Here is a 576,716-nt window from a genome sequence, read left to right as displayed (position 1 = left end):
ATTGTGCTGGGTTTTTTTTTTTTTTTTTTTTTTTGACAGGCGTCAGAAATGGAGCACCAAGCTACCGTTTTGCACAGATGAGAGAACATCATTGATGCACCATGTGTTTCTGAAGGTGTCCATGTTATCAGTCAGAGCATAAAACTGGAAGTCCACTCTGATCCGGGCTGCCAAGAGTCCCTTCAGCATAAACTCAAGGTCCACTGACCCCTGAGCTAAAACACAGTTTTTCCGAGTCTTCCAGATCGCCAACTTGGCGAGTCCACAAAGCAGGTTAATCAACACATGCAACCTCCTGAATTGTGGGCGATATTTTGGACGAAAAATAAGTCCATAGTGAACAACAACCCAAACCCACGAAACCATCTCCCCAACAACCCAAACAGCCCTGATAAGCGGTGACACTGTGCAAAAACATGGTGAACAGTTTCCCTATGTGGACAGAAAGGACAAACCCCATCAACCCCTGGATCCAGGTGCGCCAGATACCCGTTTGTAGCCAGAAGCCCGTGTACAATCCTCCACTGGAGGTCCCCCGTACATTTGTCGACTGGGGGTTTGTACAGGCTTCGCCAGCACCCCACAGGAGACAAGGCGGCACCAAAAAACTCTGACCACTTCGACGCCACCAACCCTGCCAAAGAGCGTAAGCGTGACACATTGACACAGGTAAAATAGAGAGCTGTCTTGCCAATACTCTGACTCTCCCAAAACAGGTGACCTGAAAGACAGGAGAGCCCCCTGCTCCTCCTGCCACGCCCCCACAGCAGGCGAGACAGTCAGAGAGGGGAACACGTACTCACATTCATCATCCCACTGGTCAGACAGAGTACAGTTCTCAGCAAACACTATGTGGGGCCCTGGCAGGGAAGCGCAAACCTCCTCCACCACCCTGAGCAGCATCCTGGAAGACCGAACTCCTGATAACTCCACCAGCCTCCCAACCGACGTGCGCAGTAGATGGCCCAATTTGGTGCACCCCGCCACCCTCAGGCGGGACCGCAGAGTGGCAGACGACAAACCAGGAGAGCAAACAAAGTCATTGAAGAAAAGCCTTTTGAAGAATATATTGAACAAAAGGTCTTTTCTAAAACCTCTGAAACCGGGCCAGATACCAGGAAAAACACCAGTCAAATGCAAAGCATCAACCCCTGCAAGTGTAGAAGCTTCAAAGAAGAGGTATGAAGAAAAAGGAAGAGAGAGGAAGTTTGTGAGGAGCTGGACACAGGATTATCTGTGGCTGGGGCACAAGGACGAGGACAACACAACATACTGCTATGTCTGTCGGGATTTTCCTTCAATTGCGGACCAGTAAGTCATTTTTAAATGTTGAAATAAAATAATTTGATTTGCTTTATAAAATACATACTGTCAAATGATCATGCATTGAACAGTGATGAATTCAGAAAACACACAGGAGAGAAGCAGATGCATATTGACATTTACCAATTATTTAAATTTTTTCCCCAATTATGAACAATCGCAGGAGAGAAACATTATGAGCTATGTAACGGATTAAAAGGCAAGAGGCTGTGCATGTAATATGCAATAAAATGTATTTTTTGGAAATTCAATTTTACCACCCACACAAGAGAGAAGCAATTTATGAAAAAGTGTAATTTCAGTACTTCCACAGTAGCATGCCCCCAGACACCCCTAGGTGACACGCGCCATTGGCATATGTATCACGTGCCTTTGGCACCTGCGGCACTCGCTTGTCCGGCCAACCAGCTTTTCCTATGGACAAGTACACTAAAAAGCTTAATGTCAATGCCTGCAAAGGATTACCTTTGAGATGTTTCCAAATGCTTTCTCCACATCATGAAGGGCACGAGAACAGCTGCAGCTGTAGAAAATTCTTCTGTGATTCCGGGAGCGATTAGAAGTGGTTTCATCAGACAAGTTCCGAGAGCAAATAATCTGCTATGACGTAATTATTTTATGTAACGCAGCATCCAGTGGAACAAAGCGGGTCGCATTGGCATGACAAATTGAGTGACAGTGCGGGGGGTTAAATGTGTGCAAGTGTCGAGTATGTTTGTTAAGATATGGTTGACATTGAGATACAAAGAGACACGCAAATAGTTATTTTAAGAAAAAGGTTGACATTCAAGTGACATATATACAAGTATATACACACACACAGAGATATAGGAAGGAATAAACACTGTTAGTGTTCATGAAGCACAAACATGGATGTGAACACATACGTTATTGATAATGTGAGTCAGTCATTTAGGTTTGTTGTGAAATGTGTGGATTGATTGATAACTATTGTGTTTTCATATATTTTGACTTTTATCAAATACACTGAGAGTTGAACCCGTTCCACTAATGTGAAAGTACCACTACCGGTGCCTTTAGCTTTTTTGGCCATTGGGGAAAAGCAAAAATAATAATGCAACAGCACGATTTCTAAAAGTGTTTTGAATAGTGATGGGTCGATGAGGCTCCATGAAGCGTTTCAACACGTTGCCAAACTGTATTGATACTGTGTCACTGAATACTGACATCTGCTGGACCTTAAAAATCCCTACAGGCACCCGAGTTGACACACTCAACTGACACTGATCTCATGGCCTCATATATACAATAATATAATCTAAGTCATTGTATTTCATTTTGTATCATTTCATATGTTCATTTAAATTTAAAATCTTAAATAATAATAAATAATGTGAACATGTATCAAAACGTGAAACTCTAAGTGAACGTGTTGTAAATGTGTATGCTTGTGGGCTGGGATTTTATTTTTTGTTACAAATTTTTATTCAAAAAAAGAAGTTGTTCCAAAGTCTTGAATTTGAGTCTGATACACTTTTTTGATGCAACTTCTCCAGCTTTAGAAAACACCCGCTCACAGGGCACAGATGAGGCTGAGTGCAGAGAAACTGTAATGACAGCTGGAAGAGGTTTGGATATAGTCTTGTGGTTGTCCCAGGATCTCAGAGGATCCTGGGACCCTCTGCCAGGTACCCCTGCACCTCCTGGATGGCATCAGCTGTGGCACTTTTGGTCTGCCTGCCCCCTTCAATGTCGAGATGTTGCCAAAGGTCACCTAAAAACAACAATGTGGCATTTCAGGACATGATTTCCAAACAACAACAAACAAATAATGCTGAATATGAGGGCTGAAGGACCTGAACCAGTTCCCTGAACCCTTCACTCTCCACAGTGCTGAGGGGCTGGCAGACCTTCAGGATGAAACTCAGCAGAGTCTCATCCAGCTCATCTGCTTCCTGGAAGCTTGATGGTTAAAAATGAGGTACAGAATAAATTAATAGGAATTAATTATCAATAACTTAACTGTGAGTAAGGTGTAGACTGGCTGTATACCTGAGTTCATCCTGGGTGTATCTAGGACTTCATTCTCATGTCTGGTCCTATAATGTCTCAGCATTGAGGAGGTGCTCTTGTTTAAATAGGAAAGTTCGACTGAACAAATGTGACATTTAACCTGCAGAAAATAATATGAATAGTAAATTAAGAATCACTTTGAAATTAATATGAATTCAGATAGATCAAATGGAAACTGAGAGGAGCTGGATGAAACAAGGAAATTAAAACAAATACCTTATTTTCCGATACGACATCAAAATGATCCCACACGGCGGAAACTTTCCTTTTTGTTTGCTGCTGCTCCATGACTTTTGGTGAATTCGATGATACACCGCAAAAGATCTGTTTGGCCACTTTGGCGCGTCAGTGTCAGCTTGAAACAGTTCCTATATCGGTCACGTGACTTTCGCAAAGCGATACGCGCACCGACGCGGGGTTTCACTCTATGAGTTCGACGCATCGTTGTTGCTGGACCCATCACTAGTTTTGAAGCCTCTATCCGGTCAGATTTCTTTTTTGAGTTTAAGTAAAGAGTATGTACGGGGGAATACTGCAATAAGTATGGATTTGTTTTGGTGATCTGCAGACAGTCCGACAGCAGCATTTGTTTTGAAATGTAGCTACATTTTAGGGTGATTCTTTAACTACGGGCACTATTGGCCTTGTAAATGTAATTTCCACCACACCATTTCCTTACAATATAAAGTGCCTTGGGGCAACTGTTTGTTGTGATTTGGCGCTATATACATGTGCTCTGATGTTACTGTTTATCTCCATAGAAACTACCCAAACAATCTTTCATACAAACTTTTTAAAGGGACATTATTGTTGTGGTGGAAATTACGGCAATAGTGTGGGACAACTACATTTCGTTTAAAAAAATCACAACAGTTGTATGACATTGAATACCCCAATTATGTTTTGATTATTTTACTGATATTTTATTCAGAGATATTTTAAAAGTGCCCGTAGTCTAAGAATCACCCTTTAATGGACTTCCTACCAACGCACACGTGTTGGCATGTTGCTAAATCGGTCAGAGTGGTGTCCTGTGTAATGCCCCGTCAGCTGTGCTGACTAAAGCTGACTTTACACATTCGTATACAGTTGTATTTCTGCAATACTTCTTCCATTTGGCAAATCACTCAGCTTTTGTCAAGCTCATCTTTGTCGTTCCCGTTTATGAACCCAAAATGGTGGCAGATAGTAGTTTTAAGCCTTTCAGGCATTTGCCTGCATTACCGTATCAGGTTTGTTGTCTATTCAATATGTGAGAGGGGGTGTGGCTGCAGAGTGCCAGAAGACTTCTGGGCTTAAGACTGAAGATTCAAGAGGCTAAATGAAAGTTTGTGATGAACTTTGCCAATGTTCAGAAGTGTTTCTCTGCTGTAGCTTAGTTACGTAGGTGGCAGAAGAGTAGGACAGAAACGCCACGGAGGGCACCATCTCGGAAGTACTAATGTTACAATGGTAATCGAAATAAAGGTTTCAAAATAAAGGAATTTTAAAAATGAATCCCAAAAATTTCCATAATAAAGGATGCACATCATCGTGCAATGCACAAGCAATATCTGAAAGCTGAGGCTGATCTGACAGTCAGAGAGATATCTAAGCCACACACACACACATACAGACGCATCTTAGTTTTTGCGATAGCTGATACACATAAAATAATACAATAAATTACTAAATTTTGGCATATACACATCAAGTAATACATTCCAAAAAAATGTATGCCTTTATTTCAAGATTGTACTACACATCTAAGAATTTAGTGCTTTACAGGATGTATTGAAATCTATGTAAATACTGAATTAGTTTTTCAAATCTGCCCAGCACACCAAGCAGCTCATATCACATTTCCCTATCCTTGGCCAAGTCCTGTAACTCTTCCCAGGGGATCCTCGGGGATTCCCAAGCCATCTGGGAAATAAAATCCCTCCCATGTGTCCTGGGTCTTCCCCCAGGCCTCCTTCCAGTTGGACCTGCCTGAAAGACCTCCCTGTGGAGACGTGACCAGAGGGCATCTTCACCAGATACGCAAAGCACCTCAACTGGCTCCTTTTGATGTGAAGAAGCACTGGGTTTTCATTTTACAAGCCAAGGGTCAAAATAATATAATACAGCATGGAAACAAAGTCATGACTCACAATGGCATGGTGCAATCTGCAACCTCACCACTACATGACACTAAATCCTACACACTGTAGCTTTAAAATAAAAACAAAATAAAATTGCTTGGTGAATTTAAGTGAATGTGAACCCTGTTTTAAAATGATCTCACACCATACTCAAAAATGAATGCACAGTGATTTTTGTAATGAATGCAATTTGCAAATTGCGAAGTGGGAATTTATGTTTTACTCCCAAATATGACTGCCACTCAAAACGAGGCTGTAAACCTGTTTCAGCTGCCTGGCAATTTAGCAGATTATTTTTTCTTAAATACACTCAACAAAAATATAAACGCAACACTTTTGGTTTTGCTCCCATTTTGTATGAGATGAACTCAAAGATCTAAAACTTTTTCTACATACACAATATCACCATTTCCCTCAAATATTGTTCACAAACCAGTCTAAATCTGTGATAGTGAGCACTTCTCCTTTGCTGAGATAATCCATCCCACCTCACAGGTGTGCCATATCAAGATGCTGATTAGACACCATGATTAGTGCACAGGTGTGTCTTAGACTGCCCACAATAAAAGGCCACTCTGAAAGGTGCAGTTTTATCACACAGCACAATGCCACAGATGTTGCAAGATTTGAGGGAGCGTGCAATTGGCATGCTGACAGCAGGAATGTCAACCAGAGCTGTTGCTCGTGTATTGAATGTTCATGTCTCTACCATAAGCCGTCTCCAAAGGCCGTCTCCAGAGAATTTGGCAGTACATCCAACCAGCCTCACAACCGCAGACCACGTGTAACCACACCAGCCCAGGACCTCCACATCCAGCATGTTCACCTCCAAGATCGTCTGAGACCAGCCACTCGGACAGCTGCTGAAACAATCAGTTTGCATAACCAAGAATTTCTGCACAAACTGTCAGAAACCATCTCAGGGAAGCTCATCTGCATGCTCGTCGTCCTCATCGGGGTCTTGACCTGACTCCAGTTCATCGTCGTAATCGACTTGAGTGGGCAAATGCTCACATTCACTGGCGTTTGGCACGTTGGAGAGGTGTTCTCTTCACGGATGATGCGAAGGAGATGTGTTGCACTGCATGAGGCAAATGGTGGTCACACCAGATACTGACTGGTATCCCCCCCAGTAAAACAAAACTGCACCTTTCAGAGTGGCCTTTTATTGTGGTGTCTAATCAGCATCTTGATATGGCACACCTGTGCACTAATCATGGTGTCTAATCAGCATCTTGATATGGCACACCTGTGAGGTGGGATGGATTATCTCAGCAAAGGAGAAGTGCTCACTATCACAGATTTCGACTGGTTTGTGAACAATATTTGAGGGAAATGGTGATATTGTGTATGTGGAAAAAGTTTTAGATCTTTGAGTTCATCTCATACAAAATGGGAGCAAAACCAAAAGTTTTGCGTTTATATTTTTGTTGAGTATATTTTGGGGTTAGGACTTGAATAGTAGTCTACGTTAGGGTTTAGCAAAATAAATAAAACTTTTGGGAATATGGACAGTACTTCTGCTTCTAGACCAAGGCTTTGCCCATTTCCAGGAGTCCTGCGCAGTGGCACCTTTTCAATACGGTTCTATGTCGGAATAGTTCAAATTTGCAAAATGCGCAGAACAGACATGAATGAACAAAATGGCAGTAAAGCTTATTTAAAAAATATGTATATTTTTATTTGTAATGTGATATTGTGCTGTTTTTTTGTTTTGGTTTTTTTATGTATATTTACTGAAACTCTGACACAAATAATGCTATAAATCAGTTATGTTGGCTGCTTGCCACGGCTGATCCGCGTGTTTAAACATGCTTATTGTTTATGCTGGTGATTAGAATAATAAAATAAATTATTGTTATTGTTGTTTATTTCACTGTATCTGGCCCTTTAAGATTTCATTGGCCGTTTCTTAAATCTCGTTGCTGTGTGCTATGCGGTCATGATCTCGCGATAGCGTCACCTCAGTGGCGGCTGTGTGGCCCCGGTCTCAGTCCGGACGGAGTAGTTTCTGACGTTTGAATGAAAACCTGTGCAAATTACCTCCACTTTGGATCCAGGAAATAATGGCTTCAGCCTTGGAGCAGTTTGTAAACAATGTGCGGCAGCTCTCCGCTCAAGGTAGAGTTGGTGAACTCATTCGAGTGGCAACTAGTAGCTAGCTAGCTAGCATATGCTACAGTGTCTTGCCGATAGCTAAGTAGCCCAACTGGTCACAGGCTTTTTGCTTTATCATGTAAACAGAGCGCTAAAAGGGCTTTCTCCGGCAGTCAGACTCCTGTAAAGTGTCACCACCAGACGCGGTGATACGTGGGCTCACCGCCGACCAGCCTGCATGAAGCACAAACTAAAGCAAAAATGTTAAAAATCCTACTTTGGGGTTTTGATGTAGAAAATAATTTCTGGGCACTGGCTGCCGGTAGTCCCACCTCTGGACGCAAATGATTGGCTGGAGAACTATTTAAACGAATGTGATTGGCTCAAAGTAAACTGTCAATCTTTATTGCTTTGCCTCTGTTGTAAGGCCTTGACAGCACGGTCTATTTTGAAATCTAATGACACACTGCAGTGGCTGTTCACAGGTTTTCTGTTGTTTTGCTTTGCACTTTTGTGAAAAATAACCTTTTGACTGTCGCTGGCAAATGTCACTAGTTGACTGTGCTAATAATTAGCAAAATGCTTTACCTTCTGGAAATAGTGTTTCCCTTCCCTGATTTATATTTGAATAATATGAAGAAAAAGGAAAGGTGTTCAAGCTTATTCGTAAATTAATTAATCTACAGAAACTATATTCACTATTTTGAGTAAATCTTCATGATGTGTTATCAGAATATAGAACTTATTTTCAAGTGCATGAATAATTTTTTCTGTGGTTTACTTTATTTGACAATAAAATACATGTACGTAAAAACAATGCAGTATATAAAGTTCAATCAATCAAAGTTTATTTATATAGCCCTTTCCACAGCCAAGAGGGTGACCAAAGTGCTTCAAAGTCAAATAAAAAAACATAGAGAATAACTTAAGACAATAAAAAAAAATTTAAACTTGACACATCAATAAAAATATGCATCCAGAATATTTGCAGATAAGAACCAAATAAGATGTCAGTATGCTGCTTATTATTAAAATTGCTGATGATAACACAATAAAGCCTGAAATATATTTCCACTCTGGTGCTCATTGAGGGAAGGAAAAAAATGGCAAGCTTTCTCTGGTTCCAGCTTCTAACATACAACAGTTTGCTTATTTTTCTTTGTTTTGCATCACTGTAAATGCAATGCATTTTTTTGGTTTTGATTGCAAATCAGTCAGTTATGAAGCAGTTGCTTTAGTCTGGAAACTACTCCCCCACTACTTTTATGACATTTGACATTAACCGCCATGCCACCTTTGTCTACCACTTTTTATAATCCAATTTCAATTATGATACTTGACACAAAAAGTAAATACTTGAGGTAAATAAATGCCAGAGACTAAAGGAAAAGTCATTTCTTAAAAGTCGAATTGCAGCTGGTGAAGCTTGGAATTCCTTCAGAGTTGTGTCTTTGTAGCTTCTATCACACTTTTGTGCCCAGTCGCTCAATTTGCAAGGGTAGTGTGATCTAAGTAGATGTATAACGTTCCATTTGATGCTCATAATTTCATTTTGGAATAACTGAATTAACTTTAATCTCAGGTTTAGTCAGTAATAGACAGTTCTTGTATCTGTTCCCTGATTCATCTGAAGCTAACTGGTTTAAAAGTAATGATTTGCTTGTTACAGATTTCACTATAACTTACCACTGCTGTTACAGCTGATTATAGTTTGCATTTGTTTTCACTTTCAAAGTAAAATGTGCAGTTTTACTTTTGTATAATGAGCAGATTTTTAATAATTTTGACTTATCACAAAATGATGTAAAAGTATCAGACTAAGCACATGTTAGGGGCTTTGCAAACATAAATTATCAAATGATACACACTTGAGAAACATGCGTTTTTAAGGCCAGTGTAACTCTACTGATGTGGTTCTGAGGTTTGAAGTTGTTAATCATCACATCTGTGCCTTTGTCTCGCTCATGATCCAAAGTGTGTTTACACTTTAATGATGGGTTCATAATGTCACCCAAACACACTAGGGCAGCAGTGCGTCTGACTGAAACTACTGAATGCTAAATGTAAGCTGTTTTCTTTGTGAAGATAATGTTGCGCTTGTCTAATGTCTGATCACCTGTTCCTTTGATAACGGCCTTTTCCAATGTACTCAAGAACATCTGAGAAGATTCATCATTTTGTAATGAACCTATTCTCCTCTTCAGGCCAGATGACTCAACTGTGTGAGTTGATCAACAAGAGTGGGGAGCTGCTGGCCAAAAATCTGTCCCACCTGGACACGGTGCTGGGAGCCTTGGACATCCAAGAGCACTCCTTAGGCGTGCTGGCTGTGCTGTGAGTATCGCACTTCCACACTAAAGAGCCTACACAGAAACTTCCACACTAAACTAAACTGTCCAACAGGGTGATGTCAGTCAGATTGCTGTTGGTGTGCTTCTGTTGATGTGCTGTTTTCTGTTTGGTCCTGGTCCTCACCTCAATCACTGCCTTTGTTGTGTTTTACCCCTTGCTCCTGGGTCTGAGTTAAGGGATCTTGTTCCTGTTGTGTGTCCTGATTTTCATCACACTGTGCTGTGACTACTAAAGGCAAAATGGTTCCATGAACTTTTTTGTCATCTCATTTAGTAGTGGAGAAATGTATTAATTAGACATTACACAAACTAGAGGCCACACTGGATATATCTATAGTTTACTATGCAAGTTGCATGTGGCAGTGGAGATGTCCGTCTGCACGTGAAGAGAAAAAATAAAAAAAATTAGGTAAACCTCTGTTCTTTCCTTTCCACGTTTGATATGAAGTGTGTGTGTATTTCGATTCATGTGTGTGTAACCAGATCCACAAATGTGTTTAAAACAAAAGTGTGTGTGTGTGTATTGGCTGTGTTCCAACATGTGACTTTTGCTACACTCTTGCCGCATTAGAAATGTAAATGTGTGTAAGAACACAGCCACTATACACAGGGCTGCTGCTAAGGTTTTGGAGGCCCTAAGCATAACTGGTCAGGGAGGCCCCCCCCCCCCCCCCCCCACACACACACACACACACACAAAGTTCTACTCAAACCGTTACTATTTATTAAAGCATTTAAGTTTAGCGTTTAAAGCTACATCAAATCAGCAAAGCCAACGCAACCTAGCTTAAGCAGCACCACTGAACATTAAGTAATCAAAACAATTTAAACCTTTAACACGTACTTACCAGCAAGGGATGCACGGACATCATCTTTTTGTTTCTTTTTCCTCCGTTTTTCAGCTCCAGACTCCCGCTGTTGCTTCATTGTTTAATTGTGGCATAGTGGCAACTTGTCGTCTCGTGTCAGAATTGAATGTGGGCTAGCAGTGCTACTTCAGTTAGGTGCAGGGTTGCCAGATTGGGTGTTTTCCCATCCAATTGGTTTGTTTAGGGTAAAAATATGGCACTGGATGAGTTTTTTTGTATAGAATTGCTACACACATTTTAAAAATCAGTTCAAATTACGAAGGATTTAGTGCCTCCATGCATTTATTGGACTGGAAATCGTCACATCTGGCAACCCTGGTTAGGCGACACAGCGAACAGAGAAAGACGCAAACAGGGCTGTACCATTTCAGGGAATCGGGGCGGGGGTGGATGGGGGATTTATATTAGGCAAAAAAAACTGTTAATTTGCCCCAATTAAGTAATGGGTTGGGGCCGACACAATGTTTAAAGACAAAAACGATGGGCCTATTCATAAATAATTCATATTGATTTTGAAATGTAATAATCAGTGTTGCCACAGTTACTTTGATAAAGTAATCCAATTACTGATTACTCCTTGAAAAAGTAACTTAGTTACTTTACTGATTACTCAATTGTAAAAGTAACTAAGTTAGATTACTAGTTACTTTTTTAGTTACTTTCCCCAGCTGCCGACAACAACCCTCTGCCACCTCAACATGACAATGATACCTGTTTTGCCAAAACTCACTTTATAGTCACCCTTTCTTGACTTCAATGAAAATAAATACTTGTTTTATAAAAAGTAAAATAATCTTTCTTGACCTCATATTTAACTGTTGACAGCACTGTAACAGTAAAACTTGCAATTTCTAACCTACATTGTTTATAAATGTAACTATTAAATTCTAAAATTTTTCTAACATTTAAATTCTCTATAAACATTTTACTTGTCAAAATTATTATTATTTTAAGTAGTATTAGTCGTTGTAGTAAAAAAACAGCTTCAAAACTGGACCTTTAATCTAGGGGTGTTGTGGGGGGGCACACCTGCCCCACGCCCCCATTCCATCTAGATTCGCCCCTGCTTTGGCATTTGAGCACAAAGAATGGATAACATTTATTTATGCAGAAAACATGACCAGATTTACAGGTAAGAAAGTTTTATTGTGATTTAGAAGATCTTCACTTAGCCTGGAAAAAGAGTTTGTTGCTCTATAAGAAAGCCCTTCGTGAAGCTAGGACATCTTTCTACTCATCACTAATTGAAGAAAATAAGAACAACCCCAGGTTTCTTTTCAGCACTGTAGCCAGGCTGACAAAGAGTCAGAGCTCTATTGAGCTGAGTATTCCATTAACTTTAACTAGTAATGACTTCATGACTTTCTTTGCTAACAAAATTTTGACTATTAGAGAAAAAATTACTCATAACCATCCCAAAGATGTATCGTTATCTTGGCTGCTTTCAGTGATGCCGGTATTTGGTTAGACTCTTTCTCTCCGATTGTTCTGTCTGAGTTATTTTCATTAGTTACTTCATCCAAACCATCAACATGCTTATTAGACCCCATTCCTGCCAGGCTGCTCAAGGAAGTCCTACCATTATTTAATGCTTCAATCTTAATATGATCAATCTATCTTTGTTAGTTGGTTATGTACCACAGGCCTTTAAGGTGGCAGTAATTAAACCATTACTTAAAAAGCCATCACTTGACCCAGCTATCTTAGCTAATTATAGGCCAATCTCCAACCTTCCTTTTCTCTCAAAGATTCTTGAGAGGGTAGTTGTAAAACAGCTAACTGATCACCTGCAGAGGAATGGTCTATTTGAAGAGTTTCAGTCAGGTTTTAGAATTCATCATAGTACAGAAACAGCATTAGTGAAGGTTACAAATGATCTTCTTATGGCTTCGGACAGTGGGACTTATCTCTGTGCTGTTCTGTTGGACCTCAGTGCTGCTTTTGATACTGTTGACCATAAAATTTTATTACAGAGATTAGAGCATGTCATAGGTATTAAAGGCATTGCGCTGCGGTGGTTTGAATCATATTTGTCTAATAGATTACAGTTTGTTCATGTAAATGGGGAATCTTCTTTCACAGACTAAAGTTAATTATGGAGTTCCACAAGGTTCTGTGCTAGGACCAATTTTATTCACTTTATACATGCTTCCCTTGGGCAGTATTATTAGACGGTATTGCTTAAATTTTCATTGTTACGCAGATGATACCCAGCTTTATCTATCCATGAAGCCAGAGGATACGCACCAATTAGCTAAACTGCAGGATTGTCTTACAGACATAAAGACATGGATGACCTCTAATTTCCTGCTTTTAAACTCAGATAAAACTGAAGTTATTGTACTTGGCCCCACAAATCTTAGAAGCATGGTGTCTAACCAGATCGTTACTCTGGATGGCATTTCCCTGATCTCTAGTAATAAATGTGAGAAATCTTGGAGTTATTTTTGATCAGGATATGTCATTCAAAGCGCATATTAAACAAATATGTAGGACTGCCTTTTTGCATTTACGCAATATCTCTAAAATCAGAAAGGTCTTGTCTCAGAGTGATGCTGAAAAACGAATTCATGCATTTATTTCTCTAGGCTGGACTATTGTAATTCATTATTATCAGGTTGTCCTAAAAGTTCCCTAAAAAGCCTTCAGTTGGTTCAGAATGCTGCAGCTAGAGTACTGACGGGACTAGCAGGAGAGAGCATATCTCACCCGTGTTGGCCTCCCTTCATTGGCTTCCTGTTAATGCTAGAATAGAATTTAAAATTCTTCTTCTTACTTATAAGGTTTTGAATAATCAGGTCCCATCTTATCTTAGGGACCTCGTAGTACCATATTACCCCATTAGAGCGCTTCGCTCTCAGACTGCGGGCTTACTTGTAGTTCCTAGGGTTGTAAGAGTAGAATGGGAGGCAGAGCCTTCAGCTTTCAGGCTCCTCTCCTGTGGAACCAGCTCCCAATTCAGATCAGGGAGACAGATACCCTCTCTACTTTTAAGATTAGGCTTAAAACTTTCCTTTTCGCTAAGGCTTATAGTTAGGGCTGGATCGGGTGACCCTGGACCATCCCTTGGTTATGTTGCTTTAGACGTAGACTGTGTTTCATAATTATTGTATGGCCTTGCCTTGCAATGTGGAGCGCCTTGGGGCAACTGTTTGTTGTGATTTGGCGCTATACAAGAAAAAAGTTGATTGATTGATTGATTTTCACATCATGTGGTCCTCAGAAAGAGAGTTTAGGTGCATTTGAGTGGAAAATAGTGTTAGTTGTTGACGTGTCGTGGAGGATCAGCTGTTTTTAATGAGACGATACGGAGCGGCTCAGCTCAGAATTCTAAATAAAGGAGAAAAATAAAGCATAAAAATGACTTTGTAAAGCTCAGTGAAGGTGTGCTGTTTTGCTTTAAGAGGTGAGGACGAGTCGTAGCTGATGAAAAGCTCACAGCTCGTTTAAAGTGGGCAGTTCAGTCGAACCCCGACCTTCTGCCCACGGACCAAGTTTAATGCTGCTGTTGACCCACAATGCAAAAATAATAGTAACGCACAGTGACTTGGAGAAGTAACTTTAATCTGATTACTCATTTGGAATGATTAACGCGTTAGATTACTCGTTACTCTAATCTAACCACTTTTTTTGTAACACCGGCATCACTGGTAATAATGTAATAATTTCAACACATTTTTCAGTCAATTGGAGGCCCTGCAAACTAGTGCAACATGGTTGGTGCCCCATGCAGGCTGCGTAGTCTGCTTATGCTGAATGGTGGCGCTGACTATACACAGATTTTTATTTATTTAATTTTTTTTACACATTTGTGGATCTGGTTACACACACACAGGTCAAAATACACATTTGCAAATACTTTTGCTGCAGTAATGGCTCCATAGGTGTGGCTGTGCGGCAATGACAAATAGTTTACATCTCGCAGCTCAGGTAGGAGGTCCGAGAAGCAGAATTCTGGTTAGGTACGCAGGGTGGCCATGAGTAGAAATGCATCAAGGTGCAGCAGACCTTTGAAGCAAAATAAACTCAGTCCATGTTCCTATTGTTTAAACATCCAAACATGTCATTTACCAGGAGCCACTTAATGATTGATATAGGCTCTGTACTCTGTACCCAGATCTCCACTATGCTGGTTAAACCTCAAACTTCTACACATGGATGAAATTTGTTTTAAGTATTTTATTAATATTATTGAGGTAAATATACCGTTTCATGAGAAACCACTGAAAATGTAAGTAAGTCTCTTCGGCTGCTCCCTTGTTTGCACTCGGGGTCGCCACAGCAAATCCAAGGTGGATCTGCATGTTGAATTGGCACAGGTTTTTACGCTGGATGCCCTTCCTGACGCAACTCCACATTACATGGAGAAATGTGGCAGGGGTGGGATTTGAACCCGGAACCTTCTGCACTGAAACCAAGCGCATTAACCACTTGGCCACCACCCCCAAACCACTGAAAATGTAAAAGTGTTTATTGATGGCAAAGGCAGGAAAAAAAAATTCCTGGATCCAGTTATAAAATATTCCTTGTCAGCCCATGGTCAAATCCTTGATCCAGTTTCATGGAAGTTCGTGAACAAAACCAATTAACACATGGGAGAAAATATGACGTCATCGTCAGAGGTAATAATCCACCATTCCACAGTTTGTAAAACGTTAAACCTTCTTGTCTGTCTTCATTTTTACAGGGGACTTATTTCATGTAGTACTACAATAAATAAACATGTGACGTAGCTGTAAAAAAAATATTAGGGGTGTGTGTGTGAGAATTCACACTGAAATACCAGCTGTACTTTGGATTGCAGCCATTAGTAAAGGGTAATACGTCTTCATTCTGGTTGTGCTGCCACAAGACCGACAATTAAATCTTCTTTCCACCGTGCAGCCATAACTGCACTGAATTGTTACTCGGTCAGAGCTGGATCCTGATGCTCTAATGGGTGGAAGGTTTTTGGCTGAAGTAAACTTCTGTTATTCCCTAAAGATGTCTGGTATTTGTGGAATAATGGCACACTCTTTTCCATGAGGAAATTAGATTAAGATTAACCGTATCCTATTGTATTTCCTTTCTCAGTCACCATGTCAAACTCTGAAGGTTGTTGTATGTGCACTACTGTCTCCTCTCCCTGGATGTATTTCTAGGTTGATAGATACTTGTTAACCTCTCCTCTCTCTCTTTTCGCAGATTTGTGAAGTTCTCCATGCCAAACATCCCTGACTTTGAGACGCTCTTCTCCCAAGTGCAGCTCTTCATCAGTACCTGTAATGGGGAGCACATTAGATATGCAACAGACACTTGTAAGTTTGTCAAGTTTCACATGTTTCAGGATGAAGCTGTGCAGTATTCTGTCTTCAGCCTGTGCAGGGTTGTCGGGTTTTTTTTTTTAGTGGTAAGAGTGACTTCATCAGCAATGATCAGCTGAACACGGACCAGCTGCTATTTTCTATTGCCTTCTGCAATGAAAGCTGTGATGTTTCATGCTAGTCCGCTGAACTGTGCCACATGTAATCATTATCAATCCCTGTCACGTATAATCATCTTACTTTTTCAAGTTTTAAAATGGTTTTCACTATCAAAATAAAATTGAGTTACATTCATGTCGCTCATATTTTTCATATCCAGTTGAACATAGAAGAAGTATCTTTTAGTTCCTGGTATTAATATGTGACTATTCTTCACATTTGTTTCAATTAGCAAAATTATTAAAACTTTTTTTTTTTTTTATTGAGTTAAATATGTGGCACAAAAGTTTTGAGGAAAAGTTTATCCAAGAGTGTGATGCTCTGACTGTAATAACAGCTATAATGGAGAGTGCCTGACACAGGGTTAGCCAACCAATCACAAAACTAAACTATCAGTCACTGGTATTTTCTTCTCTTTCCCCTGGACAGTTGCTGGTCTCTGCCACCAGTTGACAAACGCCCTCGTAGAACGGAAACAGGTAAGATTGTTGAGCTTTTCTGGTTATTTTAAACAGGCTTCTGTTTCTTGTAATAGTTGGGGGGGAAATGTTGACCTGCAACAAAAATGTAATATTTTTATAATACATAATACATTTGATATTTATTTAAAAATCTTTATCCTGAACCAAGCACATAATGATGTATGTAGTATGTACATTAGACACTGTGATACTGTCGAGTCTTTCAAGGCTAGACTCTAGACCCTCATTTTCATTTCCCCCTGGTAAACCCGGGATGTGGATACATCATCCAGCTCAGTCTGTGCATGCATTTGTCCTCTGTCACACTTTTCTTTCAGAGCAATACCTTATCCAGTTCATTCCAAAATTAATGGGCATATGGGCATTAATGGGATATGATTCCTTCTTTATGTTCTCTAATGTCATATACCAACACAGAGCAGAGTAGCTACCTAAACTCTGTAAGGGAGTTAGAGTATCTTGTCAATAGTTTTACATCCTCATTGAAGACAACTTTGGATGCTGTAGCTCCTCTGAAAAAGAGAGCTTTAAATCAGAAGTGTCTGACTCCGTGGTATAACTCACAAACTCGTAGCTTAAAGCTGATAACCCGTAAGTTGGAGAGGAAATGGCGTCTCACTAATTTAGAAGATCTTCACTTAGCCTGGAAAAAGAGTTTGTTGCTCTATAAGAAAGCCCTTCGTGAAACTAGGACATCTTTCTACTCATCACTAATTGAAGAAAATAAGAACAACCCCAGGTTTCTTTTCAGCACTGTAGGCAGGCTGACAAAGAGTCAGAGCTCTATTGAGCTGAGTATTCCATTAACTTTAACTAGTAATGACTTCATGACTTTCTTTGCTAACAAAATTTTGACTATTAGAGAAAAAATTACTCATAACCATCCCAAAGATGTATCGTTATCTTTGGCTGCTTTCAGTGATGCCGGTATTTGGTTAGACTCTTTCTCTCCGATTGTTCTGTCTGAGTTATTTTCATTAGTTACTTCATCCAAACCATCAACATGCTTATTAGACCCCATTCCTGCCAGGCTGCTCAAGGAAGTCCTACCATTATTTAATGCTTCAATCTTAAATATGATCAATCTATCTTTGTTAGTTGGTTATGTACCACAGGCCTTTAAGGTGGCAGTAATTAAACCATTACTTAAAAAGCCATCACTTGACCCAGCTATCTTAGCTAATTATAGGCCAATCTCCAACCTTCCTTTTCTCTCAAAGATTCTTGAGAGGGTAGTTGTAAAACAGCTAACTGATCACCTGCAGAGGAATGGTCTATTTGAAGAGTTTCAGTCAGGTTTTAGAATTCATCATAGTACAGAAACAGCATTAGTGAAGGTTACAAATGATCTTCTTATGGCTTCGGACAGTGGACTTATCTCTGTGCTTGTTCTGTTGGACCTCAGTGCTGCTTTTGATACTGTTGACCATAAAATTTTATTACAGAGATTAGAGCATGTCATAGGTATTAAAGGCATTGCGCTGCGGTGGTTTGAATCATATTTGTCTAATAGATTACAGTTTGTTCATGTAAATGGGGAATCTTCTTCACAGACTAAAGTTAATTATGGAGTTCCACAAGGTTCTGTGCTAGGACCAATTTTATTCACTTATACATGCTTCCCTTGGGCAGTATTATAGACGGTATTGCTTAAATTTTCATTGTTACGCAGATGATACCCAGCTTTATCTATCCATGAAGCCAGAGGATACGCACCAATTAGCTAAACTGCAGGATTGTCTTACAGACATAAAGACATGGATGACCTCTAATTTCCTGCTTTTAAACTCAGATAAAACTGAAGTTATTGTACTTGGCCCCACAAATCTTAGAAGCATGGTGTCTAACCAGATCGTTACTCTGGATGGCATTTCCCTGATCTCTAGTAATACTGTGAGAAATCTTGGAGTTATTTTTGATCAGGATATGTCATTCAAAGCGCATATTAAACAAATATGTAGGACTGCCTTTTTGCATTTACGCAATATCTCTAAAATCAGAAAGGTCTTGTCTCAGAGTGATGCTGAAAAACGAATTCATGCATTTATTTCCTCTAGGCTGGACTATTGTAATTCATTATTATCAGGTTGTCCTAAAAGTTCCCTAAAAAGCCTTCAGTTGGTTCAGAATGCTGCAGCTAGAGTACTGACGGGGACTAGCAGGAGAGAGCATATCTCACCCGTGTTGGCCTCCCTTCATTGGCTTCCTGTTAATGCTAGAATAGAATTTAAAATTCTTCTTCTTACTTATAAGGTTTTGAATAATCAGGTCCCATCTTATCTTAGGGACCTCGTAGTACCATATTACCCCATTAGAGCGCTTCGCTCTCAGACTGCGGGCTTACTTGTAGTTCCTAGGGTTTGTAAGAGTAGAATGGGAGGCAGAGCCTTCAGCTTTCAGGCTCCTCTCCTGTGGAACCAGCTCCCAATTCAGATCAGGGAGACAGATACCCTCTCTACTTTTAAGATTAGGCTTAAAACTTTCCTTTTCGCTAAGGCTTATAGTTAGGGCTGGATCGGGTGACCCTGGACCATCCCTTGGTTATGTTGCTTTAGACGTAGACTGTGTTTCATAATTATTGTATGGCCTTGCCTTGCAATGTGGAGCGCCTTGGGGCAACTGTTTGTTGTGATTTGGCGCTATACAAGAAAAAAATTGATTGATTGATTGATTGATAATCGTACACTATGTTTCCTCACCCGATGAACCTTTAGACCATCTGTCAGTCAGGATTTTTACAGCAGAGCCACTTCAAACTGTGGATTCTGTACATTATATTATTGTTGAACAATGTTGATCACCTCTGTCTGATTGATTCCAAAATTTAAATGTATAATCATGTACTACACTTTCCGAGCCTATGAATCTTTGGGTCATATGGCATCGTGCTCTGTCTGGGCTTCTGTGTCTTCTTTTCTTCAGCCTTTGTGTGCATTGGTGATGTTATGTTGTCTCATCCAAACTATGGAGGTGAAAACAACTTGCATTTTCCATGTAACTGTTGCCATTTCCCGCTGTGTAATCTATAATGTTAAAATTCCAGTGTACTTTTTACTTGGTCATCATGTGTGGACATTTTTTGGTCCTGGTAGTGTGTACAGGGTTTTGATAATGGTGCTATTATGATGTTGTTTTCACTTTGGCCTTGTGGTTGTTTTCAATTGGAAGTGGTGCATTTGTTTGTCTTTTCTTGTATTTTCCCTTAAAGCCATCACAGCCCTGAAATTAAGAAAGCAGGAGCAGTGTGTTTTCCTTTTCCGTTCATCCAAATATTTTAATGCTTTTTAAAGTTGTCGCTTTCAGTGTGTTTGGATATCTGTGGTACATGAAGTCCCGACCACAAGCGCTCATGTTTTTTGAATTTTTTTTTTTTTTGTTCACAGCCATTGAGGGGTGTCGTCATCCTAAAACAGGCAATAGACAAAATGCAGATGAACACAAACCAACTTACCTCAGTTCATGCAGACCTGTGTCAGGTGAGTCGCTGACCTCGTCAGCATTGTGTTGACATTGCACAAGAATAAAGAGGCGTCATGATTTTAATGACTAAATTCACTTTGTGTGAATTTGTGTTTGTGTTCCTTGTAGAACCTTTTGATTTGGTCCTATTCCCAAAAGCGTTCTGTTTTCAGTGATCGTCAGTGATTAAAACACAAGCTTGGAAACAGTGCTGGCATGTCATTTATGCTTCTTGTCATCTAGAGTTGTGCCTAACTCATCTGTACTTCTTATCTGTGCCCCTGCAGCTGTGCTTGTTAGCAAAATGTTTCAAGCCCGCCCTGCCCTTCTTGGAGTTGGACATGATGGACATCTGTAAGGAGAATGGAGCTTATGACGCAAAGCACTTTTTATGTTACTACTACTATGGTGGCATGATCTACACAGGCCTCAAAAACTTTGAAAGAGCACTGTATTTTTATGAACAGGTATGGTTTGGTTTTTTAATGTCTCTTGTGCTTAGGTGTGCATCAACTTTACCTCAGTCGGTGCTTTTTCTTTACCTTGAATGGTCATGTGTTTTTGCTCTCCTCTTAGGCAATAACCACTCCAGCCATGGCGGTGAGCCATATCATGTTGGAAGCCTATAAGAAATACATCTTGGTGTCACTCATTCTCCACGGAAAAGTACAACAGCTGCCCAAATACACTTCACAAATAGTAGGGAGGTTCATCAAGGTAAGGATACCTAAAGGGTTTTTGTGGTATACCCTGGGCTGCTATGGTTGACATGCAGCTATTTGCGTGCTCTGGTTTTGAGTTGATACAAGTAAAGTTGCTGTTACAGGTATGTGCGACACTGAGCACATTATGGTGAAAAGGTTTTGGAATATTTCAAAAACACTTTGAGAATGGGCTAATGTGGGATTTCTGGTTATCCTTGTTGAAATACAGTCACAGCTCTCCGTGACTGTATTTTATGAAAGCAGTTACCATGTTAACATAGAGACTCATTCTGTGTAGCAAGCCTACTCCAACTTAACATATTAGTTCAGCTTGACTAATCCTGGTAGCTTTTATGTTTAGTCAGCAGTTGATTCTGTCAGAATCCAGTCTGTTGTCACACAGTTGTACCATTGTACAGTACAAGTTGTACAAGTACAGTATGTGTGCTGTGCTTAAGTCATTAGCCTGCATAGAAATACCACAAGTACGTGTCACCATTCAGTGAGATATTGTTTATGTTGTAGAAACAAAATCATCAACATGGTCACAGTGTTAACGTACTAAAAGTATGTTAGTGGGGTAGCACAGAAAAACAGTTCATTTCATGATAAAAGCATGGAAATTGGCACACATATTCTAAATTAACTGTTTATTTTCAGATATGGAGCCATCCTGGAGCTGACCTCTAATGAGCTAACGGGGTCAATAAAGAATTACACAGGAGTCAACATTTAAAAATGCTCCAATCATGTTGAAAATTCTATCACATTATTTGTCTGATCATAACGATTCCAAAAAGGTATAGTTTGGACTATCTATGACTGAATGTACTGGGGTAAAAACTGCAATAATGGTGACAAAAATCATTTTCAGTTTGTACAGTGGTCAAAAGTTAAAGTTGCTCCAATTTTGGTAAAACATGATGCAAATTATTGGTTCAATTAAAAGGATTAATAAATGGAATAGTTTTTATTGTGTTGATTGTTTGGTCTCCAAAGTAAAGGTCAAACAAGGTCGACATCCATTGGATTCTACAGTGGGGAAAATAAGTGTTTGACCCCCTGTCAGTTTTGCAGGTTTTCCCACCGACAAAGAATGTAGAGGTCTGTAATTTTTATCGTAGGTTCACTTCAACTGTGAGAGACAGAATCTAAAAAAAAAATTCCAGTGAATCACATTTTATGATTTTTAAATAATTAATTTGCATTTTATTGCATAAAATAATTATTTGACCCCATAGAAAAACAGAGCTTAACAATTGGTACAGAAACATTTGTCTGCCATTACAGAGGTCAGATGTTTCCTGTAGTTCTTGACCAAGTTTTCACACACTGCAGCAGGGATTTTGGTCCAGTCCTCCATACAGATCTTCTCTAGATCTTTCAGGTTTGGAGTTTCAGCTCCCTCCAAAGATTTTCTATTGAGTTCAGGTCTGGAGACTGGCCAGGCCACTCCAGGACCTTGAAATGCTTCTTACGGAGCCCCTCCTTAGTTGCCCTGGCTGTGTGTTTGGGGTCATTGTCATGCTGGAAGACCCAGCCATGACCCATCTTCAATGCTCTTACTGAGGGAAGGAGGTTGTTTGCCAAAATCTCACAATACATGACCCCATCCATCCTCCCTTCAATACGGTGCAGTCGTCCTGTCCCCTTTGCAGAAGAGCACCCCCAGAGTATGATGTTTCCACCCCCATGCTTCATGGTTGGGATGGTCTTCTTGGAGTTGTTCTCATCCTCTAAACATGGTAAGTGGAGTTGATTCCAAAAAGCTCTATTCTGGTCTCATCTGACCACATGACCTTCTCCCATGCCTCCTCTGGATCATCCAGATGGTCACTGGTGAGCTTCAAATGGGCCTGGACATGTGCTGGCTTGAGCAGGGGGACCTTGCTGCCCTGCAGGATTTTAAACCATGACAGCATTATGTGTTACTAATGTAATCTTTGTGACTGTGGTCCCAGCTCTCTTCAGGTCATTGACCAGGTCCTCCTGTGTAGTTCTGAGCTTTCTCAGAATCATCCTTACCCCACAAAGTGAGATCTTGCATGGAATCCCAGATCGAGGGAGACTGACAGTCATCTTGTGTTTCTTCCACTTTCTAATAAATAATCATAACAGTTGTTGTCTTCTCACCAAGCTGTTTGCCTGTTGTCCTGTAGTCCATCCCAGCCTTGTGCAGGTCTACAGTTTTGTCCCTGGTGTCCTTAGACAGCTCTTTGGTCTTGGCTATGGTGGACAGGTTGGAGTGTGATTGATCGAGTGTGTGAACAGGTGTCTTTTATACAGGTAACAAGTTCAAACAGGTGCAATTAATACAGGTAAAGAGTGCAGAATAAGAGGGCTTCTTAAAGAAAAATTAACAGGTCTGTGAGAGACAGAATTCTTGCTGGTTGGTAGGTGATCAAATACTTATTTTATGCAATAAAATGCTAATTAATTATTTAAAAATCATACAATGTGATTTTGTGGATTTTTTTTTTTTAGATTCTGTCTTTCACAGTTGAAGTGTACCTACAATAAAAATTACAGACCTCTGCATTCTTGTAGGTGGGAAAACCTGCAAAACTGACAGGGGGTCAAATACTTATTTTCCCCACTGTATGACATATGTTACTTAGTAACATGATAACTAAGCATGACAGTTGGTGCAAACTATTTCTTTTCAAAATGCTATTAACATAACCAATAATTTGGATAATTTTTTACCAAAATCGGAGCAACTTTAACTATTCTCTATTATTTATTTAACCCTACTTTGATATATTTATTAGATACAGCTATATTTCTGTATTGATGGAATTTGTTTGGCATTTTCTTCCTTATATTTTGTAAAAATTAGTGAGAAATAAACCTATATATTATATTTCCTTGATTATATGCCTGACCTTGAATTGGGACCTGCCTCATTAATGACCGGGTCAAAACTTTGTCTGAAAAAAATTAACACCTGTCTCAAATAAATGCTAGACATAATGTGCATTAAAAAGACATAATGTGCATTAAAAAGAGTACCTTAAAATCCTAAAGCCTGATTTATGCTTCTACAATTCTGTAACTCTGTGGCCACAGAATGATGTCAATGTGCGTGTGACCTTTTTTAAAGTTCTCCGCCACGTCTTTATGCAATTTACAGCAGGAACAGCAGCTTTTTCTGGATTAATTTATCCCGCAATGAGCTCCACTTCTTTATACAATCATCAATCGCTAAATCAACAGTACGTACAATCTCCTCCATGAATTGTGGGTCATTTGAGCATCTTTTTTTGAGTCTGTGTTGTAAAGTTGGTCATATTTGCGGACTTTTCTGCAAAACGTATTTCATCCATGATCAAAATGTAATCAGCGTGCACACTGCAAAAACCACGGTTTGAGCCCAGGCTTTTAATCAAGGAAATACTGTGTGTGTGTGTGTGTGTGTGGTGTGTGTGTGTGTGTGTGTGTGTGTGTGTGTGTGTGTGTGTGTGTGTGTGTGTGTGTGTGTGTGTGTGTGTGTGTGTGTGTGTGTGTGTGTGTGTGTGTGTGTGTGTGTGTGTGTGTGTGTGTGTGTGTGTGTGTGTGTGTGTGTACGTACATATATATTTGTTGTTGTTTTGCTCTCACTTGATGCCATTGACTCTAAAACACGTCTTTTCTGATAGTAACGCCCCGCGCCAAAGACGCGTCATCGAGCCAGTTTCTTTCTTTTCTTGTGGTATGTTTGTTGTTGACATGGACATAGAACTCAATTTTCTATGGGTCTTGAAAAAACACTCAAATGCTGAAGAAATCCTGGCACTGGGATGTTCTGAACTTTGAAATTGGCTGGCACTCAATGAGTTAATGTTTACGACCTGTTAATCTCACAGTGTGCACAGTAAACATTAAACCCATGTGATTGCTTGATGTTTTGATTCATCAGTAATTATCCTTTTTTCTTTTTTTTTATACATATATGTGGATGCCCATAGCCGCTGAGCAACGCGTACCACGAGTTAGCACAGGTTTACACCACCAACAACCCAGCTGAGCTGCGTAACCTGGTCACCAAACACAGTGAGATGTTTACGCGAGACAACAACACAGGTCTGGTCAAACAGTGTCTCTCGTCGCTCTACAAGAAGAACATCCAGAGGCTAACCAAGGTGGGTGTGGCCACATGCTTGTTGAGTGACCATGTAAAAGTGCCTTTCTGTAACGTCAACCAGGTGTCTCCACAAGCAATTACGGGAGCACCGTTCATTGCACAGTCTCTCCGGCCAAACGTATTTTACAGCTTGTTGCCAATAGATGAGTGCTCTCAGCGAGTGCAACATCTGGATCTTTTGTGTTTGACACAAATTCATGCAGTCACACCCACATTTAATCTGGTCTGTCCAAAATGTAGCCATTTTTTTCTTGACTGATGCTCCACCCTGTTCAGTCCATATGTACCCCAAACTGTTTGTTAATATGAACAGTTATGACCTTTCAAGGTCAGGCAAGGTCAGAGATCACATGACAAATAGAAAAGTATTATATGACTTCATTTTGGTGTTTTAGTCCGGCGGCCAAGGGACAAATTTTAGGGGAATCATGCACTTTTATACAAAAGCGCCAAAACTTTATCAGAGGTACTTTATAGTGTCCTGAAGTATATAAGATCGAGAGACATTGAATCCATAAATGTCTACACTCTAAAAACTTGGGTTTAAGAGAATAACCATTTTCAGCCTTCTACAGCATATAATTCATGATAAACTCTGATCCAAATGTCTTTTTAAGTTCATAATATAAACTTGAAGGTTATGAAAAATGTATTAAGGCTAAGTAGGGATGCTTCGAATGTACTTCAGTGTGCTTACACTCTTAGAAAAAGCATTAATCTAGGGAAAGTGACTAAATATTGTCTAACTCATTGTGAGTATCAATATACCTGTGCAATATAGCTGTTTGCAAGCATAGAGCAAAGGAAAGATGCTACTCATGCACTCTAACATATTTACTCTCTAAAATAACAACAGTGTTTGAACGGAAAGAAATGCTTTTTTTATTAATTACAAGAAATCAGTTTTGTTTTTATGGCCATAACCATTTAGTTTACAATTTAAAACACTCAGTTTACCTTATGCTATATCTTCCATAACACAAAATCATGACTCTATATTTAATTTACTTAAAGTGACTGAAAGCTGTTTACATGCATAGAAAAAGAAAGTATGCAACAAATGCACTTAAACATAGTTTACACTCTTAAAAAATAATGGTAAATTAATGTTACAATTTAAGAACACTGTAGTTCTATAACAGTTACTTCTATAACTAACTGGCACTCTACATAATAACCATATGATTGTATTGTCATATGAATAGCAAAATATACATTGTATTATAACCATGCAAACACCCTTTTAAAAAAGCAGGATACAGGGCTAAAATCTAATGTCTCCCACTTTGACATGACTTAATATAACCTAAAGAGTCCCTGGACAAAGTTTGGTGCTTTTGTAAAAAATTGCACGATTCTATCCCTTAACTGCTGGACTATTTAATAGAATCCACAGCTGGATTTTTAACCAATTCTTTGGAATAGCCATTCTAAACATCTTCTACATCAGCATTGGGCCTAAAATCTGATCTTCATCTGTCAGCTTGATCCCCCCCCCCCCCCCCCCCCACTGATTTTTCTGCAAATCAAATCACTTTGTCCTTTTTTGACCTTGAGTCAGTCCAGCAAGTTTGGTCTAAATCAGATCACAAAAATTAGGGTTATTTTGTTAAGACAGACAGACAAACACACAGGACTGAAAACAACATCCCTACATGTGCCAGGAATGCGAGTGGGTTCATTTAAAAAAAAAAAAAAAAAATTCAGTTTTAATTATACTCTCCAGAAAAGGCCAGAATCCAGAATAGAGCATGTAGCTCAGTAGGAGGAGGAGTTATGGTACCAGTATGTAGACCTGAGTTCAGTTCTTGGTAACGCTGCCTGTTTGTGTCCTTGGACAAAACACTTCATCTGCACTGTCCCAGTCTACCAAGCTGGGAATGTGTCCGGGCCTCGGCTGGGGTAGTAACCTGTGTGAGACTGGAGTCCTGACCAGGCGGAATCACAGATTCTCATCTGCTTCATAGTGGAATCTACAGATAAGCACCAGTGGGCCTCGCAACCTTTACTGGACTTGTGTCTCCAGAAAAAAATGCACATTACACCCTCCCTTCCACAGACTCCCCAAAACCTGAGGGTATTGAGTCCTCTGTGCTGTATTTTGTTTTTGATGATGAATGACTGGTGCTTATGTATCACACACGGTTTAAAAAAAATAAATAAATCTGCACATAAAGAACATGATTTTGCCTTTGATTTGACACTGTAAAGATTTCTTTTTTAATTCTTTGTTTGTGGAAAGAGGCTGGTTTAAATGACAGCTGGTTTCAACTGCCATCAAAGAAAAGGACTCAGACTTGATTCCAGTCAGTTACAGAATCAGAAGATCAGAAGTCTAATCTCTTTAAATTTTCTCTCTGCAGACCTTCCTCACGCTGTCTTTACAAGACATGGCAAGTCGAGTGCAGTTGTCAGGCCCACAGGAAGCAGAGAAATACGTCTTACACATGGTGAGTTGATGTGCACGTGTTTAAAATTAAATTCATTAATAACACTGATCACCACCATTTTTCTTGCATGGAGTTTTTCAGCAGATTTTGGGTCATTTGGGGGCGCTGAATCTAAGTCTGGTATTAGTTTTTGCCAATCACTTCACATTTTTGAGATATGAAAACATATTTCTCGTATCAGGCCTTGAAGCAAAAGCTGCCGTCTCACACACCTCTTCACCATAAACCATATTACAGCTCTTGTTCACATTTCGTGACCCTGGTTTTAAAACTCTGCTTTTGTGCGCGATTAATGGTGTCAAACTCGTGAGTGAAAAAAAAAAATATATATATATATATATATATATATATATATATAATCTCAAAGTAGAGTTAAATAAATAATAGAGATTAGTTAAAGTTGCTCCAATTTTGGTAACCAATAATTTGGATATTTTTTTTATGTTAATAGCATTTTGAAAAGGAATAGTTTGCACCAACTTTCATGCTTAGTTTTCATGTTACGAAGTAACATATGTCATACAGTGGAGAAAATAAGTATTTAACCTCTTGTCAGTTTTGCAGGTTTTCCCACTTACAAAGAATGTAGACGTCTGTAATTTTTATTGTAGGTACACTTCAACTGTGAGAGACAGAATCTAAAAAAATCCAGAAAATCACATTGTATGATTTTTAAATAATTAATTAGCATTTTATTGCATAAAATAAGTATTTGAACACCTACCAACCAGCAAGAATTCTGTCTCTCACAGACCTGTTAATTTTTATTTAAGAAGCCCTCTTATTCTGCACTCTTTACCTGTATTAATTGCGCCTGTTTGAACTTGTTACCTGTATAAAAGACATCTGTTCACACACTCAGTCAATCACACTCCAACCTGTCCACCATAGTCAAGACCAAAGAGCTGTCTAAGGACACCAGGGACAAAACTGTAGACCTGTACAAGGCTGGGATGGACTACAGGACAACAGGCAAGCAGCTTGGTAGAAGACAACAACTGTTATGATTATTTATTAGAAATTGGAAGAAACACAAAATGACTGTCAATCTCTCTCAGTCTCAGATTCCATGCAAGCTCTCACTTTGTGGGGTAAGGATGATTCTGAGAAAGCTCAGAACTACACAGGAGGACCTGGTCAATGACCTGAAGAGAGCTGGGACCACAGTCACAAAGATTACATTATTAACACATGATGCTGTCATGGTTTAAAATCCTGCAGGGCAGCAAGGACCCCCTGCTCAAGCCAACACATGTCCAGGCCTGTTTAAAGTTCACCAGTGACCATCTGGATGATCCAGAGGAGGCATGGAAGAAGGTCATGTGGTCAGATGAGACCACAATAGAGCTTTTTGGTATCAACTCCACTTATGTTTAGAGGATGAGAACAACCCCAAGAAAACCATCCCAACCATGAAGCATGGGGGTGGAAACATCATACTCTGGGGGTGCTCTTCTGCAAAGGGGAACAGGACGACTGCACCATATTGAAGGGAGGATGAATGGGGTCATGTATTGCGAGATTTTGGCAAACAACCTCCTTCCCTCAGTAAGAGCATTGAAGATGGGTCATGGCTGGGTCTTCCAGCATGACAATGACCCCAAACACACAACCAGGGCAACTAAGGAGGGGCTCTGTAAGAAGCATTTCAAGGTCCTGGAGTGGCCTGGCCAGTCTCCAGACCTGAACTCAATAGAAAATCTTTGGAGGGAGCTGAAACTCCAAACCTGAAAGATTTGGAGATCTGTGTGGAGGAGTGGACCAAAATCCCTGCTGCAGTGTGTGAAAACCTGGTGAAAAACTACAGGAAACATTTGACCTCTGTAATGGCAGACAAATGTTTCTGTACCAATTGTTAAGCTCTGTTTTTCTGTAGGTTTTTCTAGGGGGTCAACTTATACAATAAAATGCAAATTAATTATTTAAAAATCATACAGTGTGATTATCTGGATGGATATATATATATATATATATATATATATATATATATATATATATATATATACGAACTCGTATATATAATTTTTCTTTTGTATTCTGTCTCTCACAGTTGAAGTGTACCTACGATAAAAAATACAGACCTCTCCATTCTTTGAAGGTGGGAAAACCTGCAAAACTGACAGGGCGTCACATACTTATTTTCCCCACTGTGTATATGTGTGTGTGTGTATGTGTGTGTGTGTGTGTATATATATATATATATATATATATATATATATATATATATATATATATATATATATATATATATAACTCTGTGCAGCATGTGAAAAACCACAAAACAATGTTCAATGTGCAACTTAAAAAAATACATAAATATATACATATACATTACTTTTTCTCTTTGTAAATTCTGTGGAAATTATTACTTTTGCATTACTCAGAAACAGCTGACCAAACCTTATCCTTATATGCATCACACATTTGAAAGGTTATAAGGTGTGTATGTATGTATGTCTATGTCCCTGCCCCCCCCCACCCCCCCATCAACACATTACACAGATTAGTGGGTGTTTAATTAACCATCATTGAGGCCTACAGAGTGTTTTTTAAAAAATTGTCGATAACAAATGTAATCCTTAGTTTCAGCCCTAATTTATTGATCTTTTGAATAATTTTAGTAGAAATTAGTTTAAAACCAGATTTTCTGTCCAATGTTGACCCATTGCTTCTGCTCAGATTGAAGATGGGGAGATCTACGCGAGCATTAACCAAAAGGACGGTATGGTGTGTTTCCATGACAACCCCGAAAAATACAACAACCCAGCAATGCTTCACAAAATTGACCAAGAGGTGAGGATTCTTACTTCTGGAGACAGAATAACAAAGGGAATAAACACATGTTTCCAATGTCAGTAAAACTCAATTGAAATTGAAAATTGATTAACATTAATTTTCTTTCAGCTCTGATGCATCATGTTGAATGTTTTAGTTATCAATAGTGTCTGAGTGATCTTTCTCTCTCCCTCTCCTCCCTGCAGATGTTGAAATGTATAGAACTAGATGAGAAACTAAAGTCTATGGATCAAGAAATTACAGTTAATCCACAGTTTGTGCAGAAGGTGAGGAAATATTTAATGTCTGCTCTAAAAATGTCAAGATATATCACCATGTTTACAGCTGAAATATGTTTTGACTTTCAACAAAAATGTAATAATTGCAGTACCTGGGTCTGACACTGGGGTCTGCACATGCATCGGGATAACGGTTTCGTAAAACAGTTACTCCAGTTACTGTAACAGAATTGTTGTCACCTGCAGCTACAGAAAGTAGATGATGATGTCATTTTTCTATGGTAATAATACAAGAATTTACTTATATCAACGATACAACAGAGTTTTGACGTTTTTTTGCAGGTAACGTTAAAACAGAAGGCTCTGGCTCTGATGGTTGCTTAAATTTCTCTCTAATATCACACAGATTATTGCTGTTTTCTTGTTTAAAATCACGTGTCTCTGCACTTAAAGCTATATGTCCTTTCACATTTCACTAAACTGACTAAATTTAGTTCCTACTGAAATCAAAGTATTATAATAGTTTATGTTTGTAACTTGTTTCAAAATTACAGTTCATTTTAATGAAGAGAACATATTTATCTAGGGAGAAATCCAAAAGCAATATTTTATTTTCCTTTGAACACTGTCTTCAGGAGGATGGATGTACGCACATGCGTCTTCTCTTTTCAGCTGCTGCCATTAGGGGGCGCTACAGCAGATCAATCATCTGTATCTTCCTCTGTCTCACCAGCCACCTGCATGTCCTCCCTCAGCACATCCATAAACCTCCTCTTTGTCCTCCCTCTTCTCCTGCTGCCTGGTGGCTCCATCCTCAGCATCCTTCTCCCTATATACCCTGGGTCCCTCCTCTGCACATGTCCAAACCATCTCAATCTCTCCTCCCTGACTTTGTCTCCAAACCATCCCACCTGAGCTGTCCCTCTCATACGTTCATTTCTAATCCTGTCCATTCTCATCACTACCAAAGAGAATCACATCTTCAGCTCCGCCTCCTGTATTTTGTTAGTGTGTATGCATGAGGTTTTGAAATGACTTTTGACTTTGTGTGATGCGTGTACACGGGATGTGCACACTAATATCCATAAGATGTGTGTCAGTCACTTCAGAGGTGTTATCTGGTTTCAAAAACAGAATTTTTAGATTTGGAAGTATTTATTTCTCCCTAACTTTTACTAAATATATGAGACACAGATTTATACAGAAACAAACTGTGTCAGAGCGTTTTCTGCCATGTTGGATTATTTTGTGTGAGCGAATAGTGAGTTGATGTCACTGTGCCTCTCTACTCTGATTGGCTGTCACCGTGTGCTCCCCAGCATCCCTCACACAAGTCGGGGGAAGCCCCCACGTGATCTGTGATGTCTCTCTCATTGACTGTACGGGTCTCTGCCATAACTAGTTCAAGGCCGTCTGTTCATTTGAAATTTATACCTTATGGGGAATTTTTTTTTTCTAGACAATGCAAATTTTTATAATATTGTCAACATCTTATTATGAATCTCTTATTTCAAGGATTCAAAGGATTCAAAAGAATTTTATTGTCATATGCACAAAAGAACATGTTCCCTGCACAATGAAATGTGTCTACTGCGTTTAACCCATCCTAATTGCCATTTAGGAGCAGAAGTCGCCATTAGGCGCCCGGGGAAATTTGAAGACTAATAAATAACATTCTGGTGGTGACAAAGAAAATTATTTTTTATGACCTAAATCTTAAAAGCACTCAAAGGTTGTACAGCTTTAAGTTGTCCCTCCTTTTAAAAAAAAGTCTTTAAACATAAAAACAACGTCCAGTGTGTTCTGTGCACTGGGTGTACATTTGAAACCTACAGTGAGGAAAATAAGTATTTGAACACCCTGCAATTTTGCAAATTCTCCCACTTAGAAATCATGGAGGGGTCTGAAATTTTCATCTTAGGTGCATGTCCACTGTGAGAGACATAGTCTAAAAAAAAAAAAAAAATCCGGAAATCACAATGTATGATTTCTTTATTAATTTATTTGTATGTTATTTGAACACCTGTGAAAATCAATGTTAATATTTGGTACAGTAGCCTTTGTTTGCAATTACAGAGTTCAAACGTTTCCTGTAGTTTTTCACCAGGTTTGCACACTGCAGCAGGGATTTTGGTCCACTCCTCCATACAGATCTTCTCTAGATCTTTCAGGTTTGGAGTTTCAGCTCCCTCCAAAGATTTTCTATTGAGTTCAGATCTGGAGACTGGCCAGGCCACTCCAGGACCTTGAAATGCTTCTTACGGAGCCCCTCCTTAGTTGCCCTGGCTGTGTGTTTGGGGTCATTGTCATGCTGAAGACCCAGCCGTGACCCATCTTCAATGCTCTTACTGAGGGAAGGAGGTTGTTTGCCAAAATCTCAATACATGACCCCATCCATCCTCCCTTCAATACTGTGCAGTCGTCCTGTCCCCTTTGCAGAAGAGCACTCCAGAGTATGATGTTTCCACCCCCATACTTCACGGTTGGGATGGTTTTCTTGGGGTTGTTCTCATCCTCTAAACATGGTAAGTGGAGTTGATTCCAAAAAGCTCTATTCTGGTCTCATCTGACCACATGACCTTCTCCCATGCCTCCTCTGGATCATCCAGATGGTCACTGGTGAGCTTCAAATGGGCCTGGACATGTGCTGGCTTGAGCAGGGGACCTTGCTGCCCTGCAGGATTTTAAACCATGACAGCATCATGTGTTACTAATGTAATCTTTGTGACTGTGGTCCCAGCTCTCTTCAGGTCATTGACCAGGTACTCCTGTGTAGTTCTGAGCTTTCTCAGAATCATCCTTACCCCACAAAGTGAGATCTTGCATGGAATCCCAGACCGAGGGAGACTGACAGTCATCTTGTGTTTCTTCCACTTTCTAATAAATAATCATAACAGTTGTTGTCTTCTACCAAGCTGTTTGCCTGTTGTCCTGTAGTCCATCCCAGCCTTCTGCAGGTCTACAGTTTTGTCCCAAGTGTCCTTAGACAGCTCTTTGGTCTTGGCTATGGTGGACAGGTTGGAGTGTGATTGACTGAGTGTGTGAACAGGTGTCTTTTATACAGGTAACAAGTTCAAACATGTGCAATTAATACAGGTAAAGAGTGCAGAATAAGAGGGCTTCTTAAATAAAAATTAACAGGTCTGTGAGAGACAGAATTCTTGTTGGTTGGTAGATGTTCAAATACTTATTTGCAGCAGTAACATACAAATAAATTATAAAAACATACATACATTGTGATTTCCGGAATTTTTTTTAGATTCTGTTCTCACAGTGGACATGCACCTAAGATGAAAATTTCAGACCCCTCCATGATTTCTAAGTGGGAGAACTTGCAAAATTGCAGGGTGTTCAAATACTTAATTTCCTCACTGTAGTTGCAGTGAGCGAGTGCTGCGTTCACACTGAGCCGTGGCAGAATTTTCTGTCACCCTCTCCTTGAAAACACATGTAACATCCGGTTTTCCATGTGCCGTTTTAGTATCAAACATTTTTTTTCCTGTCTTCATTGTGGTTGCAGTTACAGGAATCTTTCTTAACATGTGGCACTTTTTAATTCCAGAGTATGGGATCGCAGGAAGATGATGTTGGTAGCAAAACATCGAGTTATTCCTGAGAGGCCTCGGAAAGGGAGAGAACACTGAAGCCACCCAACATGTTCTTCCCAGGATGAGTTGGAGTTTTTTTTTTTTTTTTTTTTTTTTTTTTTTTTTTTAAGAGGAAAACAAAGATTCTATTGCATAAGGACTTGGGACAAGGAAAATCTAAATGTGTGGAATGATGATAAATTTGGTTCTTCTTTCTTCACAGTGTCTTAAGGATAAGAAAAGATCCTTAGAGAAAGGACAAAAGATTACAATTTTGTCAGTGTTTTATTTATGGATGTTCAGGTTGCAACATCACTGCAACATAAACAGAAACCACAACAATAAAAACTGGATTTCTGTGTTCCAAAAAAATATGATGTGAATAATCTCACAGCTTGTTTTGGTTCTGCTGCATGATGGACACAACTAGAGGGAAACCCACACCAAGCAACATGTCCCTGGATGAGAAGGAAGAAACCTGACATAATCTACATTTGTGAAGACTGAAATGATCTTTTTCCCGTTCACGCCTTCTGGTTAAATTGTAGATAAATCAAATAAAATAATAATAATAATCTGTACACACAGATCTGCCCTTTGACCAAACTTGGCACGTTCACAATTTGGTGCACTTGTTTTTTGGTTTTGTTTTTCCCCTTTTACAGGTCTGATCCACTAGGTGTCGCTAGAGCACTGTACAGAGAACTGTTTAGACAACTTGATTTTACAAGAGTTCACCTCAGCAGAAGAAATGGAACTGTCATTGTCGGGAAGCTTTGCGATTGTGGATCTGTTATAATAAATTGTTTAAGAATATAGCTTTGGATTTTATGCATTTGTAAGAGGTTCCTCAGCCATTCGGTGCTATGTACTGTAAATCTGTTGGATTCTGTTCTAGGCCGTAATGGTACAAGTTTTTGGTATCAAATTGGGGTGGGGTCAGCAGGGATTAGGAATATTTAAAGGAAGAAACTTGGAAATTGCACAACTTTTTTTTTAATCTTTGCTTTTGACTGTAACAGCCTTTATTTCCATTGTGCTAATCAGAAGCTTTCAGGTCTGATTATGCTGATGTTTCCATGGAGACGTACCATAGCTAGCTGAGCTATCGCCCAGTTTACCGTTTTATTTAAAAGTTCTTTGCTTTGCCATTCCTGTTTAAGAACCCAATGTGGAACTGTTTCAGATTCCCCAAAACAACTTCAAACCATGACCAGTAACCGTGATTATGACGTGGTGATAAGGCCCATGTGTTCCTAGCCCGGTAATTGTTAATGCTACAGGTGTGTGGGAATGTAGCTTAATGCACTGAATAGCAACTTGATTTCAATGTTGGTGGAACAATAAACATATTTCTAAACAGCAATTTTTTTGGGTGGGAGTTAAAAAAAAAAAAAGTAACTTAGATTGGACTTTGATTAAATGTTTAGAGAATATCCATGTTACCATTAAATATAGTGGTACTGTTGTCATACATAATTGCACAATGTTCTTAAAATAGAAGAGAAAAAAACCTGACATTATTAATCATGTTGGGATTAAAGTTCTCCATCAAGATGGTGGATTTTCATCAATTGGACTGACAAATGGCAGGGTTCGCACTGACACTAAATCAAGGCTGGATGCAAGCTAAAACATTTACCGCGTCACTGGAACACGTGCGCCACATCCAAAAACCTATTTTTTGATTCCCTCCCCCCCTTTTTTTCTCACTCCTTGCATTGCATCCCTATGTCTGTTCGTCTGTGTCCCATCTGTACTTTGCAGGGGGGCCGTGTGTTTGAGTGACTCACAGCACGGCAAGGAGCAGAGTTTTACAAACATTTTTTTTAAACTTTTCTTTTAAAGTATGTTTAGTGTCCTCGCCGTGGTTAATCTAAGCACACAGCTGCAGACCCATGACGTGCTAACAACAAACACTTACAAAATACACCTAAAATCTTTTCCTGAGGACAACATGATGTAAAATTCACTCATAAAACCTTACCTCTCAATCAGGTCGTGCTTTCCACATACATACACAAATTCTTGATTGTTTCTGCTGAGAGACTGCAAACTAGGGGCCCATCCAGAGAGAAAGCGGGTGTTGCGGGAGGATGTGCCCTACATAACACCCCTTGATGAAAGGTCCACTTTTGAAGACATTTGTCCCACTGTACCTGGCTGTGGACCCGCCCATGTACGAGACTGTTGGTTGGTAAACTAACATTCTAATATTTAAAATGCAAAGTCATGACTAGTATGGCCTTTATTCATTTCTGAGTCAGTAGCTTTACATAAAAGCCAAAGTAAAATAGAATTCTAAAAGCAGAAGATTTAATTGAAGTGTGTTTACGACGTGGATAATCAAGAACATTAATGAAAAAAAAACACTGGCAATATCAATGCATAATGACATCCCTTTTACACTATGTAGAAAGCAGTCTGTTGAAGGTTTAAGTATAAATTGTAATCCTTTATCTATTTTTGTAGTTATATGTTTTATAAGTAAGTTGCCCATAAGGACGAGGGACTCAACTGTAAGTTGATTCTTGGTTGTCACCCTGTATTATTTTCAACAAAAGCCAATCTTCTCAAACTAATAAATAGTTGAGACCTTGCGGCACAGTGTTTGTCGCCATCTAGCAGGCAATGTGAGCATTTCAGGGCTTCTGTATGTCACCTACTTGAAATCCAAAATTCAGCTTAAAAAAAGCATGTGTCAGAAATGCATTTTTTTGGGGGGGGGGCACGCAGAGCTTTGACCTTCCAGTATTAATAAAAATTTTGATTTTGAAAATTTTATGGTTCTTGAGTTTTAGGATGAGGAAGGTTTTGCTTTATGGATGGAGAGAATTTCTCCTGACAAGGACAACTTACAGTTGTGAATAAATGATCTTTATTTCTTACATATTGTAGCTGACTTTTCAGAGCATAATGACACTTATTAAAACTATACGATTTGATACGGGTTCCAAGACATGATTACCACAATACACAATGTATCATTTTGTCCATATTAACACTTCATGCATTTAAAGAATAGAACAGTGGTAACGGTAATGGTGGAACAGTGGATTAGTGGTTAGCACTGATGCCTCACAGCAAGGTTGTGGGATCGCTTTCCACCTTCCTGTGTGGAGTTTGTATGAGGTCTATTAGAAAAGTATCCGACCTTATTTTTTTAAAAAACCATATGAATTTGAATCACGTGTGATTGCGTCACACAAGCTTGAACCCTCGTGTGCATGCGTGAGTTTTTCCACGCCTGTCGGTTGTGTCATTCGCCTGTGAGCAGGCTTTGAGTGAGGAGTGGTCCAGCCCCCTTGGTGGATTTTCATTGTCAGGAAATGGCGGAATGATTTGGGCTTTTTTTCCATCAGAATTTTTTCAGAAACTGTTAGAGACTGGCAGCTGGAAACCATTAGAAAACTTTATCTGGCTTTTGGTGAAAATGTTACGGGCTTGGTAGAGAATAAGGAGTGTTACTGTCGCTTTATGGACGGCCCCCAGCGGCTGTGGGGCGCGCCGCGCTCCGAAGCCGCCATCGACAAGCTGAACGATCATTTCATTTCTAAACGGATGGCTGTCTGGATCCGTGACCATCGTGTGCACTTTCTCTGGTTATCACAAAAGCTGGACATCAGCCATTTTCCGGCAGATTTCACTTTTAACAAGAGATTTTGTCATGGAAAGCCGAGCGGCAGCTTCGCGCGTCACGATGGATTTGCTACTGGAGCGAGAAAAAACCACCTCCATTTTGGTCTCACAGGACAGCTTTGAGATGGCGTTCAGACAGCTGTCGGTGGTTTTTCCATCGAGTGATTATCCGAGAAATTGTGGATGTGCCAGGACATGCCAGAACATGTCCCGTGAGGCTTCATCACGGCGTTCCTGTGCGCCATGCGGCACCTGGGCGACGTGCAAAGCCTCCGCTCCTCGTTCCATGACAAAAACTCCTGTAACAGTGGAATGTGCCGTTCATTTCCAAACTGGATGCTGTGTTTTATCCGGGACGTCGTCTGACTAGCACAGGAATTGTGAAAAGACATGGACATCAGCACTTTTTCGGCACATTGAGACAGACGTGCAAAGGAATTCCGCGCGTCGCGGCGGTGCCGCATGGCGCACAGCAACGCCGTGATGAAGCCTCACGGGACATGTTCTGGCATGTCCAGGCACATCCACAATTTCTCAGATAATCACTCGATGGAAAAACCACCGACAGCTGTCTGAACGCCATCTCAAAGCCGTCCTGTGAGACCAAAATGGAGGTGGTTTTTTCTCGCTCCAGTAGCGAATCCATCGTGACGCGCGAAGCCTCCACTCGGCTTTCCATGACAAAATCTCTTTTTAAAAGTGAAATCTGCCGGAAAATGGTTGATGTCCAGCTCTTGTGATAACCAGAGAAAGTGCACATGATGGTCACGGATCCAGACAGCCATCCGTTTAGAAATGAAATGGTCGTTCAGCCTGTCGATGGCGGCTTCGGAGCGCGGCGCGCCCCACAGCCGCTGGGGGCCGTCCTTAAAGCGACAGTAACACTCTTTATTCTCTACCAAGCCCGTAACATTTTCACCAAAAGCCAGATAAATTTTTCTAATGGTTTCCAGCTGCCAGTCTCTAACAGTTTCTGAAAAAATTCTGATGGAAAAAAAGCCCAAATCATTCCGCCATTTCCTGGCAATGAAAATCCGACGAGGGGGCTGGACCACTCCTCACTCAAAGCCTGCCCACAGGAGAATGACGCAACCGACAGGCGTGGAAAAACTCACGCATGTGCACGAGGGTTCCAGCTTGTCTGACGCAATCACACGTGATTCAAATCCATATGGTTTTTGAAAAAAATAATAAGGTCGGATACTTTTCTAATAGACCTCGTATGTTCTCCTGTGTCAGTGTGTGTTTCCTCCCACAATTAAAAACCTGCTTATTTAGTGTCTGCTCCTTTCTGTGTCTCTGACCAAGACAGCATCTCTACATCTGCAGTGGTCCTCTGGTGCTGGACTCTGGCTGCACACTGCCCCTAGTGGTTGGATTGTGTCTAACTAATTAGGATGGTTTAATGCAGAGGACACATTTCGTTGTATGTACACTGAACAAAAATATAAATCTTGGGTGGGCATGGTTAGCATTTTCGTTAGCGGTTAGCTTGTGCTAGCTTGGCTACACACTTGGTTTTTTTGGTGCACAATTTACAATGGACAAAAATATAAACCCAACACTTTTGTTTTTGCTCGTATTTTTCATGAGCTGAACTCAAAAGATCTAAAAAAAAAATTCTATACACACAAAAGACCTGTTTCTCTCAAATATTTTTCAAAAATGTGCCTCAATCTGTGATAGCACTTTGCTGAGATAATCCATCCCACCTCACAGGTGTGACATATCAAAATCCTGATTACACAGCATGACTACTGCACAGGTGTGCCTTAGGCTGGTCACAATAAAAGGCCACTCTGAAATGTGCAGTTTTATCACACAGATGTCGCAACTTTTGAGGGAGCGTGCAGTTGGCATGCTGACTGCAGGAATGTCCACCAGAGCTGTTGGCCGTGAATTGAATGTTCATTTTTCTATCATAAGGCGTCTCTGAAGGTGTTTCAGAGAATTTGGCAGTACATCCAACTGGCCTCACGACCGCAGACCACGTGTAACCACACCAGCCCAGGACCTCCACATCCAGCATGTTCACCTCCAAGATGGTCTGAGACCAGCCACCTCGACAGCTGCTGCAACAATCGGTTTTCAGAACCACAGAATTTCTGCATAAACTGTCAGAAACCGTCTCAGGGAAGCTCATCTATATGCTCGTTGTCTTCATCGACCTGACTACAGTTCATTGTTGTGACCAACTTGAGTGGGCAAATGCTCCCATTCAATGGCGTCTGGCTGCTGATCAACTTTATGTGAAGATGTGTTGCACTGCATGAGGCAGCTGATGGCCACAGCAGATAATGATGGGTTTTCTGAGCACTGAAGGGATGTGCTGTCCAGCTGTGTGGGATTTTCCAGCACATCTTCAACTTGAGCCTGAGCCAGGTTGTTCATGAGTGGTGAAAATCCTCATGTCTGGTCCCTGTGCCCAAGAAGAAGAACCCCCAACACACTTAATGACTATAGACTTGTAACCCTGACATCACATGTATGACGAGTATAACCCCAATTCCAATGAAGTTGGGATGTTGTGTAAAATGTAAATAAAAACAGAATACAATGATTTTCAAATCCTCTTCAACCTATATTCGATTGAATACACCACAAAGACAAGATATTTAATGTTCAAACTGATAAACTTTATTGTTTTTGTGCAAATATTTGCTCACTGAAAAGATGGGACAGTGGTATGTTTACCACTGTGTTACATCACCTTTCCTTCTGACAACACTCAATAAGTGTTTGGGAACTGAGGACACTAATTGTGAGTGTCATGATTGGGTATAAAAGGAGCATCCCCAAACGTCTCAGCCGTTCACAAACAAAAATGGGGCGAGGATCATCACTTTGTGAACAACTGCATAAAAAAATAGTCCAACAGTTTAAGAACAATGTTTCTCAATGTTCAATTGCAAGGAATTTAGGGATTCCATCATATACAGTCCATAATATAATCAGAAGATTCAGAGAATCTTGAGAACTTTCTACACATAAGCAGCAAAGCAGAAGACCAACAATGAATGCCCGTGACCTTCGATCCCTCAGGCAGCACTGCATTAAATACCGACATCATTGTGTAAAGGATTTTACCGCGTGGGCTCAGGAACACTTCAGAAAACCATTGTCAGTTAACACAGTTCGTCACTACATCTACAAGTGCAAGTTAAAACTCTACCATGCAAAGTGAAAGCCAAACATCAACAACATCCAGAAACGCCGCCGCCTTCTCTGGGCCAGAGCTCATTTGAAATGGACAGACGCAAAGTGGAAAAGTGTGCTGTGGTCTGATGAGTCCACATTCCAAATTGTTTTTGGAAATCATGGACGTTGTGTCCTCTGGACAAAAGAGCAAAAAGACCATCCAGATTGTTACCAGCGCAAAGTTCAAAAGCCAGCATCTGTGATGGTATGGGGGTGTGTTAGTGCCCATGGCATGGGCAACTTACACATCTGTGATGGCACCATCAATGCTGAAAGGTACATCCAGGTTTTGGAGCAACACATGCTGCCGTCCAAGCAACGTCTTTTTTGAGGCACGTCCCTGCTTATTTCAGCAAGACAATGCCAAGCCACATTCTGCACGTGTTCCAACAGCGTGGCTTCGTAGTAAAAGAGTGCGGGTACTAGACTGGCCTGCCTGCAGTCCAGACCTGTCACCCATTGAAAATGTGTGGCACATTATGAAGCACAAAATATGACAACGGAGACCCCGGACTGTTGAACAACTGAAGTTGTACATCAAGCAAGAATGGGAAAGAATTCCACCTACAAAGCTTCAACAATTAGTGTCCTCAGTTCCCAAACGCTTATTGAGTGTTGTTAGAAGGAAAGGTGATGTAACACAGTGGGAAACATACCACTGTACCAGCTTTTTAGAAATGTGTTGCAGGCATCCATTTCAAAATGAGCAAATATTTGCACAAAAACAATAAAGTCTATCAGTTTGAACATTAAATTTTTATTTTTATTTAACCTTTATTTAACCAGGAAAGTCCCGTTAAGATTAAAAACCTCTTTTTCAAGGGAGTCCTGGCCAAGAGGCAGCAGAAGTTACATCGATTACATCAATTTACATAACTGCAAATATAAAAAAATTATAAAAAACATTTACATTATGATGAAGTGGTTTGAAGTGCCCTCAGTTTGGACTTAAAGGCATTCAATGAAATAAATTCTGTTAATTTCCAGTCCTTTTGCAACATGTTCCAAGTAGAAGGAGCAGAATAAACAAACGCCCTTTTTCCATGTTCGATGCGGGCAAATGGGACCGTCAACAAGAAATGATCATTTGAACGCAATGAATAAGATTCAATACTCCTCTGTGTGATTAAATTACAAATGTAGGAGGGTAGCAGTCTGAGCATGGCCTTGTAAATAAAAGTATACCAATGTCCCAGTCTTCTGGTGGACAAAGAAGGCCATCCCACTCGACAGTACAGTTCACAATGATGAGTCAAGGCTCTACAGTTAGTAATGAACCTCAGAGAAACATGATAAACAGAGTCAATCTTATGAAGACATTGAGCTGAAGCGTTCATATACAACAGGTCTCCATAATCTAAAACTGATAAAAATGTTGCAGTAACAAGCCGCTTTTTCACTTCAAAAGAAAAACATAATTTGTATCTAAAGAAAAACCCCTTGACAAGAAAAAATATCTTGTCTTTGTGGTGTATTCAGTTGAATATAGGTTGAAGAGGATTTGCAAATCATTGTATTCTGTTTTTATTTACATGTTCAAGTTCAAGTTCAAGTAGTTTTTATTGTCATTTCAACCATATACACAGTGAAACGAAACAACGTTCCTCCACGACCAAAGGTGCTACAAGAATATTATTATGATTTATCACGATAGACAATAATAAATACAGGTAGGCAGTAACGTGCAGTTGTGACCATTTTTTATAAAGTGAAAAGCACAGCAGCAGTTATTGACCATAAACATTGCACTCTTAAAAGATGAGATTGTGTGTGTGTGTGTGTGTGTGTGTGTGTGTGTGTGTGTGTGTGTGTGTGTGTGTGTGTGTGTGTGTGTGTGTGTGTGTGTGTGTGTGTGTGTGTGTGTGTGTGTGTGTGTGTGTGTGTGTGTGTGTGTTCAGTCCAGTCACTGAAATATGTGTGAATGTTCAGACCAGACTCTGGTTGTTGAGGAGTCTGATTATTTGGGGGAAGAAGCTGTTGCACAGTCTGGACATGAGGGTCCGGATGCTTTGGTACCTTTTTCCAGACGGTAGGAGGGTGAAGAGTGAGTGTGAGGGGTGTGTGTGATCATCCACAATACTGGTTGCTTTGCGGATGCAGCATGTGGTGTAAATGTCTGTGATGGTGGGAAGAGAGACACCGATGATCTTCTCAGCTGTCCTCACTACTCACTGCAGGGACTTGCGATCCGATACAGTGCAGTTCCCAATCCAGGCAGTGATACAGCTGCTCAGGATGCTCTCCATGGTTCCTCTGTACGAGGTCTGTTAGAAAAGTATCCGACATTATTATTTTTTTCAAAAACCATATGGATTTGAATCACGTGTGATTACATCAGACATGCTTGAACCCTTGTGGGCATGCAAAAGTTTTTTCACGCCAGTCGGTTACGTCATTCACCTGTGGGCAGTCTTTGAGTGAGGAGTCGCCCACCCTCTCGTCGATTTTTTCATTGTTTAGGAATGGCTCAGAGACTGTTGCTTTGTTTGATCAAAATTTTTTCAAAGCTGTAAGGCACAACTGAGTGGACACCATTCGATAAATTCAGCTGGTTTTCGGTAAAAATTTTAACGGCTGATGAGAGATTTTGGTCTGGTAGTGTCGCTTTAAGGACGGCCCACGGCCCCTTGACGGCGATCTGCATTTTGAGGCGGCAGCATCTCGCCGTTTCAAGTTGAAAACTTCCACATTTCAGGCTCTGTTGTCCCAGGAAGTCGTCAGAGAACAGAGAACTTTCAGAAGAAGTCGGCATGAGGAGTTTATTCGGACATTCCATTGTTAACTGACATTTTGTAATGAAAGAACGTGCGGGCAGAGTCGCATGTCGGGCCGGACCCGACCGCAGGGGGTCGCGACAGGAAAAACACCTCTGTTGGAAACCTTAACGGGCAAGTTGGAACATGCCCAAGCTGTTAAACAATTTCTCAGATACTCACTTGTTGAAAGCCATCAAAAGCCGCCTGAATTTTACAAATGGTTTTCAACACGGAGGTGTTTTTCCTGTCGCGGCGCACACAGATTCACCGAGTCATCACGGAAACGACTCGGCGAATTTGTGCGCACGTCTTTCATTACAAAATGTCCTTAAACAGTGGAATGTCCGCATAAAGTCCTCATGCTGGCCTCTTCTGAATCTTCTCTGTTCTCTCACGACGTCCTGGGTGAATTAAGCCTTAAATTAGGATGTTTTTAGGTCGAAACAGGCCGACGACGGCGCCTGGAAGCGCTGCACGACGTCCTGCTCTGTGGGAAGTCCTTACAGCGACAGAAACACCCCATAATCTCTCATCAGCCGTTAAACTTTTCACCGAAAACCAGCTTAATTTCTCGAATAGTGTCCACTCGGAACGCGCGCCGTCTCAAGCAGCGTGTGAAACAAAGGAATTCAGCCGAGAGGGCGGGACCACATCTCACTCAAGGCCTGCCCACAGGGAAATGACGTCACCGACGCGTGAAAAAACTCACGCATGCGCACGAGGGTTCAAGCATGATTGGTGTAATCGCACGTCATTCAAATCCATATAGTTAAAAAAAAAATAAAAGTGTCGGTTTCTTATCTAATACACCTTGTAGAATGTGGTGAGGATGGGAGGTGGGAGATGTGCCTTCTTCAGCCTTCGCAGGAAGTAGAGACGCTGCTGGGCTTTCTTGGTTATGGTGCTGGACCAGGTGAGATCCTCTGCCAGGTGAACTCCAAGAAACTTGGTGTTCTTGACGATTTCCACAGCAGAGCCGTCGATGTGCAATGGAGAGTGATCACGCCTTGTCCCTCTGAAGTCAACAACCATCTCTTTGGTCTTGTCTATGTTCAGAGACAGGTTGTTGGTTCTGCACCAGTCCATTATCCGTAGCACTTCCTCTCTGTATGCTGACTTGTCATTCTTGCTGATGAGACCCATCACAGTCGTATCATCTGCAAACTTGATGATGGGGTTCGAGCTGTGCATTGCTGCACAGTTGTGAGTCAGCAAAGTGAACAGCAGTGGACTGAGCACACAGCCCTGGGGGGGCCCCCAGTACTCAGCATGGTGGTGCTAGAGGTGTTATGTCCGATCCGAACTGACTGAGGTCTCCCAGTCGGGAAGTTCAGGATCCAGTTACAGAGGGAAGTGTTCAGGCCCAGTAGGTTCAGCTTCCTGATCAGGTGCTGGGGAAGGATTGTGTTGAATGCTGAACTAAAGTCAATGAACAGCATTCAAACATAAGTGTCTCTGTTGTCCAGATGGGTGAGTGCCAGGTGAGGGGTAGTGGATATGGCATCGTCCGTTGAGCGGTTGGGACAGTACGCAAACTGCAGAGGGTCTAGTGAAGGAGGCAGCAGGGTCTTGATGTGCCTCATGACAAGCCTCTCGAAGCACTTCATGATGATGGATGTGAGTGCGACGGGATGGTAGTCATTGAGGCAGGACACTGAAGACTTCTTTGGCACAGGTATGATGGCGGTTGCCTTGAGACACATTGGGAGGGTGGCACTGCTCAGGGAGATGTTGAAGATGTCAGTGCAGACATCTGTTAGCTGGTCTGCACATTCCCTGAGCACTCTACCAGGAATGCTGTCTGATCCAGCAGCTTTCCGTGGGTCAACTCTGCATAGAGTTTTTCTCACGTCAGCTGCTGTAAGGCACAACACCTGGTCGTCAGGAGGAGGGGTGGTCTTACCGCACAGAGCTAAATTTCTGTCGGCTTGAAACTCGGCTAGTCCGTCTAGCTGAATGGTGGCGTCGGGAACTCTGTCGCTCAGCCATGTCTCTGTGAAGACAAAGACGCAACAGTCTCCAGATTCTCGTCTTGTGGTTCTCTGAAGTCGGATGCAGTCTAGTTTATTCTCCAGGGAGCAGACATTGGAGAGCAGGATGGACGAGAGAGCTGGTCGAGTTGGCTTTGTTGTTAGCCTAGCACGAACTCCAGCCCGCTTGCCACGCTTCCGTAGTCGCGCGCACCGCTTGCGGTGCCCACTCTGTGAGGCCGCGGTCTGGGGGTGTTGGGGGACTGGTTGCCGTAGTAGTCTGAAACCACGCAGCGTCTCTCGCAACTCATGATTTACGGTGTTGCTTGTTTGTTTTCGGTGGTGCAGCAGTGTCTGTCGGTCGTACACATGGACACAGGTGGTTCTTATGTCCATGTACCAAAGAGCTTGAGGAAAAACACACGTAAATAACAAAAAGCACCATTTTTGTATCCGGAGCGGCCACTGCGAGCTACTGCCACGCCGCCATCTTCACTTTAACTTTAGCACATGTTTTCAACAATGTCCCAATTTCATTGGAACTGGGGTTGTAATGAAGTCACTTGAGAGGCTCGTCCTGAGGCACCTCGCCGAATCATCGCTGGACCCCTGCAGTTTGTGTACCAGTGCAACAGGGGAGTGGAGGATGCCATCATCTTCATGCTGCACAGAGTTCACTCTCACCTGGAGGAGGCAGGCAGCACTGTGACAGTCATGTTCTTCAACTTCTCCAGTGTGTTCAACACCATCTGGCCTGACTTACTCAGCGATAAGCTACGTGACATGAAGGTGGAGGCTCCACTGGTGAGCTGGATTACCAACTACCTCACAGGCTGCCCACAGTATGTGAGGCTTTGGGACATTACATCCGACACCATCGGGGGCACCACAGGGGATGGTCCTGTCTCCCTCCCTGCTCACACTCTACACCCGAGACTTCAGGTTTTGGTCACAGTCCTGGTTCCTGCAGACGTTTTTGGACAACTCTGCCATTGTGGGCTGCATTGGCAGCCCACAATGGCAGAGTTGGCTGAGGAGGCTGAGTACATGAATGTGGTGGACAGGTTTGTGGAGTGGTGTGGACTCAACCACCTGCAGCTCAGTGTATCTAAAACGAAGGACCTGGTGGTGGACTGCAGAAGACAGAAGACCTGTCCAAACCCAGTTACCATCAGTGGAACAGAGGTGGACATTGTGGACTAGTAAAAGTACCTGGGTGTCCACATAGACAACAAAGTGGACTGGACTATGAACACAAATGTGTTTAAGAAAGATCAGAACTGTCTGTACTTCCTCAGGAGGCTCAGATCTTTCAATGTCTGTAGAAATATGTTGCAGATGTTTTATCACAGTGATCTCCAACGTCAGCTTCTGCGCTATAATGTGCTGGGGCAGCAGGCTGAAGGCAGCTGACACGAACAGAATCAACAAGATCATCAGGAGAGCTGGATCTGTCCTGGGGGTGGAGCTGGAGTCTGTGTGGGAGGAGTCAGAGACATTTGTTATATTATTGTAAAAAAAGAAAGTGACTGATTTCTATTGAATACTGATGAATTCTGTAATTGTGTTTTTAACTAATCATTGTTTGTTTCTGTACTCTGGCAAAATAATTTCTTCCGGGATAAATAAAATTGATCTTTATCTTTAACACGGATTTACGTAGACAGATTTGTGAACAATATTTGAGAGAACTACTTCTTTTGTATATATAGAAAATGTTTTAGATCTTGGAGTCCAGCTCATGAAACAAAAGTGTTGAGTTTATATTTTTGTTCAGTGTTTGTACAGTGACAAATAAAGGCACGAACTTAACTTCATAAATGTAAATAAATAGGGAAAATTTAGAGTAAATGTGAAAAAAAAAACATTTAATTGGGCTTGAATTGCTTTCTTCTGCGTCCTTGATTGATACAAAGAAGCTGATTTACACTTCAGCCAATGAACGTTTAGTTTGTAGGTGAACACCACCAATCGACGCGCGTTAAACCCTGCCGGAGGCGGGGCTTGGGCGCAAAAATAAAGTAGACGCACGCCAATCAAGTGCGGCTCTGGCTCCTCATTGGTTGGCCGTTTTGAATGAGGTGGGGCCTGACGCCACACTCGCCGTGTAAGCTACTGTTGAGATTCCGATGCTAACCGACTTTAGCCTGCTTGCTAACATGTAAAATGGCAAAATCAGCGCTCCCGCGGATCCGCGGGCTTTAGTAACGTTTCTTCTCCCGCACAGGATTGTTGGAGGGCTCGTGTGGATGTTTTCCGCTGCGTGTGTCCCCGTTACAGCAGCCAGGACATGGCCAGTTAGTTAGCCAGACCCCAGCTAGCCAGTCCGCCCGGAGCAGGCTTCATCACCGGGGACCGTCGGAGCCGGATGCTGTGGCTGCCATGAGTCCCGGAGGCTGCCCGCATGTCAGCGGCTTCAAAGTGGACAACTGGAAGCAGAACCTGAGGGTGATATATCAGTGCTTCGTGTGGAGCGGCTCAGCCGAGACCAGAAAACGGAAGGTAAGAAGTCAGACGCTTCACAGACCACATAAACATCCGAAATGCTGCCGAGAGTCTCCGTCACGGATCCACCCGAAGCCAGCGCAGCCAGCCCGACGTTAGCGGAGTGTCGGCGCTCCGGAGCCGGAGACGGCGAACCGCAGCGTCTCCTGCAGGGTGCAGCCTCCGGACGGACATCAGGTGTCAGGCGTCCACCCCTGTCCCCCTGTCTTCCTGTACCAAGGCCATAATGAGAGGCAGACGCTGCAGCATCCTTATGATCGGGAGTGGGAAAGTGGGGGCGCGGGGTCCGGATGTGTCCTGTGAGGCTGCTGTTTGTATTGAGATGTTCGGTGCTGAAGCTGGTTTCACATGCTGGTTGGACAGACTGGACTGAAGTTGACACATGCTGGAAGCTTTGTGTTACTGAAACACTGGAACAGGTCTGTTCCAGACGCCTGGACCCCCCCCACTGTCCTTGTTCACATGGCCGCTCAAAATCGGACTTTTAGCAATACTTGTCATCACAAGTATCACCTGCAGCTTATACTGCTGATCTACTCAGTATGCAAATCAGAAATCTTCTTCTGAACATTATTGAAATTCTACTGGTGTGCAAGACTTCTTGAAGTGCACAATACTGTGGTCTGGAAGTGGAAGAATCCTTCAAACCAGTAGGAGTATGGAACACTCTCACTCCACCCAGTAGATCTTTGCTTTTAGCCTGATGTAATGATATTGACTTATAAGAGAGTTGTCACTGTACTGATGAGTGCTGAGTGATTTAATATTGGAAGTGTTTGAACATGGTGCATGCTGCTGCATACACACACACACTCACCCTGGAGTGCATTCATGCAGGCCCTCACGATGCAAGTCATAATCCTCATTCAAGTCTCCCTAAGTAACTCTTCTTGACACTGTCATTCCAGTGGTACACAAGGATCCTCTGAAGACGCCTAGTACCATCTACTTGTCACCTTAGGTCACTGGTTAGCATCAGAGTCTCCCAACCATACTGTACAACAGGAAGCACCAGGACCCGAAAGACTTGGACCTACATACGAGTGTATCGGCATCACCAAACACCTCTGTCCAGCACCCTCCTTACTTTAGAAGCTCTTACAAGGATTCTGGCCATCTCAAAGGTGGAGGATCCAGAGACATGAATGTCAACGCAAAGATACGTAAGTGAATGCCTCCACAAGACCGACACATTCACCACATAAAGAAAAATGCCTGGTGTCCCGAGTCCAGGAAGTCAGTGAGAAAACCCAAAAGAAGTCTGGTTTCTGGACTCCATGAGAGGATCTCTGCTGCTGCTTTCCATCATAGGGTTGTGTGCTTCATGAAGAGGTTTGGGGGGAGAACCAGTTGGACCCTCATCTCTGGAAAACACAAAACCACAGGGGAGCACCAAATGTCTTCTTTTTGGAGTGTGGCGACTGGTGCAGTGCTGAGGAGTCATCAAATGCACAGCCAGGTCTGAACCTCGTGTGGGCTGGCATCTGCAGCATCCTTTCCCCCTCTTCCAGTCTTATTACCACACTGTTAACAATAAGATGATCGTAAACACAAGCCAAGTGAAATAAGTAAGAATTTTGTTTAATGGTGCCAAGTAAAGATGCCATGGTGGGACACAGTGATGTGGTCATGGGGCTACAACTCCAGCTTATATTCACACTTGATTTGTGGTTTGGGTTGTAAAAAGGTGCAAAATACATGTTACACTCTTGTTAAACCCAAAGTTAGTGGAGTTACTGTGGTACATTTTAAAAGCAGAAAATAATTAAATTCTGACATTTCAGAAACTGCAGCTGTAAACTGAAACTGTATTTTGTTAAATTTATTTTTTTGTGTGAACAGTTGTAAACAGTTGTTTTCTGGATGTGTGTGGCATTAGCACAAGGTGCTTTCATCTCCAGTGTCTATTTGCCTGCGTGCATCCTGCCCTTGAATGTTCTCTGGGACAGCTTATGTCTTCTGCCTTCATCTGCACGGGATCAGGGGAATCTGTGTATTCCAGGAGGCATGCTGACCGACTGAACAGCATAAATATTTGCAGGATCTTTTTGTGCCACAGTTCCAGATTCTCTGCCCCCTTCATGTCCCAGTGAACAGAAAAGGTTGGCACCATGGTGCACAGTCCCGCGGCTTGCTGCTTTCCTGTGCCACTGCGTTTTATTGATCCTGGTCGCATTTTTCCTTTCAAATGTAAGCACGTCTTGAACAGGACCCATTTATACCAGCCATTTACATTTTGACTACTTTGTGATTTGTTTTCGTTGGTGTTCTCAACAGGTTGCAACAGCAAGATATAACAAGATATTCCAGTTTCCCTTGTGTCAGTCTCTTGTATAGGATGTACAAAGGAGAAAATGACACGTCCCAGTGGGTTCATTAAGAATGACACCCTTTCAGACTAGAATATCTACAGACTGAATCCAGATGACTCGTTCAGTCTTAATACTTTCACCCATCTAATATATGCAGCAGGTTGGTCTTCATATGGTCATCCTTGGTGATGTCCCACAGCAGCCACTACTTGAAGTTCTTTTAATGGAGGAATAATTCATTCTGGTGGACATTTACCATTAAGAGCTCTAGTTTTGATAGACTTTACAATCTGTCCGTCTCTCAGTCCAGAGGAGGTCCAGCCAAGACTTGGGTATATGGGGTCTGCATGGGAAGTATTGAGATCAAGAGCATGCTTATGGTTTGGGAGAACATTATGTGGCCAAAAACTGGTGAATGTCCTCTTTAATGACTGCTCTTGCATGTTTGACAGGTTATTCTGTTGTTCCTATGTCCAGACCAGATGGTCAACCCAACGGGTCTGGGCTGCTCGAGGTCTCTTGCTATCGTCAAAACACCTCGGGGAGTTTTGTTTTTACTTGCCAATGTGCTTGCTCAGGTGGCAGATAAGGTTTAAACCTTACTTGTGTGAAGCATTTTGTGGCAGTTTTTGTTGCAATTTGGTGCTGAATTCAAAGTCAAAATGTCAATAATTCATTATTTCTGAATTTTCATGCATTTGCATCTCATTTATTGCCAATATTGACAACTTTATATTCTGTTTTCACTGTTTCTGTGTATAGTACTCCACTTGGTATTTTAATTACAGAGATGTTATTTAGTTTTTGTGGAAGTGGAGGGCTAAAGGTTAGAAGTGGACCTGTAACCAGAAGATCACAGGTTCAGTCCCATAACCAGACAGTAAAATATGGGTACAGTACTTGTCGCACTCATTACCATTACCAAGGTGGCCTTGAGAAATGCTCCTGTTGCTTGCAGGTTGTAGTTGAGATAAAGGACACTGGAGTGTACTTTGTTTTTTTGTTTTAACAAATTTGTGAGCACATTATTTATTTATTTATTTATTTATAGCCCAGTTGTTACCAAACGTGGAAAAGTGTGTGTGTGTGTGTGTGTGTGTGTGTGTGTGTGTGTGTGTTAGGTGTACTGACCCCAAAAAGCCCATGGATTTGTGATCAAAAGGTCAAGAGCAATGGACTGTGCTTTGTAAAGAAAATTTTGATTGCACTTAGTTCTTTCCTAATTGCCTGATTGTCACCAAACTTAGTATATATGCCAGGCATTGTGACCCCAAGAAGTCTATGGATTTGGTGGTGGTGGGGAGTTCAAAGGTTAAAATCCCTGAACTGTACTTCATGAAAACCTTCTGTAGAAAAGCATCACTTGCCAATGGAAAGCTTATCAGAGTTTTCCAGGGGTGCCGTGGGTTAGAATAGAATACACTATGCGCTTGTTTACATCTTGATGCCGTAGCACCTTTCAGAGGATGGAATCTGGTCTGAAATTTGTCATATTAACAAATACTGTGAAACAAGTCATGATGACAAGATGAAGCCTCCCAGCCAATGGTTTCATCAAAAGCTTCATTACTGGAACCCTCCTTTGATGGGTTTTCAGTAGTTTGATTGCTGCAGTCAGACATGGTTTTACTCCGTTGTTTTTGTTTGTTTTATCTCTTTCAGTTTTCACATTTCCTTTCAGAGTGACTCCCAGTGGGGAATTTTAATTAGTAGAGCACATTTGATGAAGAATTGTAACGACATCATAATTCACCCTTTAAATCAGGATGTCTGTGTCGCCGTCTCACCAGTCGCCTTTTCTGTCCTCTGCTTTCTTTTCCTTCCCGTCTCATTTTGTGTCCTCTTGACTTGGAGGCTTTGGCTTATTTCTTCACACCTCCTCATATTCACGCTGGCTCATCGTCATGTCAGCCTCTCATCTGCATGTTTTTGAACTGTTGCCATCAGCTCTCCATCCAAAGTCACGTTTGTGTTCCTGTTTTTTTTTTTCTAGACTTTTTTTATTTTTCCTGTGACTGTCACTGTTCCCACACCAGCTCAAACATCACAGAGGAATAATCAGATGTTCATCAGAGTCCTTACACATTTACAGTTTCACCACATCCAGTCCTGTCTGACTTTATGTGTAAAATTAGAAATAAAATATCAAACCTTGGCCCAAGAAATGTTGATATTAACACACAATATTTCTAAAAGTCCCTTTGCTACACTGACTGTGCATTAATTCCTGTATGTGTACATCATAACTTGTAGCTGTTACAGCCATTAATATTTGAGATTTTTTTTATTGCTTATTAACAGACAGTTAAAAAAGACAATATAAACTTTCAGACCATGATCATAGTTTTTTTTTTTTTTTTTAACTGGTTTCAAGTAAAATTAGTTTTCTTCTGTGCAGTTGATATGAAACCAGATATCTCAGTCTCTTACTTATCTTTGAGAGTGTGTGAAGCCCCAGCATGTAGTCAGACTAATTCATTCTAGGAGCACTGAATGTGGGAGTAGATTGTTGTATAAATACATATTTTACAGGTAGTAGTCTGAATAAAGGGGAAGATAAAAAATAAAACGTATTCTCAAATTCATGTTTGACGCCAAAACCTAATGGGTCATTCTTATCATGACACTCAACATTTCACAAGCATGAAAAGCTAAAATATTTTGTGTTCTATTACTCGGTCAGAAAAACCAACAAGGAGTAACGGCAGGAATGCCAGTGACTGTCATGATGTCAGAGAAATATGCTTGAAAAAGTTCACGTTGTTCATGAGAGGTCATGGTCAGAAGGACCTCTGATGCATGGGTGGATGGTTCGTGTACGGCCAGCGGGTCTGTTGGTGATTGGGATCTAGTTAGAGCCCGGAGATAATCTGGTGATTACTGTGTTAGCTCCTTTAATATGTTGACATTCCGGCATGATCCTGGATCTCTCAGGTCTTCCCAACAGTTGGTGGATTGGTTGTAGCAGCAGGAGAAGGTTCATTCACTCTAAACATGATTAGGCGATGACCGCCAATGGCATTGTTTGAGGAACACCTTCAGCCACACCGCTAGAAGGATGTGTCTGAGGCATTCAAAACATTTATTGAAAGTACAAAGTCCAGAAGTGTGCAGAGCCATTGCACAATTCTGGAAGTATTATTTAAATTTCGAGAGTTGTTGGGGGTGGCATGGTGGTTTGTGTGTACATTAAATCCTAAACCATTTAAAAAAAAAAAAAAAAACACACACAACCTATTTGTTTGGGAGGTCATTTATACAGCTGACATCACCTTCAGGTCTGACCCATAAGCATGCAGTGCATTTCCAGAAGTAGTGGCCATTGTCAGAAGTACAAAAACTTATGGATTCTGTCCACTTTCCATACTTGCATGTGGACAACCATCTGAGATGATTCCACCTTGTCTAATCAAGTCCTCACTTATGTTCAAAGAACTGAAGATCTAGGATTATTTGGCTGATCCGGGATCTTTTATGCAACAATGTGTTTAAGCCCCAGGATATGTATAATGGTAAAAAACTGATGCATTGATCGTTGGCTGAACATCTGTCAGGATATTTATTTAGCTTTCAATTCAGATTTTTATTTTTGTGACTTATTAATCCCTTCTTTGTTCTTTTCCAGGCCAAGTCATGCATCTGTCACATGTGTGGCGCTCACCTCAACAGACTCCACTCCTGCCTCTACTGCGTCTTCTTCGCCTGCTTTGCCAAAAAACACATCCATGAACACGCCAAGAGCAAAAGACATAACCTGGGTATGATATATACACACACACACACACACACACACACAGGGTTTTGGGCTGAATGTATGGAAATAAAGTGAATCCAAATACCAGTAATTAGCCAGCTTCACTCGAGAAGTAAAACCTGCTTCCTAAACACTCTGCCATCAGTCCCGTGTGCTTAAAGACCATATTATAACAAATAAAGCCCAAAGCTCATGGTTACTAAATGTGCTGACGGTGAATAAATGCCACAGCACTGGTTACTCCTTAGATCTGGCACATTTGTGGTTTCTGTGATGCAGAATAATCAGTTGTGGCAAATGGGGACCGATGATGCAATCTAGTGCAACACATTTATAAAGTAAGTGTTTGCCCTCACTGGGGTTTTCCCTGTTACCTGTGAATTTGACCTCATGTTTCCCATTAGAGAGAACAACATGCGTTGGTGAAGTTGCTAATGAGAGGAACCCACTTGGTATCTTTGCTGGTTGCTTAAAAGCACATTTCCAGGCAGTGATGGTCTGCAAGTGGCAGCTTCTTCCTCCATCGTGGGGCTTGTGTCCGAGTATGAGCGGCTGTGAGTGCTTGATGTTGACAGGGTTTGGGTCTGGATAATTCCACATTTGATCAGAGATGTGGGTGTATGTTGAGCACCAACAACAGTTGGCTCTTTCCTTCTATGCTGGTGGCTCCATCGCGGACACATGGCCTGTAACAATCACAGATAATAGTAAGTCCCTTCGGCTGCTCCCTTGTTTGCACTTGGGGTCGCCACAGCAAATCCAAGGTGGATCTGCATGTTGAATTGGCACAACTTTTACGCCGGATGCCCTTCCTGACGCAGCTCCACATTACATGGAGAAATGTGGCAGGGGTGGGATTTGAACCCGGAACCTTCTGAACTGAAACCAAGCGCATTAACCACTTGGCCACCACAATCACAGATAATAATCCTCAAAAATCACCAAGAGGCTGCACATAAAACTACAAGAGCACACGGAGAGTGCAAACCAAATTCTCGCCAAACCTTAAACACATCAGATGTGTCTCTGACGTGTCAACAGAGCTGATGGCTGCCGTTCTAGTCAATGCTTGCTGGCTCACCAGCAGTGTCGCGGCACATTTCAGAAGTGTATAATCTCTCTGCTTTGCTTCAGTTATACATCAAGTCTATTTTTGACCAATGCTGCGTCTGAATGGCCGATCTGTTCACGCTTCTTCTCCCATGGAGACTTTCAGCTCGGAGGAGAAATGCTCGTGTGTTCTTCTTGCTAACAGGTGGTGGATGTGTAGATATCTATTCAAAATGACTGATGGTGCTGTCGTTCATTCTGGACTGAACTGTCGGCTTTGTTTGCACACTACAGCACAACAAAATAGGAATAAACAAAATTACAATGAACAAACCAGAGAAGCATTTAACTACATAGAGTACTTACCCCTCAGAAGTACAAAAAAATTAAGGCTCAATCTTGAAGTCCACAAAATTGAAATTGAATGAAGTGTAGAGGACTGAACCAAAATAACCATCATGCAGGTCTCCACATTTAAATGACATATAATAAGGATAAATGGATTTTAAAGTTTGGCGAGCTTTGATGCACCAGATAATACAAAAAGCAAGTTTGTTTTGCTCGCTTAATACACTATATACCTGTTTGCTGTCCGGACGTGTCTGGAGCTGTGCAGAGAATAATCTCACCACGGGCATGATGGAGATTAGGAGCAGGTGTGACATACTTTGCATTGAGTTTGTCTGTCATTTCCAAAGCTGCAGTCTGTTGGCCACCAAAGCTATGCGGTCTGTTGTAGGGATGCAGAGAAGTCCACCGAAAGCTGGTCTGAGTTCAGACGAAGTCCTTAAAGGGCTGAGTGCAAGTAGAGACCAAGACTTCAGGATTTTGGAAGCAGTCAAGACAGAGTTGAGCTTAAGACCTCAAAAACAAAGACTGTTTTTAAGACCATGAATTAAATTGAACTTAATATTGCATGGGGAGGTGAAGGTCAAGTGGTTAAAGCGGTGGGCTTATGACCAGAGGATCCTCTGTTCAGATCCGTGTCAGAATAGAAAATCACTCAGAGCCCTTGGTCAAGGTCTTTAATCCCAAAGTTGCTCCTGGTGTGTAGCAAGCACCTTACATAGTGGCACCCTGACATCACTGTGTGTGTAAATGTGAGTCATCACTGTAAAGCACCTTTTACCATAAAAGCGCCACATCAGTGCAGCCCATTTAGCAGTTAAGCCCCTTTTTCTTCTTTTGATGGCTCACATCAAAAGGCTAATTTTTAATTGTGTATTGAGTAGAATTGCTTTTGAGCAGGGGTGGTGCCAAGCAGTTAGTGTGCTTGGTTTCAGTGTGGAAGGTTGCCAGTTTCTACATGTAATGTGGAATTGCGTCAATTAAACATGCACATCCACATCGGATGTGCTGTGGCAACCCCGAGTGAGGACAGCCGGAGCAGCTGAAGTGACTTACAGTTGAGTAGAATTGTTTTCAGTTCAGTGATGAGGTGGTCTCGAGTTGAGACCATTGAGGACTACAGCACTATATTATTTGCGTAACACTTCTTCTTCTTTGTCTTTCGGCTGTTCCCGTTAGGGGTCGCCACAGCAGATCAATCCTTTCCATCTCACCCTGTCCTCTGTATCTTCCTCTGTCACACCAACCACCTGCATGTCCTCTCTCAGCACATCCATGAACCTCCTCTTTGGTCTCCCTCTTCTCCTCCTGCCTGGTGGCTCCATCCTCAGCATCCTTCTCCCTATATACCCTGGGTCCCTCCTCTGCACATGTCCAAACCATCTCAATCTCGCCTCTCTGACTTTGTCTCCAAACCGTCCCACCTGAGCTGTCCCTCTGATATGTTCATTCCTAATCTTGTCCATTCTTGTCACTCCCAAAGAGAATCTCAACATCTTCAGTTCTGCCACCTCCAGCTCTGCCTCCTGTCTTTTTGTTAGTGCCACCGTCTCTAATCCGTCCAACATAGCTGGTCTCACTACTGTCTTGTAAACTTTCTCCTTCACTCTTGCTGATATTCCTCGGTCACAAATCACTCCTGCCACCTTTCTCCACCCACTCCACCCTGCCTGCACTCTCTTCTTCACATCTCTACCACACTCTCCATTACTTTGAACAGTTGACCCCAAATATTTAAACTCATCTACTTTCACCACTTCTACTCCTTGTAACTGCACTATTCCACTGGGCTCCCTCTCATTCACATACATGTGCTCAGTCTTGCTTCTACTGACTTTCATTCCCCTTCTCTCCAAAGCATATCTCCACTTCTCCAGACTAGACTCAACTTGCTCTCTACTCTCACTACAGATCACAATGTCATCTGCAAACATCATAGTCCATGGGGACTCCTGTCTGATCTCATCTGTCAACCTGTCCATCACCACTGCAAACAAGAAAGGACTCTGAGCTGATCCTTGGTGTAATCCCACCTCCACCTTGAATGAGTCTGTCATTCCGACTGCGCATCTCACCACTGTCACACTATTCTTGTACATGTCCTGCACTACCCTAACATACTTCTCTGCCACTCCAGACTTCCTCATACAATACCACAACTCTTCTCTTGGCACCCTATCATAAGCTTTTTCTAAGTCCACAAACACACAATGTAACTCTTTGTCTTTCTCTGTGCTTTTCCAACAGTATTCTCAGAGCAAACATTGCATCTGTAGTGCTCTTTCTCGGCATGAAACCATATTGCTGCTCACAGATCTTCACCTGTTTTCTAAGCCTAGCTTCTACTACTCTTTCCCATAACTTCATACTGTGGCTGATCAGCTTTATGCCTCTGTAGTTACTGCAGCTCTGCACATCACCCTTGTTCTTGAAAATAGGAACCAGCACACTTCGTCTCCACTCCTCAGGCATCCTCTCACTTTCCAAGATTTTATTAAACAATCTGGTTAGAAACTCTACTGCCATCTCTCCTAGACATTTCCATGCCTCCACTGGAATGTCATCTGGACCGACTGCCTTTCCACTCTTCATCCTCTTCATAGCAGCCCTCACTTCTTCCTTGCTAATCTCTTGTACTTCCTGATTTACTCTCACCACATCATCCAGCCTTTTCTCTCGCTCATTTTCTTTATTCATCAACTCTGCAAAATATTCCCTCCACCTTCTCAGCACACACTCCTCACTTGTCAGCACATTACCATGTGCATCTTTTACCACCCTAACCTGCTGCACATCCTTTCCAGCTCTGTCCCTTTGTCTGGCCAATCGGTACAAGTCCTTTTCTCCTTCCTTACTATTCAACTTCTTGTACAGCTCGCAATATGCCTTTTCCTTTTCTTTTTGCCTTACGCCACATCTCCTTGTACTCCTGTCTACTTTCTTCATCTCTCTGACTATACCAAAACTTTTTCACCAACCTCTTTCTCCTTATGCTTTCCTGGACCTCTTCAGTCCACCACCAAGTCTCCTTGTCTTCCTTCCACTGTCCAGATGTCATACCCAGTACTGCCCTAGCTGTCTCCCTCACCACATCTGCAGTACTTTTACAGTTGTCCAAAATTGCTTCCCCTCCAACTGGTGCTTCTCTCACCTGCTCGCTAAATTTCACACAACAGTCTTCCTCCTTCAGCTTCCACCATCTGATCCTTTGTTGAGCTCTCACTCTCTTCTTCTTTACCTCTAAAGTCATCCTACAAACAACCATCCTATGCTGTCTAGTGACACTCTCTCCTGCTACCACCTTACAGTCTGTGATTTCTTTTAGCTTGCATCTCCTATAAAGAATGTAGTCCCCCTGTGTGCACCTTCCTCCACTCTTATATGTCACCTTGTGCTCCTCCCTTTTCTTAAAGTAGGTATTCACCACAGCCATTTCCATCCTTTTTGCAAAATCAACTACCGTCTGTCCTTCCCCATTCCTATCCTTGATACCATATCTACCCATTACTTCCTCAGCACCTCTGTTCCCTTCACCAACATGCCCATTGAAGTCTGTTCCTATCACCACTCTTTCATGCTTGGGCACACTCTCCACCACCTCATCTAACACACTCCAGAAATCTTCTTTCTCCTTCATCTCACAACCAACCTGTGGGGCATATGCACTGATGATATTCATCATCACCCCTTCAATTTCCAACTTCACACTCATCACCCTGTCAGACACTCGCTTAACCTCCAACACACTTTTAACATACTCTTCCTTTAAAATGACATAACACTTGATGTCCAAAATGTGACACTGCCACCGAGTGGACAACAGTTTGTTTTTGTTGTTTTTTTTGCCCCTATAAAAGATCAGCAGCATGAGCATGTGGCACATTTGTTTGCATGTAAACGGTGAGACAAAAAGGAGACTTAATGCTGTGCATTCACGAAGCCTCCAGTCGGACTCAGTCATTTAAAAGATTTAGCACCAGGCAGGGATGTTGTTTCTGAGCAGAAGGCATCATGGGAGTGGCGGTGTTGTTGATTGAACACCGATGAAGACATTTTACACAATCAAAAGCTGCACAAACACTGAATAAAATATGTATTTATAAAACAACAACAAAAAATACCCTGTGACCACAAGTCTATGGATAAACAGCACGTTGGCCATCATTGTCAGCCTGAGTGTTCAGTGGCGCTGTGACTGCAGCGTGCTGTTCTGTTCTGAGGACAACGCTGCAGTGAGGGCACATTAGCTGTGTGTTTTGGTATGTGTGGAGATCTGATGTCGGTGAAGCCTTGTGTTTTTGTGTGTTTTTTTAAGTCAGTGTTATCACTCAGTTCAGGAAGGACCCCCCCGGTGCTACATGTTTGTGTTTCCTGCAGTCAAACTGTGACTTTAATTAGGTTAGCTGCTGAATTAGATGTAAAAACAGAGAGAGAACAGGTTAAAAAAAAAGATGTCAGCAAACTGGTGTGGAGGTAATTAAGAATCTTAACGAGCCCGTTGGAATTAGCCTCCATTAAACATGGCCCCTCCTCCTCCTCTTGCTTCTCCTCCTCCTTTCTTTTCCCCGTTCTGTTTCTTTTATCTCGCTGTTTTCTGAATGTTCTTGGCTGTAATCTGTTTGCAGCCTCGCTCTGCGTTCCTCTCTCTCCTCCCTCATGCGTTTTCTCTTTTTGTCCTCCTCTTGTTCCCATGGTTACCTGATGACCCTTTCGATATTCAGAGTTGTAAAAGGATTTCATCTAATTGCACTTGTAACACGAGCCTCGTCTTTCATGCCCGCTGTCCCTTTTTCTCATCCCTTCTTCTTCTCTCTGTTCAGCGCGGCTCATGACTGTAATTCCCTCAGATTTAAAAGGGCGTAAAGCCTCAAATAAGTGAAGTTTCCTAGATATTAGTCTTTCCTCATCTCCTTAACTTCTGCTATCCTACACCCCCCCCCCCCCCCAAAAAAAAATACTTGCAAAGGATGATGGTGTCAGCCAGGAGATGCTGACACGCAGGTTGTCATGGAAATGGCAAGCAGGTAGTGGGGGGGGGGGGGGGGGGTGGGCAGAGAGAGAGAGAGAGAAAGAGAGAGAGAGGGGACACGGGTTCTATGTGCATGTGATTGAGTCGTCCCTCTTTCCTCATTTTGTGACTTTCTTCTTCTTGTCCCTGGATGGTGTTAACAGATAGTAGATGGTGGGGGCACACAAAGCTGTTACAGGTTCAAACCATTTGATGCAGCACCTCTCTAATAAACACACAATGATTGTGGCTTTATTTGCATATAAAACAAACCGCCTGAAAGTAACACACTTACACCTTGTCTCCCTCTCCAGCTATTGACCTGCTGTATGGAGGAATTTACTGCTTTATGTGCCAAGACTACGTTTATGACAAAGATATGGAACAGATTGCCAAAGAGGAACAACGGAAAGCCTGGAAAATGCAAGGTATGGAACAGCCAACCAGAGTGTGAGGTGGTTACAGGCATCCAACCGCACAGGAGGTCAGGTCTCTGTGTTCCTTCAAATCAGGCATCGGGGAGAAATATTCAACATGGGAGCCGACCAAGAGAGAGCTGGAGCTGCTCCGCTACAACCCCAAGAGGAGGAGAATCACCTCCAACTGTACCATCGGTGAGTTTCTCCGTCATGTCTGCTTTATCCTCTACGAACATGCGACCCTTCCACCGTATTCCAGCCACATTCCCTCCAAGCTAAACAGTTACGACCTGAACTAGGACCTTTTAAAAGGTCACCCAGGGTCAGAGTGCATGTGACCAACAGAAAGGTGATCTCAAACTTCATGTTCATGTTTAACAGTGGGGTTGGGATGACTAATGGAAATCAGGAGCAGTGCTGTATAAAGTACTGGAAAATCACAGTTAAGTAAAAGTACAGATACCCATTAAAAAATGACTTTGGTAGAAGTTCAAGTCACTAATTGAAATGCTACTCAAGTAAAAGTCTTGTATTTTTTGTACTTAAGTATGACAAGTTAAACGAGTAGGCTACTCACTAGGTGTTCACAGGAAACACTTATTTATTTCTGTATGTCTTTATTTATTTTCATTGTTACATGGTTTTATCTTTTCTGTTGTTTTGTTTCATTAGGTTCTTTTTGTCTCTTTCTCTAAAATTGTATTGTAACATTATTAGTCTATTATTATTGTCTATTATGTAGACTATTATTGTTGTTGCTATCATATATGAATAAAAATAAATTAAAAAAATTACAATTTGACTGTTTTACAACAATGAACGCTGAGCCATTAATTATACAGAAAACAAATCAACACAAACGTGCTGATGCGAACAGCTTAATGCTAACTTTAACATTGAAAACGCCATAGACATGCTAACGTGTTAGCATCGGTCCAGTTTTTAAGTTATAAAATACATCTATCAACTGTTTCAGAAGACCATAACAGGTCGCTTTAACATAAAAATATTAAATATTACTCACAGACATATGCTCTTTGGGGTTTTAGCGGGAAAAAATTAGGATAAAGCGAAATAAAATCCACGAATCGTAGATCGAAGTACTGCTTCGACCTGGGAATCACTGCTTCGATTGGTTCAAGGTTCAAAGCAAAGCCGCGCTGCAGAAAAGTTGATTACAGACCTGCTGCAGGTCTGTAATCAATGTAGAGAAATTATCATTTTCCTGACAAACACCCCCCAAGTGCACAACTGCAAAAAAGCCTACTGGATATGTCTCATGACAAATCGGCCTAACTTCATTGCAGTCACTAGTAATCAGTGGTGTCTCTGTGTGACAACACAACTTTTTTCACGCGCACGCGTGTGTGTTGTGTTTTTTTTTTGTTTTTTTTTTGGTAACAAGTAACGGCATAGTGCATAAAAATGTATTGGAGCAGAAGTATGCAATTAAGGTCGGAAATTTAGTGAAGTAAAAGTGAAAGTAAGCTGAATTTATTAAAAAAAAAAAAAAAAAACTCAAGTAAAGTACAAAGTCTCCCAAAACGTACTTACGTACAGTAGTGACGTATTTTTACTTCGTTACTATACAACACTGATCAGGAGTTGACTAGTTGGGAACTACTAGTCAATGAGGGTTACCTGTGGATCCAGTGTGAACTCCATATGTGCACTCCAGGTTTTCACAAATATTACAGATATGACTAATTGCAAAAATAATCAGTGACTTATTATCAAAATAATCGTTTGTGTCAGCCCTAATGTACAGCTTTAAACAAGGTTGCCCTTAAATTTAATTTCCAAATCTTGTGGCGCTGCTTATTTTTGTAAGTTGTGACAAAAATACAGCCTGATTTTGATAAATCAGACTGTATTCAGGCCTGTAAATTCAGGCCTGTAAATCAGGCCTTGATAAATCTCAGAAGACCATCAGCTGCAAAAAAAAAAAAAAAAAAAAAAAAAAAAAGTTGATGCATTTGAAGAATGTTGTTCATATGTGGGACCAAGACTCCAGATTTTAAAAAGCGCGTGTGTGTGTTCTCTCAGGCCTGCGCGGTCTGATCAACCTGGGGAACACGTGCTTCATGAACTGCATTGTGCAGGCGCTGACGCACACGCCGCTGCTGCGTGACTTCTTCCTGTCGGACCGACACAAATGCGAGATGCAGAGCAACTCCTGCCTGGTGTGCGAGATGTCGCAGCTCTTCCAGGAGGTACCTGTCTTGATTTTGACTTTATGTGAAAGAGGACTGAAGAAGAGCGGGTGTGTAACGTTCACGTTTCCCGTGTCCAGTTCTACTCAGGCCATCGGTCGCCCCACGTCCCGTTCCGTCTGCTCCACCTGGTGTGGACTCATGCCCGTCACCTGGCCGGTTACGAGCAGCAGGATGCCCACGAGTTCCTCATCGCAGCGCTGGACGTCCTGCACAGACACTGCAAAGGTGGGTCAAACCCAAATGGTATGAACAGGCTGCATAAGAACCTGGAGTTTATAGGAATAAAGTATCAAAAATGTAATTACCTAAAATCAGGTCAGCCTAAAAAGGAATGAAATGAAGAATTTAAGCATCTTAAACACGGCTGTGAAAACTCCACGGATCCGAGGAATTCTGCAGATTTCATCATAGGGAGGTTAATGTTGTACTCCTTAATTGTGATCGTCACAGAGTTTATAAAATGCCTATTGCAAAGTGTTCTTTTGTTTTTTTTTACCACATTGTGAAAGTTTAATAAGTCCGGACACTATATATAACTATGTATAATGGATACAAATCTGTGTCCTCGGATCCGTGGAGGTTCACGGAGAAAAATGCTTCTCTCAAAGCGTGGCTGTTTTGACAGTTGTCGTAAAGCAGGACTGGTTGGTTGTTATGGCGACACTGTGCCTGCTCCGAGTTAAACGTAGCATGTGGACATCACGTACTTCAAGAGCTATTAAATTTTTAAAAGAAGAACTTTGCAGCATCTCTGTGTCACGGATCAACAGACATGGAGTGAAGATGGTGAGAAACACAGTTTAAAAAGTTTAATCAAATCAATTTTATTTACACTCAACAAAAATATAAACGCAACACTTTTGGTTTTGCTCCCATTTTGTATGAGATGAACTCAAAGATCTAAAGCTTTTTCCACATACACAATATCACCATTTCTCTCAAATACTGTTCACAAACCAGTCTAAATCTGTGATAGTGAGCACTTCTCCTTTGCTGAGATAATCCATCCCACCTCACAGGTGTGCCATATCAAGATGCTGATTAGACACCATGATTAGTGCACAGGTGTGCCTTAGACTGCCCACAATAAAAGGCCACTCTGAAAGGTGCAGTTTTATCACACAGCACAATGCCACAGATGTCGCAAGATTTGAGGGAGCGTGCAATTGGCATGCTGACAGCAGGAATGTCAACCAGAGCTGTTGCTCGTGTATTGAATGTTCATTTCTCTACCATAAGCCGTCTCCAAAGGCGTTTCAGAGAATTTGGCAGTACATCCAACCAGCCTCACAACCGCAGACCACGTGTAAGCACACCAGCCCAGGACCTCCACATCCAGCATGTTCACCTCCAAGATCGTCTGAGACCAGCCACTCGGACAGCTGCTGGAACAATCGGTTTGCATAACCAAAGAATTTCTGCACAAACTGTCAGAAACCGTCTCAGGGAAGCTCATCTGCATGCTCGTACGTCCTCATCGGGGTCTCGACCTGACTCCAGTTCGTCATCGTAACCGACTTGAGTGGGCAAATGCTCACATTTGCTGGCGTTTGGCACGTTGGAGAGGTGTTCTCTTCACGGGTGAATCCCGGTTCACACTGTTCAGGGCAGATGGCAGACAGCGTGTGTGGCATCGTGTGGATGAGCGGTTTTCTGATGTCAATGTTGTGGATCGAGTGGCCCATGGTGGCGGTGGGGTTATGGTATGGGCAGGCGTCTGTTATGGACGAAGAACACAGGTGCATTTTATTGATGGCATTTTGAATGCACAGAGATACCGTGACGAGATCCTGAGGCCCATTGTTGTGCCATACATCCAAGAACATCACCTCATGTTGCAGCAGGATAATGCACGGCCCCATGTTGCAAGGATCTGTACACAATTCTTGGAAGCTGAAAATGTCCCAGTTCTTGCATGGCCGGCATACTCACCGGACATGTCACCCATTGAGCATGTTTGGGATGCTCTGGACCGGCGTATACGACAGCGTGTACCAGTTCCTGCCAATATCCAGCAACTTCGCACAGCCATTGAAGAGGAGTGGACCAACATTCCACAGGCCACAATTGACAACCTGATCAACTCTATGCGAAGGAGATGTGTTGCACTGCATGAGGCAAATGGTGGTCACACCAGAAACTGACTGGTATCCCCCCCAATAAAACAAAACTGCACCTTTCAGAGTGGCCTTTTATTGTGGGCAGTCTAAGGCACACCTGTGCACTAATCATGGTGTCTAATCAGCATCTTGATATGGCACACCTGTGAGGTGGGATGGATTATCTCAGCAAAGGAGAAGTGCTCACTATCACAGATTTAGACTGGTTTGTGAACAATATTTGAGGGAAATGGTGATATTGTGTATGTGGAAAAAGTTTTACATCTTTGAGTTCATCTCATACAAAATGGGAGCAAAACTAAGTGTTGCGTTTATATTTTTGTTGAGTGTATATAGCGCCAAATCACAACAAACAGTTGCCCCAAGGTGCTTTATATTGTAAGGCAAGGCCATACAATAATTACAGAAAAACCCCAACGGTCAAAACGACCCCCTGTGAGCAAGCACTTGGCAACAGTGGGAAGAAAAAACTCCCTTTTAACAGGAAGAAATCTCCAGCAGAACCAGGCTCAGGGAGGGGCAGTCTTCTGCTGGACTGGTTGGGGCTGAGGGAGAGAACCAGGAAAAAGACATGCTGTGGAGGGGAGCAGAGATCAATCACTAATGATTAAATGCAGAGTGGTGCATACAGAGCAAAAAGAGAAAGAAACACTCAGTGCATCATGGGAACCCCCCAGCAGTCTAAGTCTATAGCAGCATAACTAAGGGATGGTTCAGGGTCACCTGATCCAGCCCTAACTATAAGCTTTAGCAAAAAGGAAAGTTTTAAGCCTAATCTTAAAAGTAGAGAGGGTGTCTGTCTCCCTGATCTGAATTGGGAGCTGGTTCCACAGGAGAGGAGCCTGAAAGCTGAAGGCTCTGCCTCCCATTCTACTCTTACAAACCCTAGGAACTACAAGTAAGCCTGCAGTCTGAGAGCGAAGCACTCTATTGGGGTGATAATTGAACTATGAGGTCCCTAAGATAAGATGGGACCTGATTATTCAAAACCTTATAAGTAAGAAGAAGAATATTAAATTCTATTCTAGAATTAACAGGAAGCCAATGAAGAGAGGCCAATATGGGTGAGATATGCTCTCTCCTTCTAGTCCCTGTCAGTACTCTAGCTGCAGCATTTTGAATTAACTGAAGGCTTTTCAGGGAACTTTTAGGACAACCTGATAATAATGAATTACAATAGTCCAGCCTAGAGGAAATAAATGCATGAATTAGTTTTTCAGCATCACTCTGAGACAAGACCTTTCTAATTTTAGAGATACTGTGCAAATAAGGACAAGAATTTCAATTTATTCAAATTTTTCAATTTATTTTCATTTATATAGCGCCAAATCACAACAAAGTTGCCTCAAGGTGCGTCACACAAGTACAATCCGTGGAATTGGTGCTGGTTTGAATTTACAGTTTGTCATCATGAACACGTATACAAGAAATGGTAAAGCTCACTGCATCTTGTGCCCTCAAGAAACATGGTAAGAATTTATTTTTTTGTCTCCGGAAAATAAACATTGTGCTTTTCAGACATGATTATGTGACTTTTTAATTAATGTAGACTTTTTTCATTGGAAAAAAAGACATTGTGGCTTTGAATCATCAGCCATAGACCAGATGAGGCGGATCCTCGCTATATTTTGCAGATGGACAAAAACAGTCCCGGTAACATCCCAAATATGGAGGTCAAAGGACAGTCTCATTAGAGTTTAAATGTAGGAAGTTACGAGACATCCAACTTCTCACTGATACAAGACAGTCCTCCAGAGTTTTTATGGGAATGAGATTTCCTGCAGTTATTGGCATGTACAACTGAGTATCATCAGCATAACAATGAAAGGCAATCCCGAAGCGCAGTATACGCCCAAGGGCTGCTTCAGAAAGGGCGAAAAAATGCTGACGGGTTGAGTCTGGTCTGCTTGAGGTTTCTTCCTTGGAGGGAGTTTTTTCTTACTACTGTTGCCTGTGTTCTTGCTCTGGAGGTTGGTAAGGTTAGACCTTACTTGTGTGAAGCACCTTGAGGCAACTTTGTTGTGATTTGGTGCTGTATAAATGAAAATAAATTGAAAATTTAGCTGTGGTTTTTGAAATGCTGTAACAGTCTTTTCAGTCTTCATGAATTTCATGGTAAATGGACTGCATTTATATCACGCTTTTCCATCTGAATCAGACGCTCGGAGCACTTTACAATTATGCCTCACATTCACCCTGAAGTCAGGGTGCTGCCATACAGGCGCTCACTACACACTGGGAGCAATAGGGGATTAAAGGCCTTGCCCAAGGGCCCTTAGTGATTTTCCAGTCAGGTGGGGATTTGAACCCATGATCTTCTAGACTCAAGCCCAGCACCTTAGCCACTAGACCATCACCTCCCCTGATTATTAAATTTCATGTAGTTTAATTGTTCTGAGTTAATGCATAATTTGGTTTACAATTAAAAGGAAAATCATTCCAGGTCCTACTTCAATGTCATATTCTGTTATTTCAACATGATCATTGACAGTTTAAATGAATGGTTGAATCTATGATCATGTAAATATGCACATCTTTTGAGGGTTTTTTTTCTTCCAGGAGATGCTGAAAATGTATCATTAGATACAAAATTAATTTGGTTTCTGGGGACCCACAGGCCCTAAACCCCAGCTCTTGGGGGGGCTGCACCCCACAGACCCCCTGAAAATTTTCCTCAGATTTCACAGTTTTCATTTCACAGCCGTGCTTAAATCATTCTTGTTTGTCACTGCTGAGTTTAAGTTACCGCTCTTCTCAATCTGTCACAGGAATCCTGTGGAGACGTGATCCTTTGATTTTCAGAAAAGTTAACAGTTAATAGATTTTGGTGGTGATTGGAGCTGCAGACAGAAAAGAATAGTCTTGTCATTGTACTGCAGGGGGGTGTAACATATGCGTCATATTTTACCCCTTTAGCGCCTGCCCTCAAACAAGACTGCAGTACCCAATTAATCGCCTATTTTGACAACCAGTTAATCATTTCGAGTCCATATTCTGTGATATTAGCTTTTAATTATGATTACCAGAACTTCTGGAGTGTAAGTCGGAACCTTTTCTGTATCATCAGATCTTTAATTTGGGGTTTTTGTGAATTGTTGTAATGTTTTTGTTATTGCCATTTATTCTTTTATTGTAGTTCTAAAGACTCAAGATGGACTGCGTTGTCATTTCAATTAAGGACTCTGTTTTTGTTGCTTTCTGTTTGTTCAGTTTGTAAAGAAATTCTTGTAAAATTGAAAACCTTGTAACTGTTAAAGAATGGTGTAAGCAGAGGGTCACCCCTCTGCTTCTGGTCTGCTTGAGGTTTCTTCCTCAGTATCATCAAAGAGTGTTTGTTTTTTTCTTTTTTGTCGTCTGTGTGCTTGCTCAGGGGGCTTGGTGAGGTGGAAGCAGCTTTGTTGTGATTTGGTGCAATATAATAAATAAGATTTTTTGTTATTATCTTAATGTGCATGCATGTGTTTTAGTTTGGACCTCCAGCAGATTAATCAATAATGGAAAATAATGTTTGGATTTTATTTTGCGTGTCTGGAAGAAGCAGTGCTTTGAGCAAGAAGTTCTTTATTTGTTATTTAATTATATATATTTATTTCTAGAGATGCCTTTTTTATTTTTTGGTACTTTGTAGCCTTTGTATGTTTGGATTTTTATTTTTAACATGTGTTTTTTTTAATGACCAAATCTTACATTATTGGTATAATTTATGGTTATGATTTACTGATTAATCAGAGGGTTATTTAACTGATTAGTAAGTAATCAGTAGATTCATTGAAAAATAGTTGTTTGTTCCATTTAATTTTTTTTTTTCTTTTCTTTTCAAAAACTTCATCTATTCCAAAAACAGTGGTTAATTGCAGGTGTCTTGACACTTTGACCTTTGTTCCTTTGTCTTTTGTTTCTCTGTCTGGACGGAGGAACAGGGTTCATATTGTGGTGCCTTAATGCGTCAGCTGGTGTCTGTATGAGTCAGTCCACATCATCTTTCACCAGTTTCACAACCTCATGTTGTTTGAGCTTCTTGACTGTGTGGTGTTTCTCTTTATTTTTTATTATGTACACAGACGACAACGGAAAGAAGGCCAACAACCCGAACCACTGTAACTGCATCATTGACCAATCTTCACAGGAGGCCTGCAGTCTGATGCTCACCTGTCAAGTTTTGTCTGTGAGTGTGTGTGTGTGTTTTGTTTCCTTCTGCAAAGAAAACCAAATGTACCTACTGAGAAAGTAAATTAGACCATCAGCAGCAGTTTGAACAAATGAGGATGAACATCACAAAAATGGTCATTTCTTTAAATATTAATCTTTTTTTTACAATCCCCAATTCGTGTTTTTCTTTAACTTCCTTGACCTGACGTGACCTTTCTTCGTGCATTGTCAACCAGTATTTTCTCTTAATTGTCCATCAGTCACACACTTGAACCCTCATTCACAGCCACACACTGCATGCACTGTGTGAAGCTATAGTGCCACCTTGTGGTAAGATTAAATAATTGCTCTTTTGTGTTTTCAGGTTGGATTTTTGTTGGTTTGTTGAGCAGAATTTAAAATGTTGCTGTAATTGAAGGATCCTGGTCAATTTTTAGTAACTGTGAGTGACTGAACACATTTAGACTGATTTATTTGTTCAGCCAGTTTTCATTACCATCTTTGGTTCAGCAGCTGAACATTCTGCCTTTGTGCAAAACATATCAAATTATTGCCATATTTCTTTCTAGATCAACATGAGGGGAAATATTGGTTGCTGCTGCTCCTCAGGCTTTTGTGGTGTCTGAATCCACTGAGAACTTGGCAACTGAGAAACACCCTCCTCCAGCAGGCTGGTCACAGTGTTCTTGAATAGTGTTTGACAGATGAACTTTGTAGGTTCGAGTCTGGTCACGGGCCAGACGGGTTCATTCAGACTCCGTGTCACTGAGCTGATGACTATCAGAAAAGCTCCTGACACGACTCGGTCCTCGTCTGTGAGATCGAGAGACGCCTGGGATGAGTTGATGTAGTCGGGTCAGCATCTTTAAAAAAAAAAAAAAAGAGGAGGAGGAGGAAATTTAAAAAAAAACAGATTTTTGCAGGTTATTTGCAAAAATGATTTGGGTGTAAAATGATAGCTTCAGTTGTTAACAGGAAGCTGCTTTGTGCAGCAGCAGAATGATCTGGATGACAGCAGACGCTGGCAACATTTAGGAGGTCAAAGGTGAAGTTCTTGAATGTGTCAGACATTTGTCTTTTTACGTGTGCATTTCTCTTGCCTTCTTCCCAGTGGCGTTTCAACAACCATAGACCCGGTTCTGGGACATCAGCCTGACCTGCCGGGCTCGTCCACCCCATTCTGGCCCCTCAGTCCTGGAGGAGACGGATCAGCACTTAACGGCGAGAGCCACACAGTGGCGCCACAACACTCACAGACTGTCTGCGCAGGTAACGAGAGCGGCCCGAGGCGTGTTTTGGTCTCTGGTATCGTTACTGCAGCTTCAACAGAACCTTTCACAGTTCGGCTTCAAACATGTTCCCATTGTGGTTCTGAGGGTTCGACAGGAGGCGTGTTTGTCCCTGAGGGATGGTCTGCTGTTGGAACTCCTCAGACTGTCGTGGACCTGCTGCCACGTCAGGTTGGAAGGAGCAGGTTTGGGTTTGTGATGAAGGTTGTGAGGGCTCATACGGTGGGAGGAGCCTGAGGGCATGATGGTCTCAAACCCCCATCTCTTTCTGCTTCGGATGGTTCATGGTAGAGTTTCAGGATGAAAACCGTCTTCACGGGGCTTTTTAAAAATCACTGTTAGCAGATTTTGCTTTTCATGTGGAAATAACTTAAATGAAAAATAGATCTGCAAACAAATGTTACAGGTCTGAGCAAGTAGCAGGGAAAAAAACAGCACTTTCCTGCCACTTGGTGGTGGTATTACACCACAGCTGCTTGGCCAACCACTAAAACAAAAGAAGAAGAATTCCTGTTTACTGAGAACACAGCATCAATTGAATAGATTTTTCCAGCCTGACGTGTCATTAAAATGATCTGGATTTTAATTGGTTTATTCTTCGACATTAACTTCTGCACAGCAATTCAGCACAGACTGCATCACTGCCATCATGTGGTCAGGACTGGAACAGATTCACCTGACTGGTCGCATGTTTTGCTGTGGCACAGTTCAGTTGATGGGAAAACGTGCATATTGGATGCCTCACTCCCACCAATCTATCTGGAAGTAACAAATCTGTGTGATCTGTGGTGACCATGGAGCCACAACCTGCCACATGTAAATGTTTACTGTTGGAATGTTGAGATCTGACTGTTCTTGCATTCTCAAGGAAGTGATACATATGTGATGTGATGGTGACATTCATCTTCTTCTTTTTTTTTTTTTTTTTTTATTTATTTATTTTTTATCATGCATCCAACATTCAGTGACAGAAAATAATTGGTGAAAAACACCAGAAAGCAAAAGAACAGAAAACCACCCGGACCTGCAGATTGACTCGAGCAGCAGCATCGATAAACATGCACACACCGATCCGCCCTGAATCCAGTCCTCTTGTTTCCAGGTTCACCAGACCAGAGCACCTTGGCAGCAGTGCAAAAATCAAGTGTAGTGGTTGCCATAGTTACCAGGAGTCCACCAAGCAGCTGACCATGAAGAAGCTGCCCATCGTGGCGTGCTTTCACCTCAAAGTACGTGTGTGTGTGTGTGTGTTACTTTGCATGCAGCACTGCAGGAAGTGCAGCGTAAAATAGCAGATGCACTTTAGGGAACGTGGAAATGTCACATGAATGACCTGATGAATTGCGGTTCACTTCAGCCCAGTGACATCACATCAGATAGGTGCAAGGGCGCAATTTAGAACTAGAAAATGGGGGGGGGATAAAGTGTGAGGCCCGCAGGGCCAAAGCGCATAGGCCAGGGGTCTGGGGGCCACTTTAGGCCCCCAGAAGCCAATGGTTTATAGATATGCTCAGATGCATTCTGAGCATCCAGAACAGTAATTTTAATGTTTTGAGAAGACCATAAAGTGGACACCATTTGACTTATACAATTTGAAACTGTGGATATAAGTATTTTATTCTGAGAACAGCCAGCATTGATTTTATTAACATCCTGGTGTAAATAAGGTATCACCACTTGTGTAGAACTCAGAAAGAATGATAGGTTGAGTTTTCATTAAAAAAAACAACTGCAATGTGGTAAAATGTATTCATAAATATGAAACAACAGGCTCTTAATAATTATTAACTATCGCATGCTGTATTATTTTTCTCAAGATTTGTTTTTCCATAAGTTTGAAAAAACAACAGATCATAAGTTTAAGATAAATTACTTGTCATGAATTTAATTTTCTAAGTGGCACTAATGACAACACTCATACTGAACATAATTTCACTTGCATAGACTGATTTTGGAGATCAAACAATAATTGCAGATGGGCTTTTCTGAGGTCCCAGATTGCTTTTCTGATTTCCTTTTCTAACTTTCAGAATTTAGTCAATTAGCATATGGTCCATTGATACTTATGTGTAGACACTTGTCCTAGAGGCAACTATTTTTGGTTTCAAATCTGGGCAAATGCAGTCCCAGAAAATTCTGAATGTGACAAACAAGAAACAGGTGTTTGGAAATAAGTCAGTGCTGCTAAAAATACAAACTTGCAGAAACAAAGATACTATTGTGACATGGTTTGCACATAAGACTGACATAGCATGTTTCAAGTACACACACATATATGTCAGAAGGTGGGGGAGACATACCATATTCTGTCTCCCCTGGTTGAAAAGGTGGGGGGGACATGTCCCCCCTATCCCCCACCAAATTGCGCCCATGGACAGGTGTATTTGACAACCTCCAGCAGGGAGGTAACGTGTGCATCCACGTCTCTATTTATTGCAGGACTGTGAAAACTCCGCAGGTCCGCAAAATTCCCCATATTTCATTATGGAGGGGTTCATGTTTTACTCTATAATCGTGATCGCCACTGAGTTTTTAAAATGTCTATCGCAAAGTGTTCTTTTTTACGACATCGTGCAAGTTTTATAAGACCGCAGCGATCCGTGGAGACTGATCTGTGTGTTACAGATGCAAATCAGTGTCCTCAGTTCCGCGGAGTTTCGAGGAGAAAAAAGTCTGGCTGTTGCAACAGCTGTAGTAAAATGGGACTGGTTGGTTGATGCGGCGACACTTAAGCTAAATGTAGCATGTGGACATCGCAAACCTTTAGAGCTCTAAAGTTTTTAAAAGAAGATTTGTGCAGCACGTCTGTGTCACGGAGCGACATCAGACAGAGAGAAGATGGTGAGAAAGATGGTTTGAAAAGTCTGATAAGGACAAGAATCCCTGGAATCGTCGCTGGCTTCATCAACACAGATGAAAGATAAAAGAAACGGGAAAAGTGACTGTGCCCTCTCAGGAACACGGTAAGAATTTTTCTCTCTGGAAAATAAACATTTTGCTGTTCAAACAGGATTTTAGCCAAGATTATGTGACTTTTTTCATTAATCTAGATTTTCTTTCATTTGAGGAATTTACACAAGAATATGTGGCTTTTTTTACTATAAGGTATATTAATATTTACCCTGATTTTCCAAATATTCTACAATCTTTAGCTGTGGTTTTTGAAATGCTTTAACAGTCTTTTCAGTCTTCATGAATTTCATGTAGTTTAATTGTTCTGAGTTAATGTATAATTTGGTTTACAGTTAAAATAAAAATCATTCCAGGTCCAACTTCCACGTCATATTCTGTTATTTCAAATCATCATTGACAGGTCAAATAAAAGGTGGAATATAGGGTCATTTAAATACGCAATACTTTTTAGACTTTTTGTTCCAGGAGATGTTGAAAATGTATCATTGGATAAAAAATTAATTTGGTTTCTGGGATCCCACGGGGCCTGAGACCCCAGCTCCTGCGGGCCTGTGCCCCCCCAGACCCCCTGCATATTTTCCTCGGACATCAGTTTTCATTTCACAGCCCTGTTATTGGCTCATCAGCAGCATCATTCAAAATATCATAAATGTTTAGAGGGTTTTTAAAATGACAATGAAAGGATTAGTGTGGCTGAGATAAACGACTGGGTGGAGCAGTGACGCCTGACTTGAAGCACCTTCTGAAGGGCTTTTGTGACTCTTGCAGGACTTCAGCTGCTTTGATTTCTGTGTATCTTGAACACGTTTGCTGCCAAACTGAACCTCCACATTAGAAAAGCAGCAAGAGCAAAGCAGAGCTGCTGCACGCCGTCGTGCTGTATCCAGCATGGCGGCGAAATGTGTAAAGCTACAGCTGATGGCATGTGTTCCTGAATGATTTTCACAATAAGTGTTGTTCTTGGTAGAGAGTGAACAGATTGAGTTGGAATGGTGCTTGGGCTGTATTTCTGAAGCACTTTTCAATCTTACAGCATAGATTAAAACCAAAAACTCAATTTAATCCAAATATTTGTGTTCTGTTCTTCAATATATTTCATTCAATATCATGCCAAATCACAGCAAACTGCCTCAGGGGGCTTCACACAAGTAAGGTCTAACCTTACCAACCCCGAGAGCAAACACACAGGGAGACCGTACTAAGGAAAAACTCCCTCTGATAGACCAGACTTGGAGGTGGGGCCCACTGCTTAAGCCATTCTAACAGTTAAAGATTTTTATGAAATTTTAAAAGCTGAAGAAGCAGAAATTGTAACATCTGCTACATCAGCTTCAGGCATGGCAATCTCATGGTCAGTCCAGCATCCCGTTGTCCACAGACGCCACTCCCATGCATTTTCCCCTGCACCTTGGGACAGAGAGAAAAAGAGCCGAATCAGTCAACCAAAAAAAAAAACTACAACCTAAGGTATAATTCATCAGCAGTAAATTGACAGGAAAGCAGAGAAAAGACTAAGGTGATTGCCGACCACTAGCCATAAGCTTCACTAACAGTTCTAGAATTTAGATAAAGTTGAGGCTGAGACCTGTTCCGTTACTAATAAAATTAATTTAAAAGGATAGGAAGCATCGTTTCTGACATTTGAGAGTGGCCTTTTACTGTGGCCAGCCTAAGGCACACCTATGCAATAATCATGCTGTCTAATTAGCATCTTGATATGCCACACCTGTGAGGTGGGATGGATTATCTAGGCAAAGAAGTGATCACTACCACAGATTTAGACAGATTTATGATCAGTATTTGAGAGAATTAGGTCTTTTGTGTATATAGAAAATGTTTTATCTCTTTAAGTTCAGTTCATGAAAAATGGGAGCAAAAACAAACGTGTTGGGTTTATATTTTTGTTCATTGTAAATTGTGCACTAGAAAATCCAAGTGTGTAGCCAAGCTAGCACAAGCTAACCTCTAACGAAAATGCTAAACCACACCCAAGATTCACACAGGAGTCAATAAAGAGCTAAAATTCGCAGTGGTTGCACATAAAAACTAACAGAAGTGTTGACAGGTAACAGGAATAAGAGAAACAATTGCAACCTTGTATTAATTAGAAGAGGGAAGTTCAAGCCAGACACCACGGAAGCAGTCCGTCCGGGAGAAAGTTGCCAGGTGCCAAAGAAACCACCGTGTTTTCTGGAGTAGACGTTGCAGGGTTTTTTACTCCTCTAGGAAGTATTTCAACTTCTACTCTTGTGTGACCTTTATATAATGAAAAATCAGGCATTATTATTAATTATACTATTATTAATAGTTATGACAGTATGTTATATTGGACTTACCAAGGAATCAAAGCACTACACAAAATTAACTCCAATAATGGAAGAATAAAAGAGCCAGTAATATAAAGTACACAATAACGACACATAAAAATCCCAACTAAATTATCATTATAATTATCTATTAATTAATATAATAATAATAATAATAATATAATAATAATTATATTATCTAGGAAAAAAGGTGCAATTTATACTCCAGAAAATATGGTATATCTTGTTGACTTTGACCATAAATTCAGTTGTTTCAGTTTAACTTTTACATATTTGTCCTACTTGAATCTGTGAGACTGTTGATTAAAAAATAAACTTTTTCTAATTTAGTTTAATCAAAACTAACACCCAGCTTTATTTTTTTTCTATTTGTTTATTTATTTTTTGGGGTTCAGAGCAGACAAACAAGAATAATTGTATAAATGTTTGTGCCTGCTATTGTTATCCAGGCTGCTCATGAGTTGTTCTCTAGTTGGCAGGTCTGCACTTGTGGCCAGATTCCATCTGACTGAGTGAATTTACTCTAACTTTTAGAGATGCACTGATAGGGTGCAAATATCAGCATCAGCCCTGATAGTGATGTCTCCCAGATAACATCATGGCTGTTTCAAAATCTTTGTTTGCCCTCAGCGGTTTGAACACTCTGCCAAACTACGGCGGAAGATCACAACCTACGTCTCGTTTCCTCTGGAGCTGGATATGACCCCCTTCATGGCCTCCAGGTGAGCAACCAAACGAACTGCATCACACAGGAAGTTAAAAAAAAAAACAAACAAAAAAAAACTTGCTGCACAAACCGTCACACATACGCTAGAGTCTGCTGCAGAATAATGTTTCAAGTGCAGTAATATTACAATCCAGCTGCATGAACACGTGACGTATTACTCTATGTGCAAAGTGGATATTTCAGATTGGTATCTCGCTGATATTGGCCAAAATTACTGGATCTGACATCAGAACTTTGAAATGTCAGCGTGTTGTGTTTTTGCTAGACAGTTTATTTGAGCAGAGTACATCCAGCAAAATGTTGTTCTGTATAGGAAGATACCAGAGGTGAGATGAAGTCACTTTCAAGTTGTGAATCAGCAAATCTCAACTCATGACCACCAGTGTTTGCAAGCTGACTTGAGACTTGCAGACTGATGACTTGAGAATGATTTTGTCCCACTTCTGGCAGATACTGAAGGTTCCCATATCAGGACAGTATTGAACATGAAAAAGTGTTCTTGTGCCATCCTGACTTACACAAATAAAATTTTAATTGGTTTGTTTGTGTTTATCTAAAACTATTTCCTGAGTGTATTACGAAAATAGTCACATTCAGGCACAGCTTGGTTCCCCAGAATGTCCCTTTTTGAGTTTCTATGTTGGTTTGTTTTGCAGTGTTGGTGATAACTGTGGCTGAGTTTGAATGTTGACGTGGTTGTGTTTCAGTAAAGAGAGCAGGATGAACGGTCAGTACCAACAGACTCTGGACCCCTTCAACAATGACAACAAGTAAGACCAAGAACCTGCTTTCAAAATAGACCTTAAAAATAAATGTATCACTGACGTTTTTGCACAGATACATCCTTCTCTTTCCTTCTCTCTCCCTCTCAGGTATAGTCTGTTTGCAGTGGTGAACCACCAGGGGACGCTAGAGAGCGGCCATTACACCACCTTTATCCGCCAGCACAAAGACCAGTGGTTCAAATGTGATGACGCAATTATCACCAAGGCGAGCATCAAGGACGTCCTCGACAGTGAAGGGTGAGGAGCCTCCGTATACCGCCAAGGCTTTGGCTTCAGCACCATCAAGAAGTTTGGTTTTCATTTAGGGTTTTGAAAAACTAATGAATGGGGTTTAGTATTGATTGTTTTGACCAAAATCAGACACTTTATTTCATCCAAATTGAACCAAAATTTGGTGTAATGAATGAGGGGTTATCTATCCATCCATCCATTTTCATTACCCACTTACTCCAATTAAGGGTCACGGGGGCACAGCCTATCCCATCAGTCACAGGGCGAGAGGCGGGTTCACCCTGGACAGGATGCCATTCTGTCACAGAGGCGCATACAGACAAAAAAAGTCACACCTACAGACAGTTTAAAGTTTCCAGTCCACCTGTGTGTCTTTGGATGTGGGAAGAAGCCAGAGCACACAGAGGGAACCCACACAAACACGGGGAGTACACACAAACTCCACACAGAAAGGTCACAGGTGGGATGATGGAGGGTTAGTTACGGACAAAGTGAATTGATCACCATTGATCATGAAAATAGGTTTGAAGCTGAAGTCAATATTTTGGCCCAGTGCTCTTATTTTGGGAATATTTTGAATATCTCTTTGGAGTAAGTTGTTAAAGATACACCTGTGGTTACTGATAAACTCCGATATGAAGTCAGAGATCATCATTCTGTTGGCCAAATTATGAGTGGGTGCGTGAGTTTGTAGTTCTTTCCTGTGATTGGCTGTTTCAGCTTCAGTGGAGATTTATATCACCGGATGGACGGACTCGCCTTCGAGCTGCTTATGTGCGTAAAAGTGAAAAGTTGGAGCCACAGCAGGCTTTCAGAAGAGAATAGATGTTTGTCACAATAAATTTGATGGGTTTTTTTTTAACCCCTCCTCTTTTAATAGGCTGAAGGAGTTACTCTCTTCAACCTGGCAGGCGGGTGGACAGGTTGGCATCGGACAGCGTCAGCAATTGGCTTGTTGGTGTGATTGCTGTGGAATGGAGGGGCCTCGGGCCCCCAAACATATAGAAAAGGTGTATCAGGTCCAGACCTTGGTCAAGTTTGAAAGTGGATGACTTTGACCTTGAGATCTTGCTCACATGTGGGGTTTCACTGCCGTGGAGGCTGAGCATGTGTTCATTACAGTTTTTAACATTGCGTTCAGTCTGATCCCATGCTGTGTTTGTCTCCACAGGTACCTTTTGTTTTATCACAAACAGTTCCTGGAGTACGAGTAGGTTCCTCGTGTGTGCACGGGATCGGTCACATGACGGAAAGGTAACGGACCGACTGAGAAGCAACGACACAGAAACACAGTCCTACCTGAACTCTGTAAGTGTGAATGCTTGTCGCAACCAAAATGCAACATTGTAATCTTCATCCAGCATTCATTGTGGAAGAAAGAAGCGACCGCTCTGAAGGAATAATGTTCTTGGATCAACTCCCCAAATCACTGGAATTCATGTGAATGAGACGGGGAAAAAAAAAAAAGGCTCTGCTCTGGTTTGACATGAGAGGCGGCGACTCGACTACACATCAGGGTCACGGAGCCTCTTTCCTGCTGTTGTAAAGACGGAAGGTTTTCGTGAACTTTTTTTTGTTTGTTTTTTTCTGGGGGGAGGTTTACTCAAACACAAATGCTGCTCATCGCCAACGACCTCCATCGTGTTCGCACCGCTGCAGAGACGTGGTGAGCAAAGGGCGCATGTATTCGTTTTATGGTACAGATTCCAACTGCCGGGGTTGTGGTCAGAAGCACATTTAAGGGACACACCTCCAAACGACCAAATATTTCAAGGACGGATGTGAATCTTGTTATGTATTTACTGTCACTGACCGCCGGCTGCTGGAGATAAACGGCATTACGGACGCTGTGCGCACAGAATTATTTCCAATCATTGTCGGTAAACTTTCCCAGAAGACTTTGGATGACGTCGTGAAGGGTCATGGGTTTATCTCCTCTGTATTTCTTGCTGCTTCCAGTCATGTGGGGAATTAAATGAAATGGTGAATCTATTTTTCTACATACTGTAATTGGAACATTTGTTTAGTTTTGCATTCTTCCCGCCTCCCCGAAAACTCGCACCTTGATCATTTTTGTTACTTTGTGCTGTCAGATGTTGTTTGTACTCAGAGATGCAGAATTGTCTTTGTTTGTTTTTTTAAACACATGAAAGTGTGTTAAAGGCACTGTTGAAAGAAAATTCATTCATTCATTTCTTGTCCCAGCAGTCATTGGCCAAGGGGCGGCGTTCACCCTGGACAGGACACCAGGTTACTGCAGGGCCACATGTAGGCGGACAGACACACTCGCACCTACGCTCAGTTTAGAGTCACCACTTTTACCGAACCATCATGTCTTTGGAAGTGGGAGGAGCCAGAGCTCCCGATGGGAACCCACGCCAACACGGGGAGAACATGTGAACTACACAGTGAAAGGACCACGTTGCAAGTGAACCCACAACCTTCTTGCTGTGAGGCAGCAGTGCTAACCACTGACCACCCTGTGGAAAGAAAATAATCTGCAATTTTAAGAACAAGTTGTAATATTACGAGGTAAAGTCTAAGGAAAAATGGGCCTGTTTTAGAAGAAATGTGTTGAGGAATCTTTTGAATTGGAGACAGGGATGTAATGTTTCACACTAATCTGGTTTCTTAATCCTGCAAAAAACAAGTAATACTGTATCCTGGAGGTTGTTGCTGCACATGATTTTATTTCATGTATTCATTAATCAGAACACAGTATAAAAAAACCTACAGATTACAATTTATACCAAGAACCCACAAAAGAAACATTTTTAATTTCCCCTCAACTTCTGTGTAAATTTCACACATGAAAACATTGGGAGAGTTGAGAACAGTTTCTCAAATTTAGCCAGTTTGCAATCCTGTGGCGTGGGCCCTATCTTGAGGGTGGACACAGAATAAAGCTGTGGTCACTTTAGCTATGAGTGACTGAAGTAAAATGACTGGCAGTTCATTTTTGATCAGAGCAGGTGTTTTGCAGCAGTAAGAGACAACGGTCACTCTGCTGCTGGCTAGGTGGGTCCAAAATAGACCAGAAGTCTATTTTTATGCAAATACTGAGCAGCGTGATATCAGCTGGTGGTTTGCTCAAACAAAATAATCAAAGATGGGCGGGAAATACTCCAAAACATTTTATGTCTGTATAAATCTAACATGTTTCTCAGTTTCTAAACGTTAGTGAGAAATAAACACTTCTAAATCTAAAAATGCTGTTTTTTTTGTCACCAGATGGCACCTCTGAAGTCTTACAGAAATGTTGGCATGTACGTCCCGGGGACACCCACCAAGTGACAAAGCCGACCTCTTGTCACTGTCATTTGTAGCATAAGTAACGTGAGGCCTGTGGGACACGCCCACTGAAATGGCCTGTGGGACATACCCACTGAGGAGGGCCATGGGACAAACCCACACAGAAAACTGATGGAGCCCTAAATTGTTATAATTCGTCGTTGTACAGCAGAGGGGGTGTGGCCACCATCTGCTGCTTCCTATTTAAGCTGCAGGCACAAAAAACCCTGTAATTTCTGAGACTTGAATTTATTTTTCTCGTTTTTGGCGACAGCTGTTGATGTTTGTGTATATATATATATATATATATATATGACCATAACATCACCCCTTTGAACTCCATTAAAATGTTTGGAGCATTTATGTCGTCGTAGAACATTTTGTCAAAGAAAAATTTGAGTTGTTGAAACGAGTCAAAATTTTGTTTTATTGGACCCAAGAAATGTATCAATTAACAGAACAGATGACAATTTAATTAATTTGCTGAACTCATTCAGGTCTGCTGGGAATTTCAGTTGTCTTTTTTTTCTCTTAATATTACAACTTCAATAAATGTCATTGTTGTACCGGGTTTATTTTCATGGTAATCTTGGCTGTTTTTTTTTTTTGGGTTTTTTTTGTCACCAACAGTTGCCATAATGCTCTCATGCACTCGGTACCTTCTTGTGATGCTGTTTCAGGTAAATGGCAAGAAAAAAAAAAAAGTTTCTGAACTTTGAAGAGGAGCCTTACTGTGGGTGTGTGGGTCAGCGTTAACTGTCAGTCGCATGTCGCTCTAACTCTGTGCATTTTTTACGTGTCAGTGAAGGGAGGCGCGGGCGTTCTTGAATATCTGAGGAGAATAAAAAGTGTTGTGCGTTCCTGTTTGTATGCACGTGTGTTGTGCGCGTGCGTATGTCACGTGTGTTCGTGTACTGAATCAGTACTTGCGTTCAGCATGCCGTCTGAGCTGGATATCGGTATGATTGGGTCCGGTTTTTTTTTCGTTTTTTTTTTTCCTTTCACTCTCTGTCATGTATGTGGATGTGTATACATATATGTACAGTTTGTATGTAAGAGAGAGAAATGGTGAAACCTCTTTTCTAATCTCTATGACTGGATCCGGCTCCAGAGTGGCAGCGGGAAGAAGGCTGCCGCGATCCGGTCGCTCATTCCTCACACACCATGTGTAACTGCTGCAAGAACTGGACACAGTGATTAAAAAAAGATGAAATAAAATCTATATCTGTAAGCAGGTTTGTTCTGTTCGTCTTCACCGGCGCCTTTTGGACGCTGTGTGAATGTCAGTCAGTGTTTGTTGCTGGATTTTAGTGAAACGTTGCACAACATATGAGGATGTGCAAGAAGGAACATTGTTTTGATCATTTATCTATTTTTTTTCACTTTTTTTTTTTTTTTTGGAAGTAAATGCGTAATTTGTCTAAGGTTGACCATTTTGTTAATTCAGATATTTCATTGCAAATAATAATTTTGTGTGTGTGTGTGTTTCAGCGCGTCAGGGCCGAGCACCAGCCCACCCTGTTGTACAAAGAAAGTTGGTTAACACACTGACGGTGTACAAATGGTCCCACACGAGGTCAGTGTGGGACCATTTGTACACCGTCAGTCTGAATTTAACACTGTTGATGTTAATTTAACACTGGTGATTTTTGCAAAGTTTACTATGTAGGGAACTAATAAATCCAGCATGTATTTTGGTCCATGACCATTCAGAGCTTTCTAGCCCAGCAGTAAGATTTTAAAACCTGACCTTTGACTCAGAGGAAGCCGGTGTGACGTGGTCCAGTTTCCTCCCGTTTCTGAGGACTCACATCATAAACAGCCGGACCCCCAACCTTCCCCCTGCCCACGAGCCAGGTTTAATGCTGCGATTGACGGGTCAGGCACTCCCCGATTCACACTGTATAAAAATACAAACAAGCGCACAGTGACTTGGAGAAGTAACTTCAGTCTGATTACTCATTTGGGAATATCAGCATGTTAGATTACTTGTTACTGTTACTTACAACTGTACTGTTCCTTTAAGATTTCAGAAGTCCACAATTGAACTCTTTATTTGACTGCCTGTCACAGGTGAAGAAGTGGCTTAATGGAAACCATCTGCAACTGAACTCTGGAAAAACTGAGACACTTATTGTTGCCCCTGACAGTGCTGTTCCTGTTATTAGGAGCCTCCTTGGTGACTTGGGCTTAACGGCAAAAACAAGCCTTAGAAACCTTGGCATTATTTTCGATGAAGGAATGTCTCTTGCTCAGCACGCAAGCAAGCTTGTGAAGAATTGCTTCTTTCAACTGCGAAATATCGCCAAACTTAAACAATTGGTGTCACAGAAAGAATTAGAGGAAATTATCCATGCCTTTGTCTCCACGTGGTTGGACTATTGCAACAGCCTGTTCACTTGCCTGGGTAAGAAGGAGATAAATCGGTTGCAGTATGTCCAGAACTCTGCTGCGAGGCTTCTGACCCGCACCAACAGGAGAGCCCACATCACGCCTATCTTGGAATCCCTCCACTGTCTCCCTGTTGCCTCCAGAATTAATTTTAAAATCTTGGTTTTGACTTTTAGAGCTCTACATGGTCAGGCTCCTGATTACATTGCTGACTTGATTCAGCCCTACACCTCAGCCCGCAGCCTCAGATCTGTAGGTCAGAACCTGTTGATGGTTCCTCGAACCTCCTTTAAAACTCGAGGAGACCGATCTTTTAAAGCCGTAGCGCCTTGTCTCTGGAACGAACTCCCTCCGTCCCTGCGATCCCTGGACTCTGTTGAGATGTTCAAAAAGCAACTAAAGACTCTACTTTTTAAACAGGCTTTTCATGGCCAATAATCTTTTAGTACTGAGTGTTTTACTGTATATTTTTATTGTTTTACCTTGTAAAGCGCTTTGTGACCCCTGTCTGTGAAAAGCGCTATATAAATAAAGTTTACTTACTTACTGAAGACAGCAGTCAGGTTAGAGTAACATGTTAATAAGTAACAAGTTACCAGCATCCCTGTTAATTCATGGGGTGGGGGGGCAGCAAATCACTGCTACAGTGTCAAAATTTTATATACAAGCACTCATGGTAAAATTATTGTACCTGCATTAAAGGTAAATTTCCATCAGGTGGAGCTATCACTCCATTTCAAGGACCCTGAGTTCAGGCTCCTGTGGGACACAACAATGAACCTGTTGCTTATATTAAATTTTTAAAGGTATAAACCAACTCTGACTCGTACTAGAATTTCATACACACATAAGTGCGCCTCCTAGAGTTTAATGAATTAAAGACCAATCATCTGTATTTTATGTGGTCAAATGCTAGTTTTAATTTGTTTTGCTTTTGCATAGTTTTATAGCATAATTAAATGAAGAGGGTTGATTGCTGAATTTTATTTGAAATGTTTTTTTTTTTTAACATTATAATGTAATATATGAGAGGTTGTTATGATCCTTAATTTTTTTTTTCCCTGTGCCAAAACAGGAAAAATATACTGTAGAAATCACAACACATTTACAATATAAATTTAAACAAAAGAAGAAAAAAAAAAGGCTATGGTATGCACGCCAGCAGTGGAAAACTTGAATTAATCTTGGATTATTTTCTTGTTTAGTTGTTTGATTAATAAAATGTCAGAAAATAATTGAAAGGCCCGGTTACAGGGCATTAGCTGAACGACGGAAAAAAGTCACAAAGCCACAAATCATTGAGAAAAAGTGGACAAATGAGCCAGAACGTCTCCCATCACCGAAAAGCCTGTGAGTGCAGAGCACATACAGTAGTGTTCAGAATAATAGTAGTGCTATGTGACTAAAAAGATTAATCCAGGTTTTGAGTATATTTCTTATTGTTACATGGGAAACAAGGTACCAGTAGATTCAGTAGATTCTCACAAATCCAACAAGACCAAGCATTCATGATATGCACACTCTTAAGGCTATGAAATTGGGCTCTTAGTAAAAAAAAAAAAAGTAGAAAAGGGGTGTTCACATTAATAGTAGTGTGGCATTCAGTCAGTGAGTTTGTCAGTTTTGTGGCACAAACAGGTGTGAATCAGGTGTCCCCTATTTAAGGATGAAGCCAGCACCTGTTGAACATGCTTTTCCTCTTTGAAAGCCTGAGGAAAATGGGACGTTCAAGATATTGTTCAGAAGAACAGCGTAGTTTGATTAAAAAGTTGATTGGAGAGGGGAAAACTTATACGCAGGTGCAAAAAATTATAGGCTGTTCATCTATAATGATCTCCAATGCTTTAAAATGGACAAAAAAAAAAAAAAAAAACACGCATGGAAGAAAACGGAAAACAACCATCAAAATGGATAGAAGAATAACCAGAATGGCAAAGGCTCACCCATTGATCAGCTCCAGGATGATCAAAGACAGTCTGGAGTTACCTGTAAGTGCTGTGACAGTTAGAAGACACCTGTGTGAAGCTAATTTATTTGCAAGAATCTCCCTCAAAGTCCCTCTGTTAAATAAAAGACATGTGCAGAATCGGTTACAATTTGCCAAAGAACACGTCAACTGGCCTAAAGAGAAATGGAGGAATATTTTGTGGACTGATGAGAGTAAAATTGTTCTTTTTGGGTCCAAGGGCCGCAGACAGTTTGTGAGACGACCCCCAAACTCTGAATTCAAGCCACAGTTCACAGTGAAGACAGTGAAGCATGGTGGTGCAAGCATCATGACATGGGCATGTTTCTCCTACTATGGTGTTGGGCCTATATATCACATACCAGGTATCATGGATCAGTTTGGATATGTCAAAATACTTGAAGAGGTCATGCCCTTGAAATGGGTGTTTCAACAAGACAATGACCCCAAGCACACTAGTAAACAAGCAAAATCTTGGTTCCAAACCAGCAAAATTAATGCCTCGCAGATGTGAAGAAATCATGAAAAACTGTGGTAATACAACTAAATATTTCTGTGTAGGCTCTCACTTGTCCAGGTGGTTTCCATAGTAGAGAAGCTTGAATCTTCGACTGGACTGGGTTGCTTGACGCGAGAACGTTTCGCTTCAAATCGCAGAAGCTTCCTCAGCTAAAATTCTTGCTCTGGAAGTCTGACTTCTGTCTGACTCTTGTAGAGAAGAATAAACCAGAAGCCAACAAAAGCTGGAGTTTTAAACCTAACCTAACCTACTGAGAGGCTAACTATTGTGCTGTAGTTAGCACACCTAATGACAGGACAGCTGTCCCTCTAATGATGGGATGGATGCCTTTCTGATGGCTCCCTTGATGACGTGAATGACTCATTACCATGAACGAAAGACTGAAACTCCTTTGACCTGAGTACCCCATTGTAAACAGGGGATAAAGTGTGTCTCAGACCCCCTCCCCGGTTAAGGCTGGGTTTCAAATGTTTCACAAAGAATGCCTCCTGGACACTTCTCTCAAACCATTTCTTCTCTCTGGCTAATATTTTAACTTCCTTGTCCTCAAACGTGTGGTTAGTGTCTTTAAGGTGGAGATGAACCACAGACTGAGGTCCACTGGTGCCCTCTCTGCGGTGCTGGTATAGCCTTTTGTGTAAAGGTTGCTTCGTTTCACCTATGTAGTGTTCGTTACAGTTTTCCTGACATCTGATAGAATACACTACATTGCTCTGTTTGTAACTAGGGATCATGTCCTTAGGGTGAACTAATTTCTAAAGATCTAAGGGAGATCTTGGAGATCTGTCTCAACACCATGTATTTCCTGTTTAGGGGGAATTACTACAGACAGATTCATGGATGTGCGATGGGGTCTCCGGTATCCCCCATTGTGGCCAATCTGTACATGGAGCGAGTGGAGAAGACAGCCTTGAAATCTTTCACGGGCATCTCTCCCAGTCACTGGTTCAGATATGTTGATGACACATGGGTTAAAATCAAGCAACAGGAGGTTGAGGACTTTACAGAACACATCAACTCGGTGGACGCCAATATCAAATTCACACATGAGGATGCCAGAAACAACCATTTAGCCTTCTTGGACTGTGATGTTACGATTGGAGAGAACAGGCAGCTCCAGACAGAGGTTTACAGAAAACCCACTCGCACTGACCAATATCTGCTCTTTGGCTCAAACCACCCCCTTGAACACAAGCTCGGGGTGATCAGGACTCTTCAACACAGAGCCTTACAGGTGCCCACAACTGCAGAGGGAAGGGCTAAAGAACAACATGTCCGGAAAGCCCTCACAGTATGTGGGTACCCACGATGGTCCCTGGACAAAGTGCAGAAGTCCCAGAGAACAAAAAGACCAGATAGACAGGAGACGGAGACAAGAAGAAGAGTGTCTCGCCCTTATTTAGCAGGAGTAGGGGAAAAACTACAGAGGATCTTCAGACAGCACAAAATCCCAGTTTACTTTAAACCAGTTAACACCTTGAGACAGACATTAGTTCACCCTAAGGACATGATCCCTAGTTACAAACAGAGCAATGTAGTGTATTCTATCAGATGTCAGGAAAACTGTAACAGACACTACATAGGTGAGACTAAGCAACCTTTACACAAAAGGCTATACCAGCACTGCAGAGAGGGCGCCAGTGGACCTCAGTCTGCAGTTCATGTCCACCTTAAAGACACTAACCACACGTTTGAGGACAAGGAAGTTAAAATATTAGCCAGAGAGAAGAAATGGTTTGAGAGAGAGGGGTCAAGGAAGCATTCTTTGTGAAACAGTTGAAACCCAGCCTTAATCAGGGAGGGGGTCTGAGACACACTTTATCCCCTGTTTACAATGGGGTACTCAGGTCAAAGCAGTTTCAGTCTTTTGTTCATGGTAATGAGTCATTCACATCAGGAGAGTCATCAAGGGAGCCATCAGAAAGGCATCCATCCCATCATTAGAGGGACAGCTGCCCTGTCATTAGGTGTGCTAACTAGAGCACAATAGTTGCTAATTAGAGCTATTGTTTAGTCACTAGCCTATAGCAGTCTGCCTCTCAGTAGGAGGGGTCTGGTTAGGTTTAAAACTCCAGCTTTTGTTGGCTTCTGGTTTATTCTTTTCTACAAGAGTCAGACAGAAGTCAGACTTCCAGAGCAAGAATTTTACCTGAGAAAGCTTCTGCAATTTGAAGCGAAACGTCTTCGCGTCAAGCAACCCAGTCCAGTCGAAAATTCAAGCTTCTCTACTCTACAACTAAATACTAGTTTAGTGATTCACAGGATTGCTAAAAAAAAGCAGTTTTAACATAATAGTTTTGAGTTTGTAGCGTCAACAGCAGACTACTATTATTGTGAACACCCCCTTTTCTACTTTTTTTTTACTAATAGCCCAATTTCATAGCCTTAAGAGTGTGCATATCATGAATGCTTGGTCTTGTTGGATTTGTGAGAATCTACTGAATCTACTGGTACCTTGTTTCCCATGTAACAATAAGAAATATACTCAAAACCTGGATTCATCTTTTTAGTCACATAGCACTACTATTATTCTGATTGTTGGCTCCTTCCGTCTCGAGAGACGATGGTCTGTGCCCCTAGTTTGGACGACTTCTTTTCCTTCGTTGCCTCTTCTCTTCATTGCAAGTTCTTCTTTGTAGCTCAGCATGTTTTATTCCAGTTAATATGGCATGACGCCAAGTGTCCTGGTTGGGTGCGAGCTGTTCCCAGGTCTCCCAGTCTATCTGAACACTACTGTAAAAGACAAAGTAACAAAAGAAAAACGAAGCGAACGGCGACCTTGACACTTTGCAGCTGCCAGAGTTAGTTGTCTTGACAACAGGTCTGTCTTCACTACAACAACGTGAGCACGCACATGCATGCGTGTGTAAATAGTTAAAGTAGTTGATAAAACGTTCTTGCCACTGTCCTTTCTGTATGAAAACGTTGCTTTTTGTCCCACACATGGACGAGTCACGCTCAGGTAATTGGATCTTCAGTTATTGATCCGTTCAGGTATTGTCAATGTTCATGCAAGACATCAGACTTGGGAGGTTAAACGAGAGTCAAATGGAACGCTGACTGTACGAGAACTACACAAACGATGAGGAACCATCAAGACAGAAAGCAAAACGGAATACGAACAAATTTAGGTTGACGAAGCGCCAGCTACAGAACGAAGCTAGACAGCAGTTAAACGATGTCAACATAAGTCCAGAATTTTGTTTCGTTTAGGCTTCAGTGTCCTTCATTAGTGCCGTGTGACCAGGGCTTAAAATCGGGGGGGGTCCAGTCATTATTTCTCAAAGCCCAGAATCATGTCCTCATTTTGTCCACATCTCAACTCAAATTTTAGAATTTGGGTATTTAATCATTGCAACTTTAGAACAATTTAAGTGTAAATTTCTAAAAGCAGCTTCTTTTTTTTAAGACTTCTGTTGATTCTTTTTTTTTTTCTTTCTGACATTTTAATATTTTCTCAGTTTCACATCCTGAATTTTATGTTTGACAGTTTTGTTTTTCTGAAGGTAAAACCGCTAAATGAGCTCATTGCTGGACGCGTTGGTTTGGGTCCACTTGTGGAGAGACGCGGACATCCTGCTGCACCTCCAGCACAGACATGGACGTGCCCTCCTGAGTCTTGATGGGACTTTGAGATTGGACCTGCGCCCGCTGCAGGACGTCCTCGTTGTAGGAGGAGAAAAGGTCTCTGTGTGGCCAGCTGTGGTTCTGACTTGATCCTTTCAGGTCAGGGAAACAGTGGACGCAGGCGCAGGTCTCAGTGGGATTGGTGTCATCTGGATCCTTGGAAAACACTGTGCACAAACAAAGACACACAGATTACATGTTGGACAACGCTGTGGTTTCACTGACATAGAGTGCTTGCTCACGTTTAGAGTTCCGTCCTGGGAGGTGGTGTTCCTGTCTGGTCTGGACCACTCCCTCTTTGTCTCTGGGTTTGGAGGTTCTGTTTCTTCCACTCTTTAGGACGACCACCAAAGCCAGAACCAAACTGGACAGCAGCAGCACCACGCTGAGGGACAGCAGGAAGTGGAGGGCAACTGTGGAGTCGTCTAAAGGGGTCGGTGCCAAGGTCGTTCTGGAATCTGCGATATGCCTGGAAACTTCAACCAGGAGACGTTGATCAGAGGAACACTGTGGCTCCTGTAGCCTCTAAAATGTCATGAACAGTTTACGATGCTCAGATTGTCCTGTGGTTTAATTAAAATGTTTAATTAAAATGCTTTTGTTGACTAGAAATACTCGTACAGTCACCATCTGGAAGCTCAGTGCTCCCGCTAATGTGGGGCTAATCACACACAAACAGGTTTTTAAAAAATAGATAAAAATTAATAAATTGGCCAAAATTACTGCCAGCAAACAGTCTTAAATTATTTTCAATCAATCAACATTTATTGATGTCGTGCTTGATGGTAAAATCAAAGATCAAGAATTAACAAAAAATAAAAACAGGCATATAATAGAGTTAAAAAGGCACATAAAAACACGTCACAGTGCCACCAGGTGTTAAAAGCCACTTAGAATAAATAAGTCTTAAGGAGGTAACTTTGTTCCACAGTCTAGGTTCAGAGTTTTGTATTTTGAAATCAGAACATCTAAAGTAAAGTCGACCAGATGCCGTAATGTCCGACTGTAAGTGAGGAAAGTTAAAACTTCACACAGGTACGAAGGTGTAAGAACATTAACAGCTTTAAAAACAAACAGTAATATCTTAAAATCAATTCTAAAATCAATCAATCAATTTTTTTTTATATAGCGCCAAATCACAACAAACAGTTGCCCCAAGGCACTTTATATTGTAAGGCAAGGCCATACAATAATTATGTAAAAACCCCAATGGTCAAAACGACCCCCTGTGAGCAAGCACTTGGCTACAGTGGGAAGGAAAAACTCCCTTTTAACAGGAAGAAACCTCCAGCAGAACCAGGCTCAGGGAGGGGCAGTCTTCTGCTGGGACTGGTTGGGGCTGAGGGAGAGAACCAGGAAAAAGACATGCTGTGGAGGGGAGCAGAGATCGATCACTAATGATTAAATGCAGAGTGGTGCATACAGAGCAAAAAGAGAAAGAAACAGTGCATCATGGGAACCCCCCAGCAGTCTACGTCTATAGCAGCATAACTAAGGGATGGTTCAGGGTCACCTGATCCAGCCCTAACTATAAGCTTTAGCAAAAAGGAAAGTTTTAAGCCTAATCTTAAAAGTAGAGAGGGTGTCTGTCTCCCTGATCTGAATTGGGAGCTGGTTCCACAGGAGAGGAGCCTGAAAGCTGAAGGCTCTGCCTCCCATTCTACTCTTACAAACCCTAGGAACTACAAGTAAGCCTGCAGTCTGAGAGCGAAGCGCTCTATTGGGGTGATATGGTACTACGAGGTCCCTAAGATAAGATGGGACCTGATTATTCAAAACCTTATAAGTAAGAAGAAGAATTTTAAATTCTATTCTAGAATTAACAGGAAGCCAATGAAGAGAGGCCAATATGGGTGAGATATGCTCTCTCCTAGTCCCCGTCAGCACTCTAGCTGCAGCATTTTGAATTAACTGAAGGCTTTTTAGGGAACTTTTAGGACAACCTGATAATAATGAATTACAATAGTCCAGCCTAGAGGAAATAAATGCATGAATTAGTTTTTCAGCATCACTCTGAGACAAGACCTTTCTGATTTTAGAGATATTGCGTAAATGCAAAAAAGCAGTCCTACATATTTGTTTAATATGCGCTTTGAATGACATATCCTGATCAAAAATGACTCCAAGATTTCTCACAGTATTACTAGAGGTCAGGGTAATGCCATCCAGAGTAAGGATCTGGTTAGACACCATGTTTCTAAGATTTGTGGGGCCAAGTACAATAACTTCAGTTTTATCTGAGTTTAAAAGCAGGAAATTAGAGGTCATCCACGTCTTTATGTCTGTATGACAATCCTGCAGTTTAGCTAATTGGTGTGTTTCCTCTGGCTTCATGGATAGATAAAGCTGGGTATCATCTGCGTAACAATGAAAATTTAAACAATACCGTCTAATAATACTGCCTAAGGGAAGCATGTATAAAGTGAATAAAATTGGTCCTAGCACAGAACCTTGTGGAACTCCATAATTAACTTTAGTCTGTGAAGAAAATTCCCCATTTACATGAACAAATTGTAATCTATTAGACAAATATGATTCAAACCACAGCAGTGCAGTGCCTTTAATACCTATGGCATGCTCTAATCTCTGTAATAAAATTTTATGGTCAACAGTATCAAAAGCAGCACTGAGGTCTAACAGAACAAGCACAGAGATGAGTCCACTGTCCGAGGCCATAAGATCATTTGTAACCTTCACTAATGCTGTTTCTGTACTATGATGAATTCTAAAACCTGACTGAAACTCTTCAAATAGACCATTCCTCTGCAGATGATCAGTTAGCTGTTTTACAACTACCCTTTCAAGAATTTTTGAGAGAAAAGGAAGGTTGGAGATTGGCCTATAATTAGCTAAGATAGCTGGGTCAAGTGATGGCTTTTTAAGTAATGGTTTAATTACTGCCACCTTAAAAGCCTGTGGTACATAGCCAACTAATAAAGATAGATTGATCATATTTAAGATCGAAGCATTAAATAATGGTAGGGCTTCCTTGAGCAGCCTGGTAGGAATGGGGTCTAATAAACATGTTGATGGTTTGGATGAAGTAACTAATGAAAATAACTCAGACAGAACAATCGGAGAGAAAGAGTCTAACCAAATACCGGCATCACTGAAAGCAGCCAAAGATAACGATACATCTTTGGGATGGTTATGAGTAATTTTTTCTCTAATAGTTAAAATTTTGTTAGCAAAGAAAGTCATGAAGTCATTACTAGTTAAAGTTAATGGAATACTCAGCTCAATAGAGCTCTGACTCTTTGTCAGCCTGCCTACAGTGCTGAAAAGAAACCTGGGGTTGTTCTTATTTTCTTCAATTAGTGATGAGTAGAAAGATGTCCTAGCTTTACGGAGGGCTTTTTTATAGAGCAACAGACTCTTTTTCCAGGCTAAGTGAAGATCTTCTAAATTAGTGAGACGCCATTTCCTCTCCAACTTACGGGTTATCTGCTTTAAGCTACGAGTTTGTAAGTTATACCACGGAGTCAGGCACTTCTGATTTAAAGCTCTCTTTTTCAGAGGAGCTACAGCATCCAAAGTTGTCTTCAATGAGGATGTAAAACTATTGACGAGATACTCTATCTCACTTACAGAGTTTAGGTAGCTACTCTGCACTGTGTTGGTATATGGCATTAGAGAACATAAAGAAGGAATCATATCCTTAAACCTAGTTACAGCGCTTTCTGAAAGACTTCTAGTGTAATGAAACTTATTCCCCACTGCTGGGTAGTCCATCAGAGTAAATGTAAATGTTATTAAGAAATGATCAGACAGAAGGGAGTTTTCAGGGAATACTGTTAAGTCTTCTATTTCCATACCATAAGTCAGAACAAGATCTAAGATATGATTAAAGTGGTGGGTGGACTCATTTACATTTTGAGCAAAGCCAATAGAGTCTAATAATAGATAATAATAATAATAGGCTGTCATTCTCAGCATCTGTGTGGATGTTAAAATCGCCCACTATAATTATCTTATCTGAGCTAAGCACTAAGTCAGACAAAAGGTCTGAAAATTCACAGAGAAACTCACAGTAACGACCAGGTGGACGATAGATAATAACAAATAAAACTGGTTTTTGGGACTTCCAATTTGGATGGACAAGACTAAGAGTCAAGCTTTCAAATGAATTAAAGCTCTGTCTGGGTTTTTTGATTAATTAATAAGCTGGAATGGAAGATTGCTGCTAATCCTCCTCCTCGGCCCGTGCTACGAGCATTCTGACAGTTAGTGTGACTCGGGGGTGTTGACTCATTTAAACTAACATATTCATCCTGCTGTAACCAGGTTTCTGTAAGGCAGAATAAATCAATATGTTGATCAATTATTATATAATTTACCAACAGGGACTTAGAAGAGAGAGACCTAATGTTTAATAGACCACATTTAACTGTTTTAGTCTGTGGTGCAGTTGAAGGTGCTATATTATTTTTTCTTTTTGAATTTTTATGCTTAAATAGATTTTTGCTGGTTATTGGTAGTCTGGGAGCAGGCACCGTCTCTACGGGGATGGGGTAATGAGGGGATGGCAGGGGGGAGAGAAGCTGCAGAGAGGTGTGTAAGACTACAACTCTGCTTCCTGGTCCCAACCCTGGATAGTCACGGTTTGGAGGATTTAAGAAAATTGGCCAGATTTCTAGAAATGAGAGCTGCTCCATCCAAAGTGGGATGGATGCCGTCTCTCCTAACAAGACCAGGTTTTTCCCCAGAAGCTTTGCCAATTATCTATGAAGCCCACCTCATTTTTTGGACACCACTCAGACAGCCAGCAATTCAAGGAGAACATGCGGCTAAACATGTCACTCCCGGTCCGATTGGGGAGGGGCCCAGAGAAAACTACAGAGTCCGACATTGTTTTTGCAAAGTTACACACCGATTCAATGTTAATTTTAGTGACCTCCGATTGGCGTAACCGGGTGTCATTACTGCCGACGTGAATTACAATCTTACCAAATTTACGCTTAGCCTTAGCCAGCAGTTTCAAATTTCCTTCAATGTCGCCTGCTCTGGCCCCCAGAAGACAATTGACTATGGTTGCTGGTGTCGCTAACTTCACATTTCGCAAAACAGAGTCGCCAATAACCAGAGTTTGATCCTCGGCAGGTGTGTCGTCGAGTGGGGAAAAACGGTTAGAAATGTGAACGGGTTGGCGGTGTACACGGGGCTTCTGTTTAGGGCTACGCTTCCTCCTCACAGTCACCCAGTCGGCCTGCTTTCCCGGCTGCTCGGGATCTGCCAGAGGGAAACTAATGGCGGCTAAGCTACCTTGGTCCGCACCGACTACAGGGGCCTGGCTAGGAATAACTAAACATTTCACACCCAGAGCAGAAAAGTGCGGGAGAGACAGGAGAAGCCGCCATTCTAAACCGGCTAAGAGCTAGTAGCTGCGCTAAGCTAGCAGATTCCTAAAAACACACAAAGTGAATAATGTGTAAATAATTTAGAGGTGATTCAGCAGAGAGAGTGCTTAGTTAAGGCATGTGAAGATTACACTGTGAAACAAATTGTTATCTAGATAACTAGATCAATCTAACTGCACAGATTAAACAGCTAACAGATACAGAAAAACACCGCTGTGCTCCGGAACAGGAAGTGATACAATACTGCAGTGAGAGCCAACCACCAGTAGAGGCAAGCAAGAGTCCAATGAACTAGAAGCTAGTGAAGTGAGGAAAGTACAGGAGTAATATGCTCATTTCTGGAAGTGTCCATTAAAAGGAGCAGCAGCATTTTGCACAAGTTGGATCCGTCCATGAGAAGACTGGGTGTGAATTAAACCAGCGTGACGTGTGTTACAGTCATCAAGTCTGGAGCTGATAAAAGCAGAAATAGTCATCTGACGATCACGTCGACTGAGGAAGGACTTTACTTTAGCCAGAAGATGAAAAAAAAAGTTTTTCTGTTGATCGAACCTCAAACAGCTGAAGCTTCAGGTGAAGGATGTTTTGGGAGAGACACTGATTTACATCATGAATACAATTAAACAATGAAGTCAAAGCATCACTCCCTTTGGTCCTCATAGGCAGATAGATTATCAGATCATCTGCATAACAATGAAAGGACAGATTGTGCCCAGCTATAATTGACCCCAATGGAATAATGTGCAAAGAAAATAGAATAGAGCCAAGAATAGAACCCTGTGGCACTCCACAACAAAGAGGAGCAACTGATGAGTGGAGGTCACCAATAACCACTCCTTTCAGCCAAATATGATTTAAACCACTTAAGCACAGTACCATGAATGCCAGTAAGGTGCTCTACCGGAAAACACGTACTGTGTGACCCACAGTGTCAAAGGCTGCTGTGAGGTCCAACAGAACCAGCACAGCAGGATTCAGACCGAGTGATGTCATGATGTACTTTTAAAAGTGCCGACTCGGTGCTGTGTCGTGATCTAAACCCATACTGGAATTTTTCAAAGATGTGATTGTTTTCTAAAAATAACTAGAACTGTAAAAACAACCTTTTTCTAAAACCTTCGAGAGAAATGGCAGATGTGACACGGGTCTAATATTTGACCAAACTGAAAAGTCCAGGTGAGGTTTTTTATGGTGGGGTCAAATCACAGTGCATTTAAAATCAGCTGGAACAGACCCTGAGTTAACAGGAGTTAACAGGAGTTAATAGGAGTCAGGACACCGGACAGGATTAAAAACCTCTTTCAGCACTTTAGCTGGAACAACATCTAAAGGACAAGCTAGTGGGTACGGTGTGTTCTGGACCTCACTGAGGGACGAAAGAGACGGACTCAAAGTGCTCAAGCACAGGAGAATGTGCACGAGAGAGACAGATCAATACCTTTCTGATCAGCTTTCTGTCTGACTTATGAGTCTCTGCCAGTAAAAAAACAACTGAAGAAACGGCTCACAGGTCGTGGTTGTAGCGTCCGTCAAACAGAGGGTCATGGGTTTACAACTGAGTTTATAGTCTGAAATAACACTCTGGGACGAGGACAACTGCTGGACATAATATGAGACAGATAATGAGCTTCAGCCTTCTGATAGACTGTCCTCAGAACACCCAGAGGTGCCTGTAGTTTGTCCTTTTTCCCACCTTCTCCACCTGTCTGCAGCGATGCCTGAGGGCACGGGGTCGAGACATTTAACCAGGGGTCAGATCTTGATTTAGTGGATTTGCAGCCAAAAGGGGGCAGCAGAGTCCAGAATCTCTGAGCATGTGGAGTGGAACGAAGACGGAATGTTTTCTGGGAATAAAGGAGACACCAGCTCATGAGATCAGGATGAGTCAAGGTTCTGGCCGCTGTCCTTTACACCTGAGCCCCTTTGCTTTTGTCTTTTATAACCTGCACTGACACCCTCGAGCTTTTATTTTGAAAGTATTGAATTCAGATAACTTCATTGGGAGCACATTGGAGGTATTTTACTCTATACGAATAACACAAAAGCATCCAGTTGGTTGGTGGACGTGGTGGGCGTCGATGTTTCACCGTGCGTGTGTGTGTGTGTGTGTGCGGTAGCCCCTCACTGTTACAGTGCGGTGAACATTCTGCAGGATGGCGTCCGCAGATGTCGGCACAGCTCACACATTTCTTCAGCAGGCCGTCGTAGTAATGAGCAGACGTGACCTTGCAGCGCGCTAGGCACACTAAGACACACACACACCACACCCACACACACACACACACACACAACCACACACACACACACACACACACACACACACACACACACACACAGGGGGACAGGAAATTGTTCTGTTATTTCAGAATTAAAGGGAGACTTTTCTTTCCATTTTCAGAAATGTTGGCAGGACTTACTCAAGAGCTCATCCACCATCAGTTAAATCAGTAAAAGGACCAGTTTTATCTTAAAGAAGAACAAAGAACCTGTTCAACTCTGACATTTGGATGTGGATTCAGAAATATTTTTGTTTCCTTTTATGTATCGGTCAAAGCTTTATTTGATTATATATATATATATATATATAAAATCAAAGTGTTTTCAGATGATCTCCACAAAACCAGCTGCAAAAAAAATTATTAAGAGACAAAACATAAATTCTGGTGCTGATTTGGATCTGGACTTGGATTCTGGGTTCATCTTAGGTTTTAGGGTTTTGTTTTGTTTTTAATTGTGCAATGAGGCCCAGTTCCAATTCTGTTTATCTCCACAAACCAGGATCCACATGCAGATCTGCACCAGAATGTTCACTTACACAGTAAGATTGGACATTTTAAGAAAATTAAATAAAATCTGAGCAGTTTATTGCAAAATTTTCAACAGATGATAAAATTGGCATAATGACAAACTGACCAACTCAGCCACATGGGGTGTGCAGCCAGTACATTCTGAGTGCCAGTCCCAAGCCCGGATAAATGACAAGGGTTGCGTCAGGAAGGGCATGTGGCGTAAAACAAGCCAACCCAACTATGCAGACCAGAATCGAATTTCCTACCAAATCGGTTGTGGCCCGGTTAACAACGTCCACCACCGGTGCTGTTGCCGAACAGTGCGTGTGGAAATTGGGCTACTGCTGGGTAAAGGTGACGAAGAGGAGGAGAACGTTTCCACCAACAGCGGAGAGAAGAAGAAAACTAGAAGGGGGAAATGAGAGTGGGGACTTTGAATGTTGGTAGTATGACTGGTAAAGGGAGAGAGCTGGCTGATATGATGGAGAGGAGAAAGGTAGACATATTGTGTGTGCAAGAGACCAAGTGGAAGGGAAGCAAGAGCAGCATTGGGGGGTGGGTACAAGTTGTTGTACCATGGTGAGGACAGGAAGAGAAATGGTGTTGGGGTCATTTTAAAGGAAGAGTATGTTAAAAGTGTGTTGGAGGTTAAGCGGTGTCTGACAGGGTGATGAGTGTGAAGTTGGAAATTGAAGGGGTGATGATGAATATCATCAGTGCATATGCCCACAGGTAGGTTGTGAGATGAAGGAGAAAGAAGATTTCTGGAGTGTGTTAGATGAGGTGGTGGAGAGTGAACCCAAGCATGAAAGAGTGGTGATAGGAGCAGACTTCAATTGGGCATGTTGGTGAAGGGACCAGAGGTGATGAGGAAGTAATGGGTAGATACAGTAGTGTTCAGAATAATAGTAGTGCTATGTGACTAAAAAGATTAATCCAGGTTTTGAGTATATTTCTTATTGTTACATGGGAAACAAGGTACCAGTAGATTCAGTAGATTCTCACAAATCCAACAAGACCAAGCATTCATGATATGCACACTCTTAAGGCTATGAAATTGGGCTATTAGTAAAAAAAAAGTAGAAAAGGGGGTGTTCACAATAATAGTGTGGCATTCAGTCAGTGAGTTGTCAGTTTTGTGGAACAAACAGGTGTGAATCAGGTGTCCCTATTTAAGGATGAAGCCAGCACCTGTTGAACATGCTTTTCTCTTTGAAAGCCTGAGGAAAATGGGACGTTCAAGACATTGTTCAGAAGAACAGCATAGTTTGATTAAAAGGTTGATTGCAGAGGGGAAAACTTATACGCAGGTGCAAAAACTTATAGGCTGTTCATCTACAATGATCTCCAATGCTTTAAATGGACAAAAAAACCAGAGACGAAAACGGAAAACAACCATCAAAATGGATAGAAGAATAACCAGAATGGCAAAGGCTCACCCATTGATCAGCTCCAGGATGATCAAAGACAGTCTGGAGTTACCTGTAAGTGCTGTGACAGTTAGAAGAGGCCTGTGTGAAGCTAATTTATTTGCAAGAATCCCCTGCAAAGTCCCTCTGTTAAATAAGACGTGCAGAAGAGGTTACAATTTGCCAAAGAACACATCAACTGGCCTAAAGAGAAATGGAGGAATATTTTGTGGACTGATGAGAGTAAAATTGTTCTTTTTGGGTCCAAGGGCCGCAGACAGTTTGTGAGACGACCCCCAAACTCTGAATTCAAGCCACAGTTCACAGTGAAGACAGTGAAGCATGGTGGTACCACAGGCTTTTAAGGTGGCAGTAATTAAACCATTACTTAAAAAGCCATCACTTGATCCAGCTATCATTAGATGTAAAAACAGAGAGAGAACAGGTTAAAAAAAAAGTGTCAGCAAACTGGTGTGGAGGTAATTAAGAATCTTAACGAGCCCGTTGGAATTAGCCTCCATTAAACATGGCCCCTCCTCCTCCTCTTGCTTCTCCTCCTCCTTTCTTTTCCCGTTCTGTTTCTTTTATCTCGCTGTTTTCTGAATTTTCTGTCTGGCTGTAATCTGTTTGCAGCCTCGCTCTGCGTTCCTCTCTCTCCTCCCATCATGCGTTTTCTCTTTTTGTCCTCCTCTTGTTCCCATGGTTACCTGATGACCCTTTCGATATTCAGAGTTGTAAAAGGATTTCATCTAATTGCACTTGTAACACGAGCCTCGTCTTTCATGCCCGCTGTCCCTTTTCTCATCCCTTCTCTTCTCTCTGTTCAGCGCGGCTCATGACTGTAATTCCCTCAGATTTAAAAGGGCGTAAAGCCTCAAATAATGAAGTTTCCTAGATATTAGTCTTTCCTCATCTCCTTAACTTCTGCTATCCTACACCCCCCCCCCCCCAAAAAAAAATACTTGCAAAGGATGATGGTGTCAGCCAGGAGATGCTGACACGCAGGTTGTCATGGAAATGGCAAGCAGGTAGTGGGGGGGGGCAGAGAGAGAGAGAGAGAAAGAGAGAGAGGGGACACGGGTTCTATGTGCATGTGATTGAGTCGTCCCTCTTTCCTCATTTTGTGACTTTCTTCTTCTTGTCCCTGGATGGTGTTAACAGATAGTAGATGGTGGGGGCACACAAAGCTGTTACAGGTTCAAACCATTTGATGCAGCACCTCTCTAATAAACACACAATGATTGTGGCTTTATTTGCATATAAACAAACCGCCTGAAAGTAACACACTTACACCTTGTCTCCCTCTCCAGCTATTGACCTGCTGTATGGAGGAATTTACTGCTTTATGTGCCAAGACTACGTTTATGACAAAGATATGGAACAGATTGCCAAGAGGAACAACGGAAAGCCTGGAAAATGCAAGGTATGGAACAGCCAACCAGAGTGTGAGGTGGTTACAGGCATCCAACCGCACAGGAGGTCTCTGTGTTCCTTCAAATCAGGCATCGGGGAGAAATATTCAACATGGGAGCCGACCAAGAGAGAGCTGGAGCTGCTCCGCTACAACCCCAAGAGGAGAATCACCTCCAACTGTACCATCGGTGAGTTTCTCCGTCATGTCTGCTTTATCCTCTACGAACATGCGACCCTTCCACCGTATTCCAGCCACATTCCCTCCAAGCTAAACAGTTACGACCTGAACTAGGACCTTTTAAAAGGTCACCCAGGGTCAGAGTGCATGTGACCAACAGAAAGGTGATCTCAAACTTCATGTTCATGTTTAACAGTGGGGTTGGGATGACTAATGGAAATCAGGAGCAGTGCTGTATAAAGTACTGGAAAATCACAGTTAAGTAAAAGTACAGATACCCATTAAAAAATGACTTTGGTAGAAGTTCAAGTCACTAATTGAAATGCTACTCAAGTAAAAGTCTTGTATTTTTTGTACTTAAGTATGACAAGTTAAACGAGTAGGCTACTCACTAGGTGTTCACAGGAAACACTTATTTATTTCTGTATGTCTTTATTTATTTTCATTGTTACATGGTTTTATCTTTTCTGTTTTGTTTCATTAGGTTCTTTTTGTCTCTTTCTCTAAAATTGTATTGTAACATTATTAGTCTATTATTATTGTCTATTATGTAGACTATTATTGTTGTTGCTATCATATATGAATAAAAATAAATTAAAAAAATTACAATTTGACTGTTTTACAACAATGAACGCTGAGCCATTAATTATACAGAAAACAAATCAACACAAACGTGCTGATGCGAACAGCTTAATGCTAACTTTAACATTGAAAACGCCATAGACATGCTAACGTGTTAGCATCGGTCCAGTTTTTAAGTTATAAAATACATCTATCAACTGTTTCAGAAGACCATAACAGGTCGCTTTAACATAAAAATATTAAATATTACTCACAGACATATGCTCTTTGGGGTTTTAGCGGGAAAAAATTAGGATAAAGCGAAATAAAATCCACGAATCGTAGATCGAAGTACTGCTTCGACCTGGGAATCACTGCTTCGATTGGTTCAAGGTTCAAAGCAAAGCCGCGCTGCAGAAAAGTTGATTACAGACCTGCTGCAGGTCTGTAATCAATGTAGAGAAATTATCATTTTCCTGACAAACACCCCCCAAGTGCACAACTGCAAAAAAGCCTACTGGATATGTCTCATGACAAATCGGCCTAACTTCATTGCAGTCACTAGTAATCAGTGGTGTCTCTGTGTGACAACACAACTTTTTTCACGCGCACGCGTGTGTGTTGTGTTTTTTTTTGTTTTTTTTTTGGTAACAAGTAACGGCATAGTGCATAAAAATGTATTGGAGCAGAAGTATGCAATTAAGGTCGGAAATTTAGTGAAGTAAAAGTGAAAGTAAGCTGAATTTATTAAAAAAAAAAAAAAAACTCAAGTAAAGTACAAAGTCTCCCAAAACGTACTTACGTACAGTAGTGACGTATTTTTACTTCGTTACTATACAACACTGATCAGGAGTTGACTAGTTGGGAACTACTAGTCAATGAGGGTTACCTGTGGATCCAGTGTGAACTCCATATGTGCACTCCAGGTTTTCACAAATATTACAGATATGACTAATTGCAAAAATAATCAGTGACTTATTATCAAAATAATCGTTTGTGTCAGCCCTAATGTACAGCTTTAAACAAGGTTGCCCTTAAATTTAATTTCCAAATCTGTGGCGCTGCTTATTTTTGTAAGTTGTGACAAAAATACAGCCTGATTTTGATAAATCAGACTGTATTCAGGCCTGTAAATTCAGGCCTGTAAATCAGGCCTTGATAAATCTCAGAAGACCATCAGCTGCAAAAAAAAAAAAAAAAAAAAAAAAAAAAGTTGATGCATTTGAAGAATGTTGTCATATGTGGGACCAAGACTCCAGATTTTAAAAAGGCGTGTGTGTGTTCTCTCAGGCCTGCGCGGTCTGATCAACCTGGGGAACACGTGCTTCATGAACTGCATTGTGCAGGCGCTGACGCACACGCCGCTGCTGCGTGACTTCTTCCTGTCGGACCGACACAAATGCGAGATGCAGAGCAACTCCTGCCTGGTGTGCGAGATGTCGCAGCTCTTCCAGGAGGTACCTGTCTTGATTTTGACTTTATGTGAAAGAGGACTGAAGAAGAGCGGGTGTGTAACGTTCACGTTTCCCGTGTCCAGTTCTACTCAGGCCATCGGTCGCCCCACGTCCCGTTCCGTCTGCTCCACCTGGTGTGGACTCATGCCCGTCACCTGGCCGGTTACGAGCAGCAGGATGCCCACGAGTTCCTCATCGCAGCGCTGGACGTCCTGCACAGACACTGCAAAGGTGGGTCAAACCCAAATGGTATGAACAGGCTGCATAAGAACCTGGAGTTTATAGGAATAAAGTATCAAAAATGTAATTACCTAAAATCAGGTCAGCCTAAAAAGGAATGAAATGAAGAATTTAAGCATCTTAAACACGGCTGTGAAAACTCCACGGATCCGAGGAATTCTGCAGATTTCATCATAGGGAGGTTAATGTTGTACTCCTTAATTGTGATCGTCACAGAGTTTTAAAATGCCTATTGCAAAGTGTTCTTTTTTTTTTTTTACCACATTGTGAAAGTTTAATAAGTCCGGACACTATATATAACTATGTATAATGGATACAAATCTGTGTCCTCGGATCCGTGGAGGTTCACGGAGAAAAATGCTTCTCTCAAAGCGTGGCTGTTTTGACAGTTGTCGTAAAGCAGGACTGGTTGGTTGTTATGGCGACACTGTGCCTGCTCCGAGTTAAACGTAGCATGTGGACATCACGTACTTCAAGAGCTATTAAATTTTTAAAAGAAGAACTTTGCAGCATCTCTGTGTCACGGATCAACAGACATGGAGTGAAGATGGTGAGAAACACAGTTTAAAAAGTTTAATCAAATCAATTTTATTTACACTCAACAAAAATATAAACGCAACACTTTTGGTTTTGCTCCCATTTTGTATGAGATGAACTCAAAGATCTAAAGCTTTTTCCACATACACAATATCACCATTTCTCTCAAATACTGTTCACAAACCAGTCTAAATCTGTGATAGTGAGCACTTCTCCTTTGCTGAGATAATCCATCCCACCTCACAGGTGTGCCATATCAAGATGCTGATTAGACACCATGATTAGTGCACAGGTGTGCCTTAGACTGCCCACAATAAAAGGCCACTCTGAAAGGTGCAGTTTTATCACACAGCACAATGCCACAGATGTCGCAAGATTTGAGGGAGCGTGCAATTGGCATGCTGACAGCAGGAATGTCAACCAGAGCTGTTGCTCGTGTATTGAATGTTCATTTCTCTACCATAAGCCGTCTCCAAAGGCGTTTCAGAGAATTTGGCAGTACATCCAACCAGCCTCACAACCGCAGACCACGTGTAAGCACCAGCCCAGGACCTCCACATCCAGCATGTTCACCTCCAAGATCGTCTGAGACCAGCCACTCGGACAGCTGCTGGAACAATCGGTTTGCATAACCAAAGAATTTCTGCACAAACTGTCAGAAACCGTCTCAGGGAAGCTCATCTGCATGCTCGACGTCCTCATCGGGGTCTCGACCTGACTCCAGTTCGTCATCGTAACCGACTTGAGTGGGCAAATGCTCACTTTCGCTGGCGTTTGGCACGTTGGAGAGGTGTTCTCTTCACGGGTGAATCCCGGTTCACACTGTTCAGGGCAGATGGCAGACAGCGTGTGTGGCATCGTGTGGATGAGCGGTTTTCTGATGTCAATGTTGTGGATCGAGTGGCCCATGGTGGCGGTGGGGTTATGTATGGTAGGGCAGTCTGTTATGGACGAAGAACACAGGTGCATTTATTGATGGCATTTTGAATGCACAGAGATACCGTGACGAGATCCTGAGGCCCATTGTTGTGCCATACATCCAAGAACATCACCTCATGTTGCAGCAGGATAATGCACGGCCCCATGTTGCAAGGATCTGTACACAATTCTTGGAAGCTGAAAATGTCCCAGTTCTTGCATGGCCGGCATACTCACCGGACATGTCACCCATTGAGCATGTTTGGGATGCTCTGGACCGGCGTATACGACAGCGTGTACCAGTTCCTGCCAATATCCAGCAACTTCGCACAGCCATTGAAGAGGAGTGGACCAACATTCCACAGGCCACAATTGACAACCTGATCAACTCTATGCGAAGGAGATGTGTTGCACTGCATGAGGCAAATGGTGGTCACACCAGAAACTGACTGGTATCCCCCCCAATAAAACAAAACTGCACCTTTCAGAGTGGCCTTTTATTGTGGGCAGTCTAAGGCACACCTGTGCACTAATCATGGTGTCTAATCAGCATCTTGATATGGCACACCTGTGAGGTGGGATGGATTATCTCAGCAAAGGAGAAGTGCTCACTATCACAGATTTAGACTGGTTTGTGAACAATATTTGAGGGAAATGGTGATATTGTGTATGTGGAAAAAGTTTTACATCTTTGAGTTCATCTCATACAAAATGGGAGCAAAACTAAGTGTTGCGTTTATATTTTTGTTGAGTGTATATAGCGCCAAATCACAACAAACAGTTGCCCCAAGGTGCTTTATATTGTAAGGCAAGGCCATACAATAATTACAGAAAAACCCCAACGGTCAAAACGACCCCCTGTGAGCAAGCACTTGGCAACAGTGGGAAGAAAAAACTCCCTTTTAACAGGAAGAAATCTCCAGCAGAACCAGGCTCAGGGAGGGGCAGTCTTCTGCTGGGACTGGTTGGGGCTGAGGGAGAGAACCAGGAAAAAGACATGCTGTGGAGGGGAGCAGAGATCAATCACTAATGATTAAATGCAGAGTGGTGCATACAGAGCAAAAAGAGAAAGAAACACTCAGTGCATCATGGGAACCCCCCAGCAGTCTAAGTCTATAGCAGCATAACTAAGGGATGGTTCAGGGTCACCTGATCCAGCCCTAACTATAAGCTTTAGCAAAAAGGAAAGTTTTAAGCCTAATCTTAAAAGTAGAGAGGGTGTCTGTCTCCCTGATCTGAATTGGGAGCTGGTTCCACAGGAGAGGAGCCTGAAAGCTGAAGGCTCTGCCTCCCATTCTACTCTTACAAACCCTAGGAACTACAAGTAAGCCTGCAGTCTGAGAGCGAAGCACTCTATTGGGGTGATAATTGAACTATGAGGTCCCTAAGATAAGATGGGACCTGATTATTCAAAACCTTATAAGTAAGAAGAATATTAAATTCTATTCTAGAATTACAGGAAGCCAATGAAGAGAGGCCAATATGGGTGAGATATGCTCTCTCCTTCTAGTCCCTGTCAGTACTCTAGCTGCAGCATTTTGAATTAACTGAAGGCTTTTCAGGGAACTTTTAGGACAACCTGATAATAATGAATTACAATAGTCCAGCCTAGAGGAAATAAATGCATGAATTAGTTTTTCAGCATCACTCTGAGACAAGACCTTTCTAATTTAGAGATACTGTGCAAATAAGGACAAGAATTTCAATTTATTCAAATTTTTCAATTTATTTTCATTTATATAGCGCCAAATCACAACAAAGTTGCCTCAAGGTGCGTCACACAAGTACAATCCGTGGAATTGGTGCTGGTTTGAATTTACAGTTTGTCATCATGAACACGTATACAAGAAATGGTAAAAGCTCACTGCATCTTGTGCCCTCAAGAAACATGGTAAGAATTTATTTTTTGTCTCCGGAAAATAAACATTGTGCTTTTCAGACATGATTATGTGACTTTTTAATTAATGTAGACTTTTTTCATTGGAAAAAAAGACATTGTGGCTTTGAATCATCAGCCATAGACCAGATGAGGCGGATCCTCGCTATATTTTGCAGATGGACAAAAACAGTCCCGGTAACATCCCAAATATGGAGGTCAAAGGACAGTCTCATTAGAGTTTAAATGTAGGAAGTTACGAGACATCCAACTTCTCACTGATACAAGACAGTCCTCCAGAGTTTTATGGGAATGAGATTTCCTGCAGTTATTGGCATGTACAACTGAGTATCATCAGCATAACAATGAAAGGCAATCCCGAAGCGCAGTATACGCCCAAGGGCTGCTTCAGAAAGGGCGAAAAAATGCTGACGGGTTGAGTCTGGTCTGCTTGAGGTTTCTTCCTTGGAGGGAGTTTTTTCTTACTACTGTTGCCTGTGTTCTTGCTCTGGAGGTTGGTAAGGTTAGACCTTACTTGTGTGAAGCACCTTGAGGCAACTTTGTTGTGATTTGGTGCTGTATAAATGAAAATAAATTGAAAATTTAGCTGTGGTTTTGAAATGCTGTAACAGTCTTTTCAGTCTTCATGAATTCATGGTAAATGGACTGCATTTATATCACGCTTTTCCATCTGAATCAGACGCTCGGAGCACTTTACAATTATGCCTCACATTCACCCTGAAGTCAGGGTGCTGCCATACAGGCGCTCACTACACACTGGGAGCAATAGGGGATTAAAGGCCTTGCCCAAGGGCCCTTAGTGATTTTCCAGTCAGGTGGGGATTTGAACCCATGATCTTCTAGACTCAAGCCCAGCACCTTAGCCACTAGACCATCACCTCCCCTGATTATTAAATTTCATGTAGTTTAATTGTTCTGAGTTAATGCATAATTTGGTTTACAATTAAAAGGAAAATCATTCCAGGTCCTACTTCAATGTCATATTCTGTTATTTCAACATGATCATTGACAGTTTAAATGAATGGTTGAATCTATGATCATGTAAATATGCACATCTTTTGAGGTTTTTTTTTCTTCCAGGAGATGCTGAAAATGTATCATTAGATACAAAATTAATTTGGTTTCTGGGGACCCACAGGCCCTAAACCCCAGCTCTTGGGGGGGCTGCACCCCACAGACCCCCTGAAAATTTTCCTCAGATTTCACAGTTTTCATTTCACAGCCGTGCTTAAATCATTCTTGTTTGTCACTGCTGAGTTTAAGTTACCGCTCTTCTCAATCTGTCACAGGAAATCCTGTGGAGACGTGATCCTTTGATTTTCAGAAAAGTTAACAGTTAATAGATTTTGGTGGTGATTGGAGCTGCAGACAGAAAAGAATAGTCTTTGTCATTGTACTGCAGGGGGGTGTAACATATGCGTCATATTTTACCCCTTTAGCGCCTGCCCTCAAACAAGACTGCAGTACCCAATTAATCGCCTATTTTGACAACCAGTTAATCATTTCGAGTCCATATTCTGTGATATTAGCTTTTTAATTATGATTACCAGAACTTCTGGAGTGTAAGTCGGACCTTTTTCTGTATCATCAGATCTTTAATTTGGGGTTTTTGTGAATTGTTGTAATGTTTTTGTTATTGCCATTTATTCTTTTATTGTTAGTTCTTAAAGACTCAAGATGGACTGCGTTGTCATTTCAATTAAGGACTCTGTTTTTGTTGCTTTTCTGTTTGTTCAGTTTGTAAAGAAATTCTTGTAAAATTGAAAACCTTGTAACTGTTAAAGAATGGTGTAAGCAGAGGGTCACCCCTCTGCTTCTGGTCTGCTTGAGGTTTCTTCTCAGTCATCAAAGAGTGTTTGTTTTTTTTTTTTTTGTCGTCTGTGTGCTTGCTCAGGGGGCTTGGTGAGGTGGAAGCAGCTTTGTTGTGATTTGGTGCAATATAAATAAATAAGATTTTTTGTTATTATCTTAATGTGCATGCATGTGTTTTAGTTTGGACCTCCAGCAGATTAATCAATAATGGAAAAATTGTTTGGATTTTATTTGCGTGTCTGGAAGAAGCAGTGCTTTGAGCAAGAAGTTCTTTATTTGTTATTTAATATATATTTATTTCTAGAGATGCCTTTTTTATTTTTTGGCACTTTGTAGCCTTTGTATGTTTGGATTTTATTTTTAACATGTGTTTTTTTAATGACCAAATCTTACATTATTGGTATAATTTATGGTTATGATTTACTGATTAATCAGAGGGTTATTTAACTGATTAGTAAGTAATCAGTAGATTCATTGAAAATAGTTGTTTGTTCCATTTAATTTTTTTTTTTTTTCTTTCAAAAACTTCATCTATTCCAAAAACAGTGGTTAATTGCAGGTGTCTTGACACTTTGACCTTTGTTCCTTTGTCTTTTGTTTCTCTGTCTGGACGGAGGAACAGGGTTCATATTGTGGTGCCTTAATGCGTCAGCTGGTGTCTGTATGAGTCAGTCCACATCATCTTTCACCAGTTTCACAACCTCATGTTGTTTGAGCTTCTTGACTGTGTGGTGTTTCTCTTTATTTTTTATTATGTACACAGACGACAACGGAAAGAAGGCCAACAACCCGAACCACTGTAACTGCATCATTGACCAAATCTTCACAGGAGGCCTGCAGTCTGATGTCACCTGTCAAGTTTGTCTGTGAGTGTGTGTGTGTGTTTTGTTTCCTTCTGCAAAGAAAACCAAATGTACCTACTGAGAAAGTAAATTAGACCATCAGCAGCAGTTTGAACAAATGAGGATGAACATCACAAAAATGGTCATTTCTTTAAATATTAATCTTTTTTTTACAATCCCCAATTCGTGTTTTTCTTTAACTTCCTTGACCTGACGTGACCTTTCTTCGTGCATTGTCAACCAGTATTTTCTCTTAATTGTCCATCAGTCACACACTTGAACCCTTTCACAGCCACACACTGCATGCACTGTGTGAAGCTATAGTGCCACCTTGTGGTAAGATTAAATAATTGCTCTTTTGTTTTTCAGGTTGGATTTTTTGGTTTGTTGAGCAGAATTTAAAATGTTGCTGTAATTGAAGGATCCTGGTCAATTTTTAGTAACTGTGAGTGACTGAACACATTTAGACTGATTTATTTGTTCAGCCAGTTTTCATTACCATCTTTGGTTCAGCAGCTGAACATTCTGCCTTTGTGCAAAACATCAAATTATTGCCATATTCTTTCTAGATCAACATGAGGGGAAATATTGGTTGCTGCTGCTCCTCAGGCTTTTGTGGTGTCTGAATCCACTGAGAACTTGGCAACTGAGAAACACCCTCCTCCAGCAGGCTGGTCACAGTGTTCTTGAATAGTGTTTGACAGATGAACTTTGTAGGTTCGAGTCTGGTCACGGGCCAGACGGGTTCATTCAGACTCCGTGTCACTGAGCTGATGACTATCAGAAAAGCTCCTGACACGACTCGGTCCTCGTCTGTGAGATCGAGAGACGCCTGGGATGAGTTGATGTAGTCGGGTCAGCATCTTTAAAAAAAAAAAAAAGAGGAGGAGGAGGAAATTAAAAAAAAAACAGATTTTTGCAGGTTATTTGCAAAAATGATTTGGGTGTAAAATGATAGCTTCAGTTGTTAACAGGAAGCTGCTTTGTGCAGCAGCAGAATGATCTGGATGACAGCAGACGCTGGCAACATTTAGGAGGTCAAAGGGTGAAGTTCTTGAATGTGTCAGACATTTGTCTTTTTACGTGTGCATTTCTCTTGCCTTCTTCCCAGTGGCGTTTCAACAACCATAGACCCGTTCTGGGACATCAGCCTGGACCTGCCGGGCTCGTCCACCCCATTCTGGCCCCTCAGTCCTGGAGGAGACGGATCAGCACTTAACGGCGAGAGCCACAACAGTGGCGCCACAACACTCACAGACTGTCTGCGCAGGTAACGAGAGCGGCCCGAGGCGTGTTTTGGTCTCTGGTATCGTTACTGCAGCTTCAACAGAACCTTTCACAGTTCGGCTTCAAACATGTTCCCATTGTGGTTCTGAGGGTTCGACAGGAGGCGTGTTTGTCCCTGAGGGATGGTCTGCTGTTGGAACTCCTCAGACTGTCGTGGACCTGCTGCCACGTCAGGTTGGAAGGAGCAGGTTTGGGTTTGTGATGAAGGTTGTGAGGGCTCATACGGTGGGAGGAGCCTGAGGGCATGATGGTCTCAAACCCCCATCTCTTTCTGCTTCGGATGGTTCATGGTAGAGTTTCAGGATGAAAACCGTCTTCACGGGGCTTTTTAAAAATCACTGTTAGCAGATTTTGCTTTTCATGTGGAAATAACTTAAATGAAAAATAGATCTGCAAACAAATGTTACAGGTCTGAGCAAGTAGCAGGGAAAAAACAGCACTTTCCTGCCACTTGGTGGTGGTATTACACCACAGCTGCTTGGCCAACCACTAAAACAAAGAAGAAGAATTCCTGTTTACTGAGAACACAGCATCAATTGAATAGATTTTTCCAGCCTGACGTGTCATTAAAATGATCTGGATTTTAATTGGTTTATTCTTCGACATTAACTTCTGCACAGCAATTCAGCACAGACTGCATCACTGCCATCATGTGGTCAGGACTGGAACAGATTCACCTGACTGGTCGCATGTTTTGCTGTGGCACAGTTCAGTTGATGGGAAAACGTGCATATTGGATGCCTCACTCCCACCAATCTATCTGGAAGTAACAAATCTGTGTGATCTGTGGTGACCATGGAGCCACAACCTGCCACATGTAAATGTTTACTGTTGGAATGTTGAGATCTGACTGTTCTTGCATTCTCAAGGAAGTGATACATATGTGATGTGATGGTGACATTCATCTTCTTCTTTTTTTTTTTTTTTTTTTTTTTTTTTTTTCATGCATCCACATTCAGTTACAGAAAATAATTGGTGAAAAACCAGAACGCAAAAGAACAGAAACCACGACCGAACCTGCAGACACACAGATATCGAGCAGCAGCATCGATAAACATGCACACCGATCCGCCCTGAATCCAGTCCTCTTGTTTCCAGGTTCACCAGACCAGAGCACCTTGGCAGCAGTGCAAAAATCAAGTGTAGTGGTTGCCATAGTTACCAGGAGTCCACCAAGCAGCTGACCATGAAGAAGCTGCCCATCGTGGCGTGCTTTCACCTCAAAGTACGTGTGTGTGTGTGTGTTACTTTGCATGCAGCACTGCAGGAAGTGCAGCGTAAAATAGCAGATGCACTTTAGGGAACGTGGAAATGTCACATGAATGACCTGATGAATTGCGGTTCACTTCAGCCCAGTGACATCACATCAGATAGGTGCAAGGGCGCAATTTAGAACTAGAAAATGGGGGGGGGATAAAGTGTGAGGCCCGCAGGGCCAAAGCGCATAGGCCAGGGGTCTGGGGGCCACTTTAGGCCCCCAGAAGCCAATGGTTTATAGATATGCTCAGATGCATTCTGAGCATCCAGAACAGTAATTTTAATGTTTTGAGAAGACCATAAAGTGGACACCATTTGACTTATACAATTTGAAACTGTGGATATAAGTATTTTATTCTGAGAACAGCCAGCATTGATTTTATTAACATCCTGGTGTAAATAAGGTATCACCACTTGTGTAGAACTCAGAAAGAATGATAGGTTGAGTTTTCATTAAAAAAAACAACTGCAATGTGGTAAAATGTATTCATAAATATGAAACAACAGGCTCTTAATAATTATTAACTATCGCATGCTGTATTATTTTTCTCAAGATTTGTTTTTCCATAAGTTTGAAAAAACAACAGATCATAAGTTTAAGATAAATTACTTGTCATGAATTTAATTTTCTAAGTGGCACTAATGACAACACTCATACTGAACATAATTTCACTTGCATAGACTGATTTTGGAGATCAAACAATAATTGCAGATGGGCTTTCTGAGGTCCCAGATTGCTTTTCTGATTTCCTTTTCTAACTTTCAGAATTTAGTCAATTAGCATATGGTCCATTGATACTTATGTGTAGACACTTGTCCCTAGAGGCAACTATTTTTGGTTTCAAATCTGGGCAAATGCAGTCCCAGAAAATTCTGAATGTGACAAACAAGAAACAGGTGTTTGGAAATAAGTCAGTGCTGCTAAAAATACAAACTTGCAGAAACAAAGATACTATTGTGACATGGTTTGCACATAAGACTGACATAGCATGTTTCAAGTACACACACATATATGTCAAGGTGGGGGAGACATACCATATTCTGCTCCCCTGGTTGAAAAGGTGGGGGGGACATGTCCCCCCTATCCCCCACCAAATTGCGCCCATGGACAGGTGTATTTGACAACCTCCAGCAGGGAGGTAACGTGTGCATCCACGTCTCTATTTATTGCAGGACTGTGAAAACTCCGCAGGTCCGCAAAATTCCCCATATTTCATTATGGAGGGGTTCATGTTTTACTCTATAATCGTGATCGCCACTGAGTTTTTAAAATGTCTATCGCAAAGTGTTCTTTTTTACGACATCGTGCAAGTTTTATAAGACCGCAGCGATCCGTGGAGACTGATCTGTGTGTTACAGATGCAAATCAGTGTCCTCAGTTCCGCGGAGTTTCGAGGAGAAAAAAGTCTGGCTGTTGCAACAGCTGTAGTAAAATGGGACTGGTTGGTTGATGCGGCGACACTTAAGCTAAATGTAGCATGTGGACATCGCAAACCTTTAGAGCTCTAAAGTTTTTAAAAGAAGATTTGTGCAGCACGTCTGTGTCACGGAGCGACATCAGACAGAGAGAAGATGGTGAGAAAGATGGTTTGAAAAAGTCTGATAAGGACAAGAATCCCTGGAATCGTCGCTGGCTTCATCAACACAGATGAAAGATAAAAGAAACGGGAAAAGTGAACTGTGCCCTCTCAGGAAACACGGTAAGAATTTTTCTCTCTGGAAAATAAACATTTTGCTGTTCAAACAGGATTTTAGCCAAGATTATGTGACTTTTTTCATTAATCTAGATTTTCTTTCATTTGAGGAATTTACACAAGAATATGTGGCTTTTTTTACTATAAGGTATATTAATATTTTACCCTGATTTTCCAAATATTCTACAATCTTTAGCTGTGGTTTTTGAAATGCTTTAACAGTCTTTTCAGTCTTCATGAATTTCATGTAGTTTAATTGTTCTGAGTTAATGTATAATTTGGTTTACAGTTAAAATAAAAATCATTCCAGGTCCAACTTCCACGTCATATTCTGTTATTTCAAATCATCATTGACAGGTCAAATAAAAGGTGGAATATAGGGTCATTTAAATACGCAATACTTTTTAGACTTTTTGTTCCAGGAGATGTTGAAAATGTATCATTGGATAAAAAATTAATTTGGTTTCTGGGATCCCACGGGGCCTGAGACCCCAGCTCCTGCGGGCCTGTGCCCCCCCCAGACCCCCTGCATATTTTCCTCGGACATCAGTTTTCATTTCACAGCCCTGTTATTGGCTCATCAGCAGCATCATTCAAAATATCATAAATGTTTAGAGGGTTTTTAAAATGACAATGAAAGGATTAGTGTGGCTGAGATAAACGACTGGGTGGAGCAGTGACGCCTGACTTGAAGCACCTTCTGAAGGGCTTTTGTGACTCTTGCAGGACTTCAGCTGCTTTGATTTCTGTGTATCTTGAACACGTTTGCTGCCAAACTGAACCTCCACATTAGAAAAGCAGCAAGAGCAAAGCAGAGCTGCTGCACGCCGTCGTGCTGTATCCAGCATGGCGGCGAAATGTGTAAAGCTACAGCTGATGGCATGTGTTCCTGAATGATTTTCACAATAAGTGTTGTTCTTGGTAGAGAGTGAACAGATTGAGTTGGAATGGTGCTTGGGCTGTATTTCTGAAGCACTTTTCAATCTTACAGCATAGATTAAAACCAAAACTCAATTTAATCCAAATATTTGTGTTCTGTTCTTCAATATATTTCATTCAATATCATGCCAAATCACAGCAAAACTGCCTCAGGGGGCTTCACACAAGTAAGGTCTAACCTTACCAACCCCGAGAGCAAACACACAGGAGACCGTACTAAGGAAAAACTCCCTCTGATAGACCAGACTTGGAGGTGGGGCCCACTGCTTAAGCCATTCTAACAGTTAAAAGATTTTTATGAAATTTTAAAAAGCTGAAGAAGCAGGAAATTGTAACATCTGCTACATCAGCTTCAGGCATGGCATCTCATGGTCAGTCCAGCATCCCGTTGTCCACAGACGCCACTCCCATGCATTTTCCCCTGCACCTTGGGACAGAGAGAAAAAGAGCCGAATCAGTCAACCAAAAAAAAAACTACACCTAAGGTATAATTCATCAGCAGTAAATTGACAGGAAAGCAGAGAAAATACTAAGGTGATTGCCGACCACTAGCCATAAGCTTCACTAACAGTTCTAGAATTTAGATAAAGTTGAGGCTGAGACCTGTTCCGTTACTAATAAAATTAATTTAAAAGGATAGGAAGCATCGTTTCTGACATTTGAGAGTGGCCTTTTACTGTGGCCAGCCTAAGGCACACCTATGCAATAATCATGCTGTCTAATTAGCATCTTGATATGCCACACCTGTGAGGTGGGATGGATTATCTAGGCAAAGAAGTGATCACTACCACAGATTTAGACAGATTTATGATCAGTATTTGAGAGAATTAGGTCTTTTGTGTATATAGAAAATGTTTTATCTCTTTAAGTTCAGTTCATGAAAAATGGGAGCAAAAACAAACGTGTTGGGTTTATATTTTTGTTCATTGTAAATTGTGCACTAGAAAATCCAAGTGTGTAGCCAAGCTAGCACAAGCTAACCTCTAACGAAAATGCTAACCACACCCAAGATTCACACAGGAGTCAAATAAAGAGCTAAAATTCGCAGTGGTTGCACATAAAAACTAACAGAAGTGTTTGACAGGTAACAGGAATAAGAGAAACAATTGCAACCTTGTATTAATTAGAAGAGGGAAGTTCAAGCCAGACACCACGGAAGCAGTCCGTCCGGGAGAAAGTTGCCAGGTGCCAAAGAAACCACCGTGTTTTCTGGAGTAGACGTTGCAGGGTTTTTTACTCCTCTAGGAAGTATTTCAACTTCTACTCTTGTGTGACCTTTATATAATGAAAAATCAGGCATTATTATTAATTATACTATTATTAATAGTTATGACAGTATGTTTATATTGGACTTACCAAGGAATCAAAGCACTACACAAAATTAACTCCAATAATGGAAGAATAAAAGCCAGTAATATAAAGTACACAATAACGACACATAAAAATCCCAAACTAAATTATCATTATAATTATTCTATTAATTAATATATAATAATAATATAATAATAATTATATTATCTAGGAAAAAAGGTGCAATTTATACTCCAGAAAATATGGTATATCTTGTTGACTTTGAACCATAAATTCAGTTGTTTCAGTTTAACTTTTACATATTTGTCCTACTTGAATCTGTGAGACTGTTGATTAAAAAATAAACTTTTTCTAATTTAGTTTAATCAAAACTAACACCCAGCTTTATTTTTTTTTCTATTTGTTTATTTATTTTTTGGGGTTCAGAGCAGACAAAACAAGAATAATTGTATAAATGTTTGTGCCTGCTATTGTTATCCAGGCTGCTCATGAGTTGTTCTCTAGTTGGCAGGTCTGCACTTGTGGCCAGATTCCATCTGACTGAGTGAATTTACTCTAACTTTTAGAGATGCACTGATAGGGTGCAAATATCAGCATCAGCCCTGATAGTGATGTCTCCCAGATAACATCATGGCTGTTTCAAAATCTTTGTTTGCCCTCAGCGGTTTGAACACTCTGCCAAACTACGGCGGAAGATCACAACCTACGTCTCGTTTCCTCTGGAGCTGGATATGACCCCCTTCATGGCCTCCAGGTGAGCAACCAAACGAACTGCATCACACAGGAAGTTAAAAAAAAAACAACAAAAAAAACTTGCTGCACAAACCGTCACACATACGCTAGAGTCTGCTGCAGAATAATGTTTCAAGTGCAGTAATATTACAATCCAGCTGCATGAACACGTGACGTATTACTCTATGTGCAAAGTGGATATTTCAGATTGGTATCTCGCTGATATTGGCCAAAATTACTGGATCTGACATCAGAACTTTGAAATGTCAGCTGTGTGTGTTTTGCTAGACAGTTTATTTGAGCAGAGTACATCCAGCAAAATGTTGTTCTGTATATGAAGATACCAGAGGTGAGATGAAGTCACTTTCAAGTTGTGAATCAGCAAATCTCAACTCATGACCACCAGTTGTTTGCAAGCTGACTTGAGACTTGCAGACTGATGACTTGAGAATGATTTTGTCCCACTTCTGGCAGATACTGAAGGTTCCCATATCAGGACAGTATTGAACATGAAAAAGTGTTCTTGTGCCATCCTGACTTACACAAATAAAATTTTAATTGGTTTGTTTGTGTTTATCTAAAACTATTTCCTGAGTGTATTACGAAAATAGTCACATTCAGGCACAGCTTGGTTCCCCAGAATGTCCCTTTTTGAGTTTCTATGTTGGTTTGTTTTGCAGTGTTGGTGATAACTGTGGCTGAGTTTGAATGTTGACGTGGTTGTGTTTCAGTAAAGAGAGCAGGATGAACGGTCAGTACCAACAGACTCTGGACCCCTTCAACAATGACAACAAGTAAGACCAAGAACCTGCTTTCAAAATAGACCTTAAAAATAAATGTATCACTGACGTTTTTGCACAGATACATCCTTCTCTTTCCTTCTCTCTCCCTCTCAGGTATAGTCTGTTTGCAGTGGTGAACCACCAGGGGACGCTAGAGAGCGGCCATTACACCACCTTTATCCGCCAGCACAAAGACCAGTGGTTCAAATGTGATGACGCAATTATCACCAAGGCGAGCATCAAGGACGTCCTCGACAGTGAAGGGTGAGGAGCCTCCGTATACCGCCAAGGCTTTGGCTTCAGCACCATCAAGAAGTTTGGTTTTCATTTAGGGTTTTGAAAAACTAATGAATGGGGTTTTATTGATTGTTTTGACCAAAATCAGACACTTTATTTCATCCAAATTGAACCAAAATTTGGTGTAATGAATGAGGGGTTATCTATCCATCCATCCATTTTCATTACCCACTTACTCCAATTAAGGGTCACGGGGGCACAGCCTATCCCATCAGTCACAGGGCGAGAGGCGGGTTCACCCTGGACAGGATGCCATTCTGTCACAGAGGCGCATACAGACAAAAAAAGTCACACCTACAGACAGTTTAAAGTTTCCAGTCCACCTGTGTCTTTGGATGTGGGAAGAAGCCAGAGCACACAGAGGGAACCCACACAAACACGGGGAGTACACACAAACTCCACACAGAAAGGTCACAGGTGGGATGATGGAGGGTTAGTTACGGACAAAGTGAATTGATCACCATTGATCATGAAAATAGGTTTGAAGCTGAAGTCAATATTTTGGCCCAGTGCTCTTATTTTGGGAATATTTTGAATATCTCTTTGGAGTAAGTTGTTAAAGATACACCTGTGGTTACTGATAAACTCCGATATGAAGTCAGAGATCATCATTCTGTTGGCCAAATTATGAGTGGGTGCGTGAGTTTGTAGTTCTTTCCTGTGATTGGCTGTTTCAGCTTCAGTGGAGATTTATATCACCGGATGGACGGACTCGCCTTCGAGCTGCTTATGTGCGTAAAAGTGAAAAGTTGGAGCCACAGCAGGCTTTCAGAAGAGAAGATGTTTGTCACAATAAATTTGATGGGTTTTTTTTAACCCCTCCTCTTTTAATAGGCTGAAGGAGTTACTCTCTTCAACCTGGCAGGCGGGTGGACAGGTTGGCATCGGACAGCGTCAGCAATTGGCTTGTTGGTGTGATTGCTGTGGAATGGAGGGGCCTCGGGCCCCCAAACATATAGAAAAGGTGTATCAGGTCCAGACCTTGGTCAAGTTTGAAAGTGGATGACTTTGACCTTGAGATCTTGCTCACATGTGGGGTTTCACTGCCGTGGAGGCTGAGCATGTGTTCATTACAGTTTTTAACATTGCGTTCAGTCTGATCCCATGCTGTGTTTTCTCCACAGGTACCTTTTGTTTTATCACAAACAGTTCCTGGAGTACGAGTAGGTTCCTCGTGTGTGCACGGGATCGGTCACATGACGGAAAGGTAACGGACCGACTGAGAGGCAACGACACAGAAACACAGTCCTACCTGAACTCTGTAAGTGTGAATGCTTGTCGCAACCAAAATGCAACATTGTAATCTTCATCCAGCATTCATTGTGGAAGAAAGAAGCGACCGCTCTGAAGGAATAATGTTCTTGGATCAACTCCCCAAATCACTGGAATTCATGTGAATGAGACGGGGAAAAAAAAAGGCTCTGCTCTGGTTTGACATGAGAGCGGCGACTCGACTACACATCAGGGTCACGGAGCCTCTTTCCTGCTGTTGTAAAGACGGAAGGTTTTCGTGAACTTTTTTTTTTTGTTTTTTTTGGGGGGGGTTTACTCAAACACAAATGCTGCTCATCGCCAACGACCTCCATCGTGTTCGCACCGCTGCAGAGACGTGGTGAGCAAAGGGCGCATGTATTCGTTTTATGGTACAGATTCCAACTGCCGGGGTTGTGGTCAGAAGCACATTTAAGGGACACACCTCCAAACGACCAAATATTTCAAGGACGGATGTGAATCTTGTTATGTATTTACTGTCACTGACCGCCGGCTGCTGGAGATAAACGGCATTACGGACGCTGTGCGCACAGAATTATTTCCAATCATTGTCGGTAAACTTTCCCAGAAGACTTTGGATGACGTCGTGAAGGGTCATGGGTTTATCTCCTCTGTATTTCTTGCTGCTTCCAGTCATGTGGGGAATTAAATGAAATGGTGAATCTATTTTTCTACATACTGTAATTGGAACATTTGTTTAGTTTTGCATTCTTCCCGCCTCCCCGAAAACTCGCACCTTGATCATTTTTGTTACTTTGTGCTGTCAGATGTTGTTTGTACTCAGAGATGCAGAATTGTCTTTGTTTGTTTTTTTAAACACATGAAAGTGTGTTAAAGGCACTGTTGAAAGAAATTCATTCATTCATTTCTTGTCCCAGCAGTCATTGGCCAAGGGGCGGCGTTCACCCTGGACAGGACACCAGGTTACTGCAGGGCCACATGTAGGCGGACAGACACACTCGCACCTACGCTCAGTTTAGAGTCACCACTTTTACCGAACCATCATGTCTTTGGAAGTGGGAGGAGCCAGAGCTCCCGATGGGAACCCACGCCAACACGGGGAGAACATGTGAACTACACAGTGAAAGGACCACGTTGCAAGTGAACCCACAACCTTCTTGCTGTGAGGCAGCAGTGCTAACCACTGACCACCCTGTGGAAAGAAAATAATCTGCAATTTTAAGAACAAGTTGTAATATTACGAGGTAAAGTCTAAGGAAAAATGGGCCTGTTTTAGAAGAAATGTGTTGAGGAATCTTTTGAATTGGAGACAGGGATGTAATGTTTCACACTAATCTGGTTTCTTAATCCTGCAAAAAACAAGTAATACTGTATCCTGGAGGTTGTTGCTGCACATGATTTTATTTCATGTATTCATTAATCAGAACACAGTATAAAAAACCTACAGATTACAATTTATACCAAGAACCCACAAAAGAAACATTTTTAATTTCCCCTCAACTTCTGTGTAAATTTCACACATGAAAACATTGGGAGAGTTGAGAACAGTTTCTCAAATTTAGCCAGTTTGCAATCCTGTGGCGTGGGCCCTATCTTGAGGGTGGACACAGAATAAAGCTGTGGTCACTTTAGCTATGAGTGACTGAAGTAAAATGACTGGCAGTTCATTTTTGATCAGAGCAGGTGTTTTGCAGCAGTAAGAGACAACGGTCACTCTGCTGCTGGCTAGGTGGGTCCAAAATAGACCAGAAGTCTATTTTTATGCAAACTGAGCAGCGTGATATCAGCTGGTGGTTTGCTCAAACAAAATAATCAAAGATGGGCGGGAAATACTCCAAAACATTTTATGTCTGTATAAATCTAACATGTTTCTCAGTTTCTAAACGTTAGTGAGAAATAAACACTTCTAAATCTAAAAATGCTGTTTTTTTTGTCACCAGATGGCACCTCTGAAGTCTTACAGAAATGTTGGCATGTACGTCCCGGGGACACCCACCAAGTGACAAAGCCGACCTCTTGTCACTGTCATTTGTAGCATAAGTAACGTGAGGCCTGTGGGACACGCCCACTGAAATGGCCTGTGGGACATACCCACTGAGGAGGGCCATGGGACAAACCCACACAGAAAACTGATGGAGCCCTAAATTGTTATAATTCGTCGTTGTACAGCAGAGGGGGTGTGGCCACCATCTGCTGCTTCCTATTTAAGCTGCAGGCACAAAAAACCCTGTAATTTCTGAGACTTGAATTTATTTTTCTCGTTTTTGGCGACAGCTGTTGATGTTTGTGTATATATATATATATATATATATATATGACCATAACATCACCCCTTTGAACTCCATTAAAATGTTTGGAGCATTTATGTCGTCGTAGAACATTTTGTCAAAGAAAAATTTGAGTTGTTGAAACGAGTCAAAATTTTGTTTTATTGGACCCAAGAAATGTATCAATTAACAGAACAGATGACAATTTAATTAATTTGCTGAACTCATTCAGGTCTGCTGGGAATTTCAGTTGTCTTTTTTTTCTCTTAATATTACAACTTCAATAAATGTCATTGTTGTACCGGGTTTATTTCATGGTAATCTTGGCTGTTTTTTTTTTTTGGGTTTTTTTTGTCACCAACAGTTGCCATAATGCTCTCATGCACTCGGTACCTTCTTGTGATGCTGTTTCAGGTAAATGGCAAGAAAAAAAAAAGTTTCTGAACTTTGAAGAGGAGCCTTACTGTGGGTGTGTGGGTCAGCGTTAACTGTCAGTCGCATGTCGCTCTAACTCTGTGCATTTTTTACGTGTCAGTGAAGGGAGGCGGGCGTTCTTGAATATCTGAGGAGAATAAAAGTGTTGTGCGTTCCTGTTTGTATGCACGTGTGTTGTGCGCGTGCGTATGTCACGTGTGTTCGTGTACTGAATCAGTACTTGCGTTCAGCATGCCGTCTGAGCTGGATATCGGTATGATTGGGTCCGGTTTTTTTTTTCGTTTTTTTTTTTCCTTTCACTCTCTGTCATGTATGTGGATGTGTATACATATATGTACAGTTTGTATGTAAGAGAGAGAAATGGTGAAACCTCTTTTCTAATCTCTATGACTGGATCCGGCTCCAGAGTGGCAGCGGGAAGAAGGCTGCCGCGATCCGGTCGCTCATTCCTCACACACCATGTGTAACTGCTGCAAGAACTGGACACAGTGATTAAAAAAAGATGAAATAAAATCTATATCTGTAAGCAGGTTTGTTCTGTTCGTCTTCACCGGCGCCTTTTGGACGCTGTGTGAATGTCAGTCAGTGTTTGTTGCTGGATTTTAGTGAAACGTTGCACAACATATGAGGATGTGCAAGAAGGAACATTGTTTTGATCATTTATCTATTTTTTTTCACTTTTTTTTTTTTTTTGGAAGTAAATGCGTAATTTGTCTAAGGTTGACCATTTTGTTAATTCAGATATTTCATTGCAAATAATAATTTTGTGTGTGTGTGTTTCAGCGCGTCAGGGCCGAGCACCAGCCCACCCTGTTGTACAAAGAAAGTTGGTTAACACACTGACGGTGTACAAATGGTCCCACACGAGGTCAGTGTGGGACCATTTGTACACCGTCAGTCTGAATTTAACACTGTTGATGTTAATTTAACACTGGTGATTTTTGCAAAGTTTACTATGTAGGGAACTAATAAATCCAGCATGTATTTTGGTCCATGACCATTCAGAGCTTTCTAGCCCAGCAGTAAGATTTTAAAACCTGACCTTTGACTCAGAGGAAGCCGGTGTGACGTGGTCCAGTTTCCTCCCGTTTCTGAGGACTCACATCATAAACAGCCGGACCCCCAACCTTCCCCCTGCCCACGAGCCAGGTTTAATGCTGCGATTGACGGGTCAGGCACTCCCCGATTCACACTGTATAAAAATACAAACAAGCGCACAGTGACTTGGAGAAGTAACTTCAGTCTGATTACTCATTTGGGAATATCAGCATGTTAGATTACTTGTTACTGTTACTTACAACTGTACTGTTCCTTTAAGATTTCAGAAGTCCACAAATTGAACTCTTTATTTGACTGCCTGTCACAGGTGAAGAAGTGGCTTAATGGAAACCATCTGCAACTGAACTCTGGAAAAACTGAGACACTTATTGTTGCCCCTGACAGTGCTGTTCCTGTTATTAGGAGCCTCCTTGGTGACTTGGGCTTAACGGCAAAAACAAGCCTTAGAAACCTTGGCATTATTTTCGATGAAGGAATGTCTCTTGCTCAGCACGCAAGCAAGCTTGTGAAGAATTGCTTCTTTCAACTGCGAAATATCGCCAAACTTAAACAATTGGTGTCACAGAAAGAATTAGAGGAAATCATCCATGCCTTTGTCTCCACGTGGTTGGACTATTGCAACAGCCTGTTCACTTGCCTGGGTAAGAAGGAGATAAATCGGTTGCAGTATGTCCAGAACTCTGCTGCGAGGCTTCTGACCCGCACCAACAGGAGAGCCCACATCACGCCTATCTTGGAATCCCTCCACTGTCTCCCTGTTGCCTCCAGAATTAATTTTAAAATCTTGGTTTTGACTTTTAGAGCTCTACATGGTCAGGCTCCTGATTACATTGCTGACTTGATTCAGCCCTACACCTCAGCCCGCAGCCTCAGATCTGTAGGTCAGAACCTGTTGATGGTTCCTCGAACCTCCTTTAAAACTCGAGGAGACCGATCTTTTAAAGCCGTAGCGCCTTGTCTCTGGAACGAACTCCCTCCGTCCCTGCGATCCCTGGACTCTGTTGAGATGTTCAAAAAGCAACTAAAGACTCTACCTTTTAAACAGGCTTTTCATGGCCAATAATCTTTTAGTACTGAGTGTTTTACTGTATATTTTTATTGTTTTACCTTGTAAAGCGCTTTGTGACCCCTGTCTGTGAAAAGCGCTATATAAATAAAGTTTACTTACTTACTGAAGACAGCAGTCAGGTTAGAGTAACATGTTAATAAGTAACAAGTTACCAGCATCCCTGTTAATTCATGGGGTGGGGGGGCAGCAAATCACTGCTACAGTGTCAAAATTTTATATACAAGCACTCATGGTAAAATTATTGTACCTGCATTAAAGGTAAATTTCCATCAGGTGGAGCTATCACTCCATTTCAAGGACCCTGAGTTCAGGCTCCTGTGGGACACAACAATGAACCTGTTGCTTATATTAAATTTTTAAAGGTATAAACCAACTCTGACTCGTACTAGAATTTCATACACACATAAGTGCGCCTCCTAGAGTTTAATGAATTAAAGACCAATCATCTGTATTTTATGTGGTCAAATGCTAGTTTTAATTTGTTTTGCTTTTGCATAGTTTTATAGCATAATTAAATGAAGAGGGTTGATTGCTGAATTTTTATTTGAAATGTTTTTTTTTTTTTTTAACATTATAATGTAATATATGAGAGGTTGTTATGATCCTTAATTTTTTTTTTCCCTGTGCCAAAACAGGAAAAATATACTGTAGAAATCACAACACATTTACAATATAAATTTAAACAAAAGAAGAAAAAAAAAGGCTATGGTATGCACGCCAGCAGTGGAAAACTTGAATTAATCTTGGATTATTTTCTTGTTTAGTTGTTTGATTAATAAAATGTCAGAAAATAATTGAAAGGCCCGGTTACAGGGCATTAGCTGAACGACGGAAAAAAGTCACAAAGCCACAAATCATTGAGAAAAAGTGGACAAATGAGCCAGAACGTCTCCCATCACCGAAAAGCCTGTGAGTGCAGAGCACATACAGTAGTGTTCAGAATAATAGTAGTGCTATGTGACTAAAAAGATTAATCCAGGTTTTGAGTATATTTCTTATTGTTACATGGGAAACAAGGTACCAGTAGATTCAGTAGATTCTCACAAATCCAACAAGACCAAGCATTCATGATATGCACACTCTTAAGGCTATGAAATTGGGCTCTTAGTAAAAAAAAAAAAGTAGAAAAGGGGTGTTCACATTAATAGTAGTGTGGCATTCAGTCAGTGAGTTTGTCAGTTTTGTGGCACAAACAGGTGTGAATCAGGTGTCCCCTATTTAAGGATGAAGCCAGCACCTGTTGAACATGCTTTTCTCTTTGAAAGCCTGAGGAAAATGGGACGTTCAAGATATTGTTCAGAAGAACAGCGTAGTTTGATTAAAAAGTTGATTGGAGAGGGGAAAACTTATACGCAGGTGCAAAAAATTATAGGCTGTTCATCTATAATGATCTCCAATGCTTTAAAATGGACAAAAAAAAAAAAAAAACACGCATGGAAGAAAACGGAAAACAACCATCAAAATGGATAGAAGAATAACCAGAATGGCAAAGGCTCACCCATTGATCAGCTCCAGGATGATCAAAGACAGTCTGGAGTTACCTGTAAGTGCTGTGACAGTTAGAAGACACCTGTGTGAAGCTAATTTATTTGCAAGAATCTCCCTCAAAGTCCCTCTGTTAAATAAAAGACATGTGCAGAATCGGTTACAATTTGCCAAAGAACACGTCAACTGGCCTAAAGAGAAATGGAGGAATATTTTGTGGACTGATGAGAGTAAAATTGTTCTTTTTGGGTCCAAGGGCCGCAGACAGTTTGTGAGACGACCCCCAAACTCTGAATTCAAGCCACAGTTCACAGTGAAGACAGTGAAGCATGGTGGTGCAAGCATCATGACATGGGCATGTTTCTCCTACTATGGTGTTGGGCCTATATATCACATACCAGGTATCATGGATCAGTTTGGATATGTCAAAATACTTGAAGAGGTCATGCCCTTGAAATGGGTGTTTCAACAAGACAATGACCCCAAGCACACTAGTAAACAAGCAAAATCTTGGTTCCAAACCAGCAAAATTAATGCCTCGCAGATGTGAAGAAATCATGAAAAACTGTGGTAATACAACTAAATATTCTGTGTAGGCTCTCACTTGTCCAGGTGGTTTCCATAGTAGAGAAGCTTGAATCTTCGACTGGACTGGGTTGCTTGACGCGAGAACGTTTCGCTTCAAATCGCAGAAGCTTCCTCAGCTAAAATTCTTGCTCTGGAAGTCTGACTTCTGTCTGACTCTTGTAGAGAAGAATAAACCAGAAGCCAACAAAAGCTGGAGTTTTAAACCTAACCTAACCTACTGAGAGGCTAACTATTGTGCTGTAGTTAGCACACCTAATGACAGGACAGCTGTCCCTCTAATGATGGGATGGATGCCTTTCTGATGGCTCCCTTGATGACGTGAATGACTCATTACCATGAACGAAAGACTGAAACTCCTTTGACCTGAGTACCCCATTGTAAACAGGGGATAAAGTGTGTCTCAGACCCCCTCCCCGGTTAAGGCTGGGTTTCAAATGTTTCACAAAGAATGCCTCCTGGACACTTCTCTCAAACCATTTCTTCTCTCTGGCTAATATTTTAACTTCCTTGTCCTCAAACGTGTGGTTAGTGTCTTTAAGGTGGAGATGAACCACAGACTGAGGTCCACTGGTGCCCTCTCTGCGGTGCTGGTATAGCCTTTTGTGTAAAGGTTGCTTCGTTTCACCTATGTAGTGTTCGTTACAGTTTTCCTGACATCTGATAGAATACACTACATTGCTCTGTTTGTAACTAGGGATCATGTCCTTAGGGTGAACTAATTTCTAAAGATCTAAGGGAGATCTTGGAGATCTGTCTCAACACCATGTATTTCCTGTTTAGGGGGAATTACTACAGACAGATTCATGGATGTGCGATGGGGTCTCCGGTATCCCCCATTGTGGCCAATCTGTACATGGAGCGAGTGGAGAAGACAGCCTTGAAATCTTTCACGGGCATCTCTCCCAGTCACTGGTTCAGATATGTTGATGACACATGGGTTAAAATCAAGCAACAGGAGGTTGAGGACTTTACAGAACACATCAACTCGGTGGACGCCAATATCAAATTCACACATGAGGATGCCAGAAACAACCATTTAGCCTTCTTGGACTGTGATGTTACGATTGGAGAGAACAGGCAGCTCCAGACAGAGGTTTACAGAAAACCCACTCGCACTGACCAATATCTGCTCTTTGGCTCAAACCACCCCTTGAACACAAGCTCGGGGTGATCAGGACTCTTCAACACAGAGCCTTACAGGTGCCCACAACTGCAGAGGGAAGGGCTAAAGAACAACATGTCCGGAAAGCCCTCACAGTATGTGGGTACCCACGATGGTCCCTGGACAAAGTGCAGAAGTCCCAGAGAACAAAAAGACCAGATAGACAGGAGACGGAGACAAGAAGAAGAGTGTCTCGCCCTTATTTAGCAGGAGTAGGGGAAAAACTACAGAGGATCTTCAGACAGCACAAAATCCCAGTTTACTTTAAACCAGTTAACACCTTGAGACAGACATTAGTTCACCCTAAGGACAGGATCCCTAGTTACAAACAGAGCAATGTAGTGTATTCTATCAGATGTCAGGAAAACTGTAACAGACACTACATAGGTGAGACTAAGCAACCTTTACACAAAAGGCTATACCAGCACTGCAGAGAGGGCGCCAGTGGACCTCAGTCTGCAGTTCATGTCCACCTTAAAGACACTAACCACACGTTTGAGGACAAGGAAGTTAAAATATAGCCAGAGAGAAGAAATGGTTTGAGAGAGAGGGGTCAAGGAAGCATTCTTTGTGAAACAGTTGAAACCCAGCCTTAATCAGGGAGGGGGTCTGAGACACACTTTATCCCCTGTTTACAATGGGGTACTCAGGTCAAAGCAGTTTCAGTCTTTTGTTCATGGTAATGAGTCATTCACATCAGGAGAGTCATCAAGGGAGCCATCAGAAAGGCATCCATCCCATCATTAGAGGACAGCTGCCCTGTCATTAGGTGTGCTAACTAGAGCACAATAGTTGCTAATTAGAGCTATTGTTTAGTCACTAGCCTATAGCAGTCTGCCTCTCAGTAGGAGGGGTCTGGTTAGGTTTAAAACTCCAGCTTTTGTTGGCTTCTGGTTTATTCTTTTCTACAAGAGTCAGACAGAAGTCAGACTTCCAGAGCAAGAATTTTACCTGAGAAAGCTTCTGCAATTTGAAGCGAAACGTCTTCGCGTCAAGCAACCCAGTCCAGTCGAAAATTCAAGCTTCTCTACTCTACAACTAAATACTAGTTTAGTGATTCACAGGATTGCTAAAAAAAAGCAGTTTTAACATAATAGTTTTGAGTTTGTAGCGTCAACAGCAGACTACTATTATTGTGAACACCCCCTTTTCTACTTTTTTTTTACTAATAGCCCAATTTCATAGCCTTAAGAGTGTGCATATCATGAATGCTTGGTCTTGTTGGATTTGTGAGAATCTACTGAATCTACTGGTACCTTGTTTCCCATGTAACAATAAGAAATATACTCAAAACCTGGATTCATCTTTTTAGTCACATAGCACTACTATTATTCTGATTGTTGGCTCCTTCCGTCTCGAGAGACGATGGTCTGTGCCCCTAGTTTGGACGACTTCTTTCCTTCGTTGCCTCTTCTCTTCATTGCAAGTTCTTCTTTGTAGCTCAGCATGTTTTATTCCAGTTAATATGGCATGACGCCAAGTGTCCTGGTTGGGTGCGAGCTGTTCCCAGGTCTCCCAGTCTATCTGAACACTACTGTAAAAGACAAAGTAACAAAAGAAAACGAAGCGAACGGCGACCTTGACACTTTGCAGCTGCCAGAGTTAGTTGTCTTGACAACAGGTCTGTCTTCACTACAACAACGTGAGCACGCACATGCATGCGTGTGTAAATAGTTAAAGTAGTTGATAAAACGTTCTTGCCACTGTCCTTTCTGTATGAAAACGTTGCTTTTTGTCCCACACATGGACGAGTCACGCTCAGGTAATTGGATCTTCAGTTATTGATCCGTTCAGGTATTGTCAATGTTCATGCAAGACATCAGACTTGGGAGGTTAAACGAGAGTCAAATGGAACGCTGACTGTACGAGAACTACACAAACGATGAGGAACCATCAAGACAGAAAGCAAAACGGAATACGAACAAATTTAGGTTGACGAAGCGCCAGCTACAGAAACGAAGCTAGACAGCAGTTAAACGATGTCAACATAAGTCCAGAATTTTGTTTCGTTTAGGCTTCAGTGTCCTTCATTAGTGCCGTGTGACCAGGGCTTAAAATCGGGGGGGGTCCAGTCATTATTTCTCAAAGCCCAGAATCATGTCCTCATTTTGTCCACATCTCAACTCAAATTTTAGAATTTGGGTATTTAATCATTGCAACTTTAGAACAATTTAAGTGTAAATTTCTAAAAGCAGCTTCTTTTTTTTAAGACTTCTGTTGATTCTTTTTTTTTTTCTTTCTGGACATTTTAATATTTTCCTCAGTTTCACATCCTGAATTTTATGTTTGACAGTTTTGTTTTTTCTGAAGGTAAAACCGCTAAATGAGCTCATTGCTGGACGCGTTGGTTTGGGTCCACTTGTGGAGAGACGCGGACATCCTGCTGCACCTCCAGCACAGACATGGACGTGCCCTCCTGAGTCTTGATGGGGACTTTGAGATTGGACCTGCGCCCGCTGCAGGACGTCCTCGTTGTAGGAGGAGAAAAGGTCTCTGTGTGGCCAGCCTGTGGTTCTGACTTGATCCTTTCAGGTCAGGGAAACAGTGGACGCAGGCGCAGGTCCTCAGTGGGATTGGTGTCATCTGGATCCTTGGAAAACACTGTGCACAAACAAAGACACACAGATTACATGTTGGACAACCGCTGTGGTTTCACTGACATAGAGTGCTTGCTCACGTTTAGAGTTCCGTCCTGGGAGGTGGTGTTTCCTGTCTGGTCTGGACCACTCCCTCTTTGTCTCTGGTTTGGAGGTTCTGTTCTTCTTCTTCCACTCTTTAGGACGACCACCAAAGCCAGAACCAAACTGGACAGCAGCAGCACCACGCTGAGGGACAGCAGGAAGTGGAGGGCAACGGTGGAGTCGTCTAAAAGGGGTCGGTGGCCAAGGTCGTTCTGGAATCTGCGATATGCCTGGAAACTTCAACCAGGAGACGTTGATCAGAGGAACACTGTGGCTCCTGTAGCCTCTAAAATGTCATGAACAGTTTACGATGCTCAGATTGTCCTGTGGTTTAATTAAAATGTTTAATTAAAATGCTTTTGTTGACTAGAAATACTCGTACAGTCACATCTGGAAGCTCAGTGCTCCCGCTAATGTGGGGCTATCACACACAAACAGGTTTTTAAAAAATAGATAAAAATTAATAAATTGGCCAAAATTACTGCCAGCAAACAGTCTTAAATTATTTTCAATCAATCAACATTTATTGATGTCGTGCTTGATGGTAAAATCAAAGATCAAGAATTAACAAAAAATAAAAACAGGCATATAATAGAGTTAAAAGGCACATAAAAACACGTCACAGTGCCACCAGGTGTTAAAAGCCACTTAGAATAAATAAGTCTTAAGGAGGTAACTTTGTTCCACAGTCTAGGTTCAGAGTTTTGTATTTTGAAATCAGAACATCTAAAGTAAAGTCGACCAGATGCCGTAATGTCCGACTGTAAGTGAGGAAAGTTTAAAACTTCACACAGGTACGAAGGTGTAAGAACATTAACAGCTTTAAAAACAAACAGTAATATCTTAAAATCAATTCTAAAATCAATCAATCAATTTTTTTTATATAGCGCCAAATCACAACAAACAGTTGCCCCAAGGCACTTATATTGTAAGGCAAGGCCATACAATAATTATGTAAAACCCCAATGGTCAAAACGACCCCCTGTGAGCAAGCACTTGGCTACAGTGGGAAGGAAAAACTCCCTTTTAACAGGAAGAAACCTCCAGCAGAACCAGGCTCAGGGAGGGGCAGTCTTCTGCTGGGACTGGTTGGGGCTGAGGGAGAGAACCAGGAAAAAGACATGCTGTGGAGGGGAGCAGAGATCGATCACTAATGATTAAATGCAGAGTGGTGCATACAGAGCAAAAGAGAAAGAAACAGTGCATCATGGGAACCCCCCAGCAGTCTACGTCTATAGCAGCATAACTAAGGGATGGTTCAGGGTCACCTGATCCAGCCCTAACTATAAGCTTAGCAAAAAGGAAAGTTTTAAAGCCTAATCTTAAAAGTAGAGAGGGTGTCTGTCTCCCTGATCTGAATTGGGAGCTGGTTCCACAGGAGAGGAGCCTGAAAGCTGAAGGCTCTGCCTCCCATTCTACTCTTACAAACCCTAGGAACTACAAGTAAGCCTGCAGTCTGAGAGCGAAGCGCTCTATTGGGGTGATATGGTACTACGAGGTCCCTAAGATAAGATGGGACCTGATTATTCAAAACCTTATAAGTAAGAAGAAGAATTTTAAATTCTATTCTAGAATTAACAGGAAGCCAATGAAGAGAGGCCAATATGGGTGAGATATGCTCTCTCCTCTAGTCCCCGTCAGTACTCTAGCTGCAGCATTTGAATTAACTGAAGGCTTTTTAGGGAACTTTAGGACAACCTGATAATAATGAATTACAATAGTCCAGCCTAGAGGAAATAAATGCATGAATTAGTTTTTCAGCATCACTCTGAGACAAGACCTTTCTGATTTTAGAGATATTGCGTAAATGCAAAAAAGCAGTCCTACATATTTGTTTAATATGCGCTTTGAATGACATATCCTGATCAAAAATGACTCCAAGATTTCTCACAGTATTACTAGAGGTCAGGGAAATGCCATCCAGAGTAAGGATCTGGTTAGACACCATGTTTCTAAGATTTGTGGGGCCAAGTACAATAACTTCAGTTTTATCTGAGTTTAAAAGCAGGAAATTAGAGGTCATCCACTGTCTTTATGTCTGTAAGACAATCCTGCAGTTTAGCTAATTGGTGTGTTTCCTCTGGCTTCATGGATAGATAAAGCTGGGTATCATCTGCGTAACAATGAAAATTTAAGCAATACCGTCTAATAATACTGCCTAAGGGAAGCATGTATAAAGTGAATAAAATTGGTCCTAGCACAGAACCTTGTGGAACTCCATAATTAACTTTAGTCTGTGAAGAAAGATTCCCCATTTACATGAACAAATTGTAATCTATTAGACAAATATGATTCAAACCACAGCAGCGCAGTGCCTTTAATACCTATGGCATGCTCTAATCTCTGTAATAAAATTTTATGGTCAACAGTATCAAAGCAGCACTGAGGTCTAACAGAACAAGCACAGAGATGAGTCCACTGTCCGAGGCCATAAGATCATTTGTAACCTTCACTAATGCTGTTTCTGTACTATGATGAATTCTAAAACCTGACTGAAACTCTTCAAATAGACCATTCCTCTGCAGATGATCAGTTAGCTGTTTTACAACTACCCTTTCAAGAATTTTTGAGAGAAAAGGAAGGTTGGAGATTGGCCTATAATTAGCTAAGATAGCTGGGTCAAGTGATGGCTTTTAAGTAATGGTTTAATTACTGCCACCTTAAAAGCCTGTGGTACATAGCCAACTAATAAAGATAGATTGATCATATTTAAGATCGAAGCATTAAATAATGGTAGGGCTTCCTTGAGCAGCCTGGTAGGAATGGGGTCTAATAAACATGTTGATGGTTTGGATGAAGTAACTAATGAAAATAACTCAGACAGAACAATCGGAGAGAAAGAGTCTAACCAAATACCGGCATCACTGAAAGCAGCCAAAGATAACGATACATCTTTGGGATGGTTATGAGTAATTTTTTCTCTAATAGTTAAAATTTTGTTAGCAAAGAAAGTCATGAAGTCATTACTAGTTAAAGTTAATGGAATACTCAGCTCAATAGAGCTCTGACTCTTTGTCAGCCTGCTACAGTGCTGAAAAGAAACCTGGGGTTGTTCTTATTTTCTTCAATTAGTGATGAGTAGAAAGATGTCCTAGCTTTACGGAGGGCTTTTTTATAGAGCAACAGACTCTTTTTCCAGGCTAAGTGAAGATCTTCTAAATTAGTGAGACGCCATTTCCTCTCCAACTTACGGGTTATCTGCTTTAAGCTACGAGTTTGTAAGTTATACCACGGAGTCAGGCACTTCTGATTTAAAGCTCTCTTTTTCAGAGGAGCTACAGCATCCAAAGTTGTCTTCAATGAGGATGTAAAACTATTGACGAGATACTCTATCTCACTTACAGAGTTTAGGTAGCTACTCTGCACTGTGTTGGTATATGGCATTAGAGAACATAAAGAAGGAATCATATCCTTAAACCTAGTTACAGGCGCTTTCTGAAAGACTTCTAGTGTAATGAAACTTATTCCCCACTGCTGGGTAGTCCATCAGAGTAAATGTAAATGTTATTAAGAAATGATCAGACAGAAGGGAGTTTTCAGGGAATACTGTTAAGGTCTTCTATTTCCATACCATAAGTCAGAACAAGATCTAAGATATGATTAAAGTGGTGGGTGGACTCATTTACATTTTGAGCAAAGCCAATAGAGTCTAATAATAGATAATAATAATAATAGGCTGTCATTCTCAGCATCTGTGTGGATGTTAAAATCGCCCACTATAATTATCTTATCTGAGCTAAGCACTAAGTCAGACAAAAGGTCTGAAAATTCACAGAGAAACTCACAGTAACGACCAGGTGGACGATAGATAATAACAAATAAAACTGGTTTTTGGGACTTCCATTTGGATGGACAAGACTAAGAGTCAAGCTTTCAAATGAATTAAAGCTCTGTCTGGGTTTTTGATTAATTAATAAGCTGGAATGGAAGATTGCTGCTAATCCTCCTCCTCGGCCCGTGCTACGAGCATTCTGACAGTTAGTGTGACTCGGGGGTGTTGACTCATTTAAACTAACATATTCATCCTGCTGTAACCAGGTTTCTGTAAGGCAGAATAAATCAATATGTTGATCAATTATTATATAATTTACCAACAGGGACTTAGAAGAGAGAGACCTAATGTTTAATAGACCACATTTAACTGTTTTAGTCTGTGGTGCAGTTGAAGGTGCTATATTATTTTTTCTTTTTGAATTTTTATGCTTAAATAGATTTTGCTGGTTATTGGTAGTCTGGGAGCAGGCACCGTCTCTACGGGGATGGGGTAATGAGGGGATGGCAGGGGGAGAGAAGCTGCAGAGAGGTGTGTAAGACTACAACTCTGCTTCCTGGTCCCAACCCTGGATAGTCACGGTTTGGAGGATTTAAGAAAATTGGCCAGATTTCTAGAAATGAGAGCTGCTCCATCCAAAGTGGGATGGATGCCGTCTCTCCTAACAAGACCAGGTTTTCCCCAGAAGCTTTGCCAATTATCTATGAAGCCCACCTCATTTTTTGGACACCACTCAGACAGCCAGCAATTCAAGGAGAACATGCGGCTAAACATGTCACTCCCGGTCCGATTGGGGAGGGGCCCAGAGAAAACTACAGAGTCCGACATTGTTTTTGCAAAGTTACACACCGATTCAATGTTAATTTTAGTGACCTCCGATTGGCGTAACCGGGTGTCATTACTGCCGACGTGAATTACAATCTTACCAATTTACGCTTAGCCTTAGCCAGCAGTTTCAAATTTCCTTCAATGTCGCCTGCTCTGGCCCCAGAAGACAATTGACTATGGTTGCTGGTGTCGCTAACTTCACATTTCGCAAAACAGAGTCGCCAATAACCAGAGTTTGATCCTCGGCAGGTGTGTCGTCGAGTGGGGAAAAAACGGTTAGAAATGTGAACGGGTTGGCGGTGTACACGGGGCTTCTGTTTAGGGCTACGCTTCCTCCTCACAGTCACCCAGTCGGCCTGCTTTCCCGGCTGCTCGGGATCTGCCAGAGGGAAACTAATGGCGGCTAAGCTACCTTGGTCCGCACCGACTACAGGGGCCTGGCTAGGAATAACTAAACATTTCACACCCAGAGCAGAAAAGTGCGGGAGAGACAGGAGAAGCCGCCATTCTAAACCGGCTAAGAGCTAGTAGCTGCGCTAAGCTAGCAGATTCCTAAAAACACACAAAGTGAATAATGTGTAAATAATTTAGAGGTGATTCAGCAGAGAGAGTGCTTTAGTTAAGGCATGTGAAGATTACACTGTGAAACAAATTGTTATCTAGATAACTAGATCAATCTAACTGCACAGATTAAACAGCTAACAGATACAGAAAAACACCGCTGTGCTCCGGAACAGGAAGTGATACAATACTGCAGTGAGAGCCAACCACCAGTAGAGGCAAGCAAGAGTCCAATGAACTAGAAGCTAGTGAAGTGAGGAAAGTACAGGAGTAATATGCTCATTTCTGGAAGTGTCCATTAAAAGGAGCAGCAGCATTTTGCACAAGTTGGATCCGTCCATGAGAAGACTGGGTGTGAATTAAACCAGCGTGACGTGTGTTACAGTCATCAAGTCTGGAGCTGATAAAAGCAGAAATAGTCATCTGACGATCACGTCGACTGAGGAAGGACTTTACTTTAGCCAGAAGATGAAAAAAAAAAGTTTTTCTGTTGATCGAACCTCAAACAGCTGAAGCTTCAGGTGAAGGATGTTTTGGGAGAGACACTGATTTACATCATGAATACAATTAAACAATGAAGTCAAAGCATCACTCCCTTTGGTCCTCATAGGCAGATAGATTATCAGATCATCTGCATAACAATGAAAGGACAGATTGTGCCCAGCTATAATTGACCCCAATGGAATAATGTGCAAAGAAAATAGAATAGAGCCAAGAATAGAACCCTGTGGCACTCCACAACAAAGAGGAGCAACTGATGAGTGGAGGTCACCAATAACCACTCCTTTCAGCCAAATATGATTTAAACCACTTAAGCACAGTACCATGAATGCCAGTAAGGTGCTCTAACCGGAAAACACGTACTGTGTGACCCACAGTGTCAAAGGCTGCTGTGAGGTCCAACAGAACCAGCACAGCAGGATTCAGACCGAGTGATGTCATGATGTACTTTTAAAAGTGCCGACTCGGTGCTGTGTCGTGATCTAAACCCATACTGGAATTTTTCAAAGATGTGATTGTTTTCTAAAAATAACTAGAACTGTAAAAAACAACCTTTTTCTAAAACCTTCGAGAGAAATGGCAGATGTGACACGGGTCTAATATTTGACCAAACTGAAAAGTCCAGGTGAGGTTTTTTATGGTGGGGTCAAATCACAGTGCATTTAAAATCAGCTGGAACAGACCCTGAGTTAACAGGAGTTAACAGGAGTTAATAGGAGTCAGGACACCGGACAGGATTAAAAACCTCTTTCAGCACTTTAGCTGGAACAACATCTAAAGGACAAGCTAGTGGGTACGGTGTGTTTCTGGACCTCACTGAGGGACGAAAGAGACGGACTCAAAGTGCTCAAGCACAGGAGAATGTGCACGAGAGAGACAGATCAATACCTTTCTGATCAGCTTTCTGTCTGACTTATGAGTCTCTGCCAGTAAAAAAACAACTGAAGAAACGGCTCACAGGTCGTGGTTGTAGCGTCCGTCAAAACAGAGGGTCATGGGTTTACAACTGAGTTTATAGTCTGAAATAACACTCTGGGACGAGGACAACTGCTGGACATAATATGAGACAGATAATGAGCTTCAGCCTTCTGATAGACTGTCCCTCAGAACACCCAGAGGTGCCTGTAGTTTGTCCTTTTTCCACCTTCTCCACCTGTCTGCAGCGATGCCTGAGGGCACGGGGTCGAGACATTTAACCAGGGGTCAGATCTTGATTTAGTGGATTTGCAGCCAAAAGGGGGCAGCAGAGTCCAGAATCTCTGAGCATGTGGAGTGGAACGAAGACGGAATGTTTTCTGGGAATAAAGGAGACACCAGCTCATGAGATCAGGATGAGTCAAGGTTCTGGCCGCTGTCCTTTACACCTGAGCCCCTTTGCTTTTGTCTTTTATAACCTGCACTGAACACCCTCGAGCTTTTATTTTGAAAGTATTTGAATTCAGATAACTTCATTGGGAGCACATTGGAGGTATTTTACTCTATACGAATAACACAAAAGCATCCAGTTGGTTGGTGACGTGGTGGGCGTCGATGTTTCACCGTGCGTGTGTGTGTGTGTGTGTGCGGTAGCCCCTCACTGTTACAGTGCGGTGAACATTCTGCAGGATGGCGTCCGCAGATGTCGGCACAGCTCACACATTTCTTCAGCAGGCCGTCGTAGTAATGAGCAGACGTGACCTTGCAGCGCGCAGACACTAAGACACACACACACACACACACACACACACACACACACACACACACACACACACACACACACACACACACACACACACACACACACAGGGGGACAGGAAATTGTTCTGTTATTTCAGAATTAAAGGGAGACTTTTCTTTCCATTTTCAGAAATGTTGGCAGGACTTACTCAAGAGCTCATCCACCATCAGTTAAATCAGTAAAAGGACCAGTTTTATCTTAAAGAAGAACAAAGAACCTGTTCAACTCTGACATTTGGATGTGGATTCAGAAATATTTTTGTTTCCTTTTATGTATCGGTCAAAGCTTTATTTGATTATATATATATATATATATATATAAAATCAAAGTGTTTTCAGATGATCTCCACAAAACCAGCTGCAAAAAAAAATTATTAAGAGACAAAACATAAATTCTGGTGCTGATTTGGATCTGGACTTGGATTCTGGGTTCATCTTAGGTTTTAGGGTTTTGTTTTGTTTTTAATTGTGCAATGAGGCCCAGTTCCAATTCTGTTTATCTCCACAAAACCAGGATCCACATGCAGATCTGCACCAGAATGTTCACTTACACAGTAAGATTGGACATTTTAAGAAAATTAAATAAAATCTGAGCAGTTTATTGCAAAATTTTCAACAGATGATAAAAATTGGCATAATGACAAACTGACCAACTCAGCCACATGGGGTGTGCAGCCAGTACATTCTGAGTGCCAGTCCCAAGCCCGGATAAATGACAAGGGTTGCGTCAGGAAGGGCATGTGGCGTAAAACAAGCCAACCCAACTATGCAGACTCAGAATCGAATTTCCATACCAAATCGGTTGTGGCCCGGGTTAACAACGTCCACCACCGGTGCTGTTGCCGAACAGGGTGCGTGTGGAAATTGGGCTACTGCTGGGTAAAGGTGACGAAGAGGAGGAGAACGTTTCCACCAACAGCGGGAGAAGAAGAAAACTAGAAGGGTGGAAATGAGAGTGGGGACTTTGAATGTTGGTAGTATGACTGGTAAAGGGAGAGAGCTGGCTGATATGATGGAGAGGAGAAAGGTAGACATATTGTGTGTGCAAGAGACCAAGTGGAAGGGAAGCAAGAGCAGGAGCATTGGGGGGTGGGTACAAGTTGTTGTACCATGGTGAGGACAGGAAGAGAAATGGTGTTGGGGTCATTTTAAAGGAAGAGTATGGTAAAAGTGTGTTGGAGGTTAAGCGAGTGTCTGACAGGGTGATGAGTGTGAAGTTGGAAATTGAAGGGGTGATGATGAATATCATCAGTGCATATGCCCCACAGGTAGGTTGTGAGATGAAGGAGAAAGAAGATTTCTGGAGTGTGTTAGATGAGGTGGTGGAGAGTGAACCCAAGCATGAAAGAGTGGTGATAGGAGCAGACTTCAATTGGGCATGTTGGTGAAGGGAACAGAGGTGATGAGGAAGTAATGGGTAGATACAGTAGTGTTCAGAATAATAGTAGTGCTATGTGACTAAAAAGATTAATCCAGGTTTTGAGTATATTTCTTATTGTTACATGGGAAACAAGGTACCAGTAGATTCAGTAGATTCTCACAAATCCAACAAGACCAAGCATTCATGATATGCACACTCTTAAGGCTATGAAATTGGGCTATTAGTAAAAAAAAAGTAGAAAAGGGGGTGTTCACAATAATAGTAGTGTGGCATTCAGTCAGTGAGTTTGTCAGTTTTGTGGAACAAACAGGTGTGAATCAGGTGTCCCCTATTTAAGGATGAAGCCAGCACCTGTTGAACATGCTTTTCTCTTTGAAAGCCTGAGGAAAATGGGACGTTCAAGACATTGTTCAGAAGAACAGCATAGTTTGATTAAAAGGTTGATTGCAGAGGGGAAAACTTATACGCAGGTGCAAAAACTTATAGGCTGTTCATCTACAATGATCTCCAATGCTTTAAATGGACAAAAAACCAGAGACGAAAACGGAAAACAACCATCAAAATGGATAGAAGAATAACCAGAATGGCAAAGGCTCACCCATTGATCAGCTCCAGGATGATCAAAGACAGTCTGGAGTTACCTGTAAGTGCTGTGACAGTTAGAAGAGGCCTGTGTGAAGCTAATTTATTTCCAAGAATCCCCCACAAAGTCCCTCTGTTAAATAAGACGTGCAGAAGAGGTTACAATTTGCCAAAGAACACATCAACTGGCCTAAAGAGAAATGGAGGAATATTTTGTGGACTGATGAGAGTAAAATTGTTCTTTTTGGGTCCAAGGGCCGCAGACAGTTTGTGAGACGACCCCCAAACTCTGAATTCAAGCCACAGTTCACAGTGAAGACAGTGAAGCATGGTGGTACCACAGGCTTTTAAGGTGGCAGTAATTAAACCATTACTTAAAAAGCCATCACTTGATCCAGCTATCTTAGCTAATTATAGGCCAATCTCCAACCTTCCTTTTCTCTCAAAAATTCTTGAAAGGGTAGTTGTAAAACAGCTAACTGATCATCTGCAGAGGAATGGTCTATTTGAAGAGTTTCAGTAAGGGTTTAGAATTCATCATAGTGAAGGTTACAAATGATCTTCTTATGGCCTCAGACAGTGGACTCATCTCTGTGCTTGTTCTGTTAGACCTCAGTGCTGCTTTTGATACTGTTGACCATAAAATTTTATTTTATGTTTATCTAATAGATTACAATTTGTTCATGTAAATGGGGAATCTTCTTCACAGACTAAGGTTAATTATGGAGTTCCACAAGGTTCTGTGCTAGGACCAATTTTATTCACTTTATACATGCTTCCCTTAGGCAGTATTATTAGACAGCATTGCTTAAATTTTCATTGTTACGCAGATGATACCCAGCTTTATCTATCCATGAAGCCAGAGGAAACACACCAATTAGCTAAACTGCAGGATTGTCTTACAGACATAAAGACGTGGATGACCTCTAATTTCCTGCTTTTAAACTCAGATAAAACTGAAGTTATTGTACTTGGCCCCACAAATCTTAGAAACATGGTGTCTAACCAGATCCTTACTCTGGATGGCATTACCCTGACCTCTAGTAAAACAGTCTTTTTCAAGACTTTTTTACTTTTTTTTACTTTTTTACCGTGCTCCAACGCCTAAAGAAGACCTCTAACGGTCGAAGCATCGCGACGGAGCTCTTTTATCAGCTAACCTTCATCAGCGTTGGCAAGCTAACTAGCTTGCTAACGCTTTCGTTTTTATTTTTATTTTATTTTTTAGCACTGTTGTCGTGCTGCTCCACAGCCTGCCTAGTGGATTTTTATTTTATTTTAGCACTGTTGTCGTGCGTTACCTGTGCTGCTCCACAGCCTGTCCAGTGGATTTTTATTTTATTTTTTGGCGCTGTTGTCGTGCGTTACCTGTGCTGCTCCACAGCCTGTCCAGTGGATTTTTATTTTATTTTTTACCACTGTTGTCGTGTGTTACCTGTGCTGCTCCACAGCCTGTCCAGTGGATTTTTATTTTATTTTTTACCACTGTTGTCGTGTGTTACCTGTGCTGCTCCACAGCCTGTCCAGTGGATTTTTATTTTATTTTTTGGCGCTGTTGTCGTGTGTTACCTGTGCTGCTCCACAGCCTGTCCAGTGGATTTTTATTTTATTTTTTACCACTGTTGTCGTGTGTTACCTGTGCTGCTCCACAGCCTGTCCAGTGGATTTTTATTTTATTTTTTACCACTGTTGTCGTGTGTTACCTGTGCTGCTCCACAGCCTGTCCAGTGGATTTTTATTTTATTTTTTACCACTGTTGTCGTGTGTTACCTGTGCTGCTCCACAGCCTGTCCAGTGGATTTTTATTTTATTTTTTACCACTGTTGTCGTGTGTTACCTGTGCTGCTCCACAGCCTGTCCAGTGGATTTTTATTTTATTTTTTACCACTGTTGTCGTGTGTTACCTGTGCTGCTCCACAGCCTGTCCAGTGGATTTTTATTTTATTTTTTACCACTGTTGTCGTGTGTTACCTGTGCTGCTCCACAGCCTGTTCAGTGGATTTTTATTTTATTTTTTGGCGCTGTTGTCGTGCGTTACCTGTGCTGCTCCACAGCCTGTTCAGTGGATTTTTTTTTTTTTTTTTTTAGCACTGTTGTCATGTGTTACCTGTGCTGCTCCACAGCCTGTTCAGTGGATTTTTATTTTATTTTTTACCACTGTTGTCGTGTGTTACCTGTGCTGCTCCACAGCCTGTCCAGTGGATTTTTATTTTATTTTTTACCACTGTTGTCGTGTGTTACCTGTGCTGCTCCACAGCCTGTCCAGTGGATTTTTATTTTATTTTTTACCACTGTTGTCGTGTGTTACCTGTGCTGCTCCACAGCCTGTCCAGTGGATTTTATTTTATTTTTTACCACTGTTGTCGTGTGTTACCTGTGCTGCTCCACAGCCTGTTCAGTGGATTTTTATTTTATTTTTTGGCGCTGTTGTCGTGCGTTACCTGTGCTGCTCCACAGCCTGTTCAGTGGATTTTTTTTTTTTTTTTTTTTAGCACTGTTGTCATGTGTTACCTGTGCTGCTCCACAGCCTGTTCAGTGGATTTTTATTTTATTTTTACCACTGTTGTCGTGTGTTACCTGTGCTGCTCCACAGCCTGTCCAGTGGATTTTTATTTTATTTTTTACCACTGTTGTCGTGTGTTACCTGTGCTGCTCCACAGCCTGTCCAGTGGATTTTTATTTTATTTTTACCACTGTTGTCGTGTGTTACCTGTGCTGCTCCACAGCCTGTCCAGTGGATTTTTATTTTATTTTTTACCACTGTTGTCGTGTGTTACCTGTGCTGCTCCACAGCCTGTCCAGTGGATTTTTATTTTATTTTTTACCACTGTTGTCGTGTGTTACCTGTGCTGCTCCACAGCCTGTCCAGTGGATTTTTATTTTATTTTTTACCACTGTTGTCGTGTGTTACCTGTGCTGCTCCACAGCCTGTCCAGTGGATTTTATTTTATTTTTTACCACTGTTGTCGTGTGTTACCTGTGCTGCTCCACAGCCTGTCCAGTGGATTTTTATTTTATTTTTTACCACTGTTGTCGTGTGTTACCTGTGCTGCTCCACAGCCTGTTCAGTGGATTTTTATTTTATTTTTTGGCGCTGTTGTCGTGCGTTACCTGTGCTGCTCCACAGCCTGTTCAGTGGATTTTTTTTTTTTTTTTTTTAGCGCTGTTGTCGTGTGTTACCTGTGCTGCTCCACAGCCTGTTCAGTGGATTTTTATTTTATTTTTTACCACTGTTGTCGTGTGTTACCTGTGCTGCTCCACAGCCTGTCCAGTGGATTTTTATTTTATTATTTTATTTTATTTTTTTATTTTTTTTTTTATTTTTTTTTAGCACTGTTGTCGTGCGTTACCTGTGCTGCTCCACAGCCTGTCCAGTGGATTTTTATTTTATTTTTTACCACTGTTGTCGTGCGTTACCTGTGCTGCTCCACAGCCTGTCCAGTGGATTTTTATTTAGCGCTGTTGTCGTGCGTTACCTGTGCTGCTCCACAGCCTGTCCAGTGGATTTTTATTTTTATTTTATTTTAGTTTTTAGCACTGTTGTTGTGCGTTACCTGTGCTGCTCCACAGCCTGTCCAGTGGATTTTTATTTTGTTTTAGCACTGTTGTTGTGCATTACCTGTGCTGCTCCACAGCCTGTCTAGTGGATTTTTATTTTGTTTTAGCACTGTTGTCGTGCATTACCTGTGCTGCTCCACAGCCTGTCTAGTGGATTTTTATTTTGTTTTAGCACTGTTGTTGTGCATTACCTGTGCTGCTCCACAGCCTGTCCAGTGGATTTTTATTTTGTTTTAGCACTGTTGTTGTGCATTACCTGTGCTGCTCCACAGCCTGTCTAGTGGATTTTTATTTTGTTTTAGCACTGTTGTTGTGCATTACCTGTGCTGCTCCACAGCCTGTCCAGTGGATTTTTATTTTGTTTTAGCACTGTTGTTGTGCATTACCTGTGCTGCTCCACAGCCTGTCTAGTGGATTTTTATTTTGTTTTAGCACTGTTGTTGTGCGTTACCTGTGCTGCTCCACAGCCTGTCTAGTGGATTTCTATTTTGTTTTAGCACTGTTGTCGTGCGTTACCTGTGCTGCTCCACAGCCTGTCCAGTGGATTTTTATTTTTATTTTATTTTATTTTTTAGCACTGTTGTGCGTTACCTGTGCTGCTCCACAGCCTGTCTAGTGGATTTTTATTTTATTTTAGCACTGTTGTCGTGCGTTACCTGTGCTGCTCCACAGCCTGTCTAGTGTCGGATTCCCTGTTTGGGAATCCGCTAGCTTAGCGTAGCTACTAGCTCTTAGCCGTTTTAGCATGGCGGCTTCTCCTGTCTCTCCCGTACTTTTCTGCTCTGGGTGTGAAATGTTTAGTTATTCCTCGGCCTCTTTTAGCAGTAACGATACATGTAATAAGTGCAGCTTATTCGTAGCTTTGGAGGCCAGGCTGGACGAATTGGAGGCTCGGCTCCGCACCATGGAAAATTCTACAGCTAGCCAGGCCCCTGTAGTCGGTGCGGACCAAGGTAGCTTAGCCGCCGTTAGTTCCCCCCTGGCAGACCCCGTGCAGTCGGGAAGGCAGGCTGACTGGGTGACTGTGAGGAGGAAGCGTAGCCCTAAACAGAAGCCCCGTGTACACCGTCAACCCGTTCACATCTCTAACCGTTTTTCCCCACTCGACGATACACTCGCCGAGGATCAAACTCTGGTTATTGGCGACTCTGTTTTGAGAAATGTGAAGTTAGCGACACCAGCAACCATTGTCAATTGTCTTCCGGGGGCCAGAGCAGGCGACATCGAAGGACATTTGAAATTGCTGGCTAAGGCTAAGCGTAAATTTGGTAAGATTGTAATTCACGTCGGCAGTAATGACACTCGGTTACGCCAATCGGAGGTCACTAAAATTAACATTGAATCGGTGTGTAACTTTGCAAAAACAATGTCGGACTCTGTTGTTTTCTCTGGGCCCCTCCCCAATCAGACCGGGAGTGACATGTTTAGCCGCATGTTCTCCTTGAATTGCTGGCTGTCTGAGTGGTGTCCAAAAAATGAGGTGGGCTTCATTGATAATTGGCAAAGCTTCTGGGGAAAACCTGGTCTTGTTAGGAGAGACGGCATCCATCCCACTTTAGAGGGAGCAGCTCTCATTTCTAGAAATCTGGCCAATTTTTTGGGATCCTCCAAACTGTGACTGTCTAGCGTTGGGACCAGGAGGCAGAGCTGTGGTCTTACACACCTCTCTGCAGCTTCTCTCCCCCTGCCATCCCCTCATTACCCCATCCCCGTAGAGACGGTGCCTGCTCCCAGACCACCAATAACCAGCAAAAATCTATTTAAGCATAAAAATTCAAAAAGAAAAAATAATATAGCACCTTCAATTGCACCACAGACTAAAACAGTTAAATGTGGTCTATTAAACATTAGGTCTCTTTCTTCTAAGTCCCTGTTGGTAAATGATATAATAATTGATCAACGTATTGATTTATTCTGCCTAACAGAAACTTGGTTACAGCAGGATGAATATGTTAGTTTAAATGATTCAACACCCCCGAGTCACACTAACTGTCAGAATGCTCGTAGCACGGGCCGGGGCGGAGGATTAGCAGCAATCTTCCATTCCAGCTTATTAATTAATCAAAAACCTAGACAGAGCTTTAATTCATTTGAAAGCTTGTATCTTAGTCTTGTCCATCCAAATTGGAAGTCCCAAAAACCAGTTTTATTTGTTATTATCTATCGTCCACCTGGTCGTTACTGTGAGTTTCTCTGTGAATTTTCAGACCTTTTGTCTGACTTAGTGCTTAGCTCAGATAAGATAATTATAGTGGGCGATTTTAACATCCACACAGATGCTGAGAATGACAGCCTCAACACTTCATTTAATCTATTATTAGACTCTATCGGCTTTGCTCAAAAAGTAAATGAGTCCACCCACCACTTTAATCATATTTTAGATCTTGTTCTGACTTATGGTATGGAAATAGAAGACTTAACAGTATTCCCTGAAAACTCCCTTTTGTCTGATCATTTTTTAATAACATTTACATTTACCCTGATGGACTACCCTGCAGTGGGGAATAAGTTTCATTACACTAGAAGTCTTTCAGAAAGCGCTGTAACTAGGTTTAAGGATATGATTCCTTCTTTATGTTCTCTAATGTCATATACCAACACAGAGCAGAGTAGCTACCTAAACTCTGTAAGGGAGTTAGAGTATCTTGTCAATAGTTTTACATCCTCATTGAAGACAACTTTGGATGCTGTAGCTCCTCTGAAAAAGAGAGCTTTAAATCAGAAGTGTCTGACTCCGTGGTATAACTCACAAACTCGTAGCTTAAAGCAGATAACCCGTAAGTTGGAGAGGAAATGGCGTCTCACTAATTTAGAAGATCTTCACTTAGCCTGGAAAAAGAGTTTGTTGCTCTATAAGAAAGCCCTTCGTGAAGCTAGGACATCTTTCTACTCATCACTAATTGAAGAAAATAAGAACAACCCCAGGTTTCTTTTCAGCACTGTAGCCAGGCTGACAAAGAGTCAGAGCTCTATTGAGCTGAGTATTCCATTAACTTTAACTAGTAATGACTTCATGACTTTCTTTGCTAACAAAATTTTGACTATTAGAGAAAAAAATACTCATAACCATCCCAAAGATGTATCGTTATCTTTGGCTGCTTTCAGTGATGCCGGTATTTGGTTAGACTCTTTCTCTCCGATTGTTCTGTCTGAGTTATTTTCATTAGTTACTTCATCCAAACCATCAACATGCTTATTAGACCCCATTCCTGCCAGGCTGCTCAAGGAAGTCCTACCATTATTTAATGCTTCAATCTTAAATATGATCAATCTATCTTTGTTAGTTGGTTATGTACCACAGGCCTTTAAGGTGGCAGTAATTAAACCATTACTTAAAAAGCCATCACTTGACCCAGCTATCTTAGCTAATTATAGGCCAATCTCCAACCTTCCTTTTCTCTCAAAGATTCTTGAGAGGGTAGTTGTAAAACAGCTAACTGATCACCTGCAGAGGAATGGTCTATTTGAAGAGTTTCAGTCAGGTTTTAGAATTCATCATAGTACAGAAACAGCATTAGTGAAGGTTACAAATGATCTTCTTATGGCTTCGGACAGTGGACTTATCTCTGTGCTTGTTCTGTTGGACCTCAGTGCTGCTTTTGATACTGTTGACCATAAAATTTTATTACAGAGATTAGAGCATGTCATAGGTATTAAAGGCATTGCGCTGCGGTGGTTTGAATCATATTTGTCTAATAGATTACAGTTTGTTCATGTAAATGGGGAATCTTCTTCACAGACTAAAGTTAATTATGGAGTTCCACAAGGTTCTGTGCTAGGACCAATTTTATTCACTTTATACATGCTTCCCTTGGGCAGTATTATTAGACGGTATTGCTTAAATTTTCATTGTTACGCAGATGATACCCAGCTTTATCTATCCATGAAGCCAGAGGATACGCACCAATTAGCTAAACTGCAGGATTGTCTTACAGACATAAAGACATGGATGACCTCTAATTTCCTGCTTTTAAACTCAGATAAAACTGAAGTTATTGTACTTGGCCCCACAAATCTTAGAAGCATGGTGTCTAACCAGATCGTTACTCTGGATGGCATTTCCCTGATCTCTAGTAATACTGTGAGAAATCTTGGAGTTATTTTTGATCAGGATATGTCATTCAAAGCGCATATTAAACAAATATGTAGGACTGCCTTTTTGCATTTACGCAATATCTCTAAAATCAGAAAGGTCTTGTCTCAGAGTGATGCTGAAAAACTAATTCATGCATTTGTTTCCTCTAGGCTGGACTATTGTAATTCATTATTATCAGGTTGTCCTAAAAGTTCCCTAAAAAGCCTTCAGTTGGTTCAGAATGCTGCAGCTAGAGTACTGACGGGGACTAGCAGGAGAGAGCATATCTCACCCGTGTTGGCCTCCCTTCATTGGCTTCCTGTTAATGCTAGAATAGAATTTAAAATTCTTCTTCTTACTTATAAGGTTTTGAATAATCAGGTCCCATCTTATCTTAGGGACCTCATAGTACCATATTACCCCATTAGAGCGCTTCGCTCTCAGACTGCGGGCTTACTTGTAGTTCCTAGGGTTTGTAAGAGTAGAATGGGAGGCAGAGCCTTCAGCTTTCAGGCTCCTCTCCTGTGGAACCAGCTCCCAATTCAGATCAGGGAGACAGATACCCTCTCTACTTTTAAGATTAGGCTTAAAACTTTCCTTTTCGCTAAGGCTTATAGTTAGGGCTGGATCGGGTGACCCTGGACCATCCCTTGGTTATGTTGCTTTAGACGTAGACTGTGTTTCATAATTATTGTATGGCCTTGCCTTGCAATGTGGAGCGCCTTGGGGCAACTGTTTGTTGTGATTTGGCGCTATACAAGAAAAAAGTTGATTGATTGACTGTGAGAAATCTTGGAGTCATTTTTGATCAGGATATGTCATTCAATGTGCATATTAAACAAATATGTAGGACTGCTTTTTTGCATTTACGCAATATCTCTAAAATCAGAAAGGTCTTGTCTCAGAGTGATGCTGAAAAACTAATTCATGCATTTATTTCCTCTAGGCTGGACTATTGTAATTCATTATTATCAGGTTGTCCTAAAAGTTCCCTAAAAAGCCTTCAGTTAATTCAAAATGCTGCAGCTAGAGTACTGACGGGGACTAGAAGGAGAGAGCATATCTCACCCATATTGGCCTCTCTTCATTGGCTTCCTGTTAATTCTAGAATAGAATTTAAAATTCTTCTTCTTACTTATAAGGTTTTGAATAATCAGGTCCCATCTTATCTTAGGGACCTCATAGTACCATATCACCCCAATAGAGCGCTTCGCTCTCAGACTGCAGGCTTACTTGTAGTTCCTAGGGTTTGTAAGAGTAGAATGGGAGGCAGAGCCTTCAGCTTTCAGGCTCCTCTCCTGTGGAACCAGCTCCCAATTCAGATCAGGGAGACAGACACCCTCTCTACTTTTAAGATTAGGCTTAAAACTTTCCTTTTTGCTAAAGCTTATAGTTAGGGCTGGATCAGGTGACCCTGAGCCATCCCTTAGTTATGCTGCTATAGACTTAGACTGCTGGGGGGTTCCCATGATGCACTGAGTGTTTCTTTCTCTTTTTGCTCTGTATGCACCACTCTGCATTTAATCATTAGTGATTGATCTCTGCTCCCCTCCACAGCATGTCTTTTTCCTGGTTCTCTCCCTCAGCCCCAACCAGTCCCAGCAGAAGACTGCCCCTCCCTGAGCCTGGTTCTGCTGGAGGTTTCTTCCTGTTAAAAGGGAGTTTTTCCTTCCCACTGTTGCCAAGTGCTTGCTCACAGGGGGTCGTTTTGACAGTTGGAGTTTTTCTGTAATTGTTGTATGGCTTTACCTTACAATATAAAGTGCCTTGGGGCAACTGTTTGTTGTGATTTGGCGCTATATAAATGAAATTGATTTGATTTGATTTGGTGCAAGCATCATGATATGGGCATGTTTCTCCTACTATGGTGTTGGGCCTATATATCGCATACCAGGTATCATGGATCAGTTTGGATATGTCAAAATACTTGAAGAGGTCATGTTGCCTTATGCTGAAGAGGACATGCCCTTGAAATGGGTGTTTCAACAAGACAATGACCCCAAGCACACTAGTAAATGAGCAAAATCTTGGTTCCAAACCAACAAAATTAATGCCATGCAGATGTGAAGAAATCATGAAAAACTGTGGTTATACAACTAAATACTAGTTTAGTGATTCACAGGATTGATAAAAAAGCAGTTTGACATAATAGTTTTGAGTTTGTAGCGTCAATAGCAGATGCTACTATTATTGTGAACACCCCCTTTTCTACTTTTTTTTTACTAATTGCCCAATTTCATAGCCTTAAGTGTGTGCATATCATGAATGCTTTGTCTTGTTGGATTTGTGAGAATCTACTGAATCTACTGGCACCTTGTTTCCCATGTAACAGTAAAAAATATACTCAAAACCTGGATTAATCTTTTTAGTCACATAGCACTACTATTATTCTGAACACTACTGTATGGTATCAAGGATAGGAATGGGGAAGGACAGATGGTAGTTGATTTTGCAAAAAGGATGGAAATAGCTGTGGTGAATACCTACTTTAAGAAAAGGGACCAGCACAGGGTAACATATAAGAGTGGAGGAAGGTGCACACAAGTGGACTACATTCTTTATAGGAGATGCAAGCTCAAATAAATCAGAGACTGTAAGGTGGTGGCAGGAGAGAGTGTTGTTAGACAGCATAGGATGGTTTGTAGGATGACTTTAGAGGTAAAGAAGAAGAAGAGAGTGAAAGCTCAAGAAAGAATCAGATGGTGGAAGCTAAAGGAGGAAGACTGTTGTGTGAAATTTAGCAAGCAGGTGAGAGAAGCACTGGTTGGAGGGGAAGCAATTTTGGACAACTGGAAAAGTACTGCAGATGTGGTGAGGGAGACAGCTAGGGCAGTACTGGATATGACATCTGGACAGTGGAAGGAAGACAAGGAGACTTGGTGGTGGAATGAAGAAGTCCAGGAAAGCATAAGGAGAAAGAGGTTGGTGAAAAAATTTTGGGATGGTCGGAGAGATGAAGAAAGTAGACAGGAGTACAAGGAGATGCGGCGTAAGGTGAAACGAGACGTGGCAAAAGCGAAGGGAAAAAGCATATTGCGAGCTGTACAAGAAGTTCAATAGTAAGGAAGGAGAAAAGGACTTGTACCGATTGGCCAGACAAAGGGACAAAGCTGGAAAGGATGTGCAGCAGGTTAGAGTGGTAAAAGATGCACATGGTAATGTGCTGACAAGTGAGGAGTGTGTGCTGAGAAAGTGGAGGGAATATTTTGAAGAGCTGATGAATAAAGAAAATGAGCAAGAGAAAAGCTGGATGATGTGGTGAGACTAAATCAGGAAGTACAAGAGATTATTAGTAAGGAAGAAGTGAGGGCTGCTATGAAGAGGATGAAGAGTGGAAAGGCAGTTGGTCCAGATGACATTCCAGTGGAGGCATGGAAATGTCTAGGAGAGACGGCAGTAGAGTTTCTAACCAGATTGTTTAATAAAATCTTGGAAAGTGAGAGGATGCCTGAGGAGTGGAGACGAAGTGTGCTGGTTCCTACTTTCAAGAGCAAGGGTGATGTGCAGAGCTGCAGTAACTACAGAGGCATAAAGTTGATCAGCCACAGTATGAAGTTATGGGAAAGAGTAGTAGAAGCTAGGCTTAGAAAACAGGTGAAGATCTGTGAGCAGCAATATGGTTTCATGCCGAGAAAGAGCACTACAGATGCAATGTTTGCTCTGAGAATACTGTTGGAGAAGTACAGAGAAGGCCAGAAAGAGTTACATTGTGTGTTTGTGGACTTAGAAAAAGCTTATGATAGGGTGCCAAGAGAAGAGCTGTGGTATTGTATGAGGAAGTCTGGAGTGGCAGAGAAGTATGTTAGGGTAGTGCAGGACATGTACAAGAATAGTGTGACAGCGGTGAGATGTGCAGTCGGAATGACAGACTCATTCAAGGTGGAGGTGTGATTACACCAAGGATCAGCTCTGAGTCCTTTCTTGTTTGCAGTGGTGATGGACAGGTTGACAGATGAGATCAGACAGGAGTCCCCATGGAATATGATGTTTGCAGATGACATTGTGATCTGTATTGAGAGTAGAGAGCAAGTTGAGTCTAGTCTGGAGAGGTGGAGATATGCTTTGGAGAGAAGGGGAATGAAAGTCAGTAGAAGCAAGACTGAGTACATGTGTGTGAATGAGAGGGAGCCCAGTGGAATAGTGCAGTTACAAGGAGTAGAAGTGGTGAAAGTAGATGAGTTTAAATATTTGGGGTCAACTGTTCAAAGTAATGGAGAGTGTGGTAGAGAGGTGAAGAAGAGAGTGCAGGCAGGGTGGAGTGGGTGGAGAAAGGTGGCAGGAGTGATTTGTGACCGAAGAATATCAGCAAGAGTGAAGGGGAAAGTTTACAAGACAGTAGGGAGACCAGCTATGTTGTATGGTTTAGAGACGGTGCCACTAACAAAAAGACAGGAGGCAGAGCTGGAGGTGGCAGAGGTGAAGATGTTGAGATTCTCTTTGGGAGTGACAAGAATGGACAAGATTAGGAATGAACATATCAGAGGGACAGCTCAGGTGGGACGGTTTGGAGACAAAGTCAGAGACGCGAGATTGAGATGGTTTGGACATGTGCAGAGGAGGGACCCAGGGTATATAGGGAGAAGGATGCTGAGGATGGAGCCACCAGGCAGGAGGAGAAGAGGGAGGCCAAAGAGGAGGTTCATGGATGTGCTGAGAGAGGACATGCAGGTGGTTGGTGTGACAGAGGAAGATACGAGGTCTATTAGATAATAAACCGACCCTTTTATTTATTTTTTTTAACTATATGGATTTGAATGACGTGCGATTACACCAATCATGCTTGAACCCTTGTTCGCATGCGTGAGTTTTTTCACGCGTGTCGGTGACGTCATTTCCCTGTGGGCAGGCCTTGAGTGAGATGTGGTCCCGCCCTCTCGGCTGAATTCCTTTGTTTCACACGCTGCTCCAGACGGCGCGCGTTGCTTTATCAAAAAATTTTCTGGACCTGTGAGTAATATCCGAGTGGACACTATTCGAGAAATTTAGCTGGTTTTCGGTGAAAAGTTTAACGGCTGATGAGAGATTATGGGGTGTTTCTGTCGGTGTAAGGACTTCCCACGGAGCGGGACGTCGCGCAGCGCTTCCAGGTGCCGTCGTCGGCCTGTTTCGACCTGAAAACATCCTAATTTAAGGCTTAATTCACCCAGGACGTCGTGAGAGAACAGAGAAGATTCAGAAGAGGCCGGCATGAGGAGTTTATGTGGACATTCTACTGTTTAAGGATATTTTGTAATGAAAGACGTGCGCGCAAATTCACTGAGTCGTTTCCGTGACGACTCGGCGAATCTGTGTGCGCCGCGACAGGAAAAACACCTCCGTGTTGAAAACCATTTGTAAAATTCAGGCGGCTTTTAATGGCTTTCAACAAGTGAGTAACTGAGAAATTGTTTAACAGCTTGGGCATGTTCCAACTTGTCCGTTAAGGTTTCCAACGGAGGTGTTTTTCCTGTCGCGATCCCCCGCGGACGGGTCCGGCCCGACATGCGACTCTGCCCGCACGTTCTTTCATTACAAAATGTCTGTTAACAATGGAATGTCCGAATAAACTCCTCATGCCGACTTCTTCTGAAAGTTCTCTGTTCTCTGACGACTTACTGCGTCAACAGAGCCTGAAATGTGGAAGTTTTCAACTTGAAACGGCGAGACGCTGCCGCCTCGAAGCGCAGATTGCCGTCAGGCGCCGTGGGCCGTCCTTAAAGCGACACTACCAGACCAAAATCTCTCATCAGCCGTTAAAATTTTTCCTGAAAACCAGCTGAATTTATCGAATGGTGTCCACTCAGTTGTGCCTTACAGCTTTGAAAGCAGCAGTCTCTGAGCCAATCCTAAACAATGAAAAAAATCGACGAGAGGGTGGACGACTCCTCACTCAAAGACTGCCCACAGGCGAATGACGTAACCGACAGGCGTGAAAAAACTCTTGCATGCCCACGAGGGTTCAAGCATGTCTGATGTAATCACACGTGATTCAAATCCATATGGTTTTTGAAAAAATAATAAGGTCGGATACTTTTCTAATAGACCTTGTACAGAGGACAGGGTGAGATGGAAACGACTGATCTGCTGTGGCGCCCCCTAACGGGAACAGCCGAAAGACAAAGAAGATAATGACAAATTTTATGAGTTCAAAAAATTCTATTAAATTTTGATGTTGGAATCCAGAAAATGCTGGATTTAGTTGAAGCAGATAATTCAATTTTCTCTCAGGTTATTTATGTTATTTAAGAATTTTGAATATCAAGTCCTTTGGGGGTCATTGCTGAATTTTTTAAAATTTATTTATTTTTTAAAGACATTTTGGCTCATTCTGTATGGCCACACTTCAAGTAAAAAGAATGTAAAAAAAAAAAATTAAATATGTGTTAGAAGATGAATTTACAGAAAATAAATCTGACCTCCGGATCAAATCCATCTAAACTCAGAGAAACCACGTAAGTTCCTGAGTTACTTTATATTTGGTAACTGTTTTTTGTTGTGTTAATTAGAAAATGTGCTGCTTGAATTCACATTTTTCTGTGACTTTCTTCCAGATCTTCACATGAATGCAAAAAAGGTTCCGTTGACCTTTGACTTTCTTCATACATGTGAAGAGTTCAGATCCAAAACTCAGAGTCCATCAGTGTGCAAAGTATAAAAAACCAAAAATGTTTTCATTTTATTGATGGAAAAATTTGCATTTTCTATTGTTGACTTTTAAATTCCCAATTTAAGTTGTTTTCCAGACTTTAAAAAACTATGGACTTTGAGGGTTTTGCATCTGAACTCTTCATTTTTCTTTTTGTTCCTTTACTCACCACAGAAGCTGCTGCAGCCGGTGGGCGTGTCCGAGTCCCCACAGCGCTCTCCACAGCTTACACACTGTTGGACCAGAGTGTCCCAGTACTGGCCCAGGGGGCAGCGCCGACCCGGCAGCTTGGTACCGCTCCTCACATATCTGGCCGGGCTCATGTTTGATGTCACACCCGGTTACACTGACGCAGACAGGAAACAGCCACAGCAGGTGAACGAGCCGAACTGCAAGAAGGCAGATCGGTCACCATGGAAGTTCCTGGTAAAGAAAGAAAGAAAAAAAAAAAAACTAGATTCATTGCCTGGTGAAATTCTGACCTTTGGCCACAATAACTTTGACCTTAACCTGAAAGGGCAGTTCAAAAGTCCACCTACATATCTGTGCAAAGGTCCAACCACATCAAGTCGGGTCGGTCTTCATCCACAGACTGTGTTTTGTAGAACTTCAAGAGTCTTTAGTGACTTTGTGTCAAACCAGCATTTTAATTAATTTTATTTATGTCATTTATACAGCGCCAAATCACAGCAAAGTGCTTCACACATTTTTAAACAAATCCTGCAAAAAAAAAAAAAAAAGCCCAAACTCATAATTCAGAGTTTAATGATGAGTGACAGATCATGTCTTTGTTCTGAAACTGGGCCTCATTCGCCTCACTGAGCTGAGACTCGTTGGACTGTGATCCACAACTTTGACTCCTCCCCCCATCCTGCCCCCCCCCCAGAGATTAAACTTGGTTTATTTTGGGCTCGAGTACAGTTGTCAAATTGATCCTGTTTTACTCATCTGTCTTGAAACTAGATGTACAATCATATCAGACTTACTTCTGATAAAAAATATTCACAAATAATGTTTAGAATTAACTAAATAACTGTTTATATTCAACTTGTTGCATGCAGAAATGTGAAAACTCACAGTGGCCTCTCATCAGAGTTAAAATTGAAATGACAAATGCAAAAGCGTGGGGGGGGGGCAACTAGCTGAATATAAACATTTACTTTATTTAGCTGTGTTATTTAGCTGTGATTTTTCTTTTCTTTTTTAAACCGCAGCGCCACTTGCTGAAGGCGTCACGAGGACGACCGATAACACAAGTCCAGAAATCACACAGAGGGTCACTCACCGGATGTGATGAAGCAGCAGCGGGATGATTCTGTGTGTGAAGATGAGTAAGACGGCCTTTTATGTTGGCATGGATGCTAATTTGAGTATGAACTCATTGCCAGGTCTAAGACATCCCCCTTCCCCCCCCCCCAGGGTGAGAAGGCTCGCCCTCCCCCAATACCAGTATAAGCAGAAACTACAAACATATTCAGCCTGTGTGTATTTCTACATGAGGTATGATTTGAGTTTTTGCTGCCTGGGTTAGATGCATAGAAGAGTATCATCTGCATATAGAGAAAGTTGATGGGAAATTCCGTCAGTCTTTTTCAAAAAGGTTTAATTTGCATCCAGAGAAGTTGAAAATAAACCTTTCGACAATGTGACACTTTTTCCACCCCATCGAAGGCTTGTATTGTTTTTGTTGTTTTCATACATGTCAACCCCTTTGAGGGTCCACCTGTATAACCAAGTATATATATATGTTTATTTGAAATGGGACAGTACATATTAATAAACATAGTTACATGTAAATATGCCGGATTGTAGCAACATGCTAATTTCCATCTGTAGTCCCAGTAACATAGAAACAGACTAAGAACACACAACATACCAAAATAAATTAATCATGACAGAAAAACAATGAAAAGAAAATACACATACAAATATTTACAATTCAAAGTAACAATAATTGATAGTTAATAAGCAGCCGACAGGTGGAGGAACCAAAAGAGTTTCCTGATGGATGTTGAGGTGCAAAAGTTCTGTATTAAAGTGACAAGTGCTACGTGCAAAGTGCTTCAGTCCCTGGTTGTAATTACACATTACAGTACTGGGTTGTACTGCACGTTGCCCAATACACTCCTTTGCACATGCACAAGTGTAAATATTGCACAGGGTGTCATACACAAGTTTATTGTGTAAAGACTACTAAACCGTTTAATAAAATAAAGTACACAAGGGCATTGTGTTCATATAACTGAAAAAAAACTAGAGTGGTGCCTCCACAGGTGAATTGTTTTTTAGGCTCCAGATGGTTACATGTCTGATTTGTCAGTAACCAAACTTTCAACTGTCCTTTGAAGGTACTGAATGTGGTGCTCTCCCTGATTGTGACTTGGAGGTTGTTCTAAGCTTGTCCACCTTTAATGGAGAACATGTTCTGACCAAAGGTGGTCCTTCTATTGGGGTCATCTCACAGTCACCACTTGTGTCAGATCTGTGAGTCTTTCTATGTGTATGAACGGCCTGCCATCTTGTCCAGGGAGAGTTATAGACTCCACTTAACATTATGGTATCCAGGGATTGGCACCAGCACCCACAGGCCTCAGGGCCCACATGGGACTAACCTCTTGCTGTAACATAAGTGTCATCCATGAGGAATGCCACAGTAGACACTTTAGAGGTTTTTGAGCTCTAAATTGTCAATTTTTTTTGTTAAAATGACCAAAAAACACAGTACTTTTGTAGAGTTAAAGTGACTCTGCAGAGGACATGTGATCACAATCCAAACAGTGTAAGATCAACTTTCTCATTGTGTTAACACTGTAAGGAATCAAGCTGATGGACTTCAAGAGTTACTTTACACTCTGACAAGAGTTGATTTCACACTGTTTTAACTGCTGTAGTCACTGTAGAGTCAGTTTAACTCTGCAGACTTCACTGAGTGTAAAACATATTTATTCCTCTTCAGCAGCGGATGTGACTTGAAGCCGTTTTCAGGGTGTTTTGATGACAACAACTTGTCTTATACATTTAAAGTCCTACATGTCTTCAGCTGGAACTCAAAGTGGGACAATAAAACTTCAGAGTTTGACTTCAGACTGAAGCGCTGCCGTGCAGCTGGTGGACAGGAAGTGATGTCGTGAAAAGGTGTTAGTTCTGTTTTGTGACATTTGAAAGCAACACGAGCGTGAACTTCTCTCTGAGACCGACAGCTGCTGCTGATCGTGTGGATTTTCCAGCTTCTGACTCGTCTTCAACATGTTCTTTTTTTGGGGGGGGGGTCATTCCATCAGGTCGTTGTGAGAATAAACTGAAGAACTGAGCATGTGAAGAAGTAGAACTTCCACTTTGGTCCACAAACTTACTGTTTTGTTTGATGAGTCACAGTGAAACTTGAAGCTTCTCTCAGCTTTTAGTTTTGAACCAAAGTTTGTTCAGGACACGTCCCGTTCATATTCCAGAGCGGCACGGAGTGTCACAACCAGGAACAGCTGCTCCACCAACTGATCCAGATTTCCTCTCTGAGTTCATCATTATGTCGTCACATCAATATGTTGTTTTAGTTTATGATCCACCTACTTCATGCATTTGGTTCAATACAAATTAATTCCCAGTTTTTGCAGGTGTGAGGTCACCTCAAATTCAAAGGTCATGTAGCCAATAGGAAGGTGATAAATGGCTTCATATGTGACCTTGACTTGTAACCAGTTTTGCTAAAAAATCAAATCACTCTGTCCTTGGCTGACCCTGAATCACTGCTTGATGTTTGGTCCAAACGGCTTCCAAACTCTTTGAGATGCTCACACAGAAGCACGCAGTGAAACGCTCACATGCACCACAGCACATGTGTCTACAAACGATGTGTAGAGAAGAAAACTGGCTTCTCAGAATCCAACCGCTCGTCTGCGCAGTGACACCCAGGTAACCGACCCGTTGGGGTGACGTATGGTGGGGACTTTGTGTGCCATGCAGCCGCTACGGTAGCCATGAAGGATCAGGTGGTGACAGTTTGTGAAGGTGGATGAAGGCTGCTGCAGGTCCTCAGACCCAAAGCGTGTGGGATTTCCAAGCCATCAGACCAGGCTGCAGATCACTTTCCCACATCAGTTTGAGGCTGAGTGTGCCCGATTTTATGGTTAAATTACCTGATTTATTGATGATGGCTAATTTGTGGGTAATTTCACCAGTTATAAGTCAATTATGCCCCCCCCCCCCAAAAAAAAACAAAATAAAGAAACCTCCCTTCAGAAATAACCAGAACAGACAAAACTCAGATGAGTCGTGAAACTGAAAAAAAGCGAAATGCTTCATCAGTTCTGAAAGTCTTGAAGTAAACGTTCTCATTGACCTGATTCAACCTACATGGATACCAAGATGTGGTTGACTGAGAAACCCCACAGACGACTCAGCTCATGTTTTCTGATGTCCGCCAGATGTCTTATATCGCCAACATTTTGTTGTTGTTTTTTGCACCCAGACTTATCGTGACCCAGTGACCTTTTGTTGTATTTCACAACTGATCATCACATCTGCTCAGTTTCTGTGTGTAAAATTTCTCCTGATTGCTGTTACCTCCACTTCCTAACAGAGGAGGGTGGAGTCTATATGATGACACACCGCCCCCCACCTTCTTATTGGATGCTAAGACTGAAAGCAGTTTTTGTCACATTTTCATTGTCATATATTCTTTTGTCCAGTGCCTTCAATGTTGCAAGATCTTTTGGTTTTGTCTCATTCTTTACCATTCTCGCTCTGTGATGTCATATAGACCTGCTGGGAGTAGTTTCTGCAGAATTCAAAATGAGTATTACTCAACTTGAAAGTACATATATGCTTAAATATGAACAAAGCCAGTACTTCTCCGCTATCGTAACTCTGTCACCCAAACATGTTTACAGCTTAATGACCGTCTGCTGGAAAAATTCCAAAATGTCTTGTGCAGCAACTTAAACAATGGGGGGGGGGGGGGGGCTTGTGCAGTTGGGGTTAAGAAGGGGTGATATAGTTCAGATTTGGTCACAGCCAACAAGCTACAGGTTCCAGTCTGAAGGTGTAGAAGAAGTAAGTCCTGTGTACGCTCCCTGCTTATCCAGGACACCAGCTGGTTTGGATGGAACCTTCCCTAGCTGAGGGGAAGTGGAGTCCCAGAACACACATTTACAGCTGGGTGGACTGGGACAGTACAGATGAAGTGTCATGCCCAAGTACACAGAGAAGTAACATGACCAGGAATCAAACTCGGGTCAACAAATTCGGAGCCACATCTCTCAAGGTGAGATACATGCAAGGAGTGAGATCCCCGATGTGATTGACACGATCGTTGCAGACATTCCACCTTGACTAGGGACATGCCCTCATCATCTACTTTCATAGGTTTTATTTAGTTACCCTCAAAATCCTTGTTGCAGGTCAATTTGGTGAAGTGCAGGAGAGTGTGACAACATGTTTAAATGTGTGTGTATCACACGGCCAATGCATGAGACCCAACGGGATGACTTTCAATGCGTGAGAGGTGACAGGTCTGTCGTAGCCCAACTCTTTACACTGGCGTTGGAACACCGTGATTAAGGGGCGGTTACGTCTATGAGGTATATTCAAGTCCAGGTCTTCACAGAGTTTAATGGCTTGATGTTTCTAAAGGAGTCAGCATGTGACACCGTTTGTGGTGGATTCTGTTACATAATTAGCATAATTAGGATTAAGGGGTTAGAAAGGACCTTGTGAAATGTTGGTTTTCAATTCAGTGCTGCTGCACGTCTGCGTTTTCTCCGCTGAGTCTGGGAGGTGGTTCGGTAGCTGTTTGCCTTCACGGTTCAATGTCTAAACAGCGGGAAACATGAAACTGTTTGAGAAACTTTTAAAAGACATTATCTTATTTTATACTGCTGACAAAATGGATCCTCTACGATTTGCCTGTCAGCCCAGTAAAGGGGTGGAGGATGCTAAAATATTTATTATTGACAAAGCTTTAAATCACCTTGAAAATCCTGGAATTTTGCAGGGCTTTTATTTGCAGACTTCTCATCAGCTTTTAATAAAATGCAACCGCATGTTTTAATTGAGAGACTCTCTTCACATTTTAATCTACCTGATCAGCTGCTGGCAATCCTTCTGGACTTCCTCACTAACAGAGTGCAGCGTGTGCGGGTAAATGGGCAGATTTCTGATGCTCTTGTGTCCAATACCGGCTCTCCTCAAGGATGTGTACTATCGTCACTTCTTTTTATTTTGTACACAGACGGGTGTCGGAACCCAAACAGCAACACACACTTTGTCAAATTCTCTGATGACACAGTGTTGCTGTCCCTTCTACGGAGCGATGATCAGGGGCGTGGCTCGGCCTTGTCTTCATTTGTCACATGGTGAGATCAAAACTATCTGGACCTGAACATTGCAAAAACAAAAGAAATCTTTATAGACTTCAGGAAATGTAAGAGTGTTCTTACTCCTAGCATCATTCATGATGAAGATGTCCAGATAGTGGAGCAATATAAATATCTGGGAACCATTTTTGATGCTAAACTGAGATTTGATGACAAAACAGAGGCCATCTGTAAAAAAGCACAGCAGAGGATTTATCTGCTGCGCAAACTTCAATCCTTTGAAGTGAGTGAGAGGATCCTCAGAGTCTGTTACTGTTCCTACATAGAGAGCCTGCTCACCTTCTCCTTTGTCTCTTGGTTTGGTTGTCTGTCTATGAAGGACAAGAACAGCTTGAACAATATAGTGAAAGTCTGTTCAAAAATAATTGGCGTCCAGCAGAGAGACCTGGCATCACTGTGGGAGAGTCGTGTCATGACAAAAGCCCAGCAGATCATTGATTTAGATCAGAGACACATCTTATCATTAGGCTTTACACTCATGCCCTCTGGGTGGCGCTATCAGATGCCCCAGATGAGAACTAATCGCTGTTCAATGTCTTTTATTCCTTCTGCGATTAGACTCCTGAACACTGGCTGAGGATTTTGTCCTTGTTTTTAACCTTGATTCTGTGATTGTTATTTACACACCAATTAGCTAACCTGCAGGATTGTCTTACAGACATAAAGACATGGATGACCTCTAATTTCCTGCTTTTAAACTCAGATAAAACTGAAGTTATTGTACTTGGCCCCACAAATCTTAGAAACATGGTGTCTAACCAGATCCTTACTCTGGATGGCATTACCCTGACCTCTAGTAATACTGTGAGAAATCTTGGAGTCATTTTTGATCAGGATATGTCATTCAAAGCGCATATTAAAACAAATATGTAGGACTGCTTTTTTGCATTTACGCAATATCTCTAAAATCAGAAAGGTCTTGTCTCAGAGTGATGCTGAAAAACTAATTCATGCATTTATTTCCTCTAGGCTGGACTATTGTAATTCATTATTATCAGGTTGTCCTAAAAGTTCCCTGAAAAGCCTTCAGTTAATTCAAATGCTGCAGCTAGAGTACTGACGGGGACTAGAAGGAGAGAGCATATCTCACCCATATTGGCCTCTCTTCATTGGCTTCCTGTTAATTCTAGAATAGAATTTAAAATTCTTCTTCTTACTTATAAGGTTTTGAATAATCAGGTCCCATCTTATCTTAGGGACCTCGTAGTACCATATCACCCCAATAGAGCGCTTCGCTCTCAGACTGCAGGCTTACTTGTAGTTCCTAGGGTTTGTAAGAGTAGAATGGGAGGCAGAGCCTTCAGCTTTCAGGCTCCTCTCCTGTGGAACCAGCTCCCAATTCAGATCAGGGAGACAGATACCCTCTCTACTTTTAAGATTAGGCTTAAAACTTTCCTTTTCGCTAAGGCTTATAGTTAGGGCTGGATCGGGTGACCCTGGACCATCCCTTAGTTATGCTGCTATAGACTTAGACTGCTGGGGGGTTCCCATGATGCACTGAGTGTTTCTTTCTCTTTTTGCTCTGTATGCACCACTCTGCATTTAATCATTAGTGATTGATCTCTGCTCCCCTCCACAGCATGTCTTTTTTCTGGTTCTCTCCCTCAGCCCCAACCAGTCCCAGCAGAAGACTGCCCCTCCCTGAGCCTGGTTCTGCTGGAGGTTTCTTCCTGTTAAAAGGGAGTTTTTCCTTCCCACTGTTGCCAAGTGCTTGCTCATAGGGGGTCGTTTTGACCGTTGGGGTTTTTCCGTAATTATTGTATGGCCTTGCCTTACAATATAAAGCGCCTTGGGGCAACTGTTTGTTGTGATTTGGCACTATATAAATAAAATTGATTGATTGATTGATTGATTGGTTATTTAGCATATACCTATATAAATGTTATGTCTGTGTTTTTATGGTTGGCCAGGGGGTCTGCAATGAATTGCCCTTTAAAGGACTGATAAAGTATTCTGATTCTGATTCTGGGTACTGGCTCCTGCTGATACTCTGAGAGCGAGTACCTCACTTACCTCCCAAGAAGAAAGTTGTCAGTTGAAGGCCAACTGCGCCCCAAGGGCATTCAGTGTAAAGCCTGCGCCAAACCAACATTTGGATCCATAGGAGATTCAGGTTGGTGACCGTGAGCAGCACAGGAGAAGGTAAAATAAATTATTTTAGCAATGAGACAATAATCAGAATGAACACAAACACCATGTGCTCAGTTATTTTGTTGTCGTCCGGCGGCCTTCAGCCATTACAGATGAAACACTTGAAAATTAGTGTGTAACTGTAGTGACGTTAGTTATCGATGTCTTTTCTGTTGGCTTGTGCATCAAACAGTGCAGAAAAGTCAGTCAGCCTTCAGAACCCTACCTGCAGTAGCAGAAGCAGACCAGCAGATGGCAGCAGGACTTCAGAAGAACAAATTTGCCCTTCAGTCCAGATCTGTTTGATACTTACCTGCACAGCTTCTGAATGCTTGCGTCATCTGGCAGGAAGAATCTGTCACTGCTGCTAATCCGTTGCCACATGATGCTGCTGCCAACACGAAGGCGGAGAGAAAAATTAACATTTCAGGCACGTGGTGCGGTGCGATGGAGAAAGATAAATGGTTGGAACGAGATTCAGTTAAAAGGTTTGCAGGGCGACGAAAGGAGCCTAGAGCCAGTGTGTCTGATTAAAGAGTGAAATCCAACAAGCTGCGTGGCACTTTAAAGGCTTTTTGCTAAATGCTATTGTCCAGTCAAAATGTTACCTTTCATATTCGTGTTCTTTGATGTCAAAAACCCAACGACTCCAAGTTTGAAGTGACTGAGCGGAGTCGGCTCGATGCAGAGCAACGAACTGAAGGATCAGTCATGAAGGCAAATAGTTAAATGCTCAAATTATATCTGATTTGTTTCAGGTTTGTTATCTTGTGTAAATGAAACGTTGAGTCAGTGATGTGGACGAGGAAGTGAACCGGATTCTGAGATTTTACACCTCAGTGTCACAGCAAACAACTATTTTCTATGTAAATTTTTCATTATTTAATGACGTCCTATGCAGAGAATGTAGCAACATTCCTTCTGTGCTCAGAGCTTTTCCCCCTGTTTCCACTCTGGTCACACGTCTGCATTTAGTGCATGAGATGCCATGAGTCCCTTGAAACTGTTGCCTCTCACCGCCTTCTTAAAGCAGTACTTTCTACTCACCACCAATCAGAGTAATTGGCCACTTTGTAGCCAGTAGTGCATGCTTGTAGTCTAAAATAGCATTGCGCCGCCCAACGTGGAATACGAGGTCTGTCAATAAAGTATAGGTCCTTTTTATTTTTTTTCAAAAACTATATGGATTTCATTCATATGTTTTTACGTCAGACATGCTTGAACCCTCGTGCGCATGCGTGAGTTTTTCCACGCCTGTCGGTGACGTCATTCGCCTGTGAGCACTCCTTGTGGGAGGAGTCGTCCAGCCCCTCGTCGGAATTCCTTTGTCTGAGAAGTTGCTGAGAGACTGGCGCTTTGTTTGATCAAAATTTTTTCTAAACCTGTGAGACACATCGAAGTGGACACGGTTCGAAAAATTAAGCTGGTTTTCGGTGAAAATTTTAACGGCTGATGAGAGATTTTGAGGTGATACTGTCGCTTTAAGGACTTCCCACCGAGCGAGACGTCGTGCAGCGCTCCCAGGCACCATCGTCAGCCTGTTTCAAGCTGAAAACCTCCACATTTCAGGCTCTATTGATCCAGGACGTTGTGAGAGAACAGAGACGTTTCAGAAGAAGTCGGTTTCAGCATTTTATCCGGATATTCCACTGTTAAAGGAGATTTTTTTAATGAAAGACGTGCGGATGGGTCCGCAGCCGACAAAGGAATTCCGACGAGGGGCTGGACGACTCCTCCCACAAGGAGTGCTCACAGGCGAATGACGTCACCGACAGGCGTGGAAAAACTCACGCATGCGCACGAGGGTTCAAGCATGTCTGACGTAAATACATATGAATGAAATCCATATAGTTTTTGAAAAAATAAAAAGGACCTATACTTTATTGACAGACCTCGTACTTATAGTTTTGAACGATGCCATTTTCGTTCTACACCTTTGGGGCCATGTAAGTAATAATTGAACTAAGGCAGGTTTTTTTTGGGCGGGGGTGGGTGGGGTGGCTTTAATATAGGTGGAGCGATCATGTCGAGTGTAGTTGTGAGCGCTGAGTTTAAACTGTACACAAGACTGTCTAGTGATTGGGCATTTTCCAAACATGAAGCTAAGATACTGGCTCCAAGTTCAATTGTAGTTGAGGATTTGATGCATCACCGCAAAGATAAATAAGGTTCTTGTTCCAGTAAACATGGCAGCAAGGCTGTAAACTCAGTAAGCGAGTGATCAGAGGCCGCTAATGTGTGTCAAATCCTGAATGTGCTGCTGGAATCCTAATACATCCATAATGTCCATAAATGATTTGCAGAGGGGATCAGAAGGCTTATTTATATGAATGTTGAAGTCACCAATAATCAGAATGTTATCTGCGTTAGTTGACAAGATAGAGATGAACTCACCAAATTAATCTAAGAATTCATAGTATGGGCCAGGGAGCCTATATACAGTGACAAAATGGTATGGTTGATTTTTGTTCTTCTGACCTTGGCTATGCATAATGTCCTGGGCAGAGCGGATAGTCAGATGTTCAAATGAATTATATTTTAGACCCCCAACAGCGAGCAAACAACCCATTTTATAAATATTTATAGAGTGATGCCCCCACCTTTCATATCATGAGGGACATAACTAAATATCTATGCCAGTGGGTTGGCTTCATTTAAGGGGAGGACAGCAGTAGGTTTAAGCCAAGTTTCTAAACTTACCAACCAGGGATTGGTAAGGTTAGACCTTACTTGTGTGAAGTGCTTTGTGACAACTTTGTTGTGATTTGGCACTATATAAATGAGAATAAATTGAAAATTGAAAGTTTCACATAACCCAATCATATCTAAGTGGTGTTCCATAATTAGATCGTTTATCAACAGTGATTTTGAGGATGGTGACCTTATGTTAATGAGACCCAAACTAAGGACCTCAGTCAGGTGAGGTGATACTGTCGCTTTAAGGACTTCCCACCAAGCGAGACGTCGTGCAGCGCTCCCAGGCGCCATCGTCAGCCTGTTTCAAGCTGAAAACCTCCACATTTCAGGCTCTATTGATCCAGGACGTCGTGAGAGAACAGAGAAGTTTCAGAAGAAGTCGGTTTCAGCATTTTATCCGGATATTCCATTGTTAAAGGAGATTTTTTTAATGAAAGACGTGCGGAAGGGTCCGCGCATTGGGACACAGCTGGCGCGGTGCGGCGGCACAGGAAAAACACCTCTGTGTTGATAACCATTTGTAAAATCCAGGCGGCTTTTGATGGCTTTCAGTGGAGTGAGTATATGAGAAATTGTTTAACAGCTGGACATGTTCCAACTTGTCCTTAAGGCTTCCAACAGAGGTGTTTTTCCTGTGGCGGAGCGTCGCAGCGGCTGCGAGCCGATGCTGCAATCCGTCCGCACATCTTTCATTAAAAAAAATCTCCTTTAACAGTGGAATATCCAGATAAAATGCTGAAACCGACTTCTTCTGAAACTTCTCTGTTCTCTCACGACGTCCTGGATCAATAGAACCTGAAATGTGGAGGTTTTCAGCTTGAAACAGGCTGACAACGGCGCCTGAGAGCGCTGCGCGACGTCTCGCACAGTGGGAAGTTCTTAAGAGACAGTCTCACCTCAAAATCTCTCATCAGCTGTTAAAATTTTCACAGAAAACCAGCTTAATTTTTCGAACCGTGTCCACTTCGATGTGTCTCACAGGTTTAGAAAAAATTTTGATCAAACAAAGCGCCAGTCTCTCAGCAACTTCTCAGACAAAGGAATTCCGACGAGGGGCTGGACGACTCCTCCCACAAGGAGTGCTCACAGGCGAATGACGTCACCAACAGGCGTGGAAAAACTCACGCATGCGCACGAGGGTTCAAGCATGTCTGACGTAAAAACATATGAATGAAATCCATATAGTTTTTGAAAAAATAAAAAGGACCTATACTTTATTGACAGACCTCGTACTTATAGTTTTGAACGATGCCATTTTCGTTCTACACCTTTGGGGCCATGTAAGTAATAATTGAACTAAGGCAGGTTTTTTTTTGGGCGGGGGTGGGTGGGGTGGCTTTAATATAGGTGGAGCGATCATGTCGAGTGTAGTTGTGAGCGCTGAGTTTAAACTGTACACAAGACTGTCTAGTGATTGGGCATTTTCCAAACATGAAGCTAAGATACTGGCTCCAAGTTCAATTGTAGTTGAGGATTTGATGCATCACCGCAAAGATAAATAAGGTTCTTGTTCCAGTAAACATGGCAGCAAGGCTGTAAACTCAGTAAGCGAGTGATCAGAGGCCGCTAATGTGTGTCAAATCCTGAATGTGTTGCTGGAATCCTAATACATCCATAATGTCCATAAATGATTTGCAGAGGGGATCAGAAGGCTTATTTATATGAATGTTGAAGTCACCAATAATCAGAATGTTATCTGCGCTAGTTGACAAGATAGAGATGAACTCACCAAATTAATCTAAGAATTCATAGTATGGGCCAGGGAGCCTATATACAGTGACAAAATGGTATGGTTGATTTTTGTTCTTCTGACCTTGGCTATGCATAATGTCCTGGGCAGAGCGGATAGTCAGATGTTCAAATGAATTATATTTTAGACCCCCAACAGCGAGTAAACAACCCATTTTATAAATATTTATAGAGTGATGCCCCACCTTTCATATCATGAGGGACATAACTAAATATCTATGCCAGTGGGTTGGCTTCATTTAAGGGGAGGACAGCAGTAGGTTTAAGCCAAGTTTCTAAACTTACCAACCAGGGATTGGTAAGGTTAGACCTTACTTGTGTGAAGTGCCTTGAAACAACTTTGTTGTGATTTAGCACTATATAAATGAGAATAAATTGAAAATTGAAATTTTCACATAACCCAATCATATCTAAGTGGTGTTCCATAATTAGATCGTTTATCAACAGTGATTTTGAGGATGGTGACCTTATGTTAATGAGATCCAACTAAGGACCTCAATCAGGTTGACACTTGCACTGTTGGGATTTGGGGGTGGTTCCAGAGTAGTATATACGAGGTCTGTTAGAAAACTATCTGACCTTTTTATTTTTTGCAAAAACTATATGGATTTGAATCTTGTGTGCTTGCATCAGCCAAGCTTGAACTTTCGTGCATATGCGTGAGTTTTTTCACGCGTGTCAGTTGCGTCATCTGCCTGTGAGCACGCTTTGAGTGAGCAGTGATCCACCCCCCTCGTCGGATTTTCATTGTGAGGAAAATGTCTGAACAATTTGCTGCATCAAATTTTTCCAGAAACTGTGAGAGACAGCCAGGTGGAAACCATTCGGAAGATTCAGACGGCTTTCAGGGACGATTCTATGGGTATCACACAGATTAAGGAGTGTTACAACCAGTTTAAAGACGGCGCACAATGGCGGAGGGCGCGTCGCGCTCCGAGCGGCGATTGACAGGCTGAAACGACCAGATCATTTCCAAAGTGAACACTGTGTTGATCCGGGATGTCGTCTGACTACTACAGAAATGGCAGAAGATGTGGACATAGCACTTTTTCGGCACATTCCACTGTTACAGGAGTTTTTGTCATGGAAAGATGTGCAGAGGAATTTGAGCGTCGGGACGGAGCCGCGGAGAACAAAAAGCAACGCCGTGATGAAGCCTCACAGGACATGTTGTGGCATTTCCAGCTCGTCCACAATTTCTCAGATAGTCACATGACTGAAAAGACACCGAAAGCCGTCTGAATCTTCAGAATGGTGTAAGAGCTGGGCGTGTTACAACATGTCCTGTGAGACCAACACGGAGGTGCTTTTGTCCCGCGCCATTAGCGGCTCTGTGGCGAATTCCTCCCCTCCTCTTTCCATGACAAAAATTCCTGTAACAGTGGAATGTGCCGAAAAAGTGCTATGTCCACATCTTCTGCCATTTCTGTAGTAGTCAGACGACGTCCTGGATCAACACAGCGTTCACTTTGGAAATGATCTGTTGTGTGTTGGGGGGTTTGGCTGGACATTTTGGTGCTGTTTTCTTTTCTTTGCTCTCCAGGTGGTGTGCAAACTGTTTTTTTCTGTGGAGAAGGTGCTGGCGGAAGAGTCCTTCACCCTCATCAGAACTATTGGCTGCACCTGTGGAGGATGTCCACGTGCAGGCCTAACAACTTGCAGCACCTGTGTATGATGCTCACGTGCAGACTTAAAGACTTTCAGCTGAAGCAGATAATGAGATGGCCTTCTGCATTTAAGCCATGAGTGATTTGAGCAGAATTGCCGGGAACTCGACCTTGTGACGTTCGGTTGTGAGACACTGAGGACCGCGCCAGGGTTTGACACATCGTGCCTGTGAAGGAGGACGGGTGGGGGACACATGCTGTCAGCACACATCGGAGGTGATTATCGTCTGAATAATCGTTAATAGTAATTTGGCGTTTTGTTACGCAGTATATTTGAACATTGATGAGAATTGTGCAGTTTGCTTCTCACTGCCGTGGCGTACGGATTGATGATCCTCCACCTGTTGTGAGAAGCTGCTCATTTACATAAAGCTTAAATTCAGACCTGAATGTGTAGCTGATTGTGTGTGCCTCTGAAGGATATTTGTTGTAGCTCTGTTGACTTACCTCACCTTTTCCGTCCTTCACAGAGTCAGTTTGTTGTATCCACCTGGGGGGTGTTCGGCGGTCCAGAAGTGCCGGGCTTTGATCCATTTGGGCGCTGGAGAGCGCGCCATCCTTCACCTTGCCAAGACAGCTGAATATTTATGTTATACACGAATTATTGCACATGAGGGGGAATAAATTTGTTTCTTGGAACCGCTTTCTGGTTATTTAGCGCTGGGCCATTGTCAGATGCTGGTTCGGTTCTCTGACCTGCGTCAGCACATAACATGATCTGGTCATTTCAGCCTGTCAATCGTCGTTTGGAGCGCGGCGCGCCCTCCGCCATTGTGCACTGTCTTTAAACCGGTTGTAACACTCCTTAATCTGTGTGATCCCCATAGAATCATCCCTGAAAGATGTCTGAATTTTCCGAATAGTGTCCACCTGGAGGTCTCTCACAGTTTCTGGAAAAATTTGATGCAGCAAAGCTCCAAATCGTTCAGACATTTTCCTCACAATGAAAATCCGACGAGGGGGGTGGACCACTGCTCACTCAAAGCGTGCTCACAGGCGAATGATGCAACCGACAGGCGTGAAAAAACTTACGCATGCGCACGAAGGTTCAAGCTTGGCTAATGCAAGCGCACATGATTCAAATCCATATAGTTTTAGCAAAAATAAAAAGGTCAGATAGTTTTCTAACAGACCTCGTATAAGATATCTAAAATTTTACATTTAATATGTTCCACACAGGTTGTAGGTAACAGGCACAAAATATTAGATGTTACAGGAACAGCCAATGGGGCATTCTCAATTTTAATGTCGTGCATTGTAGTAATAGGTATTAATTTTGTAAAACATCTCTCTCCATGCTCTTTATGGACATGTCTGCAGAAACAGGCCACATTCTCAACTTGACAAATTTCCCTCCCTGGCACATAAACTGCACCATAGTGGATTTTCTGTGCTAGTTTCGAAGCTAAGCTAATGGATTCCACCACCACGTTAGTCATAAGCCCTACAGGTTCTGCTCCACAGCCTGCTGTAAAGTAATGTTGAGCTCTATCTATGTTCGCAGATAAGATGGTGGCACCTTCCCCGGTAAGGTGAAGGCTGTCTGGCATCAGCAAGGCACAGCGACCTCAAAAAGAAGGCCAGTTGTCAATGAAACTAAAGCCTTGCTCTCTACAAAATTGCACCAGCCACGTATTCAACGACGTCAGCCTGCTAAATGCACTGAAAGGCGGTGCCAAGTGTTTGGCACTGCCTGCTGGACCTCTGGATGAAGTTTCACCTGCACACTTGCACGGGACAGCCTGCCCAAAGGATGCTGACCTACAACATTTAACAATGGTACAAAATTGGGACTTTTTAGAATCAGATGTGTTTTGAGTTTTGTTTTTCATACTGATGACTTTCTTTCTCTGCAGTTTGTTGATGTGATTGCTGTTACCATTAGAATGGTCTAAGCAGTGGGCCACCCCTTCAAGTTTGTCCTGCTTCAGGTTTCTTCCTCAAAAAAAAAAAAAATCCCAGTGGGAGCTTTTCTGGACCACTGTGGCCTGTTTACTCAGGTTGGTTGGTCAGGTTCAACTTTACCTGTGTGAAGCAGTTTGGAGCGACTATGTTGTGATTTAGCACAATATCAATAAATTGAATTGACCTCATACCCTATCTGCAGTTAAAACTGTCTTTAGGATTGATTACCTGTCACTGTAGCAATGAGAGATCAGAACTTGATGGGTCACCTGGGACCAGGATGTCTGACTCTGAAAACAGGTCACACGGTGGCTCAGGGTCAGTCCTGGTCTCCCCACACCTTCGTGTGTTCCAGGTCAACGTGCATTTATCAGTCCTGCAGCAGCGTCGCCAAACTGTTAATTAATGCTTTGGCTGAATAAAGTCGTTATTACAGACATGAAAAGTCAACGATAAGTAATTAATGAAAAGCATGTGCATCTTAAAAAAACACCTCGTCTGTGGGAGGAAAAATGTGACTGTTTTTACACTCTGGGTTATACGTGCTCACCGTTGCTGAATGTCTGCTGTCATCATGGAAATCACACCTTGTAGCATCATCAGATCTAAGATTCCACTGAGAGGACAGATGGCTTTCTGCATTTTCAGATCATTTCAGGAAGATTTGTTTGAAAACATGCTGTTAAATTGTGGAGGTGGTGTGACCTCAGAATGTTTCACTCGGAGTCACGGTGGTCGTAAAGTAGTTCATTTTTAAACCGTTGCAGTATTTTAGCCGTGCTGTGTATTACTTGTGCAAAAGCTACATGTTTCTAGTTGTATTACTGATAAACTAGTGTTAATCCTTGTGGATCAATCCAGTCTAACCAAAATTCCCCAAAATAAAAATATTTAAAATATATATTTTAGTAAATGTATTAAATGAATGAAGGATATAAAATCTCCTATATAGCAACAGCTAACTATTTTAGCTGATTTTGTTGTTGTATTTATGAAGTGAGATGATAGTAAGTCCCTTCGGCTGCTCCCTTGTTTGCACTCGGGGTCGCCACAGCAAATCCAAGGTGGATCTGCATGTTGAATTGGCACAAGTTTTACGCCGGATGCCCTTCCTGACGCAACTCCACATTACATGGAGAAATGTGGCAGGGGTGGGATTTGAACACAGAACCTTCCGAACTGAAACCAAGCGCATTAACCACTTGGCCACCACCCCTGCTAAGTGAGATGATAAATATACTTTTATTATGATCACAGCTAATAAATTTGGCTATAACCTGCTGAAACATTATTCTTAGTGCAGTTATTGGGGAATCAGAATTACCTTTCTTGTGTATCCTCAAAAACATGTCCACCCTCACACATAACGTACCCCCCCAACACACACACACACACACACACACACACACACACACACACACACACACACACACACACACTTCAATAAATATTAAGAACATCAGGAGATTTGGGGGGGGGGGGGGGGCGAGCTCAGAGACCTCTAAATTACACCATCCCAGTTAGACATTTGTCTCATGTTGCACTGTCCCCAACAGACATAACTCATATTGCATTAATCCCACATTGTCTTTGTCCCATGCTGCACATGTCCCTCTAAAACATCAATTGACAATTAAAATACCCAACTTTAATAAAACCCTTAAAGAGCTAAAAACAAATCGATCCAACATTAATAAATATACCTAAGAAGTTAAAATAGTTAAAAACAAATATTGCACATGTCCACATTGTTCTAATTAGAATAATGCAGTTGTTCTGACGTGTCTGTTCAGTTCTGTGATAGCTCGAGGAAACAAGCTTGTGGTGGAACTTTGAAGGTCGGATGGAAGCAAAGAGAAAAGGTGGTGTGGGGGGTGTGTTCCATCCTGCAGAATACTACTTAATACTCAGAAACATGTTCGGAGGTCCTTCTGAATCAGCCTTTGATTGACCCCGAGGGGTCTGACAGAATATTGGTAAAATATCAGTTTGTAAATTACAGTCATAAAATATTCTAACTGAAAAGTGATTCTCAGAGTGTTGTAACCACAAGTGCAAAGTCTAATAAGTACAAAAATAATATATGTGTATTATTTTCATATTTACTCATGTAAATTGTTGTTTTTGGATGCAGTATTTCAGGAGTTAGTTGCCCTGAATTTTTTTCTTCTTCTTCTTTTTCTTTCAGCTCCTCCCATTAGGGGGCACCACAGCAGATCTGCTGTTCCATCTCACCCTGTCCTCTGTAACTTCCTCTGTGTCACCAACCACCTGCATGTCCTCCCTCTTCTCCTCCTTCCTGGTGGCTCCATCCTCAGCATCCTTCTCTCTATATACCCTGGGTCCCTCCTCTGCACATGTCCAAACTATCTCAGTCTCACCTCTCTGACTTTGTACCTGTGATCTGTTCATTCCTAATCCTGTCCATTCTCATCACTCCCTAAGACAGTCACATCATCTTCAGCTCTGCCTCCTGTCTTTTTGTTAGTGCCACCATCTCTAATCCGTCCAACATAGCTGGTCTCACTACTGTTTTGTAAACTTTCTCCTTCACTCTTGCTGATATTCTTCGGTCACAAATCACTCCTGCCACCTTTCTCCACCCACTCCACCCTGCCTGCACTCTCTTCTTCACCTCTCTACCACACTCTCCATTACTTTGAACAGTTGACCCCAAATATTTAAACTCATCTACTTTCACCACTTCTACTCCTTGTAACTGCACTATTCCACTGGGCTCCCTCTCATTCACACACATGTACTCAGTCTTGCTTCTACTGACTTTCATTCCCCTTCTCTTCAAAGCATATCTCCACTTCTCCAGACTAGACTCAACTTGCTCTCTACTCTCACTACAGATCACAATGTCATCTGCAAACATCATAGTCCACGGGGACTCCTGTCTGATCTCATCCATCAACCTGTCCATAACCACTGCAAACAAGAAAGGACTCAGAGCTGATCCTTGGTGTAATCCCACCTCCACCTTGAATGAGTCTGTCTTTCCTACTGTGCATCTCACCGCTGTCACACTGTCCATGTACATGTCCTGCACTACACTCACATACTTCTCGACCACTCCAGACTTCCTCATACAATAACACAACTCTTCTCTTCGCACCCTATCATAAGCTTTTTCTAAATCCACAAATGCAAAATGTCACTGCTTCTGTCCTTCTATATACTTCTCCATCAGTATTCTCAGAGCAAACATTGCATCTGTAGTGCTCTTTCTCAGCATGAAACCATATTGCTGCTCACAGCTCTTCACCTGTTTTCTAAGTATAGCTTCTACTAATCTTTCCCATAACTTCATGCTGTGGCTGATCAACTTTATGCCTCTGTAGTTACTGCAGCTCTGATGTGGACATCTTCGATCCACCACCAAGTCCCCTTGTCTTCCTTCCACTGTCCAGATGTCACACCGAGTTCCTTCCTCGCTGTCTCTGTCACCACATCTGCTGCAAGCAGATTTGATCTGTTTTGGTGAACAAATATCCTTCTCCGCTCGACTACACTGTGAAGCTAAGAGCGGTGATGCAAAATGTAAAACATGCACTATGCACAATTTCTCCAGTCACAGCCACAGAAGCCTATAACTTCTTCTGGTAGTCTTGGTGGCTTTCCTCACTCTTCTCTTTCATGCACAGTCACTCAGTTTTTGAGAACTGTCTAGTCCACACAGATTTACCACAGAGTGCCATACTGTTTGTGTTTCTTTATAACCGATGTAAATAAAGTTTAAGATATATTCAGTGGCAGATTCACCATCAGAGAGTCTCGTCCACAACCACCAAAAAACACTCCAAACTGTCACTGATGTTAAAGGGGGCAACACACGATATGAAGAATGGGGGGATGTAAACTTTGCTCAGGATCATTTGGGTCGTTTTTGTTATTATGATTTAAAGAGAGGAAACACAGTTGTTTGGCAATAAATGGCTTCACCCAACCACTAACCATGAGTGAAACAAAGTTTGTGTTATCATTCATATTCTCTGAAAAATGGCCAATAAATAAATAAATAAATTCTGCCAGGGTATGTAAACTTCGGAGCACAACTGTACTTGTACCTGCTGAGGACCTGAGTGAGGGGAGCACCTTACAGCAGAGATGCTGTTTTGGGCCTTAGAGAATTATGGTATAGATTTATTATTTTAACAGTGCTGACAGGATGAGCCTGAGGGCCAGAAGGGGTATCGACCCAGAAGAGGCATTTTCATTGATTCATCAACAGCTGAGGCTAGACAGAAGATGGAATTGGACATTCTTTTTTGGATACTGAATATTTGTGTCTGTGCACGGTGGTGCACAGTGATTTAATCTCAATCCCCAACACCAAAAGATATTTAACCAACAACACAGTTTGGATTCAATTAACTGGGACAATGTAGGTTTGATAAAACTTTGCCTGGTCTGATGAGCTCTGATTTCTGGTTTAATCAAAATTTCACCTAAATGGTTTGAAAATGGTCCATCTGGTCTTGTATCAGTGATTCAGCCTGCTGGCGGCATATTGGTGTGATAACATGATGCTGTCATGGTGATGTGGAGTTTCTGTGTAGGCTCTCAGTTGTCCAGGTGGTTTCCATAGTAGAGAAGCTTGAATGTTTGACTGGACTGGGTTGCTTGATGCGAGGACGTTTCGCTTCTAATCGCAGAAGCTTCCTCAGCTAAAATTCTTGCTCTGGTGGTCTGACTTCTGTCTTGACTCTTGTAGAGAAGAACAATCAGAAGCCAGCAAAGGTGATGTGAACAGAATCTCAGTGGAGAGTTTCCACGACCTTGTTGAATCTGTGCCCTGAAGAATTCTGGTAAAGGATGGTCAAGGTGAAAATATGTTCTGACAGCCCCCTTGGTTTTCTGTGAGATTATAGAAAAGGTCAAACATTGCAAAAGCTTTGGTGCATTCTGGCCTGTTTCAGTAAATCTATCTGAAATGGGCTGCGTTCACTGACCTTCAAACGCCAACCTCCCAAAAGATGCAACCTGCACCCCCCCCCCCCCCCCCCCCCCCCCCCTTAAATATTTTTATGTTCAACATTTGACTCTGGACTAAAGTGATTTAAATCAATCCATTATTGACACGCTGTTTTGGGCTAATCACCTATAGCATGTAATGGAACAGAATAAGTTAATACTCTCAAAGTAAACCACTTCCATCACTACCGGGTTGGTCTGGTGTCATGGATAGGATCCCTTCAGGTGTTCACACGTGCATGTTCACACTTAGAAAATTGAAATAAATTTTCTCAAACAGCTGATTATACAGTTAGCGTCTTACCTTAGCCTCTTTTGTGTTTCAGCTTTGCTGCTCTGCAGTCATTACCTGAGTCATTACAGGTCTGATGAGCCACTTAGTCCTATTGTAAGAAGATCAAGGCCTTCATCCCGACTTGAAGGTTTTAATGGTTAATCTAGGCTTTGATGTCACATTCAGTTAGGAACCAAAGATTATTGGTAATTGATTTCCAGCATACTGTTACTGTCAGGAAGATGTTAAACCCTAAATCATATAAGCCCCAGGTTGAAGAATGTCATACAGATCCACACAACTACTGACACAAATACAAGATTTTGGCCTTGGGAGCAGAAACTTCTGTATTTTATTGATTAAGACGAGGGTCAGTCTGTTTTTACAATCAGTGATCATCACAAATGTACATCTGTCTCGGAAAATATTTCACATACAGTAGAAGTTGGAGAAATGGTACTGAATAAGCAGTGGTTACCAACTACGACACTCAACAGTACGTACAAAGACCTTTGGTTCTTTAGATTTGGGCAGAAACATTTTACAGTGTTGCTTTACTGTACATTGGTATAATTTACAGTCATTTTCAAGGCACATTGAAAAAAAAAACAACTGCACAGAAACGTTACACTGTTAGACACGCAAAAACACACAATTACGTAATACCCAAATGTTCTTGAAATTGGCTGAATTAGGATGGGAGTTGTGTATAAATCCACATGCTTTGTGTTGTTGGAGACCAAAACCGTGAGCGCTGGTTTTCTTAACAAGCCACAGTTGAAGTAACATGAAAGTCATGCAACTCTTTGTTCTGAGAGTGAATCTCAAAAAAAAAAAACACTGAACCTCGAAAGTACGTTGAAGACATTTTGGTTGTGACGTGAAGCTTCAATGGGGGTACTCGGTGGGGGTGGGGGGTCCTACCTGCCCAATTAGGACTTTGACTCCCCAGAAGAGATAAAACAGTCTGAGGAGGGTTGAAACATTTATATATGATTCTTACCTGTAATTCTAAATACTACAATATAGTTACCATATTTTCCAGAGTATAAGATTCACCTTTTTTTTGGATCATCAGGTCATTAATTTGGGATTTTTCTATATTGCTGTGTTGTCCTCATTATTGGCATTTATTCTTTTAATATTGGAGTTTATTTAGTTTTGTTTCATTCCTGTGAAAGTACAATATAAATAGTTACTATAATTATTGTTATGAAAAATGAACGCATGATTTTTTGGTATAAGTCACAGGGCCTCCTAAATTAGTAAAAAACAAACAAACAAACCAACAACAACAAAAAAAAAGCAACAAAAAATTTGACTTATTCTCCGGAAAATACGGTACCATATTCATGTCTACAAAAATGTTGTCACATGATTTCAGACACCCTTAAAGTGGATCGTACCATTTCTTCATGATGGATGAAGCTCTCATTTGTCTGATTTTCTTGACCATTTTACTGGTTTATTTCATTCTGTGGATATTGCAGTACTTAAATGTAAATACTACCAACCTGTACGTACCACTGAGCTTGTTTAATACATTTCATTTTCTGACTTTCAGACAGTGGTGGGCACAGCTAACCAAAACATTATCTTCGATAACAGATAATCAGCTAACTGAAAAGTTATCTTTTATAAAGCTACACCGATAAACCACCCAAAAATTTATTGGAAGCTACAGCTAACCGATAACTTCCAGTATTGTCTCCAGTACACTTGCAACTACTAACAAGCTGATTTGAGTTTTAACACCACGATCGCTTCTGGTACCATCAAAGGCGACTACAGACCCAAACAATGAGTCAGCACTTCTGTCTTTGAGCATCCTGCCCCCTGCTGGAAGCTCCTGTTTACTGCATAATTTCTAGCAGAGAAGCTCAACTCTCTACTCAATAACAGTGTCACTGTGAGGCGGAGGACTTGGAAAATAAAGCAGTGCTGACTTGTGGTTTTCATTTATAAATAAAATTAATACAGATAGAATAACTCCATTAATGTCAATTCTGTCATTTGTACAAAGTTAAAATATAACATCTTTTAATGTTAAATAATGAACTAATTCTTAAGTTTTGTAACAAACACAGACAGATGCCAAAGGGATTATGGGTAAAATGTGCCTCCGCTAACACTGATTGATTGACTTGTTCATTCTATGTAAAAACCAACACGTTAATGTGAGGTGTGTGTTGGTGTTTACATATAAATGTGCTTTTGTCAAATATGCCATTTTTGAAATTTTTTTATTTGTTAAAAAAAAAAGCCAAGTTGTAATTAGATAACCATCTGATATAACCATTGTCAAAATAAATAGAACACTGCCATCTACTGGTGCCCAGACACTCAGTACTTAGAGCAAATACTGCCATGAACACTACTGGCCAGTAGATGGCAATAGAGGCCGTGAACACTTGCCAAAACAAAAATCCAGATAATCCATGTCTGCTACGTTTAAGATGCGTGGAATTTAATAAACGTAAACTTAATTTCAGACATCTTATACAGTGAATAAAACAAGTATTTGAACACCCTGCAATTTTGCAAGTTCTCCCACTTATAAATCATGGAGGGGTCTGAAATTTTTATCTTAGGTGCATGTCCACTGTGAGAGACATAATCTAAAAAAAATAATCCAGAAATCACAATGTATGTTTTTTTTTAATAATTTGTATGTTACTGCTGCAAATAAGTATTTGATCACCTACCACCCATCAAGAATTCTGGCTCACACAGACCTATTAATTTTTCTTTAAGAAGCCCTCTTATTCTGTACTCTTTACCTGTATTAATTGCATCTGTTTGAACCTGTTTGACCTGCACAAGGCTGGGATGGACTACAGGACAACAGGCAAGCAGCTTGGTAGAAGACAACAACTGTTATGATTATTTATTAGAAAGTTGAAGAAACACTGTTGTGTGTTGGGGGGTTTGGCTGGACATTTTGGTGTTGTTTTCTTTTCTTTGCTGTCCAGGTGGTATGCAAACTGGTTTTTGTCTGTGGAGAAGGTGCTGGCAGAAGAGTCCTTCACCCTCATCAGCATAATTAGCTGCACCTGTGGAGGATGTTTATGTGCAGGCCTACTGACTCGCAGCACCTGTGGATGATGCTCACGTGTAAACTTAAAGAGTTTCAGCTGAAGCAGATAATTAGATGGCGTTCTGCATTTAAGCCATGAGTGATTCGAGCAGAATTGCCGGGAACTCGACCTTGTGATATTCGTTTGTGAGACGCTGAGGACCGCGCCTGGGTTTGACACATCGTGCCTGTGAAGGAGGACGGGTGAGGGACACATGCTGTCAGCACACATCAGAGGTGATGATTGTCTGAATAAGTGTTAACAGTAATTTGGTATTTGTTACGCAGTATATTTGAACATTGATGAGAATTGTGCAGCTCGCTTCTCACTGCCATGGCGTACGGATTGATGATCCTCCACCTGTTGTGAGAAGCTGCTCATTTACATAAAGCTTAAATTCAGACCTGAATGTGTTGCTGATAGTGTGTGCCTTTGAAGGATATTTGTTGTAGCTGTTGACTTACCTCACCTTTTCCATCCTTCACAGAGTCAGTTTGTCGTGTCCACCTGGGGGGTGTTTGGCAGTGAGTCTGGGTCCAGAAGCGTCGGGCTTCGATCCATTTGGGCGCTGGAGAGCGCGCCGTCCTTCACCTTGCCAGACAACCGCATAATTATGTTGTACACAATTATTGCACAGAAGGGAAATAAATTTGTTTTGTTTTTGGAACCGCTTTCTGGTTATTTAGCGCTGGGTTCAGTCAGACGCTGGTCCGCTCCTCAACTCGCGTCTGCATATAACAGTAGTTCCCGGCCATTCCAGAATGGACCCAGCGGCAGAAGCGGTTCCTTTTGCTGAAAAAGTTCAAGAATACTTGGAGAAGATATGGGAGCAATTACGGCCTCTTGCAAATCAAATTAAACAAACAGATGCTCGCATTACGGAGCTTGCAGCGCAAGCCATTCTGCTTCCTGCTGCTCCAGCTGCGGCACTATCAATACCGGTGCAGATAACTCCGTCACCCAAGGGGAGGCAGAGTGCGGCGGATTATTCCGTGGATTACCGAATTTTTTCTGCTCAGTCCGGTTGGGATGCCGCAGCTTTGAGAGGAGTGTTTGTGGATGGTTTGAACGATTCATTAAAAGATGAGCTAGCAGTCCGTGACAAACCAAAAGATTTAGATGAGCTGATATCTTTGGCTATTCGTCTAGATGATCGGATAAAGGAGCGTGGACGCGAGGGAGGGCAGACATCAGAGTGGGTCTTTTCGTCTCGGGGTTTTCCCCGACACAGATCAGGGCTGCCTCTTCTTCGCCCCACTGAGACTCCTCCGACGGGACCTCTGGCTCCTCTTGCGGATGAGCCCATGCAGCTCGGACGAACTGAAGCCGCCATATTGCCCCGGGTCACATAAGCGTCAAGAAGGAGAACAATGACGTATCTCCAGGTGTTCTTAGACAGGCATAATAATGGACAAAAAAAATAAATAAAAAAAAAAAAAATAATAATAATAATAATAATAAAAAGGGGGCAGATCTTTGGTTGTTTAGTTATTTGGGCTGTTTTTGTTTTTATGTAAGGGGTTATAAATTGTTTGGGGATTTAGATGCGGTTCTGGTGGAGTGAACGACTGGCAGTTCGGAGCTCGGCTGGACTCAGGTAATCGTTTGTTTTCATTATTTGGACTTAGGTATTTTCTGTTTGAGGATTGGGTCGTTTTGTTTTGTTGTTTTTTATTTCCCTGCTTCCCTAACCCCAACCTCACTTTGCTCTGAGACCGTTTTGTCTTTTGGGTTGTGGGGTGGTGCAGGTTGGTCACGCTGAGCATTTCTCAGAAGACCTCTGCACCTGGGGGGGGGTTGTCAGGGGCGTTTTTTTGGGTTTGGTTAGGGCCCGGTTCCTCTCCAGCCCCGGTGGGCCTTTGACCGTTCATCATTGGTGTTACCGGGGTGTGGTGCAGCGGGAACATACCTCAGTTGGAGTGGTGGGCCGATCTGTTGCCGTTCGCCATTTCGGTAGTTCCACGCCTCCCAAAAGGCTGGTGGTATGGTCGGGTTGGGGCACCGGACGTCTTTCTGGTTTTCCGCTGCGCTTAGGGGATGGGACTGGGTTAGTTTTTCCTGTTTCCTTCCCCAGCTTGGTAGTTTTGTGCCGTTCGCCAAAATTGAGCTGACGATAGGCTCTGGGAGTGATCTGGGGTCTTTCGGTGTGCTGGGGGGGGTAACAGGGTTTGCCGGTTGTTTTATTTGCCCCCGGGGTGGTTTAATGAAGTCCGCCGGGGGTTGGATTTTGTGTTTTTTTATGTTTCCTTCCAGGTTCCACCTCCAGGGTTGATGGGACGGTCCTCTTGGGGGGGAATTGGCTTGTGGGGACGACTAGCCAAGTGTGGCCGGGTCTGGGGTTCCTGGGTTGTGGGGAGGGTGCCTCCTGGGGTTGATGGTACGGTCCTCTGGGGGGCGCTGTTGCTCCATGAATACCTGGGGACCTCTGTGGGATTCCGGCTTTGGCTGTTACTCCTGGAACTGGCGGTAAAGGTCTTCTGGGGGGTGTTGGGCTCTGCACATCATTCTGGAGGGGTTGTTTGTTATTTTTCTTTGTGAATTTATGTTTGTATTGTGTTGTTGGGGCTGTGTTGGGTTGTTGGATTTGGGTGTTTTTCTTTTCTTCCCGGGGTTGGATGGAACGGTCCCCTGGGGAGGGTTTGGGTGGGTTTTGTGTTTTTTCTTGTATGTTAGGTTGTATATGGGACTTTTTGGGGTTTTTCGTTGATGCCAGCCGGCCTTCCAGCCGCAGTGCCCTGTCCTGCTGTCTGCGGTGGACCTTGGGAGCATTATGCCGCCTGCTTCCTGACGAGGACCCCGGAGGGAGGTGCTGTTCTCGGGCCTGGTCTGTTCAGTCACCGGGAGGCTTCCCGTTGATGGGGGGGTACTGTTGTGTGTTGGGGGGTTTGGCTGGACATTTTGGTGTTGTTTTCTTTTCTTTGCTCTCCAGGTGGTATGCAAACTGGTTTTTTGTCTGTGGAGAAGGTGCTGGCAGAAGAGTCCTTCACCCTCATCAGCATAATTAGCTGCACCTGTGGAGGATGTTTACGTGCAGGCCTACTGACTCGCAGCACCTGTGGATGATGCTCACGTGACTTTCAGCTGAAGCAGATAATGAGATGGCGTTCTGCATTTAAGCCATGAGTGGTTCAAGCAGAATTGCCGGGAACTCGACCTTGTGACATTCGTTTATGAGACGCTGAGGACTGCGCCTGGGTTTGACACATCGTGCCTGTGAACGAGGACGGGTGAGGGACACATGCTGTCAGCACACATCAGAGGTGATGATTGTCTGAATAAGTGTTAACAGTAATTTGGTATTTTGTTACGCAGTATATCTGAACATTGATGAGTATTGTGCAGCTCGCTTCTCCCTGCCGTGGCGTACGGAATGATGATCCTCCACCTGTTGTGAGAAGCTGCTCATTTACATAAAGCTTAAATTCAGACCTGAATGTGTTGCTGATAGTGTGTGCCTTTGAAGGATATTTGTTGTAGCTGTTGACTTACCTCACCTTTTCCATCCTTCACAGAGTCAGTTTGTCATGTCCACCTGGGTGGTGTTCGGCGGTGAGTCTGGGTCCAGAAGTGTGGGGCTTAGATCCATTTGGGCGCTGGAGAGCGCGCCGTCCTTCACCTCGCCAGACAACCGCATATTTATGTTGTACACAATTATTGCACTGAAGGGAAATAAATTTGTTTTGTTTTTGGAACCGCTTTCTGGTTATTTAGCGCTGGGTTCAGTCAGACGCTGGTCCGCTCCTCAACTCGCGTCTGCATATAACAAACACAAGATGACTGTCAGTCTCCCTTGGTCTGGGATTCCATGCAAGATCTCACTTTGTGGGGTACGGATGATTGTGAGAAAGCTCAGAACTACACAGGAGGACCTGGTCAATGACCTGAAGAGAGCTGGGACCACAGTCACAAAGATTACATTAGTAACACATGATGCTGTCATGGTTTAAAATCCTGCAGGGCAGCAAGGTCCCCCTGCTCAAGCCAGCACATGTCCAGGCCCGTTGGACTGTCCTTACCTCAAGTGGAGGAGTTTAACTATCTTGGGGTCTTGTTCACGAGTGAGGGACGGATGGGTTGTGAGATCGATAGACGGATCGGTGCAGCATCTGCAGTGATGCCGTTGCTGTATCGGACCGTCGTGGTGAAGAGAGAGCTGAGTAGGGGGGCAAAGCTCTCGATTTACCGATCGATCTGCGTTCTGATCCTCACCTATGGTCATGAGATTTGGCTCATGACCGAAAGAATGAGATCGCGAGTATAAGCGGCCGAGATGAGTTTCCTCCGCAGGGTGGCTGGGCGCTCCCTTAGAGATAGGGTGAGGAGCTCGGAGTCGAACCGCTGGTCCTCCACATCGAAAGGAGTCAGTTGAGGTGGCTCGGGCATCTTTTCCGGATGCCCCCTGGACGCCTCGCTGGAGAGGTGTTCCGGGCACGTCCCATTGGGAGGAGGCCCCGGGGAAGACCCAGGACACGCTGGAGGGACTACATCTCTCGGCTGGCTTGGGAACACCTTGGGGTTCCCCCGGAGGAGCTGGGGGAGGTGTGTGTGGATCGGGAGGTCTGGGCGGCTTTGCTTGAGCTGCTGTCCCTGCGACCCGACTCCGGATAAAGCAGAAGAAAATGGATGGATGGATGGATGGAATTTATTCCAAGTAGATATAAAGCCATTCAGAATTTATGACTTTTGACCCTCAGTCAGGGTAAAAAGTTCCTCCTCCATCCCTTCCAACCACACTGTTAAAATTTAAATGCCGCCTGTGACCACCATGTACAAATCATATTAAACAACAACTGCAAGTATATATACATAAATATATTTAAACATTTTTATTTCCGTATCTGTATGCATGTGAACGCAACTTAATAAAAACAACTTATGGCGTTGAGTTATAGTCTCAGTATATCAATATTAAATTGCGACATAATGACTTTAAAATAGACATTTGTTTTACATAATTACATTAAGGCTCTTGTACAGTTCATTTTAGTATTTGGAGAATTTGTTTTTGTAGCTGGTGCAGTTGATGGTGAAGCTCTGGCCGCCTTTTTTCCCCTCATTTCACTTCTGTTTAACAGGTGCCTTAACTGGCTCAATCTCTCTCTCCACCCGTAGTAATGGCTGCCGTGCGGCACACCACTAGTCACGTGTCATCCATTCCAGTCTCTGTTTCCATGGCTAAGACAGCTACCATGGCTAATTAGTATGTAGTACTCTTGAAAATTAACTTATGTGTGAACAAATAAGTAATTCTGCAAATGTGTTTCTTTGGTAGTTGGCTCTTACTTGGTTAATAACTTTTACAAGTTAATCTTTACAGTTGTGACATAAGTTAGATGATGTTAGATGATTAGCTCCACAGTGACAACAAAATAGCTGAAGGACATCACAAATTTACGTTTTTCCAAAATGCATGGTTGAAATTCACGTTGGCAGTTGGTGGCGTGATGTCAGGCTGACGTTTAACTCTTAAACGTCAGTCTGACGTTTAACTCCAGGTGAGTTAAACGTCAGCCTGACGTTTAACTCACCTGGAGTTAAACGTCAGGCTGACGTTTAACTCTAGGTGGGTTATGTGAACCATCCAACCAGACGCTGCGTGTGCAAAAACACGGGTTATATCAAAGGTGCACGTTCTAGCCCTTCACAAATTAACATGTTTGGAGAGAAAGTAATGAAGAGCAAGAAGATGTGTTTCCCTGTTTCCCGCCTCACCTGAACGCTGGGCGGTGGCCAAAACCGCGCCAGGTTATTTTTTTTTATTCAAGCTCTGAATGGTAAAAATTCAGCATGAACTTAATAAGTAAAGATTTTACATTAAAGCTGTTTTTTTTCTGCAAGATATTTAACTTCTGAGTCAGATGAAGTGATAAAAAAGAAGCTCACTGACTCAGCGACACTTTTACACGGCTTCTGATGAAAACCGATCAAACACCAGAAAGGAACCAGTCCATAAACCACATTAAATATCTCCAATCTGTGACTGATGATGACGAGAACAGTGCGTTTTCCTCACTGTCAACATACACCAAACACAGAATAAAACAAATCAGTTAATAATGTACACTCACTGGCCACTTTATTAGGTACACCTGTTCAACTGCTTGTTAACACAAATAGCTAATCAGCCAATCACATGGCAGCAACTCGGTGCATTTAGTCATCTCGACGCGGTGAAGATGACTTGCTGAAGTTCAAACTGAGCATCAGAATGGGGAACAAAGATGATTTACGTGACTTTGAATGTGGTGTGGTTGTTGGTCCCAGACGGGCTGGTCTGAGTATTTCACAAACTGCTGATCTACTGGGATTTGCACCAACAACCATCTCTGGGGTTCACAGAGAATGGTCCAAAAAAGAGAAGATAACCAGTGAGCAGCAGTTGTGTGGATGAAAACACCTTGTTGATGTCAGAGGTCAGAGGATGATGGACAGACTGGCTGAATGGGCGATTGTGTGATGTCATCATGTCAATATGAACAAACATCTCTGAGGAACGTTTCCAACAGCTTGTTGAATCTATGACACAAAGAATTAAGGCTGTTCTGAAGACAAAAGAGGGTCCAACTCGGTACTAGCAAGGTGTACCTAATAAAGTGGCCTTGTTAAGTGTTTAAAGACAGACAATCATGAAATTAAGTTTTCCGAACAACACACTTACAACACTGAGCTATGGATTACAGCAATCTGACACGCTGCCTTTGATTGACATTGCCAGGACAGTTCTGGAATTCACCAAATCATTTGCCACATTTGTTGTAAATCAGGTTGAAGAATCAAATTCCTTGATCTTTGTGAAAATGAATTCTTTAAGTTTGGTAGAAATCAGCAAAACCACCTTGCAGGTGTGATCTTAGTCCAAGTGAGGAAGCTGTGACAAATTTGATCTTGTTGGACAATTCCAGAAGCCACTTCCATGTGTACAACGTTAGGTGTTAATCAAGAGCCAAAAAAATGACATTGTGATTGCGACCCCAATGTCCTTGTCCCCGATGAACAACCTTTGGTAAATTTAATGTTGCTTGGGCAGTTCCAGAAGCCATCTACATATATGTGCCCAGTTTGGAGGACATCATAGTGAAAAATACAAATTTGACTTTGACTTGGGGATTCTGGGTTTGACCTTCATCTGCACAAATGATAGTATGATCAAAATTAACAGCTGATTTGTGTTAATTATAGATTGAAAAGGTTTCACAGAATTGTGGGATTTATGTGTAGTGTAGTGCCATTTATGCTAGCACTGTCGCTGACACGGTATTTTACACTATTGACAGCCCACATTTATGGAAACATTAAGTGCATTAGCAGTTATCATTCGCATCAGTGGTCAAACTTATTGTGGCTGATGCTAACCCTGTGAAAGCTAACCGTAACAGTTAGTGGTTAATGCTAACAGTTTGTGGTAACAGCTAACGTGTAACTGCATGCCAATGGGTTATGCCAATAGTTAGCATCTTCTTAAACAAGACCTGTGAGCACTCAAACATGCTACAATAGTGCAACAACAGCTGGTATAAAAACCACTAATTACAATTCTAACATTTAATGAGCTATGTTGTAAGAATGACATAGTTTTTATTCTTTGACAATATTTCATATATAGTTGAACTGGGTGGATGATGAAAATTAGGTGCAGGTGTAGTTGAATTTGACAGTAGTTTGCATGCCATCTGCTGGACATGTTGGTGTATTGCACAGACTAATCATCACGAGCATGATGGAGATTACGAGCAGGTGTGGTTGATGTTCCATGTATCTTGACTTTGTCCGTTATTGCTTTGGTTGCTTGTTGAGTGTGAGGTGGAATCAGACGATGCTCAGTATGATATTTTTGTGATGATAAACACTGGAAATAGTTGAAGGAATGTTAATGAATTGGTGTAAAATGTTTTAAAACTATGAAGCTCAGTGCAGAGAATAAAATGTTTATTTAACTTTACTTTGCTGCTCTATTTGAGTTGGTGTTATCTCTCACACACACACACACACACACACACACACACACACACACACACACACACACACACACACACACACACACACACACACACACACACACACACACACACACGGAGCTGACGTCAGTGTGTGTGACTGTGTGAATTCACTCGCCATTCCTTTGGCCAAAAATGACAAAAACAAAACAAACAAAAAAAAACCCTCAGTTGGCAGTTTTACACCAGAGGAAGAGTGGAAATTACTTTTGCATGAAGCCACATGAATAATTTATGTGTAGAAATGACTTTGTCACATTTGTTTCTTTTTGCTCCACTTTAATCCTGCATGAACAGAAAATCCTGTCATCTTTTCTTCATCTAATGATCATTTGTGTTCGAATTCACGCCAAATTCCAACACGGTTACGTAGCACCGTAGACTTTGTCTCTTTATATGAGCAAGATAGTTTAAAAACACATTATTCAGTTTTAATCAAACTTGGCAGGTACATTTGGCTCAGTGACGGGAAGAAGTGGTTTGATTTTGGTTGGGATCAGCAGTTGAGAATGATTATTCTTGATCATTATTGGTGACCTTGACTGTTTTAAAACCTGGTTGTAACATTTTCTCTGATAATTTCAAAAGAGGGTGTGGCCCGAACAGTTAACATGTTTGCTTGTGTTATTATTTCATCAAAATAAAATATCATTATACAAAAGGTTTTTTTAAATGTTTGATCTTTAATCTCAAAGTTGAATCTAAGAAAAATATTGTGAATTACACTTTATATTCATCGTTTAATTGAATGAGGGGTTAAATGCTTTTAAAATGATTTATTTTATATCCATCATCTGATTATCACTTTTAAAGCCAACAGGCTGCAAAAGTGATCATTTGTTATATTTTGGTGTCATGCACATGCACAGAATTCTAATCCTAAAAATATCTGAGGGATACTTTGATATAAACGGAGCGAGCACAGTAAATCTATTTAATAAATGTCCTGTTCAGCACGTCTTTGTTTTGTTTCCACTGATTTGGGTGAAAATGTGGTTTTGGAGAGAAGTTTCCAAAAGGATTCAAGATTTGATCCTACCTTTAAAAAAAAAATTGAGCATTTTAAAATCAGAATAACTAGGATGAGATTTATCACCTATTAGATTACAAAAAATATCATTTCTACTCGTAGATAAACAACAAACAGCCGCCAGAAAGATTCTTACAACATTAAGACGTCAATCAGACAAAAAGATTTTTAGATCTTTCTCTTCCTCCAAAGCACATCACTCTGCTCTTCTTCTCTCATTCCTATTTAATTCCTATTTTCTGGGGGGGGGGTGTATGATGCCTCGTCCCGCCTCCTGCGAAATTTAAGCAGCCGCTGACTTCATCAAATGTTCCTCAGAGGGCGGCGACCACGTCAAGAAGAAATCTCTCGATAACAAAACAGCAGAATGGAAATGAGTTGTGGACCACGGCAAAGATCTCATGATGTGTTTCACAGAAATCTGAAGCTGTGGTTGCCTTTGAATTGAATCAATGTGGTGAGAACGAGCAGTTGTCTTCATGAGGTGGACAGAAACTCATTTCCGATGCACACGTTGGTTCAGTTTTCCCGTCCTTCCACCTCATGAATAATCCAACAACATGACTGTTTATGTGTTGACGCTGCTTCTCCACGATCAGCCCCGAGGCCTGGAGGTCACGGTGCTTCTGTCCAACAGGTAGCTTTTTTGTTTGGATTTGTCAGGTTGTTGTCCCGCACGCAGCCTTTTTCACTGGAACATTTAGTCAACTTTTTCTCCTCATTCAGAGAAAATATCGTACCTTCTTTGCGCTGTGGAATCTCCATCAGAGGACCGTGGCTCATGTTCTGTCCCCCTCTAACCTCTTCCTTCCATGTGCATTAGTCAGCTTATCCTGGGATTTAATCACACAAAATGCTTCCCCCTGAGGGGACACCAGTCTGTCGCAGGTTACATCTCCAGCCAAGACTGGTGCTCAGTTGCAGCTGGGTGGACCAGGTCACATCGGAGTCAACTGTCAGGCTCCAGAAAAGGCAACAAGGGTTCAGGTTTCTGTCTAACCACCAACTCCAGCAGGTGATTTCACTGATGACCTCGTCCTGTCTGCTGTCGATCGGTGAAATCACCTGCTGGAGTTGGTGGTTAGACAGAAACCTGAACCCTCGTTGCCGTTTCTGGAGTCAGGTTGACCCCAACGGTAACAGTATCAGTGAAGTGTCTTGTCCAAGAACATGGACTGGTAGTGTGACCAGGAATCTAGTCTATGTCTGCACATTGGGAGCTGAGCTCCTCCTTCCCTCTTCTGCCTGTGCTCGAGTGTTAAAGTTCATCCACAGAGGTCCTGATCCCTCAACGTGTATCCTTCCAAACTTGGTCCAACCACCGTGATGTGATGTGTGGAGCCTCGTCCTTCAGCTTGAACACATCATAGGACGTTTGAGCAGCAAATCAATATATTTTCTCAAACAGATTGTTTATCACTTGGACTTTGTACACAAGTCAGTGGGCAGCAGCTGTTGCGTCACTCTCTGCCTGAAAATGTTTCGACACAGGTTAGGAGCAGCCAACGGCACTTCACCACTCTGACCTATCTTCTTCTCCTGCTCATCATCTCAGATGCCAGTCTGCAGCTCGCCGTTGAGCAGGGCCGCTTCGTGCGTCTCCAGGTTGGCGTTGATTGCGTCGTGAACCATCCGGCTCCTGTCCACCCTGCTGTCACTCCGCTCCACCTCGTCCAGACCCGCCACCTTTTTCAGACACAGAACGTTCTGAAAGCTCTTCTTGAAGTTCTCCGACAAAAAGGCGTACAGGATGGGGTTGGCGCAGCTGTTGGCGTAGCCGAGCACTACCACGAGGTCAAAGGTGCTCTTCAGCGCTGATGTGGGTCTAATGGAGCTGGTGACAGAAGTGACGTTGAAAATGTAGAAAGGCAGCCAGCAGAGGACAAAGACCGCCACCACGATGGACACCATCCGCGTCACCTTGCGCTCTGACCGCTTGCGTTTGGTGGAACCCACTCGTACACCAGATGACTTTACCTGCAAAAGGAAGGAACTTTAAATGTCCAAGTAGAAAAGCACAGAAGTCCTGCTTTGAGAGACCTTGATCTGGACCTGGGTTCTATCTCACTGACTGATGAGGGGATCTCACAAATATATTCTTTATTAGCATGGCCACAGCAGATGGTCACTCCACTAAGACTGGTCTGCTTGAGGTTTCGTGCCACAGTTGAAGGCTGTGTGAGGTTCATACACTGCCTGTGTGAAGTGCTTTAAGATGATTTCATTTATTGATTTTATTCCACATGATGAGTTCATTATCACTTTTCCTCACAAGTAAAGTATCTGAACACAAGAGAAGTAAAGAAGCTGAATGTCAAAACCATGGTTGTGTGTGAGCAACTAAAGACTAGTGCTGAGTTAAAAAGAACGATTCACCAATTTTAAACCAGTTCTCATATTAATTCCCACAGATCGATTCACACATCCAAAGATCGATTTTTAAAAATATATATGTACTTATCGCCAGCGTTGGAACAGCATCGCTGAAGAAATGATGTTGCAGTTGGTCTATTACTCTGTTTCTGAGGCTGTGAAAATGATAATTTCTCTAAGATGATTGTGGACCCGCTGGTTCTGATTTAGAAGCAGGTCCACAATTTATTGATCAGCCTCTGTCAAAGACATTTAAAGATGTCAATCATGATGACCGGGACTCTTGTCTGTTGTGGCCAAGAAAAGAGAATCATCTGCCATTTATTTCACACAGTAGTGTTTTTTCTTTCGTTCCTCATAACGTGCCTTTTCTGTGAAACCGCGCACAAAGTTTTCTCTGTTGTGTACTGACTTTTCAGTCAGTCTTTTCCACCAGCACTCACTGTGCGGCTGTGGGAGAAGACTGACTGGAAAGTCTGGCTGTGCGGCCGTGGGAGAAGACTGACTGGAAAGTCTGTCTGTGCGGCCGTGGGAGAAGACTGACTGGAAAGTCTGTCTGTGCGGCCGTGGGAGAAGACTGACTGGAAAGTCTGTCTGTGCGGCCGTGGGAGAAGACTGACTGGAAAGTCTGGCTGTGCGGCCGTGGGAGAAGACTGACTGGAAAGTCTGGCTGTGCGGCCGTGGGAGAAGACTGACTGGAAAGTCTGTCTGTGCGGCCGTGGGAGAAGACTGACTGGAAAGTCTGTCTGTGCGGCCGTGGGAGAAGACTGACTGGAAAGTCTGTCTGTGCGGCCGTGGGAGAAGACTGACTGGAAAGTCTGTCTGTGCGGCCGTGGGAGAAGACTGACTGGAAAGTCTGGCTGTGCGGCCGTGGGAGAAGACTGACTGGAAAGTCTGGCTGTGCGGCCGTGGGAGAAGACTGACTGGAAAGTCTGTCTGTGCGGCCGTGGGAGAAGACTGACTGGAAAGTCTGGCTGTGCGGCCGTGGGAGAAGACTGACTGGAAAGTCTGTCTGTGCGGCCGTGGGAGAAGACTGACTGGAAAGTCTGGCTGTGCGGCCGTGGGAGAAGACTGACTGGAAAGTCTGTCTGTGCGGCCGTGGGAGAAGTTCTCCCGCAGCCGCACAGACAGAAGTGAGTGTAGGGGAGACCGGGACCAGTTGTCCCCAGAAAATGTTTTAATTTAGAACCCTCTGAAACACTATTGTCTGCATTTTGACGGCCAAATTTTGTGAAGTAAAGCTATAGTTTTTTTTTTTTTATTTATTAATCTTTGTTACTGGCTTATTTTAAAGCCCCAAGAAACAAGGCATCAGGCCAAAATATGGAGGGGTGTAGAAATGCACCCGTGTCAGGGCCAGTGTACCAAGTACCCCTGTCGCCCTGTTCTGGCTGCCCTGGATGTGTTCAGTAATTCTACCCTAGAGTACGTTTGTAAAATAAAAATACTAGTCTATCATTGTGGGAGCGGGGTTGGTCCGCACCATCAGTCTTATAGCCATCATTATTAACTAGCAATACTTCATTAATTTGCTGTCAAATGTCAATAGTAGTATTAACATGTTGCATAACTAGACAGTTAGGTAACAGCTCAAAAACTGTTTCAGTAACACTAACCCAAATCAATATCAGATCGAATCAAATTTAATTGAATTGAATCAAAATAATCAATTCTGAATCTTAAGAATCTCAATCAAATTGATTCTTGAAATGTGAATTGATACCCAGCTCTACTAAAGCCCCCTTTACTTTTATCTTGGATGCTATTCAACAAAACATGGTCAAAAAATGACCAAACATGCGAACCAACAGTCCTCACCTTGACTATAATGAGCAGGTAGCACAGACAGATGACTGCCAAAGGCAGACAGAAGCCGACGAAGAAGGTGTAGAATATGAAGGCGGTGGAGAAGGTGTTCTGGGGCTCCGGCCACACAATCCCACACACCGGCACCTTGTTAAGTCCACTGAAGATCATCGTTGGTAAGATGACTAGCAGTGACACAACCCACACGGTCAGGTTAGTTAGCTTGGCTACGCGGGGCTTCCTCCATTTGGTGGACTTAATAGGATGGACCACGGCCAGGTATCGATCAATACTCATCACCATCAGGCAGAAGATACTGGTGAACTGGTTGAGAGAGTCTGGGAGAGGGAGGAAGTGGAGAAAGGAAGACTGTGAGATTCATTGTTCTTTTTTTCCACTTATCCAGGTATGGATCACAGTGCCAACAGACTAAGCAGCTCAACCCACGCTTCCCTATTCTCGGGAGGCCCTCTAACCCCTCCTGGGGAGGCGTTCCCAAGCTGGCTTGGAGATGCAATGCCTCCAGCATGTCCTGGGTCTTTCTGGGAGCTTCCTTCCAGTTGGACTTGCCGAGAAGACCTCGCTAGGGAGACAACCAGGTGCCATAATCGCCTCTGCAGGCTCCTTTTGATACAAAGGAGCAGCGGCTCCTGTCTGATAATCACCGTTAAAGAAGTTTGATGTGTAAAGAAAATGAAATAGACACTATCGACAGGTCACTGTCAAGAGTTTGAATTTAATCAGTTGTCACATTAGAAATGGTCACTGTGGATTAAACTGTCACAGCCCGTGGAAGTGGGAGGGACTGGAAGATTTTTGATTGATTGATTGTCATATAGCTTGTGTGTTACCTTGAAGCGCACAAATATCTAACATCTAACCTGACATCTCCAACGCACAAATATCTAACATCTAACCTGACATCTCCAACGCACAAATATCTAACATCTAACCTGACATCTCCAACGCACAAATATCTAACATCTAACCTGACATCTCCAAGGTTAAATTACTGAGTGCAATCAAACTGGGACATAGGTTAACGTTGGCCAATGAGCATATTCTTTGCTTGCTCACAAATCAAATATAATTTTGGCATGGCAAGTTAGTGTACTAACCAGGAGTGGCTGGTTAACCAGCTCAGTCACTACTAACTTCCTCTCTTGAAAGGAGTCTTACACTATAAGTGACTAAATGATATAAATCTGTTTTTGAAACAGTTTGTACTTTGGTAGAGGGAGTCAGGTCTCTGAGCGAGTGCTGGTGCTGCTCACTGCCACATCCGCCACATTACGGAACCGTCTGGGGTCAGGCAGACAACCCGCCCGACCTCACCTCTGGAAAGTAGCCATGTGTCCACTACAGCCATGTGAAACATGGGCATCCCATTGGCCGCCTTCAACACTGAGGAACCTACCGGACCATGACCAGAGAGGTGCACCACATGTTCAAAACGGAACGGCTGATGTTCCATCACAATCTATCATTGGAGTCTCCCTGAGCAACGGTTCATATGCCACAGTCAACGATACCTAAAGATCCTCTGATGAGAGCTTGTATCCGTTGCTCACTGATTTGTATCCAAGTCACACAACCACACAGTCAGACAGGAAGTACCAGGACCCTAAAGACTTGGACTGTCATTCGCCTGCAAAGCTATCGGCATCACCAAAGACCTCTAACATCATCATGTCAACAGAATCGAGGCCTTTAGTACTTTTGGGAGAACAAAACTTTATAAATTTGCATTAGCTTACACGCTAGCTAATGATAGCAGCTGACATTCTGGGAAGTGTTTACCATCAGTATCTCACTGGGCATCAACTCAAATTTGTGTGTCTGAATTTGCCAGAATTCAACTTGATGTGAAATATTACACTCATACTGCACTGAGTGTTTCTTTCTCTTTTTGCTCTGTATGCACCACTCTGCATTTAATCATTAGTGATTGATCTCTGCTCCCTTCCACAGCATGTCTTTTTCCTGGTTCTCTCCCTCAGCCCCAACCAGTCCCAGCAGAAGACTGCCCCTCCCTGAGCCTGGTTCTGCTGGAGGTTTCTTCCTGTTAAAAGGGAGTTTTTCCTTCCCACTGTCGCCAAGTGCTTGCTCACAGGGGGTTGTTTTGACCGTTGGGGTTTTTCTGTAATTATTGTATGGCTTTTGCCTTACAATATAAAGCGCCTTGGGGCAACTGTTTGTTGTGATTTGGCGCTATATAAATAAAATTGATTGAATTGATTGATTGATATTTTGACAGCGTTTCCCTCGTGGAGCTGATTCGCAGATCGTGGAAAATTACACTGAAATGAATTAAAATTTGTGCTGGAATTTTATATTCCAACATTTTAAAAAGACCTTAATGATGATGAACTCAAGGCAGTGCTTCCCGATGTGCACCAAAATCCTTTGACTTCAGACCCACCTACGGTCATGACCACCCTGCACAGCGCCTCTCCAAATGGCCAGTGCACTAAGGCCAGCTGCATGGCGATGAACGGCAGGCTCATCATGCACAGGACGTCTGCCACCGCCAGGTTCAGGATGTAGATGTTGGTCACCGTCTTCATTTTGGCGTAACGCAGGATGACGTAGATGACCAGGGTGTTGCCACACAGGCCCACCGCACACACCACAAAGTAGATGAACGTCATGACCACCGAGCTGGTCTTGTCCTGGTGAGGCTCTCCAGCCGCAGAGATGTTCAGGTCCAGCTCAGAGTCATTCTCCTGGATGTAGCTGTCGTAGAGGAGCGGCTCAGGAATGGAGATGTTGGGTGGACTTGTGAAGAAGGTCCACTGATCCAAGGCCATGACTGCTGAGATACTGAGTTGGTTTCTGGCTGTCAAAGGATTCTGGACTGACACGAATGTTAAAGGCTTTCAAGGGGAGCTGGATCAGTTCTGACTTGAGGTGTAGTCTTCTGAAAGCTTAAGACCTGTGGGTCCAGTGGTTTAGAACATTGGGTTAGGGGACATTCTCATGAATGAGGATCAAATGTAGACAGTCAGTGAATGGGTTAAATCTGTGACAAGAAAAAGAGAAGAAAATGTTACTTTACAGTAAATTATAGAGAACAACAGCACTCAGAGATTTCTGACGTCCGCCAATCCGTATCCGGATCACCTCAAAAATGTAATGGATTCTTCCACGGACTAATATCTATCACTGTTGAAAATTTTGGCAAAATCTGTACAGTAGTTTTTACGTAATCCTGCTAACAGACAGACCAATAAATACATAAATAAACACCAACAGTTTTATTACGTCCTTGGCAGATGAAACGAGCACAATCCCCGTGGATAAATCCATGTAAATCTATCTCAAACTCCCCAAAGTAAAAATACTTAACATCTACTTGCAGCACGTCTGTTTCACGGACCGACGTCGCACAGAGAGATGGTGAGAAAGACTGTTTGAAAAAGTCTTATAAGGACAAGAATCCCTGGAATCGTCGCTGGCTTCATCAACACACCTGAAAGATAAAAGAAACGGGAAAAGTGAACTGTGCCCTCTCAGGAAACACGGTAAGAATTTTTATCTCTCTGGAAAATAAACATTTTGCTGTTCAAACAGGATTTTAGACAAGATTATGTGACTTTTTTTCATTAATCTAGATTTTCTTTCATTGGGGAAAAAAAGACTGGCTTCGAGTGGATTTACTGGAATTTACACAAGAATATGTGGCTTTTTTTTACTATAAGGTATATTAATATTTTACCCTGATTTTCCAAATATTCTACAATCTTTAGCTGTGGTTTTCAAAATGCTTTAAGTCTTTTCAGTCTTCATGAATGTCATGTAGTTTAATTGTTCTGAGTTAATGCCTAATTTGGTTTACAGTTAAAAGGAAAATCATTCCAGGTCCAACTTCCACGTCATATTCTGTTATTTCAACATCATCACTGACAGGTCAAATAAAAGGTTGAATATAGGATCATTTAAATATCCACTAAGTTGAGATTTGTTCTTCCAGGAGATGCTGAAAAAGTATCATTGGATAAAAATTTAATTCTGGGGCCCCACAGGGCCCTAGACCCTGGCTCTTGGGGAGCTGTACCCCCCCCCCCAGACCCCAGATCTCTGGGCCTGAAATGGACAGACGCAAAGTGGAAAAGTGTGCTGTGGTCTGATGAGTCCACATTTCAAATTGTTTTTGGAAAATCATGGACGTCGTGTCCTCTGGACAAAAGAGGAAAAAGACCATGCAGATTGTTACCAGTGCAAAGTTCAAAAGCCAGCATCTGTGATGGTATGGGGGTGTGTTAGTGCCCATGGGATGGACAACTTACACATCTGTGATGGTATGGGGGTGTGTTAGTGCCCATGGCATGGACAACTTACACATCTGTGATGGTATGGGGGTGTGTTAGTGCCCATGGCATGGACAACTTACACATCTGTGATGGCACCATCAATGCTGAAAGGTACATCCAGGTTTTGATCAACACATGCTGGCCTGCCTGCAGTCCAGACCTGTCACCCATTGAAAATGTGTGGCGCATTATGAAGCGCAAAATACGACAACGGAGACCCTGAACTGTTGAACAACTGAAGTCGTACATCAAGCAAGAATGGGAAAGAATTCCACCTACAAAGCTTCAACAATTAGTGTCCTCAGTTCCCAAACACTTATTGAGTGTTGTTAGAAGGAAAGGTGATGTAACACAGTGGGAAACATACCACTGTCCCAGCTTTTTGGAAATGTGTTGCAGGCATCCATTTCAAAAGGAGCAAATATTTACACAAAAACAATAAAGTTTATCAGTTTCAACATTAAATATCTTGTCTTTGTCATGTATTCAATTGAATATAGGCTGAAGAGGATTTGAAAATCATTGTATTCTGTTTTTATTTACATTTTACACAACGTCCAAACTTCATTGGAACTGAGGTTGTTGGGACGTTGTACATAACTTGCAGTGGCAGCAGGTTATACCTTTAACAAGAACTTTTGCCTCAGTGAACCTGACCTGTATTAATGCATGATACCTGCATCATGCATTGTCAAAGTGTCTCCTGCTGTTTGTGCATCCCATCATGCCTCACTGCTCACTAGGTGTGTGTTGCGTGCGTGTGCACACACCTCGCTCCCCCACACATACATAGATGCAAAAAAAACAAAACAAGGCACACCTGGTCAACACAACAGCGAGGGCGCTGTGCCACGAGTGCAGACGAATGTTTATTGATCTTGTGGGAAAACACTCAACACTGTCCCAGGATCTTTCTCTGTCCCAGGATCTTTCTCTGTCCCAGGATCTTTCTCTGTCCCAGGATCTCTCTCTGTCCCACGATCTTTCTCTGTCCCAGGATCTCTCTCTGTCCCAGGATCTTTCTCTGTCCCAGGATCTCTCTCTGTCCCAGAATCTTTCTCTGTCCCACGATCTTTCTCTGTCCCAGGATCTCTCTCTGTCCCACGATCTTTCTCTGTCCCAGGATCTCTCTCTGTCCCAGGATCTCTCTCTGTTCCAGGATCTTTCTCTGTCCCAGAATCTTTCTCTGTCCCACGATCTTTCTCTGTCCCAGGATCTCTCTCTGTCCCAGGATCTCTCTCTGTTCCAGGATCTTTCTCTGTCCCAGGATCTCTCTCTGTTCCAGGATCTCTCTCTGTCCCACGATCTTTCTCTGTCCCAGGATCTCTCTCTGTCCCAGGATCTTTCTCTGTCCCAGGATCTCTCTCTGTCCCACGATCTTTCTCTGTCCCAGGATCTCTCTCTGTCCCAGGATCTTTCTCTGTCCCAGGATCTCTCTCTGTCCCACGATCTTTCTCTGTCCCAGGATCTCTCTCTGTTCCAGGATCTCTCTCTGTCCCACGATCTTTCTCTGTCCCAGGATCTCTCTCTGTCCCAGGATCTTTCTCTGTCCCAGGATCTCTCTCTGTCCCACGATCTTTCTCTGTCCCAGGATCTCTCTCTGTTCCAGAATCTTTCTCTGTCCCACGATCTTTCTCTGTCCCAGGATCTCTCTCTGTCCCAGGATCTCTCTCTGTTCCAGGATCTTTCTCTGTCCCAGGATCTTTCTCTGTCCCAGGATCTCTCTCTGTCCCAGGATCTCTCTCTGTCCCACGATCTTTCTCTGTCCCAGGATCTCTCTCTGTTCCAGAATCTTTCTCTGTCCCACGATCTTTCTCTGTCCCAGGATCTCTCTCTGTCCCAGGATCTCTCTCTGTCCCAGGATCTTTCTCTGTCCCAGGATCTCTCTCTGTCCCACGATCTTTCTCTGTCCCAGGATCTCTCTCTGTCCCAGGATCTTTCTCTGTCCCAGGATCTCTCTCTGTCCCACGATCTTTCTCTGTCCCAGGATCTCTCTCTGTTCCAGGATCTCTCTCTGTCCCAGGATCTTTCTCTGTCCCAGGATCTCTCTCTGTCCCACGATCTTTCTCTGTCCAGGATCTCTCTCTGTCCCAGGATCTTTCTCTGTCCCAGGATCTCTCTCTGTCCCACGATCTTTCTCTGTCCCAGGATCTCTCTCTGTTCCAGGATCTCTCTCTGTCCCACGATCTTTCTCTGTCCCAGGATCTCTCTCTGTCCCAGGATCTTTCTCTGTCCCAGGATCTCTCTCTGTCCCACGATCTTTCTCTGTCCCAGGATCTCTCTCTGTTCCAGAATCTTTCTCTGTCCCACGATCTTTCTCTGTCCCAGGATCTCTCTCTGTCCCAGGATCTTTCTCTGTCCCAGGATCTCTCTCTGTCCCACGATCTTTCTCTGTCCCAGGATCTCTCTCTGTCCCAGGATCTTTCTCTGTCCCAGGATCTCTCTCTGTCCCACGATCTTTCTCTGTCCCAGGATCTCTCTCTGTTCCAGAATCTTTCTCTGTCCCACGATCTTTCTCTGTCCCAGGATCTCTCTCTGTTCCAGGATCTCTCTCTGTTTCACTCCAGGTCTGACTCTGGTGGTTTAACTCGTGGTGTGGCCACTTTGAGCGAATGACAGATATGAGAGCAAAATGTTTTTATAGGAAGTTGCTGTGATCGTTACTGGTCTCTTCTCTTTAAGTTTTAGTTATTTACTGAAGCTGGGAGGTGTCCAAGTGGTTAGTGTGCTTAGTTTCAGTGTGGAAGGTTCCTGGTTAAAAACCCAACCCTGTCACTTTTCTCCATGTGATGTGGAGTTGCGTCAGGAAAGGCATCTGGTGTAAAACTTGTGCCAAATCAACATGCAGATCCACCTTGGATCTGTGACCCAGAGTGAAGAAAAAACAAGGGATCAGCTGAAGGGAATAACTTTACTGTAGAATTCATTGAAAATCAGAACTGGGATCAACAACATTACTGCAGCTTTGTTCCATGTTCTTTTTGTCTTTTTACAGTTACAATCATTTTTAGAAGACAATCTTATCCTTGAAAAATTCCAGTCTGGGTTTAGATCGCGACACAGCACTGAGTCAGCACTTTTAAAAGTTCATAATGATATTACTCTGTCGGTGGATGCAGGGAATCCTGCTGTGCTGGTTCTGTTGGACCTCACAGCAGCCTTTGATACTGTGGATCACACAGTACTTGTTTCCCGGTTGAAACATTTTATTGGCATTCATGGTACTGCACTTGAGTGGTTTAGATCATATTTGGCTGAAAGGAGCTTTTCTGTCATGATTGGGGACCTTTCCTCATCAACTGCTCCTCTGTGCTGTGGAGTGCCGCAGGGATCTGTCCTTGGGCCGATTCTATTTTCTTTGTACATTCTGCCATTGGGGTCAATTATAACCCAGCACAATTTGTCCTTTCATTGTTATGCAGATGATCTGCAAATCTATCTGCCTGTGAGGACTAATGGGAGTGGTGCTTTGTCATCATTATTTAATTGTATTCGTGATGTAAAGCAGTGGCTGTCCCGAAACTTCCTTTACCTGAATGATGGTAAAACTGAGATCATGGTGTTTGAGCGCTCTGGCATACCAAATGTGGTAACACCAAATTTTGGTGCTTTGGCTAACTATGTAAAACCAGCTGTCAAGAATTTGGGAGTGATATTTGACAGCTGTTTGAGGTTTGATCAACAGATAAATTCTGTTGTCAAAGCTAGTTTTTTTCAACTTCGCCTCTTGGCTAAAATAAAGCACTTTCTCAGTGGACGTGATCTTGAGACGCCATTCATGCTTTCATCAGCTCCAGACTTGATTATTGTAATGCACTTTATTCGGGCATTAATCAGTCGTCTCTTGTGCGTCTCCAGTTGGTGCAGAATGCTGCTGCTCGTCTTTTGACAAACACTTTTAGACGTGAGCATATTGCGCCCATCCTATACTCACTCCACTGGCTTCCAGTTCGTTTTAGAATTGATTTTAAAATTTTAATGTTTGTTTTTAAAGCTATTTATGGCCTTGCACCTCCCTACTTGTCTGAAATTTTAACTTTGCGCACCTACAGTAGGACATTAAGGGCGTCTGGCCAGCTTTACTTAGATGTTCCAAGGTCAAGATATAAACGCTGGGGTGATCATGCTTTCGCGGTAGCTGGCCCCAGACTGTGGAACGAGCTACCTCTTGAGTTACGTACTATTCCTGACCTAGCACTTTTTAAATCTAAGTTAAAGACTTATTTATTTAAACTGGCTTTTAACACTTAGTGGGGAGGTGACATGTTCTGTTATTTTTATGTTCTTTTTATGTGTTGTTTTAAAATTTTATTTTATATGTGTTTTATTTTGTAAATTTGTGTTTTTAATGTTAAGCACTTTGGACACCAGTCGGTGCTGTAAAGCGCTTTATAAATAAATGTTGATTGATTGATGTGACTGTATGTTTAAGTGTCACAGATCAGGATCCAGGATTCAGGATCCAGAATCCGTGACTGATCTAGATTCATCAAAGAATAAATACTCAGCGTCACTGTGTCAAAGATCCAGAATCCCATCAACACCACGTTGGTTATTCCTCTTTGGACGAGTGATCTGGAGAGAGTTCTCCTGTTTTTCCAGTCCACACTGGCTGGTTGGTTTGTTGGTGACGTGTCTCAACCCTGCAACTAACAAGTAATCGCACAATCAATTAAGCAATCAGTTATCATCTCCAGTAATTAATTAATTTCAATTAATTGTATTTTATTTCTATCACGCCAAATCACAACAACACTGCCTCACGGTGCTTCACACAAGAAACAGTCAAAAGGAAAAACTCCCTCTGGTAATAATGAGGAAGAAACCTCCAGCAGACCAGACCCAGAGGGGTGGCCCACTGCTTAGACCAAACCAACGCTTAGCTGATGCCTTCAGGTGTGTGTTTTGTCTGGAGCACAGAGGAAACCAGTTGACTGCCTGAGTAAAGAAACTACAAAATATCCACATGAAAGCAGGAAATAAATGGTTTAATCCAATTAACTGATTATCAAAACTGTTATTGATTCTTTGGAGTTGGTCGTTGGTCGCTGTTCTGAGTACAAAAGTTCATTTTGTCAGTTGATGTCATCCGGTGAAACACTTTGCTGTTTCACAATATGTGTTTGTTCAAAATGAGTGACTGGAGTTTGTCAAATGTCAAATGTGTGATGTCTTTGCGATCGATCATATCAAACCATCAAACATGTCGTCCTTATTGGAGGTGAGACGCCAAAGAAAAATGTCTTCAATGATCCCCATCAATACCCAGATTACAAATGCAGTTTTGGTCAACGTGGTGATTTCACCAGGTTATCTTTGAATTAACTGAAAACGTTTAAATTAATAGAAATTTTGTGTGTGTGTGTGGGGGGGGGGGGGGGGGGCACCCCATTTTGCAAAATAAATCCAAGAAAAGGAAATGAAAGATAGCTGCAAAATAATTTCTTCAGTTTTGTTTCTTTCTTTTTCACACTTGATGGACAAACTGTGTCAGGGGCGGATCACCCCCCCCCCCCCCCCCCAAAAAAAAACATTTCTGAGGGGAAAAAAAAACTAGCATTTTTTCCTGCATTCTAAGCCCTAAATACAGAATCTCTAATCATCATTTGTAATGCACAATGTTTGTGAGAATGGTGACTTGTCATTTGAGCAGCAGGTCAGTCAGACTTTGTTTATGCAGGACCTTTTTCATATTTTATCACACCCCTGGTCAGCACACACACACACACACACACACACACACACACACACACACACACACACACACACACACACACACACACACACACACACACACACACACACACTTACTGTGTGTGTTTCATGACTCAGCTGCAGAAATGTGGAAGCTTCCTCAACCAGCAATAACGAGCTGATGGTAACGTCATGAGCAGCACTCGGTGGACAGTTTGAGTGGAAACTGATGGTGTGAAAAAAAAAGATCCTGAAGTGAGAACGCAGTTAATGAGGAACAAGGTTTTAGAAGAATTGGATTTGTGGCAGGAAGAATAAGAATTGTGGTGGAAACTGTTGCAGTCGTAAAATCTGATCAGGTATGTATATTTGTCGGGGGGCAAACAATCTAAATTTTGTGATTGATGTCAGAGCTTCTTCAGTCAGTCTGTCCCTCTCTCTCTGTCTGTCCCTTTCTGTCTGTCTCTGTCCCTCCCTTTCTGTCTCTCTCTGTCTGTCTGTCTGTCCCTCTGTCTGTCTCTGTCTCCCCCTTTCTGTCTGTGTCTCTGTCTGTCCCTTTCTGTCTGTCTCTGTCTCCCCCTTTCTGTCTATGCGTTTCTGTCTGTGTCTCTGTCTGTCCCTTTCTGTCTGTCTCTGTCTCCCCCTTTCTGTCTGTCTCTCTCTGTCTCTCTGTCTGTCTGTCTCTGTCTCCCCCTTTCTGTCTATGCGTTTCTGTCTGTGTCTCTGTCTGTCCCTTTCTGTCTGTCTCTGTCTCCCCCTTTCTGTCTGTCTCTCTCTGTCTCTCTGTCTGTCTGTTCTCTGTCTCCCCCTTTCTGTCTATGCGTTTCTGTCTGTGTCTCTGTCTGTCCCTTTCTGTCTGTCTCTGTCTCCCCCTTTCTGTCTATGCGTTTCTGTCTGTGTCTCTGTCTGTCCCTTTCTGTCTGTCTCTGTCTCCCCCTTTCTGTCTATGCGTTTCTGTCTGTGTCTCTGTCTGTCCCTTTCTGTCTGTCTCTCTCTGTCTCTCTGTCTGTCTGTCTCTGTCTCCCCCTTTCTGTCTATGCGTTTCTGTCTGTGTCTCTGTCTGTCCCTTTCTGTCTGTCTCTGTCTCCCCCTTTCTGTCTATCCGTTTCTGTCTGTCTCTCTGTCTGCCCCTTTCTGTCTGTCTCTGTCTCCCCATTTCTGTCTATCCCTTTCTGTCTGTCTCTCTCTGTCTCTCTGTCTGTCCCTCTGTCTGTCTCTGTCTGTCCCTTTCTGTCTGTCTCTTTGTCTGTCCCTTTCTGTCTGTCTCTGTCTCCCCCTTTCTGTCTGTCTCTCTCTGTCTCTCTGTCTGTCCCTCTGTCTGTCTGTCTGTCTCTGTCTCCCCCTTTCTGTCTATCCGTTTCTGTCTGTCTCTCTGTCTCCCCCTTTCTGTCTGTCTCTCTGTCTCTCCCTTTCTGTCTGTCTCTGTCCCTCCCTCTCTGTCTCTCTCTGTCTGCTGCGGGCATTAAACCTTCACCTCTTTCTGACCTGCTGTGTGCACGCGTGTTTGCGCCCGTTCCAAAGAGCGCACCCCCAGACCCCCCCCCCCCCCCCCCACCCCCCCCCAAAAAAACCCCTGCACGTCTGTCCGAAACGTGTCAACGCCTGAAGCAGTTGGTTTTGATTGTTTTCGCATCTAATTGTCTCACAAGTTGAGCAATTACGTCACACATTAAAGGACATTTTTCCACTCGGGTGAAAACCCGAACTGAGCGCACGTGGCAGCGCGCAGAGACCCGAGCGGACGAAGGTCAACTTTCAGCTCGACACTTACTTTGAATTTGTATTAAATCCATCGTGGGAACGAGTCCTCCAGCGGAGAACATGGAACTGGAAAAAGCTTCTTCCACCTCTTCGGATTGGACTCTGGATCCATCTGCTGCTGCTAAGTTACGCACGGCGCACGGCGCACAGACACATCTGCTTCAGCCTCCCTCATGTCATTTTTCACAGAACTATCCGTCCTTTACCGACTTCAGCAACCTGACCACGACTTCTGTGGGAGAGAGAGAGAGAGAGAAAGAGAGAGAGAGAGAGAGAGAGAGAGAGAGAGAGAGAGAGAGAGAGAGAGAGAGAGAGGAGAGAGAGCGCGTAGGGGGAAAGAGGTGAGGGAGGGAGAGGTGAGTGAATCTTGTCCGACATAAAATGTTTTTACCTTTAATAAAACCATTATATAATTATAAGAATAACACAATTATATAATTAAAAAACACTGCACTCAATCATTATTTTAGAAAAAAACCTGTAGACAAGAAAATTATGACTGTTTTGCTCGTCAGTGAAGCTACTTTACTTCATCTACTATACAGTAGTGTTCAGAATAATAGTAGTGCTATGTGACTAAAAAGATTAATCCAGGTTTTGAGTATATTTCTTCTTGTTAAAAAAAGAAGAAGGAGAAAACAGGTGTGAATCAGGTGTCCCCTATTTAAGGATGAAGCCAGCACCTGTTGAACATGCTTTTCTCTTTGAAAGCCTGAGGAAAATTGGATGTTCAAGACATTGTTCAGAAGAACAGCGTAGTTTGATTAAAAAGTTGATTGGAGAGGGGAAAACTTATACGCAGGTGCAAAAATTTATAGGCTGTTCATCTACAATGATCTCCAATGCTTTAAAATGGACAAAAAACCAGAGACGCGTGGAAGAAAACAACCATCAAAATGGATAGAAGAATAACCAGAATGGCAAAGGTTCACCCATTGATCAGCTCCAGGATGATCAAAGGCAGTCTGGAGTTACCTGTAAGTGCTGTGACAGTTAGAAGATGCCTGTGTGAAGCTAATTTATTTGCAAGTATCCCCCGCAAAGTCCCTCTGTTAAATAAAAGACATGTGCAGAAGAGGTTACAATGTTATGTGCAGACGCGGGTTGAGGAGCGGACCAGCGTCTGACTGAACCCAGCGCTAAATAACCAGAAAGCGGTTCCAAAAACAAAACAACTTTATTTCCCTTCTGTGCAATAATTTGTGTACAACATAAATGTGCGGTTGTCTGGCGAGGTGAAGGACGGCGCGCTCTCCAGCGCCCAAATGGATCGAAGCCCGACGCTTCTGGACCCAGACTCACCGCCGAACACCCCCCAGGTGGATACGACAAACTGACTCTGTGAAGGATGGAAAAGGTGAGGTAAGTCAACAGCTACAACAAATATCCTTCAAAGGCACACACTATCAGCAACACATTCAGGTCTGAATTTAAGCTTTATGTAAATGAGCAACTTCTCACAACAGGTGGAGGATCATCATTCCGTACGCCATGGCAGTGAGAAGCGAGCTGCACAATTCTCATCAATGTTCAAATATCCTGTGTAACAAAATACCAAATTACTGTTAACACTTATTCAGACAATCATCACCTCTGATGTGTGCTGACAGCATGTGTCCCTCACCCGTCCTCCTTCACAGGCACGATGTGTCAAACCCAGGCGCGGTCCTCAGCGTCTCACAAACGAATGTCACAAGGTCGAGTTCCCGACAATTCTGCTCGAATCACTCATGGCTTAAATGCAGAACGCCATCTAATTATCTGCTTCAGCTGAAAGTCTTTAAGTTTGCACGTGAACACCATCCACAGGTGCTGCAAGTCATTAGGCCTGCACGTGAACATCCTCCACAAGTGCAGCCAATAATGCTGATGAGGGTGAAGGACTCTTCTGCCAGCACCTTCTCCACAGAAAAAAACCCAGTTTGCATACCACCTGGAGAGCAAAGAAAAGAAAACAACACCAAAATATCCAGTCAAACCCCCCAACACACAACATACAATTTGCCAAAGAACACATCAACTGGCCTCAAGAGAAATGGAGGCATGTTTTGTGGACTGATGAGAGTAAAATTGTTATTTTTTGGTCCAAGGGCCGCAGACAGTTTGTGAGACGACCCCCAAACTCTGAATTCAAGCCACAGTTCACAGTGAAGACAGTGAAGCATGGTGGAGCAAGCATCATGATATGGGCATGTTTCTCCTACTATGGTGTTGGGCCTATATATCACATACCAGGTATCATGGATCAGTTTGGATATGTCAACATACTTGAAGAGGTCATGTTGCCTTATGCTGAAGAGGACATGCCCTTGAAATGGGTGTTTCAACAAGACAATGACCCCAAGCACACTAGTAAACCAACAAAATCTTGGTTCCAAACCAACAAAATTAATGCCTCACAGATGTGAAGAAATCATGAAAAACTGTGGTTATACAACTAAATACTAGTTTAGTGATTCACAGGATTGCTAAAAAAAAAAAGCAGTTTGAACATAATAGTTTTGAGTTTGTAGCGTCAACAGCAGATACTACTATTATTGTGAACACCCCCTTTTCTACTTTTTTTTTTACTAATAGTCCAATTTCATAGCCTTAAGAGTGTGCATATCATGAATGCTTGGTCTTGTTGGATTTGTGAGAATCTACTAAATCTACTGGTACCTTGTTTCCCATGTAACAATAAGAAATATACTCAAAACCTGGATTAATCTTTTTAGTCACATAGCACTACTATTATTCTGAACACTACTGTACTTCAGTGGATGTGAGCAGAATAACTGGAGTGGAGAAGGATTGTAAAACAGATCAAATCCATACTGTCTTCTGGCAAACTGCAGCTGACACGGAGCATGTTGTTTTGAAGAAAGCCTCCTGTGTGCCACTTCATCATGAAGCTGTATAACTGGTGATGCAACAGACCAAAGTTGACTGCACACGTCCTCCTGCCTTCATTTGTGTTCAAACTGTGCAAAGTGGAGCTGGACACACCCCAAAAACATTAGCAGTGTGCATTTGAGATCACGTGATAGAAGCTGTGAAGTTCAGCTCCTTTGTCTTCATATGTGAGAGTAATCTTCTGGTGACTGAACGAGTCCGTGTCCCACTCGGCTGTTTGAATGAAGCACCTTGTCTTTGTGTTTCTGCTGCCTATTACCCCGTCAGCTCTCCTCACGTGAACTTCATGGCCTCTGATGCTCTTCACGCAGACACCTGACTGATTCACTGTGCTGCCAAATACGGGAGCTTGACGCTGTTCTCGTGAAACGCTAGCAGGGAGGAACACAAACCCGCTGGCAGCACTGTCACACGTGGCGTACGATGCCCAGAGCAGCGGTTGCACGTCGACACAGCTCAAGCTAAAAAACACAACCGTGTCTCTCCAGGTTGGAGTTCTGAAAGAAACACTTTGTTCTCCTTTGCTGTAAAAGTGACAAAAAGAAGAACAAGATGTCACCTGCAGAAAGCAGGAGCGCCACGCTGTTCTGTGAGGGCTTTGAGCTCAGACAAAGGGACCCTCGTGTGCCTGAGCACATCTCAGCACCGCCAGCTGGATTACACAAAGCAGGGTTCTCCTTCAGCTTCTAATGGCATCATCATCCTTTGCTCCAGATGTTCTCGCCTCTGTATTGTCCCGTATTTTTGCAGCTTTAATATTCTCAACCTTTTGCCTCAGGCACAGTGGGGTCAGGCAGTCTGAGCGCACAGTGCTCAAATCGAGGTGTGCACATCGAGAAGTCTCTCTGCGGTCGCCGGAAAAGGCTTTGGAACGTGGCTGGACTGGATGATGATTTGTGTCCTCAGAGTCGACCACACGAGCCGTCTGAAGGCCAGAGAGCAGAGACGCACAGCGACGCTGCAGGACGGAGGGTCTGAATGAGAGACACTCAGACTTCATTGATCTCACACCTGCCAAATGCAAAGCTGAATGTGAGAAGGCAAATCTCTCAGACAGACTCTGACCTGCCAGCGCTGTTTAGTACAACGTCCATCTAGTGTCTGAGTGAGCACGCATGTGAATTACTGCTCATTCACAGGCAGGACTCACAGACCCAGACCTAACTTAGATCTCAGAACCGAGTTGGACCATGAACCCATGAAGGATATTGCTCCCGCTGATACAACCAACATGGTACGAGGGGCGATTGAGAGGTTTTGAGCCTGACCCATAAAAAGTAGGATGTGGTTCTCCATCTGTTACATTCTGAGAAACCAGCGTTTCTCATCATTGCAGGTGTAATTGAGGCCAAGAGGAATCCTCAGTGAGGAGTCACCTCAACTGGCTCATTTTGATTTGAAGAAGCAGTGTCTCAACTCAGAGTCCCTCCCGGATGGTCGAGCTTCTCACCCTGTCCAGGAGTGTAAGTCCAGATACAAAATGGATAAATCTCATTTCTACTGCTTCTGTTCCTTCAGTCATTACCCAAAGTTCATGAATGTAGGTGAAAATAAGAGTGTAGATCGATTAGTAACTTGAGAGTCTCATCTTCTGGTTCAGCTTCTTGTTCTCCACGATTTTCCGGTACAGCGTCCATAAAACATCAGATGCTGCTCCAATCCATCTATTGACCTCCTGCTCCAACTTACTCCCACTCGTGAACAAGAACCGAGATACTTCAATTCCTCCACTTGGGGCCCCCAGAGGGGACAATCCACCGTTTTCCAACAGAGAACCAGGGTCTCAGATTTGGAGGTGTTGATTCTCATCCCAGTCACATCACACTCTGCCTCAAACCTGCTCGGTAACATCAGAGGTCACCGCCTGATGAAGCCAACAGAACCACGTCGTCTGCAAGATGAAACTCTGAGGTCACCAAACTGGACACCCTCCAGTTTTGCACTCAGTCCCTGAGTACGCTGTCAAATCCTTTTTTACTTGAACTCCTGAAAATACAGTCAATTTTCTACACAAACAGAACATCAGGACAAAATTAAATCCAGTGACAGACTCAGATTCATATTCATATTTGTGCAACAACAACAAAATTACATTTAGACTGTAATTACCTCAGACAAAATACAGCAATAAATCCACAGTTATAACTAGTTTACCATAATAATGGCACACATCAGAATTTAAAGACAACACATATACATTTGACATTGTTTATGTGCACTAAACTTAATGCAGTCCCTCATCTGAATTGAGGTAAAGTGGGTGAAGGCTGCAGCAGGAGGGCCCGCACTGCCCAGCTTGGGGAGTTGAAGGCTGCAGCAGAAAAACCGTGCTGCCTTCGAGGTGGCAGGGAGGAAGCCAGGGTGAGGGGAGTGGAGAGACACGGGGGGGAGTAATACAGATGGAGGGAGGGAGACATGCGTCGTGTGTAGATGAGTTAAGTTTCTGTCAGTTTCTGTCCATGTGTGTGCGTAAAGTCTGATGTTGCTCGGCAACAGCAGGCTGGGGGGTAGATAGATGAGAAGGGGGAGCTGAATTCCTTCACCAAGGCCGTAGATACTTCTGGGGGAAGAGCAGGGCATTTGACCTTCAGGAGCCAATAAGGCTGCCATGTTGATGTTAGGTGGAGAGATACAGAATTCCATTTGCTGCACCTCTGACCATCTAGAGTCAAAATTTATGAAGACTATTCTCCGGTCCTCAGCAGCACATCCCTTTGCAATGCAGCATAAATGCTCCAAGATGGTATCCATTTTGCATTTGAGTTCAAGAGTTCATGCAGTCTGAGATTAGAGCATTGCCCAGCACAGCATTGCCCAACTCGTTAATCATGACGGACTGATGAGGGGACGAGATTTTGGAAGCAGCCATCTTGCTAATATTCCTGTGGGTCAGGGCAGCGCACAAACCAATCAGCGCCAAACCTCCCACCATAAAAGTGAATAGAAATGAATCCTCAACGTCTTCCACAGAGAGTGGAGCCAAGCATGTCACACTCCATCTCTCTCAGTCATCGAAACCAAAGCCCTCTGGGTAGGTTCCATCAGGGCACGCAGGGTCCGGATTTCCTTGTTGAAAAAAAAATGGTGTCAATAGAGTTGAGAGACCAACTGATCAATTCCGTGGTTAATCCAAATCTTTATTTGAAGAATTCACAGTCCCAAGCTGTTATATTTTCCTGCTGTTTGGACGCTGCCTGCAGGAAGTCCATCAGCTGCCACGACTAAACTGTTTAAACTTTTCTTGTGTGTGTTTCGGCTCCAAGCACATTGTGAGTTTATGTAAAAAGTCTCGGCTCAGCTTGGCACCATATGATGACATTATCACCATGGAGATAATATGTGCAGCTGGGACCTCTCAGGCACTGCCAGAGACAAAGTACTGAGTAATTACTGTGATTTGTATTTGTGAGGTGCAGCACGTGTTGAGGCTCCGAACACTGACGTGAAACATCCCTCAGCCGAACAAGATGCTACCCAAGAGTCAGAACTGAAATCCACAGAAGATAAAGTGCTGCCTGCTCAACCCTCGATTACTCCATTAGCAGCAAACTGAAGTTTGACGGAAATTAATTTTTTGAAGAGCCAGACATCAGTGTGGCGCTATAGTCTGAGGGCACAGGGCCAAGACCGAACAATTTCCTCTTCCTGCCGTCATCAAATGCTCATTAAAATCGAGCGTTATAAGACAGTGGTGCTGATCCTGTTTCACCTTCCGACCTCCCACAGTCACACGCTGCTCATTATGCAGGCGTGAAATTATACAAAATAATCAAATTACTTCAGAATCACAAAAACACATTTCTGTGCCGCCTGTTTGGTTCAGTTGTTAATATGACTGATGTTATTTGCTGCTCTGTGATTTGCTCGGGACTTCGACATACACATCTACCTCTCAATAAATGGCAGATTTTATGAGAGCCAAGAGCTAAATTCATTCTAGTTTATTGGTAAATGTTCCATAATACAGAAAATAAAATATCTCACATTTCAGAAATAGTTTTCCTTATAAATACCAAGTCATTCCTGGACTGTGACTTTATGAGCAACAGGATTTTTTTCTCATCTTTGCATGAGAGACAAACGGGCTTTTCACCAGCCTGAATATGATGGTTGTGAAATAGCTGTAAAATGGAGCTCCCATCATTAAGTTATATTACAATATTTGGTGCTTCTGTTCTGTAATTCTGTAAAATGCAAACAGCCGTTAAAGCAACGTGAAGGCAAACATGAACGGCATCTCATGCAAATCCTGCACACAGGACATATCCAGCTCCCATTAGGGGGCGCCACAGCAGATCAATCGTCTCCATGTCACCCTGTCCTCTGTATCTTCCTCTGTCACACCAACCACCTGCATGTCCTCCCTCAGCACATCCATAAACCTCCTCTTTGTCCTCCCTCTTCTCCTCCTTCCTGGTGGTTCCATCCTCAGCATCCTTCTCCCTATATACCTTGGTTCCTTCCTCTGCACATGTCCAAACCATCTCAGTCTCACCTCTCTGTCTCCAAACCATCCCACCTGAGCTGTCCCTCTGATATGTCCACCTTGCCTGCACCCTCTTCTTCACCTCTCTACCACACTCTCCATAGGGCACCGCAGTCTTGTTTGAAGGTGGGCGTTAAAGGGGTAAAATATGACGCATATGCTGTACAGAAATATGGCATTTTCTCTGAGGTTTTTGGGCAAATTACACACAAACAAAGTGAAAATACAAAGAAAAGGTGAGCATGCGGTGGAAAGTGGACGTGTTGTAGTTTGTTTATGACCCGGAGCTCAAATGTGTCAAGGCAGTTGTATTGGTGAGAGAACGTAGCTACTCTGCTTAGTTTTGTCGGCTAAAACTTACAGACATGACATCTCCCATTTGCCTCATCTTCTTTTCTACGCTGGGAACCGAAAAAAACTGCACTTTTTGCGACTGCTCCAGCGATTGCACCCGAAAATAAAACTGTCCGCCAGAGCGGCTGTCCCCATAAGTGGTCAGATCCTGCGATATGACACAGGGTTCAAACAAGACTGCGGTGCCCTATTACTTTGGACAGTTGACCCAAAGTACCTATTTAAAGTCATCTACTTTCACCACTTCTGCTCCTTGTAACTGCACTATTCCACTGGGCTCCCTCTCATTCACACACGTGGACTCAGTCTTGCTCCTACTGACTTTCATTCCCCTTCTCTCCAGAGCACATCTCCACCTCTCCAGGCTAGACTCAACCTGTTCTTTAAGCCCCCATCACACATAGCAAATATGTGCAGGAACTAGCCCGACATGACAAATATTGCCATAATTGGATGCAGTCGGGAGGAAAAGAGGAGTGGTCAGTAGTGTCAGAATGCATCCAGATTACCTCGTCCACACCTGCACGTCCAAACATCTGGATGGCAAACACAGGCCTGGAGTGGGAGGGAGCGCTGTGTTTCTCCCTTTGCACAGTCCCTGCTGGTACTGTACACTGGAGTACAACCAATGTATGGACTGGACCCACACCATATGTGTCAAAGCTGGCATGGTGCGAACGCTCACTCAGTCATGCAATCACATCTGCACTCGTCCTCCACTTCCCAGCGCTACTGACCTCACATGCGTGTCATGCGTGTGTGTGCGTTTGTTTGTTCGTTCATATCGGCTGAATGAAAAGCTATGTGTGCATACGTGCGTGCCATTACCAGCTATTGGACACTGCTGGCAGTGGGCCATGCTGCCCCATGCATCAGATGCAGCCTTTCCAGGGAACTTTAATTTGTTTTTTGTGTGTTTTTTCCTCACTTCAGCAGCACAACACAACTCTGTACACTGTGATGGTTGGATTATCACATGGGATTTATTTTTGCGTGATTGATTCCAGCACACAGCAGCCGTGTGAGAGGATTTTAACCACAGGCTGTGGTCCCGGCTCCATGTACGTGCTGCGAAACACTCCTGGGCCATTGTTGGAGGTGAGATCAGGGCTTAATTTGAGGGGGAGCAAGCCGGAGCGCGCTCCGGAACCTCTGACGTTGGCTCCGCCAGCTATTTATCCCTTTATCTACGGCGATGGCGCCCACGCCATATTTTCCATATGTATCAAAGTGCATTGTTAAGCTAACACCAAGGGCTTTCCAATGATATATGGTGTATTACGGTAAACGTAAGCCTGTCATGTCATAACGCAGAGGAAAAACATGGAAGTTTCACACTAGTGCACCGCTGATTCTCATTACTGTAAGTTCTCATGTAAGCCCTCAATCTGAAAAATTTCAACACTGACAGCAAGCCAAGAACCTGTGCTTTCCAACAGTATGCTATATGTTGCATATATTACGGTAAAGTGCGTTCAGTGACTTTTGAAACGAGGGAAAAGTATGAAAAAGAGCCCAAAAGTGACAGAAAAGTACAGAGACAGACACCAAACATAAATGTAGTAATTTCTGAGGAAAAGGCAGGGTGTTAGTGTCATTTTGCGAAGGGTGTGTGAGCGTGTTTGTGTGGGTGTGCAGTTTATTTTAAGTGTGGCGCACAGCATTGTTTGCAAGGCCCCCCCCTTCTTGTTTTTCTGCACCGGAGCCACCCATCCTCTGCGCTCCGGGACCTCCCACTTTACAAATTAAGCACTGGGTGAGATAAATGTTTATTAATGCTTTCACGGCCTGGCACAACAGTTCCATGTTACATCTCCTACAGAGTTAGAAGGTGATCAAGTAATAATATGTATATTACAGCGTGAGAGCCTTCAGCTCCAAGCCTGACGCGTGCAATGATGCGTTACTGCGGATGAGACCACAGAGAGCTGCAGCTGCCCTTGGTGTGTACAGATATGATGGAGACAATAGTTCACATTATTTATGTGGCCCATGGGAAGAAATGGACAAATATCTGTACTGTAAGGTTTATTGTGGATATAACAGTTGTTAATAAATTACATGGAAATACATATGTCATATAATATTATTGATTTCAGACTCTCTAAACCCATGTTAATACATTGTTGCATTTCTGCTTGGGTTATATGAGGTTAAGATCGATGACAGCAAGTTTGCACTGGATCAATATGTTCCTGATATCTGCACAGCAAGTTTCTGTACTCTTATTAAGATATTTGTCTGCACCAAAAATATATCTTTTAAAAGCTAAGTGTCTTTCATTATCTTATCATGTGAAAAGACATAACAGCATGGTGCAGTTCCACTAACACAAGGCTCTGCTTTTACGTCTTTAAAGTTTGACCCAGTCAGCCACATGGCCTAAACATGACATGGCATTTTTTGATCACGTAAGCACACGCAAGGTTATTTAAGCAGTTAACACATCTTGTTTGAGATTAGTTCAAGCTGCTGCTCTGTGTCAGTCTGATCCTGTCAGATCTCAGAAGCTAAGCAGGGCAGGATCTGGTTAGTACTTGGATGGGAGACCTCTTTGGAAGACCAGCGGCTGTATGTGTTTCTCCAGGTAAAACTTTCAACTTTGGATGCTGTAGCTCCTCTAAAAAAGAGAGCTTTAAATCAGAAGTGCCTGACTCCGTGGTATAACTCACAAACTCGTAGCTTAAAGCAGATAACCCGTAAGTTGGAGAGGAAATGGCGTCTCACTAATTTAGAAGATCTTCACTTAGCCTGGAAAAAGAGTCTGTTGCTCTATAAAAAAGCCCTCCGTAAAGCTAGGACATCTTTCTACTCATCACTAATTGAAGAAAATAAGAACAACCCCAGGTTTCTTTTCAGCACTGTAGCCAGGCTGACAAAGAGTCAGAGCTCTATTGAGCTGAGTATTCCATTAACTTTAACTAGTAATGACTTCATGACTTTCTTTGCTAACAAATTTTAACTATTAGAGAAAAAATTACTCATAACCATCCCAAAGACGTATCGTTATCTTTGGCTGCTTTCAGTGATGCCTGTATTTGGTTAGACTCTTTCTCTCCGATTGTTCTGTCTGAGTTATTTTCATTAGTTACTTCCTCCAAACCATCAACATGTTTATTAGACCCCATTCCTACCAGGCTGCTCAAGGAAGCCCTACCATTATTAATGCTTCGATCTTAAATATGATCAATCTATCTTTGTTAGTTGGCTATGTACCACAGGCTTTTAAGGTGGCAGTAATTAAACATTACTTAAAAGCCATCACTTGACCCAGCTATCTTAGCTAATTATAGGCCAATCTCCAACCTTCCTTTTCTCTCAAAAATTCTTGAAAGGGTAGTTGTAAAACAGCTAACTGATCATCTGCAGAGGAATGGTCTATTTGAAGAGTTTCAGTCAGGTTTTAGAATTCATCATAGTACAGAAACAGCATTAGTGAAGGTTACAAATGATCTTCTTATGGCCTCGGACAGTGGACTCATCTCTGTGCTTGTTCTGTTAGACCTCAGTGCTGCTTTTGATACTGTTGACCATAAAATTTTATTACAGAGATTAGAGCATGCCATAGGTATTAAAGGCACTGCGCTGCGGTGGTTTGAATCATATTTGTCTAATAGATTACAATTTGTTCATGTAAATGGGGAATCTTCTTCACAGACTAAAGTTAATTATGGAGTTCCACAAGGTTCTGTGCTAGGACCAATTTTATTCACTTTATACATGCTTCCCTTAGGCAGTATTATTAGACGGTATTGCTTAAATTTTCATTGTTACGCAGATGATACCCAGCTTTATCTATCCATGAAGCCAGAGGGACACACACCAATTAGCTAAACTGCAGGATTGTCTTACAGACATAAAGACATGGATGACCTCTAATTTCCTGCTTTTAAACTCAGATAAAACTGAAGTTATTGTACTTGGCCCCACAAATCTTAGAAACATGGTGTCTAACCAGATCCTTACTGTGGATGGCATTACCCTGACCTCTAGTAATACTGTGAGAAATCTTGGAGTCATTTTTGATCAGGATATGTCATTCAAAGCGCATATTAAACAAATATGTAGGACTGCTTTTTTGCATTTACGCAATATCTCTAAAATCAGAAAGGTCTTGTCTCAGAGTGATGCTGAAAAACTAATTCATGCATTTATTTCCTCTAGGCTGGACTATTGTAATTCATTATTATCAGGTTGTCCTAAAAGTTCCCTAAAAAGCCTTCAGTTAATTCAAATGCTGCAGCTAGAGTACTGACGGGGGACTAGAAGGAGAGAGCATATCTCACCCATATTGGCCTCTCTTCATTGGCTTCCTGTTAATTCTAGAATAGAATTTAAAATTCTTCTTCTTACTTATAAGGTTTTGAATAATCAGGTCCCATCTTATCTTAGGGACCTCATAGTACCATATCACCCCAATAGAGCGCTTCGCTCTCAGACTGCAGGCTTACTTGTAGTTCCTAGGGTTTGTAAGAGTAGAATGGGAGGCAGAGCCTTCAGCTTTCAGGCTCCTCTCCTGTGGAACCAGCTCCCAATTCAGATCAGGGGGACAGACACCCTCTCTACTTTTAAGATTAGGCTTAAAACTTTCCTTTTTGCTAAAGCTTATAGTTAGGGCTGGATCAGGTGACCCTGAACCATCCCTTACTTATGCTGCTATAGACGTAGGACTGCTGGGGGGTTCCCATGATGCACTGTTTCTTTCTCTTTTTGCTCTGTATGCACCACTCTGCATTTAATCATTAGTGATCGATCTCTGCTCCCCTCCACAGCATGTCTTTTTCCTGGTTCTCTCCCTCAGCCCCAACCAGTCCCAGCAGAAGACTGCCCCTCCCTGAGCCTGGTTCTGCTGGAGGTTTCTTCCTGTTAAAAGGGAGTTTTTCCTTCCCACTGTAGCCAAGTGCTTGCTCACAGGGGGTCGTTTTGACCGTTGGGGTTTTACATAATTATTGTATGGCCTTGCCTTACAATATAAAGCGCCTTGGGGCAACTGTTTGTTGTGATTTGGCGCTATATAAATATATTGATTGATTGATTGAAACTGGAGTTGCGTCACGACGGGCATCCGGTGTAAAACTTGTGCCAATTACCAGTGCGGATCTGGCTGTGTCTGCTGTGGTGACCCCGAACAAAAATAGACCGGGAGCAGCCGAATGACCGAGTTTGAGTTCAGTTCAATTTGCCCCATAACAAGAAAAAGTCACTGCAAATAATTACAAAATTATTCACGAAGAAGTGATCGCATTCATCATGAGAAATAAGTGTTGATTATTGCTTCATCCACGGGGCACAAAGCCTGGTTTAAACTGTTAACACGCTCTGAACCTGCTGTTATCTTTGTTTGAGATGGCTCCAAGCCAAAAATAAAATGATTTAACCGATCTTTGGTCTAAATTCAAAGTAATCTGGTTTTTAAAACAGTTCCACACATATTATAGACGTAAATTATTTTTGATCATTTTTATGGTTTTACTTCTGGCAGTGCAGGGTGCTGACAGGCAGTAGAAGGGTTAGCACCAGCCACCAAGGTGGCCCCAGGGCACTCTGTGGTGAACTGTGTGTGTGTGTGTGTGTGTGTGTGTGTGTGTGTGTGTGTGTGTGTGTGTGTGTGTGTTGTGTGTGTGTGTGTGTGTGTGTGTGTGTGTGTGTGTGTGTAAAACAATGCCATACTGACAGAACTCACATACTCATGAAGGCACTCCCGTCTATTTTGATGTTTTCACTTCTGCTGCTCTTTTGGACCTTGTTGTTGTCTTAATTGAAGAATGTTGTCTTTATTCAGAATTAAAAATACAAAGGAGGATTCTAGGATTCTAAGGATTCTAGTTACTCTAAATGGTTTGAGCCAAAACAGAAAACAAACCCCAAAACAAACGAGAATCTGAAGCAGTTTTCAAACGGAAACTCCAAAGAAAAAGACGATCCACTTTGTGAAATCTTTGACCTCAGAGCTGAACATTTGACCTTCAGACAGCACAGACTCAAACCCAGACGCAAGACATTGGTTGCATTGTGATCCAACGGAGACACAGAGAAGACACAGTGTTCTTTTTGTTAAATCCTCTCTGAGGCCGCCTTTACAGACAACTTAGACAAAATAATTTAACACAACTTATTTAAAGAAAAAAAAAGACTGCAAAACAGCAAGCTGCTTCTTTGATGGCAGTTATTATTTTGTGGTGAATATGAATGTCTTTGTCACTGGTCCTCACACGTGGGCAAGTTTAACGGTACTCCAAATGGAATTTTAAAAAGGTGATATCGCAGCTGACATCCATATTTTTTAATGGCATAAAGTCTCCCTGTGCAAATGAAGGAACACACCTTCTCTGTGTTTCTTTACTGTTCCTTGATTTTATTGCCACAAAGGCTCTACGTGCACTCAGTGTGCATGTACAGTAGTGTTCAGAATAATAGTAGTGCTATGTGACTAAAAAGATTAATCCAGGTTTTGAGTATATTTCTTCTTGTTACATGGGAAACAAGGTACCAGTAGATTCAGTAGATTCTCACAAATCCAACAAGACCAAGCATTCATGATATGCACACTCTTAAGGCTATGAAATAATAGTAGTGTGGCATTCAGTCAGTGAGTTTGTCAGTTTTGTGGAACAAACAGGTGTGAATCAGGTGTCCCCTATTTAAGGATGAAGCCAGCACCTGTTGAACATGCTTTTCTCTTTGAAAGCCTGAGGAAAATGGGACGTTCAAGACATTGTTCAGAAGAACAGCGTAGTTTGATTAAAAAGTTGATTGGAGAGGGGAAAACTTATACGCAGGTGCAAAAATTTATAGGCTGTTCATCTACAATGATCTCCAATGCTTTAAAATGGACAAAAAAAAAAAAAAAAACAGAGACGCATGGAAGAAAACGGAAACCAACCATCAAAATGGATAGAAGAATAACCAGAATGGCAAAGGCTCACCCATTGATCAGCTCCAGGATGATCAAAGACAGTCTGGAGTTACCTGTAAGTGCTGTGACAGTTAGAAGACGCCTGTGTGAAGCTAATTATTTGCAAGAATCCCCCACAAAGTCCCTCTGTTAAATAAAAGACGTGCAGAAGAGGTTACAATTTGCCAAAGAACACATCAACTGGCCTAAAGAGAAATGGAGGAATATTTTGTGGACTGATGAGAGTAAAATTGTTCTTTTTGGGTCCAAGGGCCGCAGACAGTTTGTGAGACGACCCCCAAACTCTGAATTGAAGCCACAGTTCACAGTGAAGACAGTGAAGCATGGTGGAGCAAGCATCATGACATGGGCATGTTTCTCCTACTATGGTGTTGGGCCTATATATCACATACCAGGTATCATGGATCAGTTTGGATATCTCAAAATACTTGAAGAGGTCATGTTGCCTTATGCTGAAGAGGACATGCCCTTGAAATGGGTGTTTCAATAAGACAATGACCCCAAGCACACGAGTAAACGAGCAAAATCTTGGTTCCAAACCAACAAAATTAATGCCTCCCAGATGTGAAGAAATCATGAAAAACTGTGGTTATACAACTAAATACTAGTTTAGTGATTCACAGGATTGCTAAAAAAGCAGTTTGACATAGTAGTTTTGAGTTTGTAACAGCAAACAGCAGATGCTACTATTATTGTGAACACCCCCTTTTCTACTTTTTTTTTTTACTAATAGCCCAATTTCATAGCCTTAAGAGTGTGCATATCATGAATGCTTGGTCTTGTTGGATTTGTGAGAATCTACTGAATCTACTGGTACCTTGTTTCCCATGTAACAATAAGAAATATACTCAAAACCTAGATTAATCTTTTTAGTCACATAGCACTACTATTATTCTGAACACTACTGTAAGTCCCCTTCCTGTGAACCTGTTAAAATGTCCTCTTAATCCTCCGTCACACTCAGCCACTTTTACTCAACATCCACAATAAACTGAAAGATGCAGAAAGAGTCTGGATGCAGTTGAATTGGGATGCAGTAGGAACCCAATAAGGATGGAGTAATGACTGCAGTGACATATTCATGATGTAATTAAACCTAGTGGGGGCTTCACAGCGTATCAGTATGGCGTGGACGGCGTCTCCCAGCAGCAGTCTGTGGACTGGTTTTAGAATGAAATGTGCTGTTCACTGTCCATGCCACTGAAACACAGCCAAATAAATCAATAAATAAAATATTTAAGAAAGTACTCCCCACGTACTACTGCAAACTGAGGTGCAAAGTACGTGCCCACAAGTAGGCACGCCTGCACACATGCACACACATACATATTTGAGTTTGTGTTTAATAGAAACAGGTGCCTTTTGCAGAAGAGCTGTTTCTGACTGTAGCTTAATGTTGAACTGCCATGGGACACAAGAAAACTTGCAGAATGAATGAAAAAGCAGAACGCGTGGTGCAGTACTGATAAGGAGGGAACAGACCGCAGTTAGAATCTGCCACATGTGCACGTGTGTGATGTGTGTTTGTAGAAATAACATTGTGACAATGACTTGCATGGGGTATGTGGTCATGCGTGTGGGGGAAAAAACTATTAGAAATGTGGTAGAGGAAGTATGGATGTGAAAGTAGCATGTCTCCATTTTGACCCTGTCCCCGCTGTATTCATCAAACTTTTCAGTACGCATTGAGGTCTTCGTGGTCTTTGTCTGAGTGTGATGGGGTCATGATCAATAACATGGTCAGATTAGTGTCAGCAAGAGTTTGTTTTCTCTCAGAAGGAGAACACATGCAGGAGCCACTGAGGAAAGTCGGTGTTTTGGTCTGAGTGTTGGTGGAAGTGCGACATCTAGTGACAGTAAATCCCTTATGGCGCCTTTAAACTGGAGCCATTTAAGAATTCAAGTTGAGCCAAGATGAAAGAGGATGATGGGAGGTCAACTCCAACACAGACAGCACAGATTACTGATCTTCCTTCCCATCAGGGCTCAAATTCTAAATTTTTCCAGACTGCGTGAATTTTGATGATTTTAGCAAAATAATATTATGAATCCCTTATAAATAAGGAATAAAATGATAGTGGTGCCAATGAAAATCATTTTTATGGCTTAAATTTTAAAAAGAGGTGTATACAGGTTTATATTTACTTTCAAGTTCGGTTTTCAGATTAAAATTGAAATTTATTCAGGCATATTATGGACAATAAATGGGATGAAGGAGGAACTTTGCACATATGTTGGACATCACAGAGGCTTCCACCTAGGCCATGCAGAACGTTAGCAGGGATGGACCCCAGGTCTGTGCTTTAGAACAGTTACCATCCTGGGATAAGGGATGCTGCGTCTCATTGGCACACAATGAATGTTCTGAGACAACAGAAGGAATAAAATTAAAAACCTCTTGACTTTAACTCAGTCTTTTTGATGAATATTTCGGTGTCACAGCAGTTGGTCTGTATCTGAACTCATTTTAAGGTTTTATGTATGTGTGTCTGTGTGTGTGCATGTATGCATGTGCACGTGTGTGTGAAATTAAAGCAGGAGTTTGTTTGGTTAAAGTTTGTAAGATGTAACTCAGATGAAGGTATATTACGCAAAAACACATTAAAAGCTAAATATTGATTTTCAGAGCTGATATATGCAGCTTTCACCTGAATATAAGACAGTTTGGGACATTACATTTTACCTGCAGCAAGTCCAACGTGATGAGTCCTGAAAAAGAAAGTGATACATCTGAGACCTGAAACTCTGTTTCAAAGTCCAGCACAGGCTTCGTCCTCTTTGTGTCTTTTCTGATGACAGAAATATCCCTCTGTGGTGTCTTAAAAACAACTGTTTTATTAATTCAGCTAGACATTGCTAACAGGTGTGTGTGAACAAAAGGTTCCTGTGTTATGAAGTCCAGACCTTCAAACTGTTGAACTCAGTCCTTCAGTTTGGAGGCTCATGTACAAAGATAAAGTCGTGTGTGTGTTGGTTCTAAATCTGTTTTACAAGCCTGGTGTCATCCTCAGGTAGCGGCGCTCGCCAAACACTGAGGGACATTCACAGTAAATTTTGCAGAGTAAAATTTACTCTGCCGGGACAACATTTGGTCCCAGTCTAAACAGAGTAAAGTATAATCTGTTATAAAGTGAAATCAGCTCTACCATCTTGTCAAATCAAGTGTTTCTACTCCATGAAGAGTTGATTTTACACTCTGATAGAGTTGAATTAGCACTGTGAGAGAGTGTATTTAACTTTTTTTGGACTGGGACCAAATGTTATCCAGGTAGAGTAAATTTTACTCAGCAAAATTTGCTGTATTCAGATGAGTATCAATAAACATGTGGCCCGTTTCTCTGTGCGTGATCCAGCACGCAGGTTCCTCAGCGTTGAGGACAAGACCAAGGACACGCCCACATTTCAACTGACTGCAGCAGGTCAGTGGTTACTTTTGAGAAGTGGTGATGGGTCAGTTGTCTGCCTAAGTGGTTGCCATCCAGGAGCCAGTGCAGTTCTGTGGTAGTGTGGATGTGGCGGCACCAGCACAGTCCTGGGCTTGAGTTGACTTGAAAAAGTTTAAAATTAACCCTAGAATATTTAACAGTATTTAAAAAATGTAATCAGAATAAAACTGAAATTGGACATTATTCTTCCTTTATCTGTTTAATTTCACATTATAGGAGAAAATACCTCGTCTTAGTCTTGTGTCAGGTTTGGTTGGGTGGGCAGCAGAAGAGCTTCAGATTTTAAAATGAACCGTGGGATTAAGTGTGGGAATGGCTGATTGATGTGTGGTATGAATGATCCAGGCTGCTTCTGCTCGTGAACAAACAAACATGATCAGGCATAAACCATTAAATCACATCCTCATCTTATCATTATTAGTACTGAGACCCCAGTGCATTTATTTTTACATATATATATATATATATATATACCTCGTGTATATATATATATATATATATATATATATATATATATATATATATATATATATATATATATATATATATATATATATATATACACGAGGTCTATTAGAAAAGTATCCGACCTTATTTAAAAAAAAAAACATATGGATTTGAATCACGTGTGCTTGCGTGAGCCAACCTTGAACCTTCATGCACATGCGTGATTTTTTTCACGCCTGTCGGTTGTGTCATTCGCCTGTGAGCAGGCTTTGAGTGAGGACTGGTCCACCCCCTCGGCGGATTTTCATTGTCAGGGAGACTGCTGCTTTGCTTGATCAAATTTTTTTTAGAAACTGTGAGGCACATCCATGTGGACACCATTCGAGAAATTCAGGTGGTTTTTGGTGAAAATTTTATGGGCTTCAAAGACATTAAGGGATGTTACTGTCGCTTTAAGGACGCCCTCAACAGCTGTGGGGCGCGCCGCGCTCCAGCTGCCATCGACAGGCTGAACGACCATTTAATTTCTAAATGGATCGCTCTGTGGATCCGTGACCATCGTGTGCACTTTCTCTGGTTATCACAAGAGCTGGACATCACCCATTTTCCTGCAGATTTCACTTTTAACAAGAGATTTTGTCGTGGAAAGCCGAGCGGACACTTTGATTGATTCGCTCCTGGACCGACACAAAACCACCTCCATTTTGGTCTCACAGGATGGCTTTGAGATGGCGTTCAGACAGCTGTCGGTGGTTTTTCAGTCGAGTGATTATCCAAGAAATTGTGGATGTGCCTGGACATGCCAGAACATGTTCTGTGACACTTCATCACGGCGTTGCTTTGCGCCATGCGGCACCGCCGTGACACGCAGAATTCCTCCGCATGTCTGTCTCAATTTGCCAAAAAAGTGCTGATGTCCAGGTCTTTTCACAATTCCTGTGCTAGTCCAGACAACGTCCCGGATAAAACACAGTGTCCAGTTTGGAAATGAACGGCACATTCCACTGTTACGAGGAGCGGACGCTTTGCGCATAACGACGGCAAGCGAGGCAAAGAACACCTCCATTTCGGAGTGCCAGAAGGACAAGCTGGGACATGATCATCCCCCCAACAATTTCTCTGATACTCACTCGACTGGTAAGCACTGAAAGGCATGAAGGTTCAAGGTTGGCTCACGCAAGCACACGTGATTCAAATCCATATGTTTTTTTTTTTTTTAAATAAGGTCGGATACTTTTCTAATAGACCTCGTATACATACAGTAGTGTTCAGAATAATACTATTGCTATGTGACTAAAAAGATTAATCCAGGTTTTGAGTATATTTCTTGTTGTTACATGGGAAACAAGGTACCAGTAGATTCAGTAGATTCTCACACCTGGTATGCGATATATAGGCCCAACACCATAGTAGGAGAAACATGCCCATATCATGATGCTTGCACCACCATGCTTCACTGTCTTCACTGTGAACTGTGGCTTGAATTCAGAGTTTGGGGGTCGTCTCACAAACTGTCTGTGGCCCTTGGACCCAAAAAGAACAATTTTACTCTCATCAGTCCACAAAATATTCCTCCATTTCTCTTTAGGCCAGTTGATGTGTTCTTTGGCAAATTGTAACCTCTTCTGCACGTCTTTTATTTAACAGAGGGACTTTGCGGGAGATTCTTGCAAATAAATTAGCTTCACACAGGCGTCGTCTAACTGTCACAGCACTTACAGGTAACTCCAGACTGTCTTTGATCATCCTGGAGCTGATCAATGGGTGAGCCTTTGCCATTCTGGTTATTCTTCTATCCATTTTGATGGTTGGTTTCCATTTTCTTCCACGCGTCTCTGTTTTTTTTTTGTCCATTGTAAAGCATTGGAGATCAGTGTAGATGAACAGCCTATAATTTTTTCCCCTCTCCAGTCAACTTTTTAATCAAACTACGCTGTTCTTCTGAACAATGTCTTGAACGTCCCATTTTCCTCAGGCTTTCAAAGAGAAAAGCATGTTCAACAGGTGCTGGCTTCATCCTTACATAAGGGACACCTGATTCACACCTGTTTGTTCCACAAAATTGACAAACTCACTGATTGAATGCCACACTACTATTATTGTGAACACCCCCTTTTCTACTTTTTTTTTTACTAATAGCCCAATTTCATAGCCTTAAGAGTGTGTATATCATGAATGCTTGGTCTTGTTGGATTTGTGAGAATCTACTGAATCTACTGGTGTCTTGTTTCCCATGTAACAATAAGAAATATACTCAAAACCTGGATTAATCTTTTTAGTCACATAGCACTACTATTATTCTGAACACTACTGTATATATATATATATATATATATATATATGCTGCTCTCATTCCAGCGCTCCCATGCAGACATATGCATATGTTCACCTGCATGTAATGAGTGTAATGAAAACCAAATTGCAACAAATTGTTACAATAAAGTGTGTATTATACTTCCCATTTAACAACCAGTTTTTGTTAAGTTGACATTCATTTATTCAGTCATTTTCAGCCAGTTATCCAGGTCCAAGTCACAGTGGCAGCACACAAAGCAGTTGAACCACACTTCCCTATCTTCAGCCAAGTAACTAATTTCCCAGGGGATCACATGGCATTCTCAAGCTAGCTGGGAAATACAATCGCTCCAGCATGTCCTGGGTCTTCCCCAGGGCCTCCTCCCAGTTGGATGTGCCTGGAAGACCTCCCTAGGGAGAAGACCTCATCTCAACAACCTGATGCTCATTCCAGTCAATTCACACTCGGCTTCAAACCTGCTCAGTAACATCAGAGGTCACCACCTAATGAAGCCAACAGAACCACATCATCTGCAAAAGGCAGAGATGCAAATCTGAGGTCACCAAACTGGACCCCCTCCAGTCCATGACTGCACCTTGAAATCCTGTCCATGAACAAGAGTTGACAGACCCTTGCGTCTTTCATCCAATGCTGCACTGATGTTTCTGGTTTCTGAGTCATAGGGAAAGCAAAAGGATTTGCGGGAAAAGGTAAATGAACTGTATATATCAGGAAAGGGATGTATGAATATATCCAAGGGACTGAGAATGCCCATCAGCAGTATTCAAACTCTAATTAAGAAGTGGAAAGCTCCAACTCATGGGTTTATATTTCAGCTGTTCTTTGTCCTTCGCAGCAGTTCAATCCTTTCTCTGCATGTGTCCTGCTTTTGTTCCAAACATGTAAATTTGCTGTTTTTTGATCCATTGCACAAGCAAAAGGAAGTCGGTGAGATTACAAAAAAGAAAAATGCACTGAAAGAAATGAAGAACTGCTTGTCTGAGTGAACAATGCAGATTACTTAATTAACAGTTGTTGATTGGTTCCTCTGACGGCATCATGAAGAAATGCACAAATGTGTGACTTCAGTCTCAGAGGCACCATTGGTATTCTGTTCCCAGACCCCTCTCAGGCGGTTTGCATCTGGTCTTAATTACATGTGGAGGTCAAAGGGTCAGAATGAGTGTAATGAAAATATTGGCTGTTTGCCTGCAATTTAATTATAACCTTTGACACCTGTTTTGGCCCTTTGACCTTTTTGACCTTGTGTCAGTTTGTGTCATCTGGCGTTGTTCAGTATGATGCTCTCCGTCCATCGGAACATGTTGTGTTCAGAGTTATTTAAACGACTTGGTGCCTTTATGTCCACGGCTGGTTACTTCTAGACGCCAGATTAGTCAAAGCTACTTGAAACCCATCCTTATTTTCCCCACAAAGAAAGCTGATGGCATCGCCGCACTTCAGGGAATTACATTCCCCATGCTTACATTCCTTTCCTGTAGCTATTGAACACTGACAGTGCAGAACTGAAATGTTTTTCACCTGGTAGAAGAAATAAACATCAAAAATCTGCATCACTATTATAGTGGATATTTATGAGGCTAAAGGTACTCATCTAATTTTGAAAAAATTGTTCCCAACCAAAACTAAAACGGTTCACAAACAGCTCACAGTTATTTGTGCTCAGTTGTAAAATCAGTACTAAATAATGCAAATGCACTCCTTCCATCAAACTGGAAATTTGTTATTTGTAGCAGTGCCACTACGCTAGCTAGCGTTTTCTTGCACAGCGAGCTCACAGGTCGGGGACTGTTGTTGGTGAGGAAACGTTAATTGACCCTGAGTTTGTGGAAGATGCACACTGGTCTTTGTGGAATTGATGGATGATTGCAGCACTGGAGATGCTGAGGGAAGAATCGGAGTTCCTGGGTTGGCAATTGTCCTGGATCAAGACTATCCAAGACTGATCCAGGCGTTCAGTTACTTCCTGGTGTGATCCTGCCGTGCTTCTTCATGGGTTATTGTGTTAGTCAGCCATGAATGGCTTCTCATTTTACGCAGTTCTGCCCTACCAATGTACCTACTGTTCTAAAAACAATTTGATATAATATAACGATGCTTTCCCTTGATGTAATTTGCTTTCTGGTTGGCGGCCATGCTAACTAGATAGCTAGCGCCGTTGGGCTGACAGCTATGGTGCTAACTTAGCTGGTTTGATTTAGCTAGATCTGAAATTAGGTAGTTTGTGAGGAAGCAATGATATGTCATTGAATATTGAACTTTTAATTTTGCCCGTATGTGTGAAGGATTAGGAAGGCATAAGTTGTTTTTCTTCACTCATTCATGTTTTTCTGTAATCTGGCACCTGTCGGTATGTACTAATCCGATTACCAGTGCAACTAATAAAAAATGGAGTTCCTTGTAATATTAGATTTCCAAATGAGTATTTAACACTTGTTTTCCTGCTGTGAGGAAACCTGTGTGTTTTTAGGGAAATAAGACCTGATAAGTGAAACTTGTACTTTCACTTGCGAGTTAAAGACCTATTACAAAGCCATCGTGTGGCCATTTGAAGAACTGCAGGGTCTGCTTCCTCCGTGGAGTCAACGGCATTACAGCCCAGTCAGCATGTGGCACAAACCCTCTAGTTTTTCTGTGTACGCTCTCAGTTGTCCAGGTTGTTTCCATAGTAGAGAAGCTTGAATCTTCAACTGGACTGGGTTGCTTGACGCGAGGACGTTTCGCTTCAAATCGCAGAAGCTTCCTCAGCTAAAATTCTTGCTCTGGTAGTCTGACTTCTGTCTTGACTCTTGTAGAGCTGAGGAAGCTTCTACGATTTGAAGCGAAACGTCCTCGCGTCAAGCAACCCAGTCCAGTTGAAGATTCAAGCTTCTCTACTAAACCCTTTAGTTCATGAACTCACCAACCTCATTGAACCCCAGTTTCAGTATCTACTGACAGATAAAACAACCAGTGAGTCAATGACCGCCTCCAGATAAACCTGAAAAACATTTTTCTCAGCCTGCTATTTTAGAGATAACAAATTCACAAAAAAAATCCACTATATATATATATATATATATATATATATATATATATATATATATATATATATATATATATATATATATATATATATATATATATATATATATATATATATATATATATATATATATATATATATATATATATACAACCCCTGGCAAAAATGATGGAATCACCGGCCTCGGAGGATGTTCATTCTGTTGTTTAATTTTGTAGAAAAAAAGCAGATCACAGACATGACACAAAACTAAAGTCATTTCAAATGGCAACTTTCTGGCTTTAAGAAACACTATAAGAAATCAAGAAAAAAAGACTGTGACAGTCAGTAACGGTTACTTTTTTAGACCAAGCAGAGGAAAAAAATATGGACTCACTCAATTCTGAGGAAAAAATTATGGAATCATTCTGTAAATTTTCATCCCCAAAACTAACACCTGCATCAAATCAGATCTGCTCGTTGACATTGACCCTATGTCATGAAATTGATCCTATGTGTCTTTTTGCAAGGAATGTTTTCACAGTTTTTGCTCTATGGCAAGATGCATTATCTTCTTGAAAAATGATTTCATCATCCTTAAACATCAGAAAAGTGTCCAAAATATCAACGTAAACTTGTGCATTTATTGATGATGTAATGACAGCCATCTCCCCAGTGCCTTTACCTGACATGCAGCCCCATATCATCAATGACTGTGGAAATTTACATGTTCTCTTCAAGCAGTCATCTTTATAAATCTCATTGGAACGGCACCAAACAAAAGTTCCAGCATCATCACCTTGCCCAATGCAGATTCGAGATTCATCACTGAATATGACTTTCATCCAGTCATCCACAGTCCACAATTGCTTTTCTTTAGCCCATTGTAACCTTGTTTTTTCTGTTTCGGTGTTAATGATGGCTTTCATTTAGCTTTTCTGTATGTAAATCCCATTTCCTTTAGGCGGTTTCTTACAGTTCGGTCACAGACGTTGACTTCAGTTTCCTCCCATTCGTTCCTCATTTGTTTTGTTGTGCATTTTCGATTTTTGATACATATTGCTTTAAGTTTTCTGTCTTGACGCTTTGATGTCTTCCTTGGTCTACCAGTATGTTTGCCTTTAACAACCTTCCCATGTTGTTTGTATTTGGTCCAGAGTTTAGACACAGCTGAATGTGAACAACCAACATCTTTTGCAACATTGCGTGATGATTTACCCTCTTTTAAGAGTTTGATAATCCTCTCCTTTGTTTCAATTGACATCTCTCGTGTTGGAGCCATGATTCATGTCAGTCCACTTGGTGCAACAGCTCTCCAAGGTGTGATCACTCCTTTTTAGATGCAGACTAACAAACAGATGTGATTTGATGCAGGTGTTAGTTTTGGGGATGAAAATTTACAGGGTGATTCCATAATTTATTCCTCAGAATTGAGTGAGTCCATATTTTTTTCCCTCTGCTTGGTCTAAAAAAGTAACCGTTACTGACTGCCACAATCTTTTTTCTTGATTTCTTATAGTGTTTCTTAAAGCCAGAAAGTTGCCATTTGAAATGACTTTAGTTTTGTGTCATGTCTGAGATCTGCTTTTTTCTACAAAATTAAACAACTGAATGAACATCCTCTGAGGCCGGTGATTCCATAATTGTTGCCAGGGGTTGTATATATATACGTATAGTGTCTCAAAAAATGTACCCAAAAGTATGTTGACAGCACAGAAAAACCAATCAATATTATCAGACATTTCTGTACAACCATGTGGATGAAGCATGTACGTTTTCTCCCCAATGCACAGTTTATAGTTCAGTCTTTCCTTTTTGATGTTTTAATCCTTTATCTTTTACACCACATGATCAATGTAACCTCCTTGTCAGAAGTTACCGAAGAAACAAATCATTCGTCTCCAGTCTTTTCCTTAAATCCACTTCACATATTCAAGTCTTCTCGCCATTTGCTGGGGAGTTTGTTCTCTCTGAGACTGAATTTTTTATGGAAAGAGAAGTAAGTCAGCCCTTAGGATGTGCTGCACAGAACTCCATGATTTTTGTTCTCTGAAGTAGGGTCAACAGTGCCATTTTTCCTGGACTTTATTTAATTAGCTGTCTCTGAGAAAAATCATGCGGGGGTGTCCTAATGGCCCGACTCGGATTTTGATGAAATTTTCACCAATTACCCTTCAAATAGATTTGGTAAAGTTTGTTTTTTCATCAGACTTTTTTCATTGGTCAGTAGTCTGTCATTCAGTCAGAACTTCACCTATCACCACAGTTTTGGTGTCAAATAAAAGCTAATGATTTCTAGTTGTAATATTGGTGTTTATTCTCGGTTATGAGGCTTCAGTTTTTCTGACAAAAATGTTTTATAAATTTTTTTGAAATTGTTTGGTCTGGGTTAGGGTTGTATACATGGTTGTACTGTAAGTCATACTGAGAAGTGTCATTTTACATTATAGAAATGAGATGGGTGAAAATGTGCTTTTCAGAAATACATAGATTGATATGGTTGATGTTATATGTGTAGGTATTTAGAGAAAGTCAAAAAGTGCAAAAATTCAGCCTGTGAGTGGAACTCGCAAGTTGTTTTCAACCTTGGCGCCTTGGGGCAACTGTTTGTTGTGATTTGGCGCTATATAAATAAAATTGATTTGATTTGAACCTTCAGGTGAATATTGCACCAAAAGGTTCACTGGGAATTATTTTTCTGTTCCCACTCAAAGTTCCATTCAGGACATTATAGCTGTTGAAATCAGGTGACAGTTTGTTTGTTCGGGGGGGTGCATGTGGGCTATCTCAGGTCCCGGTCTAAAACACGTAAGTGGGTCTTGAATCTCGGGTCTGACACTTGGAGCATCCTTCCACTTCACAGAACTCCTCGTGGGAAAATGTCACATGATGAAGTCACTCAGTTCACATCTTCATCTGAGGGCATGAAGAAAAGAGTGCTTTGTAAATACTAAATTTCAACCAATTTTTACTCTGTCTTTTTCTCATTTCTTTCTGCAATACATTCTCCATTTTGGGGGAAAATAAGTGACCAAATAAACACGTGATCATTTCAGTAAAAAAGTCAGTATACTTTTATTGTAAAGTGTAAAACAGCTTGTATAACAGACATATGACAGAGAGCTTGAGATACTATATGTACTCAGAAATACACACACACACACACACACACACACACACACACACACACACACACACACACACACACACACACACACACACACACACACACACACACATTAAGGCCGTCAGGATGTGATCCAGCTGTGGGAGTTAACAAGCCGTCAATCGGCTGATCGATGCGTCTGTGTGCCGTTTGGACCACAGACATTATTTTGGCAACACGGCGCCCGTGCGCGTGACTCGTTCCTGTGTTCTGGTGAAACACTCAGAGGAGATGCTAAAGGGCAAACTGGCACCGAGTTCTGACTTAATACACGACAAATAAAACAACACAAACTCAACAGAGACAAACAGCAAATTCTCAAAAGCGAAAAAAAATAAATAAATAGAATTACAGCATTTGAAATGCACTCATTTTTTACCCATTCTTGTTTTCTTCTTGAATGCACACTTTCAGTTCCACCAGGAGAAAACTCTAATGTTGTTTCCATGGCAGCGGCCTTTCAGGGCCTCAGATTTCAAATATCTTCAGTATAATCTGCTGTGATCATTAGATGTAACATTTTCTCTGGTCATATTCAACTCTGGAGAACTTGTGTCAATGCTAAATTGACTTTTAGAAGAGTGAAAGTGTTCAAAATGGAGCCAGCTACTCTGGCTAGCTCGCTGTGTAAAGGGTTCGCTGATAGTTTGGACTCAGACACAACTGGATAGTACAAATGTATTCTCACTGTTGGCTTGTTATCTGGGCAGCAAACCAGGCTAGCTAACACATTAGCAATCAGAGCTAAGTTGTAACAATGGCTGACTGCTAGTATGGCTAGGTAGCATATAGCTAACATTAACTCAACCTCCGTCAGTTTATTTGCAAGCATGTAATCTGTAATCCACAAAGGAGGCAATGCTACGCATAGAGTTCCCTTATTTGCCCACATTTTTGCATCACAGAACATTTATACCCACGCTGCATGTCTCTTATGTGTCACAAGAACCTCAGTGACTTTGTAACATCAAGCAAACACCAACACAAACATCTGTTAATGTAAGAAATGACATTGTCCAAGTCCCCATAACCATACAAATTCAATAACTACTGTAGCATTATTATTAAAAATGATAAGAAAACTGACAAAATACATGGATTTAGCTGTTTTTCCCCACAAGTGCTAAGATACACAGATTTAAACACATTATTTTGTTGATGTCTCCAAGCATTTCTTTATGAGTACAATATGCACCAGTGCTAACTGATTTAGCGCTCAGATTTAGTCCGTATTTCATAGTTTGGTAAGGATATGCGTGTCATCTTACGGTTTTATACTTGGACACTGTCGACAAAGTTGCAGCTGCAGAATCCAAGAGATGTTACTATTCTGGAGGAACGAAATTAATTTTGCAAATTCTGAACATGACAGAAATTCTCAACAGTTAATCAAACACAAAATTCAGTCTTTGCAAACAACCTCACAGCTCAACATGCAGGGAGAAAAAACTGTTTCATTCACATCGATGATTTACTATGTATACAAAAGAGAAGAAAAAGACGTGATAAATGCAAATTTTCTCTCACAAAAGAAGCAAAATCATCTTAATTTGGGTAGCAAGGTGTCATTTAAAGGTATCATGCAGTGCACCATGAACGAAAACAGTCTTTAGAAATGATTTGGCTCTGCTTCAGTTTTCTATGCCAGATTGTTGTCAGTTTGCACTCCGGTGTCATTTGGATCATATTGTTCGGTGACAGGTGTCTTGGAGGCGGGACAGAGGAGAGTGCGGAAATGCCTCCTGAAGGTGTCAGAGAGGCAGGTATAAAGTATGGGATTAGCACAGCTCCACGAGTACGACAGAAGCACCACAAACTCAAAAGCTCGGGTGAAGTTTTGGACCAGTCCAGTTTGACACAAAGAGAAAAAGTTGAATGTGTAAAATGGTAGCCAGCACATTGCGAACACAACCACCAATGCAACGACCATCTTGGTCACCTGTTGCTCCAACCGTTGGCTCTCACAGTTTGGTGTCATGCCTTCGAGACGCCGGGTCTTGAGAGTGAGAAGCAACGCCGTGTAGGAGGCCGTCATGACTGTGAATGGCAACACAAAGCCCAACACAAACGTGTAAGAGAGGATGCCAAGCCACCAGGCGTCCGAGACCAGGTCTATGGTACACAGACCTTGATTAGTTGAAAAGTAAAGTGCCATGGGCAGGATTGTAATGAATGAGAACAGCCAGAGAAAGGCAGAGACTACCTTGGCGCAGCGTGGAGTTCTCCATTGAGCACACTGAAAGGGTTCAGCCAGCGCCATGTAGCGGTCGATGCTCATCACTGTCAAACAGAACACACTGGTGAACTGGTTGATGCCGTCTAGGACCATGACGACTTTGCACGCCATGTCCCCAAACATCCAGTGGTTCAGTATGTTTTGGCTAGCTATGAAAGGAAGACCAACCATGAAGAGACCATCGGCCAGAGCCAGATTGAAAATGTACACTGTGGCCGCAGACGACATTTTGTCCAACATCAAAATGGACGCGATGACCAGGGAGTTTCCAGTCAGACCCATAAGGCAAACCGCCAGGTAGAGAATAGCCATGGTGATGCCAAATCCATCAGTTCTGTGCTCAAAGTAGGCCTGCTCATCCACATACGTCCGGTTGAAATCCAAATTGGAGTGAAGTAGAACATCCATCCTGCCTCAGTGCATGAGAATAAATGATAGAATGGTGTCAAAATACAAACTTGCCCTCAGAACAGTTCAAGTTTGGGGGAAATTTGCTTCTATTTAAAATCCTCAGCAAGCAATCCTGGAATCCTTGCCCTGGAAGTGAAGCTCTCAGCTATGTTCAGGTTCAGGATCAGCCTTGCTTCCCAGGTTCCCCCTAAACGATATTCCTGTGTCGTGGAGACTGAAGGCTGCTCAGGTGCTCGTGTGCACTCATGAGAACAGACGGCCAGTCTAACGCCTGTCTAAGGTCTGTCTGACCGCCCGTTCTCTCCTGGAGCCCCCTTTATATCTCTTATTGCAGTATGTGTGGGGAAACCACTGCCTCCCCCCACCGTACATTGGTCTCCTGAGATTGTGATGAACACCAGCCTAGTCCCCCCCCCCCCACCCCCGAGTGCTGCCCATAGTTTCACCACTATAATGCGGTTTCCAAGGTCCTTTTGTTTTCATAACTCCACAAGTCTTTCTCCTACTCGCTCAGTCTGTCTTCTCTCCCTCTGCTTCCATGTGATTGATTCCCTCCTTCCATACTCCCCTCTTTTTCTGATGTCTGTGCTCCTGCACAGTTCAGAGGGGGGTCACATGAGACAAACTCGACTTAAACACACGGGGAAAATTACATGAACTTGTCACTCAGACTGCCTAGCGAAAAACCCAAACTAAACACCACAATAAATACCACGCTGAATTGCCCAAAGGAAAGAGAACGCTATGTGATTTTTCCTTTTTTGTTTTTTTTATGATATACTGATGCTACTTTGGCTTCTTCTCATTACTTTCCACCTGTTTCTCCACATCGATGGACAGATGGGAGGTAGAAGAGATAGTCGCTGAGAACAGAAGAAGGGAGAAGGTTTCGGTGGTGGTGGGAGCACTCGAGAAGATTGAAGAGTGTGGATGACCTCGATCTTTTTCTGCTCTGACATGCACAGCTGGAATGTCTCAGGAATGTCTCACAGAAAGCCTTCAGCACCTTCCACCACCCACCTTTGGCACTGCAAACAAACACAACAGAAACCTTGAAACTCTGCCCATCACCATTCCCTGACCGACCATCAACCTCGCCCAAACAAAAACGTTAATGTGTTGGCCTCCAGGTGCTTTGTTCTGGCACCAAAGAAGGAAGCAAACAAGCAAGAAAGAATTGGCCTTGACCTGGACAAATGTTTTGTTTTGTTGGCTTTTGGGGGTGTGCCACCATTTGGCCATGCCACACTGACTAATTTCAATAAATTACACTCAACCAACTGACAAAATGTTTAAGAAACACATTCATCTGTTTGCATTATGTTGTAAGACAGTAATAGATCAAACAAATACATTCCCTCCACATATTTCTGCTATCTAGTTTTCTCACATGCTGGTTCCAACTCTGTTCTTCACTTGCATGAGTTGGGTGTTGGGTAGCATTGTGGAAATCAGCAGCTTACCTGCTTTTGTTGTCGAGGAAACGTTTATTAATTATGAACTCTTAGAGCCGTAATGACGCTCTCCTGCATGCTTGTTCAGCTTTCATCATATTTCTATGAAAAGATTATATCTTTACATGGTATTATAGATAACTATATGTCTCACAGCCTGAAAGCAGAGATTGTTCTGAACGTTTTGATATGCAACACAAAGGCATTGGAGTGAAAGAAAGTAGCTTAATAAATTTCACAAAGGTATGGTAAAACCAAGAAAATTCCCTGGAGGCTCCAAAACTTAATATATTGTTCATTATGACATAGAGTCCCATTTAAGAGATCACATTTCCATCATCTGCCTTGCATCAGCACAAATGCAGCCACAAGAACCTGGCATCAAAACCGTGGCCGAACAAAATGGAGGGACAGTAATCGAGGTGCCCCCTGCTGGCAGTGGTCCTAATTTTGGAAATAATCTAAATCAGTTATGAAAATTGCTCTCCATGCTAGTTAACATGATTGCTTTAATAAATACATCAACATTTTGCAAACACTTTGAGTTTCATGACTTGTTAAAGGTATATTGCCACTGTTTTTTTTTTTTTCGTTTTTTTTAAGATTTAAGTCAAAAAAGATTTTCTTTGGCACCATGATAATTTTATTACCTAGCATTTAGATAAGGGATTCATAATATGATATTTAGGAGTGGGTGTCAAGTGGTTAGTGCGCTTGGTTTCAGAGTGGAAGGTTCCCGGTTCAAGGGGAAGAAATTCAAGGGGTCAGATACTCTGACCAGCATTTGGTAGATTTGGAAGTGATTTACAAGAAATGTTAATGGTAAATGTTAAAAGAAAATAAACATTCATCAACAGAACTGATTGTTTTACACAAAATGAGTGTAACACGATGTTCAATGACATCATGTTCAACAATGTCATGATAATAAGAATAAATTTCATTTATAATGCACCTTTCATTAATAAAAATCTCAAAGTGCTACAGGAAAAAATAAAACCAAGTATAAATAAGAGAATAAAAACAGAAAGTCTTAATATTGAAACAGTCAGCAGAATACGATAAAACCAAAATTGTCAGGATTCGTGGCCGCGTGACACAGGTGTTTGGACACAAATGCAAACTCTCAGACGATGCGGTGTAATAATAATCTTTATCTTACAGACAGTCCAGGGTCCGGTACACAGAAAGGCAGGCCGCGTAGCAAAGGTACAGATGAGGGCAAGGCAAAATACGTAGTCAGGAACAGGATGAGGTCGAAGGCACAGTGAGACACAATATCAGAGTCAGAGGCAGAGAGCAAAATCCGGAAAAGCAGAACGAGGTCAAAAAACACTGAGATATAGGAGACGAGAACAGGGCTGGAATGAAGATACGACGATCAACGAGCTGGCACCGCGGTGAGGGAAGTAAGCGCTAAATAACAGGTGATCAAACAAGGTGCACGTGTGATCGAGGGTTCTGGAAGGTGTGGCTTGATGCAACAAAGATGAGGGAAGCAGGTGCAAGATAGTGCAGTGGAGACAACACAAAGTGAAGTGATGTAAGATGCAAAGACACGTGAACCAGAGTAAGGAGCGTGAGTGGATAAATACACTAAACAGACAGAATGAGTGAGGGACGATGAGATGAGACAGGTCCAGTGGCATGGAGTGAAAACGAAGCAGATCAAAAGCAAAAGGAGTCAGTGAATGAAAACCAATGGTGAAAGTATAACATGCCCACAGACCAACAAAAGGAAATGTGAATCGAATAAAGGGCAAACTAGGAAACAGAGTGACAGACCTAAAAATAGCACAAGAATAATAAGACTAAAAACACCACTTGAACTGAATCTCAATCTGACATCACAAACAGAGGAAATAAGACAGAACCGATAAGAAGAAGAACAGAAACAAAACCAGAACCTACAGTAAAACAATGGAAAAACTAGAACCAATGATCGCAGAAAACAAAAAGAATACAACAAGATAATAAAACACCAAAGATACATAATAAATGCAACCAGAGAAAACATAATACAAAATGATCAAAAGGGTAACCAAAAGGATCAAATCCGGGGAGGCAGATGACAACAGGGTACAAACCCATAACCTCGCCCTGAGCCCGGACCCACCCTGACAAAAATAAAATAATAAAATAGAATAAAAAGACCTAAGATGCAACAGACTCAAATTATTGAGTCTGTTGCAGACAGAGTGGGGAGTGAGGAGGTCTTTGAGGTATGTGGGGGCATTGCCATGGATGCATTGGTGGGTGATGAGAGCAATCATAAATGGATTCTGTAGGTGATGGGGAGCCAGTGAAGGTTATGGAGTATAGACGTGATGTGTTTCTGTTTTTTCCAGAGATCCCAAAGAGCAGGGAGTTACAGTAGTCAAGAATAGAGACAAAGGCATGGACGAGTTTTTCAGCAGCAGTGATGACGTCGTACTGCAGTGAGTGTAGTTTCAAGTTGCTGAAATGGTTCAGTTTTTGCTGCCCAAATATCCATGAGTGGAACTGGAAAGAAGTGAAGTCTGTGTGGCCTAAAGAACCACCTGAGGAACAGTAGAAGGCACAGACAAACCAGTGACTCCTGGAAATTACCACTCAGAGAACACGGCCTCTGGACAGCGAACAAATCATTGATGCTTTTGCTCTTAACCACAACAACAGGCACATTGTGCTGTTATGAAGACATCAACGGGAGGTGAAAGATTTTCTCTCTGCCTGCTGTTGGCATTTTTTCCCTGAGGCTGTAGGCTACACGTGTAGGTTTGTGGATATTTGTATTGAACAGTAGCCTAGCTTTGTGTGTCATTCTGTATGTCATTAGTAACTATCGCAGATCAGAATGTGGCAGAGGTGTATTAGAGAGCCGTCGCGACACACGAGCCCATAGCACCCTCATAAAAATGCCAAGCTCCCCCACAGCACCTGCAGAAAAAAATCTCTGGAGCCGCCACTGGGAGCTGCACCTCAAACAGAGAGAAAAAAGCAGAATCAGGCGGCAGAAAGACAGCAAATACAGTATAATTTGTCAGCATTAAGCAACAAGAAAAACAGAAGAAATACTAAGATGATTCAACTGCACCACAGACTAAAACAGTTAAATGTGGTCTATTAAACATTAGGTCTCTCTCTTCTAAGTCCCTGTTGGTAAATGATATAATAATTGATCAACATATTGATTTATTCTGCCTAACAGAAACCTGGTTACAGCAGGATGAATATGTTAGTTTAAATGAGTCAACACCCCCGAGTCACACTAACTGTCAGAATGCTCGTAGCACGGGCCGGGGCGGAGGATTAGCAGCAATCTTCCATTCCAGCTTATTAATTAATCAAAAACCCAGACAGAGCTTTAATTCATTTGAAAGCTTGTCTCTTAGTCTTGTCCATCCAAATTGGAAGTCCCAAAAACCAGTTTTATTTGTTATTATCTATCGTCCACCTGGTCGTTACTGTGAGTTTCTCTGTGAATTTTCAGACCTTTTGTCTGACTTAGTGCTTAGCTCAGATAAGATAATTATAGTGGGCGATTTAAACATCCACACAGATGCTGAGAATGACAGCCTCAACACTGCATTTAATCTATTATTAGACTCTATTGGCTTTGCTCAAAATGTAAATGAGTCCACCCACCACTTTAATCATATCTTAGATCTTGTTCTGACTTATGGTATGGAAATAGAAGACTTAACAGTATTCCCTGAAAACTCCCTTCTGTCTGATCATTTCTTAATAACATTTACATTTACTCTGATGGACTACCCTGCAGTAGGGAATAGTTTCATTACACTAGAAGTCTTTCAGAAAGCGCTGTACTAGGTTTAAGGATATGATTCCTTCTTTATGTTCTCTAATGCCATATACCAACACAGTGCAGAGTAGCTACCTAAACTCTGTAAGGGAGATAGAGTATCTCGTCAATAGTTTTACATCCTCATTGAAGACAACTTTGGATGCTGTAGCTCCTCTGAAAAGAGAGCTTTAAATCAGAAGTGTCTGACTCCGTGGTATAACTCACAAACTCGTAGCTTAAAGCAGATAACCCGTAAGTTGGAGAGGAAATGGCGTCTCACTAATTTAGAAGATCTTCACTTAGCCTGGAAAAAGAGTCTGTTGCTCTATAAAAAAGCCCTCCGTAAAGCTAGGACATCTTTCTACTCATCACTAATTGAAGAAAATAAGAACAACCCCAGGTTTCTTTTCAGCACTGTAGCCAGGCTGACAAAGAGTCAGAGCTCTATTGAGCTGAGTATTCCATTAACTTTAACTAGTAATGACTTCATGACTTTCTTTGCTAACAAAATTTTAACTATTAGAGAAAAAATTACTCATAACCATCCCAAAGACGTATCGTTATCTTGGCTGCTTTCAGTGATGCCGGTATTTGGTTAGACTCTTTCTCTCCGATTGTTCTGTCTGAGTTATTTTCATTAGTTACTTCATCCAAACCATCAACATGTTTATTAGACCCCATTCCTACCAGGCTGCTCAAGGAAGCCCTACCATTATTTAATGCTTCGATCTTAAATATGATCAATCTATCTATGTTAGTTGGCTATGTACCACAGGCTTTTAAGGTGGCAGTAATTAAACCATTACTTAAAAAGCCATCACTTGACCCAGCTATCTTAGCTAATTATAGGCCAATCTCCAACCTTCCTTTTCTCCTCAAAAATTCTTGAAAGGGTAGTTGTAAAACAGCTAACTGATCATCTGCAGAGGAATGGTCTATTTGAAGAGTTTCAGTCAGGTTTTAGAATTCATCATAGTACAGAAACAGCATTAGTGAAGGTTACAAATGATCTTCTTATGGCCTCGGACAGTGGACTCATCTCTGTGCTTGTTCTGTTAGACCTCAGTGCTGCTTTTGATACTGCTGACCATAAAATTTTATTACAGAGATTAGAGCATGCCATAGGTATTAAAGGCACTGCGCTGCGGTGGTTTGAATCATATTTGTCTAATAGATTACAATTTGTTCATGTAAATGGGGAATCTTCTTCACAGACTAAAGTTAATTATGGAGTTCCACAAGGTTCTGTGCTAGGACCAATTTTATTCACTTTATATATGCTTCCCTTAGGCAGTATTATTAGACGGTATTGCTTAAATTTTCATTGTTACGCAGATGATACCCAGCTTTATCTATCCATGAAGCCAGAGGACACACACCAATTAGCTAAACTGCAGGATTGTCTTACAGACATAAAGACATGGATGACCTCTAATTTCCTGCTTTTAAACTCAGATAAAACTGAAGTTATTGTACTTGGCCCCACAAATCTTAGAAACATGGTGTCTAACCAGCTCCTTACTCTGGATGGCATTACCCTGACCTCTAGTAATACTGTGAGAAATCTTGGAGTCATTTTTGATCAGGATATGTCATTCAAAGCGCATATTAAACAAATATGTAGGACTGCTTTTTTGCATTTACGCAATATCTCTAAATCAGAAAGGTCTTGTCTCAGAGTGATGCTGAAAACTAATTCATGCATTTATTTCCTCTAGGCTGGACTATTGTAATTCATTATTATCAGGTTGTCCTAAAAGTTCCCTAAAAAGCCTTCAGTTAATTCAAAATGCTGCAGCTAGAGTACTGACGGGGACTAGAAGGAGAGAGCATATCTCACCCATATTGGCCTCTCTTCATTGGCTTCCTGTTAATTCTAGAATAGAATTTAAAATTCTTCTTCTTACTTATAAGGTTTTGAATAATCAGGTCCCATCTTATCTTAGGGACCTCGTAGTACCATATCACCCCAATAGAGCGCTTCGCTCTCAGACTACAGGCTTACTTGTAGTTCCTAGGGTTTGTAAGAGTAGAATGGGAGGCAGAGCCTTCAGCTTTCAGGCTCCTCTCCTGTGGAACCAGCTCCCAATTCAGATCAGGGAGACAGACACCCTCTCTACTTTTAAGATTAGGCTTAAAACTTTCCTTTTTGCTAAAGCTTATAGTTAGGGCTGGATCAGGTGACCCTGAACCATCCCTTAGTTATGCTGCTATAGACGTAGACTGCTGGGGGGTTCCCATGATGCACTGTTTCTTTCTCTTTTTGCTCTGTATGCACCACTCTGCATTTAATCATTAGTGATCGATCTCTGCTCCCCTCCACAGCATGTCTTTTTCCTGGTTCTCTCCCTCAGCCCCAACCAGTCCCAGCAGAAGACTGCCCCTCCCTGAGCCTGGTTCTGCTGGAGGTTTCTTCCTGTTAAAAGGGAGTTTTTCCTTCCCACTGTAGCCAAGTGCTTGCTCACAGGGGGTCGTTTTGACCGTTGGGGTTTTACATAATTATTGTATGGCCTTGCCTTACAATATAAAGCGCCTTGGGGCAACTGTTTGTTGTGATTTGGCGCTATATAAAAAAATTGATTGATTGATTGATTGCCACAGCTTTCTCATTAAGACCAGAGAAAGCTCTGTGACCCACAGACTTCTTATTCACCTTAGGAACACAAAGTAGTCCTGCACCCTGAGAACGCAGAGCCCGGGCCGGTACGTAAGGTTTAATTAGGTCAGCTAGGTAGGGAGGTGCCAGTCTGTGAACAATTTTATAGACTAGTAGCAGAACCTTAAAATCTGATCTCACTGGGACAGGAAGCCAGTGAAGAGACGCCAAAATGGGTGTAATGTGATCAAACATTCTGCTTCATGTCAAAAGTCTGGCTGCAGCATTTTGAACCAATTGGAGAGCCCTAATGCTGGACTGCAGTAAACTAGAAAATAGAACATTGCAGTAGTCCAATCTAGAAAAGACAAACACATGAATCAGGGTCTCAGCATCAGCCATAGACAGGATCGGACGAATCTTCGCTATATTTCGCAGGTGGAAGAAATAATTGACAACTGGGATATTTTTTGGCATTTTGCCCTGAAGCTAAATTAATGTTCCTGTGATTAATGTAAAAAGTTTCTGCATTCCCTCAAGATTTTCCATCAGTCTGTGATCTTCAAGGTCTTAATGAGCCTTCATATCATCAGTCATGTAGTGAGTGTTGAATGAAATCACTTCTGGAGCTCAAGTAGGGTTCCAAACCACTGATATAAGCTTCATTTTACTTGCTTTCTTTTCACGTTTCTTTGCTTTGCTCATAACACTTGGTCATATTTGTATTGCGCAACGACCACCATTTATTCACTTATGTTAAAACAGGGAGCCAATCTGCACATTATACTTTTGTTTCTAAATGACTTTCTGTGCTCCTCATCATTCTGATGTCACTTTCTTTAGCACACAAGAGTGATCTTAACCTCTGCACGCTGTTCCATTGGTGTTAGAAGCTTTTTTCTTCATGAGACAGCGATGACCAAAGGCTTTTGAAACTCACAATGTAAAACTATAAATTCCTCAGAGACACGGTGGGACCATCTACAGTTTTGGCAATAACAGAACAAATCCAGATCACAATAATGTTATTGCAGCAAAGAAAAATTCCTTTTAAAGTCCATTTTCGGGAAAAGAGATTGCATATGAAGAGGCATTCTGTACCAAATGCTTTCCTAAATCTTGGAAAGGGAAAGAAGCCACAAAAGAAAATTTGGAATTTCCACATGTCCTGTTATCTTGTTTGTTATTTCTGGGTACATAGTATAAAATCCGCAGCCACTTGTGCAACTAAATTCTGGTTTTCTGCAGTTGTAACAATGGAATGTTAAATATTTAAAAGGAATGGTTGTAGAACAACACTTTAATGTTAGTACTTGAAGAATCGGATGGACAAAGCATCTGTGACATTGTTTTCATACAACGGCTGGATGGATGGAGTTATGGTTTGTACAGTATTCTACATATTAATGAGCTATGGAAGTTATTAATAAAGGCACATTGGATATATGGTACAGTGTAGTTTTTCATTTTTACAGCAAGATTTGAGGCATCAAACTCCAGCATAGGGGGCAGAGAGCCCCCCCCCCCCACACACACACACACACAAACAGGGGACCCCAGGTTAGAAAGAATCATTTGAATACACAACCTCAACTGATCAAATCATGTAAATCAATCATACAGATCCCTACCTCTCAGGTGAGGCATATCAGGATGCTGATTAGACAGCATGATTATAGGCATATAGTCTAAGGTATATATATATATATATATATATATATATATATATATATATATATATATATATATATATATATATATCACACACAAGGTCTGTTAGAAAAGTATCCGACCTTTTATTTTTTTCAAAAACCTGATGGATTTGAATCGCACATTCATGTTGAAGTCTCACAGGACATGCTGTGACATGCCCAGCTCTTCCACCATTCGGAGGATTCAGGCGGCTTTCGGTGGCTTTTCAGTCATGTGACTATCCAAGAAATTGTAGACGAGGTGGGCATGTCACAACATGTCCTGTGACTTCAACACGGTGGCGCTTTTGCTGCGCCATCAGCTTCGTGGCGATGAATTTCACTGCAACTCTTTTCATGGCAAAATCTTCTGTCACAGTGGAATGCGCCAAAAAAGTGCTGATGTCCACCTCTTCCGCAATTTCTCGGATAATCACACGACGGTCCCACATCACCACAGCGTTCACTTTGGAAATGATCTGGTCATTTCAGCATGTTGATGGCCGACCGGAGCGTGGCTCGCTCTCCACCGTTGTGCGGCCGTCTTTAAACCGGTTGTACCGCTCCTTAATCTGTGTGATGACCAGAGGATCGTCACCGAAAGCCGTCTGAATAATCCGAATGGTTTCCACCTGGCTGTCGCCCAGTTTCTGGCAAAATGTGATGCAGTCACGCTGCTCCAGTTGTTCCGCCATTTCCTTGCAAAGAAAAAAAACGACGAGAGACTCCACCCATCCTCACACAAAGGCTGCTTACAAACAAATGACGCAACCGACAGGCATGAAAAAAATCACGCATGCGCACGAAGGTTCAAGGTTTGCTCATGCTCATGGATTCAAATCCATCAGGTTTTTGAAAAAGATAAAAAGGTCGGATACTTTTCTAACAGACCTCGTATATATATATATATATATATATATATATATATATATATATATATATATATATATATATATATATATATATATATACGAGAAAAATAGGGCTGCTAAATCATACACTTTTCCTATAAATTTTAATGTCCTGGAAACTGTGGCAATAAAATCAGGGCAATACAAAATAAGACACTGAAAATACCAGGCTTTGTATAGTCCCGCTCTTCATCCAATCAGGAACCCCTATTTCTTAGCCCCCACCAATGACACACCCCCATTTTGTGTTACCGTGGTGACAAGTGCAGGATCCTGATACAGGATCCAGATCATTTCATTCAACCAAGATGTTTGATCAAGGTGCAAGAGTTTTTGCCTCCCCAGCAGGGAGAATTCTACAACGTGAGTGTCAAATTGAAGTTGTGAGACAGCAAGAAGTTACTCAAGAGGACACTCATGACTTTATAGAGAGACATAAGAACATTCCATAATTTTACATATCTACATGATTTACCTGCGTTATTTGTTTGACACGATTCATGTGTATGATTATTGATTGATGATTATATAGATCAGACCTACTGTGTTATGCAGTTTATTATTAGCACGAGTGTTGAATGAGCGTTGTTGGTGTTTTAGTTAGTAAATGAGCTGTTATTAAATGGAGCTGATGAGAATTATACGATTCTTGTTCTTTATTTTTGTTGTCATATGTGATAAATATCTTATTACATGTCTGTTTATATCATGCCCCTCATATCTGTATCAGCCCGAGTCCAAGGTATCTATCTATCTATCTATATATATATATATATATATATATATATATATATATAAAAGGTAATCTATGTATGTGGCACAGTTTGTGTTCTCTATGCACAGCCACGGTAATTAAGCAATCGACACCAAACTTGGTATGGTGACTGGGGGCACCAAGGGGGAGGCCACTGGGGCCCTTAGACTGAAAGCGCACATGCGCGAACACACACACACACGGACAGCCTTATATATTAGATCATGACCCGCTCACTGGAGCCCTTATTTTCACAGTTCACATGGTACTCAGGTCAGGTAGCAGCATCACACTTTACTTACTATGTAGTAATGGCTGGTGAGGGTGGACTTTAGTTAGAATCCGAATGGGCCAGTGCGCACTGCATGCAGGTTAAAGTGTGCATTTACTTAAAGTGTACCTGCTGTGTACAGCATGCCGACTGTCGATATGCCTCCCAAGCAGCAGGGGGTGGCAGGTCGTAAAACCCCAAGTGCTAAATGGATGAAATGTAATAGAGCTGGGAAACATCTGCAGAGACGCTAAGAACATTAGGGGAAACCGGGGCATGATGAATCAATGGGCAAAGTGAATCAGAAGCTATATCTGCAAAACTACATATATATTTGCTGCAGTTATGCCACATTTTTATGCATGAAGACATCTCCCTTATAAATTACTGTTTTGTTTTGTTTTTGGATACATTAAGAGTAAAACTAAGTGTCAAGTGAAGTCAGGTTCTTCTTATCAAAAGTAAATTTTGTGGATGTCAGTGTCTTTGTATTTATTTGTCACAACAGAGGAAAGGTGGCCCAAAAACTTGTTCTTAGTTCGAAAACTACCCCGTCCAACTGATGAGTATGTGTTATGTCTTCTCCAGACTATCAGCTATTTGATCACATGACTCAAGTGTGTCACATGTTCCCAGGCCACAGTGAATCGGGCCACAGTGTATCAGTCTAGAAAGTGATTTACTGAGCCCCAGTATCAAGTGGCTGACAAATATTACTTGTTGAAGTTTTTACATTTATTATTCCATGAATTATTTCTATAATTTGTGTATATAGACAACTGTTTTCATGTTTGAACAGAAATTATGTATTTCTAATCGTTTCTAAAGGACTTATATCTCTATATAAGACTCTCACACATTACATACGTAGCTGGTTTGTTGAATTATAGTTTGATTATGCATCAGCATATATTTAATAATTTTGAAGAAATCTTTATAATCATGTGTTTTTTCATTATATTCTAAGTTGATTCACTGTGCCCTGTGAATTAGAGTCCGGGATACAGTGAATCAAAACTTTAAAATCGATAAAATCGAGTCTTATAAACAATAAGTTTTTGTATTAAATCCACAATAGAATGACCTAAACCTATGCATAATGTGTTTATGCTGCCACAAAACAACATTTCTAATCCACTGTGCCTCAGCTTCCCCTATATATCCCACAGCATTGCACTGACATGACCTGCTGTCACCTTTTTATCATCATTCATCATCATCTGTGATCTCCCAACACTGCTGTCCCTCTCTGGAATATCTCCTCATAAACTGCAGACCGTTCTACTCTCCACGTGAGTTTAACTCTTTCATACTTTGCTCTGTATATATTCCACCGAGCGCGGACGTGCACGAGGCCGAGCGCGCACTCGCGGATCCGATTATGAGCGTGGAGAGAGACTTTCCGGACTCTCTTGTTATAATTCTCTGTGATTTTAACAAAGGGAATCTCAGTCAGGAATTACCAAAATACAAACAGTTTGTTAAATGCCCGACCAGAGAAGGGAGCATGTTAGATCATTGTTACACGACAGTGAGCGGTGCGTACCGCACGGTGGCCCGTGCAGCTTTGGGACTCTCAGATCACGTGATGGTCCACTTGATCCCCACGTACAGACAGAGACTTAAACTCTCTAAACCTGTTGTGAGGATGTCTAAAGTGTGGAGCAATGAAGCTGTAGAGGAGCTACGCGCGTGCTTGGGCACTACGGATTGGGATATGTTTGATGCTTCAACAGACAGTCTAGATGACTACACGGACACTGTGACGTCATATATTCATTTCTGTGAAGACAGCATCATCCCACAGCGTACCAGGGTGAGATATAACAATGACAAGCCCTGGTTCACACCTAAACTCCAGCAGCTCCGTCAGCAGAAAGAGGTGGCTTTCAGAGGAGACAGAGACAGCTACAGAGGTGCAAAGTACAGATTTAGCAAGGAGGTGGCAAAGGCTAAATCCATGTACAGTTCACGTCTGCAGCAAAGGTTCTCTGCCAACGACTCGGCCTCTGTGTGGAGGGGGTTGAAAGAGATCACCAACTACAAGCCCAAAGCACCTCGTTCTGTTGACGACCTGAAGCTGGCCAACGACCTGAACGTCTTCTATTCACGCTTTGAAGACAAGGACTCACACCTCCCCACCCCCCACACAACTGGATATTCAAACACTCTGGACCTCCCACCTCTCACTGCTGCCCTCCCCACTCCCCCTGTTGCCCTCTCGGTCCAAGAGGAGGACGTGAGGAGACATTTCAAAAGGCTGAATCCACGTAAGGCCCTGGGCCCAGACTGTGTCTCTCCTGCCACCCTGAGACACTGTGCTGATGAGTTGGCCCCAGTCTTCACTGGGATCTTCAACACCTCCCTGGAGTCATGCCATGTTCCAGTCTGTTTCAAGTCCTCAATCATAGTTCCAGTCCCCAAGAAACCACGTGTCACTGGACTTAATGACTACAGGCCTGTGGCTGTCACGTCTGTAGTCATGAAGACCTTTGAACGCCTGGTTTTATCCCACCTGAAGTCCATCACCGACCCCCTCCTGGACCCCCTGCAGTTTGCCTACAGAGCCAACAGGTCTGTAGATGACGCCATAAACCTGGTCCTGCACTCCATCCTGCAGCACCTGGACTCCCCAGGAACCTACACTAGGATCCTGTTTGTGGACTTCAGCTCTGCATTCAACACCATCCTTCCAGCTTTGCTCCAGGACAAGCTTTCTCTGCTCCACGTGCCCGACTCCACCTGCAGGTGGATCACAGACTTCCTGACGGACCGGAGTCAGCATGTGAGGCTGGGAAAAAATGTCTCGAACACTCGGGCTCTCAGCACAGGATCTCCACAGGGCTGTGTCCTTTCCCCTCTGCTCTTCTCTCTCTACACTAACTGCTGCACTTCCAGCCACGACTCTGTAAAGCTCATCAAGTTTCCGGACGACACCACCCTCGTCGGACTCATTTCAGATGGGGATGAGGATGTACTTCCTGCGGCAGCTGAAGAAGGCCAAGCTGCCTGTCCAGCTGATGGTGCAGTTCTGCTCCTCCATCACGGTGTGGTACGCCGGGGCCACAGCCAGGGACAGACACAGACTGCAGCGCATTGTGGCCTCTGCTGAGAAGGTGATCGGCTGTAGCCTTCCATCTCTCCACGACCTGCACGTCTCCAGGACTCTGGGCCGAGCAGGTCGGATCACAGCTGACCCTTCTCACCCTGCACACGGTCTATTCAAACCACTCCCCTCGGGCAGGAGGCTACGGTCCATCCGGACCAGAACCGCCCGCCATAAGAACAGTTTCTTCCCCTCTGCCGTTAGACTCATGAACTCCTCATAACTCAGTCACCTTAAGCTTAACTCTGTCACTTTATCATTTTATCACGGGTCACTTTAGACAAATGTACTTTGGTTTTTAATTGCACTCCTCCCACTGCACTGTTTTTTCTGTTTTTCTGTTGCACACAGCCTTTCATATTTCATATGTCATTTTTTTATCTTATATTTTGTCTTATTTTGGCACATATTTTGTATTTTATCTTAGCATTTTATATTCCTCTCTGTTTAATGTTGCTCCATTATATTGAAGCAAATTCCTAGTCTGTGAATCCTGTTCAATGGCAATAAACTTCTTCTGATTCTGATCATTCACTTGAGTCTCATGAATGTTACAAATTGCTCTCTGAAAATTAATGATGACTCCATACACACAATGCAACGCAACTTACTCCACCTTAACTAAAGTGACATGAAATATACAGTGACATGGATAAAATTCTTCTCTATTACCTGTGTGGGGAACTCAGTTAGTACACATATAAAACTGAGATGTAGACTTATTCTTATCTCCGTTGTAATAGTGACATTTTGTTAAATATTGCTCCTGAAATAAAAAAAAAGTGTAATTGTTTGAGTTTGTCAATGAGGGAATCAATCTTTCTTTCTTTCTTTCTTTTTCTTTCTTTTTCGTGACAGAATACCGCCCACTGCAGCTGACCAATAGGCTGCCTAGAGGGGCGGGGCTTCAGCTGTCATAGACGCGTTTCTGCGGAAGTAGGAAGTAAACAGAGCAGAGCGCGGAGGCTCCAGCGGTTGTTGGTAAGTTTAACTGAAAATAAAAATAAAATAAAATAAAATGCAACTTTAACCAGGACTTTTACAGAACGGGTGTCTGAATTAAAGCCGCGTTTGAGTGAAATGCAGCAGTGTTGTTTGTCAGGAAGCGGTGTGTTAGTTTCTTTTAATTCAAGTGTTTTAAGTTTGTTCCAGTGTTCAAATTTTAAGATTTTAGTTGTTTTCTCTGAATGTGACAGTTTTTATATTGAAGCAGTGCTGCTTCAACGGGAGGGGGGAAAAAAAAAGCATTTTTCTGCGTGGAAATAAATTTAGCACTGTAGAGTGTCAAAGGTTCATTGCAAATTTACAGTTATTTAACGTGAAGTGTACAAATTATTACAAGTGCCTTATTATAATTTGGTAACCGCTGTCACTTTTTAAGCAAAAATTGAAACATTTATTGTTTTTCATCTTAAATTTAACTTTGGTGTTTTGTGTATTTTGAGTTGTTTGCATGTAAAAAGACCATGCTTTCTGGAAAGATGTGTAAGTTTGTAATTATTTATTCACTTTGTTGACATTTGGTGTATATTGTATAAAGTATATTTGACAGACTATATAAAGAACAAAATGCTTGTTTATTCAGTACAACATCCAATAAGAAACTATCTCAATTACTGACGTAAAGACTGATATCATCGAATTGACAAATTTCAAGGTCAAAACGTTGAGTTTACCAATCAGGTTGTGCACAAACTGACATTGGGGTGTTTAAATAACAGGCGCCATGTACAGCAATTTGTATTTCATACAGTATTAATAGGAATGACCTATAAAAAATTGTGAGTTGCAGCCTTAATTTAAATTTAGGGAATAACCCCTTTTGTCTGATGATTTGCTGACATTAATGCTGGATGTTACGGTCGCAAATTGAGTTTTACCGGTGAGGCGTTATTGGTAAAATGGATATTTGTGACTATAACATCCATCATTAACGTTAGCAAATCATCAGGGGCTATTCCCATTGTTTTGCATGGTTTATTTTTCTGTAGGTAATTCGACCTGGATCCATGTTTTCAGCGAAAGACAGCTTCACCACTGAAGGCTACATCTAAACCCACATAATAATATAGTTCTATAAAACTGTTATGTAGACCGTAGTTTTAGGGAAATGTTGCTCGATTCCTGCTCCAGAGTCATCAGATAATCACTGTTAGTATTGTATTTGTCGGTTATCACAGCAGTAATTGTAATATTTACTTAATCTTAACTTAATTGTAATATTTGCTTCGATCTTATATATGATCAATCTATCTTTATTAGTTGGTTATGTACCACAGGCTTTTAAGGTGGCAGTAATTAAACCATTACTTAAAAAGCCATCACTTGACCCAGCTATCTTAGCTAATTATAGGCCAATCTCCAACCTTCCTTTTCTCTCAAAAATTCTTGAAAGGGTAGTTGTAAAACAGCTAACTGATCATCTGCAGAGGAATGGTCTATTTGAAGAGTTTCAGTCAGGTTTTAGAATTCATCATAGTACAGAAACAGCATTAGTGAAGGTTACAAATGATCTTCTTATGGCCTCGGACAGTGGACTCATCTCTGTGCTTGTTCTGTTAGATCTCAGTGCTGCTTTTGATACTGTTGACCATAAAATTTTATTACAGAGATTAGAGCATGCCATAGGTATTAAAGGCACTGCGCTGCGGTGGTTTGAATCATATTTGTCTAATAGATTACAATTTGTTCATGTAAATGGGGAATCTTCTTCACAGACTAAAGTTAATTATGGAGTTCCACAAGGTTCTGTGCTAGGACCAATTTTATTCACTTTATACATGCTTCCCTTAGGCAGTATTATTAGACGGTATTGCTTAAATTTTCATTGTTACGCAGATGATACCCAGCTTTATCTATCCATGAAGCCAGAGGACACACACCAATTAGCTAAACTGCAGGATTGTCTTACAGACATAAAGACATGGATGACCTCTAATTTCCTGCTTTTAAACTCAGATAAAACTGAAGTTATTGTACTTGGCCCCACAAATCTTAGAAACATGGTGTCTAACCAGATCCTTACTCTGGATGGCATTACCCTGACCTCTAGTAATACTGTGAGAAATCTTGGAGTCATTTTTGATCAGGATATGTCATTCAAAGTGCATATTAAACAAATATGTAGGACTGCTTTTTTGCATTTACGCAATATCTCTAAAATCAGAAAGGTCTTGTCTCAGAGTGATGCTGAAAAACTAATTCATGCATTTATTTCCTCTAGGCTGGACTATTGTAATTCATTATTATCAGGTTGTCCTAAAAGTTCCCTAAAAAGCCTTCAGTTAATTCAAAATGCTGCAGCTAGAGTACTGACGGGGACTAGAAGGAGAGAGCATATCTCACCCATATTGGCCTCTCTTCATTGGCTTCCTGTTAATTCTAGAATAGAATTTAAAATTCTTCTTCTTACTTATAAGGTTTTGAATAATCAGGTCCCATCTTATCTTAGGGACCTCGTAGTACCATATTACCCCAATAGAGCGCTTCGCTCTCAGACTGCAGGCTTACTTGTAGTTCCTAGGGTTTGTAAGAGTAGAATGGGAGGCAGAGCCTTCAGCTTTCAGGCTCCTCTCCTGTGGAACCAGCTCCCAATTCAGATCAGGGAGACAGACACCCTCTCTACTTTTAAGATTAGGCTTAAAACTTTCCTTTTTGCTAAAGCTTATAGTTAGGGCTGGATCAGGTGACCCTGAACCATCCCTTAGTTATGCTGCTATAGACGTAGACTGCTGGGGGGTTCCCATGATGCACTGTTTCTTTTTCTTTTTGCTCTGTATGCACCACTCTGCATTTAATCATTAGTGATCGATCTCTGCTCCCCTCCACAGCATGTCTTTTTCCTGGTTCTCTCCCTCAGCCCCAACCAGTCCCAGCAGAAGACTGCCCCTCCCTGAGCCTGGTTCTGCTGGAGGTTTCTTCCTGTTAAAAGGGAGTTTTTCCTTCCCACTGTAGCCAAGTGCTTGCTCACAGGGGGTCGTTTTGACCGTTGGGGTTTTACATAATTATTGTATGGCCTTGCCTTGCAATATGGGGCGCCTTGGGGCAACTGTTTGTTGTGATTTGGCGCTATATAGAAAAAATTGATTGAAAATTGATTGATTGAGTAATTTTTTGGCAGTTTTTTGTTATGCATTGTTTTGTCAAATTGTTATTGGTAGTATAGTCAGAGCAGATGGTCGTCCCTCTGAGCCTGGTCTGCTTGAGCTGTCTTCCTAAAATAACAAAACACCAGAAGGACTTTTTCCTTCCCAGTGCTGCTGATGTGCTTTCTCATGGGGGGGCATATGTCACACCACAGTATACTGTAATTTGAGCTGAATTGAAAAGTCCAGTTTGGTGAAAATTTGATAAATTTTGTTGTTATTTTGGTGACCCACGGACAGAACGTGTGTCCCCTCTGACCTTGCAGCTGGTGGGGATAACATAAAACTCTGCTGCCAGCACCAACAGGTTTGGCTACATGGAGGCAAATAAACTATCCAGGATGGCAAATTCCTGAGCAAACAGGATTTGTTGCTGGATTTTGTTTGTTTAAAAAAAAAAGGGTGTGCCAGACGAGTAGGATTTAAAGGTGTGCATGTTGATTGTACAGCGTCTCAACTATTTAAATGTCAGATAACCTTCAAGATGCAAGCTTCTGTCATTGTGACATATATAGTTTCAGAATTTCAAACAAAATAAGTACTTTTAAGACACCTTGGAATTTGGGAAATTACTATTTGTGTACTATTTATTGACATCTTACATTATAATTAATAAATAATATAATAATTGAGGCAAATCATCACTTGTAGCTACTATGAAAAATGTATATTTCAACAAATATTTTAATGTTTATCTCACTAAGAAGTATTATTAATATTTTTTTTCTAATGAATTGAAAATTTGCTGAAAATGTTGATTGTTGTTAGAAATAAAATTTAGTTTCAACAGATTTTCTTTTTCCAACTTAAAAAAAAAATCATAATACATTTATTTAAATAGCACTTTAAGGAGAAAAATTTACAAAGTGCTTAACATCATAAATGAATAAAAACTGTTCATATAAAATGTTGAGTAGAAATAAAAATTAAAACAATTCAGACCAGTGACAACAAAAAAACCTAATGATGAACAAAAGAAAAGTTTTTTTCAGATTTGCCTTAAAATCATTGCAGTATGTACTGTATAGTAATTTGGGGGTTCTACTTTATTTACCTTCTAGTGTGTTGTCCTTTTCATGTTTTTAAATTATATAAATAGTATTTATAATGATTATTTTTGTTATTAGTAGTAGCAATAGTATTTAATGATGTGATGTAAAAATGCTTTCAACGTAAAGGTTAGAAATACAATATAAATTCACTTTTACTGCAAATGTTAGTTATGACGATAGAAGTTCAGATATTTGCTGGCTTTGGACAAGATGTCGGCGGATAACCACGCCTTGTCTTTTCAGATCCGGTGATATGTTGGAAGGATACGGTCCTGTGACCCAGGCCCTGCTGGGTACTCTGTTCACTTGGGGTCTGACTGCTGCTGGAGCCGCCCTCATCTTCGTTTTCTCCAGCCAACAGGTATTGTTTTTATCCTTGTGCTGATTGAAGTCCTCCATTAGTTAAATTATAAAAGTGACAGCTACGGCTAAAGGTCATCATCTTCCTTTACTGCATCTCTTTCCCACCGTCATGTGGGGTTGAGCTTTGGTGACCGTTTGCTCCAGTGTTGAGCAGTTTTGGGGTTAATTTGTCTTGCTCAGTGGCACGTTAACACGAGGTTTGTATAGCATCAAGACTCGACTCAGTTATCGACGATGTGTTGTACATTAATTGTTTTGCCGTACATGTACAGAGTAATGCCAGTCCAGTTCAGCGTAGTCAAGTCTGGGAACATGTACTGGTTTCACACGTTGCCATGTCCACCACCCTATGGAAGCGCCTTGGGTCCTGGATGACAACTTCCTTGGCAGACAACTGGTCCTTCCACTCCCCTCGAAAGTAGCTATCTTTTGGCTGCAGCCAGGTATAATGTGGGCTTCTACAACCACTCAGATCCCCAACAATGAGGCACTTCACGTGCACAGAGAAAGGTGACATGTGGCCAAAACGGCACAGCTGACACTCACTTGTTTGCCACACAGCAGTACCCAAGTGTCCTTCAAAAATGCAGAGTCCCGAAGTCATCCAGTTGCCACCTTTGGTCACTGATTAGCATCCAAGTCTCACAACTACGAGCGTCCTGTAGTTCCACATACTGAGGTGTTCATTGCATGTGTTTTGTGTGTGTGTGCACAGATAGTCATTAAAATGTGAGACATTTAAAAAACGAAATATATCTGGAACGGTTTTTTGCACGCAACCTTTCAGATGGTTTTGTCACATGTGGATTTGAAGAATCTGACTGAGTTCTGTTTATTTTATCAACATTATTTATTTATTTGATTTATTTTTTTTTAATAGTTTTTTTTCTTTTTTTTTTTTTCTTCTTCTTCTTGCCATGAGATATCTGCTTCTGCAGATGCTGATGTGGCCTTAAGACTTGATCTTTCTGGACATCCAGTTAGATAAAGACATAACTTCATGTTGTTCTGCTCTCACCTCCTTTCTACACTTTGAGACTGAACTTTTCCTTCAACGTCATTGTTGGTGTCCATCCTCTTGGATCTCTTATGTCCTGTTCTTTGTCTTTTATCTTTTGGGTGATTGACACCTGCTGTCAGATTTTCTCAAAGCTGTAGGGCAGGATGTTTGTGTGAGTGGGATTTCAACCCATCTCTTGGGACATGTGGTGTATTTTCCAATGAGGTCAACACTGAAGGCTTAGATGTTGCACTGTCAGGGTTTGACATGCTTTATTCCAAAGGGGTTTTTTTTTTTTAATCACCTTTTGTCTCTCCCTTTTTTTTTTTTTTTTTTTTTTTTTTTTTTTTTAGAAGAGAGTCTTGGATGGAAGTTTGGGCTTTGCGGCTGGGGTAAGTGAGACAGTAACGACACTCACACACGATCAGGTACAAAGTCAAAAAGACCAGAGGCTGCCAAGGCAGAAAGAAAACTGGAGAACCCAGAGTTACTCAAGATTATGTGTCACTTCAGAAATGTTTAGACTGTGTGTGTGTGTGTGTGGTTTCACCACCTTATCATTGCTAAAGATATGTTGACTGCAGTGGAAAATGTGACTCCAAAAATTCTTCTTTTTAAAGCTTAGATTAAAATTTGTTCATTTATTGGCGTTAACACCGTTATGATATTTTTCATGTGTGGCAAAGTAGAAAATCAGCCTGTTCTCACCCAAAGAATCTTCAGTTCCTGTTTTTGTATGTTTGTGTGTGCGTACGCGCTCCTGTTGTTAAATGTGAAAGCAACATATTTTAGACAGTCAGAAATCTCTGATTGCTCTTGTTTTTAATAAAGTTGCAAAAATCTTAAAAAAAAAAAGAAAAAAAACTTTTCACATTGTCATTATGGGATATTGTGTGTAGAATTTTGAGGGGGAAAAAAAAGAGAATTTCATCCATTTTGGAATAAGGCTGTAACATGAAGCGCTGTGAATACTTTCTGGATCCACTGTGGATCTTGAGCTTCATAATGTGAATAAACATATTTAATTGGTGCAGAGTGGGTGAATCATGTGGGACAGCAGGTGAAAGTGGATGAACAAGTAGAACATCCAGTAATCGGGACCTGCCAGTCTCAGCAGAAGCCTCCTGTGATCCTCCGCAACATGAAACACGTCTTGCATTTCAACAGAAGATCGTTTTGAGATTTTTAACATTTTTAGCTTAAAGTTTGGGAAACACACAGAAGCAGTGTTTAGAACAGATGCAAAAACAGTTGTGTAACGAGAGTCGTATGTAATGAAATACATCAGAAGCTCAAAGTGCTGTACAGTAATGCCTCACATTCACACACTGTCAGGGTGCTGGCACACAAGGCGCTCACGACACACCTGGTGCAACATACTCTTTGAGGACCACGTTAGAAATAAATATTTTTATACTTTAATGCATTGTTCTGCGTTTTATTTATACGTGTAATTGTACAGGTATGACACTTGTCAAATAAATCAATTAACTGCTTTAAATGAGGATTTGTTTTTTTGTTTGTTTTTTTGCCTAAAAAACAAATGCATAGCGCTCATGCTGTCTATATAAGGATGAGCAATGTTCATTTGTCTGAGAACATTACGGTTAGTATCAGCAGTCTACTTCTGGAATATTCTGGTTGTTGAATGAGGACTGAAAGCATCCGTTATCAATGCTGTGGCGCACAAATCTGACAGCACCGAGAGGTTGGACCGTGGCTCCATTTGGCTTTGATATGGGACAAATTAAGTCATGTCTGGGTTTGTTTGTTTTTTTGGGGGGGGGGATCAAATGGAGGAAGAAGAGGAAGGTTGAGTCAGTTGGTGCTCCTTCATGTTGTGTTCAGACATCTGTCCTGACCAGCCACAGGACGAGGCGGCAGACCGTCGGCGCTCATTTAAGAAACACAGGCAGCCGCACACAGACAGATGTGATGCTGCTGCTGGATAATGGTTAGCAGAGACACACGTACTTTTTCCTTTATTTGCTCCATTCTGCTGAAGTATCACCACTCGGCCAGAGTTTACTGGAGGGTTTACCGCCGTACCCTCAGGCTTCTGTTTGGATTTTTGTTCCAATTTCTGCAGGAAGCGAATAATAAATTCCTCACACAAAAATTACTTACTGCTTTTATTGATTTTTTTTTTTTTAGTATAAACCTACACAAACTTCCCTCCAATCTAACGTGTACTGGGTGAATATGTGCTGTACTTTTGATTATTCCGTGTGCAGAGTTGGATAACAATCTGGCAGAATAGCATTGAGACAGTCGTTCATGGCTGCTGCTGTGCGTGAGGTGGCTGAGCATTGGAACCCTGAGGGGCAAATGACACCTTTCAGAAATAGGAGGGCTGTCCGTAAAGTATAGGTCCTTTTTATTTTTTTCAAAAACTATATGGATTTCATTCATATGTTTTTACATCAGACATGCTTGAACCCTCGTGCGCATGCGTGAGTTTTTCCACGCCTGTCGGTGACGTCATTCGCCTGTGAGCACTCCTTGTGGGAGGAATCGTCCAGCCCCTCGTCGGAATTCCTTTGTCTGAGAAGTTGCTGAGAGACTGGCGCTTTGTTTGATCAAAATTTTTTCTAAACCTGTGAGACACATCGAAGTGGACATGGTTCGAAAAATTAAGCTGGTTTTCAGTTAAAATTTTAACAGCTGATGAGAGATTTTGAGGTGATTCTGTCGCTTTAAGGACTTTTCACGGTGCGAGACTTCCCTCAGCGCTCTCAGGCGGCGTCATCAGCCTTTTTCAAGCTTAAAACCTCTACATTTCAGGCTCTATTGATCCAGGACGTCGTGAAAGAACAGAGAAGTTTCAGAAGAAGTCGGTTTCAGCATTTTATCCGGATATTCCACTGTTAAAGGAGATTTTTTTTAATGAAAGACGTGCGGACGGGTCCGCGCGTCGGGACGCAGCCGACGCGGCGCGGCGGCACAGGAAAAACACCTCCGTGTTGATAACCATTTGTAAAATCCAGGCGGCTTTTGATGGCTTTCAGTGGAGTGAGTATATGAGAAATTGTTTATCAGCTGGACATGTTCCAGCTTGTCCTCAAGGCTTCCAACAGAGGTGTTTTTCCTGTGGCGGAGCGTCTTGGCGGCTGCGAGCCGATGCTGCAGTCCGCCCGCACGTCTTTCATTAAAAAAATCTCCTTTAACAGTGGAATATCCGGATAAAATGCTGAAACCGACTTCTTCTGAAACTTCTCTGTTCTCTCACGACGTCCTGGAACAATAGAGCCTGAAATGTGGAGGTTTTAAGCTTGAAACAGGCTGATGACGCCGCCTGAGAGCGCTGAGCGACGTCTCGCACCGTGAAAAGTCCTTAAAGCGACAGTATCTCCTCAAAATCTCTCATCAGCTGTTAAAATTTTCACTGAAAACCAGCTTAATTTTTCGAACCGTGTCCACTTCGATGTGTCTCACAGGTTTAGAAAAAATTTTGATCAAACAAAGCGCCAGTCTCTCAGCAACTTCTCAGACAAAGGAATTCCGACGAGGGGCTGGACGACTCCTCCCACAAGGAGTGCTCACAGGCGAATGACGTCACCGACAGGCGTGGAAAAACTCATGCATGCGCACGAGGGTTCAAGCATGTCTGACGTAAAAACATATGAATGAAATCCATATAGTTTTTGAAAAAAATAAAAAGGACCTATACTTTACGGACAGCCCTCGTACTTAACTGACTGCTCTGCTGGATTTTCTTCCTGGACAGTAACACAGGGATGTGCTGCACATTTTATGACTTAAGAATGGTCTTTGAATACTGTTATAATGTCATAAAAGCAGCACAGTACGTGTAACGTGTGTTCCTGGAGGTAGCACTGTTGAATTATAAACACGGGTCAGGAAGGGTGAGAATATTTTTTTGTTAATGTTGATGAAACAGAATACAAATTTCACCTGGAAAAGTTGAGGGTTATGTTTGTGCTCACTTCTCTTGGCCCAAGTCCTGCAGAGATTGTCAAATGAATGTATCTTTTCCATGACAAGTGTCACGGAGTTGAAATGACTGAATTCACCAGCCTGTGGAATGTCACTCCTCGGTCTTGACGGGCTTTCATGGCAGAACAGTATGAGGTACAGGACCAGAATAGCTCCACCTCACCCTGTCACTGTGGCTTTTCTGTGACACACGGGTACTTTTCCTCACTTGCTGCTGTCAGGATAAATTCCTTCTTGGGTCACCCAGACCGAACAAGTGAAATGACCAGACAAATAATAACCTCCAGGTTTGGGATTGAGTGACAGCCCAACTACCCACCATTATGCAAAAACTGTAAATCCACAGACTGATGGGCAAGACTTTCCTATTCAACAACTCTTGGGTCAGACAGCCAATGATTGTGTGCTGAATTGGGTACTAGCTCATTTTCTGTATGTCTGCATGGTCAGTCAGGGCCAGTTTATTATTTTAAAGCCTAGAGCAGGTAACACTATGTAGACCTGTGTTTGACTCCCAGTTCCTCCACCTCTCTGTGTCCTCAGACAACACACTTCATGTGGATTGTCGTAGTGCACCAGTCTGTAAATGTGTCCCATCCCCAGATTGGATGTAGCCTCCATCGGACTCTCCCCAGACTCCATCTTGACTCTAATCTGCTTTATGCTACAGAATCTGAGGATAAGCACAAGAACCAACATACGACTTACTGCTTCTTCATATAGTAAAATGTTTGATGACGACAATGACAATGAAAATTTAAAGCTGTACAGCCTTTCCAATTCCACAAAACTGAGAAAATGTACTTCTTACTGAAAGCCAAGCATTATAATGTCTGTTTATTTATGTAACATGTTGCAAAATTACAGCTCATTTTAATGAAGAGAACATTTATCTGGGGGGAATTCCAGAACTAATTTTCTTTTCCTCCTTCACTGTCGTGCGCATGTACTGCAGGAGGAAGATGGAGACTTTATTTGCCATTTGTACTCGCATGCAAGGTTTGGTTACTTTGGAATTCTTGCACAAAGCTCTCGAGTAAACAAATATAAAGATATAAAAGGTATAACGGTGTAAAAAGGATACGCGGTGTAGCTGGGGAAAAAAAGACATTACAAAGTGTCAGGTTAATGGGGACAGAGAACAGCCGTTATTGCATATTTACATTCCGACAGTAGATATTGCACATTTATATTCCGACAGTGGATGTTGCACGGATAATAAAGTGTATATTGCACATGCTGATCAAACTGTTATTGCACCAATGACTGTTATTTCAAAAGGAATGAAATATTGCACATTAGGTTATAGTTGTGTGATAAATATTTTGGTTGTGAACAGTCCGTCGCTCTGAGTTCAGGGACACCGTCACTCTGACTGTGGGTTATAACCTTTTTCTTGAACGGAGTCCTGTGTGTGTGTGTGTGTGTGTGTGTGTGTGTTGCTGTCTGCTCTGCTGTTCCTCAGGCTGTAAGCTGTGTGTTTGGGCCTGAGGAGAATGTGGGTGGGCTGGTGGGGGTCCCTGATAATGTGCTCTGCCCTCTTCTTGCATAGTTGACTGCAGATTGAGTCCATTGTTGGAAGTTCAGTCCTGATCATTTTCTCTGCTGTTTTGCGGCTCTCTGCAGAGCCTTCCTCTCTGTCTGAGTGGGGTTGCCATACCACACTGAGATGCCCGCGGTGAGGACAGTCTGTGTTAGGGGGCGGCAGCTCATCCCGGGCCTTCCTGAGCTGTCTGATGAAGTGCAGTTGCTTCTGAGCTTTTATCACGGTGGCTGCAGTGTTTGCAGACCAGCTCAGATCAGATGACACATGAAGACTAAGGAACTTGTGGCTGTCCACTCTCACCATGTCAGTGCCCCCTGGTGATGAAGGGGTGCAGTTGAGAATCTTTCCTCCTGAAGTCATTGATGATTTCTGTTGTCTTTCCTACATTGAATGAAGTCCTTTTCTTCTCCATAGGCAAGTGTGCTGTCGACCACCGTCCTGTACCCAGTCTCGCTCCCACCCTTGATGAGGCCCAGGACGGTCGTGTCATTTCAATTTCAATTTATTTTCATTTATATAGCGCCAAATCACAACAAAGTTGCCTCAAAGTGCTTCACACAGGTAAGGTCTAACCTTACCAATCCCCAGAGCAACAGTGGTAAGGGAAAACTCCCTCTGAGGAAGAAACCTCAAGCAGACCAGACTCAAGGGGGTGACCCTCTGCTTGGGCCATAATACAGACATAAATTACAGAACAACAATTCACAGACGAATATACAAGAAATTCAATTGGCGCACAGGACAGGAGGATCTCCAGCACAAATACCACACCCATCTCTGGATGGAGCTGCACCTTAAACAGAGAGAAATAAACAATCAGGCATCAGAAAGACAAAAAATACAGTATAATTTGTCAGCATTAAACAACAAGAAAAACAGAAGAAATACTAAGGTGATCGCTGGCCACTAGCCCTAAGCTTCACTAAAAGACCCAGAATTTAGGTAAAGTTGAGGCTGCGGCACACTCCAATTACTAATAAAATGAATTCAAAGAGTAAAAAACGTAAAACAAAACTGTACCAGTATGCTAGCCATATGAAAGGGAAAATAAGTGCGTCTTAAGTCTGGACTTGAAAGTCTCCACAGAATCTGACTGTTTTATTGACGCAGGGAGATCATTCCACAGAACAGGGGCACGATAAGAGAAAGCTCTGTGACCCGCAGACTTCTTATTCACCTTAGGGACACAAAGTAGTCCTGCACCCTGAGAACGTAAAGCCCGGGCCGGTACGTAAGGTTTAATAAAGTCGGCTATGTAGGAGGGTGCCACTCCATGAATAATTTTATAGGTTAGTAGCAGAACCTTAAAATCTGATCTCACTGGGACAGGAAGCCAATGAAGAGACGCCAAAATGAGTGTAATGTGGTCGAACTTTCTGCTTCGTGTCAAAAGTCTGGCTGCAGCATTTTGAACCAATTGGAGACCCCTAATGCTGGACTGCAGTAAACCAGAAAATAGAACATTGCAGTAGTCCAGTCTAGAAGAGATAAATGCATGGATCAGGGTCTCAGCATCAGTCATAGACAGGATGGGATGAATCTTCACTATATTTTGCAGGTGGAAGAAAGCAGTCCACATAATATTTCTAATGTGGAGGCCAAAGGACAATGAAGGATCAAAAATTACCCCAAGGTTCCCCACTTTCAGTGTGATGTATGACACATGAGCCGAGGCTGAACGTTAACTGGTCAAATTGATGCAGATGTCTCACTGGACCAAGAACCATCATTTCAGTCTTATCAGAGTTTAAAAGTAGGAAGTTTCTAGACATGCAACTTCTCACTGCTGCAAGGCAATCTTCTAAGGATTTTATGTGAACGAGATTACCAGCAGTTATTGGCATGTATAACTGAGTATCATCTGCATAGCAGTGAAAGGTAATCCCAAAACGCCGCAATATGTGCCCAAGGGGTGCTATATAAAGGGAGAAAAGCAGGGGGTCTAAGACAGACCCCTGTGGAACCCCAAATTTCATGTCCCTAAGGTTAGAGATAGTGTTACTGTACAAAACACAGTGAGAACGACTGGTCAAGTATGACATCAGCCATGCAAGGGCACTCCCAGTAATCCCAGAATGATTTTCCAGCCTATCAAGTAGAATATGATGATCCACTGTATCAAATGCAGCACTGAGATCTAACGGCAACAGAACCGTAGTGGTGTCTGAATCCATTGTAAGCAGAAGATCATTCACCACTTTGGTGAGAGCTGTCTCTGTGGAATGATATTTTCTAAAAGCAGACTGCAGTGGCTCAAAGAGATTATTCTCAGTAAGATAGTCTACGAGCTGCCGTGACACCACTTGTTCCAGAATTTTAGAGAAAAATGATAGATTTGATATCGGCCGATAGTTTGTCAAGATTAGGTTTCTTAAGTAATGGTTTAATCACTGCAGATTTGAAACATTTAGGAACAGATCCAGAAGTTAAAGAAAGAATAATAATTTCCAGCACAGTTGGCCCAAGAGTGGGCCACAGGTCCTTAAACAGTTTTGTTGGTATAGGATCAAATAAACAGGTTGTGCTTTTTGTTGACATTGAGTTTTGTCAGCATGTCTAGTGAGATACTGTCAAATTCTGTAAATCGAGGTAATACCTCAGTAGTGGCGCCCACCTCAATAGCAGGGTGTAGTGGCTGGGTTAAGGCATGCTGGGATATGTTCAACCTAATGTCATCTATTTTCTTCTCAAAGTAATCTAGGAAATCTTGTGCTGTAAAATGAGAGTGAACTACAGGTGGTTGCTCATGCAAAAGTGTTGCCACCGTGTCGAACAAGAACTTTGAGTTATGCTTGTTTTTGTTGATCAAATCAGAGTAATAGGTCCACTTTGTAGCCAATAATGCATGCTTATAGTCTAAGATAGCATCATGCCACGCAAGGTAAAATTCTTCTAATTTTGAAGCGCGGTTTTAACACAGGTGGTGCAATCATGTTGAGTGTAGTTTTGAGCACTGAGTTTAAACTATCCACAAGTCTGTCTACTGACTAGGTATTTGTCAAATGTGAAGCTAAGAAATCAGGCAGTCTAGCTTCGAGTTCAGTCTTAGTTAAGGAGTTGATGCATCGCTGTAAAGGTATATAAGGTTGTTGTTCCACTATACACGGCAGCGAAACTGTAAACATAATAAGTGAGTGATCAAACACCACTGATGTAAGAGGCATGATGTAAATGTTCGTGACAGCAATACCACGTGCGAGAACCAGATCCAGGGTATTTCCACTAACGTGCGTCGAATCCCTAATGCATTGCCGAAATCCTAATGCATCCACAATTTCCATAAATGAGTTGCAGAGGGGATCAGAAGGCTTATTTATATGAATGTTAGTCACCAATGATCAGAATGTTATCTACACTAGTTGACAAGTTAGAGATGAATGCACCAAATTCATCTAAGAATTCAGAATATGAGCCAGGACGCCTATATACAGTGACAAAGTAATACGACTGATTTTTATTCTTCTGACCTTGGCAATGTGTAATATCCTGAGCAGAGCGGAGAATCAGATGCTCAAATGAGTGATATTTGTAACCCCCAACAGCTAATAAGCTAAACCTAGATTTATAAATAAGAGCAACACCCCCGCCTTGCTTCGCATCACGAAGGACGTGACTAAATGTATATGCTGGTGGGCAGGCCTCATTTAAGGGGAGGACAGCTGTAGGTTTAAGCCAGGTTTCACATAGCCCAATCATATCTAAGTGATGATCAATAATTAGATCATTGATCAACAGTGATTTTGAGGACATTGATCTTATGTTAATGAGACCCAGTCTAAGGACCTCAGTGGGGTTGACAGTTGAACTGTTTGGGTTTAGGGGTGGTTCCAGAGTAGCATATATAAGATGCCTAGAAGTAGGTTTGGGTTTAAGACATTCCACGAGCGTTGTAGGCAGCAGACACAAAATCTTTGCTATTGCTGGAACAACCACTGGGCCATCCTCAATTTCATCATCATCCAATATAGTAATGGGTATTAAGTTTGGAAAGCATATCCCTCTATGATTTTTATGGACATGTCTGCGGAAGCAGGTCACAGTCTCAACTTGTTGAAATTCCCTCCCTGGCAAATAAACTGCACTATCACGATAGTGGATTTTCTGCACTAAATTTCCCACTACGCTAATGGATTCCACACCCACATTTGTCATAAGCCTTGCAGGGTCTCTAATCACCTGCTCCGTGGCCTGCTGTAGATTCCTAATGTTACCCGCCATGTAGAGCTCTATCTATGTTTGCAGACAAGATGGCGGCGCCTTCCCCCCAGTAGGGTGGAGGCTGTCCGGCATCAGCAAGCCATGGTGGCCCCAGAACGAAGGCCAGTTATCAATAAAGCTAAAGCCTTGCTGTCTACAAAACTGCGCCAGCCACCTATTTAATGATGTCAGCCTGCTAAACGCCTCATCAGTACCCCGGGAGGCGAGGGGACCAGAGACTATTAATCAATGCCGACACATCTTTCTGGCAAGGTCACAAGTCCTCTCTATGTCCATTTTTGTGACCTCTGAGTGCTTCATCCTGATATCATTGGTGCCAACGTGAATAACTATGTGACTATATCTCATGTCATGTTCCTTCATCTGTCTTCCCTTCTGCAGCGTCAGCACCCTAAGATGAGATGCAATGTCGGGAGCTCTGGCCCCAGGAATACATTTAATGTCAGCTGGCGTCTGTAACCTGACTTTGCGGGTGATAGAATCTCCTATCACTAAAGTCCGGTGTTTCGGTCTGGAGACAGGCGTGGAAGTCACTCGTGGGCTCAGAGAATTCACATCTGGCCAATCCAAAGGGGAGAACCGATTCACAGTTCGCACTGGCAACTGTGATCGGGGTGCCACAACCGAGCACCAAGCCCTATGGGGCTTCCTCCGCCTAGCCACAGTCCGAAAGCCGTCCTCCACAGCCGGCGTTTCTAAGCTGATGCTAATGGGCTCGCTAACCTCATCTGGAGTGCCCGTAACATCTAACTCCACTGCGCTAAGAAGCTGCTCTAACTTACGGACACGGCTCTCTAACAGAGCCACCCTATCTTCCAACATCACGCAGGATTTACTGAGGGTGTAAAGTAGAATTAGTAGTGTACTTTGTGCACTAAGAAATTCCAAAATGTAGTCAAGCAAACACGAGCTAACCAATAATGGATAAGCTAACCACTCCTAAGGCTCACACAGATGCAGATAAATGAGTTAAAATTCACAGCAGTTACAGTGAAAAACTAACAGAAGTATTAAACAGGTAAAAAAGCAGCAGCTATAAAATACACTAAACAGTTAATTAACTAACAGGAGTGTAAAAAAAAATGAAATTAAAAAATAAGGCTCAGAAATAGCTAACGCAAGCTAACCGCTAGCGAAAATGCTAGCCGCTCCTAAGATTTTACACCGGAGTAAAAATTACTTAAAATTCACAACAGTTCAACTGAAAAATGAACAGAAGTATTAAACGGGTAGAAAAGAAACAGCTATTAAAAGTAACAATGGAGAGGGGAGGTGTCGACCTAGCTAGCGAATGCTAACTGCTAGCAAATGCTAACTGCTAGCGATTCACAACAGGACTGTTGTTAAATAATGTTCAGAGTAGATACAATTAATAACCAGAAGAGTGCTAAACAGAAATAAAAGAAGCGTATACAACCGTGTGTGATTTATAATTTCCATCTGTGCTGGAAATTATAAATCTCTCATTAACTTCTGGATCTGTTCCTAAATGTTTCAAGTCTGCAGTGATTAAACCATTACTTAAGAAATCCAATCTCGACCCTAGTGTATTGAAAAATTTTAGACCGATATCAAATCTATTATTTTGTTGTAAAATCCTGGAAAAGGTGGTTTCGCGACAGCTCGTGGACTACCTCACTGAGAATAATCTTTTTGAGCCACTGCAGTCTGCTTTTGGAAAATATCACTCCACAGAGACAGCACTTACTAAAGTAGTGAATGACCTTTTGCGAGCAATGGACTCAGATACCGTTACAGTCTTGGTGCTGTTGGATCTTAGTGTTGCGTTTGATACTGTGGATCATCATATTTTACTCAGTAGGCTGGAGAATCACTTTGGGATTACTGGAACTGCTCTTGTATGGTTGAGGTCATACCTGTCCAGTCGTTCTTACTGTGTATTGTGTAATGGCACCTCCTCTGATCGTAGGGACATGAAGTTTGGGGTTCCGCAGGGATCCGTTTTAGGACCCTGCTTTTTTTTCCCCTTTATGTAGCACCCCTTGGGAATATACTGCAGTGCTTTGGGATTCCCTTTCATTGCTATGCTGATGACACTCAATTGTACATGCCAATAACTGCTGGTAATCTCATTCACATAAAATCTTTGGAAGATTGCCTTGTATCAGGAAGAAGTTGGATATCTGGTAACTTCCTACTTTTAAATTCTGATAAGACTGAAGTTATGGTTCTTGGTCCAGTGAGGTATCGGTATCAATTTGATCAGCTAGCACTTACCTTAGGTTCGTGTGTTATACATCATACAGATAAAGTGAGGAACCTTGGAGTAATTTTTGATCCTACGTTGTCCTTTGATCTCCACATTAGAGACATTACGAGGACTGCTTTCTTCCATTTGTGAAATATAGCGAAGATTCATCCCATCCTGTCTATGGCTGATGCTGAGGCTTTGATTCGTGCATTTGTCTCTTCTAGATTGGAGTATTGTAATGCTGTATTTTCTGGCTTACCGCAGTCCAGGATTAGGGGTCTTCAACTGGTTCAAAATGCTGCTGTCAGACTTGACACAAAGCAGAAAGTTTGACCACATTACACCCATTTTGGCGTCCCTGCACTGGCTTCCTGTTCCTGCAAGATCGAATTTTAAAGTACTGTTATTAGTTTATAACATTGTTCATGGACTTGCACCTCCCTATCTGGCTGACCTGGTAAGCCCCTATGTACCAGCTCGGGCCCTGCCTTCTCAGGGTGCAGGACTTCTGTGTGTTCCCAGGGTGAATAAAAAGTCTGCCGGTCACAGAGCTTTCTCCTACCGAGCTCCAGCTCTATGGAACGATCTCCCGGCACACATTCGGCAGTCTGATACTGTGGAGACTTTTAAGTCACGTTTAAAGACTCATTTGTTTTCTTTGTTTTATCATTAGTGTTATGATGTGTCAATCTTATGAGAAGACTGAGTCGCTGTGAACATTTCTTAAAGATAAAATCATTGTTTTCAAAGAAGCTCAAGTGACTATCAAGAACTGTACCATGATATTTAAAAGTTTCAACCATTTCAACAAGCTGGCCATCGAGTGAAACTGGCTGCACGGTCAGTTCTTGCTTTGTGTGAAAAACAAGCTCCTTTGTCTTAGACACATTGATTTCCAGCTGGCTGTTGAGACACCAGTCTCTGAGTTGCTCTTTGCTTTCCTCGGGCCACACCTGTACCTGCTTATTAACTGTTTTAATTCTTTTGACCACAGCTTTGTATTTAGGCAAAAGATGAATCACACTGTGGTCAGATTTTCCAAGAGGCGGTCTGCATACCGCTTTATAAGCCTCTGGGATGTTGCCATAGCAACGGTCAAGCGTGCGATGCAGACGTGTAGGACAGTCTACATATTGCTGTAGAGTGGGCAGGTGTGGGCAGACAGACTGCAGGAGTTAAAGTCACCCAGAATGAAAACGGGCTGGTCAGCAGAGCGGCTGAGTGCATTATTACAGCTCTCTGCTCTTCTCTCTCCTGCTGCGTCGTCATCTGGACCGGACACGTATACGAGAATGACAGTGATCTGTCCGAACTCCCGCGGAAGATAAAAGGGTCTAAAAGATACAGTCAGTATCTCATAGTCAGGTGTGCATACTTGCTCTCGTATGCTGTATTGAGTGGCCCAGCTGTTATCCACAAACAAACACAGACCCCCTCTGATGGATTTGTGCGCGTCCCTGTGCGCTCTGACAGCGGTGTAGCCTGACAGGCTCGATGTATCGTAATGATCTTTAAGCCATGTTTCCGTCAAACACACAAGATTACTCTGTGTAAATTCACTGTCATGCTCGGCTCTCAGCACAAGTTCATCGAGTTTATTGCTTACCGAGCGGACGTTAGACAGAGTGATGACAGGCAGCGGGAATCTGCTGCGGCGTCTCCAGAGTCGGTGCCTCACGCCTCCCCTGGAGCCACGCTTTTTCCTCTTCCCCGGACATTTAAGAGGCCGTCGGATTTCCTGACAGTCCGCAGGTAGACAAACTGAAGGAACTCCACCAGGTGAGCGAAGTGACAAAAGATGCTCTCTGGTGTAGGTAAGGAAGCTTTGCCGGCTTGTGAGGCAGCTCCCGTGCGCAAACGCTGATAGGCAGAAAATGATCCACAGCAGTCCGGTTTTCATTGCGACGATAAGGTGCAAAGTGCAGTGAAGTTCTGATAGGTCACATCCACATTAAACCAATGAACTGCTTAAAAAAAAATGTTAAAACAAATTTAATAACGCTAACAGACAAACAGTGAGCGCAGGGTCAGCAGCAGGTCGCGCCCCCGGAAGTAAACAGTATTGTTCGTGCGTTCGTTTTTGTTGTGTGAAGCGCCTTGAGACGAGTTCATCGTGAATTGGCGCTATATAAATTAATAAATTTAAATTTGTGTGAAGTTCAGAGTGGCGTCACAGCAACAAACAATCCCCAGAAAATGGCATGCAGATTGTTTTCAAGTGTCATCAGCGTATTTGATGATTGTGTTGCACATGTTGGACAGTCTTGGGTCTACAGGGTGAAGAGATTGGGGCTGAGGCAGCAGCCCTGAGGTGATCCAGTGCTGATTGTGAGCTCAGCGGAAACCGTTTCTCCCATCTGTACAACCTGCCATCTGTCTGAGGAAATCCAGACCCCAGTTGCAGGTGGCGGTCAGGACCCCCCAGATCGGACAGTTTTCCAATCAGCTTTTTTGGGTGGATGGTATTGAAGGCAGAGGTATAGTCGAGGAAGAGCATCCTGACACGCTCAGGAAGTGAGCGTGCATGAAGATTTGAGATGACCTTTGACCTGACCCACTTGCGTGATTTAATTCATTGATTTCATTTTCTTTGGCACCACTATAATTTAATTCCTTAGCATTTAAATGAGGGATTCATAATGTGATTTTGCCAATACGATCAAAATTGATGAATTTTGTCCCCTCATGGGTCAAAATTCAAGAACTGACATCATAGATCACGTGGGGCCTTCCCCTGATCTGTGCGAGGATGCTGGGAAGGCCCTGGTGACGGCCAATCACAGTAAAGGAAGGCAGCATGACATCAGCTGGTTGCTCACTCCAACAATATAAACCAAGATGGTGAAAATGCTCTAAAACATGCATTTCTGTATAAATCTAATCTGTTTCGTATATCTTTTGTAAACTTTAGTGAGAAATAAACACTTCTAAATCTAAAAACACTTTATATAACTAGGTAACACCTCAAATGTCATTGTAAAACCTCACACGTGTGCTTCCTGTTGCAGTCAGTTTGCATGAGGAAGGAAGATACAATATTAGCCACGCAGTTCCACCCAGATCAACATGTTCTCTTCACTAAAATGAGCTGTAATTTTGCAACATGTTACAAAAATAAACTAACAGTATAATGCTTGGGTTTCAGTAGAAATTAAGTTTTGTCAGTTTTGTGAAATTTGAAAGGACCTTTAACTTTAATAATAACAACCACATTTGAGGATTTATGCTGCAACTACAAAACTGATAATTATTATTCAGAGCTTGAAACATCATGTTTAACTTGAATTTGTATTTCTTCTGGGAACTGCTCGGCAGTCTGTTTTTTCCTTCTGATGACATTTGCTCAGTAATCTGAATTCATCTTTTGACATATTTGGAATAATTATCCTTCAAGGTCAGCTCTTTTCAAATCAGTAGACAGTCTCCAGGTTAGAAAGTCTCCACTCTGACCTCTTGGTCTGCTGAGAACATTGGCTGAAATGAGTGAGAGATTGTTTCCTGTGACTGTGAATTGTATTTCAGAGAGGTGAATAAACCTATTTGCACTATGGGAGGTAAAATTGCGCCCGCAGGGTTTTGTGAGTCATTTTTTAGATTTGAATTTGTGAAGCCCTTTGTTAAACGAAGCCGTGCCTGCAGTTTGAATGTTCTGCACAGATAAAAATCAAGACTCATCTTCTGTGTGCTCGTGTTTTAAAGCACTTTATTAAATTGACAGATTCATTCTGTTTCATTTTTTTTTTATTTAATCTAATAACAAACCTCATTCTGTCAGCTCTTTTCTACTTGTCAGTTTTCTCCAGCAGGCATCACTCAGAACGTCATAATTGGTTCCATCACGGTCTACAGTCCCGAACCCGGCATTTGCTTGGCTGTATTCATAATTTCTTCTGCTGTGGCCAAAACCTGGAAATATTCACAGACACATTTGGCAAGTTGCCAGTGAATATTAGCAGATTCATAATTTACTGCAACTCTTAGCAAACAGGCTATAGTACCTGCATAAATGCTAAATGCCTACCACATTGCTCTTTTTCAAGAACCTTGGGACACAACAACAACCAGCCTGTTGCTTATAGTAGCAGATGCTAGAGGCATCTGTGCCCGCCACCTTTGGTCGCGCTTCATAGTGTCATTGCTTTTAGCTTCATTGATTGCTGGAATGAGGCCCGGCCAGCACGGTGGCACAAGCATTTCAGTTTCCTGGTTCATGGAGGGCATCCGGCATTAAATTTGTGTTAAATCGCATCCCTGGCCAGAAAGGGAGAAGCCAAAACAAATTATTTGAAAAAATGAGGTGATTTGTAGTCATTCTCTGCCCCAACTGACACATGTTGAACTGTGTCTAGGCTTAAAGATGTGTTCCCTGGCCTGTGTGTTTCACCAGATGTAACACACAGATGTCTTCAAGTGTTGTTTCCATCATGCCCCAAACTATTCCATCGATTCACATGTGGTATTCCCTCATCTGTAATTGCAAAGGTATAACAGGGGTGCCGATCTCATATTACGCCAGGATCCATAGAAAGCTGGCTCCTCACTACATGATGATGTGATACAAGTGTGAGCGTTGCCACAATCTTGTAGAAATGCAAGTCCTACTGTAAGGTGTCAGAAGCAGCTACATTACAAGCATGTATATTGTTAGAAGAGAGGGCAACACAACATTTAGGTTTGTTCAAAACTGCTGTGATGTGGTTGATTACTTGTAGAGAGAGAGAGAGAGAATAAAAAAACACAGCTTTATGGTGCGTTTACACATACGCAAGACGCATTATGAATGTCATTTTTCTGTCATTCGTGACACATTCCTGACATTCTTAATGTGACTTAACACATCTGAATATGTTTCTTAATAGTGTGTGTTGGTGTGTGATATTCTTGATATTCGTGGAGCATGTTTTTGCTTGTCAAAAAATCTTCCACGAATGTCACACGCCACCCTCATTTCGTCTCACGTTGTGGAGGTCGCAACTGAGTATATTGATCCGTCTTGATGAGTATTGATCCTTAATAGAACGTGACAACGTTTGTAGTGGTTCCTGTGAGGGTTCCTGGAGCCCTTTAATCCCCTATTGCTCCCGGTGTGTAGTGAGCGCCTTGTATGGCAGCACCCTGACATCGGGGTGAATGTGAGGCATAATCGTAAAGCGCTTTGAGCGTCTGATTCAGATGGAAAAGCGCTATATAAATGCAGTCCATTTACCATTTATTTTATTCCCAAACTGTCACGCGTTATTACGAAGTGACACAGAAACTGTCAAGTTTTGACACGACTTGTAACGCGGCGTCACATTTCACTGCGCACCACGACGAATCAGTTTTCTGTCACGTGCGCACAATTAAACTCGGCTCCACAGCGTTCAGTTTAATGCAGTATGACGAAGAGGAACAGTGATGCAAAGTCGGCCAAGTGTCATTCCACAGTTCCTGTTGAAGCTCCTCAGGATGCTCCTGCAGGTGTTCCACCTGCTGTTGTTGAACGGGAGGACGAGTCTGAGCCAGAGGAACCAGAGCAGCCAGACATCTCTGCACCTCCTCCAGTCCGGCGGAGGAAGAAGCGTGCGCACAATTAAACCCTGCTGCACTGCATTCAGTTTGATTGCTGACACCAAGTCGGCTAAAAGTCTCATTTCAGTGCTCTTCAGCGCTCTCCTGCAGGTGTTCCACCTGCTGCACGTGCCTGATGTTTGGCAAAACGCGCGAGACGAGAGCCGCATGAAGCCACACATCTGGCTCTGTCCTCCTCCTCCTCTCTGCACCACTCCATGGCACAGAGCCCAACTACGCATGCAGTCACAAAGTTCTTCTGAAAAACTGGAGCGATCTGAATTCGGTTGGATGAATATGGGTGTGTGTGTGTGTGTGTGTGTGGAGACAATTCACCTCGTTCACGTGACAGAACTTAACGACGCACTGTTACACACAACAACACGGAACATTATTCTTGACTGTGCGTAATGGTTCCTGATGATTCTCCAGCAACACGCGCCATTAATCGTAACAGGTTGCAACAGTTCCTGTGGACACCTGACGCCTCTGCCCCGAATCATTGCATTTGTGATCAGCGGCCAAGAATGTGTACTTCGTCGCATTCGTGACTTGTCGTTATGTGTAAACGCAGCATTATTTACAACAAATGATTAACATCACTTCCATCTGGTTTTTTTCCCCGCATTGATCAAAAGCTGAGCAGAGAAACGCTCCTCCGACAGAAAAACCACCACGGCTCTGTTCATTCTGGATGCAAACGTTAAGTTCTCATGTCCGACCTGCTCACCCACAGCCAGGAGGACATATCCTCCACAGACACAGCCGGGTCTGGGACCACCCTCACCCCCTGACGGAGAGAGAGGGCCGGCAGCGGCCCAGACGCCATCCGCGCCAAAACCCGCCGCAAAAACCATGCAAAACCACACGCAAACCAGACCAACCAATAAAAACAACCAACAAACAAACCGAAAATTAACAAAAAAAACACCAAAAAGTAAGGAAAAAATGCCACCTCACCTGAACTGTGTACAGAGAGAAAGATAGATAAGGAACCGTCAAAAGGAAACAAATATAACGACGCACGCACTTGACCACATTACTCCCATTCTGGCATCCCTTCATTGGCTACTGGTTTCTGACAGATTGGATTTTAAAGTTTTATTGTATATAATTTATTTGTTTATTGTTATAAAATTGTTCATGGACTGGCGCCTTCCTACTTGGCGGACTTGGTTAAGCCCTACGTACCTGCGAGGCCTTTGCGTTCGCAGGGCGCAGGGCTTCTGTGTGTTCCGAGGATGAACAAAAAGTCTGTGGGGTATAGAGCCTTTTCCTACCGTGGTCCGGGTCTTTGGAATGATCTACCTGCTGTTATTCGGCAGTCTGACATGGTGGAGATTTTTAAATCAAGACTGAAGACCCACTTTTTTAGACTGTCTTATCATTAATTTTTTAATCTGTTTGTGTTTGCCTTGTAATTTCTTTTTATTCTACTGTGTTTTATCTTTTAACTGTGCTTTTCTTGCTTTTAATTTTAAATTTAGATTAATTTGTGTTGTTGTGAATTATGTGAAGCACCTTGGTGCGACTTTGTCGTGATTTGGCGCTATATAAATTAATAAATTATAAATTATTATTACTCACTTGTAGCTAAAGTCCACTGGATGTACGTATAGACTTTGTGTGAGGTGGTGATGCACATGGGTGCTGCTTAAAGCCCAAATAAGAGCAGCTGAAAGGATTTATTAAAAAAAAGTGAAGCTGTGCACCTTTAAAGGACCCAATGTCCAAGATGCTCACAGTATCCACAGAATTTTGGAAGCCAAAAGAACAAAGTAATAAGAAAAAAGTCTTCCACTCAAAATATTATTCCATGCATATAATATTTATATTTCTAGAAATATAAAAGGCAGTCTGTATATGTATGTGGCACGGTTTGTGTTCTCTATGCAAAGCCACAGTAATTATGCAGTCGACACCAAACTTGGTATGGTGACTGGGGCCACCAAGGGGGAGGTCACTGGGGCCCTTAAGTTGAAAGTGCACATGCGCAAACACACACACGGTCAGCCTCATATATTAGATCACGACCCACTCACTGGTGCCCTTATTTTCACAGTTTACATGGTACTTGGGTCAGGTAGCAGCATCACAATTTACTTACCACGTAATAGTGGCTGGCTAGGGTGCACTTTAATTACAATCTGAACGGGCCTGCGCGACTGCATGCAAGTCAAGACACGTGGTTTTTCAATTAAACTGTACCTGCCGTGTACGGCTGCCAGAGCGTTGCTGTGATATAACCTGCTGTAACCTTTTTATCATCATTCACTTGGGTCTCATGAATATTACAAATTGCTCTCTGAAAATTAATGACAGCATCCACACAATGCAGTGCAACTTACTACACCTTAACTAAAGTGACATGAAATATGCAATGACATGGATAAAAGTCTTTATTACCCGTGCGTAGAACAGGGAACTCGGCTAGTGTGTGTGTGTGTGTGTGTGTGTGTGTGTGTGTGTGTGTGTGTGTATGTATACACACACATACACTCACTTATAGATAGGGTGAGAAGTTCAGTCATCCATAGGGAGCTCGGAGTAGAGCTGCTGCTCCTTCACGTTGAGAGGAGCCAGCTGAGGTGTTTCGGGCATCTGGTAATGATGCCCCCTGGGTGCCTCCCTAGGGAGATGTTCAAGGCACATCCATCTAGGAGGAGACCCCAGGGAAGACCCAGGACTATAGGTGGAGAGATTCTGTCTCCACACTGGCCTGGGAACGCCTCAGGATCCCCCAGTCAGAGGTGGTCAGTGTGGTCCAGGAAAGAGAAGTCTGGGGTCTGAAAACTTCAAATGTGACTGTACATCTATTTGACCTGCAGGTACTATTTCAAGATCTTTCTAGGACAGATGTTTGTTTACTCTTTGTGTGACTGTGGAAATGCAGAACGTGTTTCCGCTGGTGTCCATTTTTTTTTTAATGCAGCAATTTACTGATCCATGTTATGTTTGTCAAAACATTTTAAATAAACAAATTAGCTTGTGGTTGTTGCCATGGAACACAATGTTTTTTTGTTGTTGTTGTTTCTTAGGTAGCTTTCTTTTTGGCACTTTGTTAATTTGAGCTTAATTTTCATCTCTCCCTGACAGTAAACGTAGCAGCAGTATGACATTTATCATCGCACACAAGAGCGATGTAGAAGACAAATAAGAAGTGAGACAGATGTTTGCAGTAACGTTGCATATGCAGTGGAGGAGTTTAATGAAGAGAGATGGACTGAGGTAAACCAGAAACCAGTTCAGCTCTGAGTAAAATAAAGGCAGTAAAAAGGAAAAAACATGGCAGAGTTTCAAGACGTTAACCTTTCCACGTCTTATGGTCATAGATCTTATTAGATTCACATCACAATCCTTCATGGGGTCAAAACCCAAAGATAGTAACCACTGCAGAAGGTTTAGTCCTCTGGGGAGGAAGGACTTCATTATTTTGAGTAAGAGACTAACAAAGACCTTGAAACCAGAGCTGGACAGTGAGAGTTGTACTCATTGTTTCATATGGAGAAACATCTTACAAAGAAGCAATTACATGAAGAATTGCCACCAATGGCAGTTGCTGAACATTACTGGTGTATGAAATAAGAGCTTGCTAGTGACCTTTTGCTCTCGACGTGGTTGTGTCCAGGTAGGTTAGCCAGCAACAGCACGTATCAACCAACGATGTTCATTCATTCACAAATATTAGTCTGTAGACTAATATTTATGAATGAATGAACATCGTGCTTTGAGGACCATGATTCCATGTGTAGACACCAAAGCACTTCAGTCACTGCAGCATTAACAAATCTGATCTCGACTACATTTACATATTTTCTCAAAGTACTGAATACTAGATTGAACTAGATTTCACAGAAACTAGATTGAACATTTGATCCTAATGAATCTTAATTTACCACCCTGATTTTTTTTTTTTTTTCTCATTCCATGTTTCAGAATTTTAATCAAAACCATTTCTTCTGTTTCATGAGCACAGATTTGAGATAAAGAGGAATACATGTACTTTTAGTGTTTATCTAAAGTGGCTGATTTATTTCAGGCATTTGTTTGTATGATGTTTTGCAGGTTAACCGAAAACGTTAACCAGTCTGTTGCATGACCAAGGCATACAGACAGAGTATCAGAATTCAACCTCCCATCCGCGTTGTGACACTCCCTTGTTCCACAGGGCACCGTTCTAGTTCACTCCCCCAAGATCCAGAAAAAGGGCACAAACGGGGTGAAAAGGCTTACTTTGGCATGCCTCTTATCATGCTGGCTGTTAAAGTGCAGACCTGGCAGCCTGCTTGAAAACGAAAGTAACGCTGCACCTGCCTGATATGTCTGAATGATTGAAGCTGTTAAGATGATGAATATCCAGAAGTAGCCACAAAATAAAGCAGATGTCAGATCAGGTTGAAATTTTTGAACAGCTCGAAAATGTCACTTTCATTTCAAAACTGATGCTGATGATGGCTGTAACTACTACGTATACCAAGTTTGTTCAAGATCGACAAAAGATGGATCAAAACGTTACTGTGATGCTTCTAAACGCACCATGATTTGTTTTTTGGAATGAAACGGGAAGGAACAGAGCTCTGTGGACTAGGGGTATCCCAGATCAAGTTGGAGATTTCCCGTTGGGCTGAAATACGTTGGGGACATTGTGTGCCCCTTTACTGGTACGGTCCCCGTCAAGGCCCAACTGGAACCCTAAGCATGAAACAACTAATGGGGCTCTGGTGAAACAAGAAGTCCTCAATGGTGGACCAGGTGGAGTAGGTGATGATTTCTAAACCAACATCTGTGAAGGTGGATGAAGGTTGCAGCAGGTCCTCAGACCCTGATTGTCTGGGGTTTCCCAGCCATCGGACCAGACGAAGGATCTGTCAAGAACAGTGTGTTTGTCGGCGTGCAGCGACATTCCCATGTTAAAAAACCCACACGCAGGCATCTCTGGATCAACCCTGGATGTAGAATTCCACCATCCCGTCCAGGAGTCGACCAAGAGACAGTCTTCCTCACCACTGAGGCATTGCCACGACAAGTACGACATATCCTCTTGACTACAGTGTGTGTGTGTGTGTGTGTGTATATACATACATATATATATGTATGTATGTCAGGAGGATATAGACAGAGGCACAGATTCAAACTCTCACAGCTTCAATTTAGGATCAGCGGTTGATGGAATCTGCCTGTGTATGGAGATGGAAGGATACAAACTCCACACAGAATTACCAGGTCTGAAGCGAAGCCAGGTCCTTCTCACTGTGAGGCAACAGTGCTCACCGCTGATCCACCACGATGCCCGTCGATTAATTTAGACATGTACTCATGGAGCTGTAATTTTATGGAAACATCAGATTTGATGTGAATAATGAGACAAACATATGAACTTGAACAGACCAACATGGGTCTGTGCATTTTTAGCTTCTGTGTACTTCAGTTACTTTATGGATGAAGATCCTTCTTACCTGACTTCTCCTCATCCTGATTTAAACTCGCCTAACACAGACTGTATTTATGAGGCTATAATACAGCACAAATCCTGGTCAACGCAGGTGGCAGGGTGTTGGAGGGACACCCCAGGGCGGATGAGTCTATATAACTGGACCGGCGGCTCCCCTAGCCAGCCAGGAGAGAACTGGCCACCGCCTGGCAAACAGACCTATGAAATTGCGTGAGATGAATCTACGGATGGCCACAGATAAGGATGTTAACAGGGCTTCTTGTCAATCAACACAATGTGCTGTGTCCGGCTAGGACAGAGGATACATGGCTGTCAAGGCCGTCAACAAGTGAAAACGTTTGAACGCATTGTTTGGAAGTGAGCAGGTCATTCACCTTGGGACATGGAATGTAAGAACTTTGTGTGCTACAGGACAGCTAGTTATCCTTATACATCAGTTAAAGGATTTCCACTGGAGTGTCACTGGACGAGCCGAAACAAGATGGACTGGAGTCGAGTTAATGAAAGAATAAATCAAATTATTGTACTTGGGTTGATCGATGAAACACCAAGAGCGTGTAGCACTGAAGGTATGCACAGAAGCAGCAGGAGCACTGAGAGGGTATTCATGTGTTAACTGCCTCCAAAGAATGCTGAAGGTAACCGGAAGAGAGAGAGAGAAATGAAGTCGTGAGACAAAAAGTGGGCTCACCTGAAACAGTGGTTGATGTTATACTCAAGAGACGAAAGTGTATGAAGCAGGAAAGACAACCGACAAGAGTCCTGCTGTGTCCCTGGACGGATAAGCAGAGGACGGCAGGCAAAGACATGGATGAAGAATATACAGGAAGACCTTAAGATACAATTATGAGGTTCCCTCATATAACAATGTAATTGTTCTTGTTCGTCTTTAGAATGCACAAGTTGACAATAATTTAAATTGGAAATAAGTTGTTGTCATAATTGGAACTCTGAAAGAACCTTTGGTATGGTTTCAGAATAAACACAGAAACTGTAGAAAAGGTTTTTATTTCCTGTCTCTCGAACTCAAACATTTAGTATGCAGTATGTAAATAAAATACTATGTCCTCGCTCACACCCAATAATGGATCTACAAAAATCATCTGCATTTGTCATGAGTGGAGACCATGATCTCACATTTCAACATCAAATGAACAATGAAGAAGAAATGCAGCTTTGTAATTTTCACACAGTTATCACATTCAACATGAAACAAGTTCAAAAGAGTCCAAATAAACATTGTGAAAATTAGTTTCTTGCATCCAGCTTTGGTGGTCTTTCGCCTGTGGTAACCTGTATTGTAAATATAACAACAGCATAAACTGCCCACATTATTGAGCGTCCATTGGCCAACCATTGTGCTGTCCTTTTGAGGGTCCCCTAGCCTCTGCGTCCCATTTTGAACATGCTCAAAACTTCATGGAGACCATGGCGTTGTGTGTGTGCTCCCCTGAGTGTGTCCTGTACCACCTAGGTGTGTACTGTGCCTTCCTTGAGTCTCCTATGGTGGCCTCCCATATTTTCTGGCTGCACACAGGACTTTATCCCTGTGTGTGTGTGCGGGGGGGGGCGGGGGGGGGGGGTGTTTTTAAGTGAGAGTGCATGCATCAGGCATTTCAGTGATAAATGTCAATGTCTAAAATGAGGACGGTGCTGTTGTGTTTTTTGGACAGAGAAAAGGAACAGAAAGGAAATTAATGAATATTGGAAATAAAGCCACAGACAAAAACAGAGTGATCACGCTTTGGAGATGTGGACCTCATGGTGCTGAGTCCTCTCTGATCTGCTTCTAAAGGTTTCATAAAGACAGAAGCTGACAGAAGCTGAAAGTGAACCTGTTCAGACCCGTTTGTTGTTTCAACCTCCATTATTGAAACACAATCTGTTTTTGTCGAGACATGGCCGACTCCGTCCGATCCACCACATCGCCATGTCTGATGTTTTCGCGGCTTTACTTCTTCAATGATGCTTTTTGTAGTTTGACTCCATTGGAAGCTGCTTCTTTTTTAATTTGTTTTTTCTTATGTTTTTCAGGTGATGGTTGCTGCTTCCTATTGGTCATTGCTGGCACCGGCGATCGAGATGGCGACGGATTCTGGGAAGTATGGCTCCTTTGCGTTTGTGCCTGTGGCTGTGGGATTCGTTCTTGGAGCAGCCTTTGTGTATTTCGCCGACTTGGTGATGACTTTGCTGGTAAGAACCTTAGACAGGAGTTCCAGTTCAAAACTCTGCTGGTGATGCAGGTTGTTGTTGGTGCACATCCGGTGCTCGTCTCCTCATTTAAGTTACGTCCTTGTTGTGGTTGTGACTGTTTCTTTATCAAGCATTAGAGATGACGACAGGCCTCATTGAAGCTGACGAACATCTAGAGATCATAACATCTGAATGCTTTTGAATGTTTGACTCAAACAGACTTTTTCTGACTATTTTAATGTGTTGCTTCTGTTAAAACAAAAGTGATCATCACTTCTCATATCAGTAACACCTGAATTATTCATAGCATTAATTAATCCCCCCAATAAGTGTTCCACTCCGACTGAAGTCTTTCGTGCAGCTGATAACAGAAAAATCATGCAAGTCTTAATAAAAGCGCCAAATTTGGCATAATCAATGTTGATGTTTATGGTATAAATCTGATCCAGTAGTCACTCAAAATTCCAAGATGGAGACCTTTCTCATGATGGCCACCATAGCAACCTGTCAGATTATGAGGTCCTCTCATTTAAAAATGTAATTTTCTTGAATGAGTCTTTAGAATGAGCAAATTGGTGTTATTTGGATTGAAGGTGAGTTCCTGTCACAGCTGTGAGAATAGAATTACCTTTGCAAAAAAAAAAAAAAAAAAGACCTTGTGAAATTATACTGGAATAAACACAAATGGAAGTAAAACATGACAAACATTGACTCTGGATAATTGGAAAGAAACAGGATGGAATATTCAACTTTTACAACCATGTTAGTACTTTATGTGCCTCCTGTTTTATTTTGAAAAGTCACACAAAGTCAGCTTTTAAGATATGGTTTTGGCAGCCATCTTGAAGAATGGCCGCCATGAGGGAATTTCATGTCGCTAATTGATAAGAAATATTAAATACACCCTTGGGAACATTCATGCAAATTTTGGCGCGATGAAATGGACTTTATTTGTTCCAATACTTCTGCTGCATTCTGTCTGTCTGTGTCTCTGTCTTTCTCTCATTTCATTTCAGTGGAGCGTTATTGACATGGGAAACATACATTTACATTGTCAAATCAAGTGTTACATAGAACAAAAAATAAAAAGATACATAGTTAATATTCTACAGTAAATAAATGTGAGATTGAAATAATAGTAAAAAGCTGTGTTTTCAGTGTAAAAATCTACTATCCTATAAACTGTGTTATATTCTACGTAGATAAAGTAACGCAGCAGTTTAATGTCCTGTTTTGGGTTTACGGTGGTTTGTGTCTGTTGTTCCTTCTTTTCGTGTCTCAAACCTTTGTTGCTGCTGTGTTTGTTGTCCTTCAGCCAGCAGATAGTGAAGTTTGTCGATGTTGCTCTCAGAGTCTGTTTGGGTGTTTGTGATCTGTGTCTCTGTTCGTGTCTCTTTGGTGCAGCGGGCAGGTGGTCAGGAAGTGCAGCTCGCTCTCCACCTGCTGTTGTGAGCAGTGGGTCTGTCAGTCTGTCTTCTCTGGGGAGCCAGGTCTGTCTGTGGCGGCCTTTCTCCACGGCCAGGCTGTGCTCACCGAGTCCGTACGTGGTCAAGGACTTCCTGAGCTTTGGGTTGGTCAGAGTGCTCAGGTATTCTGCCACTGAGTTCTGTCTGTTTAGGGACAAACAGCATTCCAGTTTACTCTGGTTTTTGGTTGATTTTTTTTTTTTCTCATTGTGTCACATAGTTTTCTTTTTGTTTTCTTACAATGTGGTTTACTCTAACAGGGTTTGTGTTTGTGTAGAGAATCCCAGAACCAGCGGGCTGAGGGGGCGTCTCTCTGTGGATCAGGACTTTGTTATCCAGCAGACTGGGGTCACTATTTTTAAGGTGCTCATAAAATTTAATAGCTCTCTTTTGAGCTTAATAATTAGTGGGTTTCATCCTAATTCAGACCTCACAACCATAAAGAGAAATGGGTTCTGTGATGGAGTCCAATATTTGGAGCCAGATTTGAATTGGGATGCCTACTTTGATGTTCTTTTTAATGTCATGATAAGCCCTTCTTGCCTCGTCTCTCAGGTCAATTACAGCTTTGTTGAAGTTGAGAAATTGTGTCAGAGGTCAAGTTGTTCTTCTTTGGTTAGAGACAGAAACACCAGGTCATCTGCCAAAAACAGGCCTTTGGTTTCTGTGTCCACTAGAGTGATGCCTGGTGCTGCTGACTGTTCCAATGATTCGGACAGTTCATTGATGTAGATGTTGGAGAGGGTTGGACTCGAACTGCGTCCCTGTCTGACCCCCTGCTTTGGGGAAAGACGTCTGTGTTTCTTGCCAATCTTTACCCATCTCTCTCTCTCTGTCTCTGGCTGTTCTTGCTCCCTGTCGACCCGTTTTGTATCTTTCTTGCTCTTCTCTTATTCTTTTCTTCACTCTTGACTGGATTGTTCACTTATTTTATCTTCCCACTTTTTCTCCCTCAGAAAAAAGCTGCAGGTTTCCTGTTGAACTTAAGAGGTTCTTGTTTCTCTCTAAGAGATCACGGGAAGTTCTCTGTCTCTAAAATGAAATGATATTCATTCAAACCTTTGTGAGCTTGCTGACATGCAAAACACTCGACTGCACAGCGGGAACTACTCAGGTCTGAAGGACCTTGCCAAAGGAACTTTTTTTTTTTTTTTTAATAGTTTTGGAACTTGTTCTCTGGTGCGACTTACATACAGAAAAATTACATGTTTGTTCTTATTAGTATAAGAATTATTTATATTGGACTTTCCCAGGAATCAAAATACTAAACAAAACAAACTTTAATAGAAAAAGTTCACTGCAATAATGAACAAAAATCCCAAATTAAAGAGCTGATTCATAAAATTAAATGGACTTAACAGAGTCCAGGTCAGCAGTCCAAGTTCATCTGTATAAAATTACATCCAATATGCCGTTCAACACACGTCTGTGTGTCCATCTTGTATGTTTTTGGAATTTAAAAGTCTGTATGGTATGCACCACAAACCGAGGGCTTCCTGCGTAAATTCACTTTTTGCTTCTCCATTTGTGTCCATCTGACCATTTCCTTACTTTGGCAACAGACCCTGGTAATGGACAAATGTCTATGAGTAAGCATTGTACATGTGGCAAAGTGGCAAACCTCCAAGCGTTGACAACAAATCCCCGAACATCAAGCCAGACTGAGCACGGATTAAATGGCCAGCTGCCACTATGATTTCACTGTGGAAGCAGTTTGACAATGATGTTGACCAAAATCTGGAGGCATTGGCAAAGGGAGAGGCTGACCGGAAACTCCAAGCCATGACAACGATCATTGTCAGCATTGCAGCTGAACGGTTTGGCTAGGAGGATGAGAAGAGCTCCTGAACATCTTACTCAGTGAACCAGAGAGCTGTGAAGATCCAGAATATCAGGAAGGAGATGAAATCTCTGAAGTCCCAGTATAAGGTAGCAGGAGAAGAGCAACGCAATGGCCTGTCCCAGCTAATGTGCATCCTATGAAAGAAGATCAGAGTTCTTGCCGGGCAGAGTGGCATTGAAGGCGATGATGGGAGAGGTCACGTAAATGAGCGGCCTTTATCGCCAACCCCTTCAAGTTCTCTACAGACCTTCTGGGACAGAAGTGCAGTGGAAAACGTGCCTCCACACAGGAAGAAATTGACCGACGCCTCACAGAGATCTACAGCGACGCTGGGAGAATGCAACATCCTCATAGAGCTCCCTGAACCGGAAGTACAGTTTGACTTGTCAGAGCTGCAGCTGAAAGAAGTCAGAGAAGTCGTCCACAAATCAAGGGCGAAATCTGCACCAGGACCAAGTGGCACTTCATACAAAGTGTACAAGGACTGTCCTAAACTCCTACTGCGACTGTGGAAAATCCTGCAAGTTTTCTGGAGAAAAGGAAAGATCCCAGATCAGTGCAGAGTGGTTGAAGGGGTGTAGATCCCAAAGGAGGATAACTCCTCTAAGCTAATAGAGAAGTTTGAGTCTTTGACTGGACTGGGTTGCTTGACGTGAGGATGTTTCGCTTCTAATCGCAGAAGCTTCCTCAGCTAAATTTCTTGCTCTGGTAGTCTGACTTCTGTCTTGACTCTTGTAGAAAAGAATAGACAGAGTCAAGACAGAAGTCAGACTACCAGAGCAAGAAATTTAGCTGAGGAAGTTTCTGCAATTAGAAGCGAAATGTCCTCGTGTCAGGCAATCCAGTCCAGTCGAAGATTCAAGCTTCTCTACTATGGAAACCACCTGGACAACTGAGAGCCTTCACAGAAACATCCTCTAAGCTAGACCAGTTCTGCATCATCTCCTTCCTGTGTGTTGAGGCAAAGATCTTCTTCAGTGCGATTTCCAGGAGGCTGTGCACTTACCTGAAAAATAACACCTATATCAACACATCAGTCCAGAAAGGTGGCATTTCAGGAATGCCAGGCTGTGTGGAGCATAACGGTGTGGTGACACAGCTAATTTGAGAGGCCAGAGAGTACAACAGTAACCTGGTAGTGCTATGGCTTTTCCTGGCAAATACATTTGGCTCCATTCCACACAAGTTAGTTCAGCTCACCCTGATTAAACATCATGCCCTAGTAGGTGCAGAGACCTCATCGCTGACTACTACATAATTTCAGGATGAAGGTCTCCTCTGGAGCAATAACATCTAGTTAGCATAATGTAGAGATCGGTATCATCACAGGGTGCACCATTTCCGTGATGCTGTTCTTCCTGGCTATGAATATGCTTACTAAATTTGCTGAGCCAGAGTGCAGAGGGCCCTGATCACATTCCAGACAACAGCAGCCACCCATCAGAGTGTTCATGGATGACCTCACAGTCATGACAGAATCAGTCCCAGGCTGCAGGTGGAGTCTGAAAGGACTTGAGAAGATGATGGAGTGGGCCTGGATGCAATTTAATCCTGCCAAATCAAGATCCATGGTGCTGAGGAAGGGAATCCCCCAAACATCAAGCCAGACCGGAAGGGAAAGGTGGAGGACAAATTCCAGATGAATATCTCAGGCACAGCCATTCCAACAATCACAAAGAAGCCTGTCAAGAGTTTGGGCAAGGTCTTTGACAGCTCTCTGAGCTTCTATTCAGGCAACCTGCATTGAGTTGGCTGGCTGGCTGAAGGCAGTGGACAAATCTGGTCTACCTGGAAAATAGACACCCTGGGTCTACCAGCATAGCATCCTTCCCAGGATACTGTGGCCACTCCTCATCTATGCCATCCCAATTTCTACAGTAGAGATCCTGGAGAGAAAAGTCGGTAAACACCTCTGGAGATGGCTTGGGTTGCCAAAGAGCCATGGGCACAACAACAAACTTCACATCCTTGGAAGAGGAATTCAAGGTTTCAAGAGCAAGAGAAGTGGTGCACTACAGGGACTCGAGCGATCTAAAGGTGGCTAAAGCTGGAATCCGGGTGAGAACAGGCAGGAAGTGGAGGAGGCTGTCCAAGAGGCTGAGGCAAGGCTGCATCTCAGGGGCCTGGTGGGAGTGGTCATGAGAGGCTGAGCCGGATTGGGATCCTTTCCAACTGAAACTTCCCAGTTGAACAGCAAAGGGAAGGAAAAGCAGCACCTTGTTCAAGAGGAGGTGAGAGCAGTGGTGGAGGAGACAAGAGCCTGCAAGACAGTGGGAATGAGGCAGTAGGGGGCTTGGACAAGGTAGGAGAATGCGGCTGAGAGGAAGGTGACCTGGTCTGAGATCTGGAAAGCCGAACCTCACCGCATTAAGTTCCTCATCCAGGCAGTGTATGATGTGCTTCCTAGGCCATGTAACCTGCACATATGGGGCATAGCAGAAACACCAGCATGTCCATTGTGTTCCAAGAGAGGTACCCTAGAACACATCCTCAGCTGCTGTAAAATGGCACAACTCCATGATACCGGTGGAGGCATGATCAAGTCCTTAAGACCATTGCTAAATATATCAGCACTGGACTGGTGTGGGCAAAGCATTTCCATCCCTCCAAGAAATCCATGACCTTTGTTAGAGCTGGGGAGCAGGCAGCAAGGTCAGAAGATCACAGGCAGGTAATCTGATCTCTGCTAGAGACTGGCTGCTGCTGGTGGATCTCGAACTGCAGCTGAAGTTCCCCAGCCACATTGTTGTCACCATCCTCTGACCAGACATTGTCCTTGTGTCAGACTCGACCAGGCAAGTCGTGCTACTGGAGCTCACAGTTCCATGGGAAGACAACTTGGAGGAAGCGTTTGAGAGGAAGCTTTCTAAGTACATGAGGCTGGTCAGCAGGCTGGATGGAGAGCAAGATGCCTCCCAGTGGAGGTTGGATGCAGAGGTTTCACCGCCCGTTCCTTTGTCAGAGCCTTAACCAGTTTAGGCATCGAAGGAGAGCAAAAGAGGTGAGCCATCTGCAATACCATTGAAGCAGCAGAGAGGGCCTCAAGATAGCTGTGGCTCAAGAGAGGAGAACCATGGAGTTGTGGTAGCTAGTTAGCCATCTGGACATATGCTGGGGTGTGATCAACCCTGACTGGGTCACCTAGTTGAGGGTGTATGATGTTGAAAGACTCAGTGATTCCAGGAACATCACTGACGATGTGTCCAGTAGCATCAGTAGATATATTTACACAGCCTTTGTCCAAACAACATCAAATCCCACCCATTAAGTTATCCATCACATATTTGTTTGTCCATTTTACTCTTTTTTTTTTTTTTTTTTTTTTTTTGTGTGTGTAATCTAAAAGGTCTTATGTTAAGTAACAACATATGATGTGGTGTGCACATGTGCTACACAGAGTTCATGTCCATTGTTAGACTCACCCTCAGGGAAATGCTGAGTTAAATAATGAGTTCTACACATAGGAAAAAGGTGTGACTTAAGCACTGGTGCGATGTGTGTGTGTATTCCTTCAAGAGGCATTTTTTGACAGGTGCAACTTGGGAAAATACAGTACAAATACAGTAAAAATACAAACGTACATGTCTGATGACGTCATTTCAATTTTCAGTTTATTTTCATTTATATAGCGCCAAATCACACAGAGTTGCCTCAAGGCACTTCACACAAATAAGGTCTAACAATGCTAACCCCAGAGCAGCAGTGGTAAGGAAAAACTCCTTCTGAGGAAGAAACCACAAGCAGACCAGACTCAAAGGGGTGACCCCCTGCTTGGGCCATGATACAGACATAAATTACAGAACAGTTCACAAAATGAATATACAGGAAATGCTGTTGGTGCACAGGACAGGAGGGTCTTCAGCACAAATACCATAAACAGAGAGAAAAAAAAAAACAGAATCAGGCATCAAAACAAGAAATACAGTATAATTTGTCAGCATTAAACAACAAGAAAAACAGAAGAAATACTAAGGTGATCGCCGGCCACTAGCCCTAAACTTCACTAAAAGACCCAGAATTTGGGTAAAGTTGAGGCTGCGGCACGCTCTGTTTACTAATAAAATGAATTTAAAAGAGTAAAAAATATAGAACTATACTATACCAGTATGCTAGGCATACGAAAGGGAAAATAAGTGCATCTTAAGTCTGGACTTGAAAGTCTCCACAGAATATGACTGTTTTATTGATGCAGGGAGATCATTCCACGGAACAGGGGCACGATAAGAGAAAGCTCTGTGACCCACAGACTTCTTATTCACCCAAAGGGACACAAAGTAGTCCTGCACCCCGAGAACGCAAAGCCCGGGCCGGTATGTAAGGTTTAATTAGGTCAGCTAGGTAGGGAAGTGCCAGTCTGTGAACAATTTTATAGACTAGTAGCAGAACCTTAAAATCTGATCTCACTGGGACAGGAAGCCAGTGAAGAGACGCCAAAATGGGTGTAATGTGGTCAAACTTTCTTCTTCATGTCAAAAGTCTGGCTGCAGCATTTTGAACCAGTTGGAGAGCCCTAATGCTAGACTGCATTGCAGTAGTCTACTACATTGCAGTAGCCTAATCTAGAAGAGATAAATGCATGGATCAGGGTCTCAGCATCAGCCATAGATAGGATGGAACGAATTTTCGCTATATTTTGCAGGTGGAAGAAAGCAGTCCTAGTAATATTTCTGATGTGGAGGTCAAAGGACAATGTAGGATCAAAAATGATCCCGGAGGATCCTCACTTTGTCAGTGTGATGTATGATACACGAGCCTAGGCTGAGCGTTAAATGGTCAAATTGATGCCGATGTCTCACTGGACCAAGAACCATCATTTCATTGTTATCAGAGTTTAAAAGTAGGAAGTTTCTAGACATCAAACGTCTCACTGATGCAAGACAGTCTTCTAAGGATTTTATATGAATGAGATTACCAGCAGTTATCGACATGTATGACTGAGTATCATCAGCATAGCAGTGAAAGGTAATCCCAGAATGCCGCAATATGTGCCCAAGGTGTGCTATATAAAGGGAGAAAAGCAGGGGTCCTGGTTAAGTGGTTAGTGGCTGGGTTAAGGCATGCTGGGGTATGTTTAACCTAATGTCTATTTTTTTCTCAAAGTAATTCAAGCTGTAAAAGGAGAGCGAACTACAGGTGGTTGTCCATGAATAAGTGTTGCCACCATGTTGAACAAGAACTTTGGAGTTATGCTTGTTTTTGTTGATCAAATCAGAGTAATAGGTCCGCTTTGTAGCCAGTAATGCATGCTTATAGTCTAAGATAGCTTCACGCCATGCAAGGTGGAATACTTCTAATTTTGAACTACGCCATTTCCATTCTAGACCTCAAGCCTTATGCTTGAGGTCACGCAGGTAATCATTGAACCAAGGTGACTGTGTTTTGGTGGAGTGCGGTTTTAACAAAGGTGGCGGAATCATGTCAAGTGTCGTTTTGAGCACTGAGTTTAAACTATCCACAAGACTATCTACTGATTGGGTCTTTACCATATGTGAAGCTAAGACATCAGGCAATCTGGCTTCAAGTTCAGTCATAGTTGAGGAGTTGATGCATCGCCATAGTGTTATATAAGGTTGTTGTTCCACTAAACACCGTAGCGAAACTGTAAACTTAATAAGTGAGTGATCGGAGACCACTGATGTAAGAGGCATAATGTCAATATTTGTGACAGCAATACCACGTGTGAGAACCAAATCCAGGGTATTTCCACTAATGTGCATCGAGTCCCGAATACATTGCTGAAATCCTAATGCATCCACAATTTCCATAAATGATGTGCAGAGGGGATCAGAAGGCTTATTTATATGAACGTTGAAGTCACCAATGATCAGAATGTTATATGTACTAGTTGACAAGTTTGAATGCCCCAAATTCATCTAAGAATTCAGAATATGGGCCAGGAAGCCTATATACAGTGACCAAGTAATACGGCTAATTTTTATTCTTCTGACGTTGGCAATACGTAATATCCTGAGCAGAGGGTAGAATCAGATGCTCAAACAAGTTATATTTGTGACCCCCAACAGCTATTAAGCTAAACCTAGATTTATAAATAAGAGCAACACCCCTGCCTTGCTTTGCATCACGAGGGACGTGACTAAATGTATATGCTGGTGGGCAGACCTCATTTAAGGGGAGGACAGCTGTAGATTTAAGCCAGGTTTCACATAACCCAATCATATCTAATTGATGATCCATAATTAGATCATTAATCAACAATGATTTTGAGGACATTGATCTTATGTTAATGAGACCCAGACTAAGGACCTCAGTGGGGTTGACAGTTGAACTGTTTGGGTTTAGGGGTGGTTCCAGAGTAGCATATATAAGATGCCTAGAAGTAGGTTTAGGTTTGAGACATTCCACACGAGTTGTAGGTACCAAACAGGAAATCTTTGATATTGCTGGAACAACCATTGGGCCATCCTCAATTTCAACATTATCCAATGTACTAATGGGTATTTTGTTTGCAAAGCATATCCCTCTATGATTTTTTTATGGACATATCTGCGGAAGCAGGCCACAGTCTCAACTGGTTGAATTTTGCTCCCTGGCAGATAAACTACACTATCACCATAGTGGATTTACTGCACTAATTTCCCCTCTAAGCTAATGGATTCCACACCCACATTTGTCATAAGCCTTGCAGGGTCTCTAATCACCTGCTCCGTGGCCTGCTGTAAATTCCTAATGTTACCATTCCTGTAGAGCAGTATGTTCGCAGACAAGATGGTGGCACCTTCCCCAGTAGGGTGGAGGCCGTCCAGCATCAGCAAGCCATGGCAGCCCCAGAACAAAGGCCAGTTATCAATAAAGCTAAAGCCTTGCTGTCTACAAAATTGCGCCAGCCACCTGTTTAACGATGTCAACCTGCTAAATGCCTCATCATTACCCCGGAAGGGGAGGGGACCAGAGGCTATTAATCAATGCCGACACATCTTTCTGGCAAGGTCACAAGTCCTTTCTGTGTCCATTTTTGTGACCTCTGTGTGCTTCATCCTGATATCATTGGTGCTGACGTGAATAACTTGGTGACTATATCTCATGTCATGTTCCTTCGTCTGCCTTCCCTTCTGCAGCATCAGCACCCTAAGATGGGTGCAATGTCGGGAGCCCTGGCTCCAGGAATACAGTTACCATCAGCTGGCATCTGTAGCCTGACTTTGTGGGTGATAGAATACTCTATCACTAAAGTCCAGCGTTTCGGCCCTGGGCACAGCAGTGGAAAGTCACTCGTGGGCTCAGAGAATTCACATCAGGCAAATCCAAGGGGGAGAACCGATTCACAGTTCGCAGTGGCGAGTGTGATCGGGAAATGATGTCCAGGAGTTGTCTCTCAACTTCCATTGATGTCCTCATTGAACATGAAAAATTAAAAATAAAAATCCAGATGGCCTCGTCCAGATTCTCCACACAGGTGAAGCCTACGCTTCGAGTCATTGCCTCCTGGCAGCATTACACTTAATTCCACAGAAGTCCTCAGAAAACTGAATAAATAAAAAGAGAAAAATACAATCAGTCCGGTTCGTGTGAGACTCTGTGGCTGAACAGGACACATCTTGCGTGCAAGCACAACCGGTACACACATTAAAACTTAATTCCATCAGATGGCACATCTCCTCCATGGCAGGACAGGATGCATGGGCACTGTGATCCTTTGGTAGCACTCTAATATAAATTCATTTTAATCCGTAATGCAGGTCGTTAGTTCAAGTACACAAACCCAGCACATAACACCACTCTTGAAGTCACTCTTGAATCTTGAAATTTTTTGGCACCACAACAAACAGTCGGGGGGGGGTAAAAAGTGCCTGCAGGGGCAATTTTTGTCACAGAGTTAGCGATTTATTTATTTATTTATTTTAAGAGCAGATCCATAAACCGAAACAACTAATAAGTATGGCCTGAGCAAAGGAAGACAAAATGCCAGAGACCTCAGCTGTTTAGAATGACTTAAAATTTAATGAGAATAAGACAAAAGCAGGTTACCAGATCCAGACGTGCGGTTTGAAACTGACGTACCTTGACGGCAAGTCGAGTACGGTGAATACTGTGAGTAGTGTGCTTTGCTTAACTTTGTAGAACCAGCCGAGCTAACAAACTAATGTCAGTCTTCATTTCTGCAAAGTGAATTTCCGTCCGGTTGCCAGTAGAATGCATGTTTACACGTCATTTGATACACAGCTGTAGTATAGTGTGATCAGGGCCCCAGTGCACAAAACGTAGACTTAAGACATCCAGAATAAATGACTTGAGCTGAGTTCAGCCAGGATGAGCAGACACCGATATGATGAGCCAGGTAATACCAATCCTTGATAAGTTTGCCGCGCAGATTGCCCAAACAGACCCCGCCATCGATCACAGATTCACTAATGTACCATAGCAACCGGAATGCCGTACTTCTCCCCGGCGGAGGCAGAAGTCCTCAAGGAGGCTGACGAGGATGCAAAGGAACAAATAAGAAAGAAAGGTAACACTGCCACAGTGATTAAATGACGACCGAAAGCGTGGCAAAGTACTGCAGACCCCCTGAATGTCTACGTAGTGCACATATACACACTCACTGCTCTACTGAAACCATAACAGTTATCATCCAAATACTTAACATCCCCAAAAATGTCGTACTACTCTGAATATGAATCAGGTGAAATTGTAAGTGAATTGTGTGGCTCCTCAGCCAGGAACATATAGTGAAGAAATTCACATTTTGTGAGATGTGCGTTCACGCTTCTGGAGATATTTTTAGTATTCACATTTTGTAATTTCCGGTTTGTGGGTAATTCACGATTTGCAGCGATTCACGTTTTGGGGATTAAATCGATCTTGGCACTGAGCCTGATGTGGAGCAGCTCCACAGACTGAATCTCCATGTTGTCTTACACCAAAACATAGCCAACTTTCCTCTGTCCCGCTTTTGTGCAACCAGATCACAAATAAATTGATCCAGGCTAGCCACAATATCCCGGTTTAATCCTTTATCCTACTTTGGTGCAATGGAGCCCAGGTGCTGAATGTGCTGGATTTATTTACTTATTTTAATAGATGGTATACAAACGCAAACAGGCATGAAGGCTGTATTTCTTTAAACGTTAAGACACCATGAAAATGATGTCATGATTGGACAACCTCATTTTTTATTGACACAAACGCCACAAAAATAACATCAGCAGTTTAACATTTTATCAGGCAGTGACCAGAAAAGCCAAATTCAGAATACTGGATCAAATCTAACAAGCTGCTGTTAAAGTGTTGACAAAAACAAAAGCTGCTAACAATTTGTCACATCACAAATAGAATCCAGATGACTTTCACATCATCACTCAGCTCTGCCTCTGACCTGGAGTTAAGTAGAGCAGGTACAGAGAGAGACAGATGTGTGAACAGCTGTTGATTGAAGCAGTGAGAGTCACAGCAGGTTTCATGCCGCATATACATATGAAGACATGGCGACGCATTATGATCACGCTCACTCACTCACACGACACGATGCATTCAGAACATACACATGTATTTATTTACACAGTCTAATAATGAGTGGAGAGCCCAGGAAGATATGGCTGGTATGTATGTATGTGTGTGTATATATATATATATGTGTGTATGTGTATATATGTGTATATGTATATGTGTATATGTGTATATGTATATGTGTGTATATATGTGTATATATGTGTGTATATATGTGTGTATATATGTGTGTATATATGTATATGTGTATATATGTGTGTATATATGTATATATATACACTCAACAAAAATATAAACGCAACACTTTTGGTTTTGCTCCCATTTTGTATGAGATGAACTCAAAGATCTAAAACTTTTCCACATACACAATATCACCATTTCCCTCAAATATTGTTCACAAACCAGTCTAAATCTGTGATAGTGAGCACTTCTCCTTTGCTGAGATAATCCATCCCACCTCACAGGTGTGCCATATCAAGATGCTGATTAGACACCATGATTAGTGCACAGGTGTGCCTTAGACTGCCCACAATAAAAGGCCACTCTGAAAGGTGCAGTTTTATCACACAGCACAATGCCACAGATGTCGCAAGATTTGAGGGAGCGTGCAATTGGCATGCTGACAGCAGGAATGTCAACCAGAGCTGTTGCTCGTGTATTGAATGTTCATTTCTCTACCATAAGCCGTCTCCAAAGGCGTTTCAGAGAATTTGGCAGTACATCCAACCAGCCTCACAACCGCAGACCACGTGTAACCACACCAGCCCAGGACCTCCACATCCAGCATGTTCACCTCCAAGATCGTCTGAGACCAGCCACTCGGACAGCTGCTGAAACAATCGGTTTGCATAACCAAAGAATTTCTGCACAAACTGTCAGAAACCGTCTCAGGGAAGCTCATCTGCATGCTCGTCATCCTCATCGGGGTCTTGACCTGACTCCAGTTCGTCATCGTAACCGACTTGAGTGGGCAAATGCTCACATTCGCTGGTGTTTGGCATGTTGGAGAGGTGTTCTCTTCACGGATGAATCCCGGTTCACACTGTCCAGGGCAGATGGCAGACAGCGTGTGTGGCGTCGTGTGGGTGAGCGGTTTTCTGATGTCAATGTTGTGGATCGAGTGGCCCATGGTGGCAGTGGGGTTATGGTATGGGCAGGCGTCTGTTATGGACGAAGAACACAGGTGCAATTTGATGGCATTCTGAATGCACAGAGATACCATGACAAGATCCTGAGGCCCATTGTTGTGCCATACATCCAAGAACATCACCTCATGTTGCAGCAGGATAATGCACGGCCCCATGTTGCAAGGATCTGTACACAATTCTTGGAAGCTGAAAATGTCCCAGTTCTTGCATGGCCGGCATACTCACCGGACATGTCACCCATTGAGCATGTTTGGGATGCTCTGGACCGGCGTATACGACAGCGTGTACCAGTTTGTGCCAGTATCCAGCAACTTCGCACAGCCATTGAAGAGGAGTGGACCAACATTCCACAGGCCACAGTTGACAACCTGATCAACTCTATGCGAAGGAGATGTGTTGCACTGCATGAGGCAAATGGTGGTCACACCAGATACTGACTGGTATCCCCCCCCCCCCCCAATAAAACAAAACTGCACCTTTCAGAGTGGCCTTTTATTGTGGACAGTCTAAGGCACATCTGTGCACTAATCATGGTGTCTAATCAGCATCTTGATATGGCACACCTGTGGGATGATGATCCTCACCCCATCTTTGCTTGTGAACGGCTGAGACTTTTGGGCATGCTCCTTTTATACCCAATCATGACACTCGCAATTAGTGTCCTCAGTTCCCAAACGCTTATTGAGTGTTGTTAGAAGGAAAGGTGACGTAACACAGTGGTAAACATACCACTGTCCCAGCTTTTTTGAGACATGTTGCAAACATCCATTTCCAAATGAGCAAGTATTTGCTCATTTTGGGGATGCTCCTTTTATACCCAATCATGACACTCACCTGTTTCCAAACAGGTTTTCTTTGAGCATTCATCAGCTTTCCCAGTCTTTTGTTGCCCCGTCCCAAATTTTAAAATGTGTTGCAGGCATCCATTTCAAAATGAGCAATTATTTGCACAAAAACAATAAAGTTTTTCAGTTTGAACATTAAATATCTTGTCTTTGTGGTGTATTCAGTTGAATATAGGTTGAAGAGGATTTGAAAATCATTTTATTCTGTTTTTATTTACATTTTAGACAACGTCCCAACTTCAATGGAATTGGGGTTGCATGCCAACCGAATACTGATATGTTGTTTGGTCGGAGTAATTGGTTTGGGTATGGATATGAAAAAAGTGTCAAACTATTAAGGCCCCATTTTAAAAAAAAAAAAAAAAAAAAAAAAAAAAAAAAAGTTTATCATCCCCGCCCACATGTCGAAATCAGCCCATGTCAGTTGTTTTTTTTTTGGGGGGGGGGGCGCTCAAATTTCATTGTTACTGTGGAATCACAGAATCATAGTCACAGGAGGCTAGAATGCATTCATTGCGTTAAGAGGGTGGTTTATCACCGGATTTATTCGCTTCTGCTTGTTCAAAAACATGATAGAGGATTTAGTTTTGTTTACTTTAAAGCCTGAAAATTTTCCAAATGTGTCAGTTAAGTTAGTCAGATTAAAAATTGAGTTATTTATGTCTGTTAGAAGTAAACAGGTGTCATCAGCATATGTTACAATGTGATGTTTGGTGTCTGATTCTTTTATACCTGAAATTGAGGGGTGTGATCTCACCGCTATTGCAAACTGTTCCTTTGGCAGAAGAGGACACCCCTGATGGCTACCTCTTGTGAGTTTGAAAGGGGATGATATTAAATAGTTGTTGGAGACTTCTACCATTGGGTCAATATTGAGTGTCTCAGTCCATTTTTGAAAGTAATTCCCGAGGCCAAAGCAAGCAAGCTCATCAAATAAATAGCTCCACTCCACTCTGTCAAATGCTTTTTCAGCATCTAAAGACAGAAGGCTGATGTCAGGGGTTCCCTCCCTCGCATGTTTCAAAATCAACACCCTTCTGACATTATGGAAGGCTTGATGGTTTTTCACAAAACCATTCAGATCGAGGTTGATTACAGTTGGGAGCACTGGTTCTCGTCTTCTATCACTCTCAATCTTGAACCAGTCTGCATTCTACTCATCTCATCTGTCAAGTTCAAATTTTGTCAAAAAATATGATACATTATATTATTTATCTTGTGCATAGCATAGTTACTCATGCACAGACTGAAGGAGCATGGCCCCCTTATGACCTTATGCCTGGTGGAGGTCAAGAAGCTGGTCTGTGCATTTACAGAATTTCAAGTTTTTAGAAAACTTTAAGTTCCTGATACATTTGAGCTCATTTTGCTGTTTTATATGCTCTCTATATATGACATATACGAGGTCTCTTAGATAATAAACCTACCCTTTTTTTTTTTTTTAACTATATGGATTTGAATGACATGCGATTACACCAATCATGCTTGAACCCTCGTGCGCATGCGTGAGTTTTTTCACGCGTCGGTGACGTCATTTCCCTGTGGGCAGGCCTTGAGTGAGATGTGGTCCCGCCCTCTCGGCTGAATTCCTTTGTTTCACACGCTGCTCGAGACGCCGCGCGTTGCTTTATCAAAATTTTTTCTGGACCTGTGAGGAATATCCGAGTGGACACTATTCAAGAAATTAAGCTGGTTTTCTGTGAAAAGTTTAACGGCTGATGAGAGATTATGGGGTGTTTCTGTCGGTGTAAGGACTTCCCACGGAGCGGGACATCCTGCAGCGCTTCCAGGCGCTGTCGTCGGCCTGTTTCGAGCTGAAAACATCCTAATTTAAGGCTTAATTCACCCAGGACATCGTGAGAGAACAGAGAAGATTCAGAAGAGGCCGGCATGAGGAATTTATGCGGACATTCCACTGTTTAAGGACATTTTTTTAATGAAAGACGTACGCGCAAATTCTCCGAGTTTTTTCCGTGACGACTCGGCAAATCTGTGTGGGCCGCGACAGGAAAAACACCTCCGTGTTGAAAACCATTTGTAGAATTCAGGCGGCTTTTAATGGCTTTCAACAAGTGAGTAACTGAGAAATTGTTTAACAGATTGGGCATGTTCCAACTTTCCCGTTAAGATTTCCAATGGAGGTGTTTTTCCTGCCGCGACCCCCCGCGGTCGGGTCCAGCCCGACATGCGACTCTGCCCGCACATTCTTTCATTACAAAATGACCGTTAACAATGGAATGTCCGAATAAACTCCTCATGCCGACTTCTTCTGAAAGTTCTCTGTTCTCTGACGACTTACTGCGTCAACAGAGCCTGAAATGTGGAAGTTTTCAACTTGAAACGGCGAGACGCTGCCGCCTCGAAGCGCAGATCGCCGTCAGGCGCCGTGGACCGTCCTTAAAGCGACACTACCAGACCAAAATCTCTCATCAGCCGTTAAAATTTTTACCGAAAACCAGCTGAATTTATTGAATGGTGTCCACTCAGTTGTGCCTTACAGTTTTGAAATTTTTTTTATCAAACAAAGCAACAGTCTCTGAGCCATTCCTAAACAATGAAAAAAATCGACGAGCGGGTGGACGACTCCTCACTCAAAGACTGCCCACAGGCGAATGACGTAACCGACAGGCGTGAAAAAACTCTCGCATGCCCACGAGGGTTCAAGCATGTCTGATGTAATCACACGTGATTCAAATCCATATGGTTTTTGAAAAAAATAATAAGGTCGGATACTTTTCTAATAGACCTCGTACATGCTATTGTATGTATATGTTAAATATATATGAGTAAAAAATTTAAGTGGTAATAATATATAACAAATCACTTAAAACTTCAATTTATTTGTTTATCAAAGTGCTTTGTATTAAACTTTGAGTGATACAAACAAGTGAAAACATGAAAACATAGTGCTTTGATCGCATTTCTAAAAAATTGACCCATCAAGTTTCCAAATTTACCGTTTTTTTTGTCCATCTGTTTATTTGGCACCTGACCAACAGATTCGACCCCCCCCCCCCCCGCGCACAAGTCAAGACTGAACCAGTTCACCGAGGTGACCACATAATCGTTTTGTATCACCTATTTTTATTTGCGATTTCACACAATTCAACAAAACATGTAGGAATTATAGGCCTCTATTTATAAAATTACGAATGACGTGCGTTATTTGGAAGAAAGTCGGGGTGTAACCGACTTTAGCCCACTAACCCCCCCTTTTGTCCCTTCCAGAGAAGCCTCAACGTGAACTGTCCCCTGTGCCTCCCTCCCCTTTCTCACACTGTTTCTGTGTACCATCCTTCTCAGCAAGCAAGGGCACCTGCAGCTGCAGGGGGCGCCAATTTGCCAATTCCACACACAGTGACAAGAAAACCGATTTGCAGCGCAGATGATTTAATTTTTCTGTGTCATGATGATCCCACCCGCTATGTTCACAGCTGGACGCTGTTCTTTGTTCTACCGGCTGCCACGTGCTCTGTGCTGGATGCTGCGTATATAAAATAATTATTTCATGGCAGATTAATAAATTTTTTCTGCAAATCACTTCCTGAGTCACAGAGGAGGCTTCAGCTGGAGCCGTTCACATGCCCGTGCCTAACAAGCTGCAGAAAGCATTTTGAACCACCTAAAAAGGTAATTATTTGTCATGTTTACATTGTCATGGCTTGTTAAAACAGTTGTGTTCTTTCCTTGTCTGCAGCTGTTAAAGTATGTTTATAAGAGATTTAACTTCTTGTTATAATCGTTCAGACGAGCTGCGCGCTGATGCGATCCGCTGGCGTCACCACTCGCCCTGTTCACTTCTTTACTCCACTTGACGAGCTGCACGTTGTGTTGGAGATTAGATCATGCCACATAGCACGACATTTGTGCATGAAAGATTTTTTTGAACATTTCAAAATTCTCTGTGCGTAATAGCACGCACCGGCGCCCCTCTGGTGTCCTGTCTGCACCCGTTAAAGACGAGTTGAATCTCCATCACGACACAGGTCGTGGTGTCTCGTGAAGCAAAGGCAGGCTTGTTTAAATACCCCTTAACACAGTACAGTGTCCCTAAACACGTCCAGGTCCTCATCCTCTAATTTCCCAGTTGGTGCTGTTGAAGCCGTCCTGCCCCGTCTGGCTGTGTCTTCACCATTTTAATGGTGGTGGGGGTGGATTTCTGGAGGGGGGGGATATGCAGGGAGGAGTTGCAGAGAGATGTGGCCTGACTGTCCTGTATGTGGAGCAGGTCCAGCCCTGTAGTTTTTGTTTTGTTTCTCCCCCTGACATTTACCAATCCACACACACTCATCTTCAACTGGTTATCCAAGACCAGGTCGCGGGGGGCTGGAGCCTATCCCAGCAGTCACAGGGGGTGAGGTGGGGTTGACCCTGGACATGATGCCAGTCTGTCACAGGGCCCATTTACCAACCCAATGCAGTTTAGTACTGACTGTATGGGATCTTGGTAAAACACACCAAATATGTTTTATGGCGTAAAACTATTAAAATTACACTATGTAATGATTTTTCCTCCAACCCACAGTAGTGCTGCAAGTTTTTGATAAGATGAACTAAATTTGAAAATATGGTCTGTAAGTATAGCTTGATTTTTTTTTTTTTTTTGCACCATATTTCTATTTTAGCTTCTATACTTCATCCTGATCCTTCCTGCACTTCTTCCTCCATTGTTGCCATGGTGACAGAAACATTGGACCTTGATAATGGCGAGCAGGAAATCAACATAGAACACGGGGGGGGGGGGTCTTGCACTGACACACACTGGAGGCCATCAGTATTTGGTCAGCTGCAGGCATCACTTTTACTGGCTCCTCAGCAAACATGCAGCTGAATGAGAAGATCGATGGAGGAAGGCCCAGACGGACAGGAGGAGAGCTGCAGTTGACAGGGAGAGAAAGATGCCACGATAAGGAGATGCAAAGGGTGAGAATGAGAGCTCAGAGAGCCTCCAAGCGTGGTGATGAAATCCAGGTAACCAAGATGCCGTGTAATGGTTCCAGGAATGAAGATTGAATTTGATTTTTTTTTTTTTTTTTTTTTTTTTTTTTGCACAGTGAACATAATTTTGGATGTCACTGACCATCAAGAAGTGTGATTTCCTGTATGATGGAGCTTTGTTAACACCTGTTGTGTTTTTAATCTGGGTCATTATCTCTGAAAACTCTGGATAGTTTTGCTCAAACACCCTTGTATTGGTTTTCTGCTAAACCAGTCATGTGTTTTTGTATGAGGTCTGTTTCAACATATCCAGCAGTGGTCAAACATTTACACACATGCATCAAGGAAATTTCTGTGTCTGAACCTTTGTACCAGAGTATTGGTTACACCTGTCAAAAACAAACAAACAAACAAAAGAACAGCAAACACTGCCTGTTGCAGAGGAAAAAAAATGTTCTAGAAACTTCAATAGAGTATAAGTTTGGAAAGTGCCAAAAGAATTTCATTGCAGAAATGCAATGACAATAAACATCTGCTCTGTTCTATTATTATAAATGAACAAAATGGAAGCGAATATTCAGAAAAGGATTGAGCTTGTGGTGTGTACCATAAGGACTGTTATGTTCCAAAAACATGCCAGATGGACAAATAAACATGTGATAGACAATATATTGGATGTTGTTTGATGTGGTTTGGACAAACAAAAATGTCAGATGCACATGGATTGCTGGGACTACATCTTTGGAAACATTATGATAAAGATGTGTGTGTGTGTGTGTGTATATGTGTATATATGTATATGTGTGTGTGTGTGTGTGTGTGTGTGTGTGTGTGTGTGTGTGTGTGTATATATATATATATATATATATATATATATATATATATATATATATATATATATATATATATATATATATACACACACACAACCCCTGGCAATAATTATGGAATCACCGGCCTCGGAGGATGTTCAGTTGTTTAATTTTGTAGAAAAAAAGCAGATCACAGACATGACACAAAACTACTGTGTGTATATATATGTGTATGTGTGTGTATATATATGTGTATGTATAAATTTTTTTTTTTTTTTTTTTTTCCCAAGCTAGGGCATTAACCTTGAAGTTTGCAAATCTCAGCCACATGGGGCATGTGTGCTGGTGCTCTGAGTGCGAGCCCCAAGCCCGCATAAATGAGTGTTGGATCGGTCGAGGCTTGGATTAACTACAAATGCCACCAGTACTGTTTCCCAACAGGGTTCCAGCAGAAATTGGGCTACTGCTGGGTGAAGAAGTGGTAGAGGAGGAAAACCTGTCCACGGACAGCAGCAGAAGAGGAAAATTAGAAGTGAGAGTCGGAACTCTGAATGTTGGCAGTCTGACTGGTAAATGGAGAGAGTTGGCTGACATGTTGGAGAGGAGAGAGGTGGACATGTTGTGTGTGGAAAGGAAGTAAAAGCAGGAACATAGGCGGGGATTCAAGTAGTTGCATCATGATGACAGGAAGAGAAATGGTGTTGGGGTGATTTTAAAGGAAGAGTATGTTAAGAGTGTGTTGGAGATTAAGCAAGTGTCTGACAGGGTGATGAGTTTGAAGGTGGAAATTGAAGGGGTGATGAATATCATCAGTGCATATGCCCCACAGGTAGGTTGCGAGATGGAGAAAGAAGACTTCTGGATTGAGTTAGATGAGGTGGTGGAGAGTGAACCCAAGCATGAAAGAGTGGTGATAGGAGCAGACTTCAGTGGGCATGTTGGTGAAGGGAACAGAGGTGATGAGGAAATAATTGGTATATATGGTATCAAGGATAGGAATGGGGAAGGACAGATGGTAGTTGATTTGGCAAAAAGGATAGAAATGTCTGTGGTGAACACCTACTTTAAGAAAAGGGAGGAGCACAGGCTAACATAAGAGTGGAGGAAGGTGTACACAGGTGGACTACATTCTTTATAGGAGATTCAAGCTAAAAGAAATCAAAACTGTAAGGTGGTGGCAGGAGAGTGTCGTTAGACAGCATAGGATGGTGGTTGAGAATTAAAGGTAAGAAAGAAGAAGAGAGTGAGAGCTCAACAAAGCATCAGATGGTGGAAGCTGAAGGAGGAAGACTGTTGTGTGAAGTTCAGTGAGCAGGTGAGAGAGGCACTGGATGGAGTGGAAGAAGTTTTGGACAACTGGAAAAGTACGGCAGATGTGGTGAGGGAGACAGACAGGAAGGTACCGGGTGTGACATCTGGACTGTGCGGGAGGACAAGGAGACTTGGTGGTGGATTGAAGATGTCCAGGAAAGCATAAGGAGAACAAGGTTTACAAAAATGAATTAGGATAGTTGGAAAGTTGAGGAAAGTAGACAGGAACACAAGGAGATGCAGCATAAAGAGAATTAAGGAAAAGGCATTTAGCGAGCTGTAGAAGAAGTTGAATAGTAAGGAAGGAGAAAAGGACTTGTACTGATTGGCCAGACAAAGGGACAGAGCTGGAAAGGATGTGCAGCAGGTTAGAGTGGCAAAGATGCAGATGGTAATGTGCTGACAAGTGAGGAGTGTGTGCTGAGAAGTTACTACATAAAGAGGCATAAAGTTGATCAGCCACAGCATGAAGTTATGGGAAAGAGGAGTAGAAGCTAGAATTAGAAAACAGGTGAAGCTCTGTGAGCAGCTATATGGTTTTGTTCATGAATACCTTAGAAATACATATGTCATATAATATTATTGATTTCAAATCCATGTTAATACATTGTTGCATTTCTGCTGGGGGTATGTGAGGTTAAGAGTGATGACGGTCAGCAAGTTCGCACTGGGTCAATATGTTCCTGATATCTGCACAGTAAGTTACTGTAATCTTAAGATATTTATCTGAACCAAAACTACATCTTGTAAAAGGTAGCATCTTTCATTATCATACGAAAAGACGTAACAACAGCCCATGGTTTCACCAACACAAGGCCCTGCTTTTACGTCTTTCAAGGTTGACCCAGTTAACCACATGGCCTAAACATGACATGGCACTTTTTGATCATGTAAGGATCACTTCTTTATCAGTGATGTCAATGGATGTCTATAAAACCTTACTGTAAGCTGTGTTCTGGGTCACTTTCCTGAACGAGCTCCTGCGTGACGTCGGGACAGTGATGTTGGGTATTTTCTGCCTCCAAACATTCTTAAAACCTTGATAAGACAAACAGAGTCAAGAAACACCAGTGAGACAGAAAGTCAATTTTAGCTCGCGAGGAGTGCAAGTCAGGCTGTACACCAAAGCTACACTAAAGTCTGGCCTGCGCTCCTGCTCTTTTATTTAGGACTTCCCTACATACATGGGCGGTACAGCTCCTAAGGGGAGGAGTGATAGCGCGTGAGCTGTTGCCGCAGAACCGCTGATTGCGCAATACATTCAGGACTTTCAGAACCTTTTTAATCTTGTGCTCGATTAAGATGTGTTTAAGACATCTAACGATTAATCACACTTCTTCTGACACAAGGACTAATGTATCATAATCACACTGTGGTTGGAACATTCAATTCTCTATTCTTTATCTCACTGCTGCGCTTATGGCTGCATTCTGCCTGGGTCATCTTCACATGTCCTGAAAAAGAGCTTAGCGTGCACACAGAGATACCACAACTTGCAGAAGCACGTCATGTCACATATCTTAAGTAACCTTCACCCATCACATCAGTACAGTACACTTTATCAGAGCAGAGAGAACTACATTCTACCAGAGCAGAGAACACAAAACATGCATGATAAAATAAAAGTGTATCTACAGAATAACTCCAACATTCCCCTCTGTTTATCATGCATTCCAACGGTATTACATCTTCACCTAAAAGTAAACAATTGTTACTAAGCAACCACTTCTTATTCAGATTTTCAGCTGCAATTTTCAGGCACCACAGACTTTAGGTGCGTCAACAAGTCCTTGGCTAAAATGGGAATGGCTTTTACTGGGAGGAGTAGGGACCCTAAAGCACAGTAGCCTGACACATTCCTAGGCAATCTGTCAAAAATTCTATTATCTCCACACCACCACCACACGTCACTTCGGCTGACTGGTATAAATGAACCGTTTTTCTGTATTATTCGACTACACCACTTGTCTTATTACATTTTCAGCTAAAGCTTCATAGGCTGAGTGTGTTAACTCATCACGTCAACAGTTCAAGCTTGAACTGGAGTTGTGAGCTTTTCAATATCATCATAATTCTCAGTACAGTCATTATAGTTTTCTCCACTAAGGTCTGACTGTTTCAGTGCTTGATATTTTGGCATAGTTTGTTGGAAGGCCCGATTACACTGTACAAATGTATTTGACACCATTCTGCCAACCATTGTTTTGATATAAGGGATCACACAACACATGCAAAGTCCAATCAGAATTAGGACTATAATAACTGGTGTCACCATTTTCAATAGTAACTGCCAACATGGTCCTGAAGTCAACCAGGACCAGGGATTCCACCGGTTCACGGCTAGGGTGTCTTTATGCATTGCATCACGAAGTTTATTCAGCTCTTCCAATGCGTCCTGCATATCCACTGAATGAATGGAGTCTGGGATGAAAGTACAGCATGTTGTGTTCAGCAGAACACAAACTCCTCCCTGTGAACCAGTAAGCAGGTCTAAAACCATGCGATTTTGCATCACCATGGTACGTAAAGCATCTATTTCAGTGTTTTGAGCTGCTACTATTTTTTCAGTTACATTCATGAACAGACCCAATCGATAATTCAGAGTTTCAATCATTAATGAATTTTTTCCCACTCCTATCCAGGGGAACAATGAATGTGCTATTTTATCTCCTACAGACCACAATTTTTGGTCCTTTGGTACATCCGAGCCCCACATGTGATCATGTGGTAACACATCTGGGTATATCAATCTCCTCCGTCTGGTGCTGCCATTCTTCTCTGTGGAGGTCCTTGGCACTACCACATATGTATGGTCAGTCACCTGGGTAGGTGCACACACACCACCCCAATTTGGTGGGAGACTCATGTACAGTCTGGAACCACAAAGCCAATAGATGTCATCATACACCGGAGTACCATTTACAGGTGGTAGCAAAAACTTACTAACATAAGCACATGATTCATCCGTTCCCCATGGACAGGAGCCTGTATAATTACATCCCCGTCCAATGTGATGAAGATAAGTACCATCCACATATTATGTTTTGGTTAGGCTTAATTATTTGATAAAACATACGTTTGGGTACACAGACGTTTCTTAATTTTACCTACAGTTTTATTCCCTGTCCCGTAAAAGCAAATTGGGAATGGCCGTTGTGATGACAATTTAACGTGATGATATTTTTGCGTTTCCCTTCAGTCTAGTCAATGGAGCAGCACTTGGGCACGCTTGTACGTCCTCTGTTGAAATCCCTATCATATAAGTGGTTGCACTGAGGCAAGTGGTGTTACATCTTATCAGATTTGCTGAGAACTGCTGCCCCCGAAATACAGTTTGATTATGCATCCGTATGATAAGACATTCTGTCACCCTAGCAGGGTACGGTTTAGCCGTCAGAGCTGGGTGTGTTGAGGATATAGGTATTTGCGAACAAACATAACAATTAGTAACGTAATTCCATAGCCAATAAATGAACATATCTGTACCACATATTAGTATGGTATATATGAGGGTGTCCATCTGTCTCATTCACATTATGAATAAACCTCTTCTGACGTTGCTTGCGTTGTTCTCTGGCTCGGTCCACAGTGAGCTGCAATTCTTGGGTCAACCACCAGGCCAGGAATCCGAGGAGCACGAAACACACTAAGATCACAACGCAACCGGCTGCCCTACCAACAGTCCGGCAGCGGCGGCGCTGAGCACGCCGCTCCGGGGTCTGCTGTAGTTCAGTCATGATTGCTAGGATACAGTGTTGTTAACCAACCTCACCTAATAGTGCAAGGATCTCCCTGCTTCACTGGCATTGAGACAATCTATTACTAATTAAATAGACTCCCTTTGTAGCCAGACTTCCCCTTACACTGTGGAGGCAGCCAACACATGCTGTATCTTACAGTGACTTAGATGTATCCACGTTGATCTCTCCGCTATCTTTACTGCAGTTGGTGTTGTTAACAGCACTTGGTATGGACCTTCCCAACGAGGACTGGACCAGTTCTTCCTCTTAATCACTCTGATGAACACCCAGTCTCCTGGCTAGACTACTGGAAGGCCGTCCTGTGGAAGATCAAAATTATTCGGCAGTAAATGTGTTTAAGTTATCCATCTGTCTGTGTTAATGTCTTTTTCATAAAATTTGCTAATGTTTGTTCCTCATCTGCTGTTTTAGTATCCATGTCAAAATTGGTAGACGATATGGTCGTCCATAAAGTATCTCAAATGGTGTTAACCCTGATGGTGTTGGTGTTATTCTCATATACAATTTTACTAGGTCCAAACATTCAATCCAGGTTCGTTTTGTCTCTTCTATACATTTCCTTAATCTTATTTTTATTGTGCCCTTTGTCCTTTCCACTAATCCTGCACTGTGTGGGTGGTAAGCACAATGATGTTTTAACTTAATTTTCATGTGTTCTGCTACTCTTTGTACAACTTCATTTACAAAATGTGTTCCATTATCACTGTACAATGTCTCTGGTATTCCATAATACGGAATAATTGTCTTACACAGTGCTTTTGCTACTGTTAAAGCATCTGCTTTTTGTGATGGAACAATTTTTACCCATTTTGAAAAGGCATCAATTAATACTAGACTGTATTGATAAGGTCCACATCGATTTAGTTCAATAAAGTCCATATGAACAATTTGAAAAGGATACTGTGGTTTTGGGAATTGCCCTCTCTGGGGTCTTATACTTCCCTGTGGGTTGTGTTTCAATCAGGTAACACAGGCTTTAAAAAATTTTTTTGAGTATAAATTAAATCCATAGGTAGTAAAGTATTGGTCTACCATATATACCATCCTCCCTGTCGACACACCCATGTGTCGCAATTGCAGCTGCTTTGAATAAGCTTTTGGGTAGGATGGGTTTGTTATGTATACAATAAAGTCCTTTGGGGTTTGGGGTTGCCCCATTTTTCAACCACAAATGTCGTTCCTGCGCTGGTGCCTGTTTTTGCATATCCAATAAAAGGTCAGAATCTATTAATGGTTCATTGTCTGTCTAGCAGGCGATAAGAATGTATCCAACGTTTGGAATAATAGCCAACTGGTTTATTTTTATTACCATGTTGTTGTAGCAAGACTGCACACATGAATCCCCGTTTTGTGTCCACCATGAGAGTGAATGGCTTGGCATAATTGGGCAGAGATAATACTGTGGAACTCACAAGTTCTTGTTTAAGAGCTGTAAACTGTTCTTCAGCTTCTTTATTCCACTGTATTTTGTCAGTCATAGCCATTGGTATAGAGTGTATTAAATCCTGCAATTTCTGCACCATCTCTGCATAACATGGAATCCAGGCTCTGCAATAATTACAGATACCTAGAAAAGTCATCATTTCCTTTTTCTGCTTCAGGTTTTAACGGATATTGTTTGATCCGTGGTCTCCAATCAGATCGTGGCTTAATTTTGACTGGCGGAATATTTTTCAACAGTCCTACATCTGTGGGTGCTTTCACCCAGAGATGAGGAGGCAGTTTGGCCAATAAAGTCTCATCTTCCTGTGTCAACAACACAGATGTTGTTAAATTTCAATCATCCAGATCTACTTCATGTATCACCGGTGTCGTTCAAGCACTTACAAACTTGTATTTCCGATACAAGCCTGTGGATGGACTGAAATCCCACACCGACATTGCATCTGCTTCATGCCAATCAGTTGCTTCCTCAGCTATCTTAACAATTCCTCCAAGGTCCTTCCAGGACTGAGTGTCTGCCCTTATCAGTGAAATATGCGGCACAGCCTCAGGTTTTCCTCTGTACCATTTGTCTGCACTTTGGGTCAGCACTACACTACACACAGAGGTGGTTTTTCTGTCTGTGTATAGGTGTGCTACTGTCTGTAATTCTGATGGAATTTTCAGAAATCCTGCTCCATACCTTTCATCCTTTCGTGGAGTGAATAGTATAGTTATGTGTAGATCTTTAGGTGACATCATTACTACATGTTCTCTGTTTTCACAGGTCATCAGACCTTCCTCCAATAATTGTTCAGTTTGTCTCAATTCCGACAGATCCAAAGAGCACTGCCAGGCCTGGGCCAAATTTGTATATACAGTAGCGGGCTGCCTTTTTTGTTTTCAGATTTCTTTCTGCATGTATGGCGTGGTCTACATACTCTTGTAACCCAGCTGTTGGGAACGTTATCATGTGTTTGTCTACCCATGCTCGGATATCTGATCTGGAGTTGGCATGGAGTGCATTTTTCAATTGTTGTTCATACACGCTATCATTTTTCAGTGGTAGAAGACCACTGTGCACTTTAAAAACTTTTTCCATTTGATGTCGATAGTCTTCGAATGGTTCATCATCTTTCTGTTTTGTGCGATTTATTTCTGTGTAATTTGACTTCTGCTGGTATTTCTGCTTAATTCTCAGCAATAGTGCGGCCAATCGATCTTCCAATTCCTGACTATCATGGGCTAATGGAGTGTGGTCTGCCTCTGCAGGATCCCAATCTCCTGTTACATCAGCCCAATCCTTTGTCACAGTTGCCATTATGACTTGTTGAACTTCATCCCCTCTAAGATTGTAGGATTTAACCAAAGCGGTTACGTCAATAATGTACTGGGCTACATCTTCTCGTGGGGGAGTTACACCTTCCACAGCTGCCTTAACGTCTGCTTGTGTCCAAGTTCGGTACACAAGAATGGTTCTTGGTCCTGACGTATGTGGATTTGCCACATGAATCATTGGATAGACTCCTGATCCACCTGGTTCCTGATCAGCCGGTGGGGCTGATGGTCCAGGTTGTTTTTCTTCATCTTTTGGTGTTTTGGATTGTGTTCTCATGACGTGTTGTGTAGGGTCTACATATGATGGGGGTTGTCCCTGCGGTAAATCTGGATAGAGTTTATTCTCCTTTATTTCAGCTTCTGGCTGACTGTGTTTTGTAGTATCCAATTTTACTACCATTTCTACTTTTGGAGCCGCAGGCCCTGTCTCATTATCTTCTTGTCTGTGAAACATCACGTTCCCCTGCTCCTTCTTATCATTTACTGTTTCTTTCTGTCTTTCCTTTGCTTCTCTAAGGCCCTTCTTTCGTTTCTCAACTTCTCTTTCCCATGCTACAATTTCACCTTGACCTTCTTTTTTTTTTTTTCAATTTTTTTTTTTACTTGTTCCACACTTTTTCTCAATACTGTTCTTTAGTTTAGTTAATGACTCTTTCTGCAGGCGTCCATCAAATCCATGATCTTTTATCCACTTATCTAAGTGTTTTGTTGAATTTGGATCAATTTTATTCATGTATATCCAATTTTTTGTTTTTAGATCGTCCCGGGACTTAGGTCTCTCATTTTTACTGTTAGATTTACCCATTTTGTGTTTTCAGAACGTTTTAGACCAGTGATGGTTTTGCCCCTACAGGGTCCTAATCCACTGGTGTTGTTACAATCACAGGGTAGTAATCAACTATTCTGAGAAGTGCGTTCCCTTTCGCCACCCCGGAGGGCACGGGAAGGCCTTGCCTTTGCTTCTTCTCAAAACTTACTGCTTACTTTCCTGTGAGATTTTCATAGAGGGGAGTCGAAGTGACTCCACACTCACTCAGTCACCTTTATTACACTCACACACAGTTATTTTATTTACACAAATACATAGAAACATTTTTAATAACCGTACGCGTATTCTTAGGCCAGGGGAGCTCGCCCTCCCGTGGAATTTAACTAATGTCCTGCATTAGGGGAGTCCACCATCCGTGCGACGTTTAACTGCCTTTTCACTGTGCACTTATTTCTAACCGGTATTTCCTTTACGTATTAAAACAGAGGAGTCCGTACCCTCCTTCCGGAATTTAACTACGTGCGTCCTTCGCTAACCGTAGAGGAGTCCGCCCTCCTCGCGGAGTTTAACTGCTTTACATTAACAGACGATTCCACGCCATCGTTTACGGAGTTTAACTGTTTATGTGATTACATTTATTCCCTACCGGTACGCGTATATAAACAGAGGAGTCCGCACCCTCCTTCGGAATTTAACTACGTGCGTTCCTCGCCATCGTAGAGGAGTCCGACCTCCTTACAGAGTTTAACTGTGTTTCATTAACAGACGATTCTGTATCATCGCTTGCGGAATTTAACTGTTTATGTGATCTGATCACCACTCACTCAGTACTGTCACAAAGAAATTTTACTCACTGACTCGACTTCCTGTCTGTCTTCTTCGGGAAAATCTCGTCAACCAGACGATGCCAACGGCGGTCGACAATTGCAAACACGATCAATCGATCGGACCTTGGCCAAGGATTTACGTCTGGACTTGGCGACCCCCGCCGGACACCTCCGGTATTGTTGAGATCCCGGACGTAGCCCCCAGTCAATGTTGGGTATTTTCTGCCTCCAAACATTCTTAAAACCTTGATAAGACAGAGTCAAGAAACACCAGTGAGACAGAAAGTCAATTTTAGCTCGCGAGGAGTGCAAGTCAGGCTGTACACCAAAGCTACACTAAAGTCTGGCCTGCGCTCCTGCTCTTTTATTTAGGACTTCCCTACATACATGGGCGGTACAGCTCCTAAGGGGAGGAGTGATAGCGCGTGAGCTGTTGCCGCAGAACCGCTGATTGCGCAATACATTCAGGACTTTCAGAACCTTTTTAATCTTGTGCTCGATTAAGATGTGTTTAAGACATCTAACGATTAATCACACTTCTTCTGACACAAGGACTAATGTATCATAATCACACTGTGGTTGGAACATTCAATTCTCTATTCTTTATCTCACTGCTGCGCTTATGGCTGCATTCTGCCTGGGTCATCTTCACATGTCCTGAAAAAGAGCTTAGCGTGCACACAGAGATACCACAACTTGCAGAAGCACGTCATGTCACATATCTTAAGTAACCTTCACCCATCACATCAGTACAGTACACTTTATCAGAGCAGAGAGAACTACATTCTACCAGAGCAGAGAACACAAAACATGCATGATAAAATAAAACAGTGTATCTACAGAATAACTCCAACAAGTGAGAACCCCAGATCTGGTATGATTGACTTCACATGAAATTAATAAATTGTCCTTTTTGTAATAACCAAGTCTCATTGAGGATAGACCCAAAGAATTCAGGGTCTAATGGTTTCATGCAGAGAAAGAGCACTACAGATGCAGTGTTTGTGCTGAGAATATTGATGGAGAAGTATAGAGAAGGTCAGAAGCAGACATTGTGTGTTTGTGAATAAAGCATCATGAGTTGTGGTACTGCATGAGGAAGTCTGGAGTGGCAGAGAATTATATGAGGGTAGTGCAGGACATGTACAAGGACAGTGTGACAGCGGTGAGATGTGCAGTAGGAATGAGAGGCTTATTCAAAATGGAGGTGTGATTACACCAAAGATCATCTGAGTCCTTTCTTGTTTTCAGTGGTGATGGACAGGCTGACGGATGAGATCAGACAGGAGTCTCCATGGACTATGATGTTTGCAGATGACACTTTGATATGTAGTGAGAGTAGAGAGCAGGTTGGATCTAGCCTGGAGAGGTAGAGATATGCTCTGGAGAGAAGGGGAATGAAAGTCAGTGGGATCAAGACTGAGCCCATGTGTGTGAATGAGAGGGAGCCCAGTGGAATAGTGCAGTTACAAGGAGTAGAAGTGGTGAAAGTAGATGAGTTGAAATACTTGGGGTCAACTGTCCAAAGTAATGGAGAGTGTGGTAGCAAAAACACAGGAGGCAGAGCTGGACATGTTGAGATTCTCTTTGGGAGTGACGAGGATGGATAGGCTTAGGAATGAACATATCAGAGGGACAGCTCAGGTGGGACGGTTTGGAGACAAAGTCAGAGAAGTGAGACTGAGATGGTTTGGACATGTGCTGAGGAGGGACCCAGGGTATATAGATGGAAATGATTGATCTGCTGTGGTGACCCCTAACGGGAGCAGCCGAAAGCAAATTGTTTTCCCATCTGAAATATAGTGAGAGAGTGCTTACAAATTCTTCATCCTTGTGGTTTCAGTGTTTCCGGTGAGGTGGGGGGATGAGCCAAAGTGTCTTATTTGTTTCTAACTCAACAATAAACCACAAGCGCTTTGTTTAAAATGTCGGCCATTTAAACATAAAAAGCACTCACCCTCTACAAGAACTAATCGTGTGTCCAAACTGCTGTCGCATGTTTTTTTTTTTTTTTGTTCTCATTTGTGATAGAATCTGACAAATTAGAGTTTTGGTATCAGCAAAAATAATCATCTCTTGTGCTTTAGTGATACCACAGTGTTTTATTTATTAATTTTTTTTATTTTTTTTTTTTTAAGAAAGGTTTTCTTGGCATTCAGCGGTCACATGCACAACAAAACCTTTTCAAGTGATATATGTACATATCCCCCACTTGTTTGTCTGAAATGCTTCATTTTAGGTTCATATAAAATAAATATGAAAGAAACCCAAAAGGTTACAAACAAAGAAGAAAACGTAAATGAAAGAACAAACAGGAAGTGGATCTTTATCTAAAATCAGAGATTTGTGAAAATAACTTTTGGCTTACGAGGTATCATGTAGTTGAAAAATCTCTTCCAATGTGACACAAATAAATGAATTTTCTGGTTATTTTTGTCATCGGGCTGGGCTGTGACAGTCAATTCTGTTATGGCCTTTTTAGCAGCGACCAAAAGAATGTTCAGGACATATTTGTCTTTTTTCAGCCATTCTTCAGTTGTAAGTCCAAAAAAAATGGTCTTACTTGACACTAATTTCTGTCAATGTCTTGTGTATTTCCCTCCAACATTCTGCAATGACTGGACAATCCCAGAAAATGTGATAATAGTTTTCATTCAGAGTCTCGCAGGTTCTCCAACAAACTGGAGAACCTCCGAGATGATCATATTTCTGATGAGGTGTAATAAAGTACCTTATCAAAATTTTCCCAATTAAACTCCCTCTCATTATGGGAGCTGTTGAACACTTCCTTGATCAACACTTCCTGGGTTGACAGTCAACGGGATCTTGTGGAATCTCACTGGTATTCAGTGGCAAGTTGACAGTGAGACAGGAAATGCTAAATTTTGAGTCCACAGTGAAACAGGAAATGTCAAATGTTGAACACTTCCTGGATTGACTGTATAGAAGATCTCATGGGATTCCATGGGAATTCAGTGGCAAGTTGAGACTGAAACAGGAAATGCTAAATTTTGAGTCCACAGTGAAACAGGAAATGTCAAATGTTGAACACTTCCTGGATTGACTGTATAGAAGATCTCATGGGATTTCATGGGAATTCAGTGGCAAGTTGACAATGAAACAGGAAATGCTAAATTTTGAGTCCACAGTGAAACAGGAAATGTCAAATGTTGAACACTTCCTGGTATGGGTGTAGCTGATGAAGTTTTTTTTTTAGCCATGCTCGCCAGAAGCATTTACTGAAAATAAAGTGTGAAGGTCATAAATGACATGGTGTGGACTTTTTCCAGACATGTAAGACGCAAATAAAGTAAATGCTTAAAATGATGGCGGTTAAGAGGGCTGTAGCTGGGAGTCTGGGGGCAAACTGATGTTTTTTTAGCCATGCTTATGTTACTCACTGAAAAAAGTGTGAAGGACCTAAATGACATGGTGAGTACTCTTTTCCATGCATGTGAGATGCAAATAAAGAAAATGTTTAAAAGGGGCGGGGGGGGGGGGATTTCACCCCTCGGGAGCTGAAGATTTTTAGCCATGCTAATGCTCCCCAGAAGCATTTACTGAAAAAAGTCTGAAGGACCTAAATGACATGGTGAAATGCTGAAGAGCTTTGCTTGTTCATGTCCGTGACTAAGACTGCCACGATTAGTCGACTCGTCACGACTACGTTGACTATTGAAATCATTGACAACTAATTTAGTAGTCGACGAGTCATTTGCTTTGAACGTTGAACCAGTGAAGCAGTCCTTGGATCCGCTGCTTCGTTGGATCTTTGCTTCGCTGCTCTTCAGAAGCGGAAACTCCACTTCTTATCCCCTCTCATAGCCATTAAAATATGTCAATCGTGAGTCACTTTTGTCCGGATTAAAGTAACTTACTGGGACTCCTGTCTTGTTGCATGAAAGAAAGGAGAATCGTTCTCTGTTTCATTGCTCCAAATGCTGCACTGCGAGTCAAGTTAGAAAAATAGAGTCCGCTCAGAATTAATAACTTCAAAGCGAACTGCTGTTTAAATCGAACGGCACCTCTTTCCATACGTTGTAATAAATTGCAGTCGATCAAAATTATTATTTTTTTTTTACCTCCAAAAATGAGACGTCCTGGCTGACGTGCAGCAGCCCAAGACTGTACGGCTGCAGACCTGCAGACTGCAGCAGCCAGCTGAGCTCTGACGTATGGACATCCATGATGTTAATGTCTGAAAGGAAACGCTTTTGATGAAAGCTACAGATTTTTTTGTATGTCCAGAGATCAAAGATCCACCATGTAGAGTTTATTTATGTCCAGAGATTAAGGATCCAGTGACCAATTTCATATTTATTTACTTTAAGACTCAATCAAATGTTGTTGACATAGAAAACCTGTAAAGGCTAGTTTTAGTACACAGAAAATTCACCGGAGGTATTGAAAAGTGGAATAGATAAAGGTATCAATATTGATAAAATACCACAGTTTGATATTAGGCCATGGAAGACTCCGCTGAATTTTGGAGGTGATCCAGATCCAGATTGGCGGACATCAGAAATCCCAGATTGCTCTTGGTTTTTTTTTTTTATATATATTCCTGATTAACTGACTGTTACAAGCTGCTGTGCTGCAACTCTTTGGAATGTTGAAATATTTTAAAAACAGCAGTAATTTATTGATTTGACAGAAGTATTTCATCAGGTACTTTGGTAGCCGGAATCAGTCAGTCTGATCCCATCACATCTCAGAAGCTAAGCAGAACAGGATCTGGTTAGTACTTGGGAGACCTCTTTGGAACACTAGCGGCTGTGTGTGTTTCTCCAGGTAAAACTGGAGTTGCGTCAGGATGGGCATCCGGCGTAAAACCTGTGCCAATTACCAATGCGGATCTGGCTGTATCTGCTGTGGTGACCCCGAACAAAACCGAGAGCAGCCGAATGAACAACAAACACTTTGATAGCCAGTATCATTTGTTTGAAATCCTGGATGTACATGGACGTTCATGGCTCCCCTGTCCAGCTAGCTTGGCTAAACAGCATGTAGCTAGCTCATAGATAAAGTTGCTAAGCAATGGGCTCTGCAAGTATTGTGTTACGCTAATAATTGTAAATGTTAACATGTTGTTACTGAATAATTCTACCTTGCATTATAAATGCCTGCTGGTGTGTGGCACCCCGTGTCCTACACATGTGGTGCGGCCCCTTTGGCCCGGTGTTTATCTTCATAGTGGGAAGCGGCTGAGGGTCAGTGACTATGGATGGGGCAACAGTCCAACACAGGTTACTTCCCCAGGTAGTGTTGGTGTTCATTTGCATCTGAATGGACTGGGACAATGCAAATGAAGAACACAGACAGGTAATGTGACCGGGAATCTAACCTAAATCTGCATTTTAGTCGCCCAGTTCCTCCTGGCGCTGAGCTACCTGCTCTGCAGGCTGATATATGAATCATACAAAGTAATACGCCGTTTAGTGTGCAGTGACATCTGTTCCCTGGGACTTTTGATTTAATTTCTCAAAGTGACTGAACTAACATCATGTTTACTTTGCTCAAGATGAAAGTCACGACTGATGTTCATTATTCTGCACAGAGGAGTCGTGTGTCTCGTCACAGCCCTGAGACTCGGCATGTGTTTAGCATTAAATGAGAAATGGCTTGAGGCAGATTTTCAGTCTTTCAGAAATGCACAGTGTCCTAGTTTCTCTCATCTGTTTTCAGCGGAAAAGTGATGATTTTGAGTTATGAAAGTCAGGCAGCACGGTGGATTAGTGGTTAGCACTGTTGCCTCACAGCAAGAAGCTCATGGGATCGATTCCCACCAATGTCCTTTCTGTGTGGTGTTTGCGTGTTCTCTCCGGGTTTGTGTGGGTTCCCTCCGGGTCCTCCAGCTTCCTCCCACATCCACAGGCATGCAGATTAGGTGGACTGGAAACTTTAAACTGTCCGTAGGTGTGACTGTGTTTGTCCCTGTGACAGACTGGTGTCCTGTCCAGGATGAACCCGCCTCACGCCCTGTGACTGCTGGGATAGGCTCCGCCCCCCGTGACCCTTAATTGGAGTAAACAATGAAAATGAGTGAGTTATTAAAGCCTAAGAACTTTATGCAAAACAGAGCCTAGGTTCTGACACTCAAAAGATTTGATCTGACCTTTGCTTTTTGTGACCCGTGTGCCGCTGTGCTTCAAGTCCAAATGAAGTGTATGAATGAGCAGCAGCAACTTTCACTGACTTTGAACTGTCTGCATTTAATGAGCATCTGATTCAGTCTGGCATCAGGTAATTATGCGATCAATAGTTTCAGCTGCCTGGAGAGCAGGCTGTAGGGGCACAAATCAGAACAGACTACAAACAGCTATGACACGACAGCGAGAGAGACCCACAAATACAGTTTACACCTTCAGATAGTGCAGTTAAAGCTCCAATGTGCTGGATTTGGTGTCATCTGGTGATGAGGTTGCAGATTGCATTATGCCATTTTGTTTCCCATTCAAATTTTTGCAGGACAGATGGTTATCAGTAACACCCTAAATCATTCACACTGCAGCTTTAAGGAAATTACGAGGTCTGTGAGAAAACTATCCGACCTTTTTATTTTTTTTTCAAAAACTATATGGATTTGAATCATGTGCGCTTGCATCAGACAAGCTTGAACCTTCGTGCGCATGCGTGAGTTTTTTCACGCCTGTCGGTTGCGTCATTCGCCTGTGGGCAGGCTTTGAGTGAGCACTGGTCCACCCCCCTTGTCGGATTTTTATTGTCAGTGAAATGGCTGAGTGACTGCCGCTTTGCTCCATGAATTTTTTTTCAGAAACTGTTAGAGACAGCCAGTTGGAAACCATTCGAAAGATTCAGATGGATTTCAGTGAAGGTTCTGTCGGCGTCACACGGATTAAGGAGTGTTAAAACCTTTTTAAAGACGGCCCACAGCGGCGGAGGGCGCGCGGCGCACCGAGCGGCCATCGACAGGCTGGAACGACCAGATCATTTCTAAACTGAACACTGTGTTGATCCGGGACATCGTGTGACTACCACACAAATGGCAAGAGAGCTGGACATAGCAGTTTTGCGGCACATTCCACTGTTACAGGAGATTTTGTAATGAAAGATGTGCGGAGGATTTCGCGTGTCGGCACGGAGCCGCTCATGGCGCGCAAAAAAAAAAACAAAAAAAAAAAACACCTCCGTGTTGGAAACCATTCAGAAGATTCAGACGGCTTTTGATGGCTTTTCAGTCAAGTGAGTATCCGAGAAATTGCTTAATAGCTGGGCATGTTCGAACTTGTCCTGTGAGACTTCCAACACGGAGGTGTTTTTGTCCAGCGCCATGAGCGGCTGCGTCCCGATGCGTGAATCCGTCCGCACGTCTTTCATTACAAAATCTTTAACAGTGGAATGTGCCGATAAAGTGCTTCTGAAACTTCTCTGCTAGTCACACGACATCCTGCATCAACAGAGCCTTAAATTTGTTAGTGATCTGCTCGTTCCAGCCTGTCGATGGCCGCTCGGGGCGCGGTGCGCCCTCTGCCGCCGTGGGCCGTTTTTAATCCCGTTTTAATGGTCCTTAATCCGTGTGATACCGACAGAATCTTCACCGAAATCCATCTGAATCTTTCGAATGGTTTCCAACTGGCTGTCTCTAACAGTTTCTGAAAAAAAATTCATGGAGCAAAGCGGCAGCCTCTCAGCCATTTCACTGACAATAAAAATCCGACGAGGGGGGTGGACCAGTGCTCACTCAAAGCCTGCCCACAGGCGAATGACGCAACCGACAGGCGTGAAAAAACTCACGCATGCGCACAAAGGTTCAAGCTTGTCTGATGCAAGTGCACGTGATTCAAATCCATACAGTTTTTGAAAAAAATAAAAAGGTCGGATACTTTTCTAACAGACCTCGTATTTCATCATTTGTTTGGCATTATGTTTTATAGCTGATATAGAGCCTTTAAATAAATTAATACAGAAATTAAAATGAAGCCTGAAGAGATGTGAGCCCCGTGAAGGCATGTTTTTATTCATTAAAAAATGAGGTCATGGGCGAGGAGCTGACCCAGATGGACACTCAGGGAGGAGCAGGTGGAGGATGATGATGTCACAGTCAGTTCTATTTGTAATGCAGCACATCTGTGTGATCCCGACCCAACATCATCTTCAAAATGAGTATCAACAGGAAGAACGGCTCAACACTGTGGTGCACAGTCATCCCGGCACACAGTGGAGACTTGACCAAACTGTGTCTAGCTTGTCAGGTTGAGAAGATGCGTCATCAGAGGATGATGCTGGTTGGTGCATTAATAACGGCACTTTGCCTCACATCAAACCATCTCTGTGTGGTCACGGCGTTGACAGCAGCTCCTGCTGCATTCATGTTGTGGACTCAGAAAGAAGACAGAAATGTGATGGACTGTAAATATTTGTCGCTTGAAGCACTTCAGTATCTCGACTGCACACGTTTCTCATCTCAGCTTTGTTGCCCACCTGGAAACGAGCAGTGAGGACCATCAGCCATAAGAATTAATACTGAATGAAGATCAGACTCTTCTCCTTCTGCCCGACTCCTATCAGAATCAGATGAACCCTCACACTTTGCTGCTTTGGAGAGATGTTTGTGTTTTATCCTGTTTGTTATGACCCTCGATCGCCCAAAAAAATTGTTGGTGGGGGGATGGGGGGTACTTTGGCATAGCCATGTCCATCTGCCTGTGAGCTGTGTAAGCACAACTCCTCCTGAACCATACGGTGGGATTCAGTTCATTTTCATACATTGGTTGAAGTCCATGTGAATGTGGATAAAGAAAAATCATTCCAATCTGATGTGGTCAAAATGGAATTTTCTGCTTGAATTTCAGTGAGACTTACACAGTGGTAGCACATCTTATGAAGACGTCCATTAAAGCTGGGCAGACACTGTACGATATTTTCAATCGTTGTACTCAGCTCCAGTTCAAACTGTACGACAAAACTGCACGGTGTAAAAGTTCAGAGCGCACGATTTATGTTCTCACACTGTACGGCCCAATACACTGATGGATCTGACTGCTCACATTGTACATTCAAAAACCACACGTCGGACTCGTGTTTCCAGAAGCAAAACGTAAACAGAAGCTTTTTTTTTTTTTTTTAAACTTTATTTGTATTTCTTATTTTTTACAAAAACTCTCAATGGGAGACATCAACGTTTAAAAAAAATACAAGACTTTACATGAGTTGAATAAAGGGGGAAATGAAACAGAAGCTGCTCTCCCAAAGAGATGATCTCTGTTTATGCTCTCCCTGGTGTTTGCAAGAGACGCTTGTAGCACTTCAGCAGTGGGATACCCTTACGACGGCTGACCAGAATATCAAACAGGTTTGATTTTCATTCGACCATACAATTGCCGATCGGGAGGTGGTCGTGAGACGTTAAACGCAGCTTGTTACTCCATGTATACTACATGATGCAGGACGTGCAATTAAGCTGAAAGTCGGCGCGATCCAAAAATTCTCGCAAAAGTGAAAAATCTGCTGAAAAAGGGCCAAAATTCGCACAGTGTAAACCCAGCTTAAGGAAGATCATTTTCATCTGTTGTCTTCAAGGAGAGATAATTGGAATTTTGTGTTTCATTGGTGCATCATACAATATTGACTTCTTAAGTGGAACTCAGACTAAACCACAAACGTCACACGATGGTACCACACACCATATGAACATGTGGATGAAGAAAACTAGTTGCTGTGCAGCAGAAGATGATCAAACTTTTTTTATATATATGTTGCATTTGTCAATTACATGTATAGACGTTATATTGGGGGCTGGGGATTTATTTTCTGAGCTTGTTCACGTGTCGTGGGTGTACTTTCTCTGCTTCTGCATTGTGTTTCTGTTGTTGACTCCTCCCACTCACTCCCCTTGGGACGTGAATTCACAATCTCCGGCATGGGATGCGGACACTCTACCCAGAAGGCCTTAAACCTGGGCTCCAGCTCTGTGTCCAGGGAGTCCTTTTTAGCTGTTGGGTGATGTTTGCTGCCTCCTGTTGCACAGCGACTCCTGCTGGCCTCCGTCACAAACAGCTCTCTAGTTTTTCCTTTTAGCAGCTTATGAAAATGCAAATGACTGCTCAAGACTGATGTTATTCTCTATAAACAATCTCTAGTCTTCTTTCAACAATGAATTGTTCTCTGAGAAAACTGCACCCCCCCCCCCCCCCCCCAATACTGGCTAAAAGTTCATTCTAGCCTTTTGAATTCAGTGTATTCCACCAATCTGGGTGCGAGTTCCTGTTAACATTTGGCATCAAACGAGTTCTTGGTGCAAAATGTGCAGTGGCATTAATAGAGATGAAGCGGTAGATAACTGGGGTTGTTTGTACCTCTGACTAATGTCTGACTGCTGCTGTGGGTCAGTTGTGTCGCAGAAATGAGTTGGACTCTTGAGGTGTTGTGCCGGCTGGATGTCAAAGTTTCCTACGGCCGTCCTGGAGGATTGTGATAAAGAACGTGGAGAGTGCTCGCTCACTCTTCTCTGTATCAGTAGCAATGATTCCACAGACTCATTAGGAATCTGGATGATTGAGAATCTGAACACAAACTTCTTGTATAAACTTGACAATCAGAACAGAACGACTGGATCTAATCAGATAAGAGTGGTGCAGTCTGTTAATAATCCATCAGATGGGAAAACATGAGCACCTACCTGATGCCCCCCCCAGGTGAAGTTACAACACAACACAATAACTTGAGGTCACGATCAAAGCAGAGTATTGTTCAAAAGTCTCTCGTAGTTGCCGCAGCCTGTTACCATGGACTCACGAGTGATTTCAAGCCACATTCAAGTGAGTCAGGACCGGCGTTGAAAGAATGTCATAATGACAAGGCAGTTTCAGAAGATTTTTACATGTTCGTACTTGTAGATGTAGCGTAGCGTGTATGTATGGTGTGTCATACTGCGGAAGTCAAAATCCAACCCCTCATCCACATCATGACATCTGGGTATCAGATCAAGTAGGAGATTGCCTGTTGGGGTGAAATACGGAGGGGACCTTGTGGGCCCTATGGCTGTTATGGTAACCATGAAGGCCCAACAGGAACCCTGAACACAAGACGGCCGATGTGGCTCTGTTGAAGCAAGAAGTCAGCAACGGCAGATCAGGAGGAGGAGTTTGTAATCCAACAACTGTGAAGGCAAATGAAGCCTGCAGCAGGTCCTCAGACCCCAGTCATCTGGGATTGAAGGTCATTGAACCAGGCTCAGGATCTATCAAAGACCATATGTATGTTGGTGTGCATTCTCAGATTAAACAAACCCACACACAGCCGTCTCTCGATCGACCAGCCTGTCCGGGAATCGATCAAGAGAAAATCTTCCTCACCACCAAGGGATTGTTATGACATCGTACTGTAGTGACTAGAAAATTATGCAGTCAAAGATTGTATGCATAGACCATGGTATGCTTAAAGTTACCATGGTGGGCATGTTTTGTTTGGTGGAAAATAAACCATGTGAAAAACGAGTGACCACAAATTGACCTCGGCTTATTCTTTGAGGTTGGACAACGCAAAGACACGGACCAAGTCGTTACATAGCGAAGCCGTGGCATTAAAAACTCTGCCTTGAGGATGACCTTGAGACCTCCATCACTGTGCACAGCCTCATGACTTGGGAAGTGGTGTACAATTGGTGATGTCTTCTGAGACTTTAGACATTTTCCTGTAAATGGCTGAGGGAAGAGACACCACACTGCTGCTGGTAGTCTGGATAGCTGGAAACAAGAAAACACGACATTCTGTAATGTATAAGTGCTGCCAGGGCCTCTGACCCGCGTCAGTCTGGTGGGGTTCCACAGCTTTCCTGTTGCAGTTTGAACAGCAAAATAGAACGGCTACAGCTTGGTCGGGTACAGTACTTTGGTGAAATGAAATTTCAGTTTTCAGAGCATGTCAACATAGTCATATGTGTAGATTCACTGATCAGAATGATTCCATTCAGATTGAAACCCTTCATATAAACATGGCTAATCAGCCAATCACATGGCAGCAACTCAGTGTATTTGGGCATCCAGACGTGATGAAGACGACTTGCTGAAGTTCAAACCCAAAGCCCAAAACGCCTTGTTGATGTCAGAGGTCAGAGGATGATGGACAGACTGGTTGAATGGGTGACGGCGTGATGTCATGTCAGTATGAACCAACATCTCTGAGAACTGTTTCCAAGATCTTGTTGAATCTATGGCATGAAAACTTAAGGCAGTTCTGAAGGCAAAAAGGGATCCAACCAGGTACTAGCAAGGTGTACCTAATAAAGTGGCCGTTGAGTGTATAGCACAAGAATTGTAGAAACTTTGTTGAAAGAAATACAGTCCAGATCTGGATGAAGCGAGAGTTATTTCACATCCAGAGTGTAGTTTGTTTTAAAAACAGTAATTACTTTGACTTCAGTTACTTCAGTAGCTGGGGTGGTGGCCAAGTGGTTAATGCGCTTGGTTTCAGTTCAGAAGGTTCCGGGTTCAAATCCCACCCCTGCCACATTTCTCCATGTAATGTGGAGTTGCGTCAGGAAGGGCATCCGGTGTAAAACCTGTGCCAATTCAACATGCAGATTCACCTTGGATTTGCTGTGGCGACCCCGAGTGCAAACAAGGGAGCAGCCGAAGGGTCTTACTTTTACTTCAGTAGCTTTTCATTTTTCCTGCCTCCATCGATGAGAGTAAGTTTGTTAAATTCAAAATATAGCTCATCTGTGTGGCTCAGAAAGAATTAAAAACAGTCACATCACATCATCTTCAATACTTCGTTACTACTTCCTTTAAGTAGACTGAACACTGGGGTCCACAGTCATCACCTACAATGTTGTCCTGTATTTGAAGAAGTTTAAATTGTACGAGGTCTGTCAATAAAGTATAGGTCCTTTTTATTTTTTTCAAAAACTATATGGATTTCATTCATATGTTTTTACATCAGACATGCTTGAACCCTCGTGCGCATGCGTGAGTTTTTCCACGCCTGTCGGTGACGTCATTCGCCTGTGAGCACTCCTTGTGGGAGGAGTCGTCCAGCCCCTCGTCGGAATTCCTTTGTCTGAGAAGTTGCTGAGAGACTGGCGCTTTGTTTGATCAAAATTTTTTCTAAACCTGTGAGACACATCGAAGTGGACACGGTTCGAAAAATTAAGCTGGTTTTCAGTGAAAATTTTAACAGCTGATGAGAGATTTTGAGGTGATTGTCGCTTTAAGGACTTTTCACGGTGCGAGACGTCGTATGTACAGAGATAGTATAATTAATGGCTTCCTTTTAAAAAAAATGACACTTTTAGAGTTACTTTTTGTTTGTTTGTTTTGGTCTTTAGAGTATCAATTTAATGTGGGCACTCTTCTTGACACGGGGTTATGGTTCTAAAGATGATTGTTTGGCAGTAAGTAGGACATGTGGACCGCACTGGGACATCGATCCTCAGCCTCAGTCCTCCCAGTTATCAAAGAGAAAACGAGTGTGTCTGTGTGGTCGGAGCCCAACAGGCTTTACAGGTAGCAGAGGTCCAGCGGAGCCTGATGTGGCCAGCAGCCGTTCTCCACCTCATTTATTCATCACGTGGACGCAGCGCTGTGGCTCGGTGCTGAATATCTCATGACCAAAGTCGCCGGCTGCTGTGTGTGTGCGTGTTTTCCCAAATGCTATCGTTTGGGCATAACGATGAATAATCATCCTCCTTTTGAAATGTCACCTTCTGAACTTGGTGGCCTCGAGCGGCCCGCTGCCGAGGGGCCTCTGGACCCGTAAGTGTGTGCACGTGAGGGTGCGACAGCAGCGGTTGAGACTGAGGCGGACTTCTGGAGAGTTAGTGTGTAAAATCAGAACACGAAGTGATAGCATCTCCATCACCCTCGTTCCAATCTCTGTATTCTTAGTCACGCCTCCGAGAGGACGGCGTCACCATGGAAACCAGATTTAACATCAATCCATCTGCCTTCCCCTGTGTTGCTTTACATTTCAGAGTTTCGTGTTGTCATTGTTCAACTATTTTGTGCTGTTAATTAATTGCCTGACTTTGGAATACTGCAGTGTTTTTGCAGAGCACGAGCACTCGGACGTGCACGTGTTGGCGTCCTAATTCGTCTCTGGGTATTGTTAAATTGGCTTTTCTTCAAAGCACTTCACAGTAATACCTCATAGTTACACATGTTCAGACGCGCGGCGCTTCCCAATGCTCGGGGCTGCCAGCCGGGCTGTGATCTCTGCCTTGGGGTTGTTTTGGGGTTTAGAGCCTCGCTTTGGGATACCACACACACACCGCCAGGCTTAGCCATTAAACCACGAACCCTGCTGTTAATGGACAACCTGCTCACTCTCCTGGGCCTCGTTGGCTTCAAATGTATCCAGGTCAGGTTTATGGAATCATAGTTGAGTCTAATTGCTGTAGTAGTTGCTGCTCAGTTCACCTCTAAAGTTTGTGTTCTGTTGGTTGGGCTGTTTCACTGTTTGGACTTCAGTCTGGCTCAACACTTTGTCTCAGTATTTGCCAGGCTGAAGGAGAAGTGCAGATACCCACGTTTACGCTCAGACTGGTTTCCTGCCACAGTTACTGTGATTGTTAGCTGTAGCTGTTTCCGGCGGTGGATAAGACAAGCAGTTTTATTTGCCAAATGAATTAGATTTGGGCCAATCAGCATCACTGTAACAATCATCTGAATAAACCTCTCTTAGTGCCAAGGTTCACCAGACTCTGCAGCAGATACGTCGGCGAGAGTCAGCAACGTGGATGTTCATTGTGATCCCGGAAAAATCACGCTAATCAACTTCCATGCTAAAACAGCAGCAAGAATTGAGCTCCACGACCACTGCATCACCTCTGCTAGGACAGCGTTATTGCTCCGTTTGCCTCCGCTGGCAAACATCAGAGGCTGGACTGGACGTGCCGCCTCCTCTGCTGCAATGATGCGTCAGTAGCAAGTGACACAGTTGCAGAGTTATGTCAAGTTTATATTGGCTACATCTGACGTGCGCAACCGGCCGATCGCATGAAAAAAAAATATCCCTGGACTCGAGAGGATTCTGAAGAAAGGGAATTTGGAGCGACATTTCAGACTATTCACAAGAAATACGATGCTAACTTCTAATGCTATCCCTGCTAAATTCCCTCTGCTCGCTCAAAGTCCTGGAATTGAAAAGTCAGCAAGCAACTCAGTGATTGATGATCCATAAATATGAAGAGTGATGAATGTGGCGAACAAGATTGCAGTGTTCTGTTCGGGCCAGGAGTCTGAGGACACATCTATTCTGTTTGCAGCTGGAGGAGATGCACATCTGCTGCACACAGACGTTAGGTGGCTCAGCAGAGGTAAATTTCTGGAACGGTCTTCTGCCTGAAATTAAAGAATTTCTCAAACATTCAAATCATGCTGAATATGCACAGCTTTTGTATTTGAAAGCAAATATAAAATCAGATTACATGCTATCAAGCAGGTTGCAACAGTGTGACCTGCAGAACTTTCCACACATGGACACAGAACTTTAGCACCAGGACACAGAGTGGGGCGGAGCACGTTATGATGATCATGTGCAGAGCATCTTGTCAGAATTTGACAAGCGCTTTACTGACTTTGCATCCAAAGAGCCTGTTGTCAGTTTACTCTGTTTTCCATTTGGGGAAAATATAGATGTGGACTGTATATCCTCCGAAGTGGCGTCACTCTTCAACCTGGATCCTCACACTGAAAAATGACATTGAGCTCAAATCCAGAGCAACACCTGACATGAACATCCAAATCTGGAATCTAATGCAGACAGAGAGTCTGAGCACCTGCTCACGGCTGCACTCAGCGCCTCCTGTCTGGACTATGAGACCATCTTCCCTCTCTCAGGGCCAGAAGTCCCACTAAGGTAGGAAACAACTTTTCCAACTTGAGGACAGTCCGAGGCCTACTTGTGCTTATTCTTTTCCACCATGCACGTTTACTTAATGATGCATTATTATTGTTAAAACCTGCCAGAAAACTGTGTTATTATATTTGTTCACAATACATTGCGGCTACGCTGTTTCATTCCATAAGGCTCGGTAGATCTCGATACACTGTCAACTCTAAAAGTAGATCTTGTTTCTAAAAAGGTTGGGCACCCCTCGGCTACATCATGTGACGGCTCATACGTGGAGTCGACAGTCAGCTCCGCCAAACTATGCAACTGCTCCCCCGAGTGCGCTACCAATGCACCCGCCATCCCACAGCGACAGTCGAACTATGTTCTATGATAAGACAGTGGACTCATGAATATGTGGTCTGTCAAAGGAAGGAAAATGACATTCAGATCTGCTTTTACACGCTGCTGAATGGAAGAGCTGCAATAATTCAACAGACCCTCCGTGACCATAAAAATACACACCTCCATGCAGCTCTGCTCTGCATTGTTGTGTTTGTGACTCCTCCCACTCGCTCCCCTCGGGATGTGAACTCATGATGTCTGGCATGGGAGGCAGACTCTCTGACCAGTTGGCTAAATCCCAGGACAATCCTTTTAGCCGTCGGGGAGCGATGTTTACTGGCTGCTGTTGCACAGCGACTCCTGCTGGCCTCCATCACACATCCAAATGTCAGCTTTTAAAGGAGGCAGTGTGCCGACACAGAAGACTGAACTTCTCATCCGTATAACACAACATGGCAATTTTTTGGGCTCTCCAAATTAATCCGGTGTGTGTGTGTGCGTGTGTGTAAGCAAGTGGAATGCTGAGTTGTCTTCTCATTATTTTTTTCCCATTTATAGTAGATGTGTGTGTGTGTGTGTGTGTGTGCGCGCGCGCGCGCAAGTAGAGTGTGTGCCTGTGCACAACTGGCTTTGACACATCGCACAAAGAAGCAATTATACCACAGCTTCAGAAGTTAAATTTCTGAAGGAGGCTGTGATTCTTAAAACTTTGCAACCCACTGCTGCTGAGAACACGACTTTTCATTCCATCTCTTCCTTATTTAACCCTCTGGGGTCTGAGGGCATTTTTTGGACAGTTCACTTGCCTGGCATAAATGTTTTATTATTGCTGTTAACAGCTCTCTCTGCATCCCACAATCAGGTTTTATGTCTCTTTTTTTCAGGACAACCTGTACTTTCAGAATATATATGCTTTTGTTGTGTTTTATAAGTGTGAAAAAGGTTTACAATCAAAATAAGGAAGGAAAAAATAAAGCGAAAAATAATTTTCCACACACATTTATTCAAAACACACAGCAAACTATAATAAACAACTGTGTTGACACTTTATAAAGGTAATTTGAGGTCTTGTGTGAAAGACTGTACAACAAAAAGGTTCAAACAGTAAACACAAATGCACATTTTGAACAATATATACAAAATGGTCTATGCGTTTTTTTTTGTCTTCATGGTAAAAGCAACAGAGTTATCCAGTAACATTCACATGCAAACTAGTGGCGCAATCCTGATAGTTACACACTCTGTTTGAGCACATGAGATTGTCATCAGAGGCTCTCCATCTGCTCCTGCTTTCACTGATCACTGTGCGTAATGGCGCAGGGTGCACTGAGTGTGTACTAATAATATGTACTCATTGGAGCACCCAGGGGGCTATTCAAACGGGCCAACTAGTAACAGGTTCTTGCTTGCCTCTACTGGTGGTTGGCTCTCACTGCGGTATTGTATCACTTCCTGTTCCGGAGCACAGCGGTGTTTTTCTGTATCTGTTAGCTGTTTAATCTGCGCAGTTAGATTGATCTAGTTATCTAGATTACGATTTGTTTCCCAGTGTAATCTTTACGTGCCTTAACTAAAGCACTCCTTCTGCTGAATCACCTCTAAATTATTTACACATTATTCACTTTGCGTGTTTTTAGGAATCCGCTAGCTTAGCGTAGCTACCAGCTCTTAGCCGATTTAGCATGGCGGCTTCTCCTGTCTCTCCCGCACTTTTCTGCTCTGGGTGTGAAATGTTTAGTTATTCCTCGGCCTCCTTTAGCAGTAATGGTACTTGTAATAAGTGTAGCTTATTCGTAGCTTTGGAGGCCAGGCTGGGCGAATTGGAGACTCGGCTCCGCACCGTGGAAAATTCTACAGCTAGCCAGGCCCCTGTAGTCGGTGCGGACCAAGGTAGCTTAGCCGCCGTTAGTTACCCCCTGGCAGATCTTGAGCAGCCGGGAAAGCAGGCCGACTGGGTGACTGTGAGGAGGAAGCGTAGCCCTAAACAGAAGCCCCGTGTACACCGCCAACCCGTTCACATCTCTAACCATTTTTCCCCACTCGACGACACACCCGCCGAGGATCAAACTCTGGTTATTGGCGACTCTGTTTTGAGAAATGTGAAGTTAGCGACACCAGCAACCATAGTCAATTGTCTTCCGGGGGCCAGAGCAGGCGACATTGAAGGAAATTTGAAACTGCTGGCTAAGGCTAAGCGTAAATTTGGTAAGATTGTAATTCACGTCGGCAGTAATGACACCCGGTTACGCCAATCGGAGGTCACTAAAATTAACATTAAATCGGTGTGTAACTTTGCAAAAACAATGTCGGACTCTGCAGTTTTCTCTGGGCCCCTCCCCAATCGGACCGGGAGTGACATGTTTAGCCGCATGTTCTCCTTGAATTGCTGGCTGTCTGAGTGGTGTCCAAAAAATGAGGTGGGCTTCATAGATAATTGGCAAAGCTTCTGGGGAAAACCTGGTCTTGTTAGGAGAGACGGCAGCCATCCCACTTTGGATGGAGCAGCTCTCATTTCTAGAAATCTGGCCAATTTTCTTAAATCCTCCAAACCGTGACTATCCAGGGTTGGGACCAGGAAGCAGAGTTGTAGTCTTACACACCTCTCTGCAGCTTCTCTCCCCCTGCCACCCCCTCATTACCCCATCCCCGTAGAGACGGTGCCTGCTCCCAGACTACCAATAACCAGCAAAAATCTATTTAAGCATAAAAATTCAAAAAGAAAAAAATAATATAGCACCTTCAACTGCACCACAGACTAAAACAGTTAAATGTGGTCTATTAAACATTAGGTCTCTCTCTTCTAAGTCCCTGTTGGTAAATGATATAATAATTGATCAACATATTGATTTATTCTGCCTAACAGAAACCTGGTTACAGCAGGATGAATATGTTAGTTTAAATGAGTCAACACCCCCGAGTCACACTAACTGTCAGAATGCTCGTAGCACGGGCCGGGGCGGAGGATTAGCAGCAATCTTCCATCCCAGCTTATTAATTAATCAAAAACCCAGACAGAGCTTTAATTCATTTGAAAGCTTGTCTCTTAGTCTTGTCCATCCAAATTGGAAGTCCCAAAAACCAGTTTTATTTGTTATTATCTATCGTCCACCTGGTCGTTACTGTGAGTTTCTCTGTGAATTTTCAGACCTTTTGTCTGACTTAGTGCTTAGCTCAGATAAGATAATTATAGTGGGCGATTTTAACATCCACACAGATGCTGAGAATGACAGCCTCAACACTGCATTTAATCTATTATTAGACTCTATCGGCTTTGCTCAAAAAGTAAATGAGTCCACCCACCACTTTAATCATATCTTAGATCTTGTTCTGACTTATGGTATGGAAATAGAAGACTTAACAGTATTCCCTGAAAACTCCCTTCTGTCTGATCATTTCTTAATAACATTTACATTTACTCTGATGGACTACCCAGCAGTGGGGAATAAGTTTCATTACACTAGAAGTCTTTCAGAAAGCGCTGTAACTAGGTTTAAGGATATGATTCTTCTTTATGTTCTCTAATGCCATATACCAACACAGTGCAGAGTAGCTACCTAAACTCTGTAAGGGAGCTAGAGTATCTCGTCAATAGTTTTACATCCTCATTGAAGACAAGTTTGGATGCTGTAGCTCCTCTGAAAAAGAGAGCTTTAAATCAGAAGTGTCTGACTCCGTGGTATAACTCACAAACTCGTAGCTTAAAGCAGATAACCCGTAAGTTGGAGAGGAAATGGCGTCTCACTAATTTAGAAGATCTTCACTTAGCCTGGAAAAAGAGTCTGTTGCTCTATAAAAAAGCCCTCCATAAAGCTAGGACATCTTTCTACTCATCAGTAATTGAAGAAAATAAGAACAACCCCAGGTTTCTTTTCAGCACTGTAGCCAGGCTGACAAAGAGTCAGAGCTCTATTGAGCTGAGTATTCCATTAACTTTAACTAGTAATGACTTCATGACTTTCTTTGCTAACAAAATTTTAACTATTAGAGAAAAAATGACTCATAACCATCCCAAAGACGTATCGTTATCTTTGGCTGCTTTCAGTGATGCCGGTATTTGGTTAGACTCTTTCTCTCCGATTGTTCTGTCTGAGTTATTTTCATTAGTTACTTCATCCAAACCATCAACATGTTTATTAGACCCCATTCCTACCAGGCTGCTCAAGGAAGCCCTACCATTATTTAATGCTTCGATCTTAAATATGATCAATCTATCTTTGTTAGTTGGCTATGTACCACAGGCTTTTAAGGTGGCAGTAATTAAACCATTACTTAAAAAGCCATCACTTGACCCAGCTATCTTAGCTAATTATAGGCCAATCTCCAACCTTCCTTTTCTCTCAAAAATTCTTGAAAGGGTAGTTGTAAAACAGCTAACTGATCATCTGCAGAGGAATGGTCTATTTGAAGAGTTTCAGTCAGGTTTTAGAATTCATCATAGTACAGAAACAGCATTAGTGAAGGTTACAAATGATCTTCTTATGGCCTCAGACAGTGGACTCATCTCCGTACTTGTTCTGTTAGACCTCAGTGCTGCTTTTGATACTGTTGACCATAAAATTTTATTACAGAGATTAGAGCATGCCATAGGTATTAAAGGCACTGCGCTGCGGTGGTTTGAATCATATTTGTCTAATAGATTGCAATTTGTTCATGTAAATGGGGAATCTTCTTCACAGACTAAAGTTAATTATGGAGTTCCACAAGGTTCTGTGCTAGGACCAATTTTATTCACTTTATACATGCTTCCCTTAGTATTATTAGTATTATTAGCAGTATTGTTAGACGGTATTGCTTAAATTTTCATTGTTACACAGATGATACCCAGCTTTATCTATCCATGAAGCCAGAGGACACACACCAATTAGCTAAACTGCAGGATTGTCTTACAGACATAAAGACATGGATGACCTCTAATTTCCTGCTTTTAAACTCAGATAAAACTGAAGTTATTGTACTTGGCCCCACAAATCTTAGAAACATGGTGTCTAACCAGATCCTTACTCTGGATGGCATTACCCTGACCTCTAGTAATACTGTGAGAAATCTTGGAGTCATTTTTGATCAGGATATGTCATTCAAAGCGCATATTAAACAAATATGTAGGACTGCTTTTTTGCATTTACGCAATATCTCTAAAATCAGAAAGGTCTTGTCTCAGAGTGATGCTGAAAAACTAATTCATGCATTTATTTCCTCTAGGCTGGACTATTGTAATTCATTATTATCAGGTTGTCCTAAAAGTTCCCTAAAAAGCCTTCAGTTAATTCAAAATGCTGCAGCTAGAGTACTGACGGGGACTAGAAGGAGAGAGCATATCTCACCCATATTGGCCTCTCTTCATTGGCTTCCTGTTAATTCTAGAATAGAATTTAAATTCTTCTTCTTACTTATAAGGTTTTGAATAATCAGGTCCCATCTTATCTTAGGGACCTCGTAGTACCATATCACCCCAATAGAGCGCTTCGCTCTCAGACTGCAGGCTTACTTGTAGTTCCTAGGGTTTGTAAGAGTAGAATGGGAGGCAGAGCCTTCAGCTTTCAGGCTCCTCTCCTGTGGAACCAGCTCCCAATTCAGATCAGGGAGACAGACACCCTCTCTACTTTTAAGATTAGGCTTAAAACTTTCCTTTTTGCTAAAGCTTATAGTTAGGGCTGGATCAGGTGACCCTGAACCATCCCTTAGTTATGCTGCTATAGACTTAGACTGCTGGGGGTTCCCATGATGCACTGAGTGTTTCTTTCTCTTTTTGCTCTGTATGCACCACTCTGCATTTAATCATTAGTGATTGATCTCTGCTCCCTCCACAGCATGTCTTTTTCCTGGTTCTCTCCCTCAGCCCCAACCAGTCCCAGCAGAAGACTGCCCCTCCCTGAGCCTGGTTCTGCTGGAGGTTTCTTCCTGTTAAAAGGGAGTTTTTCCTTCCCACTGTAGCCAAGTGCTTGCTCACAGGGGGTCGTTTTGACCGTTGGGGTTTTACATAATTATTGTATGGCCTTGCCTTACAATATAAAGCGCCTTGGGGCAACTGTTTGTTGTGATTTGGCGCTATATAAAAAAATTGATTGATTGATTGATATCATTCCTGAAAATTATCTTTGGCTTTTCACGTGAGGTAAATCTGCCCTACGATTGGATTTTGGAAAACCATGTGACTGTGAACTAATTCCGATTGGACACTCACATTGCGCACGTCATCACACAGCTTCTATGAGGAGTACAAAGATGGCCGATGGCTGGCTCGAAAGTCCGCGGAGTTAATTTTTCAGCAAAAAAATAAAAAGTTTCTATCTGATATCATTAAAAAGTTATTTATAATCTAGTAAAGCTTGGTCTTAGCCGTCATATACGACGGCGTCTGCCCCAGAGGGTTAAGAGCATAAACAAGCCTTTAGGAAGAGTTTATTGATTGTCTTCAGCTGCTTTTATGTCTTTACTTGTGTAGACTTGGTGCAGTTGTGCCTTTGTTGGTGAGGAAAACTTTACAGACCTTGACTTGGTGGACAATACTGTCGTCCAACCCACCAGGTTAGTCCCACTGAGATTGAGACCTCTCTTACAAAGGAGACATGGACAATTAAAAGTTTACAATTCACCTCACCTGTAGGTCTCTTAAATGTGGGAGGGACCCCCGGAGCATCCAGAGGAAACCCACGCAAACTCCACACAGAAAGGACACAGGAGGGAATCGATCCCATGACCTTATTGCTGTGAGGCAACCACTAATCCACCGTGCTGCCCTGGATTGGTGGATACCCTAATTGTAGCACTTGAAAATTCACAAACTTTGTGATCGTCGTCGATCAAGATAAATGACACTTTTCCAACTCAACTCTGTTCTACTCAGCCTGGCCTGCTTTTGGTACCAGGTGCTTCATTCCCACTGCTAATTGTAGTACCCTGAACTCTTCATGGTGAGGCCACGGGAAACAGCCGTGACATCATCTTTATTAGAAGAATGAGACAGACAGTAATCGATTAATTGGTTTGGTTACTTTATAGTTCAATACAGTACAGATGCACTACTTGCCTCACAATCTAAAATAGCTGGTTTGTTCAGGACCTCTTTTGTCCCCTGTCTTGAGCAGCGATGACACAGTGATCATGATGATTCTCTCCAGCCAATCAGTAATCTTTAGTGTCTTTGTCACCTTTGGTATTTTCTCAGCTCACTTGGAACTGCAGAAGAAGTGATACCAAAAACAGGACCAGGTACCAGGTTTGAAAGCAAAAAGGCAGGTAGGGTTGAGTCCAGTCAAGCAGGTATCAATGACTTCCTGGATGTGGCCTTCAGTGTGCAGTGAAAGTGTCAAACAGGAAGATAAGGTCATCCTTTTGCAGGTGACAGTAAACAGAATTGTACATGAAGTCTGCAGTGTTGAGGGTGAAGAGAAATGAAGCCAATGCGGTTTCTTGCAGGGCCCCTGTGCTGCAGATGTCGGAGACACAGTTCCAAGCCCTTATGTACTGTGGTCGTTCTCTGAGGTAGTTCAGGAACCAGGATGAGAGGCGGGGGTCCACACCTGTGATCTCCAGCTTGGCAGCACCCTGACATCGGTGTGTGTGTGTGTGTGTGTGTGAATGTGAGGCATCATCAGATGCTCAAGCGCTTTGAGCATCTGATGATGGAAAAGAGCTAAATAAATACAGTCCATTTACCATTTGCAGTCTATTCGTCCCTCAGAAGCACCAGCTGTATGGTATTACGAAAGCACTGGAGAAATCAAAATACATGAATCTCACAGTGCTCCCAGGCTTTTCCAGGTGAGACAGAGCTCTGTGTTGGATGTAGATGACGGCATCATCCACTCCGATGCCAGGCTGGTTTGGATGCCAGTGAACGATACGTTAAATGATCTCAGCAGTGACATTGGTGTCTCTGGCCTGTGAGGTTATACGCGACAGGCCAATACGGACAGATACGCAACATCAGGTCATGATGTTGCGTATCTGTCTTCTCCTTTGGGCTGGTTTAACAGCAGTGCTTGCTGATGAAGCTGTGTCTCCCACGTCAACCTCTGAGAGCATGGAACCAAAACCTGAGGAGACGTTAGCTGCAGATAAACTAGACACCTGGATGAGCTGATGGATTCATGAGAACTCTAGACAGAGATGGAGGAAGAAGGTCTAAGTCTTCAGGTCCTGGTCCTACCTGTCTTCCTGTATGTTTGTGGGACTTGGATGTTAACCGGTGACCTAAGGCAAGTGGATGTATCTGGTACTCTGTCGCCACATACAGTCAAAAGATCATAGCTGGTGTTCCTTTACAATGCAAGTGATGCTCCTCAGCATTTTGACCATGTGGTGTGTTTCTCGTGCATGATCCAGCATGCAGGTGCTTCATTGCTGAGGACCCCAGCAGCTGGAGATGGCAGTGAGGATGCTCACGTTTCACCTGGCTGTGGCAGTTCGCTGGTTACTTCAAACAGATGGTGATGGACTGGTTGTCTGTCTGGATGGTGACCCATCAAAGACCCGAGATGGTTGCGTAGTGTGGTGGATGTGGTGACATGTGGCACCACTACATGAGCTCAGATCCGACACTACCTGGTTTTATGTCTGTAATCTGTGATTACTGTCACTTCACCGGTAGATTTTTCAATTAGGTTTATAACCGTTCACCCTCACACCTCACAGGTGCCTCGTGGTCATCCCTCACAATATCTTACAAGATGAAAAGAAGGGTTAGTTTTAAATTTCTCTTGACAACATCGAGGTGACTTTAATAGATTTTCTTCTAACAATGCCAGAGATCATTTACATTACAGCTCAATCTGGAGCGCAGTCTTGCCTCTGGTTCACAGTTAATCACCGTTAAGCGCATCATTAGCTTGAGGTGTTGACAACTTTGACGGTGATTTTCCTGTCACCACTGCAGCACACTGTGCCTCCACGGTGTCTCTTCATCATACTGTTTATGCAAAATAGTTTTCCTTGCAGACGGCTGAGAGATGACGGCACAGTGACACTTGGACAAGGATGTTTTTGATGTCTGTAGGAAAGCAGTTAATTTGTGTCAAATTTACTGTTAAAGTTGGCAAACTCAGCAGCCGGCCTGTTTTTAAAGAACTTTTAGTGCCGCAGGACAACGGTTCTCTGTGGCTGAAAGACTTTCTTGAGCCTTTCAGCACATCTCAAATATGCATAAGCACTTGTTTGGAAACACACACACACACACACACTCTGAGTGGATGGTGTTAGTGCAGCTTGATAGTAAGGTATTGTCAGATCAAAGCTGTCTTCAAGGCCCCGTGGCACAGGGAGTGCTCTCATCACACTCCTCTGTGGAACTTTTGTTAATCTTTGATCAGGCTAAAGGGTCAGCAGGTCTGCCAGTGTCGTAGTCGAGTCACCATAGAGACTCACCAAGGACCTAAGTACAGAAGCAATCAATGCCACCAGTGAGTGGGTTCTACAAGGACGCGTGATGATGAGACGGCTGCAGGGAGGAGTGCAGTCAGGCCCTCAGGACGGGTGATGACGAAAATGTTGTCATTGTGCCAATCATCTCCGTGACACAACATTGAAGTGTTCTGGACTTCAGAAGAAAACGTGAGATTTTTTTAGACTAATGGTCACAGTCTTACAATCACAGTACCTATAAGAATAAATACAACCCCTGGCAATAATTATGGAGTCACCGGCCTCGGAGGATGTTCATTCAGTGTTTAATTTTGTAGAAAAAAAGCAGATCACAGACATGACGCAAAACTAAAGTAATTTCAAATGGCAACTTTCTGGCTTTAAGAAACACTATAAGAAATCAGGAAAAATAATTGTGGCAGTCAGTAACAGTTACTTTTTTAGACCAAGCAGAGGGAAAAAATATGGACTCACTCAATTCTGAGGAATAAAATTATGGAATCACCCTGTAAATTTTCATCTCCAAAACTAACACCTGCATCAAATCAGATCTGCTCGTTAGTCTGCATCTAAAAGGAGTGATCACACCTTGGAGAGCTGTTGCACCAAGTGGACTGACATGAATCATGGCTCCAACACGAGAGACGTCAATTGAAACAAAGGAGAGGATTATCAAACTCTTAAAAGAGGGTAAATCAGCATGCAATGTTGCAAAAGGATGTTGGTTGTTCACAGTCAGCTGTGTCTAAACTCTGGACCAAATGCAAACATGGGAAGATTGTTAAAGGCAAACATACTGGTAGACCAAAGAAGACATCAAAGCGTCAAGGACAAAAAACTTAAAGCAATATGTCTCAAAAATCGAAAATGCACAACAAAACAAATGAGGAACGAATGGGAGGAAACTGGAGTCAACGTCTGTGGCCGAACTGTAACAAACCGCCTAAAGGAAATGGGATTTACATACAGAAAAGCTAAACGAAAGCCATCAACACCTAAACAGAAAAAAACAAGGTTACAATGGGCTAAGGAAAAGCAATCGTGGACTGTGGATGACTGGATGAAAGTCATATTCAGTGATGCATCTCGAATCTGCATTGGGCAAGGTGATGATGCTGGAACTTTTGGGTGCCGTTCCAATGAGATTTATAAAGATGACTGCCTGAAGAGAACATGTCAATTTCCACAGTCATTGATGATATGGGGCTGCATGTCAGGTAAAGGCACTGGGGAGATGGCTGTCATTACATCATCAATAAATGTACAAGTTTACGTTGATATTTTGGACACTTTTCTTATCCCATCAATTGAAAGGATGTTTGGGGATGATGAAATCATTTTTCAAGATGATAATGCATCTTGCCATAGAGCAAAAACTGTGAAAACATTCCTTGCAAAAAGACACATAGGGTCAATGTCATGGCCTGCAAATAGTCCGGCTCTTAATCCAATTGAAATCTTTGGTGGAAGTTGAAGAAAATGGTCCATGACAAGGCTCCAACCTGCAAAGCTGATCTGGCAACAGCAATCAGAGAAAGTTGGAGCCAGACTGATGAAGAGTACTGTTTGTCACTCATTAAGTCCATGCCTCAGAGACTGCAAGCTGTTATAAAAGCCAGAGGTGGTGCAACAAAATACTAGTGATGTGTTGGAGCGTTCTTTTGTTTTTCATGATTCCATCATTTTTTTCCTCAGAATTGAGTGCTTTTTTTTTCTACAAAATTAAACAAACTGAATGAACATCCTACGATTCCATAATTTTTGCCAGGGGTTATATTCACACTGAGGTGTGAACATGTTCTGATTCTTAATCTGTTTAAGGACCTGTGGCCCACTCTTGTTCGACTGTGTTGGTAATTATTAATCTCTCATTAACTTCTGGATCTGTTTCCAAATGTTTCAGATCTGCAGTGATTAAACCATTACTTAAGAAACCTAATCTTGACCCTAGTGTATTAAAAAACTATAGGCTGATATCAAATCTATCATTTTGCTCTAAAGTTCTAGAAAAAGTGGTGTCAAGGCAGCTCGTAGACTATCTTACTGAGAATAATCTCTTTGAGCCACTGCAGTCTGCTTTTAGAAAATATCATTCCACAGAGATGGCTCTCACTAAACTAAAGTGGTGAATGATCTTCTGTTTACAATGGATTCAGACACCACTACGGTTCTGGTGTTGTTAGATCTCAGCGCCACATTTGATACCGTGGATCATCATATTCTACTTGATAGGCTGGAAAATCATTTTGGGATCACTGGAACTACCCTTGCATGGTTGACGTCATACTTGACCAGTTGTTCTCACTGTGTTTTGTACAGTAACACTACCTCTAACCTTAGTGACATGAAATTTGGAGTTTCACAGGGGTCTGTCTTTGGCCCCCTGCTTTTCTCCCTTTTTATAGCACCCCTTGGGCACATATTGTCGTAACTTCCCGGGTTGGTCTACTCCCATTTTGTCTACTCTTGTATGTTCCTGATTTTTTTTCTTAATTATTTACAAGATTTTGAATTTTAAGAGGTTGGGTTAGGGTTAGGGAGTAGATGAAATAGGATTTATGTACTTTCCTAAGAGTAGACCAACCAGGAGCCTAGCTGTAGACGAACTGGGAATTTTAGAGTAGACAAAATGGGAGTAGACCAACCGGGAATAAACCCATATTGTGGCATTTTGGGATTACCTTTCACTGCTATGCTGATGATACTCAGTTGTACATGCTGATAACTGCTGGTAATCTCATCCACATAAAATCCTTAGAAGATTGCCTTGCATCAGTGAGAAGTTGGATGTGTAGTAACTTCCTACTTTTAAACTCTGATAAGACTGAAATGATGTTTCTTGGTCCAGTGAGACATCGGCAACAATTTGACCAGTTAACGCTCAGCCTATGCTTGTGTGTTATACATCACACTGACAAAGTGAGGAACCTTGGGGTAATTTTTGATCCTACGTTGTCCTTTGACTTCCACATTAGGAATATTACGAGGACTGCTTTCTTCCACCTGTGAAATATAGTGATGACTCGTCCCATCCTGCCTATGGCTGATGCTGAGACCCTGATCCATGTATTTGTCTCTTCACCTGAGTTCTTGATCTGGGGGTTGGTAAGGTTAGACCTTACTTGTGTGAAGCGCTTTGAGACAATTTTGTTGTGATTTGCGCTATATAAATGAAAATAAATTGAAAATGAATCTAAATTACTGCATAATGACATGGAGCACTCTTGCCTCACAATAAGAAGGTCCTGGGTTCAAGCCCACCCATGCCACTTCTCTTTGTAGATCTGCAGTTGCTTCATTCTTTCTCGAGCCAAACTTGTGCCAAATCATGATGCAGATCCAGAGCTGATCCACTGTGACTGTGAATGCGTTACTTCGTAAGTGCCTGTATTACATATTACAACCCCAATTACAATGAAGTTGGGATGTTGTGTAAATGTAAATAAAAACAGAATACAATGATTTTCAAATCCTCTTCAACCTACATTCAATTGAATACACCACAAAGACAAGATATTTAATGTTCAAACTGATAAACTTTATTGTTTTTGTGCAAATATTTTCTCATTTTGAAATGGATGCCTGCAACACGTTTCAAAAAAGCAGGGACAGTGGTATGTTTCCCACTGTGTTACATCACCTTTCCTTCTGACAACACTGTGACATGAGGCGAAATGAGGGTGGTGCGTGACATTCGTGATTTCATAGTCAAAAACATACTCCACGAGTATAACGAATATCACACACCAACACACACTGTTATGCTGCGTTTACGCATAACGACGTCAAGTCAAAATAAAGTGTGAAGGTCATAATGACATGGTGTGGACTTTTCCAGACATGTAAGACGCAAATAAAGTAAATGCTTAAAATGATGGCGGTTAAGAGGGCTGTAGCTGGGAGTCTGGGGGCAAACTGATGTTTTTTTAGCCATGCTTATGTTACTCACTGAAAAAAGTGTGAAGGACCTAAATGACATGGTGAGTACTCTTTTCCATGCATGTGAGATGCAAATAAAGAAAATGTTTAAAAGGGGCGGGGGGGGGGGGTTTCACCCCTCGGGAGCTGAAGATTTTTAGCCATGCTAATGCTCCCCAGAAGCATTTACTGAAAAAAGTCTGAAGGACCTAAATGACATGGTGAAATGCTGAAGAGCTTTGCTTGTTCATGTCCGTGAAGACTGCCACGATTAGTCGACTCGTCACGACTACGTTGACTATTGAAACATTGACAACTAATTTAGTAGTCGACGAGTCATTTGCTTTGAACGTTGAACCAGTGAAGCAGTCCTTGGATCCGCTGCTTCGTTGGATCTTTGCTTCGCTGCTCTTCAGAAGCGGAAACTCCACTTCTTATCCCCTCTCATAGCCATTAAAATATGTCAATCGTGAGTCACTTTTGTCCGGATTAAAGTAACTTACTGGGACTCCTGTCTTGTTGCATGAAAGAAAGGAGAATCGTTCTCTGTTTCATTGCTCCAAATGCTGCACTGCGAGTCAAGTTAGAAAAATAGAGTCCGCTCAGAATTAATAACTTCAAAGCGAACTGCTGTTTAAATCGAACGGCACCTCTTTCCATACGTTGTAATAAATTGCAGTCGATCAAAATTATTTTTTTTTTTTACCTCCAAAAATGAGACGTCCTGGCTGACGTGCAGCAGCCCAAGACTGTACGGCTGCAGACCTGCAGACTGCAGCAGCCAGCTGAGCTCTGACGTATGGACATCCATGATGTTAATGTCTGAAAGGAAACGCTTTTGATGAAAGCTACAGATTTTTTTGTATGTCCAGAGATCAAAGATCCACCATGTAGAGTTTATTTATGTCCAGAGATTAAGGATCCAGTGACCAATTTCATATTTATTTACTTTAAGACTCAATCAAATGTTGTTGACATAGAAAACCTGTAAAGGCTAGTTTTAGTACACAGAAAATTCACCGGAGGTATTGAAAAGTGGAATAGATAAAGGTATCAATATTGATAAAATACCACAGTTTGATATTAGGCCATGGAAGACTCCGCTGAATTTTGGAGGTGATCCAGATCCAGATTGGCGGACATCAGAAATCCCAGATTGCTCTTGGTTTTTTTTTTTTATATATATTCCTGATTAACTGACTGTTACAAGCTGCTGTGCTGCAACTCTTTGGAATGTTGAAATATTTTAAAAACAGCAGTAATTTATTGATTTGACAGAAGTATTTCATCAGGTACTTTGGTAGCCGGAATCAGTCAGTCTGATCCCATCACATCTCAGAAGCTAAGCAGAACAGGATCTGGTTAGTACTTGGGAGACCTCTTTGGAACACTAGCGGCTGTGTGTGTTTCTCCAGGTAAAACTGGAGTTGCGTCAGGATGGGCATCCGGCGTAAAACCTGTGCCAATTACCAATGCGGATCTGGCTGTATCTGCTGTGGTGACCCCGAACAAAACCGAGAGCAGCCGAATGAACAACAAACACTTTGATAGCCAGTATCATTTGTTTGAAATCCTGGATGTACATGGACGTTCATGGCTCCCCTGTCCAGCTAGCTTGGCTAAACAGCATGTAGCTAGCTCATAGATAAAGTTGCTAAGCAATGGGCTCTGCAAGTATTGTGTTACGCTAATAATTGTAAATGTTAACATGTTGTTACTGAATAATTCTACCTTGCATTATAAATGCCTGCTGGTGTGTGGCACCCCGTGTCCTACACATGTGGTGCGGCCCCTTTGGCCCGGTGTTTATCTTCATAGTGGGAAGCGGCTGAGGGTCAGTGACTATGGATGGGGCAACAGTCCAACACAGGTTACTTCCCCAGGTAGTGTTGGTGTTCATTTGCATCTGAATGGACTGGGACAATGCAAATGAAGAACACAGACAGGTAATGTGACCGGGAATCTAACCTAAATCTGCATTTTAGTCGCCCAGTTCCTCCTGGCGCTGAGCTACCTGCTCTGCAGGCTGATATATGAATCATACAAAGTAATACGCCGTTTAGTGTGCAGTGACATCTGTTCCCTGGGACTTTTGATTTAATTTCTCAAAGTGACTGAACTAACATCATGTTTACTTTGCTCAAGATGAAAGTCACGACTGATGTTCATTATTCTGCACAGAGGAGTCGTGTGTCTCGTCACAGCCCTGAGACTCGGCATGTGTTTAGCATTAAATGAGAAATGGCTTGAGGCAGATTTTCAGTCTTTCAGAAATGCACAGTGTCCTAGTTTCTCTCATCTGTTTTCAGCGGAAAAGTGATGATTTTGAGTTATGAAAGTCAGGCAGCACGGTGGATTAGTGGTTAGCACTGTTGCCTCACAGCAAGAAGCTCATGGGATCGATTCCCACCAATGTCCTTTCTGTGTGGTGTTTGCGTGTTCTCTCCGGGTTTGTGTGGGTTCCCTCCGGGTCCTCCAGCTTCCTCCCACATCCACAGGCATGCAGATTAGGTGGACTGGAAACTTTAAACTGTCCGTAGGTGTGACTGTGTTTGTCCCTGTGACAGACTGGTGTCCTGTCCAGGATGAACCCGCCTCACGCCCTGTGACTGCTGGGATAGGCTCCGCCCCCCGTGACCCTTAATTGGAGTAAACAATGAAAATGAGTGAGTTATTAAAGCCTAAGAACTTTATGCAAAACAGAGCCTAGGTTCTGACACTCAAAAGATTTGATCTGACCTTTGCTTTTTGTGACCCGTGTGCCGCTGTGCTTCAAGTCCAAATGAAGTGTATGAATGAGCAGCAGCAACTTTCACTGACTTTGAACTGTCTGCATTTAATGAGCATCTGATTCAGTCTGGCATCAGGTAATTATGCGATCAATAGTTTCAGCTGCCTGGAGAGCAGGCTGTAGGGGCACAAATCAGAACAGACTACAAACAGCTATGACACGACAGCGAGAGAGACCCACAAATACAGTTTACACCTTCAGATAGTGCAGTTAAAGCTCCAATGTGCTGGATTTGGTGTCATCTGGTGATGAGGTTGCAGATTGCATTATGCCATTTTGTTTCCCATTCAAATTTTTGCAGGACAGATGGTTATCAGTAACACCCTAAATCATTCACACTGCAGCTTTAAGGAAATTACGAGGTCTGTGAGAAAACTATCCGACCTTTTTATTTTTTTTTCAAAAACTATATGGATTTGAATCATGTGCGCTTGCATCAGACAAGCTTGAACCTTCGTGCGCATGCGTGAGTTTTTTCACGCCTGTCGGTTGCGTCATTCGCCTGTGGGCAGGCTTTGAGTGAGCACTGGTCCACCCCCCTTGTCGGATTTTTATTGTCAGTGAAATGGCTGAGTGACTGCCGCTTTGCTCCATGAATTTTTTTTCAGAAACTGTTAGAGACAGCCAGTTGGAAACCATTCGAAAGATTCAGATGGATTTCAGTGAAGGTTCTGTCGGCGTCACACGGATTAAGGAGTGTTAAAACCTTTTTAAAGACGGCCCACAGCGGCGGAGGGCGCGCGGCGCACCGAGCGGCCATCGACAGGCTGGAACGACCAGATCATTTCTAAACTGAACACTGTGTTGATCCGGGACATCGTGTGACTACCACACAAATGGCAAGAGAGCTGGACATAGCAGTTTTGCGGCACATTCCACTGTTACAGGAGATTTTGTAATGAAAGATGTGCGGAGGATTTCGCGTGTCGGCACGGAGCCGCTCATGGCGCGCAAAAAAAAAACAAAAAAAAAAACACCTCCGTGTTGGAAACCATTCAGAAGATTCAGACGGCTTTTGATGGCTTTTCAGTCAAGTGAGTATCCGAGAAATTGCTTAATAGCTGGGCATGTTCGAACTTGTCCTGTGAGACTTCCAACACGGAGGTGTTTTTTGTCCAGCGCCATGAGCGGCTGCGTCCCGATGCGTGAATCCGTCCGCACATCTTTCATTACAAAATCTTTAACAGTGGAATGTGCCGATAAAGTGCTTCTGAAACTTCTCTGCTAGTCACACGACATCCTGCATCAACAGAGCCTTAAATTTGTTAGTGATCTGCTCGTTCCAGCCTGTCGATGGCCGCTCGGGGCGCGGTGCGCCCTCTGCCGCCGTGGGCCGTTTTTAATCCCGTTTTAATGGTCCTTAATCCGTGTGATACCGACAGAATCTTCACCGAAATCCATCTGAATCTTTCGAATGGTTTCCAACTGGCTGTCTCTAACAGTTTCTGAAAAAAAATTCATGGAGCAAAGCGGCAGCCCTCTCAGCCATTTCACTGACAATAAAATATCCGCGAGGGGGGTGGACCAGTGCTCACTCAAAAGCCTGCCCACAGCGAATGACGCACCGACAGGCGTGAAAAAAACTCACGCATGCGCACAAAGGTTCAAGCTTGTCTGATGCAAGTGCACGTGATTCAAATCCATACAGTTTTGAAAAAAATAAAAAGGTCGGATACTTTTCTAACAGACCTCGTATTTCATCATTTGTTTGGCATTATGTTTTATAGCTGATATAGAGCCTTTAAATAAATTAATACAGAAATTAAAATGAAGCCTGAAGAGATGTGAGCCCCGTGAAGGCATGTTTTTTATTCATTAAAAAATGAGGTCATGGGCGAGGAGCTGACCCAGATGGACACTCAGGAGGAGCAGGTGGAGGATGATGATGTCACAGTCAGTTCTATTGTAATGCAGCACATCTGTGTGATCCCGACCCAACATCATCTTCAAAATGAGTATCAACAGAAGAACGGCTCAACACTGTGGTGCACAGTCATCCCCGGCACACAGTGGAGACTTGACCAAACTGTGTCTAGCTTGTCAGGTTGAGAAGATGCGTCATCAGAGGAATGATGCTGGTTGGTGCATTAATAACGGCACTTTGCCTCACAATCAAACCATCTCTGTGTGGGTCACGGCGTTGCAGCAGCTCCTGCTGCATTCATGTTGTGGACTCAGAAAGAAGACAGAAATGTGATGGACTGTAATATTTGTCCGCTTGAAGCACTTCAGTATCTCGACTGCACACGGTTCTCATCTCAGCTTTGTTGCCCACCTGGAAACGAGCAGTGAGGAACCAGGCAGCCATAAGAATTAATACTGAATGAAGATCAGACTCTTCTCCTTCTGGCCCGACTCCTATCAGAATCAGATGAACCCTCACACTTTGCTGCTTTGGAGAGATGTTTGTGTTTTATCCTGTTTGTTATGACCCTCGATCGCCCAAAAAAAATTGTTGGTGGGGGGATGGGGGTACTTTGGCATAGCCATGTCCATCTGCCTGTGAGCTGTGTAAGCACAACTCCTCCTGAACCATACGGTGGGATTCAGTTCATTTTCATACATTGGTTGAAGTCCATGTGAATGTGGATAAAGAAAAATCATTCCAATCTGATGTGGTCAAAATGGAATTTTCTGCTTGAATTTCAGTGAGACTTACACAGTGTAGCACATCTTATGAAGACGTCCATTAAAGCTGGGCAGACACTGTACGATATTGTCAATCGTTGTACTCAGCTCCAGTTCAAACTGTAGACAAAACTGCACGGTGTAAAAGTTCAGAGCGCACGATTTATGTTCTCACACTGTACGGCCCAATACACTGATGGATCTGACTGCTCACATTGTACATTCAAAAACCACACGTCGGACTCGTGTTCCAGAAGCAAAACGTAAACAGAAGCTTTTTTTTTTTTTTTTTTTAACTTTATTTGTATTTCTTATTTTTTACAAAAACTCTCAATGGGGAGACATCAACGTTTAAAAAAAATACAAGACTTTACATGAGTTGAATAAAGGGGGAAATGAAGACAGAAGCGGCTCTCCCAAAGAGATGATCTCTGTTTATGCTCTCCCTGGTGTTTGCAAGAGACGCTTGTAGCACTTCAGCAGTGGGATACCCTTACGACGGCTGACCAGAATATCAAACAGGTTTGATTTTCATTCGACCATGCAATTGCCGATCGGGAGGTGGTCGTGAGACGTTAAACGCAGCTTGTTACTCCATGTATACTACATGATGCAGGACGTGCAATTAAGCTGAAAGTCGGCGCGATCCAAAAATTCTCGCAAAAAGTGAAAAATCTGCTGAAAAAGGGCCAAAATTCGCACAGTGTAAACCCAGCTTAAGGAAGATCATTTCATCTGTTGTCTTCAAGGAGAATAATTGGAATTTTGTGTTTCATTGGTGCATCATACAAGTATTGACTTCTTAAGTGGAACTCAGACTAAACCACAAACGTCACACGATGGTACCACCACCATATGAACATGTGGATGAAGAAAAACTAGTTGCTGTGCAGCAGAAGATGATCAAACTTTTTGTATATATAGGTTGCATTTGTCAATTACATGTATAGAACGTTATATTGGGGGCTGGGGATTTATTTTCTGAGCTTGTTCACGTGTCGTGGGGTGTACTTTCTCTGCTTCTGCATTGTGTTTCTGTTGTTGACTCCTCCCACTCACTCCCCTTGGGACGTGAATCACAATCTCCGGCATGGGATGCGGACACTCTACCCAGAAGGCCTTAAACCTGGCTCCAGCTCTGTGTCCAGGAGTCCTTTTTAGCTGTTGGGTGATGTTTGCTGCCTCCTGTTGCACAGCGACTCCGGCTGGCCTCCGTCACAAACAGCTCTCTAGTTTTTTCCTTTTAGCAGCTTATAAAATGCAAATGACTGCTCAAGACTGATGTTATCTCTATAAACAATCTCTAGTCTTCTTCAACATGAAATTGTCTCTGAGGAAAACTGCACCCCCCCCCCCCCCCCCACAATACTGGCTAAAAAGTTCATTCTAGCCTTTTGGAATTCAGTGTATTCCACCAATCTGGGTGCGAGTTCCTGTTAACATTGGCATCAAACGAGTTCTTGGTGCAAAATGTGCAGTGGCATTATAGAGATGAAGCGGTAGATAACTGGGTGTTGTTTGTACCTCTGACTAATGTCTGACTGCTGCTGTGGGTCAGTTGTGTCGCAGAATGAGTTGGACTCTTGAGGTGTTGTGCCGGCTGGATGTCAAAGTTTACCTACGGCCGTCCTGGAGGATTGTGATAAGAACGTGGAGAGTGCTCGCTCACTCTTCTCTGTATCAGTAGCAATGATTCCACAGACTCATTAGGAATCTGGAATGATTGAGAATCTGAACACAAACTTCTTGTATAAACTTGACATCAGAACAGAACGACTGGATCTAATCAGATAAGAGTGGTGCAGTCTGTTAATAATCCATCAGATGGGAAAACATGAGCACCTACCTGATGCCCCCCCCCAGGTGAAGTTACAACACAACACAATAACTTGAGGTCACGATCAAAGCAGAGTATTGTTCAAAGTCTCTCGTAGTTGCCGCAAGCCTGTTACCATGGACTCAACGAGTGATTTCAAGCCACATTCAAGTGAGTCAGGACCGGCGTTGAAAGAATGTCATAATGACAAGGCAGTTTCAGAAGATTTTTACATGTTCGTACTTGTAGATGTAGCGTAGCGTGTATGTATGGTGTGTCATACTGCGGAAGTCAAAATCCAAACCCTCATCCACATCATGACATCTGGGTATCAGATCAAGTAGGAGATTGCCTGTTGGGGTGAAATACGGAGGGGACCTTGTGGGCCCTATGGCTGTTATTGTAACCATGAAGGCCCAACAGGAACCCTGAACACAAGACGGCCGATGGGCCTCTGTTGAAGCAAGAAGTCAGCAACGCAGATCAGGAGGAGGAGTTTGTAATCCAACAACTGTGAAGGCAAATGAAGCCTGCAGCAGGTCCTCAGACCCCAGTCATCTGGGATTGAAGGTCATTGAACCAGGCTCAGGATCTATCAAAGACCATATGTATGTGTTGTGCATTCTCAGATTAAACAAACCCACACACAGCCGTCTCTCGATCGACCAGCCTGTCCGGGAATCGATCAAGAGAAAATCTTCCTCACCACCAAGGATTGTTATGACATCGTACTGTAGTGACTAGAAAATTATGCAGTCAAAGATTGTATGCATAGACCATGTATGCTTAAAGTACCATGGTGGGCATGTTTTGTTTGGTGGAAAATAAACCATGTGAAAAAACGAGTGACCACAAATTGACCTCGGCTTATTCTTTGAGGTTGGACAACGCAAAGACACGGACCAAGTCGTTACATAGCGAAGCCGTGGCATTAAAAACTCTGCCTTGAGGATGACCTTGAGACCTCCATCACTGTGCACAGCCTCATGACTTGGGAAGTGGTGTACAATTGGTGATGTCTTCTGAGACTTTAGACATTTTCCTGTAAAGGGCTGAGGGAAGAGACACCACACTGCTGCTGGTAGTCTGGATAGCTGGAAACAAGAAAACACGACATTCTGTAATGTATAAGTGCTTGCCAGGGCCTCTGACCCGCGTCAGTCTGGTGGGGTTCCACAGCTTTCCTGTTGCAGTTTTGAACAGCAAAATAGAAACGGCTACAGCTTGGTCGGGTTACAGTACTTTGGTGAAATGAAATTTCAGTTTTCAGAGCATGTCAACATAGTCATATGTGTAGATTCACTGATCAGAATGATTCCATTCAGATTGAAACCCTCATATAAACATGGCTAATCAGCCAATCACATGGCAGCAACTCAGTGTATTTGGGCATCCAGACGTGATGAAGACGACTTGCTGAAGTTCAAACCCAAAGCCAAAACGCCTTGTTGATGTCAGAGGTCAGAGGATGATGGACAGACTGGTTGAATGGGTGACGGCGTGATGTCATGTCAGTATGAACCAACATCTCTGAGAACTGTTTCCAAGATCTTGTTGAATCTATGGCATGAAAACTTAAGGCAGTTCTGAAGGCAAAAAGGGATCCAACCAGGTACTAGCAAGGTGTACCTAATAAAGTGGCCGTTGAGTGTATAGCACAAGAATTGTAGAAACTTTGTTGAAAGAACTACAGTCCAGATCTGGATGAAGCGAGAGTTATTTCACATCCAGAGTGTAGTTTGTTTTAAAAACAGTAATTACTTTGACTTCAGTTACTTCAGTAGCTGGGGTGGTGGCCAAGTGGTTAATGCGCTTGGTTTTCAGTTCAGAAGGTTCCGGGTTCAAATCCCACCCCTGCCACATTTCTCCATGTAATGTGGAGTTGCGTCAGGAAGGGCATCCGGTGTAAAACCTGTGCCAATTCAACATGCAGATTCACCTTGGATTTGCTGTGGCGACCCCAGAGTGCAAACAAGGGAGCAGCCGAAGGGTCCTTACTTTTACTTCAGTAGCTTTTCATTTTTTCCTGGCCTCCATCGATGAGATTAAGTTTGTTAAATTCAAATATAGCTCATCTGTGTGGCTTCAGAAAGAATTAAAAACAGTCACATCACATCATCTTCAATACTTCGTTACTACTTCCTTTAAGGTAGACTGAACACCTGGGGTCCACAGTCATCACCTACAATGTTGTCCTGTATTTGAAGAAGTTTAAATTGTACGAGGTCTGTCAATAAAGTATAGGTCCTTTTTATTTTTTTCAAAAACTATATGGATTTCATTCATATTTTTACATCAGACTGCTTGAACCCTCGTGCGCATGCGTGAGTTTTTCCACGCCTGTCGGTGACGTCATTCGCCTGTGAGCACTCCTTGTGGAGGAGTCGTCCAGCCCCTCGTTGGAATTCCTTTGTCTGAGAAGTTGCTGAGAGACTGGCGCTTTGTTTGGAATCAAAATTTTTTCTAAAACCTGTGAGACACATCGAAGTGGACACGGTTCGAAAAATTAAGCTGGTTTTCAGTGAAAATTTTAACAGCTGATGAGAGATTTTGAGGTGATTGTCGCTTTAAGGACTTTTCACGGTGCGAGACGTCGTATGTACAGAGATAGTATAATTAATGGCTTCCTTTTAAAAAAAATGACACTTTTAGAGTTACTTTTTGTTTGTTTGTTTGGTCTTTAGAGTATCAATTTAATGTGGGCACTCTTCTTGACACGGGGTTATGGTTCTAAAGATGATTGTTTGGCAGTAAGTAGGACATGTGGAACCGCACTGGGACATCGATCCTCAGCCTCAGTCCTCCCAGTTATCAAAGAGAAAACGAGTGTGTCTGTGTGGTCGGAGCCCAACAGGCTTTACAGGTAGCAGAGGTCCAGCGGAGCCTGATGTGGCCAGCAGCCGTTCTCCACCTCATTTATTCATCACGTGGACGCAGCGCTGTGGCTCGGTGCTGAATATCTCATGACCAAAGTCGCCGGCTGCTGTGTGTGTGCGTGTTTTCCCAAATGCTATCGTTTGGGCATAACGATGAATAATCATCCTCCTTTTGAAATGTCACCTTCTGAACTTGGTGGCCTCGAGCGGCCCGCTGCCGAGGGGCCTCTGGACCCGTAAGTGTGTGCACGTGAGGGTGCGACAGCAGCGGTTGAGACTGAGGCGGACTTCTGGAGAGTTAGTGTGTAAAATCAGAACACGAAGTGATAGCATCTCCATCACCCTCGTTCCAATCTCTGTATTCTTAGTCACGCCTCCGAGAGGACGGCGTCACCATGGAAACCAGATTTAACATCAATCCATCTGCCTTCCCCTGTGTTGCTTTACATTTCAGAGTTTCGTGTTGTCATTGTTCAACTATTTTGTGCTGTTAATTAATTGCCTGACTTTGGAATACTGCAGTGTTTTTGCAGAGCACGAGCACTCGGACGTGCACGTGTTGGCGTCCTAATTCGTCTCTGGGTATTGTTAAATTGGCTTTTCTTCAAAGCACTTCACAGTAATACCTCATAGTTACACATGTTCAGACGCGCGGCGCTTCCCAATGCTCGGGGCTGCCAGCCGGGCTGTGATCTCTGCCTTGGGGTTGTTTTGGGGTTTAGAGCCTCGCTTTGGGATACCACACACACACCGCCAGGCTTAGCCATTAAACCACGAACCCTGCTGTTAATGGACAACCTGCTCACTCTCCTGGGCCTCGTTGGCTTCAAATGTATCCAGGTCAGGTTTATGGAATCATAGTTGAGTCTAATTGCTGTAGTAGTTGCTGCTCAGTTCACCTCTAAAGTTTGTGTTCTGTTGGTTGGGCTGTTTCACTGTTTGGACTTCAGTCTGGCTCAACACTTTGTCTCAGTATTTGCCAGGCTGAAGGAGAAGTGCAGATACCCACGTTTACGCTCAGACTGGTTTCCTGCCACAGTTACTGTGATTGTTAGCTGTAGCTGTTTCCCGGCGGTGGATAAGACAAGCAGTTTTATTTGCCAAATGAATTAGATTTGGGCCAATCAGCATCACTGTAACAATCATCTGAATAAACCTCTCTTAGTGCCAAGGTTCACCAGACTCTGCAGCAGATACGTCGGCGAGAGTCAGCAACGTGGATGTTCATTGTGATCCCGGAAAAATCACGCTAATCAACTTCCATGCTAAACAGCAGCAAGAATTGAGCTCCACGACCACTGCATCACCTCTGCTAGGACAGCGTTATTGCTCCGTTTGCCTCCGCTGGCAAACATCAGAGGCTGGAGCTGGACGTGCCGCCTCCTCTGCTGCAATGATGCGTCAGTAGCAAGTGACACAGTTGCAGAGTTATGTCAAGTTTATATTGGCTACATCTGACGTGCGCAACCGGCCGATCGCATGAAAAAAAAATATCCCTGGACTCGAGAGGATTCTGAAGAAAGGGAATTTGGAGCGACATTTCAGACTATTCACAAGAAATACGATGCTAACTTCTAATGCTATCCCTGCTAAATTCCCTCTGCTCGCTCAAAGTCCTGGAATTGAAAAGTCAGCAAGCAACTCAGTGATTGATGATCCATAAATATGAAGAGTGATGAATGTGGCGAACAAGATTGCAGTGTCTGTTTCGGGCCAGGAGTCTGAGGACACATCTATTCTGTTTGCAGCTGGAGGAGATGCACATCTGCTGCACACAGACGTTAGGTGGCTCAGCAGAGGTAAATTTCTGGAACGGTCTTCTGCCTGAAATTAAAGAATTTCTCAAACATTCAAATCATGCTGAATATGCACAGCTTTTGTATTTGAAAGCAAATATAAAATCAGATTACATGCTATCAAGCAGGTTGCAACAGTGTGACCTGCAGAACTTTCCACACATGGACACAGAACTTTAGCACCAGGACACAGAGTGGGGCGGAGCACGTTATGATGATCATGTGCAGAGCATCTTGTCAGAATTTGACAAGCGCTTTACTGACTTTGCATCCAAAGAGCCTGTTGTCAGTTTACTCTGTTTTCCATTTGGGGAAAATATAGATGTGGACTGTATATCCTCCGAAGTGGCGTCACTCTTCAACCTGGATCCTCACACTGAAAAATGACATTGAGCTCAAATCCAGAGCAACACCTGACATGAACATCCAAATCTGGAATCTAATGCAGACAGAGAGTCTGAGCACCTGCTCACGGCTGCACTCAGCGCCTCCTGTCTGGACTATGAGACCATCTTCCCTCTCTCAGGGCCAGAAGTCCCACTAAGGTAGGAAACAACTTTTCCAACTTGAGGACAGTCCGAGGCCTACTTGTGCTTATTCTTTTCCACCATGCACGTTACTTAATGATGCATTATTATTGTTAAAACCTGCCAGAAAACTGTGTTATTATATTTGTTCACAATACATTGCAGCTACGCTGTTTCATTCCATAAGGCTCGGTAGATCTCGATACACTGTCAACTCTAAAAGTAGATCTTGTTTCTAAAAGGTTGGGCACCCCTCGGCTACATCATGTGACGGCTCATACGTGGAGTCGACAGTCAGCTCCGCCAAACTATGCAACTGCTCCCCCGAGTGCGCTACCAATGCACCCGCCATCCCACAGCGACAGTCGAACTATGTTCTATGATAAGACAGTGGACTCATGAATATGTGGTCTGTCAAAGGAAGGAAAATGACATTCAGATCTGCTTTTACACGCTGCTGAATGGAAGAGCTGCAATAATTCAACAGACCCTCCGTGACCATAAAAATACACACCTCCATGCAGCTCTGCTCTGCATTGTTGTGTTTGTGACTCCTCCCACTCGCTCCCCTCGGGATGTGAACTCATGATGTCTGGCATGGGAGGCAGACTCTCTGACCAGTTGGCTAAATCCCAGGACAATCCTTTTAGCCGTCGGGGAGCGATGTTTACTGGCTGCTGTTGCACAGCGACTCCTGCTGGCCTCCATCACACATCCAAATGTCAGCTTTTAAAGGAGGCAGTGTGCCGACACAGAAGACTGAACTTCTCATCCGTATAACACAACATGGCAATTTTTGGGCTCTCCAAATTAATCCGGTGTGTGTGTGTGCGTGTGTGTAAGCAAGTGGAATGCTGAGTTGTCTTCTCATTATTTTTTTCCCATTTATAGTAGATGTGTGTGTGTGTGTGTGTGTGCGCGCGCGCGCGCAAGTAGAGTGTGTGCCTGTGCACAACTGGCTTTGACACATCGCACAAAGAAGCAATTATACCACAGCTTCAGAAGTTAAATTTCTGAAGGAGGCTGTGATTCTTAAAACTTTGCAACCCACTGCTGCTGAGAACACGACTTTCATTCCATCTCTTCCTTATTTAACCCTCTGGGGTCTGAGGGCATTTTTTGGACAGTTCACTTGCCTGGCATAAATGTTTTATTATTGCTGTTAACAGCTCTCTCTGCATCCCACAATCAGGTTTTATGTCTCTTTTTTTCAGGACAACCTGTACTTTCAGAATATATATGCTTTTGTTGTGTTTTATAAGTGTGAAAAAGGTTTACAATCAAAAATAAGGAAGGAAAAAATAAAGCGAAAAATAATTTTCCACACACATTTATTCAAAACACACAGCAAACTATAATAAACAACTGTGTTGACACTTTATAAAGGTAATTTGAGGTCTTGTGTGAAAGACTGTACAACAAAAAGGTTCAAACAGTAAACACAAATGCACATTTTGAACAATATATACAAAATGGTCTATGCGTTTTTTTTTGTCTTCATGGTAAAAGCAACAGAGTTATCCAGTAACATTCACATGCAAACTAGTGGCGCAATCCTGATAGTTACACACTCTGTTTGAGCACATGAGATTGTCATCAGAGGCTCTCCATCTGCTCCTGCTTTCACTGATCACTGTGCGTAATGGCGCAGGGTGCACTGAGTGTGTACTAATAATATGTACTCATTGGAGCACCCAGGGGGCTATTCAAACGGGCCAACTAGTAACAGGTTCTTGCTTGCCTCTACTGGTGGTTGGCTCTCACTGCGGTATTGTATCACTTCCTGTTCCGGAGCACAGCGGTGTTTTTCTGTATCTGTTAGCTGTTTAATCTGCGCAGTTAGATTGATCTAGTTATCTAGATTACGATTTGTTTCCCAGTGTAATCTTTACGTGCCTTAACTAAAGCACTCCTTCTGCTGAATCACCTCTAAATTATTTACACATTATTCACTTTGCGTGTTTTTAGGAATCCGCTAGCTTAGCGTAGCTACCAGCTCTTAGCCGATTTAGCATGGCGGCTTCTCCTGTCTCTCCCGCACTTTTCTGCTCTGGGTGTGAAATGTTTAGTTATTCCTCGGCCTCCTTTAGCAGTAATGGTACTTGTAATAAGTGTAGCTTATTCGTAGCTTTGGAGGCCAGGCTGGGCGAATTGGAGACTCGGCTCCGCACCGTGGAAAATTCTACAGCTAGCCAGGCCCCTGTAGTCGGTGCGGACCAAGGTAGCTTAGCCGCCGTTAGTTACCCCCTGGCAGATCTTGAGCAGCCGGGAAAGCAGGCCGACTGGGTGACTGTGAGGAGGAAGCGTAGCCCTAAACAGAAGCCCCGTGTACACCGCCAACCCGTTCACATCTCTAACCATTTTTCCCCACTCGACGACACACCCGCCGAGGATCAACCTCTGGTTATTGGCGACTCTGTTTGAGAAATGTGAAGTTAGCGACACCAGCAACCATAGTCAATTGTCTTCCGGGGGCCAGAGCAGGCGACATTGAAGGAAATTTGAAACTGCTGGCTAAGGCTAAGCGTAAATTTGGTAAGATTGTAATTCACGTCGGCAGTAATGACACCCGGTTACGCCAATCGGAGGTCACTAAAATTAACATTAAATCGGTGTGTAACTTTGCAAAAACAATGTCGGACTCTGCAGTTTTCTCTGGGCCCCTCCCCAATCGGACCGGGAGTGACATGTTTAGCCGCATGTTCTCCTTGAATTGCTGGCTGTCTGAGTGGTGTCCAAAAAATGAGGTGGGCTTCATAGATAATTGGCAAAGCTTCTGGGGAAAACCTGGTCTTGTTAGGAGAGACGGCATCCATCCCACTTTGGATGGAGCAGCTCTCATTTCTAGAAATCTGGCCAATTTTCTTAAATCCTCCAAACCGTGACTATCCAGGGTTGGGACCAGGAAGCAGAGTTGTAGTCTTACACACCTCTCTGCAGCTTCTCTCCCCCTGCCACCCCCTCATTACCCCATCCCCGTAGAGACGGTGCCTGCTCCCAGACTACCAATAACCAGCAAAAATCTATTTAAGCATAAAAATTCAAAAAGAAAAAAATAATATAGCACCTTCAACTGCACCACAGACTAAAACAGTTAAATGTGGTCTATTAAACATTAGGTCTCTCTCTTCTAAGTCCCTGTTGGTAAATGATATAATAATTGATCAACATATTGATTTATTCTGCCTAACAGAAACCTGGTTACAGCAGGATGAATATGTAGTTTAAATGAGTCAACACCCCCGAGTCACACTAACTGTCAGAATGCTCGTAGCACGGGCCGAGGCGGAGGATTAGCAGCAATCTTCCATCCCAGCTTATTAATTAATCAAAAACCCAGACAGAGCTTTAATTCATTTGAAAGCTTGTCTCTTAGTCTTGTCCATCCAAATTGGAAGTCCCAAAAACCAGTTTTATTTGTTATTATCTATCGTCCACCTGGTCGTTACTGTGAGTTTCTCTGTGAATTTTCAGACCTTTTGTCTGACTTAGTGCTTAGCTCAGATAAGATAATTATAGTGGGCGATTTTAACATCCACACAGATGCTGAGAATGACAGCCTCAACACTGCATTTAATCTATTATTAGACTCTATCGGCTTTGCTCAAAAAGTAAATGAGTCCACCCACCACTTTAATCATATCTTAGATCTTGTTCTGACTTATGGTATGGAAATAGAAGACTTAACAGTATTCCCTGAAAACTCCCTTCTGTCTGATCATTTCTTAATAACATTTACATTTACTCTGATGGACTACCCAGCAGTGGGGAATAAGTTTCATTACACTAGAAGTCTTTCAGAAAGCGCTGTAACTAGGTTTAAGGATATGATTTCTTCTTTATGTTCTCTAATGCCATATACCAACACAGTGCAGAGTAGCTACCTAAACTCTGTAAGGGAGCTAGAGTATCTCGTCAATAGTTTTACATCCTCATTGAAGACAAGTTTGGATGCTGTAGCTCCTCTGAAAAAGAGAGCTTTAAATCAGAAGTGTCTGACTCCGTGGTATAACTCACAAACTCGTAGCTTAAAGCAGATAACCCGTAAGTTGGAGAGGAAATGGCGTCTCACTAATTTAGAAGATCTTCACTTAGCCTGGAAAAAGAGTCTGTTGCTCTATAAAAAAGCCCTCCATAAAGCTAGGACATCTTTCTACTCATCAGTAATTGAAGAAAATAAGAACAACCCCAGGTTTCTTTTCAGCACTGTAGCCAGGCTGACAAAGAGTCAGAGCTCTATTGAGCTGAGTATTCCATTAACTTTAACTAGTAATGACTTCATGACTTTCTTTGCTAACAAAATTTTAACTATTAGAGAAAAAATGACTCATAACCATCCCAAAGACGTATCGTTATCTTTGGCTGCTTTCAGTGATGCCGGTATTTGGTTAGACTCTTTCTCTCCGATTGTTCTGTCTGAGTTATTTTCATTAGTTACTTCATCCAAACCATCAACATGTTTATTAGACCCCATTCCTACCAGGCTGCTCAAGGAAGCCCTACCATTATTTAATGCTTCGATCTTAAATATGATCAATCTATCTTTGTTAGTTGGCTATGTACCACAGGCTTTTAAGGTGGCAGTAATTAAACCATTACTTAAAAAGCCATCACTTGACCCAGCTATCTTAGCTAATTATAGGCCAATCTCCAACCTTCCTTTTCTCTCAAAAATTCTTGAAAGGGTAGTTGTAAAACAGCTAACTGATCATCTGCAGAGGAATGGTCTATTTGAAGAGTTTCAGTCAGGTTTAGAATTCATCATAGTACAGAAACAGCATTAGTGAAGGTTACAAATGATCTTCTTATGGCCTCAGACAGTGGACTCATCTCCGTACTTGTTCTGTTAGACCTCAGTGCTGCTTTTGATACTGTTGACCATAAAATTTTATTACAGAGATTAGAGCATGCCATAGGTATTAAAGGCACTGCGCTGCGGTGGTTTGAATCATATTTGTCTAATAGATTGCAATTTGTTCATGTAAATGGGGAATCTTCTTCACAGACTAAAGTTAATTATGGAGTTCCACAAGGTTCTGTGCTAGGACCAATTTTATTCACTTTATACATGCTTCCCTTAGTATTATTAGTATTATTAGCAGTATTATTAGACGGTATTGCTTAAATTTTCATTGTTACACAGATGATACCCAGCTTTATCTATCCATGAAGCCAGAGGACACACACCAATTAGCTAAACTGCAGGATTGTCTTACAGACATAAAGACATGGATGACCTCTAATTTCCTGCTTTTAAACTCAGATAAAACTGAAGTTATTGTACTTGGCCCCACAAATCTTAGAAACATGGTGTCTAACCAGATCCTTACTCTGGATGGCATTACCCTGACCTCTAGTAATACTGTGAGAAATCTTGGAGTCATTTTTGATCAGGATATGTCATTCAAAGCGCATATTAAACAAATATGTAGGACTGCTTTTTTGCATTTACGCAATATCTCTAAAATCAGAAAGGTCTTGTCTCAGAGTGATGCTGAAAAACTAATTCATGCATTTATTTCCTCTAGGCTGGACTATTGTAATTCATTATTATCAGGTTGTCCTAAAAGTTCCCTAAAAAGCCTTCAGTTAATTCAAAATGCTGCAGCTAGAGTACTGACGGGGACTAGAAGGAGAGAGCATATCTCACCCATATTGGCCTCTCTTCATTGGCTTCCTGTTAATTCTAGAATAGAATTTAAAATTCTTCTTCTTACTTATAAGGTTTTGAATAATCAGGTCCCATCTTATCTTAGGGACCTCGTAGTACCATATCACCCCAATAGAGCGCTTCGCTCTCAGACTGCAGGCTTACTTGTAGTTCCTAGGGTTTGTAAGAGTAGAATGGGAGGCAGAGCCTTCAGCTTTCAGGCTCCTCTCCTGTGGAACCAGCTCCCAATTCAGATCAGGGAGACAGACACCCTCTCTACTTTTAAGATTAGGCTTAAAACTTTCCTTTTTGCTAAAGCTTATAGTTAGGGCTGGATCAGGTGACCCTGAACCATCCCTTAGTTATGCTGCTATAGACGTAGACTGCTGGGGGTTCCCATGATGCACTGAGTGTTTCTTTCTCTTTTTGCTCTGTATGCACCACTCTGCATTTAATCATTAGTGATTGATCTCTGCTCCCCTCCACAGCATGTCTTTTTCCTGGTTCTCTCCCTCAGCCCCAACCAGTCCCAGCAGAAGACTGCCCCTCCCTGAGCCTGGTTCTGCTGGAGGTTTCTTCCTGTTAAAAGGGAGTTTTTCCTTCCCACTGTAGCCAAGTGCTTGCTCACAGGGGGTCGTTTGACCGTTGGGGTTTTACATAATTATTGTATGGCCTTGCCTTACAATATAAAGCGCCTTGGGGCAACTGTTTGTTGTGATTTGGCGCTATATAAAAAAATTGATTGATTGATTGATATCATTCCTGAAAATTATCTTTGGCTTTTCACGTGAGGTAAATCTGCCCTACGATTGGATTTTGGAAAACCATGTGACTGTGAACTAATTCCGATTGGACACTCACATTGCGCACGTCATCACACAGCTTCTATGAGGAGTACAAAGATGGCCGATGGCTGGCTCGAAAGTCCGCGGAGTTAATTTTTCAGCAAAAAAAATAAAAAGTTTCTATCTGATATCATTAAAAAGTTATTTATAATCTAGTAAAGCTTGGTCTTAGCCGTCATATACGACGGCGTCTGCCCCAGAGGGTTAAGAGCATAAACAAGCCTTTAGGAAGAGTTTATTGATTGTCTTCAGCTGCTTTTATGTCTTTACTTGTGTAGACTTGGTGCAGTTGTGCCTTTGTTGGTGAGGAAAACTTTACAGACCTTGACTTGGTGGACAATACTGTCGTCCAACCCACCAGGTTAGTCCCACTGAGATTGAGACCTCTCTTACAAAGGAGACATGGACAATTAAAAGTTTACAATTCACCTCACCTGTAGGTCTCTTAAATGTGGGAGGACCCCCGGAGCATCCAGAGGAAACCCACGCAAACTCCACACAGAAAGGACACAGGAGGGAATCGATCCCATGACCTTATTGCTGTGAGGCAACCACTAATCCACCGTGCTGCCCTGGATTGGTGGATACCCTAATTGTAGCACTTGAAAATTCACAAACTTTGTGATCGTCGTCGATCAAGATAAATGACACTTTTCCAACTCAACTCTGTTCTACTCAGCCTGGCCTGCTTTTGGTACCAGGTGCTTCATTCCCACTGCTAATTGTAGTACCCTGAACTCTTCATGGTGAGGCCACGGGAAACAGCCGTGACATCATCTTTATTAGAAGAATGAGACAGACAGTAATCGATTAATTGGTTTGGTTTACTTTATAGTTCAATACAGTACAGATGGCACTACTTGCCTCACAATCTAAAATAGCTGGTTTGTTCAGGACCTCTTTTGTCCCCTGTCTTGAGCAGCGATGACACAGTGATCATGATGATTCTCTCCAGCCAATCAGTAATCTTTAGTGTCTTTGTCACCTTTGGTATTTTCTCAGCTCACTTGGAACTGCAGAAGAAGTGATACCAAAAACAGGACCAGGTACCAGGTTTGAAAGCAAAAAAGGCAGGTAGGGTTGAGTCCAGTCAAGCAGGTATCAATGACTTCCTGGATGTGGCCTTCAGTGTGCAGTGAAAGTGTCAAACAGGAAGATAAGGTCATCCTTTTGCAGGTGACAGTAAACAGAATTGTACATGAAGTCTGCAGTGTTGAGGGTGAAGAGAAATGAAGCCAATGCGGTTTCTTGCAGGGCCCCTGTGCTGCAGATGTCGGAGACACAGTTCCAAGCCCTTATGTACTGTGGTCGTTCTCTGAGGTAGTTCAGGAACCAGGATGAGAGGCGGGGGTCCACACCTGTGATCTCCAGCTTGGCAGCACCCTGACATCGGTGTGTGTGTGTGTGTGTGTGTGAATGTGAGGCATCATCAGATGCTCAAGCGCTTTGAGCATCTGATGATGGAAAAGAGCTAAATAAATACAGTCCATTTACCATTTGCAGTCTATTCGTCCCTCAGAAGCACCAGCTGTATGGTATTACGAAAGCACTGGAGAAATCAAAATACATGAATCTCACAGTGCTCCCAGGCTTTTCCAGGTGAGACAGAGCTCTGTGTTGGATGTAGATGACGGCATCATCCACTCCGATGCCAGGCTGGTTTGGATGCCAGTGAACGATACGTTAAATGATCTCAGCAGTGACATTGGTGTCTCTGGCCTGTGAGGTTATACGCGACAGGCCAATACGGACAGATACGCAACATCAGGTCATGATGTTGCGTATCTGTCTTCTCCTTTGGGCTGGTTTAACAGCAGTGCTTGCTGATGAAGCTGTGTCTCCCACGTCAACCTCTGAGAGCATGGAACCAAAACCTGAGGAGACGTTAGCTGCAGATAAACTAGACACCTGGATGAGCTGATGGATTCATGAGAACTCTAGACAGAGATGGAGGAAGAAGGTCTAAGTCTTCAGGGTCCTGGTCCTACCTGTCTTCCTGTATGTTTGTGGGACTTGGATGTTAACCGGTGACCTAAGGCAAGTGGATGTATCTGGTACTCTGTCGCCACATACAGTCAAAAGATCATAGCTGGTGTTCCTTTACAATGCAAGTGATGCTCCTCAGCATTTTGACCATGTGGTGTGTTTCTCGTGCATGATCCAGCATGCAGGTGCTTCATTGCTGAGGACCCCAGCAGCTGGAGATGGCAGTGAGGATGCTCACGTTTCACCTGGCTGTGGCAGTTCGCTGGTTACTTCAAACAGATGGTGATGGACTGGTTGTCTGTCTGGATGGTGACCCATCAAAGACCCGAGATGGTTGCGTAGTGTGGTGGATGTGGTGACATGTGGCACCACTACATGAGCTCAGATCCGACACTACCTGGTTTTATGTCTGTAATCTGTGATTACTGTCACTTCACCGGTAGATTTTTCAATTAGGTTTATAACCGTTCACCCTCACACACTCACAGGTGCCTCGTGGTCATCCCTCACAATATCTTACAAGATGAAAAGAAGGGTTAGTTTTAAATTTCTCTTGACAACATCGAGGTGACTTTAATAGATTTTCTTCTAACAATGCCAGAGATCATTTACATTTACAGCTCAATCTGGAGCGCAGTCTTGCCTCTGGTTCACAGTTAATCACCGTTAAGCGCATCATTAGCTTTGAGGTGTTGACAACTTTGACGGTGATTTTCCTGTCACCACTGCAGCACACTGTGCCTCCACGGTGTCTCTTCATCATACTGTTTATGCAAAATAGTTTTCCTTGCAGACGGCTGAGAGATGACGGCACAGTGACACTTGGACAAGGATGTTTTTGATGTCTGTAGGAAAGCAGTTAATTTGTGTCAAATTTACTGTTAAAGTTGGCAAACTCAGCAGCCGGCCTGTTTTTTTAAAGAACTTTTAGTGCCGCAGGACAACGGTTCTCTGTGGCTGAAAGACTTTCTTGAGCCTTTCAGCACATCTCAAATATGCATAAGCACTTGTTTGGAAACACACACACACACACACACACACTCTGAGTGGATGGTGTTAGTGCAGCTTTGATAGTAAGGTATTGTCAGATCAAAGCTGTCTTCAAGGCCCCGTGGCACAGGGAGTGCTCTCATCACACTCCTCTGTGGAACTTTTGTTAATCTTTGATCAGGCTAAAGGGTCAGCAGGTCTGCCAGTGTCGTAGTCGAGTCACCATAGAGACTCACCAAGGACCTAAGTACAGAAGCAATCAATGCCACCAGTGAGTGGGTTCTACAAGGACGCGTGATGATGAGACGGCTGCAGGGAGGAGTGCAGTCAGGCCCTCAGGACGGGTGATGACGAAAATGTTGTCATTGTGCCAATCATCTCCGTGACACAACATTGAAGTGTTCTGGACTTCAGAAGAAAAACGTGAGATTTTTTAGACTAATGGTTCACAGTCTTACAATCACAGTACCTATAAGAATAAATACAACCCCTGGCAATAATTATGGAGTCACCGGCCTCGGAGGATGTTCATTCAGTTGTTTAATTTTGTAGAAAAAAAGCAGATCACAGACATGACGCAAAACTAAAGTAATTTCAAATGGCAACTTTCTGGCTTTAAGAAACACTATAAGAAATCAGGAAAAATAATTGTGGCAGTCAGTAACAGTTACTTTTTTAGACCAAGCAGAGGGAAAAAATATGGACTCACTCAATTCTGAGGAATAAATTATGGAATCACCCTGTAAATTTTCATCTCCAAAACTAACACCTGCATCAAATCAGATCTGCTCGTTAGTCTGCATCTAAAAAGGAGTGATCACACCTTGGAGAGCTGTTGCACCAAGTGGACTGACATGAATCATGGCTCCAACACGAGAGACGTCAATTGAAACAAAGGAGAGGATTATCAAACTCTTAAAAGAGGGTAAATCATCATGCAATGTTGCAAAAGATGTTGGTTGTTCACAGTCAGCTGTGTCTAAACTCTGGACCAAATGCAAACATGGGAAGATTGTTAAAGGCAAACATACTGGTAGACCAAAGAAGACATCAAAGCGTCAAGACAAAAAACTTAAAGCAATATGTCTCAAAAATCGAAAATGCACAACAAAACAAATGAGGAACGAATGGGAGGAAACTGGAGTCAACGTCTGTGGCCGAACTGTAACAAACCGCCTAAAGGAAATGGGATTTACATACAGAAAAGCTAAACGAAAGCCATCAACACCTAAACAGAAAAAAACAAGGTTACAATGGGCTAAGGAAAAGCAATCGTGGACTGTGGATGACTGGATGAAAGTCATATTCAGTGATGCATCTCGAATCTGCATTGGGCAAGGTGATGATGCTGGAACTTTTGGGTGCCGTTCCAATGAGATTTATAAAGATGACTGCCTGAAGAGAACATGTCAATTTCCACAGTCATTGATGATATGGGGCTGCATGTCAGGTAAAGGCACTGGGGAGATGGCTGTCATTACATCATCAATAAATGTACAAGTTTACGTTGATATTTTGGACACTTTTCTTATCCCATCAATTGAAAGGATGTTTGGGGATGATGAAATCATTTTTCAAGATGATAATGCATCTTGCCATAGAGCAAAAACTGTGAAAACATTCCTTGCAAAAAGACACATAGGGTCAATGTCATGGCCTGCAAATAGTCCGGCTCTTAATCCAATTGAAAATCTTTGGTGGAAGTTGAAGAAAATGGTCCATGACAAGGCTCCAACCTGCAAAGCTGATCTGGCAACAGCAATCAGAGAAAGTTGGAGCCAGACTGATGAAGAGTACTGTTTGTCACTCATTAAGTCCATGCCTCAGAGACTGCAAGCTGTTATAAAAGCCAGAGGTGGTGCAACAAAATACTAGTGATGTGTTGGAGCGTTCTTTTGTTTTTCATGATTCCATCATTTTTTTCCTCAGAATTGAGTGCTTTTTTTTTCTACAAAATTAAACAACTGAATGAACATCCTACGATTCCATAATTTTTGCCAGGGGTTATATTCACACTGAGGTGTGAACATGTTCTGATTCTTAATCTGTTTAAGGACCTGTGGCCCACTCTTGTTCGACTGTGTTGGTAATTATTAATCTCTCATTAACTTCTGGATCTGTTTCCAAATGTTTCAGATCTGCAGTGATTAAACCATTACTTAAGAAACCTAATCTTGACCCTAGTGTATTAAAAAACTATAGGCTGATATCAAATCTATCATTTTGCTCTAAAGTTCTAGAAAAAGTGGTGTCAAGGCAGCTCGTAGACTATCTTACTGAGAATAATCTCTTTGAGCCACTGCAGTCTGCTTTTAGAAAATATCATTCCACAGAGATGGCTCTCACTAAACTAAAGTGGTGAATGATCTTCTGTTTACAATGGATTCAGACACCACTACGGTTCTGGTGTTGTTAGATCTCAGCGCCACATTTGATACCGTGGATCATCATATTCTACTTGATAGGCTGGAAAATCATTTTGGGATCACTGGAACTACCCTTGCATGGTTGACGTCATACTTGACCAGTTGTTCTCACTGTGTTTTGTACAGTAACACTACCTCTAACCTTAGTGACATGAAATTTGGAGTTTCACAGGGGTCTGTCTTTGGCCCCCTGCTTTTCTCCCTTTTTATAGCACCCCTTGGGCACATATTGTCGTAACTTCCCGGGTTGGTCTACTCCCATTTTGTCTACTCTTGTATGTTCCTGATTTTTTTTCTTAATTATTTACAAGATTTTGAATTTTAAGAGGTTGGGTTAGGGTTAGGGAGTAGATGAAATAGGATTTATGTACTTTCCTAAGAGTAGACCAACCAGGAGCCTAGCTGTAGACGAACTGGGAATTTTAGAGTAGACAAAATGGGAGTAGACCAACCGGGAATAAACCCATATTGTGGCATTTTGGGATTACCTTTCACTGCTATGCTGATGATACTCAGTTGTACATGCTGATAACTGCTGGTAATCTCATCCACATAAAATCCTTAGAAGATTGCCTTGCATCAGTGAGAAGTTGGATGTGTAGTAACTTCCTACTTTTAAACTCTGATAAGACTGAAATGATGTTTCTTGGTCCAGTGAGACATCGGCAACAATTTGACCAGTTAACGCTCAGCCTATGCTTGTGTGTTATACATCACACTGACAAAGTGAGGAACCTTGGGGTAATTTTTGATCCTACGTTGTCCTTTGACTTCCACATTAGGAATATTACGAGGACTGCTTTCTTCCACCTGTGAAATATAGTGATGACTCGTCCCATCCTGCCTATGGCTGATGCTGAGACCCTGATCCATGTATTTGTCTCTTCACCTGAGTTCTTGATCTGGGGGTTGGTAAGGTTAGACCTTACTTGTGTGAAGCGCTTTGAGACAATTTTGTTGTGATTTGCGCTATATAAATGAAAATAAATTGAAAATGAATCTAAATTACTGCATAATGACATGGAGCACTCTTGCCTCACAATAAGAAGGTCCTGGGTTCAAGCCCACCCATGCCACTTCTCTTTGTAGATCTGCAGTTGCTTCATTCTTTCTCGAGCCAAACTTGTGCCAAATCATGATGCAGATCCAGAGCTGATCCACTGTGACTGTGAATGCGTTACTTCGTAAGTGCCTGTATTACATATTACAACCCCAATTACAATGAAGTTGGGATGTTGTGTAAATGTAAATAAAAACAGAATACAATGATTTTCAAATCCTCTTCAACCTACATTCAATTGAATACACCACAAAGACAAGATATTTAATGTTCAAACTGATAAACTTTATTGTTTTTGTGCAAATATTTTCTCATTTTGAAATGGATGCCTGCAACACGTTTCAAAAAAGCAGGGACAGTGGTATGTTTCCCACTGTGTTACATCACCTTTCCTTCTGACAACACTGTGACATGAGGCGAAATGAGGGTGGTGCGTGACATTCGTGATTTCATAGTCAAAAACATACTCCACGAGTATAACGAATATCACACACCAACACACACTGTTATGCTGCGTTTACGCATAACGACGTCAAGTCACGAATGCCACGAAGTATACATTTTTGGCCACTGATAACGAATGTGATGATTCGGGGTAGTGGCGCCAGGAGTCCTCAGGATCTGTCGCGACCTGTTACCACCCATTACGATTAATGATACATATCGCTGGTGAGTTATCAGGAACCATTACTCATGGTCAAGATTAATGTTCCACATTATTGCGCGCTGTTGCTTGCTATTTTACATACAGTAGTGTTCAGAATAATAGTAGTGCTATGTGAATAAAAGATTAATCCAGGTTTTGAGTATATTTCTTATTGTTACATGGGAAACAAGGTACCAGTAGATTCAGTAGATTCTCACAAATCCAACAAGACCAAGCATTCATGATATGCACACTCTTAAGGCTATGAAATTGGGCTATTAGTAAAAAAAAAGTAGAAAAGGGAGTGTTCACAATAATAGTAGTTTGGCATTCAGTCAGTGAGTTTGTCAGTTTTGTGGAACAAACAGGTGTGAATCAGGTGTCCTCTATTTAAGGATGAAGCCAGTACCTGTTGAACATGCTTTTCTCTTTGAAAGCCTGAGGAAAATGGGACGTTCAAGACATTGTTCAGAAGAACAGCGTAGTTTGATTAAAAAGTTGATTGGAGAGGGGAAAACTTATACACAGGTGCAAAAAATTATAGGCTGTTCATCTACAATGATCTCCAATGCTTTAAAATGGACAAAAAACCAGAGAAGAAAACGGAAAACAACCATCGAAATGGATAGAAGAATAACCAGAATGGCAAAGGCTCACCCATTGATCAGCTCCAGGATGATCAAAGACAGTCTGGAGTTACCTGTAAGTGCTGTGACAGTTAGAAGAGGCCTGTGTGAAACTAATTTATTTGCAAGAATCCCCCGTAAAGTCCCTCTGTTAAATAAAAGACGTGCAGAAGAGGTTACAATTTGCCAAAGAACACATCAACTGGCCTAAAGAGAAATGGAGGAATATTTTGTGGACTGATGAGAGTAAAATTGTTCTTTTTGGGTCCAAGGGCCACAGACAGTTTGTGAGACGACCCCCAAACTCTGAATTCAAGCCACAGTTCACAGTGAAGACAGTGAAGCATGGTGGTGCAAGCATCATGATATGGGCATGTTTCTCCTACTATGGTGTTGGGCCTATATATCACATACCAGGTATCATGGATCAGTTTGGATATCTCAAAATACTTGAAGAGGTCATGTTACCTTATGCTGAAGAGGACATGCCCTTGAAATGGGTGTTTCAACAAGACAATGACCCCAAGCACACTAGTAAACCAGCAAAATCTTGGTTCCAAACTAATAAAATTAATGCCTCGCAGATGTGAAGAAATCCATCAATTTCATAGCCTTAAGAGTGTGCATATCATGAATGCTTGGTCTTGTTGGATTTGTGAGAATCTACTGAATCTACTGGTACCTTGTTTCCCATGTAACAATAAGAAATATACTCAAAACCTGGATTAATCTTTTTAGTCACATAGCACTGCTATTATTCTGAACACTACTGTAACAGCGCATCGTTAACATCTGTCACGTTGTGAATGAGGCAAATTGTCTATACACACACACACACACACACATACACATACTCATCCAACTGTCAGTTGCTGAGCAATTTAGATCACTCCAATTTGCTCCTCATAATCCGGCAGAAGAAGCAGCAGAAGAACTTTGTGACTGCCTGCTTAGTTGGTTTCTGTGCATGGAGTGGTGCAAAAGGAGGAGGAGACTGAGAGAGCCAAATGAGTGGCTCCACACGGCTGTTGTCTCACTCGATTTCCCAAACATCAGGCACATGCAGCAGGTGGAATACCTGCAGGAGCACGCTGATTAGCATTGGAACGAGACTTTTAGCCAACTTGCCGTCACTGTCCTTCTTCAGCATACTGCAGCAATGAAACTGAATGCGGTGCAGTAGAGTTTAATTGTGCGCACGTTAGAGAAGAACGCTGTCACACTCTGTTAAGTATCAACACTAATCAAGTTGCGACCTCCACAACATGAGGCGAAATGAGGGTGGTGCGTGACATTCGTGGAAGATTTTTTTGACAGCCAAAAACATGCTCCACGAAAATCACAAATATCACGCACCAACATGCACTATTAAGAAACCTATTCAGATGCATTAACTCACTTTAAGAATGTCAGGAATGTGCCAAGAATGATGCAAATATGACATTCGTAACGCATCTTGCCTATGTGTAAACGCACTGTGAAGAAACCTATTCGGCTGCATTAAGTCACGTTAACAATGTCAAGAATGTGCCACAAATGCCATTAATGTTCATGTAGTTTTTGCATCATCCTGCTAACATTTATCGCTCATAGTAACATAGATTTGTGTGAAGTGGACGTAACTGTATGTCCTCTCAGAACACTCTCCAGTTTCAGTGTGGTGGAACTGGAGGAAATGTTGGTGTCTGATCCTTTGGCTGGGACCTGAGGTGTCATGAAGAAACGATTCCCAATTTAATTTGTAAGTTTTGGTCTCTTACTGGCATCATCGTGGAGAAGAAACGACAAAAAACACATTCATACAGAAAGACTGGGGTGCTTAAGACTTTTGCACACGACTGACAGGAAGTAGATGTTAACGAATATGTGAGTAGAAACCAAGAATAAGCTGTGACAGAATGGGATCAGATCTGCACAGAAAAGACCAACTTTAAAGAACCGGGAACAGTCAGGCTTTTCTCTCTTTCTCCACAAATAAACATGTTCTTTTCTTCTTTTTCCCATGCGTAATGGCTATTTTTGTCTTATTTTAAGCACAGTGAGTGCACGTTACATCAGCGCGAACAACAGTGTGCCAGGACTTCTATGCATAATGACCATAATTAAATCTGTGGCTTCACATTTGGAATGTTGATGTGCAGCAAAACATTTCAACAAACTCTATCGCCGAGAGCAGAGTGGGTAAATAAAATTACTGTGTGAATTAAAGAAGCATTAGTGTAGCTGCGTCAGGCATTGTGAGTCCTCTCAGTCAGATGCAGCAGAGAGCCGCTGAGTGTGTTCAAGGATCTTTTTCAAGGATGCGCACCTTAAAATCAAAGGACTTAAAAGCAGAAGATGTGCGTCACAAGTGTCTAATGGGCTTGGACAAAAAAAAAAGGAAAAGGGAGGGATGGTGCTATGCGCAAAGAATTTAAAACTTTCTTACTGAAAAACAAGATGTTGAAAAGAATGAAAGGTTATCAGATATAGTGCAGCAGATAACTGAAGCAATCATGCAAATGGTGATAAAAGCATCAAATTTGGCAGAAATACTCCTTAGACACTCCTCTTTTGAAAAAACTGATTGGCCACTTGACTTTTCAATCGGCGGTCAGGTAGGGGTCACAGAGGTCAAAATTAAAAGATATTCCAGTCATATTGAAAAATATTCCACATTATTTGCCTGATCATAAAGATTCCAAAAAGGTATAGTTTGGACTATCTGTGACTGAATGTTCTGGAGTTATGGGATAAAAACAGCAAGAATGGTGACAAAGGTCAGTTTCAGTTTGTACAGGGGTCAAAAGTTAAAGTTGCTCCAATTTTGGTAAAAAGTGATGCAAATTATTGGTTGAGCTAATAAGATTAATAAATGGAATAGTTTTGACTGTGTTGAATGTTTGGTCTCCAAAGTAAAGGTCAAACAAGGTCTATGTCTATTGGATTCTATGACTTGTGACATATGTTACCCCGTAATGTGATAAGTAAGGATGATACATGGTCCAAACTATTCCTTTTTAATATACTTTATGGACAGCCCTCGTATATGTCAGAAGGTGGGGGGGGGGGCATGTCCCCCCTATCCCCCACCAAATTGCGCCCATGATTTGCAGGATTCCGCTCTAAATATTCTCTTATCTGCTGCACTAATAAGTAATAAAGTGACATTCAAAATATCAACCCTGATATCATGTTCGACTGATTTCCATCGTCTTTTCACTCAACTGATCACTGTCTGAAATAGGAAATTGCAAAATTGTATTAAATATTCAGGATTCAACAAAATCAAACAATTGCAGCGTAGTAAGACCCTTTGGCTGCTCTCTTGTTTGCACCCGTGTCACCACAGCAAATCAGAGCTTGAGCTGCATGTTGATTTGGCACCAGTTTTACATCTGATGAAACTGTGACAAGGATGGGGTTTGAACCAGGAACCTTCAACACTGAAACCAAGCGTACTAACCACTTGGTCACCTCCCTTGCCCCGCATAATTACAACATATTTTTAAAAAATTTTGTTGGTTATTATTTATTGGTATTTCTAACCTTCACCAAGGAGGTGTTTTCATTCAAAAAGTAATGAAGAGGTTCCAGTGAAATTTGGTAATCAAATCAATCATGTTCCAGGAAATAAGCGATTCAGTTTTGGTGATGATCCGGAACGTATTCTAGAACTGAGACCCAGAAGTATATTTGGTACACAGCAGCTTTTAACTTGAAAAATTAGATGATGTTGATTAAATTTGGTGAGCAGATGGATAATATCTTAGAAAATGAGGGCTTTTATTTTGAAATTGATCAGAACCATACTTTTGGATCCAGAATCCAGAAGAACTTTTCAGCATTCAGAATATTTGGTCTTGGCAGGGGTATGCACTCTCTGTGTACCTTGTAGTTATTAAAATGGACTGCATTTATATAGCGCTTTTCCATCTGCATCAGACACTCAAAGCGCTTTACAATAATGCCTCACATTCACCCCAATGTCAGGGTGCTGCCATACAAGGTACTCACTACACACTGGGAGCAACAGGGGATTAAGGACCTTGCCCAAGGGCCCTTAGTGATTTTCCAGTCAGGCTGGGATTTGAACCAAGAGTCTTCTGGTCTCAAGCCCAACACCTTAACCACTGGACCATCACCTAGTTTAACATGATTTTATTTCAAGTACAAAGTGTGCTCTCAGTTTACACTCGTCTTCAACTGCTTATCTGGGTTTGGGTCGCGGGGGCAACAGCTCCAGCAGGGACCCCAGACTTCCCTTTCCGGTGCCACATTGACCACCTCTGACTGTGGTCCTGCACATGTACAGTACTAACCGATGACCCGTCCCAGGGCCGGTTTGATTCAGAGACTGAAAGAAAAACGTCATCTTCACCAACAAAACTATCACCTCCCACCAATCCCAGATTCCTGAGAACTGTTAGGGTGCCACTAAAGCTGCCTCAAGAAGAGACGGCTCACGTACAGCAGCTTGTGGTGCATCACGTTTCTTGTTTGTCCATTGGGTGTGAAGAGGAAGACGTCCACAGGGTTTCCAGTTTTTGAAGCTGCCATATAGAATATGTCAATAAGAAGGATCAGGTCCACGCTGATGGCTTTGAGCCTCCGTCTCTGAATGTTGTTGATGGTCATGGCAAAGCACGTCTGGACAGGAAACTGAAGCCTTCTGAAGTGGAAAGGCAGATCTGATGGAATCATCTGTATTTGAGGGAGGAGGACAACTTCACCGAGCTGCAGGAAGTGGCTGCTATATGCTGGTGGAGGACACAGTGAGTCCCACTGGGACATCAGTAGTCTGTGTCACTGCCCGCATGTCAGAGTATATGTGTGCCACATTTGGCTCCATTCTAAGGTGCAGTTTGAACAGGAGAGGGACACACACACACACACACACACACACTGCTGTCTCTTTGCGTATAGATACTAATTCCTTTTGACTTCTGCTTGTGCTCAGAATCACCACAGCAGATCCGGTGTAGATGTTTTTTCCGTTGGCTGTCCTTCCTGATCCAACTTCAGATGTCCAAGAAGAACAATAGTTTTGTGGTCCTGATGTGCAGCAACAAGCTGTTTCTGTAAACAGTTTGAAGTAATAACGTCCTGAAATAGATTTGACAGAACCTACACTTATGGTTAGTTTTCAGTTTATTTCATTTTATATGGCATCAGATCACAACAAAGTTGCCTCAAGGCGCTTCACACAAGTAAGGTCTAACCTTACCAAGTTAGTTGTTGAATGAATGATCAGCTTGATTTTTGTGGTGTTCATGTGGCTCTTCTGTGATACTCTGGCAAAAGATACCAGGACAGAGGCCAATATGATTCCTCTGTACCTTCACGGATTGTTACAGGAACACTGTGTCAACACCAAAAGTCATTTTGGAACTAAAACAACTTTATGTAATATTAATGTTTTTTAATAATATCTCATGTGAAGGTCCAAGGGCGGTGTATGTGTCACCTTCATGCATCTCCTGCGTTATCTCCAGACGCGGTCTTGGATGTTCATGGTTTCATCATACAGGTGCTCCCTGGTTACGCTTCGGCTGTGGAGCACCGGCCTGGTTGCTAAGACATAAATTCCGACCACTTTATGGCATAAAAATAATCATAGGTTTATGAGCTGCAAATGAAAGGAAAAATGACGTTCATATTACCTGAAGAGAACACACGAGCACAGGTGGCCGTCTTCACTGGAACCGTAGCTCCAAGGAGCTAACGCAGCCTGCTAATCTGGGCTCCCACTTACATCTTCTTATATTACACTGTTGGTAATAATTAAAAAAAAAAAGTGTGTGTGTGTTTGGACTGGCTGTCTGCCTGTGTCAGGTTTCTGGACTGTTGGGTGGTTATGTTTTAGGTTACTGTCTTGTTTGGGTAGTTTTTGTGTTCTGTCTCTTGCTCTCTCTTTCTGCTTGGGTTTTCTCTGTCCTGTTTTTTCTTGTCTCTCTCTCTTGGCTCTTGGTGGTGGGTGTCTCTCTCTGTCTTCCCTAACCCTGGTTCTGGGAGCTTCTCCACACACCTGTTCTTGATTTGCAGTTAATCACCTGGGTGCTTTATAAGCCTCACAGTTTGCCTTTGTCCCTCGCCAGATTGATGTGCCTTGTGCCTCTTTCCAACTCAGTTCTTGTATTTTTTGCCTTGCTCTGATTGCCTCATTGTGTTTTTTGACGACCTGCTTGTGTACCTTGACCACGCCTGTTTCCTGATGCTTCTGATACTGTTGATACTGTCTTGACTGCCTCTCTGTGTACCAACCCCAGCTTGTTAACTCAGTAAACACTTTTACTCCACTGAGCTGTGTACCTGCATTTGCAGCCAGCCTGCTTTGATTGTCGAACCTGATAGCCTGGGTGGTTGCCATCCAGGACTCGAGGTGGTTCTATGGTGTCACGGATGCAGTTGTTTCACTGTAACTGTTGTTTTTTTTGTTTATTTTTTGCTTTTTGTATGTTCTGTCAGATTTGCATTTGTCTTTTTGTTTTCTTGGTTTTGCTAAAGCAGATGGTCACCTCACTGTGTCTGGTCTGCTTGTGGTTTCTTCTGCCATCAAAAGCCACTGCAGGAGTTTCTCCTTACTGTTGTCAGCCGTGTGCTTGGTCTTGGGGTTGGGAAGGTCCAGACCAGACTCGGGTATTGCACCTTCACCTTTGACTTATGTTCTGATTTGGTGCCATGTGATCAAATACAAATGAAGAACAAGTTTTCAAAGAGGTGGAGTCATAAAATGTAGGTTGTCAAATGGAACCAGATAATATAAAGTGTGAGTGTAAGAACATAAAACAGTTTGAAATCATTCAACCTTTGAACTTATTGATCAGTAAACTACAGCCGCAGGTTTTCAAGCCAGTTTCAAACAACAAACTAACTCGCCGCTTCTCTCACACACATAGAGAGCACAAATCTATAATTATCAAGCTTTCAGATACCGACTTTTTAGATGTCTTTTATCAAAATAGCTTTTTGAAATGTTTGTTACAAGACACACACACACACACACAAACAGCAGAGTCACTGCCCATTAATTTATACATTTTCACATCAATATTTCAGCTCTTTAATTTTGTCTTCAGGCTGTTCTGTTGGTTTGACGTCCTCAGTGCTGTCATCCCCACTCACACCAACAGCGCACACACACACACACACACACACACGATCATTTATAGATCATGTTCTTTATCTTTTTGAAGACAACAGGTTGTGATTTACAGTTTAAATGGACTGCATTTATATAGCGCTTTTCCATCTGTATCAGATGCTCAGTGCTTTACAATAATGCCTCACATTCACCCCGATGTGAGGGTGCTGTCATACAAGGTGCTCACTATACACTGGGAGCAACTAGGGGATTAAGGACCTTACCCAAGGGCCCTTAGTGATTTTCCAGTCAGGCTGGGATTTGAACTGAGGATCCTCTGGTCTCAAGCCCAACGCTTAACCACTAGATCATCACCTCCCCTAAAGTCCCCTGTGTTTCAGCTTACATGTCTCTGCACCCCCTCAGGTTTGACACCGTTTTCTTTCGACCCTAATTCAGGCTGCCTCTTTATTCCTAAAAAGTCTTAAAAGGCATCGAGTTTTCATCCAAAAGTAAGGCCTTAATTGGTATTAAAACATCCTAAATCAGTCTTTCAAAAGTGTTAAAAACGGTGCTTAAAAAAGGTGGGATTTTATTCATGTTTTCTTCTGACACTACAATAAAAAATTCTAAATAAAGGGCAAAATGTATTTGTAAAAAAATTCATTGGCAGCCCCTGGTCGAGCTTCCTGAAGTGATGTCACTTTACTTTCTCTGTCAAAGCCACGACTCGGTGGAAGGAACGCTCTCCCTGACAGCATTAAGAACTCTCATTCTATTGGAAGCTTCAAGAACAAACTCAAAAATTTACTGAAAGACACTCAACTCCGTAACCACTGATTTTAGAAATGCGATGTAAAATCTGACAGCATGAATGTGTTTGTGTGTTTGTGGCTGATCTGCATCTCTGCAGCTTTGAGCTCATGTTTTTGTGATGTTCTATTATTTCTGTTTTAATTGTGACCTGCCAAGCTACTACAGGTGTAAATTAGCTTTAAGCTAACTCTGGTACAATCCATCAAATGGCAACATTTATCTTTTTTATTTTACATGGTCCCTTTACAAATAAATGAAAAATGAAGAAAAGAAAGATACTTTCAGCTCGTTGGACGTAATGAACAGTTATTGCAATGTTGGTCTTAAATTTCATTCCAACTGGCATAAAAAAAAAGTCTTAAAAAAACTTCAATTTTTCTTTCCTTAAATTGCAGGAACCCTGTAATAATTTATAAATCAGCTCCTTGGTCCTACAGAAAGTGTACAATGTTCAATGAAGGCAGCAGTTTGTGAAGTTTGGATATTGTTGACCCTCTCCAAAGTTCTTCCAAGTCGAGTTAATTTTTCAGTGTCCTGTTTGGAGTTGTCCATCAGGAGATGTTTGGTGTTGATGCCAGCTGACCAGCTGTGCCGCCTCTTATTTACAGATTTATTTGGAGTGCTCTACGAGGTCACAGGCTGTGGAGATTCTTGGAAGTTAAACCTCAGAAGGCCCGACTCCATTTGGATCGCAGCACCACTGATGTGCATAAACAGGAGCAGATGAAAAAGATTTTAGAAGGTGATCAATTCTGGATGCTCTCAGATCTCCTCTGATCTATGAAGGAACCCGTCCAGAGTCACTGACGCGCTGAGCTGCAGGAGAGAACCTGTCCTCCTGATCTTCAGGCGATCTGCTCTGTTTTTATGATGGTTTAACCCCATCTGAAACATTCAGGAATAATGAACTCTTTGTCCTCTTAAGATCCTTGTTGAGGTCAAACGTGTACTTTGGAAAACCCATATGTTCAGTTGACTTTTGCTGCATTTTCCTAAAACACTCTGAGGAGAGTTCTGTGTTAACACAATAACCGTGTGCAGGATTTGGGTGTTACAGCAGCTGATATAAACAGCAGCAGCCCTTGGTGTAGTGAGGTGCTTATTTTTCATTATTTCTAAGTCTTCTTTCTTTCAAGGTTCTTCTTTTCCCCCCTCATTTTTCTGCTGAGTGTCTCCACAGCGCATCCTCTGATCCTCAATTTCAGTTTAATTAGCTTATAATGCGCCAAATCACAGCAAAAGCCGTCTCAAGGCGCCTTACATGAAACAGTTCAACATAAAATTTAAATAAATAATTAAAAATGCATTTAAAAAAATTCAAATACATAATTAAAAACAGAAGTAAAAGAATAAAACAGATAAAAATAAAAACTATCCATAAGAAAGAGAATAAAAATAGGTTTTGAGTCTTGACTGAAAAATGTCCACGGACTCAGACTGCCTCACGGTCACAGGAAGACTGTTCCACGGGGTGGTTATACGATACAAAAAGGCTCTTTGACCTGCTGAACACAGAGAAGTCCCACATCCTGCGACCGCAAAGCCCGGGCTGGCACGTAGCGTTCCACCAGATCAGCCAGATAAGATGGTGCCAGTCCATGAACAACCTTATCAGTCAATAACAAAACCTTAAAATCTGCTCTCACAGAGACAGGGAGCCAGTGCAAAGATGCCAAAATGGGTGTGATATGTTCAGACCTTCTGTTACGGGTCAGAAGTCTGGCGGCAGCGTTCTGAACCAGCTGAAGACCCCTAATGCTGGACTGTGGTAACCCTGAAAATAGAACATTACAATAATCTAGTCTAGAAGAAACAAAAGCATGAATCAGGGTCTCAGCATCAACCATGGACAGGATGGGGCGGATCCTCGCTATATTTCGCAGATGGAAAAAAGCAGTCATAGTAACATCCCTGATGTGGAGGTCAAAAGACAACGTGGGATCAAAAATTTACTACTGTCTGTGGAGTGATATTTCCTAAAAGCAGACTGCAGTGGCTCAAAAAGATCATTCTCAGTAAGGTGGTCTATGAGCTGCCGTGATCCTCGTTGATTTGGCTCAAGTTTTATATCAGATGTGATTTCTGAAGCACCTCCAGATATATTATGAGAACAGGGCAGGGGTTGCCTCAAACTGAGAACCTTTTTGTTGGGAAGTGGACTAACTAGACGTGGAAAAAAATTGCTTTGCATGTACTGAACTGTGGACTTTAATGACACGGGCTAAGAACTATATTGTCAAGTTCAGATGTGTTTTTCATGTGATTACACAAAATGCAATGAAACAAATTCAGACAGAAAATTCTGGATGTTGAAACTATAGATCCTCAAGACACTTACTGAATATTTCAAGGGATGTAATTCTATAATTTTAATTTCATGTCAGTCTTTTGTTCTGTACCTACATGAAGAAACCTGACAGGAATGAACCGTGATTTGTACCTTAATCTGAAAACCATGATTCGTACCGAAATGTGAGAGAGGAATACTGTTACCCCCTTAGTACCAACCGCTTGTGCCTCTGTGCCGCCAGTTTATCATTTGTAAACTGTAGTAATTGGACAATTATACCTCTGCAGCCAACAACTAAATTGTTCATCAGTACAGGGAGGTGGATGAATTACTGATAATTTACTGAGAAACAAAGAGCTCATCAGTATTTACCTGTGTTCAGAGCCGAATGGATTCAATGAAACGTCACACTTACAGAGTATGTTTGGGATGATGAGAGTGCATGAGCCTTCAGTGATTACAAGTCAGCAACTTTCACATTGATTTGCAACAATAAAAGGTTCAGGTGTCATAACAGTGAATTTATTGTCCAAACCTTCACTGAGTCAGATGCCTGAAGATCTAGAGAAACTCAAATGTTTCTTAAAAAAGGAAAACCACATATTATTCTGGTGTTATTTTCAGGTAAATAAGATAATAGACGTAAGGAGATCAGGTTTTAGTCCCAGTCACCCCCCAAACGTCGGCCATTGCTGGCCCTGGTGCGTTTTTCACTCTGTTGTTCCATTATGAGTTGCACATTCAAAGCACCGTTAAATGTTTGTTCCTTTGTGAAAATGGTAAAATTTGAGATTAGCCCCGGTGCTGCCATTTTGCACTTGTAACTTGCGTATTGATGCGTTTGAGTCGGACTTGCTGTTTTCCTCCTGCATTATTAAATGAAATGAGAGTCAGATGATCGCAGCCACAGATCACTCGGCAGCAGGTTGGAAGTAGGTTTGTGAAATGGCTCCAGTAATTGAGTTCTCATTTAAAATAATGGCAGTTTGGTGTTTTGGTGGTTGATGTTTTTGGCCTGGATTCTCACCACCACTGGGGAAAGACACACAAACAATTTAAACCCCGAAACAGACTCCACTTACAGAGCCAACATGGTTTGAAGGGGCGTGTTTCACACACACACACACACACACACACACTGACAGACTGAGGTCATCCATCGATCTATCGATGCCCGTCTGAATAAACGTGTGGCTGCAGTCAGGACTTCATGTGCACAGCCAGACTGAATCATTAAAAGCTGAAGTCAGGACCCACCGACGGTTAAATGTACGTTTACAGAGCTTTGACCTGAAGGAGCTGATGAATTATGAGCAGAAATTTGATCTCAGCTTAACTCCAAATGCAAATTCTGGTTTTATTGAACACACTCTGTGGATAAAATGACAAACTGGCCAGATTTGTAGACAATTAAGTTAATTAATTTCATGCACTCCAAATTCAACACAGGAACAACAACTCTAGGAGAGTTAGTTTCGTGACTTAAGAAGTAACTTGTATATAGGCCCAGAGGCCTGTTGGTGCCGGTGCTGATCTTCAGGTTGCGTCATGTCAAGTGAATGTGAGTGTGCGACTCCCATGGACGGGACGCCAATCTGATGCAGTTTACTTCCCCAGCCGAGGCCGGTACCCGTTTACAGTCTGGTGGACTGAGACAGTGTAGATTAAGTGTCTTGGCCTAGGACACAGAGACAGGTAGCATGGGCGGGATTCAAACCCAGGTCTGCGTGTGTTGGAAGGCTGGCTCCTTATCTGCTCAGACACCATTCCAACACTTCCACCATGCCTGTATGAGGACACACATACAGTGTTATTTCAACACTTTTAACATCATAATGGAATGCACAGAGTTGAATTTTAACACTACTTGACACCATCAAGTGTTACAAATTCACAAGCTCACGTCAGGAGTTAAAAAACAAATTATTTTTACATGACATATTTTCAACACTGGTGTTAGGTGTTAAAAGTCTTATTACTATATTTGTAGATTAAAGATTTTGCAAGTGCAGGGTTCAGAGGGGTGTGATCAATTAACACTCTTAGAGTTGGACACTGGATGATTTCTGCAGTATTTCTGTCAGCACCAAACTGTGAATGACCTTACATATGTTACTGCTAAAATCTGTACACAGATGAACTGAGGTGGTGCATGCCCCCCCCCCCCCCCCAAAGAAATTATATATTTTTTATGCATTTTAAAGTTAAATACATTAATCTGGTGCATTGCAAGAGAAAAATTGAATGGAGCCCACCTATGCAGAACTTTGTGCTCTTGTAAATACTGTAAGTTTCCTTTTAACTATAAGCACATTGGTTGTTTTGATTTAAATTGGGGAAAAGTCACACGCACGAATCATGGTACAGGAAAATGAGTGGTTTCCAACCCTGGTCCTCAGGTGCCCCCTGACAGGAACATTTTCCGTCCGTCTGTCCGTCTGCCAAAAAGCTGATGAGCTCATCCAGGTGTCTGTTGGCTCTTAATGGTATCATGTGTTTTGGCTGTGACGGCTTGCCAAGTCAAGTTAGGAGCAGTCGCTGGTGCTGTGCATCACCACATCCACCACACCACAGTCCTGGATAGCAACCACGCCGGCAGAATAATGGGCACCACCTTTTTCACCTTCTTGTCTGATTACAGCTTTTCTCTTCTTATCTCCACCGTCTGTGGTTCACCTTTAGTGTTTCCCCCGACAGGATTTGGAGTGAGCTGCAAGCTGCTTTCTGCTGACAATTTCTGTGCTTTTCTTGTTTCATTTTTCAAGTGGTGTCAGCAGGTGTGTCCCTGTGACAGTGGTCCAGTTTTACCTTCCAGGTTTATTTTTGTGAAGTCGTGTTCTGTACAGTAAAGTGACTCTCAGTGATCGTGGTGTTATTCGGATGCTGCTGCTGGTGCTGATCCTGGACCTGTTGATGAGGTTCTGTCCTGGGTCATCAGAGCAGGCCAGCTGATGAATAATGTGGCTTCACAGAGCACATGGACCTCCCTTCATTCTGCACAGCCACGTCCTTCTTCAGCCTCGTGTCAAACAGATTGTAATGTAATTTAATAAGTAATAAGCAGTAATTTACTGCTCCTTTAAGCCATCTGAGATTAAGAGGCTTGATTCCCTCCTCCATTGTTTGGCGGAAATTAAACAATGGCTAAGGAATAACTTTCTTCAGCTTAACGCAGACAAAACAGAGACATTGGTTATTGCCCCTGACGCCCATATTCCAGGTATTCAGCAGTACTTGGGAGACCTGGGCCAGTCTGCTAAATCATATCTTCGACACTTGGCTGTCATCTTTGACAAAGACATGTCTTTGGTACAGCATTGTAAACAGCTGACAAGGAATTGCTTCTTTCAATTAAGAAACATCACTAAGCTCAGGAAAATGGTGTCTCGAAATGATTTAGAGCTTATTATTCATGCTTTTGTGTCAACACGTTTAGACTATTGTAACAGTTTGTTTTCATGTCTAAACAAGAAGGAGTTGCGTCGACTGCAGTTGGTACAGAACTCTGCAGCAAGAATTCTGACACAAGCTAACAAGAGGACTCATATTTCCCCAATTTTAAAGGAGCTTCATTGGCTGCCAGTGTCCTTCAGGATCAATTTTAAAATTTTGGTTTTAACTTTTAGAGCTCTACATGGCCAGGCGCCTCCCTATATCTGTGACCTCATCCAGCCTTATGCCCCTGCCAGGGCTTTGAGGTCTGTGGACCAAAATCTGTTGATGGTTCCTCGCACCCATTTTGCAACCAGAGGAGAGCGATCCTTCCAGGCTGTTGCTCCCAGGCTTTGGAATGGTCTCCCGCTCTCTCTGCGCTCACTGGACTCTGTCGATACTTTTAAAAGCCAACTTAAGACTTTTTTTTTTACTCAAGCGTTTGCTTAGCTTTTAGGCTGCTCTGTGATCCTATGTTATGTTTTATGTTTTTATGTCTCAGCCATTGTCTGATGTATTGTGTGGTGTACTCTGCTTTTATGTTGTGAAGCACCTTGTGGCTCTTGTCTGTGAAAGGTGCTATATAAATAAAATTTACTTACTTACTTACTAATGACCGTGTCTCGCTCTCTCCTTCTGTGTTTTACAAAGGGTGTGGGTGCCTTGGTCCTACCATCTTACCCCAAACTGGCCAAAGAGAAAGCGGAGATTCCCTGGCTCGTGGACTCTGGGGAGATGAACATCAGGATAGGTAGAGCCGGGACCTTCTCAGGCAAGCCGCCATTCATATACCCGCATCAGCATGGGGATCAAACATCATCAGACAGTCACTGGAACATACAAAAAACCAGCGGCCAAGAGGCTCCAATCTGATCTGTTAGAACTGGGGCTGCAGCAGAAGATTGTGAGTTTTCAAAGTTGGAAACTTTCCATGAGAATGAACAGGAATATATGAGACTGAAAACAGGAATGAATGGGAAATTTGCAAAACTGAAGGTTGGACTGTAACATGGGAGTTAAGTAGTTGGAAATAAACATGTTGCTGCATAATCCTGGTTAAATGCAAATTCAGCATTCATCTGACACATCCAGCACACATACGACTTACTGCAGGGCTGCTGAGGCCACGCCCCCTGCACGCCCCGTGCAGATAATCAGGAATATATCTTACTCAGCATTCATGTTTTGCTGTTGTTGCGCAATGAAAGAAAATCAAAGTCAAAAATGTTTATACACACACATATATATATATATATATATATATATGTGTGTGTGTGTGTGTGTGTATGTATGTATGTATGTATATATATATATATATAATTTTTTTTTTTTTTTTTATGTTTGCATGCAGGGACAGGCTCCAGTTCCTCCACAACCCTTAATTGCAATAACTGAGTATAGAAAATGAATAAATGAATGTTTGCATGCATTCTGCTTCTGACACAACACAATGCCGTTCGTATGTGATAACAGTTTTTATATAACGGCTGAGTGGATCCTTGTCATTTGATTGGTGCTTTGTATGTCACATGACATGGATTAATTCATCCCATTTGTGTTGCATTGCATTTAGAGTGCGGCTTGGTTCCATTTAGAGTGAAAATTTGGTTCCATATGTTTGGTACCATTGCACTCTGCACACACACACACACACACACACACACACACACACACACACACACACACACACACACACACACACACACATGTTCTCGTGCATGCGCGCACACGTCATCGTGCACGCCAATATGTAAGTCCCTTTTCTGTCGTTTATAAATGAATAAAATATCAAGGATCTATATTAGCCATTATATAAAACAAATAATGAATGTTTTTACATTCTTTCAATGGAACGATTATTTCATGAGGTGAAAGCTGGAACAAACCATTCAATGAGGCGATAAACATCATTATTTGTGTGTATAAATCACCCCAAATTTACAGTTAATTCCCATGAATGTCTGCAAATTCCTGTTAATTCCCATGAAAAGTTTCCAACTTGGAGGAATATTCCATATTATTTAAAAAAAAATGGTCAGAGTTTCTGCAGTTCTCAAGCTTAGCTTCCAGTGGAAAATTCCTGGAAAGTTTCCAGAAATTTGTCACCGTTTTCTAACAGACGTTAATTCAGCATTGACAAGAAAAGAACAAAAAGAAAAAAAAAAAACCTGAAGGATTTCTACAGCGTGGAGCTTCCCTGGTGGCTTATTCTGTCTCTTCTTTTTAGTTTTCTTTGTCTCCATCTATTACAGAGATCATGCATCCTTCTGTACCTTAAATGCTTCTTGTCTTCAAAGTGTGCAGATACAAGATTCTGTTCATGGGCTTCCTTTGCTGGGTGGATTCTGTCCTTTTCTTTCAGCATCTGACACACACACACAAAACACATTTAGTCATTAAGTCACTCATCAAAGATCCTTTGATTGTTCACATGAACCTCATTTGCTTTGATTCACTTCATTTATAGTTTTTTGTTTCTTTGCTTCATAAAAAAGTGATTTTGTGCTCATGTGAGTCTGCACAAATCCTGCAGCAAGTGAAAGAAAAAAAAGCAACAGCATGAGATTCGGAGTGGATGAAAACATCAAGTGCAAAATGATGGAAAATCCTACAACAGCCAAATGCAAAATAAATAAAAGACAAAAATTGAAAATAAACACAGCATCTCAAACACTGAAGGAGAGGAGACGGAAAGGAAACGGCTCTGCGGTCATGTTTTTCTAATACGTTTTCTTGGCACTAAATCAAAGTTGTTGCCTCACGTGTCTGGCTGGCAACATTTTGGACAGAAATTAAAAATAATTCAGCAGATTTTATGGTTACTCATAAACTTTGTGCCTGCTGATAGTCATGAAGCCCTTTTACACCAACAATAAAAACACCATCCATAAAATGAAATGTGGAACAGGAAGCTCAGTGGATAAGGAGCTGGGCTTCCACTGTGGAAACCTGGGTTTGATTCCCAATCACACTGCCTGTGTCCTTGTGAAAGACACTTCTTCTGCATTGCCCCAATCCACCCGTCTGTAAGTGGAACCTGTGTTGGACTGGCGTTGGATCTACGGGAACCGGTAGCCCTCAGGGCCAAACTGTGACTCACGTCTGGAGCAGTTTAGTCTATTTTCAGCAGCAGAATGAAACTAAAAGCTGTAAATAGGAAGATGATTCACTGTCATCTGAAAGTGCTGAACTGCACAGGTGGAGATTAAAAGAGATTAAATTTTGAAAAAGGACAAGAAAAAGCTTTCAGATTTGTAGTTTTAGCACATGGCAGTGGTTTGAAAGACATAAATAATACCACAAACTCTTCACTGCAGACTCTTACAGACATTCTCCAGGTAAAAATACAACTGCTGTCAGAGATGGAAAGCTGTCCGACCCACAGTAGAAGGTGGCAGAGGTCAGGTCTGCTGATGCTGTGAGATGATGCATTGGTACCACCAATGTTGGGTAGGATTACTTTGAAAGAATACATGTGGATTACATGTATGTATGTACATACATTTGGATTACTTGTAATCTGATTACTTTTGGATTACATTTCAAAGTAATCCTACCCAACCTTGGGTACCACATCCACCAAACCGCAGAGCTGTCCTGGATGGCTACCACTCAGACAGCCTGTCCATCACCATCTCCTGAAAGTAGTATGTATCTGCCACAGTCAGGTGGAATATGGTCATCCCCTTGGAACTTGTTCATTCATGGAGGTTCCTCAAGATGACGTTGTGCTCAGAGAAGTGCTCCACATGGCCATGGTGTCACAGCTGATGTCCCCTCATAATGCAAGTAGTACACCTCATCTAAATCTCCATAAGCAGCCATTTGTTTGACTTAGTCTTTCCTTCAAAGAGACCTAGACCTTGACCTGAAATCATCCAGTCGTTGCCTCACTAGTTTAAGTCCAAGTCTTGCAACCATAGTGCAAGATTGGAAGTGTCAGGGGTCTAAAGACTTCGACGTTTGTTCTCCTGCAAAGGTATCTCCATCATGAAACAGTTCTGTGTCCGTGGACCTCATGACTCCATAAGATCAAACACCCAGAGACAAGTAGGTCACTGCTGAAATCAGGGAGTCTCTCCACAAGTTTGACACTTTCACTGCATAGATACACATCTGATGGCCAAGTCCAGGAAGTCATTGAAAGCCTGGATCTTAGTCTTAGTCAGAGCCAATGATTCCACAAAGACCACAGCATCATCTCTGAAGTTCAAGTCAGAACATGTTTCTTTGTCAACAAAGGTGAAGGAACAAACTCAAGGAGCTGAATGTAAATGATCAGTTTTCTAATGAGCTTCCATGAAGCAGATTGCATCCTTCAAGACCTCATCACTCTGTTTGACTGTGAAGAAATGTGGGTGTGTCCAATCTGCTGTGTGTGGACAAGTGCAGAATCAGAAAAAACACACTGTACCTCGAAGTACCACACAGAGTTGTAAACCAGGTGCTTATTAAAGGTAGGCTGAACTGCCAGCTTGTTGCTCTGGTATAAATAAGTCAGGTTTGAGAGCGGCGCCCCCACAACTTCATCTCTAACGTCAAGAAAACTCTCATTCCAGCATCTGCTCATGCAGAGTTCAGTGACTGATAGTTCAGAAATGGTAAATGGTGTTCAGCCACAGCCTGCTCAACAACAGTACCAGAAACCACCAGAGGAGAAGCTGGTTTTATTGGTTTAAACCTGGCGGGGTGAATTCATGCTCCGTTACGCTGCAGGTGGAGGCGAGTGTTCACGATACAATTCCACCATTGTTGAGTTCTTGTTTCCTGATTAGAGCTGCACTTTGTCTGGGTTGGTTGTCCACTCCTGTATGTTTGAACCTTTCTTCGGTTCGTTCTTCATGCACAGAGCACAGAAAACCTAGAATAATGTTGCAGTCCCATTCATCTTTGACTAAACTTGAGATTCAACAGTTCTTGTTCCCATGTAGACGCTCTGCATCGGTCTCAAGCTGCTTTTGTTGCTGAGGGGAAATTCTCAGATTGACACAGTTTCCAATTCTGCTAACACTCAAGAATAAAATACAGATTTTAGGATTCTAGTCCGATTTCTTTTGGTTAAAATTAGAAGCCGACTGATATGGATTTTTTAGGGCTGATACAAATATTAGGAAGTAAAAACTTTATGAAACTGATATATCTGCTGATAGATCGATACATACATAGAAAAGACATGGGAATTTTCAGGACTTTTCCTGAATTCCATATTTTTTTAGGATAATCTTGATAAAATATTTGTGATTTTGTTTTTCTTTTTTTTTTTTTCCAAGTGTCTGTTTGGCTACCAAAACAAGACTTTGTGTCTATATATATATATATATATATATATATATATATATATATATATATATACAAGGTATCTTATAAAACTAACCGGCAGTTTTATAAAAAAAACTATATGGATTTGAATGACGTGCGATTACACCAATCATGCTTGAACCCTCGTGCGCATGCGTGAGTTTTTTCACGCGTCGGTGACGTCATTTCCCTGTGGGCAGGCCTTGAGTGAGATGTGGTCCCGCCCTCTCGGCTGAATTCCTTTGTTTCACACGCTGCTCCAGACGGCGCGCGTTGCTTTATCAAACTTTTTTCTGGACCTGTGAGTAATATCCGAGTGGACACTATTCAAGAAATTAAGCTGGTTTTCGGTGAAAAGTTTAACGGCTGATGAGAGATTATGGGGTGTTTCTGTCGCTGTAAGGACTTCCCACGGAGCAGGACGTCGTGCAGCGCTTCCAGGCGCCGTCGTCGGCCTGTTTCAAGGTGAAATCATCCTAATTTAAGGCTTAATTCACCCAGGACGTCGTGAGAGAACAGAGAAGATTCAGAAGAGGCCGGCATGAGGACTTTATGCGGGCATTCCACTGTTTAAGGACATTTTGTAATGAAAGACGTGCGCGCAAATTCGCCGAGTCGTTTCCGTGACGACTCGGTGAATCTGTGTGCGCCGCGACAGGAAAAACACCTCAGTGTTGAAAACCATTTGTAAAATTCAGGCGGCTTTTGATGGCTTTCAACAAGTGAGTAACTGAGATTGTTTAACAGCTTGGGCATGTTCCAACTTGTCTGTTAAGGTTTCCAACGGAGGTGTTTTTCCTGTCGCGACCCCCCGCGGTCGGGTCCGACCCGACATGCGACTCTGCCCGCACGTTCTTTCATTACAAAATGTCCGTTAACAATGGAATGTCCGAATAAACTCCTCATGCCGACTTCTTCTGAAAGTTCTCTGTTCTCTGACGACTTACTGGATCAACAGAGCCTGAAATGTGGAAGTTTTCAACTTGAAACAGCGAGACGCTGCCGCCTTGAAGCGCAGATCGCCGTCAGGCGCCGTGGGCCGTCCTTAAAGCGACACTACCAGACCAAAATCACTCATCAGCCGTTAAAATGTTTACCGAAAACCAGCTGAATTTATCGAATGGTATCCACTCAGTTGTGCCTTTCAGCTTTTGAAAAATTTTTATCAAACAAAGCAACAGTCTCTGAGCCATTCCTAAACAATGAAAAAAATCAACAAGAGGGTGGGCGACTCCTCACTCAAAGACTGCCCACAGGCGAATGACGTAACCGACAGGCGTGAAAAAACTCTTGCATGCCCACGAGGGTTCAAGCATGTCTGATGTAATCACACGTGATTCAAATCCCTATGGTTTTTGAAAAAAATAATAAGGTCGGATACTTTTCTAATAGACCTCGTGTGTGTATATATATATATATATATATATATTATACGAGGTCTGTCCATAAAGTATCGTACCGGAGGCTTCGCGCGTCACGACCGATTCGCTGATGAAGCGAGACAAAGGAACACCTCCGTTTCGGAGTGTTAGAGGACAAGTTGGGACATGTCTATCTCTCCACAAGTTCTTTTATACTCACTCAACTGGTAAGCACTGAAAACCGAGATAGACATGTCCCAACTTGTCCTCTAACACTCCGAAACGGAGGTGTTCCTTTGTCTCGCTTCATCAGCGAATCGGTCGTGACGCGCGAAGCCTCCGCGCGGCTTTCCATGACAAAATCTCTTGTTAAAAGTGAAATCTGCTGGAAAATGGCTGATGTCCAGGTCTTGTGATAACCAGAGAAAGAGCACACGACGGTCTCGTATCCACAGAGCCATCAGCTTAGAAATGATCCAGTGGTTTGTGCCGCGTCGTCGCAGCTCGCAGCGCGGCGCACCGACCGTCCTTTAAAGGGGTCCTTAAACCTGTAGTTAAAGTCCTTATTCTCTGTGAAGCCCGTAAAATTTTCACTGAAAGCCAGATAAAGTTTTCGAATGGTTTCCAGGTGCCAGTCTCTAACAGCTTCTGAAAAAATTCTGATGGAAAAAAAGTCCTTTTCATTCCGCCATTTCCAGACAATGAAAATCCGACGAGGGGGCGGGACCACTCCTTCCACAAGGCGTGCTCACAGGCGAATGACGTCACCGACAGGCGTGGCAAAACTCACGCATGCGCACGAGGGTTCAAGCATGTCTGATGTAAAAACATATGAATGAAATCCATATAGTTTTTGAAAAAAATAAAAAGGTACGATACTTTATGGACAGACCTTGTATATATATATATATATTTGTCTGTACAGTGGGCCTCAGACCCCTGGCAGACATTCTGGATTTCTCAGGATGTCTCATTCTCATGCCTGATGAAAAATGTCAGTGATTCCTAATATTTAGGGCCCGAGTAGGAAAAAGTCCTACGAGGACCCTATTGTAATTGCGCTGTTTATTAGGGCCGAGTAGGACAATGTCCTACGAGGACCCTATTGTAATTGTGCTGTTTTTATTATTATTATTATTATTAGGGCCCAAATAGGAAAAAAATCCTACGACGACCCTATTGTAATTGGGCTGTTTATTAATATTATTATTATTATTATTAGGGCCCGAGTAGGAAAAAGTGCTGTGAGGACCCTATTGTAATTACACTGTTTATTATTATTATTGTTTATTATTATTAGGGCTCGAGTAGGACAACGTCCTACGAGGACCCTATTGTAATTGTGCTGTTTATTATTATTATTATTATTTATTATTATTATTATTATTATTATTAGGGCCCGAGTAGGAAAAAGTCCTACGAGGACACTATTATAATTGCGCTGTTTATTATTATTATTATTATTATTAGGGCCCGAGTAGGAAAAAGTCCTACGAGGACCCTATTGTAATTGCTCTGTTTATTAGTGCCCGAGTAGGACAACGTCCTACGAGGACCCTGTTGTAATTGCTCTGTTTTTATTATTATTATTATTATTATTATTATTATTATTAGGGCCCGAATAGGAAAAAATCCTACGAGGACCCTATTGTAATTGCGCTGTTTTTTATTATTATTATTATTTATTATTATTAGGGCCCAAGTAGGAAAAAGTCCTACAAGGACACTATTGTAATTGCGCTGTTTTTTATTATTATTATTTATTAGGGCCTGAGTAGGAAAAAGTCCTACGAGGACCCTATTGTAATTGCGCTGTTTATTATTATTATTATTATTATTATTATTATTATTATTTGTTATTATGGCCCGAGTAGGAAAAGTGCTACGAGGACCCTATTGTAATTGCGCTGATTATTATTATTATTATTAGGGCCTGAGTAGGAAAAAGTCCTATGAGGACCCTTTTGTAATTGCGCTTTTTATTATTATTATTATTATTATTATTATGCGCAAAATTAAATTGAAATTTCGGCCTTTTCCCATGCTCAAAAACTCACCAAATTTTGCAAGGTCGTCTGGTCGGATCCGAATTTTGATATTTTGGGGGTCGCGCACATGGTCGCAGCGAAATAGCGCCCCCTAGAAATTTTCAAAAACCCCTCCGCATTGGGGTTTTTTTGTCATAGCCTCACGAAATTCGGTACACATATTTACCATGCAAGGACGCACAAAAAAGCCTCTTACCATCATGGTGAAATATCAACAGGAAGTCGGCCATTTTGATTTTAATTTTTGATTTTGAGGTAATTTTTGCCATTTTTGGCCATTTCCACTACTTACATTTGAACGAACTCATCATTCAAACTCGTCGAACGAGCTTTTCGGAGGGCGCCGTTTCACTTCGAACGGCTGTCACACCCACATACTTAATCGTAGATCCTTCAAACTTGCTGGACATGGTGAGGGTGCCGCCCTGAACGTCTGCATATATTGACTTCCCACCTTTGCCATAGCGCCCCCTGGTGGTAGCAGGAAATGTCCTATTTTTACTTTAACAGGTCCTGATGTCACATAGTTAACCCAATCAACTTCATTCCACTTCTGAAACATGCAGAACAAGTTGGTAAATGTATGCGATGAAGGCCATGAAGTTACGAGTAACAGCGTCCGTGTGGCGGCGTGCCAAATATTGAACGTAATATGAAATTACGTTCTTCCTTTTGACGGCTTTAATTTTGTCATATCATCATGAAAATTGATACACAGGTCAAGCATGACACCCTCTTACAATTCATAGGGGTGGCGCCCATGGGCGGGGCAAAATGCCTCAATAGCGCCCCCTTGAAACATTCAAAAAATCCTCCCCATAGGGGTTTTTTTTGGAGTAGGGAGATGAAAATTGGTACACATGTGACTTGCATAGACATACAAAAAAGTCTCTTGCACCATGGGTCTACTCCAAACAGGAAGTCGGCCATTTTGAATTTTCTTGTCATTTTGGCATGATTTCCACATGTATTTGAACGAACTCCTCCGAGGGATTTTGGCCAATGCACTTCAAATTTTATTCACAGCATCCAGAGAAGATAATTATCAAAAGTTATCGAAAGCTTTTCTCTGTCTAAAGGTGTGGCCGCTATGGCGCCGCTATTTTGACCCTTTGCCATGGAACATTATACTTAAACAGGCACTGATGTCACATAGTTAACCCCATCAACTTCCTTCCACTTCTAAAACATGCAGAACAAGTTGGTGAATGTAGGCGATGAACGGCGTGAAGTTACGAGTAACGGCGTCCGTGTGGCGGCGTGCCGAATATCGCCCCTTCGCCATTAATGTACTTTCTTCCTATTGACGGCTTTATTTTTGTCATATCATCATGAAAATTGATAGACAGGTCAAGCACGACAACCTCTTACAATTCATAGGTGCGTCCCCCATGGGCGGGGCAAAATGTCTCAATAGCGCCCCCTTGAAACTTTCAAAAAACCCTCCCCATAGGGGTTTTTTTGGAGTAGGGAGATGAAAACTGTTACACATGTATGACTTGCATAGACGCACAAAAAAGGCTCTTGCACCATTGGTCTACTCCAAACAGGAAGTCAGCCATTTTGAATCTTCTTGTCATTTTGGCGTGATTTACACACGTTGTATTTGAATGAACTCCTCCTAGGGATTTTGTCCAGTGCACTTCAAATTTCTTTCACAGCATCCAGAGATGATACTGACCAAAGTTTATTCAAATCTTTTCTCTATGTGGAAGTGTGTGGCCGCTATAGCGCCGCCATTTTGACCCTTCGCCATGGAACATCAATTCATGGTAACTCCTTCATGTTTTGCCTGATTGACTTGAAACCTCACATGTGTGATGACGGTTGGCCCCTTAACACACCTGGCCCCTCTGTTTGTACTCTGAGCGCCCCCTAGTGGATGAACAATCAGCATTTCATAACTCCTTCATGCATTGTGTGATTTGTTTAAAATTTTAACTGTGTGACTATTGTAATTCATTATTATCAGGTTGTCCTAAAAGTTCCCTAAAAAGCCTTCAGTTAATTCAAAATGCTGCAGCTAGAGTACTGACAGGGACTAGAAGGAGAGAGCATATCTCACCCATATTGGCCTCTCTTCATTGGCTTCCTGTTAATTCTAGAATAGAATTTAAAATTCTTCTTCTTACTTATAAGGTTTTGAATAATCAGGTCCCATCTTATCTTAGGGACCTCGTAGTACTATATCACCCCAATAGAGCGCTTCGCTCTCAGACTGCAGGCTTACTTGTAGTTCCTAGGGTTTGTAAGAGTAGAATGGGAGGCAGAGCCTTCAGCTTTCAGGCTCCTCTCCTGTGGAACCAGCTCCCAATTCAGATCAGGGAGACAGACACCCTCTCTACTTTTAAGATTAGGCTTAAAACTTTCCTTTTTGCTAAAGCTTATAGTTAGGGCTGGATCAGGTGACCCTGAACCATCCCTTAGTTATGCTGCTGTAGACGTAGACTGCTGGGGGGTTCCCATGATGCACTGTTTCTTTCTCTTTTTGCTCTGTATGCACCACTCTGCATTTAATCATTAGTGATCGATCTCTGCTCCCCTCCACAGCATGTCTTTTTCCTGGTTCTCTCCCTCAGCCCCAACCAGTCCCAGCAGAAGACTGCCCCTCCCTGAGCCTGGTTCTGCTGGAGGTTTCTTCCTGTTAAAAGGGAGTTTTTCCTTCCCACTGTAGCCAAGTGCTTGCTCACAGGGGGTCGTTTTGACCGTTGGGGTTTTACATAATTATTGTATGGCCTTGCCTTACAATATAAGGCGCCTTGGGGCAACTGTTTGTTGTGATTTGGCGCTATATAAAAAAAAATTGATTGATTGAATTGATTGATGAGTGGTTGCTCCTGTATGCACATGCCCACATCTGGACACAAGGGCACGCACTGGCCTGGGTAGGAGGTCGCACAGAACGAGGGCGCGTATATGACTGTTTGCAGTCCTTGTTCATTATGAAACGCTTATGAAAAGAAATATAATTGAGCCTTGACGTTTTTACAGTTTAAACATGAACACTATTATAAATAGCTATGACTATAACCAACAACCAACCAACACGTCACACTGTCATCGTGCTGCCTTCACTCACATTGGTACTCGCATTGCTCACCACTTGCATTAATTAGACCTCTCGTCTGTTTTAGCTCCGCCTACTTGGCAGCATAGCAGCCACTTGTCTCTTGTTGCTATAAAATACCCACTCTAATTGAAAATAGATTGCAGCTGGTCACTTTGCCTCCGCCTCTTCTACCTAATGTGACCAATCAATCAATCAATCAACTTTTTTCTTATATAGCGCCAAATCACAACAAACAGTTGCCCCAAGGCGCTCCATATTGCAAGGCAAGGCCATACAATAACCATGAAAAACCCCAACGGTCAAAACGACCCCCTATGAGCAAGCACTTGGCCACAGTGGGAAGGAAAAACTCCCTTTTAACAGGAAGAAACCTCCAGCAGAACCAGGCTCAGGGAGGGGCAGTCTTCTGCTGAGACTGGTTGGGGCTGAGGGAAAGAACCAGGAAAAAGACATGCTGTGGAGGGGGGCAGAGATCGATCACTAATGATTAAATGCAGAGTGATGCATACGGAGCAAAAAAAGAAAGAAACAGTGCATCATGGGAACCCCCCCACAGTCTACGTCTAAAGCAACATAACCAAGGGATGGTCCAGGGTCACCCGATCCAGCCCTAACTATAAGCCTTAGCGAAAAGGAAAGTTTTAAGCCTAATCTTAAAAGTAGAGAGGGTATCTGTCTCCCTGATCTGAATTGGGAGCTGGTTCCACAGGAGAGGAGCCTGAAAGCTGAAGGCTCTGCCTCCCATTCTACTCTTACAAACCCTAGGAACTACAAGTAAGCCCGCAGTCTGAGAGCGAAGCGCTCTAATGGGGTAATATGGTACTACGAGGTCCCTAAGATAGGATGGGACCTGATTATTCAAAACCTTATAAGTAAGAAGAAGAATTTTAAATTCTATTCTAGAATTAACAGGAAGCCAATGAAGAGAGGCCAACACGGGTGAGATATGCTCTCTCCTGCTAGTCCCCGTCAGTACTCTAGCTGCAGCATTCTGAACCAACTGAAGGCTTTTTAGGGAACTTTTAGGACAACCTGATAATAATGAATTATAATAGTCCAGGCTAGAGGAAATAAATGCATGAATTAGTTTTTCAGCATCACTCTGAGACAAGACCTTTCTGATTTTAGAGATATTGCGTAAATGCAAAAAGGCAGTCCTACATATTTGTTTAATATGCGCTTTGAATGACATATCCTGATCAAAAATAACTCCAAGATTTCTCACAGTATTACTAGAGATCAGGGAAATGCCATCCAGAGTAACGATCTGGTTAGACACCATGCTTCTAAGATTTGTGGGGCCAAGTACAATAACTTCAGTTTTATCTGAGTTTAAAAGCAGGAAATTAGAGGTCATCCATGTCTTTATGTCTGTAAGACAATCCTGCAGTTTAGCTAATTGGTGTGTATCCTCTGGCTTCATGGATAGATAAAGCTGGGTATCATCTGCGTAACAATGAAAATTTAAGCAATACCGTCTAATAATACTGCCTAAGGGAAGCATGTATAAAGTGAATAAAATTGGTCCTAGCACAGAACCTTGTGGAACTCCATAATTAACTTTAGTCTGTGAAGAAGATTCCCCATTTACATGAACAAACTGTAATCTATTAGACAAATATGATTCAAACCACCGCAGCGCAGTGCCTTTAATACCTATGACATGCTCTAATCTCTGTAATAAAATTTTATGGTCAACAGTATCAAAAGCAGCACTGAGGTCCAACAGAACAAGCACAGAGATAAGTCCACTGTCCGAAGCCATAAGAAGATCATTTGTAACCTTCACTAATGCTGTTTCTGTACTATGATGAATTCTAAAACCTGACTGAAACTCTTCAAATAGACCATTCCTCTGCAGGTGATCAGTTAGCTGTTTTACAACTACCCTCTCAAGAATCTTTGAGAGAAAAGGAAGGTTGGAGATTGGCCTATAATTAGCTAAGATAGCTGGGTCAAGTGATGGCTTTTTAAGTAATGGTTTAATTACTGCCACCTTAAAGGCCTGTGGTACATAACCAACTAACAAAGATAGATTGATCATATTTAAGATTGAAGCATTAAATAATGGTAGGACTTCCTTGAGCAGCCTGGCAGGAATGGGGTCTAATAAGCATGTTGATGGTTTGGATGAAGTAACTAATGAAAATAACTCAGACAGAACAATCGGAGAGAAAGAGTCTAACCAAATACCGGCATCACTGAAAGCAGCCAAAGATAACGATACATCTTTGGGATGGTTATGAGTAATTTTTTCTCTAATAGTCAAAATTTTGTTAGCAAAGAAAGTCATGAAGTCATCACTAGTTAAAGTTAATGGAATACTCAGCTCAATAGAGCTCTGACTCTTTGTCAGCCTGGCTACAGTGCTGAAAAGAAACCTGGGGTTGTTCTTATTTTCTTCAATTAGTGATGAGTAGAAAGATGTCCTAGCTTCACGGAGGGCTTTCTTATAGAGCAACAAACTCTTTTTCCAGGCTAAGTGAAGATCTTCTAAATTAGTGAGACGCCATTTCCTCTCCAACTTACGGGTTATCTGCTTTAAGCTACGAGTTTGTGAGTTATACCACGGAGTCAGACACTTCTGATTTAAAGCTCTCTTTTTCAGAGGAGCTACAGCATCCAAAGTTGTCTTCAATGAGGATGTAAAACTATTGACGAGATACTCTAGCTCCCTTACAGAGTTTAGGTAGCTACTCTGCTCTGTGTTGGTATATGACATTAGAGAACATAAAGAAGGAATCATATCCTTAAACCTAGTTACAGCGCTTTCTGAAAGACTTCTAGTGTAATGAAACTTATTCCCCACTGCAGGGTAGTCCATCAGGGTAAATGTAAATGTTATTAAAAAATGATCAGACAGAAGGGAGTTTTCAGGGAGTACTGTTAAGTCTTCTATTTCCATACCATAAGTCAGAACAAGATCCAAAATATGATTAAAGTGGTGGGTGGACTCATTTACTTTTTGAGCAAAGCCGATAGAGTCTAATAATAGATTAAATGCAGTGTTGAGGCTGTCATTCTCAGCATCTGTGTGGATGTTAAAATCACCCACTATAATTATCTTATCTGAGCTAAGCACTAAGTCAGACAAAAGGTCTGAAAATTCACAGAGAAACTCACAGTAACGACCAGGTGGACGATAGATAATAAATAAAACTGGTTTTTGGGACTTCCAATTTGGATGGACAAGACTAAGAGACAAGCTTTCAAATGAATTAAAGCTCTGTCTAGGTTTTTGATTAATTAATAAGCTGGAATGGAAGATTGCTGCTAATCCTCCGCCTCGGCCCGTGCTACGAGCATTCTGACAGTTAGTGTGACTCGGGGGTGTTGACTCATTTAAACTAACATATTCATCCTGCTGTAACCAAGTTTCTGTTAGGCAGAATAAATCAATATGTTGATCAATTATTATATCATTTACCAAAGGGACTTAGAAGAAAGAGACCTAATGTTTAATAGACCACATTTAACTGTTTTAGTCTGTGGTGCAGTTGAAGGTGCTATATTATTTTTTCTTTTTGAATTTTTATGCTTAAATAGATTTTTGCTAGTTATTGGTGGTCTGGGAGCAGGCACCGTCTCTACGGGGATGGGGTAATAGGGGGATGGCAGGGGGAGAGAAGCTGCAGAGAGGTGTATAAGACCACAGCTCTGCCTCCTGGTCCCAACGCTAGACAGTCACAGTTTGGAGGATCCAAAAAAATTGGCCAGATTTCTAGAAATGAGAGCTGCTCCCTCTAAAGTGGGATGGATGCCACCAAGGGATGATGGGGCTCCCATCCATGCTTGACAGCACTGTAAACGATGTCTTTGGAGCAGTTTCTGCTGGAGAAACTAGGTAATGATTTTCTCCATGTTTATATGGAAAATATATTCCTATTGGCAAAAATAACTTTGAAAAATAACTTTTCACAAACGTTTCTGGTTTGTGAAAGGCTCACATTGGCCAATATTCTTGGTCAACTGATGTGTTGGTCGGGCTGTAGTTAAAATATGCCAAGCAGTTCCAAATGAGGTTTGCAAGGAGCCTGTTTTGCCTGAAATGGGAAGCACTGAATACTGCATGTGAGTCTGCAGTCACATATCACACACACACACACACACACACACACACACACACACACACACACACACACACACACACACACACACACACACACACACACACACACACGTCCTCCTCAACCACACAATGGCTTCTGGAGATTGGAGCTCTTTTTCTGCTTTTAATGTTTTGACTGGTGATTGGTCTCTCTCTCTCTCTCTCTCTCTCTCTCTCTCTCTCTCTCTCTCTCTTTAATCTGAAGATGTCTGATTACTTGGGGCTGTTTTCAGTGTCTGAGAATTGAAAGGCCTCTTACTGTGAAACAGCTGTCACTTCTCTCTGAGCCATCACAGAAGATAAAGAACTCCCAGTTCCCATTGGTTCTCTGAAATGTGTGGTATATGAATGTGGATTTGTTGCCATTTGTTTTAAACTATAGTTTTTTTTGTTTTTTTGTATTTGTAGTCTTCTCTGTGTGTGTGTGTGTGTGTGTGTGTGTGTGTGTACGGTTACACAAGCTGAGTGTCTCTCGACACGTGTGCACACTCACGTGTGATGTGGTGTTACAGGGTCCAGAAAGAAAACACTGATGACAGACTCTGGGTCTTCATTAATACTGACACACTAATTCCACTGGGTCAGCTGTAGACACATAAAAAAAAAAAAACTGACAGAAACCTGTCTCATTATAAAGTGAAAACATTCATGTTTTAACCTGATGGTCGGTATCACGTTTTAATGTGATCATCAATAACTCATTTTAATGTGACGGTTTGTATCTCTTTATAACGCACTGATGGGTATCACTCTGTAACACGATTTTGGTATTTTTGATAACGCAACGGTCAGTACCGCGCTATAAATGTGATGGCCGACATCTCTGTGTAACTCGACAGTCAACATCATCTCTGTGTAACCCGACAGTCAACATCATCTCTGTGTAACCCGACAGTCAACATCATCTCTGTGTAACCCGACAGTCAACATCATCTCTGTGTAACCCGACAGTCAACATCATCTCTGTGTAACCCGACAGTCAACATCATCTCTGTGTAACCCGACAGTCAACATCATCTCTGTGTAACCCGACAGTAGGTATTGCTCCATTCGCCCTATTGAGATATCCCATAATTCCTTATGCACCAGAGTCATTGTAGTCAAAACAAAATAGAGAATGCACATTATCCTACTTAAATGTAATTTTTATGCTTTTCATCATGTTAATAAGAGACTGCTGCATGGGAACCTGAAAACTTCCTAAAACAAATATTCCAAATATTCCATGTCTGCTATATTTAACCTGCGTGGAATTTAATAAATGCAAACTGACTTTCAGACATTATATATATATATATATATATATATATATATATATATATATATATATATATATATATATATATAGCGATTTTGCAAGTTCTCCCACTTAGAAATCATGGAGGGGTATGAAATTTTCATCTTAGGTGCATGTCCACTGTGAGAGACAATCTAAAAAAAATCCGGAAATCACAATGTATGATTTTTTTTTTAATAATTTATTTGTATGTTACTGCTGCAAATAAGTATTTGAACACCTGTGAAAATCAATGTTAATATTTGGTACAGTAGCCTTTGTTTGCAGTTACAGAGGTCAAATGTTTCCTGTAGTTTTCACCACGTTTTCACACACTGCAGCAGGGATTTTGGTCCACTCCTCCATACAGATCTTCTCTAGATCTTTCAGGTTTGGAGTTTCAGCTCCCTCCAAAGATTTTCTATTGAGTTCAGGTCTGGAGACTGGCCAGGCCACTCCAGGACCTTGAAATACTTCTTATGGAGCCCCTCCTTAGTTGCCTTGGCTGTGTGTTTGGGGTCATTGTCATGCTGAAGACCCAGCCATGACCCATCTTCAATGCTCTTACTGAGGGAAGGAGGTTGTTTGCCAAAATCTCTCAATACATGATCCCATCCATCCTCCCTTCAATACGATACGGTCGTCCTGTCCCCTTTGCAGAAAAGCATCCCCAAAAATGATGTTTCCACCCCCATGCTTCACAGTTGGGACGATGTTCTTGGGGTTGTTCTCATCCTCCAAACATGGTGAGTGGAGTTGATACCAAAAAGCTCTATTCTGGTCTCATCTGACCACATGACCTTCTCCCACGCCTCCTCTGGATCATCCAGATGGTCACTGCTGAACTTCAAATGGACCTGGACATGTGCTGGCTTGAGCAGGGGGACCTTGCTGCCCTGCAGGATTTTAAACCATGACAGCATCATGTGTTACTAATGTAATCTTTGTGACTGTGGTCCCAGCTCTCTTCAGGTCATTGACCAGGTCCTCCTGTGTGGTTCTGAGCTTTCTCAGAATCATCCTTACCCCACAAAGTGAGATCTTGCATGGAATCTGAGACCGAGGGAGATTGACAGCCATCTTGTGGTTCTTCCACTTTCTAATAAATAATCATAACAGTTGTTGTCTTCTACCAAGCTGCTTGCCTGTTGTCCTGTAGTCCATCCCAGCCTTGTGCAGGTCTACAGTTTTGTCCCTGGTGTCCTTAGACAGCTCTTGGGTCTTGGCTATGGTGGATAGGTTGGAGTGTGATTGAGTATGTGAACAGGTGTCTTTTATACAGGTAACAAGTTCAAACAGGTGCAATTAATACAGGTAAAGAGTGCAGAATAAGAGGGCTTCTTAAAGAAAAATTAACAGGTCTGTGTGAGACAGAATTCTTGATGGTTGGTAGGTGATCAAATACTTATTTGCAGCAGTAACATACAAATAAATTATTGAAAAAATCATACATTGTGATTTCCAGATTTTTTTCTTTTTTAGATTATGTCTCTCACAGTGGACATGCACCTAAGATGAAAATTTCAGACCCCTCCATGATTTCTAAGTGGGTGAACTTGCAAAACCGCAGGGTGTTCAAATACTTATTTTCCTCACTGTATGTATATATATATATATATATATATATATATATATATATATATATATATAAAATGTGTGTGTGTGTGTATATACATATGACTCTGGAACAAACTGGCCAAACAGTGTTTTAAAGGACAATAATCAAAGAGCAAACTTTATTTTCCCCCAGAACGACATGTACAGGAAGTGATTGCGGCTCACAGCGATTCCCATTGAAAATAACGGAGAAATAACCTGAGCTTCTTGCATGTTTACATAAACCCAATAACAATGTCTAAATATTCACGAGAGTTTTAGGCACAATATACAAAGAGTTTTATGTTGGGATGTTAATGGTGTCTGTGTGCAGCGGTTAAAGTGCAGCCTGATCAGAGTGTCTCAGTGCACTTCTCAATGTTACTGACATCTCACAGCGCAGCGAACTCTTTGAAGTTGTGTGAGATTTTGCGGGATGTGAAACGTCAATAGGGTGAATAACACATTGGTCTGTATCTCTCTTTAACATCAACAGTTGGTGTCTCTAATGTGATGGTGTGTATCTCTCTCTAAGGCGACGGTCAGCATCTCGATATAACGCGTTGGTCATGTCTTGCTTATTACTAATCTCTGGTTTATTTGTTTTGCGTTGTTTTTGCTCGTGTAGCTGCACAATGCTTCTGTCATTCATCAACCAATAAACAATTTCAGTGACAGAATAGTTTGATAAACCAAGTTTCATTGGATTCATCATTCATCATTCCTGTCTAGCTGTCATTTGCCTCTAAAGGGTTAAACTGTAGAAAACCACCCCTCTTAGTTTTCATGCGTGTCCTGTTGAAGAGTTTGACCTGATTGAAAACCTCAGCAGTTAATTAGAGGAACAGATCTTTGAAATCTCACCACGTCTTCATTGTTCCTCAGCTCAGCTTGTTTCGTGACAGCCACCGAATCAGCAGGTTGTCAAACGTGAATAAACCCGCCGCTCCCAGGTTTTCAAACTGAGAGGCTAATCTGCTCTCTCCTATACACACACACACACTTTCTTATATAGCTGCACAAAGCTTCTGGTCTTCAAACACACAGTGTTCCTTGAATTTTAAGATTTTAATTAGTCTCCATGAAATCAGGCAGGATTTTAGATAATGACAACTTGTCTGGACAGAAACATGCCGTCACCAAAAATTTCATATCTTCCACACTTGACTATTGTCCTCACACTGAATGTCATAAATGTGTATAAAAATGAGTACCTCAAAAATGAATACTTGCTCATTTCTTATCCTCGTTTTAACGCGGCGGCCAGCGTCTGGTTTTAACGCGGCGGCAGGTGTCTGGTTGTTTTAACGCGGCAAGCGGTCGGTATCTTGTGTCTCTACACAGGCAGTCTTACAAAACAGAAGCCTGCGGACGTCTTTTCAGTCTTAGGATTTAAACTCTCATCCTGAGACCACAAAGCATGTCTTGATTCATAATGCCTTAGGGCCCCTTCACACATAGTGCGAAGTTTGGACGAAGTGTCCACTTAGTGCGTATGACGCAGGAATCGTGTGCAAACGGTGTAATGTTGTCCCTGTCTCCAACACCTCATACACCTGTTGCTACAACTGTAGCAACAGGTGGTGGGGAGGTGATGGTCTAGTGGTTAAGGTGTTGGGCTTGAGTCCAGAAGATCATGGGTTCAAATGGCCATGGGTTCAAGGTCTTTAATCCCCTATTGCTCCCGGTGTGTAGTGAGCGCCTTGTATGGCAGCACCCTGACATCAGGGTGAATGTGAGGCATAATTGTAAAGCGCTTTGAGCGTCTCATGCAGATGGAAAAGCGCTATATAAATGCAGTCCATTTACAACTATTTGTGCACAAAGTGCCTGAAAGACAAAGTGTGCACTGTGCGATGGGTTCACACAACGCACACTTTGTCTTTCAGGCACACTGACGCGTGGGTGTGTGCGCTTCAGTCACGGAAGGCGTGGCTTCCGACAGAAGCAGCTGTGGCGATCTGTCATTCTGGACCTTCCAGCTACACAGCACCTTCTGCGTTTGGACAGTTATGGACTAACAATTGTCCACTGTGAGGCACATGTGTCTGATTGCTGTATTTACGTGGACATAAATAAAAACATATATCGTCGTGGTGACGACAAGCTGCAGCAAGCGAATGTGCACACAGAGCAGACACTGACAGCTCCCCAGGCTGAAACGGACCGTCAGATCAGAATATGCAGCGGGTGATGTGACCGTCACATCATCCACGTGTGCTCTGTTCCACATGATGCGCTGTCTGTGCTGTGGCACGTCGTCCACAAGACACGCATGTCAAGCAGAACGCGTGCGGCCGACTGGACGCACCTGACTGGTCGAGGTGGACATGATCAGAGCACACTGGTTCTCATTCATGTGATTTCATGACTGTATGTCTGTGACCATGGGTCAACACCAGACGAACAGACGGATCATATTTGTATTGCTTGCTTGATAAATGTGGTGTTTTATGTGGTGTAGGATTAAAATTTTTTTGTAATACTTCCATGTCCTTCCTGATATTAGGCAGCTTTCAAAGAACAGCTCTGTAGCTCAGGTGTAAAGTCTCTGACTGGGGATCAGAGCTTTTGAATGGCAAGAGTTTGTGTCCTGGGTGGTGTGTTTTTTTTCCTCTTTTTTTTTTTTTTTTTATTATTCCACATAAGCGGTGCCATGTGCTGCACCTGGCACCGTTCCTGCTCGACGGACACTGGCAGTTCGTGCACGCCTGCCCAGTCTCAGTGTGTGCCTTCTCTCTCTCTCATTCACTCACTCACACACACACACACACACACACACACACACAATTACAAACAGGAGCTACTTTCTGATAGTGGGTGTGTTGTCTCCTCAGTTGCTTGGCAACAGTGACCAGTGGATGCAAGTTTGTTCTGTTCCTTTGGTCTTATGCTCTCTCGTTCACTCACAATCATGCCCCCCCCCCCCCCCCCCCCCCCCCCGTCAATTTCATTTTCAATGGATCTTTGTGGGAAACATACGTTTACATTGTCAAATCAAGTGTTACATAGAACAAAAATAAAAAGATACATACAGTTAATATTCTACAGTAAATAAATGTGAGATTGAAATAATAGTAAAAAGCTGTGTTTTCAGTGTAAAAATCTACTATCCTATAAACTGTGTTATATTCTACGTAGATAAAGTAACGCAGCAGTTTAATGTCCTGTTTTGGGTTTACGGTGGTTTGTGTCTGTTGTTCCTTCTTTTCGTGTCTCAAACCTTCGTTGCTGCTGTGTTTGTTGTCCTTCAGCCAGCAGATAGTGAAGTTTGTCGATGTTGCTCTCAGAGTCTGTTTGGGTGTTTGTGATCTGTGTCTCTGTTCGTGTCTCTTTGGTGCAGCGGGCAGGTGGTCAGGAAGTGCAGCTCGCTCTCCACCTGGTGTTGTGAGCAGTGGGTCTGTCAGTCTGTCTTCTCTGGGGAGCCAGGTCTGTCTGTGGCGGCCTTTCTCCACGGCCAGGCTGTGCTCACCGAGTCCGTACGTGGTCAAGGACTTCCTGAGCTTTGCCGTGAAGACAAATGGGTGCTATGATGGAGTCCAGTATTTGGAGCCAGATTTGAATTGGGACGTCTACTTAAAAAAACCCTTCTTGCCTCGTCTCTCAGGTCATTTACAGCTTTGTTGAAATTGCCTGTGGTGCTGATGTTTATACTGTCTCTCTCTCATGATTGATTGTGTTTCTTTTGTTTCTCTAGCTCTTTTTCCTGCCCACATCTACTGTCTTTCATTTCACACAGAATTTAGGTCAAATTATTTCTGTCCCACAGGAGCTCAACACTTCCCTGATTTTTTTTTTCCAACATAAAATTAATAAATATCAATATTTAAAAAAAATGTTTTCAATTAAATTCACAGCTGTTTTGTTATTGTGCTGTAAACCTTTAAAATAAAAAAGGAGGGTCAGAAAACAGTATTCTGATTTCTTAGATATTATTTTTAAATATGTTAAGCCCTTCTAAGCCTGTATATCCCATCGATGGGAAATTTAACTTTTTATTTGTGAGACACTGACAAGCCAAAATGAGGCGGGTGTTAGGGGGTTAAAATAGTTTGTGTGTTAGACTGTGGAAGTGATGATCAAGTGGTTAAAGTGGGACGCTTGTGACCAGAGGATCCTTGGTTCAAATCCCCTGTCAGTTCAGAAAATCACTCAGGGCCCTTGAGCAAGACCTTTAGAAAGTTGCTCCTGATGTTTTGCACAGCAACACCCTGACGTGTGTGTGTGTGTGTGTGTGTGTGTGTGTGTGTGTGTGTGAGGCATCACTGTAAAGTGCATTTACTTTAACCTGCATGTTCTCCAGCATGCTCTTGTTCAATTGGAATAGAAAAATAACTGTCCTATTTCTTTGGTATATTTTTTTTCGGACTTTTTTATTTATTTATTTTTTTTTCTTTTCTTTTCTTTTCTGTTTCTTGAAAATAAATTGACACAGCAGCAAAACTCATAAATTGTGGACTGGGATCTTTTGCTTTGAAACCTTAACATTCAGCCAATGCTGTTACTTTGCTTTCATGATTGCGCAGAGACATTGTGTTGGTGTTGGACACATTTGACTTAGTCTCCATCATATTAGCCATTGATCTAACTAAATTGCAAGTTGCAATTCTTGGATCGGTCTTTCAGAATGAATATATTAGCAGTTATTGTTTGTGGCACTTTGTCATGATGAAGCCCTGACACTTCAGATCGGGACTTTCAGACTCGTAGCCTTCCCATATCAACACATCAACATAGATCCCATTGTTGGGGGGGGGGGGCTCCCAGTTGAGTAAAGTCCATACTTTGTAAAGTGACTGACTTTGTCAAAATGTCCACCTTTGTCGCCGTCACTGTGGTAAAACAGGGTCCTGGTGTTTGTGATCCAGGATTTAGATGTTTCCTGCCACTGTGTTCACCACGACTGTGTATTTAAGGCCGTCATCTGTCCATGAATCACCTGCATTTCTCCCCGTTTTCTGTTACAGCTGAAATCCTCTCTGTTCCATAAATATTATTAATGTCTCTGTTCTGTGGTCATCTGGAACTGACAGACTGAAATTGCACCTTCCACACCATGTAAAGGCCTGTTAGCACCTTTATCGCTGAGAATGTCAGTGATCGGTGGCTTTCATTGCTCAGCTGATGACAGTAAATGAGGGTTGTCGACAGAAGTAGAAGTGATTTTTCCCACATTATGTTCGCACTTGGGTATTGTATATATTTTACTGAAGCAAAAGTAATGGCAGCTTTGCAGTCATAAAACCTGAGCTCAGAATTACTTTAAGGGTAAGTCTTTTGCCCACCAGAAGCTCCACCGTTATCAAAGAGATATTGTGCTTTAAATCTTAAAGGACTTTTGCCTGCTCTGATACGTGACATAAATTTCTCCCTGTGCTGTTTGTCCTGTTGAAAATAGAACTCTATACTGGTATGTGATATTTTGAATTTCCATTTTGAAGAATTATTGGATTGTTTAATAAAATCTTGGAAAGTGAGAGGATGCTTGAGGAGTGGAGACGAAGTGTGCTGGTTCCTATTTTTAAGAACAAGGGTGATGTGCAGAGCTGCAGTAACTACAGAGGCATAAAGTTGATCAGCCACAGGATGACGTTATGGGAAAGAGTAGTGAAAGCTAGGCTTAGAAAACAGGTGAAGATCTGTGAGCAGCAATATGGTTTTATGCCGAGAAAGAGCACTACAGATGCAGTGTTTGCTCTGAGAATACTGTTGAAGTACAGATAAGTTACACTGTGTGTTTGTGGATTTTGAGAAAGCTTATGACAGGATGCCAAGAGAAGAGTTGTGTTATTGTAGAAAGTCTGGAGTGGCAGAGATGTATGTGAGTGTAGTGTAGGACATGTACAAGGACAGTGTGACAGCGGTGAGATGCGCAGTAGGAATGTCAGACTCATTCAAGGTGGTGGTGGGATTACACCAAGGATCAGCTCTGAGTCCTTTCTTGTTTGAAATGGTGATGGACAGGTTGACAAATGAGATCAGACAGGAGTCTCCATGGACTATGATGTTTGCAGATGACATTGTGATCTGTAGTGAGAGTAGAGAGCAGGTTGAGTCTAGCCTGGAGAGGTGGAGATATGCTCTGGAGAGAAGGGGAATGAAAGTCAGTAGAAGCAAGACTGAGTACATGTGTGTGAATGAGAGGGAGCCCAGTGGAATAGTGCAGTTACAAGGAGTAGAAGTGGTGAAAGTAGATGAGTTTAAATACTTGGAGTCAACTGTCCAAAGTAATGGAGAGTGTGGTAGAGAGGTGAAGAAGAGAGTGTAGGCAGGGTGGAGTGGGTGGAGAAAGGTGGCAGGAGTGATTTGTGAATGAAGAATATCAGCAAGACTGAAGGGGAAAGTCTACAAGACAGTAGTGAGACCAGCTATGTTGGGCGGCTTTGAGAGCATGGCACTAAAAAAAGTAGAGCAGTCGGAGATTTCTGACGTCCGCCAATCCGGATCTGGATCACCTCCAAAATTCAGTGAAGTTTTCCATGTCCAATATGTATATGTGGTGCAAATTTGGTGAGAACCTGTGTCGTGTTGACATAATCCTTAAAAGCCTATAAAGAGAAACTTGATCCAGAATCCAGTTCCAAAAATTTAAATGAGTCTTCCTTGTGGTAATGTCTATCTGTGGTGAATATTTTGTCAAAATGTGTGCAGTAGTTTTGACGGAATCTTGCTGACTGACAAATAAATAAAGGCCATTGATTTTATTATGGCCTTGGCGAATGTAAAGACAGGAGGCGGAGTTGGAGATGTTGCGATGCTCTGTGGGAGTGACTTGAATGGACAGAATTAGGAATGAACATATCAGAGGGACAGCTCAGGTGTTGTGATTTGGAGAGAGAGACATGAGACTGAGATGGTCTGGACATGTGCAGAGGAGGGACCCAGGGTATATAGGGAGAAGGATGCTGAGGATGGAGCCACCAGGCAGGAGGAGAAGAGGGAGGCCAAAGAGGAGGTTTATGGATGTGCTGAGGGAGGACATGCAGGTGGTTGGCAAGACAGAGGAAGATAACAGTGGACAGGATGAGATGGAAACGATTGATCTGCTGTGGCGCCCCCTAATGGGAGTAGTCTAAAGATGAAAAAGAAGACTGTAAGACTTCTGAATAACTACCTCCACCAATGAAGTTGGGCAGGGGTAATGTTTAACCCCTTTATTTGTTTGTGAACAGCCTGTAACCCACAGTTTTTCATATATCAAGATTTGTTTTTTGTTTTTTTTTTTAAACAGAGGATTCATGTCCTGATAGGCAAAAACTGATTAAATTTTCAAGCTCATAGGTCAAAGGTCAGTCAGGAAAAATCTTGGAAAACTGGAAAAATCCCTATCCTTTAAAATTCATTACATGTTAAAATATCTTATCCAGATTGTGAAATTTGTGGACGTTTGAATCTAATATTGAATGGCCCATTTGGTGTACATTTTGCATTATATCTCAATCAAAAAGTGTCTCAATCACTCTCACTTGAGGCCATGAAGTGAAGAAACTGCCATTGTCAATCAACAGACTAAGTTTGACCCTCATCTGATCCGTATTGCAGATTTAGCGGACAGGGGCACTGAAAAGGGGAGAATATTCGATAGGAGCCCATGATTGACAAGGGTCCAGAGAGGCCCCAATACAGTTTTCATACTGACAAAATAATATGACAACCAGTAATAAACTTACAGTCACACATATATTTTATTTACAGTGTATTGGTAACACTAGGTTTATACAGATAGGAAATGGAGGAATGATGGAAAGTTCTGGAATATTAGCCTGTTGTCTGTTCCTAACTTTGTCCTTAAGCTAGCTCATGTTTCTCCCCATATTAACTCACATTTCTGAAGAAAACTGTGGATTTATACATTTCACTGTTGTTTTTGTTAAATAATCAATAGAGGAAAAGGTTTAGCAAGCTGCTCTGCTCAAAAAAAGACACGTTCCAAACAGACACATCAGCAGCAGCAGCACGACTGTCAGACCCCCCTGAACAAGCCCAAGTACCCCTTCAAGAGAGGTGTGCAGCTGTGTGTTGAATTAATCGATTATTATGAAGAAAAAAATAAAGAATAAAAATTAGTTCTGGAAAAAAAAAACCTGTAGTCTGTATTTACTTCAGAATGATTTTAATGGTTTCAAAAGCATCAGCTGTCACTGAAATATAGTGTTTGAGGCTCTCATCCCTCTGCTTTGCAGGAGGAACAGAGAACATTTCTAGAGTGTGCAGACTGGGTGACCGCTCTCAGTCCAACCAGAGAAATATTTACATTCTCTGGAAATCAGAAGATTAAATAGTAACAACCAGCCTCATATATGTATTTTTGTCAGTCTGGAGCATCAGTCTTGCAGCAAAAATTGAATGTAAATGAAATACATTGTATTTTCAGTGCTTCCCTAGCAGGCAACTGTCAAATCACGTTTTTCGTTTCACAAATATGGGAATGATAGTCAAAAATATCAGTGAGATTTCTTTTCATCGGGCTCAAAATCCCTGGCGGTGTCCCTGTTAGCAAGTATTTAATTTTAACATTGAAAAGCCCCTTTGATCTACATTTTGTGTTATGTTTTAGCTTATGAAAAGCCACTACTAACAGGACTTTGACTCTGAAAATTTTGTTCCAAGGTAACAATTTGTGGAATTGGAAACTGGTGTTGGTGGAGGTTTGCGCTCTGAGTGCGATGCTCTAGTTTAATTAAGGCTTACCCCTGAGCGAGCACATAGACAACACTGGTTCTGGTGTTTCTGAGAAAGTAACCTTAAAATTAAAACTGACAGTCAACACCACAAGAACATGTTGACTGTTTCATTTCAACTCCGCTGTGGTTGTGTATAAAATCAGTCAGTCCAAATACTTCTGACCCTGAGTCTGTAATATTTTATTGCATCATTTTTGTTGCACATTTGAAGCAGATTGGAGTCCTTATGGTGCTCTTACATTGTTTCTGTGCAACATTTGTCCTATTTTGCATTATATTTGCCAGGTGTGAAGCGTTGGCAGCCAGTCAGAGTTAAATCCAGCCGATGGTTCGGTCGGTGAGGAGAGCTGGAGAGCACCAACTGGGCTTCCTCTTAAAATGTTAACCTGCCAGTTTGGTCACGTAACTTCAGACTACTTTTTTTTTTGTAGAGGCAGAGAAAGTCAGCCATGCGCTGTGGTCGTCAGGGTAACAGCATCCAAACTGAAGCTCGGCCTTTGGTGCAGAATGAGGTGTAGATGTTTTATTAATGGTAATAAATCGCTCACTGCTGCACAGCTCATTTATTACTGAAACAACACTGCAAAAGCTGCTGAAGCAGCTGTCGCTAATGAGTCCTCGAGGTGATGAAAGACGAGAGGTGGGAACTCAGCGTGCCAGATCTGGTGTGTGCAGTGTGGTGTGCATGTGCACGTGCGCATGACAGGTAAACGCACAGCAGCCAGCAGAAGCACGTCAGTACAGTGCACGTAAAGTCATCAGTGACAGCTGAAGTTTTGGAATGAATGCACTGTTTGTCTGAATGCAAATAAATAAATGAATGAATAAATAATGAGAACAGGAGAGTTCTGGCCTTCGGTCGAGGAGGGCGGGGCCATAAAAATGATGAGGGGTGGTAATGACATCACAAGCTCATAAACCTCAGATCCATTTTGATACATGATGCTGCACTTGTGATTCGATTCATGGTTCAATGCTTTATGAGTTAATTATTCCTCTCCATCCAGAAAATGTCAAATTGAAACGAAAGCATTTTTCTTTCTTGATGTTTTCTCCTTTTCTTTGGGACTCGACACGTGTATGAATAATAAAACTTCACTGTAAAAGCCTTCTCTGAACATTGTAGCACAAATGTCAGTAAGTTACACAGTCGAGCTTTTGTCGATATCATGACTCTCTCTGCTGTCGTTCCCTCACAAAAAAAAAAATGAACTTTGAGTCTCACCATGTTCAAAACCTTTCTGAATTCTGTGATTTTGACCAATTAAAACATTCTTCTTTTTTAATGGTGCAGTACAGTTATTCAACAATAGCCTTTTGCTGACAAAGGCAGTTGTGTCCGTAGCTTCCTGTCTAATTTCCTTGTCTTCTTGTCCATCATTGAGTTTTGGAACCAAAAGTTCTCCTGAACTTTCTGTTGAATATAAATGTAACTTTGCACATTGGTAGCACACTATAAGAAGATGTCCACGGGGGAAATAATTCCAGTCCAAGGTCTTCATGGATTGTGATCAAACTTGCTACTGCACATTATACCTTGCACAAGTTCAAGATTTGACTTGGTGATGCAGGTAATCTTAAGTATGCCATGTTTTCTGGAGGTTAAGATACTCCAGAGTATAAGCTCCACCTGATAGAAAATACAGCAGAAACAGGAAAAATTCATAAATAAGTCACACCTGATTAAAACAAATGCCTCTTGAAGAGAAAAATGAAACTTATACAAGTTCAACCAGAGTAAAAATTGCACCTTTTTTCTTTACGTGGAAATACTGGCGTAAACTAAGAAACTGGGCTTTCTAAGCCAATTTATCTTACACCCACTTGATACAAATGTAACCCTTAAAATGTATATTTTAATCCATAAAATCTCGATCCTTATAGAGAACTGCACCAAATTAATATATTGATGAAATGTATCATAATGTGAATACCAGGGCCAGTATTGCTAGGAATCTTTAGGCTTAAGCCCCCATCACACATAGCAAGAATGTGCAGGAACCAGCCTGACATGGCAAATATTGCCATAATCCAACACAGTCGCGAGGAAAAGAGGTGTGGCCAGCTCTGTCAGAACGCATCCGTAGTACCTCGTCCACACCTGCACGATGGCATCCAAAGCGCATGTAGACAACAGGTAGATGATACAGACTGTTGTCAGACGGACATAAAAGCGTCTGTGTGTCATCAGGCAGTCAGCAGACTGACTGATGACCAAACGTCTGGATGGCAAACATGGGACCGAAGGGGGAGGGAGCGCTGTGTTCCTCACGCATGTGCGCGGGGCTGCAATTATCACTCAGCCATGTGTGTGTGTGTGTGCATAATGCTGCATGGGCCACTAACCGTGCACAGGTGTCATTGGACAGCGTCACTGAAAGTTTGCTGGCATTGGGCTATGCTGTCCCCTGCATCAGACGCAGTGCCTTCCCAGGGAACTTTTCTTTCTTTCGTTTTCTTTTTTGCTCACTTCAGGAGCACAACGCAACTCTGGACACTACCATGGTTGGATTATCACATGGGATTCATTTTTTTTTTTTTTTGGGTGAGAGGATTTTAACCACAGGCTGCCGATTTTGGCTCCACATCCCTGCCCCGCTGGGAAACACCCCTGGAGCAGAGTTTCATGTTTATTAACGATGTCACAGCCTGGCACAACAGTTCCATGTCATATCTCCTCCAGAGTTAGAAGGTGCTCATTTATTAGTCTGAGTGATGCTGAAAAACTAATTCATGCATTTATTTCCTCTAGGCTGGACTATTGTAATTCATTATTATCAGGTTGTCCTAAAAGTTCCCTAAAAAGCCTTCAGTTAATTCAAAATGCTGCAGCTAGAGTACTAACGGGGACTAGAAGGAGAGAGCATATCTCACCCATATTGGCCTCTCTTCATTGGCTTCCTGTTAATTCTAGAATAGAATTTAAAATTCTTATTCTTACTTATAAGGTTTTGAATAATCAGGTCCCATCTTATCTTAGGGACCTCATAGTACCATATCACCCCAATAGAGCGCTTCGCTCTCAGACTGCAGGCTTACTTGTAGTTCCTAGGGTTTGTAAGAGTAGAATGGGAGGCAGAGCCTTCAGCTTTCAGGCTCCTCTCCTGTGGAACCAGCTCCCAATTCAGATCAGGGAGACAGACACCCTCTCTACTTTTAAGATTAGTCTTAAAACTTTCCTTTTTGCTAAAGCTTATAGTTAGGGCTGGATCGGGTGACCCTGAACCATCCCTTAGTTATGCTGCTATAGACGTAGACTGCTGGGGGGTTCCCATGATGCACTGTTTCTTTCTCTTTTTGCTCTGTATGCACCACTCTGCTTTTAATCATTAGTGATCAATCTCTGCTCCCCTCCACAGCATGTCTTTTTCCTGGTTCTCTCCCTCAGCCCCAACCAGTCCCAGCAGAAGACTGCCCCTCCCTGAGCCTGGTTCTGCTGGAGGTTTCTTCCTGTTAAAAGGGAGTTTTTCCTTCCCACTGTCGCCAAGTGTTTGCTCACAGGGGGTCGTTTTGACCGTTAGGGTTTTACATAATTATTGTATGGCCTTGCCTTACAATATAAAGCGCCTTGGGGCAACTGTTTGTTGTGATTTGGCGCTATATAAAAAAAAATTGATTGATTGATTGATTGATTTATTACAGCGGTGAGATCCGTTCAGCTCTGACATGTGCTAAGATGCATTGCTGTGCATGAGACCATGGAGAGGTGCAGCTCCCCGTGGTGTCACACATATGATGGGCACAATATTTCATATTATTTATGTCGCCCTTGGGAAGGAGTGGACAAATAGCTGTACTGTAAGGTCTACTATGGATATAACAGCCTCTTCACATCTACAGCGGCGAGCGCTACGCGGTGGCACATGGTACTTTTAGTTTGATTGCATGCTGTTCACACCCACTGCACATGATGATTGCGTGCCACATACATTTATTACATATCAACATTTCCTTTGCCCTCCCTGGCCGGGGTCCAGTGGAGGTGGACATCTGTGGCAACAACATGTCGGCAGGCTTTGCTGTGACCGATCAATCTCAGAGCTCAATCAGCTGCTATCAGATCATTTCAAATGCTGTTATGAGGCTGTCAGAATATGTAGACTGTGATCAGATGGCACACAAACTGCACATAGGCTGCCGACAGATGTGTGTTCCATCTTGACAGCACCAAGAGTGTTTTGAACTGTGCAACACACTCGGGACAGCGGAGTGAATGGGGCCAACTATGTAGACTGCTCTGAGACTGTCTGTCTGTCTGTCTGCAGACCACACCTCAGCACTTCCTGACTGTGGCTGGATGTGTTATTCTGATGCCATTCAGCCTCAGTCAGCGTATGTGTGACGGGGGTATAAGATCATTCCTGATGAGGTCAACCACAAACATTATCCCTGCACTCTTCAGTTACTTTTTCTGTAATTTTGCATGAAGATTGTTTGGGAGGTTGGATACAGACAAAAAGAAAAAATCCTGGATCTGCCCCTTAATGAGATTCATTTTGTCCACAAGGACGTAATAAAATTGGCAGGATTACATCTAAACTACTAGACAGATTTTGAGAAAATTTTCACCACAGATACATATGAGGCCATGAAAGAATCCATTAAATCTGGTGTAATCCGGATCCAGTTCTGGGTTTGGATTCTGGATCAAGATTTCCTCTTATATAGGCTTTGAAGGATTACATCAAAACTACTTCATAGATTCTTACCAAATTTGCACCACTTATAGATAAACCATAGAAGACTCGACTGAATTTTGGAGGTGATCCGGATCCGGATTGGCGGACATCAGAAATATCTGATTGCTCTTGTTCCCAAATGAAGTAGATGAAATAGTTTCTTCATAGACCCATACACCAGTTTTTTAAAAATCATTTCAGTTGTTGTTGTAATCCTGTTAAAAACAGACCAGCAGCACTGAAAACATTACTTCCTTGATGCTGGTTATTGCTGAATTTTGGTGCCATTGTTGTCCGTGTTTTGTGCCAAACCAGACATTTCAGGAGGGGAAAAAATACTGTTAAAACAAGTGCAAATTCAAGTAGTTTTCCCACATATTATATTAAAGGCTTTGCCTTTTTGTTTTTTATTCATGGTAGGATATTTGATATTTGATGTATATTTTTCACACTCTAAACAAAAGCTGATTGGACCTCCAAGTCATCATTTCTGCTGTTGAATTCCGGTGACGGACCAGAAGTGACATCATGGAGTAGAAGGAGTTATGTTTTAGCTTGGAGGCCACCTTCTGCGTTTCTTGGATTTATATCGGTGTGGCAGCGTCATAAAATGTTCTGCTTGGTCTCACTTTGAGAATGAAAGCTTTCTCTTGACATCAGTATGTTGTCTTTTTTAAAGAAATGGCATCATAAAATGTTCCAAACGCCACGTACTCTGTTTTAAGTGATTAAAGTCACTCTTTACAGTTTCTACCGAGCTGGGAACGAGCTGCCACGCGGGCTAGGCGGCGTCACTCGATGTCGCTGCCCAGCCTGAGTTCCAGCCTTCCATTCCACTGTCAAGCAGCCTCTCCTCTTCAGAGTTGCAAGGGACAAGATGGTCTCAGCATTATTTGGACAAAGAGTCGAGACTCAACCTGCTGAGGTCACACGGAGGCTGCTGGTGTTTTTCTTTGAGAGCGATGGTAAAATAAACTGAATGACAATGAAAATGCAACTATCCAAAGATATTATCTGAAACTAAATGTCATGTTCATATATCGTATAAAACTAGGATATAAATAGGTTTGAACATTAGATTGAACACAACAACAACAAGGAGGCATCCAGAGGATTGCAGAGTCTCACCTCCACCAGGTCATTTTTTGGCTTTGTCTTCATTGATATCAGACGTTTGACATAAATTACTGCCCAGAAGAGCAGAATTCTATGTTTCCATATTTTACAGTGTGATTTATTCTCTTATTTCAGATTTGACCTTGTCCTCAGACACAGGACCTGTGTATGGACAGGAGGTCCACTCAGTATATCCACCAGGTTTGACTGAAATTGCTCTTTAGGGGAGATGGTTAAGTGTGGTTAAGCGTTGGACTTGAGATCAGAGGATCCTCTGTTCAAATCCCAGCCTGACTGGAAAATCACTAAGGGCCCTTTGGGCAAGGTCCTTAATCCCCTGGTTGCTTTCGGTGTGTAGTGAGCACCTTACGTGGCAGCAGCCTGACATTGGGGTGAATGTGAGGCATTATTGTAAAGCGCTTTGAGTGTCTGATGCAGATGGAAAAATGCTTTATAAATGCAGTCCATTTACTCTTTAGATTTTAAAGATATTGCCACAAACTGTAGATGATGACCTCTGATTTGAGCTTAACCTTTAACCTATGACCTTTGTTGCACAAGGACTGCCCACAGAGTTTGTCCACCAAGTTTAATTAAAATTTTATCACTGTAGACAGACCAGACAGATAGGGCCCCACCTCTTTCCTCTTTGTTGTGCTGATGAATAACATTGCCCCCCCCCCAACCATATTTAATGGGGTCATTGGTTATTGATGATTATTGGTTGTCACTCTGGTGTTGTCAGCTGTTTCCATCATGCCGCGGGGCTGAATGTGCACGTTTCCACGTGTGCGATGGTTTTTCTCGTGTTATTTTACTGTTCTGTCATGCAAATGTAATTTTATCTGGACAACCTTCACCAGAGGGCTTCCACTAATCAGATTGTCTTCAGCCATTAGCTCCGTTCTCATGACGTTAACAGCGACTGCAGTGTTGACATTTGAATTGATTTTAGGAGAAAACTGGAAATAGTTTTGATTTTTGATGAGAAACGCGGCTCTGACACCCAGGCTGCTGATACAAACACTCCATCCCTGTCCCAGAAGGTCCACGCGGCCATGTCTTCTCTGTAATTATTCACTGGGTGATGTTTTTATGGAGATTTTCAAAAACTCAGGTGATTGTACGCGACGTTTCCCCAGACACAATTGAGGCTTTTGTTTGTGTCATTATCCTTTTCAAACAGACTTAATCAGCTCGATTGTTGGAGCCAAGAGTCTCATCACATAAACACGAGCTCTTCATTCTTTCTTCATGCAGATAAGATAGAGAATGGAGAAGTCTACCAGAGGAGAAGAGCGCCTCCTTCAGGCTCTGCAGAAAGTCAGGAATCAGCGATTAGACCTCATGAAGCTATGGAGCAGAAAAGGAGCAGCTGGAGGCGAATCCTCCTCCTCATCCTCGCCATCACCGTCCACAACATCCCAGGTGAGGAAGACCAGTCAATGAAAATGATCAGAATAATGTAGCGTCCTGACAGCTTGAAGCATTTCACACCGGAACTCTCAGAGGCAGGCGGGTATTGATCCACTGACCTTCTGGTTTCTGAGCCTCCTCCTGCAGACACTGAGTCACAGTAACTGATGTTCCTGCTCTAATTTCATCTCAGATTGTCTGACAAAGACTGAGGAGGCCATTAAAATGTTTGTTTGTTTGTTTGTTTGTTTGTTTGTTTGTTTGTTTAAAGCTGAGGCAGACTCAGTCGGTAAATATGCTGGAATCAAAAAACAGATTTTATGAACAATGTAATTTGCTGTGGGACTGGTGCAGGTGGTACGACACTGAACACGACTCAATCCTGAGGACTTCATTAAAATAACCGAGGGCCCTATCTTCACACAGAGCATGAATGAGGCAGAATGGCAGTTGTGCAAATTCAAACTGCACCCAAACACCTCGTACCGTTATCTCACAGCAGTTGGCACATCCGTTCATCCACAGCACATTCGTGTTGCGCTCATGTAGGAAACCCAAACGAATGACGGTCGAGATGCAGAGTCTTACCGCCATTCCACTGAAGTCACAACATTTGTACTGCAAGTCGGGCCATCTGGACTGCGGTCGAGGGGCCGCCTGAAGAGTTCGGCCACGTCAAATTCCGGCCGAATATCTCAGTGGAGTCAGACTTCACACTGCAGACCGAGTGGGGCAAATGCCCATTCGACCCACTCGGCCAAAGTTGACGCAGTCAGAAACCTCCAACAGCAGTCACTGTGCACTTAAAACAGTTGAGCCCATTTGCGTGGTCAGCTCGAGTGTAGTGCACACGACACCACAGTCGAGGTGCGGTGGAGCTGACCAGAGCTTGCGGGGAGGTCGCAGTGCAGTGTGACGGCTGGCTAGACTGCGTTTGAGGGATATTCGCCACGTCAAAGTCTGCCGGCATGTCCGGCTTGTGCCGTGCGTGCACCCCCACTGGATCCCGTTCAGGAAGTGCACGTCATGGAAAATACCTGTGGCACGCATCCATCATGTGATCCATCAAGTGGATTCATCTTCCTGCCCCGAAGCTGTCAAACGGCTCCTTTCTGTTGTTTTTGGGCGGGTTGCCAGGTATGCGCTTTATAAGCCAGCCGAGACGGATTAAACCATTTTATACTGTTTTTGCACTTTTTTAGATCGTGTGTGATCATAGTAGAATATCCCGAAAAAAAAAGAACCTGTTCAAAATTTATTGGCAACAGGAAATACTTTGTGGCCCTAAAAAGTGTTTTGTAAACTATTTTTCAACCTTTTATGGACCCTGACAAAACCCAGAATTCACTTCAGCATTCGCTGCTGTATGGGAGATACGGCTTTAATTTATTATGAGGGAACAACCAGTAATTCCCTGAATTTGTTTTGTGTTCTGCTGACTTATTTGGCCTTAAAGTAAATTGATATTTTGCATTGGTGTTGTAAGGGGGCGGGGCCTATAGTAGAAACCATGGAGAAATACTGACAAACCAGATCTCAGTTGTACATAATTGCTCCATAAGCTGCTGCACCTGATCTGGTAACTGACCAACATGTGCACATTTAACTATGTCAGATCATAAAAAAAACACCTTTTGTTGGGCAAAAATAATAATTGTAATAAAGAGATCTTAAAGGGACCACGTTCAGACCAGCTACAGCTAAATGTGTCAGGCCGACTCCTGTTTCCTTCACTCGGACTCAACTGATGGAAACGCCCTGAAAAGGTGGCGTGTGAGCTGTCAGTGCACATCCAGAGCAGATCGATGGCACCAACCTGAAAGCCTGAAAGGATTTGAACCCCTGCTGAATGAGCTGGAGGTTTCAGGGTTTTTTGTTTTTTTTTTTTTTTGGAGCTCAGACTGAACAACAGCAGTTTGATTGACAGGCCGTCTGTCTGCACAGTAACTCAGTTTGTATGTCCTTTTTTTTAGTAATGAGAATTTCCAGACATGTGGTAGTCAGAAGCATTAATAAACTCACCTCTCGCATCAGGTTATAAAGTTGACATTTTCCGTGGTAACAAAGTCATCGGTATGAATTTCCCTCCGACGCGCTGCATCTCCTGAATTCATCTCCTGCCAACAATTTATGAAAATAATGTTGCTGTTTACGTAGAAATCAGTCGAGTCTGATGGGGAATTATTCAGTGTCTTTTCATTAAATATGACCACGATGCTTGGATGTGGAGAGATCAATAACTGATCCATTGATCAACAGTCTGCTCAGGGGGCCGTCTGTGTTTCTGCATTTAATCAGCATGAAACAGAATTTAGAACAATAAATTTAATAGTTTCTGAAAATACAATGAAGTCAAAATGTTTTTTTGTTCTTTTTTTTGACAACCCAAAACTTAAATGTGATATGTCCAACTGGGAATTACCAGTACGGGCTGCTTAAAGTGATGGTCTTCACACAGCCAGTAGGGGGCAGTAAATGTCCACATCAAAATTTACAGGATTTTCCCTGCACTGGTAACAACGCACAGGCTGGATGGCAAACGAGCGAGCAAGCATGAAAAAATAAAACCAGAGTTAAAGGACAGAAGAGGTGGATGTTGCCAAATACGAGGTCTGTTAGAAAAGTATCCAACCTTTTTATTTTTTTCAAAAACCATATTGATTTGAATCACGTGTGATTACATCAGACAAGCTTGAACCTTCGTGCGCATGCGTGAGTTTTTTCACGCCTGTCGGTTGCGTCATTCGCCTGTGAGCAGTGGTCCACCCCTCTCGTCTGATTTTTATTGTGAATAAATGTCTGAACGATTTGGAGCTTTGCTGCATCAAATTTTTCCAGAAACTGTGAGAGACCTCCAGGTGGACACCATTCGGAAAATTCAGATGGCTTTCAGGGATGATTTTATGGGGATTACACAGATTAAGGAGTGATCCAGACGGTTTAAAGACAGCCCACAGCGTCTGAGAGCGTGCCGCGCTCCGAGCGCCGATCGACAGGCTGAAACAACCAGATCATTTCCAACGTGAAGGCTTTGTTGATCCGGGACGTCGTCTGACTTACACAACAATGGCAGGAGACGTGGACATCAGCACTTTTTCGGCACATTCCACTGTTACAGGAGTTTTTTTCATGGAAAGAGGAGTGGAGGGATGCGCCATGGAACCGTTCATGGCGCGGCACAAAACCACCTCCGTGTTGGTCTGCATGGCGCAAAGCAACGCCGTGATGAAGCCTCACAGGACATGTTGGGGCATGTCCAGCTCATGCACAATTTCTCGGATAGTCACACGACTGAAAAGCCGTCTGAAAGCCATCTGAAAGCTGTCCTGTGAGACCAACACGGAGGTGGTTTTGTGCTGCACCATTCGCGGCACGGTGGCGCATCCCTCTGCTTTTCTTTCCATGAAAAAAACTCCTGTAACAGTGGAATGTGCCAAAAAAGTGCTGATGTCCACGTCTTCTGCCATTTCTGTGGAAGTCAGATGACGTCCCGGATCAACAAAGCCTTCACGTTGGAAATAATCTGGTTGTTTCAGCCTGTCGATCGGCGCTCGGAGCACGGCGCGCTCTCAGCAGCTGTGGGCAGTCTTTAAACCGGCTGGAGCACTCCTTAATCTGTGTAATCCCCATAAAATCGTCCCTGAAAGCCATCTGAATTTTCCGAATGGTGTCCACCTGGAGGTCTCTCACAGTTGCTGGAAAAAAATTGATGCAGCAAAGCTCCATATCGTTCAGACATTTTATTTGCAATAAAAATCCGACGAGGGGGATGGACCAGTGCTCACACAAAGCCTGCTCACAGGCGAATGACGCAACTGACAGGCGTGAAAAAACTCACACATGCGCATGAAGGTTCAAGCTTGGCTGATGCAAGCGCACATGATTCAAATCCATATGGTTTTTGAAAAAAATAAAAAGGTCGGATACTTTTCTAACAGACCTCGTATATTCAACATTTCTGCAAATTATTGAAGGCTGAGTTGAAACGCTGCTTCAAGACATCTGTGTTTTGAACATGTCATGTGGTGTGCTGCCCCCTGGTGAACGCTGCCACCTGCTGGGTGGCGCAGGACTGTGTATCCATATCACATTATGAATTGATATTTAAAGGCTTCAGTCAGCGCAGTTGGCTGTTATGTGTGCGTACTCTGTCATCATTTGCGGCCATGAAATGAAGATGTTTGTGTTATGGTGCACATCACAGCGTGCATACGTACAAATGTCACATTAAATAAGAAAATACACCAAATACTTAGAACATGTTGGACATCGAGGTGAGAATCCAGTTACGTCTCCATTAAACGGATGGAGCGCCATCGATCCAGCTCACGTTCAGGCGCCATCATACTAAAGTTGGAGAAAATCTGCAAAGCCGTCACTGAGATCTGGACGGACAGACAAATGGAGCATAATTAGTAAAATAAATAAATAAATAAATGAGACTGAAGCAGTAAAACCCGTGCAGGCGTTTGTCACATCTGTAAGCAAATGAGTGATAAAACAGAAAGGTCACGGTCAGGAGTGAATTACTCACACGTTGATATTTGCTTAATTTAACATCCTCCTTCACCGCTTCAGGCGTTCCAGGCACAGATGCTTGACTGACAGGTTGTTAGTCTAATTAGCTCGTTAGCGTTGTGACAGTGCAGTGCTGAATAATGTATGAAGGGTCCTGGAACATATCTGTCGTATTTCACAACACAGTTATAGACGAGGAGGGAAAAGGATCCAGGAGGCTAAAAATCAGTGGACTCCACTGTGAGTTTCAGCAGCAGACGCGTGATTTGTGATATCCATAAGTAATTGGACTGGAGCTTCATCACTGTGGCTTTGGGTGCTACCAGGACAGGTTTAAAATGAATCGAAGTCCAGTTTCAGTGGAGACTCTCGGCATTAGTTTGAGTATGTTTATGTCCAGATTTACTCCATCTTTGGTTGGTTTCTGAGTAAATAAGTATTTGGACAATTGGCTTCACAACTGTGTCTTAGTTTATTTGCAGTTCAGAAGATAACAAGTTTGCAGTTAATTTAAAGTTTAAAGGCCCCTTCACACATAACACGAATGAAGCTGACTGGTGCACGAAGGAGGAATTACATGGCGCTCGTGAAAAATCAGAGCCGCCTCAAACTCTTCATACAGCCGTCGCCACAACCATCCACACAAGAGAGAATACTACCCCACCTCCTGTCAAAAGTTTGGATGACATGGCAGCCAATCAAAATCAACTGTCACTAAGCCCTGCCCCTAACCCCGCCCCTAATCCCGCCCCATGACGTGTCACAGCCAATCAACGTGAGCCCGCCCTAACCCCACCCCCTATGATGTCACAGCCAATCAGCGTGAGCTCACCTCCGGAGTCCTGCCCATCTATAATTAGTTCACACAGGTGTCATATCAGCCTAATTTGCATTGAATGCTAGTCTGAGCACGGATGGGCGTGTCTGCCCAGTTTGTATCGACTGGGGTCACCCCTCCCCTAATGCTGACTTCCTTCTATGAAAACAGGTTTGGATGAAAACCCTAATTTGCATCGACTGGGGTTCACCCCTTCCATGAGTCTGACGCTATAATATTATATATAAAATAAAGACTTATAAAATGTAATTATTTAATTCATTAAACAAATGTTTAGTCTGGGAGCCCTGTGGGATTAACCCTTTAAAAAACAGTTCTGACAGAAACGCTCATTGCAGGTGATGTGTGCGCGCGCACGTGCGTGTGTGCATCTCCCTTTAAAGCTGGTGCTGAGGGGGAATATCTGGCTTTTCAAATCGCGATGGCCCGACGTGTTTTAACTTTGCGCTGCATAGCCGAAACTCCGGGAAATATTACAACGGTCTCTAACGATGGGGCAGCGCCTAAGAAAGTAAAATTATACGTAAATCGTGTAAAATCGCCTCTGCCGCTCGACCACCTGGCTGAGGTAGTGAGTTTTGAGTCAGGAGCCTGTCTGGGGTATATTTTCGACGCGTATAAAGCAACCCCGAGTTTTGACATGTTACCACGCGAGCTCTCTGTATAAAGTGACCTTTGAATAAGTGCAAAAACCATCTGGAAAGAATAAACATTTAGATCCGTGTAGCACTGTTTGATCTGAGGGTGTTGCATGCATACAGTACCAGGGTGTGATGATTACAGCTCTGACCTGTCTGGAGTGAATAAACGTTTTAAATCCCTGTAAGAGGGTGAGGGACATATACAATCTTCATTTAGCTGGAAAACAGGGTCAAAACAGTCGCTCTGAGAGATCTCCACACATCCGCGTTAAAATGGGTATTTTCAAAGTTTGGCTATATTTGCGGATTCACCTTGTTGCAAGTGTACCGGAGACAATACTGAACGTTATTGGTTATCGATTAGCTGTAGCTTCTGATCATTTTTTGGGTGGTTTATCACTTTAGCTTTATAAAAGATAACGTTTCAGTTAGCTGATTATCTGTTAATGAAACTAACTTTTTGGTTTGCTGTGCCCACCACTGAATATAAGACAAAAAATCAGAACACCGGTGAGTGTCAGTCTGATTGTGTGACATAAACCTGAAGAGTGATTATACTCAGAAAACTTTAACTTGACTCTTTTTTGTTTTTATGACTCCTGCAGTTGTGCCTCCTCACACTTTTGAAGCCTTTTGAATTATTCAGCCAGTAAACAAGCAAACTGAACCAAACCCTTTGTTGAAGTTAGACTTTTGTTTTGTTTGTTTCTCCAAACTAATGACTAAAGAACATGGACACGACACGTTACTGAAGTTAAAAGAAGTCAGAGGGGGAACGGGTGTAAATTTCCACAAAGATTTCCTGAGACAGAAAAGCGAAGGTGGAGGATTAAAGGAAAAGGTGATGGAAGCGAGCGGCTGCCGTGACAACAGGCTGTCAGACTCACTTTAAAGAGCATCAGACATGATGCACAAATTGGACTGAACCAGCTCACATTTTCTCTGGAGAGTTTAAGACACAAACACACCGAACAACAACATGGTTACCACTGTGGTGACAGATGAGCCCCGTTATGATCACGCCAAGTCTGACTGTATTAAACAAAACCCTGCACTTTATTCAGTCTGATGATGTCTGTGTGGGGAGGGGGGGGGGGGGGGGGGGCACGAGCAGCATGATCAGCTTTAACATTCCTTCAGTAATGCACATCCAGATTATTCACCGTGTAAATACCAAAGGGGGGTTGGACACGCCCAGAATGCACACCATGGCCTTTTCCCCGATGCTCATGTTAGCTACAAGCAAAACAGTGAGAGCCAATCAGAGTGATCAACAGCTTGACGTCACGTGGCTGCTCACTCAAACAAGTAATCCAAGATGGAGGAAAAGTCCCTGAACCCGTTTATTTCTGTATAAGTCTTAATCTGTTTCTTGTATATTTTGTAAAAATTAGTCAGAAACAAACACTTCTAAATCTAAAAATGCTCTATTTGTAACCAGATAAAACCTGTGATGTGATTTACAGACATCTTACAGATGTTAGCGTGCACGCCCCGGGAACGTCTAGCAAGAGACAAAACCAACTGCTTGTCATCATCATTTCTAGTGAATGTACTCCATAGAGTTAGACTTTGCCCCGTAGGGTTAAACTGTGCTCTGTAGATCAACAAGATAAGGCCCCTTGATTTGAAGTCGGTACACAAGGTTTAGTTGCTTTGGAGAACCTTAGATGTTAACACAGAGTGGAATGTTTTAACAAATGAAGATAGATGTTGAGTTTTCTTGAGGTTTTGACAACATGTTGACTGATCTCATCCAAACGTTTGAAATGATCTAGACGATGTGAGCAGCTGACTGCACCTGTTCCCTCTGCTGTCTGTCTCCTCCTGCTCTAAGGACTTTGTGTGACACGTCTGTGTTTGAATGTGGAGATGTTGGAGCCCCCCCCGTGCACCCTGCAGCTCCCTCTGCTGATGTTTTATTCAGCTGCAGATGGAGTTTCAGTCACTTCCAGAGATGGATCGTGAAGGAGACCTGTGTGGACGTGCCGGCTGTTTGTCCTCTGTAATGATGCTGCTGGGTGTTGTAGGAAGATGAAGCGTCTCCTGAGCTCAGAGGCTGAGGACAGTCAAACCTCTTAACCTCATCTTTCTCTGTGCCACTGATGATGTCTTCCAGGTGAAAACTGCTGAAGCTGGAGAGAAGATGAGAAGAAATCAGTTCTTACAAGAGAAAAACAAGCTTTGATGCTACTACAAACTACATTTTTAGCCCATTGACAGAATTGGGGTTTATTTTACTGAACCCGTGTGCTTTTGTCAGATTTTTAACAAAATATCTTGAGGGTCTGTGGAGGGATTTGAACTAAATTTTGCACAAGGGTTGCCGTCCACTCAAGGATTAGTCCCTTAACGTTTGATGCTTAGGGTTCAAAGATTAAAGTTTCAGTGCAGGGTCAAATTTTGGGCCAATGGAAGCTGACGTATAACTCCTGAATAAGAGGTGAATGACTTACCAGTAGTTACTGATAAGCATGAACAGGAAGTCGTATGCCGAATTTCAAGCTGTGCCATCTGATTTAACCTTGAGTGACCTTGTCGTAGATGATCACAACAGTAAAATGTCTGGATGCACCTTTGGGTTGTGTCTCTGTGTTACAATGTGACCACCAGGTGCACCGGTTTTTCCACGGAGCTTCAGTTTGGGCTCGGCGTTCCCAAATGATCATCTTCCTGGAAGAAACACATTCTGTCATGTGTTGAAGTTCAGATGAGGACGGTCGCGGCGTGGCGGGTAAACGTAGAGCTGGTGACCGCTGACCTCACACGGTCACTGATGGCAGCCGGTCTCAGCGGGTCTCACTGGGACATGGTTTGTCGTTTGCACAGGTCATGGGTCAGATTCCTGTGTTGCATCACTGCCATATTTCAGGCTCATTCTGAACCCGTTTTAACAAAAACTTTTAAAGCTGTTTTCAAAGCAAAGAGTTATTTGTAACTCTTTGCTAATTGTAGAATAATTGTATTCTACAAATATAATTATTGTGCCTTTTGCAACACAGATTCATTTGATTTTGGAAACATTTGGTTTTACAAACCAGATTTTCTCACATAACTCTTTAAATGTATGGTCATTTATTTTTTTTTATTATGTTTTTTTAATTGCATGAAGCCGTGTGATTTATTCATTTGGGTCAAAACGCCGGTAATAAGCTTTTTTAAGCTTTGTCATTTCTAATGACTGTGAATAGCATCACACACGTATCACTGTGCGCTCACACGCTGACCTTTACATGTTCCGTTTGCCCAGTAAGCACGTTAATGATGCATGACAGGCGGAATAAACAGGACATGTGAGGAGACGGATGCAGCAGTGCGGCGCGCTCGGTGCAGCCTGGCATCAGTTCTTCTGTCCCCGACGTGTTCGTGGGTCACAGTTGTGGGGGAAAAAGTGTAAATGTGAGTTATTTTCACCTCGTACAATAAACTCTAATTATCACAGCTGTGTTGTCTCCTAATCATAAAGTTGCTTTAATTCTTTCACCAAATCTATAAAGTGCATCAAAACTCCACAAAAAACTTAATGCCACCAAAGGAAGTTATACTTTGAGTTTGCATTTTTGTTAATTTTATTTATTGCCCCCCCCCCCCCCCCCCCCCCAGGTTTTTTCCCAAAGTGCTGTTATAGAATTTTTAACTATGTTCTATAAATCAGTGCAGTAAAGGAGAAAATCCCATGTTTGTGTTTCTCAAAGTTCAAAAATAACCTGGTTAGGAAGAAAAAAATGCAGGTTTTTTTTTTTCTTCAGTGTGATTTTGGTTTAATATCTTTTCTCTCGATCGTTTTATGTCCCACTGAAAAATGATAAATGTTGTTGTGGAGTGACAGGAAAGGCTTTGAATTTTTAAAGAAATGGGTGTAATATGAAACTATTTTTCCTCCAAACTGAATTAATTCTTCTCTGATTCTGGAACTACGTGCACAAAACTTCACAATCCAGCTACTGCTTTTTTTTTTCTATTAATGACTCAAATGCAAAATAAAAACATCTTGATTTAAAAAGGTGAGGAAATATGAGTCACCTGCAAAAACACTTTGGTGCAGATCCACATGTTCCTGGATTTCTAAAGCAGCAAATTGTGTCTGCAGAGTCTGAACGTGCAGGAATGATGCTGGTTGTGTTTCTCTGCAGAGGGACTGGCTGTCGGCGTCGGATTTGGTGCCGTTGGAAAAACATCATCTGCCACTTTTGAGAGTGCGAGGTAACCTGCCGTGGGACATCATCAATATTCACCTCAAACGTCACATCTGCACTGACAGCTGAAAAATAAACTGCTTATTTCATCGCAAACTATTCAGTGTTTAATTTCAGTGACGTACGTAGTTGTTTTTTTTTTGTGTTACTGATGAATGTTTATGGTTTTTGGAGTGTAATTAAAACAAAGTGATGATGAGGAGGATGTGGATGATGCGTTCAGGTTCACTGCAGTAAAACTGTGACTATTGATCATAAAAACTATTATATAACATAAAATACATCAAAAATAGAAACGGCGATATTAAGCATCATATTTAAAAAATAAACTATTCTAACTGATTGAGTTTAAACATCAGAATCCAGCTGCCTGGTGGAGAGACGTTGCACTGCTGACATCTGGTGGCTGCTTAGTGACACTGCAGGTAGCTGCAGAACAGATGTTTGGGCCGTGGTTCCGGTCTGCGCTCTGATCAGGGCTGTTTGGAGGTTATTTCACAAAGTCTTGTGTCTCCTCAGGAATCTGGCCGTTGGCATTGGTATCCAGAATTTCCCAGAAGGCTTAGCAGTGAGTCTGCCTCTCCGGGGCTCAGGGCTGTCGACGTGGACCGCGTTCTGGTAAGAAGACGAAGGCCTGCGTTGTCCCTTTAAATCAGATGTTTACAGGAGCTTGTTGAGGTGAATGCAGTGAGCTGTTCTTTGTTTGTTTGTTTGTTTACGCTCAGGTACGGCCAGCTCAGCGGGATGGTGGAACCTGTTGCAGGGTTGCTCGGTGCCATCGCTGTGGTTTTGGCAGAACCTCTGCTGCCATACGCGTTGGCATTTGCCGCCGGGGCAATGATCTACGTGGTGGTGGATGACATCATACCTGAGGCTCAAGTCAGGTGACGATGCACTCATGCTCAAACATATACTGGCAGAATTTAGTTTGTTTTTGGCCATTTTTCAGAGAATATGAATGATAACACAAAAACTTTTTCCCTCATAGTTAGTGGTTGTGTGAAGCCATTTACTGTCAAACAGCTGTGTTTCCTCTTTTTAAATGATAATAACAGAAACAACCCAAATGACCCTGATCAAAGGTTTCCATCCCCTGTTCTTCAGACCGCGTCGCCCCCTTTAACATCAGTGACAGCTTAAGCCCCTTTGACATTGGCGTATTCATAGAGCTGCTCATTGTGGCGTATCGTCTGAGTTGAGCAGCTCTCCACCCACTTTTAGCAGCTCTACTTCGACTTTTTCTCCCTACGCAGCAGTATGTTGAGGGCTACGCGCATAGGATGGAAGAAATTAAACATGTTTAATTTTCTTTGGCGTAGAGCGCTGGACACAGTTTGAAGCAGGTCTGTGCAGCACAGTGTTGCTGCATGCAAATCTGTGCAACACATGCTTCTGTGTACAACCAAAAACTGAGTGCTGCATCCAGAGGAATCAGCTGGAGAACATGAGAACATGATCACACAGCCCACAGTGCCTGTGTGTGTGCAGAACAGGGATTCAAACCTCAACTCAGAAATCCAAAAACGGTCGGTTAGTCGGGCGGTGGTCGGACCGATCAATCCTGTGACTTTAAAATAAAAGCGCACTCGCTGCATGTTGGTGTGCTCATCAAATGCCCTGATCGATTAGCAGACCTGATCGGAGCAACCGGAGCTTTAAAAGTTTAATGAGTCACAGCAGCCTTTATTTACCACAGCCAGACTCAGCAGCATCTGGACATAATGAAAGTGATCCACCAAGACAAAAAATAATAATAATTTTTAAAAAAAATGTTAAATGACTCTGTTTGTGACGTGCACCACACCGTGCAGGAGAGAACAGAGCGCACTGCCACAGATACAGAAAATAGCAGCTTTGGCTACATACATGACAGTAATGAAACTGTAAAACTTCATGATACAGTCCATTGGTCTCCAAGTGCAGTGATGTTCTGCACAGCTGACAGGAGGGCACTGGGTTTAAATAGCGGCAAGGTACACACATTAAAAAGCAAACACATGCAGCTGTAAGCAGATCCACGAACACGGAACAAGGCTGAGTATGCGTGCATTTCGGGCGTATTTAAATGAAGCACAATGCTGCAATACGCAGCTCTACAAATACACCAATATGAAAGGGGCTTGAGAGTCTTTGGTGCATTTTCTTTCACCCAAACAGATCAGATCTCGTTGTGCATCTCAGATGGACCTTCTGGAAGTTTGTCGCTGAACTTTCAGGTCTTTTTTTGTTGTTGTTTAAAGAAAATCCTCTACACCACTTCATCATGATCATATCTATAACTCCATGTCATATAACATATCATATAACTCCAGACTTAATCCGTCTCAGACGACCTCTGACCTCACATCAGTCCTCCATATGTAGCATTAGTTTTGGTCTTGACCTTTAGCCCTTTTATCTCACTCACTCACTCAACATTTCACGTGAGTGATTTACTTTAGTTGTTCTGCCCCAACTGCCACCTAATGTGTTGATGTGGGAGTCAAAAGGTCAAAGCCACTGGAGTATACTCTGTAAAACAGTTATGAGCAAAATAACCTCTTTAGTCTCGACCCGACTGAAACTAAACTCGGGATGTGGTCGTTATGCTGAGCCGAAGAGAACTCTTTAATATTGGTGTTGAGGTAGAAAAGTGCACAAGCTGCAGGATGTTTCTGACATTTTGTTTATTCCCAAAACAATCGCAACGTAAATCATCTCAAATCCAGAACATGACAATGGTGGTCAGGAAAAACCCATCGGTGGCTTTTGATTTTCAATTCAATTTATTTATTTATTATTTATTTACAGTTTATTCATTTTAGATAAAGTTGAGGCCGCAGCATGCTCCATTGACTAATAAAATGAAGTAAAAATAGTAAAAAGCGTAAAACAAAACTGCCAATATGCTAGACATACGAAAGGGAAAGAAGTTAAGTCTGGACTTGAAAGTCTCCACAGAATCTGTTTTATTTACGCAGGGATGACGGTAAGAAACCTGCAGTGAACAAATCAAACAAGAACAGATAGAGATCATAATGAGATTTTAATAAATCTGAACCGTGATGATGATGATGACGGAGCAGGGACACGTTCACAGCGCTGGAATTAAAGTCACTCACAGAACACAACTAAAAACACTCACCTCAGTAAGCAGGGATCAAAAACAACCAAGTGTTCGTCGTCATGTCGCAAAAAAAAAGGGCCAGTTTTAAGTTTGGGTTTAAAAATTAAATAGAAAAGCATCTGTGCAGCAAAATTTTATCTAAAAAAATAATCCTAAATTTTCAACATTAAGTTGAATCGTTAGTTTGAAGATATTGTGTGTGATCGGTGACATCGTCCACACTGTAAACTTAAACTGAACCACAGGAGAATATTTGTGTTTTTTGTAGAAAAGCAGCGCGTCACTGTTTTTCCCATCAAGCCCAGGAATTTCCCAGCAGCCTTTCTGTTTGTACATGAATAATTTAATATCAAAGTTAGAAAAAAAATCAATCAATCAATCAGGTGACTCTTTTTATTCTGCTGTCACTAGTGGAAATGGCAAACTGGCATCCTGGACCGCCATCCTGGGCTTTGTTGTGATGATGTCACTGGACGTTGGGCTGGGCTGAGCGCACCGTGACAACTGTCGCCATGTCAACAGATGTGATGCCACGATGTCAACCTCAATAAAAAAAAAAAAAGGGACCAAATGAAGTTTTCCTCCTGAACTCTAAACCGTTGCTACTTGAAACGGTTTTGTAAGACAAGTCGACTTTTTTTTTTTGTTTTACTTGAACAGAACGGCCACAGTGTGTTTGCATTTCAGGACGGTGTGTTTGAGCTGCTGTCACTGTTTTCAGCAGCAGGTATCTTATTTTGAAGTGCTAATTCTCACTTCCTGTCTTCATAATGAAGCTCTGGAATGTTTTTGATTCTTCTGTGGAAAAAAATGTGGAATTGTTAAAATTAAATCATGGTTGTTCACTTTGTTTTTATTATACATTTTCTCTGTGCTTTAAGATGATTGGTTTGATGGCAACGGTTTTTATGACAAATGCAGGAAAAAACATCCGTGGAACACAAATCGGCCCCACGAGCGAAGAAGCAAACGTGATGGTGGAAGAACACACGCGGAACGTTTTAAAAGCTGCAGCAGATCAAGATCATGGCGCTCCTCTTTCAAAAAATAATTTTTATTTTTCCAGTCAAACTGAACTTTGTGCCGAAACGTGAAGTCGAATAATCAAGACGGCAAAGAACCAAAACACAAATCTGCAGAATTACACAGCTGATTGTATCAGTTTCTTTTTCTGTTGACTATTTTTTATTTAAATTTCAATTTAATTTCAATATATTCAATTTATAAACCACCAATTCACAACAGCGTCACTTCAAGTCGCTTCAAACCAAACAATTCAAAAACAACTTAAAATAAAAGATTAAAAGCAGTTAAAAAATAAAACAAGCACAATAAAAAAATAAACACAATAAAGAATAAAAAAATTAAAAAGAATTTAAAAGGATGCTAACAATATTTTAAGCATAAAACAGAGTAAATAAATTTGACAATAAATCTTGCTGATAAATTTGTAAATGTACACCTTTTTGAAACCCATAGGTTTAGGAATAATGTAAAAAATGGAAAAAATGTATCCATGGTAACGGTAAGAAAAAATGAGACGCAACATGTGACTGCAGGGTGAGCACGAAGAAAAAAATCCACATGACTTACTCACACATTTAATTAAACTTAATCAGTTTTACAAAACCTAGAAGCGTTTCACAGTCCAAAAGTCCTACGCATTGGGAGCTACAGGACGCTCGCCGGGACGGGTTTGTGTTGCAGGAAGTTGAGGAGCCTCGTCGGCATTTCCAGTTGTTCGATGCAGTGAATCTTGTTGATCTTTTTAAGGTGTCGTCGGACAGCGAGGCGGCACTGTGAGGTCAAGGCCTTCGGATTTCCTGCAGAGAAAGAGACCGACACAAAGGTTCTGATTTTAGGTCCAAAAACAAAAAACTGGAATTCAAAATATTTTCATTCAGCGGCTACGTTTGGTGAAGTTGGTGTAAATGTCGAGTTGCCAACTCACCACCGATTCTGGGTTTGAAAGAAAAAATTATTCAAACTAAGGCTGAAACGATTAGTTGAGTAACTCAAATAATTTGATTACAAAAACATTTGAGGCAAATTCTGTGCCTCGAAGCTCCATTTAATGTTGTAGTACGTATGCCAGGGCTGTGTACGGCGCTGTAGCATCCCCAGAAAAAAAAAAAAAACTGAAGAAGACCCTAGCATATCACCCTGCTCAGAGTGCTGCTCTCACTGGACCAACATCTCTATTATGGAATTGTGGGATAACTCGCGGCCACAGATTGATCTCGCCGGACTACTTTCATGAAACTTTCTCTCAAAAATTCTTGAAAGGGTAGTTGTAAAACAGCTAACTGATCATCTGCAGAGGAATGGTCTATTTGAAGAGTTTCAGTCAGGTTTTAGAATTCATCATAGTACAGAAACAGCATTAGTGAAGGTTACAAATGATCTTCTTATGGCCTCGGACAGTGGACTCATCTCTGTGCTTGTTCTGTTAGACCTCAGTGCTGCTTTTGATACTGTTGACCATAAAATTTTATTACAGAGATTAGAGCATGCCATAGGTATTAAAGGCACTGCGCTGCGGTGGTTTGAATCATATTTGTCTAATAGATTACAATTTGTTCATGTAAATGGGGAATCTTCTTCACAGACTAAAGTTAATTATGGAGTTCCACAAGGTTCTGTGCTAGGACCAATTTTATTCACTTTATATATGCTTCCCTTAGGCAGTATTATTAGACGGTATTGCTTAAATTTTCATTGTTACGCAGATGATACCCAGCTTTATCTATCCATGAAGCCAGAGGACACACACCAATTAGCTAAACTGCAGGATTGTCTTACAGACATAAAGACATGGATGACCTCTAATTTCCTGCTTTTAAACTCAGATAAAACTGAAGTTATTGTTCTTGGCCCCACAAATCTTAGAAACATGGTGTCTAACCAGATCCTTACTCTGGATGGCATTACCCTGACCTCTAGTAATACTGTGAGAAATCTTGGAGTCATTTTTGATCAGGATATGTCATTCAAAGCGCATATTAAACAAATATGTAGGACTGCTTTTTTGCATTTACGCAATATCTCTAAAATCAGAAAGGTCTTGTCTCAGAGTGATGCTGAAAAACTAATTCATGCATTTATTTCCTCTAGGCTGGACTATTGTAATTCATTATTATCAGGTTGTCCTAAAAGTTCCCTAAAAAGCCTTCAGTTAATTCAAAATGCTGCAGCTAGAGTGCTGACGGGGACTAGAAGGAGAGAGCATATCTCACCCATATTGGCCTCTCTTCATTGGCTTCCTGTTAATTCTAGAATAGAATTTAAAATTCTTTTTCTTACTTATAAGGTTTTGAATAATCAGGTCCCATCTTATCTTAGGGACCTCGTAGTACCATATCACCCCAATAGAGCGCTTCGCTCTCAGACTGCAGGCTTACTTGTAGTTCCTAGGGTTTGTAAGAGTAGAATGGGAGGCAGAGCCTTCAGCTTTCAGGCTCCTCTCCTGTGGAACAGGTGACCCTGAACCATCCCTTAGTTATGCTGCTATAGACGTAGACTGCTGGGGGGTTCCCATGATGCACTGTTTCTTTCTCTTTTTGCTCTGTATGCACCACTCTGCATTTAATCATTAGTGATCGATCTCTGCTCCCCTCCACAGCATGTCTTTTTCCTGGTTCTCTCCCTCAGCCCCAACCAGTCCCAGCAGAAGACTGCCCCTCCCTGAGCCTGGTTCTGCTGGAGGTTTCTTCCTGTTAAAAGGGAGTTTTTCCTTCCCACTGTAGCCAAGTGCTTGCTCACAGGGGGTCGTTTTGACCGTTGGGGTTTTACATCATTATTGTATGGCCTTGCCTTACAATATAAAGCGCCTTGGGGCAACTGTTTGTTGTGATTTGGCGCTATATAAAAAAAAAATTGATTGATTGATTGAAACTGCTCAGTGTGTCGCTCTCGTTGGAGCAACAACACACAGAATGTGTCTCTTTCAGTGCAGCTTCTTGTTCTGACTTTAACACCAAGTCTTTCATCTCCAACTGTAAATGGTCATCAAAACATTCCAATTGTATCTTTCTGAACTCTTCTGCATCAAACTCCATTGTGTCAATGTTTACAATGTGCTTGAGCAATAACAGGTGAAGTTGCTCATAAACTTTAAGTTTCTTAAATATTTATTACGGCCACTCTTAAAACTTCAGTTATCTTTATAATTTTATTACTTGTAAATTTTAGAATTGATTTAGATGAGATATACTCATTATCTCACAGGAATATATCACAATTATCTGGGAACTACTTTTTGTGCAGGAATTCATCAAGCACGTCGCCCACGGGCGCGCACTAACACAGAATACCCAGAAACTGTGTAAAGTTGTTCGGCCAAAACAAGAGCGTCCACTTTTAGCTTGTCATAAGCTAAGCTAGTGGCGTCTCATGAGAGTGTGTACACATACAAGGTGTGTAAGAGCTACAGCTTTCCAACACGACACACAGAATAAAATAAAGCCTTTTAAGAGAAAGAGGGTCCACGCTGAGCATCTGAAACAGACTGACTGCACATTTAAAGCAAAGCAGCGTTTGTCTATTTTTCAAAACACACTGTTTGGTCTGCTGGCTGCTCTACGTGCAGTTTAAGTCGTTTTCATCGACAAGGTGCAGAGCGGATTTATCAGTGTGGCTTTTGTGGAAAAGCTGCACTCCAGAGCCCAGTTTTCCACAGGCTGTGCTCATGTTCACGTGCAGCCTGACTGACTGAGGATCACACCGACTGCCTGCGCTCACAGTCCAGTGTCAGGGGAGGTTGAGCAGTCTGTTTTATGCAAATGCTGAATGATATGACATGACATCTGTCAAGCCGAGTGGCGGCACCGTGACATGCGTTGGTTGTATTTATAGTTATTTATAATAAATAATTCATGTTTAAACTGTTACACTTCAAGTCTTGGTCACTCAACTGAACGGGAAAGTGTCCAAACGTTTGGCTGGTACAGTGTGTATCAGCAGATATATCTATATCGTAATTTTGTTTTTCTTGTTCTCTGATATCGGTATCTGTATCGGACTCGGCACCTCTTTCCTGCAGAAGCAACTCCACGGCCTCGTTCTGCTTCGTGGACTTCTCGATGATCAGCGTGGGGAGGTAGACGTTGGCGCCGAAGTCGATTAGAAGCTGGATGTACTCCACACCACAGCCGTGCCTGAGGCACATCTCCAGCACCGTTTTGGGCTGCCTGATGCTGCCCAACAACTTTGCATCCATGCAGTTATAATCTGGATCTGCCCCGAACAGGAGCAGCAGCTTGAAACAGTCCATGTGCCCGTAAACGGCAGCAAGGTACAGTGGGCCGCTTAAGACCCGGACAGTGGAGGTCCAGAGCGAGACTTTGGAGCGGGAATTAACCTCAGCGCCATGTAGGAGCAGCTCCTTGAGGATCCTGACATTGCCCTCTCTGGCGGCGGTGACGATGGGGGAAGAGCCATTGAATAAGCTGCCGTTGGGGTCAGCGCCCGCTCGGAGGAGCTCTAAGACACAGTCCAGGTATTTCCCTCGAACAGCGACGAAAAGAGGCGTCTGGGCTTTGGCATCCACGCAGTCGACTATGGCTCCATGGGCGAGCAGGACCTGCAGACAGCTGAGATGGCCTGTAGACGCGGCGATGTGGAGCGGCGTGTTCGGGATGCCCCAGCCAACTCTACGGTTGATGACTCTCTTGTAGATTTCCTGGCAGAGCATCTCGTCCAGGAGTCGGTCATCGTTTTGTAGCACCACCTCTTTGAGCTGCACAGTTTCACGATGTCCGTCCTCTTCTTCAGAGATCTTTAGGTGGAGCATGTAGAGCCTGCTTAGAACCAATAAACCAAATTCATGTCACAAATGGCAGTTACAATCATCTCGCTAAGACAATTTCTGTGACATTGGAAAACAAGTCATCGTCCTCCACTTCAAATTCATCATCAACAGAGGAGAAAATCTCCACACAGAAGTTTTGGCGTTTGACACTAATAGAGTTAAAATACTTGAAGGTAATTCTTTGAGCAGACTTCACGCTGAAGTCTGACTTCAAGACAAGACAGTGGACCTGCCTTGTCCCAGTCTCCAGGTATAAATGGGGACTAGGACAAGGCAGGTCCTGTCTCAGACTGGTACCATGCCCAACTTCCATCAGGAGGGAAGAGTACTCATCAATAATGTCTGAGTCTGATGACACTCAATCCCCCAGTCAGAGTTCAAGAGTCATCAGTCCTGATTTTTTGGAACAATTACTACAAATCTTCGTAATATGACAAAACACATTTGAGTTGGACTCAACTGTGAGACATAAAGCTGAACTGACAACAAAGTTCACTTATTATTTAGAACCTGAAACCACAAATGTTGAGTTTAGGAAAAATTACAAGCAGGTTTCATGTTTTCAAATATGAAAGTTTTCTTATTTTACAGCACTATATAATATTTTAGGGACTTGGACTGTGGGTCTGACATTTATAATAATTTCTTTAAAAAAAATCACCATATTAATCAACAACGAAAACTTTAATGAAGCTTTAAATCAGGGGTAGGCAACCTGTTCCAGAAAGAGCCATGAGGGTGCAGGTTTTCTTTGTAGCCACTGACTCTACCAGGTGATTTCACTGATTAACTGATTCCATCTGCTCAAAGTGATATTAATCAGTAAAATCACCTGGTGGAGTCAGTGGCTGCAAAGAAAACCTGCACCCTCATGGCTCTTTCTGGAACAGGTTGCCCACCCCTGCTTTAAATACTTTATTCTCTTCGTTTTAAACACTAAATAAAAAAATAAGGCTGTAGTGCAGCTCTGCTCCACACGAGGCCGCTACACCAAACTCCACTTAAAAGCTGAACTATTTTATCTTTAATGGCTTTTTCGGCTGCAGAACACAGTTTATCAGTCAAAAGCGAAGATTTACTGTTTATTACTATCATCCCCGAAAACATTCGGGGGCTTTTGTGACTGAAATAACAAAAACATTTGTGGAGGTTTATGATGATTTTCTGGAGAGAAAATTCAGGAACTACGTGATTTTTTTTTTTAAGCTGAAACGAGCTGAAGGTAAATTAGCGTATAAGAACAGTTTCGCTGTATCTTTCACTTAATTTAAACAAACAGATAAAAGCATACTTTATTTAAAAAAATAATCGTAATTTCGCAGGTTTTTCCAACTCGTTCTTTACCTGAAATGTTTCTTCTTCTTCTTCTTCTTCTTACGTGTTTCTCTACCGCCCCCTGCCGTTCCCAAGCTGCTATAACACGTCTCCTGTAAACTGCTGCATGAAAACATTTTGAAAATTTAATCTTTATTTAACCAGGTTAGTCCCATTGAGATCAAGATCTTTTTTGCAAGGGAGACCTGGACAATGTAAAGTTTCCTGTCCACCGAACCTGCATGTCTTTAAATGTGGGAGGAAGCACGTGGAGGAAACCCACACAAACGGGGAGAAGATGCAAACTCCACACAGAAAGACCACTAAAGTGAGACAAAGTTATTTTAATTAGAGAAATTAAAAAAAATAGGTGTAATAGTAGCAATACCAATAATAGTTCAATTAAAAGGATATCCAACCCTCCACCCCCCTTAGAACTCAAAGTTTTTAGTCACCATGAAGTCAGGCATCAAGACCTTTTGTGCATAACTGATGTCTGTTCAGTAGCGATGATCATATGATGTTCAGTGCCGATAAAAAGTTCCCGCCCTCTCGCCTGTAGCCATTTTGGTTCCCGAAGTGAGACTAAAGGATTATTAACAGTGTGAGGTCTGTACGGGACAGAGCAAAAAACACCTCGGTCTGATATCCCCACACAGACCGAGTAAGCGAGGCCTTCAGAAGGACTCTGAGCGTGTCTGCAGGAGGAGGTCACAGGGGTGCTGGATATATTTGTGTGTTCAGTTGTGTTTTTCTTTATTTGTTTTCTGTACCTATACAGGTATTAAAGTAGTTCTTTTACTTAGGATTGTAGTTAGTTTTCACTCTTATTCTTACTTTTCTTTGTTCTCTGTTGGTATGTGCAGGTAGAACCGGAGTTAACCAGTTTCTACCATTTAGGACAAAGAGAGTTAAGTTACAATTATAAATCATATGTCTCCCATTGGCAGCATGGTGGCTTAGAACCCATGACCTTCACAGCGAGAAGGTCATGGGTTCAATTCCCGTGGCCTTTCTGTGTGGAGTTTGCATGTTCTCCCCATGTTTGTGTGGGTTTCCTCTTGGTGCTCCGGTTTCCTCCCACATCCAAAGACATGCGGGTTAGGTGGATTGGAATCTTTAAAATTGTCCGTAGGTGTGTGAGTGGGTGTGTCTGTGTTTGTTTGTCTGTTTGTGGCCCTGCGACAGACTAGCATCCTGTCCTGGGTGTACCCCGCCTCGCGCTCTATGACTGCTGGGATAGGCTCCAGCCCCCCGCGACCCTTAATTGGACTAAGCGGTAGAAGATGGATGGATGGATGTCTCCCGTTATTGCGTGGGTCTCGGGCAGGGGGTTGGACCTGTCTTGAATGCTCACGGTGGCCAACAAGAAAAGGATTTTGCAAAATAAGGTCCACCTATGTCACGCATATGTAATTCTGTGTAAAAACTGTTTGTGACCATTTTTGAGGGTTCTGTCAGGGCGGATCTCATTTGTGAGAGAAGTTCCTGCAGAATCCAGGCCTGAGATTTTTCATTGTGACTTTGAATGAATTTAAAAGTGCAGAATAGTTTGAGTTTGTACTTTGTGAGGGGCAGTGTTACAGAAAGAACCGGGGTGAAATAACAGCGGCTTTGAGATGATTCAAACGTGAGCAGCAGGACTTTGGTTTGCAGCGTGATCCACACTGAGATCTTCTGGAGGATATAATTTGATCCACGACATGAGCGCTGCTTCGGGTCCCGGTCCAGGACTCTGCTGCTGACTGTTTGTGGTTCTGATCAGCGCATCTGGAGGTGAGAAGCTCCATTTTCTCCATATGGGTTGAATCTTTCTGTTGATGTGGAAATCTGAAGGTGTCCCACATTAGAGCTGAGCATCTCATCATTTAGTCTGAAAGAGGAGCCGTTCAGGATCGCAGATTTAAGAACTCCAGGATCCAAATCTCACAGCTGTGGCCCAACTCACAGCTTTGATCAATACCTGAGACAAACATGAAGTATGTCCACACTTTGATTATCTTAAACTGGGTCAGATAAATGAAAAAAAAAAAAAAAATCATGATTTTAATACCATGTCTTTGTTTAATTACTTCTGAGTAGTTTTTTCTTCTTTGTTTTCATTTATTTTTAATGACTTTCATGGCCCAGCTGTCGTATGGTCACAGGCTGCTGGAAAGTCTTTTTATTTCAGATGAAGATCCTTTTTAAAAACCCTTCGGCTGCTCCCCTGTTTGCACTCAGGGTCGCCACAGAAAATCCAAGGTGGACCATCATGTTGATTTGGCACAAGTTTTACACCAGATGCCCTTCCTGATGCAATGCCACATTACATGGACAAATGTGGCAGCGGTGGGGTTTGAACCAGGAACCTTCCGCACTGAAACCAAGTGCACTAACCATTTGGCTGCCATCCCTTCCGGCACGAATCACTCAGCCAAAATCTCATTTTATAAATTGAAATGTTTATAATGTTTATATATAATAATGTTTATAATTGAAATGTGTATTTTTTAATAGTTTCTGCTCTCACTCATGTGACTAAATAAGGAAGAAAAAGTTTTTATTTTGTTTGTGAATTATGAATTTTTGACCACTAAAACAGTGTGATTAATAAACCAAACCAAACAAATTCTAAACAAAAATACACATAATGTGAAACAAGAATGACACCCAGGAGACTGAAAATTACTGCCAAAAGTCAAAATATGTCACCTCACGATACTAAAGGATGTATGTTCATAGATGTACAACATTTAAAGAAGCTGTATTATATAACATCAACATGGCATCATCGTAAAAAAAACCACTGTAAGAGGTAATGCATCCTTTTAAAAAAAACATTAATTTTTCCCTCAATCCTGACTAGTCTCCCAGTTCCTGCTGCTGAAAAACATCCCCACAGCATGATGCTGCCACCACCATGCTTCACTGTAGGGATGGTGCCTGGTTTCCTCCAAACATGATGCCAAAGAGTTCAATCATTGTCTCATCAGACCAGACAATTTTGTTTCTCCTGGTCTGCAAGTCCTTCAGGGGCCTTTTGTCAAACTCCAGGTGGGCTGCCATGTGCCTTTTACTAAGGAGTGGCTTCCGTCTGGACACTCTACCATATAGGCCTGATTGGTGGATTGCTGCAGAGATGATTGTCCTTCTGGAAGGTTCTCCTCTCTCCACAGAGGAATGCTGGAGCTCTGACAGAGTGACCATCAGGTTCTTGGTCACCTTCCTGACTAAGGTCCTTCTCCCATGATCATTCAGTTTAGACAGGCGTCCAGCTCTAGGAAGAGTCCCGGTGGATCTGAACTTCTTCCATTTACAGATGATGGAGGCCACTGTGCTCAATGGGACCTTCAAAGCAGTAGAAATGCTTCTGTTCCCTTCTCCAGATTTGTGCCTCCAGACAATCCTGTCTCAGAGGTCTACAGACAATTCCTTTGACTTCATGCTTGGTTTGTGCGCTGACTGTCAACTGTGGGACCTTATATGTATACAGGTCTGTGTCTTTCCAAATCATGTCCAATCAACTGAATTTACCCCAGATGGACTCCAGTTAAGCTGTAGAAATATCTCAAGAATGATCAGTGGAAACAGGAGGCACCTGAGCTCAATGTTGAGCTTCATGGCAAAGACTGTGAATACTTATGTGTATGTTATGTTTTTTAGCTTTTTATCTTTAATAAATTTGCAAAAATCTAAAAAAAGAACTTTTTCACATTGTCATTATGGGGTACTGTGTGTAGAATTTTGAAATAAATAATTTCATCCATTATGGAATAAGGCTGTAACATCAAAAATGGGGGAAAGCGCAGTGCTGTGAATACTTTCTGGATGCACCGTACATATCACAATACTAGCTCCATCATACAGTGTATATTTCATTTCAGTTCATTTTATTTATATTGTGCCAAAATTGGAAGGCACTCCACATGGGTAAGGTCTAAACTTACCAACACTCCTGAGTGAGCACATCACTGATACTATTTCTGTGATACATATCATGATACATACAGTAATTCCACCACTGTTCACACTAATTACGTAGAATCTGTGGTGAATGTTTGACTTACAAGAAGCACATTACTCTGTCATATAAATTTGAATCTTTCATGTTTTTCTGTTTTGTATATTTTATAAATCATTTATGAGGTCATTATTTTGTCTGTGCAGTAGTCGCCCTTTCGTGGTTGTGCAGACATGTGTTCCCCTGAGAAAGACTAAACTCTCCTTTGTTAAAGGTGGAGGTTTGAGGTGTATTAGTGTTTGGAGTGACTCAGGGCACTGTGTTTGTGCAGCAATAAAGTTAGTCCTCAGGAATAAAACTTGGTAATTATTCTGCACGCAGTGGAATGCTGAACTTTCAGCTTGCTAAACGACTCAGACCTGATCTCTCAGAAACGGGCAATGAGTTTTGATCTGTTTACTTTGAAGAATGATGACAGCTTGAGGAAGTTTTACCTCAAGGAATTTTACAGGCTTTTCATTATTATTTGTTCATTCTGCTCCAAACCGGTTCTGTGGCTGCACTTCCTGCAGGGCTTCCTGCTGAGAAGAACCTGTTCAGCAGTTCCATTTATTCACTTGGATGCCGTATGAAGAGTTTACGCCGCGCTGTCGTCTGCACTTGCTGACTTTGACACTGGAGGTTGGAAATCACTCGAATTGAGGTGAACGTTCTTCAGACCTTTTCATATTTGTCTCCAGGTTATTTATTTATTTATTTATTTATTCCAATTTTGACAAAATGACCTTTTGACACAGTATTTGGTGCAGCCATGCCTTGGGGAAAAAGTAAAAGAAAAGAAGAAACAAATAACTGTGCCTGGATGTCGAAGCTCCCGCCTGACTGCCAGAACATTCCGCTGTGGAATCTGGCCATTCCAGGTAAAGCAGAGAAACTGTGTGCACGTTATCACCGCCTTCCTTTGTGATAACATGTCTGTCACGAGTCACGACACACGAACAGTGCTGTGAAGTTCATCTGTCTCTGTGTTTAATTCCCAGGCAGCCACGATTCAATGAGTTATGACTTAGACGTGAACTCTTCCATAGTCGAGCCGGATCAGCTGATAAAGCTCAGTGGCATTCCTTGTGTGCGAAAGATAGTGCGCAGATGGGCGATCACTCAGGTAAGAGTGGGTCAGAGTCACAGAGAAAGACAGCGGGCGTAAGCATCGCGAGTGTGTCGCCACGGCTCGCCAACCATTTAAACTGATGTCTCAGTCAACAACGAAGCAGGACACAAATGGATCTCAAAAATATTATGAAAATAGATTAATTGGACTTAATACCAATGCATTTGAGAGGTATATAATTTCTTTCCTTGACTTGACAGTTGTCCACTCACCGGTGCTCTGCGCAGTAAAAGAACAACATTCAGTGAGTTACATCGGTGTATCAGCCTGACAAATCTCTACTCAAGAACAAACAAAAACTAGATCACCGCCAAAACCTCCGCCAACGCCAGTTTCCAATTCCACAAATTTTTACACTGGATAAAAATTTCAAGGTCAAAGTCCTGTTCGAAATGTCTTTAAATAAGCTAAATTAGAATACAACATATAGATCAAAACGGCTTTTCAATGTTAAAATCAAATATCCACTAAATCCGCAATATGGATCAGATGCAGATCAAACTTATTATTTATTGAGAGTGCCAGGTGCACCTCATCACAAATGAGAGTGATTGAGGGACCTTTGATTGAGATAGAATGCAAAATGTACATCAAATAGGCTTTTCAATGTTACATTCAAATGTCAACAAAATCAACAGTCCGGATCAGATCCGGATCAAACTTTGTCAGGTGATAGTGTCAGTCTGCACCTCACTTTCAAATATGAGAGTGATTAGGGCATGTTTGATTAAGATATAATGTAAAATATTCATTAAGTGGGGTTTTCAGTGTTAAATTTAAATGGCCACAAAATCTGTAATCTGGATCAGATCCGGATCAAAGTTTGAGAGTCAGTAAAGGATACCATCCTACATAAGGCTATTAAATATGAAATACATTTGATCTTTTTTGACAGTTGTGAATTTTTGAACATTCGTTCAAATGTTAAAGAATAGGGATTTTCCCAATTTTCCAAGATTTTTCCTGATGTTGACCTTTGACCTTGAAAACTGAATTAGTTCTTGCCCACCAGGATATGAATCCTCTGTAAAATAAAAAATAAATAAATAAATAAATATGTGGGTTCCAGGTTGTAAAAAACAGACAAACAAACAAATAAACATGGGTGAGAACGATACCGCCAGTTGGAGTTGGATACTGAATATCTCTGCAAGAGATTCAGAATACTGTACTTTCTGCAGAATACTGTTACTAGTTTGGGAGGTCATGTAACTTGTATCCTGACAAAAGTCAAGTGTCTGATAATAATGACAGTAAGACTGCTCCTTTGTTTGCACTCAGGGGCGCCACAGCAGGCCTGAGGTGGAACTACATGTTGATTTGGCACAAACTGAAGAATCCCAACAAACAGCAGAAGCTTCAGCGTGCACACATTCGCTATTAAACAGGATAAAACTTCTACTCATGATTACTGCAGTTTTGGTGCGTGCTGCCGTGTTTGCACTCATGCATTACAAACCAACATCGTGGTCACAGGAGCTCCTGGTCATGCTGCTGCAGTTTGTCTTTCTTTTCTTTAAAAATCATAAAAAGAAACAAAATAAAACTTCAAATAAAATAGTACAGGAGTAAACAGGCAAACAAATGGGTGGAGTTGGTTCTTGCGCTGACCTACTGACTGGTGGTGGCGCTGCCTCCTTGGCAGCCTGTCTTTCTCTATGTTCAGTTTTGTGTGAATTTGTGAATGTTACACAAAATGAGGCTTGTTTGTGGTGAATACAGGAGAAAACCATCAAGCAGCAGCTGGATGCAGGAGTGCGTTACTTTGACCTGAGGATCGCTCACAAGCCACGGGACAAGAACAACCCCAGGTTTTACTTCTATCATGGCTTGTACACACACTCTGATGTAGAGGTGAGGATGAAAATGTTGTCCTGTGTCCTTTCACAATCTATGAATAGGCTAGATTTCACAGCATGTCCATGCTGGTTCTTAGAGGCTGTGAGTCAAAACTCTTGATGAACATGTCGTTTAAACCAGTCATAAGATCCGAGTCTGTGTAACTGTCGGTTCAAGTGTGAAGCAAATATCTTGAACAGTTTTGTTCCAATTTGGATCAAACTTGGTGGAGCTAACCAGGGTCAGTCAAGAACAAAGCGGTCAGATTTTTTAGGAAAATGACTTAAAAGTTAAGATCACAGGCTAAGCTCAACTTTGGGACCAATACTAATATATACGGGAAATTTACGGTGGAATATTCTGCTTTATGAATTAATTGATGTTAAAACGACAGAAATAATCAGCATTCTGCGACTGTGATCAGACTATTCTCAGGGTCATCAATGAGTGGGCGGACAGGAACCCCAAAGAGATCCTCATCCTGTCTTTATCCCACTTCAAAGGCTTTGACAAAGAACACAAGGACCATCTTCACTTTCACTTAACCAACTTCATCAAAGCCTTGTTTGGAACAAAACTCATCCATAATCATGTAAAGTACAAATCGCACAATGAATGCATCATATTACCCAAATTAAGTCCTCCAGAATTAAACTTTTCCCTTTGTCTCTTCAGGAGATCCCAACCTTGAAGTACTGTTGGGAAAATAAGAAAAATGTCATTGTGTCATATGATTATCAGCCAAATCAACACCCTGAATTATGGAGCAAAATCATTTATTTCTATGGCAACACCATGAAATCAACAGAAATTGAGAAAACCCTCCAGCACAATCTGGACAAACAGAAGCCCAATAAAGGTACGTTTACAATCCTTCAGTATTTCTGTGGCTCCTGTAAGTTATTTATTAAACCAGAGTAAAAATGTACTGGACGCGGAGCCAAACTTGTAAAGCAATGGCACAGATACAGTTTGGACACCAAACATTTGACATGTACATCAGTTTATTGATTTTGAATACTATACTATATTGAGAACTCTTCAGATGAGACTTTGCAAGTTTACCAGGAAGGTCCAGACTTGTGGTGCAGGCTCAAGAGACATGAGGTCTGGTCGGAAACATGAGACAATCCCCATAGAAGCTCATGTCAAAATATCCAATTTTACAGGAGAAATAAATCTGTTTTTGGTCTCTATGGCTGGTTTCCCCGTCGATGATAACGGTACAGAGGGTGAATTTTTATGTAACTCATTTGTTCATGCAATTTTACATCATAAAATTGTGACTAATTAAGGGTGTGTCACTGTCAGTGCCACCTAATGTGGTGGGTCGAGGGCCCCACTAGTGGCTGCTGTGGACTTGATTGTTTGTCCTTCCTGAGGACTTTATTATAATAAATATCTGAGCTAACATGGCTTGCTAAAAGGCTGCCTAAGAAGTCTGTGCTCCAGTATTTCTGTTGAGTAATTTTTTAGTTTTATTTCATTTGTATGCTAGCATTGTTGGCACTAATTAGCAGGTATCAATACCTTGGTGACGTTAACTACAATGGTAGCACCGTAGTGATCAAGGTAATATCCTGGTCATTGTTTTTACCCAAGGACAAAATATGGCTATCATGTATTGCAAAGACTTTGCGTCCCAACATCCATCTGTCCGTCTGTCTGTCTGTCCTCAGCACAAGTCCAGTCCTGTTACTACCAGGGTTTTCAAATTCACAGGGAACATTCTTGGAACACAGACCTTGGACAAGTTCAAAGATGGCTAATGCTGAGCTTTTTTTAAGTAGTCAAGAGGCCACATTATGTTTACTTCTTTAATGCTCATACGGCTGAGGGTATTTTAGAATTGCGTTATTTTTAATAATTGCAGCCACACTGCCAATTATAAGACCTACTGCCCAGTCTACCAAAAATATGCATTCAACAATCACTCGACTTGAGGTGACCATGCCTGTTAGCCTTAGCCAGCTTGGCAACTTGCCTTGCTCAGGCTCCACTTCTTTACCCATTTGTGGGTTGGTCAGGAGTTAGACGGAGTCGGGCACTGCCAACATGGTGACAAGCAGAGTCACCGTATTTGAGCTTAAAAATATGGGTGACATCACACGGTTTGTGGGCCCGACACGTATTCTCTTTAGCATCAAGCATATGTTGAGGCTAATGTTGAAGCTAACAGGTAGTGCCTGAATGCACATGCTAATGCTAACTACAGTTAGACGCTTCTTTAATACGGCCTGTTAGCAGTCAAATGTGTCACACCAACATAATGTTTGGTATAAACACTACGTGCCACATCCCAAAATCTGGTGTTTCCCAGAAAACATTTAGCAGGGATACATGTGAATGTCATCAGTATTTTACAACAGTTTTGAGTCATTACTGTGTAATTACATTGCTTCCTTATTTCCAGGTTTCTATGTATGTGGCTTGAATCTGACGCTGCCAAGTGATGCAGGTATTCTCAAGTACATCCTTAGAATCTGTGGCTCTTTTACTACCGTCATACAGAAGAGTCTGCCCAAACTCATCAGCTGGGTGAAAACAAGTCACGTGCCAATGAACATCATCGCGTCGGATTTGGTGACCTGGAATAACTTTGTCCCAACTGTCATCAACCTCAATTATGGCAAACATTAGGACACGTGGTGGGAACGTTCACGCCAACGCAGCAAAGACCACAAGTTTATTTGTTCAATCATACTGTGTTATGATTCAACATTCAGCTTTCGTTCACACAAATAATGTCTTTTTATTAGAACAATGCAACTGATCTAATTCAACAAGCCTTTTTGTGATTCTGTCTAAATAAGTTGCTGTATTATGAGGAAAACGACTGATTCATTATTCTGAGCAGCCCTAATACCTTTCAACACTCTTGCTAACCTTTTACGGTGCTCAGTAATAGCGGGATTTAACATGAAATAATACTTAAATCATGTTATCAAGCTGTTATTTTGCTGTTATGTGACCTTCATCTGAGTTATGTGTTTGGATACAATCATTATCATGTCTATGTTTAGCCTAGCTACCCAGCTCAGTCACTCTGTGATAGCTTTTAGCCTGTTAGCATGTTGGCAGCTTTGAAATGTGCAAGTTCAGTCCTAAATATATATAATGCATTTTGCAAATATGTGTGATCAGATAATGATAATGCTGCTGAAAGGTCAAAGCCTTGAGTTTGAAGGCTCAAAGTCTAGGGTTGATTGATTTGATTTTGATTTTTAATTTTTAAATAAATAATTACATAAATTGTCCTTTTGTAATAACAGTGTCTCTTTGATTCAGGACAGACCCAAAGAACCAGGGGTTAACAGAAGTAATGATTCACAATCTGATATAATTTTTTTAAGATAGTGTTGATTGGAATGAGATATGATCTTTAAATCAGTTTTTTAAAAATCGAGAAAACGACACTATTGGTCAAAACAAATGTTTTTAAATCTCAACTCTAATTTTGGATTTTATTGTATACTAATTGAATATTTGTGTTTTATTCTTGTATCGTGTTTGGTGCTACCTGTCTTTTTTTTTTTAAATTGTTCTAACTCTTGAAAAATAGATTTTATTCTCAACAAGACCTGGTTAAATAAAGGATATGATGATTTTATTTTTTCTTTCTTTCATTTGCTGAGACTACCTGGTTGGGAACACTCACTCACTCACTCACTCACTCACTCACTCACTCACCCGCCTAAATTTTTCCTGTACGAGTCCTGAGGGGACTTTAGCAAACGGCGCCATCTGATGTCAACCTGCGGTATTGCACTGATGTAATTTGTGTAAAGAAAGTCGCTCCAGCTCACTTCAGGGCTGGTTTAGGATGTTGAAGTTCGCATGGTGGAGGTCAGCGTCCAGAAATATCCCTGTGCAGTCCATACGCATATTAATTTCTGGTTTTCTGGGAGCGGCCGGTTCACGGTGGAATATTAGGTGTTTGAAAGAAGAACGTGGTCAGACTGTGAGCGGCGGAGCGGCGCTGCTTCACCTGCGGCCGGCGGCCTGCTTCAGGTAAAGCTAACGGCGAGCTAACGCTAGCTATCGCATCCTAACGTTATCGTGTTACACACCGTTTTTTAAGTTTCGCAACGAGCAGACAACCGACGAATGTTTTGTACTGTTGGCTTTATATTTGCCTGAAAGACTTTAAACTCGCTTCTGGTGTTATAAAAAAGAAAATCAGCGAAGCGAACTCCATTACAAAATCAGTCAATTGAATACATTAACGACGCTGCTTCTTATAACACATTTGTGCTGAGATAAATGTTTTGATCAGATATAAATTACTAATATTTTAATTCGGTGCAGTGACGGGTTCAAACAGATTCTTTTAAGCAGTTTCGAAATTCTGTAACAGTTGTGAAAATCCATTGTCAAACCCGCGTGAGTTAACAGGTTAAAATATAAATCGACAACCTCCACTAGATTTGGCCGAATATTGAGGTATGTAGTAATAGTTTATAGACTTTGTTCAGCCTTACGTATAATGTTCGAATGTTTAATTATTAACTAAGAAACGTTTTCTTTCTGAATGAAGTTCGGTGTGACTGCTCAGCCATGGGTTGCCACGGACTTTATCCGATCGCCCTCTGGTGGCCGTTTTGGTCAATGAAAACATCACCGAACTCGATACAAATACATGTGATTTGGATAAATTGTATTTGGTTGAAATGGTTTTCGTTGTGAATGTGAGAGTGCCATGAAACAGTTCGTCCTGGGAACTGAGTGGAACTTTAGGACGTGGTTGACTTACATGATCTATGCAAACAGCCCTTACACCTGAGTGAGTTCTGCACCAAGTTCTTGTGAGCAGTATACCGGCAGGCAAAACCCAAGGAGTATTTATTTTATTCCCCTCGGGAGCTCAGTCGCACTCCTTGGCCTTGGCCAGGCTGGTGCCCACCTTGAAGCAGCCTGTGGGTGAATCGTCCAGCTCTTAAAATCACAGGTATTCTTTGCCTGCACCAGGCCTCCTCAAACGGCGCACTAACCGAGGCGTTTGGCAGCGTGACTGAAGTCCTAAAACTGCATGAGTTTATCCGACCTTTCCTGATGTGGCCAAACCGTTCTGAGCTGCACTTATGTCTCTGTGTCCAGTTGTGCAGTTTGTTTGAATATGGCATCAGGAGGTGAAAGGTCGTCATCCACCACTCACAGACACACCAACAGGTTAGCCAACGAAAAGTCACCGTACCTGCTCCAGCATGCACACAATCCCGTGGACTGGTGAGTTCAACCCTCAGATGGACACGTCCTCACAGCTGACAGTGGCGTGTCCACGACTTACTGAGCTTATCTCTGTCTTAGGTATCCATGGGGACAGGAAGCGTTTGACAAAGCACAAACTGAGGACAAACCCATCTTTTTATCAGGTAACAGCCTTATTTTCCTCACCTGCTGCTGTTAACATGAATTTTATTGCCATGATTTTTTTTTTTTTTTTTTGTAAAATCACATTTCAGGTTAAAGTTAACGAATTCACAGTTTAGTTTTATTTATGCAAGTCAGAATCAGAATTCTAACGTCTTCAAGGGCTTTTCTGTCATTATAAAATAAAAAAAACTTCTTGGGTGGTTGTCACAGGAATTAAGGAAATCTTCTAAAAAAAATTAAATAAAAATAACATTTAAGTTTGGAAATGGTGGCAATTTTTAATTTTTTTTTTTTTCAAGAAGCAAAACTGAGACCATGAACTGGGAGCCCCTTGTTGATTTTATCTGGAATGACCGTGGTGTCCTTACAGATGAAGAATGAAACTTTGGAGAGCATGTTGCTTTGAAGGTCACCAAAGTAAACCAAATTGTGGGTGTTATTCAGTGTGCATTTATTGATCTGGATAGATTGTTTTCATTCAAAACGACGGTGAGACAAAGTGCATCAATTTCAATTTATTTTCATTTATATAGCGCCAAATCACAACAGAGTTGCTTCAAAGCGCTTCACACAGGTAAGGTCTAACCTTACCAACCCCCAGAGCAACAGTGGTAAGGAAAAACTCCCTCTGAGGAAGAAACCTCAAGCAGACCAGACTCAAAGGGGTGATCCTCTGCTTGGGCCATGATACAGACATAAATTACAGAACAATTCACAGAACAATTGACGGATGAATATACAAGAAATGCTATTGGCGCACAGGACAGGAGGATCGCCAACATGAACACAACTCCCATCTCTGGATGGAGCTGCACCTTAAACAGAGAGAAAAAACAGAATCAGGCATCAGAAAGACAAAACATATTGTATAATTTGCCAGCATTAAACAACAAGAAAACAAAGAAATACTAAGGTGATCGCCAGCCACTAGCCCTAAACTTCACTAAAAGACCCAGAATTTAGGTAAAGTTGAGGCCGCGGCCCGCTCCAATTACTAATAAATGAATTAAAAGAGTAAAAAGCGTAAAACAAAACTGTACCAGTATGTTAGCCATATGAAAGGGATAATAAGTGCGCCTTAATTCTGGACTTGAAAGTCTCCACAGAATCTGACTGTTTTATTGATACAGGGAGATCATTCCACAGAACAGGGGCACGATAAGAGAAAGCTCTGTGATCCGCAGACTTCTTATTCACCTTAGGGACACAAAGTAGTCCTGCACCCTGAGAACGTAAAGCCTGGGTCGGTACGTAAGGTTTAATTAGGTCAGTGAGGTAGGGAGGTGCCAGTCCATGAATAATTTTATAGGTTAGTAGCAGAACCTTAAAATGATCTCACTGGGACAGGAAGCCAGTGAGGGGATGCCAAAATGGGTGTAATGTGGTCAAAGTTTCTGCTTTGTGTCAAAAGTCTGGCTGCAGGATTTTGAACCAATTGGAGACCCCTAATGCTAGACTGCGGTAAACCAGAAAATAGAACATTGCAGTAGTCCAATCTAGAAGAGATAAATGCATGGATCAGGGTCTCGGCATCAGCCATAGACAGGATGGGACAAATCTTCGCTATATTTCACAGGTGGAAGAAAGCAGTCCTAGTAATATTTCTAATGTGGAGGCCAAAGGACAACGAAGGATCAAAAATTACCCCAAGGTTCCTCACTTTGTCCGTGTGATGTATGACACACGAGCCGAGGCTGAGCGTTAACTGGTCACATTGATGCCGATGTCTCACTGGACCAAGAACCATCATTTCCGTCTTATCAGAGTTTAAATGTAGGAAGTTTCCAGACATCCAACTTCTCACTGCTGCAAGGCAATCTTCTAAGGATTTTATGTGAACGAGATTACCAGCAGTTATCGGCATGTATAACTGAGTATCATCTGCATAGCAGTGAAAGTTAATCCCAAAACGCCGCAATATGTGCCCAAGTGGTGCTATATAAAGGGAGAAAAGCAGGGGGCCTAAGACACACCCCTGTGGAACCCCAAATTTCATGTCCCTAAGGTTAGAGGTAGTGTTACTGTACAAAACACAGTGAGAACGACTGGTCAAGTATGACGTCAGCCATGCAAGGGCACTCCCAGTAATCCCAAAATAATTTTCCAGCCTATCAAGTAGAATATGATGATCCACTGTATCAAATTCAGCACTGAGATCTAACAGCAACAGAACCATAGTGGTGTCCGAATCCATTGTAAGCAGAAGATCATTCACCACTTTAGTGAGAGCCGTCTCTGTGGAATGATATTTTCTAAAAGCAGACTGCAGTGGCTCAAAGAGATTATTCTCAGTAAGATAGTCTACGAGCTGCCGTGACACCACTTTATCCAGAATTTTAGAGAAAATTGATAGGTTTGATATCGGCCGATAGTTTGTCAATACACTAGGGTCAAGATTAGGTTTCTTAAGTAATGGTTTAATCACTGCAGATTTTAAACATTTAGGAACAGATCCAGAAGTAAAAGAAAGATTAATAATTTCCAGCACAGTCGGCCCAAGATTGGGCCACAGGTCCTTAAACAGTTTTGTTGGTATAGGATCACATAAACAGGTTGTGCTTTTTGTTGACATTACGAGTTTTTTCAGCATGCCTAGTGAGATACTATCAAATTCTGTAAATCTAGGTAATACCTCAGTAGTGGCGCCCACCTCAATAGCAGGGTGTAGTGGCTGGATTAAGGCATGCTGGGATATGTTTAACCTGATGTCTTCTATTTTCTTCTCAAAGTAATCCAGGAAATCTTGTGCTGTAAAAGGACAGCGAACTACAGGTGGTTGTCCATGAATAAGTGTTGCCACCGTGTCGAACAAGAACTTTGAGTTATGCTTGTTTTTGTTGATCAAATCAGAGTAGTAAGTCCGCTTTGTAGCCAAAAATGCATGCTTATAGTCTAAGCTAGCATCATGCCATGCAAGGTGAAATACTTCTAATTTTGAACGACACCATTTCTGTTGTAGACCTCTAGCGTTATGCTTGAGGTCACGCAGATAATCATTGAACCAAGGTGACTGTGATTTGGGGGGAGTGCGGTTTTAACACAGGTGGTGCAATCATGTCGAGTGTAGTTTTGAGCACTGAGTTTAAACTATCCACAAGTCTGTCTACTGACTGGGCATTTGCCAAATGTGAAGCTAAGACATCAGGCAGTCTAGCTTCGAGTTCAGTCTTAGTTGAGGAGTTGATGCATCGCTGTAATGATATATAAGGTTGTTGTTCCACTAAACACGGCAGCGAAACTGTAAACTTAATGAGTGAGTGATCAGACACCACTGATGTAAGAGGCATGATGTCAGTATTCCTGACAGCAATACCACGTGCGAGAACCAGATCCAGGATATTTCCACTAATGTGCGTCGAATCCCGAATGCATTGCCGAAATCCTAATGCATCCACAATTTCCATAAATGATTTGCAGAGGGGATCAAAAGGCTTATTTATATGAATGTTAAAGTCACCAATGATCAGAATGTTATCTACACTAGTTGACAAGTTAGAGATGAACGCACCAAATTCATCTAAGAATTCAGAATATGGGCCAGGAGGCCTATATACAGTGACAAAGTAATACGACTTATTTTTATTCTTCTGACCCTGGCAGTGTGTAATATCCTGAGCAGAGAATCATATGCTCAAACGAGTGATATTTGTAACCCCCAACAGCTAATAAGCTAAACCTAGATTTATAAATAAGAGCAACACCCCCGCCTTGCTTTGCATCATGAGGGACGTGACTAAATGTATATGCTGGTGGGCAGGCCTCATTTAAGGGGAGGACAGCTGTAGTTTTAAGCCAGGTTTCACATAGCCCAATCATAATCTAAGTGATCAAAAATTATATCATTGATCAACAATGATTTTGAGGACAGTGATCTTATGTTGAGACCCAGTCTAAGGACCTCAGTGGGGTTGACAGTTGAACTGTTTTGGTTTAGGGGTGGTTCCAGAGTAGCATATATAAGATGCCTAGAAGTAGGTTTAGGTTTAAGACATTCCACGCGCGTTATAGGTAGCAGACACAAAATATTTGCTATTGCTGGAACAACCACTGGGCCATCCTCAGTTTCAACGTCATCCAATATAGTAATGGGTATTAAGTTTGGAAAGCATATCCCTGTATGATTTTTATGGACACGACTACAGACGCAGGCCACAGTCTCAACTTGTTGAAATTCCCTCCCTGGCAAATAAACTGCACTATCACCACAGTGGATTTTTTGCACTAAATTCCCTGCTAAGCTAATGGATTCCACACCCACATTTGTCATAAGCCTTGCAGGGTCTCTAATCACCTGCTCCGTGGTCTGTTGTAGATTCCTAATGTTACCCTCCCTGTTGAGCTCTATCTATGTTCGCAGACAAGATGGCGTCGCCTTCCCCAGTAGGGTGGAGGCCCTCCGGCATCAGCAAGCCACGGCGGCCCCATAGCCAAGGCCAGTTACCAATAAAGCTAAAACCTTGCTGTCTACAAAACTGCGCCAGCCACCTATTTAACTATGTCAGCCTGCTAAATGCCTCATCAGTACCCCGGGAGGGGAGGGGACCAGAGACTATTAATCGATGCCGACACATCTTTCTGGCAAGGTCACAAGTCCTCTCTATGTCCATTTTTGTGACCTCTGAGTGCTTCATCCTGATATCATTGGTGCCAATGTGAATAACTATGTGACTATATCTCATGTCATGTTATGTATGTCTGTCTTCCCTTCTGCAGCGTCGGCACCCTAAGATGAGATGCAATGTCGGGAGCTCTGGCCCCAGGAATACATTTAACATCAGCCGGCTTCTGTAACCTGACTTTGCGGGTGATAGAATCCCCTATCACTAAAGTCTGGTGTTTCGGCCTGGAGACAGGAGTGGAAGTCACTTGTGGGCTCAGAGAATTCACATCTGGCGAATCCAAGGGGGAGAACCGATTCACAGTTCGCACTGGCGAGTGTGATCGGGGTGCCACAACCGGGCACCAAGCCCTACAGGGCTTGCTCCGCCTAGCCACAGTCCGAAAGCCGTCCTCCACAGCCGGCGTTTCTAAGCTGATGCTAATGGGCTCGCTAGCCGGCCCAACACTAACCTCATCTGGAGTGCCCGTAACATCTAACTCCACTGAGCTAAGAAGCTGCTCTAACTTACGGACACGGCTCTCTAAGAGAGCCACCCTATCTTCCAACATCACGCAGGATTTACGGAGGGTGTAAAGTAGAATTAGTAGTGTACTTTGTGCACTAAGAAATTCAAGAATGTAGCCAAGCAAACACGAGCTAACCAATAATAGATAAGCTAACCACTCCTAAGGCTCACACAGACGCAAATAAATGTATTAAAATTCACAGCAGTTACACTGAAAAACTAACAGAAGTATTAAACAGGTAAAAAAGCAGAAGCTATAAAATACACTAAACAGTTAACTAACAGGAGTGTAAAAAAATGAAATGAAAAAATGATGGGGATCCGAAATAGCTAACGCAAGCTAGCCGCTAGCGAAAATGCAAGCCGCTCCTAAGATTTTACACAGGAGTAAAATAATTACTTAAAATTCACAGCTGTGCAACTGAAAAACGAACAGAATTATTAAACGGGTAGAAAAGAAACAGCTATAAAAGTAACAACGGAGAGGGGAGGGGTCGACCTAGCTAGCGAATGCTAACCGCTAGCGAATGCTAACTGCTAGTGATTCACAACAGGACTGTTGTTAAATAACATTCAGAGTAGATACAATTAATAACCAGAAGAGTGCTAAACAGAAATAAAAGAAGCATATACAACCGTGTGAAGTTCAGAGTGGCGTCATAGCAACAAACAAGCCGTCAGAAGCAAGTTGCCAGATCTGTGAAAATCAGCAAGCCAGAGTTTTTTTTTTTTTTTTTTCCTTTCTCATCAGTTTGTAACCCGTTGACAAAAATTGTCATCAGTGACAGGAACTCCTTATAGAAGAAGTCATCCAGGCACAGGAAACGTATGTACGAGGTCTATTAGACAATAAACCGACCCTTTTATTTTTTTAACTATATGGATTTGAATGACGTGCGATTCCACCAATCACGCTTAAACCCTCGTGGGCATGCATGAGTTTTTTTCACGCGTGTCGGTGACGTAATTTCCCTGTGGGCAGGCCTTGAGTGAGATGTGGTCCAGCCCTCTCGGCTGAATTCCTTTGTTTCACACGCTGCTCCAGACGGCGCGCGTTGCTTTATCAAAATTTTTTCTGGACCTGTGAGGAATATTCGAGTGGATACTATTCGAGAAATTAAGCTGGTTTTCGGTGAACAGTTTAACGGCTGATGAGAGATTATGGGGTGTTTCTGTCGGTGTAAGGACTTCCCACAGAGCAGGACATCGCGCAGCGCTTTCAGGGTCCGTCGTCGGCCTGTTTTGACCTGAAAACATCCTAATTTAAGGCTTAATTCACCCAAGACGTTGTGAGAGAACAGAGAAGATTCAGAAGAGCCCGGCATGAGGAGTTTATGCGGACATTCCACTGTTTAAGGACATTTTTTAATGAAAGATGTGCGCGCAAATTCGCCGTTTCCGTGACGACTCGGCAAATCTGTGTACGCCGCGACAGGAAAAACACCTCCGTGTTGAAAACCATTTGTAAAATTCAGGCGGCTTTTGATGGCTTTCAACAAGTGAGTAACTGAGAAATTGTTTAACAGCTTGGGCATGTTCCAACTTGTCTGTTAAGGTTTCCAACGGAGGTGTTTTTCCTGTCGCGACCCCCCGCGGTCGGGTCCGACCTGACATGAGACTCTGCCCGCATGTTCTTTCATTACAATATGTCCGTTAACAATGGAATGTCCGAATAAACTCCTCATTCCGACTTCTTCTGAAAGTTCTCTGTTCTCTGACGACTTCCTGGGTCAACAGAGCCTGAAATGTGGAAGTTTTCAACTTGAAACGGCGAGACGCTGCCGCCTCGAAGCGCAGATCGCCGTCAGGCACCGTGGGCCGTCCTTAAAGCGACACTACCAGACCAAAATCTCTCATCAGCCATTAAAATTTTTACCGAAAACCAGCTGAATTTATCGAATGGTGTCCACTCAGTTGTGCCTTACAGCTTTGAAAAAATTTTGATCAAACAAAGCAGCAGTCTCTGAGCCATTCCTAAACAATGAAAAAATCGACGAGAGGGTGGGCGACTCCTCACTCAAAGACTGCCCACAGGCGAATGACGTAACCGACTGGCGTGAAAAAACTTTTGCATGCCCACGAGGGTTCAAGCATGTCTGATGTAATCACACGTGATTCAAATCCATATGGTTTTTGAAAAAAATAATAAGGTCGGATACTTTTCTAATAGACCTCGTATGTCTATCGACACACTGTGGACGTCTAAAGTCAAAATTAAATGTACACATTTTTTGAGCAGATTCTTTCTTTAAGGATTTGTTGAAATAACCCATTAGAACACATTTGACAGGTAAATATCTCTCTGATCTCTTGAACCTTTGACGACATTGGGCCTGCTCAGTTCATTTTTTATAAACTCTCTCCATGACAAAATTAGTGGGCTACTCCACCTGCCATTGGTGCCATGTTATGGAGAGGGAGTCTTTCGAGGATGTGGAAATTGGCAAACTCCTCAGTGACAACTTTGTGTGCATCAAAGTAGACCGGGAAGAGAGACCTGATGTAGACAAGGTCTACATGACCTTTGTACAGGTGTGTGAGTATGCACTTAGCTTTAGGCAGAACCTTTTCTCACCGACTTATGTTGGAACATGTCTGTTATATTAATTTGTCATAGTTTTTGGTTATCTTCAGGCAACAAGTGGAAGTGGAGGGTGGCCCATGAGTGTGTGGTTGACTCCTGACCTTCGACCTTTTATTGGAGGAACCTACTTCCCTCCCACAGACTATGGAAGAAGGCCTGGGTTTAAGACTGTTCTCAGCCGAATCATAGAGCAGGTACCATGACTTTTTAATATGGTAAAGTTGGGAACATTGGGTAGCAGAAAGGGGGAACAACAACAAGGACACTTGAAGCTGCAATTGTTTTTAATTTTTTAGGATTAAAATAAAAGGATTGTATTTATTTAGTGCTTTTTCATCTGCATCAGCATCAGTTCAAAGTGCTTTATATATATAAACGTCTGAAATTCAGTTCGCAGGTGAAAGGTCGCAGACGCGGAATATTTGGAATATTGCTTTAGCAAGTTTTCAGGGTCTCATGCAGCAGTCTCTTGTAAAAAGGCATAAAAAATTACATTTTAGTCGTATAATGTTCATTTGCAATACTCGTCATGTGGTTTTTCCATGTTTTGATTGCAGCACCTCTCTGGCGAACAAGGGATTATGGGATATCTCACAGACAGTGAGATATCTAACGGACAGTGATAGAGACAAAAAAATAAATAAAATAAACAGAGGCCACCAGAGATCCTGTTGGGAATAACTCCAGATAAAATCAGGACATGTATTCCCTACATCCCAGTGTAACCTATTGTATAACTTATAATTATACATTTTTGTTTTGGTTTACATTTGGTCTGCTCAGTGGTGTTGTTAATGTTTGTCTGTTTTATTATGTTAAAAGCAAATAAAATATTATTATGAAAAAAAAAGTCAGGATATATTTCACATCAGCGTTTTATTGGATATCTGCTTGACAGGGCTTAGACAACTCTCACACAGGTGTGCTGTGTCAGTTATCAACCCTAATAACTTAGATTTACAGCATTTGTACCTGATTTGGTGAAATGAGCAAGTGAGAAAACTTAGTTTTATCATCGCCTTACAAGGTGTATTTTTTTTTTTTGAGTTATATGTTCCAGACACAAGAAATCTAGCATTAACTTTGAACGTTGTCTGTGCTTCCCCCTTTATGTCATCTGTAAAATGTCACAGAGCAAACTTGCTGTTAAATACTCAAATTATAGAAAGAAAGTTGTACCTTATTTTCTGGAGTATAAGTTGTCTTTTTTTTTATCGTTTTGGAGGTCTTGCAGTTTATACTCAAGTGCGACTTATACTCCAGTGCAACCTATATATAGACTTTTCCTCTTCAAGAGGCATTTTTTTAACAGGTGCTACTTATATGCCAGAAAATACACTAAGTCCTGCTTAGGCCCTGAGACACATTGGTCCCGCTGCTTATTTCCTGATTCCATAGCATGAAGTGGATAAGAATCTACAGCTCCATGGACAGAACGCTAGTCCCACTCAGGTTACTAGAGCCGGTACCCACATACAGCTGGGTGTACTGAGGCAATGTAGATTAACTGTATTCTCCAAGGACACTGACAGTTAGTGGGAGTGAGATTTGAACCCATGTCTATAAAATTGGGTGCCCAGGCTACAGTACTTGCTGTACAATATAAGTATCATCAATAAAACTACCTGTAATTTTGCTACATACCACAGAAACAAAAGTACAAACAAAAGATTTCAACATGAAGTAAATTTGGTCAATTTTGTCAAAAATCGAATGGGCATACCCTTAAAATATCAAGTCTTTATTTCTTGTAACACATTAACAGGAACAGCTGCGTAAGTAATATGTGATTGGAGTGTAGTTTGGGTTGAATGAATGAATGAATGAAAACTGTTTATTTCGAACATTTGATACAACAACAATTACAAGATAGATCAGTAAAGACAACAACAAAAAAAGTTCCTACTGTGTACCCAACATGTCCGAAAAGGGGTAGGGTGAAGCATCAGCTTATTTATCTCTACCCCTTCTTCCCCACAACCAGTAATACCCTTTGCCACATATACACATAGATTCCTACACACCTAAACCGATATCAATATATATATATATATACATATATATATATATATCAACATACATACACACATATATATACACAAACATAAATATACACCTACACATACCTACTTACATACAAAATACTATATATTTACAAGCCGAAGCAAAAAACAAAAACACCCTAACCCTCATTACCCTTCCTCCTCCCTATACCTAGAAAAAAACATATTTTTGTACCGCTGTTTGAACTGGTTCATGCTTGGACATTGCTTGAGCCCCACTCCCAATCTGTTCCACATCCTCACCCCACAGACAGAAATACAGAAACCTTTTAATGTTGTTCGTGCCCACTGATGCTTTAAATTAAATTTCCCCCTCAGACTGCAATCCCCTGATCTGGTAAAAAAACATATTTTTAATATTTGCTGGAAGTAAATTGTTTATTGCTTTATACACGATTTGTACTGTTTGAAAATGAACCAAGTCTGTGAATTTTAAGAATTTGGATTGTAAAAATAGTGGATTTGTATGCTCTCTATAGCCAGTATTATGAATAGTTCTTATAGCTCTTTTCTGCATTACTGATAGTGATTGTGTTGTACCTTTATAAGTATTACCCCATACCTCTGCACAGTACTGTAAATATGGCAAAACCAGTGAGCAGTAAAGAATGCGGAGTGAGTTGTGGTCCAGAATATGTTTCGCTTTGTTTAGAACTGAAATGCTTCTTGACAGTTTACTTTGTATATGTTTTATATGAGTCTTCCAGTTTATCTTATCATCTATTATCACCCCCAGAAACTTATTTTCATGTACCCTTTCAATATCTACCCCCTCGACTTGTAACTGAACCTGTATGTCTGTATTACAATAGCCAAATAACATGTATTTTGTTTTACTTAAGTTTAATGATAATTTGTTTCTGTCAAACCATATTTTCAATTTTCCCATTTCTATACTGATCCTCCTCAGTAACTCCTGCAAATCCCCCCCTGAACAAAAAATGCTTGTGTCATCTGCAAATAATACTAATTTTAATATTTTGGAAACATTGACAATATCATTTATATAAATTAGAAACAGTTTTGGACCCAATACTGACCCCTGTGGGACGCCACAAGCATTGTCCAAGCATGATGATGTATATTCCCCCAATTTCACAAACTGTTTTCTGTTACTTAAGTAGCTTCTCACCCAGTGCAACACCAACCCCCTAATCCCATACTGTTCAAGTTTACTGATTAATATGTCATGATTGATTGTATCAAAAGCCCTTTTAAGGTCTATAAATATTCCAACTGAATGTAATTTGTGGTCTATGGCGTTTGTAATCTCCTCAACTGATTCTATTAATGCAAGTGATGTTGAACTATGTGCTCTGAATCCATATTGACTGTCAGTAAGTAATTTATGTTTATTTATGAATTTGTCTAATCTATTATTGAATAACTTTTCTAATCATTTGGAAAATTGTGGAAGCAAAGAAACAGGTCTATAATTTGTGAAGTGGTGTCTATCCCCAGTCTTATACAGCGGCACAACCTTAGCTATTTTCATTTGATTGGGAAATTTACCGGTTTGAAATAAGTTAGATGTATGTTAATGGTTCTACAATCCATTCAATGACCCGTTTTACCACCACCATATCAATTTCATTTAAATCGGTAGATGTTTTATATTTACAATTATTCACAATGTCTATAATTTCTTTTCCATCCACTGCTGTGAGGAACATTGAACAGGGATTTCTTTCTATGAGATTATTATCCCAATCCTCAGGTTGGGAATTGGGAATTTTTTCTGCCAAGCTTGGTCCAATATTTACAAAAAAATTATTAAAACCGTTGACTACCTCATCCTTATTTTCCTTCTTGACATTATTATCAATGAAATACTGAGGGTAACTGTTTTTTATTACCATTTTTGATAATGCTATTTAATATATCCCATATTCCTTTAATATTGTTTTTGTTATTATATAATATGTTACTATAATATTCCTTCCTACATACCCTATAATATTAGTTAATCTATTTTTGTATTTCTTATATCTATTTTCTGCCTCTTTAGTCTTTAGTTTTATGAATTCTCTATACAGTGTATTTTTCTTATTACATGCATTTCGTAACCCTTTCGTCATCCATGGTCGAGCTTGGATTTTTTGTTTTCTGTAGTCTTGTTTAATTGGACAATTTTTATCATATAATGATGTAAATATTTGTAAAAAAGTTTCATATGCACTATCAACATCACTTTCACTGTATACCTTTTCCCAGTTTTGCTCCTGTAAATCCTTCTTTAGTGTGTTCATGTTTTCCTCTGTCCGCACTCGCCTGTATTTTATTTTCTCCTCTGGCTGAAAACTGGTAGATGATCACTAATGTCATTGATTAATAATCCACTCACAGTATTATTCTCAATATCATTGCTGAATATATTATCAATTAAGGTAGCACTATGGGATGTAATTCTGCTTGGCCTGGTGATTTTTGGATATAAACTCATACTGTACATTATACTGATAAATTCATCTGTTATTTTATGCTTATTTGGATTGAGCAGATCAATATTTAAGTCACCACAAATGAACACAGTTTTTGATTAGTTTTTGAGAACATTTTTCCCATACAGTCAGTGAATGTTTCAATACTAGAACCTGGTGCTCTATATATACAGCTGACTAATACATTTTTGCTTTTTTCTTCACATATTTCAATAGTTATACATTCTAATAAGTTATCAATTACAGTTGTCATATTGTCTACTATTTTATAATCCATGTTCTTATCCACATACACAGCCACTTCTCCTCCACTCTTATTCTTTCTGTTTACACAATTAAATTCATATCCATCCAGTTCAAAATCCATTCCTTTATCTTCATTGATCCATGTTTCTGATATAGCAATTATGTTAAATATTTTTTTAAATTGACTTAAATATTCTTTAATGTTGTTAAAGTTTGCATATAGACTTCTGCTGTTGAAATGGATTATTGATAATTTGTTATCCGTTTTAATGATCCGATTAAACTGTTCATCTGTATAATAGCAACAACTGTCATTGATATTTGAGAAGAAATTATTGTCCGGGTCTATATCGTGCTCCAAGTCCAGTACATTGTGGTCTGTGTATTTAAATGTTCTCAGTTCTACTTTTCCATGATCAGCAATCCTTTGAGTTATATCCTTCTTGTCTCCAGATGTAGATGAATAGGTTCCTCTGGTCTGTGTCATGGTGTTGTGATGTGTTTGTGTCGTCATACCTTATTGGTCATATTTGTCCAGATCCTCGATGTTCCTGATTACCATAACCTTCGCTTGTTCTGGTGTTCCATTCAATTTGATAAATGTTTTGCAGTTGGATGTCCATGTGTGTTGAATTTTTCCCTGCTTTTTTAAGAAACGAGCTTTCCTGGCGATGTCTGCGTTTCTTTTGGTCAGATGTTCATTGATGAATACGTTTGTTCCTTTGAGTTTCCGTCCCTGTTTTAACAATGCCATTTTATGTTTTCTGTTGACAAACCTCATTATAACTGCTCGCTTGTCTCCATCCTCTCTCCTGGGCAGGGGGTGGCACGCTCAATGTTATTACAGTCCATTTGAATACCTTTAGATTGCAGGAAGTCAGCCACCTATTGTTCTACTGAGCTGGCCTCCTGCTCACTGGCCTCCCCTCCGCTGTCTTCTGACACCGCCCGTGCGTAGGATCGAAGTTTAATATGAATTCCTGTAATAATAACGTCGTTCATCCTTGTGTACTGTTCCAACTCCGCAACACGGTTCTCCAGGTACACCAGACGCCGGTCTTTCTCGGCATTCTGGATCCGGAGAGCCTTCACTTCTTCCACCAGCTCCATAATGGATTTCTGCTGCATTTTAACAACAGAGATTTCCTCAGACAAAAAGTCCAGGGACTTTTTGATATCGTCTCCCTCCTCCGCCGTCAGTGCCTTCTTCGGACCCATGGTCAGATAACTCCATGCTGGCGCCTCGGGCCTCGGTAAAGCCGCGCCGGTGGATGTGCGCTGACGCCTCGGGCTTCAGGTGGAGCCGCGCCGGTGGATGTGCGCTGGCGCCTCGGGCTTCAGGTGGAGCCGCGCTGGTGGATGTGCGCTGACGCATCAGGCTTCAGGTGGAGCCGCGCCGGTGGATGTGCGCTGACGCCTCGGGCCTTGGTAAAGCCGCGCCGGTGGAACTGCGCTGACGGGAGACATATATTTCCAAAACACTGTCGAAACAAAGTAAAGCTGCTGTGCTGCTTCAGTCCTCTAGTTTAACCAACTACGGAAGCCCAATGGTGGCAAACTGTTAACATCCCCTTTCTAGAAAAGAACGTTTTCAAAAAATTGTACTTTGCTCCAAATTTCTCAGTTACACAGCAACAGAGTCCATATCCAATGTCAAGCAAAAATTTATGGTCAAACTTAAATGTTCAGAATCCATGCCCGACAGCCAAGCTAGCATCAGGCTAATGGGTCCACGTTTGGTGTTTATTCTAAAGATGCCAATGAAAGGTTCAGTATTACCACCTGTCCAATTGTCAGGGACAAGAGGAAAAGCTGTTAGCACAGCAGGGGTGCTCTGTTACTTTGTCCAGATTGGACAAGTGAAAATTTGTGATTCATAAAGTGGTCAAATGATTTATTTTCTTCATATCATTAACAGAGAGTTACATCACCTTGCTTGCTTTTCTGACATTGCAGCCTTGATAGAAAGTAATGACATCTACTGGTCAGATGATGTATAGCACACTTTCTGTGATATTAGTTGAGAAGCTTGAATCTTCGACTCGACTGGGTTGCTTGATGCGAGGACGTTTCGCTTCAAATCGCAGAAGCTTCCTCAGCTAAAATTCTTGCTCTGGAAGTCTGACTTCTGTCTGACTCTTGTAGAGAAGAATAAAACAGAAGCCAACAAAAGCTGGAGTTTTAAACCTAACCAGACCCCTCCTACTGAGAGGCAGACTGCTATAGGCTAGTGACTAAACAATAGCTCTAATTAGCAACTATTGTGCTCTAGTTAGCACCCTCCTAATGGCAGGACAGCTGTCCCTCTAATGATGTCTTTTGTTCATGGTAATGAGTCATTCACGTCATCAAGGGAGCCATCAGAAAGGCATCCGTCCCATCATTAAGAGGGACAGCTGCCCTGTCAGGAGGGTGCTAACTAGAGCACAATAGGTGCTAATTAGAGCCATTGTTTAGTCACTAGCCTATAGCAGTCTGCCTCTCAGTAGGAGGGGTCTGGTTAGGTTTAAAACTCCAGCTTTTGTTGGCTTCTGTTTATTCTTCTCTACAAGAGTCAGACAGAAGTCAGACTTCCAGAGCAAGAATTTTAGCTGAGGAAGCTTCTGCATTTTGAAGCGAAACATCCTCGCGTCAAGCAACCCAGTCCAGCCGAAGATTCAAGCTTCTCTACTATGGAAACCACCTGGACAACTGAGAGCCTACACAGAAACATTTCTGTGATATTACAAGTTGGAGGTTATGTAACACAATTTTTGTGTACATATAACAACAAGTAACATGAGAATTATGGATTAGAATACAAAATTAAGTTGTTGTGTTTTTATATAAAGAATATTAAGTACAAATCTGATTGTAGAAATTCATGTCATGTCATTGGTGGTGGTTTGACTCTGCTTTGCCTCGTCATTTTACCTGCTGCAGTTGGACAAATGCCTTTTTTTCTACAGGACAAGTAAAAATGTGGAGAAGTGGATCTAAATGTTTAATATTGAAGCCTGAACCTGTGTGAATGTGGTGTGTAGAATCAGCGTGAAATGGTCTTATTGGGGTTATTCCACCAGATTTTATTTGTGATAGTCTCAGGCTTGCTCGTGTTGTTCCATCCAGTACTTGAACCAAGTCTACTCGCTCATCAGACTCATGAACTTTAAACAAAGGCTTTAGTCGTCACTGTGTATTTTTAATACCGCTAAAGCTTTTCTGCTGTACAAGGATATCATGATTTTTTGTTTCTTCCTTAATTCCTCCTGACCGTTATCAGTGTCACGCACTGCCTCTGTTTGTCAGTGGCAGAATAATCGTTCTGCGTTGGAAACCAGCGGCAAGAGGATTATTGAAGCTCTGAAGAAAGGCACGACTGTCACTGCAAACCCAGGAGAGCGTCCTCCACCGGTCCCGGACGTCGCTAATCGCTGCTTCCAGCAGTTGGTCCATTCATACGAGGAGGAGTACGGAGGCTTCAGAAACGCTCCCAAGTTCCCGACACCAGGTACAAACAAGAGGAGGCGGAGCCAGCGTGGTCACCTGTGGCTTTCATCACCGCTGGCACTTACTTACATTCTTCATTCTCTTTTTTTCCCCTCCAGTCTTTTTCCCTTTCTTTAACCCCATCTCTGCCTGTTTGTCTCTTTCTTTTTTGTTGTTGTTGTCTCAACCTCCACAGTGAATCTGATGTTCCTCATGTCTTACTGGTCTGTGAACCGGTCCTCCTCAGATGGGGCTGAGGCTCTCCAGATGGCCTTGCACACACTTCGTATGATGGCGAATGGAGGCATCCATGACCATGTGGAGAAGGTTAATACGGGTTTGTGCGCTCCTAAAGGGCTGTCTTGGTACAGTTGTACACTGATTTGACTTTTCTGTTTACAAAGTCATGAAGCAGCAACAAAAGCTTCATCGGCTTTCAGTTTTTAAAACTTTAGAACCACCAGATCTGGTAACCTGCAGCATTGGACTCGACCCTGCAGAGTCTGGTGCTGATGCTGGAACCAGAATAAGAATCTTACAGAATATCTTCAGAGCGAGGACTCTTGTGTGCCAGCTGAAAACACAGCAAACATAGAAGGAGCATTCTGATATTAGTGGGGAGAACACAGTGAGTGACAGACAAAAACGACGTATTTACATGTAAAATACCCAAAAATTTCATATCATTTTCATTGTACACATTTCTATCAAAAGAGAGGTGACAGTTTTCCAAGAATGATCCGGATTTTTGGATGTGGTTGCATGTCCGCGATTTGTGTTAGCATGCTCACTAGCCGTTAGGGGTGTGGCTTCATGTCAACTGCTCACTGTCAACATTAATTGCAATTTGCGTTCCCATTAGTCTGACCCTACGGTCAGAGCGGGAGTTTTACAGCAACAAAAGACAGCTAGGCGGGGCCAAAATAAAGAAGGCGGTGGTGTAACGACAGGATGATGTGTATTGGTTGGTTGCTCAAACAAAATAAGCCAAGATGACAGGAAAACGCTTCCAGATAACTGCATTTTGTCACCAAGACATTAGAAAGCTCATTGGCGATGCAGGAGCATCACTGTGAAACATGTTTTACTGAAATGAATCACTCGAACCTTGGTTCGTTCAAACATGGATGAAAATCTCAGAGTGACAGTTAATAATCAGTCATTAAACGTTGTGCACAGTAACACCAACTAACCGTTCGTTTGAATGTTTATTTGATTACTCTAGATGTGAATTTTCTACGCTGTGCTGTACATCAGTTGGAAAACTGTTGTGGAATTGATTTGAGTGTCAACCTTCTGTACTTGCTGCTGTATTATTTCAAATGCCGTGTGTAGTAAATGTCTTTAAATCATGCTGGCTGTGGGCATTTTCCTCCCGACCAAACGTCCGTGTCTTTCCTCTCCCAGGGTTTTCACCGTTACTCCACAGATTCCTCCTGGCACGTTCCACACTTTGAAAAGATGCTCTACGACCAGGCTCAGCTTGCTGTCACCTACATCACTGCCTTCCAGGTGTGTAGGACATGTGTGTGCCGGTCTGTGCACGCTGTTCTTTGTGGATCTGACTGGATGGTAACACATCCCTTGTTTATGGTGTTTTACTCAAGTCGTGTGTTGGCACATGGTTGGCGTGGTACTTGGTGTGTGTTTGCTTTGGTTTTAGAGTTGTCTGTGGTTTTCAGATGTACAGTAGTGTTCAGAATAATAGTAGTGCTATGTGACTAAAAAGATTAATCCAGGTTTTGAGTATATTTCTTATTGTTACATGGGAAACAAGGTACCAGTAGATTCAGTAGATTCTCACAAATCCAACAAGACCAAGCATTCATGATATGCACACTCTTAAGGCTATGAAATTGGGCTATTAGTAAGAAAAAGTAGAAAAGGGGGTGTTCACAATAATAGTAGTGTGGCATTCAGTCAGTGAGTTTGTCAGTTTTGTGGAACAAACAGGTGTGAATCAGGTGTCCTCTATTTAAGGATGAAGCCAGCACCTGTTGAACATGCTTTTCTCTTTGAAAGCCTGAGGAAAATTGGACGTTCAAGACATTGTTCAGAAGAACAGCGTAGTTTTGATTAAAAAGTTGATTGGAGAGGGGAAAACTTATACGCAGGTGCAAAAAATTATAGGCTGTTCATCTACAATGATCTCCAATTCTTTAAAATGGACAAAAAACCAGAGACGCGTGGAAGAAAAGGAAAACAACCATCAAAATGGATAGAAGAATAACCAGAATGGCAAAGGCTCACCCATTGATCAGCTCCAGGATGATCAAAGACAGTCTGGAGTTACCTGTAAGTGCTGTGACAGTTAGAAGAGGCCTGTGTGAAGCTAATTTATTTGCAAGAATCCCCCGCAAAGTCCCTCTGTTAAATAAAAGACGTGCAGAAGAGGTTACAATTTGCCAAAGAACACATCAACTGGCCTAAAGAGAAATGGAGGAATATTTTGTGGACTGATGAGAGTAAAATTGTTCTTTTTGGGTCCAAGGGCCACAGACAGTTTGTGAGATGACCCCCAAACTCTGAATTCAAGCCACAGTTCACAGTGAAGACAGTGAAGCATGGTGGTGCAAGCATCATGATATGGGCATGTTTCTCCTACTATGGTGTTGGGCCTATATATTGCATACCAGGTATCATGGATCAGTTTGGATATGTCAAAATACTTGAAGAGGTCATGATACCTTATGCTGAAGAGGACATGCCCTTGAAATGGGTGTTTCAACAAGACAATGACCCCAAGCACACTAGTAAACCAGCAAAATCTTGGTTCCAAACCAACAAAATTAATGCCTCGCAGATGTGAAGAAATCATGAAAAACTGTGGTTATACAACTAAATACTAGTTTAGTGATTCACAGGATTGCTAAAAGAGCAGTTTGAACATAACAGTTTTGAGTTTGTAGCGTCAATAGCAGATGCTACTATTATTGTGAACACCCCCTTTTCTACTATTTTTTTACTAATAGCCCAATTTCATAGCCTTAAGTGTGCATATCATGAATGCTTGGTCTTGTTGGATTTGTGAGAATCTACTGAATCTACTGGTACCTTGTTTCCCATGTAACAATAAGAAATATACTCAAAACCTGGATTAATCTTTTTAGTCACATAGCACTATGATTATTATGAACACTACTGTATGTATGTATCTATATATATATATATATATATATATATATATATATATATATATATATATATATAATGCACTGGGGGTCTCAGTACTAATAATAAGATGAGGATGTGATTTAATGGTTTGTCTGATCATGTTTGTCCTTAACAACAACAAGAAATATACTGAAAACCTGGATTAATCTTTTTAGTCACATAGCACTACTATTATTCTGAACACTACTGTATAATTCAGCCACGCGTTGTCCAGACAGCTGCCCGTCTACGTTGTTTTTGTCTTACAGTACTGTACAAAGTGCTGGTGTGTGTAAATCCTGAACACTCAAATCTTGTTGGAGTCATTGGCCTTTTACACAAACTGTTTTTAATGAGATTAAAAAAGTAGAATTCAGTTAAAATTTTAAAAGTGATGCCATTCATAAAATCAGGTCTTACTGCTGTTTTTGACCTTGTTGCCGGGTCAGGTGTTGGGGAATAATATCAAGTAACAGTTTTCACATCGGTGCGTCTTTATCACATTACAAATACAGTGTAACTGTTTGTTACTTTATCATTGATTTTGCTTTCATTCTCCAGTAGAGCATGTACACGTCTCCAACAGTAATGCTGATTTTCATTGTTTTCCAAGTGTAATTCTGAACATATTTACTCACAGTGTAAATGTGACCAAACCTATTCAAGCATAACCAGCCCCAAGCTGTTCAGCATTTACAGCCCAAAATTACTTTGACTATTTTGAAAAGAAAATAGAGCATATTAGCTTAAAAGTATCCCAGCCAGCTTTAGTCTGGTATGCATGAACTCTGATAGAAAACAGACCAATTTTGACACACCTTCACTTGACATATCAAGCTGAAAATACTTCTTTTTCTTCTGAAGGGCTGATGGTCTTCACTTGGACTCCCTGTGCTGAAAATGTTTAATCTGTCTCTTGTCGCTGGTTCTGGTCTTGCATACTTTAAACCTATTTTTAAAGTTCATATCTCACTCCACTCAGTGCTATCTCTTAAAAAAGTATATACCAGATTATAAATCATTTCTTCCAAGTTTTTAACTTGTGTGGGCAGTCAGGCAGTGATAAAGCTGATCAAAGTAAAATTAGTCAGAGTGTGTCAGAAAAACACACGGCAGCTTAAGAGTCATTTTATCCATAATCATTACGTAACCTTGGGAACAGACTTTTAGCAAGCTGAAGGTCACTCTGCTCCCTCTGCGAGCACCTTGGTAGATGAGTTCCCTATTCCTAACCCCCACAAGGCTGTGGGACCAGACTATGTGGCACAGAGAGTTGTGAGAACCTGTGCAGAAAAGCTGACACATCTTTAACACTTCTCTTTCACAGGAAACAGTCCCTCAGATCTTCAAATCATCTGTTATAGTGCCAGACCCCAAAAAATCAAATATCAGTGTAATAAACAACTTCAGACCTGTGGCACCAACACCTGTTGCCATGAAATGCCTGGAGAAGCTGGTCCAAAAACATATAAACTCAGTGGTACCAGATACAGTGGACTCCCTTCAAATCAGTGGACAGTGCAGTGGTCCTGGTCCATCATTACATCTGGATACTCATATCACATAAGCACAGATTCTAAGTCTGGACTTCAGCTCCACATTCAACACGATCAGACTGATGATGTTCATGAAAACTGGCAGACCTGGGACTGCCAACACCCACCTGTAACCGGATGTTAGACTTTCTTATGGATAGACCACAAGTGGTGAGAATGGAGAAGAAGGTCTCTGCAGAGCTGACAGTGAGCACAGGGACCCCACAGGGCTGCTGTTTAAGCCCAAAGCTATTTGCACTGTACACACACGTATCTCCATCAGGACGGCAACATCGTTATTAAGAACCCAGATGACACAACCATGTTTGGACTCATCAGAGAGAGAGATGAGTCATCTTACAGGGACCTGGTTCACAAGTTCACAGTCTATGGAGATGACAAGGTTCTCGTACTTTACATAGACAAAACCAAGGAACTTATTTTGGACCTTAAGAGACCAGCCCCCCCCGCATCTGCTTACCATCCAGGGGACTGTGGTGGAGCAGACGGACAGACATATGTTCCTGAGGCTTCACGTCTCTGACAGTCTCAGTTGGGCACAAAACACTGACAGCAGTGAAAAGGGCTCAATAGAGGCTGCACTTAAACAGCAAGACTTAAACACCACCAAGTTCACAGAGGACTCGAATGTATCCTCACCGGTGGTATTGCAGTGTAGTTCAGCAAGATCACCCTGGCTGAGAGTAAAATTACTGCAGTAGGTTGTCAGGACAGCAGAGAGGGTGATTACCTCCAATCTGCTTCTATGGCCACTATATATACACCTAACGCTGCCGGAGGATGGAGCAGAGCATCATCAGGAACAAACATCACCCAGCTCACCCTCTGGTCCAGTGTGTGGATTCAGGGGACAACCTGAGACGCCACAAGCCAGTGAGCAAAATCCCTGCTGCAGTCTGCAAACTTGGTCAAACAAAGGTTTCTGTACCAAATATTAAGGTCTGTTTTTCTAATGGATCAAATACTTATTTCATCCAATAAAATGCAAATTAATAATTTAAAAATCATACAGTGTGATATTCTGAATTTCTTTTGTCTCTCACAGTTGAAGTGAACCTATGATAAAAATTACAGACCTCTACATTATTTGCAAAATCGAAAGTGGATCAAATACTTATTTGCCTCACTGTAGGTTCTTTTTGTGGTTGACATATTTATCTAACTAATATTAACGTGTCTTTTGTAACAGTACTGCTTGGAAACTTGCTCTGGTTTAAATACAAAAGAAGATATATATACACACACACACACACGGGGCATAAGGCTCTCTGCTCTTGTCTCTTTGTCCCGGTTTCGGCCTCCCATCACTGGCTTCATGTTCATTTGAGGTCAGATTTGAAGGTTTTGTTGTTAACATGAAAAAAATCCTACATGTACTTGCACCTCTGTCCTGTCCGGTCGGCTTGTGCTCTGGAGGACTAATGTGAGTGGATTGTGACATGAATTTATATTCCAAATATCTTGGCTCTGTGAAGATTTGGTATTGAATACTGGTGCTATTTTTATGTGCTGATCTGGTTCTGACACCCCCCCCCCCCCCCCCCCCCCCAAAAAAAATGTCAAGATTGACACCCTCTGAAATTGGAGGAATATCGTGGGTCTCTGAGAGTTAACTCATTTGACAGGGTTGTGCGATGAACTTGCATTCCAAACATTTTCGACCTGTGATGACCTGGTGCTGTGTCATCCCATGGCGGAAGACCGTGGACGAGGTCTATTTCTGTAGCTCCTGTGCGGCGGGTGGTGGCTCTTCATAATTAACAGCTCGCCTTTTTTTAAACTTGGTGAAGAGAAAAGGGTGTGTCTTGTGATCTTTTCCCTTTACACATCCAGCCCTGGACACTGAATTGAATTGCAGCAGTAAGCATGTGCATTGTTTGTCCTGTTTTTAAGGTTCCTTGTTAGTTGTTAGTTCTTACATTTCACAGCGTTCGGGCTTTAAACACAATTATAAAATAAAAAGGAATCTGGAGACAAACATTCCAGGAAACTGAAATGCACATCTGTCAGATTGGGGAATAATCAGGTGCAGCGGCGGCTGCTACAGTTTTCAACATCGGGCACCGCGGCTGACAGCCTGTGTATAAATCACACAACTGCATTGTTACGCTTGAACCTTGACTCTGAGTGGGTGTGTCCTGTGTCCCTTTGGCTGTTCCAGGTAACAGGCGAACAACTTTTTGCAGATGTGGCTGAGGACATCCTGCAGTATGTCTCCAGAGACCTGAGTGATGAGGTGAATCACCTGCGGCCTTGTTAGTGCTTCTGTGTGTGCGTGAGTGAGCGGATTACCTCTGTCAGGACAATGAGGCGAGGAACAGGCCACGAAAAACCACAAGTAGAGCAGTACAGACTGTGGCCTGTTTTCCCAGTGTTTGTCTCCTCTGCTGACGAATGAAAAAAACAGGAGATAATCTGTGTGTGTGTGTGTGTGTGTGTGTGCACGCACGCACGCAGATGCTGGAGGGCAAACCACGACACCTGCTGACAGTCTCTTAATGCTTTAGCTTTTTGTTTTTGTTAAATATGCTGACAGCACTGAACGGGGCACATAATTAAAACCCGTGTAATCGTTACAGTGTCCAGGGTTTATGATGTAATTTAACACTAATGAATTAATGCTACAGATGTAATTTGCACTGATGGTGTGGGCTTTTTTTTTTTTTTCTTTGGCGTTGGCTGATGGGACCTTCCCTCAGTGCGCTCGATGCTGCTGGTTATGATGATGATTATTGTACAACAAAAGAGCTCCATAAATAACACGACTAATAACATTTTAAAGAATTTGTAGAGGGCGTCAGTCACATAATCGTGTAGATGTTTCACAGTAGTCACTGAGATTAAAAACGGGATCCATTTAACCTGCGATTAGGATGCAAGAATAGACTTAACGGAGTCAGTGAGGAGGGTTCACAAAATTTCCTTTAATTTTGAATAAAAAAGGGGACTTTTCTTAAAAGTTCCCTTTTTTATGCAACAAAACTGGTTAACAAGTGAAAATTACAGCAATAGTTGTTTTTTTTTTTTTTTTTTGATCTTTCAACCCCAATCCTGGAGTTTGGTGTCCTCGCAGCCCCCTTGGCTACGCCCATGCTTGGCTCAGTGAGTTCGGGGTGGAACAAAGAAAACCCGACACACACACACACACACTCTGTCTTCAATCCATGATATTTCGCAGTAATTTTTAGTGTTCTTGGACCGTGTGCATCATGCCTGAACCTCGCTGCCTTTCTCAGCTCTCATCACAAGGCGGCAGAGGCTGTCTGCCTTTAACATGTTCCATTCAGGTGGATGCAATACTGCTTTCTTTTCACTGCTGTTCTGCATCAAGATTTATGCTATTATTGCTTTTAATAACAAGTCACTGTGACAGTAAATCTGTATCGCATAGTCTTGTAAACTTTGCAGTTGATCTTTGGTCCCTTTGTGTGTTAAATCACCTGGGGTCCGTTGCACCACAAGTAAAGGAGGACGGTTCATGGTGTCTTAGTTTCAGTCTGTGTGTATGCACAGTCTTGTAACTCTCTTCCCATTATTTTTGTCCTTTTGGGACAGTCTGGTGGTTTCTACAGTGCAGAGGATGCAGACTCTGTCCCAGCATCAGGGGGACCAGAAAAGCGAGAAGGGGCGTTCTGTGTATGGACAGCCTCAGAACTCCGTCAGCTGTTACCAGATGTGGTGACGGGTGCCACTGGAGCCGCCACACAGGCAGACGTCTTCATGCACCACTACGGCGTGAAAGACGAAGGGAATGTTGCTCCAGAACAGGTGGGAAGGCAGGGATGAGTTTTTTTTTTTTTTTTTTTTTTTTTTTGCTCCTGAAATTGTCACAGCTTTTAAAGTGTGGGCTGATTGTTGTCAAATTTTTACATCAAGCTGCAGACCTGCTGATGACATCATGGACGGCTATCAACTATTGGATCGAATAAGCAGGTTGTGCTTTTTGTAGACATCTCAAGTTTCGTCAGCATGCCTAGTGAGATACTATCAAATTCAGTAAATCTAGGTAATACCTCAGTAGTGGTGCCCACCTCAACAGCAGGGTGCAGTGGTTGGACCAAGGCGTGCTGAGATTTGCTCGACCTAATATCTACTATTTTCTTCTCAAAATAATCCAGGAAGTCCTGTGCTGAAAAAGGCAAACCACCAACAGATTGTTGTCCATGAATAAGTGTTGCCAATGTGTTGAACAAGAACTTTGAGTTATGCTTGTTTTTGTTGATCAAATCAGAGTAATAGGTCCACTTTGTAGCCAGTAATGCATGCTTATACTCTTAAGATAGCGTCACGCCATGCAAGGTGGAATACTTCTAATTTTGAACGACACCATTTCTGTTCCAAACCTCTAGCCTTCTGTCTGAGGTCACACAAGTAACCATTGAACCAAGGTGTCTGTGCCTTGGGAAGGCGTGGCCTTAATAGAGGAGGCACAGTCTTATCAAGTGTAGTTTTCTGCGCTGAATTCAAGCCATCCGCAAGACTGTCCACCGACTGAACATTCACTAAGCTTGAAGTTAACATTTCAGGCAGTCTAGGTTCGAGTTCAGTCATAGTTGAGGATTCAATGAGAAGCTCAACAGACAAGGTTGTTGTTCCACTAAATGCAGCAGCATGAATGTAAACCTAATAAGTTAGTGATCAGAGATCACTGATGCAAGAGGCAAGATGTCAATATTTGTGACAGCAAAGCCACGTACGAGGACCAGATCCAGGGTATTCCCACTAATGTGCGTCGAGTCCTGAATGCATTGCCGAAATCCTAATGCATCCACAGTTTCCATAAATGATTTGCAGAGGGGATCAGAAGGCTTATTTATATGAATGTTAGTCACCAATGATCAGAATGTTATCTGCACTAGTTGACAAGTTAGAGATGAATGCACCAAATTCATCTAAAAAAAAAATCAGTATGGACCAGGAAGCCTATATTCAGTGACAAAATAACATAACTGATTTCCATTTTTATGATCCTGACTATTTGTAGCATTGTGGGCGTAGCGGAGAATCAGATGCTCAAACAAATTATATTTATGATCTATTTATGACAGTTAATAAGTTAAACCTGGATTTATAAATAAAAGCGACACCCCGCCTTGCTTCACATCAAGAGAAACGTGACTAAATGTGTTTTGCTGTGTTTTCCTTTCTTTGTTTTATGGTGCAGCAGCACCAAAGTAAGAGCAGTCCATAGATCACTGCTCATTCCATCCTTTAAAGACGGCTCAACACACTTGTAACTCATCTCACTGACTCCTCGTTTGATACTTTATATATAAGTATATTTTGATGTATTCATAAAACTGTCTCATCCACAGAAGACTGTAGAGAGATCCTGTCATGAGCATGATCGTACACGTGTTCTTGAGTCATAATATGTGTGGACAATGTGAAACAGAAATTGTATGTAGCAATATATTATTCTAAGCTGCATCCCTGAGCTCAACCTTAGGAAGGCTGAGATCTGTCCATGGAATCCCTATGGAGTTCTCACATGCACAGTTTCAGAGACCCAGCCCACTGATGTCCACACAATGAATTAAAAAGCTCCCAATATCAAGCTTGTCAGAGTTCTTAGTGAGGTGTCCTAGTGTGCCAAGTTTCAACATATTTGACGTGCTTGTCTAGATATCATGTGACACGTACACACACACACAGACAAATATGTCCATGGAGACGGTTCTTAGCCGCCCTGCCTTCAGCGGAGGTGGTAAATATATTCATGTTTAATTATCTGAATATATTCTGCTTTTAAAGAACATTAATCACACTCACTGAACCAACGACCACACAAAGGGAACTAAGAAGTGAACTCTGACTGATCAAATAGAGAATGTAAATGAAGATAGAGCAGGAACCTTCTGTGTATCTCTGAAGCTTTTGAAGATGGTCTCATTGAGGCGATAAGGTGGCAGTCGTTGCAGTTAGTGTGCATTAATTTCTCTGCTCCTGTGTTGTGTGTTGCCAGGACCCTCACGGGGAGCTGCAGGGCCAGAATGTGCTGATTGTGCGTTATTCAATTCAGTTAACAGCTGCTCGCTTTGGTATCACTGAGGAGAAGGTCACAGAGCTACTGGTGTCCGCCAGAGCCAAAATGGCAGAAGTCAGGAAGACTCGGCCACGTCCACATCTGGACAGCAAGATGTTGGCCTCCTGGAACGGTAAATATTACACAGTGCTTAAAGTACTCTCAGCCGTATGAGCATTGTCTTCTTTAGAATTTGCAGTTGTTCAATTAGTATCCCAGTGGGGGAAAAAAAAAAAAAAATTAAAATATATATATATATATATATATATATATATATATATATATATATATATATACGAGGGCTGTCAATAAAGTAACGGTCCTTTTTATTTTTTTCGAAAACTATATGGATTTCATTCATATGTTTTTACATCAGACATGCTTGAACCCTCGTGCGCATGCGTGAGTTTTTCCATGCCTGTCGGTGACGTCATTCGCCTGTGAGCACTCCTTGTGGGAGGAGTCGTCCAGCCCCTCGTCGGAATTCCTTTGTCTGAGAAGTTGCTGAGAGACTGGCGCGTTGTTTGATCAAAATTTTTTCTAAACCTGTGAGACACATCGAAGTGGACACGGTTCGAAAAATTAAGCTGGTTTTCAGTGAAAATTTTAACGGCTGATGAGAGATTTTGAGGTGATTGTCGCTTTAAGGACTTCCCACGGTGCGAGACGTCGCTCTGCGCTCTCAGCCGCCGTCATCAGCCTGTTCAAGCTGAAAACCTCCACATTTCAGGCTCTATTGATCCAGGACGTCGTGAGAGAACAGAGAAGTTTCAGAAGAAGTCGGTTTCAGCATTTTATCCGGATATTCCACTGTTAAAGGAGATTTTTTTAATGAAAGACGTGCGGACGGATCCACGCGTCGGGACGCAGCCGATGCGGTGCGGCGGCACAGGAAAAACACCTCCGTGTTGATAACCATTTGTAAAATCCAGGCGGCTTTTGATGGCTTTCAGTGGAGTGAGTATATGAGAAATTGTTTAACAGCAGGACATGTTCCAACTTGTCCTTAAGGCTTTCAACAGAGGTGTTTTTCCTGTGGCGGAGCGTCGCGGAGCCGACGCGCGGACCCGTCCGCACGTCTTTCATTAAAAAAATCTCCTTTAACAGTGGAATATCCGGATAAAATGCTGAAACCGACTTCTTCTGAAACTTCTCTGTTCTCTCACGACGTCCTGGATCAATAGAGCCTGAAATGTGGAGGTTTTCAGCTTGAACAGGCTGACGACGGCGCCTGAGAGCGCTGAGCGACGTCTCGCACCGTGGGAAGTCCTTAAAGCGACAGAATCACCTCAAAATCTCTCATCAGCCGTTAAAATTTTCACTGAAAACCAGCTTAATTTTTCGAACCGTGTCCACTTCGATGTGTCTCACAGGTTTAGAAAAAATTTTGATCAAACAACGCGCCAGTCTCTCAGCAACTTCTCAGACAAAGGAATTCCGATGAGGGGCTGGACGACTCCTCCCACAAGGAGTGCTCACAGGCGAATGACGTCACCGACAGGCGTGGAAAAACTCACGCATGCGCACGAGGGTTCAAGCATGTCTGACGTAAAAACATATGAATGAAATCCATATAGTTTTTGAAAAAAATAAAAAGGACCGTTGCTTTATTGACAGACCTCGTATGTGTATATATATATATATATATATTATACACACACACACATATATCATGTTTTCTGGATTGTAAGTCTCAAAGGTTTCATTCAAAGTTCCTGCAACTTGTTCTGTAGTGCAACTTAATTCCAAAAATCATGCTTCATTATTAATAAATAGTAATAAAAAGTGTATAAAAACAAAAATTGTAAATAAGAGCTGAAATTCCAGAAAAAAGTTGACTTTCACATGGGCTTTTCCTCTTCAAGTTTTTTTAAACAGGTGTGACTTAATATGGTGATTATAGATAAGTGATTTCTTTAAATTAATTCACTTTTCCACAGACAGGTGTCAGGAAATTGAGCTGCAGCTTAGTAAAAGTTCAGGTGTCATAACACGTAGAAAAATGTGATATTAAAAAAGTTGTTGAATTCACTGCGGCTTTGTTGGTTTGTAGTGGATTTGTTGACAGACTGACATGTATACATTTTTATAATAGTTATTATTCTAGTATTGAACGTGTGGGTTGTTCTGGCGGCTCTGTTTGCCGCTGTGACGTCAGGTTTGTGCTCTTCAGCACTTCTTTGTCTGGCACATGGCTGCACATGTGACTGAAGGCTGGCCACACCTGCACCAACACGGATTGTGTTCCCGGTGCTGCTGCCTGAAGACAGAAGGTGTTAGTGCGCTAATGAGGCGCAGTGATCCTGAGTACTTTCCAATTAGAGGCAGGACTGTCCTCCCCTCTAATGAAGAAAGGCCCTCCATTAATCACCTGTCCTCAGCTGCGGCACTTTGAAGGCCGGACTGCCTGCTCACCGGGCTTTGATACGCCACATGAAAGAGGAATAGATGGACAGAATGTTTGTAGAGAGGAGGAATGGAAGAAAATAAGGAAACTTCAAAGACGGGGGCCAAAATAACGAAACTGCGGCCATGTTAACTCGGCAGAGACCGGGCACCATGTTTTCAGCTGAGCAACAGTAAAACCCTCTTTCCTTTGTAACTGCCGTCGCTGCTCCTGGTGTCCTGCAGGTCTGATGCTGTCGGCCTTTGCTCGTGTTGGAGCTGTGCTTGGGGGTGAGGCCTTCCTGGAGAGGGCGCTGCAGGCTGCCAGGTTCCTAAAGGCGCACCTGTGGGATTCAGAACGAGGAACTGTCCTGAGATCCTGTTACCGTGGAGAGCAGATGGAGGTGCAACAGATGTAAGACCATTTTGTTCAAATTAAGAGTAAGGTCTCCTGACCACACACATACATCTGTGCTGAATATAAAGGAGGAACAGTGATTTAATGCCATCTGTCCTGGTGACACGCCCATTGATGTTATAAAACTAATCGTCATCAGCATAAAAATGTTCAAAATGTAGTTAGTTCAGACTTTGCTGGTAATGCCATGCATGTGTGTGGGCGGAGTCTGAGAACAGTTTTTTTTATGCTGATTTTTTTTTTTTTTTTTTTTATGGTTGAAAAAAATTCACCAAAATTCCACATTTATCGTAACTAGAAGCTATGAAGCTGAACTTATCTTCAGGTTTTCACATTTCTGACAGTCCTTGAACTATCTTGCACCAAAACGCTTCAATTAGAAAAAACAAAAAACAGATCTAAGATCAAAATACTGAAGCTTCATCAGAATTACTTTATTCTTTATTCATTCATTCATTTTTTTCTGCTGCTTATCTGGGTCCGGGTCACGGTGGCAACAGACCGAGGAGCTCATCCCACAGTTCCCAACTCTCAGTGGAGTCCTGGAACTCCTCCTTTGGGGGGGTGTTCCAAGGAAAATATAATCCGTCCAATGTGTCCTGGGTCTTCCTTGCGGCCTCCTACCAGTTTGTTGTGCCTTGTGGTCCCTAAGGAGACCACCAGGGGGCATCCTCACTAGATGTCTGAACCACCTGAGCTGTCTCCTTACGATGTGAAGAAGTAGCGGCTTGTTGAGCTTCTCATCCTCTCCAGGAGTGTAAGTCCAGGTATCAGATGGAGGAATCTTTTGTCCTGCTTATATCCATGAGCTTGTTCTTTCAGTCATTACCCAAAGTTCATGACTGTAGGTGAGGATACAAGTGTAAATGAACTAGTAAATCAAGAGTGTTGCCTTCTGGCTTAGCGCTTCCAACACCGTGACGGTCCACTACAGTGCCCAAAGCACATCAGACACAGCCCCAATCCATATGTTGATCTCACGTGCCATCCTGCCCCCCAGTCTTTAACAAGACCCTGAGATACTTGAACGTCTTCACTCACGGTAACAACTAAAGTATCCCCTGACCAAGAGGAGACATTTCACCCTTTTCCAACAGAGGAGATATGGTCTTAGATTCGGGGGTGCTGATCCTCATCCCAGTCACACATGAACTGCAGAATGTAGGACAGATGAGCGCAAGAAAAGAATGGAGAGTTGTGTCAAGAGCTGGTAGAAAAGAAACATACTGGGACTGTGAATACAGCATGTGGAGTCTGAATGTTCCCCCGGTATCAGCAACACCTGTGTCCATAGATCCCATGTTGTTTCAGATTTTGATCAAATAAAAATAATCTAACCTTTTTTAAGATTTTTGGCATTTCGGTGTTTTTCTGCACAAAAGACATTTTTGATTTCTCAGAACTTCTGCCCACTGTGGTGCTGTGGAGGTGCCGTGAAAGATGAGCCCACAGTGAGCCAAAATACAGCAAGCGGTATCAGACGCACTTCAGCATGCACACAAACACAACGGTGGACGCTTGCTGAGTGCATGGCACTGTTCCAGATGTCCTCATTTGGTCGGCCACCACTGTGCCCCACTTACTGTGAATAACTGTGAAATGTCACCAAATTGCTAGAAAAAATATTCCAAGAGTCCCAAAACACACATGATGATGAAATATGTACAATTTTAAACATGCGTGAACAGACACCCCCAAGTGGATCCACACGCCGGCCTTGTTCCACAGTGTCTCTCTCATTCATATCTGTCCAAGTGGGGATGGTGTCCACTTTGAGAATGCTGACTGAGGACATTTTCTCAGGCCTGGTTTACTTTCCAAACGTGGGTAAATCACTCTGGCACATATGGGCCGGCGACGTATTTATCCAGAGGAACAGCGTGCACGCAGACTAAGTGGGTTACGGCTCAGCCTCGCTTTGCCGTCGGCACGTGTGAGAAAGTGTACATGTGATGTTGGATGTTTGTTCTTTCATATTTAACACGTGCGCTGAGGGGCAGTGTTACATTTTGTGAAGCCCGGGGAGAACAATTTTTCAACCCCAGAAAACTATAAGCATTTAAAAATAAAACTATTTGTGAAAGACGATCCTTGTTCTGTTTCATCTCCATGTGTGTAGTTCCACTCACGTCAGTCTTTTTTTTTGGGGGGGGGGGGGGGGGGTGGTGCACAGTGTCAGTGGTTCTGTAAAATGCCTTGAAACGTCATTTAAGACCTTAAATCATCTTAAATGTCTTCCATATTTTTTTTTCAGTGGTCTTACTTTAGGTCCAATTTGTCAGTAATAACTATGAAATCAAACTGCATCAGATGAAAATCAATGATCTGTCCTTGCCCCCCCCCCGCTCAGCTCACTCACTTTGGTTGAGGGCCGTGTGGTCTGCTTCCCTCCTCTTTTGTAAATGAAGCTTGTGGGATTACAACACCCTTATTACACTCAACAAAAATATAAACGCAACACTTTTGGTTTTGCTCCCATTTTGTATGAGATGAACTCAAAGATCTAAAACTTTTTCCACATACACAATATCACCATTTCCCTCAAATATTGTTCACAAACCAGTCTAAATCTGTGATAGTGAGCACTTCTCCTTTGCTGAGATAATCCATCCCACCTCACAGGTGTGCCATATCAAGATGCTGATTACACACCATGATTAGTGCACAGGTGTGCCTTAGACTGTCCACAATAAAAGGCCACTCTGAAAGGTGCAGTTTTGTTTTATTGGGGGGGGATACCAGTCAGTATCTGGTGTGACCACCATTTGCCTCATGCAGTGCAACACATCTCCTTCACATAGAGTTGATCAGGTTGTCAATTGTGGCCTGTGGAATGTTGGTCCACTCCTCTTCAATGGCTGTGCGAAGTTGCTGGATATTGGCAGGAACTGGTACACGCTGTTGTATACGCCGGTCCAGAGCATCCCAAACATGCTCAATGGGTGACATGTCCGGTGAGTATGCCGGCCCCATGCAAGAACTGGGACATTTTCAGCTTCCAAGAATTGTGTACAGATCCTTGCAACATGGGGCCGTGCATTATCCTGCTGCAACATGAGGTGATGTTCTTGGATGTATGGCACAACAATGGGCCTCAGGATCTCGTCACAGTGTCTCTGTGCATTCAAAATGCCATCAATAAAATGCACCTGTGTTCTTCGTCCATAACAGACGCCTGCCCATACCATAACCCCACCGCCACCATGGGCCACTCGATCCACAACATTGACATCAGAAAACCGCTCACCCACACGACGCCACACACGCTGTCTCCCATCTGCCCTGGACAGTGTGAACCGGGATTCATCCGTGAAGAGAACACCTCTCCAACGTGCCAAACGCCAGCGAATGTGAGCATTTGCCCACTCAAGTCGGTTACGACGACGAACTGGAGTCAGGTCGAGACCCCGATGAGGACGACGAGCATGCAGATGAGCTTCCCTGAGACGGTTTCTGACAGTTTGTGCAGAAATTCTTTGGTTATGCAAACTGATTGTTTCAGCAGCTGCCCGAGTGGCTGGTCTCAGACGATCTTGGAGGTGAACATGCTGGATGTGGAGGTCCTGGGCTGGTGTGGTTACACGTGGTCTGCGGTTGTGAGGCTGGTTGGATGTACTGCCAAATTCTCTGAAACGCCTTTGGAGACGGCTTATGGTAGAGAAATGAACATTCAATACACGAGCAACAGCTCTGGTTGACATTCCTGCTGTCAGCATGCCAATTGCACGCTCCCTCAAATCTTGCGACATCTGTGGCATTGTGCTGTGTGATAAAACTGCACCTTTCAGAGTGGCCTTTGATTGTGGGCAGTCTAAGGCACACCTGTGCACTAATCATGGTGTCTAATCAGCATCTTGATATGGCACACCTGTGAGGTGGGATGGATTATCTCAGCAAAGGAGAAGTGCTCACTATCACAGATTTAGACTGTAAACTGTAAAAGTCCATGGAGGGGAAACAGGGTTTGCTCGCTACAGATAACATGACTGATCTGAATTTGCATGACAGGTTTCTCACTGTTTTCAGCCTGGACTGGTGCAGATTTAATGATGAATTTTTATCTAACTGTAATTTTGCCATATGCATGAGTCTGACTGTTTGTTTGTGACTCCAGTTGGGTAAATAGTGACTTAGAGTGATGACTGGATGTCCACAGTACCTCTGAGGCGTTCCAGATCAAAAAATAAATAAATCAATCAATTTTTTTATATAGCGCCAAATCACAACAAACAGTTGCCCCAAGGCGCTTTATATTGTAAGGCAAGGCCATACAATAATTATGTAAAACCCCAACGGTCAAAACGACCCCCTGTGAGCAAGCACTTGGCTACAGTGGGAAGGAAAAACTCCCTTTTAACAGGAAGAAACCTCCAGCAGAACCAGGCTCAGGGAGGGGCAGTCTTCTGCTGGGACTGGTTGGGGCTGAGGGAGAGAACCAGGAAAAAGACATGCTGTGGAGGGGAGCAGAGATCGATCACTAATGATTAAATGCAGAGTGGTGCATACAGAGCAAAAAGAGAAAGAAACAGTGCATCATGGGAACCCCCCAGCAGTCTACGTCTATAGCAGCATAAGTAAGGGATGGTTCAGGGTCACCTGATCCAGCCCTAACTATAAGCTTTAGCAAAAAGGAAAGTTTTAAGCCTAATCTTAAAAGTAGAGAGGGTGTCTGTCTCCCTGATCTGAATTGGGAGCTGGTTCCACAGGAGAGGAGCCTGAAAGCTGAAGGCTCTGCCTCCCATTCTACTCTTACAAACCCTAGGAACTACAAGTAAGCCTGCAGTCTGAGAGTGAAGCGCTCTATTGGGGGTGATATGGTACTACGAGGTCCCTAAGATAAGATGGGACCTGATTATTCAAAACCTTATAAGTAAGAAGAAGAATTTTAAATTCTATTCTGGAATTAACAGGGAGCCAATGAAGAGAGGCCAATATGGGTGAGATATGCTCTCTCCTTCTAGTCCCCGTCAGTACTCTAGCTGCAGCATTTTGAATTAACTGAAGGCTTTTTAGGGAACTTTTAGGACAACCTGATAATAATGAATTACAATAGTCCAGCCTAGAGGAAATAAATGCATGAATTAGTTTTTCAGCATCACTCTGAGACAAGACCTTTCTGATTTTAGAGATATTGCGTAAATGCAAAAAAGCAGTCCTACATATTTGTTTAATATGCGCTTTGAATGACATATCCTGATCAAAAATGACTCCAAGATTTCTCACAGTATTACTAGAGGTCAGGGTAATGCCATCCAGAGTAAGGATCTGGTTAGACACCATGTTTCTAAGATTTGTGGGGCCAAGTACAATAACTTCAGTTTTATCTGAGTTTAAAAGCAGGAAATTAGAGGTCATCCATGTCTTTATGTCTGTAAGACAATCCTGCAGTTTAGCTAATTGGTGTGTGTCCTCTGGCTTCATGGATAGATAAAGCTGGGTATCGTCTGCGTAACAATGAAAATTTAAGCAATACTGTCTAATAATACTGCCTAAGGGAAGCATGTATAAAGTGAATAAAATTGGTCCTAGCACAGAACCTTGTGGAACTCCATAATTAACTTTAGTCTGTGAAGAAGATTCCCCATTTACATGAACAAATTGTAATCTATTAGACAAATATGATTCAAACCACCGCAGCGCAGTGCCTTTAATACCTATGGCATGCTCTAATCTCTGTAATAAAATTTTATGGTCAACAGTATCAAAAGCAGCACTGAGGTCTAACAGAACAAGCACAGAGATGAGTCCACTGTCTGAGGCCATAAGAAGATCATTTGTAACCTTCACTAATGCTGTTTCTGTACTATGATGAATTCTAAAACCTGACTGAAACTCTTCAAATAGACCATTCCTCTGCAGATGATCAGTTAGCTGTTTTACAACTACCCTTTCAAGAATTTTTGAGAGAAAAGGAAGGTTGGAGATTGGCCTATAATTAGCTAAGATAGCTGGGTCAAGTGATGGCTTTTTAAGTAATGGTTTAATTACTGCCACCTTAAAAGCCTGTGGTACATAGCCAACTAACAAAGATAGATTGATCATATTTAAGATCGAAGCATTAAATAATGGTAGGGCTTCCTTGAGCAGCCTGGTAGGAATGGGGTCTAATAAACATGTTGATGGTTTGGATGAAGTAACTAATGAAAATAACTCAGACAGAACAATCGGAGAGAAAGAGTCTAACCAAATACCGGCATCACTGAAAGCAGCCAAAGATAACGATACGTCTTTGGGATGGTTATGAGTCATTTTTTCTCTAATAGTTAAAATTTTGTTAGCAAAGAAAGTCATGAAGTCATTACTAGTTAAAGTTAATGGAATACTCAGCTCAATAGAGCTCTGACTCTTTGTCAGCCTGGCTACAGTGCTGAAAAGAAACCTGGGGTTGTTCTTATTTTCTTCAATTAGTGATGAGTAGAAAGATGTCCTAGCTTTACAGAGGGCTTTTTTATAGAGCAACAGACTCTTTTTCCAGGCTAAGTGAAGATCTTCTAAATTAGTGAGACGCCATTTCCTCTCCAACTTACGGGTTATCTGCTTTAAGCTACGAGTTTGTGAGTTATACCACGGAGTCAGGACACTTCTGATTTAAAGCTCTCTTTTTTAGAGGAGCTACAGCATCCAAAGTTGTCTTCAATGAGGATGTAAAACTATTGACGAGATACTCTATCTCACTTACAGAGTTTAGGTAGCTACTCTGCACTGTGTTGGTATATGGCATTAGAGAACATAAAAAAGGAATCATATCCTTAAACCTAGTTACAGCACTTTCTGAAAGACTTCTAGTGTAATGAAACTTATTCCCCACTGCTGGGTAGTCCATCAGAGTAATTGTAAATGTTATTAAGAAATGATCAGACAGAAGGGAGTTTTCAGGGAATACTGTTAAGTCTTCTATTTCCATACCATAAGTCAGAACAAGATCTAAGATATGATTAAAGTGGTGGGTGAACTCATTTACTTTTTGAGCAAAGCCAATAGAGTCTAATAATAGATTAAATGCAGTGTTGAGGCTGTCATTCTCAGCATCTGTGTGGATGTTAAAATCGCCCACTATAATTATCTTATCTGAGCTAAGCACTAAGTCACACAAAAGGTCTGAAAATTCACAGAGAAACTCACAGTAACAACCAGGTGGACGATAGATAATAAATAAAACTGGTTTTTGGGACTTCCAATTTGGATGGACAAGACTAAGAGTCAAGCTTTCAAATGAATTAAAGCTCTGTCTGGGTTTTTGATTAATTAATAAGCTGGAATGGAAGATTGCTGCTAATCCTCCGCCCCGGCCCGTGCTACGAGCATTCTGACAGTTAGTGTGACTCGGGGGTGTTGACTCATTTAAACTAATATATTCATCCTGCTGTAACCAGGTTTCTGTAAGGCAGAATAAATCAATATGTTGATCAATTATTATATCATTTACCAACAGGGACTTAGAAGAGAGAGACCTAATGTTTAATAGACCACATTTAACTGTTTTAGTCTGTGGTGCAGTTGAAGGTGCTATATTATTTTTTCTTTTTGAATTTTTATGCTTAAATAGATTTTTGCTGGTTATTGGTAGTCTGGGAGCAGGAACCGTCTCTACGGGGATGGGGTAATGAGGGGGATGGCAGGGGGAGAGAAGCTGCAGAGAGGTGTGTAAGACTACAACTCTGCTTCCTGGTCCCAACCCTGGATAGTCACGGTTTGGAGGATTTAAGAAAATTGGCCAGATTTCTAGAAATGAGAGCTGCTCCATCCAAAGTGGGATGGATGCCGTCTCTCCTAACAAGACCAGGTTTTCCCCAGAAGCTTTGCCAATTATCTATGAAGCCCACCTCATTTTTTGGACACCACTCAGACAGCCAGCAATTCAAGGAGAACATGCGGCTAAACATGTCACTCCCGGTCTGATTGGGGAGGGGCCCAGAGAAAACTACAGAGTCCGACATTGTTTTTGCAAAGTTACACACCGATTTAATGTTAATTTTAGTGACCTCCGATTGGCGTAACCGGGTGTCATTACTGCCGACGTGAATTACAATCTTACCAAATTTACGCTTAGCCTTAGCCAGCAGTTTCAAATTTCCTTCAATGTCGCCTGCTCTGGCCCCCGGAAGACAATTGACTATGGTTGCTAGTGTCGCTAACTTCACATTTCGCAAAACAGAGTCGCCAATAACCAGAGTTTGATCCTCGGCGGGTGTGTCGTCGAGTGGGGAAAAACGGTTAGAGATGTGAACGGGTTGGCGTTGTACACGGGGCTTCTGTTTAGGGCTACGCTTCCTCCTCACAGTCACCCAGTCAGCCTGCTTTCCCGGCTGCTCGGGATCTGCCAGGGGGTAACTAACGGCGGCTAAGCTACCTTGGTCCGCACCGACTACAGCGGCCTGGCTAGCTGTAGAATTTTCCACGGTGCGGAGCCGAGTCTCCAATTTGCCCAGCCTGGCCTCCAAAGCTATGAATAAGCTACACTTATTACAAGTACCGTTACTGCTAAACGAGGCCGAGGAATAACTAAACATTTCACACCCAGAGCAGAAAAGTGCGGGAGAGACAGGAGAAGCCGACATGCTAAATCGGCTAAGAGCTAGTAGCTACGCTAAGCTAGCGGATTCCTAAAAACACGCAAAGTGAATAATGTGTAAATAATTTAGAGGTGATTCAGCAGAAGGAGTGCTTTAGTTAAGGCACGTAAAGATTACACTGGGAAACAAATCGTAATCTAGATCAATCTAACTGCGCAGATTAAACAGCTAACAGATACAGAAAAACACCGCTGTGCTCCGGAACAGGAAGTGATACAATACCGCAGTGAGAGCCAACCACCAGTAGAGGCAAGCATGAGGGGATCTTGCTTGCCACCTGAAGATGTATAAAAGGCAAATATCATGTGAGGTAGTGTGGACATGTGGTGCACATACGTAGGTCATGGTGCTGAGGATGCCAGCAACTGGACATGTTCAAGAGGATGACCCTTTCTTACGCTTTGGCTATAGGAATTGACCAGCTGTGTACCTGGGCGGTTGCCAACTTGGACTCAGTACTTCAGCACTGTGGGGGATGCCCACCCACTTTTTGCTGCTTACCCATGGCCAGGACATAGTGGCATCAGGTTGATGAAATTAACTGCTACACATCAAGTGGGAATCGCACTAAAATCTCCAAACCACCTCAGATAGCTCCTTTATACATGAGGGGGGCAGTTTTTCCATTCTTGGCTCTTTATGGATGTAAGTGCTACAACACAGCCACCCTGCAAGGAAAACTGATTTTGAACACTTGTATCCACTGTTTCAATCTTTCAGTCATTCCCCATTGTTCAGTACCATAGGTGAGTTCTCTTATGTGAGGAATGCACTTACAGTTCTTAATTTGGGTCAGTGATGGTGGAATCCACTGTCTTGTAGTGGAATACTATAGACATCAGTTTGGCAGTGGTTCTCATCCCAGCTCCTTTCACACTGAGCAGCCAAATGTACAATTCTGTACCACTGGTCATCTTCTGCAGAAGCCATTCCATGTGCATCATATGTACATAGTAGAGCTCTTGGCAAAATTCTGTCATACCTGCATAAATTCTTTTGTACCTGCATTAATGGTAAATGTCCACCAGGGGGAGGTACTGGTCTATTTCAAGAACCTTGACACACAATGCTGCCCATCCTGTTGTTTATAGAAGTAGGTAACAGAGATGGTAGCCATTATTTTCATTCTTTGTTTCTTTTTTGGTTATTTTTTGGTGATTAATAGTAATAAAAAGACATACGTAGGCCCCAAGGCCTGGTGATGGCGTTGCTTTTCTCTGGATTTCAGAGTGTCAAGCAGGATGCTGGTCTGACACAGATTACGTCACTAGCCAAGGCCAGGGGACAATGCAGATTGTCTTCTCCAAGGACACAGACAGGTTGCATGACTGGGAATCAAACCCAGGTGTAGGTATTGATCTATCTCCTCAGTGGATAAGGAGTTGGATTGTTGAATAGTCTTTTTTTTTTTTTTTTTTTTTTTTTTTTTTTTAAGGCTCCCAACTGGAATGTTAAACTTTGTGTAAACAGTGTAGCTCCGTTGTTGCACCACATGGCTTCACGCTCAGCTTTACACATGCTGGTGTGTCAGATACTCTTCAGAGTGAATCCTCTGGTCTTCAGAGAGATGGTTTGCTTGATGAAAGGAGATACAGCACATTGGTAGAGAACCAGCTCTCGGTACACACAGTGGTACCCACAGAGCAATTAGATGAGAAATACGAAAATCTGAGATCAGTTTCAATCATCTTCACATTGTTCCAGAAAAGCAAACACTGGTAGCGTTTCCTTTTTAATGAGCCAAGGAGGGAGAGCTGCTTCTCTCCTGCCTCCCTCCTTCCCCTGTGTGCCTCTGTTACATTTTTACATGACATTATGTTTAATTTGTAGGGGGACAGAGTGATGTTTGAACAGTACGGTCTGTGATACACAAAAAAATATGAAGTTATTCTCCAATGTAAAGGTCACTGCGTTTGTAAAGATGATGGTTCTCAGAGTGTTGACGTGACCCACATCACCCCAGTACACAGGAACCTTTGCTGAGTAAAATTTACTCTGCTGGGATAGTATTTGATCCCAGTCCAAATAGTGAAATGTGGAGTTGTATCCAAAACTTTGGGCACCCCTGATAATTTTCATGATTTTCCTTTATAAATCATTGGTTGTCTGGATCAGAAATTTAAGTTAAATATATCATGTCATCACCTTCCCAAAATAATGGCCTAAGTCATGTTTTCATGTTTTTCAGAAAACACAAAAGAAAACACAAGTGCTTCAGTGGCTGAGTCGAGTTTCATTTTCCTGAAGCAGTCGCCATTTTGAGAAGCTTTTAAAATTGCCTCAGTCACACTCTTGAGAGAGGCCATTATACAACTGGGGTTGAATTGAATGATCTCCTCAACTTTAAGCGATTTTAGCACAGGTGGCCAGCATCAGATATGGTGACTGGAGTGCAGTTTGAAGCAGGAACGAGATGATAATACATGAACCGCGGCTAATGACGCATGCGCAGTGACGACAGAGCGGACTGATTTTTAGAGGGGACTGTTCGGTCGGTGACGCCGTCTGGTCAGTGCAAGTGGCTATGCTCCAGTAAGAGCTGATTTTACACTATGTTGAGTTGATTTAGCTCTGTGATAGAGTACAGTTGTATGTAAGAGTTTGGGCCCCCCTGATGATTTCCATGATTTTCCTTTATAAATCATTGGTTGTTTGGATCAGTGGATCCTGTTTGTGGACCTCAGCTCTGCATTCAACACCATCCTTCCAGCTTTGCTCCAGGACAAGCTTTCTCTGCTCCACGTGCCCAACTCCACCTGCAGGTGGATCACAGACTTCCTGACGGACCGGAGTCAGCGTGTGAGGCTGGGAAAAAATGTCTCGAACACTCCGGCTCTCAGCACAGGATCTCCACAGGGCTGTGTCCTTTCCCCTCTGCTTTTCTCCCTCTACACTAACTGCTGCACCTCCAGCCACGACTCTGTAAAGCTCATCAAGTTTGCGGACGACACCACCCTCATCGGACTCATTTCGGATGGGGATGAGTCTGCCTACAGGAGGGAGGTGGACCGGTTGGTGACCTGGTGCAGCAGCAACAACTTGGAGCTCAACGCCCAGAAAACAGTGGAGATGATCGTGGACTTCAGGAAAGCCACAGCCCCCCGACCTCCCTCGTCCCTCACCAACAGCCCCATCACCACTGTGGTCTGTCACCGCTTCCTCGGCACCACCATCATCCAGGACCTCAAGTGGGAGTCAACCATCAGCTCCCTCATCAAGAAGGCCCAGCAGAGGATGTACTTCCTGCGGCAGCTGAAGAAGGCCAAGCTGCCTGTCCAGCTGATGGTGCAGTTCTACACGGCCATCATCAAGTCCATCCTCTGCTCCTCCATCACGGTGTGGTACGCCGGGGCCACAGCCAGGGACAGACACAGACTGCAGCGCATTGTGGCCTCTGCTGAGAAGGTGATCGGCTGTAGCCTTCCATCTCTCCACGACCTGCACGTCTCCAGGACTCTGGGCCGAGCAGGTCGGATCACAGCTGACCCTTCTCACCCTGCACACGGTCTATTCAAACCACTCCCCTCGGGCAGGAGGCTACGGTCCATCCAGACCAGAACCGCCCGCCATAAGAACAGTTTCTTCCCCTCTGCCGTTAGACTCATGAACACCTCATAACTCAGTCACCTTAACCTTAACTCTGTCACTTTATCATTTTATCACGGGTCAATTTAGACAGTGTACTTTGGTTTTTAATTGCACTCCTCCCACTGCACTGTTTTTTCTGTTTCTCTGTTTTTCTGTTGCACACAGCCTTTCATATTTCATATTTCTTTTTTTTTATCTTAGATTTTATCTTATTTTGACACATATGTTATATTTTATCCTAGCATTTTATCTCTTCTTAATGTTGCACCATTGTACCGAAGCAAATTCCTAGTCTGTGTTTCCTGTTCACTGGCAATGGCAATAAACTTCTTCTGATTCTGATTCTCAGTAATTTCAGTTAAATATATCATACAGCAGATAAACACAGTGATATTTGAGAAGTGAAATTAAGTTTATAGGATTTACAGAAAGTGTGCAATAATTCTTTAAACAAAATTAGGCAGATGCATAAATTTGGGCACCAAGCAGAAAAAAATACATCAATATTTAGTAGATCCTCCTTTTGCAGAAATAACAGCCTCTAAACGCTTCCTATTGCTTCCAGTGAGAGTCTGGATTCTGGTTGAAGGTATTTTGGACCATTCTTCTTTACAAAACATCTCAGGTTTGTTGGTTTCCGAGCATGGACAGCCCACTTAAAATCACACCACAGATTTTCAATAATATTCAGGCCTGGGGACTGAGATGGCCATTCCAGAACGTTGTACTTGTTCCTCTGCATGAATGCCTTAGTAGATTTTGAGCAGTGTTTAGGGTCGTTGTCTTGTTGAAAGATCCAGCCCCGGGACAACTTCAACTTTGTCACTGATTCTTGAACATTGTTCTCAAGAATCTGCTGATATTGACTGGAATCCATGTGACCCTCAACTTTAACAAGATTCCCAGTACCTGCACTGGCCACACAGCCCCACAGCATGATGGAACCACCTCCAAATTTTACTGTAGGTAGCAAGTGTTTTTCTTGGAATGCTGTGTTCTTTTTCAGCCATGCATACCACCTCTTATGTCCAAATAACTCAATTTTAGTTTCATCAGTCCACAGCACCTTATTCCAAAATAAAGCTGGCTTGTCCAAATGTGCTTTAGCATACCTCAAACAACTCTGTTTGTGGCGTGTACGCAGAAAAGGCTTTCTCTGCATTACATCATACAGCATCTCTTTGTGCAAAGTGCGCTGTATAGTTGAAGTGTATAATGTGTTTGTCTGCTATATGATATATTTAACTGAAATTTCTGATCCAGACAACCAATGATTTATAAAGGAAAATCATGAAAATTGTTAGGGGTGCCCAAACTTTTGCACACAACTGTATCTAGACAGTGACATACATGTCTCTGGGTCCTTGGCCTTTGAGATTGAGAGGTGCTTCGGAAGAGGTTATGGAGCAGTGAGGTCACTGGACAGAGGTGTTTGTTGATGCTGATACCTTGCAGGCAAACAAAGGACTGAGTCTTTACTGTCCTGGATCTGGTGTATGGTTGTGACGTTGGACACTAACCACTGATGACGACTGGATGTCTATGGTACAAGTTGTCTTTGAAGGATCTTTAGGTACCCCTGGAATTACTTTTGTTTTTTTGTGTTTTTTCATCAAAAGAGCAGTTACTAAGAGAAACTAGGCAGCACAGGACAGTGGACAAGCTTGGAAGCCTTTGTGCTTTCAAAACTGACCGCTGTTTTTGGACAGGCGCTGCTCACGTCTCGGTTTGCAGTGAGACTCGAAGGCTGATGTCTCAGTTGCCTAGCAACCTGCCAAATGAGTTCTACTGAATAGTTTTTGGTTCGGGTTGAGATAAGAGTTGGGTTTAATTTCTCCAAAATGCATGAAAAGTCTTGTAGTTTGGGATCTGAGCAACAGATTTGCACACAGTCAGGGTCCAGTCCTGGAATGAGTCCAGTGTAACAGACCACCTTTATTCATCTCACCTCCTCATCACCCCCTCATGATCTGTATCGCCTCCAAAGCTGTTTTCATGGTCCTACCCAGGCTTTGTGGTCTGTCATCACCCATTTACCAGCCTGTCCTGACAGCTCTATCAGGTCCGCTGTCACCGTCCGTCCCCCTGCACTCACACACATACAGGGTACTTGATGCCGGGAATTCAAGGAAGTTAACCATGTCGGAGCCCAGCAGTGGTGTGTGGATTATTGGCTGGAATTGTGTGCATGACCTCAGTCTGCTTGGCTCCATAGATTAGATTTTTTTTTAATCTCCACCAACAAAGTTTGGCGGAGGTTCTGTTTTTTCGCTCCCGTTTGTTTGTTTGTTTTTGTTTGTGAACAGCCTGGAGCCCACAATTTTTTATATGTCGTTCTGAAATTTTTACAGAGGATTCATATCCTGATGGGCAAGAACTGATTCAATTTTCAAGGTCAGAGGTCAAAGTCTGGAAAAATATTGGAAAATTGGAAAAAATCACTATCCTTTAACACTGAGCGAATTTTCAAAAATTCAAAACTCTGTCAGAAATTATTAAATTTCTTTCATATTTGAAAGCATTTTGTAGGATGGTATCCTTTATCGACTGACAAAGTTTGATCTGGATCTGGTCCAGATTGTGGATTTTGTGGACATTTGAATGTAATCTTGAAAAGCCCTTTTGATGTACATTTTGTATTTTATCTCAATGAAAAGTGCCTCAGTCACTCTCATTTTTCTTTTCTGGATTTACCTAAATTGGATGGAGGTTCCAATTTTATGCCTGTTTGTCTTCCAGTTATCAGTGAGAAACCAAGTGCCAACAAGCAACGGCAGATTGTGAACAGCAGAGATAAACAATGTTCTGTGAAAATGATCTGGAAAAGAATTCAGAAACTGAAAAAGTGGCGAAAAAAAACCTGATACCACAAAAAACTTTGATTCAAGTGCATGAACTAAACACATCCTCCTGACATTTAATCACATCGATTTTATCTTTGAAAAGCCACTTCTAACAGGACTTTGACCTTGAAATTTTTTCTAAGGTAAAAATTTGTGGAATTGGAAACTAGTGTTGGTGGATGTTTGCGCGCTACGAGGTCAGTGCTCTAGTTTATTTTTAAAATTATGTTTAAGGGTTCATTTTAGAAATAGAAACCATGATTATATTTAGGATATTATCCAGGTTTGGCTGGAAAATAGAATTTTTGATTCAGTTTTTACCCTGCAGTATGAAATACTGAGGGATATATTGATCCGCGTGCCTGTCCTTCCGTCCATCTGTTTTCGGCTGTTTATGTGATATCTGAAGAACCAGTTGACCAGTTTCATTCATATTGGGCGTGAGGGTGCACTTGGGTGAACCCTGACACCGGCCGGTTAGGGATTCGTGGGGCCGAGGAGATACGTCATCTCCTGGTGACTCGTCTTATTCTTATAATTGTGTGGCGTTGACGGATGATGTCATTTCATGCCACTGGGAGGAGACACTAACGTTGTGCAGTGAGACATGAGAAGAGTCAGGATTTAAATTAGAATATTTTCTCAATCAAGATCTGTTACGTGCCGGCTTCACCTCCTATGAATTATATTATTATTATTATTATTATTATTATTTTGATAAATCAGTTTGTGCAGTGAGCAAAAATGATCCATTTAAGACTTTTGAACCGTTCTGCATGTTTGTAGTTTTAGGATCTGGTAGTTCAGAGTTCGTGCTAAAACACGTGGAAAATAAATACATAAACATACAGGGTAACACAAAAAAAGCAAAAAAAAAAAAGCTTGTTTCCATTGTGGCCCAACAAATGAATCACAGACAAACACGGAGACCATCACAATTAACATAATAAGAGATATGAAACATTTAGTCATAAATAAATTTTCTTGTTGAGCCGATTCTTGGAATAGAAAATGTTTCACCGTGTTTTTAAAAAGAGACTTAGATTGATCAACTCTGATATGAGGGGTAGACTGTTAAATAGTTTAGCTCCAGTATACTTTAATGATGAACGTTGGTGCACGAGCTCATGGTATTTACAAGTGTGATGATCAGTACATACATCATTAAATAAAAAAAGTTCATCTTTGTCTGTACAGTGCACCAAAAAATGCAAACCCCCCCCCCCCCCCCCCCCCCCCCAGTGGTTTGCTGTTGGAAAGCTGTGAGAGTAAGTATTATGTTACATTAGCGGAGGCTGAACCATAGCCGGTGCACGAGGGGCGTTTGGGGACGACGCCCCCTCACGTCATCAACCTCGCCTCCTTGGATGTTAGAGTTATCAAAAAAAAAAAAAGAAACAAAAAGAAATACTGGAAAATATAGCAAAATATTAGTTATTCAATAATATCACATATTTAACAAATAAACCAAATTAATTAACTAAAGTAATTAATTTTAAAACAAATAGATATGGCATGTGTCTGTGTTCAAGGGATTTGATAGGTTGATGGTTGCGCTTGTCAGTGCGGCAGAGGGCGGTGCGTTTCCAACACGTCGTGACGTCAGACGCGTTGCTTCGGAAGCGGCAAGGGGAGATTGCTACGTCACAGTCTGGCTGTTTCCACAACCTGAATAAAGTTCAGCGATCGCCGTCTTGAACTTCGGTCGCCTGAACCACAAAAAAACCTTTAAAAAACAGCAGTAGAACGATTCTCCATCACCCTGCTGGGAGAAGCTTTTTTTCAGCTACTTTTTGGAGTGACACCGACCGAGGGAGGACTGACGTCTTGGTGGGCTATCGATCGAACCGCGACAGCGGGCCGACCCGCACGGAGAAGCCGGCCTTCAGGCATCATCACTGGGCAGAGCGATCCAGGCCGCCGGGGTGATGGAGCAAACCCACTCAGTCCGAAATCTCCCACTTTTTGGATATATGCGAAGTCCCAGTTTGCCCAACGGAGGTTAGTTCTGCAGCTTTACTGAGGTGAGAATAATGTAAAAATAAAACGTGACGTTTACTGAACTGTGAAGGTTTAATGATCGGCTAACGTTAGCTTAGCCTTTTAGCACAGTTGATCTGAGTGAACACTTTTAATTTCTAAATGGTTCAGTCTTTTTTATTTTTACCAAATAAAGCTACAGCTTTTTTCAGACACCACAAAAGCTCAGCTTTAAATAACATTTTTTCGGGCGTTTTTTCCATCGGGTTTTTTTTTTTTTTTTGCCGTTTTTCCCCCTTTTTATGTATAAACTGTTTAGTGTTTCTTTATATTTAAAGAAATATTTTGATTTGTCCCAATCAGGAACATTTGCTGTGCAGACAACCAAACTTCCATTGATGAGCTGAGCACCACGAAGTCCAGTCGAAAGAAAACATCTCTGCTTTTCAGCAAAACCACCAGAGGTCAAAGCTGCAGAAGAGACCTTCATCTGGTCCCGAGAATCCAGCAGAACATCACCTGCTTCTAAATAAAAGGCTCTTTGAACAGCAACTATTTTATTATTTTTAAAAAAGCTGTTTCATTTTATATTTTAACAATAAATGAACGGATCATTAAAAATGTCCACGAATCAAAGTCCAAAGACATTTGCACAGGTAGAAGCTCCCACTTATTTTACTCAAATTCATATTTTAGAAATTACTCTGTCCTGATAACATTAAAGGCAATTACATATTTTGACGAAATTACAAGTTTAAATGACTATAAAAAAATTCATCATGAGGTTTATGTGACAGAAATCCTACTTTACAATCACACTGCAGTCATTGTTAAATTATTTCCTTTATAATAAACATTTGTATTTATTTAGTGATTGTTTTCTGGTTGAAATGAGATATAAATAATCTACCAGACTTAAAAAATACACTAGTTTCCATATTTTATTTGCCTAAAAATAAATGTCTGAGGTTCCTTATGTTAAACAAGAAATGATCTAATATGAAATAACAGGTGGTTTTAATTTACAGATGAAAGGTTTCTAAAGAACCGTTTATTGATTTATTTAGCTATTTTAATTACAAGTGTTCTAAACTTTTTTAACAGTAATCAGAAATTTTGAGGTAAACAACAACAAAAAAAACATTTAGTCCTGTCATACGTTAATGTTTTGTACAGGTCAGTGGTTTCTGCACCAATCGGATTGGTCCAATTCATTTTGTACAGATCAGTGGTTTCTGCACCAATCGGATTGGTCCAGTCCATTTTGTACAGATCAGTGGTTTCTGCACCAATCGGATTGGTCCAGTCCATTTTGTACAGATCAGTGGTTTCTGCACCAATCGGATTGGTTCATTCCATTTTGTACAGATCAGTGGTTTCCGCACCAATCGGATTGGTCCAATCCATTTTGTACAGATCAGTGGTTTCCGCACCAATCGGATTGGTCCAGTCCATTTTGTACAGATCAGTGGTTTCTGCACCAATCGGATTGGTCCAATCCATTTTGTACAGATCAGTGGCTTCTGCCACGAGTCTTCCGTGTCGTTGTTCCTATTGGACAACACGAAGGTGCGTCACAGCTCAGAGTGTCGAAAGTTGGTGCACCTCATCTCGACAGAACACCGGCTCTGTGTGGTATGTAGGAGATCACTTGACCGAGGGTCTATACGTTCAAATAATAATTTAAAAGATACTGTCATCACTCTTTACTCTTAGTCAGTCTCTTACAACGGTGTAGCCTAAATACACGAGCTTTCCAGGAGCGCACCCAATTCATTACGCACGCTCAGAGGCACGTCCCCTCCGGTGCGCACTTTTTTTGGGGGGGAGCGACCCCACCCCCTGTGATAAACTCATCGCCCCCTTAATATTTTTTTTTCTGGCGCCGGGCCAGGGCTGAACTGAAGATGGAACAACGTGAAAACATGTTGCTCTTTCTCACCTTAGATCTTCTATTTGAGTGAGACCAGTTTTATCGCACATTTCCATCTGATGAAAAAGCTAAAAGCACTTAATCGTGCCACACACACACACACACACACACACACACCGATGTCAGGGTGTAGGAACACAGGGCGCTCACTACACACCAGGAGCAACCTGGACTAAGGACCTTGCCCAAAGACTTTTAGTGTTTTCCAGCCTGACAAGGGTTTGAGCCGAGGATCTGCTCGACCACCACCAGTTAGCATTAAACGCCCCTTTGTTCATGGTTTCAATGCTTCCTATAGCCCGTTAGCGAGTTTTCCCATTTAAAATTAAGTTAGCATCACTAACGGCCAACATTAACATGTATGTATTAATGTTAGCATGTTTTTATGTATTTTGTTCAGCACATTATGAATTCTGTTGCTTGTAACGGAGGCACTCGGCTCGCGTGAGCACAAGGTGAGATATCAGCGGCACCGCACACCAAGCCGCTTATAAAATATAAAGACTGTAACTTTACTAAAATAAGGAATCTGTGCTGCAACACTGTCAGCATTTACTAATGATGAACTGCAACTGGAATTTATATATACATATATGTATATATATAAAATTTAGAAGGACCTTGAATCATGGTTCTGTATTTCCCCAATAATTGCTGTCCGGGAAGACGAATGGTTGAGCAGATTTCCACAGGAACATTCAGCACTTAAAAAAAAAAAAAAGAAATATGTAATTAATCAAAATCAGATAAACATTCGTCAGCAGAACTTGAATGAAAAGCTGAAGTGATGCAGAGTGAACGGCGTGTACCACTAATGAAGAGTGACATGTCATTCTGACTGACCGAATGCAGACATTGAGCTCTGTCGGAGACAGAAAGCTGCAGGTAGGAGACGGTGCAGACGGGAGTTAGCCAGGAGACAGTGTCTGATGGAGGATTTCAGTGACAGTCGATATCAAGCTGTGAGGAGATGAGATTTTAAAAGTGCAGCCATCACCTTGAGGCGCATAAGGAGTAACGTAGGGTCAGAGGTCATGCACCGTGCTGGTAGGAGGTGGGAGGGGCTCGTCAGCTTTGCTCCGTTACTGACCTGCTTGGTTAGAAGCCACGCATTTCTATAAATGCACGGCACAGAGATGATGGAGACTGACGTGGGAGCCGTGCATGAGGGCGGCGATCAGACAGAGTGCACTTTAAGGGCACAGCGTGGGATGCAGTTTCAAACTCTTCATTTATTTAGGCTCTTTGTAGTCCCACTTGAAAGCAAATTCTTTCTGGTTTTGTTAATAGAAACTTCGTCTTTTTTTCAGGGGTTTATAAGACTTCAGTATATTAAAAATGGAGACGAAAACAAGAGCTGAACTAGTTCACAGCAGTGTGTCTTAGCGTTTTTTTTTTTTTTTTTGCCTTGGATCAGTCACTAAATTCTTAATGAAAACTGTCCCTGTTTTCCGTCATCCCCCACTCCTGTCCTTCATTTCTCTTCTTCAATGTCCTACAGATCCTCGCCTATCTCTGGTTTTCTGGATGACTACGCCTTTGTCATCTGTGGCTTGCTGGACCTGCACGAGGCCACACTGCAGACGGAGTGGTTGCAGTGGGCCGAGGAGCTGCAGCTCAGGCAGGACCTTCTCTTCTGGGATAACCAGGGAGGAGGCTACTACTGCACTGACCCCAGTGACGGCACAGTCCTGCTGCAGCTCAAAGAAGGTGAGGGGCATCACCAGCCTGCAGCTGGAAGCAACGTCAACTCAGTTTATTTATACACGGCCAAAATCACAGCACAAGTCACTCTCAGGTGCTTTACACCGGTAAGGTCAAACCGCACCCAACAGTGAGAGTGAGAGCATTGGCAGCCGTGGTCAGGAAAAAACGCCGTCAGTGGTTGTTGTGACAAGAAGAAAATTCAAGCAGAGCAGACTAAGTCAGATGACCATCTGCGTTGGCCAGACTACCAGGAACAACTCAAACAAAGCACAACAAAGAATTGTGACACACGCAAAGACCGAAATTTTCCAGCTAAGAAACCATACACCCGTAGAGTCCAGTAGTCACAAGGGCCGACAGCTCATAAGACATCTGAATGGAGAAGACCAGAGTCCCAGCCAGTGGACCACAAGCGGTGAGCTGGCAGTCAACACCAGGTCTGTCGACCACAAAAGTTAACTTCAGGAGGTGATGGTGGCTTGTTTTCCAAGATGGTTTCATCACTTCAAGCTATGTGACTTCAGAAAACGGTGTAACATCTTGGCAAAAGATGCTAGCTGTTTCACCTTGACAAGATCTGCGAGTACTGCTCCATGAACCTACAGCCCTAGCTCACCACCCTCTGGCTGTACCTCGCCAACCTACGGCCCTACCTGCTCACTGTGGCTTTCTGCGGTCAGATCTCTATTAAGTCAAAGGTCATTCCGTTGCTTTGTATAGTCATAGCAAGTGTTGTCCCTGACAACACTTGCTATGACTGTCAATAAGTCCCTGCAGTCCACTGGTGGTGATGCTTATCTCGGGGTAGTGCAGCAGTCTGCGACTCCCTCTTCAGGACGCCAGTCCATTGTAGGTTATTATTATTTAAAATTTATGCAAAAAACAAAACTGTTTAGCACCACTGCACTGAGATGAATTAAAGCAGAATTTACTTGATCAGGTTCTTCCTTGTATCCAAAATAATTAACCCTTTATCTACGGCGATGGTGCCCATGCCATATTTTCCATATGCGTTTTTTTTTTTTTTTACCGTAACCCCACCATAGTTTGTCCAATCCGAATGATTCAAAGTGCATTGTTAAGCTAACACCAAGGGCTTTCCAATGATACATGGTGTATTACGGTAAACGTAAGCCTGTGATGTCATAACGCAGAGGAAAAACACAGAATTTTCACACTAGTGCGCTGCTGATTCTCATTACCGTAAGTTCTCATGTAAGCCCTCAATCTGAAAAATTTCAACACTGACAGCAAGCCAAGAACCCGTGCTTTCCAACAGTATGCTATATGTTGCATATATTACGGTAAAGTGCGTTCGGTGACTTTTGAAACGAGGGAAAAGTATGAAAAAGAGCGTAAAAGTGACAGAAAAGTACAGAGACATAAATGTAGTAATTTTTGAGGAAAAGGCAGGGTGTTAGTGTCATTTGTGAAGGTGTGTGTGCGTGTTTGTGTGGATGTGATGGCTCCATCAGCCACAAGCCACTGCCCGGTGCCAACAAGCAGTGGAAACCCACCTTGCCAGCGATCTACAAAGGGGCGGCGTTCTTACAAGGTTTGCAAGAGGTCAACCTGCTGGATGTGCAAACTTTGTAAAATTGGCCTCTGTCTTCAGCCAGACAGACACTGTTACAAACAGTACCACACTGACAATGGACTGATGTAGTTTAGATCTAATTTTGATTCTTGGTTATATATTTGTATATAGTTTGACATTTTATTGTTTTATTCATATTGTATAATTTTGCACAAAATGAGTGATCAAATGAGTGATTTATTACACAGTTTAATAATACAGATAATTGATATATTTATAATATATAGTTTTGCACTTTGTTGTTATTCATGTTGTTTGGTTCTGCACTTTAAAATTGGTTACTTTTTGCATATTTTCGCCTTGTAAAATGTTTACTTTTGCACTGTTTCTGCACTGTTTCTGAGTTCTAGACACACAAAATTAATTATTTTGATTGTAAACACAGCTTCCTGTTAAAAATGTGAAATCCAAACTTCCTTTACATAATAATTTTTCACTAAAATGAAAAAAAATCAAGTTCGTTTTTGTCTTTTTTTTCTCATTTTAAATACTAAAACTTACAAATAATGTGTATAAATAGTTAATCAGGTGTAATATAATTGAAATTCAGGTACTCTTGGAAAAGGGTACCAAAGCACACAAACATAGAACATTATTTCTGAATTTTATTGCTATAATAAAAAATTATAACCAATCGTCCATTTATAGCCTCAGTAGGTACAGTGTTAAATATTCTGCTAAGATGTAATCAGACACTGAAAAAAAAAGTTAAAAGACCTTTCTTTCCATATCTGAACATTCATAATATATTTGCAAAATTAGGACATTGAAGTAAAGAACTACTGTAAGCTGTAAAATGGCTGAAAAATGTACCTGGTCTTGTGTTCTTTTAGGAAAAACAACCACATCTTTAATATTGTACATTTTGCTCCAGTGTTTCTTCTTCAGCAGGTTTCACCTGATACATTTGGGTAAAAGGGCGTCTGTAGGTTTGTGTGCGAGGTCGTCCGCAGATCTCATGTTCAGGTGGTGCACTGAGATGTGCTTCAACTTAACGGCTCTGCATTACCTCATCATTCCCGTTACTAAAAGAGGGCCGGATGGGTCTGATCTTGACGTATCCAGCTGCCTTTCTTTGCTCACCAGTCCACTCCGCCGGGCTGATAACTACTGACAGGCGAGAAAAGCTGACACCTTGTAGACATCGAGACATTTACGTTTGATCTCAGACGAACGCTTCCCCTCTGATGTCCCCTTTTGTCCCATCTGACAGTGAACGTTTTTATTTTTCCAGTAAGACATTTAGGTTATTGCATGAGGCAAAATCCAAAAATGTCCCGTCCTCAAATGTGCATAAATGTCCCAAGTGCACTGCATGATGAATGGCCTCGGAGAGACTACGACCGCATGTCAACCAAACGAAACCGTCTTATGTTGGGTTTTCTTTCAGTTGCAAATTAGATTTTTAATGTGTCAGGAATCTGCATGGCAACTTCTAATTTACAGTTGCTTAGTTTCAGTGTGGTAATTTCATCTTTACTTTAACTGTGTTAGTTTGAAAGAGGAAATTGGCACAGAAGTATTTTTTGATGTATATGTACATACTTTAGAGAGATTCTTTTTGGACTACACAGTACCAAACCCATCACAACTTTAGAAAAAATAAAATAAAGAGGCATACAAAGTGCTGCTCTACAGCACTCACTCTAAAAACTCATTAGTGTTTAAATAAGCAGGTAATTGTACCCGCGGGCGTGAAGACAGCCACCTGAGAGTTACTGTTGTTTGAATTAGAGGTGGCGGTTTGTGTGTGTGTGTGTGTGTGTGTGTGTGTGTGTGTGTGTGTGTGTGTGTGTGTGTGTGTGTGTGTGTGTGTGTGTGTGTGTGTGTGTGTGTGTGTGTGTGTGTGTGTGTGTGTGTGTGTGTTGGGGGTGTGCATGTCCTACGCCTGTGCCTGACTATCAGAGCTGGCATGTGAAAGGTTGCTCAGAGGATGACTGTACTGTTCGAGTGTGCTAACCCGTCAACGTGAGAGCAGTTCCTCCACCGCACCTCCACAGTCTGCAGCCTCGCCGGCCTCCTGTGGATACACTATATACATTACCGTGTTTCCACTTGAGCTTCTTTTTCTTTTCCTCTCATTGTAGTTTGTTTTTTGTGCATTTCTACTATCAATTTTTAAAGATTAATCTCAGCCGTCGCTCTGAGCAAGTTCATCAGTCCCGACTACACCAGCTGAAGTGTGACAGACTGGTAGCTTTGTGACAGATGTAGTTTTGCTCGCAGCACTGTACACATGTACACAGCACAGATTTCTAACATTGTTCTCTGTGTGTGTGTGTGTGTGTGTGTGTGTGTGTGCGCGTGTGTGTGTGTGTGTGTCTTCAGACCAGGACGGGGCTGAACCCGGTGCAAACTCTGTGTCGGCGTTGAATCTCTTGCGTCTGTCTCAGTACACTGGAAAACGAGAGTGGCTCCAGAGGTCTGAACAGCTGATGGCAGCTTTCTCCGAACGTCTAACCAAAATCCCCATCGCCCTGCCTGAAATGGTCCGTGCACTCATGGCCCAGCACTACACTCTGAAACAGGTCATTGTTGCACGCACACACAAACACGAGTCTGAACTGTTGTGGAGTGAATCATGAATATAATTTAACTCGTCAACTGAGCCATTAATCCTGTTGTAAACATGTGATAAAGACACCACAGAAAAGAATTCCAATAGAAAAAAGATGCGGTTTGTTTTTAGCGTGGCAATTTGTGCAGAATGTAACACTGAAAATGATTTTCATCGCCACTTTGAAGGCTAGAATTTAGAGAAGGATCACTTTTCACAGATCAGTAACCTGAGAATCTCCAGCAGATCTGCAGATATCCAGGTTAGTGCTGAGACTCATCACACTTATGCTGATCAATATGGGGACCAGCATCACATTTTCCACTGTTGGATGTAACACACATTTTAATTGGTCGACTGAGTTAGATTTCAGCCAATCATTTACTGTGACCTCATTGAACCACAGCCATTTAAGATAACATCACTGCAGACTGCTTCTCAACTCTGGGCCTCGGGACCCAAAATACTGCATGTTTTCCATTTGTCCCTGATCTGCTCAGGCCAGATTAGCTGAGTCAGGTGTTTTCGGCCAATCGACAGCTGGCTGAACAGTGGAACACACCTGATTTGTTTCATTGTGTGCAGTTAGAGCAGGGAAATGGCAAATATGCAATACTTTGGGTCCCAAGGACCAGGATTGGAAAATGCTGCAGTAGAGGATTGTTAGAGTTAAGGTGGTTGGCTGACTTGTAACCAGGTTGACCAATAAAAATGTATGTCATGTAGAACACCTGTCATTTACCCGCCCCAGGACGGGTTTAATTCAGAGACTAAAATTAAAACTTCATTGAGATTTGGCAGATGCTTTTTATATGGATGCACTTCCTGACACAAGTCTATGGACAAACCTGAGCACAGCCCCTGGTGTTCCTCAGGGGTCTCCAGCACGACGACCAGTCAGAACCTGCTCTGTGATGGTGAACCAGGACACCAGTCTCTGCACAAATTGGGATATGTGGACCCGTTTATTACATCTGTACCATTAAATTTTATCTGCTGCCTGCATAATAATAATAATAATAATAATAAAAAAGGTCTTCTCTTCAACAATCAGTCAGCCGCTTGCTGCTTTCTATCCCCTTCACCTCCAGTTATCAAGCGAAGTGAAGGTTATGAGGTCTCTTTAAATCTTAGAATGCTTAAATCTGGGCCCAGTCTGAGACCCGTTCCTCCCGTCTCACCAGCTGTTGTGTGTTTAATGGGTTATTTGAGCTGTTACGTAATCAGTTCTGAAAATATTAAACACACTTGGTTTGCCTGAAACCAGCACACTGGCACGGCACGGCAGGAGGTCTGTCAGAGTTTCATGATCAGCCCCCAAGCAAACTTCTGTGACAGCAGTCTGCCGTACCTGCAGAGGAAAAGACGGAGGGGGTGGGGTTAGCTGGGTTCCTGTCAGCCATGTGCAACCTGCAGAGGATGATGACTTCGGGCAGTGGGACGAGGGGTAATTAGCTGTGAGGTGAAGGGAGGTGAGACGTTCTCCAACAAACACCTGGCTCCGTTGTCACGGTGCTGACCCCTGTCACTCCTCCCCTCCTCTCATCTCTCCTCCTCTTATTCCTGTCCTCCCTTTTCTTCTCCATATTTACTTCCATTTCTTTATGAAGGTTGTCATCTGTGGTCAGAGGGACGCCCCAGATACCCAAAGTCTCCTCGCTGTCGTCAACTCCATCTTCATGCCATTTAAGGTAAAGATCCAGTTCTGGTCATTAATGTTGTCTAATGATGCAAACCTGAAAAATTCACGGGTGTACACAGAAACGTGCATTAAAAGAGCAGTGCTGGCACTAACAGAGGTCAGAGTGACTCTCTCGTCGTATCCTTTTCTGCTCATGTCACTTCCGTCTCTTTCATTTTGCAGCGCTGTAACTTCTTGGTTATCACTTACAGGCGTTAGATGACATTTAGAGCCCTTTACTAACATTTAGGTGAATCCTGTGTGTGTGTGTGTGTGTATATTAGGGATGTGAATCGTACAACAACTCACAATTCGATTCCGATTCTTGGGTGGTGATTCGATTCAGAATTGATTTTCGATTCAAAGATCTCTGAGAAATAGTTATATTACTTAAAAAATGTTTATGTTTAAGAAAATGCAGCTTTACAAGGTTAATCAAGTGATTCTAAAGATGTAAATTTACTTATCTGCTTTGCTCGTTCAGAGTTGGCTGGCAGTTTAGCGAAGCGCTGGTCAGTAGTCGGCAGAGAACGCTGCGCCGCTCTATTTAGCTCCAGGTGATGGCGTCGCATGTGGGCTTGCAGATTAGAAGTGTTTTCGAAGTACTTGACTTTCATTTTGCAGATTTTGCACACTACGTAAGTCATGTCAAGCTCCTTCTTAAACAGCAAATAATAAAAAAAACCAAAATGTGCTCAAACATTTGCCTTCAGCAAAAACGGTGCTGGCTGAATTAGCTCTTCGTCTGCCATGCTAAGCTACAGCCACTGAACTCTATGCCGGACCCTCCCCTCGCGGGGACACTGTAGTACGGAAGCCGTTGCCTGACAAACAGTACACGCAGTGAGTAAGCAAAAAAAAAAAAAAAATGCTTTTTAAAAATCGATTCTTGGGCATTTTAGATCAATTCAGAATCGGAATAAATAAGAATCGTGCTTCGGATGTGAATTGATTTTTTCCGGCACCCCTAGTGTGTGTATATATGTGTGTGTGTGTGTGTGTATATGTGTGTGTGTGTATATATATATATATATATATATATACACACGCACTTTGTTCCAATTAACATAAAAATGACTTGAAAAGTTTTTGAGGAATTCCGTTGATATTTAGGGGTGCCACCTAACACATGAAATTTTGAAAAAAAGTGCAATTTTTAGTCTAATTGCCAAAAGGTTGACCTGGAAATGTTGAGTTCAGTGAACTTTTACACAGTAACATGTTCTATAGGGTTATCAAAGTAAACGTTGTTTGTTTGACCTTTGGGCATTTCTCAGAATTCAACTTTCAAGCTTCTCCATTCATTTGTCCTATAGACAACATGAATGGAGGTCAGTGGGACATGTTCACATGGCCTTACCCTGAGTTTTGTGCAGCAGTGATGGATGTCGGACACACATATAAAGTTTAATTGACTTTATTGTTAAACAGAAGGGGTGATACTGTCACACTGAAAAGAACAAACCCTCTCCAGTGGCTAACTCACTGGCAGCTAACAGGGCCTAATGGTAGTAACTGACACTAACTAAACTTAATTGCTCAGTCTGTGCCAGAGTCCGCTCCACTGACATCACCAGGGAGAAAGACAGAGGAAATGGAACCTGAACTCTGAACCTAGCCAGTGCGTCTCCCCCCAGATATGTCTCCCCACCTGCCACCCCAGAGTAACCGTCCTATTCAGGGATTAGCTTGCATTTGCAGCGGCAAAGGTTTGGCTGTTGGCTACGGTCATGTTCAACTATCTGCAGCACATTCTGCAGGTGCTGCTCCTTCTGGGCCACTGCAATGAAGTTGTCACAATCATTGACCATGTTCATTGCACATACATTGACCTCACTTTTTTGAACGCAGCATTGGTCGCCCATTCCTTCACATCGAGAGACATAAATTCTGGATCAATGTGCAGCTGGGGCATCCAAAACCAGCAGTCTTTATTGGCGAGGTCAGCCAAGCTGGTGGTTGGCAAGAGGGTTGGAAACTTTGGCTTGCCAAAGCCAGTGCCAAAGCGCTGCTCAGGGATGTACATGGGGAGATCAGTGGGCTTGTGCTCCAGGATCACACTGGTAAGTGCACACTTGTCATCCTTGGACACCTTGCTACTGAAGAGAGCCAGGAGTAGCATCTCACCTGTCAGGTACCAGCAATGCCTCTCCAGTGCCTTGATTGCTGGTGCTGCAGTGCCCTCATCTACAGCCTTGTATGCCTGCAGGTGGTGGTAGTGTCAGTTCATTCCAGGCAACATCTACAGCTTTCTCGCAGGTCAACCACTACTTTGCATAGATGTGTGTAATGTGGTGATTGTGCCCTGGGGAAGCAATGGGATATGCTGCTGCATCAAAGCCAGCTTGAGAGTATAGAGCAGCTTGGCCATCCATCGTGCCTTGTGGAGCACTCCTGGTCATTGGAAGGTCACTGCATGTGTGGTTGCTTGGTGTTGCCAGGAATGTAGCGAGACCATTGGCTGCTGGATTCTTGTGGTAACAGGTTCCATTTCTCTCTCAGAGGTGTGAACAAGGTAACCTCTGGTGAGTGTGATGACTCCACCTTCAGGTCTGTGAAAACCTGCTTCAGGAGGACCTCACCAATGTGGTGACCACACCCAGACCAAAGCAGTGGTCGACCCAGTGAGAGCTGTATGGCAGTGCAGGTTGCTATGAGATGGCCGGTGTTTGCCGCAGTGGTGTCAAATGCCATGTTGGCAACCTGGTCAGCACAGCACCCATCCTGCAGCAACTTGCATGTCAACTGGGCATTGATCACTCCACATGCCTCATTGGTCTGCTTCTTATACGCCGGGACACCAAGAAGTTTCAGCCACTCTGCATCTCCAACCACCACTGTAAGACGCTCCTCCACATTGCTGAGCATCAGTGTTAACTTGCTGTCCCGGTGTAGGGTGCACAGTGGAGGTGGTGTCCAGTATCACCCCTTGTGTTTAACAATAAAGTCAATTAAAATTGATATGTTTGTCCCACATCCATCACTGCTGCACAAAACTCAGGGTAAGGCCACATGAATATGTCCCATTGACCTCCATTCATTTTGTCTGTAGGATAAAATGAATGGAGGTCAATCATGAAAGTTGAATTCTGAGAAATGCCCAAAGCACAAACAAAAAACTTTTACTTTGATAACCCTATAGAACATGTTATTGTATAAAGATTCACTGTATTCAACATTTCCAGGTCAACCTTTTGGCGATTAGACTAAAAATTGTACATTTTTCAAAATTTCACAAATGTTCATGTGTTAGGTGGCACCCCTAAATCTCAATGGAATTCCTCAAAACTTTTCAAAAGTCATTTTTATATTAATTGGAACAAATTGCAATGCCAGCCAAATTGATATTTTTAAATTAAAATTTCCCATGGCATCATAATAACATTAAAAGTATGAAAAGCAGATAAATATTCATAAATAAATTAAATGTCTGAAGAATTTCACCTTTGATGATAATCAATATGACCCTTGGGTTCTGTTTACTGTACTTGTGATATTTCAGACAAGTTGCAAGACCTCAAAACTGTTTTATGCATACAACAACTTAAAGTATGAGTAATTGTGTTTTCCGGGCATTTTAATGTTGTATGTGTGGTGTTATACTGCCCAGTACACTTACAAATAAGTTATTATTATAATAGTAATTATTGAATAAAAAATAGCTCACATATTGACTTATATTTAATACATATTATTTTTGTTCATTATTCCTTCACTGCGTGAGGCCTTTTTTTACTATTTTATTTTTCTTTCTCAATGGGCATGCACACTCTGACAGTCTGGTCTAAATGACAGCTTGTGGATTGTTTAGCCTTATTTTCATTATTTATTGCTGTTTTAAGAGTAAGGCCTAAAAGCTCTTAGCAGCTCCAGCAGCTCCTTTTCTGGCTTTGTTACTGAAACTAAAATTAGCGTTGCAGAGCAGAGCTGTCAGCAGTGTGAGTGGGTCGCCGGCACACGTTCTGTTGTGTTTCTTTGTGGACACAGACGTTAAACATCATCATAATGACATCTTTGAATGTCATGATTACATTTTAACATGACTGTGAATATTAAGTTTGGAGATATCTCACCGCAAACACACTTAACTGGCCAATTTGTCACTGCAAAAATATGTTCGCCTACAGGTTGACTGTCCTCTGCTCCTAAAAGAAAAATGCCGACACCTTTTTTTTTTTTTTTTTTTTTGGTGTGGGGGGGGTTAAAATCGGTCGTGTGCGTCACAACTTCTGTCATCTCGTCCAGGTATCACTTTCATATCAGACACACATGCTGTCTGGACCAGAATCTTTCACTCTTCTAACAAAGTGGGTCACAGTCATAAATCCTGCACATGGACTGAATTCAGACACTTTATTTATGCTTCATAATTTTATGATTTATTAATACAAGCAGGAGACACAAGCACATTATTTTCTGGAGTATAACTTGCATTTTTTACCAGAGTCCATCAAATATGGGTATTGTGAAGACCTGGCGGCCATCCGTCTGTCTGTCCCTCTGGCTGTCTGTCTGTCCGTCCTTCTGTCTGTCCCTCTGGCTGTCTGTCTGTCTGTCTTTCCATCTGTTTGTCCATCCAGCTCTCTCTCTGTCTGTCCCTCTGTCTGTCCATGCGCCTGTCTGTCCATCCGTCTGTCCCTCTGTGTGGCTGTCCATCTGTCCGTCCGTCCCTCTGTCTGTGTTCAACATAAGTCCAGTTCTATTGCTGCCACAGGCTTCAAATTCACAGGGAACATTCTTGGGTCACAGACTTTGGACAATTTCAAAGATGGCTAACCTTGACCTACTTTAAGAGGTTAAAAAGTCACATTATCTTTGAATCTGTTCTGCTTTGTTTTTGAGTGGCGGGGGATGACAGCCAATCAGAGTAGAGCTGCAGCGTGATGTCAGTGGCTGGTCTTTTCAAAACCGCTTTGCTTTGTGTTTATATGCACGTGTCTCATATATAATGTAAAAGCTTGCGAGAAATAAACACTTCTGAAACAGAAAACGCCATTTTTGGAACCTAATAACACCTTTTACAACAAAACAACTTATTTCGCAGACATTAGCATGGTGACGTTACAGGCTGGTAGCTAGCTGGAAAACTCTGATTCATTTGTGTGTAAATATATCCTCGTTGTCCTATATTATGTAAAAGATAGCAAGAAATAAGCACTTCTAAAACTGAAAACCCTTCTTTTGTAAACTGATAACAAATTTTACAGCATTAGTGTGCACGCTAATGCCCGCTAACTCAAAGCTAACTTCCTATGGAGTTAAATTTGTCTCCTTAATATCTGCAAATGCACAGAGGCTGGTCTACAAATATCACCAAACACTGTATTCTCACCTTGGACCCACATGGTTTTTATTTTTTAATTTTTTTATTTCAGTTTGAACATTTTGAAAATATCACGTACATTAAAAAATTAAACCCTAACTGATCAGCTCCTGTTGTGTGGGCCGCTGAAGAGGAGGTACTGCTGGCCCACCACCACCAGAGGGCGCCCTGCCTGGAGTGCGGGCTCCAGGCACCAGAGGGCGCCGCCGCCTCACGTGAGCAGCTACGGTGACAGCTGTCACCCATCACCTGAGACAGCTGACGGCAATCATCTGTGGGGTATATCAGCAGGACGGCACCTTCACCTCATTGCCGAGATATCGTTTCTACCAGAGAGGTAACGTATCGAAGCTACGGAGTGTATCTTTTTGGATTTGTGCTTAGTTTGTGGATTACTGTTCCAACGAGAGGTGGAGGTAACTTCCCTGCTGTTCGGAGTCCTGGGTGCAAACGCGCCCCCATCTAACTGTCCTTTGTTCCTCGCCAGCAGTACCAGGTCCGACACGTGGAGGCAGTGGCCACCTGGGAGTTCGGGACTTGGCGGCTCCAGTATTCCCGGGGTCCTGTGGCGGAGGAAGCCGTGTGGTTCCGGTCTTACCTTGGAGAGGCGTCTCCTATCTTCGAGCCTGCCCACACGACACTTCTGTGAATTGACTGTTGTCCATTGCTGTGATTGGTTGTATTCGTTGTGCACATTCACAACAGTAAAGCTTTGTTATTTTGACTTACTCCATTGTCCGTTCATTTGCGCCCCCTGTTGTGGGTCCGTGTTCCTACACTTTCCCAACAAGCTCCACCCAGAAGAAGCTGTTTTTACTCTGGTAATGTTTGTGTGCCGAGTTGAATCATTTACATTTAAACTCTGGTCAAGTCGGTGAAATAAATGAGTGATAATTTGTGTCCATTTTGTTTGTGCGACTCTGCTTGCGGTGTTCTGTTAAATTGGGGAGTTCTGAACCCAGATGAGCTCAGTAAATCCAAGCAGTGACCATCTCCCCATCTCAATCTTTACCACGTTATCCCCCCCCCCCCCCACACACACACACACACACTCTCTCTCTCTCATTCTCATCACAGACAGACTGAAACATAGTTGAGCTGTAAGGTGTCCAGTGGTAACGTCGGTTCATTTTACATCCCTGCAGAAGGCGAGCGAGTTGGATGGAGGTGTTATCAGGACACATCAGCCTGGACCTGCCACACGCTGGGCTCCGGCGCCGTCGGGTTATTCACACGGAAGACTCTGATAGGGCACTTTATCAGAGAAAAGAGGCTTCACAGATCTATATAATATGTATAACACCAGAGGCCCACATTCTTGGTCTGTATGTAACTATGTATCTCTGTATCTATAAATACAGCTTTATGTAAAAGTTTGGGCACCCCTTTTTCCTTTATAAATCACTGGTTGTCTGGATCAGAAATTTCAGTTAAATATATAGCAGACAAACACAGTGATATTTGAGAAGTGAAATGAAGTTTATAGGATTTACAGAAAGTGTGCAATAATTCTTTAAACAAAATTAGGCAGGTGCATAAATTTGGGCACCCCAACAGAAAAAATACATCAATATTTAGTAGATCCTCCTTTTGCAGAAATAACAGCCTCTAAACTCTTCCTCTAGCTTCCAATGAGAGTCTGGATTCTGGTTGAAGGTATTTTGGACCATTCTTTACAAAACATCTCAGGTTTGTTGGTTTCCGAGCACAGACAGCCCACTTAAAATCACACCACAGATTTTCAATAATATTCAGATCTGGGGACTGAGATGGCCATTCCAGAACATTGTACGTGTTCCTCTGCAAGAATGCCTTAGTAGATTGTGAGCAGTGTTTAGGGTCGTTGTCATGTTGAAAGATCCAGCCCCGGCGCAACTTCAACTTTGTCACTGATTCATGAACATTGTTCTCAAGAATCTGCTGATATTGACTGGAATCCATGTGACCCTCAACTTTAACAAGATTCCCAGTACCTGCACTGGCCACACAGCCCCACAGCATGATGGAACCACCTCCAAATTTTACTGTAGGTAGCAAGTGTTTTTCTTGGAATGCTGTGTTCTTTTTCAGCCATGCATACCACCTCTTGTTATGTCCAAATAACTCAATTTTAGTTTCATCAGTCCACAGCACCTTATTCCAAAATGAAGCTGGCTTGTCCAAATGTGCTTTAGCTTACCTGAAGCGACTGTCTGTGGCGTGTACGCACAAAAGGCTTCCTCTGCATTACAGCATCATACAGCATCTCTTTGTGCAAAGTGCGCTGTATAGTTGTTCTGCAAAAGGAGGATCTACTAAATATTAATGTATTTTTCTGTTGGGGTGCCCAAATTTATGCACCTGCCGAAATTTGTTTAAATAATTATTGCATGTGTAAATCCTCTAAACTTCATTTCACTTCTCAAATATCAGTGTGTTCATCTGCTATATGATATATTTAACTGAAATTTGTGATCCAGACAACCAATGATTTATAAATGAAAACCATGAAAATTATCAGGGGGGCCCAAACTTTTGCATACTGTATTTAAGAATGATGTGTTCTGACTTGGCAGCTGCATTGGCCTATCGATGTGTGAAGTGCTTTGATTTTGGTTGCGGATCATCCGTGTCAGAGGTTAATCCAAAGAGTTGGCAGAATAAAAATAAATAAATCATGTCCCAAAAGTGGTAACCACGTGTCAAGGTGATAGACACCACATGGGCTGTGATTTTTCCAATAACAAGATATTTTCCAGAATCTCATGTTCCCGGTTTCACAGTCAGTAGATGTCATAGGACAGTAGGCCAGTCTTAAGGAAAAAACTGCAGCCCCCTGCTGTTCTGGCAGTGAATTGTGCTGCGACACCCACTAATGCGTTAACCCTCACGGAGAACTTTGAAAGGTTCACGACTGCATCAAAGCGATTGTCTGGCCTCAGAGTTACAGAGTAGGAGAAACATAAAAAGGCCTTTAATCCGCACACATGTAAGAAGTGACATCACCCGTGTCTGAGGTCTGGTTCTGAGTGTCTAGTGACCGTCACAAATGAAGGGACAAAAAAGGTCCCAGTTGGACGAGATTGATTGGGAGAGAAAACTGATTGGACTCCTGGAGAACGATGAGGGTGAGTGATGGTGTGAGGTGGAGGTGAACCATTCAGGTACTGATGGAAGGTTGAGCTGGATGGACAGAAGAAAAACACGCCCCCTTTATTAGCTTTTCGCCTCCTGTCCTGATTGGAGGCTGAATTTTGGCAAATACGTCACTTGACGTGTCTTCATTCCTGATTCTCAGAAGCTCTCTGAGCTTCTGAAGTGTGTTTTTTTCCCCTCGTGCTGAAATCCATTCCAGCACCAGCAGTCATCCTGAAACGTCGCTCTTGATTGTAATTGCTGCAATAAATCATGGTTAAATTTTTTTTTTTAGGCAGAAATGGAGCTTGATGAGCGTGAGGTTAGGATTTGTTGATTGTAGAGGCTGTGATCTACTGGAACAATGGGAACTGGAACACGACTCCTGGCGTCTTTCCAGCCACGATGCTTCGAGGGGAACCTCCTGCACTTGTGAGTCTACGTGTGCGTGTTGGCGCTCGAGTTTCTGGAGTTGGTCTGTGCTTCTGCTTTTCATTGTCCTTCGTTTATATGCACGTGTGAGATGACATATGAAGGGAATCATCGGAACGTCTGTGTACAGAACATCCAGGATGTGCATGGGTTCTGGCCACACAAACACGTTTTGGGGCCCTAACGTGCTCAGTCTCCACAAACGTGTCTGCAACAACAGATGTGATGTAGCTAAATGACATATTTGTGTAATTTTAGCAGAAATTCTTCTTTACAAAAGTGAACTTTGTTTCCATGATTTAATTGAATGCGACTAAAACACTCAAAGTTGAGGTTGTGTATAAAATTTTACCAGGATAACGACTTTGTGCCCGTCACAAAAATTATTTCATTATCAACTAATTTATAGCGTTTGTAAATAAACCCAGCAGCGGTGGTATCAGTCACCACCAGACCTTTGGAATTTATTTCTAAAATGCCAAATCATCACCTCAGCCACCTCGGGGCAAAGTCTGGGCCAGACCCAACAACGACAGTAAAACCAGTTCATTTTCAGCAACGTGTAACTTCAGAAGCACACATACGCAGAAGAGAGACTGAGAGAGAACGAAGAAGTGTCTGCTTCGGGTACATTTGATGTCCTTCCTGCAGGTGTGTGCATTTGTGATTGTGTTGTTAGAGGGTTAGAACTTAACAGCTGTTAAACACAAAATACGTAACTGATTGTGTAAAATTATGTGGAAACACTCTCTCCCCTCCTCCAATTTCAATTCAATTTTCAATTTATTTTCCTTTATATAGCGCCAAATCACAACAGAGTTGCCTCAAAGCGCTTCACATAGGTAAGGTCTAACCTTACCAACCCCCAGAGCAACAGTGGTAAGGAAAAACTCCCTCTGAGGAAGAAACCTCAAGCAGACCAGACTCAAAGTGGTGACCCTCTGCTTGGGCCATGATACAAAACATAAATTACAGAACAACAATTCATGGACAAATATACACGAAATGCAATTGGCACACAGGACAGGAGGATCGCCAACACGAATACAACTCCCATCTCTGGATGGAGCTGCAACTTAGAGAGAAAAAACAGAATCAGGCATCAGAAACATAAAAAATACAGTATAATTTGTCAGCATTAAACAAGAAAAACAGAAGAAATAGTAAGGTGATCACCGGTCACTAGCCCTAAACTTCACTAAAAGACCCAGAATTTAGGTAAAGTTGAGGCCGCAGCCCGCTCCAATTACTAATAAATGAATTTTAAGAGTGAAAGGCGTAAAACAAAACTATACCAGTATGCTAGCCATATGAAAGGGAAAATAAGTGCATCTTAAGTCTGGACTTGAAAATCTCCACAGAATCTGACTGTTTTATTGACGCAGGGAGATCATTCCACGGAACAGGGGCACGATAAGAGAAAACTCTGTGACCCGCAGACTTCTTATTCACCTTAGGGACACAAAGTAGTCCTGTACCCTGAGAACGTAAAGCCCGGGCCGGTACGTAAGGTTTAATTCCCTCACTTTGTCAGTGTGATGTATGACACACGAGCCGAGGCTGAGCGTTAACTGGTCAAATTGATGCCGATGTCTCACTGGACCAAGAACCGTCATTTCAGTCTTATCAGAGTTTAAAAGTAGGAAGTTTCTAGACATGCAACTTCTCACTGCTGCAAGGCAATCTTCTAAGGATTTTATGTGAACGAGATTACCGGCAGTTTTCGGCATGTATAACTGAGTATCATCTGCATAGCAGTGAAAGGTAATCCCAAAACGCCACAATATGTGCCCAAGGGGTGCTATCGGAACTTCTCCCTCCCTCTCTCTTGCCTCCCTCTCTTTTTTTTTTTTTTTTTTTTGAAGCAGTTTGTTTTTCTGATTTAGTTTATTTCTGTGCATAAACAGTCGAGTTCACTCATCAATCATCAGTCCGCCATCCAATAACCATCCAGCAGGGGGCAGACACATCTGTGGGATTTTTTTTATATGCATAAACAGTTAATATTTTGATAACCTGGTGCTTTGAAGTTTGTCACATAGTCATGCTTGTTCTTATCTAATTTGATGAGTTATGTGATGGCAACATTTATTTATTGATTTAATTTGTTTAACTTGTGTGAACTACAAGAGAATATTTCCTTTTTTTTTTTTTTTTTTTTTTTTTTGGGTAGCCAAACTCGACATGATGTTCGTGACCCGGCATTTTCAAAATGACAACTACCAAGCAAATATCAAAATAAATCTTGTTTATTATGGTATATTTTATGCTTTTCCGTTTTCCTTTGGAATTCACCACTTATGCCAACTTTCAGTTTACCTTTGAGTTTGTTTCCAAACCACAAAATCATCGTGATTTTTAAATTAAATTGAGTTTTACAATTTATTTTTTACAGCTAGCAGTTCATTTTGAAAGATGATGATTTACATAAATAAAACCCATTCTGGTGTTCTCGAGGTTGTTTTTCTGACAAAGTATCTCAGCTGCTGCCAAGATGACGATTCCAAGTATGAATTCATGATTTGCACGCCTGGTTAGTGTTTTACACGAGCTGAAATACTTATTGTGAATTCCTGTTGTAATCCTGGTGGGCCTCTGACAGCGCTGGTCTGAATACATCTTTAATCAGTCTCAAATGTGCTGCTGCCCCGTGGCACCGTGCAGACTCTATCCAAGTGTACACTTACAGGATTAGTCACAGGCCGTGGTTAGTTCTGCTGCTAATTCATGGAATGCTCTGATTGGTGGACGATGTACTTGTTGGGGTCCTTGCATGTTTTTCAAAGTGTTAAAGACCATGAGGTGCAGGACTGCAGCCCAGCAGATGATCCTTTTAGTCGGTCTAGCTTTGAGTCTCCCCACATGCCTTGTGGCAAATGTAAACTCTTGATCTTTTTCTTTTTTTTTCTCTCCACTCTACCATAAAGTGGAACAAAACCTTATTTATCACTGCGGAGACGCATCAACTCCTCAACTACAACTCAACTCGAAGCTAGACTGCCTCATGTCTTAGCTTCACATTTGGAAAATGACCAACAGTAGACAGACTTGTGGATAGTTTAAACTCAGTGCTCAAAACTACACTCGACATGACTGCGCCACTTGTGTTAAAACCGCGCTCCCCCAAAACACAGTCACCTTGGTTCAGTGATTACCTTCGTGACCTCAAGCATAACGCTAGAGGTCTAGAACGGAAATGGCATCGTTCAAAATTAGAAGTATTTCACCTTGCGTGGCGTGATGCTATCTTAGACTATAAGCATGCATTATTGGCTACAAAGCAGACCTGCTACTTTGATTTGATCAACAAAAACAAGCATAACTCAAAGTTCTTGTTCAACACGGTGGCAACACTTTTGCATGGACAACCAGCTGTAGTTCGCTGTCCTTTTACAGCACAAGATTTCCTGGATTACTTTGAGAAGAAAATAGAAGACATCAGGTTAAACATATCCCAGCATGCCTTAACCCAGCCACTACACCCTGCTATTGAGGTGGGCGCCACTACTGAGGTATTACCTAGATTTACAGAATTTGATAGTATCTCACTAGACATGCTGACAAAACTCGTAATGTCAACAAAAAGCACAACCTGTTTATTTGATCCTATACCAACAAAACTGTTTAAGGACCTGTGGCCCACTCTTGGGCCAACTGTGCTGGAAATTATTATTCTTTCTTTAACTTCTGGATCTGTTCCTAAATGTTTCAGATCTGCAGTGATTAAACCATTACTTAAGAAACCTAATCTTGACCCTAGTGTATTGACAAACTATCAGCCGATATCAAATCTATCATTCTGCTCTAAAATTCTGGAAAAAGTGGTGTCACGGCAGCTCGTAGACTATCTTACTGAGAATAATCTCTTTGAGCCACTGCAGTCTGCTTTTAGAAAATATCATTCCACAGAGACGGCTCTCACTAAAGTGGTGAATGATCTTCTGCTTACAATGGATTCGGACACCACTATGGTTCTGGTGCTGTTAGATCTCAGTGCTGCATTTGATACAGTGGATCATCATATTCTACTTGATAGGCTGGAAAATCATTTTGGGATTACTGGGAGTGCCCTTGCATGGCTGATGTCATACTTGACCAGTCGTTCTCACTGTGTTTTGTACAGTAACACTATCTCTAACCTTAGGGACATGAAATTTGGGGTTCCACAGGGGTCTGTCTTTGGCCTGTCTCCCTTTATATAGCACCCCTTGGGCACATATTGCAGTTTTTTGGGGTTACCTTTCATTGCTATGCTGATGAGATTCAGTTATACATGCCAATAACTGCTGGTAATCTCGTCCACATTAAATCCTTAGAAGATTCTCCTGCTAACCTATAAAGTTGTTCACAGACTGGCACCTCCCTACTTAGCTGAACTAATTAAACCCTATGTACCGGCTTGCTCTCTGTGTTCTCAGGGTGCAGGACTACTTTGTGTCTCTAGGGTGAATAAGAAGTCTGCGGGTCACAGAGCTTTCGCTTATCGTGCCCCTGTTCTGTGGAATGATCTCCCTGCATCAATAAAACAGTCAGATTCTATGGAGACTTTCAAGTCCAGACTTAAGACGCACTTATATTTCCTTTTGTATGGCTAGCATACTGGCATAGTATGTTACTATGCTTTTTACTCTTTTAAATTCATTTTATTAGGAAACGGAGTGACTTTATCTTAAACTCTGGGTCTTTCAGTGAAGTTTAGGGCTAGTGGCCAGCGATCACCTTAGTATTTCTTCTGTTTACTTGTTACTTAATGCTGACAAATTATACTGTATTTGTTGTCTTTCTGATGCCTGATTTTGTTTTTTCTCTCTGTTTGAGGTACGGCTCCACCCAGAGATGGGAGTGGTGTCTTCTGCAGGCCTCCCGTTTTGTGCATGGACTCCCAAAATTTCCTGTATAATTTCCTCTATTGTCAATTGTGTCTGTATCATGGCCCAAGCAGATGGTCGCCCCTTTGAGGCTGGTCTGCTTGAGGTTTCTTCCTCAAATCATCAGAGGGAGTTTTTTCTTACCATCGCCTGTGTTCTTGGTCTGGGGGTTGGTAAGGTTAGAAATAATTGCTGTAATTGTTATTATTATTATTTTTCGGTATATAAAGTTGCACCTGATTATAAGTCGCAGGGCCTTCCAAACTAATAAAATACTCGAGAAGAAGCAGTATATGACGATGTGTGTACACACTATTCACAGTTAAACACAGGTGATGAGCCTAATTAAAGCTTCTTATAAATCATTGGAAATAGAGACCAGTTGATGGAGCGACGTGCTCGCTCATGTGCTGTGTAAAGGGCCGCTAGCTGCTCGTGTTTGGTGCTCTATCAATAAGTTGAATTGTGTAACTTGTGTCAGTGTTGGTTTGTATTTGTCGTTTCTCTGCCCTCTCGAAATATCTACCAACTTTGCTGTCCTGCGTTCTGGCTTCGCCTTCCTTCCTCTGACTCCCTCCCGGTGAGTTTTGGGTGAGTGCACAGTGCTGACGGTGGAGTCGATGTTGGTGGTTGACTGATAATCTGTGCAGCGCTCATGGCGCCGCTGTACCTCCTCCTTCCATCGCCTGTTTCTGGGCCCAAAATGTGAATGTGTGTGTGTGTGTGTGGGGGGGGGGGGGGGTCCAGATGCCGGGCTGTTATGATGACTGAGCATGTCACCGTCTTTGTGTGTCTGGACGGAGGAAGTAAATCCCGTCACGCTCGGCTGCACGTGGCCGTTGTCATCACTCTTCCTCGGGTTTGACAGCAGCTCACAGAAGTGCTTGTTTGCTGCATCTGTTGTGTTTGTGTCAACAGGAAAGAAGAAGAAGAAGAAAAAAACTGAGATGATTCAGAGTTTGTGAAGTGTGCAGTTTGCAGTGAGAGTGGGAGGAAATGGGACGTGTGGGTCCGTTAAAGGCAGATTTGTGTATTTGTGTTGTGCGTCGGGTTGCCCGGTGTGTGAAGGGATTAACTCTGTGGGAGTTTGACGGAGCTCTGATGTGTCACCAAGCGAGCTGTCTGCACCCTGCACCCTCATCAGTACACCGTGTGCAAGACCGCACACATCCATCCTGAATTTACATCACGCTTCACCACATTCGGGTGCTGCGTCTGATTCCTCCTTCTTGATGCAGCAATTCCGTAGTTACTTACAAGAGGTGGGCATGGCTCAGTTGTCTGTCTGTATGGTTGCTATCCAGTAACAAGAGGGTTCCATAGTGTGGTGATGTGTTGGTGCTGCATGTTGCTACATCCTCTATATTATAGAACCACCTCAGGTACTGGATGGCAACCACCCAGATGCTGCTGCTTGTGACTGGACTTTCTCGCTCCATAATGCATCTCTGTAAAACTTGACCAGCTTTGGACATTTTTATGGAATATGGAGAGAACCAACAGCCTGTGACACAGGAGGTCAACATAGAAACACAACACACTTGGTGTACTGATCTTTCAAAATAAAGCCTGAGACATCCCATCCATCCATCCATTTTCTTCCGCTTTATCCGGAGTCGGGTCGTGGGGGCAGCAGCTCAAGCAAAGCCGTCCAGACCTCCTGATCCACACACACCTCCCCCAGCTCCTCTGGGGGAACCCCAAGGTGTTCCCAAGCCAGCCAAGAGATGTAGTCCCTCCAGCGTGTCCTGGGTCTTCCCTGGGGCCTCCTCCCAGTGGGACGTGCCCGGAACACCTCTCCAGCGAGGCGTCCAGGGGGCATCCGGAAAAGATGCCTGAGCCACCTCAACTGACTCCTTTCGACGTGGAGGAGCAGCGGCTCGACTCCGAGCTCCTCCCGAGTGACCGAGCTCCTCACCCTATCTCTAAGGGAGCGCCCAGCCACCCTGCGGAGGAAACTCATCTCGGCCGCTTGTACTCGCGACCTCATTGTTTTGGTCATGAGCCAAATCTCATGACCATAGGTGAGGATCGGAACGTAGATCGATCGGTAAATCGAGAGCTTTGCCTCCCTACTCAGCTCTCTCTTCACCACGACGGTCTGATACAGCGACCGCATCACTACAGATGCTGCACCAATCCGTCTATCGATCTCACGCTCCATCCGTCCCTCACTCGTGAACAAGACCCCGAGATACTTAAACTCCTCCACTTGAGGCCTGAGACATCCCTTTCGGTGTTATTATTATTATTTGTATGTCATTTTAGACAGTGATTTCCAAAATAAAATTCAATAAAAGACAAAAGTGTAACTTGAACCCTCTAGTTCCTTCAGGCCACATTATTACATTACATCTTGTGATGTATATTTTTTTTTTTAAAAGGAAAATCTTAGTCATATACAAGTAGTTGTTTATTTGACATCTGTCATTTATTTTACATCTGTTTAGCTTCTGTCAAATTTTACAGATTTCTCATATTTTGTAAACCTGACTCGCCCTGTGACTGTTGGGATCGGCTCCAACCCCCCGTGACCCTTAACTGGAGTAGACAGGTAGAGAAACAGATGAATGTAAACCAGACTATTCATAAGGTGTCAAAATAAGCAGATTTTGAAAAATAGTTGTATGTTATCTCACAGGCTGTCTGAATGCCTCTTCAGTGCGCACACACACACAGAGCAGTCTTGTGGCATCAACAGAATATATTGTGACCTTTAAGAAGACTGAACGTGGCTGCAGTCTGTCTGCACAGCGATGAATCAATACGCAGCCAAGGTTCTGTTCGGTCGGGAAATCCTCCTCCTGTTTCCATGGCAACAATCACAGTGTTATGATCATGTTGCATCACAGGCTTCCCCTGTGTGTCTAAAGGAACCCGCCGGCTCTCTCTCACCTCCCGTTTCCGCTTCATTATGCTGAGGTTTTATAACGCTACGTTGGGAAATGTATTAAATGATCGATTCAAAATTGTACATATTTCCGACTGGACAAACATCAGAGCGTGTTTGTCTTTGATGAGGGTTCTGAGCTGGTGTCCGTCCAGACACACGGGCCGGATTCTGATCCAAAAACATCCGCACTTTAGTGCCCCAGAAGACAGACTGTCCCCATTGTGGTCAGTTTGTCACTGAAATACTCTTTGTTCAGGATCAGCGGCACCCGTCAAAATGTGTTTTCTACCACAAGTTAAGATTTTATTGAACATCAGCTGGTGGCAGTTCAGAGTGAGTGAGCTTTCAGAGGTTTAAAGGTCGCATCTGACTCCAGTCAACACTTATCTTATAAAAAGAAATACACTGGTCAACAACAACAAAAATTCTTGCATGGACTTTGAGAACTGATTTCGGGTAATTTTGGGGTTCTGAATCCAAATCTGAGTTCAGATTTCCTCAATCACATCATGTTTTTTTTGTTTTTTGTTTTTTTCAGTCTGCATGTTTCGTATTGATGGATTACATAAAAATGCCTCATTCACTCACGGGTTTGATGCCGCTAATTGCACAAAAGCAGCTTCAAAAGCAGAGTTTTTAAACCAGGTTCATGAAATGTGACCAAAGAGCCGTAATATTGTTTATGGCGCTGAAGATGTGTGTGAGACGGCCGCTTTTACTTCAATGCTTGATACAAGAAATATGTTTTCATATCTCAAATGTGTGATGTGACTGGCAAAAACACCAGATTCAGATCCAGAGCCCAGAATCTGTTTAAAAAAAAAACTCCATGCAACTGCATTTCTCCACTCTTTGTGGGAGGCGTGTAGAAAACACTTCCTCAGAAATCTTATCGGTGGGAAAACTAAACAACTAATAAACCACCACAAGTGCTTATGATGAACCTTCCCAAGACACACCTGTTCAACATTTCCATGTATTTACCATCAAAGTCCACAAAAAAAAAACAAAACACTGCTTTCGAGCTGCAAAAAATTCCAGTTTTCCCGTTCCTTTCAGTGATTGGCTCCGAGGGGGCGGGGCCTTACATGATGTCACCAAAGTCAACTTTTCTGACAGACTGCCGTCTGTTGAGCGTTTATCAGCAGCAGATGAAATCAGGCTAATTTCTCTGTTTATTACTTAATTTCTCAGGACATATGGCACCAAAAATAAAACAATGCATCAGTATTTTTGTAATTCCTAATTTATTTAGAATTGTCAGCTCATTAGACATTTCATTTAGAGATCTGCACTTTAAGCAATTCAGTCAGTTTTGGTGAAGGCAAAATAGACACATGAAAGGTTTTTGGTGATATTGTAGAAAAAGGGACCCAATGCTGATGTCTTTGCAGAAGAACAAAGGTCCGATTCTTTAGGGTTCTGGCGCTTCCTGTCTTACTTTATGATTGTGAGACTTGAGCGCTGACCTGCGACCTGTGGAGGATCCTCAGATATCACTGGAATGACTTTGGGTCAAGCAAACGGTTACTTCGGGAGCCTTGGCTCAGCAGTGTCTCTTGCATTGTTAGGGAACGTCAGCTTTGACATTTGGGTCATGTGGCCCATTTCTTTGTGCCTGATCCAGCACACAGGTGTCTGAGTGTTGAGGAACCCGGTGGCTGGAGAAAGAACAGAGAGCGGCCACACGTCACCCGGCTGCAGCAGACAGATGGTTACTTTTGAGTGGTTGTGATGGACCAGTTCTGTGCGTGAGGGTTGCCGTCCAGAACCCAAGGCGGTTCTGCGGTGTCATGAATGTGGCGGCACATGACACCAGCAGTTGCTCCCCGACTTGGATTGACTTGTTAGAAACCCCTCCTGGATGCCAGAGAAGTCAGTCCGAGTGGCCCGAGCTGTCCATCCATTTAAAAAAAAACAAAAAACGTGCGGTTTAAGAAACACTGCTGCACCACGACCAGGCACCTGTTCTCGAACTGGAACAAACCCCATTCATCTGTTGTAACGGGTGTTGCTGGCAGGACGCGAGCAGCTTAACGCCGTGATGGGTGTTGGCACAGGAAGTACGAGCAGCTTGTAAACGCCTGAGCAGATCGCTCGTGGTTGTTTAGACGGCTGGAGAACGAGAACCTGAGGATCACTGAGGCAGGAGGGAAAGAAGACCAACCACTCTGCACGACGGTGCGACCAGACCAATATTGCGATTGGGGTTTAAATTGTAATTTTCAGTCAAACCTGCCTGGTTTAAAACACGAATGTAGCTGTAGCATGAACACCAACATATCTTGTTCCTGTTTCGAAAGATTGTCAGTTTTCAACAGACAGACGGCAGGTTGAGTCTGATGGGTCACGTTCAAGATGCTCCGTGAGTCCGAAGCCTATTTTGATCAAATCTGTGCTCATATGGGGACTGACAGCACTCAGGATCCAACGTCAGTGTAGCCGACACAAACCTACACGGTGGGCATCAGGGGGCGTTTGAGAGACGCCACATTTACAGTCATTACTACCAGAGACCTGGACGGCACCGGGTCCCATAGCCAGTCCTCAGGACCCCTGACCTGCAGATTTTACATCTCTTACTGCTCTGCCCAAAGCTGGTTAGCTCATTCAAACATTCAGGTGTGGAACTAATGTACACATGACTGAGCCTGTGGGCAGAGGCGGACCCATAGGCCTGGGATTGGAAGTGCTGCCATATTCCAGTGCTGAAATACAGCAAGTTCAGCCATTTGTCGACCGAAACATCTCGAATGACCACACTTGGATGACATTGTGGTAGAATAGAGCAGTGCAGTCTCATTTGAACCGCTGCCATTGCAAAAACTGCAAAAAGTGCAGTTTTTTTGGTTCCCAATGGAGAAGGGAAGACGAGGTGGTGTCGATAAGTTTTAGACAACACACTTTGACAGAGTCGCTCCATTCTCTCGCCTGCACAACCTCGACACGTTTGAGCTCCAGATCATGAACAAACCACATGTCCACTTTCTGCCGCATCCTCACTTTTTCTTTGCATTTTCACTTTGTTTGTGTGTAATTTGCCCAAAAACTCAGAGAAAGTGCCGTATTCCCGCTGGGGACAGCCCTCGTCTGTCCCCGGATGTAGGATTACTGCGTCCTATGAGTCGTATTTTAACCCTTTAGCACCCGCCCTCAAAGGAGACAGGGCTGCCCAGTTGTACAAACTGGCGTCTGTGCGTGATTCTCTACTCGTGCCTGTTAAGTGTTTGTGTTCCTGTCCTGCACTGAGATCTGTTCTGACTCTGAGTTTGAGGTGTGACATCAAATCGGTTGAATTCACCACGTTTTGGGGATTCACCCTGACCGACATTTTGTGACCTTCGTGTCAGTCTGTCGGTCAGGTCTTCAGCTGAGCTGAGATGGACTTCGGCACCTCTCCACCACGTTTATCTCACCTGTCTGCATTTGTTGTCGTTTCTCATTTGGTGTTGGACCTCGGTGGTGTCGAGCCGCTGGAGACTGAGATGTTTTTGGCAGCAGGAGGACGTTTTTGACTTCTCACACACACACACACACACACACACAGACTGACTGACTCTTTCTGTTGCTCTTTTGTCTCTGGAAATGTTCTCATACTTGTCAGTGATTGATTGAAATATTTAAATGGTGCTGCAGGTGGTACACGTGAACTCCGTGTCCGTGCTCGCACGCGTCTCTCTCCTGTGTGTGGTTTGCATGTTTGTCAGTGGTGCACAACACCACTGACAAACATTTCAAAGATTTGTTTTAATTACTATTATTTCAAATATTAGTCTGTGTTTGAGATATTAAACGTGTGTGTTATTGTGCGTGAGATTTTGTAGACATTTGTGATTGCTTCACCTCTGGTTCGCCTACAGTTACTAGGCAACCGATGCTTTGTTGTCTTTGCTTAAAGCCATCAGTAGCACCAGAAACGTTGAGTGAGATCAAAGGCAACTAAAATCCTGCTCACTGAGCTTTGATCTTGATGGATCAATTCTTTTATCTGTTTAGTATTAGGAGCTAATGTTTGCTAAGTATTTGCTCATCAACCCGTATTCAAGTCGAGTCTAGGAGCTGGTGCTGTACGCCACTGCACCCGCCCCACAATGGAACCGACCTAGGTCCTGAATGGAAACCATCTATCTGCCACAGCCAGGTGGAACGTGGCTGTTCCCTTAGCCGTCTCTACATGCTGGATCCTGCCCAGTCCTTCAGAATACACAAAATGACAAAGCTGACCAAAGACATCAGTGAATAATATCGAGAGGAGGAGATAAATGTGGTAAAACTGGCTCATTGTTGCAGTTAAGAGTGGAGTCTGTCAAAAATGTGGGTTGAATTTTGTTTTCTTTATGTAAAGTGATACAAACATGCAAGAATGTTATAAGTCATCATTTCAGTCAAACCACATTCTTTTATGAACACAATTGACCAAAACGTTATAACCAAAAGTTATTTTTGCTCCTTCAGTTTTTAAAGCTCCTCTCTCATCTAATTTTTTTTCAGTTCTCCGTGAAAGAAATTAAAGAAATCAACAACAAAGGCTGTTTAAAAAATAAAAAGCTGTTAAATTTCCATTCCAACACGTCTTTTTGTTTTTGCAGGTGTTGATGCTCATTGATGACGATGACACTCAGAGTGTCTTGCACCAGCGTCTTCCCGTCTTGTCTTCGATGTCCAGACAGGGCGGCATTGCCACAGCATATGTCTGCCAAGATTTCACCTGTTCCCTTCCTGTCACCGACCCCCACGAGCTGCGCGGGCTTCTGCTGGAGGCACACACGGAGACGCACACTTGAGTATGTCAAACATCCAAGATTGAAGCGGGCGGTTGTACTATGCTTGTGCAGCTTATTTACAGAGCTTAAAAAATTAATTGGCTTTAAAGCACGGTGGTGATGTCCGGTCACTGGCGCCATTCCTGAGCTTGAACACTGGTGTTAACACCACGCTAGCATAGTGAGCAATCTGTTGATCAGTAGTAGTGTACAACATCACTGGATTCCTGAAGTACAAGTCCTTTAGCACTTTATAGAAGTACCTATAAGTGCTCTCAGCAGAAGCCTGCGTGTGAAGATGATTTGTATTCTGTGTATATAAATTTAAGTATTTTACCGTCAGCGTGATTTAATTTGTATTAGTTAATGAGCCACTATGTTGACCCTGTCGACCAACTGCTCTCATCCTTGAATTTAATGATTCTTCTTAACTGCTGCAGAAACTGACGTGGCATCGCCATAATATCAAAATATCAACCAAAGTAATGCTCAGCTTGTGTGTGTTTGAACCCTGAACAATAAAAATGTTTACTCCACACCAGTTTCTCTTCTGTTAGTTGTCTTATTTTTAACTTGTGGGTGCACACCTGTTGAAATAGTGTATCATTTCCTGAAAGCTAACCGCAGTGGGTACCCCTGATTGGGTTCCCCTGATTTGCCAGAAATGCTGGATCAAACTCTGGGCATGTAGAGCAAAGGTGAATTCTGCCAATTACATGCCGAACTTTCACTGTGGGCACAATCTATAATTTAAAACTCATTATGTCTAAAATTTGATAGCCTATCCTGTTTGCCAGACTTCACACATTAGCTTCCCAAAGAATGAGAAGGTATTTTCTTAAGTGTTCCAAGGGGACATCATTCGGTGGAATCCAGGAATGTTCATCCCATAACCAGATAAAGACTTGACGGTGGACGTTGGAGTCTGCAGCGATCATTTCATCAAAGGTTTGTATCATTTGTGTGGCTTGTATGTGCATAAATCATGAATTGCATAAAAAATAAGATCATTTAAATCATTTATGCATGTTAGCACAGGTTAGACTAGCTAGCTAGCTCACACACTAAAATGATATAAATCTACAGAAATATCTTAGTAGCATATGTCACTGTATTATGCTTTTGACATGTTAGTGTATTTTCAAAAGTTTGTCCTACGGTCGTAATGCTAGCCTAGCTTCTAATTTAGCTAAGTGTTCTCTGTGTTGTCAAGGCTGTCGAAATAACTGGATCATCATGAATTAGCTTTTTATGAGCACTTTGATTATGAGACCGCTCACCTATGCTTTGGTAGTCTAAAGCTACAGTCACATTAGCTACATGCAGCAGTGGCGAACATGTGCCACCAGCTGGCGAGGCCACATAGGCATGAAGTCTATTTTATGCAAATAGTGAATGATGCAACATGCCAACTGGCAACCAGAGTGAAAGTGTCACATCAGTTCGTTTGAACGGAATGATCAGAGATAGTGGAAAATGCTCTAAAACAGCTTATTTCTGTAAATCTGTTTATCATATGTTCAGTAAAGGTTTGCAAGAAAGAAACGCTTCTAAAACTAAAAACACTTTCTGTAACCAGAAAGCCCATCTGAAGTGATCTGCAAGATATCTCACGGAGATTTCGCAGACATGCCCTGGGAACGCTCACCGAGCGACAAAGCCAACTACGTGTCACCGTCGTTTGTCGCTAATGTGAAGGTAGTGTAACTCCTTATTTCAGAGCAGATTCACATTATTTTGGTGTGACCGTTGCTAACTTGAAATGATGTTGCTGTTGTCATAAATTATTAGGTACATTTCTTTGTTGTAGCTGCTATAAGTTAAGAAGGAAATCTGTAGACACTTAAAAAATAGCATATTGCTAATTAAACTACAAAATATAGTTTGTTGTAAGACAGTACTGAAAAGTACAAATACACTCATGTATGTAATTAGCAATGCTATCGGAGGCGTAAAGGTTTGACTGTGTAACTGACGTATTACGGACGTTTATTCCAGTTCGGATCGATGTGGCAGGTTCACGGTACAAGACGACGTGGTTTGATTTTGGTTGGGATTCGTCTCCAAACACGTTCAGAGCCTTATTCTAATACATGGAAATTGCTGATTTAATGCAAATGAGCAAAGAGATTTGATTATGAACGTGACCTGTTTTCTACACACGGCTGACACTTGCACATGTGGGTGTTGTGTCGCTGTTCTGCACTTTTGATTTAATTGTATGTTGTTGGGTAGCTAACATGCTATTGGTTACATTTTGATGAAAATGACAAAAAGCTTGTTTTTCTAACTTTTCCAGCTGAGTTTGGTGCTGTGTGATTTGTTGTATTAGTTGTAGCTTTTGAACATCAGGCGTATTTGAAACGGTGGCATCTTTTTTGTGCCATGTAATGTTTTATTCTTTGGGTGAAAGTTGATCCCGGATGGAAGAACTCTGGTAGAAACGGCTTTGATGGGACCCAGTAGTCTGTAGCCTTTCTGTGTTTTGGACTATAAATACTCGCCGTGAAGAGACGAACTCACTGATGTGCTTCTTTTGCCCCTGTAGGCTCGAGGAAGATGACGTGAAGTCTGTGGCGAGACGAGGCTCCTGGGAACGTTTGAACGCTCGTGTGTATAAGGCAGAGGAACGGATGCTCGGTTTGTGTCGGCCGGCGAGGGGATTCGTCTCGGAGGGTTCTGCTGTTGGAAGAGAAGACATGATGCTTACATCGCATGATTTTTACATCGTGACACGGCGTCCGTCACTCACTTCGCCAAATGTGAAATGACTCGTCTCAGCTTATCTACCGACGCACTCCAAGAATGAGCTTGACCATCTGCACTCGTTTACTACCCCTCTTCCATCTCTCTCTGCTTCTATCTGCAGACCCCCCCCCCCCCTTCTTTGTTGCATCAGAAAGGAGGGAAGATACTTTGGCAGTCGTCTAGTTCTGGAGGATCAGACAAAATACCAACAGAGGGGGGACAGTGAGGATGGGGGAGCTCACTATTCTTTCAGATTGCGAACTCTCACGCTTTTTGTTATATTTGAGCTTGTTTTCATGCAGCAAATGACTCTTATCTCTGCGCCTGACCTTATCTTCTTCCACTCCATTGATCTCCTCTCTTTGGTTGCCAACAGACTCGTATCGCTTCCTGCTGTAATGTAGCTCACTAACTGCTGGAATAACAGCTCTTTTTTTAAATGTCCCAGAATGATTTTGACCACATCTTTGTTAGATTGTTCATTCATTTATTTCCTGATGCTTATCCAAGTCCAGGTCATGGTGGCAAAAGACCAAGCATCCTGTTCCCATGCCCATTCCCTATTCTCAGCCAAGTTCTATACATCTTCTTGGGGGATCCTGAGGCATTGCCAAGCCAGCAGGGAGATGTAATCCCATCATTTGATATAGGCAAGGCACGGAGCCAACTGGAAAAAGGCAGATATGTTTGAGCCCAACAGATATATCGGCTGACTGATCATATCGGCCAGTGTTGGTGTTAATTATGCCAATATCAGAACTTTTATTTTACTCAATAAATGATGCAGAAAAAAACATTTTGGCTGTTGCTAATGGTGTCATTACATAGATAATCAAGCAGAGGGGGCTGTGTTTACATTGTTTACAATGGTGTTTACAAAGCATGTCTGGGACCCCCATCGCCCTTTGATCACATTAGCTGCAAGAGACAGGGGCAAAGCGACCAGCTGCCATTCATTTTCAGTCAAAGTCTGAGTTTTACAGTGACAAGTGGTTGCTAAGCCGCCAGCTAGGCGAAGTCTATTTTATGCAAATGCTAAGTCATGCAAGACTGCAACTGCCAACCCGAGGGAAGGCAACTTGACGTACGATGGTCGGTTATACAAACAAAATAATCCAAGATGGCAGAATATGCTCCCAGACAGCTATATTTCTGTATATCTCCAGTATGTTAGGCATTTCTCCTCTCCAACACTGAGGTGACTAAGGGTGCGTTCACCAAAAAGCAGTTTTTGGGGCAGGCAACATACGAGGTCTGTGAGAAAACTATCCGACCTTTTTATTTTTTTCAAAAACTATATGGATTTGAATCATGTGCGCTTGCATCAGACAAGCTTGAACCTTCGTGCACATGCGTGAGTTTTTTCACACCTGTCGGTTGCGTCATTCGCCTGTGGGCAGGCTTTGAGTGAGCACTGGTCCACCCCCCTCGTCGGATTTTTATTGTTTAGGAATGGCGGAGCGACTGCCGCTTTGTTCCATGAAAATTTTTTCAGAAACTCTGCCAGACAGCCAGATGGAAACCATTTGGAAGATTCAGATGGCTTTCGGTGAAGATTCTATCAGTATCACACGGATTAAGCACCATTAAAACTGGATTAAAAATGGGCCGCGCCCCGAGCGGCCATCGACAGGCTGGAACGAGCAGATCACTTCCAAATTTAAGGCTCTGTTGATGCAGGACGTCATGTGACTAGCAGAGAACTTTCAGAAGAGGTCGGGATCAGCACGTTATCGGCACATTCCACTGTTAAAGGAGATTTTGTAATGAAAGGCGTGCGGATGGATTCGTGCGTCGCGACGCAGCCGCTCATGGCGCGGGACAAACAACACCTCCGTGTTGGAAGTCTCACAAGACAAGTTGGAACATGCCCAGCTGTTAAACAATTTCTCGGATACTCACTTGACTGAAAAGCCACCGAAAGCCGTCTGAATCTTACGAATGGTTTCCAACACAGAGGTGTTTTTTGTCCAGCGCCATGAGCGGCTGCGTCCCGATGCGCGAATCCGTCCGCACGTCTTTCATTACAAAATCTTTAACAGTGGAATGTGCCGATAAAGTGCTGATTCCGACCTCTTCTGAAACTTCTCTGCTAGTCACACGACGTCCTGCATCAACAGAGCCTTAAATTTGGAAGTGATCTGCTCGTTCCAGCCTGTCGATGGCCGCTCGTGGCGCGGGGCGCCCTCCGCCGCCGTGGGCTGTTTTTAATCCAGTTTTAATTGTCCTTAATCCGTGTGATACTGATAGAATCTTCACTGAAAGCCATCTGAATCTTCCAAATGGTATCCATCTGGCTGTCTGGCAGAGTTTCTGAAAAAATTTTCATGGAACAAAGCGGCAGTCGCTCCGCCATTCCTAAACAATAAAAATCCGACGAGGGGGGTGGACCAGTGCTCACTCAAAGCCTGCCCACAGGCGAATGACGCAACCGACAGGCGTGAAAAAACTCACGCATGCGCACAAAGGTTCAAGCTTGTCTGATGTAAGCGCACATGATTCAAATCCATATAGTTTTTGAAAAAAATAAAAAGGTTGGATACTTTTCTAACAGACCTCGTAGTTTTAGGCAGAAATTGAACTTTTGTGTGTACAAAACAAAAAACAACCAGGGCGTCCAAAATTTTAGGCCGTCGACCAGTGTGACAAGACCGGTGCTGATATACATCTGCCAGGGTGGAAAATAACTTTTGGAGGTCTGCTGCTGAATGACTGGTGAAGAGACTTTTCAGTAATGACTAAAATACATTTAAATACGTCACTAAACAACTGTCAGGGTTGAAACACAGCCTGAGGGATCTAGAATGCCAGATGTACAACACTATCATGGCACTGGTGTGAAAGCAGTTGCACTTAAATCCCACCATCCATACATCCCCATGTGCTCTTTTTTCTCTTTTGCTTTGCTGAATATGAAGTGGCTTTTTTCTAGAATGCTTACAGTGATACCAGGAGTGATCGATTGGAGGCTGCTGCTGTGGGCGGCAGTGATGGAGGTGAAGAAATATCAATCTGCCCACATCCGTCACTTTCACTGCCATCAGAGGGGCAGAAGAAGCGTTATGGTAAACGGTTTCAGACCCACACATTTCCACCACATACAATCAGTGCAGACGTGTGATTCACCAATCACGATAAATCTAATTTAAGATACTTACCTGATCATTTATTTCTTGTTTTTACTCTTCTCCACATCTCTGGGGTGGTGGGAGTGTTGGATCATCCTTTGGACTGAGAGCCCGTTCAGACAAATTGGCGAATAGGTTTTTTCTGAATCTGAACTGCGTAAATTGAATTTGTCATCTGCAGCGACAGACTATAAGGTGATGACTTGAGCTTAAAAAGTTAACTTTTTATGAGGTCATAATTTAATTCCGTTCTGAAATATTACACAAATTCACATTTACCTGTTTAAAGCCAGGCAACTCTCCGCACTTAAATAATAAGCTGCCCATTATTCCTCCTCTGTAAGATAAAACAGCCACATTGTCACTTTGTCACTATAGTAAACAGCAACGTACACGCACACACACACATGCAGGGCTTGAATTTGGTTAGAGCCGGATTGAATTTGGATATGTGTGTAGGATGAGCCAGACTTGAACGATAGGTGTCAACGCTATCTGGATTGAATCTGGCTCAGGCTGGATTCCAAACTCCAGTCTGAATGGGGCCTGAAGCAGAACTTCAACAAAGCAGTGGTGGAGGTCCAAAGAAAAGAGCTAATAAAGCTGCTGTCAGTCAGATGAAAAACACTGGTGTGGCGTTGTGGACCCGAGTGAGGAGAACGTGGTCAGAGCGATGTGAGGAGGGTTGTCAGATGATTTACTGTCGTGCAGATTATAGTTTTAATGGCCTGTGGATGATGGACTCTCCTTCAAGGTGCGAGCTTTTGTAACTTATTTTATTGGACCTCTTGGCTCAGTCTCTTTATCACCTCCCTTCGCTTTTTCCAGCTATTGTACTGCACCATAAACCCGCCAACTCCCACAGCCGACCACACGCCAAATGTATTTTTAAACCTCCTACAAATTACCATTGACATTATTTTGTGCAGTATTTGGTTGTGTTGCTTGTTGATGCATTCATGGCTTTTGAGTTGAGTTTGGATCATCAATCAGCAACACCTTCAAAAGCGGCAGTTAATGAGCAAGGCATTATATCAAGGTCCTTGTAATAAGTGTTATTTGACTGGTCATGAAGGTAATTATAAGACACTTATGAGGGTTTCATTGATGTTTTAAGCAGTTTATAAACTGGCATGTTTCTTTTAGGCAGCTGTGAATGTCCTGTAACAATAAACATGTTTATTATGCTGTTATTAATGCAGGGGTGGTGGCCAAGTGGTTAATGTGCTTGGTTTCAGTTCAGAAGGCTCCGGGTTCAAATCCCACCCCTGCCACATTTCTCCATGCAATGTGGAGTTGCATCAGGAAGGGCATCCGGCGTAAAACCTGTGCCAATTCAACATGCAGATCAACCTTGAATTTGCTGTGCCGACCCCGAGTGCAAACAAGGGAGCAGCCGAAGGGACGTTTATTATGCTGTTATTAACACTTAGTCTGCATTAATTAGTACTTTATTAGGACTTGCACTGAATCACATCAAATCAGATTATTCCAAAATAAAACATGTCATTCCTGAATCGTATCATCGCGTGTGTATGAAGATACGTATCGTTTGTAAGGATGAGATGCACCCCTCCCACCCCACTAACACTTAATAGGACCTTGATTAAAATCTAAATCTGTTCTTATTTACACTTAATCAAATTGTGCATATTGTCGACAGTCGTCTGTCAAATGTACAAAATCAAAACCTCAGTGGGCAACAAAGAAGGTCAGTGTCGTGTTCTGCCCTGTGCCTGGTTTATGTCACGGTTTTGTCCCTTGTTTGCATCCACGTTGTTTGTTTATCCGCTGTCTTTGATCATCTGTTTGTTTTATTTTTGTCATATTTGAAATGATCTGTTCATCGTACTATTTAAACCCTGCTTGTGTTTTGTTCTCCACCAGTTTCTCGGGTCAGAGCCTTGTTGTCTCGTGTTGATTCTGTTACCTGCCAGTGTTTGGCCCCGCTCTGTTTTTGACCTTACTTTTGTTCGCCCGTGAACCCTGCCGAGCTGTGATTTGGAACCTTGCTTGTCGTATGACTTTGCTGATCCTCTGGACCTCTGCCTCCCGTTGCCTGTGTTTCCTGGATTAAACCTGTTGAACACCTGTTTTAGTGGTTTGTGACTCCTGTTTGTGTCACGTCACCGTCGCTGCCTGACAGTCAGAATCTGTTTTCAAGCGAGATCTTTGTGACGTCCTAAATGTTTTTAACTTGTGAATGTTGCAACACTGATGGGACTTGATGGATGGAGAAAGAAATTTTCTGGATTTTTTGACAACAAAGTTTAATAACCTGTGTGGATCCCTTCATGTATTTATTTTTGTTTGTTTTTGGTGTTTCTGCTAACAAACAAATGCAAAAACAGTTTAAAAACTCCGTGATCCCTCATTGAGACACAGACTGAAAACTGACTGCAAGATGTTCACATCCCTCTGAGGTATTTCACAGAGATTAATGTCAAACTGCCCCCATTCTGGATCAGGATTTGACTCTGTGGCAGCTTTTGCTTTGTGTGTAGACAATTGTCAAATTAGATTTGTATCATTGGAGTCGGTCTAAAGTGATTCCTTCACTAACACGTTGGCTTGCTTATGATCCAGCTACGTGCTAACAGATCGCCAGTGTCGTGGCTGAGCTAGCTCGCTCATTAGCGACCACAGCCATTGCTCAGATATAAATGAATGTGAAGGACATCAATTTGTACTCTTTCAATATTGTCTGTGATATTGAAAACAAATGTGTTTTTTTTAGTTTTTTTTTTATGGGAACGGCGGTTAAGCTGAGTGTTTGGAAACGGTAAGATTCACGTCCGGACTGACCGCGCACTCCTGCGGGTATCCTGGAGATTTGTTTTGCGTCGCCTCCTTTGTGTGCTGGTCGGGAGGTAAAAGCGATGGATGCTGAGGGAGAACCAGCCGACTAGTTCTTCATGTTAGTCCACTTACACCCGAGCAGCCAGAGATGCTCATTAAAGTCTTTTTTTTTTCTTTTGCCTTTACAGAATTATATTTATATCGACATTTCCTTCTTTTCCTCCTGAGTTCCTTCTTTTTAGCTTGGTGTCGCTGTTTTTTGCATCATGCTCAGAAATCTCTATCACCACCTGTACAAAGTCAACAAGCTGTCATGTCCTTCCTGTTGCACATTTAAAGTTTGATTTTATTTTTTAAACTGGTGACATACCCGTTATCATTCATGTGTTTTGTGTGATCTGTCTTTTTTCTTTGACCCTTTGTTGTTGTCTCTGTGATCTTTATCGTAAAAGCAGCTTGTTTTGGAGCTGAATCAGTGTGTGGTTACCACCACTACTGGCTTCAAGTGCTACAGTTACAGCTTCACTCCCCCAGTCTCATCTTTACGTAAAACATTTGTGTTGTCATTTGCAGGAACTCTTGTGGAACAGCATTTTTGCCATGTGGCTCGTTTCTCTGGGCGCCAGTGCTTTAGTGTGGAGGACCTCGGCGACAGGAGACGGACTGAGGACACGCCCACCTTTCACTTTGCTGTCACAGGTAGATGGTTACTTTGTGGAGGTGGGTGTGGTGTGGTGGTTGCCATGGATTCAGCTCTATATGCTCCCAGACCTGATGTGATCTGATGTCTATAGAATCTGCAGTTGTTGAGAAATGGCTCCAAGACACTTTCCCAGTTTGTGTAAATCTCTGATCCCCGTCCTCAGATCTGCGCCGAGCATTTTGGACTTTCCCATTGCAGTGTGTGCTGGTCAGTCCAGTCGGTCAAGTCATCTAGTTCAATTCAGTTTATTTATATAGCACCAGATCACAACATGAGTAACCCCAAGGTACCTCACAAGGGTCAGATCTAACCAATGAGTCCTGTCAAAGTCTTTGTGCAGGTCCAGAGAAGCTGCTGCAGACGGTCCATCATGATCAGACAGACACAGATTCTCTACCGTCACTGGAACAAAGTACAACGAAAGCTCAGCACTGCAAATATAAACCTGAGTAAACCCCACGCAGAATTAAAAGGTCTGGAGAAAAAAGAAAACTGAAATCTAACCAAATGAAAGAGGTGTGTCCAGAGTGCAAAATAAAAAAAAAAAATTATAAGAACGTAGGAGCAAAAAAGAGATTACACTTAGAAAAGAGAAAAGTATGTACAAAACTGTGGATATTTGCACATAAACAAATATTTGCCTCATTTCCAGTGTGTCATGTGACCTCACTGTTTGGTTTCATTCAAAGCTCTAACAGCAGTTGTGTAGAAACTGTTTTTCAGTCTGTTTGTTCTTGTTTTAATGGTCCTGTTCCGTCTGTCTGATGGCAGCAGCTCAAACAGAGTCCAGGGTGGGACGAGACCTTTAGGATGGTGTTGGCTCTCCTGAGACAGTCAGAGCTGTGAAGGTCCCCCAGTGTGGGTAGAGGGCACCCAGTCATCTTCTCTGGAGCTCTTACCAGTTTGCTCCCATGCAGCTGGTAAACTACGTACAGACGGGTGCAGTTACCCTGTTGGTCCAGGTGGGTCGGCATGGTGTGGAGGGCAGAGATCACAGCGTCCTCTGTTGACCTTGTAAGTGAACTGATTTGGCTCTGAAGTGGGGGTTATGAATGACATGATGTGACTTCTAACCAGTTTTTCAAAACACTTCATCACCATGTGAGTTCCATTCTAGTTTAGTCTTAGCCTCCCCCTGCCTTCACTGCACATGCATCATTTCAGAGCATCAGCAGCGATTAACACCTCGTTTCTGCATAAACTGACATTAGAATCATTTAAGAGGTTTTACTTTGTCATGTGATGGTTAATAATCACATTATTCCCTTTGATCACTTTGGGTGATCGCAGTCTGTCAGCACCCATCCGGACTCCCCATTGGGGCTTGTTCCTTTGTGTGGGTTGATCCCCCTCAGCGTGCACCTCACCTCATGCTCCCCCACCATGAAGTTGCTCCCCGCTGCTGGCGGTCATGTGGCTGCTCCTGGTGTCAAAGTCTCAGAAATTTAACTCTTCTGCCAACACGCCATCACCTTCAGCAGCTCAGATGGTGGGTTTGTAGTTGGTGAGGTGCTGGACCTCCATCCATGCCTGCCTGCTGTTTTTGGTGTCCAGGTGGTCGTGGATCCTCCTCCTGAAGTCCTCCTTGGTCTTGCTGATGCCTCTCTTCAGGTTGGCACGGGCTGTGCTGTAGAGAACCCCATCATCAGCTCTGAAGCTGGAGTTTCTCTCCTTCAGCAGCTGCTTCACCTCCCTGGTCATCCAGGGTTTCTGACCTGGATGTGTTTCTCCACTGTGAGCGTATCTGCACAGTTCAGTGTCTGTAAAAATGTCCAGGTCCTCATCCTCAAAGACGTCCCAGTTGGTGCTGTTGAAGCCGTCCTGCCCCGTCTGGCCGTGTTTTTACCATCTTAATGGTGGTGGGGGTGGATTTCCAGAGGGGGGGATATGCAGGACTGAGTTGCGAAGAGATGTGGTCTGACTGTCCTGTATGTGGAGCAGGTAGCGTCAGTTAATGTTGGCGTAAACATTTCTCCTCTTGTGGCACATTTGACATGATGGTGAAGTCTGACTGAGTTTAATTCCACATGATTAAAATTGCCCGTCCACATCGAAAGGAGTCAGTTGAGGTGGCTCGGGCATCTTTTCCGGATGCCCCCTGGACGCCTCGCTGGAGAGGTGTTCCGGGCACGTCCCACTGGGAGGAGGCCCCGGGGAAGACCCAGGACACGCTCGAGGGACTACATCTCTCGGCTGGCTTAGAAACGCCTTGGGGTTCCCCTGGAGGAGCTGGGGGAGGTGTGTGTGGATCGGGAGGTCTGGGTGGCTTTGCTTGAGCTGCTGCCCCTGTGACCCGACTCCGGATAAAGCGGAAGAAAATGGATGGATAAAATCACCCGTGATAATGTGCACTGCGTCCGGGTGTCGGTTCAGTTGGAGACTGATGTTGCTGTGTTAGAGTCTGAGGGCCGAGCTAGCATTAGCATCCGGTGGAATGTAAACAGCAGTTAGCAAGACTCCGTAAACTCACCACGAATGTAAAACGGTCGGCAATTAACAGTCAAATATTCCAGGTCTGGGAACAGCAGCTGGCTGCCATCGCTGTGTTCTTACTCCAGTTGTCGTGGATGTACAGACAGAACCCTCGTCCAAGTCACTGGTCCTGTGGTGGCGCCGGGTTGAATAGCATGCTAACTCAATAGCCGAGTCTGGGATGGATGAGTGTAGCCAAGTTTCTGTAAAGATGAGAACACAGCAAAACAAAGCACTGAAAGTCTGAGAATAGAGCCACTGCGTCTGCGTGCGTCACCATCTTACTCATCATTAATAGGACATTCAGAGATTTCAGATGTTTCAATGTCAAATATACCACATCATTTATTATTGAAACGGCTGGAAGTATATTTTTGACCCTGTATTCATAATCTTGACTAATCATTAAGGACATCGTACGTTGGTCCCGAGGCCCGTTGGTGTTTACCCTGGATTCAGTAGCATGAAGCGGAAAAGAAGTCCAGCACCCATTTACAGCTGGATGGACTGGGACAATGCAGGTGAAGTGTCTCATCCAAGGACATGGGTCTGGGAAACGGACACAGATCTACATGTTGATATTCTCAGCTGGGTGACTTGTAATGTGGGGCTGCTGTTAAGGCTGACAACAAGAGAAAGCAGGAGGGGTAGAAAGTTATCTAACGTGATGTCAATGAGGATCAGTTTCCCCTGGACATGGTATCATGATCAACCCTGAGGGGAAGTAACATAAATGTCAGGAGCAGGGTTGAGTATCATTTTGGTTTTATACCAGTGCTAAACCAACACACGAAACCAACCCATATCTACATATTGGTAGACTGACTAATATCCACTAAGCTACCTCCTCCACATGAATCATTGAGATTTTAACTGATTAACATCTTTGGAGATCAATGCAGATTGACTTTATGTCCCAGATGAAGGTACTGACGATTGGGTGAGACCTAAGTCAGATGGACAGTCAGCAGGCGACGTCAGCATTGTAGTTTGAAATTCAAACACACAAAGTCAAGTGTCTGTGCTTGTCTTCATGTTGGAGTCCTTGACATTTCCTCAACATTTGATGACATTTGTGGACGTATAATCTGGAGGATTTGTCAATTTATCAAAAATGAACAGAGAATCATTGAGGGCCAAATGTCACCAGGCTGCAGCCATCTGTTAGCATGGCTCCGTCACTGTAGCGGTGTGCGCTGCGGCACAACGTGGCCGCCGTCACTTCCGCCACTTCATGGCGGAGGGTCAAGATCATGCTCCTTCGGGAGCCAGTGAGGCTTCATGAAACACAGGAGTGACGTGATGGACAGCTGGGGACGCGCAATGACTCAAATTACCGACTAAACATTCTGAATGAATTCTTCACAGTGACGCCGTCAAGATCAGCAGAGTTCCACGTCTCCTAACCCGATCCCATTTTCTTATTTTACATTTTTTCCTTGTTTTGTACAATTTAAAAGTTTTCATCCATTTGTCCTTTGTCTTGTGATTCCTGCTGTACCTCCTCTCCTATGTGTTCATTCTAAAATATGCTAAAATTTTATTTTTTTGTCTCAAGAAAAAAGGGAAAAAAAACCTTTTACATTCTTTGTCAAATTGCAAACAGCCTCTCTGATTGGAATGATATTAAGAGATTTTGTATTGCAGATGTCCAAGTCTGTGATTATTGTTAGCATATGTTACTGCGTGATTCATACTTGCCATATTCGAGTGTCGAACCAATATCGAGCTTCGTCGTCTCCAAATGTCTTAAACAGGCTCACATCCTGCCTGTTCTTCTCATCAGAGGGAGCACGGATGGAGACAACAATGAGTTTTTAAAAAATACCCACAACAGCATTTGGAAGAGTTGTTGAACGCTCTGACCGCTGGTGGCAGATTGAAGTATTCAGAACCTAAAGTGAGATCTAACTTTTGGTGTTGTTGCTCTTCAACTTTGGAAACATCTCTCATGAAGATGGAGAAGAAACCAAATCACTGCAGTCTTACTTTGTGGAATGTAGGTTTTGTCATCATTGTCAGCGATCTCAAATCTGCCCCCTATAGGAGAGGACTGTAGAAAAAAAATGCTTGTCTCTGCATATATATATATATATATATATATATATATATATATATATATATATACACACCCACAAAAAACAAAACAAAAAAAAACAAATACTGTTGAGAGACTTGAAAACTTCTTTAAGGGCATCTCCTTCTGGTTTGTGTGGGCAAGATAAAAGTTATCAGGTTTATCATTGCAGGTTTTTAAACATGACATGACTTCCGGATTGTTCACAGTGATGTATGGAGTACCTCAGAGATCTGTTTGAGGGTCACTGTTGGTTTAACATAATATTGCATGTCTTGGTCAGAAACAGGATTAGCATTCATTGTTATGTTAATGATACACAGCTTTACGAGTATATGCCTGCTTATTTGGCAAAATGACTTACAGTGCACACCGGAGGCTTCTTGGCTGAAGTTAAATGCTGAATGCTAGTTATTGGTCCTGTTTAGGGCTGGGTATCGAGAACCGGTTCCTTTTGGGTATCGTTAAGAAATGATTCGATCAACTGACATCAATAAGCTTTTTGCTTAACAGTTCTGTTGTCGGCCCTTCAGAGTGGCCGTTGTTTTGGGGAGTGTTTGTCAGGAAAATGATAATTTCTCTACATTGATTACGGACCCTGCAGCGGGTCCGTAATCAATTTTTCTGCAGTGCGGCTCTGCTTTGAACCTTGAACCAATCGAAGCAGTGGTTCTCAGATTGAAGCAGTGCTTTTGCTTCATTTATTCTTTTCGCTTAATTTTCCCTCACTAAAACTCTAAAGAGCATACGTCTGTGAGTATTGTTTACCTTTTCTATGTTAAACCGACCTGTTATGGTCTTCTGAAACAGTTGATGTATTTTCTAACTTAAAAACGGGAGCGATGCTAACGCGTTAGCATGTCTATGGCATTTTCAATGTTAAAAGTTAGCATTAAGCAGTTGCAGCTGTCATCACGTTCGGGTGCATTTGTTTTGTAATTGTAATATTTTTTAAATTTATTTTTGTTTATATATTAATAATCTAATGATTATTATATACAATATATACTTATTATATACAATTTTAGAGAAAGAGACAAAAAGAACCTGAACAGAAACACAACAGAAAATATAGAACCAACTAACAATGAACATACATAAATAAATACATACATACATACAGAAATAAATAAGTGTTTCCTGTGAACACCTAGTGACTCTTATGCCTCTATTTCATCCCCGTCTTATTTAATGACAGTTTGTTTGTCAAACCATATTTTCAGTTTGTTAATTTCTTAAGTTATTTCCTCCAGAACGTTCTGCCAACCTAGAAAACTGCTGCATCCTAGTAAGAGCAGAATACTACTGGAATGAATTTGAATAAGGAAAGTTGAGTTTTTTCTCACTAAATGGATGCTGCACTCACTGCAGTTTATTGTCTGGAATAGTCCCAGATTACATTTCAGAGCTTCTAGAATTCAAACATTTTCCTGCAGGTGGTGTTGGGGAGTAATTTTGGGTTTCAGCTTTTCTTGTTTTTCACCACTTTCATCCCTGAATATGTCAATCGTGAGTCACGTTTGTGCGGATTAAAGTTACTAACTGGGACTCCTGTATTGTTGGGAGAAAGAAACAAGAATCGTCCTCCGTTCTGGTCACACAGCTCCAAACGCTGCGCGGCTCTCTGACGAGTCAAGTTAGAACGATAGAGTCCAGTCGGAATTAATAACTTCAAAGTGAAACACCATTTTGTTTATTTTATGTCCAGAGATCAAGGATACAGTGACCAATTTCATATTTATTTACTTTAAGACTTTAAGAGGTATCGATAAGGGAATCGATAAGGAATCGGATCGATAAGCAGAATCGATAATGGCATTGATATCAATAAAATCTTATCAATACCCATCCCTAGTCCTGTTATAGATATTTCTGTCATCAATGAATGTTATTTTTTGGTAATTGTTTGAATTTTTATTGGATGTTCTTTGATCCAGTATTGTGCTTTAACATTTCAGCATGTACCCAAAAAACTTCAAAACCTTATAGCCCTTTTTTTTCCTGAATGCTAAGGTAATGTTGGAATCTAAATAGTATTCTAATCCAGTTACATTTTTTCTGCGAATCTGATTGGTTAATCGTGTGAAATTTCATACCATAAAATATCGCATGGATGTGGCAAAATATTAAAACAGCTTCACGTTTGATGTGTTACTCCGCCCCCTGACCGCCTTGCTTCGCAGGTGTCACTAATGGTGCTGTCACCTGAGACCGACAGAAACTAGTGCAGTGATGATGATCCTGAAATGCGCGGATTTAATGGATTTAACTGGATTGATTGATGGATTTAATGTGGATTTAACTCAATGCAGCTGACGAGATGGAGAAATCTGTGGGTTTGCTCAGAGAATTTTTGGTTTGGCATGAAGATGCTGTGATGGTAGCTTTGACGAGCTGACCACACCCTTTCACAACGATTCACCGATCGAATTACTTATAAAAAAAAAAACATGCAAACAATGGAATTGGATTAGAATGGGAATAATCCTGGTGTGTCTGATGATTTATGGACGTTCATGCTGGATTAGGGTCGTAAATATCTGTTTTACCGGCTCTGCCAACCTGTCACCGTTAAAAGTCAATTTGCGACCGTGAAATTCAGCATGAACGTCCACAAATCATCAGACACAACAGGGTTATTCCCTAAACTGTCATCGTTAAAGCACAGTTTGTGTTTTAAACAATGGAAGTCGTGTAATTGTGCAAGCAGCAGTGCTCATCAATCAGCCTTTGTTTATGCCAAACGGTTCCCCATATTTTCTTGCCTCCTTCCCAACCTGCCTTGGTTACGATGACCAAAGCCATTTTTGGTTTGGAGATGGGGTGTTTCTTCCCTTCAAAGAATTTAGAGGAATTTGAGCCGTGGCCCGTTTCACAATAGCTGCTGTATTTAATGAGAGAACCAAAACCTCAGCGAGCATGTCACATCTGCAAACGACTTCACAGGCTCTCGGCCCCTTGAAATAAGATCAATAAAGTGGAAGTGGAATTCCTTTTTGATGAGACATGCAAACAGCGCCGTGACCGCAGAGGACACGCAGGAAAAGCTGAAGATCATTTTTCTTTGGACGTTTTGCAGTCGGGTGAATATTTGCTCCTTGCTATTGCAGCCGTAACTCTGCTCAGATTGTTAGCAGATTGTGGACACATGTCTGTCAGGTTAACGACGTGTCACCAGTCAGGCATCAGAGGAAACCAACTTAAAGAAAAGCAACAGGCGACACCATCCTTATGTACGAGAAATCAGAGCCAGAGATCGAAGTCGGTTTTTAGACTCGCTGGAAGCGTGGGAGGTGAGGTCAATCAATCAACTTTTTTCTTATATAGCGCCAAATCACAACAAACAGTTGCCCCAAGGTGTCTCCTACACCAGAGCCTTAAGGGCCGTATGGAATGTTCTCTCACCTACGACACAACATCTGTTCCCCTGGTAGATTCCTCTCTGATCTACGTCCATCTCTTCCTGTCTGACGAACGACATGCCCTTATTTACATCATCGACTCCACACCTGGAGCCATGAAGATGAAACAGCCTTGAACTCTGAACTGGTACTTGAACTCTGAGAGACATTTATTTTCTTTTTGCTGGCTCTTAATAGCTGTGGACTAAACACTGGAGACATTTGTGAATCAGTAGTTTTCACTGATGTCTTCACACTTGGCATCAAGTGTTTATGACAAATGTTCTTTGAACATATCTGCTAAAACGGACAAATTGCAATATGCAGTATCTGCATTACCTGTGGGGGGCAGCACCATTATCAAGTCAAATCAAATCAATTTTATTTATATAGCATCAAATCACAACAAACAGTTGCCCCAAGGCGCCTTATATTTTAAGGCAAAAGCCATACAATAATTACAGAAAAACCCCAACGGTAAAAACGACCCCCTATGAGCAAGCACTTGGCGACAGTGGGAAGGAAAAACTCCCTTTTAACAGGAAGAAACCTCCAGCAGAACCAGGCTCAGGGAGGGGCAGTCTTCTGCTGGGGCTGAGGGAGAGAACCAGGAAAAAGACATGCTGTGGAGGGGAGCAGAGATCAATCACTAATGATTAAATGCAGAGTGGTGCATACAGAGCAAAAAGAGAAAGAAAGTGCATCATGGGAACCCCCCAGCAGTCTAAGTCTATAGCAGCATAACTAAGGGATGTTTCAGGGTCACCTGATCCAGCCCTAACTATAAGCTTTAGCAAAAAGGAAAGTTTTAAGCCTAATCTTAAAAGTAGAGAGGGTGTCTGTCTCCCTGATCTGAATTGGGAGCTGGTTCCACAGGAGAGGAGCCTGAAAGCTGAAGGCTCTGCCTCCCATTCTACTCTTACAAACCCTAGGAACTACAAGTAAGCCTGCAGTCTGAGAGCGAAGCGCTCTATTGGGGTGATATGGTACTATGAGGTCCCTAAGATAAGATGGGACCTGATTATTCAAAACCTTATAAGTAAGAATAAGAATTTTAAATTCTATTCTAGAATTAACAGGAAGCCAATGAAGAGAGGCCAATATGGGTGAAATATGCTCTCTCCTTCTAGTCCCCGTCAGTACTCTAGCTGCAGCATTTTGAATTAACTGAAGGCTTTTTAGGGAACTTTTAGGATAACCTGATAATAATGAATTACAATAGTCCAGCCTAGAGGAAATAAATGCATGAATTAGTTTTTCAGCATCACTCTGAGACAAGACCTTTCTAATTTTAGAGATATTGCGCAAATGCAAAAAAGCAGTCCTACATATTTGTTTAATATGCGCTTTGAATGACATATCCTGATCAAAAATGACTCCAGGATTTCTCACAGTATTACTAGAGGTCAGGGTAATGCCATCCAGAGTAAGGATCTGGTTAGACACCATGTTTCTAAGATTTGTGGGGCCAAGTACAATAACTTCAGTTTTATCTGAATTTAAAAGCAGGAAATTAGAGGTCATCCATGTCTTTATGTCTGAAAGACAATCCTGCAGTTTAACTAATTGGTGTGTGTCCTCTGGCTTCATGGATAGATAAAGCTGGGTATCCTCTGCGTAACAATGAAAATTTAAGCAATACCGTCTAATAATACTGCCTAAGGGAAGCATATATAAAGTGAATAAAATTGGTCCTACCACAGAACCTTGTGGAACTCCATAATTAACCTTAGTCTGTTACGACGATTCCCCATTTACATGAACAAATTGTAATCTATTAGATAAATATGATTCAAACCACCGCAGCGCAGTGCCTTTAATACCTATGGCATGCTCTAATCTCTGTAATAAAATTTTATGGTCAACAGTATCAAAAGCAGCACTGAGGTCTAACAGAACAAGCACAGAGATGAGTCCACTGTCTGAGGCCATAAGATCATTTGTAACCTTCACTAATGCTGTTTCTGTACTATGATGAATTCTAAAACCTGACAAACTCTTCAAATAGACCATTCCTCTGCAGATGATCAGTTAGCTGTTTTACAACTACCCTTTCAAGAATTTTTGAGAGAAAAGGAAGGTTGGAGATTGGCCTATAATTAGCTAAGATAGCTGGGTCAAGTGATGGCATTATGACAGAAATACTAATAAAATGAAAATGGCAGAAACAATTGGAGGAAAAACAGTTCTTTACAGTTCCATTACAGAGCGGCTTTGTAGTGACACTTTTTGTTGTTTTTTTTTTGCCACCAGCAAGAAAATATTTTACTGTGCGCTCTGATGGAATAACATTTACATCCTTAAACTTCACTCACACAAAGTACTCACGCATCTTTAAGATTGCGTCACAGGGGGTGGAGCCTATCTCAGCAGTCACAGGGTGTGAGGCGGGGTCACCCTGGACAGGACGCTGGTCTGTCACAGGGTCACATACATACAAACACATTCATGTCTACAGTCAGTTTTAAAGTGTCCAGTCCATCTAACCCACATGTCTTTGGATGTGGGAGGAAACCGGAGCGCCCGGAGGGAACCCACACAAACACGGGGACAACACACAAACTCCACACAGAAAGGACACGGGTGGGAATCATTATTACGTTAACTAGTAATAATTGTGGATTAATTGCTGTATTTTTCTGAGGTAACTGGGTGTGATATGAATTGCCCTTTTAGGGATCAATAAAGTTGTTTGAATTTTGAATCTTAACCAAAAGGTTAGCTTCAATAACTATTTAACCGCTAACTGAAAAGTTAACTTTTATAACGCTAAACCAATAAATTGCTAAAAAAAAATAATTAGCAGACATTACTGCTAACAGCTAAGTTTTAGTACTGACTAAAAGTTAGCTCTGTTAGTATTGGGGAGGTGACGGTCCAGTGGTTAAGTATTGGGCTTGAGACCAGAGGATCCTGTGTTCAAATCCCAGCCTGACTGGAAAATCACTTGGGCCCTTGGGCAAGGCCCTTAATCCCCTAGTTACTCCCGGTGTGTGAGGACCTCGCATGGCAGCACCCTGACATTGGTGTGTGTTTGTGTGAATGGGTGACTGTGAGGGATTGTTGTAAAGTGCTTTGAGCGTCTGATGCAGATTGAAAAGCACTATATAAACGCAGTCCATTTACCATTTATTTATGACTCAGTCACGGCCACATCGGTTTACATTGTCGGCTGCTGATAAACCAGTTTCGAGCTGCTGGGTTTTCCCAAGATCGCAAACACAAAATGAACGCACAAAAAATAAATTACTAAAAAATAAAACCACAAACACTGTCATCATCTTCATCAAAAGCAGTAAATCACAGTATTAGAAGTCACAGTTTATATTAAATATTATAAACTGTTAACAGAGCTGCGTTCACAATTACAAAACAAATGCACAAAAAATAAATAAATGAAAATACTGACTTTTGAGCTGTTTACATACTGTTTTTAGTCCACAGTGTAACTTGTTTCGGCTCTGCGCAGCATGCTTTGACCTGTGAACCAGAAGTGTTAGCTAGCTCTCTGCACTCATAAACAGGAACTAACGTGTCATTTTAGGGTTTACAAATGTTTTGGACCGTTAAATTTACTCACTTTGCCAGCAAAAAAAAAAAATATATATATACATATATATATATATATATATATATATATATATATTAGTGGACTGAAAGTTAACAGAACTAAATTTAGCGGAAGCTAATTGGTCCCCTGATGGTTTTCAAAGTTAGCTGAAAAGATAATCTGGTAATGAAAGTGTTATCTTTGCTAATTAACAGTTAGCGGATTAGCGGAACTGTGACCACCACCACTAACCCTAACACAACGAAGTTAAGACAGAGAATGAACTGCAAAATGAAACGATGCAACAGTTTCTTATTCACTACCACATATGATGACAAAGTAAACCATATGGAAAAGATATACATAAATTTTATAAAGTTTGTATCTGTTCTATCAGGAACTTGTACACTCAACAAAAATATAAATGCAACACTTTTGGTTTTGCTCCCATTTTGTATGAGATGAAGTCAAAGATCTAAAACTTTTTCCACATACACAATATCACCATTTCCCTCAAATATTGTTCACAAACCAGTCTAAATCTGTGATAGTGAGCACTTCTCCTTTGCTGAGATAATCCATCCCACCTCACAGGTGTGCCATATCAAGATGCTGATTAGACACCATGATTAGTGCACAGGTGTGCCTTAGACTGCCCACAATAAAAGGCCACTCTGAAAGGTGCAGTTTTATCACACAGCACAATGCCACAGATGTCACAAGATTTGAGGGAGCGTGCAATTGGCATGCTGACAGCAGGAATGTCAACCAGAGCTGTTGCTCGTGTATTGAATGTTCATTTCTCTACCATAAGCCGTCTCCAAAGGCGTTTCAGAGAATTTGGCAGTACATCCAACCAGCCTCACAACCGCAGACCACGTGTAACCACACCAGCCCAGGACCTCCACATCCAGCATGTTCACCTCCAAGATTGTCTGAGACCAGCCACTCGGACAGCTGCTGAAACAATCGGTTTGCATAACCAAAGAATTTCTGCACAAACTGTCAGAAACCGTCTCAGGGAAGCTCATCTGCATGCTCGTCGTCCTCATCGGGGTCTCGACCTGACTCCAGTTCGTCGTCGTAACCGACTTGAGTGGGCAAATGCTCACATTCACTGGCGTTTGGCACGTTGGAGAGGTGTTCTCTTCACGGATGAATCCCGGTTCACACTGTCCAGGGCAGATGGCAGACAGCGTGTGTGGCGTCGTGTGGGTGAGCGGTTTTCTGATGTCAATGTTGTGGATCGAGTGGCCCATGGTGGCGGTGGGGTTATGGTATGGGCAGGCGTCTGTTACGGGCGAAGAACACAGGTGCATTTTATTGATGGCATTTTGAATGCACAGAGATACCGTGATGAGATCCTGAGGCCCATTGTTGTGCCATACATCCAAGAACATCACCCCATGTTGCAGCAGGATAATGCACGGCCCCATGTTGCAAGGATCTGTACACAATTCTTGGAAGCTGAAAATGTCCCAGTTCTTGCATGGCCGGCATACTCACCGGACATGTCACCCATTGAGCATGTTTGTTTGGGATGCTCTGGACCGGCGTATACGACAGCGTGTACCAGTTCCTGCCAATATCCAGCAACTTCGCACAGCCATTGAAGAGGAGTGGACCAACATTCCACAGGCCACAATTGACAACCTGATCAACTCTATGCGAAGGAGATGTGTTGCACTGCATGAGGCAAGTGGTGGTCACACCAGATACTGACTGGTATCCCCCCCAATAAAACAAAACTGCACCTTTCAGAGTGGCCTTTTATTGTGGGCAGTCTAAAGCACACCTGTGCACTAATCATGGTGTCTAATCAGCATCTTGATATGGCACACCTGTGAGGTGGGATGGATTATCTCAGCAAAGGAGAAGTGCTCACTATCACAGATTTAGACTGATTTGTGAACAATATTTGAGGGAAATGGTGATATTGTGTATGTGGAACAAGTTTTAGATCTTTGAGTTCATCTCATATAAAATCGGAGCAAAACCAAAAGTGTTGCGTTTATATTTTTGTTGAGTGCAATTAATGCATGTGACAGTCAAACCAGATATGAGATCCTTAGTAAATTTGTACAATATGTAACTTATATAAATTGTGAACTTAAAAGAACAATATGACAGTAATTCCACATACAGAATCCTTAGGAGATGTGTGTAATATCAAACCGAGACTTATAAGCACAACACATATCAAACATAAAGATTTATTACTGGAATTGATGTAACTTCATCAATAGAACTAAGAACTCTAGAACTCAGCCACATGGGATGTGCAGCCAGTACATTCTGAGTGCCGGTCCCAAGCCCGGATAAATGAGGAGGGTTGCGTCAGGAAGGGCATGTGGCGTAAAACAAGCCAACCCAACTATGCAGACTCAGAATCGAATTCCCATACCGGCTCGGTCGCGGCCCGGGTTAACAACATCCCCCACCGGTGCTATTGCCCAACAGGGTGCTGATGGAAATTGGGCTACTGCTGGGCGAAGACGATGAAGAAGAGGAGGAAAACGTTGCCACGAACAGCGGGAAAAGAAGAAAACTAGAAGGGTGGAAATGAGAGTGGGGACTTTGAATGTTGGTAGTATGACTGGTAAAGGGAGAGAGCTGGCTGATATGATGGAGAGGAGAAAGGTAGACATATTGTGTGTGCAAGAGACCAAGTGGAAGGGAAGCAAGAGCAGGAGCATTGGGGGGTGGGTACAAGTTGTTGTACCATGGTGAGGACAGGAAGAGAAATGGTGTTGGGGTCATTTTAAAGGAAGAGTATGTTAAAAGTGTGTTGGAGGTTAAGCGAGTGTCTGACAGGGTGATGAGTGTGAAGTTGGAAATTGAAGGGGTGATGATGAATATCATCAGTGCATATGCCCCACAGGTAGGTTGTGAGATGAAGGAGAAAGAAGATTTCTGGAGTGTGTTAGATGAGGTGGTGGAGAGTGTGCCCAAGCATGAAAGAGTGGTGATAGGAGCAGACTTCAGTGGGCATGATGGTGAAGGGAACAGAGGTGCTGAGGAAGTAATGGGTAGATATGGTATCAAGGATAGGAATGGGGAAGGACAGATGGTAGTTGATTTTGCAAAAAGGATGGAAATGGCTGTGGTGAATACCTACTTTAAGAAAAGGGAGGAGCACAGGGTAACATATAAGAGTGGAGGAAGGTGCACACAGGTGGACTACATTCTTTATAGGAGATGCAAGCTAAAAGAAATCACAGACTGTAAGGTGGTAGCAGGAGAGAGTGTCACTAGACAGCATAGTATGGTTGTTTGTAGGATGACTTTAGAGGTAAAGAAGAAGAGAATGAGAGCTCAACAAAGGATCAGATGGTGGAAGCTGAAGGAGGAAGACTGTTGTGTGAAATTTAGCAAGCAGGTGAGAGAAGCACCAGTTGGAGGGGAAGCAATTTTGGACAACTGGAAAAGTACTGCAGATGTGGTGAGGGAGACAGCTAGGGCAGTAATGGGTATGCCATCTGGACAGTGGAAGGAAGACAAGGAGACTTGGTGGTGGAATGAAGAGGTCCAGGAAAGCATAAGGAGAAAGAGGTTGGCGAAAAAGTTTTGGGATAGTCGGAGAGATGAAGAAAGTAGACAGGAGTACAAGGAGATGCGGCGTAAGGCGAGAAGAGAAGTGGCAAAAGCAAAGGAAAAGGCATATTGCGAGCTGTACAAGAAGTTGAATAGTAAGGAAGGAGAAAAGGACTTGTACCGATTGGCCAGACAAAGGGACAGAGCTGGAAAGGATGTGCAGCAGGTTAGGGTGGTAAAAGATGCACATGGTAATGTGCTGACAAGTGAGGAGTGTGTGCTGAGAAGGTGGAGGGAATATTTTGAAGAGTTGATGAATAAAGAAAATGAGCAAGAGAAAAGGCTGGATGATGTGGTGAGAGTAAATCAGGAAGTAAAAGCGATTAGCAAGGAAGAAGTGAGGGCTGCTATGAAGAGGATGAAGAGTGGAAAGGCAGTTGGTCCAGATGACATTCCAATGGAGGCATGGAAATGTCTAGGAGAGATGGCAGTAGAGTTTCTAACCAGATTGTTTAATAAAATCTTGGAAAGTGAGAGGATGCCTTAGGAGTGGAGACGAAGTGTGCTGGTTCCTATTTTCAAGAACAAGGGTGATGTGCAGAGCTGCAGTAACTACAGAGGCATAAAGCTGATCAGCCACAGCATGAAGTTATGGGAAAGAGTAGTAGAAGCTAGGCTTAGAAAACAGGTGAAGATCTGTGAGCAGCAATATGGTTTCATGCCGAGAAAGAGCACTACAGATGCAATGTTTGCTCTGAGAATACTGTTGGAAAAGTACAGAGAAGGACAAAGAGTTACATTGTGTGTTTGTGGACTTAGAAAAAGCTTATGATAGGGTACCAAGAGAAGAGTTGTGGCATTGTATGAGGAAGTCTGGAGTGGCAGAGAAGTATGTTAGGGTAGTGCAGGACATGTACAAGAATAGTGTGACAGCGGTGAGATGCGCAGTCGGAATGACAGACTCATTCAAGGTGGAGGTGGGATTACACCAAGGATCAGCTCTGAGTCCTTTCTTGTTTGCAGTGGTGATGGACAGGTTGACAGATGAGATCAGACAGGAGTCCCCATGGACTATGATGTTTGCAGATGACATTGTGATCTGTAGTGAGAGTAGAGAGCAAGTTGAGTCTAGTCTGGAGAAGTGGAGATATGCTTTGGAGAGAAGGGGAATGAAAGTCAGTAGAAGCAAGACTGAGTACATGTGTGTGAATGAGAGGGAGCCCAGTGGAATAGTGCAGTTACAAGGAGTAGAAGTGGTGAAAGTAGATGAGTTTAAATATTTGGGGTCAACTGTTGAAAGTAATGGAGAGTGTGGTAGAGAGGTGAAGAAGAGAGTGCAGGCAGGGTGGAGAAAGGTGGCAGGAGTGATTTGTGACCGAAGAATATCAGCAAGGGTGAAGGGGAAAGTTTACAAGACAGTAGTGAGACCAGCTATGTTGTATGGTTTAGAGACAGTGGCACTAACAAAAAGACAGGAGGCAGAGCTGAAGATGTTGAGATTCTCTTTGGGAGTGACAAGAATGGACAATATTAGGAATGAACATATCAGAGGGACAGCTCAGGTGGGACGGTTTGGAGACAAAGTCAGAGAGGCGAGATTGAGATGGTTTGGACATGTGCAGAGGAGGGACCCAGTGTATATAGGGAGAAGGATGCTGAGGATGGAGCCACCAGGCAGGAGGAGAAGAGGGAGACCAAAGAGGAGGTTCATGGATGTGCTGAGAGAGGACATGCAGGTGGTTGGAGAGACAGAGGAAGATACAGAGGACAGGGTGAGATGGAAACGATTGATCTGCTGTGGCGACCCCTAACGGGAACAGCCGAAAGACAAAGAAGACTGGAATTGATGTAACTTCTTGTAAGTTTTTTCTATTTCTTTTCCATGTGGGAAGTGTCATTGTAATTTGCCGTTGTGTCGCTCCCACCAGGCGGAGGTCAGTCTGCTGCCAGCGGCGGAACAGCAAGAGCTTCAAATGAACTGCACCAAATCTTTCAGCCTGTTGGCAGGTTTTCCTTCTACAGACCAGAGTGAAACTAAACAGCTGCTTCGGTGTCGGTACATACCAACATAACGCAGATGAGAGTTATTCAAGTCGACAATACAGAAGAGCCTGTTAACTAGAAATACTCTGAGAGCAAATAATTACTGCCTGACTGAAACAAGTTGTAGCAATAGAATGTAATGAAAACAAAAGTTATACAGACAAAATAGAAGAATAAATGAATGTGCACAAGGCTTAATGTAATGTGGAGAAAATATGAAAACATAATGAGAAAACTGAAATAATATGCTGCGTTATGATTTACCGTTCATATGTGGAGTTGACGGAGCTGATATCGAGATGTGGAAATGCGAAGAAAAGCAAAAAGAAGATTTGTGAACGACAATGAGCAAACACGAGGAAAAAACAACTTTTACTTAATTTAGAAGCAGTTTGTCGACAGCACGGAGCCGCTGGGAAACACCAAGTGTCTCCCTCCTCCGCTCTTTTATTGTTCAAATAACTGAAACACCCACCCAGGCCGTCACGGGTGGAAATATTGATGGTCTGAGTGGCTGGTGTTGGTGGGGAATGGTTAAAGAATGTGGGCATCTCAGTGTTTTATTTCATCTTGACTACAAAACTTATCTGCACCGACACGGCAACCTGCTGTTCGCGGTGTGTGTGATGGATTTTTCATTGAAGAGTTTTAGTCTATAGATTTAAACAGAAATGTGCACTAAAATGTGTGAAGAGATTTTTGTGATTGGAGATAAATTCATTGGGGCTATCTTCTGTGAAAAACACTGTTGTTATCTTTATATTTGCATCACCAACATGAAAACCAAGCGTTTACTCTATAAAATACAAAACGGCACCCACAAATGTGGATTCCGCTTTTATTAAGAGGGACCAAATGTGTTGGTGACCACAAACACTACGGTAGCCAGTTTGACCCCGTTGTCTTCTCCATCAGGTGACCAGAGTGATGCAAACGCTCCCCGATCAATGACTGGACCATAAAGAGAAGCTGCAGGAGGTGAGTGAATGTTCCTCTAACCCAAACAATACTGAAACTGCACTCCTGACATTTATGGTACTTCCCCTCAGGGTTCCCCATGATACCAATGTCCAGGACCACCGCTCTCTCATGTTTGTCCGCACCATCTGCAGTGCCACTTCACAATTCTCCTAATTGGGGTATCAATATGTAGACCTCCATTTGATTCCTGGTCATGTTACCTGTGTCTGTGGTAAGACACTTTACTGCATTGTTCCAGTCCACCCAGCTGTAAGTGGGCACTGGCTTTGTTGGACTGGTGTCCTGTTAAGGGGGCATCGTAGACTCTCATCTGCTTCACTTTACAGAATCGGGGGATACACGTTAGGCAACAATGGGCCTGAGGGCCTTCATACGACCTCGATAATGAAAAGATGATAAACAAACCTCACCTTGCATATTCAGGAAACCAACTGACACACGTGGTAAAGTTCGATGAAGTTCTCCGTGTGTTGACTCTGTTTGAGTGGCAGTGGTTGGTTGATTGGGCTTGCTGCTCTGGGCGACTCAACACAAGTTGGGAAAGGTTGGTGGAGCTTGTACATGGTCAGAACTTTTGGGAGCTCAATTGGTTTGGCTGCTGGCAGCCTCAGCTTGACTTGTGCTTGGCTTGGGGTAGGCACAGCATAATTCGGTGTAGAATTTTCACACCGCATGGAAAGAACTACCCAGAGCTACCCTGAACCAAGTACAGAGAGTTCATTGGTGTCAGATTAGATTAGACAGAAGTTTAATAATCCCCTGGGAAGACTTCCTTGGGGAAATTGAGGTTCCACCAGCACTGGACAGTAGCACACAGGGTAAGAAGCACACAGAGTATCAAAAGTAGAAGTTAGAGACAATTTGCAAAATGTAAATACAAAATAAATACAAGAAATACTGTTTTACTGTCTACAGCAGCCAGTCTGCTCTGTCAGTCTTATCACGTCAGATCTCAAAAGCAAAGCAGTGTCGGGCCTGGTTAATACTTGGGACAGGAGACCTCTTCGGGACACCAGGGGCTGTGTGCGTTTATCCATGGAAAAAATGGAGTTACGCCAGGAAGGACATCTGGCGTAACACTTGTGCCAAATACCAATGCAGATCTGACTCTATCCGCTGTGGCGACCCCGAACAGTGACGGGTACAACCAAAATGACAACTGGGTTACTGGCTCCTACTGTTCCTCTCCTTCCCGTCCTCTGTCTTCGTGTTACTCCTCCTCCCCCTGAGTGAGGAGTTGCACAGTCTGATGGCCTGAGGGACAAAGGAGTTTTTCAGTCTGTTGGTCCTGCACTCGGGAAGCACCAGTCTGTGGCTGAAGAGGTTGTGCAGAGGGTGACTGGCATCGTGCATAATGTCCAGCAGGTTGTCCAGTGTTCTCTTCTCTTCCACCGTCACCAGAGAGTCCAGCTTCATGCCAGCCACAGAGCCAGCCCGCCTGATCAGTGTGTCCAGCCTGGATGTGTCCTCCTTGGATGTGTTGCACACCACAGTGTAAAAGAGGATGCTGGCTACTATGGGCTGGTAGAACATCCACAGGAGTTTTTCTGCAGTGTGTACAGGGTGAATAGAAGAGGGGCCAGCACTGTGCCCTGTGGTGCTCCAGTGCTGCTGATAACAGTGTCAGACGTGGTGTCCCTCAGCCTGACATACTGCAGCCTGTCAGTGAGGTAGTTGGAGATCCACGTGACCAGGCAGGGGTCCACTCACTTCCTGTTCATTTCTCTTATCCAGGTGCGAGTGGACTCAAGTAGAGGATGGCATCCTCCACACCAACACCTGCCCTGTATGCAAACTGCAGACAGTCCTGGATGTGTTGGACCTGGGGTTTAAGGAGGCTGAGGAAGAGCCACTCCAGCATCTTCTTCAGGTGTGAAGTCAGCGCCACTGGGCAGATGTCATTCAGCTCACTGGGTCAGTTCTTCTTAGGAACTGGAACAATCCATGAAGTCTTCCAGAGGATAGGCACTCTCCCTAGCTGCAGGTTGAAGATACGTTGTCACGGTTCTCCGAGTTCAGTCATGCAGGTCTTCAGTCGTCGGGGAGACACCTTGTCCGGGCCTCCTGCTTTCCTGGGATGAAGCTTCCTCAGCTGTCCTCTGACCTGGTCCACAGGTGGAGCGTGTCTTGAGGTGGGGGAGGAGGGGGCTGCTGCTGTGATGTCTGGGGGAGGTGTGCTGATGGAAGGAGAGATGTCTGCAGTGAGGGAGAGGGTGGGGGGCATGGACTGGTTGAACCGGTTGAAGAAGTCATTTAGTTTGTTTGCCTTCTCCATTGTCTCCCCTACAACTCTGGTCTTTAATAATAATAATAATAATACATTTTATTTGTAATGCTCTTTACATTCCATGGAATCTCAAAGTGCTACAGAGCAGAGACTAAAAACAAACAATGTACAGGGTCAAAAACAATAACATATATTCATAAAACATAACCAGACAGATAAAATCAAACATTTTAAACTTTTTTCATTTTTAACATTTTAAAAGGCCCTTTTAAATAAAAGTGTCTTGAGGCCTTTTTTAAATGCCCCCACACTCTGTGGGACCCTCAGGGTCTCTGGAAGGGCATTCCAGAGCTGTGGGGCGACTACCTGGAAGGCCCTGTCTCCCATGGTGGAGAGCTTGGATCTGGGCTGGTGCAAGCGGTAGGTGGACGTGGTGGAGCGGAGGGTTCTTGGGGCGGTGTGTGGCGTGAGGAGTTCACTAAGGTAGGCAGGGGCAGTTCCATGTATGCATTGGTGTGTAAGGAGACAGAGATTGTACTGAATTCTTTGTTGAATGGGCAGCCAATGAAGGGATCTGAGGACTGGAGTGATGTGTTACGGCCTGTGATGGTTTTCACACCTTCCCAGACCTACTTCATGTTGTTGCTCCACCTTTCTCCTGTAGCTGTCCTTTGCTTTCCTCACGCAGTGTTTCACCTCCCGCTGTGCTGCCTTCATTGCCTCCATGTCTCTGCTTCCGACAGCTTTGACTTCTCGCGTTACCCCAATAACAAACCATGGCTAACAGCAGACAGTCTTGGTTGGGGAAACCATGTCTGCAGAGAAGTTAAGATAATCTGTCAGACAGTGTGTCAGCCCCTATATGTCCTCACCGTGCGTGTTGATCAGCTCATCCTAGACCGTGGTGTTGCAGTAGTCTCTCAGGGGTGTGACTCTGTACGCATCCCTCAGATGAACATGCAGTAAGTCAGTTGTCCTGTTGTTTGTTGTTGGACAGTCCACAACCTGGTTTAAAATGATCCAAAGTAGAGTCCAAAGTTGCATCATTAAAATCCCCAGAAATGATCGTCAGTGCCTCAGACAGGGCCGTATATAGGAATGTGAAAGGGGGTGTTCAAATCCTTGAGTTGGGGGTCCAGTGGGCTGCAGGGCCCCCGGTGGGGTCGAGGGGTAATGCCCTCGTGGGGAGCTCAGGGGGGCAAAGCCCCCCGAAGCAGAAGCTTTTTGAGGATTTCGAGGGGTAAAAAGCTACATAAATTTCATTTGAAACCCAAAATGTATCATTTTAGGAAATACATTTTTATATACAAATAGTCCTTGCTTGGGATTGGATCAGTTGCCATAAGAACCACCCAGGAAGAACAAAGATAACATTAATGCAAACTTTATACCTGCCTGTCGGTTGCGAATGACGCAACCAACAGGCATGAAAAACTCACGCATGCGCACCAAGGTTCAAGCTTGGCTGATGCAAGCGCACATGATTCAAATCCATATAGTTTTTGCAAAAAATAAAAAGGTCGGATAGTTTTTTAACAGATTTTAACAAATTTTGATCAAACAAAGCGCCAGTCTCTCAGCAACTTCTCAGACAAAGGAATTCCGACAAGGGGCTGGATGACTCCTCCCACAAGGAGTGCTCACAGGCGAATGACGTCACCGACAGGCGTGGAAAAACTCATGCATGCGCACGAGGGTTCAAGCATGTCTGACGTAAAAACATATGAATGAAATCCATATAGTTTTTGAAAAAAATAAAAAGGACCTATACTTTATTGACAGCCCTCGTATAAAGCACACGATGTCTTAGTGAGAAGAGCAAATGGGTAGAAAGGATTGGAAAAAATAGCTGTAGAAGAGGTAAAACTGGAGAGGCAGCCTTCTTCTCCAGGTTCACCTGCAGTCGGGGTTTTCTCCAGGCTGTCCCGAGTTGAGTCGTGGTTGAACCAAGTGGTTTGGCAGTTTGAACAGGTCAGTGAAGAAAATGACTTTTCCCAACTTGTGTCGAGTGGTGTGACTGCTTGGGGAACTTGGCAGTGACTATGAGCAGGTAAGAACTGTTTGGGGAAATCTGTGCAAAATGGCAGCAGCTGTCAGAACTTCTTAAAAAGTGTACGTCTCCCTGAATGTCAGGATTGTGCATGTAAGTGGATCCAGTGTGTGGGTGCTTTTTGTGTGGACGTGATGGGCAGCTGGAGACTTGTCACATGCAGTTGGCAGGTCACAGCTGTATGTGATGTTAGAGGTCAGATGTTACACACAGCGTGTCAGAACATCTTGTTAGTGCTGTGACAGTAGTTAAGTGTCCTCCCTTTGTACAGACACAAATAACAGTGGATAGAAAGTTGTCTGACACTTGTAAAAGTTTGCTCCCTTCTGTCTGAATGTCAGAAGTTATTAAATGCTGTTTCCTTTAGTTTGTAATTTAATTTAAGTAATTTCTGGATGTTGAGTGTCCTGCTGTTGATGCCAGTGATGCAGAGAAGACATGCACATCCAAAACACATAAAGGACATGTTGGATCAGGAAAAATTATACCAAAGGAGGAAGGGCAGTTTGCCTGAAACGTCACGTCTTTATTAATGAAGCTTTTTTTGTATGGCAGCGCTGTGGTGGTGTGGATCGTTCTGCTATTGATGCCAGACGTTGTTACAATAACATGGTGTGTTTGATGAGGTGGTACGTAGCTAACAGCTAACATGTATCTATGCAGAACACAGATACATGTGGTAATTAAACTAACGTAACCCCAGATCAGTAAAAATAAATAAAGTAATTCTCAAGATTACAGTGTGGCCGAGTCCAATCTGGTTGTGGTTTGACATTTTGTTTTGACCTTGAGGTGCCCTTTTTTCCTGCCTTCAACTTGGTCTTAGCCTTGGTCTTGGGTGTCTTGACTAGAGCTGGTATCTATTCAAATTTCAAGAATCAATTCAATTCCGATTCATAAGATTCAGAATAGATTATTTCAATCCGATACCGATTTGGGTTAGTGTTATTAAAACCGTTTTTGAGCTGTTACCTAATTGTCTAGTTATGCAACATATTAATACTAGTTTTCTAATCCAATTACATTTTTTCCATGAATCTGATTGGTTAATGGTGTGATAGAGACGTACTACATACCAGGGTGATGCCTAGTGCGGATTGCTATACGGATCATCGCTTGGTCCGTTCCAAGATTGCTTTCACTTTCAAGCCCCCTCCTAAGAAGAAAGGCCCACAGTTTAAGAAGCTACAAGTCCACAAGCTGCAAGACATAGACACAAAAATGGAGTTCCAGGCCAAAGTAGAGGAGAGACTGGGTGGAGAAGAAGGCCTGCCTGAAGACCCTGAACAACAGTGGATGAGATTAAAGACCATCCTTCAGGAGACGGCAGCAGAAGTAGTGGGCTTCTCAGCCAGGAAAAATAAAGACTGGTGTGATGAGTTTGATGCACAGATCCTGGAGCTACTAGAAAAGAAACGTGCATGCCACAAGACTCTTTTAGCTAAACCTGATGACCACTCTGCCAAGACAGCTTACAGAAATGCCTGCTCCACACTGCAAAGCAAGCTCCACATACTGCAGAACGACTGGTGGCTAGCTTTTGCGGAGAAGACACAACAACATGCCGATGCCGGAGACATGCGCTCCTTTTATGAAGCCCTTAAGACCATCCATGGGCCAGCACATCAAGTGCAAGCACCCCTGCGCTCTTCAGACGGCTCCACCCTTCTGACGGACAAGGAAACCATTATGCAGCGTTGGTCAGAACACTTTGAAAACCTCTTCAGTGACAAGCGCACTGTGCAAGAGTCATCAACACTTGAAGAGATCCCCAACACTTGAAGAGATCCGAAAGGCCACCACGCAGCTGAATCCAGGGAAGTCTCCTGGCATAGATGGCATCCCAGCAGAGGTGTACCAAAATGGAGGTGAGGCAGTCCTCGACAAGCTTCAGATTCTCTTCTCTAGTTGCTGGGAAAAGGAAATGGTTCCACATGACCCTTCGGGATGCGGCCATGGTCTCCCTGTACAAGAACAAGGGCGACAAGTCTGACTGTTCTAATTACTGGGGCATCACTCTCCTCTCAATAGCAGGTAAGATTTTGCCTCAAGTGCTTGCTCAACAGGCTTACCCCTACCATAGCGCATGAAAAATACTCCCGAGAGTCAGTGCGGATTTCGGGCCAACAGGGGAACACCGACATGATCTTCGTCCTGAGACAGATCCAGGGAGAAGTGCAGAGAACAGGAACATGGCCCTTTATGCAGCCTTCATAGACCTAACAAAGGCTTTTGACACGGTCAGTCGTGAGGGTTTGTGGAAGATTCTTGCATGCCTTGGCTGCCCTCCAAAGCTCCTCACCATCATCCGCCAGGTGCATGAAGGCCAGATGGGACAAGTGAAGTACAATGGGACTCTGTCCGGCAGCTTCCCCATCTCAAATGCGTTCAACAAGGTTGCATCCTCGCGCCCACTCTGTTCTCCATCTTCTTCAGCATGATGCTTCGTGAGGCCAAAGAAGACTTGACAGACGGCATCTATATCCGCTTCAGAACCGACGGAAGTCTGTTTAACTTGCAGCGCCTTCTGTCCCACACTAAGATCACAGAACAGCTAATCATGGAGCTGCTCTTCGCAGATCACTGCGCCCTCGTCGCCCATACGGAGCAAGCCTTGCAGCACATTGTCAACTGTTTTGCTGAAGCAGCAAGAGCTTTCGGCCTCACCAGCAGCCTGAGAAAGACAGAAGTGCTATATCAACCGGTCCCCCATACAGCATATACCCCACCCCAAATCAACATCGAGGGTACCAGCCTGAATGCAGTAGAGCACTTTACATATCTCGGTAGTGTTATCTCAAACGACGCATCTGTTGCCAAGGACCTAGACAGTCGCCTTGCCAAGGCCAGCAGTTCTTTTGGTCGACTCTCAAAGAAAGTCTGGCAGAATCATGCACTGCGCCTTTCCACAAAAGTGCAGGTCTACAGAGCATTGTGGTCCCTACCCTCCTGTATGGAGCTGAAACCTGGGTTCTGTATCACCAGCAGATCAGATTACTGGAGCACTTTCATCAGCGTTGTCTCCGAAACATCATCGGGATCAAGTGGCAGGACTACGTCTCAAATGAGGACATCCTTACCAGAGCCAAATTGCCCAGCATGGAGTCTATTATACTCAAACAACAGCTTCGTTGGGCAGGTCACGTAGCCAGGATGGATGATACACGCATGCCGAAATTAATTCTCTTTGGCGAGCTCAAGGAAGGGAGACGAAACCAAGGGGCCCCCAAAAAGCTCTATAAGGACCAGTTGAAGAAACAGCTCTCCCTTGCAGGCATTCAGCATCAGTCATGGCAGCATCTAGCTACAGATAGACTCAGCTGGCGTTCCAGCATCAAATCCGCCAGCCTGAAGTTTGAGGCAGAAAGAAGTGAGGCCTCACGCCAGAAGTGTCAAAGACAGAAAGAGCAGGCAGCAGCACAAGCCCAGCCTACTCAAGTGTTCATTTGCCCCAAGTGTAACAGGTCTTGTGCATCCCACATCGGACTTTTTAGCCACCAGAGGGCTTGTAGAAAAAAAACTTAAAAAAAAAAAAAAAAAGGCCTTCCCACTATCCTCGCAAGCGAGGAAACTGCCAACAATAATATCTGTGGAACGGTGGCCAACGATGTATTACTCCGCGCCCTGACCGCTGTTGGAGAGACGCTCGCCATTTTCACTGCGCGCTGACCGAATTACCTACAGAAAACGTGTTTACGCGTTGCCAGTAAAGCTTATGTTCGCCCATATAACCCAGCATGAACGTCTGCACATCATCAGACACAACAGGGTTATTCCCTAATTATACTGACATTTGATAGCAAATTAATGAAGTATTGGTACACAAATAATGAATGTTTATGAGTTCAATGGTACGAGTATTTCATGAGGTGAAAGCTGGAACAAAAAACATTCATTATTTGTTTTATATAACGGCTGAAATAGATCCTTGTCATTTGATATTTTATTAATTGCTAGACAACAGAAAGGGGACTTACATTTTGGTGTTCCACTGCTGCTAAAGTCCAAATTGTGACGCGCAGTCCGTGATGCTTGTGCGCGTGTACCACCAAAAAACGGACTGTGTATTTTCTCAGTGCAGCAAAAAACCAAAAAAACCCCAGAGAAATTAGTCCAGCTTTTCATTCTAACTTGCTAACAGCCTCCAGAAGGCTTACAGTGCAGTGGATTTGTCTTGTGTGCGCACGCGCATTGTGTGTGTGGTGTGTGTGTGGGTGTGTGTGGTGTGGGTGTGTGGTGTGTGTGGTGTGTGTGTGTGTGTGTGGGTGTGTGTGTGTGTGTGTGTGTGTGTGCGTGCAGAGTGCAATGGTACCAAATGTATGGAACCAAATTTGCACTCTAAATGCAGTGCAACACAAATGGGATGAATTAATCCATGTCATGTGACAAACCCGAAACAGACAAAATTCCCTGTCGTCATGATTGACATCTTTAAATGTCTTTGACAGAGGCTGATCAATAAATTGTCGACCTGCTTCTAAATCGGAACCAGCGGGTCCACAATCATCGTAAAGAAATTATCATTTTCACAGCCTCAGAAACAATGTAACAGACCAACTGCAACGTCATTCCTTCAGCGATGCTGTTCCAACGCCGGCGACAAGTGCTATATTTTTTGAAATCGATCTTTGAATGTATATCGATTTTTGGGAATTAAAGAGAATTGATTTAAAACTGGCCAATCGATCTTTTCTACCCAGCACTAGTCTTGAACCTTTGACATTGGGCTGGATGCCTTAGCGTTGAGTTTAGCTGCCTTGTCCTTGGTCTTGGATAGTGATCTCGAATCCCTGGACCTGGATCTTAGATGCCTGGTCTTGAGGGTCAAACCATGGGGTTATCTCAAATATTCAACATTTTCACATCCTAGTAAATTTTGTTATTTTTAAACACAATTTATGTACCTAAACACCTGTACAGTAGTACTACTTTTACAGGAAACAACTGCTGTTCTTGAGGTTACTTTCAAATTTACTATGTTTGGATATAAGGTCTGTATTCTTTGTGGTTTTTGGGGGGACCACATGTTTGTCTGACCACCTAAAGGTGTTTTTTGGCCTTGAGTGGTTAAAGTCTCATGATGCTGAATTGGACTGCAGACCTCAGAGTTCTGCAGTGTCTGTGGGTTTTGGGTTGTTGTTCATGAAATGATCATTTAGCTTCTTTGTTGCTAATGAAGCTTCAGGCCCATATCAAGTGAAGTGATGCTCTTGACTCAGTGTACGTTGGCATCATTTCAGGCCAAAAACAGGAAGCAGAGATCAGCCTTGCCTGCTTCACCCTGTGGCACCACCCCGGAGTAAAGTACTCCATTACATTCCAGCCATATAACCTTGAGCGTGTGTGACCCCAGAGAGCGGCTTGTCTGGGCTGAGTCCACTAAGCCCCCAGTGGGAGCGCTGAGCTCTGTGTGGCCGACACGAAGATGCTGGAGTTCACTCAAAGAGAAAACTGAAAGGCAAAGAGGGAAGCGCTGAGGGCCCTGTCTGTTTCTGCCGCTCATTGTGCTCAACTTTTCTCAGTTCTGTCTCTGTTTGTCATGTTGCAATAGGAACTCCTTGTTATTAGTTTGCCAGTGCATGGGGGGGTTTCTAATTAGGCTCAGAGACGAGAGCGAATCAAAGCGAAAGCAAAACTAGACAGTGGATTTCCTGTTTTAACCCCTACTGTATCTATTAGCATCTTGGCACACTTCAACAAATTACTTCTTTTTTATGGTGTTTTTCTTTTTGTCTTAACTCTATTCTCCTTTCAGTCTTCCTATTCCGGGTACTGCGACTCCACTCCTCCATCTTCCTTCTCACCTATTCTGGCACCGTTGGTTTTTCCTTTCTTCCTGTACTGAGCAAAATGGCACCAGCTGCCTCATTCCAAATACAGTAAAACTCACCTAAACCATCATAGTATAAACCAGACGTTCGCACTCACTGGAAGAAAGCCAAAGTCCCAATGCTTTTTTATGGGTTTCCATGTAATAAAGACCAAATATAACGGGTTTTTGCTCACAAAACATCCCATCCCATCACAATATATTTCCATTAAAAACCCCTTGCATATTCCAGACAGAGCAGTCTGGACGTGGCCACTGACAGAGGGACGAAATGAAGTTCAGCACTGACACTCACTGATTCGATGAAAGTGGATTCCGTATTTCCCTGACTAAAAGGCCGGCCACTAATCTTTTTCAAACTGTGCTCAGACCTGGTGCCTAAGCAGGGTGTAATTCAAGGCCACTGATTATTAACAAAATGCTGTTTGCTGCTTGAACTGTAACATGTGTTAAGTTTCACACGTCCCTGGGTGGTGACAAACCAAACCGCTTTAGATCACAGCCCTCTGCGGGGCTGCGAACCAGTGCACCTGCTAAATGACTGAGGCTGCAAAGTCCTGTGATTTGTCACTTTTCTGGTTTCACTCCTTCCTCTCCCATCATATTTAAAAATTTTGTGCAGTCCGCACAACAATTTTGATCATGGATCAAATACATTTGGCAGGAAAGTCCACAAATATGACCAACTTTACAACATGGAGTCAGAAAAAGATGCTCAAATGACCCACACTCATTGTACACCTTACCTTTGGTTTGGAGGTTTATGCATGAAGTGGAGCTTGTGGAAGCTGCTGTTCCTGCTGTAAATTGCATAAAGATGCGATGGAGAACTTTAAAGGGTCTCACACACACGTTGACATCATTGCGTGGCCAGAACCGTGCCTGCAGAACCATAAATCAGGCTTTAGGATTTTAAGGTGCCATTCTGCAGTGGACTTAGAAAAATGCACATGTAGCGGGATGAAAGTCCCGGTCCCAATTGAAAAGGCGATCCCGCTAGCTTGGCTAACGGGGAGTTCCTCTTTGGCTGACCTGGTAGAGGAACGGTCTTTTGGTGCGAGCCGCGTGGGTTCGATCCCCCACCGTCGTCCCTGCCACGAAGGTCCTGCTGCTTCACACATAATGTCTGGCACTTATTTAAGACAGGTGTTTATTTTTTTCAGACAAACTTTTGACCCGGTGTTTAAACGAGGCATGTTCCAATTCAGGATTCCCCGTAGATCATTTAGCACCTCCTGACTGTAACTAATCCATTATATACATATCTCGGATTTTGTCCATTTTATACATATAATGGATTTCGATTTTAAAGGACAAATTTCGCTAGTGCACCTGATTCCATTATATGTGAGTTTTATTGTGCATGGAACAGCGACGCTTTGTCAGAGCCTCTGGTGTGCACAAAATATCCTTCTACATTTGGAAATCCATTTTCTACACTGAAAACACTTTTCCTAATGGCCAAAAAGGCACTTAAATTTTCATGGAAATCCACTTCTGATTGATGGGTTGGGATGCCGATGCCAAAAGGTTTGAACAAAGCGGCTCAGCTCTGCTCGGCTAACACGTGTTATGTCGTGCAGGTGAAGAGAAGTATTTGCTGTTTTAATGTAGAAAACCTCTTAGCCACTTGCACATAATTTTGTGAATCTCCTTACAGTTTTCCATTCAGGTGCCATATGCATTTAGAAAAGTGTACAAATGACTTGGCAGCATCATTTTTTTTTTTTTACTTTGTTCTGAATGCCAGTTCAAATCAGCTTTATTGCATATTTGATTCAAATCAGATCTCACTGATTGACTGCCCACATTATAGCAAGTGACCAGATCCAATCTGTGTGTCCGTGTGGCAACCTTCATTTTCGGTCTTATCCACACTGGTTGCTATATTAGTGACAGTGATCTGTAGGGCATGTGAGTATAGCGGGGCTAAGCATGGAGCGGCATGTTTGAAAAAACCTGGAGTGTCATCTTAATTTCTTGCTCTGTCTTGCCCCACTTTAATTTGCCGGAGTGATTCCATGCCCACTCACATCATGCATCTGAAGCATGAATGACAAAGAATGCATCTATGCATTATTGAGCCGGTGTCGCCAACTGAATGGTCCCCCCTAAAACTCGGTCCCCCTGCCTTCACTGCGCACTCGTCATTTCTAAGCGTCAGCTGCGATCCACTGATTATTACCTTGTTTCTGCTTCAAACTGCCTGCAGTCATCATCTATCTCTGTGATCTGAAGCTTTTGTACAACAGTCATTTCCACATAAATTCAGTATTATTTTGTAATAAAAGATGCAGAAAGCGATCAGAGCGCCGCAGCGGCACGGTATTCATCCCCTGACTTGTCTGAAGAAGACTGGATGTAAAAGTGATGGTTTGTATGTGTTCTGCTGACTTATTCACACCATCATTTTGGTTTTTAGATCTTTAATTTCACTGTGAGTTTAAAAAAGGGCATCATTTTAGAATTTTTAATATGAAAAGCCTGAATTTTTGTTTTGCTTTTTGATGCTGTGAAAAAATTCAAACGCTCAAATAAACAAATAAGCTTTACACCTACCTATGTCATAGGATTTTTTTTTTTTTTTTTTTTAGCTATTACAAGCAGGGAAACCTTTAGCTTTGTTTAACCACGGGACATTTCCAGCCCAGTCTTACACTTTCTTCATGCCTCCGTCACGAAATGAGGGACATTTTTGTGATGCGTTTATTTTATTTTTTTATTTTACTATTTCTCACCCCCACCCCATCTCCAAACAGTAAACAACCCCATAACGTAAGTGTGTCTGTTCCCCAAACCCTAACCATGACTCCCCCAGTCCCCCCATGACGTTGGGTTGAATGTAGCAGCCGACTGCTGACACTGAGGATCGCTGCGTGTCAGAATAAGAAACTCCACTCAAAGCCTCTTCCAACTATTCCCACCGAACCAAACAGTTTATTTTGGGTTCGGTCAGTTTAGGTGAACCTCACCCCGAAATGCCTGAGGAGTTAGGAATTAGTGAAGACACGTTAACAGTGATGCAGTGCAACGGAACAAAAATAATTTGTCACTCATACAATTTTTTTTTTTTTTATGGCTGAGTGGATCCTTGTCATTTGATTGGTGCTTTGTATGTCACATGAAATGGATTAATTCATCCAATTTGTGTTGCATTGCATTTAGAGTGCAAATTTGGTTCTGTACCTTTGCACTCTGCACACACACGCGCCCATGTGCTCGTGCACGCGCCCACACGTGCTTGTGCACTCACATGCATGCACTGCACTGAGAATGTACACAGTCTTTTTGGCAGTACACTCGCGCACAAGCACCAACCAGGTTACGTGTGTGCACGCGCGCACGGGGGACAAAGACTCTCCCGAGACATAATTTGAGTAATTGAGTTAACTGACGCTGCTAATTCTTGTAACACACACACACACACACACACACACACACACACACACACACACACACACACACACACACACACACACACAGTCCACTCCGCTGTAAGCCATCTGGATGCATGAAGACCTGTTCACATGAAACGCTGACGTGGCTGGACTGAGGAACTACACAGTCTTTTTTTTATGGATGTCTGAAGTCAGTGGACAGCATCACTGGACTACATGTTACAATTTGGACTTTAGCAGCAGTAGAACACCAAAATGTAAGTCCCTTTTCTGTTGTTTAGAAATTAATAAAATGTCAAATGACAAGTATCTATTGTAGCTGTTATATAAAACAAATAATGAATGTTTTTACATTCTTTCAATGGAACGAATATTTAATTTGTCTTGTTGAATGGTTTGTTCCAGCTTTCACCTCATGAACTATTCGTACCATTGAACTCATAAACAGTGATTATTTGTACTGTACCTAGGGGTGGTGGCCAAGTGGTTAATGCGCTTGGTTTCAGTGCAAAAGGTTCCTGGTTCAAATCCCACCCCTGCCACATTTCTCCATGTAATGTGGAGTTGCGTCAGGAAGGGCATCTGGTGTAAAACTTGTGCCAGTTCAACATGCAGATCCACCTTGGATTTGCTGTGGCGACCCCGAGTGCAAACAAGGGACTTACTTGCGATGTTTATACTGTACCTCAGTTGGTCCCGTTTTTCCTTGAATTTTCTTTTTTCCTCCACTGAGCACCAGACAGTTTTGGCCGTTTTTACATTGTTGACTTGTTATTCACATAAGTCCTGACACCAGGTTTGGGCTTTTTTTTTGTTCTTGGTTTTTAAGAAGGGCTCCACTCGTCAGACACTTTTTTGGGGGGGGGGGGGCATGATCATTAGTATTATTCTTTAATAGGCTTTGCTATGCAGTTTAATCAATATGGGCATATATTTATTTTATATTATATAGTATTAACTAGTTTTAGTATAATAATAGTGAAAATGTACGCCGCCCTTAGCTACTGTCTGTATTTCCTATTGGCACGGCCTGGGTATGATAGTCTGTCTCAGACGTGCTGTTGTGGTCCCAATTTTAGGGGAGCACCGTTTGGGGGGCAACACCGGAAACACACTGCACGTGTCACGTTGGGTGGGCGAGGCACATGCACACAGTAGCTGAAGGCAGCTGTGCTTTTACGGTGTGATTTTACTGGTGATTTTGGGCTTTTGTGTGTGTGTGTGTGTGTGTGTGTGTGTGTGTGTGTGTGTGTGTGTGTGTGTGTGTGTGTGTGTGTGTGTGTGTGTGTGTGTGTGTGTGTGTGTGTGAGTGAGTGATGGCTGTCACTGGAAAGCACATCCCATTAAAACACACTCATGTTGAGCGTTTTCTTTTTGGAGCAAGAAGTGAGCAATTTTATTGGACCAGAATGTGAGGAGATAATGAGCGAGCCGGTCTGCAGCGGCTGTGAGCGGTGAAGCCGTAGGAGAGGACAACTCTCACCACCTACAGCACCCCCCCATCCCCCCCCCTAAACCGCCCTCATGAGCTTTACGTGCTATGAAAAGCCACAGATGTGACAAAACACAACCTACGAATGAGTCTTGATTTGAGACAGAAAACTGATTTATGGAGAGTGTAGAAAAGCACCTCATGATTTTGACATTATTCCTTGATGGTTATTGATCCTGAAACATTTCACTTAAAAAAAATCTGCCCTATAAATAAATAATTCCTTTAATATTTCTCCATCTCTGTGTTTCCCTTCTGATTTTTTCCTGTTTCTTGCTGCTTCAGTTTGTCTTCTCCGTCTTCTTTTTTTTGTCTTTCTCTCACTACAGTCATAATTTATGAAGTGTTCAAAATGTTCTGCTCTGTTACCATGGTTACCAACATGTGAATCAGCATCAGTGAAATTCCATGTGATTTTTAGGTGGCTGTGCCAGATGGAAAAGCTTCAGAGTCACAGATTTGTCCATCTCAAGTCTCGTGTTGGACATTAATCAGTCTCTCTCTCTCTGTCTCTCTTTTCACTTTAACTGATTAAATGATGGATCCTTTTTCTCAGCCTCTTTCAGTTACAGCGTGCAAACACACGAGCTGCTGTATTCTTTTGGAGTGTTTGACATCAAAGAATTTTTTTTTTCTGTTTTTCCTTGGTCATATAAATAGTTAATTAAATGGCATTTAATCAGTTTTCTTGGTCTTGTCTGATCCGGTAATACTGGACCAGTATTCTGTTCCAACCATATCTAGAGTAACTGCATCTTTTAAAAATACTTACAAACAGCAATGATGCATCAGAAATGTGTCATGACGTATAATGTTCTTATATTTTGGATCCTTGTGTTGTATTAATGCATGTATATACCCGACATGCTCACCACTTCGGGACAACAATCTGACGTAATAATCACATCAATGTCGGTAACAACACTGCAGCCCACTTTAAAATTTGAAATCTTGTTCTGTTACCCAACCAAACCTTCAATCACCATTTTGAAAGACACAAATCTGACAGTTTTCCTCATTTCTACAACCCCTGGCAAAAATGATGGAATCACCGGCCTCGGAGGATGTTCATTCAGTTGTTTAATTTTGTAGAAAAAAAGCAGATCACAGACATGACACAAAACTAAAGTCATTTCAAATGGCAACTTTCTGGCTTTAAGAAACACTATAAGAAATCAGGAAAAAAAATTGTGGCAGTCAGTAACGGTTACTTTTTTAGACCAAGCAGAGGAAAAAAAATATGGACTCACTCAATTCTGAGGAATAAATGATGGAATCATGAAAAACAAAAGAACGCTCCAACACATCACTAGTATTTTCTTGCACCACCTCTGGCTTTAACAGCTTGCAGTCTCTGAGTCATGGACTTAATGAGTGACAAACAGTACTCTTCATCAATCTGGCTCCAACTTTCTCTGACTGCTGTTGCCAGATCAGCTTTGCAGGTTGGAGCCTTGTCATGGACCATTTTCTTCAACTTCCACCAAAGATTTTCAATTTGATTAAGATCCGGACTATTTGCAGGCCATGACATTGACCCTATGTGTCTTTTTGCAAGGAATGTTTTCACAGTTTTTGCTCTATGGCAAGATGCATTATCATCTTGAAAAATGATTTCATCATCCCCAAACATCCTTTCAATTGATGGGAAAAGAAAAGTGTCCAAATATCAACGTAAACTTGTGCATTTATTGATGATGTAATGACAGCCATCTCCCCAGTGCCTTTACCTGACATGCAGCCCCATATCATCAATGACTGTGGAAATTGTGCTGAATGCTAGTTATTGGTCCTGTTAGGGCTGGGTATCGAGAACCGGTTCCTTTGGGTATCGTTAAGAAATGATTCGATCAACTGACATCAATAAGCTTTTTGCTTAACAGTTCTGTTGTCGGCCCTTCAGAGTGGCCGTTGTTTTGGGGAGTGTTTGTCAGGAAAATGATAATTTCTCTACATTGATTACGGACCCTGCAGCGGGTCCGTAATCAATTTTTCTGCAGTGCGGCTCTGCTTTGAACCTTGAACCAATCGAAGCAGTGGTTCTCAGATTGAAGCAGTGCTTTTGCTTCATTTATTCTTTTCGCTTAATTTTCCCTCACTAAAACTCTAAAGAGCATACGTCTGTGAGTATTGTTTACCTTTTCTATGTTAAACCGACCTGTTATGGTCTTCTGAAACAGTTGATGTATTTTCTAACTTAAAAACGGGAGCGATGCTAACGCGTTAGCATGTCTATGGCATTTTCAATGTTAAAAGTTAGCATTAAGCAGTTGCAGCTGTCATCACGTTCGGGTGCATTTGTTTTGTAATTGTAATATTTTTTAAATTTATTTTTGTTTATATATTAATAATCTAATGATTATTATATACAATATATACTTATATATACAATTTTAGAGAAAGAGACAAAAGAACCTGAACAGAAACACAACAAAATATAGAACCAACTAACAATGAACATACATAAATAAATACATACATACATACAGAAATAAATAAGTGTTTCCTGTGAACACCTAGTGACTCTTATGCCTCTATTTCATCCCCGTCTTATTTAATGACAGTTTGTTTGTCAAACCATATTTTCAGTTTGTTAATTTCTTAAGTTATTTCCTCCAGAACGTTCTGCCAACCTAGAAAACTGCTGCATCCTAGTAAGAGCAGAATACTACTGGAATGAATTTGAATAAGGAAAGTTGAGTTTTTTCTCACTAAATGGATGCTGCACTCACTGCAGTTTATTGTCTGGAATAGTCCCAGATTACATTTCAGAGCTTCTAGAATTCAAACATTTTCCTGCAGGTGGTGTTGGGGAGTAATTTTGGGTTTCAGCTTTTCTTTTTTCACCACTTTCATCCCTGAATATGTCAATCGTGAGTCACGTTTGTGCGGATTAAAGTTACTAACTGGGACTCCTGTATTGTTGGGAGAAAGAAACAAGAATCGTCCTCCGTTCTGGTCACACAGCTCCAAACGCTGCGCGGCTCTCTGACGAGTCAAGTTAGAACGATAGAGTCCAGTCGGAATTAATAACTTCAAAGTGAAACACCATTTTGTTTATTTTATGTCCAGAGATCAAGGATACAGTGACCAATTTCATATTTATTTACTTTAAGACTTTAAGAGGTATCGATAAGGGAATCGATAAGGAATCGGATCGATAAGCAGAATCGATAATGGCATTGATATCAATAAAATCTTATCAATACCCATCCCTAGTCCTGTTATAGATATTTCTGTCATCAATGAATGTTATTTTTTGGTAATTGTTTGAATTTTTATTGGATGTTCTTTGATCCAGTATTGTGCTTTAACATTTCAGCATGTACCCAAAAAACTTCAAAACCTTATAGCCCTTTTTTTTCCTGAATGCTAAGGTAATGTTGGAATCTAAATAGTATTCTAATCCAGTTACATTTTTTCTGCGAATCTGATTGGTTAATCGTGTGAAATTTCATACCATAAAATATCGCATGGATGTGGCAAAATATTAAAACAGCTTCACGTTTGATGTGTTACTCCGCCCCCTGACCGCCTTGCTTCGCAGGTGTCACTAATGGTGCTGTCACCTGAGACCGACAGAAACTAGTGCAGTGATGATGATCCTGAAATGCGCGGATTTAATGGATTTAACTGGATTGATTGATGGATTTAATGTGGATTTAACTCAATGCAGCTGACGAGATGGAGAAATCTGTGGGTTTGCTCAGAGAATTTTGGTTTGGCATGAAGATGCTGTGATGGTAGCTTTGACGAGCTGACCACACCCTTTCACAACGATTCACCGATCGAATTACTTATAAAAAAAAAACATGCAAACAATGGAATTGGATTAGAATGGGAATAATCCTGGTGTGTCTGATGATTTATGGACGTTCATGCTGGATTAGGGTCGTAAATATCTGTTTTACCGGCTCTGCCAACCTGTCACCGTTAAAAGTCAATTTGCGACCGTGAAATTCAGCATGAACGTCCACAAATCATCAGACAACAGGGTTATTCCCTAAACTGTCATCGTTAAAGCACAGTTTGTGTTTTAAACAATGGAAGTCGTGTAATTGTGCAAGCAGCAGTGCTCATCAATCAGCCTTTGTTTATGCCAAACGGTTCCCCATATTTTCTTGCCTCCTTCCCAACCTGCCTTGGTTACGATGACCAAAGCCATTTTTGGTTTGGAGATGGGGTGTTTCTTCCCTTCAAAGAATTTAGAGGAATTTGAGCCGTGGCCCGTTTCACAATAGCTGCTGTATTTAATGAGAGAACCAAAACCTCAGCGAGCATGTCACATCTGCAAACGACTTCACAGGCTCTCGGCCCCTTGAAATAAGATCAATAAAGTGGAAGTGGAATTCCTTTTTGATGAGACATGCAAACAGCGCCGTGACCGCAGAGGACACGCAGGAAAAGCTGAAGATCATTTTTCTTTGGACGTTTTGCAGTCGGGTGAATATTTGCTCCTTGCTATTGCAGCCGTAACTCTGCTCAGATTGTTAGCAGATTGTGGACACATGTCTGTCAGGTTAACGACGTGTCACCAGTCAGGCATCAGAGGAAACCAACTTAAAGAAAAGCAACAGGCGACCCATCCTTATGTACGAGAAATCAGAGCCAGAGATCGAAGTCGGTTTTTAGACTCGCTGGAAGCGTGGGAGGTGAGGTCAATCAATCAACTTTTTTCTTATATAGCGCCAAATCACAACAAACAGTTGCCCCAAGGTGTCTCCTACACCAGAGCCTTAAGGGCCGTATGGAATGTTCTCTCACCTACGACACAACATCTGTTCCCCTGGTAGATTCCTCTCTGATCTACGTCCATCTCTTCCTGTCTGACGAACGACATGCCCTTATTTACATCATCGACTCCACACCTGGAGCCATGAAGATGAAACAGCCTTGAACTCTGAACTGGTACTTGAACTCTGAGAGACATTTATTTTCTTTTTGCTGGCTCTTAATAGCTGTGGACTAAACACTGGAGACATTTGTGAATCAGTAGTTTTCACTGATGTCTTCACACTTGGCATCAAGTGTTTATGACAAATGTTCTTTGAACATATCTGCTAAAACGGACAAATTGCAATATGCAGTATCTGCATTACCTGTGGGGGGCAGCACCATTATCAAGTCAAATCAAATCAATTTTATTTATATAGCATCAAATCACAACAAACAGTTGCCCCAAGGCGCCTTATATTTTAAGGCAAAAGCCATACAATAATTACAGAAAAACCCCAACGGTAAAAACGACCCCCTATGAGCAAGCACTTGGCGACAGTGGGAAGGAAAAACTCCCTTTTAACAGGAAGAAACCTCCAGCAGAACCAGGCTCAGGGAGGGGCAGTCTTCTGCTGGGGCTGAGGGAGAGAACCAGGAAAAAGACATGCTGTGGAGGGGAGCAGAGATCAATCACTAATGATTAAATGCAGAGTGGTGCATACAGAGCAAAAAGAGAAAGAAAGTGCATCATGGGAACCCCCCAGCAGTCTAAGTCTATAGCAGCATAACTAAGGGATGTTTCAGGGTCACCTGATCCAGCCCTAACTATAAGCTTTAGCAAAAAGGAAAGTTTTAAGCCTAATCTTAAAAGTAGAGAGGGTGTCTGTCTCCCTGATCTGAATTGGGAGCTGGTTCCACAGGAGAGGAGCCTGAAAGCTGAAGGCTCTGCCTCCCATTCTACTCTTACAAACCCTAGGAACTACAAGTAAGCCTGCAGTCTGAGAGCGAAGCGCTCTATTGGGGTGATATGGTACTATGAGGTCCCTAAGATAAGATGGGACCTGATTATTCAAAACCTTATAAGTAAGAATAAGAATTTTAAATTCTATTCTAGAATTAACAGGAAGCCAATGAAGAGAGGCCAATATGGGTGAAATATGCTCTCTCCTTCTAGTCCCCGTCAGTACTCTAGCTGCAGCATTTTGAATTAACTGAAGGCTTTTTAGGGAACTTTTAGGATAACCTGATAATAATGAATTACAATAGTCCAGCCTAGAGGAAATAAATGCATGAATTAGTTTTTCAGCATCACTCTGAGACAAGACCTTTCTAATTTTAGAGATATTGCGCAAATGCAAAAAAGCAGTCCTACATATTTGTTTAATATGCGCTTTGAATGACATATCCTGATCAAAAATGACTCCAGGATTTCTCACAGTATTACTAGAGGTCAGGGTAATGCCATCCAGAGTAAGGATCTGGTTAGACACCATGTTTCTAAGATTTGTGGGGCCAAGTACAATAACTTCAGTTTTATCTGAATTTAAAAGCAGGAAATTAGAGGTCATCCATGTCTTTATGTCTGAAAGACAATCCTGCAGTTTAACTAATTGGTGTGTGTCCTCTGGCTTCATGGATAGATAAAGCTGGGTATCCTCTGCGTAACAATGAAAATTTAAGCAATACCGTCTAATAATACTGCCTAAGGGAAGCATATATAAAGTGAATAAAATTGGTCCTACCACAGAACCTTGTGGAACTCCATAATTAACCTTAGTCTGTTACGACGATTCCCCATTTACATGAACAAATTGTAATCTATTAGATAAATATGATTCAAACCACCGCAGCGCAGTGCCTTTAATACCTATGGCATGCTCTAATCTCTGTAATAAAATTTTATGGTCAACAGTATCAAAAGCAGCACTGAGGTCTAACAGAACAAGTACGGAGATGAGTCCACTGTCTGAGGCCATAAGAAGATCATTTGTAACCTTCACTAATGCTGTTTCTGTACTATGATGAATTCTAAAACCTGACTGAAACTCTTCAAATAGACCATTCCTCTGCAGATGATCAGTTAGCTGTTTTACAACTACCCTTTCAAGAATTTTTGAGAGAAAAGGAAGGTTGGAGATTGGCCTATAATTAGCTAAGATAGCTGGGTCAAGTGATGGCATTATGACAGAAATACTAATAAAATGAAAATGGCAGAAACAATTGGAGGAAAAACAGTTCTTTACAGTTCCATTACAGAGCGGCTTTGTAGTGACACTTTTTGTTGTTTTTTTTTTGCCACCAGCAAGAAAATATTTTACTGTGCGCTCTGATGGAATAACATTACATCCTTAAACTTCACTCACACAAAGTACTCACGCATCTTTAAGATTGCGTCACAGGGGGTGGAGCCTATCTCAGCAGTCACAGGGTGTGAGGCGGGGTCACCCTGGACAGGACGCTGGTCTGTCACAGGGTCACATACATACAAACACATTCATGTCTACAGTCAGTTTTAAAGTGTCCAGTCCATCTAACCCACATGTCTTTGGATGTGGGAGGAAACCGGAGCGCCCGGAGGGAACCCACACAAACACGGGGACAACACACAAACTCCACACAGAAAGGACACGGGTGGGAATCATTATTACGTTAACTAGTAATAATTGTGGATTAATTGCTGTATTTTTCTGAGGTAACTGGGTGTGATATGAATTGCCCTTTTAGGGATCAATAAAGTTGTTTGAATTTTGAATCTTAACCAAAAGGTTAGCTTCAATAACTATTTAACCGCTAACTGAAAAGTTAACTTTTATAACGCTAAACCAATAAATTGCTAAAAAAAAATAATTAGCAGACATTACTGCTAACAGCTAAGTTTTAGTACTGACTAAAAGTTAGCTCTGTTAGTATTGGGGAGGTGACGGTCCAGTGGTTAAGTATTGGGCTTGAGACCAGAGGATCCTGTGTTCAAATCCCAGCCTGACTGGAAAATCACTTGGGCCCTTGGGCAAGGCCCTTAATCCCCTAGTTACTCCCGGTGTGTGAGGACCTCGCATGGCAGCACCCTGACATTGGTGTGTGTTTGTGTGAATGGGTGAATGTGAGGGATTGTTGTAAAGTGCTTTGAGCGTCTGATGCAGATTGAAAAGCACTATATAAACGCAGTCCATTTACCATTTATTTATGACTCAGTCACGGCCACAGGTTTACATTGTCGGCTGCTGATAAACCAGTTTCGAGCTGCTGGGTTTTCCCAAGATCGCAAACACAAAATGAACGCACAAAAAATAAATTACTAAAAAATAAAACCACAAACACTGTCATCATCTTCATCAAAAGCAGTAAATCACAGTATTAGAAGTCACAGTTTATATTAAATATTATAAACTGTTAACAGAGCTGCGTTCACAATTACAAAACAAATGCACAAAAAATAAATAAATGAAAATACTGACTTTTGAGCTGTTTACATACTGTTTTTAGTCCACAGTGTAACTTGTTTCGGCTCTGCGCAGCATGCTTTGACCTGTGAACCAGAAGTGTTAGCTAGCTCTCTGCACTCATAAACAGGAACTAACGTGTCATTTTAGGGTTTACAAATGTTTTGGACCGTTAAATTTACTCACTTTGCCAGCAAAAAAAAAAAATATATATATATATATATATATATATATATATATATATATATTAGTGGACTGAAAGTTAACAGAACTAAATTTAGCGGAAGCTAATTGGTCCCCTGATGGTTTTCAAAGTTAGCTGAAAAGATAATCTGGTAATGAAAGTGTTATCTTTGCTAATTAACAGTTAGCGGATTAGCGGAACTGTGACCACCACCACTAACCCTAACACAACGAAGTTAAGACAGAGAATGAACTGCAAAATGAAACGATGCAACAGTTTCTTATTCACTACCACATATGATGACAAAGTAAACCATATGGAAAAGATATACATAAATTTTATAAAGTTTGTATCTGTTCTATCAGGAACTTGTACACTCAACAAAAATATAAATGCAACACTTTTGGTTTTGCTCCCATTTTGTATGAGATGAAGTCAAAGATCTAAAACTTTTTCCACATACACATATCACCATTTCCCTCAAATATTGTTCACAAACCAGTCTAAATCTGTGATAGTGAGCACTTCTCCTTTGCTGAGATAATCCATCCCACCTCACAGGTGTGCCATATCAAGATGCTGATTAGACACCATGATTAGTGCACAGGTGTGCCTTAGACTGCCCACAATAAAAGGCCACTCTGAAAGGTGCAGTTTTATCACACAGCACAATGCCACAGATGTCACAAGATTTGAGGGAGCGTGCAATTGGCATGCTGACAGCAGGAATGTCAACCAGAGCTGTTGCTCGTGTATTGAATGTTCATTTCTCTACCATAAGCCGTCTCCAAAGGCGTTTCAGAGAATTTGGCAGTACATCCAACCAGCCTCACAACCGCAGACCACGTGTAACCACACCAGCCCAGGACCTCCACATCCAGCATGTTCACCTCCAAGATTGTCTGAGACCAGCCACTCGGACAGCTGCTGAAACAATCGGTTTGCATAACCAAAGAATTTCTGCACAAACTGTCAGAAACCGTCTCAGGGAAGCTCATCTGCATGCTCGTCGTCCTCATCGGGGTCTCGACCTGACTCCAGTTCGTCGTCGTAACCGACTTGAGTGGGCAAATGCTCACATTCACTGGCGTTTGGCACGTTGGAGAGGTGTTCTCTTCACGGATGAATCCCGGTTCACACTGTCCAGGGCAGATGGCAGACAGCGTGTGTGGCGTCGTGTGGGTGAGCGGTTTTCTGATGTCAATGTTGTGGATCGAGTGGCCCATGGTGGCGGTGGGGTTATGGTATGGGCAGGCGTCTGTTACGGGCGAAGAACACAGGTGCATTTATTGATGGCATTTTGAATGCACAGAGATACCGTGATGAGATCCTGAGGCCCATTGTTGTGCCATACATCCAAGAACATCACCCCATGTTGCAGCAGGATAATGCACGGCCCCATGTTGCAAGGATCTGTACACAATTCTTGGAAGCTGAAAATGTCCCAGTTCTTGCATGGCCGGCATACTCACCGGACATGTCACCCATTGAGCATGTTTGTTTGGGATGCTCTGGACCGGCGTATACGACAGCGTGTACCAGTTCCTGCCAATATCCAGCAACTTCGCACAGCCATTGAAGAGGAGTGGACCAACATTCCACAGGCCACAATTGACAACCTGATCAACTCTATGCGAAGGAGATGTGTTGCACTGCATGAGGCAAGTGGTGGTCACACCAGATACTGACTGGTATCCCCCCCAATAAAACAAAACTGCACCTTTCAGAGTGGCCTTTTATTGTGGGCAGTCTAAAGCACACCTGTGCACTAATCATGGTGTCTAATCAGCATCTTGATATGGCACACCTGTGAGGTGGGATGGATTATCTCAGCAAAGGAGAAGTGCTCACTATCACAGATTTAGACTGATTTGTGAACAATATTTGAGGGAAATGGTGATATTGTGTATGTGGAACAAGTTTTAGATCTTTGAGTTCATCTCATATAAAATCGGAGCAAAACCAAAAGTGTTGCGTTTATATTTTTGTTGAGTGCAATTAATGCATGTGACAGTCAAACCAGATATGAGATCCTTAGTAAATTTGTACAATATGTAATATAAATTGTGAACTTAAAAGAACAATATGACAGTAATTCCACATACAGAATCCTTAGGAGATGTGTGTAATATCAAACCGAGACTTATAAGCACAACACATATCAAACATAAAGATTTATTACTGGAATTGATGTAACTTCATCAATAGAACTAAGAACTCTAGAACTCAGCCACATGGGATGTGCAGCCAGTACATTCTGAGTGCCGGTCCCAAGCCCGGATAAATGAGGAGGGTTGCGTCAGGAAGGGCATGTGGCGTAAAACAAGCCAACCCAACTATGCAGACTCAGAATCGAATTCCCATACCGGCTCGGTCGCGGCCCGGGTTAACAACATCCCCCACCGGTGCTATTGCCCAACAGGGTGCTGATGGAAATTGGGCTACTGCTGGGCGAAGACGATGAAGAAGAGGAGGAAAACGTTGCCACGAACAGCGGGAAAAGAAGAAAACTAGAAGGGTGGAAATGAGAGTGGGGACTTTGAATGTTGGTAGTATGACTGGTAAAGGGAGAGAGCTGGCTGATATGATGGAGAGGAGAAAGGTAGACATATTGTGTGTGCAAGAGACCAAGTGGAAGGGAAGCAAGAGCAGGAGCATTGGGGGGTGGGTACAAGTTGTTGTACCATGGTGAGGACAGGAAGAGAAATGGTGTTGGGGTCATTTTAAAGGAAGAGTATGTTAAAAGTGTGTTGGAGGTTAAGCGAGTGTCTGACAGGGTGATGAGTGTGAAGTTGGAAATTGAAGGGGTGATGATGAATATCATCAGTGCATATGCCCCACAGGTAGGTTGTGAGATGAAGGAGAAAGAAGATTTCTGGAGTGTGTAGATGAGGTGGTGGAGAGTGCCCAAGCATGAAAGAGTGGTGATAGGAGCAGACTTCAGTGGGCATGATGGTGAAGGGAACAGAGGT

The 576,716-nt window shown here is 42.3% G+C and overlaps 11 protein-coding genes and 1 long non-coding RNA gene across 14 annotated transcripts in view; 6 read left to right on the top strand and 6 right to left on the bottom strand.

The window, feature by feature from the left end:
• LOC117530643 overlaps positions 1–7,930 on the bottom strand; it is a 17,997-nt gene extending 10,067 nt beyond the window's left edge. The window contains exons 1-2 of the long non-coding RNA XR_004566410.1: positions 7,918–7,930; positions 5,887–5,893 (exon numbers count right to left, since the gene is read on the bottom strand). This is a non-coding gene — a long non-coding RNA (uncharacterized LOC117530643). The remainder of the gene's footprint in view (positions 1–5,886; positions 5,894–7,917) is intronic.
• Positions 7,421–34,896, top strand: cops3 (COP9 signalosome subunit 3). The gene is made up of 12 exons (XM_034193522.1): positions 7,421–7,601; positions 9,782–9,911; positions 15,982–16,094; positions 16,689–16,738; positions 20,125–20,217; positions 20,488–20,667; positions 20,777–20,917; positions 24,852–25,025; positions 27,391–27,477; positions 30,157–30,270; positions 30,459–30,539; positions 34,054–34,896. Exons 1-12 carry the CDS (start codon positions 7,547–7,549, stop codon positions 34,105–34,107), a joined length of 1,272 nt encoding a protein of 423 aa, XP_034049413.1. The 5' UTR covers positions 7,421–7,546; the 3' UTR covers positions 34,108–34,896.
• Positions 34,897–47,718: 12,822 nt separating this feature from the next.
• Positions 47,719–79,245, top strand: LOC117530908 (ubiquitin carboxyl-terminal hydrolase 22-like). Its single transcript, XM_034193865.1, is given in 15 exon segments — positions 47,719–48,143; positions 54,084–54,216; positions 60,933–61,046; positions 61,131–61,232; positions 63,084–63,250; positions 63,331–63,478; positions 69,435–69,488; positions 69,491–69,542; positions 70,634–70,752; positions 70,755–70,791; positions 71,914–72,040; positions 76,682–76,773; positions 77,486–77,548; positions 77,651–77,800; positions 78,966–79,245. Coding segments are annotated over 15 exon segments (1,521 nt in total). The 5' UTR covers positions 47,719–48,023; the 3' UTR covers positions 79,009–79,245.
• Positions 79,246–89,321: 10,076 nt separating this feature from the next.
• On the bottom strand, positions 89,322–97,382 carry LOC117530637 (tumor necrosis factor receptor superfamily member 13B-like). Its single transcript, XM_034193519.1, has 4 exons — positions 97,364–97,382; positions 97,072–97,191; positions 89,832–90,065; positions 89,322–89,756 (listed from the first exon to the last, which is right to left on the bottom strand). Exons 1-4 carry the CDS (start codon positions 97,380–97,382, stop codon positions 89,488–89,490), a joined length of 642 nt encoding a protein of 213 aa, XP_034049410.1. The 3' UTR covers positions 89,322–89,487.
• A 3,107-nt stretch (positions 97,383–100,489) lies between these two features.
• LOC117531242 (ubiquitin carboxyl-terminal hydrolase 22-like) lies at positions 100,490–118,699 on the top strand. The gene is made up of 10 exons (XM_034194254.1): positions 100,490–100,745; positions 102,587–102,753; positions 102,834–102,981; positions 108,918–109,020; positions 110,108–110,266; positions 111,382–111,508; positions 116,147–116,238; positions 116,948–117,010; positions 117,113–117,262; positions 118,420–118,699. Exons 1-10 carry the CDS (start codon positions 100,490–100,492, stop codon positions 118,460–118,462), a joined length of 1,308 nt encoding a protein of 435 aa, XP_034050145.1. The 3' UTR covers positions 118,463–118,699.
• Positions 118,700–129,458: 10,759 nt separating this feature from the next.
• On the bottom strand, positions 129,459–153,205 carry LOC117530636 (tumor necrosis factor receptor superfamily member 13B). The gene is made up of 3 exons (XM_034193518.1): positions 153,043–153,205; positions 136,514–136,630; positions 129,459–129,511 (listed from the first exon to the last, which is right to left on the bottom strand). The coding sequence occupies exons 1-3, from the start codon at positions 153,194–153,196 to the stop codon at positions 129,459–129,461; spliced, it is 324 nt and encodes a 107-aa protein (XP_034049409.1). The 5' UTR covers positions 153,197–153,205.
• A 35,056-nt stretch (positions 153,206–188,261) lies between these two features.
• On the bottom strand, positions 188,262–193,927 carry sstr2a (somatostatin receptor 2a). The gene is made up of 3 exons (XM_034194498.1): positions 193,349–193,927; positions 190,939–191,264; positions 188,262–188,724 (listed from the first exon to the last, which is right to left on the bottom strand). Exons 1-3 carry the CDS (start codon positions 193,734–193,736, stop codon positions 188,299–188,301), a joined length of 1,140 nt encoding a protein of 379 aa, XP_034050389.1. The 5' UTR covers positions 193,737–193,927; the 3' UTR covers positions 188,262–188,298.
• Positions 193,928–231,051: 37,124 nt separating this feature from the next.
• LOC117530928 (somatostatin receptor type 2) lies at positions 231,052–232,522 on the bottom strand. Its single transcript, XM_034193889.1, has one exon. The coding sequence runs from the start codon at positions 232,367–232,369 to the stop codon at positions 231,365–231,367; it is 1,005 nt and encodes a 334-aa protein (XP_034049780.1). The 5' UTR covers positions 232,370–232,522; the 3' UTR covers positions 231,052–231,364.
• Positions 232,523–242,114: 9,592 nt separating this feature from the next.
• On the top strand, positions 242,115–427,050 carry LOC117530729 (zinc transporter ZIP11-like). 3 transcript variants are annotated; one of them, XM_034193628.1, is made up of 10 exons: positions 242,115–242,119; positions 252,383–252,500; positions 253,856–253,894; positions 278,472–278,630; positions 378,906–379,026; positions 412,751–412,918; positions 423,037–423,106; positions 423,619–423,717; positions 423,825–423,983; positions 426,617–427,050. In XM_034193628.1, the coding sequence occupies exons 2-10, from the start codon at positions 252,393–252,395 to the stop codon at positions 426,693–426,695; spliced, it is 1,002 nt and encodes a 333-aa protein (XP_034049519.1). In that variant the 5' UTR covers positions 242,115–242,119; positions 252,383–252,392; the 3' UTR covers positions 426,696–427,050. The 3 variants fall into 3 exon arrangements, with proteins under 3 accessions (XP_034049519.1, XP_034049520.1, XP_034049518.1); XM_034193629.1 differs by lacking the exon at positions 242,115–242,119 and adding an exon at positions 247,788–247,923 and having other exon boundaries at positions 378,906–379,005; XM_034193627.1 differs by lacking the exon at positions 242,115–242,119 and adding an exon at positions 247,788–247,923.
• Positions 427,051–427,790: 740 nt separating this feature from the next.
• On the bottom strand, positions 427,791–432,040 carry asb12a (ankyrin repeat and SOCS box-containing 12a). Its single transcript, XM_034193630.1, has 2 exons — positions 431,234–432,040; positions 427,791–428,028 (listed from the first exon to the last, which is right to left on the bottom strand). The coding sequence occupies exons 1-2, from the start codon at positions 431,994–431,996 to the stop codon at positions 427,877–427,879; spliced, it is 915 nt and encodes a 304-aa protein (XP_034049521.1). The 5' UTR covers positions 431,997–432,040; the 3' UTR covers positions 427,791–427,876.
• A 5,583-nt stretch (positions 432,041–437,623) lies between these two features.
• On the top strand, positions 437,624–443,891 carry LOC117531465 (PI-PLC X domain-containing protein 1-like). Its single transcript, XM_034194575.1, has 7 exons — positions 437,624–437,974; positions 438,069–438,191; positions 438,312–438,436; positions 440,165–440,296; positions 440,706–440,873; positions 440,957–441,140; positions 442,695–443,891. Exons 2-7 carry the CDS (start codon positions 438,083–438,085, stop codon positions 442,919–442,921), a joined length of 945 nt encoding a protein of 314 aa, XP_034050466.1. The 5' UTR covers positions 437,624–437,974; positions 438,069–438,082; the 3' UTR covers positions 442,922–443,891.
• Positions 443,892–444,055: 164 nt separating this feature from the next.
• spata20 (spermatogenesis associated 20) lies at positions 444,056–523,512 on the top strand. The gene is made up of 16 exons (XM_034194008.1): positions 444,056–444,292; positions 445,379–445,507; positions 445,589–445,653; positions 453,158–453,312; positions 453,415–453,558; positions 461,403–461,604; positions 461,779–461,909; positions 462,990–463,094; positions 468,453–468,527; positions 469,847–470,059; positions 472,257–472,449; positions 474,948–475,116; positions 495,538–495,746; positions 499,669–499,868; positions 501,508–501,588; positions 522,798–523,512. The coding sequence occupies exons 1-16, from the start codon at positions 444,105–444,107 to the stop codon at positions 522,990–522,992; spliced, it is 2,454 nt and encodes an 817-aa protein (XP_034049899.1). The 5' UTR covers positions 444,056–444,104; the 3' UTR covers positions 522,993–523,512.
• The last annotated feature ends 53,204 nt before the right edge of the window (positions 523,513–576,716 follow it).

The sequence above is a fragment of the Thalassophryne amazonica genome, chromosome 18 (genome assembly GCF_902500255.1).
Source record: "Thalassophryne amazonica chromosome 18, fThaAma1.1, whole genome shotgun sequence".
Taxonomy (NCBI): domain Eukaryota; kingdom Metazoa; phylum Chordata; class Actinopteri; order Batrachoidiformes; family Batrachoididae; genus Thalassophryne; species Thalassophryne amazonica.
Note: the sequence above shows the minus strand (reverse complement) of the source record. Positions and strands in the feature narration are given on the sequence as shown.

Excerpts from the sequence above, each read along its gene's own strand:
- LOC117530636 (XM_034193518.1), bottom strand. The coding sequence starts at position 153,196 with ATGAGCCCGGCCAGATATGTGAGGAGCGGTACCAAGCTGCCGGGTCGG. Across the intron at positions 136,631-153,042 it reads CGGCTGCAGCAGCTTCTGTG|TGTCTGCGCGCTGCAAGGTC; the intron begins GTGAGTAAAGGA and ends TGTGTGTCTTAG. Across the intron at positions 129,512-136,513 it reads ATGTTCACCGCACTGTAACA|TTTCCAGGCATATCGCAGAT; the intron begins GTGAGGGGCTAC and ends TCCTGGTTGAAG.
- LOC117530729 (XM_034193628.1), top strand. The coding sequence starts at position 252,393 with ATGTTGGAAGGATACGGTCCTGTGACCCAGGCCCTGCTGGGTACTCTG. Across the intron at positions 412,919-423,036 it reads CACCGTCCACAACATCCCAG|AGGGACTGGCTGTCGGCGTC; the intron begins GTGAGGAAGACC and ends GTTTCTCTGCAG. Across the intron at positions 423,107-423,618 it reads GCCACTTTTGAGAGTGCGAG|GAATCTGGCCGTTGGCATTG; the intron begins GTAACCTGCCGT and ends GTGTCTCCTCAG.
- spata20 (XM_034194008.1), top strand. The coding sequence starts at position 444,105 with ATGTTGAAGTTCGCATGGTGGAGGTCAGCGTCCAGAAATATCCCTGTG. Across the intron at positions 453,313-453,414 it reads TCTACATGACCTTTGTACAG|GCAACAAGTGGAAGTGGAGG; the intron begins GTGTGTGAGTAT and ends GGTTATCTTCAG. Across the intron at positions 495,747-499,668 it reads CCTGCTGCAGCTCAAAGAAG|ACCAGGACGGGGCTGAACCC; the intron begins GTGAGGGGCATC and ends GTGTGTCTTCAG.
- asb12a (XM_034193630.1), bottom strand. The coding sequence starts at position 431,996 with ATGCTCCACCTAAAGATCTCTGAAGAAGAGGACGGACATCGTGAAACT. Across the intron at positions 428,029-431,233 it reads GTTGCTTCTGCAGGAAAGAG|GAAATCCGAAGGCCTTGACC; the intron begins GTGCCGAGTCCG and ends CTTTCTCTGCAG.
- LOC117530637 (XM_034193519.1), bottom strand. Across the intron at positions 90,066-97,071 it reads ATGTTCACCGCACTGTAACA|TTTCCAGGCATATCGCAGAT; the intron begins GTGAGGGGCTAC and ends TCCTGGTTGAAG. Across the intron at positions 89,757-89,831 it reads CCCAGGACGGAACTCTAAAC|TGTTTTCCAAGGATCCAGAT; the intron begins GTGAGCAAGCAC and ends GTTTGTGCACAG.
- LOC117531465 (XM_034194575.1), top strand. The coding sequence starts at position 438,083 with ATGCCTTGGGGAAAAAGTAAAAGAAAAGAAGAAACAAATAACTGTGCC. Across the intron at positions 438,437-440,164 it reads GCAGATGGGCGATCACTCAG|GAGAAAACCATCAAGCAGCA; the intron begins GTAAGAGTGGGT and ends TGGTGAATACAG. Across the intron at positions 440,874-440,956 it reads CAAAACTCATCCATAATCAT|GAGATCCCAACCTTGAAGTA; the intron begins GTAAAGTACAAA and ends TTGTCTCTTCAG.
- LOC117530928 (XM_034193889.1), bottom strand. The coding sequence starts at position 232,369 with ATGGATGTTCTACTTCACTCCAATTTGGATTTCAACCGGACGTATGTG.
- LOC117531242 (XM_034194254.1), top strand. The coding sequence starts at position 100,490 with ATGTGCCAAGACTACGTTTATGACAAAGATATGGAACAGATTGCCAAG. Across the intron at positions 100,746-102,586 it reads CACCTCCAACTGTACCATCG|GCCTGCGCGGTCTGATCAAC; the intron begins GTGAGTTTCTCC and ends GTGTTCTCTCAG. Across the intron at positions 117,263-118,419 it reads GACGTCCTCGACAGTGAAGG|GTACCTTTTGTTTTATCACA; the intron begins GTGAGGAGCCTC and ends TTTTCTCCACAG.
- sstr2a (XM_034194498.1), bottom strand. The coding sequence starts at position 193,736 with ATGGCCTTGGATCAGTGGACCTTCTTCACAAGTCCACCCAACATCTCC. Across the intron at positions 191,265-193,348 it reads CAGGGTGGTCATGACCGTAG|ACTCTCTCAACCAGTTCACC; the intron begins GTGGGTCTGAAG and ends TCCCTCTCCCAG. Across the intron at positions 188,725-190,938 it reads ACCTGCTCATTATAGTCAAG|GTAAAGTCATCTGGTGTACG; the intron begins GTGAGGACTGTT and ends TTCCTTTTGCAG.
- cops3 (XM_034193522.1), top strand. The coding sequence starts at position 7,547 with ATGGCTTCAGCCTTGGAGCAGTTTGTAAACAATGTGCGGCAGCTCTCC. Across the intron at positions 20,918-24,851 it reads TAGTAGGGAGGTTCATCAAG|CCGCTGAGCAACGCGTACCA; the intron begins GTAAGGATACCT and ends GGATGCCCATAG. Across the intron at positions 30,540-34,053 it reads ATCCACAGTTTGTGCAGAAG|AGTATGGGATCGCAGGAAGA; the intron begins GTGAGGAAATAT and ends TTTTAATTCCAG.